General features: G+C 44.5%; 4 protein-coding genes and 2 pseudogenes across 8 annotated transcripts; 2 read left to right on the top strand and 4 right to left on the bottom strand.

The window, feature by feature from the left end:
- Positions 1-31,293: 31,293 nt before the first annotated feature.
- Gsdmc (gasdermin C) lies at positions 31,294-48,767 on the bottom strand. Its single transcript, XM_051160515.1, has 10 exons — positions 48,472-48,767; positions 43,947-44,161; positions 43,147-43,330; positions 41,900-42,062; positions 38,370-38,481; positions 36,297-36,410; positions 33,576-33,715; positions 32,915-33,044; positions 32,336-32,409; positions 31,294-31,806 (listed from the first exon to the last, which is right to left on the bottom strand). Exons 2-10 carry the CDS (start codon positions 44,155-44,157, stop codon positions 31,567-31,569), a joined length of 1,368 nt encoding a protein of 455 aa, XP_051016472.1. The 5' UTR covers positions 44,158-44,161; positions 48,472-48,767; the 3' UTR covers positions 31,294-31,566.
- Positions 48,768-57,751: 8,984 nt separating this feature from the next.
- Positions 57,752-66,669, top strand: LOC127201797 (gasdermin-D-like). Its single transcript, XM_051160514.1, has 8 exons — positions 57,752-57,868; positions 59,113-59,330; positions 59,964-60,138; positions 63,070-63,175; positions 64,537-64,712; positions 65,089-65,230; positions 65,678-65,751; positions 66,388-66,669. Exons 1-8 carry the CDS (start codon positions 57,752-57,754, stop codon positions 66,667-66,669), a joined length of 1,290 nt encoding a protein of 429 aa, XP_051016471.1.
- Positions 66,670-72,339: 5,670 nt separating this feature from the next.
- On the bottom strand, positions 72,340-159,137 carry Cyrib (CYFIP related Rac1 interactor B). Of its 5 annotated transcripts, XM_051159602.1 has the most exons (13): positions 133,731-133,890; positions 112,827-112,865; positions 100,915-100,997; positions 99,920-100,002; positions 93,297-93,418; positions 87,881-87,986; positions 83,884-84,020; positions 82,424-82,501; positions 81,858-81,974; positions 80,685-80,764; positions 79,556-79,682; positions 78,492-78,562; positions 72,340-73,415 (listed from the first exon to the last, which is right to left on the bottom strand). In XM_051159602.1, the coding sequence occupies exons 4-13, from the start codon at positions 99,990-99,992 to the stop codon at positions 73,352-73,354; spliced, it is 975 nt and encodes a 324-aa protein (XP_051015559.1). In that variant the 5' UTR covers positions 99,993-100,002; positions 100,915-100,997; positions 112,827-112,865; positions 133,731-133,890; the 3' UTR covers positions 72,340-73,351. The 5 variants fall into 5 exon arrangements, with proteins under 5 accessions (XP_051015559.1, XP_051015556.1, XP_051015560.1 ...); XM_051159599.1 differs by lacking the exons at positions 100,915-100,997; positions 133,731-133,890 and adding an exon at positions 159,108-159,137; XM_051159603.1 differs by lacking the exons at positions 99,920-100,002; positions 133,731-133,890 and adding an exon at positions 159,108-159,136.
- Positions 159,138-220,020: 60,883 nt separating this feature from the next.
- Asap1 (ArfGAP with SH3 domain, ankyrin repeat and PH domain 1) lies at positions 220,021-522,687 on the bottom strand. Its single transcript, XM_051159597.1, is given in 31 exon segments — positions 220,021-221,443; positions 223,203-223,325; positions 224,847-225,346; positions 228,884-228,942; positions 231,759-231,828; positions 240,129-240,299; positions 249,702-249,930; positions 251,701-251,808; positions 253,502-253,569; positions 253,692-253,807; positions 256,136-256,221; positions 256,482-256,668; positions 261,017-261,108; positions 262,803-262,936; positions 263,915-264,078; positions 269,186-269,234; positions 271,447-271,504; positions 271,506-271,535; positions 284,328-284,397; positions 287,589-287,689; positions 294,590-294,712; positions 296,027-296,102; positions 299,782-299,867; positions 301,209-301,338; positions 303,527-303,576; positions 304,062-304,136; positions 322,442-322,587; positions 340,590-340,662; positions 443,740-443,866; positions 483,606-483,691; positions 522,582-522,687. Coding segments are annotated over 30 exon segments (3,435 nt in total). The 5' UTR covers positions 483,665-483,691; positions 522,582-522,687; the 3' UTR covers positions 220,021-221,368.
- On the top strand, positions 260,208-260,723 carry LOC127201201 (40S ribosomal protein S11-like; annotated as a pseudogene).
- LOC127201200 (glyceraldehyde-3-phosphate dehydrogenase-like) lies at positions 474,901-475,923 on the bottom strand (annotated as a pseudogene).
- Positions 522,688-576,716: the final 54,029 nt, after the last annotated feature.

The raw sequence follows: 576,716 nt of genomic DNA, 5'->3' as shown, positions 1-576,716 counted from the left end.
ACAAATAAGCTTCCCTGATGAGGTCTGAGGGTCACACTAATCTGTGGGTACAGACATACAAGTTTAAAGGGCAGTTTGATATCCATTTAGCAAAATAATACTTGTAGGTTTTGCTGGGACCTGGGACCTGGGACCTTTGAGATCCCCAACCAGATTTACAGTATTAGACATGTGTTTCGTCCTGTGGAGGAGGCTTTAAGGCTGATGAGAAAGTGGTATGTTACTCCTGTAATATTCTTAATCAGTATTGAACCCATGGGCATATTCTGCCGTGCCAATCATGTGTACCTAACATGTGTGCAAAACTGTCAATAACTTTTGTGCCCCAGCATCCTGAGTTGCATCTTCCAGTACTAGCCAACAGAGAAGAAGCTTCCTGGTCAGTACCAACTTGATCCCTACATATCCTGCATCCAGAGTGTGAAGTGTCTTCAGAAATCAGGTCTTATCAGCAAGTTCTGGTAAACAACCAAGAACAATAGCATTAGACTGTATTGTTCTGGGGAAGGGTCTCCAGGACAACCCGACTAAAACCTCAAGAGAAGCATCTCATACCTGGCAGTAGGATTTTTATTTGATAACCTATGACTTTGGGGAGGATCATTAGCCCCTATGTAAAGTAACTCCAATTAGACACTAATTTCCTCCTCTGCCTTGGCCTCCCATCCTTCTCTCCACTTAGCCCCTTAATTTCCCCTTCTCTCTTCACATCACCTGTGGTCCACTCTATGTCCCTGCTAAAAATCTCTCTTCTCATCTATGGTCCCTTTCTAATTTCCTGGCTTTTGCAGCTACTGCTTTAGATACTCACCCAGTTCCACGTATGACTAAGACCGTACAACATTTGTCTTTCTGAGTCTGGGTTACCTCACTCTATGTAATGGTTTCCAGTTCAATCCATTTACCTGCAGATCTCAAAATTTCGTTTCTCTTTGCAGCTAAATAAAGTCCCATTGTCTACAGATATGAGGTTTTCATTATCCAGCCATAAGTTTATGTTTAACTGTTCTCACAGCTATCATCATGGATGTGCATGTGTCTCTATCATAGGAAATAAGAGTCCTTTGGGAGTATACACAGGAGGGTTGAGACAAGTCATATGATAGACCTATTCCTAGTTTGTATAAACAACCACCCACTGATTTTCATAACAGTTGCCCTAACAGTGCGTGAGGCTTTCCCACTCTCTACTTCGTCGCCAGCTTGTGTTATCTTTTGTTTTCTCAATCATATTTATTCTGATTGTGGATACCATGAAATCTCAAAGTATTTTAAATGTTCGCTTCCCCAATGGCTAAAAATGGTAAATACTTTTTAAATATGTCCTAGCCCATTGTATTTCTTCTGAGAAATCTGTTCAGTTTCATAGGCCACACTTAGTTGCTTGGTTCTTCTTTCTTGGTGTTTAGCTCTTGCGATTTTTGTATAGTCTAGATACTAATACTCTGTCAGAGGTATAGCTGGCAAGAATTTTTTAATTAATTCTCTTTAGCCAATTAATACTTTCCTTTTCAGTACAAATTTTAATTTCATGAGTCTCGCCTGTTGATTGTTGGTCCTGTTTCGTTGGTGATCATAGTTCTGCTCAGAACATTCTTACCTGAGCCTACATCCTGAAGTGTGCTCCTTACTCTTTGTTCTAGAAGTCTCAGAATTTCTACTCTAATATTTGGAATTGATTTGTGTGCGGCTTAAAAAAAATATACAGGCCCAGTTCCAATCTTCTACATGTGACTTTCCAAACTGAGCACGACCATTTGTTGAAGATGCTGTTTTTTTTTTCAATGTGCATTTTTTGGCCTATTTGTCAAAAACGAGGGGCTCCGTGAGAGTGAGCTCATTCATAGGTACTCAGTTCTACTCCACTTGCCGGTGTGTCTGTTTGTATGTCATTATCAAGCTCTTTTAAATATTATAGCTTCTGCCACAGAACTTGAAACCAGGGATGGTGATAGCCTCTGCAGGGTTATTATCCTTCAGGATTGTTTTGTCTTTTCTGAGTTTTTTGTGCTCCCATATGAATTTGAAGATATTTTTTTAAACTTCTACAAAGAAGTGTGTTGGAATTGTTATAGGTATTGCATTAAATCTGTAGATTTGCTTTTGGAAGTATGGCCATCTTTACAATATTAATTCTACAAATCCGTGAGATGGTAGGCCTCCCCATTTTCTAGTGCCTTTGTCAGCCTTTCATTGCCATCTTAAAGTTTTTGTTGCATAGGTCTTTCACTTCCTTGCTTAGGTTTATCACAAGAAAAAATTTAGGCTGCTTCATAAAGGAATGTTTCTCTGGCTCGTTTTTCAATCTTTGACATATAAGAAGGCGACTAATTTTGATGTGTTAATTTTGCAGCCTACCACTTTGCCAGAAGTGTTTATCAACCCAGGGTGCAGTCTTAACAGTAATTGTTGGGTTGATTTTCTAACTACCTATCTCTTCTCCTAATTTCTTAATGGATTGTGGACGTTGAGTAATGGAAAAAGTAATTAGCTAGCATCTTTAAGCTTTATTCCCTGGCAAGGGGTATCTCTCTAACAAGGGTTAGTTAACATTGCCATGGGAAGCTAAGGGGCTTTTCAGAACATCTCTAAGAAAGTATTTCAAGGGAGAGACTTTTCTTTACCCCATCCTACGGCCACACATACGAGACCACCAATGTGCTCATTAACTGCTAAAGTATTGTAGCATTTCCTCAGTTGGACCTTTAACTGTAGCTCTAAGGTGAAACATGTTTTATTCTCCCTCTTTATTCACATAGGCTGCCAACAGAGCACCCCAGAAACAAATGAGACTGTATAATTTCCAAGCAGAAAAGGAGGTGAGAGTCCCTAGCCCCCAGGGCTGGTTTTATATAAGCACCAAGGCTAATAATTGGGGACAAATGGCAGCTAAGCAAACAGATGTTGGCCTAACAGCTGCCTCTCGCTAAAGAGGAGGCCAGGGGAGGAGGTATACCACCAAGCAAGCAGTTGGCAGAATCAAGGGTGAGGAAGAAAAGAAGAGGGGCCCTCACTGCCCTCTGCATCACTGGGACAGAGCCCAGGAGTCAGCTTCCACAAGCAGTCACAGCCATGACATCACCTTTCTCTCTAGACATTCCACTAACAAAAATGCTCAGAAAATAGGAATTTCTGGTAAAAGAGAAAAAAAAAATAATTACTGCTACTGAAGAGGCACATAAAAATGCCAGCTAGTATACCACTAGGTAATACCGTTTATTTTCTCTCACAGTCCTAAGTTTCTTCCCCTCATCAGAAAAGACTGTCAAGCCAGTGTTTGGTGTTTATACATTTATTAGCACAGTGAGTTTATTTAGAGCCAGTGAAGGCAGGTTGAATAGATTCCAAAGCAGACAGCTGACTCAGTGCAACAGACTCGTGTTCTGCCCTCCACGTGCTCACAACCACAGTAGTGACTTCTTGGTGAAGGCTACGAGCTTGGAGACAAGACAAAGGTTCCCACCTGCCTTTTCCACCTTATTAGTTGAGGACAAGTTACTTCATCTGTATTGTGGTTCCTCACCCAAAAGATGCAGATTCCAATAACACTGACCTCATGAGAGAAGCGAATGCTATGTGAGGTCCCAGGAACTAACTTACAGCTGTGCCAGATGTGCAGAGATGCTTAATAAATGTGCATAATAATCATCGTGCTGCAAGTACAACGAGTCCTCTTTGTTCTAAAGCAATAACTATGCTGAGCAGCGCAGACTACGGATTTAACAGAGATGAGAAAACACTGACTTGCAAAATTGCTTAGCTATGGTGATAAACTGAATATTTTCTTCTTAAAGATGACTGTATCCTGACCCCTTAGAATCTGTGGGTGTTTTTTTATACCAGGAAAGAGCACTTCAGGTGTGATTAAGATAGAGGGGGGTATGCTGGGTCACTTGGGTAAGTGCAATATAATCACAAGGGTCCTTGTAAGGGGAAAACATCAGAGCACAGTCAGAGACAGAAGAAGGCAACGTAATGATAGAGGTAGAGTGAGACAAGGCCCTGCAATGTAGAGCTAAGAGGCAAGGGATCTGTGCACATCTAAGAAATGAGGGCGGGGCCTTCAGACGGATGCGACCCTACAAACACCTTGACCTCAGCCATTTAGAATTCATTTCAGACTAATGAGCTCCAAAACTATAAGAGAATGTTTATGTTGTTGTAATCCACAGAGTTAGTGACCGTTTATCAAAGCTACAATTAGGAAACTATCCCAAACATGAATAAGGACGTAAATGCTCTTGTCACCTCTAGGTCCAAAAGAGCCAACTAACCAGGGCCCAGAGGGGCTTGTGGAGTCTGAAGCACCAACCAAGGACCATGCATAGACTGGACCTAGGCCCTCTACACAGATATAGTCGATGGGCAGCTCAGGCTTCATGTGGGTCCGCTAGTAAGGGGAGCGGGGACTGTCTCTGACATGGACTCTGTTACCTGCTTGTTGATCACTTCCTCATGGTGGGACTGCCTTGACAGACCACAGGGGAAGAAGAGGAGGATCTCAGTCCTGATGTGACTTGATGAGCTGGGATAGGTGGGAAGAAGGGGCTCCCTTTTTCTGAGGAATAGGGAAGTGGAGATGGGGAGGGAGGGTAGGGCTGAGAGGAGAGGAGGGGGGCTATAGCAGAATGTGGAGTGAATAAATAAATTAATTTTTAAAAAGTAATCTTTACAAGGAATACAAATGTATCTATTTTGGACATGTCCTTTTTGAAAGGCAGACTGATGGAGCAGAGAGAATCCTGGGCCTGCAGTGGGAAATGTTGGTTTCTAGTGTTCTTTTCTCTGCATAAGCGACCTAACTTCTCACTGGCTTAAGTGTTCCACCTCTGAAATGAATCTGAACATAATCACTCGATGTATCCACTGCAGAAGTACACATGAGGTACTCAAGAGCTGTAGAAATCATCCCATGAAAGATGATGCATTGTGTCCCCATAGAGGTGGTAATTATAGACCCAGCTCTTGGGCTTTGGTTAATGCTGTTCACATGTCCACAGACCACTCTCTGTTTCTAAGATCTGACTTCTAGCTGCTTTTCAAGGTTCCCTCCAAAAGAATAGATACCATATGACCCCCCACACACAAGAGATAATGCTTAGGTTTCCACTGCCATGTCTTGTGGAGAACAGCTCACTTCAACATTCTCCCCCTATCCTCATTCATGAGTCCGAGGTCCCACCTGACAATCTGTCATTGGCTTAAAGCCACCTTGTCAGCAGCACATAGTTCATCGTTCCCTCGATCTACTCAGGGTGCTAGAGATGCCCAGAACCTCCCCTTCCCCATTGGGAATACCAACAGCAATGACAGTGGGTAAGTGCTGGGTACCAAGGACTCGGCTGGGGATTGTAGAAGGGGAGTAGGGTGCCTTTTTTATCCTTCCCATTCTTTTTCTGGGAGGATGCTTCCAGAGTTGACATGCTGGAATTAAGCGATAAGCATCTCAACCAATCAATATTCCATCACGGAAGGCAGAAGGGTCCATGAGGCTCTACGTTTTAAGAGGCATAATTGACAGTTAATTGTTTCTATGGGTGTGGTCACTTTTCTTCAATGGTGCAACCACTTGCTTCCATAAATAACCTCCCACACATGCTAATGTAGACAACCCTAATTAAACTAACACTCTCTCTCTCTCTCTCTCTCTCTCTCTCTCTCTCTCTCTCTCTCTCTCTCTCTCTCTCTCTCTCTCTCTCTCTCTCAAACACACACCCACACACCACATGACAGTCATGAAAGTAAGAGAGATTTTTTGGGAAGAATCATTCAATGGACATTGAAAGAGGCTAAGATAGAGTAAGGAGATGGGAAAATGACCAAAATGCATTCTGTGCAGGTATAAAATTGTATGAAATGTTTGAAACTGTCAAAGAATAAAAGGTGACACTGTAAAACTTGGTTCTGTAGCTGTTCCACCCACCAACAAGAAGGGCCAAGCCTCCTCCCTGTTCCATCTCCACCTCTACTCCAGCTACAAAAGGCACCAGCATGAGCCTTATTGAAACGTGAAGCTTCAGGAAGAGACAAGACGAAGTTAGTGGGACCGGAAAATAAGCTTTCAAGGTGCACAGCAAAGCAAAAGGGGAACTGAAGGAGAAAAGTCAAAGAGAGACAGCTGGGAAACAGCCACATCAGAACCAAAAGGAGGTATCCCTCTTATAGATTCTGTCACTATGCACTGCCACTAAACTGCCTGGTTTTTGTCCCGGTAATGAACTTCACTTGTGCATCTTCCCAAAGGTTAGAAACACAGCTAAGAAGCTGTATGCAGACACATCATTCCTTTCAGCTCATTCAAGAACCTGTTAAGATGGATACGTCATTCTCATAATGTAGATGAGAACAGGTGCCCCACGGATCCCATGCATCCAAGGATGGGCCAGTAGTCAGATTCTGAATCCCAACAGTGTTGGCCTGGCCCCAAAGATTGTGCCCTTCCCAGGCATTGCCCACTGTGGCGGCGGCTGCTGACTTCCCTTCCCCATAAATTGGCAGCCAGCGCCAAGAATATTTCCAGGGCCTCTTCCAACACAGCTTGAGCTTTGGGTGGTCCAGAAAGACTTAGTTTTATCCTGGAACAAATGGTGAACTGGAAGTGAAGGGTCTCTTTGCAAGCTGGAAACAGCTGGTCTCAGCTGAGGAGAAGAAAAAAAATAATAATAATCCCCGCTTGAGGAAGCACTATCTTTGACAGGAGGCCCCGCTATCACAGATTTTTGGAATGATGCCTGAGGGTTGAGCTGAAAGTGGGCACGGGTGTGAGGAAGGATGCTTGAAGGATGCTGGACAGCTGCTAGGGGAGGCCACATAGAACAGAGGGACTACAGGATGTTGCTGGGGCTGTGAGCTGGAAATGGAGGCTAAGATACAGGCATGTATAATCCTCATTGCACATGGGGGGCATGGTAAGGGTGGGGAGAGAAACAGATATTCCCAGAGCACCTACTATGAATTGCAAGCACCGTGTTGTAAGCTTGCAACAATGCACTTGAGAGCACCAGAGGTTCTTCAGGGTCAAAGGTCTCTTCACTCGTAGCCAGCAGGACACCTGTACCATTGCTCAACACAGCCTGGGTGTAAGTCAAAGTCCAGTTCTGTGCTGTACCTCCCGCTTTGAATGAGGAGGCACAACCCCTTCCCAAAGAGTCCTAGCTTGTCCAGCACTTTCCAGGTTCAGTTGTAATTCTTTAGTGAACATAATAACCCCTGCTCCCTCTGTCTGTATTCCTTGGGCTGTATACCTGAAAATCATTAAATAATACCATGTAAGTGTGTGTGTGTAAGTACACCTGTGCATATGCATAAAAAGATCAGAGGACAACCTTGGACACTGTAATTCAGCTGTCTCCCACTTTGGTTGTTGGTGTTGGTGCATTTTTTGGGTTTGGGGTTTTGCTTGTTTGTTTGTTTGTTTGTCTTTTGAGATAGGATCTCTCACTGACTTGGAGCTCTCCAAGTAGACTAGGCTAAGTGACCAGAAGCTTCAGGAATCCACCTGTTTCCATGTACCTAATGCTGGGATTACAAGTGTGTGCCACCATGCCCAGATTTTTCAACAGGAGTTCTGGAGATTGAACTCAGGTCTTCGTGCTTGCAAGGCTTTACCAACTGAGCTACCATCCCAGCCCTCTTATGTCAGATCAACAATAGTACATCATCCTGGTGGTCCTGCTGTCATGATTTTTAGCATCTAGGCCAGCTTCCAGCATCTTCATCTCAACCTCCCACTTGGTACCATCACCAAGTGCAACCATCCAGGTTTGGTACCTCATAAAATACTTAATAATGAGAACTATCCTGTGTCACCCAAGCGGAACTGTGCACAATGACATGTCATCTGCATAAAAACTGTCTTGCCAAAGGATTATTTTGAATGCTTAGATCCCAGCATCTCTCTTATCCCTTTCACAGATCAACTCTCTTTTTCAATCTCAATACCTAAATAACTTCATTTGACCCTTGTCTGCTGAGGTTCCACAGCCAGAGAGGCTTTGGAAGTTCTCAGGAGCCATGTGCATTGCCTGGCTAAAAGGAGAAATGGGACCTGGGCTTTTAGGGTCTACAAAGGAAGGAGGCCAAATAAATAGGCCGAATTTGGCTGCTAGAAGGATGGCATGTCTTTGAAATGTCCAGTGATAGCTTAAAGCTTTACATAAGTTGAAGTGTGGTAGCTTATATCTGAATTGCAGTATTCAGGAAGATGGCCTTAAGTTTGAGGCCAGCACAGGCTACATAGTAAGATCTAAGTTAGCCTGGGCTACAGAGATCCTGTAGCAATGCACAGCAGTATTTTAAGTTTGCGAAATGTGCATCTTGCTACATCCCACCTTTGCTTAAATGTGTGAGTGCTTGAAATTCACTGTGATAAAGATTGGCAAACCAAAGCATTCCTCCCGTAGCCAAGCTGGATCCTTGTCCCTTGTACACCTCCACTGTAGTAGGCAGGTTTTACTACTGAAGATGCTTTGAAGACACTGAACCATTTCTCAATCAGACCCAGGAGGAAGGAGGCCAGGGAAATCTGATTACAGAGAGGAGACCTATAAGGGGCTCATCTTGAATGGGACCAGGGGTCCAGCAGCTCCATGAAGCATTCAAGACTCAGCAGAGGAAGTGATCCCCAAGCCCTGCCATAGCTATTCCTGCTGAGACAATGCATGTGCTGTGCAGCATCAGGGCATTGTTAGGTGCTGACAGTCAGGAAGACAGAATGGCATAATCATAGGAAACTAGTGGCAAACCCACCCCCCCCCCGCCCCCCCCCCCCCCGCCTCCAAGGAAAACCTTCTAGCTCAGGCTCCTTCTGGTCAAATACCGGAAAACCGAGGCCCAAATAGAAGCAGCCTGCCCAGATACAAGGGCCTGCCCGACAGTGTAGAGCCAAGATGAAAACAACTCCATCCCGTGGCCCACCCGGGGCTCTGTCTCCTGACCATGTCGCTCCCAGCACAGGACATTTCCTTTACAGTACCTGGCTTCTCATTCATCACAAGGCTTCAAGGGCTTCTGTGAGAGGCACGAAATTGCTCTGCTTCGACCTGCAATAAATCACCCGTCTAATGATCTCCGAACTCCTCCTGACCATCTGCAGGGAGCCCTGTGCTCACTCAGTTGGGCAATAAAACAGCTGAGGCTTCTGCCCTCATTGAGGGAGGGGTGGAAACCAACAGGAAAGAAAACAAGCTGCAAAGGGGTAGGCTGGACTTCTACTGCTGATGCTTCCACACTCCCTCTTGACTTTCCTCTGCTTCTCTTTCCTTCCTTATCCCTTCCTACATCATATGCTGTGGCACTAAAAATAAGGCCTATTAAACTCAGTGTCACCACTACAGTCATCTTCAGTGGGACCCTGACAGCTCCCTTTCGAGGTACAGGGCTCTAATACAATGTGAGAGTGTTTGGATGGCATCTTTGGTCATTGTCTTCTGTCCCTTTAGCAGAGTGTAAGCTGCCTGTTTCCCCCCATCACAGGTTCTGTAGTTGGTCAGCTTTCAGCTGCTTCTGGACCAAGCTTCAACCATGGGAGTCTTTTGGCAGCCTCAGGTCCCATCTGCCTTGGTCCTGGTCTTCTCCCTACACACTCTGCTGCCTGTGTCTTCTCTGCTCTGGAGTCTACAGATGCTCCTCTCCTCATTTGTGGAGGACCCCATCCCTGTCGTGGGGATCTATACTGAGTAAATTCTTTCCCATTCTTTTTGTTTTGTTTTTATTTTCCCCTCCCTCCCCTCCTTTAGTTTCTCCTCCCACCACCTCCCCTCACCCTTATATCTGCCCCACCTCTGCCTACCCCCTCAGAAAAGATCAGGCCTCCAAAGGACATCAACCAAACATGGCAAAACAAGCTACAATAAGACTGGGCATACTTTTAAGATTCTTCGGCTAACAGTCAGAGACACACTATTTGCCTCCCTCTGTCTTGATTCTTTTCTTCTGTAAAATGATAGAGTTTATCTACAAGATTATCAAAAAGATCAAATAAATCAGCACATACATTGAATGTCATTCCAAAGACATGGTGTAAGCAACTAACGGTATTGATGGAATGTTACAGCTGCCAAAAGAATGGGTTCTTTGGGCTGCATTAATAGGAATGATAGTGGGTAGAAGAGTCCTTATGTAGACCACTGCTCCACCTACAATGTGATTTCAGAACTAAGAAATCCTTTTGTAAACTGAAGGTTGTTCAGCAGAGACAGAGCTAATGATTGATGCCCTCTCAGATGATGAGACAGCTATCCTGAAGCCTGGAGGGGTGGAAGATGCAAAACACCTGAACTGCCCTCAAATATGTGAGAGGTGGTATTTTGTGTGTGTGTGTGTGTGTGTGTGTGTGTGTGTGTGTGTGTGTGTGTGTCCCAGGTCCTGGTTGGATGTTTGGCACTGGGTCGTGCAGCTAATGCCCAACAAGTAACGAAAGTCCAGCTAGCCATTACGTACATTCATGTGGACAGACATCTGATGGTAGAGATCACAGTGACATAAAACAGAACAACCACCACATACATTCATGTGGACAGACAGACATTGTGGGTAGAAATCACCATGACATACAATGGTAACCAACCAGTATATACATTTATTTATATGGACAGACAAACATCTGATGGTATACATCACCATGACATAGAACAGAACCAACTAGTACATACTTTCATATGGACAGATAGATATCTAATGATAGAAATCATAGTGACATAGAAAATGAAAGCAACGAATACATGCATTCATTTAGACAGAAAAGCATCTGATGGTAGAAATCACAGTGACATAGAATGGTAACCAACCAGTATATACATTCATATGGACAGGCAGACATCTGATGGTAGAAATCACAGTGACAGAGAACAATAAATACCATAAAGAAATTTTAAAATAAATTTTATAAAGAGATAGAATTTCCTTGCCTTTACAAGGATTATGGATTATTGATGTGACCAATAAATTTTTCCACAAGCAAACAAAAAAGAAATCAGAAAACAGATAATCACCATCTTTTACCAACAATGGGTCTTAAGGCCAATCTAATTGTCATTGATGTCATAGCCATTTGCTAAAAATAAAAATCTGTATCACATGGCAACAAAATAGAAGAGTGGGAATGAGATGATCTCAGAATTTAAAGAAAAAAACAAAACAAAACAGGCTTTAGATGAGGGTGCTGAGCTTCCTAAACCTAGTCCATTTACTAACTTTCTGTAAGTCAGTGAAACTATCAATGAACAGCCCACTTTGAAGTCCGTGTCTAGAAACATTCAAACTCACTGTCTCCGGGGTCTTTTTTGTTGTAATTTCATTTATTAGAAATTAAAATATAATTATGTCGTTTCCCCCTTCCCCCTGGGAGAAGGGTGGAGAAGGGAAAGGAGGAACAACAACAACAACAACAAAAAAAAAGTCCCAGTGTTTTAAGTAAGTTTATGGTTTTATATTGAGCCATATCCAAAGCAATGTGGTGCTGGGGTGTGTGTGACCCATGGGTTACAGGCTGGATGTGTCTGGGATAGAGAGAGAGAGAGAGAGAGAGAGAGAGAGAGAGAGAGAGAGAGAGATAAGAGATATGTATATATAGATATGTATGTATAGATATAGATATATAGATATGTATATATAGATATAGATACGTATATGTAGATATAGATACGTATATATAGATATAGATACGTATATGTAGATATAGATACGTATATATAGATATAGATACGTATATATAGATATAGATACGTATATGTAGATATAGATACGTATATATAGATATAGATGCATATATATAGATATAGATACGTATATATATAGATACGTATATATAGATATAGATACGTATATGTAGATATAGATACGTATATGTAGATATAGATACGTATATATAGATATAGATATATCACTCCAAAAATGGAGCTAAGCCTTCAGTATATGCTCAGCATACATCTTTGTCCCTTATCAACCATCATTTTTGGCATGAGTGTTTGACTAATATAGGAAGCACCACAAATAAGATGCTGTGACAGGAAGGAATTACCTGGTAGTTCCAGTTTCTTAGAATGCAGAACCAAGAGAGGGGAAATAGCCAAGGCCCAAGACATTCCAGTCATAATTACAGAGAAACCTCCTGTCACTGATGACGGTTGCCATAGAAACATAAATAGGAGGCCACTGGAGCTTGATGAAAGTCAGTCAGTCAGCACTAGCAACACAGCCAGGTGATGTGACCTATTCCCGGCCTTAGTCAGCGGGAGATGACAATTTGGAATGCCATATATTGTGGTTTGGTTCTGTAAAGTTCCCACCCACGCACTAAAGTCTCGTGTGTTGAAGGCTTAGACCCAGTACAAAGATGTTCTTGGATCTTGAGGGCTCAGAACTCACCCATGGCTTATTTACTGCCAGAGCCACAGCTGAATGGACTATGGGGAAGTGTTGGAAACTTTAGGAAGTAGGACTTCATTGCAGGAACAAGGTCGTTGAAAGTGTGCCTAAGAGGGTCATATTTTGTCTCCAGCATATGTACTTGCTCTCATCCTCACTGTCTCACTCTCCCTCCCGTTTGCTCTTACTCTCTCTCTTTTCTTGGACAACAGAACGTGAGCAGCCCTGTACTACTGTACGTCCCCCCGCCAGGACAGCTGCCTTCCTCCCAGTGGAGTGATCATGAACTCTGGGGCTTCTAAAACTGTGAGCCAAGAGAGCCCCTCCTTTAAGCTGTTTCTTGTGGCCCTTGTCACAGAGATGGAAAGCTAGCTAACACACTGTCCTCAAACAGCAGCCGAGAAAGCAGAAATGCCTTCTAGAGCAAAGTCTTCTGTGGTGAACCACCACTGGATGTGGAAGCTATCCCCACTCCAGACCTCTCGGCCAAGTGTCCCTAGTTACCCTCACGGGCCTCACTCTCAGCACCCAAAGGTAGGAGTGACAATATTTTAATGCCTGCTTGAGAGAGATGATTTTCACAGGGAAAGAGGTACACACAGTGGGAGGAAGCATCACCTCCTTGCACTTCCCCCCTCACTCGGCTTCTTCTGTACTTCCTATCCAGACTGAATGCCCTGTGCTCTGAATCCAATAAGGTCATTACAACGCTTACACATTTATACGGCTTCCAGCTCCCGTTGTTGGTAATGTTTCCTAATGGTCAACAATAATGTGTGGTTTGTTTCTGTCCCACACATTAAAGCAATTGGTCCCATTTGGCCTTCTGAATGCTACAGAAAACAGCAATAAATAACGCGGGACAAGTTTCTAAACCCTTACTGTTTGTCTTATTAGGAGAGTCCACAAGTTCTTGTCACAGCCTGCTAAGGCCTCGCTCTACAGCCCTTTCCTAAATCTACAAACTCATCTCTTATCCTGCCCATCATTAACTCCCAACTCCACACACCTGTTTTCAAATTTTTCCCTTCAAAAAAAAATATGGATCCCAGGCCAGCAATATAGGTAAGTGGGTAGATGGGTTTGTTGCTAAGTCTGATGGCCTCAGTTCAATCCCCAGGACCCATGTGGTAGGAAAGCAAAGCCAATTCCTGCAATTTTCCTACACACACACACACACACACACACGCACACACACACACACACACACACACACACGCACGCACGCACGCGTGCGCAAACACACATGTACAGCCACCATGAAATAAATAAATATAGAAAGAATTTGTGAAATGTTGATCTCTTTCCTAAGGTAGGGCTCTGTGTGTTCTCTCTCTCTCTCTCTCTCTCTCTCTCTCTCTCTCTCTCTCTCTCTCTCTCTGGAATTCGTTTTCCTAAACCCTGGCCAAGGCTCGCTCTCTTAAGGAGATCTCAGTATAATTGTGCTGGTTCTTGGTCACCTAGACTACAGTGGTTTCCCTAGTTCCATGATAGTAGAAACTATATCTTCATTGCCAGACACCAGCATCTAGCATCAGGCATTTTGTCCAGCCAGTAATTGATCAATGAATAAAGACATGAAACATACATGAAATACATAACTTTCCTCCATTACGCATATTGTTGTTTTGTGAGTGTCTTGCCAATGCAAACAGCATCTCCTATTAGGACACAGGCAGGGTAAGAGTTAGACATTTCTTTTGTCCCCAGGCCATGTGCAGTAAAGTACAGTGCTTGTATACAACACTCAAAAAATGTTTGATGAATAGTAAATAATCGAATGAATGAGCAATTGGGCACGTATCCAAAACTTGCTGGACTGAATTAACTAGCCCTGTGAGCGTAAAGGAAGTGCCACATCCTCACGACAGCAAACATGTGTTCTGCGTTTGTCAGTGATGTTCGCTTGCTCTGTTCCCCCGCATGGTTGTCACCCATCAGCCTGCTAATGGGATCATAAAGGAAGGGGAGTCAGGGTCCTGGGCTTTGTCGGAGTCATCAGCTCAAAGCCTCTCTAATGGGAGTTCCTGACTCAATTGGGTGTGGAGAGAAAAGAAGAGGTGATGAATGGCCCAGACACTAGGAAACCCAGATACCTACCTTTGTTCTTATCTCGGGAAGAAGGCAGCAGCCAGGCACACTGAGTCACGATGAACTAAGAAACGCAAGAATGTCAATTGATAAATGTGCACTGGGCACATGAATGAAAGCCTCTGCTGCTGATTACCTTTTAAGTGAATAGGGTCAAAGGTTGGCATTAACCCAAGGCTCATGGGGTAAGATACTCTTTGTGACCTGGCAGGAATTATTACCAAGGGCAAACCAGGCCAGAAGGTTCACATGGCTAATGAAGACAGGGTCACAGGATTGAGGCCTCCCTGGAGACTAGTTATCTCTGGGCAGAAGGAAAAAAAAAAATCTGCTTCACGGCCATATTGCCCGTCCTAACGCTAGGCAACCATCTTACAAATGTATGTTTGTTCAGAATAGGCAACTCCAGTGCGGATGCCTTAGCTCAGATGCCTCATCCATGTATGAACAGTTCAGTCTCCCATCACCGGACGCCATAATTGCTGTGAGGAGATGGGATGACAGCAGCCGCTGTTCACTGTGCATTTCCTCTGTGCTGAAATTTTGCAAGGGTTTTCTTCACATAATCTCCACATGCAGGTGTGCCTGTCTACTTCACAAACGAGAACACCGGAGTTTCTGGTTACCGGGATGCTGCCACACCCTTTCTCCCAGCTGAGCCATGAATCCCCTGTCACTCTATGAGGTGGAGTTTATGCCCGTTCTTTCACAGATGAAAAACCTGAGTGTGGAGACTTACTGTCCACTCTAAGATCACCCAGCTAGCCAGTGACACATCCTGATCCCAGGTCCAGCCTTTCTAAAAAAACCATTTCATTCTCTACCATTTGCTCTTGACTGCCATATTAATTTTATGGGCAAAGGGTGGCGTGTTCAAAACTGAGGGGGGGGGGGCGGAAGCACGGCATCTGAGATAGCAAAACCTCAGCTCTAAGAGCTGACCTCAGACAAACCCACAAGTTTGAAGGCTTCCAGGGGAGGCAACAAGATGTGGAAGAAAGAACAGAACTTAGGCCCAGAGAGGTCTTGCTACAAGTCCCAGCTTCATCATTGACCAAGTGCTTCTGCGTGGGTTACTACAGAGCCCTGGGCTTAGTGAATCAACGTTCTCAATGTTTTAAATGCATCTCCCAACTTAGTCACTGTAGCAACCATGTGACATAGACAACACTGAAGCCTGTTTTGTGAACACAAAACTTGAAAGGCAATGGCTAGGTAACATAGCTTGAAACACTGGGCTGTGGCTCCAACACAAGATTCTCTGTCCTCAAGAAGAAGGAGGAGCAGAAGGAGGAGGAGGAGAAGAGGAAGAAGAAGAAGAAGAGGAGGAAGAGAAAGAGGAAGAGGAAGAAGAAAAGGAAGAGAAAGAGGAAGAAGAAGAAGAAAAAGACCATTGAGGACAAAGACAGTTGAGAAGCAGACAATTTAGTTCCATCCTAGTTACCAGGTAACTGGAAGACAGCCCAAGTGAGACCTGAAATTGAGTTCCTCCAGATCCTTCTAGAGTTTCTTTTAAACTCCTGCTGAGGGCAGGACTGGGACCTGGGAGCCTGGCATAGGGAGAGTGGGATAACGTGGATGAGACTGAGAACATCCATCTGGCAGTGAAGAGCTAATCAGGGCTGAGGGCTGGGCAGGGCCCTGACCTCTGCAGTCTGAGGCTGATGAGCTCCTGTCAGGGACCTCAGGGTGAAGATTCCCGCGTCTGGTGGAGAGCCCTGCCAGATGACCTTTAGTGAACCTCTCCCTCTGCAATCCCATTGCATCAGGCTCTCACGCTCCCCTGTTCCCCTCCGAGGTCATCATGAGGTGTGTGTGGGAGGCTTACGTGGTAACTTCCAAATATGGAGATGGCATGGTCCTCTGATAGCTGAACATGCCAGAGACGTCCCTGGCCATAGCTTCCTTGAAGCAGCAAAGTCTAACCTGAACTCCAGCATTCCACAGTTGTAAGTCTGTTTTCTGAAGGTGATGTGACGGGCTACAGGAGGCGGGAACCCCAAGAGCACTGCCAAGTCTCTCGGGGAGCAGGGATGGGACAATTCCAGCCATCAATGGAGCCTTGTAGCCTCGGTGGAAAGAGGGGAACACCCTGCCTCAGGAATGCACCCTCCAGAGTGCTGAAGAGAGCCACTCTGCCATTATGAAACCCCAAACACTCAGGGCGTGGTGGGGCTTTTAAAAGCGTGCTCTGCTCCCACTGAGGAGCCTTGGAAATGTGGAACGCATACCTCCCAAGGCTAGTAAAGGGCCAGACAGTTCGGACAGACACATGAACAAGGAGCCAATGAGCTCGGGGCAGACTGTCTCAAAGAAATAAACATGTGGCTAAGGTATTTCCATAACCTGTAAATACCGTCTTTCAGGGGGTTCGGAAGGAGACCATACAGCCTGCCCCGACTATCCCCCCTGAGAAAAGAGTGACACTGTATCTAAGGAGGGAGCAGCCAGGCACCAAAGCCAGGTTTCCCAGACACCCTCTAATTTATAGGCCATAAATGATGGGGCCTGTGATCTATTGCCCTTGAGTCGAAGGTTTATTCAAATCAAGAGCACACACAGGGCCCACTGATATAACAAACGGCTCTGGGTGGGGGAAAGTCGCACTTACACAGTACACTAAGTAAAGATGTTTGCAACAGGCTGTTGTACCAAGAGGGGTTTTCAAACATCACAGAAACAGCCCCAGCAGGGACATGCTAACGGGGAGGAAACCCTGGGATGCTGGAACCAAGAGAGACAACCTCCACCTCCCCAACCGTCCCATGTCACAGCTCTGCGTTGGCTTCTCCCTCTGTTTTTGCCTCTTCCATCCTGCTTTCACATCGACGGCACATCCACTCCTGCCTAGGATGCTGGTGGATGGCAGTGGCACCAGGACCTATGTTCAGTGAAAGGAAAGGAACAGTCTTTGCTCATTCATTCACTCTTCTACCCATCTTAGCCATGGTTCTTGAAGGGAACTTGTCACAGAAAGTGTCTTAACGACCAGTGGCTGGCAAGGAGAGAACTTAATGGTATTTTATTTTCATTATGTATGAATTTTGTTGTCACCTGTATGTGATAAATAATACCGATTTTTCCATTGTGGTCATAGACATTTTTATTTTTGTTTAAATCCCTACAAAAACAACAAAACTAAACTGAACTAAGAAATCAGATTAAATAAAATAGTAAATAGAGCACAGATACTGTTATGATTATTATGAATGCATCTAATTATACAAATTAGTAGGCTTGTTTAAATTTCTACCAAAAAAAAAAAAAACTAAACTAAACTAAGAAGTCAGATTAAATAAAATAATAGTAAATCGAGCACAGATACTGTTATGATAATTATGGATGCATTTAATTATACAAATTAGTAGGCTCACTGTGCCCTTTCCATATAGACCATAGGTCTTAGAAGAATGTGGTAAAAAAATATTTATGTTTGTGGCTGAAGAGACGGCTTAGCAGTTAAGAGCACTTGGGCCCATACAACAAGGCTCTCTTCCTGGCATCCTCACAGCAAGCACCTCAAAGGGCTCTGCAACTCCAGGGCCTCCGATGCCCTCTTCTGGCCTCCACAGTCCCAGGCATGCATATAGTCCACAGATGTCTGTGTAGGCAAAACTACCATACGTAAAAATTTTTAATCACTTAATATTTAAGCCAGCTTGGAAATAATGACACTCTGAAAACCATTGCTTTAAGCAAAGACTTACTGGTTGGCAAGAATTCTTTTTTTTTTTTTTTTTTTTTTTTTTAAGAATTCTTTAGCATAAGCTTCAAAGCAAAGCCTTCCATAACTTAAATTATATTTCTCCAAAAATCCAAAAGAATTATTTCTGTTCTTCTTTTCATTTTTATTGGTCACAGCTACAATCCAATGTTATTTTTAATTAGACGTTATTATAATTAAGTGTGTCTATCCTGCTCTGCCAGGCTCTCCCTTAATAATTCATAACTGAAACCCTAATTTCTTGTTACTTTAGAGCAGGGGTTCTCAACTTGTGGGTTGTGACCCACTTTGGGTGTAGCATAACATATCTCCTGCATATCAGATATTTACATTATGATCCATAACAGTAGCAAAGTTACAGTTAGGAAATAGCAGTGAAAATAATTTTATGGTTAGAGGTCACCACAACAGGAGAAACTGTATTAAAGGATCGCAACATAACAAGGTTGAGAACCACTGCTTAAGAGCATAATAATATAGTAAAAGGTAGGGGCTGGAGAGACGGCTCAGTGGTTAAGAGCGCCGCCTGCTCTTCCAGAGGTCCTGAGTTCAATTCCCAGCAACTACATGGTGGCTCACAACCATCTATAATGTAACCTGATACCCTCTTCTGCAGATAAAGCACTCATATGCAATAAATAAAATAAATAAATCTTTTAAAAATATATAATAGTAAAAGATGAGTAAACCCTTTAAATGGGCAGGTGAACAAAAATGAAGCCAAAAGGTAGCCCCTAATCTTATACTATTGGTGCCTTCCTAAGAGGAAGTCTACTGGGCACGATCCAGCATCCAAAGGTAGAGGTAAGAGAATCAAGAGTTTGTAGCCAAGATGGACTACATAGAAAGAGACTATCTCAAAAAGGAGGAGCTGGCAAGATGGCTCAGTGAGTAAAAGTGCCTCCCTCCAAGTCTGACAACCCAAGTTCAGTCCTTGGAATTCATCTGAGAAGGCGAGGATGAGTTATCATGAATTCCCTGACACCCCCAAAATGAGTATGTGACATGTGCACCCGACCCCCAAGTACATTATACATGAAATAGGTGCGGGGGGAAGAAAAGAATGACATTTGGACACACAGAGACACCAGAGATGAGCACACACTGAGAAGAGACTCATGAAGACAGAGAGGACTCAGAGGGAAGGTGGCATCTGTCAACGACTTGATCTTAGGCATTGGGCTCTAGCTATGGCAGCCCTGACACACGGGCATAGTCATTACATGGAAGATGTGCCCCGTAAACAGGCTTCAGCTGAGGACTGGCTGGTACATGCAACTGGGGACATGTGACAAGCATGTGATCAGGACACGCTGACCTTTAATTAGCTAACTTCGCCCAGGACTCCCCAGCCTAAAAAGTAGTTTATTAGACACATTAGAATCTTTGTGGAATACTTGTGGGAAAGAAGAGGAAGGAGAAAGGACTTTTAGGTGACAGAGAAGACCAACAGAGCCAACTAACAGGGCCCAGAGGGGCCTGCTGACTCTGAAGCACCAACCAAGGGCCTTGCATACACTGGACCTAGGCCCCCTACAAAGGTGTGGCCAATAGACAGCTCAGGCTTCAGGTGGGTCCTCTAGTAAGGGTAGCAGAGGCTGTCTCTGACATGGACTATCTTGCTGATTTTTTTGTTACTTCCCCCTGGTAGGACTACCTTGCCAGGTGACAAGGGAAGAGAGCATGTTCAGTCCTGATAGGACTTGATGAGCTGGGGTAGATGGGAAAAGGGGTTCCTCTTTTCTGAGGGACAGGGTGGGGAGGACAAGGGAGAGGGAGGGAGGGTGGGACTGGGAGGTGAGGAGGAATGGGCTTATGACCAGGATGTACAGTGTAGGAACCAGGCCTGACTGGGCCGCCTGCCTGTCTTGCTGTTTCATGTCCTGTTTCTAGCAGCTTCTGTGTCTGTGTTTATGTTAGTTAGCTAGTCATGTTTACTGCTCTGAGAACACACCCCTCCCCTCCTCGGGAATTTTCCTCCTGTATGCAATCACCTCTTGAGGAATTTCACCTGCGAGTGGCATTCCTGTTTTGCTGCTTATGAGGTTCTTTGAGCACTGAATAAAGGCTGCTGCTGCTGCTCTCTTAGCATGAAGGACCCGCTGTGTTATTCTCTCTGTGTGTGTGTGTGTGTGTGTGTGTGTGTGTGTGTGTGTGTGTGTGTGTGTGTTAAATCCGCAGTCTTTTGCCCTTGACTCTGTATCGAGGTGGCATGGGCGCCACAGTAAAGTGAATACATAAATAATTTTTTAAAAAGAAAAATAAATATTTCAAAATGGAACAATCTCAAATGTTCACATACCTTATAATGTATAGAATTTTAAGGTGTGTAAAGCAAAATCTCATTTAAAGTGGAAGAAAAATTTTAATTCGGCAATTATAGCTTGCAAATTTAGTGACTATGACTAAATAATCGATAGAATAATTTAACAGAAAAGTCAGGATGGACGCAAAAGACTTGAAGAACACTATCAACCAACTTGACCTGTTGACACTTACAGAAAGTACCACTCAAGCATCAACATAGCGTGCACACACTTTGCAAGAAGCCATAGCAGCGATATAATGAGATACACTTTAGAGGATTCAAGTCAAAATTTTGGAGATGATGGTAAATAGACAAGAGGTAGAACTCACGGGTACCCAATACTGAAGTTCTGGCTTCTTGCAATACTCAAACCAGATCCTGTGGTGAGAACAAAGTCATATGTTAGCAATAACCATGATTACCAACACCCAAGACTATAAGAAGTATGTACCGTGTTCTGATAGTAGTACATATCACTTAAATTTCTTTTATTAGAATAAATTCTTGTTTAGGCTATATCTTAAATGGTAACTTGTTTCCTAAATACTAAATATACTCATCATCCCTATAAATGTATCATGTATAAATACATTTATAAGAATAATTATGTACATGTCACAGATGCACAGCCTGGTCTTCATGTGAGACCTCTGATGGCAGGAGCAGGGGCTGTTGCCTGCCTTTGGATGCCTTTTCCCTACCTGGCCAGCCTGGTCTAGGCTGCTTAGTACAGTAGGATATTTAACACAGGTGAGCAGGATATGCCGAGTCCTACTTCATGTCCCAAGGTGAGTGGATATCCACAGGAGGGCTCCCCTTCCCCGAGAAGAAAGGGGGAAAGGGCACAGAAGGAGGGGAGGATGGGGGAGAAAGAGGGACTCTAGGAGGAGAGGAGGGAGGGGAACTCCTGACCAGGATGTAAAGTAAATAAGCTAATTGATTACTAAACAAGAATAATGATGTACACAGTATGAATGTTGTTTTAAACGCACATATATGCTTTATTATCTACGATGCACATATTCACAAATACTGTACATACATGAAAATGCCACCAAAGGCACACGTGGTCAGTAACAGACTTAGGATAGTAATGTCAGTTCACATAAATTTATATCTTTCAAGGCAATTTCATATAGATCTGCTCAGTCTCCCCACCCATAGGCCATCTGGTGAATGTGCACAGGAAGCATGTGTCTTCTACAGTCAGGAAGATTTGACTTCAAATCCTCGCCTGCTCCATTGTAGAAGCTGAGTCATAGACATAAAGAAAGCAAACTCAGGGAAGCCTAGTTGGGACAGACACAGAGCCACAGAGCCCAGGGCACAGGACCACATATGTCCATACACACATACAAAAAAAATAGCATTATGGAAAACCTCTTCTATTAATGTCATTGCTTCCTCCAAGATCCTTTTCAGTCAGCCCATGACCCATTTTCCTTACCCACACATTGTGTGATCCCTCGGTGTCACTCACTCCACTGTGTTCTAATTACTACTTTTAGAACGGCAGTTTTCCTGTGTTTCAAGCCCGAATCTTCATGCACAGGTCGGATGCCAATGCTGGCAACCAACATCTCTACAACCATGTGCGTTTTCTCCCTGCGTCCTGATGCCCACAGCTTTTCCTTGACTTCCTTGCTTCTCATCCTCACATTCATTTAGACCGTGATGGTACATACCCCTGCTTATCACTGATGCCTTCACCCACCACATTCTCCTGGAGTTCTCATCAAAACCACACTAATTAAGTTACTTGACCCTACTGTGTTTAAAAGCCTTTGTGCTGCTCACCTGTACTAAATATCCTACGGTACTAAACAGGGCACTTGTTGGGCAAAAGAACAATTCTGACTTAAATTATCTCTAATTAAGAAGATGGCTTATTGACTAATGTAACTGAAATAGGCTTCAGGAAAGACTGGGTCCAAGGCTTCCTCATTACCAAACAACTCCCTGAGTTGACTTTATTCTCTCTCATGGCTTCCTTATACAATGGCCAACACAGTTTCAAGGGCTATATTTTTGCAATTGGCCATCTTGCTGTGAAGAAGGTGCCTTGTCCGTAGTTCCATGATTTCAGCAAACACTCCATGAATGACAACCATGGCTTCTCCTATTGATCATATCTAGCCCATTGATTTTTTTTACCCTTGTTGGGGGAGGGGTGTTAGATGAAGACCCCTCCCCAGTCCAAGTCACAACGGCTAAAACCTAAGTGCCGCCATTCCAAACAGAGAAGGGCATCTGATGGGCAAAGAGGAAACAAAATAAAATGGTGTATGTCTCCCGCACACATCCACTGTAGTTACTGGCTCCAAGTTCACTCCACTGTCTGTCCTGTCAGCACCTGTGGTCATTTTACTCCCTTGTGAATTTCCTGCTCAGGTAAAAGCATGATGTTTCTGCAACAAGATGGAGAAAAAAGCAGGAAGAGGCTGGGCTCTCATGAAACGATCAGCATGGGGAAGGAAGGAGTTCATAGCTTTGTTTCTCTCCAGGGGTCAGTTGGACGCCTCATAGCAAGTCTGCTATATAGGAACCGCCCAGTGTGAAGATGTCTAACTAAGTTTCCAGAAAGATGGCTTGAGGAAGTTTGAGGTTCCCTGGTAGCTGTCAAGATACTCATCTCACCTACTGGGGTCTGTCCCCTAATTCTGTGTGTGTTCCCAATGCCTAGCCTGACAAATTTTCCCTTTTGTATTTATTGACTGTATTAGTGACTGGGCAAGTGACAGGGGTCAAACATTAGGGTTTGTTTTGTTTTGTTTTTTCATTTCAGTCAGGTTTAGTCTGGAGTGTTGCATACTGCACCTGCTTAAGAGACTTTTATCAGATTTAATTTATTCAAAAAAATAAAATCTTAATCATGTTTTGTTTTTCTGAGCCCATGGATGTTTTAGTGATTGCTGTGAACTGAGTACTGCCTGTGTTCACGTCCTAAAATGTTATAGCTTCTAATCACAAGCTGTGGAGTGTTCTCACACATTATCTGTCTGTGCTCCTCTCACTTTGGCACAAGGCTTGCTGAAGCAAGCAAGCACCAGTGACATTTTTAAATAGCTGCTGTCCTTTCTCAGCTATGGAGCATGTCAGTCTTTGCTCTTGTGGGGAGAAATACTTGCTTCTGTGCACATCTGTTCCTACAGTCTAAGCAGATTCTGTTGCTCCCAGAGTCTTCCCACCTTGATATCCCTCCTCGGCACCACTCGGTGGGTATCAGAGCTCAGCACCCAGCAGTTTGTCTGCTGCTTGGGAAACCCCAGGAATGTTAATGCTATTGAGCCACTCTGCTCAAACACTCCCAGTGTGAAGGGAGCACAGCTCTGGTAGCTAGGCAACTACTACCACCACAGAAGGATCTCCAAAATAAAGAGAGACTGAGAACACACTTGAATCAAGTACAATTGCACCGTTAATTTGCAACTGGTTGAATTGCAGCCTTACTTGGCTAGATGGTCTGTTTCTTACTTGAGAAAACATCACTACCCAAGTCTGTCAATTTCTACATAAATTTCAAGTCTCTTTGATCCTTATTATTCGTCCCAGTAAAGAAAAAGGGGGGAGCACATTTTTCCAAGGTTGGGCCTCTTAGCAAATATTAGGTGCTCAATAAATATTGATTGAATGAATTAATATGTGGGCACACAGCTTCTGGGGATGTATGAAAACATGGCCGCAGACCTAGATGGTGATTTTAAAGTACGTTCACAGATTCCTTGATACCCCCATCCTTTTAGGAGATGAAGAGTTCGTGAGAGCTGGCTCCATCCATGACCTGTGGATAAGCCATCAACAGTGTGGCTTAATCATAAAAGATCAATCTCCCTGCCCTGGGGAATCATCTCCAGAACACAATTTCTGCCTCAATGAAGCCTTCAGTTGACTTTTGGCTTTGTTAGCTTTTTACCCTCTCCCTATGTGCCTGCCTACCAGGGAACCGGTCTAACTCCTGGCTGCTTCTGTAAAGGGGAGGGCTGTGGGAATTCTCATAGGAACTCTTCCTCATGTCATGCCTAATATTCTTATTTGTGATGGCTCTGCTGTCTAATGGGCTGTACTTTCTCTGTGTAAGAAGTAAGTATGCACACACGTCCATGAAGTTTTAAGTTAGTTCTTCCCAGTGTGCACTTAGATGGTAAGTCCCCAGTCAGAACCATCCAGCAGAGCCACCCCCTAAACTCTTGACCCACAAGGAAAGAGAAATATAAGACAAATCAAATGCTTGTGATCCTGAGCCACTGTGTTCCTGGTGCCTCATCACACAGCAATCAAGATGTTAAGGACAGCCTTCTTCCTTTTGGAGACAAGTTAACTCACATGAAAACCTCTTGACAACAAGGCCTCTGTCCTGTTCACCAGCCCTAGTGTGTTCATCTCCGTCGCCTGGAATCCTGGGAACTGGGAACAACCAGCTTCAGTCTTTATGGATGACTGTACATACTTATTCCTCACACAGAGAAAGTACAACTCACTTGACAGCAGAGCCATCATAAACAGGTCTATTAGACCTGAGGAAAAATTCCTATCAGAATTCTCACGCACCCCGGAGTTGCACAGGTTCCCTGGTAGGCAGACAGGGAGAGGGCAAGGAAGAAGCCAACCACCTTGGAAGTTTGCCACCTTTATTACCTAGCCATGGCCTTTCTCCCTGTCTGCCTGTCTATCAGGAAATCTGTCTTTCTTCTGGTCTCTCGGAGCTACAGCAAAAGCAATTAAAAGCCTCGACTTATGTACGCAAGGTCAGCACAGCTGGCAAAGGCCTTGCAGCTCAGAGGACTAGGAATCACAAAATGGCGTGGAAAGGAAATCCTCCTTGGGACCACTTGGAAGTTGTCACTGTGGCAATGTCATCAGCCCAGCCCGATTTCGCAAAGGCTGACTGAACGTCCTTTGTACCTTTCTGACCTGCACTTCTTGAACAGAAAGACTTCCATCCCGCCTTACGCCTTCGCATTGGAGAGAGGAGCACCGTGGTCAGCATTTTCCTGACTCACATCCACACACTCTCTCCACCCCTTGTCAGACAAGGTTATCTGCTTCAGGCAGGCTGCATATGCATCCTCATGTACGAGACAGTGAACCGGGTAGCCAGCCACTGCAAGGCCCACACACCTTCCAGCAGATAGTATGTGTCTGCTGTATGTGTGAGGCATGCTGGGCGGGGTGGGGGGGGTCTAGCTTGAAATATCAGTCACTTATTCCCCCTCCTAAGGGAAGAACATGTCTTTAAAGTGTGTTCAATTCTCCACAGTTGAGTGGAGAGTGGGATATGACTTTCTCACGTACTCTGGTGCCTCACATTTGACCATGTCCCCTGGAGGAGGAGACCTGGTGGCACTCAGAGGAAGGACAGCAGGTTGCCAAGAAGAGACTTGATACCCTATGAGCATATACAGGGGGAGGTAATCCCCCTCAGGAACAGTCATAGGGGAGGGGAATAATGGGAAAATGGGAGGGAGGGAAGAATGGGAGGATACAAGGGATGGGATAAACATTGAAATGTAACAAGAATAAATTAATAAAAAAAAAACTGATGACAAAAAATAAATAAATAAAGTGTGTTCAATGGCCCAAGGATACCTAAAAATTAACTTAAAAAAAAAAAGTTCGCTGTCGGTCGCAGAAGTTAAGCAATTCCATCTTCTAACCATTGCTCCTGTGTCTTCCCCATTGGCCTCAACAACAGGTTCAGAACAAGCCTCAAGTTCATCCGTGCTTAGTGAGCCTCAGCAACCGTGTTGCTGCCCTGACTTCTCCGTGCTTTCCCTTATGTTATTTAATTTAACCCTGCAGAAAGATGGGCTAGGATGGAGGTCAGTGGTAGAGCATTGGCCCAGAATGTACAGACAGGGGCAGGGAGTCGGAGGAGTACAAAACTCAGAGAAACAGAGAGGAACTGATTTACTTAAAGCTGGGGGGGAGGGCATTGGTGGGAGTGATTTACTTAAAGCTGGCAGGGGGAGGGGGCATTGGTGGGAGGGAGATATGGGGGAAGTGGGTGTGAGGATGAGGATGAGGATGAGGATGAGACTAGGAGGAGAGAAAGGAGTGTTGCATTTGGGATGTAAATGGACAAATAAACAAATTAAGGGAGAAACATATGTAAAAGAAGATAAAAATGAAATAAAATTTTAAAAAACCTGTCTCAAAGCTAGCCAGCACCTATCCCCAAAGCCAGGTCCTTCCAGCTTCCTCCTGAGAGGCGGCTTTTCAATATTTGAACAGTGTTCTCACCAACATACTGAATCTTGGCATTTTTACCATTCGTGCTCTCTTAGGTATCAACCAAGGCTCTAAGGTTTTTTTCAGAAGAGTTTTATGGCTGCTGAGACCACTGAGAAATATTTCCCTACTTGCTGCAAGGCAGCTAAGACTTCTGCCCATCGTCTTTGCTCAGCGTGAGACAATCTGATTTATCACGTAGCCCAGAATAGTTCCAGCATAAGCAGCTGACATCTCACCAAGTCATATTTTCTAAAATATTGAAAATAGCTCCAGGTTCCCCATAAGTCAGGTTTTCCCTTCAGAAATGTTTGAAGGGGAGATCTAACACAAGCAAAGCAGTGTTTAAGAGGGAGAGGCTACGTGAAGATGGAAAAAGAGACCAGTGTTAACAACTCCTCTCTATTGCCCAGTTTCTCCCATCCCATTCCACCTTAACCCAACAGGGAGGCAAATGAAAGGCATGTGAAGGGAGATTGGGGGAGGGGAGAGAGAGAGCCAACAGGCAGCTTGTTGCTGGACAATGCTGCCATCTGCTGGCGGAAATTGGAACTTCACCACACACTCATGCCTGGTTTTCAACCACAGTGATGCAATCTTAAATACTCATAAATTTTCTTTAAATTGCCTCCAAGACACTGCAGTGCTATCAGACCTGAGGGCCACAACCTGTGCCCAACATAATATCTGGGAACTGTATTCAATAAGCCAATTAAAAGAAACAAATTAACGGTAGAAATCAGAAAGAGGCCATTCACTCAATGTAGCTACTCCCAACAGAGACCCCAAATCTGTCTTTGACGTCTTGAAGTGAGGGTTTATTTGGCCAAGGACAGAACTCAAGACAAAAGCCTGAAGGCAAAAACTGAAACAGAGCCCAGAGGAGCATCGCTCACTGGCTTGCATCCCCTGGCTTGCTCACCTAGCTTTCATATTCAACCAAGGACCACTGGCTCAGCAGTGGCCCCTGCCCATAGTGGCCATGCTACCTCAGTTGGCAATCAAGAAACTGCTCCCCACTCATGCCTACATGCCACTCTGATAGAGGCAGGTTGTCAGTTGACATTGCCTCTTCCCAGGTATGTCAAGTAAGAGCGCATTGCTTTCCAAGCACTTACCTTTTAAAAAATATACTATGCAGAGCCTGGGCAGTGAGAGAAGCTCCAATATCCTACTTAGCCTCTGCTCCCTTCCAGTCCGCTTGCATCCAGGAGCCATCTCTAATGATTCCTGATGTTCCTGGGTGAAATGTGAACAGGTTTCTCTGGGCCATGAGGGATCCAAAACTGGCCACCAACAAGCCTGGTTTGCAGCAGCTCTCACTTTACCTGTGTGCTTCCAGGGCTGCTTTCTCAATGGCTGCAGGTAGAACACTCCCCAGGTCCTGTCTGCTGGGAGCCCGTGGTGGTTAGAATAGGAATGACCACACACACACATACACACACACACACACACACACACACACACACACACACACTGGCTCATATGTTCATTAGGGAGTGACACTGCTTGAGAGGGATTAGGGGTGTGGCCTTGAAGTAGGCGTGGCCTTGTTGGAGGAAGTGTGTCGCTGAGGGTAGGCTTTAAGGTTTCCAAAGCTCAAGCCAGGCCCAGTGTCTCTCGCTCTCTTTCTTCTGCTACCATGTGTGCCTGTGTACCACCATGCTCTGCCACAGAGATAATGGACTAACCCTCTCAGACTGTAAGCAAGCCCCAACTAAATACTCCTATTTATAAGGGTTGCTGTGGTCATGGTGTGTCTTCACAGCAATATAAAGACTTACTAAGGAGGGCCCCAACCCGTACCAAATTCACATGTTCAGCCCCTTCACATAGCCCCTGAAATCAGGGAAGCTCATTTGAAAAGTCATATCAACTTGAGCCTCAGAACTTGACATTTGGAAATGAAATTTCTATAGACATATTTCATTATATAGTTATCCTGAATTAGAGAAGAGACCTGAATCCCAAAGACCAGTGTCTTTCAGGGAGGTAGGACAGACAGAAGTCAAGACTCTAGCAGAAGGACGTGTAGAGACAGAGGCAGAAATTAGAATGATGTAGCCACAAGCGAAGGAATGCCAGGATGGCCAGGAGTCACCAGAAGTTAGGAAGAGGCGATGGCTATTTTTCATAGGAGCCCTGAAAGGTGCAAGGTGACACTTTGACTTCTGGTGACCAGAAGCACAAAGGAATAGATCTTTCTATTAAGCCATTTGGTTTGCAGTAATTTTGTGGGACTGCAAGTGGTATAGCAAGTCTGGAAATCAGTATTGAGACTCCTCAAAAAGCTAAAAGTAAACCTACCATAAGGCCCAGAAATTCTACTTCTTGGCATATGCAAAGAACTCTACACCCTGTTCCATGGACACTTGCTCAGCCATGTTCATTGCCATTCTATTGACAATAAGAACTAGAAATGGACCCAGGCAAGCACTGCCCATGGCCCCACAGCCCTGGGACAGGCAGGTGCCACTACAATAGACAAATATGTGATGCAGAGGTGGGAAAGATAGAAAAACAGAGTGGAGCATGCCCTATGGAGAGAGGTGGAACTGGAGGTGTGATGGTGACAGGTAAGGGCTGAGGATGACATGCTGGTACTGCCCAGCAGAGTCAACGGGGTGGGATGCAGCATCCTGGAGGTTATGCAGATGCAGCCTTGGCCCCTGAGTCTTCTGTCCAGCTGTGGGATCCTCCTGGCTCCGGACGAGGATGGAAGTCCAAGATGAAGAAAGGTTTACTTGCTGAACTGGACTTGCTCTAATGACCACCATGTTCCTTGAAGCCACCAATGACTATGTTAGTGGCTGTGCTCCATTCTGCTGCCCCAAGACTCAGTGAAGCCTGAGATCCCTGTGAAAATATTCAGTCTGTGCTACTGCCTGATGCCTTGGTGATGTCCTTCCTCAGGCTTTCCTGTCTCAGGGGCCATCCTGATGTGAGTGGCATGTGTAGCCATTTGAGGCCATGTTGAAGCCAATGGCCCATGAAGCTGCTGAGGCCATGAGTGAGTTGCTGATCCTAATACAGCCAAGCACTGTACTGATATCTGTGGCCCTTGTTACCATGGAAACCAATGCAGATGTTCTGCTACCTGTTGATACCCATGTACACTGGTGAGCCAGCCCTGCCCCTCATAGCAGAGATGCGCCCCTTAGCTGTCCCTGCACCTCACTGACCAATGTACTGTGAGGGCAATATTGGTGGAGGCCTGGATACTGGAGAGTTGGCCCCACAACTTTTTGGCTCACGACATGGTGATATAGGCAGGCAGGCAGGCAGGCAGTGGCACAGAAGAGCTGGCCCCACCTCTCACTGGCCCACAGCACATTGAGACAGGTGTGACCATGGACATGAGATAGCTAGCCCTGCCTCTCACATGCAGCCACAAGACTCTCCTCAGTTGAAGGCTTCTGGCATAGATGTCGGTGGAGAAAAACTCATGCTGAGGGGGTGGGAGAGGGTGACCAGGCCGGTAAGAATTTGTCCATGCCCCAGTGAATATATAGAGAACACAAAATTGACTTGTTTTTTTCTTGCGGAGACAGAGGGGAGGGGGTGAATATGGAAAGGCTGGGAGTGAGCACAGTTGGGGTACATGATGTGTGATTTCCAAATAGTCAATTTTAAAATGTATATTTTAAAAAAAAGAAGTATAAACAACCTAAATGTCCTTCAACTGATGGATGGATAATGAAAATCTGGTATATGCACAGTATGAAATACTATTCATCTGTAAAGAAAAAAATGAACTCATGAAATCTGAAGGTAAATGGATGGAACTAGAAAAAAAACATCATATTGAGTGAGATAACCAAGACCCAGAAAGACAACCCTGAATGTTCCCTCTCATTTGAGCCTCCCAGCTCCGAATCTTCAGATGTGAGTACATATCCTGGAGCAACTAACTACAGAAACCAGGAAAGTGAAAAGGGCCGCTGCAGGGGTAGAGCAGTAAGAGCAATACAGAGGGGACCAGCAGGGTCCAAGTGATCCATTAGGGGAGATGGAGAAGATGGGTGGGGCTCTCATCAGAAAGGAGAAGGGAGATGAACACTGACGGAGGGTGGAGGATGAAATAAGAAGTGATAAGAAATCCTCCTACTAATTATCTACCTAAAAATACCCCCCAACTTATTTCTGGTTCATTTCCAAAGTTATGAGCACCAGTACCTTTCACCCAAAACAATTCAAAATGCACACAATTAAGTAAAAATAACATTTATATTCTTTTATATAGGGGAAAATGTTTAAATCCTTAGCATACTATTTAAGGAGTTTTGAAAGATAACATCATCCCTATTTGTGGATATGGCAAGGATATGGCATGGCTAATAAACCCGTAAACTCACAGTAGCAATGGCTACCTGCACAAAACGGGGGCCCACTAACATTCCACTGTGGATAGAGGGGTGGGTGGCCTGTGAGGCCCCAGCCTCCCTAAAACATTGTAGGTGGCCAATGCTGCTGGGGAAGAGGTAGCCGCTGGAAGGTTACCCTTGCTCCAGTTAACAATCCCACACTCGTGCAAACTACCATAATTAAATGCAGCTGAGCATCAGACTGCCCCTCCAAAAAAAAGTGAATGAGAAACTGATAGGAAGAAGGGATTTGGAGGGGCTGGGTAGAAAAGGACAGTGGGGGGAGGTGGAATATGATCAAAGTATATTACTTATGTAATTGTTAATGAATAGTAACTTTTAATAAATGAACCCGAAGCATCCTTACTCCCATCAGCTTAGGACATACACTCAAATCACCACACATATGAACGCCACAGTGCGATATCTCAAATGTATCCAGGACTCAGCAATAGACTGAGCTAGGAGCAGGCTTGGGGGAAGATTTAGGCTTCCACAAGTTCCTGCAACAGTGAAAGGCTCCCGTAAAGGGCAGACAGGGGCATCTTGGCTTCCAAATCCCAAGTTGATTTGGGATTGTCCAGCTCCATCTGCAAACCACACTCCTTTAGCAGTTCGTAAGTAATGGCCAAGCCCTCACCCTGGAGTGGGGCAAGAAGCTGCGGCTGGAGAGTGAAGGGGATGCACCAGGGATACTTGAAGTGTGGCTGGAGGATGCTCTTTACCTAGAAGAAAAAGTACCGGATTGGGCAGTCCAGGCTCTGACACTGGGGTGAGAAACCTCCTGCCCAACAGCCAGGAGCCACACAAGACAAAGAACTAAACAAGACTTGAAGCCACTGTGCATTGATTTCTCACCTACAACAAAAAGTATCAACTGCGTGTGTGCGTGTGTGTGTGTGTGTGTGTGTGTGTGTGTGTGTGTGTGCTGTACAGCTGTACAAACTTTCGTTTCTGTAGATAAATATATAGGCAGAGAAAAGGCAGTTTGCAAAAGTTAACTGTAAACACAGAAGGGCGTGACTGACTTTTATCCCCTTAGCTCCGACAAAGATGCCTTCCTAGGGAGCCTTGCTTCCAAGCTGTCATAAATGCAGAGATGCCCCTGACAGGGTTAAATCCAACCTACCTGCTCCCCAGATGGTTCCCTACTCCTCTCCTTGTGGAAAGCAATTGCTTTCTTCTAGAATGTTCTTCCTGTTCCTGCTTTCCTCCTCCCCTTCCCTGGACTGCTAGGCCCTGGGGGTTTCTTACCAGCTCTCGTTGCTGCAGGAGGAGCCTCTTCTCCATAGACTGAGCAAGCAGATTGAGTTGGATATCACTCAGCACTGGGGTGGGGGGGGGGGGCATAGGAGGGGCGGGACACGGGAGGGCGGGGCATGGGAGGAACACATGAGGAAAACTAATGTTAGGCTCAGTATTTTCTTCTCACAATGAACTAGGAAACCCAATGAGAGGAAAACTCTGAGACAGAGGAATATGCCCCATTAGACTTGAAAGTCAAGCTCACTGCTCTAGAAATGTCTCCTGCCCTTGAGATGGGCTCCAGGGTCAGAAGTGACATGGCCCAGAGCCTGAAAGTCTAAGGGCTGAGGCAGGGATCGCCTTCCCCAAGCATGTGTTAGGTGGTTGGTGGCTGCTCCTTTCTAGACCTCAGACTCCATCTGTGGTAGGGACATGGACTGCTATCACTCTGAACCTTGCTAAAATTAGAGAGGAGGGGGATGTGTAAATGAGCATCATAATTCAGGGGCTACTTGGGGGTGGCATCTGAAACAGCCCTCTGAGAACCAACATGAGGACTCCCTTGTGCTCCCCTCAAATCGCTCTTACCCATTAGGGCTTGAAGGAGATAAAGAATGAGGTTCTTTAGGTCAATCCATGGGGGGATTGAGTCCTTTCGCAGCTCAGCTAGGATTATGCCACCTGGGCCATCCATGTGCCCCATCTGATTCAGTTCCAGCTGCGGAAGACAGATGTTCTGTTAATAACATCATTGCCAGTGCTGGAGGGGGGGGGGAGCGGGGGAGCGGGGGGCCGGGGACGGGCCTTGGGCAGCTTTAGATACGCCGAACAAGTACTCTCCCACAAAGCTTCAACCCGGCTCCTTTTTCTCTTTAGGCCAAGCCAGCTTTGAACTTGCTATGTGACCCATGAAGGCCTTGAACTTGCAACCCTCTTGCACGTAGCTTCAGCTTCCCATGTCTGGCTCAAAACCATTGATGTATAACGTGCCTATGTGCTGAGAATTAATTAAGCAAGGTGCAGACAATAGGTTCTACCTCCCCCAGGGGGATTCTGAGCAGAAGTAGGGGGCCACACTCTCTAGCCCTCAACATTGTGCATGCAGCCAGAGTCCCCAGTCTTTTGACAATCTTTCTCAGTCTCCTGGGGCACTGTGTATATTCCCCGTCCCTCATATACCTTGGCATCCCCATCTGCCAAACTGATGCTTACAGCTTTGGTCACCTCTGGGCAGCTATGGTACACTCACCATGTTTATCAGGTCATGCAGAACCTCCCTGTCACTGAGCAAGGGCAGGAGACTGGAGAACACGACATCTCGAGCATCCTTTGAGAGCAGGGACAGTTGCTCTGTTCTCAGGGAAACTTCATCTTGTAGGCGTTTGAAATCTGCTCCCAGATAGAACACCAATCAGAAAGTGAGGGCAACTTTTCAATTAAATATCCCTGGGGTGCTAAGGCCTTCAGAAGTGTTTCCAGCACTAAAAATGTCTCCGTAGACTGCCTGGTCCAGCCCCAGTGAGGCAACTATCATGAAGCTGGAAACCAGGCAGCTCCAGCACTCTGGAAGGAGGGGACACAGCACTGGCAGTGGAGGTGGACATCTGAAAACTGGTTGTCACAAGCAGGAGAAAAATGACCAAGTGGCCCTTTCTGAGAAGTATCTGGGATGAAATGTGCTGTTAGGCTCTGGATACAATGATTCTCGGTGTTCCAGGGTCAGTTTCCATGTGTGAAGAATGGGGACATGTCGAGGTGCCAATGAGCTTGTGTATCTCCGGCACCTGGCACATAAGAGCTACACTTACTTAAAGAGACAAGAACTCCAGAAAACAGCCACCAGAATCAATTAGCTTAGGCTCATGGGGGACTCATGGACCAGACCCAGGCCCCTTACACCTATGTAGCTGATAGGTAGCTTGGTCTCATGAGGGTCTCCTAGCAATTGGAATGGGGGTATCTCTGACATGAACTCTGTTGCCTGCCTATGGATCCCTTTCCCTTAGCTGCGCTGCCTTGTCTGGCCTAAGTGGGAAAGGATGCGCTTAGTCCTGATGCGACTTGATGTACTAGGGTGGGGTGGGGTGGGGGGGGGGGGATGGGGGGTAAGTGTTACATGATTTTTTTATCCCATTGTGATCCCTGAGATTGAACTGTAAATCCTTGTTTCTTGTGGTTGAGCCCTAATACACCTTTTTAATCCAAGAACTTTCTGTTTATTGTAAATAGGTGATTATGGCGTGGTTCAGCCAGCCTTGCACACACCTCTAATCCAAGAGCTATCTGTACACAGGATTTAATAAAGCTAAGCTAAGGTCAAGAGGCAGAGCAAGAAACCAGCTGACAGGGATTAAAGAATAGGAGGGACGTTGAGTTGAAGGGTATTTAAAACAGCCTATAGAAGTGGAAGGCGTCTTTGGCGCTTCTTTGGGCTTGGGATTTTAGCTTGGCTCTTGGAGCCCCTTAGCTCCTTGGCCTTTGGCTATTCGGAGTTTGAGATAGCAAGCCTTTGGCCTTGGTTTTTTGTTTGTTTGTTTTTGTTTGTGGTTTTTTGCCTTTTCCTCCTGGGCTACCAGCTGAGCTAGTGAGCCTTTTTGGGCCTTCTCCATCAGCTAGTGAGCTGAGTAGGAAGGTCAGCTGGGTGCTTTCTCTGCCTCTCTGAGCTAGCAGGTTTTTCACCACAGCATCTGACTCCTGAGTCTTTATTGGTAAAATACAATGATCTGGGATTTTCAACTAGAATAACAGGAGGGCTCCTCTTTTCTGAAGAGAAGGGGAGGGGGAAAGGGGAAAGAGGGTAGGGAGGTGGGACCTGGAAGAAAGGCCAGAGAGGCTAATATAGGAATGTAAAGTTAATTAATTAATTAATTAGAAAAAGAAAGAAAAGTATCTTTGAGGTCTATGAAGAATTAGGCAAGCACTGCATCTGAGGATGTTCTGGCTTTGCCAAGTGTCCTTTGGTGATCTGTGACAGTGAGAATAGACCATAGTGGTGGCTCCAAGGCACTTCTGTCTGATTTATTCACATTGCTGGTGCTGGAGTAATTCCTGCCTCCCAGTCTCTCCTCTGTGAGCACTAGGGCACACAGTTGTGCGTGCATGAGTTGAACTAACAAAAAAAAAAAAAAAAAAAAAAAAAGCGGAAAGAGACCTCAGTTTTCTGAGTTCCAAAGAAAGTTCTCATCTGATTTTCAAGCTTATGGTTTCCCTTAAAAACAAAACAAAACAAAACAAAACAAACAAACAAAAAAAAAGCTCACCTTGATGGAAGGGTTCCTCTATCCTTCCTGGAAAGAGAGGCACAAGCTGTCACCTTTCATCATCCTCAGTTTGTTCTTGAGACACATTGGAGGGTCTCCTGTACCACCTCCTCACTCCTGCCCGACTCCCAATCTATGCTTTCACCACGCCAGCCTTCCATGACCTTTCCCACCTACGGGAACCAGCATCAGGGCTAGGGCCGAGTACCAGAGCATCACCCAGATCTCCACATCCAACCCCACCAGGAGCACTCACCAACTGGAGAGATGTAATCTATGCACAAGTCTAGAACGAGATAACATATTGCCCCACCCAAGAATGAGTGTTTGTCCTTCCATCCCTATATCCTCCTCCATTTTCCTGTCCCCTCCCCCTTCCCATCCCTTGTGCTGAAGACCAGATCTCAAGACCCTGGGCAAAGACAGTCAGGTAGGCTTTGGTATCCCGTTGTCTGCATGAGGAAGCAGGGTGGACTTTCATAGCCCCAGAACCATCCACTCACCAAGCTGTCTTATTACTGAATATGGCTCTGGAAAGAGAAAGTGAAAGGTTCACTGACCAAGACCCGCTCTCTCCATCCCTCCCCTGACCTCTGACCTTTCTAATATCATCCATCCACCCTTGCTTTTCACCTTGAAAAGTCTCCTCTTATGAGAAACTTTCTATGATAAATCCATCCCAGGTGGATCCCTGTTCAACAAAGTCATACTTGTCTCAATGCCACTTCGGAACTCTTCGGATCTGGCAAGGAAGCCACACCTAGGCCGCATATTAAGCATTCCTAGGAAGGTTTTCTTCTTAGGATGAGCAGAAAGGAGAATGGCTGAGTGGAAAAGAAACTCAGTTAGGAGAACTGTCATTTACACCTGATGGAGGTCTTCCTACATCCCATTTAGGGACTCTCAGGCTAAACCCCAGGAATGGCAGTCAACCTGAGCACTGGTCTGTGTGACTGAAATTTGCATTTTATTTTATTATGTTTTTTTACTTGGTGTGTGTATGTGTGTGTGTGTGCGCGCGCGCGTGTGTGCGCGTGCGTGTGTATGTGTGTGCGTGCGTGCATGTGTGTATGTGTGTGTTCATGCCAAGGAGCATATAAGTATGCCAGGGGACAACTTTGGGAATCAATTATCTCCTGCCAATATGTGGGACCTGGAGGTAGAACTCACATCCTCAGGCCTGGCAGCAAGCACTTCTATCTGCTAATCCATCTCACCGGCCTGAAACTTGCATTTTAAATAAGCACTTTAGGCGACCATTACATCCCCTGACGTTCAAGAATTATCTCACGAGGGCTGGAGAGCAACAGTTAAGAGCCCGTTCTGCTCTTGCAAAGGACCAAAAGTCAGTTCTAGCGCCCATATGGCAGCGCCCTCTTCTGGCCTCCTCAGGCACTGCATGCACATGGTATGCTGACATGCAGGCAAAACACAAATACACATAAAATAAAATTAAACAAATAAATACTCCATGAGGTAAGGCAGCCTGGTTTCCTCCTGCCCTGCCATATAGGTTTCTTGCTAGCCTTCTGTTACTAGCTTGCCCTTCCTTATCCACTCTCAATCTGGCGATCTTGCATTGTTTTGGATTATTACGTTCATAGAGTCATGCTGACGTCTGAAACTTGCCTAACAACAAAACTCAAGCACTTGACACATGAAATGAACCTGTGGAGAAAAAGAATGGCAACATTTAATCCGTGAATTAAATGAAGTTTAGACAGAAGGCAAACTTCCAAGAGTGTCTGCAAGTCACATTCTGAGCACTAGGGGGCGAGCAGGGCATCTCGTTTATACAATCAAGCATGGCACAGAAGGGAACCGACTGGGACAACGGATGGGCTCATTAGCAACTACAAAGTTAGTGCTCATAACTGACCAAGAAGCAATTAATAATTGCCATATCACCGGCCAGAAGCTTTCGAGAAAACTGGCCTTCTCATGTGTACAGGGGAAATGACCCACTCTCTCTCTCCCAAGTTGGCATGAAAAAAGGAGGTAAGTGGCCCACAACAGCCTTACCTGTTTTCACTGCTCCAGTTCAGCAAGCACTGTGCCTGACCTGACTAGAGGATTGACTCCAGGGCTTTGCCTTGACCAGAACAAGGTAGACCCTGAAAAAAGTGTGTGTGTGTGTGTGTGTGTGTGTGTGTGTGTGTGTGTGCATGCACATGCAGTATACATGTGTGTGCACATGTATATGCAGTGTACATATGTGTACATGTATATGTGTGTGCATGCATGGTGTGTGTGTGTGTGTGTGTGTGTGTGTGTGTGTGTGTGTGTGTGTGTTCATGATGTGTGGTGCGTGTATTGGGGGATGGTACATTTCAAGATTCGAGTCTTAGAAAAATTCCGTGCTACGTTGTTCAGGCATTCTGTCTACAGTTTCAGTTGTGTTGTACTTCTGTTATTTTATGGAGCTTTAATGTGAGTTTAATAGTCACCTGATAAATTTGGTGACTCCCTGCTGAGCTTCTGAGAGTGGCAGAACCTTGAAAGGCTAGAGACTAATGACTACACATGGCTGGGATTAGCCTGAACTTCACCCAGCTGAAGATAGCCCCACTTGAACACTCTAGGTCGGGTCCCTTCCCAGGCAGGAGGCCATCTCTACATCTACAGCTAACAATATTTGAGCTTGTCCAGGCTTAGAGGTGATTGAGGATGGTGGGACATGTGTGGGGGACAGCAATGAGTGCTGCTGGTCTATAGTCAGGACAGAAAAGGAGGTCCAGGTCTTCACACGCCCCATCCCCACTTGAACCCCCAGTTCTGCTCACCACAAGTGTTATTCTCAATGACCAGTTGCTTCTTCTTGTAGGCCACCACCGAACCCTTGTGGATAGTCACTGAATCTGTCCTCTTCCTTTGCCACTGTCCCTGGGCTTGACCCTGGAGAGATAAAGCATCCCTAGGGATTTATAGTTCTTTGTCTCATAACACCATTAAAAATTTGTTTACTTTTAATCAAAGCAATATATGTCTGCAATTTAAAGTCAAATAAATTTAGAAAGCTCATGAGAAAACACTAGCAGTCCTTCACTGCACTTCCCTCCTGGTCCCCACGCCCCTTACTGCTTCTCCCTCTTTGTATGACAATATTTATGTACACTGAAATTCGGGAGGTGTGCCTGGAGATTGAACCATGGACGCCAGGCTAGTGTGTACCACTGAGCCGCATCTCCAGCCCTATTGCAATGTCTTGATTTTTCCAAACTAAGTATATGATTTGCTGTCTCCTTCTAGCCTTGAAGTTTCATTCTCCTGCTCAGCATTACTGATTCGCCCGTATTCACACCTGGGTTCCTGCGTAGGGACGTATTCTCTGCCGGCTGTTGGGGGAGACTGCTTGTCCTCGTCCCAGACCTTGTCTCTAATCAGTCCCTGTGATGTCTTTTCTATCTTCTGTCCTGTCACTCATTGTCTCCTGGGGAGCTGAGAACTACATGTCTGAAAACCTTTATACCTAAAGACACCTTTAACTTGCATTTGGTTCACAGTTTGATGGAGATAGAATTCTTAGCTGAATTCCTTGTAATCTAAGTTGTTTTCCTTTTCTTAAAAAAAAAAAAAAAAAGTACAATTCTTTTTCTTAAATATTGCTCAGTGTTTGAGAATTTTATCTCTACATATAATGTGTTTTGATCACACCCTTCATTAACTCACTTCCAACTCCTCACTTCCCCATCTCCATCACTTTACAGTCCAAACTTCATGCATTCCTTTTGTCTTTTAATTTTTACTAAATCCACTGAGTCAGTCCTCTTAGTGCTGCCAGTACATGCCTGAGTGTAAGACCAGGTACTGAAGTACAGCAGCCTCACAGGGCCTGAGAGAGAACACAGAGCATTTGTCTTTCTGGGTCTGGGTTACCTCATTCAGGATGATCATTTTCAGCTACGTCCATTTTCCTGAAAGGTTTATAATTCAAATATCTGTGCAGCTGAATAAAATCCCGTTGTGTGTGTTGCCACATTTCCATTATCCATTCATCAGTTGATAGACATCTAAGCTGTTTCCGTTTCCTAGCGATTACGAATAGAAAGGCAATGGGCATGAGTGAACAAGTATCTGTAATCCATTATAGAGTCCTTGGGGTAGATATGTCCAGCAGAGGTATAGTTGAATCATATGGTAAATCTATTTTTTTTCTTCTTCCTCCTCTTCTTCCTCTTCTTCTTCTTCTTCTTCTCTCTCCTCTCTCTCTCTCTCTCTCTCTCTCTCTCTCTCTCTCTCTCTCTCTCATTCTCTCTCTCTCTCTCTCTCTGGTGTGTTTATAATTTACTCTATTATTTCTATTCTTATTTTTTCATCTGGAAAATCTGCCCATTGGCAAACCTGAGATACTAAAGTGAAGTCACTTACATTTGGGGTTAATCTGTTGCTTCACGTATGCAAGTATTTGCCTTATGAAGCTACGTGCACCCATGTTTGGTGCAAATAGGATTAGGATTATAATATCTTCTTGATGGATTGTTCTCTTGACCAATGCGGACTGACATTTTGTTTTTCTTCTGATTACTATTTTATTGGATTTTACTATAGCAATTCCTATAGTACTTCCCTTTGCTTTGAATATCTTTGCCCCAACAGTTTCTATCTTCAGTGACTGAGGTATGTCCCTTGGAGACAGCAGATTCTGGAGGTCATTCGGCATGCCCAGGCCTGCTCAGTGCTGTCGTGGGTGCTACCATGTTTGGCCACGGCAGTCTCAAGGCAAACCAGCGTCTCTTCATCCTCACAGAGGCCGTAAGGCATGTTCTCATCGGTATTGACTGCCAGGAGATCTGCGTCCCGTGGAATGAGGAGTTCCACCCGATGCATATGACCACAGGTAGCCACAGCATGCAGAGGTGTCCAGCACTTACTGTCTTGAGCACTGACATCAGCCCCAGCATCTAGGAGCTGCTGTGCCACCTCTTGGAAGTCATTAATGCAGCACTAGTGCAGTCAAGCCATCTTCATTGGCCAGGTTGGGGCTAACCCCACTACTAAGGAACTGGCAGCCTTCCCCCGAGTCGTTTCGGGCAGCAGCCTCCAGATGGACAAGGCTAGGAGGGAAGAGAAAGTGCTTCCGAGGCCTGAGGCCAGCCACCTCCTTCCATGGCTGTTCCCCATGTCCCTTCTTGCCGTGGGTCTCCTTCTCAGCCTGGGCACACATCTTTACCTGCTGGGCTCATCGCTTCTGGGCACACTTCAGCCGTTCCTGGGAGCTCATCCTGCCTCTGGTGCTAGGCATCTCTGCCAGCAGCTCCAGGTGCTCAGCCATGGTGGTGGATGTCTGCCCACAGGGCTGTTTAGAGCACCACGATTCAGGTTTGGGGGTGAGGGGGCAGGCCAAGACTGAAGGGTGGGGCAGCTGGATGAACTGGCACCCTGGGGGCATCCCCTTCCTAAGACTTGGTGCCTTCTGTCCCTGGCAAGGCTGAGATGGGAGGCCCCACACTGTGACCAGGGCCAGCTGCCCTAAGAGGCAGAGCCTGGGCAAGGAGGGCGGTGTGGCAGAGGGTGAGGTGGGACGGTGAGGCGTTGCCTGCAGTTGCTCACAGGCAGGACTGACACCTCAACTGCTCAGCTGCCAGGGCCTCTGTACACAGCGCCTCGGCTCCCTCTTGAGGACAGGCTGCACAGCCCTAAGCCCTGGCTGGCCTCAGTCCAGGGTCTGAAGCTAATTACCCAGATAAACGAAGTTCCAGCTTCCTGGCACTCTGCCTAGGAACTCACGGCAATCTACTTGCCTCTGCCTCCTGAGTGCTGGGATTAAAGGCGAGCACCACCACGCCCAGAAGTGTTTTGACTTTTACATGATTGGGGAGTTTCTTTTCTGGTTCCGCCTAGCTGGTGTTCAAGGCCAGCCTCAGCTCCATAGCCACTGGAAGACAGTTTAGGCTTTACAAGACCGTATCTCAAAATATATGTTATCACATGATCGATCATAGAACATAGATTAACAGGTACAGTTTAGTAAAGGTGTTCCCATGTTTTTCCAGCCACCATGAAACTGGGTCTGCAAAAAATACAAAATCCTCACGTTTCTATTTCTGCAGCATCTATTGTTTACTCAAAACAAAACATGGTACCGAATACTTACATCTGTTTTGGAATGTATCACTACTTTCTAATCCTATGCAGTAAGCATTGTAAGTGAGGGCATTGGAATACAATCTGAGATCAGGAGGTAGCACAAACTACACATGAGCAGTGGAGAATAACGATCCCACCCTCTGACCCTTAGAAAACAGTCTTCAGAATCCCCTGAGGAGCAAGAGTACACTGGCTGGACTAGTTTTCTTGTCCCTGTCCCCCATACCTTGACATACTGGGGGATGAGCGCTTTTCCTGAAAGGTCGACGCTGCTGCTGTCTTCCAGCACAGTGTCCTTGGTCACTTCATAGGCCTCTGTCACCACGTATAGGTTGGTCCTCCCCATCCGGTAATCCTTCACAAAATACGGCTCCTGATCCAAAAGTTTCCTGAAGGTGCAAATGGGAATAAAAAGATTCAAACAGCCAATGTCATAGAAGCAGAGACTAAATCACTAACAGATAAATAAGCAGAAAATGTGAGGCCGCCACCCTTAAGGACCAAAGAGATCCAGACAGCTTCAGGCTGGAGGTGTGGCTGTCAATAAAGCGCTGGTCATGGGAAGACATGAATTCAGATGCCCAGAACCAACACTGAAGCCTGGTGTGGTTATAGTTGACAATATCCTACATGCCTTTGGAATTTGCTAAGACAGTAGGCAGTAAATGTTCTTGCCATAAAAATAGCAGTTACTGAGCTGGCAAGATGGCATAGCCAGTAGAGGAGAGGACCTGAGTTTGAGTCTCAGACACACACATCTAAAGGAGAAATCTAATTCCCGCAACTTGTCCTCTGACTGCCTGCCACATGTGAGCCATGGCATGCATGCACACATGCATGTGTACAGAGAGAGAGAGAGAGAGAGAGAGACAGAGACAGAGACAGAGAGAGAGACAGACAGACAGTCAGACAGACAGAGACAGAGAAAATAATAAATAAAATAAAAAATTTAAACTAATGGCTACCACATGGAGTGATGATATGTTACCGATTTATATGCATATGTCACACCAAAATGCTACACACGAAGCATGCATTTCCAGTTCTAAATTATGTATCAAGAGAGATGTGGTAAAAGTCATCTAAATCCCAAAGCACTGGGATGCTGATTACGTAAAGTGATTGTTACAGTCTTCAGTACATTTTACGCAATACCCCAACCATTTACTTCTGCCCATTCATTCCTTGTTACATGCCCATCCTCTGTACAACGAACAGAGACTTCCATCGCATCAGAACCTTTGTCTGTCTTATTTTTCTGTCCTTATCACATTAATAGAACAGTAATGGGTAATTCATCACAAATAAGTATTATTAGACTACAAGCCATTATTTCAATGATTAGTTTTTAAGTAGAATAATCTGAGCTGCTATCATCAGCCCCTGCACCGGAACCTGCTCGGTACCTCTGCGCCTACAGGAAGACATCCTGCTACTCGGCCGACCCATCCTTCCATCCCCCGGTGGCCTCACCTGTTTTGAAGACTTTCCAGTTTTGAGTATGGGAGGCTAGTCTTCTGAACCTCAATGTCATATCCACAGGACTGAGCAAATTCTGTTGACGCACTTCCTTCTGCAATGGCTTGGACATCCGCATTAGCCTTCAGTTTCTGGGATAACGTGTGTTTGAGAGACAAGGGAGCTGACACTTCAGGCTCTGGGGAGGAAAGAGCACACAAGTTTAGCCAAGAATTCACTGTGGAACCGATGCTCTGGAGAGTGGAATGTATAAGTCCAGTTCCTCTCCTCATTTAAACGTTAGTCGAGAAGCTAGCTAATAATCAGTTAATATCCAAAATGTAAATTACTACAGGGGGCAAATTCTGGAACCCATGCAAGCAGAATCTTCATCCTAAGAAAGAAAAGCATCATTTTTACAGTCCCCTGGGATCGTCTTTCCGAGTGCAGAATCCAAACCCAAGGCAGCTCACTGGAATAGAGAAGTGCCTGGGTCCTGAGGGCAGACGGACCTCACTGTGGATCCTGATTCTTCCAGTTCAAACTATGTAACTTCAAACAATTTTTACGAACCTCAATTGCTTTTTTGTAACATGGTATCATATCTCCTTCTAAAGAGGCTCTGGGCAGTATTATAAGACCAAATGCATGAAAATAGGTCCAGAAATCAAGTAGATTCCTAAAGTATCTTCCTTGTCCTTTGCCTTTAAGCAGCTGGCTCATGAGCTACCTGTGCGAGTCCCTCCTGGATTGTGAAAAGCTACATCATTAGAAACATTGATTTTCACACTTCTCTGCCCCTTGACTGACAGTACCTGGGATGGGAAAATTTGGCTCCAAGATCTGCAGGAGGGAGTATCCAACTGGAGTATCTTCAGATTTCCAAAACAACGATTGAGCAGCCTTCTGCAGTATATCAAACTGGCGGAATTTGGCTGCATCTGACAGGTATTTGACAGGCCTCAGATCTTTTCCTTGAAGTTTTTTGACCACATCTTTGCTGAGCAAGTCAAATGTGTAGGGCATGTTGCTAGGATCACATGGAAAGAAGTACGGAAGTTTAATCGAGAAAGGAAAGAGTGTATCTGACGCTCAGTGATTCCATGGTATTGTTCATAAGCCGCCAAGTGTGAGGGAAGCCTCAGGTTGGCACACAGAAGAGATAGACACATCCAAGTTATCCTGGAACCATTCCAATTAGCCAAAACACAGATTCAACCTAGATGCCCGCCAAAAGATGAGTGGAGACGGGGGCTGGAGATATGACTCATAGGTTAACAGCACTGCCTGCTCTTCCAAAGGACCCAGGTTCAATTCCCGGCACTTACATAGCAGCTCACAGCCATCTGTGACTTTACTTCCAGGGGATCCTATACCCTTTTCTGACCAAAAGAGTCACCAAACACATATGTGGTAGAAAAACATACATACAGGCAAAACACCCATATACATAAAAAAAAATAAATGTTTTAATGAAGAAAGAAAATGTGATATACATGCATGGTAACATTTTATTCATCCTTAAACTGTGAAATTGCACCATGTACAGCAAAGTGGATAGAACTCTGGATCATCATGCCAAAGGAAACAGACTAAACTCAGAGAAGCAGATGTGCCGTGCCACTCTCATACACATATACTATAGCTTATGTGTGTGGTGGAAGTTTTGGTTTCTTTATGTTGTATAAATATTTTTTTTTTTGCCTTAATCCCAAGTGTGGGATATGAGGCTGCCTCAGTTTGTCCACAGCTATTAACTATGATTGCCTTGTACGGGCTCTGAGAGGGGCATGATCTTTGCCAGCTGCAGACAGTTTAATTCTGTAGAATCTGAGAGAATATAAATGCCAGAGCACTGGGAGGAAAAGTGTCTGAGGAAGAAGAAGGATGCTGGCGCTCCTGGTTGCTGTTGATGAAGTGTGATGAGAAGTTGGCGATGTCCTGACTATGAAAATTGGACTTGCCCCAAGGAGCCCAAAGACCCTAATCATCAAGAAGTAGCTAAATAGAAGTGTGTGTGTGTGTGTGTGCACAAATATACACACATAAAATATGTGTATATAAATTATGAAAGGGACTATTTTCAGGGAGATAAGGGCTGTGGGGTGGGTCAGAAAAGAAGAAATGGTAATGGGATGAATATGACAAAGTATATAATATACTGTGTGAGGATGCAATAATAAACCCATTATTTTGTGCTAATTTAAGATAATAAATGCAAAAGAAGAAATAAAGGTGATAATTACTTGGATAGACATTTCTATAATCAGTCGCTTGCCCAGTGAATTAGTCTTTCCCTAGCATATATAAGGACCTGAGTTCAAGACCCAGCACTACCAAGAAGAAATACAAATAACAAATGAGTATATGAAAAGACAATGTCAGCACTCATCATAAAAAAAAAAATTAACCAAAATTACAATATTATATTTCTCAAGATGCTGTTACCAAAAAAATATAAAGGCAATAACTGTCAGTGTTAATGTAAATGGAACCTTGTATACTGTAAGAATGTAAAATATCTCCTCTACATAAATCAACAAAATTTCTCAAAACAAAAGAATAAAATTGAAAACAATATTTCAACAATGCAGTAACACATTGTTCATTGTAGAGTATTCACAGAGGTCAAAATGTAGAAACAACCTAAATATCTGTCAACAGAATAAGGAAAATATAACATCTTACTGTGGACTATTATCAGCCTTAAAGGAAAAGAAATTCTACAAAGCGCAATAATTTGATACATCTTGAGGGTGTTGGAGTATATGTCAGTCAAGGGAAAACACACATGATTCTCCTTATATGAATTATCTCAACCTCTCCAAGACCCAGGAAGGGCTACAGTGCTCTCCACCAGAGAGGGAGAGAGCAAGGAAAAGTTGCTCATCACTAAACTCCGCAGATCATCTAGCAAGGTTTGGGCCTGTACATTCTTGTATATTTTTAAGTCTGTTGAAGGCGGAGCTAATGTTATGTATTTTAGCACAGCATATTCAATATCATAGAAAATATTTCCCATGCATACAGTCATAAACTCTATACAGCATGGTGTTTCTAGGCTCTGAATGAGTATTAAAATCTGCAGATATTTGCGTGTCTTTGCCTATGATCACATACTCCTCCCATAGCATTTGAATTGTCTCTAGAACACTTAATATGCTATTGTATTAGTAACTCTTTTAAGTTGCCGGGGGGAAAAAAATACCTGACAAAAACAGCTTATGAAGGAGAGACTAATTCTGACACAGGGTTTCAGAAGGCTCAGTTACTTCAGCTCCGTGCATTTTTACAGAACATCATAGTGACAGGAGATCATGGAGGAGATGTTTTTTTACTTTTGTCATGTAAACAGCAGAAAGCCACACAAGGAGGAGACGTTTAGTCCCAAGTTCAGGCCTATGGCTCCTCTAGAACTTGAGTTCAGGTGGTTGTGAGCCACCCATGTGGGTTCTGTGAACTGAACTGTGGTCCTTTGGAAGAACATCAGGTGCTCTTAGCTGTGGAGCCATTTCTTCAGCCCCCAAATATCTTCCTTTTCATACACACACACACACACACACACACACACACACACATACATGTCTGTGTGGTATGTATGCATGTATGTATGTAAGCTTGCAAGGGCACATATTTGCATAGATGCACATACACCCACCCACCCCCACCCACCCACCGCCCCACCACAACTAGTCTGGCTAGTCAGCTTGTCCCAGAAGTCTCCTATGTATACCTCCTGCATGCTGAGACTACAGGCCGGCACCAAGCCCGCTGGGTTTTACATGGGTTCCTGAAATTTGAAATCTGATCCTCAGCTGGACAGTAGAGTTGCACGCCTTTAATGCAGTGTTTAGGAGGCAGAGGCAGGAGGATCTCTAAATTCGAGGCCTGCCTGCTCTACAGAGTGAGGTCTAAGATAACCAGGGAGGGCTACACAGAGAAATCCTGACGCAGAGGGAATAAAGTCTGGTCCTGATGCATGCTCAGCAAATATTACACCTGCTAAACCATCTCCCCAAGCCTTTTTCTGAGTATATTCAGTCAGTGGTCAGTTGATCCCAAAGCGTCACAGGGTTCATGAATCCACAAGGACCAACTGAACGACCACTGAGTAATGGAGAACATAATTAAGGCAAAGAGTGGCTAAGTAGAGGTGTAATGAAAAAAAAATCCCTGAATATAAAATTTCCAGGCCAGATGTGGTGGCGCACTTGGGAGACCAAGGTAGGTGGATTTCTGTGAGTTCAAGGCCAGCCTGGCCTACAAAGTGAGTCCAGGACAGCCAGCTCTCTGTTACACAGTGAAACCCTGTCTCAAAAAACAAAAACAAACAAACAAATTCCAACAACAAAGAATGAAATTACTTCTGAGATTATTTGTAGCAATGTGCAAATAAATATTTGCAGCTTACTCTAGGGTGATGACTCAAGATTGCTACAGAATCCAAAAAGAAAAAAAAAATTAATGCTGGGTTTTGCGTGCAGCATGATAAAGAAGATAAAGTGCAGAGGCTAGATTGGGCAACAGAACGTAGGTGGCGCCTCTTCCCTGAGTGCCGTTCCCAAGTAGAGAAAGAAAATGAATTCATATCCGGGAACATTGACTCTGAGAGCCGGGGAAAGATTAAACCAGACAGTCATCCAAGCCAGCGCAGGGCAGAAGAAACTGCCGTGGAGATAAAATGTTTGAGACAAAGGTGTGTGTAGGGGAATCAAAACCTTGATTGCAGATACTTGTGAACTTGAATATGTTAGCACAACACTTTAAAAAACAAAACACTTTACAAAAAAGACTAAATAAGACTAATCTGCTTAAATCATATTCTCTTTACAGCAAAGTACAAGATTCCAATGACAAAAAAACTGAGTTGGGAAAGAGTTGAGTTTAAAACAGAATTGGCCAGGCGTGGTGGCACATACCTTTAATCCCAGCACTCGGGAAGCAGAGGGAGGCAGATCGCTGTGAGTTCGAGGCCGGCCTGGTCTACACAGAGAGTCCAGGACAGCCAAGGCTGCTAACACAGAGAATCCCTGTCTCAAAAAACCAAAAAACAAACAAACAAACAAACAAGACAGAATTGCCAACAATGGTGGAAAAGTCCTTATGGGACGACTTTCCATTATGTCTCCAACACCAAACCAGAACGGGGCCGTGGGGGGCTGCATCAGAGACCCAGCCTTTGCCCTTCCACGCTGTCATTGGGCTCTCCAGTAATTTTCTTGTGGAGAACTTAGGGAAGCAATGCTTCCTTCCTTGCAGGTTACATCACTAAGGAAAACCCCATCAACTCGGCCCACAAAGCAGCCTGAGAAACCCTCCCTCATCCCCATCAGCACTTACCCGGCTGAAGCTGGCTTTTCTCCTCTAGAGGAAGTGCAACTGAATGTGGCTCCTCTTAGTCCTTGGACCTTCTAATTCAAATACAATTTATACGAACTCCGGGACCAAATCAACGTGATTCTTAGAAAGCTGTTTCCGTCCTTATAGCAGGTCTGAGTCAGTTTTCAGTGCAATACTGTGGGCACGTGTGACCTCTTCTCTCCAGTCACTAAGCTCTGAGCGCAGAACTAGTGCTCAAAGCCACCGTCCAAAAGACTAGGGGCCAGGAGTGAGCACTTGCAGGTGTGCCTAGGAGGCTGTCCTGGCTCAGAGGAGGAAGAGTTCTTAGGAAACAGGGCACCTTGCTCTTCCCAAAGAAAACCGGCTGAGCAAGTCTGATCCATGATTGGCCGGAAATGAGGTTGGGACTGTTGATCCACCTCCTGACAGACTTGCTGGGTGTTACCCACCTCCTCATGGACTTGCCCTGGTGTAACCATGGGGCTGTAGGTCTGCAACAGTAAGATTCCCTGCCTCTGTGTTAGTTTACCGCACTCAGTGCTATGACCTCACAGAAAGCAGCTCCAGGGAGGGAAGGTTTATTTTGGCTAAATCAAGTACAGAATTTAACTTCACAAATGAGTTAAGGGCCAAAATAGTAAGTAACCCACTAGAGAAAAAACGAAAGCAAGTTTACATTTTAAAATTTTGAAGCACACGAAATAATTTTGAGAATCCATTTAGTTACATGTTGATTAAGGAAAGTTTTTTGGTTTTGTTTTGTTTTTTTAAGATAAATGATTTTTAGTACCACCAATGACACAATGACAATGACTCTCGTACAAATAAGGACAGAAACAAATCACAGCACTATCTCTGAGTTGGTAGTAGTGTGTACCAAAATCACCTAAAAAGTTAATATAATGAGCTTTTAATTCCTCCTTTACAAACATGTCCTTAAAAAAAAAAACCTCCAAAACACTAACAAATATTTAGGTATAAATAATCATTAGGGCATAATTCAAAATACTAAAGAACTTCCTAGGTGTAGTGGTGGACACCTTTAATCCCAGCACTTGGAAACGCAGGTAGAAACAGGAAGAAGTCTTTTAAGTGTAAAGCCAATGTGGTCTCCACAGTGAGTTCCAGACCAGCCAGGGTTACACAGTGAACCCCAGTCTCAAAAACACTCACTTCTTCACATATACCCACACACTAAAGAAGAGGCGGGGACCTAAATGGTGAACACTATGAAATTTAAGTTGGCATAAATACTATGCTTTCATAGTCCACTTTCCAAAATAAGTTAAATCTAAAAAAGAAAACAGACATCCAGTAATAGATCCAATACTGTGGGCTTAACCAGGACTCAGTGAAGGTCAGACCTGCTTCTGTTTAACTATAGGAAATCTACCTCACTCTCATAAGACGGCAGAGAGCTTTATTTCACACTTAAAAAAAAAAATAAAAACAAAAACAACAAAACCCCAAAAAACAAAAACAAAAACCTCACTATCTTGTTGTTGAACCCAGTACAAACAGGTAAAGATGAAAAGAAAAAGAAATAGAACAGAAGACAAAGGCATCAACATTCCAAAGATGGAGGTACATAAATGGTATAAATGAAGAGCCCTCGGGAGGGTCAGGGACTGGGGTGCGGGGAGTTGCTTCCTCGCCATGGAGTAGTGAGGCCAGAGGTAACAGTGGTGGTGGGAAATGTGTGGATAGATCCTTTAGTTCTTAGACCCACCCACCCCCACTCTCCAATTCTAAAGCCAAGCAGCTCTCCTTGCCCACCTGGGAAAAGGCTTCCCTGTGAATTTGGTGAGAATTGTTACAATCCAGAGAGGTGGAGAAGGGGGGCTCAGATGGTTATTTCATAGCAGCTCTACCTTTCTAGGTGAGGCGAGCATCCTCATTGGGAAATCGTGGGGCAGTTTCTAGTACCCGAAATTTTGGAGAAGGATACTATCAACATGTCTTGTGGTGACACCCTCAGTAAAAGAGTTTAGTCTCTGGGACACAGAACAGGTTAGACAGTTTTAAAGAAAGGGTGGAAAGCCATACTTTTTAAGTTAGGGTCTAAGAAAGCAGGCATGTGCATTAATAGACGTCAGTAAATGCCGTATGGCAGAAGGATAATGAGTAAGAAGCCCCATGGTGTCAGAGAAAAGTAGGTGAAATCCATGAGGAAGGGGTCCATCCTCAATGGCCTCCAAGCCTGCTTAGATCTAACTACCTCACATTATCCTCTCAAGAAATGAGATCTGGCCAAGCATAATGGCACATATTTGTAATCCCAGCACTCAGAAGGCAGAGGCAGGAGGATCTCTGTGAGTTCGAGGCCAGCCTGGTATACAAAGCAAGTCCTGGCCTGCCAAAGCTACACAGAGAAACCCTGTCTCAGAAAGAAAAAAGAAATGAGACCCTAAGATTACCTAGGGGATAGATATTGAGTCAATCCGGCTGTTTCCAACTGTAATTGGGACTTAGGTTCTCCCTTACTTGACTCTCAGAACTTAAAGACTGACTCTGTTGTTGAAGAGACCACACACACTTAAGACACAAGAATTGGAGGAACTGAGCTGGAACATAGCTGTTCTCTGTCCATACTGTGCTACACTGTCTCTCACAGTAACTGAAGCCACCAAGGGAGAAAAGCAATCCGTAGTCCCACCCAACTGTACAGCCTACAAACTACACTAATGTCTGTCATGGCAATATATGCCCAAAAAGGTGCATTACTGGCATTTATAGCATTGGGGCAGCCAACAACTTTCTAATTGGATTTGAGGCCTGCTCAATGGGAGAGACTACCATGCCTGGCACTACCTGTAGCTGATGAGGTCATAGACCCCTAAAGAAAAACCTATAGCTGCCACTTTCCTAAACCAGTATTATTTCTAACTGTATTCTTAACACTTATCTTTTTACTCACAGATACGTATAGCTCTTGGCCATCACCAAAGAAACTTTCTTCAGCAGAGACTGTGGTGGTTTGAATGAACATGGCGCTCATGGGCTCATAGATTTGCGTGTTTTGTCCCTGGTTGATGAAGTGTTTGGGAAAGACTAGGAGTGTGGCCATGTTGAGCAGTTATGTCCTTTTGGAACAGCTGTGTCATTGGCAGTGGACTTTGAATGTTACATCAGGCCAAGTCTCCCCCCCCCCACCCCCACCCCCCGGCTCCCTTCCTTCTCCCTCCACACTCATTTAATAAACTCTACAACATAATATCTGGCATCTGGTACCTTATTATCTTATTGCCTTAAATCTCTTTATGTTATCATAAAATTGGTGGCCCTGTACGAAAAAGACTTTTCCATGACTATATTAAGATTAAGTCTGAGATCCTCTCTTCCAAAATTCATTGTAATTCTTCATTCATGCCCATCTGAACCTGTCGCTGCCCTCCCTTCAGATCTAGATTCCAAGCTGAGGTAAATTTCTGCTGTTCCAATCTCTCCCTGGCCCAGTACAGAATGCAGGTAATTCACTCTGCTGCATGGCTGAACCTCCCCCAACGGCTCTGTTCACGGGGAACCCTGGTGTGGACTAGCCCCACAGCTGCCACTACCGCCACCACTCTTCCTTGGTGGCATTTCAAGTCTGCCCACCGTTATAGTCGCTGTGTTGGTTGGAGTGGAAGAGGTGGAGCATTTGCCATCTGTGCCATCCATGTAACTGGCCACCATCTTTGTTAGGGACAACCACATGGTTAGCCTCTGTCTTTAAGGACAACCGGGTGACTAGTCGCCATCTTTGATAGGAGCAATCACATGGCTAGCTGCCATCTTTAAGGGCAATCACATGACTACCACCGGTTTCCAGTCACTGCCCTGGCCCCTCCCCTTCCCACAGCAGGTATGCTGGAGATTCAGTGGATATGCGCATACATGGCCCCTACTCTCTGAGCCCTGCCTGCTCAAAGGTGGGCCAGGGAAGGCCAGGGGTGGAGTTAAAACCTCTCCACAAGGTGACCAACTACTGACAGCTGTGCTAACTCAGTAAATTGTGGGCTCATATATAAAACTTAACCTCTATTTTTTTCCTTTTAGATTTAAAACAAACAAACAAAAAAAAACCAACAACATTTTCTTGTACCCTGGTTCTAACTGTTTCTCATTTCAAAGTTATAAAGGTCTGTTCAATTTAACAAGATAAATGCTGCTTCTCCCACAGGGGCTCCTGCAAGCTTCCTGGTCAACTGATCTTGTATAATGTTCTGCTGTACTGACATTCGTTTGTTTACAATGCTAAAACTTGATTGTTATGCTCTATCTTCATTCTCAAAGTCTAAAATCACCGCCTTAACACATGTTTATTTCTCATGTACTCTGGTGCCTCACATTTGACCATGTCCCCTGGAGGGGGAGACCTGGTGGCACTCAGAGGAAGGACAGCAGGTTACCAAGAAGAGACTTGATACCCTATGAGCATATACAGGGGGAGGTAATCCCCCTCAGGAATAGTCATAGGGGAGGGGAATAATGGGGAAAATGGGAGGGAGGGAAGAATGAGAGGATACAAGGGATGGGATAACCATTGAGATGTAACAAGAATAAATTAATAAAAAAAGAAAAAGAAAAAAAAAGACATGTTTAACCTAGAATTCTAAATGTGATGTTATTGATCATACAAAACACTGTTCTGCTATCTCTTTTGGCTGGTGCTTATGGTTTTAACATTCCAACTTACCAGGAATAAAACCTAAAGTCTTAATCTTTAAGTATTAAGATAAACTATAAACGAAGTTGCCTATTTAAATATTCCTAAGATAGACTAAACCTGCAGTCTTGCTGCCATCTTTATTAAAAGGCTGAGAATGTTTCCTGGATCTCCATATAGGAAGTGGTAAAAATAATTTTAAAATCTTTGAAACCCGAGAAGAGCTTTCCCAACAGGCTCAATTACAGCACACTATTCTCCAGAACTTAGCCATTGCCCCTGAAGAAAATAGAGGTTTGTAATGCCCCCCCCACCCCCGCCACTGGCGTCCAGACTGATCCAGCTCTGCCAGGGACCTGTTTCAGATGCAGCCAAAAAGGAGACACTGGTCTCACACCTGCTGCAGCCAGAATGAGACACCAATTCCACAGTCTATCCTGTTGACAAAATGGCCTGTGGATGTCAAAATGCTCACATGCAGGCTTGTCCTCGGTGCCCAGCCACTGGAGGTTCAACCAGCACAAGAGCATTAAACACTTCCAGCCTTCAAGTTCCTTGACCTGGTGGAGTACAAATGGCTCAGCAGTCTTGCCAAACCCAGGGTATCACTATAGGTCTGTTTTAACCTCATACTTGGCTTACATAGTCACATGGCTAACTTCTGTCATGGACGCTTCAGATCCCTTCCCAGCCCTCTTCATATGCAGGAGACCAAACTTTAACTGTCAGGTCTAAATACAGTCTATCTTGTTACCATTCTTTTAGCTAAAGGACAGTGACTGCTTACAGCAATTTCACCTATCAAAAGTTTAAATTTAAAAAGAGAGCTTCCAAAAAGATATTTTATAAATGTTAAAAGATCTAAAATAAAAATAAAAAATTTTTAAAAAAAAAGGTCTAATAAGGTATTTTACAAATGTTGGTCACTGATCAGTGCTGACAGGTTAATGAGCACTCTGTACCTGTCTTTTGAGTCACTATCCATTTGGGGGGATGCCCTAACAGGTTACTGACTCCACCTCCCCATGGAAAATGTCCAGACACTTCTTCCTCTTAGCATGCCTTTGGGATGTCTTTTAGAGAATCTCAAATCCCTATGCCCACATTAAGGGCTTCTAAGCTTACACGCCTCAGCAACCAAACTTGGACAGATCCAAAACTAAACCATTTTAATTATTGCCAACAATTGGGTAAAATGGAAGGAAGTTCCCCATGTTCAAACCTTTTCTTTGCTCTCCCAAATTTTTCAGACATTGTCAACATTGTCTCTTTCCTTATTTTCAAGCCTTTTCTCTTTGCTCTCCCAAGAGCTTCAAGTGTATACCTAAAGAGAATATTCCCCCTAACCTACTAACTTTGTATTTTGCCCACATATCTATTCCAGTATCCTGCCAGACTGCCTATATCTGGGATATCATCAAAGCAGATACCCACAAGTGCTCCAGTCTAACCTCACAGATCCTGCCAGCTGGACCTGCATTGTTCCTCCTCGCTGCAGATATTCTCAGACCCTGGACAGCAAAAGCTACAGCCTCCTCTTCCGGAACCTGGCCAACATTTCAGCTTTTTAAACCCCCTATCACCACCCTACTGTCAGCAGGAAGTAGTTGAGATGATTACTTTGCCCCTTATCCATTTGCAAAAGGCTGAAATGGTGGGCTGCAGACCCAGGACAAACAGCTCCAGGCTCCCCCAGCACTCCTTGGTCCCTATCTGCAGCAGGACATAGCTGATATAGCCTGCCCTCTACCTTGAACTTTCAGGGCAGAACTTTTCCTTCCCCTTCACTATATAATTTGGACATTTTGTTGCTATTGCTTTTTTTTTTTTCTCTCTCTCTCTTTTCTCCCTTATCTACATTTATATACTTTAATTTACCTTATACAAAAACAATCCAACGTTCCTCATTTTTTATTTTAAGAAAAGGTAGGTATGTTAGGATTCTGCTCCAGTCTGTCTACCTGTGATGTCATTGATTGCCTGCTACGGTGGCGTGGCCCTGCCCAGGGCTATATAAAAGGACAAACCCTCCTTGTGGTCTCTTTCTACCCCTTTACTCCTTCTGATTTTTCTTCTCTCTGTCTCTGTCTCTCTCTGTCTCTGTCTCTGTCTCTGTCTCTCTGTCTCTGTCTCTCTCTCTCTCTGTCTCTGTCTCTCTCTCTCTCTCTCTTGGGTACCCTTCCCCCTTTCCTTCTCTCTTCATTCTCATTTAATAAACTCCTCTTCAACATAATACCTGGCATCTGGTACCTCATTTTCTTATTGCCTTAAAACTCTTTATATTAATCATAAAACTAGGTTTAGCCCTGTTACGTTCGAGCCTTTAAAAAAAACATCATGATTTTGTATTGAAGCTCTTTTAGTATCAAAATAAGACTTTGTTGTTGTTGGTCTTTTGCTTTGTTTTGTTGTTTTTGTTTTTATTGTTGTTTTGAGACGGGATTTCTCTGCACAAAAGACTTCTTTGTCCTGGAACTCACTTCTCGCTCCCAGAGAGAGAAAGGGACATGAAAAAGGTGTGTCCAAAGGCTCTTTGGCAGACTAAAGAAGCAGTTTGTAACTCTGTGAACATAGATTAGCTTTGACTGTTTGTTTTGTTTTGGAGACAGGGTTTCTCCGTGTAATAGCCTTGGCTGTCCTGGAACTCGATTTGTAGACCAGTCTGGTCTTGAACTCACAGAGATCCACCTGCCTTTGCCTCCCAAGTGCTGGAATTAAAGGCCAGCTATAGATTAGTTTTTTAAAAGCCGTAACCCATGAATGAGACAGGAATGCGGGTGCAATAAGGAATGATTACAGCTCAGCAATCAGAATTGGGTGAAGACAGACGACGTTTTAGAGGCGCTGAGAGTTCAGCACTTGCATTGATCTCGTGTGTCAAGAAGGGGCTGTAGGTGGAAGCACGTGGGTGGGGGTGGGGAGTAGGGGTGTAGAGGGTGGCAGGGTGGGAGGGCGAGCTTCAGGATAGAAGAAGCAGTAGCTGGTTCCTATAGTTTTCAGGCCTAGGGGCAGGAATGGCCTAGGGGCAACGGCTAAGGATGACAGTGTTAATGCCCCCATCCCCTCTGGATGGGAGAAGCAGGAAGAAGTCCGGAGCTCTGCAGCACCCATGAGCTACCAAGTTTATCAAAATGGAGGAAATTGAGAAGCTGGGTATTACCATTCTGGAGAGGAGAGAACCGGGGAGAGGGAGGTGTAACTAAGAAGAAAAGCTAAAGCACCATTACGACACTCAGGAGGAGCTGAAGTCTACAGTTTTCCAGAGAAGAGCTTTATGGATCCAGCAAGGGTCAAGCTGGAATCCGGCGGCCTAGAATGAGTTCTAAGGAGTCGCAGGATGCCAGAGCCGTGTTGCGCAGGCGCAGTGCCCTAGGCATCCGGTAGGTCAGCCGGGTAACACCCACCAGAGGATGGCCAGAGGTGCGCAAGCTGAGTCCCAGGGCCTCAGGTCCCTCCCTGCCCTGCTGTCCTGGGTCCTCTGGCCTTGAACACCGGTTCGGCCTCCCTCTCTGCTTTGGGCTGACCCCTGATCCGTATTCTGCCCTTGCCGCTGTCCTGCGGTGTGTTACCACCGTTGCCCTACTCCTGGGGCCCAGATTCCCCTCCTCCTCCTCTTTCATCTGGGTCCCAGGAGGGTGACACTGGAGGACCCAGGCACTTTCTCTTGACTGAAACCCTGCTGCCACGGTAATATTAAAAATTATCATTTAATATCGTTGGGATAAAGAATATACTAATATTTGTTTTTGTATTGAGACAAACTTGAACGTAAAAGGTTTCCCCCCCTTCTTTCTATTTTAAAACAAAACTGGGGGGTCTCGGCACTACCCACAAAGCTCCAGCCTGCACCAGGCTCTCTACTGCAGTCTCCCATTCACCCCTAGACCAGCTCTAGTTGGTTTTCTTTTCCCAGTTGCACCCCAAGGCTCATCCTAAAATCAATGCCCAGCGCAAGTGCAACGGACAGGTGGGTCCTGGAGCCCACCGCAGGGAAGTCCCGGCTTCAGTGTCAAGTGCGAACGCTGCCGCTACCTGAGACCAGAGAGGAAACTGACGCCTCATCCTAGATCCTTCCGGACAGGAATTTGTACAATCACAGGGAAGGCAAGTAAGAGTCCTGCTCCCTTCCCAAGCCAACGCCTCCCTCTGTAGCCCACACCTGGGTCCTCAGTGCCTCTGGGAAAGAAAGAGGGACCAGAATTGCAGAGCTACAGCCCATGAACCTGGGTCAGTTGCTAAAGGTCTTTACAGCTGGTTATTGAGTCCTCACAGAGATGCATTCATGGAGGAGGCATTTTCTAAATGTGACTGAACCACCACATTGCAAGGCACAGAGGGATGCAGCGGTGTTTCAAAACAAAACAAAACAAACCAAAACAGCCCTGTAATCCAGAGAAGCATGTCTGTGGTCCGGAACTTCTCAGCGTCCAGTGCTGTCCACTGGGATAACATGCAGGGCATTTTTAGCCAGCTGCGGCTTCCGCTCTAGGACCAGAGTTTGGAACCCGGTTCAGGCGCCAGTCTAGACTCCTGTCTCCATTTCTCTGTTTCCAGGTCCACCCAGCTCGCAGCTATCACTGAGCACTCCCATATCCAGGGCTGGATGACACTGTCCCTTCCCCGTCAAGAAACATGTCCTCCTTGTTCTTGAGGAGCACCAAGAGCCTGGTGAGAGAGCTGGGCAGGAAGGGTGAGCTGGTGCCCGTGGACAGCCTGAACAGCTCCCCGCGCCTGCGTCCCTTCTGCCTGGTGAGGAAGAAACACAGACGTTCTCTCTGGCCTTGGGACACTCCATTCATCCCCACAGACTTCTCCCTCCTAGACATCCTGGAGCCTGGCTGCCCTGACCCAGGTATCTTCTGGGGGGCTGCTGTGGAGTGAAGTGGGACTCCCAAGGGAGGCAGATGAATGTGCCCTGGTGCCCAGAGACCCTTGGCGAGGCCAGCAGGAGCATGCCCCCACCCCCCATAACCATGTCATGGCCCTATATATGAAAGAAAGGCTATCCCCCCCCCCACCCATGTGTTCCTCCTCCCTGTGAAATAAGCAAACAATCATTATTTGATTTTTTTTTTTAACTGATTTTTAAAGTTAGCTTTCAACACAGTGGGTTTCATTATGCCATTTTCTTTTTAGCGGATTTTGTGGTTTTTTTTTTTTTTTTTTTAACATTTATTTACTTTGTGTGGTAACATGTGTGCCACAGCACTTGCAGGAGTCAGTTCTCTCTCCTTCCACAGTGTAGTTCCCAAGGATCAAATTCTGATTAGCAGGCTTGTGCGGCAAGTGCCCTTCCTGCCATTTCACACACGTATATTAATCTGTTCATATTTCTTTACCTTCCTCCAGGCCTTCCCTTTCTCCAATACAGTGCCCCTTCCGCTTTTATGTCACAAGGACGGCCTTATCCCCTCTCCCCTCCCCCTTTAGATTTCTTCCTTTCTTTCTACTTCCATGACATACATACATACATAAATGCATGCATGTGTACATACAAACATACTCAACACACACACATAATTAAACAATTATTTAAGATTTATTTTCTATGTGTGTATGTGTGTGTGTGTGTGTGTGTGTGTTTACTTGTGTACATGTGCACTTGCCACATGAGTGCCTGTGCTCTCAGAGGCCAGAAGAAGGTATAAATCCCTCAGTACGTAAGATTTTTCTGGAGGAAAGTGTTGTCACTGCTGGGCCATCTCTCCAGTCTCTACAGTAAATTTAATCTTCTATAAAGGCTACTATGGATTCCAGGCTTCCTGTGCCAGAGGTAACCTCACCAAACCTACCTTCCATCCTTGAATCCCTGTCAGAGGAAGCCCTGACGCTCTTTCTTCCCCAAATACAGATGAGGAAATTGAGGTTTTGAGAGCTCAGTGGCTTCCTCATAGTGCACACAATGTAGAAAGTGGTGGCAGCCATTTTGAGACCTGAATGAGGCCAAAGCTGCACCAGGGGTCACCCTTCAACCTATCTCCTTCCCTTGCCAGGCACCTGTAGCTTGGGCTTCTCTCTCTGCAGAGGTGAACCACAGTGAGCCTATCTACACCTGGGAGAAGGTGGCAGGAGGTCTGACAGGGGCTGTGAGCCTGAGCACTGGGCTGCAGGGCCAAGTGACTGGAAACAGCGAAACCACCTGCCTCTCTGTCTTGGCTGTGCGGACACTCTGGGTCGCCCCTTGCACCTGGGAGATGCTACTTGAGAAAGGGTGAGAGTCAGGGAAGGTTTGTGGGTAGCTGGACTCCCAGCTGGGGCCAATGAGTGCAGGTCCTCCAGGTGTGAGGGAAAAGCCAAAGGTAGAGCCAGCCTACCACCTGGTAAGCCACATGAGACAGTAGACCCGTGGGAGTAAGCCTCGGGCCCACGTGGAGGCTCAGAGGTTTCAGGACAGACGCATCCAGGGCCGTGAAAAGAAACAGAATTATAGGTGTGTGAGGGAACAGGGAGAGGTAGGCACCACAGTAAACTAGAGACGCTTGCCTGAAGCTGGTGGATACTCAATTGCTTCCAGGTTTCTGGGCCCTTTTAAAAAAATAAATGTTAATATTTATTTAGTTAATTAATTTAAATAATTAAATATTTAATAAAATTTAAATCTCATTTGAGCCTATGCTTAGATATCTGAAACCTTAAAGAGGACCGTTCCTGGCTTTCCTCAGTTTCCCCCTTTTCAGGTGACTCCCACTCACTTTACACCTCTATCGCAGGCCCACGCATTGTTCCCCTAGCTGCTGAGATCAGTGCAAAGAGCACCAAGCCAAGAAGGGGCCCCCCTTTCCCCAGATGGAAAGACACCCTTCCCAGGTCTGATCTTCTCTGCTTTCTGCACCCCCCCCCCCAGGAAACTGAGGTCACCTAGGCCCTCCTTCCTCCAGGAACTGCAGAGCCGGAAGGAGAGGGAGAGCCTATATGTGGTGACTGAGGCTGTAGAGACCCTGCAAGATACTCTACTTCAGAGCCGCGGCCAAATCCTAGGAGCCGGACAGCTGGCCCTCCTCCAGCTGGGCCACATTCAGGTCTGCAGTGTGCTGGAGTGCGTGCACCGTGGGTAGTGAGGCTGGAAAAATAAATGGCATCAGCCTCAAGAAGGGGCTCTACCTGAAAGTCTTGCCACCCTGAAGGGAAAACGCAGTCCTTGGAAAATGACATAGTCTCAGCTCTGCCTGCACATGTTTTGTTGAGGTTTCTCATGCCCATGCCCAATTGTCCCCTGTTTTCCCTCTGGTTTGAACCAGGGTCTTAGTATATTGCCCAGTCTGGGCTCAAACGACCTCCTATCTCTACCTCCTAGATACAGTTGGTACAGATGTGGCCCAGTGTGGGCCAGTACTAGGTTATCATGAGTCTGAAATAGCACCCAACCACTGGTTTTTGTCTGAGTTTTTCTAGATGGTTCTTGCTTGTGTCCATTACGGTAGGAAAACTTGCACACCTGGTTATAAACTCCTATTTCTAGGTCATTTTCTTCAGCCTCTTTCACAGGAAGGCTGTCTTCACATGAGCATTCTGGGACCCTGAGGCTCACTGCCTCCCCCGTAGTAGCTGCAGGCGCAGGTGGCTGATCCCTTCAGCATGCCCACAGATGCAGATGCCTATAGGTAGGGACCACCTTCTGGGAGGGTGTCCCTTCCATGATAGAGTACTGCCTATAAGCACTCAGCAGACCTCATCCCTTCATCTTGATAATCCCAGGTGTGTCTGTTATGTCTGTTTCTTTATCTGAGGAAAGCAGAGCACAAGGAAGTTCCTTGCTGAGGACCACACTGCCAGTAAGAGGCGGGGTCCAAGTGCCAGCCTTGGTCAGGTCAGTTGAGCAGCGGCACAGCCAGCAAATGATAATTCTAGCCACATAACCCTGCAGCAAAGGGACATTCTTCTGACCCACCTCATGCAACGGTGCAGGCAGTAGGGACAAGGACACTATCTTGCAATTAGACATTTATTGCTCATGTTGTTATAGAGTCTGCTACGCTCTGACACAACTCAACCAACCACCAGATCAACACAGAACAAAGTTATTGTCATCAAGCCACTGGTGATGGATTAGGAACACAGAATAGACTCGGGAGCCGAACTGTGACCTGGAGCCATAATGTTACAGAGCTTGAAAATCATGAACATCTGTGTCAAGTTAGAGTTTTTCCACTGATCAGGATTCAGGGATCAAGGACTTTCCCTCGGAACATTTCTTTGTGGTGCATTTATTCTGTTCTCATTGGTTGGTTTATTCAGTTCAATTGGTTGGTGGCAGGGTGACTTGTCTAGCGTTTATGTCTCAACTCACCAGCCAGGATGTCAGTTACTCAGATACATGTCTCTCTGTGTCAAGCAGGATGTCAGTCACCCATGGAGGTCTTGAGAACTTAAACTTTATTTAATTGGGCTGGAGAGATGGCTCAGAGGTTAAGGGCACTGACTGCTCTTCCAGAGGTCATGAATTCAATTCCCAGCAACCACATGATGGCTCACAGCCATCTAAAATGTGATCTGTTGCCCTCTTCTGGCCTGCAGGTGTATGTGCAGGCAGAGCACTGTGTACATAATAATAAACAAATAAATCTTTTTTTTTTTTTAAGATTTATTTATTTATTATGTATACAGTGTTCTCTCTGCATGTATAGAGGGCACCAGATCTCATTACAGATGGTTATGAGCCACCATGTGGTTGCTGGGAATTGAACTCAGAATCTTTGGAAGAGCAGCCAGTGCTCTTAACCCCTGAGCCATCTCTCCAGCCCCCAAATAAATCTTTTTTAAAAACTATTTTAAAAAACTTTATTTAATCGCTATTCAAAATGGGAGTTTTACTCAAAATGGCTTCAGCTTGCTTCCGTCTTACAATATCTTACTACACGGAGATACTGAGTGTGCCATGAGATTAGGTTCTAGAATAAAGTAACCAGCCTTCCCAGACTGCCACAAGTAGGGTCTGCCCAGGACACAGCACTTCCTGGTACCACCCAGAGTCCCAGGAACACCAAGACCTCCAATTCTCTACTGGCCAGTGAAGGAAAATTTAAAAAATAATATTGACTCAAAAGAAGAAAAGTATTTTCCCCTTACACAGAAGTCCAGACAGGAGCCAAAGAGCCCCAGTAGTAGGCCACAGCTTTTCACGGATCTGGTCTTTCTATTTTTTTCATTCTGTTGTCCCAGTGCATGGCTTTCACCTCATGTGCCAACATGGCGACAGTATCCACAGTTATCATATGCATCCCAGACAACAGAATGGGAAAGAGAGAGCAATGCCCCCCAAAACTTATACACACCACTGTGTGTGTCCTGTCAGTCAAAACTTGGCTATGTGGCCATATCTTGCTACAAGTGGTGGATCATATCCAGGACAGCCATGTTTCCTGATAAAACAAACAAACAAACAGACAAAACTATAAGAGCTTCATTACTGTTGCTTACAAGTAGCTCTTTCTTGAGGGACTAGACAGAAATGGCAGTGATAATGGGCAAACATCGTGGAAGCCTAGTTTCCAGGGCCAACTTCCTCTCACGCCTTCACCTCTCTAAGCCTTGCTTTCCATGTGGAAAATGGGAGAAAGGGACTTGGTGGCCATGTAGAGTACAGATAGACCAGCCATGCCCCAGTGCCTGCCCCTGAGCATCTCCCATATGAGTGAGTGTAACATGTTCAATGGAACAAAGCATTCTATTGTCTTCATTGTGGGATTTCTTAGAACTTTACCGAGCCAGGTGTGTTGTTTGAGTCCAGAATGCCTTGTTATTTTCTGGAACCATCTTTTACACATGCATAATTTGTGTTCATGCTGCACATGGGGATCTGCCTGGCCCCACCTTCATCTGCCTCTATAGACAGCCCTCCAGAAATCTTGACATCAAGACCTTAGTAGTTTTCCTATCTGCCTCCCAAACCCATTCCTGAGGTTTCTGGAGGCTGGAGGGATGAAATCCATTTCTCTCTGCCTCTCTTACAGGTCCAGGGACAGGGCCATATGGACGTAGAGAAGATGGTGAGCATCCCACAGGGCAGTGTACTGGCCTACAGGGTTCTACAGCTGGTAGTCGAGGAAGATGGCTGGGGTAAGCCTATTCATCCTTGCTCCCTGCCCCACCCACCCACTGCCAGCAGTCAGATACCAGCAAGCAGAGAGCAGAAGAAGTGGGAAGGAAGGTCCAACCTCCCCTCCCCATTGGCTCAGCAATAAGCTGGTCAGGCCGCCTAAAAAGACTTGACTTCTGTAGAAGGCTGCTGGGGTCAGATCCTGAGAAGACCTAAACCCTGCCTGTCCCTGCCTGCCCTGGGGTGGGGCTGAATTCCTAGTTACCTAACTGGAACAAAGTCTCTCTGCAAGGCTGAAGCCAAAAAGTGAGCAGAGACACACAATGGACCTTGCTGGCCCCACCCATGTCCCAAACCAGAGACATATCTGAAAACTGTCTGGTTGGCACCAGCTCTGGGCACTCACTCTGGCCACTGGGTCTCTAGGCTTGGCCTTAAAGTGGAGGAAGGCAAATGAAAACAGTTCCTTTGTCCCCAAAGAAGGGAAAAGCATGAGTTCAGGAGCCAGCGATTGTCACATGTGGCCAGGCCGTGCCCTGGTAGCACTCTCTGTGGCAGAGCTTGGGAGCTCAGGCTGCTTTAGGATGCTCTGTGGGGTAACCCTGCAGAGTCCCACCTCTGCTGGCCAGCCTGGGAGATACAGCCTCCCTGACCAGATGTCCTGCTTCTTCTCTGGGTTTGTTGGTATTGTCCCTGCTCTGCCACATGCAGCTGTCCTTTATTTCCCTGAAAGAAAGCTCTGCAGGGACACCAGGAGAGGTGAGTGACTACCCAAGGTAGGTGACTGTCCTGACATGGTGCTGTAGTCCCCAATGCTATATAGAGACCCTAGGTCAAAATGGGTGACTCCACCTGATAAAAGTAAAGTGAGCCAGAACTGCCCAGAGGAATGCCCAGAGGCAGAGTCGCCCCATTGGGACACTCTATCCCAAGCCTGGTTCCCTTTCCTGTACATAGGGGGTTGATGCTTGTCTCTCCAGCCTAGAGGATAAGACTCAGAGCCTCGGAGGTTGGGGCTGAGCTGGCCAGGGGTCACAGAATCAGAGAGGTCTAGCAGCCCTGGAAGAGAAAGCTAGGGTAGGCTTTGTACTTTCTGTGGGAGCACTGTGAAGAGGGAAGAGGAAATAGGAAGGCCACAGTGAGATGACTGGCAGGAAGGCTGGTTAAGACCTGTGACGGCCTGGTGTCAGCAAGATGCCCTCCCTGCCAATGTCTGGTGAAGGTGCAGAGGAGGGAATGGGGTGAGTATATATGGCATTCTGTATGAGGGAGCTGCACAGGGCCACTCCTGTGTCACTGGGTTTCCTGGGGAGGCCGGGAACACAACGGACCCCTGAGCAGGTGACTGGTACAAAACTGACTGCCCACCTGCTCTCTCCAGGTATAGCCTTCATCCAGGAATTAGGAGAGGAGTCTGACTTCCATGGCTTGCAGGACCAAGCAGATAGCCAGTTGCAGGACCTGGTCACACTGTCCTCAGAGCTACGGGGCACATTGCTAGGTGCCCTCCAGGAGCTACTACAAGACCGCCAGGCACTCCAGGAGCTGGAGGACACGGTGATGGACCCACTTGCCAGGCTTGGCAAAGACCCCAGATCCAGGCAGACATACAGGGAAAGGGCAAAGTGGGCAGGAATGGAGCATGGTATCCACAGCTGACAGGGCGTCACTGGGGCTCTCACACACATTGCTAGGAATGTGAGGCAGGCTGTGGATGGACTGGCATGCCTTGGTGGCTGCTACTGAACCAGACCTTGAAGCTCAGACCCCATCAGACCATCCAATTAGGAAGAAGCTGCTTCAGCCAAACTCAAGGCCAAACCCAGTCTCTTTGCATCCTCAAGGGGGACCCAGAAACAGGAATGGCTCCTTAAATGGACAGAGAAATTGACTACATGAACAAGGGCCTCTCCCTCACACCCTTTTCCTGCAGCTGGAACAGGCTCTGGACACTGGGTTGCTGGCACAGGTGGAGGGGCCAGGAGGCTTTGTCTTAAGCACCCTTCAAGACTCCACAGGCAATTTGTCATGCTCGAGGGGCAGGGCTCTCGTCTACATTCTCGGAGCCCTAGCAGGTAAGAGTGAGGGTCAGGGACTGAAAGCAGATCCTGACCTGTGAACGAGAGGGAGGGCCACATGCTGAAGGTTGGGCTGCTCAGGTGTGGTGCCCTAGGTCTGCACTAACAGTAGGAGCAGCCTTGGCCAAGTCCTGCCAGACAGACCCTGGTTAATCACTACAGCTCAAAGCCACTATCAGGTGAACAGCTTGGGCTTGTGAAAACCCTTTGTGTCTGAAGTTCATTGCCAGCCCCAGGTAGACTGTTCCAGGATGTGTAGTTTTTACCTTTTTGACTCTTTTGGCAAAGATGGCTCCAGAGGTGCTAGAACTAGCAGAGTTTCTCCTCACTTAAGGACTCCTGAGGTGCAGGCCTTCCTCCATCAGAGTCCATGTAGAAGGACACAATACAGAATACCTGGGGGCCTCCTCTACTTGGTAACCACCCGCCTCTTATTTCTCACAGCTCTAAGTGAACCCCAGCATTGCCTGTTGGCCCAGTCCATAAAGAGACAAATCCTATCTGAGGAACTGGAACTGGTGAGAGCCTCAGAGGAGGGAGTATTGGGGTACAGGGAAGGATGTGGAGAGCAGGTGGAGATGCTTTGCTTTGTAGAAGATGTGATGTCCATTCCCTGAGAGCCTGTCAGCAGCTCGTTTGTGCAGTTCCTGCTCACAGAGGGAGTAGGCTCTGGGTCTGGCCTTGCAGCCTGCAGCTCCAAGCAGCCTCTTACTGGGCACCCCACTTTGTCCTGTATCCCGAAGTGCTCCTCGATCCATTTCATTCAGTGTTCTCTGCCAAGCCTGAGAATGTGAAGGGAAAGAGGATGTCCCACCCATCTGTCCCATCTGTCTCCTCCAGTGGATGACGGAATCACTGGAATGAGCTCATGTGTTTCTGGTGGAGCCAACTCTTGAAGTCCATAGCTAGAGTGGCGGGCAGCCTGGAAGGCCCTGGGGACTGCTAGGGATGTTTCATTGCAGCCAGCAGCAGCCAAGGGCAGTGTGCACAGTAGAAATGCACAGTCCCTACAACCAAACGCAATGCTGCATAAACCCCAAGGCCACAGCTTGGCTGTGGACACGAAACAGAGGCCCCTCGCTGATGCTCGAGAGTGGATGCCCGCACTCAAGGCCTAGGTGGTCCCTGTTGTCTTTCTGTGTGGTTTCTTGCAGGTGGCGAGCATCTTGGAGCACAACTATAATCAGATGGAGGAAACAACCTATTCTCTCCCTATAGAAGTCCTCTGTGCTCTCAAGAGTGAGGATGTGGCCCTCATCCTAGGCCTGGTTCAGAGCTGTGGGCTGGAACTGGATAAGTCCAGCTGCCAGCTCACCTGGGACCCCACAGTGGCGCCTCAGGTCTCTGCACTCTATGGGTGCCTCACAGGGCTGCAGCTACTGGTTGATCCAAGCCCTGGGCCTTCCAGGACAGTGCCCAAAGAAGGGGAACACTGATCTGTCCCTAGGGTCGCATCCAACCTGACTCCTGGCAGCCTCGGATGTCACTGACTCTCTCTGGTAGCCACAGCTGATGACAGACTTCTACCAGGACAGACCCCACACTACACTTGGGATTGGTTCCAGACATCAGAAACACTTTTCAAAACAGGTCCAGGGCCAGACCCTTAATCAGGGTTCTCTCTGAGAGTAGTGCAGGCTGGCTGCAGAACTGTTTGGCTCTGTGCCCTGCTCAGCCACCACTCCCAGCTGTGTGGCTTAGGCAGCATAGTCCCCTCTGTGCTGGTAAAATTGCCCATTGTAAAAAGAGATCTGTGGTAATTCCCAGGGCAGAAAATGACAATAAGAACTTTTAATTTTTACATGACATGCTTAAAAGAATGCTGTTATTATACGGTGCAAGGTGAATGAGGACACACGGAGCAGCAGCTCTCCAGGGTAACACAGGACTTGGACAAGCTGTACTGCCTTCCATTTCCTGCAGCCTTCTCCGTCCCGCCTGTAGCATGACAACAGGTCAAGCTGCTCAAGGTCCAGACAACTGCACCAACAACTCTACAATGTCTGAGCCTGGGACGGTTGGTCTTCAACAAGATAGACCAAGTTCTTCCCAGTCTTCTTTCTTAATTGTGAGAGTCTCTCTCAGCATCTCCCTAGAAGTGAGTTTCTTCTGTGACAGATTGTTTCTGGTAAAACCTACAGTGTGTGTGTGTGTGTGTGTGTGTGTGTGTGTGTGTGTGTGTGTGTGTGTGTGTGTGACTTCTACAGCCATGGGAAGCTGAAACCTAGGGAAGAGTAGATCAAAGAGTAGAAAAGGGGCTAGAATCTATACTGTGGTTCCTTCTCTACCTGCCTATCCAGCGGTCCTTTCTGCATACTTCTTGCTTTTCCTGGGCCCTCTCACATCCCTGTGGGTTGTCCCTGCTGAATCTAATAACTTCCCCAACCTATTTTCCATCTCTACCCATCCTTTCAGGCACTCAGCCAAAGGCCAAGTTTATTCTCCACTTTGTTCCTTGTCGCCAGTTTACTGGGGAAGCCTATTGCTCCTAACTTCAAATCACATCCTAATCTAGGTTGTTTCTCACACACTAATTGCCAATCAACTCGCCATCAGTTTTTGCCTTGATAACATACCAACTACTTATCTGGCTCCTGATTCCATTTCCTCAGTCTCTTGAGACAGCTAAAACGAAGCCTTTCAAATAGATCACCTCTTTCCTCTGATGCCTTAGAAGCACAGCCAGTCTCAAATGGCCTCAAAGGCTCTCTGTTCTGCTCCACTCCTCTTGGCTGCACCTCCCTTCTTCCCCACAGCTTCAGCCCCACTGGCCTGTTCTCAGCTGTTGGCTGCCTTCCCCAGGTTCCTTCACCACAGAGGGCTGCCTTCTCTTCTTCCTGTCTTGGCTTTCAAAATACCTTCTTTAATGAGCCCTATCCTTGTTCACTCTGAGTTGCAAACTGCCTTCTCAATTGTCTTGAGCTTTCCCACAGCCCTTGGCATCTTTCATGGTACCATATACCTTAATGTACTGATGTGAAAGCACCGGGGAGATGCAGTGCCAGGCCATTTCTTAGGGAATGGAGGCCTGGCCACCCTGCGAAGCAGGGATTGAATAAGACTCACACAATCACTTCCTTAACTGCATTGGATAATTGATGCCAGAAGCTGGTAACAGAAAGAACCAACATTCTAGGTGATGAATAGCCCCTGGGACTGCACCTGTACAGCAAACCTATCAAACAACCTTGCTTCCCTAGGAGGGATGGACTGGAGGGTGGGATTATCTCAGATTAGAAACAGTTTAAAGGCCTCACTATCCTCAATAGCAGAGAGCTGGGTTCAGTTCTTAGCAACTATATGGTGGCTCACAACCATCTGTAACTTCAATTCCAGGGGATCTGATGTCCTCATTTGACTTAGTATTGCATGCACACTTACATGCAAGCAAAACATAAAATCTTAAAAGTAAAAAAAAAACTGAGTTGCACCTCAGACAGGAAAGGACTGACCACTTCTTTACAGACAGTGACTTTCTTCTGATTTTGAGGTGTGACCACCTGCACCTTGGTATGGAATGTGTTCATGAGGCTCTGGAAGCTTCTACTAACTCTACAGCAACACCAACTCATGAGATGCTCATGAACACCACCCTACCCGACAGTAAAGAAGGTGACAGCTCCAAAGGTATTAAAGTGGCTCTCGGGACACAGGCAGCTACTGGGTGTCTTAGGACCTCGTGAATTAAAAAAGCTATACTATTTCTCCTACACTATGGGTAAGCCTTGAAGACTTCTTCTTTCAAAGATTCTGGTATTTTGTGTCTATACAGTTCAGAACAGACACTGGACAATATATGTCATGGGACTTCCTCAGCCCAGAATGCACTCCCAACACACCCAGGAAACTCATCATCTTTGTCATCCTAGGACACAGGCTACTCACTCACCTAAAGATGCTTTGTCAACATGCTCCCTGAAGCATCATCTCACACTACAGCTTGGCATTTAAACACATGCAGGGACTGAGAAAGTCGCACAGTGGTGGAACACTTTCTTAGCATGCACAAGATCCTGGGTTCCACCCTACAAGCACTGCAAAATGTTAAACTTTTAAAAATTGTGTTTTACAGATCTGGTGAGATAGCTTACTAGTTAAGAACACATACTGCTCTTGCAGAGGACGTACACTGGACAGCACATAACTACATGGAACTCCAGTTCTAGGGGACTCAAGGCAGTCTTCTGGCTTTCTGGGGTACCCACTCATGTGCATATATGCACACAGATACATACATATATACATAATACATATAATCTTTATAAAAACCTGCTTTAGTCTCAAATGTTCAGGCTGCCTGCTATTCAGAAAACTATCATGCAGATTTTTATTCATCAATTAAGGATCTAGTATGGGTTCTTTCAGATTGTACAGGTGTAACGCCATCACTAAGCAGTGAGAACCAGTGTACCCTAGAATGAAAACCCTACATGACCAGACAGGATACCAGGAGGTGACTGTAAAGCTATGATGGTCAAAATACTAATACTGAGCACCTCTTGCCTGCATCAACACCCCAGGTATTGACTAGCTGACGTCTTGTGGCCACTCTAAAGATATCCTGTGTTTTCTGCTCGGGGACAGGGTATTTAACTGATGTTACACCAAGTTAAAGGGGGAAGCTGAACACACTCAAGCTTACTGAAAAACCTTGTAACTTGACCACATTATTATTGCCTTGCTGATAGGACTTATCCTGATGGCCTGGGGTCAGTCAATTACTCATTTCTATTGACGAGGATGAGTGTTCCTGTGCAGTGCAATCTGGGGTGTCTGGGCTCTGAATCCACTTATTTCCACTGTCCTCTGTGCTTACACACTCAGTTGATAAGGCATGGCAGTTACTGCAACCTGAAATGGAACCAGAATGGCATTTCAAACTTAAGTACTTCAACTCAAAAACTTAAGACTTGAGCACATAGCCAGTTTCCTTCATAAGCCTAAAATATTTGCAGTTATCTTAGAGGTTCAGAACACTAAACCTTTGCAAAGTGAGGAAATGGAAGTTGAAACCACCATGCATCGATGACAAAGACTGAAGAAAAGGGTAATGGAGAAAGATAATCATGGGTGTGCTTTGGTATATGATAGTTTACCCTACTGTTTTGAACCAGGGACACACGTTGGTAGAGACATACTTTAAGAAAACCACAAGGGACAAAAGGAGGCAAACTTCAGAGTAACACTTGCCACTAGCAGAACACGGTCAACCTCTGTCCAGTGGACAAGCAGACTCTTTGCTTGGACTTTGCTGAAGGTCTTTCTGAAGTTGTGCCCAGCCACAGAATTGTTCACTCTGAAGGCAGTTTTCTAAGCAAAGAAAAAACTGCAGAATGTGTCATATCCCTTGGACTGTGTGAACAGCATGCAGCAGACCTGAGGTTGAGCCCATTGGCTGTCAACAGCAGCTCCTCCATCACTGCAGCAGTGTGTCCCTATTATCCCAGGCTGTCAATTAAACCTCCTCTTCTAAACAGAGCAGGGACTGGCAAATTCTGTACAAGGCCAGTACATACTTCAGCCTCTGATGACCATATGATCCTTGGTACAATTCTGCTGCTACCATGAGTGAATAGCCATAAATGATATATATACAAATTAGGAGGCTATGTTCAATAAAATTTTATTTATGAACACTGGAGTTTGAATTTCATATACTTTTCTCATGCTACAAAATATTTTTCAACTTTTAAAAAAACATTTATCATCATTTATTACCCCAACCTTTTAAAAATCATTCTTAATTCACAGGCTGTGTAAGTACAGAGGGAGGTGGATTGACCCACCAACTGACCCCTAGGCTAGAGTTAAAGATTCTTTTGCCCACTTCATCTTGAACATGCAGACCATGAACCATGTTACCTGAAAAGGCCACAGCAGGGTAACTACATCTATTTCATTTATTTGTACTCATTCACTCCATTCAAGCATTCGCTTGGCAGCTCTCTTTATTTAGGTACTGTGCAAGATCCTTGCTTGGGACATTGAAGGAGTATGACACAGCTCTTCTCTCAAGTTCTCAATCTCTGCAGCATCTAGACACTGTAACTTCCCATGAGTATCAGAGAAGATGCAAAAGTGTGGTGATGTTCCAGGATGTTTTATGAGACAGTTGTATTCAGTGTTTAGGTTGACTGTAAGAAATTACCACAAACTAGGTGGCTTAGAATAGAAATTTATTTTTCATCATAATAGAAGATAGAAGTCTGAAATAAAAACAGCAATAGGGTCGGTTCCTTCTGGAGGCTGTGATGGAAAGTGTTTCATGACCCTCTTCTAGATTCTGTGGTCCAGGAAATTTCAAGACATGATGTTAACCTTTGCCTCTATCATCCCAGAGCCTCCACTGTGTCTGTTTCTCCTTCTTTTCTCTTAGGAGGACTTGTCAGTGGGGTTGGGGCTCACCCTAATCCAGGACGATGCCATCCACAGGTCCTTATATTCCCCTGAAAATGCCCTTCTTCCAAATGAGGCCATATATACAGGTTCTAGACAGACATTACCTTGGGTGAAGTGCACTATTAAACCCATTATAATACTGTTAGAAGACTCCTAGAAGACACAGTCAATGTCATCCAAATGCAGGAAGTAAAAGAAGCTGATTTTTCAAAGATGAAAGCTGGTGTTGGTCTGACAGACATGAGGGAGAAAAGGAAAAGCAGGTTCAGGTTGTAGCCACATCAGGTGCGAAGCAACACCACATGGAACAATCTGTAAACAGCAAGTAGTTAAGTTTGGCTGGAGAACAGGGTATGAAGTGGGGCAGGAGTGAGCAGGAGGCCAGAGAAGTCAATAGGTACTTTATCATCAAGTGCTGTGTGTGCCACAATGATGGCGAGGGAAGGTCCAGAGGGCAGCCTGTCATCATCTTCCATGGTTAACCACTGTACCACACCTCAGATCACTCTGTCATTAGAGCACTGACAAGGCTGAATTAGACAACCTTCCCTCAGCTTCTCTCAACCAAGACAGATTTCATGTCTCAGGTTTTATGATTTTAAACTGAAACACATGTTCACTTCCTACTGCTAGTGAGATGACAGTCTTCCAGTTATTTCCTCTGGGAAGTATTCTTATTGCTCACTATCCTCCGGTGCCAAGGGCTCCTCTTGCTTCGGAAACACCCTGTGCTTCCTGTTGCCGCCCTTTTACTCCTGAAACTGAGAACTGGGAAAGTATGGTTTTCTTTCTACGACTACGCTCACAAAGATGAAATTAGAACAGAAGTCAAGTTAATGACACAATCACTGGTCATCTTATACACAACAGTTTTAAAAGCAGTTAAACTTATGTACATAGACAAAGGTTAAGAAAAATACAACTGAAAAAGACACAGCTATTGCCTAAAAAACAGAAAAAATTATGTAAATGTGTATATGCATTCCACAAAAATATATACAGGGAAACCTTCCAGAAACCTCAGTAAACCAAGCCACGCTTAGAAAAAGGAAAGCTGATTTTTATTTTATCAACAGCCATTCTTAAACATGAACATGCATACGTAATATTCTACGCACACATCACAGTTTTTAACGTTAGTTAATAAAGGTTAAACACACAACATACAACCTTATTTTAAAAAAAAGTCAAAATGCAAACTTAAAACTTTAAACAAAGTCTTACTAATTTAAAAAAAGTTTGTGTTGGGTACCATTTGTACAACACAGTTAATTTAAACATTTTCATTTTGGCTGCACATGAAAAAGCGGCAGTAGAAAATAAATTCGTGAGGGTTTTAAATAGCAGAATAGGCAGTTTTGCCATGCAGGAGAAGCAATATTAAATATTAGTTTTCAAAAAAAATCCACATTTAAAAATATTTAGTTCAAGTCACAGAACTTTTCTCAGTAGAGACCTCAATGCAATGCATAATTAGCTGCCTTAGATGGCCTGTTTTGAAAGGACAAAAATCCCTTTCAAAGTATAACTTTACTGATTTTGGCACAGAAAAGAAGTCTTAAGAACAAGAACATGATTAAAAAAGTGGGAAGAGGAACCAGAGGAAAGAAACCAAAGCAAGAATAGGGAGATTTAATGGCAATCACTAAAGACTGTGCATTCTCAGTCACTGAAGAACACTGTGTGCTCCATCTGCAACAGGGGCTTGCTCCACAGCTCTCACTGCAGCATGGACCTAATTTGCTTGGAGGTAGTCTCATCATTCAAATGCTTTGTTGTGTACCTGTAAGAAATAGAGTGATCAATGTTAGGAATGGAAATCTGTATGGGCTGTACGATATGGCACGATGAGCAGCTTGTCAACCCATCTCACAAAATCATGCCTTAAAGTGGCGATTTTAATCCTCATCAGGCTCACACTATTCTCTCCCCCATCCAATAGAACACACGGTCACTGGTCACCTAGTGATAAGCACCTTGCTAAAATAGTAAGCCAAACTCTAAAATAAATAATTAGCTACAGCACATTGATTAAAGAAGAAGAAGAAGAAGAAGAAGAAGAAGAAGAAGAAGAAGAAGGAGAAGGAGAAGGAGAAGGAGAAGAGAAGAGAAGAAAGAAGAAGGAGAAGGAGAAGAGAAGAGAGAGAAGAGAAGAAGAAGAAGAAGGAGAAGGAGGAAGAAGAAGGAGGAGGAGGAGGAGGAAGAAGAAAGACGAAGACGAAGACGACGACGACAGATCTATTCCACATGTTGGCAAACTATGGCCAACCACCTATTTTTGCATGGCATATGAGTTAAGCATACATACTCTTTCTAGATTCTGGATCACAGAAGAAGGAAAAACAAACGCTAGGCAATATTCAGTGTTAGCATATAAATTTCAAATTTTAATGGTCACACATAAAAGCTGTATTGGAGAGAGAGATATGAGGAGTGGGCATAACCACTGTATGCATGTATGAAATTCTCAAGGAATAAAAACATTATTTTTAAAAAGTTGCATTGGAAAATACAAGGTTGGTTAATATATGTATTATGTGAGGTTATCTTCTTGGCACAATGAAAGACTTAACTAGCTATTCTAGAATATAGCCTGCAAGTCTAAAATACCACACACTGACCCCTTAGATTTGTACTCTACGTTGTATAAAAACAGTATCCTGAAATATTTACACTCTCTAAGTACCTTATTTCCAGGTAGGTGCATTTGAGACAAGAATGTAAATGAAATACTTTTTTTTTTTTTTTTGGTTCTTTAAGTCAGGGTTTCCCTGTGTACCCTTGGCTGTCCTAGACTGGCTCTGTAGACCAGGCTGGCCTCGAACTCATAGAGGTCTGCCTGCCTCTGCCTCCCAAGTGCTGGGATTAAAGGCGTGTGCCACCACTGCCCAACCTTGTCACTCTTTCTTAAAGGCTTTCATTGCACTTGACCTCCAGATCCCCGACGCTGGTCTCTACGTCCCTGAGCTACTTAAATTTAGCCTTTTTCTTACACTTTTTTCCCCAGCCTTCTGGTCTTCCTTCTCCTGTCAGGTAGTAACTCCTGGAAGACATTGGAGACTTGCTTACTAGTGCTATATTATTTAAAATAACCCAGTGTTTAGTTTTAAAATAGCTATTCTTAAGAGTATTTCACCAGGCGGTGGTGGCGCAAGCTTTTAATCCCAGCACTTGGGAGGTAGAGGCTGGTGGATCGCTGTGAGTTTGAAGCCAGCCTGGTCTACAAAGTGAGTCTAGGCAGCCAAGGCTACACAGAGAAACCCTGTCTCATAAAACCAAAACCAAAACCAAACCAAACAAACAAAAAGACAAGACAAGACAAGACAGGATACTGAACGAGTGCTGGAGGAAGCTACAGGACTGTCACCAGATGAGCCATGACTGAGGAATTGGACCTGATTAGCAACAACAGACAGAGGCTTGCAATGCTTGGATGTGGAATGTATTCGAATTGATTGATTTGGCTTTTAAACATTTCACAAATATTTTTTTTAAAGATTTAATTATTTTATGTCTATGTGTGCTCTATCTGCATGTATGCCTGTATGTCAGAAGAGGTATCAGATAGCATTACAGATGGTTCTGAGCTACCATGTGGTTGCTGGGAACTGAGCTCAGTACCTCTGGAAAAAGGAGCCATTGCTCCTAACTGCTGAGTCATCTGTACAGCCCCTCACATATAATTTTCAATAACTAGGTCATTTTAACTATGTATACAATCTATTTTAATTTTTTGCTGTTGTTTTTGTTTTTTTTGAGACAGGGTTTCTCTGTGTAGCCTTGGCTATCCTGGACTCACTTTGTAGATCAGGCTGGCCTTGAACTCAGAGATCCACCTGTCTCTGCCTCCCTGAGTGATAGGATTACAGGCTTACACTACCACGCCCAACTTGTTAAATAAATGTAAACAACTGTTCAGTTTATTCCAAAAAAGCTTTAAAAGTGAAGATCCTATCTGTATTCTTTAAAGGTGAAGAGGCAGATGTGTTTATTACACATCTGATATGAACTATATTCTATGTTTTTCAGCAGTGACTTCCAAATTGTTCTCATGAAGAGATACTGGACTGCCTGGTACATAATAGGTGTTCAGTAAATAACTAGAGGGAAGTTAGGTTGCGACACTGGAAGGTCCATAGAGCAGTGGTTCTCAACCTTCCTAACGCTGCAAACCTTTAATACAGCGCCTCATGTTGTAGTGAACCCAGCCATAAAATTATTTCATTGCTACATCATAACTATAATTTTGCTACTGTTAGGAACCATAATGTAAATATTTTTGGAGATAAGAGGTTTGCCAAAGAGTTTGCAAATCACAGCTTGAGAACAACTACTAAAGAGGATATTTAGTGAAATGGTAGTAATGGGGCAATGATTTAACTGTTCTGTTTTATTAACATTGACAAAGCAGATATGGCCACACATCACCCTACTCGATTCAGGAAATAGATATCATCCATTTCTGACTTCTTTTCCCTGTCTTTTACTAAAAATAAGTAAGGAATATGGGTAGCTAAGTCTACCGGAGAATAGATGGCAGTATTTACATTCCCTGGGACTGTCTCTGAGGGATGTGGCCATGCTCCTTGCAGTTCTGGCATCCTACACTAGAAGGCCAGGCCAGAGTTGCTACATCACCCTCTTAGCAAAGGCAACAACACTGACTGTGTAGGAGAAAACTATATGGGATGTATGGGTTTATTCTCCTTTGTGCACAAGAGCCCACAGCCCTGTTCAAGTACACAGACTTCTCTACTGGAAACAACTGGTATCTTTATCTGAAGTTCAGCAAAGAAGCAAATATTAGAGCACTGCACCTGAATGACAAGAGACTCTGTCCCAGATCTCTATAAAAAACATACATACAACTTGTTACCTTTTTTTTTTTTTTTTTTAGCATACTATAAGCTGGAGGTGCTGCATAAATAACTCAAAGCATATGCACAAATATAATTCCATTCAAAATCTTAGGCTCATTAATTTTGCAAGTACTTTGCTTTGGTTGCTATAAGAAAGCTATACTGTGCTGTGTTAGTTTCAGCAGTGATTTAAAAACTATGAGCCGGAGTATTTATTTAAAATGGGAGGGCCTGAGTCTCAAACATAGATCTAAGAAAAGAGACTCTAGGGTGGTGACCTAGGAACTCTGCATGTTTTACAATCACCTATTCTGAAGCACACCCAAGTTCAAGTCATAATGAACCAAAGACTGAGATATCATAAAGGACATCAAATTTCAGAAATGAAACCCTGCATTATCTCTGGTTCCTCGGAACCTGACAACTTCCAGAGTTCATATGATAAACACACAGGTGCGACGAGTACCCACACATCCCATGTCATCCACAGATCTGGTAATGAGTCACCTCACATTCAAGACTGCACTGGAAATATGGTGACAAGAAACGGTACACGCCACTTCTATAAAGCATGGCCACTAGCATTACAAAGCCCCAGATTAAAAAATGAGAGCCAGGCACAGAATATGCTTACTATGAACAAATCAGCTCATACAACAGTTCTTACAACTTAATAAAACTAACAATCAGTCCTGTAACAATCACTACTGCCCCAGCTTTGCTCGATCACTAAGAAAAAGAGACTGAATAACCCCACCCATAAGTTCTAAAAGCAGCACTGCACTTCAGAGGTTCTCAAGGAATCTTTTAGCATGCTTCCTTTAAGGTAACACAACAAATACTAAAACCCTTAACCTCCTTTTCCTATAAGTTGATTTGGATTTTTGAGTACACTAGGTTGGCCTCTGGGATTTAAAAGTATGTGCCACCATGCCTGACTATTTATTCCTAAGTTTAACAATACATTTAATAATAGATTTCCTGACACTTGTTGGCTGCAGAGACTAACCCTTCGGGTGGGGTGGGGAAGATAAAAAAAATCAGGCACAGTGAGACACAGACACTATCCAGAAAGGACGCAAAGAGGCCCATTCCCTACATAGCTAAAATTAAAATATAGTTTGTGCTGCAAAAGTAAAAAGAAAATTTCTAAATACTGGGTGTGTGGCTATAGTAGCCTGATGGTATGTGGGTTTCAATTAAGCTAAGTTTTTGTCATTCTAAATATTCATTTAAAATAGTTGTCCTGTACTCAGGCAGATACTGCTTATACAGCACTTTGTATAACAGTCATGTGAAGGCTTCACTCAGCTGAAATAAACTCACATTTTGCTTTCTGATATAAACACACTACATAAATACTTCTATGTTCCTACTACTTCTTGAACTTCAAACAATCAAGTATAGAAAATTAGCTTCTAGGTTGTGAAATTATGTCTTAAGTTGATTCTATGCCAGGATATTCTTAACACATGATGATGTCACTTTAAAAGATATGCCGCACAGCAGAAGCTTCAGTAACTAAGTCAACAATGATTCCCCAAAACGAAGAGAACGCAGACATGGGATCATGAACATAGAAATGCTACTAGGCTACTTAAGAGGAAAGAAACTACCATAGAACTTTGTATTGCTGTTCAAGAAGCTAATGATTACACTGAGCCATGGTTCTCTACATGTGTAAGGGAAAACAAACCCACTAGGAAGCCACACACGGTGAGGTCATATTTTCCCATGTGTGTGAATCAGCACACATTAAAGTTAGAAGAAGAAATTCTGCTTCAAAGGGGCAAACAGTAGGACAAAATTTTGAGCCAAGAAATGAAGCTGGTCTTCTCCCTGTCGACACACACACGTCGTTACACAACACTGCATCACTGTTGGGAAGCAACATTACCAATAAGCAAAATTTCCGGATTGAACATTACTCAAGTATCTCTTAGGTGTTACTCAAACATTTAACACACATTTTTCTGTCATGCTTAGGTATATATACACACCTGAGAGCATTGAGAAGACCTTCTACACTATTAGGAGGTTGGTCCTTAAGAACTTTGATACAACCTTTCATCTGAGGAGAAAAGAAAAAGTAAATGCCTGCTTTTTATATAACATTCATTTCAAAAAGGCAAAATTGAAATCAGAACCTTAATTACAGAACTGAAGAGACCATATACTAGAAATAGTGATTTATTCATTCTTGGGATATGGCATTATTTTCAGTCTCTCGGTGAGGCAAAACTTTTGGGGAACACTATCAGTCAGAATGAGGCTCCACTCACACTAAGGAGCTAAGGGAAGACATTCTGAAAAGATACTACACTCCAAATACAGAGAATGGTCTGTTTGGGAAAGAGGAGTTTCCCAAGTAGCCTGTGACAAGCAGAGGAGACAGGAATCCTATAGAGCAGTAGAGACTTCCACAGGCTACTCAACAGGGAGAAAAACTCAATGAAGACAGCCTTTCAAGATCAGCCCGGGTATGTGAAAAGCATGGCAGCATACATTTGAAGGAGCTGTGTGCTTAGCTGTCCACTCTACCACTTCCTAGCAATTCTATTAACTTCGTCTCCTACAGGGAAGCTGCTATAGTAAAGAGAAAATCCTAGGACAATGTTGACAGGCACATGGGAACAATGTAAAAATTCTGGAACACGGTCATACAAGTAAGCTAATGCTAACTCATTTTTCTTTATATAAAACAGATACTGTGAAAGCTAGCAACCCATAATTGAGATCTAAAATGATAAAAGCCTTAAGTAGTAATTATTAGGTAATCCCCACCAAATATTAGGTTAGAATGTAATGTTCAAGAGTGAGCAGAGAAATGAGAAAAATCACTTCATTTCTAATATCAACTTTCTTTCCAGGCACATAAGGAATGTGTAAACCAGCCATGAACTATTATGAATAGGAAAGGGAAAAACAGTGGGGAAAGAATTCCAATTGTATCATAAACTGTGATCAGAGTCTGTGAGTCAAGCCTGCTAATCTTTAAATAAAACTTTTATGATTTCCATGTAAGAGAACAACTAGCAATCTTATAAAGCAATAGGTAACTTACATCAATTTTAGAAGTTTTGGCAAATGCTCCCACTGGATGGACATGGTCATAAAGTATTATGACACCCACCATTACCCTCAAGCAGAACGATACTGTCTCTTCGTTCGTAAATCTGCTTCTGTATTCCCTGGAGGGCAGAAGATTTGTATGGTTGAGGCACATCACAAGTACAATGAACTGATTATACCTGTACTAGACACTGACTACTTTGAACGTCAACATTATCTCTTCTCCATAAGACCCCTAAAGAGAGGAATGGTCATGGTAAGGACTTCACACCCACATACTGTGGTCCCCACATTTGTACCCAAAAGGGCATTAGATTACCTCTTCTACAATTTCAGAGAAGCAAAAGTAGCGCTGGAATAAGATTTTGGGGATGGGTGGTTAGCAATGCGAGAAAAGTCACTAGCTCAACAGAGCAAGAAGGTTTGCTATTTTATGGGTATCTTATCTAAAACTATTATACTACAAGACTCATATTCTCTCATTTAGAAAAAAGGAAATAGAACTCTGATCTGCACAGAAATCAATGTGACACAGTAGCAGACCTCACCCAGAATGGGGACACTGGCCCAGCAGCTAGTAGGTTGGCACTATGTATCCATTCATTTCCCTATGGGGCAGGAGGAGAGAGTGGGAGGGGCTTGTCCTCCAGCTCCAGGAGTTCATCAGTAACACAGTGGGAAATGACTGCGAAACCACAAGTTCTCTAGTAAAACCCATATCTTCTACAAGAATCTAAGACACATTCTTTTTGGTGCTGACAGGAAAATCAATCATATGAATCACAAATGCGTTCCAGAAATTCAGGTTTGTGAGGAAATAAGAACAAAACTAATAGTGTAACAGAATGTAGCAAATGGAATATAATTACAGCCCTCTAAAAGGAATCTTCCCCAGACCCCCAAAACATGAAATTCATGTTCTGATGGGAATAAACTTACTGAGGAACCTAGAATCCTACTCTTTGCTTCAAAATGAAATACAATAAGCTGCCAAATTATTTTGACTTTGTACATACATTCAACATTTCTCTTTCCACACAGACATGTTTGTATTTGGTTGTTTTGAAATGCCAGTCATTACAGCAGTGTTGTTGAAGTAAAAAAGATCGTCTAATACTCACGGTGTCTCCAACATGACTCTGCATACACTTGCCATGGTGCTTAAACAATCTGTGGTATTTTCTATTGGTAAATTTTTATTCTGTAAGTGTATGGGGGGGGGGAGCAAAAGTGAAAATTTGTTACTTAAAAACAGTTGAAAACTTAATAGAATCCCCCAAACCAGCAAATGATCTGGCTCCTATTTCTAATTTTCTAAGCAATGGCTGTGATTTTAGTCACTGTTCCATGATCAGGGGATAGAGCCATGAACAAAACAGACAACACCTTGCAGCTCTGAAAAGAGATTACTGTTAGCTGAGCAAGAATAAGCACAGCCTTTCAAATACAGGCGATATGGGTCTCAAATATGGAGCTTATCCTGAAGATACTGGAATTTGTATTTTACTTATTTCACTACATCTTACTTAGAGTATGTAGGCACTCTCTTGTGTCACAGCGCATATGTAGAGGTCAGAGGATAAGTTGTGGTAAGTAGTTTGTCTCTCCTATTATGTGAATCCTAGGAACCAAACTCAAATCATCAGGCTTAATGGTAGGTCATTTCTCAAGGACATGAGAAACACTTTAAACAGAAGAGAAAAGCCTGGAATGTAACAAGAGTAGAAGTAAGAATAGCTAAGAGGGTAGCAGTCTGATGTGGGTACGTAGCAGGAGTTAAGGTTTCTTAAGCCTGATATACTTTATAGGATCCAGGAGAGTAATCTCTGGAGCAGACGAAAGCAATACAGAACAGAACTGAAAATGATCATCCCAGCTGCATGTGGTGGTGCACACTGAGCACTCAGAAGGCAGAGGCAGGTGAATCTCTGTGAGTTCGAGGCCAGCCTTATCGACAAAGTGAGTCCAGGACAGCCAAGGCTACACAGAGAAACCTTGATAACCAAAAAGTCAACAAATAAAAATCAGCCCTGAGATTTTTATTTATACCAGTGCCTGCCATTATTAACTGAGAGAAAGAGGAGAAAGAGGAGGATTAGAAAAGGCAATCAGAGCTCATTTAAGCCATGTAATCATGGCAGTGCTCAAGGAACCTCCAGAGTGACTGCAAGCAAGTGGGCAGCTGTGCCCAGACAGTTCTCATATGGGGGTGCCAGGCTAAGGTTGTTCTTGGAATCACAGCACTGCTGAGGTCATCACAGCATCAATGCAGAGAAGGATATTCAGCAACTCACCTCCGATACAAATTTTGTTGTTGCATCACTTAAGGTTTTTAGCATTGGGGTGGCCTCAGCGTAAAACAAAGACATTCGATTTGCCAATTCATTATTTACTTCATTTTCTCCTTCTGCCTGTGTGGAAATCACTTGACATTAATTCACAAATTATTAAACCAAACTAGTAAATACCTTTAAAATTAAGTCCAGGTCATATCTACTTTATTAAACCAGTCTAGTAAATAACTTTAAAATTAAGTTCAGACCTTCATATACAAATACCACTTAAATATACTTTAAAAATAAAGAGACTGATGGGGACTGAAGAGATGGCTTACTGGTTAAGAGCACTAGATTCTCTTCCAAAGGTCCTGAGCTCAATTCCCAGCAACCACATGGTGGCTCAGAACCATCTATAATAGGATCTGATGCCCTCTTCTGTTGTGCAAACATACAGAAAGACAGATTAAGTGGGTCAGTAGACGGAAAAAACAAAAAACAAAACAAAACAAAACAAAACAAAAAAACAAATAAAATCAAGTTATTTTTACCACCACAAAATCTAATTCAAAGCATAAGCTTACCGGGACATTATTAATTCTCATACGACTCAACGTTCTTCTATAATAGCTGAAGTCATTTTGTATGGCAGGATTTGTCATCTAAAGAGAGAGAATATGTTTGAAAGAACACTGTTATGTATGAAGGACAACTGTTCTCTATCAAATGCTACTGTAAACTGGGTGAATCTACTATAGTTTGAACTGTAACCTGACATTCTCATAGAGCTTTAACAACTACTGGCATTCTCATGAAAGCCTGTAGTTATTTTCAATTCTTCAGTGCATTTTCTCCCCTTAGAGACAAGGTCTCACTATGCAATCCACACTGACCTTGAATTCAGAGACCTTAGGTCCTCTGCGTACCCCAAGTACTGGGATTAAAGGTGTGTGCTACCACACACAGAAGCATTCCTGCTAACCCATAAAACCATAGACTGTTCTTCAATTGTAGGTATTATGTATTCTTCCTTTTCAATAACTTTAGGTAATATCTTAAGTGCCTGTTTATGGATAACATTGTTATTATAAAACCAAGCAACAACAACAACAAAACAAATATAAGGGTACTTGTTTTGAACAAAAGAATGAATATATGATCTACAGGGCATTTCTCCAACCGACTAAATGTTTACATACAAATCTTTTTGCCCTAGGTATTAATATTAATTAACAGCTGTCTATAATACAGTAGGAAGTAATATAGTTAGAAACATAACTCTCCCATTTCCTAAAATAGGTACTCAAAATCCTGAAGAAAAAAAAAAATGAAATCAAAAGTCTCAAATTTTGAACTCAGGACTTCAGATGAAACACACACTGCACACCAGGTGGTAGTGGCACATGGCTTTAATCCCAGCACTCAGGAGGAAGAGGCAGGTGGACATCTAGGAGTTCAAGGCCAGCCTGGTCTACAGAGCAAGTTTCAGGAAAACCAAGCTACTAAGAGAAACCTTGTCTCAAAAAACCAAACCAACCAACCAACCAAGAAAACAAACAAAACCCATTTGTGTGTGTGTGTGTTTGTGTGTGTATGTGTGTTAAGACTTTCCCATATATAGCCACATGGGATTTATAGGTGTATGTACTATAAAACTTGAGAGAATGAGAACAAAGGAGAAAAAGAAAATAAGCGGTGAGGAAGGTAGAGAAAAAGAACCAGTTTGTATTAAAAAAAAGTTGAGATAAACTGGACAAAGAGAAAAAACAATTAGAAAACAGCGCGCGCGCACGCGCACACACACACACACACACACAAACACAGACACACAAGAAAAAAGAAAAGACAAAGAGCTCACGATTATTTATGTTCACAAGTTCACTGAGCTATAGTCAACACCGACTCCTGGGTACTTGGCTTGTTGCTACTTCAAATCTAGCTCTCCAGTTGCGTAGAAATCATTTAAATACAGGTTAACAGGGCTCTTCCTCTTATACCTCAGTGAAAACACAATTTATATAAAAACTGTACCAGCAGACTCTACCTTGAGTTCATCAAACCGGAGTGTGAAGTGAAGAATCTCTGCAAACTGCTTAGCAAGAGCCTGCTCTCGCTCTAGATGCTGGGTGGGGGAGTACGGCGTACTAGTCAAGGCTCCCAGAAGGCCTCTTAATGCTGCTTCTAATGAAAGGAAGATGATAAAGTTAAGTTGTCAGGGAGTTCAATTCCCAACCAACATTCAGATGCACATATTCTCCCACTCTATCTAACCAAGACACCTTGCCATTGCTAATAACTGCAAACACTCAAACTGCCTACTACAGAAATACTTAGTTTAAGAAAAATCTTAAAAAACTGATTGTATAATCAACTCAGATTCAAAATAATGCAGAACACGAATGTGAACTAAACCCAGAGAACAGGGTAAACTGCCCTCTGTGTCTCTTGTCTGTAGCTCTGGCATCCTGAGCATCCAAAATGCCTGAAACTTCAAAAACTGAAGGCAAATGCTAATTTCTTCTCTTTAACACAGCCAATTTTCACAATTTTCTTCTATTCTAAAGGCTTTCAAAATTTGCCTTCTAGTGACACTAACATATATGTGGAATGCATATGGAGAAAAAATTCATCCCCCCTCAAAAAACCTGAGTTGTTTTCCCCTTACTTGATTTTTTTTTTTTTATCCACCCTTATACCTTATAAGAAACACATAACCTCACATTCCAGTCTTTACCCTGCAGATGAGGTGGGGGTTAACATGGCAATTTGATGTTATTACTCAGCTCAGAAAGTTGTCGGCTAGATCAAGAAGCGGGGACAGTGATGAGCATCAGAGGAAGGCCCTGCAAAGAGCTCTTCACAGACAACGGTCATCTGTTCTTGCCACAGGCCATAGTACATTCTCAAACACCAAACCTTTAACTGTCAGCAGGCAGCTCAAAGGACGTGATTTATGGGAGGGTGGCAGATTAACACAATTAGCACATACGAACACAATAATTGTCAATGCTTTTGCTTTTGTCTTTAAATACTTTATCAATACAGTATGCTGGGTGTAACTCAGTTGAGATAGTGCTTGCCTAGCAGGCCTTTGGTTCAGTGAGTTGAATGCCAGCTTCGTCTACATAGTAAATTTCAGGCTAGCTAGGACTACACAGTAAAAACATGTCTTAAAAAAATAATAATAATCAAGGTCAAAGCCAGGAGACCAAGAGATGCATAGGACTCCCATGGTAAAAGAAGAAGAAGAAGAAAAAAAAAAAAACCAACTACTGTACTCTGACTTTCACAACTGTTCTGTGACACAAATAAACAGACATTTAAAAAAAAGACTTATTTATTTTTATATACATGTGTTTGCCTAATGTATGTATGTAAGTGCAGGCATGGTGCCCACAGCAGTTAGATTCCCTGGAAATGGAGTTAAATATGGTTTTGAGCCAACACATGGGTGCTATGAATTGAGCCTAGATCCTCTGCATGAGGAACAGGTGTTTTTAATTTCTGAGTCATCTCTCTAGGCCCTAAATAAATAAATGATTTTGTTTTTGTTTTTTTAGGTTTTTTGAGGCAGGATTTCTCTGTGTAACAGCCCTGGCTGTCCTGGACTTCCTGTGTAGACCAGGCTGGTCTTGAACTCACAGTGATCCACCTGCCTCTGCTGGGATTAAAGGCGTGCCACCACGCCCAGCTCTGTTAGATTTAAAAAAAAAAAAAAAAAAAAAAAAAAGACAGGGAAAAGAGTACAAGGTCATTTTCAATAGTCGGTTCAAGACCAACCTAGGCTATCAGAGATCATGTCTCAATCAAAAGTAAACAATTCACTACTTAAAACGAAAATTAGCAGTCTGGTAGTGGTAGTGCATGGCTTTAATACCGGTACTTGGGAATCAGAGGCAGACAGATCTCTTAGTTGAAGGCCACCTTAGTCTACAGAGTGAGTTCCAGAACAGCCAGGGCTATAAAAAGAAACCTTGTGTTGAAAACCAAACAACAATAACAAAAACAGACCAAACAAACAAAAAAGAAGCAAAAAAAGCATAGTGCAAACAATCACCATGCTGCATGTTCTCCATAAGCCCCTCGGACAGAAGGAAGACCTTGGTGAGCCAAAGCATTATGTCTGCCAGCACAGGGAGCTGCCTCAACAGGAAAGGCTCCTAGGCTTCATACCAACGCAAAAACAGAACATTTCTCTGGTCAATAAGACACTCAGCAAAACTCAGCATCTGCCAATTAGTCTAGCAACACTAGCTTTATAACTCTAACAGGACCCAACAAGCAAGGCATCAGGGTCTCTCTTTTGAAGTACGACCACCCATGATGCTAAGGCCAGAAGCCCTCTCATTGGTATTTCAAGAGTCTGAAAGACTTGTACAACCTGACAGTTGTTAGTATTCCACAAACTGTCTGGTATTTATTTATATCTCTGGATCCACAAAGGAGGGGTAGGTAGAGAAGAAGTGAGACATTAAGGAGATACAAGCAGAAGACTGAACAGATTGCAAATCTAGACAGAATATTGACACTCTGGATGTGATCAAGACTGTTCAGCTAGTATGAATCAAACAGGGCTGTTATGCCTCAAAAGCTTAGCATGTCTTATTGATCTTAAAGACATTACATATACGAGACACCAAATTTGTGAAGAATTTGTGTAGCCATTAGAATATCAGCCACTCACTCAGCAACACTGAATCTATCTTGCAAGCAAAGAAATACATCCTGTTGGCAAGGAAGCTAAAAACATTACCAGGCTACTGACCTGTGAGGTAGTGTAATCCCTCAGAGCCCAGTTTTACTTTACTCACGACTTTACAGGAGTCCCTAAGAGTTCTTTCATGAACGACTCAAGGCCTACTACTAGCACACAACATGAAGCTTTTGCTATGAATTGTTACTCTATCCTCTGCTGGAGTATATTGATTCCAACCTCTAGAACGCCAGAAAACATTAAAGTCCACTCATTTTGATCTGTTTCCCATTCTTTACTGATACACACAAAGAGAACAAGATGGCTTCAGCAGAAAATGAGCTGTAACATCAAAGGGCACTAAGTACTAACAGTGTAAGAAAGAATCTAAATAATAGTAGTCAAAATAACCAAGATAAGAAGACCTAAGCTGACGATTACAGAGGATGCAAAACTATAGACTACAGAGACACTTGACTACAAGGCAAATAATCAAATAAGAACTAATTTTTGCTAAGAAAATAAACTACAACTATGACTTATAGTAAGAAATGCTGGTGCACAAAAACTGAGGACTTGAGTTTGTATCCAGATCCCATGGAAAAACCAACCATGGCAGCATACGCCTACAACTCTAGCCTAAATGGTAAGCTTCTGATTTGGTAAGCAACTCTGTCTCAGGGAATAAGGTGCAGAAGCAATCACTGAAAGACATTCTAATTACCTGGCCTCCATATACACCACACCACCGCGTACATACCAACACACACACACACACACACACACACACACACACACACACACACACACACAGTTTTTAAAAGGATAATTTACAGAACACAACGTTTTAAAAAGATATGTATTATAAAAATACTTCTCCAACTCTTGTCTGTTTGTATCTAGTGTCTGTCCCAGGGGTTAGGATGTTGCTCAGTGGCAAGCACATGCCTACCGAACACAAAGCCCCGGGCTCTACCCCAATATGAGGGCTGGGGACTCGTAACAATCTTGTCATTAGCCTAACTGGGTTAATTCATGCTTGTGTTTTTAAAATCACCTGGGAAAGGATTTATTATAGATATGTAGACCAATTCTATCATGTGGTTTCTTATATTGAGGAGAGCCTTAAGCATCAGATTTCCAACTGTAAATCACAACTTGCTGAGAAAAATGGCATAAGAAAATGGGCTGAGAAAACTATGACTACATTACTGTGTTCATACATAAGCTGCACAATAGATACACAGCCAAAATCAGTACTGTGAAAACAAAATTCTCTAAATTATTCTGGATGTAATAAACATATTTTCTTACCAGGAAAGTAAAAATTACAAAATTTTAAACTTACCTAGCCTCTGAGAAAATTCGTAAAATTTCTTTAATTTGCCTACGAGTGGCACAACTGCACCCCAAGCCTTCTCTTGCAACTTGTCATCCGCTGGATGCTGGATTGCCTTAAAAATCCAAGAAACAAAAAAGTTAAGATTTACAGAAGTCATATCATATCAGTCTTTTTTTACATTAAGAGAAACAGAAATCCTAATATTTAATATATAGAATGGCAGACTCAGGGAGTCTGAGTTTGAACTTTCTCAACTCCACAAAGTTTTTCCCAATAGATATAATACAATATAATAATAAAATAAACATAATATATAGTTAACAAACTAAATTACAACTTGGTGTCATTTAGAGCCACAGAAGAAATTATTTTAGACTGTTTGCTCTACTGCAGACACTCTTGATAGGTCTTCAATAAGAAACGAAGTAAGACAATAAATGCAAATGTCAACCCTGGGAAAGGGCCAAGAAGCCATAATTCAAGTTGCATAGTCATATCAGTTCTAATAGACCTGGCCAACATGAACCTGAATCAACCTGAAAAATGCATCTTAGAAATATTGCAAATATTCACTGTTTAGCACTAAAACCCTTTTCTGGGTTCCAAGTTTTATCAGGCTTTCCTGAGTAAGAACATTAAAAAACAGAATAAAACAAACAAGTAAACAAACAACAACAAAACCAAGCTTCAGCTCTGAAGGGAAGAAATCAAGGCAAAAGCCAGGGCTCCCGAATGTACACAGACCTCTGTCAACATTAGTCCTTTTTGAGTATGGAGTTATTCCCACATGAAAGAAATTTCTTACTTTTACCTTCCTTTTGTCTATCTTATAGAACTCAATGTGGGTTTTTCCCCCTAAAAACTTGCTTTGCCTTCTCTAACATTTTAAAAAACCCAAAGTCACTAACTGAGAGGAAAAAAAAAAAATATGTATAGTTATGTAAGGCTCACCCAGAGTGACATGTTTAGTTTCCCCAAGGCACTAGTACTGAATCTATCCACACAAAAGCAAAACTCATGAAGGTAAAATAAACTCATATTTTAAATTTTTGTGAATAAATTAAGTACACATAAGTAAATGTGCTGTATAAGTAATCCACTACATGCACTTCTTAAGCATTTTCAAATTCAAGGTTCTACTATGTAGCCCAGACTGCCCTCAAACTCATGCTCCTCTTGCCTCATCCTCCCAAGTCCTGAATTACAGGCATGTGCTACCACACTTGATATTTTCAAATTCTCATTTGTTTTACAATTTTTTGAATAATTCTTAGACACAGCAGGAGCTCAAAGCTGGTATTACTCATGTTACTATCTAGAAATGCTGTACCAGCCATCACCACACATGCAATAATCTTCATTTTATAAAAATATGAAATTTCAAACAATCTTTGATAACATGCTAATGTACCTAGAGGGAAGCCAAGATTCAGTCTATCTTATAACAAGTAATATAAATATGTTTACTATTCAGGAAACAAGCAACTTACACTTTCACTGATTTTCTCTTAACTATCCCCAGCTTCTCTTATGAAGGTCCAGGGCACTACTGTGTCCCCACAATGCGAAAGTGTGCCTGTACATGCTGTCTACTGTCCCAAGTGAGTGGGCTCTTTCCCAGGACCTGCCTTGCCTGCTGGGACTGCAGACTATGTGTTCCTTCAAGGCCAGTATTCTATGGATCTCTGAGTGGCTGGTTCCTTCTCCTCTCACACCAGACTCACCACTCCTAGGAAGGTTCTGGGCCAGTATCCATAACAGCTTGACATAAATGAGGACACTTAGTAATGCCAACAGCAAAGCTATTGTGAAGCAAACACTACAACTCACTTTCAAATCTGTTAAAATTAAGGGCAGATTTTAATATCAGTGGAAGTTCTTATTGCCTCACTTGAGGGTGGCACTAGAGAACACACTTGTCTTAATTCATAATTATTCTTTTTAAGATTATATTCTTAAAATACTGATTTATTTATATGCATGTTTTGTCTGCATTTATGAACCACATGCATGCCTGGTGCCTGAGGAGGCCGGAAAGTGGTGTAGGATACCTTGGCGCTCCAGTAACATATGGGTATGAGCCATCACCTTCCGGGTCCCCTGGAAGAACAGCCAGTGCTCTTAACTGCTGAGCCATTTCTCTAGCCCCAAATCGTATTTAATCCATTTTAAAGTCTTGTTTTACAAATGTAATTTAATATATACTCAAGTTCACACCCTTAACATGATACCAGGAAACGGTGTGAGTTATTTCATGTCATTGGTGTGCTACACTGTTTACATGGAGTTTTACAAAATTTATTACCACAGCAATGTTGCTAGTGGCTTCTATTTTGTTATATTGAGAGAAAGAGGCACTGTTTTTTACATTTTCCCTTATTTGGAACATACAGATGTAAATGACTGGTTTAAAAGTACAAATAATTTGAGAGTTTTTTGTTTCATTTCGTTTTGTTTGGGTATAGCAATCTCTATTCTAAAGTGACCTCTATGCCAACCATTTTACAGTATCACTTGCACTAATAGGCTGTTCTCACAAAACAAAGTTCTTCATATGGACATTTATTCACAAAGTAATATTGTCTGTGTTTTTCACTGGCCACCTATTACAGTGACAATAGTTACCAGTTCTTTGAGACCTGGCTTGTATCATTACTGCCCTTTCTCCACATGAACTGCTTTCCTACTATTCAGAGACCTAATCACACATATGCATCCACACTCATTTCTTAAAGAAAACTTCAACGGCCTCAACACTGCATACAACTGTTTCCAACCTACAGGTTTTAATGTGCTCTTAGTTTTTCAGTTCACATATTTTATTACTATTTTACTTACATATTTCTGCCTTTAATTCCTTTTTGTTGTTTTGATGTGTTCTTCTTTTTCTAAATTTAAGATAGGGTCTTATTCAGTAGCCCAGGCTGGCCTTAAAATTAAGGGTATCCTCCTGCCCCAGCCTCACAAGTGCTTGGATTATATGTGTGAGTTACTGCGCATGACTTCTTTGTCTGAAAGTCCTTTACCAAACAGCTAGTGTTGGAACAATAAGTCTCAAAGCCCAATAACATCAGTCTCTTGCCACTGCTTTATAGTTTCCCCCTTATACTTTTGTGTTCTTTAGTGTTTTGTATTTTCTGGATATATTTTTGCTTCCTCCCTACAAGCCTTTAAAACACACACACACACACACACACACACACACACACACACACACACACACACACACACACCCCTACCTTACTTACTTACTTTAAATCATTTGTTTACTTTTGCACATCAAAAACTGTGGAATGATGTGAATTAAATGTAGCTACATCCTCAGGAAATCAGCTCTATTGCATACCTAGTGGAGAACTCTAATATCTGGCCATAGTATTCAGAGTTTCTGGCTTCACAGCCTCACATGGCCTCTCTGAAATAACCTAAGTAAACTTTCGGACCATCATACTTTCTTCCAGAAATTAAAATTCGATCTCAGCATAGAGTCAAGGAAGTGTTCATGAGAACATGGAGGGGCATCGTTTTTCTGATGGAGACTCCTCTCCGTCCCCGAGCAACCCTTCTTATAGAAAATTATAAAACTTTTTTCAACACCAAGAGTTCTACCTTTAGGGATAAAAATACAGAAGGAATGTCTTTGTAGTGAATGTGGTTTTTTCTTCTTCTTCTTCTTCTTCATTTACATAGACTATGAAAATAAAGTAATAACTATGAAAAGTAACTATGAGTTATAAGATTTCAACTATACTTAATCAACATGAAGACAACAGCAAACATTTTAAAATAACCTGTGAATTGTTGTGACTTATAGGGAAAGAACAATTTACTGAGTAGTTAGTGCTTTACGTCCATGTCTGACTTTTCAAATATATTTAAATGTTTTCAGTATCTGATTTCATAATAATAGTCTTTCATTCACAAAAATATTAAGGTTTAGATTATGTTAATGACAGCAGGAAGATAGTCCACAGATATAGTATTTATTTTCTCAACAGTTTACTGTACAGCTTGCTCTAAACTGAGCATTTAAGAACCCAGTCTAGGGCTGGAGAGATGGCTCAGAGGTTAAGAGCACTGACTGCTCTTCCAGAGGTCCTGAGTTCAATTCCCAGCAACCACATGGTGACTCACGACCATCTATAATATGATCTGATATCCTCTTCTGGCCTGCAGGCATACATGCAGGCAGAGCACTGAATACTTAATAAAAAAAATATATATTAAAAAAAAAAAAAAAAAAAAAAAAAGAACCCAGTCTAACTCTGAAGCTTGAAGGGTGAGTGGTATAGACATAAACACCAAGGTGTTATTTTTTTTAAGGTTCATGATTCCCATAAAAGATAAATATGTAAGTACTAGAAACACAAAGTAAGGAAAAGTAGGTTACTGACATGTGGAGGAAAGAAAGGAAGGGCACTCCACGCAAAAGCAAAGGTAAGGAGACTGCTCTGCAGGACAGGCGGGTCACAACAGTCCAGAGCACGACTGGCAGGAAATGACTGTGAGCCATTTCAGTAACGCTTCTCTTACACTAAAGAGCTAGCAAGTAACCACAGCATCCTCTTCTTTCTGTACTTTACTCTGAGGTGCTATTACTCCAAATGTCAGAGGATAAATCAAGACAGAAAGACTGGTCTTTAATGACCTCTGTACTGACAGTAACAGAAGCAAGGGCGCATGAACAGAGCATGGGGACTGTCTTCAAAACATGTGATGAGAAATTAAGGTCTAGAGGCAAGAGTGTTTGCGCACTGTATCAATGAGAATAAGTACATTCAGAGGATAAAGAAAAGCACATAAAGGTATAATGAAGAGAAAACACAGTTAAAGAGTAAAGTTCTAGAATGGAAATTGAGAATAAAGGTAGAGCTGGTCCTGGAAAGAAGTAGGGGTATTTCAGTTTCTTAAAAAAAAAAAAAAAAAAAAGCAATAGACGAGGCCTGAAAATCTGTATAAATTTAGAGACTAGAGCAGAAAGACTCTCACAGTTTTCTTGTAGCATAAACCTATTAGAGAAGAGGCAGGTGGGCAGAAGGGGCTAGAGGTGGAAGAACTATCTTGGGTGGTTTCACTTTCTCCTTGGAAGCTTAGGAGTTAAAAAATAGAGTAGAGGTGAAGGGAGTGGAGGGGAGCCAGAAAGTAGTAGTGTTTCTCCATGAGAAGAAAACATAAATACTTCCCAAAGGAAAACCTAATTTTCATGTGTGACTATTAACAGAGATACTATTAAATTATACATGAGAGTAGCACTTACCCGTATTAATACTCCTCTGCCGATATAGCACTGCAAACCCTTTTGAAATAATGCCAAGTGACTTTTCAAATACAATACTTCCCATGACAAGTCCAGAAAACAACAGCTATCAAGCCAAGGTGACCCACAACCAGTTCACATGCCTATATAAATTATAAACTTTACCTCTCGTATTTCATGGCCAGCTCCTCTGTACGACTGCAAGTCCTCCAAGATGCCTTCTGCATCTTTTAACACTACATTCACCTGATTATATATTTCCTTCTCAGACTCTGTAGGCTGGGCATCTAAACAGCATGAAAGCACAAGAAAATTTACAGTAGCATGAATATTTTAATACACGTATTAACTAAAAGCAATTAACAATCCAAATTTCCAAAGATGAATTACAGTATATTCAATATTAATTTTGTATCTTTTAGAAGACAAATTTAAACTAATTTCAAATTTATACAAATTATAAAGAAGCAAGAAAAAAACCCTAATATTATTATATAGTATTTAGTTTAAGTTACAATTATGATGGTATATTGAACATATCTGAGAATTCTAATCAAAACTTTAATTAGTATTAATTACAGTTTTGATTATTTTAGATAGCAGAGCCTGGCCTTTAACATATTATGTACCTCAGACTGCCCTCAAACTTGTAAATCTTTTTGCCTCAGGCTGAATGCTGGGATTAAAAAAATGTACATGTACATCCAGTGTCAGATATGCTTTATAATAATGTTTTCTAGTGCATGCCTCACTGTCATTATTGACAACAAATGAAGCATCACTATTCCATTTTAATGAGATAGAAATGAATTCTATCCATTAAAGCATCTTGCCCATCTATAGTTTAAAGACTAACACTACTTTATTTTCCTATACAGTTCATTTTACTTTTAACAAATGAGGTTTGCTAGGGGCCACTTTAAAAATATCTGAACTTCACATAGTGAGGTTATAAGAGAGGATAAGACCAAGCTATGGCAGTGTCACTGAATTTCTCTATTGGTGAGTATGCAGGTCAAGATCCCAGTGCAGGAGTTCAAACTACAAAACCACGACAGAACTCCTGAACAGCTGAAGGGGAGATACTTTAAGCTACTGAAATTGTGAAATGGCACAGCAAAAACTGCTTTCTACAGAACTAAGATCAAGGAGGAAGAAAGTGAAGGAATAGTTACAGTTATAAATATCATAATCAGGACTACAAACATATGGGCACCTTTACCACCAGTAGTGCTAACCAGAAAACATGTTGAAAGGTGACAAAATCTGGATTTCTCTCTGCCAGACAAAAAGTAACAGAAATCCCATTTTTAAAAGCATGGTTATTTGTTTCCACTAAGGGCAAATCCTTTTTAATATACTCCTTCTTATTTTGAGATTTAAAAAAACTGTTCAAGCAAAGTATTTTTCATAAGCCTTTCCAATTAGATCACACCTAATACTACAAATAAGGTATAGAGTATGTAAAACAATGTTGGCAGGATTCCTCCATGCTAATATGTTATTTTTAGGTAGAAGAAAGCCAGTCCAAATTTAAAAGATGAATTCAGAATATTTTTGGCTAGAATCACTGTTTACCAGTAATATAAAACTGCTAGCCTTTATAACTATTTGTTCCTTTACTCAGAAAATTAAAAGAAAGAAAGAAAAAAACCTTGGTTCACAAATGAGACTACATATAAAGACATCTTAAATAATATCTTTATTTTATGCTTGGGGCAAGCAATAATTGAGTTCCCTTTATTACCTGCCAACTAGTCAATAATTCACAATACTTTTAAATCAATAATCATAGTACCCAAGTTTACATTCAATGTACATATGACAAGAACTACAGAAACAGTAAGGAAACATTCATGTGGAAAGCCAACTTTAAAAATGTGTTTAGAAATTCATTCCCTTAATCACTCTTTAAAAATAAAAATAGAATAACTAAAAGGAGTCAATAGAAATACTAAAAGACTGTGTTCAAAGCTACAAAAGTAGTAGCAAGTGCAAATAATGAATTATAGATAAATATCTAGATTTATAAAAATCAATTTGTCATTTTAAGCAGTTACATTTTCACATATAGGCAGACCATATTTTTCAAAGCAATAATTAGGCACAACACTAAAAAAAAAAAAAAAAAAAAAGCACATCCATCACTTTTATACTTACACCAGATGCAGCATATAGAAATACTTTGTACATGCAAAAATGAAAGCTCAGTATTTTTTCATATGGATTGTGGAACTACAGACACAACATCAATAGACACATAGTTTGAAGTTATGAAGTGGGAATACATGACAAAGGACAGTATTTTATCTATTACATATCAAAGGCAATTCTATTGTTTGAAGACTAAAATATGTATTTTTGGTGTGGTCACTAGGCTAATAACATAAAAATGTGACACTGAGTTTACATACATACAAACGAAACATTATCAAGGAGATTTAAATAGACCTTGTAAGTAGTTAATAACTAGTAAAAGTTTAATGAGCACCAAGAAATTTAAAGTAAAGGAGAAGATTCAAGTTTCCCTTAGAGGGAAAACACCCAGCACCACACTGATCAACATCTTTTAGACTGGCACAAGAAAGTCACATTGATAATTTTGAAAGCTGCTGAAGACTGCTGTAGAAATGAAGACGAACAGAAAAAAGCAGACAGGTAAGCACTACTTTACTAAAAGCAAATCATGCAAAGGGTGAAATACTAAAGAGGGAGAGAAAGACTGTAAAATAAAGCATATCTTTAAAAAAAAATTGGCATTTTATATATAATGCAACCAAGACTTGTCACTTTGATTTTTCATAGCTTTAATTTTCCAAAAAAAAAAAAAAAATACCACATAGCCTGTTACCAAAATGATACTCATCTCAATGCAAAACAATGTATCTACTGAGGGAAGATGTATTCATTGTTCATCAGGGTTAAATATATATCCTGTTAAATGGAAATTAAGGCATGTTCCAATTGTTCTTATTGCTTGAAGGCAAATAAATATTTTAGTGATATCATACCAACTTTCTACCAGGTAGAAAAAGAATTCCCTAGAAGACTCCAGCAAAGAATCACTGAAAGTAATCACTAAAATTGGAGACAGTGTTTTCAATATGAGAGGAGAAATAAAAAAGTCAACATAAAAATTAAAATTATGATAAATGAGCTTTCTGCTTCAACCTGACACTCACTCACTCAGTAAATACTTAAAGGCTATCTACATAAGTTCCACCAAGTCAGGAAACAAAATGTACAGTGCACTCCACTGGCACACCACATAAGCTCAGTACCCAGTAGACTTTCTATAATGAATGGTTTCTGAATGAATGGAAGCATAATCATAAATAAGGCTCCAGCTTTTAATAAAAGGAGGCCATTACAGATCTGATCACAGATTAATTTTCGGAAAATATTTTGAAGATGCCACTAGAATAAAAATATTTCTTAGAATAAGGCAAAAGCTATAGAAAATATCCAAGAGATTAACTGGAAAAAATAACATTAGCCTTAAGAGTGAGTACCAATATCTTTAAATAAAGAGGAAAGACAGGCAACACAAAAAGATGTAAGAAGAAGAAATGTATGATTTAATGGAAAGGCATTCTTGACAAGCAGAAAAAGGAGATTCCATTTCTCACTTAAAATGACTACTTCTACAAAAACTCTATTTTGGTTTACTTTGATATAAGTAAATCAAGTTTAACAAATACTAAACTAGGCTGGGAAGGGACACAAAACCAAAAAGTCCCCCTTCTGTTCCATGAACCAGAATTGTGTGAACCACTGACATAGCAATTGCTAAAGATTTATCTTTAACCTAACTTTTAAGAGGAGTCCCTATAACTAAAGAATATGACATTTTGCTGAGGACAGAATGGCATCTATCTTAAAACCACCGTGCATGTTGCTGCACAGCAACCTTCCTAACTGAGCTCTAAATTCACCCTCTAACACCCAATTCCAGTATCATCTTACTAAATTCTCACCTTCTGATCTATACTCTGAATGTAAATTATGTAAATGAATTGTGATTCTTCACTTCAATCTATCCCATTAGACAGACTAAGGTCCCATGGCCGGGGTGGAGTCTGCACACCTAGCACCTATTGGCTGGTATACAAGAGGTTAGTTCTAAGTGCATATGGACTCAAGTGTAACTTGTAAAGAGGGAATGGGTTAAGGGAATAAGGACTTCAACACAGTCTTTATTGGTATAATAAATTGTTAAATGTCACAAAATTATGTTTAAAATGCATGGGAATATATAACTTGATGCATTCTGATGCCCAAAAGCCAAACACAGAATAGCATCTGTCTTAACACCAGTGTGCACACTGCTACTTCTTTTCAGTGTCCTCTCTAACTGAGATTATATATAGTTATTTCTGTACAGCCCAACCACTAATGATGACTGGAATAATAGAGCTAAACTACTGTGGCGACCTGAATATTATTCAACATTTGAGAAAAAAGATTGCCCTAATTACTTTAATCAAATAATGTGGCTGTATTAAATAATATATGAGAACTGGCAGATCAACTATGTTTAACAGCCTTGACTCTGGTATGTAACTAATTAAAAAGATCTATCTAATGGGCTAAGGTCTTTACAGTGGTTTTATGATAAAGCTCCCAAGTTCACAATTGAATGTTCCTTTAAAAAGAGGAAAACTATTTTTAAAAACTAAGAGACAATATTAAGATCCCACAGGTGCCAGAAGCCAAAGAAAATGCACCTCAGCATCTGAGTTAGAAGTTAGGAACAAATTACAGTCTGGTGCAGTGTGTCTTCACTGAGCTTCATTTAAGGTATAGCAGCAAACAGCAAACCAAAGTTCAGTACTGGCTCACAGAAGCAACATTTTAAACATTTTAAACCATTTAAGTTGGAGAGTTGACTCAATGGTTATTAAGAGCACTTACTGCTCTTCCAGAGGACCAACTTCCAACACCCACATGGCAGCTCAGTTATCTGCAACTCCAGTTTGGAGCCAATGCCCTCTTTTGGCCTACATGGGCACGGCACACACGTGTACACAGATACAATGAAGGCAAACCACACATTTTTAGTATTACACTTCTTAAAAGTTTATTTTTAAAGGTTCACACATAACTTTACACTATTATTTTTGTTGTGACTTGAACCCATTCCTACCACTAACTAGGTATTTAAAAGGTGAAGATAATGTTACAACTGGCCCCAACCTCACAAGCCAAGATCCAGTAAACTTTTCAAGTTCTACATTTAAATTCATGATTTACACTTTAACAAACAGGATGCTAGCTTTATAAAAAGATCAAGTGCCAAGTCTTGAACAAGATCTTGACTATATCAAAGCCAAGATGCTGCAAATGTAAGACATTTGAGACAAAGAAAAAAGAATACAGAAGAGCAGAAAAATATAGAGAACCAAGTTTCAAACAGAGCAAATAAACTATTACAGCTTTAATGTAAGTTGCCTCATCTGGAAGAACATTCTTTAAAAGTCAGCAGTCTGCACAACATCCTCAAGCTGATTAAAATCCATGCTACACATGCACTTAGAACAGCACTGTTCAATTGTTGAGAAGGGTCAAGAAAACTAATGTTCATCAGAGGTACTTTCCCTAACTCCCAACAATTTAATGGTCTTGATTTTGGCCTTCCTCCTTTATTAGCCTGCACACAGCACCCAGACTGTAACAGACTTTTGTAGAAATGTACTAAAGTAGGAATATGTCAGAGACTACCAAGTATTCTACAAAATGAAAATATGCTAGAAACTGGTCATATAAAGTAACCTTGCTTAAAGGATAAATGCATGTAAATGGGCCATAAAATAGGATGAACTATATAAAAACTAAATTGAAGGTGAAAACAAACAACTCTCTTTTCAAATGATTTGCTTTTCAAAATCAGAAAGTCTTAAATTTTAAGTACTTAAAAAAAAATCTGTTCAAATATTAGGAATCACATGATTTACAGCTATCTCTTCACCCTTTCCTAACAATTTTCTAATCACCAATTAAAATAGCAACATTCACACTAAAACACCAATTTAAAATTCATTTTTCTCAATTTGACAATCAGACAAGCTGAAGCAATAACAACAGCCAAAAGCCAAAGCAGAGCATGCACAGAGCTCAATGACACTTACCTGCCATTCTTAGACCACAATACAATAAGCCATGCAACACAGAACAAATATAAGGCAAATTACTTAAAGGTCTGTGAACCTATTGTTTTTCTTTTTACTTACAGTAAAAAATAAAATGAATTTTTGAAATATATAAGACCATTTTAACTTCTTAAATTATCTGTAAGGATTAAATAATTTAGGTTCACACTTACCTTTTAATATTATGCCCAAATTACTGAGCTCTGAGTAGCCTTCTTGAACTGACCCATGTTTAAAATACTTTAAATTTGCATATGTAATAAATGAAAACTAATCCACTTTTCTCAACTGTAATATAATTTTCTCTCAAATATTGCTTTTATTAGTACATACGGAGGTAGAGGTTTTTTCTTTTCAATTTTTTCATAAATGTTTTTATTATTATAGGTCTTAACTAATAAAATTATTGCCAATTAAGAGAAAAAAACTCTTGTAAAATTCAAAAAGACACTTTATTATCATAATTTACTTTATAAAATATGATTCAGTTCTGGAAGGCACCAGAAGTTTTACTCAAACAATTCACAGCTTAGTCATGCAAAGCAGTTAAAAAGATGGCAGAGTGGAAACATTCATTAGTGCAAGACAAACGCAGTCTACTGCAGGCAAAGAGAAATAGATATAAAATCATCTTCTCACTTTCAAAATCAAGGAAAAAATTTGGCCCCTGCTCAAGGTCTGTGCATGTCAAAACTTTAAGAAGATTCCCCATGTTAAGGTACCTGTCAAGACAAGAATGAGAAAGAGAAAATATCCCTTTATAAAAAGAACATCTGAAATTGACTTAAAGAAAAATAGTAACAGGGAAAATGTTCATTAGGCCATGAATTCATCCTTCAGGTTACCCAGACTGTGCTCTGGCAGACAGCAAACCGGGTTCTCAAGGTGCTGATGTGTAGGACCTAGAGGTGAAATATGGGTTTTCCTGTACATAATGGCACAACTGTTGCTCTAATTCTTCTTAAAATTCTCCCAAGACAAGTTTCATTAATGGCCTTATAATGAAAAATTCTTTAAGTATTCCAATAGTGCTAGTATTCTGAAAAAGAAATTTCCAATCAAGAATTATTCACACAAAACTTTCTAAGTATAGGAATGAAACAACAATTTACTTAAAAGCCAAATATTAAGAGGTTTGGCCAAAGCTCACCTTCACATCTCATTTTAAAATGTAAAATTTACTTCCTATGTGCCAATGAACATAGCAGGTATTCCCAACCAAATTTGATTTGTAAAATTTTTGGAAGCTATTTTAAGTATTCATTGTAGATATGCAGCACAGATTTTATTTCCTAAAGCAAATAAATTATTATACAGTAATAAGTGAATAGACTTTGGCATAGTCACTAAAGCATACTATTAGAATATTCATCATAAGGCTACTTGTTTCATGGACTAATGAAAGGACAGCACTGGCTACAGACTCAACATGATTTTAGCAAATGAGAAACTAAAGATTATACATATGATGGTGATGTTTGCCTACAATTAAGGGGGAAAAAATCATGCAACCTCTGTTTGATTCTCCATGTTTAATTAACAAGTATTCTGGCTGGCCTTCACTGTGGTGTGAGTATAATTACTCTTCCGCCTTTACCATTATGCACCAGCTGTGAAGGGCTAAGGAGACTTACTTTCAAAGTCCAAGAAAAAATGTGCTGCATTGTGGTCTATGTCCCTGGTTAGCACCTTAATGAGATTACCCATGCCAGCAAACCTAAAAATAAAAATGGCAACATCATTTAGTTCCAATAAGAGGCTGAAGCAGAGGCCTGGGGTTCAGCAAGGCTGGCTTGCTCATAGCTGCCAATAGGTGCAGGCTCACATGGTTCTCACACTTGATAACTTTCAACAACAAAAGTACACTCAGCTGAGTTTATAGCTCCTGTCCCCCTGATTCCATATATTGAAAAAGTTATATAAACAAGATGGGGAAAAGATATTTTTACATATAGCTTGCAATATTTACATTTGATTAATATCTATGCTAATGTTCTTTCTAAAACACTTCTGAAATACATGTTCTAATTTTGAATGAACAACATTTTCTTTTAATTTTAAAATTGAATGAACCACAAAATTAGCTTTTCAACTATGTAAATATCCAGACCATTATTTTTAAACTACTAAATGTTTTGTCCTCCAATTTGATTCAAATTCTATTAGAAATACAAAGAAGACAGTATTTAAACCACATTTAACCCTTAGCCTAAAGAAGGCTATCAATTAATTAACCACTTAAGAAAATTACTGTACAAATCACACTATTTTTCTCTCCTCTTAGATTCACCAAAATTTTACTAGCAACTCCTAACTGAGCATTTGGCTAGACACATGAAACTGAAAAGTTAACTCAGCAAGCCCCACATACAGAGCCAGCCACTGTTCTAACTTAGTAAGTAAGCACACAGTTTAACAATAAAAACCTTGCCCAAGGACTTGCCATGGCTCTGTGAAGGTAAAAGGTGGTGTCAGAAGACCAGATCAAACCTGGAAGCTCCAGTAAACAGGGAACACAAATAAAAAGATACTATCATAACTCCTCAGATCCCTTTTCCCCTCCAACTACAATACTCTTTTTCCTCAGCTGAACTGCACAGACAATATTTACATGAAACAAAAATTAGGAGTAGTGATATTTGTACAATGGGTTTCTTCAAAAACCCTGAGAAAAACTAGAACTTTAGTGCTAGTCCTGAGTTCTGCCTAATTCTCAACATTGGTTTGTGGGCCTGTCAGCTTTCCACGGAGGAAACAAATATATAGGTGCAACAGTTTCTTATTAGAGGCCAAAGTCAGTAAGACAAAAACATTTTGAATAAGATGCTAAAATTTACTATGTACTAAATTAGGTTCTATTTCTTTCAAATAATATTCTTTCCAAATCATCTCCTCTTCTTTTAGTAGTGTTTATATGTATGCATATGTACATGTCTGTGTGCACATGTGCAAATGTGTGTTTATGTGGAGGCCAAAGGTTGGTGCCAAGTGTCTTCTTCAATGGTTCGCTACCCTATTTTTGTTGTTGTTTGTTTGTTTGTTTGAGACAGGGAGCCACCTGAACCTGGAGCTCATGATCCAGCAAAGCTGGCTGGTCACTGAGCTCAAGGGATCTGCCTTCCTCCCCAATGCATAAATTACATGTGCAGCTTTTACAACCAGCTCTTATGTTAATGTTGGAGGTTCAAACTCACCCTTACAAGGCTAACATTTAACAACTGAAACATTATCTCCAGCTCCACCTTTTAATCTATACTATTATTTTTATTACATTGAATGTCCTGTTCAATAGAATGCTTAGCTTTTGATTTTATATAATGTTTCATGCAAGTAGATTCACTGACTTAAAAAAAAAAAAGTTAATATTTCACTGGAATTACCTTATACATTGTAAAAAGTTTAATTTAAGCTGTTAGTTTTCGAGAGAGGGTTTCACTATGTAGTCTTAGCTATCTGGAATTCACTAAGTAGACCAGGATAGCCGTATACTTTAATACCAAGCTTTCATATACAAGGGAAAGGTAAGTATTTTCCATAAATCATCCAATCCAAATTAACTGAAACTGGTCAGGAGGAAGAGGTAGGGAAGAAGAGGAAAGAGGGTGAAAAATGGATCTATTCCATTTGACACCAAATAGCAGTGGTGGTTTGAATGAGAATGTCCCTAACTTAGATATTTGAGTACTTGCTCTCCAGTTGGTGGGGCTGTTAAAATAGGCTTAGGAGGCATGCCCTTACAAGAGGAAGTATGTCACGAAAGGTGAGCTTTGAGGCCTGAAAGCCACATGCCATTCCCAGTTTGCTTTCTCTGCATTTTCTTTTAATCCAAAACGTGAGCCCTCAGCATCCTGCTACAGCCTGTGCTGCTGTGCTGCCATGCTTCGCATGCCATGATGCACTCTTAACCCTCTAGAACCATAAGCTCAAAAGAACTCCTCTGTAAGCTGCCTTAGCCTGTGTTTTATCACAGCAACTGGAAAGTAACTAATACAAAGGTCTCCAACTTATCAATGGATTTCAAAGTTCTAAGTAGAATAAGGCCATCTTTAGCCCATATGTGTCAAGAATAATGCCAAATGACACTTTAGAATCAGTCAGCCTGACACACCACCATCATAGTAAAAGAGAGAGAGAAAAGAGAGCCATTTAGTTTATCTTTTACTGTTATGTACACCATGCCACCTGCAGGGAAATGTAGCCAAGTTTGTTTTCCCATCACTTCCTGATGTGGGTCTGCACTCCTCACCACTGCAATATACCTGGTCTTGACCTACTCATTCCCAATGTAATGTGGGATTTCTTGTCGTTTCATCCCAATATAAATGCTAACTTTGAAAATGAACAGTTCTCTGGTATGCTGCTCCTCAACCGTGGCACCATTTGGCTGGGTGATTCTTTTGTTACCGAGGACTATGTCACGCAGTTGCATAGTTAACAGCATCATGAGCCTCAACCCACTAGAAACCAGTCAACCTGAGTGTGCTCACAAACATATAATGTGATAATCAAAACTGTCCCTCAAATGTGCCCTCAGGGCAAAATTATTTCTGGGGGAGAGTGACTGAGCTAGCACAACTGATTCCCTATGCCCATATTCAGTATGGACAGCTAAGGGTGTCTCCAAATACTGTTTTTTCAGGAAGCAAAAAACACTCCTGGTTGACAACTGCAGCTTTTAGTATGTGACCAAAAGTACCAAACTGTCCTCCAATATCTATCCCCAAGGGACTACTCCATACATATAAAAAACAACAACAACAACAACAAAAACCCCCAAACAAAACAAAAAAATCCTTAAAATCTCTCACCCATTTTGCCATGTAAGAAATGACTTTAATCCATCTGCAAATGCTCCATACTCCAAATGCAAATGTTTCCAGTCTGTTAGCCATTATTTAAGGGGTGGAGGCAGTGGATCCCAGAAGCCTGCAGGCCAAACAGGCTAAGAATGGTAAGCTACAGATGATTCATGTGAGAAACACATGAAGAGGCACAATGGAAGACAGACACTCACTGTCTCCCTGTCTTCCCCATGTGCACTCACCTGTGCACAAACACTAGAACACACACTACATATGGTACTTTGTATCATCATAAATCTTAATAATGGAATAAATGTCTTTATCTCAAATTTTTAGCCCTTCTTTCAAGTATACCTAGCCTTTAAGGGGAGAGCTTTTACACTGCGGTAAAGCTGCCATGTGTACTTGCTTTTACCTGTAACCTCAGGCACCTGTAACCCTTTGCACCTACTCCTAACCATCTGAAAGTGGTTCTACATAGCTCAGAGCCTCCTGTCTGCTCCACAGCACCATGCTATCTTCTTTACAACCTGACTGGTAAGTGTACTCTCTGCCATCAGCCTTCTCCACTTTTCAGCTCTCAATTTTCCAGTCAATTCTTATCTGCCTCTTACATCTACAATTACAATGACACTGTCCCTTATGTTAAGCCTATTGAAACTTGCTTCTTGATAAAATTTAAAAGGCAATTCTCATATTTTAACTTAATAAAAGTGTTTGACCAGGTTTATACTCACAACTTCCCAAAATGCTTTCATTTAGCATAATATATTCCCTCAAGTTTCCTTCTTATTTCATAGCTTTTCTCTTTCTGTACTCTCCCTGTTGTGATACATGTATTTATTTCTCCTATCTTAAAATTAAGCAAAAGTATGTTATTCCTTTTCCTTCCGTAGCTCCCATATTACTTTCTTGTTTCTTCTTTGCAGAAAAATTCCTTAAAAGCAGTCTTCTGTGCTCATCCTCTTTTTGGTTTGTTACCAATTTCCATTCTGTTAAACCTAATCCAGCCAGACTCTGTGCCAAGTCCACATTACTAAACTGCTGTGGCAAGGCCACCACCTCTATGTTGCTGGTTTTTAAGACATACTGACACTATCCACATACTTTTTTGTCACTAGTATAACAGAAGCTATGGAGCTTATTGCTCCACTATCCTAGTTCTTGACACCACTGTTTCTTGCTAAAATTATTTCAAGGACCCTAAGTGCACATGCTGCTTCTATACTTATTTTCCTCTGACAACCTATTAAAAGACAAACCAGACATATATTTATTTATTTATAAAACGATACAAGAAATCCCTGCCATAACACAAAATCTAAACACTTACCAAGCCTTCTGGGACACTGTGATGGGGGCTGGAGAGATGGCTCAGTGGTTAAGAGCACTGACTTCTCTTCCAGAAGACCCAGGTTCAATTCCCAACACCAATGTGGCAGCTCACAACAAAGTACTAAGTGTTTGTTATAGTAGATTATACTCTGACCATGAATTATTAAATGCACATACTAAGATCAAAGTATTTTAACTTCAGTATGGTAAAGTAACTAGACTTGAGAAGGTTGGCCTTTTACTCCAAGCGTCTCACATTGTGTGACTCCTGTCCCCTTGCCTTGTTCCAGCTACAGGATACATGTGCTACATGCTTCCTATGGTGACATCTAGTGGATACACTTTCACCTTGTATTTCAACTTCAATTTTAAAATAAAGAACCTTAATTCAACTATATAAATTTACTCATAAGGCTATGAAATCATGCATAAAAAACATAATAAAGAGATCAGCACACGGAAGTCGAAATGAGCCAAAACCATGATACTATATCAGACTTTCACAGCATCTGGGTTTGACTAGAATGGCCTTCAGCATTACAGTTAGCAGAGAGTATGCAAACAAGCAATACAAAGGTATTCAGAATGCTATGTTAGGGAAATGCTCAATATTCCTCTTGAAAAAATAGTGTCATTAAACCACTACTGCATTCAAAATTCACTTTCCTAAACTTATCACTTTTTGAAATTCATAACAGTAATAATCACACAATTATATTTCACTTCAAGAACTGAAAAGGGTAGCCAATTCATTACTATTCATAGCATAAATAATACTATTATAATAGCAGTCTTATTTAAGTATCAAAATGTCACCCTTGATTTTTTTTTTAAAGTAGCATTCTGCTTTGAATTGTGGCTTTCTTTGCATGTCATGTTGCAAAATAAAGATGTCAAGTTTTAATAATGATTAATCTAGAAACAGTATTTTAAATTTTATTCTAGCATATATTTTTAAATTGTAGTACACTGATGTAAGGGGAAAGAGCAGTAAGAGCAATGAGAATGCTGCTGATGAAAGTGTCAACTGACATAGCTACTTTGAGAAAGAGTTTGGTGCTCAATATAAAGTTCATGTGTTATATGTACCCAAAGAAGTATAATATAGTAGCAACAAATTACTTAAGTGAATGAGAAACAACACATAGAATGGAAACTAATCAGCAAGCTACATATGATGACATTAAGATATATTACATCTAGTAGCTATTTGGGAGGAACCTTGGACAACTCCAAGGTTCCAATAATGTTCTAGTTCTTCAATTATTGGTAGATTCAAGGGATTCTCTTAATTTTAGATTATTATAATGTACAAATAAGGTATGTTTCTTTTGTATTTACTAATAACTGGAAGCATATAAAATTGTGATCAGTCACTCCAGAGCACATGGGTTTCATTCAAATGTGGCTAACCAAAAGGCTTGGATTGGAATCCAGACACCCGACCTACTCTTAGTACACATGCTATAAACCACAGATGACCTATGAAAGTCGGCGTTACACAAAGGTCAATGCTTCTATATGTAGCAAATATTGTCTGATATTCATGGTCATTAATGAAAATCTACTATTGAAAAATTCAGAAACAAACAGAGATACCAGACAGACATAGCGAAATGAGCCATGAACAATATCTAGGTCGGTCTCAGTAAGATTGGTAAAGACCCCACAGAGAGAATGAGTTTTAATTCTTGTTTGCTTTCTTTAAACTGAGAGGTAAGTGAAGAAAACACACAACAAAATTACAGTAACATTCATATACTCTACCACCCAGATTAAAGCTGTAATATAACTTGCATTTTACCATTAAAAATGTGTCTCATTTGTGTTTTCAGTCTGTATATAACCTATGTTGCTTATAGTAACAGCTCAATTTATCACCTTTTCTTCGTGCTCAGTACTAATTCTTCAGAATTGCCTCAACTATCTTGGCCTTTAATTCTGATTATCAAACTCCTCCCCCCTACCCCCGCACCAGGCCCAGTTTCTGCTATGTTATGCCAATGGAAGACTCTGGAGGGTAAAGTAAAGATAGAGGAAAACAAGTACCCAGTCAGGACAGGTTGGCAGTTGCTGAATAGTGGGAATGGGATGATGGCAGTAGACTGTCTTTAACTCTTCTTTGTCTATAGGTGGAGTCAGTAGTGAAGACTGAATGTACAGTTTTGTGCATGCTAGGCAAAAACTCTTACCACTGAGTTTTCTCTCCACTGCTCTTGTTATTTGGGGGAAGGGCCTCATTAACTTGCCCATGCTCATCTTTGAACGTGTGATTCTCTTGCCTCAGCTTCCTGGATAGGTGGGATTACAGGCCGTATTACACCGCTTGGCTTTCTTTCTTATTCACTAGTCTACTTCATGTTGTCTTTCTTTGTTGTTCCAGTCTTTCTAATGCCTTTGTAATCAATGCTCTATATCATATTCTGTTTAAAATCTCCAGGCTGATTTGTTTCTCAACTCAATGCTAACTGATGTACTGCTAGTTTTCTTTGCAACTGAGTTTTACAAATTCTAAATAAGGAATTCTGTAACACTAGTTTTTGATGCTAACATAACAGGGAAATGCTTCCTCATTTAGTCTCTAACATTTCTCAACTTTGTTCATAGTAACAGCTCAATTTAGCACCTTTTCTTTGTGCTCAGTGCTAAGTAGTAATTCTTCAGAATTGCCTCAACTATTCTTGGACTTTAATTTTCTGTGTGATTATTAAATTCTACAAAAATTCTGAAGTGGACTAGGGAGATTATCAGTCACTAAAGTGTTGACCATGCAAGCATGAGGGCTCAGTTTGAACCTGTGGTTGTTTGACTAAGAATGGCTTCCATAGACGCAGGTCTGGCTTTGCTGGAAAAAGTGTGTCATGGGGGGGGGGGGGGCGGCGGGGCACGCAGTTGAGATTTCAAAATGCTAAAGCCAGGCCCAGTGTCTGTCTCTTCCTTCTGTCTACTATCCAGATGCAGAACTGTAAACTAAGTCTCGGGCACCATGTCTGCCTGTATGCCTCCCTGCTTCCCACAATGATAATGGAAACCTTTGAATGTAAGCAAGCCCTAATCAAATGCTTTCTTTTCTAAGAGTTGCCATGGCCTCTCTTTATAGTGATAGGACATTAAGACAGATGCCAGAAACCATGTACAAAGCTGTGCACAGTAGACAGCCAGGTTGGTGGGACTCACTGGCCTACCTACCAAGCTCCAAGCAAATGAGACCTTGATCTAAGCCTCAAAGTGGATGGCATCTGAAGAGCACCATCTGAGGTTGGACTCTGGCCTCTGTGTACCCATATGAACATGCACCTACACACACTGACAAGCTGCACCCCCTTTATTCCCACCCCTACAAAATCCTAAAGAGATTGTATTTACATTCATATACACTTCACTGAGGCAGAACTGTCACCTTACGGAATCAATACACTGTCACCTAATCTATGAGTATAGGTATTTGAACTCATTTTCTACTGCTGAACCATTTCGAATTTTCTAGGATCAAAGCATTTTAAAAGTGTCTATAGTGTACTCTTAAATTCAGCTTACATTTTGTTCTTTGTTCTATTCTGTTCACTGAGAGACAAGGTTTCATTGATGGCCCAAGCTGGCCTCTAGCTCAAGATCCTCCTCCTTTAGACTCCTGCATTATTATGCCTGGCTCTATTTGGCTTCTTAATATTCCACTTTAGATTATAAGTAAAATTAGTCTGTAATTTCTCTCTCTGCACTTGAGTGGCATGTTTATCAGGGCTATTTTATATATAAGCTCTTGTCTTCTTTAGAATGGTTTATAAACTATAAAACATATTATTTCCTCAATGGGTTTAACAACAAAGGTGCCCAAAACTGTAGGAAGTGTTCATCTTTTTCATATTTTAACTACTCGATAGCATTGAATACATGAACTTTTTGATGAGTATGTCTCCTAACTATTAATTATAAGGGTTGGCTTCTGAAAGAGCAAAGCTGTACATTTAGGAGACGCTTATCATAGAGTTTCTTTACCACTGTAGACTAAAGGACAATAGAAGTAGACCTTTCCATGGGGTGACTGTTACCTACAGAAGATATAGGTCTACATCTACTAAATGATGGTATAATGAATGAAATTCAAATATAGTCGAGAAAAATCACAGGTTACTAAAACTACTAAAATGTGTAACTGAGAAAAAAAAGCTTCAGCAGAAAGATGTTTTGCAGGAATAATTATTAGAGGACATAGGTACTAAAGTCCTCAACTAGTACTCAGCGGTTTTCACTAGGTCTGGCATAGTCAAAGAAGTTAGCACAGTGAAAGTGCTTTTTATAACCTTACACTAAAGCTTAAAAATCATTTCCTAAATATAACTCCTCCAGGCCCATTATAATAAAACATAATATAAAAATAAAAACAATCCATACATTCTTTCTGCTTGGTAATAAAAATATTAGGATATGTACTTGAATAATCTTCTGTACTTATGAATCATTATCTCTTAAAATGCTAAACAGACTGTGGTAGTAGTCATTCATTACAGGCTTCTTTTGCCAGCTAGGTGGTAATTACAAACAAATTGGGGTTTTCCCCCAATATATCAGTTTGTAAAAATAATTTGAAGAAGACAAAAAATGCCCTTTGTAAATTTCAGTTTATTTGAAAAAGGATTCACTATGTAACCCAGGTTAGCCTCAAACTCCAAGGCATTTTAAAGTAACAATGTAAATGCTGGAGTTTTGTTTTGTTTTCAGTTTTTTTTCTTTTTTAAAGGCAGATTTACATGCAAACATTTTAAAAAGTATTTTCTTGGTAGAATAGAATTTTAAATGGTTTAAAACCATTATAAAACCAACTGTGGCCGGGCGGTGGTGGCGCATGCCTTTAATCCCAGCACTAAGGAGGCAGAGGCAGGTGGATCACTGAGTTCGAGGCCAGCCTGGTCTATAAAGTTAGTCCAGGACAGCCAAGGCTACACAGAGAAACCCTGTCTTGGGAAAAAAAAAAAAAAAGACCAAATCTCACAGCATGTAGATTACAAATATTTATACAAGCTAATGTTCATCTCATTTATCGTTTTAATATTTCTACCATATGTCCAAAGTTGCTGAGAGAGAGAAAGAGAAAAGCACATAGATGAGAAAGGACAGGAAGCATAACACCAAATAAAGGGTGTGTGAAATGTTGAGGGAAAACTCAACTCAACTCCTGAATCTTGTAAAAGAGACCTAAAAACTAGAGAAATTCAGCGATGTAGGAACAAACCAGCAACTGGTGGAGCAGTAGTGTTTCCTTTAACAAATCTGGAACTACAGCTTTTGAGAACATCTTTCTGAGGCCAGATCACACTTATAGAAAGAACTCAGTATCACCACCACACAAATACAAGTCAAATACCCAGTTCTGGCTCCTTCAGAACCAATGTTGGTAGTGCTTTTGCAATCAAGCAAATGATCATAGACCCGCCATTCCCTGAACCTGCAAATGCCCCCAAAGGCTCTTTTCCAGAAAATATTGTTTCTGTTGTTACTGGCCAGCAAACAGAAGCTTCTTCAAAGCTATTTCACAAACTTCTAACCTATACTATTAGAATATTTCAAAAGAATGCACATACACATCCCTCTTTATTGGAGACAAGGTCTCTTTATATAACTCAGGCTAGCCACAAACTTGCAATGCTACTGCCTCAGCCTCCAGAGTGCTGGGTTTACCGTCCTGTACAACCATACCAGGCATTTCTTTTCTTTTAAGATCAGTTATACAGGACCAGAAAAACCACACTCACTGGAGGATGATGAGAAAGAAAGGATGTGGTTTTTCACGGGTCTGGAGTCCACTGAGAACACAATGTCTATGAAACTGAATAGGAAACATTTTACTGACTTCTACATGAAAATGAACAAGTCTTTCAATCAAGATTATAGCCAACAAGCTACAGTAATAGAAGTAGTTTCCATGAACTTGGTATTAATTAAAACATCAGGTATTTTCATATTCAACTATATGCATTCAAATAGGTAACAGTGGTTAGCAGCTGTTCTAAGGCAGGTTCTCAACTTTATTACTGCTGCGACCCTTTAATACAGTTCCTCATGTTGTGCTGACTCCCAACCATAAAATTATTTCATTGCTACTTCATAACTGTAATTTTGCTACTGTTATATATCATAATGTAAATATTTGTGTTTCTGTATGGTCTTAGGCGACCCTCCAAAGGGGTCATGACCCACAGGTTGAGAACTGCTGTTCTAAAGCTTACACTCTAGAAGGGCAGATTAGCCTATCAAAAATATGCACTTCTAATATTTGTGTCAGTATTTCAATTTAACTGGCCTCCCACAAAATCATGAGTCATTAGAGCCATTACTATATTCACAGGCTCCTACAGATTACCAAAGATGTCCTTGGCATAACAATTGGTGACACACAGATCGGAGGAAATAATGACAATTCTGAGGAGTCCTCATGAGCACTCTCATATCTACTCTAATAAAATGACTAGTTTTGAAATCTAAGTATGTTTTCCTTTGTGAATTAGAAGAGGTCAGAATTTTAAGACAAAATACTTTCAAGTATTTAAAAATTTTAATACGATATCTAAAAAATCTTAATTTTTAAAAATAAAAATATCTTAAAACAAATTTTAACTTAAAAACCAAGTACGTTTATAAAAATAAGATTGTTAAACATTTATAAACTTCTGTAAGTAAAATATTGGCAAAATAAATAATTGAAGGATTATAAATATGTATGCACCCAAGACCCTTTAATGGCAATTGTTTGTTTAATATTCATTACTTCTAAGATTTTAAACATGTTTAATTAATCTTTGCTATTTATTTAATATGTATGTATACATGTACCTATGCACATATGACTGTGCACCTAGAGGTCAAAGAACAACTTGTCAGAACTAGTCATCTGCTTCCTCCAGTTAGGTTCTGGAATTCTGACTCAGCTTTCAGGCTCATGGTCCAGTACTTTCACCTCTTGTGCCATCTTGCTAAAACCTTCAGCCATTATTTTTTTAACGGACTAAAACTAACAGCAAGATAAAATTCTTATTTAAGATAATGTGTAACAGTATTGTTCTTTCTAAATCCCAATGGATAGGTATCATCTTTGGTCCCCCTCTCTTTATGCTATTAAACTTGTATCTTGAACTTTCATTGCTCAATTCTACTAGTTGAGATAAACAATGGAGAAAGGAATCCAAAGAAAAATATATACATCTCCTATTTGAAAGTGCTGACAGTAAAAGTTCTTATTAATTTACATGTTCCCCATTACTCCCTATTCTAAGCTAGAAAATACACAGTACTATCTAAATATACTTATAGTAATTTAATATAAATAACTTTTCCCTAAATTATACTTCCTTAATGTAGGTTTATATTTATTTCACTTATGTTTCAGTAATCATTTCCCCCAAAGACATATTTACCTTCAGCCAGTGCTGGTGATTTCGTCCTTGTCCTTCTATCTGTTTAAAGAAAAGAAAGGGAAGAAGAGTATAAAACATCATTATATTTCCAAATAAATTATTACAACTAACTTCAGCCATAAGTACCCGAGTTCCCCAGACCCATACAGATCACCCCAGAACCAGAAGAGAAGGAAACACAGAGATAAGAAGATTCTCTCAAGTTCTCTGGCTTGCCAGCCTACCTAAACCACTTCAGGCTCAGTTAAAGACACACAGGCATGGTGGTGCACACCTGTAAGCCCAGCATTTGGGGATGCAGAGGCAGGCAGATCTCTGTGAGTTCAAGGCCCAGCCTGGTCTACAAAGTGAGTCCAAGATAATTAAGGCTACAAAGAGAAACCCTGTCTTGAAAAACAAAACACAAAGACTGTCGGTTACACACACACACACACACACACACACACTGAACAGGAAAAATGCTCAACTTTGACTCTGGCCTCCACATGTACACACACAACCACCTACACAAAAAAGCACATATATATACACACCACACCACATGTATTCCTTGGATGAATACAACCACTATATATGAAAGGCCTACTACAAGAAAAGTGTATTAGCCCAAAACACCAACAAATGGTAGACCAGCAAGAATGAAACATTCAAAGACAAACAGTACACCAACAAGATAACTCAACTCTCATCATGTGTATGAAAAGGTTAACAAGAGAGACAATTGGCAGTTTTTATGTATCCTTATCACAGGGGCCAAAGGGACCTATTTCTACCTTCTTACAATAGTTGACGCTCACCTGCTAGAAAAATAGATACAAATATCAAGGTATGTATAACATAACCACAGGTCTGTATACAAAGATTCAACCAACTGTAGAGCCCAACAATCTGGGGTGAAAGTGAAAACTATTCACAAATAACAAAAACTGTTCATGTTTTAAATGTATGCAGCTTTCCTTGTGGTTATTCCAACGATATGATATAACTGTGTAGCATTTATTTGTATTAGGTGTTATGTATAATTTACACATTATTTAAACTATATGTAAAGATATAAATAGGTGATTTCCAAATGCTATGCAATTTTAATACAAGGGACTTAAGCATCTGCAGATTTTGTTATCTTTAGGGGTGGCCTTGGAACTAATAAGTATTCAGGGAAAATATCATATCTTCAATTTTAAGTCTAGTATATTTAAAAATTTTTAAATTGATAGTACCAAAATGCTTGCTGGAAGTAGTAGCACAGACCTCTAATTCCAGCACCTGGGAGGTTGAGGCAGGAAGATTGCCATGAGTTTGAGGTCAACCTGTACTATACAGTAAGTTCCGGGCCAGTATGGCTAAGAAATGAGGCCATGTCTCAAAAGAATAGCATACAAAATGGGAGAAAAATTCTGCCAACTATCCATTAGATAGGGAATCAATATTTAGAATATATAAAGAACTTCAAGCCAAACACACACATACAGTCTCATCAAATCAGCTAGGGATGTTGCTAAGCTGTGAGAGTGCTTGCTTGGTGTCTTAGTTAAGACTTCTATTGCTGTACTGAAGCAGCATGACCAAAAGCAAGCTGGGAGGAAAGGGTTTACTTGAGCTATGCATCCACATTGTAGCTCATCAGTGGAGGAAGTCAGGACAGTAATTCAAACAGGGCAGGAACCCTGTATTAGACCGAAGCTAATATAGAGGAGATCACGGAAGGGTGCTTCTTTTTTTTTTTTTTTTTTCTCCTTCTACCTTATTTTTTTTTTAATTCAATTAATTCACTCAGATTACATCTCAATTGTTACCCCCTCACTTGTATCCTCCCGCTCCTCCCTCCTTCCCTCCCTCTTTCACCCTATTCCCCTCCCCTAGGTCTGTAACAGAAGAGGACCTCCTTCCCAACCATATAGTCACAGTCTATCAAGTCTCATCTTGGTAGCCTGCTTATCCTTTCTCTGAGTGCCACCAGGCCTCCCCACCAAGGGGAAGTGGTCAAATATGGAGCACCAGAGTTCATGTCATAGTCAGTCCCCACTCTCCACACAACTGTGGAGAATGTCCTGTCCATTGGCTAAACCTGAGTAGGGGTTCAATGTTTACTGAATGTATTGTCCTTGGTTAGTGCAGTAGTTTGTGCAGACCTCCCTGGGTCCAGATCTGCACGTCATGATGTTCTTCTTGTGGGTTTCTAGGAACCCTCTGGATCCTTCTATTTCCCTATTCTCCCATACTTCTCTTACCTAGAGTCCCAATAGGAAGTCTCTGCATCTAGCCCAATCTCCTGGTAAGTGAAGACTTTCATGGGACATCCCTTTTGGGCTAGTGTCCAATTATAAGTGAGTATATACCATGTGAGTCTTTCTGGGTCTGGGTTAACTCACTCAGTATGATCCTTTTTAGTTCCATGCATTTATTTGCAAATTTTGGGATTTCCTTGTTTTTGATAGCTGAATAGTATTCTATAGTGTAAATGTAGCACAATTTCTTTGTCCATTCTTCTACTGAAGGTCATTTAGGTTGTTTCCAGGTTCTGGCTATTACAAATAAGGCTGCTATGAATATGGTTGAGCATATGACCTTGTGTGGTGGAGCATCTTCTAGGAAGAAGAAGGAGGAGGAGGAGGAGGAGAAGGAGGAGGAGGAAGAAGAGGAGGAGGAAGAGGAGGAGGGAAAGAAAAGAATGAAAACCAATTTTATCAATAATTGGCTAATGAACTAGTAGAGCCCTCAAAAGAAATATAAATGAGTAATACATATTTGAAAAAATGTTCAATATTTTCAGCCATCAGAAAATGCAAATTGAAACTAAGAAGTATTTTTAAAGTGTTGAATATCTTTAACCTTTAGGGAAATGCATATTTAAACTACCCGCCCCCCCCCCACACACTGCTAACATGAAAACAAACAAAACCAGAAAATAAAACCAAAAAAACAAATATAACATCCCTAGAAAGGATGTACGGAAAAAGGAACATATATTCATCACTGGTGGGAATGGTAATGAGTGGAATAGATAAAAATAAAAGTATGATGCTTGCATGAAAATCAATTTGAAATTGGACATTGTTATATTAACCAAAATAAGTTTTCCTGGTGTGGCAACAAAGTGGGATTACTAGCTTCATGCTCCGGCCATCTGCCGTTACTATTATAGACTCTATTGGTCTAAACTGTGAACTAAAGTAAACTTTCTTCTATAAGTTGTATTTGGTTGTGGTATTTTATCTCAACAAAAAAAAGTAACTAATAGAGTGGTTGTTTGGAGCCCTGACAGGGCAGATGGATTTTGAGACAGGATCGATTTTTGATGGGTAAGCGATATGTCCATTGGATTATAGTCCATTGGATTATATGTCCATTGGTTCGATTATAGTGATAGTATCATGACGTGGTTACCAATGGTTACTGATGGTAGAGTTCAGTAAATTCTGCGCTTTATATGCTGTTTAATGCTTGACAATTAAACAAATAATCCATGGACTAAATACACCTAAATCTGCTTAAAATACCAAATCTGAGGGTTGCCACAACCAATTAAATTCCATGAGTTGTTTCTAAGAATATGCATTTTCCAAGATCAAGTGACTATAATATACACTAGTGTTTGTAGTCTAGGACAGTGGTTCCCAAATTGTGGATCACACCCCGTCTGGGAGTTGTACCACCCTTCCACAAGGTCACCTAAGACCACCAGAAAACACAGATATTTACATTACAATTCATAAGAGTAGCAAAATTACAGCTATGAAGTAGCAATGAAAATAATTTTAAGTTGGGGGTCACCACAACATGAGGAAGTATATTAAAGGGTTGCAGCATTAGGAAGGTTGAGAATCACTGGGCTAGAAGACCTCATTCTACAGGCTGCTTTGACCAACTCTAACAGCTGAAGCTAGTGAAGTCTGGAAATCCATCTCCTCCTCATGGAAAGGAGCACCTTCTTTCTACAACATTTTTGCCTTTAAGAGTACAACTTAAAGTTATCCCCCATTTTCAGGAGTCCTTGTAATCACCATAGAATTGAAGTCTCTGAAACTCCCAAGCAATCTCACCCAATGGCACAGTTACTCCTCTGTCTCACCCAGTTTCGGCATTTGTTCCTTTTCTTGTCAGTGCGTCAATAAACCCCACTTACTCAAGCAAAAACAAACTGCCCTTCATTCTCACTGTGACAAATACTTGACAGAACCAACTAAAGGGAGGAACTTCTCATTTTCACTCAGTTTTAAATGGTGAAATCCTTGATGGCAGGAAGTGCAGGGTGCCAGTTGATGGCAATCAGAACTTGGCTGATAGCCTCAGTTGAAAACCCTTACAAATCCTCAACCCTGCAGTGAGCCACATCCACCAGTCTGGCTCCACCTCCTGAAGATTCTTTCTACCTTTTCAAAGATCCCACTAGCCTGAGATCAGTGTTCAGTCTATGGAGGACATTTCACATTCAAAGCACAACAGTCATCTTACTGAAAGACAACAAATTCATGAAAAGGATTTAAGTTTGTTTTTCAAAAGAGCACAAATCTATTTGTATTTGTCTACTCTCTATTAGTTTAAATCTTTATGGGGTGCAGCATGACATGGGAGTATGTGTCCCATAGCAGTAGAAAGAATGCTGTGAACTGGGCATAATTTATACTACTGTTTCCACAAGCCCACATTACAGGTCCCAGGGTTACTCTTGTTTAGTTTGGGAAGACCTGTGTGTACCCTTGAGCTTCAGAGACCCTTTACTCAAGCAAAAATGGCTTTATTCATAGCACAGCCTTCTGGACAGAACTGCCTTCCAGAAGTCCTGTTGCTAGCAGGAATCCACAGCCTCAGTGACAGAAAAAAGCTTTATCTTCAGTTTTTTGTACCCTATTCAATATTTAGTACTTATGTTATAATGAAGGGAAACGTAAAGGTGGAAAAAGTTTAACCTAAACTGTGAAACAAGTTAGATGGCAGACTGGATTCTTTGCAGTGCTGAGGTTCAAACCCTGGGACTCAAAAATGCCAGGCAAGTCCTCAACCCCTGAGCCAGAGCGTTAACTCAGTCTGATTTTAGTTCCCGAAACTGCTAGCTCTAACAGTATTCTCAAACATGTGGAAAATGGAATTAATTGTTTAAATACAGCAGCATGCAAGGATTATTGAGACTCGGTAAAAATACATCTTTAGTATTTAGCAAAACAACAACATAAAGAAGTGCTGGTTGGTGCTGATTAAATGTCTACTTTTTTGCAGATACTGCACCTGGTTCCAGAAACATACAGGTCAGAAATGCTCCCCCTCAAAGATTTTACCCTAAAAGAGTTACTGTTAAAATAACAAAAATATTATATATAATATATATCATTATATAATTTTTAAACATTTTATAATAATTAATATATATTAAAAGTAGTAAGTTCGTAATAATCTATCCATACTAGTTTGGTGTGTTTAACAGGAATGGCCCCCAGAGGCTCAGATTTGAATGCTTGGTCATTAGGGAGTGGCATTACTTTACAGGGATTAGGAGGTATGGCCTTGTTGGAGGAAGTATGTCATAAGGGGTAGACTTTGGGCTTTCAGGTGCTCAAGTCAGGTTGGTTTTTTGTCTTTTTTTTCTTTTTTTTCTCTTTCCTTTTCTGTCTTTTCCTGCTGCCTGTCAATCCAAATGTAGAACTCTCAGTTCCTCTCCAGCATCATGTCTGCCTGCATGCTGCCATGCTTCCCACCGTGATGACAATGGGCTAAATGTATGAACTGTAAGTAAACTCCAAATAAATGTTTCCTTTATAAGAAGTGCCGTGGACATGGAGTCTCTTCACAGCAATAGAACTTTAAATAAGGCAACTAGATTAACAGAACAGACTATAGTTATAACAAACTTAGAAAACAGGACAGTGCTAAAGTAAAGTCAAGAACATAAACCAAGTATAGGCTGAGGATCCACCATCAAATCATTCATGAAAATGTTTCGTTCTTTCTGATGATTAATGTTGGGATCAGAGTCCATTTATTGTTATTGCCTTCCCTGATGCACAATGTCTGATACACGGCAGATTCCATTGTGTGAGCGTGTGCATGTGTATGAATACAGAACAAGTGACTAGGCAAATATGATAGAAGAGACTGGAAGAAATGCAGCTTTCCTATGCTAAGGCCACAAAGACTGATCATTCTGCTAAAAAGATTTGCATAGAAAAATGAGATATCGATATATACATATCAGATACCTGATAATATTTGGACAAACATAATTTCTATTATAAATCAGTGTAATAAAGAAACCTTAAATATAATAGTCCAAGTGTCCACATGGTTTTACAGGTGCTGGTTTTCCCAGACACTCAAAATAACTCAACTGCCACAAACTACCACTTTGCAGAAATACCATGACAGCAATCAAAGTAATGTTTTTTAAAAAACTGTTTAAAATGCCATGTCTTAACAGATATTTTAAAGATGTTGTGTGTCAGTTTACAGGCAAGCCAAGATGAGGAGACAGATGGATTCAGAAAAGTAAATATATAAAAATAACAAAATAAAATGTCTTGTCACTTAATCTAAAACACAGTGCTCAAAATTCAACAATCAATATAGGCCCTCCAACACCAGATGAAAGGCAGAGTCAAATTGCTGAGTAAAAGAAGCCTTGCCCTCAAGATGCTCACTGTCTATGAAATGACATGGAAAAAGATTGCTATGAAAGGAATGGGGAGACAGGTAAGTAATTTAATTATGTCAGAGAAGAGTGTCAGAGAAAGCTAGAAGTGAAGATGTCTGAGTTTGTCTTGTATATTTAAAAACATTACCAGCACTAATAACTTTAAAAAGACGTTTTTCACATGCTTCAAATTTAGTAAAAATACCTTCTAAAAAAAAAAAGGTTTTGTACTGGGATATCTCCAAAGCCAAAGGAAAATATTCTCCCCTAAAACAGGCATTTTAAACACCATTCATTTGTTGGTAACAAAGGGGTACATCATGAAATAAAACTTAAATCCTTAAGAAAAGGCTTTGCTAATCTAGGGCAACAAAAGATTCAAAGAGCAATGGAGGCTTCTCAGTACTAGTGTAAAACACAGAACCACAGTAACTCCTCCAACTTCTCCAACAATACTTCCTTCATTTGCTGTACATGCTTGAGTCTTCTATTTGTCCTCTTTTATTTTTACTCGCTAAAAAGTAAGCAACATAATTTCATATTTTGGCTATTTAAGCCTGATCTTGTAAATCAAAATAGGACGAGATACATTCAAATACAGCTATGTACTATACCAGGTCAGGAGGCTGGAAGGAGGCTGAGGCAGGATGGCTCAATGAGACTGTAACTCCAAAAAAAAAAAAAAAAAAAAAAAAAAAAGTATAGTATGTAAGGATATCCTAAATAGGGATAAATCAGTGGTGATTATGCTAAATGGGCAAAGAAAAGATCCATGGTTAGCAAGCCCTAATTTTAAAAAATGATTTTATTATATAGGTAGAAATGTTTTGCCTACACATACACCTAATGCTCCAAGTATCTGTCTAATGCCCACAGAAGCTAGTAGAAGACACTGACGCCTCTAGGACCAAATTACTGAAAGTTTTGAGTGCCATGTGGGTGCTAGGAATAAAACCTGGGTTGTGTGGAAGAGCAGCCTGTGCTCATAATTGCTGAGCATCTCTCTTGCCCTCAGTCCATCAATATTTATTCAGCATTATAAATTATCCATTTACTATATGTTAATCAATGCCTTCCTAATCTCTTTTCAGACAACAGTATTTTTTAAGCTCACAGGTAATTGTATATAGTCAACAGCTAATTAGGAATTAATTGGTAATGTTGATGAAGCTTGTTTTCTGGATGAGATCTATCTTAATGGATCATTTACTTTATCTTTTCTGTACTAAAAACGGAAACCAGTGTTAAAGTGTGAGCTACATAACTTCTTGATGATAATAGCTACTATTCAGATAGACAAGAGGGGGCATTTTTAGAGTGTGTGTGTCCTTTCCTATGCTAAGCATCTGGGCCCAAGTTTTTGAGAAACAGATATTCACAGGTTCTGAAAGTATTATCACAGAAAAAGACCTATTCTGATTGAGAACTGTTACAGACAAGCCCATTCCTCATGAGCTGCAACAATTTGAAAATTAAATAACAGAACATTCCAGGGAAGAATGGGGGGGGGGGGGATCCAGCAATTACTTTTTAATCTATCAAAAAGAAGTTTAAGATTTCCCAGGAACAGAGAAAACAGACACATATTTTAACAACGTGAGAACTTAGGAACAGCTCATATTGCTATTTTCCTTCCTACACTATGTTGCCCTGAGTGGCCCTGGGACTTGCTATGTAGACCAATCTGACCTGGATCTTAGAGATCTGCCTACCTCTGCAACATTTTTTGTGTTATTTTTACTATTACTGTTATTATTTTAATGACGTGTTCCTTCTACAATAAGACTGTTCATTTTATTTCATAATTCCAACTTACACAGAATGAAGGACTCTCCATTTGGGTCCAACTCTTTAATCCTCTAATTTATATGCTTTCTCATGTACATCGGTAAAATTACTTCTTATTCCTTAAAATATTCCTAATCTCCAATTTTCTGGATATATTTCCTATCCACAGGTAGGGCAGGTATCAGTCCTAAAATCTATTTCTGGCTCTCTTTAAAAATTATTTTGTAAAAAAATTACTTTGTAGTCTATATGAACATAGGATATTCATACGGATGTGTGCACATATGTACATGTTATCTCCCTCAATACCTCACCACATTTTTTAATCTTTCATTTATTGTGCATGTGTGCATTCACTCCACAGGGTGTGTGTGGAGGTAGAGAACACCTTGGGGGAATCAGTTCTCTCTTTTCATTACCTGGGTTCTGGGAATCAAATTTTGGTGATCAGAATTTAGAGGCAACTGCCTTTAGCCACTGAGCCATCTTGACATCCCTAAACTTTATTGCCAGATTCCCTGAGACAGGATTTCCCAGTGGATCTGGAGCTCATTAAATCAGCCAGCGTAAGCTAGCCAATAAGCGTCAGAGGTCTGCCTGTCTCTGTGTCCCCAGCACTAGGACTAAAAGATGGCTAGCTTTTCACACGTGTGCTAAGTAAGACTCTGAACCCAGGTCCTCAGACTTAATGTTACTGTCACCATACCAACTAAGTCATCTCTCCAAACTTTCTGGTTCTTTTACAAGGCTTGCAAGGTGTTCTTACACTTCACCTGTGTAAGGGGCATCTGCTGGCTACATACAGGAGTTTTACTTTCATATCTTCTTATGTAATGTATTTTGTAGTTTCTAAGTTTTCCATAAAAAGTAAGACATTAAAAATCTGTAATCTGAAGGCAGATGTGGCAGCCCACACATTTAACCCCAGCACTCAAGATAGCAGGGGTTCAGTGGGTCTTTGAGTTTGAAGCCAACCTGGTCTACATAGTAAGTTTTAGGCCAGACAGATCCTGCCACAAAAAAACAAACAACAAATAAAAAGAAAGAAAGAAAGAAAGAGAGAGAGAAAAAGAAAGACAGATGGATGAAGATGAATGGATGGATACCTGGTGTGGTAGTGCACACCTGTAATTCAAGCTACACAGAGAAACCCTATCTCAAAAACGAAATAACAACAAACACAACAAGAAAGGGGGAAGGGGGGAGAAGGGAGAAGAGGGGAGAGGAGAAAAGGGAAAAAATAATCCCACAAAAGTAGCTACTGTTAAGACTTCACTATGTGAATCTATCATGGGAAAACTTAATTTCAACTTTAAACCAACATACAAAGCTGAGTATGTATCTCAGCGGTGGAAGTCTTGTCCACTGTGACTAAAGCTCTGTGTGGGTTTGAGCCGTAACAAAAATTAAGTAAGTGCACCTATATTTCACTTACAAAATTTTATTATTCAACAGTTTCCCAATTAATTTAAATACATTTTCTCAAAATTAAAGTTTCTACGAAATCAATGTGATAGTAAGTTTATTCTGGCTAGTCTTGTCATTCTCCAGTTCCCAAAACTTCTAAAAGCTCCCATTTGTCAGATTAAATTACCTCTTATAATAATAAGCATAGTTTCTGCAGCCTTTTATAATGGTTACATCATTAAGTATGATTTTAAAACCATATATTCATCATACTAAACATACTATATAAGAAAGATGTAAACAGCAGGGGAGTTTCTATTGGGATCTGACCTTCCCTGGCTACCCAGTCACAGTCCCTCTGCTTCTGACCGTATCTTAGGCTGCATCAGGGCTGTGGGATTAACTCACAAAGTGCAAAACAGCAAAGGCTGCCATTCCTTTATTCACGTGGTTAAGCGTGCTGTGGGAGTTCTCATGATAACAAATAGAACTCTCTCCCCCTACACATTTATAGACTTTCTGGCCCTATCTATACTTATTGTCATGAAATGCCAAGAAAAGGGGGAGAAAAGCTTACACAGTACTAAACACAGAATATTAAAAACCCATAGACTTGGGAATTAGTTTTGTTCAAGTTTCACACAGAATGTCATTCATTAACAATACACACTTGAGCATTTATTTTAAAGTCATCTCCCCAAAAGTAAAATGAGTAAATTTTACTTTTACTACCAACAAAAAGAAATCCACAGTTGTTAGTCTCATAAGTTATAAGTAAAAATCTCAGAGAATCACAAACTTGTCTAAGAAAAGCAATCAGCTCTCTCTTAAAGCTGTCAGTAAGTATAGTAACAAAACAAAACCCAGTAAGACCGAGTGTGGGCAAATGTGTCCTGTGTGCAATGTGGAGAATGTGTATATTCATATGTCTTGAGTACATCTGCACAGATGCCTGGAAAGATGTACATCTAGTGACTGCCAACACGATGGTTTTAGTTTTCTATATTGTTTTAATAAACATGAGCATATATTTTACCAAGAAGAAAGTTATTGCCTGACCAGACCCTCATGAGGCTACAGCAGGAGGATCATGAGTTAAGGACTATCTAGGTCATTTTCAAAATGAAAAGTTAAAAAAAAAAAAAAAAGCCAGGAACAAAGCTTAGAGGTAGAGTGCTTGCTAGCAGAGTGCAGTCCAAGATTCAATCCTTAGTCCTGCAAAAAGAAGGTAGACAAGAGAAGGAGGCTGTTGTTTGTTATTTGACTATTAAAATATGGTTAAGAAAAGCTATGATTATCAGGAAATGGGCATCTAGATAGTTTGCCATTTAAGCATGAAGACCTGAGTTCAGAGCCCCCAACACCCACATATAGGGTCAAACTTTGCAATATGTGCCCACAATCCCAGCCCTTGAACAACAGAGGCAGTTAGATCCCTAGGGCTTGATGTTCAGCCAATTTGACAAGCTCCAGGTTCAAAGACCCTGTGTCAAAGGTAAGGTAGCGAGTGATAGAAGACATTTAATAGCAACCTTAGCTCAAACATACACAAGCACACACATGAACACACACATATATATATGGCCCCCCAAAACATGAAAAACAATAGTAGTCATATGGTACTAGCAAAGACAGAGATCAATGAAAACAAACTGCGAAGTCCAGAAATGAGCATCTGCAACCAACTGATTATCTCAAGATACCAAACCTGATATAGATGTAATTGGATATCCACATGCAAAAAGATGAACTAGAGCTGGGCAGTGGTGGCTCACATCTTTAATCCCAGCACTCTTGAGGCAGAGGCAGGTAGATCTCTGTGAGTTCAAGGCCAGCCTATGTGAGTTCCAGGACAGCCTAGAAAGACCCTGTTTCAAAACAAACAAACAAACAAACAAAGGTACATTTCCCACTAGCAACTAACAACCAGCTCTGGCATAACTAGACTGTATGACAATTCCAAGTATCTAAATTCACAAACACTGATTTATTTATTTATTATGTACACATATTTATTTTTTTGTATTTTTGTTTTTCGCGATAGGGTCTCTCTGTGTAGTCCTGGCTGTCCTAGACTCGCTTTGTAGACCAGGCTAGCCTCGAACTCACAGATCCGCCTGCCTCTTCCTCTCGAATGCTAGGATTAAAGATGTGAGCCACCATGCCCGGCTCATGAACACTGACTTAAATGAGTGAAGTAAATGAAGATGACTATTCTACTTTTGAAAACAATGTGGTGAACACAAATGTGCCATAAGACATTAATTATGTAAGACAACAAATTTTTAAGGTAATTAATAATCGTCATTAAGTAAAGTTAACCTGTTCACAACCAGGCACGGTGGCTCACATGTACAATTTCAATACTAAGGACACTGAGAAAAAGAGGATCACTGTAAAGTCTGAGACCAGCCTAAGCTATATACTGAGTTCAGCCCAGCCTGGGCTATAGAGAGCCTCTATCTCAAAAACAAACAAACAAACAAATAAATAAAAAATTTTAAAAAGATGGTAAACTTATTATAAGTAAGTACTAGAAGATAAAAATAATTCTAGCCTGTTTAAGAAAAAATTTTAAACATCAAAGAAAAGAAAAATTCCAAGTATAAACTTCCTCCAGCTCTCTGTGCTAGGTGTTGTTCTAACCCCAAATCTATACTGTCACTCAAAGGGATTCAAACTGAGAACTACCATAGTTTCATGTAATAAAACCAAAGGAGTCTTAATTCTTGCACACCATGGCAGTTCCTCAAATTTAATACCCCCGAAAGACCACATATAATGAATAATCTTCAGACTGCAAGATGCGTGATTATTTCAGTAAATGTTACTGAGCTATGCATTTGCCCTAGAGAAAATTAATTAAAATTTTATCAAGGTCATACGTAAGGTTGATACAAATCAAGAAAATGAATAATCAATCAGGACTGAATATGTCTCAGTTGCTAAAGGTACTTGCTACTCTTTCAGAAGATCCAAATTTAGTTCCAGGAGATCTGATGTTCTCTTCTGGCCTCCACACATGAGGCAAGAATGTGGTACACACATATAAATAAAGGCAAAATATGCACGAGGCAAAAACACTCACAGGATAAAACAAAATAAATAAACCTCAGAAGAAAATTAATTCCAATCACTGTGTGTACTTTGTTCTTATATGCCAGGAACCTTTTGAAAAGGCAGATTTACCAAGACAATTTACATATACACATAAGAAAAATCACACTACATAGCTATCTCTTTTGCATGTTCTGAGGAGGTACCAGCTGCCTTTACTATCTTTCTAAGATTTCTATACAGTAAACAGCCATGAAAAATAAAAATCCTGTCCCTTTCTATAAGGAGACAGCCCTGGTTTCAGCATTTTATAAGAAACACAAAGTATCCCTCGAGAGCAAAACAAAGAGCTCCCTATGAATGATCTGGGTTCCCTAATGGCAAAACTTCATTGTCGTATTGGCCACTATGTTTCCAAGTATTACCTAGCACTTTTTACTCTGCACAGTCAAACTCATATATTATTATCAATGCTGATAATCTGGTTACCACTACTTATTACAGAGGTTAGACTGTCCCCTATTTCTAATACAAGAATTTTGTGGCTTCTACCAGCATTCATAAAAATGTGGATGGGAAATTTAGAAGCTTGCAATAGGATTAATCTCATACAAATGGTTCTTAATAGTTTTGGCCTTGAGACCACAATACTGCTAAGAGCCATAACTTTCTAAGAGAAAAGATACCTTGTGAATTGAGTTCTGGAGAATAAGACAGCATTCTAAAATCCTAGAGAGAGCCTAGTAAGATAAGAGTAACACATCTCTCCATCCCCCTACCCTGTTAGTTTAACCAATGTTTTGTAACAGTAGAAAAAAGTGAAATGGAAATCAGTGATACAAATGCTGGCTCGGCTGCCTTCTCTCATCTGCACTGGTGGAGAGGATATATGATGAAAATGGGTCAAGCCTGGTGGCCCAGGTCAGAACTGGACTTGCAGGGCCAACAGATCTCCTACGCTAAAATAGGTACTTTAAGGAATGACAGTCTTGCTGTCATTTACACAAGTGAACCTAAAGCATTAAACGTTCCTTTAGTTAATGGAGAAGAAATCCTGTAGCGACCAGTCGTGACTATATGCACATTTTACACACACACACACACACACACACACACACACCCTACACACAGATATATACACTCCTTGACTTCCTGTTTGCAACTTTAAGGAGAGAAATGATTAGGAATTGATGAAGTCTTCCTGACCCTCAGAAGTCCGGAAGTCCAGATACACTCAGCTGGGCTACCAGCAAACTCTAGGAAGGATTCTAAACTCTTCACTTCTCTTAGATTCAGGCACCTAGTCACCACCTATTTGGTCCTAGGGAGGAAAGAGACATTCAGATTCAGCTAAACAGGATTTAGGCAGGGTTTCCAGTGGGTGAAGAAAGCAAATGCCTATGGGTGTTCATTAAATCAAGTTGTTGTTATCTCTATACCTTACACAGAAGGAAGAACTAATTTGTTACATACTAATTTGTACTTTATGGTAATTTGAATGAGAATGGGAAGGACTGAGAGATACAGTTTTATTCAAAGAGGTGTGTCACTGGGGAGGAGGATGGGCTAAGCCCACACATTTCCAATGTGCTCTCTCTGCTGTCTGTTTGTGGATCAAGATATGAATGACCTCTCAGCTGCTCCAACACCATGGATTCTAATCCTCTCAAACAGTAAACCCAACTAAATATTTTATAAGTTGTCTCCATCATGGTGTTCTGTCAGAGCAACAGAAAAGTAGCTAAGGCCCTGCTACACAGGGTTTTTCTAATCAAGAGAGGGTGTTTATAGAACATGCGTGTATGTGTGTGTGTGTGAGGGGGTGGTCTTTATAACCATTTTGCTCTACCAGTTTCTGTAACTCTTGATTTTACTGACTGAGCTACAGGCAATGGAAAACAGCTTTTACGTGGGGTGACCCTTTGGTTTTGGACTCTTCCTGCTTTACACAGCTAACGGGTATATCTATTTTGAAAAGCAGCTATTAGCCTGCTTCTGGGCTCCTGTGGATATTTAATGCCTGGCTCATGGCAGCTTCCTGACTTTCTAACCTGATATGATGATTTAGGTTGGTCAAGCTCATACTCAGTGACTAACAATGGTGTAAGTCAGTGGAAAGTGAAGACTTCAATAGGCCTGGGAAAGCAGCATCTCAGCATCAAGTGGGAAGTGGCACCCCTGGGAGGTGACAGAAGCAAAACAACATACTCCACTGAACCCACTGCTAGAAAGTCAAGTCTTAGAAGCGGAACGTCACAGGTCATTATTACAGATCACTAATAATTACCTCAATTTAGCCTCTTGTCTCTCCATACCCAATCTTACCTCATCTTAAATCTGTTCCCTAAGCTTTTAAGGAACACAGCAGGCCCAACATGGCCATGCATACCTGTAATCCCAAGGCCAGGCAGTCATTCCCAAAATAAAACAAGCATGACCTACATACTAAGTAAAGACCAAACTGGGCTCTATAGTCCTGCCTCAAAAACTTAAAAATGGAAAAAAAAAAAAAATTCCTTCCCTTTCCTAATTTCCAAATTGGAAATGGACTCCAAGGCTTCTTGCCCTTGTATACAAATGCCCTAACACTAAGCCACACTTCCAGTCCCAAGGCAATCTTTTGAAAAGACAATCTGAGTATTTCACTTCCCAATAAAGCCCCTTATAGTGGTCTCCCCATTGCACTTAGTCTAAAACAGTACAGAACTGTTCCATGACTCTTGCAGGTGGCCTTACAGTCACTTCTCAGCATCATCTTTCCCAGTTCTCCTTTAACCTTTCACATTACTGCCACACAGAACAAATATAAGATTCTAATCTGACCTCTCTCCATACTTACAGGCACTCACCATCTGTCTACTTGGTCCATTTCTCAGGTCCTACCTTAAAAGGCAATGCACACAACAAGATGGTTCACCTTGATCCTCTAAGGCTGGAAACCCACATAATGTATTAGCACTAAAACTACTGTGATTATTTTTGGCAATGTAACGACAACTAGAGTCAGCTGGGAAAGGGGGACCTCAACAGAGGAACTGCCTCCATCAGACTGTCTGTAGGCCTGTAGGCATGTCTGTAGGGCATTCTCTTCACTAATTATTATGTAGGGGGGCCAAGCCCATCGTAAGTAGTGCCATCCATGGGTAGATGGTCCTGAGTTATCTAAGAAAGCAAGCTAAGCAACGTAGAAAAAGCAAGCCACAGCCGAGTTCTTCTCTGGTCTCCATTTCAGTTCTTGCCTTGGCTTCCCTCAATGGACAATAACATATAAGCCAAATAAACTCTTTCCTACTTCAAGTTGTGTTTGGTCAGTATTTTATCAGGGCAATAGAAAAAAAAAAAAAAAAAACCAGAATGTCCACATTGTCTACTTTTACTGTCTTCAATGAGAAGGGACAACTGATTTTTTTTCACTGTTATACCATGATTTGTACTCAACAAATAATTGGATAAGTTAATGGCCATTCACATAGCAAGAATTATGCCACACGTACACAGCAACCACCGTGTGGAAAGGGGAAGGGGGGGGCAAAGACCACAATAACAACACCAGGGCGGCTGAGAGATGTCAGATTCAAGATCAGCCTAAACTACACCAGGACATGTCTTAAAATAAAGCAATGTTACAGGCTCATAAGGGAGACTGGCATTTCCATTTTATTGTTTTGGAAGTTTGTTCAGAGATACAGTCTCATGCAACCAAGACTGGCCTTGAACTTGTAGTCCTATTTCTATGTTTCAAGTGCTAGGATTACAAATGTCACTTGGAACTCCCACTTTATAATCGTTGGATCTTCTAAGCACAAACTAGGAATTAAATGTCATGTTTTATGTCCACACATTTTATAAAATGAGAAGAATCTCTAAAACTAAAGTAAAAAAAAAAAAAAAAAAAAACCAACAACAACAAAACACAGACACAACAATAAAACACCTCAAAAAAACCTTATAGCTATGTACTTCAAGGGACTAAAAGGGGCTGTATAGCTCAGTAGTAGAGTATATGCAGAAGCATGTGAGGCTATAATTTTAATCTCTGGGCGGTAGATGAATGCTCAAGACCTAGTTAACGCTCAGACTTTATTAGATTAGTGCATTCAATTCTCTATTGCCCTTACTAAGAGGGGTGGCACAAGTAATCCCAGCTAATAGTACTCAGGAGTGTCGTCATTCTTTTCCTTGGCAAATGATTTCCAAAAATGCTTATTCTTTGACCTACCATTCAGTATCATCTGAATTGCCTGAAAGCACGCCAACTGATGATGGGAAGACATGTCCCAGACACAGTGAAAAGGATTGGGCATACACTACATGATGCACTAGGCAGAATACACTAAGTAAGCCAGGTGTGGTGGCGCATGCCTTTAATCTCAGCACTCTGGGAGGCAGAGGCAGGCGGATCTCAATGAGTTTGAGGCCAGCCTGGTCTACAAAGCAAGTCTAGGACAGTCAAGGCTACACAGAGAAACCCTGTCTCGAAAAACAAACAAATAAAAAACAAACAAGAACTGTCAAGTGTTCAGAGCGCCAGCATCTCACACAGTGCTACTCATCTTCTCCCTGCAGACTATGCACCTCTACCTTTTCAAAACAGCTACAAAATTATGGTTTTGCATCATGTCTCCTAACTAAACAAAACTCCCAAAACCGTATCTTTGCAATCAGTCATTCTCATGCATGACTATTAGTCAGATGTGAAGATATAAGAAATGTATGTAGATATGGTGCGCGCATGTGTGCTCGTATATATTATACAGAAAAAGTACTAACACTTTAAGAATGATTTCTCTGAAGAATTTTACAAATGTCACTAGTTTGCAATCCACTTGCCTGAGTGGACAGGGGTAGAAGCTGTTACTGGTGAGCAGGAATGTATACACTCCAAAGAGAACACAGAACAAGTGAACATCCACTCTATGGTGAATGAAAAGTTTTGAGATTTCTTGTTTGAAGAACTCAAACTAGTACCTTGAAACAAAAATTTATGTTTTTAAAAACCATGAGTAAAAAAAAAGGGTCATTCCCCCTGGAAGTCATCTGGACAAGAAACCAAAGCTCTTTAAGCCTTACTTTTGGACTGTTGACCACGAATGAATTAGAAGTTAACGTGTACCTTCCAGGGTTGTCAAAAGCTAATTAAGTGGGTATAAAGGCAGCAGCTCAATATCACAGCCTAGCACCTGATTCCTCATCCGTCAGACAGCAGTACAAGTGCTTATTTAACAAGCCTGTTTTAAAATTAACCCATGGTTTAAGAGTACAGCCTCGGCCTAAACAAACCTAGTCCAAGTGTTAGCTCCTGGTAACACATCATCAGCATGACTAGTCCAAAACTGAGTTACCACTACACTTTGGATTATGCCATTTCTGTGTGCAAAATAAATCTTTGAATAAATTAATGTACTTTAGTAAACAAATAGCAGAGATGGTCTCACACAACCAAAAACTTTATGCTAACTTTTAGAAAACTTAAATGAAATGCATGACAAAGTCTCTAAGTTGGCTATTGTTCATGAATGCTGGCAAGATACATGCACCTAATACCCATTCTAAGTAAACAATTCAGTCTATGAATTAGAACGCAAATGGTGTGTCTTGTCTACTTTGCCTGCCTAACGGTCTCAAAATTACTTAAATAACTCAACACAGCAAATTCAAACTATGTAGGGTACTTGAGAGTCTGCCGCTCAGAGCAGTCAACATCATTCTCTAAGCTTTCCCCACATAGTTGCAATGGTTCCAAAGTCCTGCTATAGTCTAGAATGCACACAAATTAACAATTCACACACTATACATACAGGAGCAGGAACTGCCAAGCTGTGCTGTAAAAGAAAATGATAACCAAAAATAATAGATGGTATATAAAAGTAACAGAAGTGTTTTCAAATATTAGTCTTTTGCTTTCCTTCAATGGGCAATGAGGAAATTACAGGTTCTTACAATTGAAGCATCAATGCGTAGTGAGAGTGATAATCCAGGGTTTTCCCTAAGGAGACTAAGACTAAAATGAAATAACCTTCAGTCTGTACTTCTCCATCTACTCCTGCTCCCTAAGTAAAGATAAATGGTCACTTCAAATGCAAGTCAAACAATCTCAAGCATACCATTCCACATACGTTATTTTTAGCCTATTTTCAGAAAGCTCATAGAAATGAAAATTTAAACTCCATTAAATATAGCCCATACTGCCCTCACTCTTTGTTGGGTCAACCAGAAGCAATTTATTGGCCTAGCTCCCCTTGATCAGATGGTTGCTTTCTTAGGAAAGAAAAAATTTACTCAATTACATATAACACTATAGAGTCACCAGCATTTTACAAAACAAAGGTTTCCTCCAAGGCAGGCACATGACTACTGAAGTTATAAGGGATTTAAAAAACCATCTAGCAAAATCACTCTGAAAAAAGGAACGAGAAGTCTCATTGCTGGGACACGGTGAGATGGCGCAAGCCTGGCTAGGTCAATCCTTGCATCCCACGGTGGAAGGAGCAAGCAGAGAACCAACCCCACAGAATCTTCCTCGTACCACACACAGGCTCCTGCACTCGCACAAACACACATCAACTAAAATCACTCTTTAAGAAGGAATCCGTCAAGTGGCTATTCCAACCTAAGGTGAAGGAAATAAAGGGCAACGACCACAAACCTAGTTGCTCTGAAAAGGTGCTAGAAAATGCTGCTGCTGCTCACGTTACGGCAGCACCTCGGCAGTGGTATGTGGCACGTGTGCTCTGAAATGAAGTGGAGCTCACCATGACAGACTAGGAAAGTCACAGGGCAGAAAACGCTGTTATTTCATTTTATAGATGCTGATTAGGCAGTTTCAGTCAAACTTTACAACAGACTTTCAAATATGCTCCAATTATAGCCAGTCCACACTAAGCTTCTGTTTCCATTATTAAGCACAATTAAAGAATTAAAAGGGTCCGTGTGTTTTTCTTGGGATACATTAATTTGAGATTATATACAATAAGGTACCATATATCCAAGAGTTCCATTGGCTATAGGAAACCGCGTATGGAACATCAGTCTACCAAACTAAAAGACTAAACGATGCAAATTTGATTGACACACTTCTCATGAGTTCAAAGGTGTCAAACTCAGTACACTCACAGGAGAAGGGAGAAAGTGTCAACGAATCAGACACATTGCTTTATCCAGAATGGTATTTTGTGGTTCTGCAAGGGCTCAGGCAATCCATCAGTAGTTGGTACACCGAGAGGGGACTGAAGGGGACACAGGAGTGAAAATGTTGACAGATGAGACAAGAAAAGGTCCCACTAATAGTATAAACAGGTGACAATGCAAAGCAGGCATGGAATCACAGAAGAAAACACTTTTTGATAAATTTTATGCTCAAGAGAAAACAAATGTATCAAATTCGAGGGAGGCGGTGTGGCTCAAAACTGCCACGAGATTATACATACATACACACACACACACACACACACACACACACACACACACACACCCTGATGCCCACTCTCACAAGACTTTGACAGACATAGATTTGGGTAATTATAGTGTGTGTGTGTGTGTGTGTGTGTGTGTGTGTGTGTGTGTGTTGGAAGCACAGTAAGACCACACCCTAGGCTAGAACATCTGGACTTTAAACGCGGGGAATTAAAAGTTGAAAGGTCCGGCCTCATATGGGAAAGATGGAGCATCGATGGAGCAAAGACACACAACCCATCTGTGGTTACAGGGTGGCCCGGCAAGGCAGCGGGTGGCCCGAGGGCAGGGGTGAGGGCCCGTGGAGAGCTAGCGCGGGGAGCAGGGGCATCGGGGGCACGGAGGAGCTCGGGGGCCCGGGAGCACGGGGGGCAGGGAAGCAAGGAAGCAGGGGAGCAGAGCAGCGCCGGCACAGGGCCACCGGCTCCCGCACGCGCCACCGCCCGGGCGGAAGAGCGGACGCCGAGAATGAATGGGCGGAGGCCGGGCCCAGGCCGGGCCGGGAGCGCGCAGGGCGGCCGCGAGGCCCCGCCGCGGCGCAAGGGGCGTGAGGCGACGACCAGCCGGTCACTCACCCGCCGCGAGCTCGGGCACTCGGCCGCGCTTCTCTCAGCCGCCGGCGGCTCCTCACGGCGCTAGGGGGAGCCCCGGGCCCGGAGCGGGCGGCGGCGGCGGCCGGACCGGGAGCTCCTCCGCACCTGCCCCTCTGGCGGAGCCGCGAAGAGCCAGGCGACGGCGGCGACGGCAGCTTGGAGTGGGGAGGGCAAGAGACCCGGATGTACAGGGTAACGGCGAGGGGGGAGGGGGAGTGCCAGGAAGTGAGGGCGCCGCGGACCTGTCCGGACGTGCGCATGCGCCGCGCGGCCGCTGCGCAAGGTAAAGCCTCAATCGTCCTCTCCGCCCTCCTCCCCCCCCACCGCACCCCCCGGGAAATGGGCGGGGCGCGGCCGGAGACAGGTGGTCAGGCGTGCAGCACGGTCAGCCAGGGGGCGCGGCCAAGCCGCACGAGACCACGCCCTCCCTTAAAGGGGCAGCACCTTCGAGGGAGGCAGCATCTGAAAGATGTGGGGGGTGGGAGTGGGAGGGGGGTTCTTACTGTGGCCGTGACCAACCACAGGTCAACAGGTTCAGAAAGAGACGACCGGGGCGCTGAGCTAAACCCAGGGAGACGCCGCATTCCAGCATCCAGCATCAGGAGAGACCGTACTCCTGGCAGCAAGCCTTTCCCTGGAGCCAGGTACAGAGAGGCTCTCTCGGGCTTCCTGAAGCGGCTCTGGCGCTAGGCAGGCTCCCCAGGGCCTAGAGAGAAGCACCGTTATCGCCTGCGATGCTATCGCAGAGACGCCCATGGGAGGTGTTAAATGATCGGTCTGGGAACGAATTGAGACTCCACCTGATAACGTGGCTTGCAAAAACGCAGTTTTTTAGATAAATCAGACCCTTCTTCTGGAGTCAACACGGCAGAAATGTGGAGTGGGCTGAGATTCTGGATGTGATGTAGGGCGGAAACCACTTAATTACCTCTCTAATCCCACTGTCACTCTGGGAAAATAAATGCTCCCTTCTCTACACACACACACACACACACACACACACACACACACACACACACACACAGTCTCAACTACTAGCTCACCCGAATCCTGCTGTAAAATTCCAGTTTTTCCATTAGCACTGAAATGTTAACAGATTAACACGGTTACCTCTCCCGCGACTATTTTCAGTTTGCTGAGCATAACACTAAGATGAGAAAGTAAAGGGTTCTGAACATTTTGGGGTTAAGAGCCCAACAGAAAAATCTCATGAAAGTATGGACTTTTCTTTTTCCTCCCTAGGAAGATGCATATATACACACAAATCTGCATGTGATCTCTGACTCATGGACTTAGGGACAGTATCTCAAAGCCCACCTCTACTCCCCAACATCAGTCATTTGGGAACCACTGGCTTGGATAAACGTGGCCAGTTAAGTCAACCTGGCATCTTCTATAATAGGTAACCCTTCGCCTTGGTCATTGAAGATGATATGCTATGCAAACGGTTAAGGAGAGCCCTGGGGAGGTGAAGTGGCATACATTACGGGCAGATCTTTATACTTCAGAAGGCTTTAGGTTCAACACCATAACAGGTTTTCATCCTTTTATTGGTGCAACTGAATGATAGGACTATCCTCACCATCTGATAAGGCTGGTCCATTTACCTGACACACACAGGCTTGCACTGGACCACGAATGTTAACACCGTGTATCTGGTCCCTCAGACACCAGTTCAGTGCAACCACACAACAAAAGCAGAAACCTAACCTGTGAACACCCCAGTTTAGCTGGGACATCCCCAACCCTGAGGAGCGCATCACTGCAATCGTCAGCTTCTTGTCTGAGGAACTTCAAGTTTCACACGGAGCAGAAATCTCAAGTTGCCCAGCAATCTTCACCCATTGGCCTTAGTGTTATCTTTGGGAATTGAACATGACATTGGCCTGGGGGTGTCGGCTGATGAATAACCATAGGACAAGTCCTGCTGAGAGCAATGGTATTCCTCTCAGAGGCAGATTCGGCCTTGTTGGCCCAGGACTCACTTCTGGACTTGGTGAGAAACACAAGCAAGCTCCACCCCTACCCAGTACAGAAAGCTGGCTCAGGAAACAATCCCCGGGGACAGGAAGGGCTGAATTTATTCCTCCACAGTTCTTTCTTCAGCTTTCTGCCTAACCGTGATCACATTTCATTCAGCTGAGGGCAAAGGTTTCAAAGTTTTAGATTACAAAAGCAGGCAGAAGGACACCAGAAAGATGTTTTACAAGAGGACTAGCCAGTCAGAGATATTGCAGTCACGGCAGCCACCTCACATTTCTGGAATCCTAGCACTCCTTACACTGTGCCAAGCATTGTACTCAGCCTTTGACTCGCGTTTCCTCCTATGCTTCTCATAGACATCCCATATGGTACTGTTTTCATGTCCGCTTTGTAAATCAGGAGTGCCGGTGTCAGTATGTGACAGATCCAGGATTCGAATGCAATCTGTCCGCTCCAAGATCTGTCTGCTTCTCCATGGACACTACACTTTGTCTACTTTCTCAATTTCCGAAGATCCCATTGCTTTCTTTAAATGCTGTTTTCTTTTACGTTTTTATTACTTTAAAGCACAATGACCACAGGGCTAGAAACATGTGCAGCAGTTAAGAGCATCTGACTGTTCTTACCGAGGGCGTGCATGAGTGTGAGGGCGTGAGTGCATGCGTGCACTCAAGCACGTTGTTTCCACCACCCACATCAGGCCTAGGCAATCTGATGCTTTCAAGCCTTCACAGGCATCTGCATATATACGGTGCACATAAACTTACATAGACACACACACATAAATGAAAATTAACAAATCTTTATAATGTTAAGATAAATACTTTTGTTCTATCAACATTTTGTACTATCCCCTCTATTATATCGCAGGTATCACGGGCGGGTCTGACGTACACGACACATGGTCCCTGCTTTGAGGCCGCGGTTTCCATGAGAGAGCAAGGGCTGTAACGTGCTAAGTGTAACAGTGAGTGTAGTAAGGTATGTTGTGGGAAGAAAGAGCCATCTCTGCTTGGAATACCTCTGAAAGTTTTGCCAAATCCTGTGGAGTTGGTCTCAAAAAAAAAAAAAAAAAAAAATGAGGAAAAGACAAGAAGAAAAGACAGGGGTGGAGAGAGAGAGAGAGAGAGAAAGAGAGAGAGATAACTCTATGAGACACTAGGGGTAAGAGAGTTAGACAATAAGAAGCCAAAGCCACCTCAAATTTTAACACAGTGACAGGAAAAAAGATACTTGTAACCAAGCAAGAAACAGAATCTGATATGTTTCCTATCAAGACCACTTAGAACACAGTGTCCACAAATGGGCCCACTGTGGGAGACAATAGAGGCCAGGAGGCCAGCTGAGAGGCTGGGGGAGGCAGGGCAGGTCCAAGATGACAACAGCCTGGAGGGTGTGTGTGTGTGTGTGTGTGTGTGTGTGTGTGTGTGTGTGTGTGTGTGTGTGTGTGTATCTTAGTCATACAGCACTTGGCTGGCATGTTCAAGGTCCTGAAGATATTAAACACACACACACACACACACACACACACACACCAAACAGGGAAAGAATAAATACTAAATTTAAGATTTGTACTCATTTTCCTGAGTTTATAACGGATTGAAACTGGGGTAAAAGGAAACAGGAGCTGTGGGGACTGACTGTAAGGTTCTTAGCTGAGGACACTAACTGGAAGGTGTCACCGTCAGAGCCCCAGTGACCTTTACTTAGTGTCCATGCCTCTTCTCCAACCTTTATCCATGGAAACACACACCGCATTAACTGTTATCTTGAGATGAGTGTAACTCTTTCCCAAGCCTTTGTCATTTCCCCACAGAGGCACTTAACATTCATTAGCTGTAGACAGTTTCATCACACTGAAACAGCTCAGTGTCCTTCCCCTGCTATGTATCCATATCCAACAAGCCAGCTGACACTAGACCTGCTCAGCAATGGGCATTTTGCAAGGGCAGAGCTTAAGCTAGGAGGAAGAAACGTTAGGCAAAGGGTTTTGGAAAAGTATGGCCTCAGGGCCCTCAAACTTCAATGCTCCCTGGAGAGGCTGGTGCAACTGTATTGCTGCTCGTAGACACAGCAGAACTCTGAGGGGAGAAAAGCCCCTCCTGATGTCTAATTCTCTACAGAGAATGGCTTGACCCCTTCAAGTCATTCATTCATTCATTCATTCACTCATTCACTCCACATCCATTCTTGCGAAGCACAGGGTACCAGCGCAACCGGACACTTCACAACGCTGGATTGTGTAACCTGGTCCAGTTCAATACCCTGCTCCAGAACTTACACAAAGCCAACCTCTTGCAGCTGCAGTTTCGGCAACAATGTATAACAGCTGTCCTTCCTGATCCCTTCTTGATTCCTGCCACTGCTCCCTGCACTTCTAGACAAGCCCATCAGGGCAAGGAAGCACTCACCAAAGTCCAGCCCGCCCCCCCCCAACCCCCCCATGCCCCAGTGCCCCAGGGCCATTCGTTCAATTCCCTCACTTCCCATTTCCTCCCCAGCCAATGGGGATAAGAATCTACCCACTTTCTAGGATGGCATGGAGCTCATAAATACTGTAGAGGAAGATACTTTCTGACCCCATAGAGTTGTCCTTATGAACTGTTACTGTCATGGCAGCCAACTCTGCTTTTGTTGTTCTTTTTTTGTAGATGAATTGTGACTACCTAAGTCCCCTGGATTATAATCACTGGGTCAAAGAATCTGAGCACATTTATGGTCTTCGGGTTACACTGCCCAGTTGCCTTCAACCTCGCCTGACATACACACTCAAGATGTGTGACCGCATGGAGAACAGCGCTGCTTGCCTTTCCATCCAGTCTTCTCTTCTATCTGACACTTGGGGCCTGGGCTCATTCGTCCCACACTGCACCCTTGCGCAGCACTGGGTAACAGCAGAGCCAACACCACCCCCAAAAGTCTGCTCTGTAGTTCCTCCCTTCCTCTTCCCAGGATGAGCAAAACAGGGCATCTCCAAGGGCAGAGGCTCCTTCCAACAATCTCCACAGCCAGGGGTTCCAAACCTAAGACCCCACAGTCCCCTTGTGGGTGAGGAGCCAATGAACATATGATGAGAGCAGAGAGGGGCCTGGGAGTCCCTTAGACAGGACTGGAAGCTTATTTCACACTGAAAGAAAATATGAGAACTGCTATTTCAAAAGAACCAAAGATGAAGCCACCAAATCAAACCCAAGGCCTTCCTGCTACTTAATAAACATTAACCAGCCCCCAGAAGCCAGAAAGTTTTCCTCGTAGCCAAACTTCCCTTAAATTAAAAGGTCTGTAACTCTTCCAGATTTCCAATGGAACACATTTCTCACGGGGAGAGAGGGCTAAAGGCTCTTTTTCTAGCCCTCTTAGTGACCGACATCAAGGAGAAAGGACCTCGCTGTCCTGCATGAACTGTGACATCCCAGAGCGGCAGACACACTTTCTCTTCGCATGTGTCTCAGTTCCCAGCTGCTACTGCCTTGCTAAAGATGAACCCCTACTTTCCTTCATTCACCTTCAGACCACGGAACTTTCATAGACTGTCACTTATTTTTAATGTTTCTTAGCTTAAAAAAAAAAAAAAAAAAAAAAAAAGAGGACTCTGTCAGACTGGGGCTATCATGAGCACTGCAATCCCTGCTAGGGTACCCAACTCCTAGAAGACTCTCCACAAATGCACAGAATGGTTAAAACGGGGGTCTGGGGCAGTAAATGAAAATGAGATGCTGTGGCCCTCCATACCACTTTCTTTTTTCACTCTTTGTGAGTAATATGTTGACTAAAGCAAAACTTTGAAAATACATATGCGCAAAAAGAAGAAATATATAAACACTCATGATCCAACCGCCCACACCACGTGGCTACCCTTCCAAACGTTATCATGTGTCTATATAAAGATAGTGTATTTGTGTAAGAATGGCTCATATCTCAGTGCCGGTCAGCTGTGTCCTACCTCACGGCATATCTTAGCTACCCCCCAACCTCCTCAATAAAGGTACTATAGTTGCACCGCTGTTAGCGGTTATATAATACTCCGCCATGTATTCACAACGTGAAATATGAAACCAGTTGAGTCTGAGGTAAGCTAAAAGAGGGTTTTCTTCAATGTCAAGGCACCCACCTCCTGACAGGCTTCCCACTTTCTCCCCCTTTGTTTGTCTTGCTTCACAGCTGTGTTTCCACATAGCTGTACTCCCTACCGCCCATTCGCCGCCTGGAGTTATTAGCGAGGCCCCGCCACCCAGAGAAGAGGATAGTTTGTAATTGGAAACGCTGAAATACGAGGAAGCGGGGATGATGGCTCAAGAATTCAGCACGGGGATCTGCTGCTGAGACAGGCGGCAGGAATGACAAGCATGTTTTCGTGCCAAGGTTTGAACTGGAAAAAGAAGGAAAAGATCTTCTGTGCACGCCATCCTTTCTCCCTCCCAGCCTATCCCGAAGCAAAAGGTTTTCCCACGAGGGGTGGGCTGGGTGGGGGCTGGGAGCCGCTGATATGGCAAGCAGTTGGAAGTTCAAAGCCCACTGCTCTATTTGCGGATTTGGAGGCTGCAGGAAACTGCCAGAGACATGCTCGGGATGTGCCGCCCTTTGCCACAAACAGCTCTTTCAACCAGAGTGTGATTCAGCAGCACAAAGGACTGCTCACTGGGCCGTTTTAACCCCGACAGTCACACGCCCTCCACAAGCAAGGATACAGGCTTGGGGTGGTCACCTTTAGGAAGGGACAAGATGACATCAATCTCAGAAAGCACCACAATGGGAAAGGAACATGTCTAGATGGGCCACTTTCAATTCTGAGCTTCATTGCACTGTCACCCCAAACCATAATCTCTGCTGTCTGTCTTACCCACCCACCTTTGTAGCACACCCTCAGTGTCATAAGCAACAGCTTTGGGCTGGTGAGATGACCCAGGGGATGAAAGCTAACAAGCTTTGACAACCTGAGTTCAATTCCTGGAACCCTCAAGGTGGAAAAAGAACTGACTCCTGCTAAGCTGTCATCTGACCTGCACATGCACTATGTTTCACATGTTTTACACACACACACACACACACACACACACACACACACACACTAAATGAAAAAAAATTAAACTGTAGCTTTCCCTATAAACAAAGAAAATCCCTAGTTGTAGCCAAAGCCACTATTTATCAATGCCCTTTCAAAAGATTTTTAATGGTTTTTTTGTTTTTTTGTTTTGTTTTTGAGACAGGGTTTCTCTTGCAGTTCTGGATATCTTGAACTCAATTTGTAGACCAGGCTGGCCTCGAACTCACAGACATCCGCCTGCCTCTGCCTCCCGAGAGCTCGGAAAGAAGGTGTGCACCACCATGCCTGGTGATTTTTAATGCATTTTACAGAAATATCATGTTTATAAAAAAGAAAGAGAGAAAGTGATCTGATTTGACATACAGTGACCACAGGGCCACTGCCACCCGTTTCCGCTGCCTTACACAGAACGACTGACACTCATTTAGCAGTCAAGCACTCCAACACCAGCATGAGAGGACGCTACATCTGCTTGTTTTCAGATGAAGAAAGTGAGGGACAAAGAGTTCAAGTCTGTTCAGGAACACCATAAACTCCTGAAAAGTAGAGGCAGGAGGCTACCCCCGGCCTGAAAGCTGCAACCCCATATTACCCTCTCCATCTTCTCGGCTTTCTTTTCTTTCGGGTAGCATTACTAAATCCCCACTGCCCAGGCTCCATTTCTAACCCTAACCTTCACCCTAATACTAATGGCTGCGCTACTTTGATGATTGGGGAAAAAAGAAAAAAAAAAAAAAAATAGGAACAAACGAAAGTGTCAACATTCAAACTGTCTTTGGCCTTTGCAGAAAGAACAGCATTACATGCAGTCACAGCTCAGCAGAGCTTACATGTCCAGCAAGCTCTTCAATGAATGCAATGGGCAGTCTTCCTTGTCAGCCTGGAGGGGTTTAGAATCTCCATGGAAACACACCTTTGGGTGTGTCTATGATGGTGCTTCCTTCCTCAGAGGAGGAAGGATCCACACCTCTGGCTGGCGTGTCATACTGAGTATAAAATAGACACTGCAGGTTGAGCGCCAGCGTTCATCTCTGCTCCCTGAGTGTGGATACAATTTGCCTAGCTGCCGCGCACTCCTCCCGCCATGCCCTCCGCACCCTGTGGGACCGTGCCTTCAAACTGTGAGCCAAAATAAACCCTTGCTTCTTTGTCAGGCATTTTGTGGAAGCACAAGGAAATTAATTTAAAAAACGAAGGTTTCTTCATGTTCAGACTTGGAAAGTTGTTGACGCAGGCTGCGAGTCAGCCTGGGCTCAGCCAGGCCTGCTTGTGGAGCCCTTGGTTTTCTCACCTGAGAAGAGAGGGACGCGCAGACACTCGCTGCTGGAAACACACACACACCCGGGTACCCAGCAGAGAGAAGAGCTTAATAAATAATGGTCTTTCTTTCCTTTCTTTTCACTATTTGTGAACATGCTATTTTTACTCAGGTGGTATTTGCATAAAGTTGCGCACTGCAGCATTATTTACAAATCACAAAACCCGGATAGTAAAAATAAACTCCGGACAGACAGGAAGGAAACAGCACAGTAGGGTTCCACGAGAAGCTTCAGCGTGAATGAAAAAGTACCTTAAGTACCAGGTCTTGAGCAAGCCATTTCTTTTCCCTGAATCTGCTTGCTCATCTCTGAATCAAGGGTTTGTCGTCAGTGACTCACTCACACATTCTCCATACATTTTATAGTCCCGACATTCCAAATACTGACAACATAGATCATATATGATCCTGAGTGCACACACCGGAACATGAGAAGATACTGTGTGATTCTTCTTCAGGCATACTGTTATCTCCACATGTGGATACCTCCTGACAAAGCCTACTGTCTCTCCATGAACTAGACCTAGATCCCTAACACCTGGCTTGTTTTGATTTGTTCCTAGTACTGAAAATAACACTTGACCCACAGTAAGAGTTTGTTTGCTGATTTTAAATCTCTGGCTGTTGGGGCTGGCGAGACAGCTCAGTGGTTAAAGGTGCTCTTAGCGAGGACTCAGGTCCATAACTTCAGCTCCAACGGATCCAATGTCTTCTTCTGACCGCCATGGCACATATGTGGTACTCAGACATACATACACCAAGGCAAAACAGTCACACACATAAAATATTTTTTTAAACCTCTCAAAAAAAATTTTAAAGTGTTATGGTTACTGGGAGCTGGAGATGTAGGTCCCTTACTAAAATGCTGGCCTAGAATGCATGAAACCTTGGTTTCAATACCTGAGACCACATAAACTGGGCACGGTGCTACACACTAGTCTAATCCTAGTACTCAGGAGATAGAGGCAAGAGTATCAGAAGTTCAAGGTCACCCCTGGCTATTATATACCGAGTTCAAGGCCAATCTGAGCTATATAAGACCCTATCTCAAAACAAAAACAAAAACAACTTATGACTATTAAGTGAAGAGAGTGGAGCGCAAAATCATCTATATCACAGGGTGCTATGTGTATATCCCTGTGGGAAAATGGTAGGAGGGACCAGGGAAGTTACAATCCATTGATAACAGCGTGGGAGTAGAGATGAATCTTTTAATGTCTTGAGAGTTCTGTTCCTCAAAAGGATGGCAACTAAAATGGCAAGGCTGTAGGCAGGACAAGTACAGATGTGGCCAAGGGATATGGAAAGAGCTGGAAGGAGGCGTAAGGCATTGAAGAGAGTCAGCAGCAAAGAGAAGACCTCAGGGCTAATAAGCTATTAATAGGAACAGGATCACAGGGGAAGAAAGAAAAGTAGGCAATATGACACCAATGAAGAAAAGCCAATTTACCTGAAAGTTTTAATTACAAGCTAATATCTATTAAACTATTCCCAGGTGCACACCATTTCCCCAATTAATTGCCTTGGTCAACAGAAGCTTCCGTGAATCTATAACACAAACATGCACTTGGGGCTGTCACATGCTACTGTTCTGAATCCCTGCGCACTTTGTGACCTACCGCCGCCATAGCTGTAATTGATTTGAGTCCCACAGACAGAAGCTCACTGATGTGAAACACATATTTCATTAAACATGCAGCCGACACATTCCAGCCTGGGGCACCCGGAGTTGCCTTCCCTCCCAGGGATGAAAGACACACACACTTTCGTACTCCGGTACAAAAGCTCGCAACTGACAAATGATACAGATGATACTCCTTGTAAACTTAAAAGGTAGGAATCGTTCCTTCAGCTTTACAAAGTCAGGGGAGGAAAGGCAAGGAGATACCCCAAGAAGGTCTCATTCTGAGCTCCTCAAGTCACAGGGACCCTGTTGTAAGTTGAATCTTGAGGCTTCCTCTAGTCCCTCCTTGCACTTGGGACCACATGCTGCCTTAGCATCTCCAGCCCCCACCTGACTGCCTGGGCTCTTTGCCATGCCTAGCAATTTACCACTCTGAGCAAACCAGGTCAGATCCCTTGCTGTGAGTGCTCAGAGGCCTGCGGTGCTGGTTGGTAGCATTTTGCCACCCTGATGGTATGGTGTCTTGAACACTGGGAGCTTCCTGCAGGCAAAGGCCATTCGTTTTTGCTAACCCTGTACCCCTGAGCCGGCACCGAGCCTGGTATAATACCTGACACAAAGCATGTCAGACACAACTGAGGCCAGCTAGTCAGGGGCATATGTGGCCATCAGTGCTGACTTACTCCAGTCCTAGGGGTAATGTCACTGCAGCCTTGCAAGCAAGAGCTCATTTACACAGCACAGAGGAGTGAGTTGAAAAGCACTGACAAATAGCCTAAATGATTAAGCCATTAGCTATAGACACTGGTATGTGAAATTCGTAACTTCAAACAGAACAACAGGATAAATCATACGTGAGCTAAGTGTGTGAATGAATTTAGCTTCTCATAGCTACATTGTCAAGTTAGAGAAAGATATTGCATAAGGCTGGGGGTATCAATCTGGTCTATGTCACAAAGAAGCTCAACTGGGCTAGCTAGCTCCCTCTCTAGAACCCTGGTATAGGTTTCATGTTATAACACAGACAGCAAGAGACTGCATCCCTTTCTTAGCTGCAGTCCTTAAGGAGGCAAAGGAGGGGAATGGTACCTTTACCTAAACTCTAGGCTTGCCTTGACCCATGAATTTGGAGAAAAGGGCCGTTATGTCCATACTTAACATTTTCGTTTAACAGGTCACTTGTTTCGTGTGTGCCTGTGTCTTAGTTCCCTTTCCTGCTGCTATGATAAAATGTGCTGACAAGAGAAGCTTAGGGGTAAAAGGGTTGATTTTAGCTCACAGCTCCAACGTACCATCCATCAAGCAGGAAGTCAAGGCAGCAGGAACGCGACAGAAATGGTCACATTACACCCTCAGCCAAGGGCAGAGCAGTAATTAACGTTCGCATGCCAGCCCTAAGCTTGCTTTTTCCACTCTAACAAAAGTCTGGCTCCCCTGCCTAGGGGATGATGCCGCTCACGGTGGGTGGGTCTTCCTTCCTCAATTAAGGAAGTCAAGGTAATCATCCTTATCTTTATACATGCCCACAAGCCAATTTGATCTAAACAATCTAGATGACCCTTCACTGAAACTCTTTTACCAGGCAATTCTGGACTGTTATCAAGTTGACAAAAGTAACCGTTCACTGCAGCCTACAGAGCTTCCAGAAAGAACTTTGAAAGTCATCTTAGCTAATATTTTACATTTTTTAAAACTGAGGGCCCAAGGTGAACTTGTCTACCGGTTATGAGGAGCAACCAAAACCAGCCAGCCCACCAGGCCTGGGATCTAGGCCATGAAGCTCACAGAGAGGCTTGCGTCTACACTGGCAGAGAACAACCAAGTTCATGCTCAAGGGCCTGGGTGACCTCCTGAGGCATGAACAGGAGTCCTGGTTTCTTAAAAGAACCATTACTAGCAGGCAATGTGCAACCCGTGGTGCGGTATCCAGTATGATTATTATCTTTATCTAGTTCTTCATCACGCAAATGTCTTCCAACACTGAAATTAACAACAAAATCGTCAGGAGATGCGTTCACTGTAGGATGGAAGCACAAGCAGACATGCCCAGTGGAAGGACTTCTCCAGTCTCCCACGATGGTGGGGCATGCTGCTGCTCTTGATGGAATTCTAAGCTGACTGCAGAGCTCCTCCTGTTAGTACCACGTCCTGCTGCTGTGCCTTTGCCCACCTGGCCCACTCTGCCTGGGACACCGTCCCTAGCAGACCTGGAACAGCACAAGGTTCCAGGCAGAAGTCTCTAGGCACACTGAGTAAGCATGGCTGCCCCTCCCCCTTTCTTTTCCTTTATGGTAACCCACGGCCCTATTTATGCCTCCCCGACCTTCTGCGAGTTACGAAGAACACTAGTGACGTATGAGCCTTACAGAGCACCATGCATTGAGAAAAGTGCTGCAAAGACACAAGACAGTATTTTTTTTTTTTTGACAGTATTTTATTAATGTATTTAATCTGGTTTCTTGAGACACGCACAAGTGGTTTTCATGGAAGATTCAACCACGCTAGGATTAATAGCCTGGTTTACTGTGCTCTTTCCTCCTTCCAAGCCACAAGTCAAAATAAACTCACCCTCAGTGGACAACTTTGTAAATATGGTTTTGAATATTGACTCCTGAATCCACTGTGGTTATTAAAAGGATGGTGGTATCCACCAGGATGTGGGCCTCAGACTGAAGATAACCGCAGTGGTCTCTCAGGGGCGAGCAACTTGAGCCCAGCTGCTCTCTCTTTCTGGGCTTTCCCTGCCAATCTGGGTAGGTTAATCCTTGAGTCATTAAAAGGAAGCCTGGGGTGGTATGTGTGCTTGTAATCTCAGCTACTGGGAGACAGAGGCAGGAGGATCCCTGTGGCTCATCCAGCCAGCCAAGCTTAACTGGCAAATGCCAACCCAATGAAAAATGAAGGAAGACAGCATCCCAAGAGGAATGACACCACGGTTGATCTCCACGGGTGTACACATGCATGCTTATTACACGCATATACATGTGTACACACACTACATGCATACACATGTACGCATATGTGTATACATGCATGCACACATACACAGCACAAATGTACATGTATACAAACGTGCATGTGCACACATACATGTATACACATGTGTTATGTGCACACATGTCACATGCACACATGTACAGATGCAGTGCACACATACATGCACACATGTGCGCATACACACACACACACACACACACACACACACACACACAGCGCTACTGCTTATGTCCATCTCATTCCCAGAGTCTATAAATTAAACTGCTAGTATGTTGTCTTCGGCTTTGAATTTTAAAAGCTCTGTGGGTGATTCTACTTTACAGACAAATTTGGAAACCACGGTGACAGAGGCAGCAAGATTTACATGCACATATATACACACCAGTACACATGTACACAACATGGCTTCCCTCAGGTGCCATCAACCCCACTCTTTAGCAGCCAGGTTCTGCGGTGAGTCACCCTCAATCTCATACCTAATGACAGCCATCGGAGTCATCCTCTAGGTCAGCAAGCCCCGGCAATCTGACATTGAACCCTAAGCCTTCGCCCACAGGCGTTCCTCATAGGCTGTTTTACCTCACACCTTTTCTCAGTGGGCTGAGCCACTCTGCTGTGCACACAGTAGTCAGAATCCCAACCACATACAAACAAGAACAAAGAGGAGAAAATGGAGATCCACCAATGGCTATTTATTAGGAATGGAGGCTGTGCTTTGACCTTTGACCTTCTCTTTGTCCGTGGCCCAGAACAGTGAGCAGAGAACTTAAGGGAAGTACAGATAGGTAAAGCACCAATCTGGGAGTGGGAAAACAGACACAAGAAATCAAGAAAAGGACAGCACCTATGTTACTGTTGGAGTTTTTGTCAACCTAGCACAAACTCAGACATGGACTCGTGGCTGAGAAGTTGCCTCATTGAGATTGGCCTATGACAGTGGTTCTCAACCTGTGTGCCGTGACCCTCCGAGAGTAGAACCACCTTTCCCTGGGGTCACATATCAGACATCCTACATATCAGATACTTACATTATGAATCGCAAAATTACAGGTCTGAAGTAGCAACAGAAATAATTTTATGGTTGGGGTTACCACAAGATGAGGAACTGATTAAAGGGTCACAGTGTTAGGAAAGTTGAGAACCACCGGCCTATGGGATGTCCATGAGGCATTCCCTTAATTGTGAGTCAAAGTAGGAAGGCCTGGTCCACAAGGAGCCATACCATCCCTCGGCAGGCGGGCCTGGGCTGTGTAAGGAAAGGTGTCTGAACAAACCAGGGAAGTGAGCAGGTGAGCAAGAGTCTTCACTGGTCTCTGCTTCAGTTCCTACCTCACATTTCTACCTTGGTTTCCCTCATCTTCAGACTGTAACCAATAACCAAATAAACCCTCCCCATCCCTACCCCCCCCCCCCCCCCCGACACCAACTTGTTTTTGGTCATGGTGGTTATCACTAGGACATTTGGAGTACTCCCATGCGTCAGCTAGTTACCAGCTAGCATTTAGATCTCTCCATTTTTTTGTTTCATTCTTCTAGGGATAAAGGTGTCCACTAGGGGAGAAGAGAGACAAGGGGGACCTATGAACAAGCGGGTGCCCTTTCACCCCGCCACCATGCTCAGGACACGCACACTCTGCACAGAGTGAGCATGACTCTGTCCTGCACCAGCACAAAACTGATTTCAACAACTCCTCTTCCTACCCCGTGGGATGCTGTCTCTGCCGTATCTGGAGGGAATCAGAAACCCAGTTTGTTTGCCTTCGGTTTGGCAGTTTAATTCAGGACTCCCACCAGCTTTATGTACACTCTTCGGCAACATGAAAAGGCATTCCGCACCGTGGAAGGCACAGTTAACTTGGGCCCAAGGGAAGGAGGCATTGTATACATTACGTAATGGTTGCTCTGTTGCTTTAAAGAAAACAAATGGCAGCCTCCGGCAGAAAAGTTAAAAGAAGAGAAAACTCATTTTTGTAAAAGTCTCTGAAGCATTGTGAGTCAACAATGGTTCTGCTTTTCTTGGGGGTTCATTCAATTATCTGTTACTTCCCTCAACCTGGGAAAAGGAGTTTTCCTCCCTTTTATAGTTGCCTAAGGAGAAGAGGCAGGCTGGAAATGAAAAAGCAGTAACTACTCCCCAGGCCCTGCTTTGGTGAAGAATCATTAGAAACCCCCTTTTAGGGCCCTCTATTAAGAATCTATTTTCTCTACAAACCATCCCAAAAGGGAAATGGAGTGGGATCCATACACAAGCCCAGACACATCTGGATGGCGCCCTGGGGCCTGACTGCCAGCAGTACCCGAACCTCCCAACACTGGTTTCCTCATCTATACGATGGAAATAACTGTCTGTTTGACAGAGATATGACGAGAAGTCGCTGTGAAAATGTGTAAAACGCTTAACATTCAAAAACAACCCACCAATGCGCATTTACTACAAGGTGGTTTTGTCATGAGAAGCAGAACTTTCCTGACCCGCCTTAGTGCTGCCATCCTTGCAGAGAGACCACATGGAGACTGTCACTGCCCCTTGGTGCCTCTTTCCCCTAGCTTCTGTGAAAGACAGGAACCTGAGAACAGAGCCGGGAGACAGACACGGAGAGCCCAGAGAATCACAAATTAAGCCAGGGCCCCCGATCAAAGCGTGCCTGGCACCTTTTCCATTTTCTGCTTAGGTCAATCTTAACTGCTTTTTACCAATTAGCCCATTTGAATTGTTTTGTTTTTTTTTTTTTTTTTTTTTTTAATAAAAATTAAACTGCGGTAAGAACATGTCTGTTCCAGTTCCTAGGGCACAGAATAGGGACCTGACCCCAGCTCCTGCCCTGTCAGCGCCCTTCAGACCCGTAGAAACAGCTATCCCATGTCTGTCTGTCTCATGTTTCTTGTTAAATGTTTCAGTTAATTTAGTGGCCGGAGCTCAAAGCTGTATCCCGCTTCATTGCAAATTTTATTTGTTAAACTCACTGCAAGCCAAGCACTGCACAATCAGCCCTCCGCCCCCCCCCCCCTTGTTCATTCCTCCGTTCATTCACTCATCCAGTAAACACTAATTAAAAACCTATCACGTTGGACAGCCTTTGCTCTTGTTCCATCATTCAAAACCAATTCCCAGACTGCCTTAGGAAATGAGCACCTTGCTTTTATCCTCTGTCCCTGCGCCCCAGAAGGTTTTCAGACACCAGCCTACCTTCTCCAGTGGGTTGGCATGTGGGCTGGCATTTGGCCTAGAATGGCCAATCTGGCAACAGGGACTGTTTTGGGGGCTACACATGTTACCCAGAGGGACAGAAAGATGAATCGTGAGACTTTCTGCTGGATGACTAAGGAGGTGACCTTTCTAAACCTGCCCGGACTGCTAACTGATGCCACAATCTGGAAAGGAAATGTGTTTCATCAACAGATTAAGAAACTGCGCCCAGACTTGTCAAGACTGTAAGCTTTGGTTTCTCTATGCCTGACCTTCTACCTTCAAACTTTTCAACTAAACAAATAATCAAACCCCCTTTCTACAGAAGCCAGCTCACGCTGCAGCTGTCTGGAGATGCAAAGAATCTTAACAAGAGAAGTCTGTGTCTCTGTGAGTCCATGAAGCAAGTGGACCCACATCGCCTTTCCAGGCTCACCGTCTGACCTGAAGATAGCCACCCTCTCTCTCCCAACACGGTAAGAGCTGAGTTGAATTCTATACGGTGCAGCACCAGCCTGGGAAGGGGCATCGCGGGAAAGGCTCTCTCAGAGCAGCAGCGTTTAAACTGGCAGCTCTACTCAGGCAATGAAGACAGAATAATTGTCTGAGGGGGTCAGATATCACTGTTGACTCACACCCATCATCTTCCAGTAAACTAAACCCCGGCACCCCAGCTCGCAGAGTGGGCAAGGATCTGCCAAGCCCTGCCAAGAGTTAATGGAACTCTGAGTGAGCCCCGAGATGTGAAAAAAAAAAATGCCATGGCTAAATGAACCATCGCTTGGAAACACGTGACTGAGGATATGATTGCTCTGAATGCCATCCCCATCTCCTGACTCTGTAAGCTGGGCTACCATCCTCAGCTCCTCGCCTGTTTGGCTTACTGCTTACCAAATCAGAGGCAGTATCTTTTAAAAGCCTCGTAAGATGTATAACCCACTCAGGGAACTTACTTCCCAACTGTAACAAGGGAGCACCAAGAGCAGAAACCTCTGGTTCTATAAAACAGCTCAGAAGTTCGACATGTGGCCAACCGCAGCAAACAGCAACAATGCGCGCCCCTCTGGGAGCATCTATGTTGCTAAGAAAGGCCATAAAAGTTCTTTGTCAGTGAACAGAAGCCAGTGTCTTTGGGGGCCTTTGATGACACATCGTGGACAGGCCGTGGGCAGATCAAATAAGTCTAAAAAAAGGATGACACAGCGGGACAAATTCTCACCTTTGTTGCTTGCTAAACACACCAGGGAATCATTTGCTCCAGAAACAGAGTTCTGACTTTCCAGAGCAAATAGGCTTCAAGTTGAGACAATTAACACTGACAGAATACCCCCCCACACACACACACACCATGTAACCGGGTGGGGGGTGGGGAGGGCGGAAGCAGAAGTGCCAGGGATTAGTGGTGGGTGGCAGGAAGCTTGACATACCTCCTGAACCCCTTCGATGGCTACGTAGTGACTGTTTATAAAAACCCCTCTAAATAATGCCACTAAATTCCCTCTTCTGCATGCCAGGGCTTGATGTAAGTCTCTCTCGGTCTCAGTCTCTCTGGCTCTGTGTCTCTGTGTCTCAGTCTCTCTGTGTCTGTCTCTTTCACACGCACGCACACACACACACACACACACATGCCTTGAAAATGGGATTCACAGATATTTATCACCTATTTACTGGATCCCTTGAGAATCCAGGCAGAGTCAGGCAATGAGGCAACCTACAGGGGCATATGTACGGACGAGACCAGATAACACAGAGAATGCGTAGCACTTGATACTGCCTTCTCACTAGAGACTCTCTGACTCCCTCTAAAAAACAGAAAGGGCTCTCATGTGCAAAACTCCCTAAGTAGTTTTGTTTTGTCCCTCTATGGAGCCCAGGCTGGTCTTTCGCTCTCAGTGTGCCTGTCTCGCCAAGTGTTTGGATTATCAGCATGTGCCTCCATGCCTGCCCCCAAGTAGTCTTTTAACCACAACTGATTCTTCATCAAAAAGCAACATGGTAGCCAGGCGCGGTGGTACACGCCTTTAATCCCAGCACTCTGGGAGGCAGAGGCAGGTGGATCTCTGAGTTTGAGGCCAGCCTGGTCTACAAAGCGAGTCCACGACAGCCAAGGCTACACAGAGAAACTCTGTCTTGAAAACCGACCCCCCTTCAAAAAAAAAAAGCAATATGGTGGTACACTGTAATTACACTATGACTTGTCTGGGGCAGGAGGATCACAAGTTCTAGGCTGTTGTGGGATACACAACAAGTTATAAGTTAGCCTGGGCTATAAAACAAGACTCTGTCTATAACTAATAATTTTAAAACTTCAAATGCATATAAGAGGACACGCAGCCAGGTGCCATCTGCCCACTGCGGGTTTCCAGATGTACGATAAATAGAGCCAAGTAAGTAGGCATGTTACATATGAAGGCAGATTTCGAAAAACACTCATGCTCCCCTCTTTTCCACACATATGAATGCCTACCACATATACTTTTCTGAACATTGCCTTTCTTACAACTCAAAAACATATCCTTTATTTAATTGCTTTATTAAATTGTTGGTCAGCAAAGCCCCCAAACAATCCAGGCCATGTGTGGTGGTTTACATAGGGATGACCCCTAATAATTCATGTGTTTGAATGCTTGGCCCCTAGGGAGTTGTGCTATAGTAAGTGTGGCCTTGTTGGAGTAGCTATGTCCTTGCTGGAGGACGTGTGCCACTGTGGGGGCAGGCTTTGAGGTCTCCTATGCTCAAGCTTTGCCCAGGGTGGGACCCAGTCCCCTTCTACTGCTTGGCGATCAAGATGCAGAACTCTCAGCTCCTTTTCTATCACCGTGTCTGCCTGGATGCTGCCATACTTCCTGCCATGATGATAGTGGGCTAAACCTCTGAAACTGTAAGTCAGCCCCAATTAAATGCTTTCCTGTATAAGAGTTGCCTTGGTCACGGTGTCTTCACAGCAATGGAAACTCTAACTAAGACACTCTTTCCTCTCCTTTTGATGGTCCCCCGAAACTAGACTGTGAGACCTTATTGCTGAAGACAGCACACACCTTGGATGCAAGATAGAGAGAAATCAAGTTGGGACTGAGCAGCAATCTTCCTCCCTGCTCTCTAGCTTTTGTGACGATGAAAGGTGCTATTGCACTAACCAGGGACAATACAATAGTAAACATCGAACCCCTACTCTGATCTACCCAACAGACAGGACATTCTCCACAGTTATGTGGAGAGCGGGAACTGACTCTGACATGAACTCTGGTGCCCCATATTTGACCACCTCCCCTTGGTGGGGAGGCCTGGTGGCACTCAGAGAAAGAATAAGCAGGCTGCCAAGATGAGACTTGATAGCCTGTGACCATATAGTGGGATAGGAGGTCCCCCTCGGTCATAGACCTAGGGGAGGGGAATAGGAGGGGAGGGAGGGAGGAATGGGAAGATACAAGTGATGGGATAACAATTGAGTTGTAATCTGCATAAATTAATAAAATTAAAATAAAAAATTAAAAAAAAAAGAAAGGTGCTATGCAGGCTACTGGTAAAGAAAAGGCATCCGTGGCCTTGCTCCGAGGTGAGCCCTGCAAATTACATTAATCTGCCAGGCAAGATGCTCCTACACCTGCAATAGTTGCACAGTTGGCATGGGGCACCCGACTAGTCTACGACTAGATTTGAGACTCACTCCACAAGTCGGAGTTCTTTTCTGAAAACCCATGGCTGGGGAGGTCATAAACCTTGGGAACACGGGAGCTCACACTAGTGTTTGGTCAAGTGACATGATGTCCCTCTCAGCCTTAGTCAGAGAAGCTTCTCTTTGCAATGGTAGTGAAAGAAGAGACCTACGACCGCACAAGGCGCTGAGAAAAAGGGACGGCTAAGTGTTCACCGCTCAAAAGGACACGGATAACCCTCCTTCTGAGACCCGGGGAACATCAGAGAACGGGGAGAAGAAAGACTGGGAAAGCCAGAGGGTAAGGAGAAGAATCTCTTAGACATGACCCAGCCAATGAAGTCACGGAAGCTACAGCTGCCTGAACTGGGTCCACAGAGGACTGCTTCTGTCAGCAGTCAGTCATGAGAGGTAGAGGGGCGCCTGGGACATACTCCTCCCTGATGAACTACTGGCTGGATTCTGAGGGAGAGAAGTCAGTGTCCTTGGTTGTCATGGAACAAATTTAGTTAACAACAGCAACAAATGTATCTGGGAACCCATTTTGTCTTAGCCTATAGGCTTACTACTCAGAACAGCAGCACTGATGCTGTCTGACTTGGGGTGGGGGGGAATAAACAGTCAATCAGTTCCTTATTAACATAGATCTGAGTTGCTATGACAACGGAAGCACTTGGGGAGCTGAGACAGTAGCATCACAAGCTGGGGACTAGCCTGGGTTACACGGCAAATTCCAGGGAAGCTTAGGTTTCTGCAATGAGAATCTGCCTCAAAACAAAAAGTCTTGAACTAGACCTGCAGGGTCAGAGAGCATGCGCACTTGGAAGTCTGATAGACACCGCCAGGCTGCTCTTCAAAGGCGTAATCATTTTCACTCTAACCAGCAGTGCAAGGGACCATGCCTTGCCTCTGTCCACATTCACAAAGGGGCCGCTTTCCTGTTTTGTTTTTAAGTACAGGGGGAAGAAAGGACAGAGCTCTGCTCCTGCCCCATTGTCTCTTCTTGCCCCTATGAATCAGCCGTGACATTACTACTTCCTGGAAATTCCACTCCTAGGTGCACCCAGAATCAGAGCTTAAAAATAGCATGAGCAGGAGTGAGCCAGTGGTGTGCTGGAGCCAGCTCGTGTTGTTTCAAGAGACCCGACCACGTTCCCAGCTTCCCTGCTTCCCAGTTCCACGTTTAGAGACATTGTGTGGCTAGCCTGAAACTGGCCATTATGGGAATATTTACACCATAAAAAGCAGCAAATACAAGGGCTAGAATGGTTCCCTGGTTAAGAACACTGGCTGTTCTTCCAGAGAACCCAGGTTCAATTTGCCAGCACTCACATGGTTGTCTAACAAATACCTGTAACCCCAGTCCCAGAGGGTTTTACACCTTTTCCTGGCCTCCATGTGTGCTGCCTGGCACACAGACATGAAGGCAAAACACCCATAGATTTTTACCAAGTAAAATATTAAAATAAAAATAAATCTAAAAAATGAAATCAACAAATGCTACAAACCAGCTTTTTTTTCTCTTCCCTAGGAAGACTGCTGTAAACATTTGTCAGCACATCAGTATACACTACAGCACAAACTGAGGCTCTGCCACCCTTCGTTGCATGTCTCACCCTTGATGCTCACGAATACTTAGAACTCAACGATTACAGGGAGTCTCAAAAGATATCTAACTCTTAACGTTCTGTAACATGGCTTCTGCTTTAGTCCCACTATGCGTTGAGAAGTCGTGCTTTCTGCGTCTTTGCTAATCTTTCATATTTACATCTCTTTACCACTTGGTGATTAGTCTTCTTAATTCTTGCTGGGATCAAATCCCAGCTCTGTCATTTACTGGCACAAGTGTGCAATCATGAATGACAGGATTTAACTGCATTAGTTGTTTTGTTTTGTTTTGTTTCAATCTACAAAATAGATGAACAGCAACAATATCATCAGACATGCTAACATGGAAAGGGGGAAAAAAATCTCATGGAGACTCAACCCCTAGGCAAAGAACTACGGGGAACTAATTTGGCTGAGAGGGGAGAATTAGCCCCTCGCAGGCCTGAGCTCCTGACTGGTAATCCATTACAGATGGTCATTCCTGAAACCATACACACAGAAAGAATAAAAATGGACTCAGCAGGTTGCGTTTATGTATTTGTCCATATGTTTGCAGCAAAAATAAACAGAAAGGGGCGCTCAAGTTGAAGCAGGGAGGACATCGGAAGGGCTGAAGGGAGAAAGGGAAAGGGAGAAATGGTATAACTAGATTTTTTTGGGGGGGGCGGTTTTCAAGACAGGGTCTCTCTGTATTAGCCATGGCTGTCCTGGACTCGCTTTGTAGACCAGGCTGGCCTCGAACTCACAGCGATCCACCTGCCTCTGCCTCCCGAGTGCTGGGATTAAAGGCGTGCGCCACCACGCCCGGCCAGGTATAACTAGATTTTAGTTAGAAATGAAAAATAAAGCTAAGCGTGGTGGCACACGCCTTTAATCCTAGTACTTGGGAGGCAGAGGCAGGCAGATCTCTGAGTTTGAGGTCAGCCTGGTCTATAAAGCGAATCCAGAAAAGCTAAGGCTACAGAGAGAAACCATGTCTTGAAAAAACCAGTAAATAAAATAAAATAAGAGAAGTGAAAAATAAACAAGTAAAAATACAGATGGCCATAATAATGCCCCCTCACGATTTTATTCTGGAGATTGAGTTAATGCAAGAACTCGGAACAGAGCCTGGCCATAGCATACATTTAATAAAGGACAGTGTCAATACCGCCCTAGAGTTCACTTATTATCTCCTTAGCACTAATGATTCCTTTAACCATCTTGCTGGGTTTTAAATAAAATGACTGTCATTTCCTTTCATTTCGGCTGGCTGTCGTATTTTCTCCCCTTGCTTTACTTTTTTGATATCATTAGTCCTCAATCATTTTAAATATACTATTTCATGGTTTTATTGAATGGTTAAATTTAGCAGCATCTTGGACTGGCTTATCCCTGAGTAGTTGATGGTTTTTAACTGTGACTACTGTAGAGGTGGTCCTTCCCTTTTTATGCGCGTCCTGTCCAGAATGCATTGATGAAGCATCCTTTAGGACTGAGTTTGTGTTTGTGGTATGGGTTAAGCCAATTTGCACATTAACTGTTGGGGTCGAAGGATACCGTCTCAGAAGTAATAAAAATATAAATTTAACAAACATGTATATTATATATACACACACACATATATTATATAGTGCAGTACTAAGCTTTTTACATATACAGTACCAAGCTTTTTATTTCTTGTGGTAACACTCTTTCAACTCAAAGTGAACTTCCACCATTTTCATAAAGAAATCAAAATGTCAAGGCTCCTGGACACTCCATTCCACCTTCTATCAGGCAGGCCTCACTTCCAGACTCACTGCAGAATTAAAACCCGAGTACTGGAATCTTAGGGCTACAAAAGCCCCACCACGTGTGCCATAGCTTTTGCTCACACATAACCACTGGCTTACATGTCTCTCTGAATTTCTGGTAGATTCTGCAATATAGACTTCCCAAGATGCACTGCTCTCATTTCCATCAACTCTGCAGTTGTACCTGGGAGTCTTGCACAAATCAGCTTGGTATATCACACCACCAAAGACTTCCAGGTCACCAAACGCAACGTAACCACTCAGTCATGCTTCAGGCCTATTGGCATTCAAATTTTGGTTGCAGATTGCAGACATGGCTCAGGAAATAGCTGCACTTACCATAGGAGCCTGGTGACCCCAGCCCAATCCCTGAAATCACGTGATACTGTTCCCTCCCCACACAATAATAAAGAAAACATTTTTATAAAATGCCGCTTACTCCAGCTTTGGCATCTAACGTCAGCACGTAATATAAAGACTGGTGATTCCAAAGTGGTTTGAAAATCCCATAAGGTACCTGGGAGGTGGTGACACATGCCTTTAATCCCAGCACTTGGGAGACAGAGGTAGGCGGAGATCTGTGAGTTCAAGGCCAGCCTGGTCTACAATGCTAGTCCAGGACAACCAAGGCTACACAGAGAAACCGTGTTTCAAAAAGAGCAAAACAGAAAGAAGGAAAGAAAGAAAGAAAGAAAGAAGGAAAGAAAGAAAGAAAAAAAGAAAGAAAGAAAGGCAGACTATCTTTTGTGACATACACCACAGTCTCTCCTTTAACACTGGACTGAATGTCTTAAACTGAGCACCATATGGAAGAGCTGGTTTGGATTCAGGGGCCATGTTGAGTGACAACTATAATCTATAGATAGAGGAGACACTTGATGGCATAAGACGTTCAAATTTTCAAAGGCACCAAGAACACAGACTTAACAGAAGAAATAGCAGAGCCACGCCTCCTACCCATGCTCACTCCAAGACAGAGGCCCACTGAGTGAAAGGCCACGGTCCCCTATGCTATGCAAAGTGGCTCTGTCTTCAGTTTGTTCTGGTGAACAATTATACCTGCATCTGTCTAAGTTAAAAACATGATAAAGATCCGTGTCATGCCTGCTACTCAGGCAATACTAAGAACTTCCTAGAACGATGGGAGGAGCAAGTCCCCTGATCTGGGGCAGTTAAAGTGGGTATGATATTAAAAGTTCACCTAGCTGTAAGAATAAGATTTGTGTTTTACCATATGCATAGCTCTATTAAAATAAACATTAAAACCGGGCAGTGGTGGTGTGCACCATTAATCCTAGCACTTGGGGGGCAGAGGCAGGCAGATCTTTGAGAGTTCGAGGCCAGCATGGTCTACAGAGTGAGTTCTAGGACAGCCAGGCCTACACAGAGAAACCTTGTATCAAACAACAACAACAACAAACAAACAAAAACAGAAAAATAAGAAAAAAATATATATATATATTAAAAGCATGCCTGAGCAGAGGCTGCCATAGGACACTATGCTAAGGGATCCATGCGATGGTGAGGCCTCACCACAAGCTGGCATCCACCGTGGAAGGTAGTGAGGTGGCCAAGGAGAGTGGGTGGGTGGGGGAAGGGCGGGAGAGGAGAGAGAAGACATGAGTGCCCTGCCACCCTGGGGGCACTGGAGCTTAAAGCTAATGGTTTTCCCACAGTCACCCGCCCTCAGAGGGTGACAAAAAAAATTACACTGGTTAACAACACTGGCTGGCAAGCCAGGTGTCAATACTGACTCTGCTCCCCAGTAACAGAGTGAGTGGGACAAGGTCCTTCCTTCCTCGGAAGTTCAGCTTTGAAGGGCTGCTGTGAGCACTGACACGGGTGGTGTCTGCACACAGTCCCTGTTCCAGAATTCTTAGCTGCCACTGTTACCTTCCATAGGAAGTGTAGAAATATCACCTTGCCTCCAAAAGCAGTTATTTAAATGACTAGCCTGACTCAACAGCCTGCAGATTCTCAGCATTTGCAGGCTGAAAAGAACAATGCATAATGTGCTGTCACTTCAGTGGGGGCAGGGAGGCTTCTACAGAAGTGAAAGCCACATCCGGGCCACTGCCCCTCCTCTGTTGTTTTTTTCAGAGTGAGAGTGGGTAGTGCAGGATCTAGAGCCAGGTGGCTAGGGTCCCCGTGCCAGCGCTGTTACTTACCAATGTGGTAACCTTGAAGGGATTACTCAAACTCCAGGCCTCAGTTTCTTCTCCTGTAAAAAAGTGACAGCAAGGATTAAGCAAGCTAGAGGAGGCCTCAGCGCTCTGAAAGCCGCTAGTAAATCCTGCCCCTTGCTAGTACATCTTCCCTCTCAATGTTAGCAACACGGTCCAAGAGGAACTGTAAGTGCCATTTACACAGACCACGCCAAAGTGGCCAATCTTTTGGTGCTGCACCATGGTGTTGTCATCTACACAGATCGTGCTCAACAACTATGTAAATACTGGGTACGGTGGCACGGACACACACCTTTGATCTCAGCACTTGGGAGGCAGAGGTGAGAGGACTTCCTGTGAGTTCAAGGCCAACCTGGACTCCTTAGCAAGTTCCAGAAAAGCCACAATTTTGTGGGGTTTTTTTTTGTTTGTTTGTTTGGTTGGTTGGTTGGTTGGTTTTGTTTGATTTAGAGCCCTATCTAGAAAAAAAAAACAAAAAACAAAAAACTAAACGTGGAAAGAAAAAAGACTTTACTTAATCAAGTTATAAAAACAGACATCACACAAGGATTACGTCATGTTTGGACTGGAGAGATGGTTCAGTGGTTAAGAGCGCTTACTGCTCTTGCAGAGGACCAGCATCCCCATCACCCACACTGTCACTTAGAGCCAACTGTCACTCCAGTTCTAAGGCATCTGACACCCTCTTTTGGTCTCAACATACACCTGCACATGTGTGTTACACGTCTGTACATATGTTGTGCACACCTGCACGCATGTAGTACACATAAACTCATGTTGGTACACTCCCTTAACCTCAGTGCTCAAAAGGCAGAGGCAAGCGGATCTCTGTGAGTTCAAGGCTAGCATGGTCTACATAGTGAGATCCAGACCGTCAAGAGCTAGAGTGAGAGACCCTGTGTCAAAAAGAAGAAGAAATACAGTAAGACTTTTAAAAATGTGATGTTTTAAGTAAGCTTGCAATTTTGTGTTGGGCTACATTCAAAGCTATCCTTAGCTATATGCAGCTATGGGTCACAGGCTAGACACACATGGCAGGGGTGTTTCTCAACTACTCTCTCACCTGGTGGTGCTTAAAATAGCACTAGCCTTCACAAAAGAAGGAGGGGGAGAAGGTGGGGGAGAAGAGAGATGGGAAGGGGTGAGGAGGAGAGGAGAGGTGGGGAGGGAGGACCTCATTGTGAGAAGTAATTTGCTGAAGGTTACACAGCAAGGGCAGAGGCCCAAACAGCCATAGCTAAGGGCTATTCAGGCTGGATGCCAACGTCCCAGAGGCAGAGGGTGGGGTGGGGCTGTGAGATCCCAGGAGGGAGGAGCCTGGAATTCTGGGTAGCTACAGAAACCCTGGTCCCCAAAAAAGCACAGTTGAACTTGCCTCTAAAGTGGGCTCAGCTGCTCTGTGCCTGAACCATTTCCTGTTTGGGGTTTCTCTTCTGCACAGAGAAGAAAGCGAGCACCCACAGTGCCCTCGGAGTTCTCACTCTCGGAAATCGCTCAGGGCAAAAGCTTATGAATCACACAGGAGTTTTCAGAAAACCCGAGTTCAGCAACATCCCTCTTAACGCATGGCCGGCACTCGGTGTTCAACAAAGGCAGAGGCGCGTCTAGACACACTCGGTGCCAGGCAGAGGTAGGACAAGAATGCCCTTTTCTCCGATCAAATCTTCAGCCGCCTTAGTGTTTTCACTCAGCTTTTCATTGAGTTCCGAAACTACCGGAAGCCACTTAACCCGCTTGATTTTATTCACGAAAGGTGGGGGCCCGGCCTCCTTGTCTCAGGAGACCTCTCTCTGCTGCTGCCACCGCAACACGAATGCCAGCTCTGCTTCTGTTCACAATGGCAAGTGCCTTCCCCTTGTTCCTGTTGTTGTATGCTTTAAACTCACCACAAACGGCTTAAAGGAGAAGACTCAACTGAAAGGCTGTCTAAGCCACGCTCATGGCCGTATCCTCACACGTGTATTTACACATGTACACATACCATGTCACACACATGTGCACACCACAGACAAGTATAACCCATGCCACACATTCTACATGCATGCCTATATGCCACATTATACCATGCAAACATACAAGCATAACAAAAATACAATGCATCACACACCATAACATACCACACACATGTACAAATGAAACACATACCACACACATATAAGCAACATATGTACAAGTATGTTACATGCCACACATGCCATGAATACATATCACACATTATAAACACATACAACATACATACCCCCATTTGAACACACATCACATACCCGCGCATGTATATCATGCATGCCTGCGTCACATGTATCATTCTACATACATACATCGCACATACAACTCAAAAACCCTGTATATGTATATCACACAGGAAATATATGCCACGAATAAGCCATAGTTCATATATACATCATACATATACTCACCATGTTATAGCAAATCACATGTACATGTGTACTACACACAGAGACACACAGCTGCCACTTCTCCCATCCCTTCTTGTTCTGATTCTTTGACCAGATTTTTGGAACTTTCTGTTTTCGACCTTTCTTTCATTTGCTATGGGCACAAGTTCTTGGGAAACTTTTAAAGGCCTTGCACAAAGTCCCAGAAAAAAGGCATGGGAACTCTCATGACAGTCTTGCCTTGCTTTGCTTTTAAGAACTAAGGAAGTTGACCACTGCACAACTCAGATGCAAGCCCTGGAAACAGTGCCCGGGGCAGAAGGCAGGTGGTATCGGAAGACAGGTGACTGAGCAGCTCTCACTCCCAGGTTTCCTGCAGAGAGAAGCCGGGCTACAGCCGCAGACTCGCAGACTCGCCACACGTTCCATGGCCACCTGACTTGGGCCAAGTCCCCTGCCCTCTCTGAGCTCCAGCAGCCTTTGCTACAGTGACAATGCACAAGGCCCCCAAGCACCCATGGCTCCCAAGTGAGGCCACACACTGATCCTTCCAGGCACCCAGGGTCTCAGATCAGGAACAAGTGGAGAAGAGAAACAATTACAAATTCACAGGTCAAAATGGCTACAGGGGATGAGGACAGGTGTGCGTGGGCAGGCAAGTGTAATCCATTAGTTTACACTGATGAAAGTGGTGAGGACCCAGCAGGGCTTCTCCAGCTGCCCAGAGGCAGGAGAGCATCTGAGCAGAGTCAATTGCCTTTCAGAGTTGTCGTTAGGCCAAGCACAAGAGGCAGTTAAGTAAGAGTGAGGGGTGAGACTAGATACGGAGGAGCAGCTTACCAGTGGATCCCACCTGGCCCAGGTCTGGGATGGCCCCAGCTGGCCCCTGATCTCATTGGCCATCCAGCCAGGCTTACTTGGTAAGCTACAGGCCAGTGTAGGACATTGTCTCAAAAGACAAGGTGGTGGTGGTGGTGTCAAGACGGCTGAGCGGGTGAAGATGCTTGCTGCCAAACAAGATGATTTGAGTTTGGTCTCCAGGACTCACATGGTGGAAGGAGAGAACTGACTGCCACAGGTTGTCCTCTGACCTCCACACGTGTGTCACAGCGTGCCCATGAGCCACAAGAAGTAAAACAAGATTTTCAAAAATCAAAGTAAGGAAACAAGATGGTTCAAGGGGTAAAGGCATTAGCCACACGAGCCTGAAGGTCTGAGTTCAACCGTCAGAACCCTCATAAAGCTAGGAGGCCTGACACAACAAGTTGTCCTATGGTTTTCACACTTGCACCAAGAAGTGCTGCTCTCTCTCTCGCCCCCCCCCCCCCTTTCTCTCTCTATCTGCCAGTCAGGGTAAGGTGCTTGCCACCAAACCTGACCACCTGAGTTCCATGGCAGAGGAGGGAGAGAACTGAGTCTTGCTAGTGAGTCTCTGACCTCTACACATGTGCAACTCCACTCAGCACCGACACAGCCTCTTAGTAGGCAAGTCACCTACAGAATAGCTCTGAGCAACACAACAGAGCCAAGTCAGACTATAAATTAACCTGAGGAAAATCTGGAGCTGAGACACTTTGGGAAACGTTTTTGCCAGCCGGCTTTGTTCCATAATTATCCTGACTCTCCCCACACCCCACTCAACAAGAGATGAAGGAAGAAACAGGTGCTGGGTACACTCCACGGGGCACCACAAACTCAGCTGCCAAATTCCACAACCCTTGCTTATTGCTGAGAAGTCCCCTAAACTTCTCCTGCGAGTAACATGACTTCGCTAGCCTGTCCCCGAGTTTTGACATGCTGCTGCTGGGTGCCAACCCTGCACAGGTAAGCAGGATCCCAGAGGAGGAAACCCTTCGCACCAGATGGCCTTACAGCTCCCTGGGTGATCTCTGCGAGCAGCTGGACCTGAGAAACACCAGGCAGGCTAACTCATTAGGCAGGGGAAGCCCCTGGGAAATCTTATCTGCAAGTGAAGAACTCTTTGTAATTAAATAAAATAGCAGATGTAAAAGTACCCAGCAGTGCCTGTTACCCAGAAGACAATAAATGTTAATTAAACAAGCAAATATAATTCAAATAATTACTCCTTCCCCCTCTGCAAATTCATCTTGAAACTTTATTGGCTTGTTTATCACTCGCTGTTTTTTGGTGACTATGATTCAGTCTCTTCTTGATAATAAAATTATAAACTTACACCCATAATCCTGTTCCATTGCAGGGGCCCTGTAAAAGAGTCCCGGAAAACCTCAGTCACTTTATTCAGTCGGTAAAACTTTCCCCAAGTACGGGGCTAATAAACAGTAACTATGCAATAAACATTCACTGCTTAGAACCAACTCTTCAGATTCATCTTCACTTGGAATTCACCATCGTTTTCTAAATGTGGCTGAAGCACACATTCCGCAGGATTAGGTGGATCTAGCAATAAAGCAGCAAGAATGAGGGAAAGCTGAAAGGCACAAAAAGAGGGACTTATGGAAATTAACTATTTTGAAAAAAAATTTTTGGGAGGGGGGGATCTCAAAGCCAAGGATATACATGCATCCATCCATTCGAAGGGCGCGAGGTTAACCTGTTAACAGTAACATTACAACAAACTACAAACTGTCTCCCACTCTGACTTCTCCCTGTACCCTCCAGGAGCCTGAATGGCCGTTAGTCTTCAGGTTTGAGAAGCCAAGGAAGTCTGTCTTGAAATAACAAAACACAAACAAACAAACAAACAAAACAGAAGCAATTTCTGAGTGTGAAGGAGGTTTCACTGTAAACAGAGCGTCCCCAAGTCTAGCTGCTATGCCGGGCTGAATCACCATGTCCTATGTGCCAAGCAGAAGGGACCTTCCTACAGGTTGCCTGAGCTTTACATCACTTCCCTTCCCAGCGCCTCCTCTCCCCCATGATGGTCACACCATCCTCTCCATTAACAAGACTCAAAAATCCCACCCAAACAGAAAGGATCATATAAAATGATGGTATGATCTCTCGATGAGAGCGGACAAGCTGACTGTCGCTTCCTAGGATGAGACGAGGATATGGCTGCCATACACTTGTCATTTGCTGGCTACAACAGCAACATCTATAGACACGGTCACAGTGGCAGCCACAACACCAGCCCTCAAAGAGAATGAAATAAGAGAACAGTTGTAGACAGCGGTAGCTTTTAGAGATTATCTCAGCCCTTGTCAGCCACTTCACCCCTAATGTTATCGCCATTTTCTATTAGCCCTTAGCATCCATCCTGCAACTTTTAATTAGATCAAGAGCACCCTCAGGGTAGACATCTTGTATAAGCACTCACAGAAGTACTAATTTTAATTTTGATCGTATCAGTGTTCTATATATAGCTATGCACGTGGATTATATGAATATCAGACTTCTAACTCATGTTTCACTTACTATTCTGGCCAGCCAAGCACTAAATTGCTAGTATGGGCTGGCTACGGAGAGGTTCACACAAGGGATTCTAATTTGTCTTGGCTGCTTTGAATTTTCTGATAGAAAAGCTGCATCACAGGCTGGGGAGATGGCTCAGTGAGAAAAGGGCTGGTCGTGCAAGTATGAGGATCTGAGTTTCATCTCCAGGACACACACACACACACACACACACACACACACACACACACACACACACACAAAGCTGGGCGCAGCAATGCCTACCGAGAATTCCTGTGCTAGGGTGTAGGTGAGACGGGAGGACCTCTGGGGCACGCTGACCAGGCAGCCTAGCTCCAGGTTCAATGAAAGACACGGTCTCAAAAAACAAGGTGGTGAGCTATTGAGGAAGGGACGTGATACCAACTTCTCTCCATGTGCACACATGCACGCATATGAACACACACACACACACACACACACACACACACACACATACACACACACACACCTTCAACTGAGGTCTCTTCACATTTCATATTCTTTGACACTGCAATCTTGTCCACTGAAGGCCCTTGGATGAGAGCCTCATTTGTAAGGGTAAGAAAAGCCCCAGCATGCATCTCTCAGAGCCAAGAGAAATGGCACCAGCACACTAGGAAGACCTGAAGATCTTGTTTGAAGACAGTGCACAGTGACAGAGTCCCTTAAAATATGCTTATCTCCTTTCTCCCATACACTTGGGCCATGCAAACTTGAATCTGCATTTTTGCCGGAGTCAGGCATGGTGGTGCAGGGCATCCTCTCAGGTAGGCTTTAGAGGAAGATGCAGGCAGCTCTCTGTGAGTTTGAGGCCAGCTAGAGCTAGATAGTGAGACCTTGGTTCAAAACAAAATAAAATTAATACCCGTCCCCCATAGTTTTAAGATCTACCATGTGCACTTAAAATTGTTTCTAATACGACTTCAGCAGAGACAAATCTGCCTTTAACCCTAGAAGATCAGTGGTCCAAAGAGGGGACATCAACTAAAGAGTAGATACCCAACATGTTGGTAAATGTTAAAAAATAAGTATTTGGGAGCCAGGCATGGTGGCGCAAGACTTTAATCCCAGCACTTGGGAGGCAAAGGCAGGCGGATCGTTATGAGTTTGAGGCCAGGCTGGTCTACAAAAGCAAGTCCAGGACAGTCAAGGCTACACAGAGAAACCCTGTCTCAGGGGGAAAAAAGTATTTGGAAGCCTGAAGTCGCCCATCTGTTTAACCTAATAACATTGATAGTAACCGTACTTCAGTAAGGTTTGGTTGTGTTTGTGGTACTGGGGATTGCCCCCAGGGTCCATGCGTGCTACCCAAAGATTCTCCCAACAAGCTACATCCCTCAGGTCTTATAAATGGCCTATTCAAAAAACCCAATTCAACCTCCCTTTGACTTAATAAGCATACTGTGGAGGTAAGGAGGAGGCAGATAAGGATGGAATCACACTAGTACATGCTGAATAGACTCTGAGAATCCCAGAACCATCACAGCCAAACCTTATTCCTGTGAGCTAAGCTACAGTAAGGAAAATACTCCTAGCCAATGAACAAATAGCAATGGTGTTTCAGAATCAGTGGAGACCTACCTACCAAACATCTTCCCAGTGTAAGGACGGGATGCCTTTAAAGAGAAATCACTGCTAACCCAGGACATTCCAGCTCTGCTCCCCCTCCCTCAACAGAGTGATCCTGAGAGGCAAAGCGAGACAGGAAAGGCTAGGGGTGATGAGACCTCAGGTAGCTGTAAGTTTGCCTAGAACAGACTCTCAGGAGGCAGGCTTCATGGAGCAGCTCATTCAATTGGGGCGAGGGTGGGGACAAAGGTTGTTTAAACCTTTGGGGGCGGAGTGGGTAGAGGCTTTCAGGTGAGTGTACATCATTGGTCAGGGCTAACGTGCTGGGAATGCCTTATTTGCAAGAAGAGGAATTCCAGGTGTTTGCTGGACATATAACCTTATAAGGAGAGAGGAAGTTTAACCTGCAACCTGGCTGCCAGGCTACTTGACCTCCTCAAGGGTGGCAGAGGTGTGCCTTAGGGCATGCAGGCCCAGGGCAGGGAAGTAAGACATACCTCTACCTCACTCTTGCTCCCCCAGTCGCATGGCTCCTAGGCCCCACAAACCTGAAAGATAGAGAATACTCCTCCAGGGACCTGGTCTAAGACGAGGGGCTCTGACTCTTTCATGGCTCTCACTGCCAGGTCCTTCCACCCAGTGAATCTCCCAGGTTTGGGGTCTCCATGGTCTCCAGAAAGGGGAACACCCAGAGGGTGGTCACGCCCTGCCCTGGGCCTAGAGTACGTGGGGGAGAGCCCTGCTTCTGGTGCCCTAGCTCTGAGAACAGTAGTTAGAGGCAGCAACATGGCAACTGAGTAGCGAACCAAGAGAACAAGTTGCTTCCAGCTTTGGCAAGACAAGACCCAGTCAGGACTGCAGATCATTTCCATGGTGGATGGCAACAGGATCCCATAGCCTTCTCAAGCCTTGCAACATTTCTAAACACCCTCCCGTTCGCAGACCTGGCTCTGATCTGGCACATGGCTCCTGAGGTCCGGACTTTACTGAGGTCAGCAGAACTTGACACCACAACGAAGACTGTCTCCAGCTGAGCTGCCTGTGTGGCCCCAGGGCTGCAAGAGTGCCCAGCTGGAGAACAGAAACGCCCACTCTATTCCACAGTAATTAATTCCTCTCTCTTTTTCGTTAATTATTTATTTTACATCCCTATAGGAAGTTCCCCTCCCTCCTCTCCTCCCAGTCCCTCCCTCTCACCTCACCTCCCTTTCCCCTGTGTCCCCCTCCTTTTCTTCTCAGAGAAGGGGAGACCTCCCATGGGTATCAACCTGCCTTGGCATATAGGGGAGGAGTGTGTGCACCTGCTTCTACTGAGGTTAGACAAGGATCCAGTTAGGGGAAAGGGATCCAAAGGCAGGCAACAGAGTCAGAAACAACCCCTGCCTGCCCCTGCTGCTAGAGATCCCAAGTGAGGACCAAGCTATGTATCTGTTACATATGTGTAGAGGGCCCAGATCTGTCCCGCACACACTCTCTTGGGGCCGCTGTGGGCCCAGGTTAGTTGATCCTGTAGGTTTTCTTGTCGTGTCCTTGACCTCTCTGGCTCCTTCCATCCTTTCTCCCCCTCTTCCACAGGCTATCCCAAGCTCCACCTAATGTCTGGCTGTGGGTCTCTGCATCGGTTTGCATCAGCTGCTGGGTGAAGCCTCTCAGAGGACAGTCATGCTAGGCTCCTGTCTGCAAGAACAGCAGAATAATCGATTTAATCTTAAATAACCCCACCTAGCAGACGGCTACCTGGTCTATGTGCATGGAATGTGGCCTTGAACACCCAATCCCTGCACATGGGGAGGAGCTCTGGGTCCAGCCTGGGATCTACTTAAGGCAGCATGTGATGTCTCAAAGTGTGTTTCTTCATCTGTCATTCTTTAAGTGCACTGAGCAATACTCAGAAACTGGCTGGTTCATAGAAGAAGTTCTTTTTTTTTTTCTTCCCCCTTTTCTTTTCTTTTTTCTTTCTTTCTTTCTTTAAAAGAACTTCTAAAAATAGGCTATCTCAACAAGGTAGCTGAACAGAATTCATGAAAGATGACAAAGAAAAATGGCATACTGAACAACAAAAGCCAACGTGTGAGCATCGGCTGGGTCAGAATTCCAAATCCCTGTCCACTTTAAATGAGTGGCCCCGGGGCTGACTTGTGGAGCTCGCCACGGGCCTTGCTCCTGTTGTCCCTGGGTTTCATCAAAAGACACCTAGTCATCACCGCTGTGTTACATAATGAACGTGACGGCGCCTAAACTCATCAAAATGTGAAGGTTAAATACGGGCAATCTGTGCACACCAGGCACATACACCTTAATCAAACCATAAAAACACACTACGCAATGTAACTAACTGAGCAGGACTCCAGATGGGGCAGGAGACGGTGTTATTCAGAAGTGTGCCCGTGAGTGGGTCATAAGGCACAGGACAAGGAGGGGAACAGTGCTCACTGGCCAGGCCCACGTGCCTGCAGAGGATGGTCCCCTGCTCCACTTCTGTGCCTCAGTGGCCCCTCAGAAGCAGCTGAGTATGTGGAGTCTCTCTTAGGCTAGTAACAAATACAAAGCCTTGGTAGAAATGGGTGGCAGGATCTCAGGGAAAAAAAAAAAAAAAGAAACAGCAGCTGACCCTAATCACCCAGGGAACCTTTCAGAAAGGCTGCACCGCAGCCCTGGGAATGATGGGTTCCTGAGTGATGGTCCCGCACAGCTGGAGCCTCTGCCTCTGAATGCCGGTGTCCCAGAAGCCATTCTGCTCAGCAACCGAGCTGGGGAAGCCCTCCAAAGGACAGAAGGACTATTTGGGAGTCCTCTTGTTAGTGGCACCTCTCTTTCCCAGGGACCATGGCTGCAGAACCTTACAGCCAGACTTAGGGTACAGTCTAGTGCCCTCTCTCCCACCTGCCAGGCCCCAGAAACCTGTGCTGAGCCAGTAGGGAGAGTTCCTCTTTCCCACCAAGCCCTAAGCATCCAAGGCAGGAACTGTGTGGTCCGTGCCCTGCCACTCGGAAGTCACAGGAAGTTAGTATTGTGATGCTGCTCTTGCCTCAGTGAGAAGGAAGCCTGCTCCAGGATGGTTCGGCTCACCCAGAGTCACGTGACACATGAAAGGGCAGGCAGGGCAGGGACAGGAACAACTCAGGGGTACTCTCATCTACACCCCAGCCTGCTGCCCACTGGCCTCTCTTTCCCAATACTTTTTTATCTCTCTCTTACAGGCAAGAAGCAGGCTCTGCCAGCCGGTCTAAAAACATCCTAGGGCTCTAATTGATTAGGATCCACTCATCTTCATAACGTCCTCACATGTGGGGGGATTTTGACACAGATGCAGAAACCCCACACCCCAGCATTATCACTTAGTAGCTGGGTTACATAGGGAATATTTCTTAACCCCTTTGGGCTGTTTCTCCTGCTGTGAAGTGGGGATGATAATATCTACCACTAAAGATTTGATAAAGACAATTAAGTGATGTCATTCAAAGGGACAGGGCTTGGATCACAACATTCACAGGCGGTAAGTACAACAGGGCCCCTTAACTAACTCAACCCTAGCGGATAACTTCAGACGGCATGGAATCCTACACACACCCTTTCTTCTTCTACATCCATCCCTATGGCAAAGTCTACTCTAGATGTCAGACACAGCTAAGGCTTAGGAATAATAAACTACAGAATCTAACAGTGTACTGTAATAAAGGTTACATGGATGCCATCTCCCCATCTCTGTGTGTGTCACAGCTTCCACGGGGCAGGTAGCACATACAGTATGGAAACGCTGGGTGAAGGGATGAGATGCATCTCGTCAGGGCACAGGGATGCTGAGAACTTTTACCACACGACTCGGAACACCATGTCACTTAAAACTTGCCAGTTGTTCACTCCTCAAATGCCCCGCTGACATTTTGAGATACGGTAACTGAGCTGGTGCCTCTCATCGGTGGCTTGCTAAGTGAAACTGTCCTCATTGCCCATTCTTTGCTCTGGAGCCCGGCCACACAAATGCTTGTTTTCTCCCTTCCTTTATCCTTCTCACAACCCCATCCCCAGGCAAGCTGACCCTTGCCTCTCTCCTAGCTCTTCTCTTGAGTGCCTAGTCCCTCCACTGGCAATGAAAACCAACCATCTGGCCAGAGGCACCTCATATCCTCCCAGTGCCCAGAACTAATGATAAGTAACCATTTTCATTCTCCACTCAAGACTTCAGTAATTAATGTCAAATATTAGTTTACTGTCCAAAGCCCATAAAGCTGAACTGGGCAGAGCGAGGGATGGGCAACACACCAAACAAATGGATGAAAATAGAGCATGGCTGACTAACCTGGCCTAGTATCACCTGAGAGGGGAGGATGGTAGATCCTGAACAAGGCAGACACCCACTGAGAGACTGAGGAAGCGGCCCACTGCAGGAGCAAGCGCCTCAGGACATCCTCAAGGATCTCCCCAACCCATCACACCTAAAGAAGGCCCATTCTGCAAAAAGGCCCTTGGAAGTCCTTGAGGGTTTATGGTGTGGCCACTTGGTGCTTTCTAACTAGGAGGAAGAGCTACCCTCAGCTGCTCGCCAACACTGGCCTGCTTCCAGACTGGCAGGGACGGAAACACTACCTGTGGAGTCCTTCCCACTCACCCACATGCCCTCCCACTTCCCAGCCTCCAGCAAGGAAAACCCACAGCCTGGGGCCATACTCTGGTTCCTCCTATTTCTTACTCTTCTCTTTTCTCCTCCTCCCTGCCTCCCCAGCTGCCATGGACCAGCTAGTGCACGCAGCATGGGATATGTAGACAAGCAAAGTGACGTCCATCATAGGGACAGTGTTGACCTTCCTGGTTGTCACTCCTGGGCACAAATAAGGGAACTGGCATGAAAAGTAGAGAAAAACACAGGAGGCCTCAGAAACAGGTGAAAAAAAAAAAAGAGAGAAAAGAAAAGGAGAGAGAAAGAGAAAGGATGATAGATTCATGTAGTATTGACTTCAAGGGCAGGCCATGGGACCAGCTCTCCCTCCCTCCCTCCCTCCCTGCCTCCCTCTCCCCAGCCCACCCCCCTTCCTCCAGGTACTCACTGCCAAGTACAAATTACCAATATAGCAGAAACCTCAGTGGCCAGGAATGAACAGAGGGCCAGGTCCTGCCAGGCCCTACCGTACACAGCTGCCTGACAGCCCATGCCCCTCTGGGAGTGCACCAATGTTTCCTATGGGGCACCCTAACTAACCCTCCATGTGTTCCAGGGGTGGCATGTAACCTATGAGAAGACTGCCAAAGCATGGAACCTTCTGGAATCAATGGATGGCTCAAGAACACACCTGTGATTCTAGCTGGCCAATGAGAACTTCCCCTATCATCATTTGATTAAAGCTGCTGAGAGGGAGGAGGAGGCTTCGGTCCCACAAGGATTACTCAGGAGGAGAAGGAGACTGAGTTTGTGTTCAAGCTGCTGTAGCTTCTAGGCCCCTGGAAGAAGGAGACTGCCTGAGAGACAGGAGGAGACCAACCTCAGCGAGTGGGCCACCGCAGCAGCCCCACACAGTCAGGTCGTTGCTTAGCACATACTTCTCTTTAACCTTAGTGACTTAGGCTAGCTGCAGTTCTGATAGTGTCATCTGCAATCCAGAGAGCAACTGGTTCTGTGTTCACTGGGTGACAGGCACCCCACTTCCATTCCTCGTGCCATGTCAGGTCTGACTTGTGGCTTGCAAGGAAGGTAGGGGCCCTGAACATCCATCTTTCACTATGGACCCGACTTTCATCTTTCTCCCTGTGCTTCTTCTGCCACCTTGTCTCATGACAGAACCCCTGCAAGGGCTGGCTCACGGTCCTTAACATGGCCTGCAAAACCATCATGGAGCACCCCTCTTGCTCAGACTCACACACTAGACATTCTCCAAGTTCTGGGAGGTCCTCCCACCTCCAGGCATGTCATGTGTCACGTGGAAGGAACAAGGTTTTCAAGATTCTCATTTATGGCACAAGCTCTTTGAGGACAAAGGTGACCCCCTCATGTACTTTCCACTTTTTTTTTTTTTTTTTACTTTTCCAGGCAGGGTTTCTCTGTGTAACAGCCCTGGCTGTCCTGGAACTTACTCTGTAGACCAGGCTGGCCTCAAACTCACAAAGATCCACCTGCCTCTGTCTCTCAAGTGCTGGGATTAAAGGTGTGCACCACCACTACCTGGCTTGAAGTCCACTTTTTATGGGCTTCCTAACCCCCACCCCACCCCACCTCTCTCACCCTCTCCCTCTCTAAGTGCCTCAGGGCCTCCAGAGCTTTTCAACACCTAGCTCACTCAGAAAAGGTCCTGAGTTCAATAACCTTTGATATGTAAATTACAGCCAAAAAAGGTGGGCTTTTTTGGGGGCAGGAGCAGAGAGCTGGCTCAGAGGTTAAGAGCACTGGCTGCTCTTCCAAAAGTCCTGAGTTCAATTCCCAGCAACCACATGGTGGCTCACAACCATCTATGATAAGATCTGGTGCCCTCTTCTGGCATGCAGGCAAAACACTATACATAATAAATAAATCTTTTTTTTTTTTTTTAAGTTTTTTACTACTGTAATTGAAAACTCAGTCCACTGTTTACATTTCAGTTGGAGCCCTTAAGAAAGAGCCTATGATGTGGCACTACAGAGAGCCTGCCCTGCGCCTCACCTGGGCAGCCAAGTAGAGCTGAATCTGCTGGTGGCTGCAGGGGGAGGATGTGGGAGGGGAGTGTGGAGGGAGGTGCAGGTGAGTGCGCTGCCCCCAGGACATGAGAGCAGGAGAGCTGACCCTGCCAGCTGCAGCACTGGGTGAGCTAGCAGGGCAGTGCTGGAGAGCCTGTCCTGGTGGTGCTGGTGCAGGAGAGCAGGTGAGCTGAACAACTCAGCTACCTCCCATCTATGATCTGCTGGAGCACATGAAAGCGGTGGTTCTGCAGACGCAAAGCTGTGGGATCTCCCTGACACAGAGCAATGACAGGGGATCAGAGAGGAAGCCCTGTGAGGATCCAGTATAGATAGTCTAGCAGAAGTCTCCAAACAGACCAATGACTCATTGCAATGAACATTTGCAAGTAAAGATGTGTGACACACTGTAGCTTCCACAAGATTGGGTTTTTCTATTTTATTTTGGAGGGGAGGCTGCAAGGGCAGAAGGGACAGGGAGATGAGTGGAGTTGTGGTGCGTGATGTGAAATTCACAAAGAATCAATAAAAAGTTGAATGAACGAGAGAGGGAGAGAGAGAGGAGTTTATGAATAAAACTACTCTTGACAATGAACAGAGACAGCACAGACATTGCTACATTCCAGGAGCCAATTCCAAAGACAACTAACCTTGTACTGTTTTAAGTCGGGGCTTCAAATTCTGTCGGTGCCATGGATGACTTTGTACTTTGTACTCTCCCACCTCCATCTCTGAGTGCTGGTGTTGCCAGGTGCACACCACCACACCTGGTGTATACACCAGCACACCTGGTGTATACACACCAGCACACCTGGTGTATACACCACCACACCTGGTGAGATGGGATCCAGGCCTGCACATGCTAGGCAAGCATTCTACTGAGCCACATCCTCAGCCCCAAACTTTCCCACATACAGTAGTCAATGCTAAAATGCCAAGCAGTGACATCACATCTATAGGCAGAGGCCCCAGTCTGCCCTTCCCTCCAACACCTAGAGATGACTGTATCTTCTTCATCCAATGTATTTAAACTCAAATACTAACACTCACTTAGGACTGTAAGGCACACAGAAGTGTCTTCTCTCTGGAATGCATCTCATGGGACTCTGAAACATGGCATCTGTTTACTGGAGAAGGATGGTGACCTCGCAAGCCTTGGGCCTCATGTGGTTTCACACCCTCTGCCTTATGGGTAAACAGCCTGATGTGGGCAGCTGTGGGGGTGTTTTATAAAACTGTCTAGCCTCACCTAGTCCCCACAAGTTGCCACACTCTGAGTCACTACGTCTTCTTAATATCTCACAAGTAAACCCAAGAGTGTCTTGCAAGGTCATGGAGGCTCTAGACACAGGCAGGCATGTGAATATCCACTGTTCCTTCACTCACTGAACTGCACACGGAAAAATCTAGGTCATTAGCTGAATAACGAGGACAACCCTGTCCACTGCAGGAGTCGGGATTTCCACACAGCAGAACATGTCTCACCAATAAGATACCGATAATGATGGGGCAGAACCCTTTGCCCATCCTCAGTTAAAAAGAAGCCAAACAGGCCAGGCGTGGTGGCGCACACCTTTAATCCCAGCACTGGGGAGGCAGAGGCAGGCGGATCGCTGTGTGTTCAAGGACAGCCTGGTCTACAAAGGGAGTCCAGGAAAGCCAAGGCTACACAGAGAAACCCTGTTTAAAAAAAAAAAAAAAAAAAGAAGAAGCCAAACAGCTGGGCATGGTGGGTCACACCTCTAATCCCAGCACTCTGGAAATGGAGATTAGGATTGGGAACATCCTCAGCTACAGCAAGTTTTGAAGCTAGCCTGGGCTGGCTGCCTGAGACTCCATGTCAAAATAAAGGCCACCTACTGTCATTTAATGTATAGGGAATGCACAAAAGATAAATTAACAGAAGCTTCCGGCGTGGTAACTCCCTGGGCACCTCAGGCTGAGGGAGAAGACTGGAAGAGGAACTGAGTGCAAATGGGCACATATCGCAAGGGGTTGAGGAGGATGCTCTGAACGGTGTGTGGGTCTGCTGCATCAATCACAAGGTGACAAACCACCACTGAGTTATACTCTCGGAACAGGCAGGCTCCTTCCTAAAGCTGCTGTAGCCAATTATGGCAGAACACTATTTCACTTAGCTCAAGTCAACGTGTCAACAGACCACACTCTCTAGAGGCTGCATACTGGGAGTAACCGCTTCCTTGTGTTCTCTGACTGCCGGCAGATCGCAGCTCCTGGAGGCATAGCGTCCTTGGCTGTCTCCTCCCTGACCTTTGGCTACATCTGCACACATCCTAGGGTCCTGACCCCTGGGTCATCTTATTAGGACTCTTGTGATTACCAAGGTCCACAGGATAATCGGATCAGCATCTCACTTCAATGTCCTTCACATCTGTGAGGTCCCCGTAGCCCTGTGAGTAACCAAATTCACTGGTTCTGAGGATAGAGATAAGCACAACTTAGAGGCCACTATTCTGTCTAAAATTCACCACAATAAAGCATCCATGAAACCAAAGGCCACAGACAGAGCTCAGGCACATTGTGCCTGCGTGGATCCTACCACAAGTATGCCTAGGGTGGGGGGGGGCTGCCCTGGGGCTGAACGACCCAAGGTGAGCTCCTTCCTTAGGCTTCTAAATCAACAGGGACACCAACTAGAGAAAGCAGGATGACTCATACCAGGAGAACCTGGGCAACTGGTGCACTGTGGTTGGCTGGGGAAAGGGAGAGAGGAAGGGGTTGGCGTCCTTACCAATCTAGAATCCCCTCTCACATGCACATACACACACAGTCCATTCTAAAAAGGAGAGAAGTTTTTGGCTTCCGTGGGTCTAAATCTCTTGGTAGTTTTGAAATTCCATCTCATTTGTTACTTGAAAGAGCCCAAACTAAGTGAGTCCAGAGACACAGGATTTTTGCAAATAACCTCAATCAATTCGTAAGAGCCACTCCACGCTTTCTCAGCAGGGACTTCTGGGAGACAGCAGGCTCTGGAACAGGTGCCTCATCAAAGAAGGAGAGAGAGAGAGAGAGAGAGAGAGAGAGAGAGAGAGAGAGAGAGAGAGAGAGACAGAGACAGAGACAGAGACAGAGACAGCGAGAGCACGCTTCTATAGGCTATACCCTTCTAGTGCCCAACCCAAAGCAAGTACAAGGAGAAAGCCCACTAGTACTTGTCCCAAGGCTATATGTATGCTCAAAGATTGATCATGAAAAATTCACAAAAATAAATGGGTTTGTTTGTTTAAAGACAGGGTCTTGGGGGCTAGGAAGATGGCTCATCAGTTTTGAGCACTGGCTGCTCTTCCAGAGGACACCGGTTTAGTTCTCAGCACCCACAAGGCAGCTCCTACCTATCCATAACTCCAGTCCCAGGGCTTCTGTCACCCTCACACAGACATACATGCAGGCAAAAACACTAATGAACATAAAGTAATAAAATAATGTAAAGAAGAAGAAGAAAAGGAAGAGGAAGAAGAAAGAAAGAAAGACAGGATCTAACTGTGGCCCTGGCTATGCTGAATTCTTATTATAGACCAGGGTGGCATTTCACTCACAGTCAGCCTGCCTCCACCTCCCAGGGCTGGGATTGAAAGTGTGTGACACCATGCCCAGCTACATACAACTCATGTAGCATGTGAATATGTGCGTGCATACATGAACAGGCACAGAACACATTGCTTGGATATGGCAGTGCATGCCTTTAATCTCAGGCCTTGGGAGGAAGAGGGAGGTGGATCTCTGTGAGCTCAAGGCCAGCCTGATCTACATAGTAAGGAAGTTCCAGGACAGCCAGCATTTCATAGAGAGACCCTGTCTAAAAACAAACGAACAAACAAGAACAAAAAAACCCTCACCAAGGTAGGGAGGTGAAATGAAAACTTCAAGGGGCAACCAGTCTTCCCAAGCTTTAGCCAAGTGTCCACCTGTGTTCAATAAACAGCTATCACTCAAGACATGGCAAGAGGATGCATTATTCAAGATCTTTCTCAGCTATATAGGAAGTTCAAAGCCAGCCAGGCATATATGAGAACCGGTCTTAAAAAAAAAAAAAAAATTAAAAGATTTGACCTGCAAGAAAGCCCATCAGAAATAAAAGAAGGAAATGGGGGATGAAGCAGAGAAAGGTTCACAGGATGCCAGGCAGAGGCTGACTGGCACGACACAGAGGAAGCTGCAGCCAGTGAGAAGAGCGGAAGCAGTGGGCACCGAGGAAGGCAAGCCGGCCCACAGGATCCTGGAGTCAGCGTGGTGTTTCAGTGGTAGCGGGGAGCTACCATGGGCTTTAGGTCAAGGGAAAGCAAGAAAAGTGCTGACTGGTCCCTTTAAAAGATCTGATGATCCACAGGAGAGAAGGCTCAGTGGTTAGAGTACAGAGTGTTCTTCATAGTACCCCGGTTCGAATCCCAGAACTCACATAGTAGCTCACAACCATCTGTAACTCCAATCCCAGGGGATCTAACTTCCTCTTCTGGCCTCTGAGGGCACCAGGAATGTATGTAGTGTACGTTCATACATGCAGGCAAAACATATTGGGTGCATACCTTTAATTGGGAGGCAGAGGCAGGCAGATTTCTGAGTTCAAGGCTAGTGTAGTCTAAATAGTAAGTTCCAGGACAGTAAGGGTCACAGAGTGAAATCCTGTACCCAAAGTAAACAAAAGAAATCACAAATAAAAGATGTGATGAAATCTGAAGGATGAGTTGACTGCAAGAAATGTCGGGCATCTGAGTCAGCCCCACCTTGGCATTCCCTTGTGTATAGAAGCAGGGAGCCACCAAGATCGGGTGTCAATTACCCCATCTGTCAGAGCTATGTCATGAGGGCAACATACCTTACCCATTCTGTGAGAAATGCAGGCGGCAGAGTCAAGGACACCAGGCCTTTCCTTCCACAGCCTAACCTCCCCACATCCAAGATCAGCCAGCCCACCCCAGACAGAAAGTATGGACCTCCGCAGAGGAGACTGAGCTCCAGCGCCTCATGCCACCCACTAGCCCTATGTCCACCTCTCTTTATCACTGCCTGCATCTTCTCCCCAAAACAAATTCAAAGTCGTTTATAAGAAAGCCCTGGGGCTGGAGAGATGGCTCAGCGGTTAAGAGCACCGTCTTCTCTTCCAAAGGTCCTGAGTTCAATTCCCAGCAACCACATGGTGGCTCATAACCATCTATTGTGAGATCTGGTGCCCTCTTCTGGTGTGCAAGTGTACATGCAGGCAGAACACTGTATATGTAATAAATAAATCTTTAAAAAAAAAAAAAAAAAAAAAGCCCTAATGGGAATTATAAACCGAAGATGACAACGTCAGTGAAGCAAAGGGGAAGAAAGCAGACGGAACCTGAAAGCTGCCGCGACCGAATCTAAATGGGGCCCCGAGCTTCCTTCCTGAAAACCAACGCAAAAAGAGACACAAGTAACAAGAAAGGGAAGGCTCTCCTCTACGGACACAACATCCATCCCCTGCGGTCCTGAATGATGAAATCGATTCTTCTCTGGGCAGGCATGGCTACAGTGCATGCACATCCTGGCCGATAGGCCCCTTAAGGCACTCCACCTACCGAGGACACAGTGTCTTCCTCGCTGAAGTGCCTGCACCTGGTTCCAGGTATAGAGCAGCACAGGGTCACCAATGGTGACAGTTTTCAGTGTCCCTCCTTCATACCATTACTAGGCCACAAGTTCTGCAGGCTGCAGGCCCCCCCCCCCCATGATAGGTCAAGTGCCTTCCAAGTACAACTTCACTGTCCTACCACAAGCCAGAGTGTCAGGGTACCTCCCTCTAACCTTTCACATCACCACAGAGGTAGGATGTTTCTGGAATTTGTGAACCTGACTGCATCACTGTTCTGTGCACGGCCCTCCCAGCAGCAAGCTTGTCCCACCTTCTCCCACTGGCAGGCAGCCACATGCAGGCTCACGAGAATCTGACATAGCTCCCTTACCCTCTGTCCCTGGTAAGTTGTTTGGTCCTGATCTGCCAATGAGCATTTTCAGGAAAGAGAGAACCCAGGCCAAAGTCAATCAGCATGAAGGACTGTCATTTGCCGGGCTTTTAGGTGTACACTTGACCTAAGCTAGTCCAAGGAGTATGAGGAAAAGAAACGTATCTGAAGCCTGGAACTCCTGCAGCCATTTTATCACTATGACGTGGAAAGCCTGAAAATAAAGCTCACACAAGAGGGAGGAGCCGAGAAAAGAGCAGAGAAATGAACAAGACCCACATCAAAGCAACTCAAGTCTAAATCCTGGCCATGTCCACCGAGTTGCTCTACTCCGTCTGCATTCTGAGTTCCAGCAGAAGTATATAATCCCAGAGGAATACAAGCCACTCAGCATGGTGTGAGGGTGAGCGAGGGCCAGCTAGGACTCACAGGCCAAATCAGGCCCAGTACCTGAAACACAGCCACACCCACTCCAATGCAGATGGTCTTTGGATCCTTGGGCACCCTGGTGGCAGAGTAAGCACAAGAAACCAACCATCCAGCAGAGCCACCAGAGTCTGCAGTCCTTGACATGGAAGTAACCATCTTGGCTTCTGCCTTCCTTCCCTGACTCTGCCACTCCCTGCTAGCTCACAGGCTTCCTGTACAAGACCCTTCTCACTGTCCATAGACCCGCTCAGTTTACTCCTTCTATTCTTCTGCCACAGTCGGCTCCGATGGCAGACCTTGGAGGGTCCCTGTCTGGCTTAGGAATCCTCGGAGGAACCCCGTGACCCTGAATAAGCTCCACTATGGCACCACATGCCTTCCAGCCAGTACCGCTGTATATGAGTGTGCTGTGTAGACGATGAGAGCCGCCCCCTGACACACATGCAAATCCAGAAGCCAGCTCGAGAAACACAATGGAAAACTGAGCAAAAGAGACAGAACATAAGGAAAGCGTGGCTTTGGCCTAGGACGGGAACCACCACCGCCATGGGCTCAGGACACCATCACCTCCAGGTGGTCCTGTTCAGTGATGACACAGCCTCATAGCCCAGAGGCTGCTGGGGGGTGGGGGTGGGGTGTGTGCTGGTCTATCTCAGCTGCCTGCTGGGAAACAGCAAGATGTACCCACAGACACACTGCCTCCAAATACAGGAAGTGTCCATGAGACACCCCAATGCCCCAAACATCAAGTGGGTAAACACAGAGCCATGAGCCCAGGTCACTGCTGACAGGGAAGGAGAGTTAGAGGGAGGCCTCTGTGTGTCTACACCACCCAGAGCCCAGTGTTGACAGAGGAAGCATTTCTCCATCACTCACCACAGAGACGAAGCGTGGAGCTGAATTTCAAATAATGGCTATTTCAAAACATCTCAAGCGCTTCCAGAAAGAGCCTCTCCCCTGACCTCCAAGCTATTCAAGGGTACTACTTTCTGGAGACCTTAATTGCCATTACCTACAATTCATTCATTCATCCCTTCCTTCCTTCCTTCCTTCATTCATTCATCCTTTCCTTCATTTTGCTGCAAACAATGCAGGTGTATCAGGCTCCCATGCTGGGAGACTAGTGTTTCAAAGAAGAGGTGCCATGCCCCACCCTCAGCCTTATCGTGGCTGCAGAAGGGCTATGGTGAGGCTTCCTTTGCGAGGATGGTGATTGTAATGGGGGGTGAGCGATCATCAGCCCACCTCTCTGCACTCACATCCCAATGACTTACCTCCTTATCAGTCACCAGCCCCAGGACCACGGTCAAGTCAAGGTGGCCATAGGAAACGTAGATGACTGACTGGGTTGGCAAAAATGCCAAGTCCTAGGCAGTCTGTGTGCCCAAGATCAGGGGTGGGGATGCTCCTGAGGTAGAAGGTGTCCCAGTATCCAGTCTGGAGCAGACCCTGGTCCTGGCCTCAGCTGGTTCTCAGCAAATGAGATGCAGTGTGGGTCTGATGCCTCTACAGCCATCACACCTACATCATACCTGTACCTACACTGACTTGACACCACACCTTCCTGTTTACTAAAACTACTTTTGCCTCCATCTCTGAGGCGTCTTGCTAAGATTGCTTAAAGCTAGGCCTAGATGGCAGAGCCCTAAGGCTGCTTACACCACTTACTAGACATTCTCCTTAATAACACTCCTGTTTGTGTCCGTGCCCGCCTCCCACCCCCAGCGCCTTCCAGCCCTCCTCGAGCTACAAGATCTCTACCTCTGCCCTCCATCTTTCCTCTGAAGCATCCTGGTTTGAATGGAACACTCACTTATCTGGATGAGACACTGCTGAGATATTCCCAGGTCTACTGCAGTGACGCAGTCACAGCGGGGACACAAGGAGGACCATGGGAATCAGAAACCCAGGTGGGAAAGGCCAGGTGGGCAGACTCTGAAGGTATAGCCTGATGTTCTTGTTTCCTCCCTCCCTCAGTTTACAGAACAGGAAATGTGTCTCAGCTTAAATGACTTGCCCAAGATGTTCCTGTTAGCAAGACATTTGGCTGAGGCTCTGGTCTCAGGCTCCAGATCTGAGCTCAGGCTCCTAGCCAGCCCCAAGGGTCCCTTCGCCCAAGGATCAAAGCAGTCCACCTCCTCTCTGTGATCAATTTTACTGTTGGTGACAAAGTGCAACAGGCACCCTTCCCTGGAATGCTTTTTAATGATATCTTGCAAATTAAGAAAGAGCATGGTGCTGGGTTTGGTGGCTTACCTGTCATCCTCCAACTGAAACTGATCCCTGGAAGCCACCTGGTGGAGAGAACCAACTCCCAGTGGTTGTCTTCCCACCTCCACAGGCATGAGCATGCAGACACTACACACACACACACACACACACACACACAACCACACACACACACACACATATACGCTCACACACACATATACACACACACTCACACATACACTCACACTCACACATACGCACACAAACACACACACACACACATATACACATATACTCACACTCACACACACACATATATATGCGCATACTGACACACACACACACACACACACACACACACACACACCATAAAATAAATGTCAAAAAAATTTAACTGTGTAGAGGAGATGAAGGGGAAGGAGAAAGTAAAGAAAAAGGGAAGGTACAGGGATCAGAGCTATTGACAGATAATATATGCTTGTATAAAAACTTGGTAAATTGGGCCACTGAGATGGGTCAGCAGGTAAAGGTACTTGCACAAAGCTGGCAGTTGAGTTCTAGCCCAGAACCAAGGTGGTGGGAGGTAGAAAAAAAAAAAGAACTGACTCCACAAAATGATCCGCCATCTTCCATGTATATTCTGTGGCATGTGTGCCTCCCCACATACACATCTTTTACATATACATATACATACACACATAATAGAATAAAATAAAAATTTAAACTTGCCAGGTGATGGTGGCACAGGCTTTTGATCCCAACACTCAAGAAACAGAGGCAGGCAGATCTCTGAATTTGAGGCCAGCCTGGTCTACAGAGAGAGCTCCAGAACAGCCAGGGCTACACAGAAAAACCTTGTCTCAATAAATAAACAAACACACAAACTTAAAAATTAATACTGATGAACAAATGGACAGAGTCAGGAACCTGGCAAGTGAGTTAATTACTCAAGATGTGGCTTCGACTGACACAGGCACATCGCCTGTGGAGAAGGCACATCCTTCACTCCAGTCCACTGGAACTCCCACTGAGGGTGGGGCTACTGTCATGTCTCCCCTGCTGTCAGGAGTCACCCAAGAAGAGAAATGGTGCCAACTCCCTTTTTGGCTGCAGCAGGCTTCCTAATTAAAGTTGGAGATGTGTATTTATTCAGGGTTGATAAACACAGACCACCAAAAAAAAAAAAAAAAAAAAAAAAAAGTGTTTAAAAGAAAGCAGATGAAATGCAGGGCAGAACTAGCTAATAAAATCAGGAGATGCTATGATTTTTTTTTTTTTTTACTCGTGACCGCATAACTTGCAAGAGGCCGAGGCCCAGAAGTGTATGCAGTGTGATGTTGCCAGGGTAGATGTGAACCATCACTTCCCTGAAAATTAATTGCTGCCTGGCAGGAGATGCGTACAGAGTTCCTCCGTTCTGGGCCAGGAGAATAATACAGCCAATGTGTGGCTTCCTTCTCCTGCCTGCCTGCCACCAGGTGGTCCCCAGCATGCCGAGGCAGCATTTCAAACTCCTATAGATCTGCCTATGGAAGAAGAACCCTCGCTAGAACCCTCAAAGGTGAAGTCAATGAAATAGTAGCTGAGAACACTTCATCTCAGTCTCCCAAAAGTGTCCCCTGTCCTAGGTACCAGCTGTGGTCCTTCACAGAGAGACTGCCTCGCATGCCCTGGGTTTTTCCTTATTCCACGCTGGGGCAGCATGCAGCACCACTGTTGTGAAACATATGAATGTGGCCTACATTGGTATGAATGGGCAAGATGTCTGGGAGCCAGGAGGCTGAAGGATTCCCCAAGGACAGGAATGGCTTCCCAGACATCAAAGGAAGCCTTGGGAGGGGGTGGCGCCCAGGGCCGGCCTTAGTGAAATAGTAATGAACAAGTTTCCACAAATAAAGACAACAAGAAGAGGGCAAGCAGAAGGCCCAGAAAACAATCAATGCCTTTGATTAAGCAATGATGAAATTCCCCATCACGGCTTTCATCCTGCTCCCGAGGGCTTGACTTGGCTATGCAATGTGTTCAAAGAAAACCATCTTGAATATACATTCCTCCCCAAGCCACTGAACACAGAGCTTGGCACTGCTGCTCCCTCCCAGCCCCAGGCCAGGCAGCAGTGTCCCAGATGGCCTCTCGCGTCAGACAATAGCCACCCCAAAATGCTCAGCGAGCCATGCTTCCTCTTTTCTGTACAAAACTGTCTTTCTCATAAGTGCAACCACTGGGCCAACTCGGCCACGTCCATCCTCCCCCCCCCCACCCCCATATACTTCAAGGAACTTTCCGGCAATTGTCTGGAATTTAATTCTACATCCAAGTATCTCCCTGTTCATGGCAATCTGGCTTGTAGTCAAGGAACTACTGAAGGACTGCTACAACAGAGCGAACAAGGCCCACCTGCAACTCACCAAATGCCATCCTTCTCTGCGTGCACCTGCTGTCCTGTATGAAAATGCAGTTCCCAGCACTGACCTTCCGTATCAGTCCAAACTACCCCTTCCTTTAAGCTCTCCTCCCCAAATCCTCCAGGTAGTCTGGTCCCACAGTTCCTGAGTGACCATGGCAAGCCCTGGGCATGACTAGAAGAACACAGGGGAAGTTCCTCTGTGTCTGGCTACATACACTGCATGGGCAGTTTCCCGATGAGTTCCTGTTCATGGCTCGATTTTAAATTTTTTAGTATAAAATATCTAAGATATACAAAAACCATGAGTAAGAATGCCACCTCTTAGATCCACTGCCGGCTTAAATAAAAAACAAAACAACAACAACAAAAAAAAACACAGTGACTGGTTCCCAGGTAGCCATGTCATAGCCCTCTCTCCCCACCTCACCTCTGTCTGCCCTCAATGTAGCATCTACCACGCTCCTGCACTTCTTTATATTTGAGGGCCCAGGGTGAAGCTCAGTTAGCAAGAGTGCTTGCCTAGCATGCACCAATCCCTGGGTCCGATCCCCAACACCCTACAAAGCAAGAATGCTGGTTTCCTATCCCTAAAATAAATACCATGACAAAAACAACTTGAAGGACTGTTTAATGCGGCTTGAGGTTTAGGTGTTCAGTCCATCACAACAGTCAGGGAAGTTATCACGGCAAGGGCATGAGGCTGCTTACCGTGCATATACAGCCAGCAATGGGTGATGGTTTGCGCTAGCTAGCTTGCTTCTTTTTATGCTCTCATCCCCAAGCCTAGGGGATGATGCTGCCTACTTTTTGCAGAGGGCTTCCCACTTCACTTAGCCTAACTGAGACAGTCTCTCAGGTGTGGCCACAGGCTTGTTTCCTAGGCGACATTGGATCCTGCCAAATTAATAATCAGCAGGAAGCATGACAGCAGGCATAGTGGCACATATGCTGTCTCATAGAATCACAAGTTCAAGTTCACCCTTAGCTACACAGTGAATTTTGTAAAGCCAACATGGAATGTGTAAGATCTGAGGAGGAGGAGGAGGACGAGGAGGAGGAGGAGGAGGTGGAGGAGGTGGAGGAGGACGAGGACGAGGAGGAGGTGGAAGAGGAGGAAGAGATGGGGGAGGTGGAGGAGGTGGGGGAGGTGGAGGAGGGAAGTGGAAGAGGAGGAGGAGGTGGGGGAGTGGAGGAAGAGGAGATGGGGAGGGCGGGGAGGCGGAGGAGGAGATCCTACACATACTATGAAGTGCATTGCCCCGTTTTAAATTGCTCACCAGTTTAGTGCTTTGCATGTCCGTAGCAATGTGTCCAGGAGTCCGAGACCATCTGAAGGTAACACCTGTCTGCTGTGACTCATAACTGCTATCCTTGCCTCTAACTCACGCTTGAGCACAGCTGACACTTCATACTTGCTTGTGAACATGGGAAAAACACAGAACATGGAGTGCAGGCTCACCCCCACTGTATGGGCTGACCCCACCCACAACCCCAGGCTATGTATCACCCCTAAGATCTAAGAAAGGAGAGGGACAGGGGGACATGGGAGCTTCTGCCATAAGATGTGCTTCCTTCTGAATGTCTCATATTGTCCTAGAAAAATTTCCAGGCCCCAAATGTGACACCACACAGAGCCCACCCCAAGGACCAGGCCTCCACTACTTGAGTCTCGGTACTCAGAGCACTTCACAGAGTTTATTCTACATTTTTATGGAGGGTGGGGAGCAGAGGCCAGGAGTGGCTAGCAGAGGGCAGAAGAGTCCAGTCATCGAGGAGATATGTCTGCTTCAGCCCCGCCCCACCTCGACATTCGGGCTCAATGAACAATACGGCTCCCTGTGGCTTCTGGGACCTTTGGCGGAAACCCAGTGTCACAGAGATAAAATGCTCAAACACGCCAGGAACAGGGAAGGGATGAGGGAGGGCACACAGCCACCATGAGTACACCGCCTTCCATGGGGCTTGAGAGTGAAGGGACGAAAGTCCCTGCCTCCTTAAATGCTCTTCCTATTAAACTGGCTGTAATGTTAACCTTCCAATTCTTCCACCTCAAGCTCACACATGTGGATCTCGACAAGAGCCGGGGCTACGGAAATCATTCCCCACTCTGTGCAGATCAGCCATTCAGCTTCCAACAGGTCTTTCAACCTCTCTGAGTTTTGACTTTCTAAAAAGCTTGCCCAAGTTTTGCGGCAGCATGGCCTCCTGTGAACTGACCTGCAGTCTTGAGCTCAGCACTGTTTACTACAGTGGGGCCAAAACGTAAGCACCAACTCAGGATGTGAGGTACTCTGTGACGCTTAATTTTCAGCCCCTTTAGACTCTTGGCTCCCTTCTTTCTGTTTTTTTGTTTGTTTGTTTGTTTGTTTTTTTAAGATTCAGGACTTAGTGCTTGGTCACCGCTGAGGAGAAAGAACCCAGGTCAAGACGCTCATTTTAAATTCGGCGCTGACAACACTCAGCTCAATTCAAACCTGACATACCGCAGTCTTTAGGCACATCTATTCATAGCTGCCTGTTCCTAGAGCGAGCTCTCAATTATTCACGCAAGTCCCCCATGTGTGAGACCTGTGTAGTAGTGAGGACACTGAAAGAACGGGACACAAAGACCACCCCGTGTTATAGCCACAGCAGCCACACCCGTGATGGGCAAGGCAACAGCACCCTTGCATATGGTTGGAGGTGGGAGAGGATGGTAACCAAAGGGCCTCCCATGGGGAACACATGCACTCCACTTCATCCTCCCCCAGATACGACACACAGAACCAGCAAGCGAGCGAGTGATAGCGCGCATGCACAGGACACAGCAGAGCCGAGGCTTGGCACCCTTAGAGATGGAGAGACTCAATCGATCGTTAAGCCCATCTTGGTGTTGCCTTTGCTTCACAGATTTCACAGGACGAAGCCACGGAGCAAACGCTCCACAGCAGATGGGCAGCCAGCAGGGGTTTGCTGAGCTCATGGAATGCTCCAGTTGGGTTTGGGTAGGGATGCAGTGAGCTGCGGAGTGCCCACCATGTGCTCTGTCATCCAAGTTTTCCTTCCATCTTTTTCCTTGAAGAAAGAGGACCTTGCCTGACTCAGCTCAGGGAGTCCTGGGAAAGCAAGCATTCCCTTATTCATCTCAACACAGCAAGAGAAGCAAGGGACGTGTCATTTCCTGTCCAAAGTCCTGACAAGGCCAGGAGGAGAGACCAGCAAGCAGTGACAGAACACCTGGGAAAAGCCACTTATGGGAGGAGGGGCTTATTCTGGCTCACAGTTGTGGTCTTTCTGGTTTGGTTTGGTTTGGTTTGGTTTTTCAAGACAGGATTTCTCCATGTAGCCTTGACTGTACACTTTTTAGACTAGGCTGGCCTTGAACTCACAGAGATCCGCCTGCCTCTGCCTCCCAAGTGCTGGGCTCACAGGCGTGGGCCACACCAGGCTTGGCTCACAGTTTGACGGGTCAGTGCAGGGAAGGAGGGTGGGAGCGGGAGGCAGCTGGTCACATTGTGCCCGGTCAGGAAGCACAGAAGTGAATGTTGGTGCTATTTGGTCCAGGATCTCGGCCTATGGGATAGTGCCATCCACACTGGTGGGGAGGTCTTCCCTCTTCCGTGGAGACGGCCTCAGGGATGTGCCCAGAGCCATGTTTCCCAGGTGACTTCAAGTGCAATCAAGTTGTCACTACTGACCATCCACGGCCGAAACAGGGATTCTTCTGGACATGGGATAACTAAACATCTACTTTAGGTCCTAACACAAGTGCCCTACCCTCAAAACACACACATGTAAATACAATAAATCTACGGGCAGAGATGTAGCTTGGTGGTAGAGCACTTACTTAGCATGTTCAAGACCCTATCTATATGACAGGGAAAACAAACAAACCAACAAACCTATGTGTCCTACCCCACACTATGATCCCAGCACTGACTGAGGAGGTTCAGACAGAAGGATGGAGCTCAAGGTCAGCTACATGGTGAATTCCAGGCCAGCCTGGAATACACAGGGAGTCTCAAAATGAATAAGGGAGAAGGGAACTGAGGGAGGTGGGCAGGGCAAGGACAAAGGGAGGTAGGGAGGGAAGATTTCAGGGAGGTGAGATAAATATTTAAAAAATACCAGTTTGAATTGTCCACCCAAAGCAGAGATGTAATTTGTAAATTTATTCATCAGGCATCAATTAGGCACCTAGAACCTTGGCTATTCTGGACCCTTCCTTTAAAAACACGTCTCACCCAACAAACACAAGGCCCCGTGTTCGGTCTTCAACATGGAAAAGCAGAAAAAAAAAAAATGGCCGAGGCATTTTAAATCAGATTCCCTCTGAGACACAGGCGGAGATGACAAGTGGGCTGCACAGCAAACACAGAACTCCGAGGAGACGGTATTTTAAACACCATGGAGTGTCTGGGAATTTGCAGTTCCACAGTCAGGCACAGAATGGCCCCTATGGCTGCACCTTCAGCTGTCTCCTCCTTCTGGGCTACTCAGAAAGGCATACATATTGTCCTTGGCTGGTGCCATAGTTTGCGCAGGAACCCTGGGCCCAGATCCACCCATCATAATGTTCTTCTTATAGGTTTCTAGGACTCTCTGGATCCTTTTATTTCCTCATTCAGAGGAAGGATAGCAGGCTACCAAAAAGAGACTTAATATCCTATGAGCACATACAGGGGGAAGAGGTCCCCCTCAGTCACAGTCATAGGGGAGGGGAGTAAGGGGAAAATAGGAGGGAGGGAGGAATGGGATGATACAAGGGATGGGCTAACAACTGAGATGTAATATGAATAAATTAATAAAATATATTTAAAAAAAAAAGAAAGTCATACATGCACATCCCTGCGCATTCCAGAGCACAGAGTCCTGGTACCAGAGAGGCCCCTGAAGGCCTGAGGTCACCGATCTTTCCTGCCAGCCAACTAAGGTCCCCTTGGCACTTACAGATAACACACAGACAGAAAACCCTCTGCTACTGATTGTCAGTAGCTGTCACTCATTCTTGTCAGAAAACAGTTTCTAAATGATTTTAAGACTATTACTGAACTGGGTACCTCTAGCTTCCCTCAATCCTACCGGCTGCTCACTGGGAAGAAGCAAAGGGATTCTAGAAAAGCCTCTCACGAAGTAGAAACGCTGGTGACTTCTGTGTAGACTTCTGTGTAGATCTAGGGGAGGCTGGCCCAGGGTGGCAATCATTCAAAACAGACCAGCTGTCTGCTGAGACTGTCACCAGACCCCAACAGCGCCTGAGGTCTATTAACCAGTTGGCTGCTGGGCCAGGGAGGAAAGGTGCTTACCGCCAAGTCTGACAACCTGAGTTCAATCCCCAGGTCACACATGGAGGAAGAAGGCCAACTCCATGGAGGTACCTTGGGCGTCTACGTTTGTGCTGTAGCACACACATGCTGACACGCAATTGCATAAAGTAAACAAAAATAAACAAATAAATGCAGTAAGTTTTAACCAACTGGCTGGCTGTGTCTCAGTTATTAAGTGATCTAAATTTGGTTTTCTTCCTTTCCCCTGGAAATGGAAAAGTGCTGGGATCTGTGGAAAAAGAAAGGAGGGAAGGAGAGAGGAGTCTGGGGGGGGGGGGGTTGGAGGAGAAGGGAAAAGGAGAACAGGATGTAATCACATGACAGAAAATATGCAAAAAGACAGAAACTCGTTTGGATTCTTAGGCCCTACCACCATTTCTTGTGTATTTCCCTCAGGCTTTTTTCTACCACACACTGACTGCTTTTCCAGCTCTGCTCACCTCTGTGGCCCTGACTCCCAGTAGCCGGATGTCCGTTTCAACCCTGTGGCTACAAGTGACAAGAGCCTGGCCCTGTCAAGCACTAGGTCATCTCCATTCAAGTGGTACAGCTGTGCTCAAGATCTCCAGGCAACAAACATTCTTCGCGTATTTCCTATTGTGAGCTTAGGAGAGGTTTCCAAAAGTGAGTCAGCCAGACCAAAGGTTATAAAGATGGTTAGCTCCTCACATCAATCCACACAGTACCCACTGTGAGTCAGAAGAGTAGAGCCTTCCTGTGGTGGCACTTTTCACAGCACTGGGGGCTTTCTCGACCAATCAACTTGGGTGATCCTAAGCTGCTCTTCAGTTCTCCCTTCCCTCCTGAGAGATCCACACGACCTTGGAGAAAACTCCAGAAGATGGAATCATGCAGACGGTCTCCCTCAAAGCCATGTAAGGAGGGCAAGGGGATACAAAAGACCAGGCTCCTCGTTTTGTTGAAACTGCCCAATGTCTTAAGCCAAAGATGAGTTTACGCTTTCAGGCCACATTCCCCATTAAGAGGGCTGGGACCATTTGATGTCACACCCACCACGGTATCCCTTGGTCCTTCTGAGGGGAGGTCAGATGGCAAGCCAGAAGCTTCCTTACTTCCCTCATTACCCACTGCACATCTGAGAAGCTGCCGGAGCAAAGCATAGTCCTACTGGGGGAGGGACCTTGGGGACCAAGTGTAAGTGTCCCTGTGCCATCACTTTCAGATCAACTCCAAGAAGGGGAAGAGGATAACTCCACAAACTCACTGTGTAACACAGAGCCCTTTTCACTCAAAAACATGAACCTGAGCCTTGTCCAGTCCAGAGAGTTTACTCCTCTTGTCCCCGATGTTCCAAACCAGATAGCCAGAACCCCAAAAGCCTTCCTGAAGGGCCGTCAGACTCCAGTCCTGGGGTGACAAGTGACAGACATACCAAACCTGCACAACCCACCCTGAGTGCCAGCATATGCCCTCAGTGTGTCACAACGGACAAAGCTTGCTCACCTAAGCCAGATTCAAATGCACTCAGACTATTTTTTTTTTTTTAATTCTTTCTATTCATTTAAAAACCCGTAGGGGGATATGGACTGTGATGAGGCTCAGCTGGCCGACTATAGGCCTAACACACCCAAAACTCTGAGTTCCACCACCCAAGAAACTGAGCATGGTTGAACAGGGCCTGGAATCCCAACACTTGCGGGATGCAGGCAGGGGCATCACCAGTTCAAGGTCATCCTCACTACACAGTGAGTTGGAGGCTAGCCTGGGCTACATGAGACTGGGCTATAGAAAAACAGGGCATGTTGATTTAGATCAGTGGTACAATGCTTACCCAAAAGAGTCCTGAGTTCAATACACAACACCAAAAAAGAAAGAAAGAAAGAAAGAATAAATTTGGACTGTGACTGCATACAGTGGTAGGTTATTTACATAAATAAAATTCCTGCAGCCCTAGGTTCCATGTCCAACACCTCAAAACACAGAAGTAAATATGAACAAATACAAGTGAAACCGTAAATAATGTAATATTGACAAGAATAATATATTCTTGTGCTGTATGACATACTCATTTATATTTGCTTATTCACACTTGGTGCTGCTGGTGTGTGTGTGTATGTGTGTGTGTGTATGTGTGTGTGTGTATCTATGTACATTTCTCTTTGTGTATGTGTCTATGTGGACAGAGGACAACACCAGAAATTCCTCCTCCTAAACCAGGCCCACAGTGCTTCGGTGATGGGCATGCACCAGGCCACATCCAGCTTTTCACACGGGTGCTGAGATTCAAACTCAACAATGTCCTTTCTTCCCCACTGGACCCTTTCCTGGGTCCCAGGCGCTGTCCTTGAGTATACCCTGTCTGCTACCACTCAATGCATACATTCGAGTACTATCTTCTGGACTCAGCCCCATGTGTGCAGCACCGACCTTTCGGGTAAGACTAGGTCAGAAATCCCTGTGAAGTTTCGCCTGCTGGGCTGACTTCCACTTTTCAGTGGTGAAGATGTGACTCTCATTAGTCAGGTCTCTTCTTTGGCATTCTGTGCGTCGAGCAAGGACTGTCAGTCAGAGACTATTAGAAAACCAGCCTGTCTCAAATGACAACAGGAAAACCAGCACTCCAGGCCAATGGGCACCCACAAGACCTAATAACTTCATACCCCACATCCCCAGGACAGTCTAGTCAAGAGACCTAGTTCTCCCTGTAGCCATGCACTGGCTGCATGGCGCTTGGCAGGGCTTGGCCTGCCCTCATGACTTCCAAGCTTGCTTATGACACTCACACCATGACACTCACACCATCTTTCTGGGCCATGGTTGCATGACTGAGCAGGTACCCCTCTGGAGGAGAATGGGAACTAGAGTGTTAGTCCCACCAAGAGGACGGGACACTGACCTCAATTCGGGTTCAGTAAGGCCCCAGCATCAGTCCCCTCCCAAGGGGAGGTGCTTCCTCTTTCACTGTCTGGCCCATGGCTCAGGACTTACTCATCCTCCTTCCTCTGTGGGCCATGACCTGAGAAGGGCTGGGAAGACAACATGGTGACCTTCAGGGTTTTTTCTATCTCACACCAACTTAAAAATAAAAGATACCTGTGGAATGACACACACAAACGTACACACACACATGCACACACTCACTCACAGTCACATCACTCAAGGAGTCTTATTCGTATGGTCAGTTTCCCACCTTTACCAAAAATTTCTGCACATAGACTAGGCCAGCAATAAGGAACCCAGAGCTGGAGAGTCACCCACAGCCATATGCCATTCTCAGGCCAGCTTTCTCCCCCGGGCCTGCTGGGGGAAAACCCTCCCAGGAGAGCCTCTGCTCCTGGTGGGGCCACGCCATACTTTATGAATTGCATTCACGGGTCCTTGGAAAGAGGTGAGAGAGAAGTGGGTCCCAAAGTCAACATGGAATGTTTGAGTTCCTGCTCTCCTTATTAGCCTCTATGTTTTCTCAACTACACTGTAATAGCAACTACCATCTGCCTCACCAAGAGACTAGAAGATAGGCTACCGCACCACTGGCTCCTTCCTAAGACGCTTACCTCCCCTGCAGAGCATCCAATGCTCTGGAAAGCCACCTCAGCAGTCTAAGAACATCACAGTCACAGCCATCTCTGCTCTACAAGAAGAACCTGGCTTTCTGTATGTCCCTGAGAAAGGGGACATTCCCTGAGCAGCTACACAGCAGTTACGCTAGAAGGTTTTCAGAGGTGCACGCATCCCAAAGAAGCGGAGACATCAGCCCAGCTTTCTCAAGCACCCTTCTGCTTCAGTGCAGTGATGTGACCTGCCCAAGGCCACGCAACACGGTGGCGTCAAGGGATAGGTTACTTCCCAACCCTTCTGAGTCTCAAGAATGCCCAGGCATCAGCACTCACACTAGTTCTGATAGCTGGCACTGTTCCTTAAATGGGCTGGTTCACAGTGGCTGTCCACCCAGCCCCTCACAGGTCCTTCATCCACATTGCAATCGCGCTTCCCTGACTCCTGCTGTGAAAGGGAGCCTTTCTGAACACAATTCCTGTTTTTCTTTAATAAGCCCTGCAATCCCTTTAACAGTTTTAGATTATCTTAAACATTGTAAAAATCACTCTCACCCACATTTCTTCCAGCAGACTTCATCCACTTCGATTATTTATATATTTGCGAACGCTATTCACGAAGCAGATGGCAGCTAGTAAGCCTTCCACAAGTGGGGGTGGGGGGAATGAATGGGGCAGAATGTAAACTGGATGACTCGTCCATTTAGTCTTCCCGACAAGCTCTGATGGAAGCATCTCCCATTCAGTGGAAGCCCATACAACAGCCGGTCAACAATTGGACTAAAATAGCACCCTTGGACTCACAGTGCTTGCAAGCTCCAGATCTCTTCCAGGAATAGCCTGCCAGTCCAGAGCTGCTTCCCAAGCAGAGCTGGGGTGAGGAGGTACGGAGCCCAGGATGGTAGCGTCAGGTGAGGACAGAAAGAGCCGCACAGAGACATTTACTGAGCACCTACTGTGTGCAACTCTGTTGCATCAGCCTCTGTCTTGATCCCTGCGCTGCCTCCAGACAGCTAGTGTCACCCCACCATGTTATAGAGGCACAAAGAGAGAGGCAGGACTTGCCTAAGGTGATGGCAGGCAATCGGCAGTCAATGTGGGCAATCTGTGCCCCCAAACCCACACCCTCAGTGCTTCTGAGAAATAGAAAAGGTGGCAGGAGGGGTGCTAACTGTCCTTCATCTGTATCCTTGACTACAAAGTCATCTTTCAACCCGAGGCCATCCAGCCTTTAGGACTGTCTGAAGTCTGAGTTCTAACATTCCACTAAAACAATTTAAGTTGAGTCCACTTGAGATGCAGGGGAAGTCAAGTCTTGGCCAAAAACAGGAAGAAGAGACAAAGCACATGGCAGGGAGATGGGCTGAGAGAGAACCAGTGGGGGAGGGGTGGGGGGAAGGGGGAAGGGAGCAGGACCTGGCAAGCCTCTGTACCTGGAGCTATGGATACACAAGACACAAGAGCTGTAGATGGCTGAGAGAGAACCAGTGGGGGAGGAGGGGTGTGGGGGTGGGGGAGCAGTAACTGGCAAGCCTCTGTACCCGGAGCTATGGATACACAAGACACAAGAGCACACACAGGCTTCAGCAACCTACAGAAAACAAGCCTCTTAGGGAAGTTATTAGTCCTCCCTCCCTGGCTCCTCCCACTTTCTCTCTGCAAGCTTCACTGCAGTTAAAACAGAGAGGGGCTCCTGCCGTAGTTTTGTCTCGGGGCTTCCATCACATCCCTGTGAGGCAGACACAGGTCCGTAGCTCATCTGCCCATTTTACAGGTGAGAACACTGCGCTGAACCTTGGACGTAGAGAGAAATGGGTTTAAATGCGGATCCTACTGCCTTATAGGTACCCTGTGCAATGGGCACAGGCTGGAACTATTTCACCTGTTTGCAGACAGGGAAAGAGGGCTTTGAGGTGATGCTGACATGAGACTACATGCTGACCACACAAATAAACTGATGGTAGGTGTGTTTGTTTGTTTGTTGTTTTAGACAGGGGCTTACCACATAGCATAGGCTGGTCTTGAACCATCGATCTTCCTTCCTCAGCATCCCCAGTGTTACAATTACAGGTAGGCACCATCATGCCCAGCCCACATAACAATTTTAAGTCTACACAGGACAGCCTCAGATGGGTTTGCTAAAGATAGCCAAGTTCCATCCCATCCCACCAAAGTCCCAGAATGATGGCAGACGTGTGGACACGAGGCCGCACTCTCTTGGCAACAGTGTCTCTCAGGAGTCCTTTCTGTGAACTCATCTTGGGATTCTTATGTAAGGCCTGCCAGGAACTAAAATCCATGACTTTACTTCAGAAAGAACCACCAGGGGACAACATCAAGGTCACTTACAGGCCAAATGTTGACCTTGAGAGGGGAAACCATCACTTTTTTTATTCGTACCTCACTCCTGGAATAAGCCAGGCAGCCTGCCAGTTGTCAAGAGACACAAGGCATCACACAGGGCTATCAGAAACCCCATGTTCATTTTGCAGCCCTTCAAGGTTTAGCTGAAGACCCTGCATCTGTCTCTCCTGGGCTGAGAGCCCTGAGGAGTCCTGGCCTCACTCCAAGTCTGAGTGAAATGAAAACAGTCTCTCTTGCCACACAGGTGACCGTGGCCATCACGTGAGTTAACACAGAGACAGCAACCGCAGCAGTATTATTATGTGGAGGAGCTTGCTTGCTTCTTTAAATGAATGGGAGTGAGCTGGGCATGGCAGCACACACCTGTGGTCTCAGCTCTCAGGCGACAGAGGCCGGAGCATTCACCACAAGTTCTGGGCCAGTCTGTGCTACATACCATGAGATTCTGTTTCAAAAAAAAAAAAAAAAAAAGTCAAAAATAAACAAAATAAGACACAGTAGGTGAAACGTCACCACCTCCAAGGTATTCAGAGATGTTCACAGAAGGCTTTGGGCATGAAAAAAAGGCAGGGATGGCTGTCAGCGAAAGCAACATTTCTTTAAAATTTCCCAAAGTGCACAAATACATCTTAAGCCTTTATCCAAAAGCCATTTCTATGTATCTCTCTCTAATACCCTTCAATAACACACACATTCTCTTTCTCTTTCTCCCTCTCTCCCCTCTCATACACACACACACACACACACACACACACACACACACACATGTACACGCACACACCTACATCATAATCCACAGCATACTTATTACAAAGTGCCTTCCAGGAAGGAAGCCTAGCCAGTTGACCAGTTGACCCGTTCTGTGTGCCCATCCACAGGAGAAAACCCACCACTCCCCAACCTCCTTCCCAGCTAAGTGGAGCCCAGGCCCTGGGAAATCATCCTAGCTGGCAACCCTGCCAACCACCTCCGCTGTCATCTGGCCACAGCGAAGGGAGGGTGGGATGCTTCCTTTTCATGCACAGGGAATACAACCCTCCAAGAATAGGTAGAGCCTCAAAATTAGAGTGGAAGCTTCTTCACAGGGAGTCACTATTTCCTCCAGGGTTCAGTGGTACAAAATATGGCTCTGATGATTATGGGATGGAAGTTAAGGGCAAAGAAGGCAAAAATGAGGAAGCATGCAAGCTCACTTCTCAAAATTTACCTTCTACCAATTCATTTCACAAGTACCCATGGGAAGCCTCCTTGTGCTCCCGCATGTGTCTTAGGGGATGGAGATGGTAAAGCGAAGGTGACATTCCCAGCCTGTACTCAAGGCCAGAAACCTAGTCTCATTTACTGCAGACCTTAACTCAAAGCAGCCCATTTTACAGACAAGGAGCCTAAGACCCAGAGAAGGTGGACAACTCGCCCAAGGTCACAAAGCTAGTGAGTGGCAGGACCGGGAATTAGACAGAGGTGCACAATCCACGTGACTCTCCCTGCTGCGCCACCTTCACATCGAAGCCCTCCCCCACCCCACCATTTCTAGCGGCAGGGTGGGGATCAGAGACATCCCCCTAGGGCTCCATAGGCAAAGGAAGTCCATGTTCCTCTTTCCTCCCACCCTAGACACAAGACCCACACTCAGAGGACACATGGGTTCCTTCCAGACCTACTGTGTGTGCATGCACCCCCCGCCCCGGAAAGCCCTGCTGGCTGCAAAAGCCTATCCACCTCTGAACACTGATCTACCATTTAAAAAAAAAAAAAAAAAAAAAGATGATGATGATGGTGATAGTGATGATGATGAAGAAGAAAACATAACGGGCTAAGAGGAAGTGCAGTTTAAACGCCGGCGGGGGTCGGCGCAGGAGGAAGTAGGGCCAGTGCAAGTCTATTCGCCCTCTTGGTTCCTCAATTCGGCCGCCTGGCCTGGGGGTGGGAGGGTGGGAAGCGATGAAGTTAGCGGGAGGGCAGCACAGCGCACGGGTCAAGCCCTGCAACACTCACCTGGACTGCAAGAGGGGTGTGCCCGGAGACAGCCACTTGGACCCCGCGCCCCAGCCTCGGGGTGCACGGCACCCCAGGCGATGCCTCCCTCCCTGCAGCCGGGTGAAGTAGGGCGGCGACGCCGCAGCGAGCTCCTTGCGGGCCCTGCACGTACCTGGTGGCCCGAAGAGCGAGCTGGCTGGCGGTGGGAGCCTGCGGTCCACACACGCCGCTTCCGGGTCGGCGGCTCGCGCGTCCCCGCCGCAGGTTCGCGAGCGGCCCCGCCGCGGCGGCAGCAGCAGCAGCAACAGCAGCAACAGCAGCAGCGCCCCTGCCCCGGCAAGGCCAGAAATCGCTATAAAAGGAAGAGGCGGCGAGGAGGAAGAGGAAGCGCTGTTTACCTTCGCAGCCCAGCCCGGCGCCGCACAAAAGGAGGACGCGGCGACGCGCCGCCCCCCGCGCCCCGGCCCCGCCGCACCACGGGCCCCGCGTCACCGCGCCCGGGACCGCCCCGCGCCGCCCCCGCCCCAGCCCGCCGGGTGACCTTGGGCGAGTCCCAGGCACTTAGACTCGCCCCCCAGGATGCGGAGCACCCGCGACCCTTCTCTCACCTGGGATGAGGGGGTCCAGATGCTCCTGGCTCGGGCCCTGCCACCTGCCTAGCTGCTCCTGGACCGCGGGAGCCAGGCGAAATCTCTGCCAGGCAGAAACACCCAGAGTCCAGTGGTGCAAGCCCACAGGGACCAATAAAGCAGAGGCGGTGGGGAGGGGGGGGGGCGTCTGAGGTACCCACATGGTCTTGTAATTTAGTGAGGGGAAACTCCCCCAAAAGAGCTCCTTGCTGTGATTCCCATTTCGGTTTGTGAAACCCTGGCTTTCCCCCTGTCTAGGACATGATTAAGGGGCTTCTTCTTTGCTCTCCTTTACTCCACTTCCTTCCAAGCCCAAGTCATCGTTATCTTGATAATCAACCAGGTTTTTCGGGAATATTTAGTATTCTGTCTAATCTTTTTCCTGCCTTCTAAGATGACATCAAAAGGGTTATACCCATAGCTTTCATCTCTCCAGCTATGCTGGGTGTTTTGGGGTTTGCCCAAACAATATTGGGGACTGATTTACCTTGGTCCATTTCATCTTTAACAAAAATGTGCCCAGATTTTCCTTACACTGGGCCAGTTCAGGGAGCTCAGATGCCGAGGCGGACTCCAGGAGAGCTCTCAAGGACTTTTTGGTTGGTTGGGTGGGATCGTTGGAGCACCGGATAGAGCCACTCCTCTAAATGATAGCTCGCTGAACTGGGACAAGCAATAAGGAGCATGTGTCTCTCTCAGAACAGCAGGCAAAAGTCCTTTATAGATGTTTCAGGAGGTATTTCCGCCAAGGGAAGAAAAGAATTGCCTAGGAAACCGAGGGCATGAGTTCAAATCCTCCCTCACCACTGCACTCACCTGGGTCAACATCGAAGCCCACCATGGCATCAGGGCTCTGAAGGGAAAAGCCAATGCCATCTTACAGTGTGAGGGGTGGTCTCGGCTATAAACTTGAGGAGAAACAGGTTCGAACCTGACAGAGCAGAGCAGCCTGTAAAATGGGCCTGGATGTTCAGAGTGAACCAGATGCTCACCTCACTTGGTTCTCACCATAACCCACGAGGCACCCTGCCCAGAGTTATGCGTGAAGAGGCTGAGGTTAGGACAGACGGCACAAGCCTGAGATCAGACCTATTACATGTCAGTGGAGTCAGGCACGGCTTACCAAGCCCAGGCTGTGTTACCAAAACCCAAGGACTTGCCCAATCTGAGCTTCGCTGTGAAACCGAACAGTCATGACTCCCTGTGTAGAACCTAGGGGGACTATCACCGTTGAAGCTATTACTCTTGGAATATTTGTTAAAGACACAAGGTCCTGAAGTATTCAAGGAAACTAGGACAGAGAGGGGGGTCCTCAAACAACTTAGGGCAGTTGGATCGCAAGTCTGGGTATGGCCAGGAGTCAGAGAAAAACGGGAGGATGAGGGTGTGGTCAGGGGGAGCCAGGCTTAGCCTACACTCCTACTAGGATGGAGTCCAGCCAGTCATACCTTTGTGCCTCGGATAGGGAAGTTTGCTCACTAGCCCCAGTGAGACCGAGTCTCGCTTCTTCAACCAGATGCTGATGCGCTTGACAGACCCGAGCAAATGCAGAGTTTGCGGAGCCTTTGGTGAATTTCTGGTGACCTGGATGTCAACTCTGACGATGAATAGTGAATTCCAACATCCTGCAAGGAACAGTGCCTGCCATCCCCAAGGATGCAGGCACAGGCAAGTCATGTAACCCCCCAACTCTAATTTGTCCATCTGTAAATGGGACTGATAATGTCACCTTCTGGTATCAGAAGGACTGACTACATGAGATAATGAATTTTACATGATTTGCCAACTGTGGTGCCATCTATTTATCTTGATATTAAAATCTGGAGCTCATGGCATCCTCAAGCAAAAGCTGCAATTTCTTTCATGTACGCAAAAGCCCTTCAAAAAGATGCCTCTAAAATGGGCTTTGCATGATGGGAGGAGTGGATGCTGTCCTGCGTAAAAAGCGACAGAAGGTGAAAGTCAGGTGACTCTGACACTTACTTTTTGTCCTGCTGGGTTAGCAGTTTGCAATTAAACAGATTTTGCAGCCCATCGTGACCAAATCAAACCCAGGGAAGCCCTCTTACCTGCTTGACTGGCTGCCCGTCCCTCTGGCCATTCGGAACCCAGAGATGATGCAGAAGATGCTAAGACAGCTAATGCCTAGCAAGATGCTGTGCTGGGCACATGAGGTAGAGCCCTGCTGTAGCATGAAGCTAAAGCTAGAACAGTGGTTTTCCCAGAAGACACAAGGAATCTGAGCCTTCCATAGCTGATGCACCAACTCCATTCAGGAATCAGAGGCATGTGGCCAACCTAAGCCATAGAGTGAGGCCTTGTCTCAAAAACAAACAAAAGATGTAGGGTGCGGTGGCACACATCTGCAATCCGATACTCAGAGGTACAGGCAGTTGGATCTCCATGGTCCAGGGTACTAAGCCCTGGGTCTTGCACATACCAGGCACATATATTACCACTAATCTACATCACATTGGCTATTGGAGATAGGGCATTGCTATGTAGCCTAGGCTAGCATTGAACTGCCAATCTTTGTGTGTCATCCTTCTGAGCACTGGAATTACAGGAATATCCCATCATGCTTAGCAGGAGTCTGTCGTTTAATGTGTCTGGAAGAATAAGTCACACTCTCTGCCAAGGTCAGCAGATACATTCTACCCTGAGGCTTACACAGTGATATGCCTGCCTCATAGTTGATAGTTGGCACGTTTGGCAAGTGACCTTGCCCAGCTATGTGGGAGCTACCTGCTAGAAGGAAGCTTTGCCCATGTTGGGTATACATGGCAGTTACTTTTTTTTTTTTTTTTTTTTTTTTTTGGACAGGATTTCTCTGTATAGGCTTAGCTGTTATAGAATCGCTTTGTAGACCTGGCTGGCCTCGAACTCATAGAGATCTGTCTGCCTCTGCCTCCTGCCAAGTGCTGGGATTACACACATGCACCACCATGCCCAGAGAGACAGTTACTTTAAAGCTAATCCCACTGTTACAATGGCAGAGTCTCCTGACCTGACCCAACCAACACAGTCCCATTGGGAAGACTTACACTTTCACCCTGAATCTTGGGGGTCATGATCAAACCACATCATTTAGTAACCAGGATCACAACAGTAGAGAGCCAATAGCAGCATTGGGGGGATTTCTAGCTAAGATGGGCTATGCAACAAGTAGATTTCTCCTCTAGCCCTAAAGAACTGGGAAAATATAAAACTCAAGAACCAGGCACCATGTTGCCATACACCTGCCAAACATTATATAGGCAGATGTGTGTGTGTGTGTGTGTGTGTGTGTGTGTGTGTGTGTGAATGAATGAATGAATGAAAATATCCTTTCAGGGGGTGCACTGTGGGCAATGTGGATACCCAGCCTCAACTCCATTTGGAGATTCCTTCTATGCTTTAGTGACCAGCTCCATGCTGTGTCCCCAACTTCTTGTGGGAGGAGATCCGTGCTCTCTGCCTGATGTCCTTAGGTCAAACACAGTGGTGGCTTTGATTATCCTCAGCCATGTCTACACATCTGGGGCCTGTCTAGTCAGGAAGCCACATCCACCTTTGCACATCTCTGTATGTCACACCATTTTGCAGAGTGGCTCCTGTGAAGGCTTCCTGGAAGAGCCTGTGATACTTTCCATTCTATTTATAATGAAAAAAAAAAGTCTGTTTGAAAGAGGACACTCTATAACTGGCAAGGTTCTTGACATTTTCACTGAGCAGTCAGCACAGGTGACTCTTTGGACAAGGTTCTGCCTAGAGAGAGAAAGAATAGGCAACTCCTTGACATGGGCACTGAGAAGCCTCACAGCAGGCACAGGGAGAAGACAGACATCTTCACTGGCATCGTCAACCTGGGAACGATAAATTCCTAGAGCATCAAAGGTGCTCCTGAGTGACAGGAAGAGCAAAGTGAGTCTTCCCAACAGGAACACTGGGAAAACCTCAAGGCTACTCCTTCCATTCCTCTGCTTTCAAGAAAAGGGGTGGAGCCAGGCAGTGGTGGCGCACACTGTTAATCCCAGCTCTTGGGAGGCAGAGGTGGGCAGATATCTGAGTTCAAGCCAGCCTGGTCTACAGAGCAAGTTCCAGGACTGCCAGGGCTACACAGAGAAACCCTGTCTATGCCACAAACGAAGGAAGGAAGGAAGGAAAAAAGGGAAGCAATAATGACAAAACAAAAAACAATTTATGAAAACTTTTTTTTTTTTATTTAGCAAAATGTATTTTAAAGTTTAAGGAGGAAATAAAAGAACTAAACCCCTCTAAGGTACAGTGGCAACATCAAGTAACAGAGACCACCATCACATCGTCTTGCTTGGTTTTCTTTCTGGGGCTTAGTACCAGAAATTGTAGATTTTTACTGAGGCACATTCTGCTCCCCTCATGGAGTGTAAGCGCCATGAATAGAGAGTATATGGTCACTGTTCTCCTTGCCATGATAAAATACCCTGAGAAAAGCAACTTACAGAAGGAAGGAAGAGGTTATTTTGGCTCACAGTCTGGAACAGTCCACCATGCTGTGGGAGGCGTGGCAGCAGGCGGGTGGTTCACCAGCTGGCCACACCCACAGTCCAGGAGCAGATGCTGAGCTCACTTTCTCTTTTTGATGCAGTCCAGTACCCCGGCCCAGGCAATGGTGCATCCTGTAGGGTCCACATTCCCTGATGTCATCAAGATAAACTCTGCCTTCCCACATTCTCTGGTGAAATCATCAATCAGGATAATCCCCCACAGACGAGGCAGCTGGTGGCTTGCCCTTGATGACTCCTGACCCTGTCAGTTGAGAATCAACTTAACCACTACAGATGTGTATTCTCAGTTCCTAGAATAGGGCCTCGGCTGCTCCAGGACCGACCGAAGGCTCTTCCGGAGGGAGTAGCTCACACCACAGCTCTTACCAAACTGGCTAAATTGTCCAAAAGAAAGTGGGCAGGGGAAGCAAAACTGAGCACAGAGCCCAAGGTGAGGCTGGGGATGGATGGCATGAAAGGGGACAGCAAGGACTTCCTGCCTCTAGATTAGGTCTGGGAGATGCAAAAACATTTCAGGCTTTGATTTTATTAAAGTTCTGAGAATCTCAGCCTGCTGACAGCACGATGGGCATCCTGCTCGCCAACTCTACCTCCTACAAATCTCTTTCGCCTCTGGCCACCAAACTTTAGACCTCATGGCTATCTTGGCCAGCTCCAGCTGCCTCTCCCTGCTTATTGCACCCACATTTGCAGTCAGCCTTTCTCCCCCTCCCCAACCCCACTTCAGTGAGTATGAGTAGAACTACCCCTTCTGCTGAGACCCTGTTGCCCCTCCCTCCTCTAAGATGACCATGTCCCTGAGTTGGAGACTAAGACACGCCCTGGTACCCACAAATACTAAGTAGGATTTTGCAAGTTTTGAGACTTTTGGTTTTGAGACAGGGTTTCTCTGTGTAGCCTTGGCTATCCTAGACTCACTTTGTAGACCAGGCTGGCCTCGAACTCACAGCGATCTGCCTGCCTCTGCTTCCCGAGCGGTGAGATTAAAGGCGTGAGCCACCACACCCGGCAAGTTTTGAGACATTTAAGAAGGGGCTCTAGTGGCACACACCTTTAATCCCAGCACTCAGGAGGCAGACACAGGCGGATTCTGTGAGTTCGAGGCCAGACTGGTCTACAAAAGTGAGTCCAGGACAGCCAGGACTGTTACACAGAGAAACCCTGTCTCGAAAAACAAAAACAAAAACAAAAACAAAAACAAAAACAAAAAAACAAAGAAAAAGAAGAAGAAGAAGAAGAAGAAGAAGAAGAAGAAGAAGAAGAAGAAGAAGAAGAAGAAGAGGCTCTAACTTGTACAAATCCTCTGCTAAGGTTCCTCTCTGAGCCCTTGCTAGCACTGCGACGCCAGCCGTGGTCTGTGTCTTTATTGATTCACGGTGCTCATTAAAGCTCATTCCCTTCCTCAGTTAGGAACCTTCACGTAGCCCTATCTGCTTAGCGCTCCTCTCCGCCTTCCTCTGTAAGAAGCCTAGCAGAGATCAGGGTTCAGTGCCTCACTCACGACGCACACTGAAAAATGGGCTAATTCGTTTCAAAAATAAGTTTTTCTAGTCAGAATCCTCTCCAGCCAACTCGACACAGCTGTCTTCCTCAGTCTTGTGCAGACAGCTTAGGTTTGCACTATGTGCCCCACCAATGGCGTCCCTCTAGAGTGTCCTCTGTCTGTATCTTCCCTGTCTGCCAGCATGGAGAAGGGAATGTCTGCAGACCAAGTGTGGGACAGCTGGGTAAGACAGAGATGAGCAGCTTCAAACTTGTTAAATATGACCCATTTTCAGAAAGGTTAGACCCAGAGTGAGTACAATCTGATCTCTGAACTACACACCCTTTTTAAAGGGTTCCCATGGGTACAGCATATTTCAGGATAGCCCAAAACTTGTGGTCCTCCTGCCTCAGCTTCTTGATCACCTAGGATTATTAGTGTGTGACATCACAAAGTGTTAACATGTTTGTTTGTTTGTTTGTTTGTTTAGCTAGTTTGCTGGGCATCGCAGCCCACGTCTTTAACCCAAGTACTCAGGAAGTGGAAACAGGCAGATCTCTGAGTTGTTTGAGGCCAGCCTGGTCTGCATACTGAGGTGCAGGCCAGCCAGGATTACTTACTGAGACCATATCTCAAAAAAGAAAAAGAACTTAGCCGAGCACAATGTTGCATTGTTCTGATGGGCCTCCCTTTTCCAGGAGCTGGCAAGCTTGTCAGTGTTGGTATTCCTGGCACCTCCTACGTATATGGCTGAGAGGACTGAGTATTGTGCATGGGCCCCCTCCTGGAACACGCTGTCAATCTGGTGGTAAGTGCCACATGCATTTGTTTTGCTGAATGGGTTCTCGGCGTCACAGGGAAGGCCTGTGTGGGTTCTGTCCTGTGTCTCTGGAGCCTGGAGGTATAGTAGCTACACAGCAAATGCTTGTTAAAAGAAAGAAAAAGTCAGTTTAGTAAGAAGAGTCTTGGGACACTAGGAAGAGGGTGCCTGCTACTGGGAACTGATGAGAGACACAGAGGGATGCGAAGCAAGGCTTTGATTCCTAGATGTCACCAGCAGCTAGCCAAGAGCCTGTTCTTCTGTTGGTCCTAACTACAGGCAGCCATCTGGTGGGCTGGCTCATGCCCTGGCTAGGGTGTGCGCATGAGTGTGCGTGTGCATCTGTGTGTATGTAGAGAGAGAAAGAGAGAGACAGAGGCAGAGAGACAGAGAGAAAGGGCACTCACTGCCATGGGCAAAGCCACCAGCTCTGTGGGTGATAGCTCCTAAGTTGGGACAGAAAGGCTACTATCTCCAACTGTGGAGGAAGACCAGGCACCCAGGCCACCCCTGACCGAGACTGTCTGTTCTCCAGCTGTGTGACACAGGGAAAGAGAAGAGTCTTGACATGGTCACATTGTAATCCTAGGTGACCTTATCAAAGGGTGATAAGGGGGGCAGGGTGACACCAAAAGAGGAATTGATCATGAAACTAGAAGTCAGTGTCCAGTGTCATGTCTCGGAGTTAGAAAAATGGGCCCCAAGCCAAGGAATGCAAGCGCGCGCACACACACACACACACACACACACACACACACACACACACACACAGCATGGGCCTACCATATCACTCATCCTCCCAGAACACAGACACACACAGGCATAGGCAGGGCTGCACCTGGGGTCCAGCTGCTTTCAGGGGCTTCACACAGAGGGCCTCCATGGTCCCCAGGCTCTTGCTCACTTAGTTGTACCTTGGAAGTTTCAGGTCAGCCTGGTGCACACAGCAGCCCACAGCTCTGCTTCTCCAGAGCATGTGGTCCCTTTTCCATTGACTACTCCTGATGCGCTGTCTCAACCTTCCTTTTTTTTTTTTTTTTTTGAGGGGGGTGGTTTCGAGACAGGGTCTCTCTGTGCATTGTTCGCTGTCCTGGACTTGCTTTGTAGACCAGGCTGGCCTCGAATTCACAGCAATCCGCCTGCCTTTGCCTCCCAAGTACTGGGATTAAAGGTGTGCGCCACCCTTCCTTTGTTTCTAATGAGGCACAACAAATAGATTTATGTTTGTTCTATCTGCATTTTGTTTTGATGAGAAAAAGACTTACACTGTAACCTAGGCCAGTCTCAAGTTCATTACCAAACTCTAGGAAATCCTCTCCTGCCTCAGCCTCCTCAGCACTAACCATGCAGTTTATTTACACCAAGGCCAACCAAGGCCACCTGGATTAGAGTTTTAGAACCCTCTGATGGGCCACCAGGAAAGAGTTGTTTCTCAGGGTTCCGGTAGGAGTGGGGCAGGACTCAGTAGCCCCACCTGCTTTAAGATGTCAGCTGAGGGCTCACCTTGTGCTAGTTCAGGCAGGAGCTTGCGGGGAGGGGGCGGCAGATGTCCATGGCACCCAGTAGGAACTTGCTGACTGGTCCGTAATCTGAACCCACAGCTCACTGAGGAGATGAGGAAGCGCTAAGAGGGTAGGGCAGAGGCTCGGCCAATAGATGTCTCATGGTGGGGAAGAGGCTGGGGAGGGCTGTGAGTGACCTACGGCCATAGGAGAATCTGGAAGAGGCCAGAACTCAGGCATCAGCCACGTCCACCTAAGTTCTTCCTTCATTCCCACCCACATGCTGTTTTGAATAAGTTAAAAAAAAATAGGGGGAGGGTGTGAGTGTTAGCTTACAAAGAACAATTAGGACCATCTCCTCAGAAAGTCCCTGCAAGAGTGTGAGAAGCAAGGACCCTCTCCCGTTACTGACTCAGCAGGCTCCCTCCAGCAATTGGAGTCTCAGAGGGTCTGCTTATCCTGTTCAGGCTTTGCATCTCCTGGGTTGCCAGGTCAGGTACTAGAAATTTGTTTTTGTTTTTGTTTTTGGAGACAGAGGTTCTCTGTGTAGATGTGGCTCTCCTGGATTAGCTTTGTGGACCAGGCTGGCCTCGAACTCACAGCGATCCGCCTGCCTTGCCTCCTGAGTACTGGGATTAAAGGTGTGTGCCACCACACTGGGATTAAAGGTGTGTGCCACCACGCCCGGCCTGAGGTAAAGTACTAGAGCACTACACTCGGAGTGGACAGTCTCACATATTGCTTGGCAGGGGGCAAGCATTGCCTCATCTTGGCTCTCAGCCTTGACTCCTTCATGGCATCACTGGAGCTCTGGCCTGCTGGAGATGTGTGGGTGGGTAGAGGCATCCTGCCTGCAGGGGTGAAGATGAGCTGCCCAGACATTAACACTTCCGCCTTGACACCAGCACTCTGAAACTGACTCAGAGCAGGGAGGGAGTTTACCACCAGGGCCTGAGGAGCAAAGACCAGGAACTTAGCAAGTTTCGTTTTTACTCCTAAAGCCCCAGATCATTCTTAGGGCATGCCTGTGGCTGATGGACCGACTTGTTACGGGAAGTCAGGTTCTGAACCTCTGGCTTCCCAAGGCCTGGACACTCTACCCAGGTTGCTCTGAACCCTGACTTAGGAAAGGGAGCATGGCTGTGCATCCCCAGCATGGTGGGCAGGCTCAGGTCCAGGGGCCCTGGGGCACAGCATATTCAGGCTGGGAACCCTCAAAAAGTGTGGTGACAGATATTTTCGGGGAGATTAAGAAACCCTTGCTGGGGCCAGAAGGCCATGGCCCCTGGCTGGGAAAGAAAAATAGAGGGTTTTCCTTTGTTCTCAGTGGACAGGAAACCTCAACAGGCATAAGGGGTGAAAAACACTCTGTCTCTAATTTAATAATTAATGAAAAAGTATGGTATCTCCCCATTGTCCCTCCCACTAAAGGCTGGCAAAACCAAGAATGTCCTGTAGAAACAGGGTATAGCACTAAGGGGGTTGTGGCAAGCTGTTTGACATAGGTACCTGGGAGAGAGAGAGAGAGAGAGAGAGAGAGAGAGAGAGAGAGAGAGAGAGAGAGAGACAGACAGACAGACAGACAGACAGACAGACAGCAGATTCTTACTGGGCCTCAAGTTTACACCAGAACAGAAACAAGTCTATATTTTAAAAGCCTTAGTAACGGAGCTAGGGAGCTAGATGGCTTAGTGAGTTCAGGTCCCCAGTACCCAGCTAAAAAGCTAGGCATGGCCATAGGTAGCCAGCCACGAGCCTAGTGCTTACAGCTGATGGCAGGTGGATTCTTGGAGCTTGTTGAGCAGTCTGTCTAGGCAACCAGTGAACTTCAAACTGAAACAGAAGATAGGCATGGTGCAAGCTTTTAATCTCAGCACTCAGAAGGCACAGGTGAGAGGCGAGTTGATTTCTGTGAATTTGAGGCCAATCTGGTCTACATAGTGAGTTCAAGGCCAGTCAGGGCTGCATAGTAAGACGTTGTCTCAGAGTGAGAGAATGACAGAGAATGAGAGAGAGAGAGAGAGAGAGAGAGAGAGGCACTTGTTAACCTCTACCCTGCCACCCATGTACACACATATGCACATAGGTAAACATATACATGTGTACACACACATATGTATATTAAATGTGTACATGGTTAAAATCACATAGAAAACCCACACTTTTTTTTTCTTCCATTTTGTTCCATTTTTTTTTTCAAGGTCTTGCTATGGTCTAGAACTTACTATGTAAACCAGACTAGCCTTGACTTTTAGCAATCCTCCTGCCTCCTACCACCCAGTTTAGAAAGGTTATAATGCTTTAAGTTTCATGTCCATCCTGGGAGGCCAATGGTGACAGCCATATTTCTTTCTTTGATTTCAATACAGTTCCTCTGTGTAATAGCTCTGACTTGTCTGGAACTCAGAGATCTACATGCCTCTGCCTCCCAAGTGCTGGGATTAAAGGCGTGTGCCACCAACCCCTGGCTTACTGCTCCTACATTTCACTGACAAGCAAACTCAGGGCTCAGAACAGTCAGGTAAGCTGCCCATGCCTACTTAGCTTTGAGCGGAAGACAGCCATCTGACAATCGTGTCTAAAAATTCACTCCTCTAACTCATGTTGTTGGCATTTGAAGGCAAGACTTTTGGGAGATGAGGTGGTGGTGAGCATCCACCTGCATAAATGCATTAATGAGCTACTGAGGAAGGGGCTTCTTAAGGACGCCTCTTTCTGGCACCTCAGTGTGTCTCAACATGTGGCCCCCCTCCATTCTGTTATGAGGCAGGAAGTAGGACCATCTCATCTTACGTAGATATGGCCTTGTGTAACTGGACTTCTAAGAACAACAACAACAAAAATTCCTCTTCTCTATAAATTACCTGGCCCTAGGCATTCAGTGACAGCTACAGAAAAAGACGTATGGCAACCTTCATGCAAATCCAAAGCCCACATCTTAAGTTAGCCCAAACACACAGTATTCAGTCCAGGAGCGAAGCCAAGGGCCACCACACGTGGTCCGGATGACCTGCCGAGCCGCTCAAGGCTTAGGAGTTTGTGGCCCAGAAAGTTCATCATCGTTTTGAAGAGGGAATCTGAAGAGAATGCAACCCACAAAATGGCAGAAAAATAAATCTGCCAGTCTTACAGCTGATAAGGACTTATGCCCAGAATGTAAAAACAGCCAAGCTAGACATGCCTGTAGTCACAGCACTTGGAAGGCTAAGGCAGGAGGATCTTCATTCATGACTTTGAGGCTAGGCTAGGTTAAACAACCCTGTCTTAAAAAGCACCCCCCCCAAAAAAAAACCCCAACCAACCAAACCCCCAAATCAAACAAGAAAAACACCCCTCCCGCCAGAATGAAAACAGCAAATAAATAAATAACTCAGCTCAAACATTTAAAGATGGGTAAAGGATCTGAGAACCTCTCCCTTCACAGATCTGCGAATGTGCTCAGCATCACAAGTCTTCAGGGAAATGCAAATCAAAACCACCGTGAGAGATCACTGTACCCTTTTTAGGATGGCTGCTATAAAAATAGAAAGCCAGTGTGGGTGAGGACTCCGAGAAATGGGAAGCCTCCTGCCGTGCTGCTGGGATGGAAATCAGGGTGGCTGCTTCGGAAACTGTCCTGCCTTGTCCTCAGAAGGCCACACATAGAACTACCCCCTGACCCATCACTTACTTGCCTTTCAAGGTACATAGACACAAACACAGGAAGTGAAGAGAGAGCCCATGCAAATCATATGCAAGTATTCCCAACAGCACGGTTCATCACAGCCCAAAAAATGGTGGCCAGAAAAAAAATGAAGTGTAAGCTGTGCCGTGGTGACGCACGCCTTTAATCCCAGCACTCAGGAGGCAGAGGCAGGCAGGTCTTTGTGAGTTCGAGGCCAGCCTGGTCTACAGAGCAAGCTCCAGGACAGCCAAGGCTACACAGAGAAACCCTGTCTCAAAAAAAAAAAAAAAAGCCAACAACAACAACAAAAACCAAACCAAAACAAAACAAAAAAAACCCCCAAAACCAAACCAAACCAAACCAAAGAAACACACACAAAAAAATGAAGTGTAGCCACACGGTGGGTGATTATTTAGCAATGAAAAGATATGAAAGGTGGATGTGACAGTGTCCTTCAGTAATCCCAGCACTTGGGAGATGGAAACAGGAGGGTGTTGCATTTAAGGTTAACCTGCAATGTACAGCAAGGCTGTTTAAAAAAGAAAAAGCAAAAGATTTGAAACACCATAGATGAACCTAGGAGATAGTATATAAATGAGGCAGTAACAGAGCCTATGCATTGTACGATACAGAATTCCCTGAAGAGATCAGCTGCGTGTAGTTGTCTGTGGCCCGAGGAAACTGGAATGACTGACTAATATTGGGCCCAGGGTTATCTTTCTTGGATGGTAAAACGCTCTTCACACAATGGTGGTGATAGCTGCACAGCTCAATGAAAATACAAAAGCTACTTAAATTTATACTTTGCATAAACTGTCTATTAATTATAATGCGAAGAAGCTGCTATAAAAACTTTTTTGAAGTATAGGCTGCGGGGGCTGGAGAGATGGCTCAGCAGTTAAGAGCACTGACTGCTCTTCCAGAGGTCCCGAGTTCAACTCCCAGCAACCACATGGCGGCTTGGGTCCATCTATAATGTGATCTAATGCACACTGTTTACTTAATAATAAATCTTTATAAAAAAAATGTATAGGCTGGGATAAAGCTGGGCGCAGCTGGCAGAGTGCTCACCCTGTGAAACAAAGTTTGGGATTCACACCTCAGCACTGCATGAAACAAGTATAGTCAACATTCACAACCCCAGAGTCAGAAGCTCAAGGTCATACTTGGCTACACAGATAGCTGAGCTATACATAATAGCCTAAAAAAAAAAAAAAAAAAAAAAAAAGGTGTAAGTATGACACATGCACATGGTAGCTGAGAATTGTGTAAGAGCAAGCCCATCTCAATGATCTTACATTTTAGCAACTATTCTTATTTGCTAATTTTTCATTCATTCATTTTTATTTAATGTGGTACTGTATTATCTGGCGTATAAGACAACTGGGCATATAAGACAACCCCCAACTTTTCCAGTTAAAATATAGCATTTGGAATATACTTGCCGTATAAGACTACCCCTCTTCCAATGCATACCCTGTGCAGACAACCAGGTGCTTTATTAAATGCCAGCAGAGAGCCAGTGCCAGTCTACACTGCCCCCTTAAGGCACACTCCACACTCAACCCAAAGACGAGAGGCCCTCTTAGTCAAATGGGTGGGTTCTGGTGGAGAGCCAACCCACGCGCACATTCTCCTCCTTGAGGTACAGGAAGACGTCCCCACAGAGTGGGGAATCAGCCACGGCACCCCTCACTATATGCACTGGACATATGAAGCAAGGGGAAGCAAGCTGCAGGTAAGTACCCCTTACTTTGGCATGGATTTTTGGGGGATAAAAAGTCATCTTCTATGGTCATGCCTGCATGTAGGTCTGTGTAACATGCGTATGCCTGGTGCCCTCAGGGGTCAGAAGGCAGCACTGGACCCGTGGAACTGAAATTATACATGGTTGTGAACTACCGTGTGTGTGCTTGGAACTGAACCCAGGTTCCTCTGCAAGAGGAACAAGTGCTCTTGACCACTGAGCCAGTCTCTGGCTTCAAACTATTAAGATGTTTTCTGAGGTACACCTTATGGCCTGCTGGAGCTGGCTCAAGGCAACTTTTGACAAAGAACATTATTTTTATATTCTATTAGCTACTCACCAACATTTCTATATACTAAGTATACACAATAATAGTTTTCATTGTGACATTTTAATAGATGTACAAGAACCTACTTCCAATAGTCCTTCCTTTATGCTCTCTTCCCTTACCTCCTCCAGTCCTCTTTCTGGTCTATAAATCTCCAAGGAAGGCCTTTATCCTCGTCCTAGCCCAGTGTTCAGGAGCACATACTGGTAGTTTGTCACATCTATGCTAGTAAGGAAGATGCCAAAGAAACTGGCATCGTCACAAATAAGGGGTTCTTTTTAAACATTGTTTTGCCTTTTTATATAGTCTTATTTTATTTATTTATTTTTTGTTTTTAAAATTTATTTATTTATCATATATACACAGTGTTTTGCCTGTATGTGCACCAGAAGAGGGTACCAGATCTCATTACAGATGGCTGTGAGCCACCATGTGGTTGCTGGGACTTGAACTCAGAACCTTTGGAAAAGCAGGCAGCGCTCTTAACCTCTGAGCCATCTCTCCAGCCCCAAGGAAGGTTTTTTTTTTTTAAGATTTATTTATTATGTGCACAGTACTTTTTCTGCATATATGGGTACCAGATCTTACTATAGATGGTTGTCAGTTACCATGTGGTTGCTGGGACTTGAACTCAGGACCTTTGGAAGAGCAAGCAGTGCTCTTAACCTCAGAGCCATCTCTCTAGCCCAGTCTTATTTTATATAGTTGTTCTTGACCTTGAACTTGGGATGTTTTTGCCTCAGTCTCCCAAGTTCTTGGATCACCTGTATGCCACCAAACCTGGCTTGCAGTTTGTTTTAAAGTATTAAATTCATTTTGTAGTATTTTATATATGTGTGCTGCATTTACTCCACTTCTCTTCCTTTTCCTCCCTCCAACCTCTTCCATATTCCCTTGCTTCCTCTCAAATTCATAGCCTCTTCTTATTATTGCTATGCATAATTAATTTACAAAAAATTGAATATGAATAAATATAAAAATACAGCCTGCAAGAGTTACTTAGACATTGGCCAGCATACCATAGAGAACAGCATTGGGCTAATGAGAAAGTGCAAAAAGCTTGAATTTTCCAACAGAGCAAGCCTTCATGACTGTCACCTACACGAATAGATTGGTGTTTGTACCCCAAACCCTGGCCCCCAGGGCCTCTTCTAGTGGTTACCTCATTCTCACACATAACCATGCAACTCATCGGTCACCCACTTTGTTACATTAAACATCTTCAAACCTAAGCCTTTTGAGTCTGGCTCCTTGGACTTGGCAGCTGTTTGTGAGATTCAGCATATTGTTACATGTGGTTGTGGACTGACTGTTCACTTTTCTTTTGTGTGTACACCTGCACGTTTGCGCGTGTTGAGTGTGGGCACTTGTATGCCACTGGGAGTCAGGTATCAGTACAAACTTCCTACCTTGAGATGGGACCTCTTGTTTAAAGCTTTCTACATCAGTCTAGCTAGCCTATAGGCTTCTGGTCCCCCCCCCCCCCGCCCCGTTCCTCACCCCGTCCTTGCTGCAGGGGCATGCTGGGATTGCAGTATGTGTATCTCTGGTGTCCAGCGTTTACATGGGTCATGTGTGGCCAGGCTGCTGTGACAAGTGCTTTACCCACTGGGACCCCTGTTTTGTCTGAACTGTTCATTCTCGTGACTGTATATGTCCTACAGACACTGGTATCTTGTACTGTGGGACAGACAAGGGTGGGCCTCTAGGCTCTGGGTAGAGAGGCAAAGTGGAGGCCATAGGGACAGGTTAGAAAGAGAGGTTAGAAAGAGTTAGCTTGGGCATATTTGCATATTTGCTGATTCTTTCTTAGGCTGGCAAAGCCATGAAGAGATTGTCAGAGAGAAGCAGCTGACTGGTCACTGAAGGTAGAGTCCTAGTGGCTGAAGTATTTGTGTGTGTATGTGTGTATGGATGTATGCGCACGCGTGTGTGTGTGTGTGTGTGTGTGTGTGTGTGTTGCCCGGGCTGGCCTTGAACTCATGACTTTCCTATTTGAGCCTCCCCGACAGGCCTAGGCCACTGTACCCGGCTGAGGCTTAAGTGGTTCCAGCTGAGCAGGAACTGGGCTTGCACAATCAGACAATGTGCCCTTTGCATCTTTGTTCTGCAGCTTAGGGCTCCATAAGAGGTCCATTGTCCACTGTCTGTTTCTGGGTGGGAGTCAGCAGTATGCAGCCTAAGCGCGCTGAGCCAAGTGCAGCAGGGTTCCCTGGCATTGACCTTCCATGGGGGTAAGGGGGCCCCCCAGGCTTCTGAGAAGGGGGCAGTGGAGTGCCTCTCCTTTACTCCTTTAACAAAAAAGTGGCCCAGAGATAGGCTGAAATGTGTGTACAGGTCTTTCACCTGAGTTCTTTGGAATCTCAGAAGTGGTAAGTGTCTTTTCCATATGCTAATGACTGGCTGGTGGTTGCTGGCCCCAAGACCAACAATGGAAAAACCAAGGCAAGATGAGAGAGCTCTGACTTTGTAGCCCTATGTCCCACCTACCCAGGAGGGGAGAGGACTGAAGGTGAGGTGAGCCTTAGGAACCAACCTGCCCATAGGAAAACGCCTCCACAGACCCCCAAAAGTTTAGAGCTCTGGGGAGGGGACCTGAGCACCTGGCAGTTCCTGGGTGTGGGCAGCCGACCTGGTTTGGAAACCCTGCTGGCCATCCTCCTGCCTCACTCTATACATATCTCCAGCTCGTTCTTGTGCAGTGTCCTCTATAAAAACCTTGAGTTTTGTGGCTATTCTAGCAAATTAATCCAAGTGGAGTCTGTGGGAACCCCAACTGAGGGCCAATGTCAAGCTTGTGACTCATGGATGAAGATCTGGGGACTTGGGGGGTGCAAGGCCTACTCTGTGGGATCTGCTGGCAACTTCAGGTAGAGATGGCACCAGGACCAAGCTGGATCGGCACATCCAGCTGGTGCCTCCTGCTGCACCTTTGCAGCTGGGTCTAGCTTGGTGCTCCCAGTGGTCCTGCGGGATTCCTTCTAGCTCATGACCATGTCACATGCTCTGACATTCTAGGACTGCCAAGTGACCACCATCAGAGACCCAGGTGTCCAGCACTCAGTAGACTCTTTTCTTTCTCATTTGTCACTGAGGAAGATGAGGAAAATTCTTCCCACTTCCTGTCTTCATTTGGTAAGCACAGTTCAGTTCTAAAACCACTGTTTCCCCATTTACACTGGAAAAAAACAAAACAAAACTCCCCCCCTCCCCCAAGCTTGAAGAGATTAAGGGTCAAACTCAATGTGTTTGTTGTTGTCTGTTTGTTTGAATCTGAGGCTGGGTAATCCCAGAACCCAGGAGACAGAGGCGGGGCAATCAGGTTTGAGGCCAGTCACTTACATAAGTGAGTTCAAGGTCAGCCCTGCCTCAGACAAAAGGAAACAAAAGAACCGAATAACCTCTCCTGAGAAAAACAGAAACCCTAAAACAAAAACCAAAGTGAGAACCCCCGACCCTGTCCTGACTCTCACCCTTCCGGGTCTAAGTGACATTACAAATGGTCCAACTAAGCCTATAAACTGCCCACCCTGGGTCTGGCTAGAAGACGCACCACAGGTGACAGGAAGTCCCACGGTTCTCCCTGGCTGACAGGGAACAGGGGAGGCCAGTGAGTAGTTCTGGAAGACATCTTTCCAGCTTCTCCGAGCTGAGCACCTAGCTGCAAGTCACAAAGCACATAATTATCAAAGGAAACTTGAGGCTCCCGGGGCTTAAGCAACCTGTGCTGGCCTCTCAGCAATGTCTGTTGACTCATTTGCTGGCATGTGGCGGAGGCTGGGATGAACACCAACATCTGTGTCCTTTTCTATGCACTTTACTATGGAGCAAGTGACAGCTGCAGTTTCAAATGTGCTGACCCCATGATGGGGTTTACACTATCAAAGTGGGTCCCTGTGTGTCTCCATTTTGGTGACAATTCCAGAGCTAAGACCTAAGCAGTAGTGCTAGAGTGACCCTGTCTGCTAGTGGTACACCAGCAGGGTTGGGCTTAAGATGCTGATCCCTGGTTCCCTCCTGTGACTCAATTTCCAGGAACAAGGTCTAGGAAGCTCATTCTCTGTTGAGGAGCCCAGCAGCTCAGAGCTCAGCCACAGTGTATTTTCAAGTCATGGTGCAGGCGACACACTTGTTGCTTGCTCTCCGATCTGCTTGGAACTGTGAGTTGGCAACTGAATTCCGACAAAGGCATCTCCCCCTAGTAGAAGCAGAAAGCCTTCCTTGCATCCAGCTAGGGTTTGTTGTGTGCTAAGACTTGTGCAAACAACTGTGTTTATCTGAGCTCTAACTCTTGTTTTCAGGAGCTTACAGGTTTTAGGGCCTGTGTGTGGCCTCACAATTCTTCGTTGCCTCCTTGGTCCTGTTGCGCATGTTTAGGACATTAGTGCTGATTTGGCTGTGCACTGTCCGAGGACGCCTCCCTGCAAAAGCCCTTCTGGTACATACTATCATGGCAATGAAACTCCCTGGTTTACACTCTCCTAGTGTCTACCTGGTAGAAGGCTGGGGCAAGGCACCTTTAACTCAGCTTCTCTTTTCTGACCAGGAGCAAAAGGTCCCTAGGTTCAAATCCAGCTCCCACACCAGGAACGGCTTGATTCTGATTAAAGTTACACCTTAACCTGTGAACATCAGTGTCACCTGCAAACGCACTAGGAACTGTTGCCAGTGGTAACGGGCCTTCCTTTGAGGAAAGGCAGGGCTGGGAGTGGAGACTTCACTCAATAGTGTAGCAAAGATGACTTTGGACTCACCCTGTCTGTGGCCTGTTTGCTTCTTGCTGTCTGCTCTGACTGATTTCGGGCACCACCCTCTAGCCCCACAACCTCTGTGAGCTGAATCCGTAAATGCCTTTAAGATAGTTGCCTTATAGCTGAACCCACAAATATTACCATTTACCTGAGCTCCCTCTGCTCTGTGAGCGTTGCAGGGAGAACATGGAGCTGTCTTTGTGCCCACAGGTCTGGTATTCTCTGGCCACAAAGGGAATGTCTCAATCAGGTTAATAGGTTCAGGTGAGCATTTGGATGACCCCAACCTCATCTAGGCTACTGTCAGCCTGACGCCCATGGATGCTGACACACATTCAACAAGGTAATCAGAGCAGAAGTGAGCCCATTCACTCCGAATAACACCCATAACACAAAACTGGGGGAGACCATTGAGATGGGCAAAACAGCTCAATGTCACTAACCAGTGTTACTATACCACCCCACCCTCTGGGACTTAGGAAGACTTACAAATGGAGGCAGGTGGACACAGGCTTAGAACAGAAAAAGACAAGGGCAGGGAGGCAGGGACGCTGCTGTTGAGGTCACAGGACGTGGGCTGGCACCGTTACCTGTCACACTGTGTGGCCTGGAGGCGATCACTCCAGCTGTGCCTAATGAACCTCGCCTCACAGAAGGCTATATACAGGTCTGAGGGAATATGGGCTGTCTGTGCTGAGTACCCAGCAAACCAGGGTGACCCCAGTTTCTGGACTATTCCCCCCTGACATGGCTGCTGCTCTCTGGGGTCAGCTGTTAAGTTTGTATGTCACGGGATTGAAAGCACAAGCAAACAAGGGGAGACTGCATTTTATCACAGGATTAGCTGGCTGTCCTCGATCCTGGATTATGGAGGTCAGTGTTCTCCTCTTCCGGAAAGATCCTGATGGGAAATTAGGGCCTTCCCTGTCAAAGGCGCTTTCCTTGGGTACACGGTATTTGTTTCGCTTTGTGAACAGCCAAGAATGTGCTAGTTTTCAAGGAAGGAAGCTGCAGTATCTTCCTGAGGAGGCACTGTTCGGCTCCTACCAATCTCCCTTTGATTAGAACTGTGCCATGGAGCCTCAGAGCCAGAACCACTTGTGTGGACTCCTCATATCAATCTCCAACCCTGAATGCCTTTCTTTGCACCCCATTTCTAGGCCCCTTGGGCTCCCAGAGGAGACAGTAGATGCCGCAGAGTCCATCTGTTTTGTCTACTTCCCTTTGTGGCTGCATCAGGAGTGACAGCCATGCAAGACAGGCAGATGCAGCACTCAGCACATGAACATAAGATCCTGGCCACAGGAAAAGGGACAAAATGAAGGTATGTATATCAAGTCCTCTGGGCATGCTCCATCTATGTCTTGAATATTCAGCACCTGCGACTACCTGCAAGGTCAAGTACAGGAGACCTTTACATTCAGTGTGGAGGAGGGACTCAGGAGGCCCCTCCCTAAGGATATACAGGTAATTAAGGGTTGCTGGGTGAGGGGCTTTCAAGGCCCACTCCTCCCTAATAGATCCAAGGTGATACAGGTCTTCATGGTATAGCTGCCCACACTCCTGGAAGTAACCCCTCATAGAAACTCCGGGAGGCAGCCCCAGTTAAACACACTGACTCACCAAAATAGACTTGGAGAAATTGTCTGGTCTGCCCTTGGTGCCATATCTGGGATGAACAGATGTTTCATAAAACGTGGGGATGAGAGAGAGAGGGGCCTCCGGTGTGCCTGGAGGCGTGCCCTGCTATGCATGTGAAGTGACTTGTGTTTCCCAACGTTGCCTTCCAAACTACATTTGTTGTTGTTGTTGTTGTTGCTTGTTTTTTTTTTTTCCCAGCCAGAAAGCAGTGGACAACTCACAAAATGGCCTGATTTCAGATGCTTGGGATCAACTGAGAATATGTTTATTTAAAGCAATTTTAAATATTAAAAAAGTAGAAATAAACACATACAGTACTGAGAAACTGTCACATTAAGCACGCGTGAGATAAGAAGTGGACTAATGCTTGACGCTGGCTCCCAGGTAAGAGTGTGGGATTTAACTAGTGGCAGGCATGACAGGACTCCTATATACCATGGCCAAGTTGTAGGCAATTAAAAAAATAAATAACAATTGCTGTCCAACAGTAAATTAAGACACACTGTTTGCAGACATAATTTTTCCCTTCTGGGGGAAAAATGGAATGGATATACTATTTCTTTCTTAAGGTTCCACACCTTCAAAATATTATGTCATGTAGAAAATTGTAGACAGTGGCTCACCAGGTTCCAGAATAAAGTCAGATTTAAACTCAACAAGATTGCCAAAGGAATGTCTACCTAGTTTTCCTATGTTCCACAGTACAATGCAATAGAGAAAACTCAAGTTCCTGATGGGAAACAAACAAAAATCAGACAAGAAAGGTATGAACATACATTTGTGTGAGTTCCTGCAAAAGAAGAGGATAATAATGTCATCACTTTAGAGATGGAGCTTATTTATTTAAAAACCAGCTTATGTGGCCAGGCATGGCAGTGCACGCCTTTAGTCCCAGTACTCAGGAGGCAGAGGCAGGCAGTTTGCTGTGAGTTCGAGGCCAGCCTGTTCTACAAAGGGAGTCTAGGACAGCCATGATTACACAGAGAAACCCTGTCTCAAAAAACCAAAACCAAAGCAAACCAAAACAAAAAGAATGTGTGAATGAACTGGCACACTGGGCAACCACCACATTTCTGAAACCATACGGCTTCTAAAATAAGGCTTCTGGGTGCTCCCGGACGCACACCAGCATGCTGACTGGCACCTTTTCTCTTGGTTTGGTGTGGAGAAGCACAGGTGGCCAGGTACTATGGAAGCAATTGCTTAAGATCTGTTCCTGGTGACATCTGATAGGCTATTTTGCAGGTTTGTCATGCAAGTTTTTTTTCCTTGGGAGGGTATTCAGAGCTCTCACTGTAAGTTAGTATATACTGAGCGCTGTGGCCGTGAGAGGGCTCTTCCCACAGGCTTCCTGGGAACTGCGCTTCTGTGAAATCAATGTTTCTCATTCACTTCCAAGATTATCTCCTTAAGAATATTTGTGTTCTGTGCTGTGGTCAAAACAGCAAACGTAAACCCAGAATGACGCCGCACCTCAGAATCAGAACAGTCCTGGACTCAGGACCACAGACAACTACTGCATTCCTTCCCCCAAATTTACACTGAAGCCGAAATGGAAACACGATGTGCTGCATAGGCTGAGGGAAAAAACCAGAACAAAAGAAAGCACAAGCAGTAACAAACCAGACACACAGACAGGCAGGCAGACAGGCAGACAGACAGACAGACAGACAGGCAGGCAGACAGACAGAGATGGCTTGCAGAGGGCTTTATCACAGTGCAATTCATAGCAGCGTCCCACAACTCGGTTAAAAACTGACTTGAAGGGCACACATCTACTGGGTAAGTTTAGGATAAGACAATTACTTTGTAACTGGAGGTTAAGGAAGAGAGTGGAAGGGGAAAAAGAGGGAAAGCTTGCTGTCAGCACCTGGATTCTGCACTAGAAAATGCAAAGACTGACTTTACAGTTTTCCAACTTGAATGGTAAAGGTTTAATCAAGCACAAAATGAAGAAAAATCACTTCAAACTGACCCTTTGGGCGGACGCTTCAACACCTTTGAGGGGTGCTGCGTCAACGTTATATGCAAACACTCTGGAGAAGGCCAAATGAGTGACCAGAAACAAGTGTTGTTGCAATCTTGTAACTTCTGCTTTAATGGCAATCAAGTTTAAAAATGTACAGCTCACTTCTTCATACTGTTTGTTCCTTTATAAAAGGCAGAATTCGGGTAAGCTTCTAGATGCATGCATAATGTAGAGGCGGATATTTTCTGGTAGTCCTTGGTTCCTGAAAGTTGGACTTTATCAGACGTGGTTTTAAGCTTTTGTCAAAATAGTCATGAAGGATATGTTACTTCTGCATAATGAGGTAATATCTCAGGGTGGGCACTCACCATAAGATGTACAAATCCACTCATCTGAACTTGCATGAGGCTGCGTACACTGTGAAATGCTGCAGAGGATTGTGTGTCAGTGGGCATTTGCTGAAGGAGTAACACATTTAACTGAACACGTGTCTGTAATAAATACCAAAGTAGGCCTTTGTAGCTGTAAACTGTGTACACAGATAAACTACAGGCTGGTCAGCCAGGGGGCTAACTTAGCGTTCCACCTGGAGTGCAGAACCCACCTCTGCTAATGTTGCATGTTCAGTAACGCCACTAGGAATACTGCACTGTTCGGAGTCAGTTCTGCACCCTTCAACAGCTGCTGGAGACGTCACCTGGGAAACCGGCAGCTCCTAAACTCCTGGTTTGTGTTTGCTCATAAATAGCACAGAGAGAGATGTAAGTGCCAGATGCCAAGGATGGCTTTGGCAAACCAGTAAGGCGCACCAGGTCCCGAGGATACCCTAATACTGGTGACGGCAGAAGACCACAGGATATTTACAATACATACTATATTCCCCTCCTGAGTGGCCCTTTCAATGAGTTCTTGGTCTGTAACAGCAGCTATATACACGTTGTACACAGGATTACACGGAGGCAGCGGTCTGGCATGAAGGGTGTGGACGGACCGAAGGTTCTGCTTTTGCTAGTCAGACAGGATGTGAACAAAGGACACGGGAAAGACACCCTTCCTTTCAGGCTGTCCTTCGATGTGCCCAATCTGTAGGGAGAAAGGAGTAGTCAGACAGGAGATGGCAGGCAGCTGCCCTGTGCTGGGGATTTTGGGTAAGAACCTGGCCCTGTGCTTGCCTGCAGGCCTGGGGTGGCACCAAGTTCATCCACCCTACCCTTTGGTGGACCACAGTGCTCACAGTAAACAACACAGAAAAGCAAGGGCCCCAAGCGAGCAAGTCTCAGGCCTTCCGGAGGTGCCAGCACTTCTTCCATGGTGCTACCCAGAGATGCAGTTACGGAGGAAGGTTTGCACAGGTGTCAGGTTCTGCATCCACGCTTGATGTTCTAAAGAGCAGTCATCCCATGGGCAACCGCAGACAGACCTTGATAAGCCTCTTATTTATAAAATTTGGTTAAAAAAAAGGGGGGGGGTCTTTTCAGGCCTATGTGATTAAGAGCTGCTGCGCCTTCTGGCAACCACAGATGCCATCAGTGCTCTGAGACTGACAGTGGCCTATGGTAGTTTTTCCATTTGCAGCGTAACCCCATAAGCCACGGTTACTTGCAAAGCTTCCCTAATTACCTCCGTGAGACTGAGTTAACTGCACTGAGATGCACCCTGTCGTGGGCTCTCCATAGAAAGACTAGCAAGAGCACATGCACTGGCTGTAAATCTCCACTGAATACATGGAGGGTGCACTAGAGAGCTGCGTAGAGGAAGCCCAGACAGGCCAGCTTTCCTTTTCCTTCTTTCAGGTACCTGCAGTGGAGTGTGGTGTGCACTCAAGAGCTGGCCTTCTAGTGCACACCCGGAGCAGGCTTGGCTTTGATAAAAAAAGAGACTGGACAAGGAAGCGCCTCTAAGTGCACCCAGCTCAGCCTGCTCCAAGGAAAGCATCCCACTCAGGGACACCTGGCCTGAGCACTGCTGACATGCTTTGTTGTGGAGCTTCCCTGAGTGCTGCAGGGTGTCAGTGGCACACCTGACTTTTACCAGTTGGATGCCCAGTCTATTCCCAGGCCCTCATCATTAAAGCAACCCTGTTGAGAACAACTGCTTTAGTCAAAGCAAAACCTACTGCCCGTGCCGGCCCAGAGGAAGAAAGCTGAGGTACGTGTAACCATGTGCGAACAAGTGGATGTGTGTTTCTGGGCAGTCACTCATTCTGGTGGCCCAACCATGAGCTGCAGGTCACTTCCTGGCACTCAGATATGGGCCCCTCTTGGTAGGAGGTAAATTTCATGCCGATGTTGAGTGGTGAAAACAAAAAATGTGTTTGTGGACACCGTCATTTAACATTCTAACGCTGTGTGAAGAAGCCATTGTGGACCCTTTAGAGAGAGCTGAAGACTGGCTTAAGGGCTGAGCCTGCATGGGGCCACCAACTTTTCCCTCTTGGCTCAGAGTGTAACAGGCAAGAGTATCAGTTCATGTTTAGAGAAGGGCCTGACCTGGACCTGGCTGTGGCCATGCACTGTGACCTAAGCTCTTGAGCTTGGGTTTTGTATTGGAACTACTAGAACAAACACACACGAACACACACACACACACACACACACACACACACACACACAGACAGACACACACGTTATATGTTGTCGTATGACAGCATGAGGAAAGTGTAACATAAATGTTAGTTCTCTTGGCCCATTTTCAAGGTAGCATTGTCTTTTTGTGGCATAAATTTAGTGACGGAAGGGCAGATGTGAATGGCCATGAGGTGAGTCCTGGACCTGGCAGGGTCCTCACACCTGCCTAAGACTGGAGGAACGAAGGGGTGAAACAGGCAGACACAGGTACGTACCCACCACTCCTGGTCCTCTTCCCCTGTGACAATGATCACCTCCCCCTCTATGAATGTGAGCTCATCGTCGTTGTCTGCCTGGCAGTCATAGATGGTCTTCACACGCCTCACTTTATTTTTCCCCTGGAATAAAAAAACCAGGTTTGAGTGGAGAGCGGAAAAAGAAGGGAGGAACAGAAGAGGACTCTTCACAAGGTGGGGAACCCAGGCAGGGATCTCTCTGTGCCCAGCCTGGACTTTGTGTGTGTGTGTACATGTGCGTGTGTGCATGCATGCACGTGTAAGACTGGCATCCTCCCTGGGCACTGTGCATTCTCAGGAATAGCAGTCCCTCCTCCTCTGGCTGGCATTAGCAGGTAATTTTTGGCGGAGGGCAATCACAATTCAGGTTTCTCAGTATGCGTAAAGAGACTGTCCTCCCTCTGCTGTCCCCCTGCAGCAAGCTATCTCTTTAAGTACTTTGGGCCAATGTCTTTTCTTCGCTGTCCCTGGCTTCTCTCCGATGTTCCTGATGACCTTGGTTCCTTCCTGAGCTCCTGGAGGAGAGGCTGGGGCATGAGTGCTGGAAAGCTTGGAAGACTGACAGAACCATGGCAGCAGATTTTCATCTCAGTGCTGAGAGACTAAGAAGGCCTGTAACGTGTTAACTTATAATGGCAAGGTTTAAGTGAGGTACTCCCACTAACACAGGCAGCATGAACTGGAGTTCTGTGTACATCAAAAGACTAGAGATGCTGACCGCAGTGCTGAACAAGGCTGGAAGAATGGTGAATCAACAATGGTGGGCTCAAGTCTATGGGAAGATGGGTCATTTTTACCTTTAGTGTTGATGAGTGGCACTGGTATAATAAAATGACAGGACACAGTGTCAGACACATAAAGAGTTTGGGTTCTCTCCCTTAATCTGGGGTGCCTGAGTCCTATGTGACATCTTCTTGGAGTATCACACTTCCCTATGTATTGTGGGGCTCTTGAAAAAAAATTTTTACATCAAAATAAGGTTGGTGAAATACAGAGTGGGACATACTGTATGGGACGATGGAAGGACAGGACGGCTATAAAACCCCATCCGGGCTTTTCCTATGGTTGCAGGGGGAAGATACAGTGAGGAACACCATTCACAAGCTAGTCAGAATTCAGGGACAGGGGCTGACCCCAGGGGAGTGTGAGTTCAACCCTCACAGCTCCTAAGTCAGAGACACCACTGCTGAGTGTCTGCTGTGTGGCCGCTACACAGTGCTCCCTGGCAGCTGTGCTGTTGGTCACGAGCTTAGTATCATATATGCCCTTCCTGTACCCAAGAAATCAGGCTTAGATAATACAAGTGCATTGTTAGCTAGGCAGTTGCATCAGGCACTGAAGCCATGTCCCAAAGCATGCCAGTTGGGGTCTAACTGTCTGTACCCACAAGGCTCCACACTGCCACTAATGTTTCAATCAGAGGGAGAGTGCATGTGGTTCGCTGCTCTCTAACTACGGTGGAACACGTCCTACCATTACCTTTGGGAACTGCAGCTGAGTCTGAGGATGTTGCCTAGCGTTAGGGTACAGAGTACACATACAGCTCTGGGTCTAATCCCAGCACCATGAAAGGGAAAGTGCAATGAGCCTTTCCAGAAGAGCCCGGCACTGGCTCCCACCCACCGTGTTGATTTTTCTTGGCAGTGGTACTGGTGTCTCTGGCAGCGTAGGTGTGAGGTCATTGGAGTCCTCAGATGCCTGCTTCTGGATGGTGTCTCTGGCCTGCACGTTTGGAGATAGATCCCCAGTGTGTGACTTCTGTGTGACCTCTGAGGGTGGCTGCACCTTGGATGAGCCTTCGCTAGCCTGGGACTTTGCCAGCAGGTCTCCCAGCTGTGGCTTTGGGGGCAGGTCCTTCATCTGTGGTTTGGGAGGTAAGTCTGAGAGCTGTGGCTTGGGAGGCAGTTCACCCAGTTGGGGCTTGGGGGGTAATTCTCCAGGCTTAGGTGGCAAATCTCCAATTTGGGGCTTGGGGGCCAGTTCTGTGGGCTTCGGGGGCAGGTCTCCAGGTGGTGGCTTTTGGGGTAACTCTGCCAACTGCGACGATTTCTGAAAAGTTTCAGGTGGGATGTTGGCTCTGTCGAGGGAGAGATGATGGCTGGTCTCTGTTTTCCTTAGTGCCACTGTGGGAAACGATGACAAGAGAGGAGTCATGACACAGAGTAAATAAAGGTGGCTAGTGTCATGGTCATGGAAAAAGACCAAACACTCACCCGAGTTAAGCACTGGGGATGAGCAAGGATAAAGTTGGAAACTAAGAGCACATCATTCAGAATTAAAGAGCACAGAATAGATTTACAAAAAGAAGACTTCCCTGTGTCAGTCTACCACCCATTTTAAATACTTTTATGTACTATCTCCTAGATTTTTCTTTCTTTTTCCTTTTTTAAGACAGGGGTTCTCTGTGTAGCCCTGGCTGTCCTAGAACTCTCTCTGTACAGACCAGGCTGGCTTTGAACTCAAGAGAGTCACTGCCTCTGCCACTAGAAAAGCATCCTTATAAGAGCAGGGAGAGGATGAAGAGGGGCTACTTCAGTGCTGTCCACTGCACATCTATCTGAGACTGTTTCTGCTGACGGCCTGTCCATGCCCCTCTCCAAGGAAACGAAGCTCAGAGAACCCTGCTCATGCTGGCCCAGGTGGCATGGCTCAAAAAGTGAAGCGAGGGGCTGGAGAGATGGCTCGGTTGTTAAGAGCACTGGCTGCTCTTCCAGAAGACCCAGGTCTGATCCCCAGCACCCACATGGCAGCTCCCAACTGTTTAACTCCAGTCTCAGGGGATCTACTGCCTTATTCAGCCCTCTACAGGCACTAAGCAAGCGTATGGTACACAGACATACAAGAAGGCAAAACAGTCATACACATTTTTTTTTTTTTAAGTAAAACTGAAAACTAAAGCTAGGCCAGTTATGTTTCTCCCTTTAAAGCATGAAATTGGGTAACCTGAAATCTGCAGTAGGCAGAAAGGGAGGAAAGATGGAGGCTCCCTGTGGCAGGGAAGGGCTTGCTATGATCTTCACTTATGGGAGACAAAACCTTAAGTGCTGATCCCTAAACTCTCAAAGGCAGCAAATGACCACAGAATTTCAAAAGTGGTCTAGGACTATGACCACGGTGGCTCATGGCTCCGAACATGAGACAAAGGAGGGAAGCATCAAATGGGTGGTGGAGGAAGCATGTGGGCCAGTGCTATGAGGATGCTACAGAGACATCAGGAACAACAGGGCAATGGGATTCAGCATTGACAATAACCAAGTGCGACCAAACCATCAGTGTGGGACCGGGCTAAGGCTGAAGGAATGGACCTTGGTTCTGACATGGGACTACAAACTTCTCCATGTAGACTGATGGAGTGTGACTCAGAAAATGCTTTGCGAAAGCTTGAATCTACATATGGTGCGAGCTGATAGAAACTAGGAAGAGAGAGGAACACGAGCAAGGAGCACAGGGGATGCAAACACCACGCTTCAGAGTGAAGAGCTATAGGCATGGAGGTACTGATGGAGCATGACGCTAGCACTGTAGTTCATGTGACCCCAGGGTCTCCGAGCTCCACAGGTGCAGTATGGCTGAGACAAGTCACGAGGTTGGAGCTCCCATGGCTGGACCCTCATGGTCTTATAAGAGCGCACAGACAAACAGATACTCTTTAGCCATGTGCTGTCTAAGCTAGCACCATAAGGCAGGGTGTTGCATCAAATGCAGTGCCTAGACTTTACAGTTCTGGAACTCTAAGGCTAAATAAGCCACTTTTCTTAAAAAAGTTACCAGTCTTAAAAATTTTATTACAATAATGAAGCATACAAATCAACAACAACAACAACAACAAACTTTAAGAGACTTAAGAGATAGATTGACTATATTTTATTTTGATTCTTACTCAAATAATTTGTAAAAAAAAAAAAAAAAAAAACAAAGAAAAAACCAAACCCATTTATGAGACAACTGAGATGAAGAAACTTTTGATTTTTCAAGACGTGACAACTGGACTGCACACACGTGAAATAACGTTTGGGGATCTGCTGTGTAATGACACGGGGGCTCTGAGTAGGGACTCAGACAAAAGACTAAGGAAATGTTCTTCGGTATCGAAAATGGCTAAGGAGCACCTGGAAGGCTGCATTATAGTTTGGTTTTTATTTTTGCATATTTAGCAAGTCTCTCGTGGAGAGATTTCAGCCAGTGAAAACATCCACATAGAGAAAGTGGGAGCAGTCTGTGGGGCACAGGTCAGCATGGGAGATCCGGTAAACATGTCTGTGTTTTGGTAGGGGATTCAGAGGACAGTGATGCAGGAAGGTCCAGGAACTTGAGTGCAGTCCTGAGGCCTGGGGGAAGGGAACTTAAGGACCATAGACTACTGACAACACAGGCAGGTGGGGCACATGAGGGTGGCAGGGGCAGACTTATACCCTCCAGAAACTCTGTCTTTTTAAAATTTTTTTAATTTTTATTTTTTAAGGACAGTGTGAGGAGGTTAACTAGTAAGGTGGCACATGTGAGGAACACTGGGCAGTAGGGGACTGCATGAGGTTATGGTCAATGACTGACACACAGGGTCAGCCACGGAGCACAGTGCAGTGGCGGGTGGTGAATGTCAGGGAGAGCCTTTTCTGTTGGACTCCCACTGGGGCAGGAGGATGGGGAAGGTGTGAAAGGCATGAACAGAGGCAGAGTGGCAGCAGCCACAGGTGGGTCCCAGTGGGGACTAAGAGTCCTTTGGATATGAATCTAAAGGAATCAAGAGGCAGGTAGAAGGATTCAGTGGAAATGTATGAGAGTCAAAAGACAGAATCTGGGCAAAAACACGAAGAGCCTCCAAGGCTGGAGCTGCACTTGTGGCAAACTCTGAAAAACCACTGTGATCAACTGAGACAGACAGACTAGGTGAGCTGAGGAGCCAGCCTTCCTAGGCAGGAGTCCAGCCCAGTCCCAAAGGTGCCACTTGACACTGAGCTCTCCAGATTGGAACATCTTAATGTCCCTCAGTAGCCTGGGCCAGCTCTGCTGTGGACACTGAGCGTGGGCATTGGCAGTGGGAGCTATCATGGCTCTGTGCACCTTTGTGTGGTCATAAGAAGCTGAAAATTTCATTTTATAAGTGAAAAGCATGGTCAGGATTTCTGAAGCTTTGGTCAAAGAGCCAAGTGTCTTCTTGGCAAAGGAGCAGCATTGTAGACACTGGTTTCCTGTGCTTCCCAGGCACAGGTGTCCCTGCTCTGCATGACAGATGCCATCCCAGGAAAGGCTGCCTTTGCTACCGCCTTGTGAGGGGCCATCTGAAGCATGACTTCACGCTGTCCTTACACAACCTCACTACTACTGATGAGGGATCCATGTGGGTAAAGCTAAATTATTTGTCTAAGGTCTCGCAACTTGGAAGTGGGACAGCAGTAGGTCACTGGGTGCCTCTGGTCAGGTTTCGGACTGGGAGACTGGTACTGACAGTTAGCAGAGCATCTTCTGAGAGGAGTTCTTCAAGGAAACTATAGTATTTGCTATATTGACAGGTTCAGGGTTAACTTTCTTCATTTAGCAAATGTTTGTTGGGCACCTAGTCCACACTGCTATAGACACCCGGGACAGAGCAGCAAACAAATGGGGCGGCACTCTGTCCTCAGGAGAGGGGTGACACTTCAATACGAAGAGGAGGCTCTTACCTTTCTGAGGTAGTTTAGGAAGCACTCTTGGGCCAAGGGCGGTCTTAGCAGAACCGGTGCTGATTAACAAATAACAGTTGTTTAGCATCTGGAAGAGCCACACTCAACAGTGATCTATGATTCAGACTAATTAGAGGCATCTTAAAATTATCTTAGGGACTTTGTTTTTCTATTTTTGTTTTTCCTTGCTTTTGTTTTTTGAGACAGGGTTTCTCTGTGTAGCCTTGGCTGTCCTAGACTCACTTTGTAGACCAGGGTGGCCTGGAACTCACAGCGATCCGCCTGCCTCTGCCTCCTGAGTGCTGGGATTAAAGGTGTGTGCCACCCCACACGCCCCCTCCTGTTTGTTTTTGCCTTTTTTTTTTTTTTTGAGACAGGGTCTCACTATGTTGTCCTGGCCGGCCTGGAACTCACTATGTAGACCAGGCTACCCTCAAACTCAGAGATCTATCTGCCTCTGTCTCCTCAGTACCGGAATTAAACTTGTCACCACGCCCAGACTCAAACTTCTTTACTAGGGGTGGAGTGGTGGCTCAGACAGTAAAGGTGTGGTCACACCACTGTAGGTAGTATCGAGTCACATCTCCAGAATCCCCCTGTTGTAGCGTGTTACCCCTTCATATCACACACACACACACACACACACACACACACACACACACACACACACACACACATACACACTTACTTAAAATAGAGATAATTTAACAAAAGGTCATGGTGTACTTTCTGTATTTGGCTAGGCCATGTGGAGAATTTCAGAGCTTTGTTTGGAGGTGATCACATGTGAACATTCCTGGCACTGCACACTATGAAAGGACTTCATCTCATGCCATCCCACAGCCCTCATCACCCTCCCCTCCAGAGAGGCAGACTGAAGTGCACCACTGGTGGCAGTCCCAGCTCTGCTCTGGTGCGGCCTCTCTGTGGAGGACATGCAAATGAGTAGGGGAAGTAACACCTAAGTCCCTGGAACAAGTCTGCACGATGTTGTTTGAATAATCAAATGTGACATCTGCTAGCTGGAAGCCACTACTTCCCTTTCACAGGAGGCTGAACTGCTCCTCAAGGGACCCGAGGAACTCTCTCCAGCATTTGGGCAATTCAATCTCCCACTCTTGGGGCCAGGGAACAGCCATGTTCAGAAGCTACCAGGACAGGAGGAACAGTGACTAGGAGAGGGAGGGCCTAGTTTGCATTATTTACTGTGTTCTCCTCATGTTCTGCCTCGGTATCTTCTTGGGGAGACACAGCTGCCCATTACTGGTCAGTCACCCCTGAACACAGGTAAGGCCAAAGCCTAGGGGATCACGGAGTCCTTTTCAGGGAGTCCTTTTCAGGGTGGTCTAAGACCATGGAAGACACAAGTATTTACATTATAACTTGTAACAGTAGCAAAATTACAGTTATGAGGTAGTAATAAAAATAATTTTATGGGGAGCTGGCTCAGAGGTTAAGAGCACTGTCTGCTCTTTCAGAGGTCCTGAGTTCAATTCCTAGCAATCACATGGTGGCTCACAACCATCTGTAATGTGATCTGATGCCCTCTTCTGGCCTGCAGGTGTACATGAAGGCAGAGCATTATATGCGTAATAAATAAATCTTTAAAAAATATAATTTTATGGTTGGGGTCACCACAACATGAGGAAGTGTATTACAGGGTCTCAGTGTTAGGAAGGCTGAGAACTAGTGTTCTAGGGTGCTTTGGGCAGGTGAGGGTGGGCACGGTCCAATTCACAGCAACTTGATCCCGTTTGCAAACACTTGTGAACACTTTGGGTCACTCTGCCCTCTGCAGATGACCGTCCAACTGTAGCCCCTGGAGGAAGAGTAGGAAGGAGTCAGGCTGAAGGTGAATGAAGGGACGGAGAGCCACTTTGATGTGCTGGAGCGTCTAAGAGCTGTGAAACGGGACTATGGCAACTGGGCAGATCTCACTGGGGTAGAGAAACTAGAAGAAGTAGAGTTCTATTTATTTATTTTTTAAATCTTTGATGTAAACTCAAGGGTGGCCTTCCCTACCACAGCTAATTGTCTTGCTGAGGTGTGGCGGTGGCTCTCTGCTTGTTGCCTGCACCTCCAGAGGAAGCCGAGGTAAAACAACTCTGTCCTTAGCAAAGTTCCCACTTTAGTGCAAGGAGGAGAGAGAGAAACACTACTGTTAGCTTAAAACAAATCCTTCTCCCCTCAACTCTCTCGAACACACACACACACACACACACACACACACACACACACTCACTTCATTTTTATGTTAAAAAGACCTTTAGGACGTAAAAAAATGCTCAGTTAAAAGGTCAGAAATAGACTAGGCATGGTGGTGCACATATTTAATTTCAGCATTAGGAAGGCAGAGAGGTAGGTGGATCTTGTTTGAGGTCAGCCTGGTCTACACAGCAAGTTCCAGGACAGTCAGGGTTACACTGTAAGACCCTGTCTCAAATTAAAACAAGAACAAAATGGGGGGTGGGGTGGGTTATACTGGCTGTCTATAATGCCATGTTTCTTGAGAAATTTTGGAGGAGTACCACAAATCTAAGGCCAGCACAGGCTACAGTGTGAGACAGTCTCTTAAAAAACCAAACCAAAATAGAAAAAGAAGCCTCTTTCCTACAGAGTCCAGACCATGCCACAGCCCTGTGGCCATCAGTGAGGGGGTGGCTCCTGGTGGCAATGCAGGGAACTGGCTGTACGTGCAGGTCTGTTCCAGGCAAGGGCACCTCCCCCTAGGGCCCAGGAGGGATGTGCCAAGTAGACTGAGCCAGGATGCTCAGTTTGCTTCCCTAACTGGTGCTGGGAAAGAAGGCAGGTTAGGCCAAGTCTGTAAGTCTGCCCACAGCAACTACAGGAGGGGAAGGCAGGGGTGATGGCTCACCTTGCTTGCTGAGACAGCCCCTCAAACTTGTTAGCCGTCTTACTTGAAGATGATGGGCCCACATCATTACCTATAAGGAAAGTCAAAAGTTACATCTTAAGATATGCACATGAGAGAGACTTTCGCAAATGGACTGGCATCCCGTGGGCTCTAGAAAGCACCAGAAAGGCTCAGTCAGAGTAGCATGCACTTCCTGTGTTCAAACAAAACCAAGCAGCACCTGGACTGATGCTTTTAGTTCTAGCCAGGGACTACTGCTAGCCAGGGTGAGCAGCCTGCCTCCGGGTAGGTTTCTAAGATCATAGAAACCCGCTGATACCCAGTGGCTGCGGATCTGGTCCTTAGTCTGGAGGGACGGGGGAAAAATCAGTAAAACATCAAGTTCACTATAGCAGTGGTTCTCAGCCTTCCTAATGCTGTGACCCTTTAATGCAGTTCCTCATGTTGTGCTGACCTCCAACCATAAAATTCCTTTTGTTGCTACTTCGTAACTGTAATTTTGCTACTGTTATGAATTGTGAGGTAAAAATTTTTTAGAGACAGAGATTTGCCAAAGGGATCACGAGCCACAGGTTGAGAGCTGCTGATCTAGAGGCTAGTTACCAGACTGGAAGGACACACTCAACTCACACGTGAGGGCCCATGTATGGGTGGGTGCTGTCAAGCAGCCATTACACCATGGTTACCTGCATAGTCCATATGCAGGTATATGTATATGGACTATGCAGTATAAACACTGTTTAGCACCTACTATGTGCAAGGCATGATGAATGAAGAGCAAAAAGAACACAAGCTGAGACTGTGCCGCTGCTCTCCCAGAGTGTAGGACCTGGCTCAGGGGGTTACATAAAGGAATGACACAGTACTGCAGGATGAGATAGAGCCAGGCTGGGTGCTATGAAAATGAAGAAACAGTTATCTAAAAATCCATCTGGTGAGTGAGGATATGGCACTTTAAGGAGGCAGGAAAACGTCCAGTGGGGCAGTGTCCAAACCAAAAGAGCCCATGAGGATGGATGTGTGCGTTACGGAGAGGATTGGTTAGACCGTCAGTGGGGCTTCTGTGGTCACTGAACGGTGGGTGAAGTGCACTGTGGAGCTGAGCCTCAGGGTCTCTATAGGAATTAGAGGATGAGGAGGTAACTCAGCTATTTCCCACTTCACGGTGACTTCCATGTTCCAGCACAACACCTGCTAATCGTGTTCTCTGCGGTCAGCTGCCATTCTGAACACCATGAGAGACGACATTTTAGCCCTCTCTTAAAGGTAAGGTAATGAGGAACTAAGTTTCTGAATCGCTGCAGGTTCCATAGCGCGGCAGAAGCCAAGAATGTTGACCACAGAGCTGTGTGCTCTACACAAGCCACCAGGGTGCCGCGAGAGCAGCACAGATGACAGTACCCACCATTTGTGGAGTACTTACTACAAGTGTGACATTTGCTAAGGATCTGTAGGCAATCCTGCTCATGAGACATAACTTAATCACCTCTTCCAATCTCCATATGAACAGAAACAAAGGCCCAAGAACAAGCTGTTGTTCCCACTAATTTATCCTTTCTACATGAAGACATTTCCAACAAATGACTATTTTGACAATAGCAAGAGAAGGTAAGGTCTCTGGCTCCACTGTGGTCAGTCTCTGCTACTGCACAGGTAAACATCGGGGCAGGCTGGCGGTGGCCCACACCTACAGGCCTGGACCTCCGTAGTTCTCTTTTAACATACCTCTTTGGCCACTCAGAATTACTTGCTGCCTTCTAAAGGAAATGCATGTTGGCTTCTGTCACTTTGTCTCTCTTGTTTCACCTGCTGACTGCCCCTCCCATACATGGTCAATTCTTGTACATCTAAGAACATCTTCCTGGCTGACTTGATCCCTTCACTTTCTTCTGGGAAGAAATTAAGGGTACAGATGTGGGAGCCATAAAAGTCCAGTTTTGAATTTCAGGTGGAGCACTGATCAGGGTTTGAGCTTGGAGGATGTTGCTTATTCTGCTGAGCGCCTGTCTCCTTACCCACATAAAAGGAGTAACAATTGTGCCCACTACAACAGAGAGACTGGAAGATAATCCATGGGTTGTGAGCACAGTCCTGGTGTACAGAAGCATGACACAAGTGATAATTATTCTATGCAGTCCTATGAATGTGATAGAAACTGTGCCAATATAGTCAGTGAGCTGGTACCCCATCGACAGTAACTCCTTCCGGGCCTCTGTAATCCCACCTCCCACACAGGGTCTGGAACAGAGTAACCAGCGCAGTCAACGCCTCAGCTTCTGGGCATATGACTTCTCAGAGCTGGACGGGAAGCCGTGTGTTGTGGGGACTGACAATGACAAGAACTTTGCCATTTTAACAGCTAGGCAAGGGCTGGGGGGTGTGTAGGCAGGAGAAGTGAGGCATAGAATAATTCTGTAAGACGGAAGGCACAAAAGCACAGAAGCAACCTAACCCCTTCCTCTCCCACTGCTACACAGCTTGAACTTGCAGCTTGGACGCATCCATATGTCAGATAGAGGCAGTTAGGAGTCTGTCATAGTTTCTGGGCAGGCAAGTGGAGAGACTGTGGCCAGCTTTCTGCTTTACTCACTCACCATGGAGCTTAAGAGCCAGGGGCTAAGATTTTGTGGGAAGAGCAGAGTGTTAATTAGTCATGATCCACACGTAGGCTGCAGGAGTCTTTTGGACAGTGAACTAGGGTGTGGGTCGTGAAGTCAGAAATGAGTTCAAATGCCACTCAAGTTATCAATCTGTAATCTTATGCAAGTAATTTAACTTTCTCTGTGTTCCAGTTTCCTTGCCAGTGAATCAGAGTGATGTCATCTTATCTTACAGGATGAATGTGAAGGCTTAGCCCAAAAATGACTACAAAAATTATCTGCTTTATATTTGTATTTAAAAAGATTTCCAGGAGAGGAACAACTTGGGAGTTGTCAACCTTTTTTTCCCCTTTTCTTTCTTGTGAGGCCTTTTGACTACAGGATGTAAAAAACTAACAACAAAACAACAGAAAGCCCACAGGGACTTTAGGTCTCGGTGGTCAGAGGTGACCCCTCCAGGCAACTAAGGCAGGCTCTGTCCCTGTTTCCTTATCACGTATATGTATGTGTTAAAATACATGCTGTTTGCTTTAAGGTAGGCCATTTAAAAAGGGGGAAATTCAATGAAATGCAACTTCCAAGATCACAGGTCCCCACAGATCTTGTACTTGCCTTCTAGCCCCTTTGCGTTCTCATTACAAGCTTGCCTGAGAAGTCTCCTGAGACAGATGGCTGAGTTCACCACCGAGCAGGGCGTTAGTCATGTGACTCCCAGGCTATTCTGGGCACTGTGGACACTGTAGTTCTGGCAGGAGCCACACAGCAGTGTGCTGCAACAGGGGACAAGGACACACAGCCAGTGTGTGTGTGCCTTCTCCAGGACTGATTCCAAGCACAGAGACAAACACGGCGAGGAGGGACAGCCAAACACTCACTCTCCTGCACTTTTCTACCCATCCCATGCGATGTGTGGCCAGGGTGAGGGGTGCAGGCTCTTAGCCACGTGGGCTTTCCACATACCAGCTGTGAGAACCAGGAAAAGTCCTCAACCTTTTTAATTCTAGAATCTTTACAGCCCAGGAAACAGGGTGTTCTGTCCAGAGACTGTGGACATGAATCAGGTGCACTATAGAGTGTCCTAAATTGGAGAGAGCATCTGCCGGGAAGATAAGAGCTCTTCCGTGAAGCAGCTGCATTACAAAGCCCACTCTCTCGCAGGTGTGCCAATGGCTATGCTACTGGCTGCATTCTTTTCTTTTGCTTCTTCCTGTAAGACTCCCATAATCAAATCTATGGTGCATTTCCAGCCACAGGTTATGACCTGATGCTCCGGATTCTGAGAGGAGCTCATTCTATTCCACTCCTCTTCCAATGCCAAACTCAAGCTCTGTCTCCTTCTCAATCTGCCTTCTCCCTCCGTGAAGGCCACTGTGGGAGGAGGTCTGGTCAGACTCACATGCCACATGGACTCGTCATGAACACAAGTAAGGGCAGGCCCTATCAGTCACAGCCATGACAAATGAGACGAATGCCAAAGGTGTCCAGGGACATGATGAGAACACTCAGCAGTAAAGACTTCAGAGTGACAGGCAGCTGGGTGTGGTGGCAGCTGCTTCTAATCCCAGCACCAGAGGACGTGACTGGAATTTTCCAGGTTCAGGCTAGCTTATGTTATATAGTGAGACCCTATTTTCCAAACAAACAAACCCCAGAAAAAAATCAAACAAAACCCGAGAACTCCTCCCCTGAAGCCTGCAGCAGCAGCAGCAGCAACAGCAGTAGCAGCAGTAACAGCAAATCCCAAAGCAAACCAAAGAGAAGGGAGATGGCTGCCATACTACAGGAAGTCACAGGCCTGGTAATACTGCTGGCCACATGGCTGGGTAGTTTTTGAGGGCTCAGAGGAATAAGACAGAGGATTCAGACTTAGTGAGGGTGAGAGGAGGTGTTACTGTGTCCAGGTATATTGGGTGTGCAATGGATGTGAATCTTTGAGCGCCAAGAGGAAGGCTAGGAGTAATTAGTAATTACAAGATGGCCACCTAAAGATACCAAGTCCAGGCTGGGAAGGGAGCTCAGCCTGGAAAGTGCTTGCCATGCAAGAATAAGGACCCAAGTCTGATCCCTAAAACCCATATAAAAACTGGGTGTGGTGGTGCACTAGGAATTACAGTGCTAGGAAAGAAATCCGTGGGGCTTGCTGGCCTGCCAGCTCAGCCTACTGGAAAGCTCCAGGCTAGACGCATACAAGCATGCTAAGGCTCCTTAAAGAAAGCCCAGGAACACTGATAGTCACCAGAAACTGAAAGAGACAAGGAGAGGTTTTCCTCTAGCTCCCTAGAAGAGGGCATGGCTCTCATGGATGTCAGACTTGCAGGTTCTAGAACTATGGGGACAGGTTCTGATTGTCTTAAGAGTCCAAGGCTGTGGCATGGTTATAGCAGGCAAGGACACATACAGCTTTGTCGTACACATGTAGGATTGGCTACCCAGCAAAGCACGGGGCTGAGACCGTCACAAACGGGGCAACATTTGCTGAGCACTTTCTAAGTCCCAGGCCTTATGCCTCATGTATTTTTCTCACATAATTTTCCTGAGAATTACATATAATACATAAGAATAGTACTAATCCTTGTGTTTTTAGAGAAACTGAGGCATTGAACAATGGACAAATACTTGCTAAAAGCCATTATGTGGTGGTTCACACCTCTAACGCCATACTGGCTGAGGCAGGATTGTCATAGGTTCAAGGTCAGCCTAAAGTATAGAGACTGATTTTGTTTAAAAACACAAAAATCAGGTGGAGAATATTACAGTGGGGTCCACCAGGGATGGTGCTCTGAGAGGGATGGGCAAGGAAACAGCATCATTGGGACAACCCCTAGGCAGACACAAAGAGAGTGGGGCCTTTGAAACAAGTTCCAGGAGAACAGGGCTTGAAGGATAGCTAAGCATCAATATAGCTAAGTAGAGGGAAAAATGTTGTGAGATTATGCTATGACAAGGCCCACTGCAGGGTGGGACGGGACAGGATATGGACTGGACCTCTGCTGTGAGGCACACCGGTCAGAGGTGGCTACTCAGATTTCCTTCGCTGTGTCTACTCAGGTACTCCATCACTAAGGGCCAAGGAGAAACGGGAGGTTCAGGGGAGAACTAGGGAAGCTGCAGCACAAGGGAGAGGCTATCCTGAGGCTGACCTCTGTGTCTGGTTGCTGACTAAGCAGTCTGACCCCTGCCTTTGCCTGGGGAACACAGCATCAACAGGAGACAGGGAACAGGGTCACCAGGCAGCAATCACTCTGCAGAGTATACAGGCCAGGAGCAATGCAAGTTTCCCCTGATGGTCAGGAGTCCAGCTATGCATCTTTAGTGTGCTGATGCTATTAAGCTGTGTTTGCACAAGCATCTGTCTACCGTATGTGCACACCTACCACCCACAAACAGGCCTTGAGTAAATACTCTGGCTGTCTGAGTGCTTGCCACAGCTCTGCCATATGAGCAGTGCCACATTTGCTGAAGGCAAACTTTGATTTTTGTCTCTAAGGGCTGGCTGAGGCCCCATCTGGGAAAAGCTCTAATGCTCCCACCTTACTGGCAGGGAGTAACTTTTATAATGTGGTAGCAACTTAATTTCTTTGGGAAAAGGCCTGAACTTTACCAATATTGGAGATAAAATGAAAAGTCAGGTGTTAGATAACATCTGAGCTGGAAAACAGAAATTTAGTTCACTGATTTGAGATATGTCTCTGTTTCTATAAGGAGCACAGTAAAGCACACAGGAAGTAAACAGAGCATCAAAGCTCAGTGAACTCTGGGAAGAATCTTCACCTGTGGGATGAAGTCTACCGAGAAAGTCTGTGGCTTTTGGGGAATGTTCTGGGCAAAGTTCATTATTTTGGGCAGACCTAGGACTCTTGAAAGCGTTGAAACGCAATATCCAGGTATCATCAGTGTTAAGAATTGTATATGCCTGCATGCCTTAAATAGTTTTGCTTTGACTATTTCTGATTCCTGAAGACTCATCTCGAAATGTGTCCTCTGTGTTGACTTTATTTTCACACCTCATTTTCCAGCATTGCCATAGAGTTTGGCCAAAATATGCACCTTGATACTGAAGGAATTATACTTTGTATACCCCCTGAGCTCCTCACTATACCATAAGCGCCATGGGAGCAAATACATGGGCAACAGACACAGCAGGTATTCTGGGTATACCTGTTGAATCAAAAGACGAGTGACTGAAACTAAAATACACATTTGTATCCGCACATGCACGAGCGCACATGCGTACACACACACACACACACACACACACACACACACACACACACACACACCACACACCCCTGTGGCATTTGGGACAAGACTGTGTGACACTCTTAAGTATATATTCTGGCTTTTCCTCAAAACAAAACCGAAAACCAAGCAAAACAAAAAACCCAAAACAAACAAAACAAAAGAACAATTTAAATAGGCTTTGAGGAATCCTTTAAGATCACTAAGCTTAATTGCCTACCACTTGTTAAACCCAATATATAAAAAGGCAGGTATCACAATGGAATCCACTGGTGAGAAAAGCTGGCTAGCATGCTCATTTGGCAGAGTTCATCTGTGTATCACTGTCTGGATAACAGGCAAGAAGCTAAGCATGGAATTTTTGTTGTTGTTGTTGTTAGTAGTGTGTTGTTTTGTTGGTAGACAAGAGAAGTCCTTACAGCCAATGTCCATCAGCAGATCACCCTGACTAGGTAAAGCTACTCGTTCTCAAGAAATTCCCGAATAGCCAGTTGGTGCCAGGTAGGATTCCATACAGGTGAGAACCAGACAGACAAGGATGTTTCTCTCATGGTACTCTCATTCTAGTGGGGGTAGACAAACATGCAAAGAATTTAAGTCTGATAGTGTTCCGGAAGAAAACAGAGGGGCCAAGGAGGCAAACAAGGAAGGACAGAATGCCAGGGAGGGCTCGGGCCTTGGGCAGAGTGCATGGGAGGGCAGGAGGGGAAGGGCAGAGTGCAGAGCAGAGCTCCTTCTGCAGAGTCCCAGGGCACCTGACCTCAGGAGGAAGCCACTAATGGGGTGAAGAAGAATGCCTAGGATAGAGTTTCTGTTTTATAAGGAAACTATTCTGGTCAGCATGGAGGAGTGGATTTTTTTGTTTTTGTTTTGTTTTGTTTTGTTTTTTCCTGGTACAGGGACTGAACCCAGGGCCTTATACATGTTAGACAGACAATTTAGCTAGCATGGAGACACATGTCCAATCCTAGCCCATTACTTTGCTTTTTCTGAGTTCTGTGAGAGTCACAGCTCCAACCTCACATGGCTGCTATCCCCACTGAGATGTAGGCTATGCCCATTTCCTATTAGTGTTGTCTTTGGCCTCCACATCTGGGGGTGAAAACTATCTGGGAAAAATTGTACGTACCAAACATGGACCCTTTAACATCACATTTAGACATCATTAGGTGTGCTTTCTAGAGAGGATTTAAAGTGTGTGTGCTCAGGTTATTCAAGTGCTATGTCACTATATAAGAGGAACTAAGGCACCTGCAGATTTTGGTGTGTGTGTGTGTGTTTTCTAGAACCCATCCCCTGGAGATATTAGAGAACACCATATTCATTACTACAGTTTTGTGTGGCCCCAAAACATTTTTCAAAGTGTTTCCTGGCCTTAGAAGGCAGGTGCCCTTAGCGTGTGCGTGTGTGTGTGCGCGCGCGCGCGTGCAGTTTAGATGATTTTCCTAATCTGCAACTGTTCAGCATCCATTGGAGTCCCCCCAACTCTTGGGCTCTGGGAAGCTTTGAGCCTGACTTTAGGAAAACTTACCCCAAGGAATAGCGCCTTTGTTTGGGGGCCCATGAGGTAGTGGGCTGGGAGGGTCAGACAGGGTTCTCTTGTGTCCGGGTGGTGGGGGAGGAGGTCTCTTCTTGGATAGGGTGGAGCTGCCACTAGAGGTCTGGGTGCTTAGAGGGAGTGTTGAAGGTGGGCCAGTTGGACCTAGAAAGGAAATTGAACGAGGGGCAGGAGGGTTAATCCCAGTGTCACAGACACAGAACAGCCAGTATGTAATTACTCATCAAAACGTGGCATAACATGGGAGTCCACCAGCCCACCAACTCACAAATGGATTTTTAAACTTGATAGTGGAATGCTCAGCCCTGAGCAGCACACCCTCTCCTCCCAAGGCTCAGTCATTGTGGAAAAGGGAGGCAGAATGATGAAAGAGCCAGAGGCAGTGGATGGGCACAAGGAAACTATTTTCTGGACACAGTAGGGACCCTGCACATATGAATTTGTAGCAGTTGAGGCAGCACTCAGAAGACGTGTGCAAGCTCAAAGCCAGCTAAGATGACAGCACTAAGTCTTCCCCCTAGCTAAAGGCCTGTTGGCAGTTGACAGCTGCTCGGGTACAGTCACTTTTCTTTAAGGGTGTCGTCCCTGGTGGACTGTGACCACCATCTAGTGAAGGCCATACACTCAAGAATAAATGTGCAGCACAAACTGTACTTGATGGGCGGAGGGGGAGTAGAAAGGACACAAAGTTGAGTGCATAGGGAAGGGGAGTGGATCTGGGAGAAGTCAGGAAGGAGTGAATATGGTAAATTATGTTGTAGGAAGTTCTCAGAGAAGAGGAAAAACACAGTAAGAATTCAGGCGATAAGTAGATGGGGACAAAGAAACTTGGCTAAAATAATTACAACAAAAAAGAAGACTATTTTTAAGGAGCAAAATGCCAGCCACACCAGGTATGGTGATATAAGCCTGCAATCCCAACCTTGTGGGAGGCCAAGGCAGGGTGATCATGGAGTTCAAGAATTGTACCTTCAGTTGAAAAAAGCCAAGGCAAAGCAAGAACCCAATAGTAGTGACAAATGGTAGTCAATACAGAAAGCCCAAGGAGTTAGTTCCTCCTTCAGATGCAATGTGAAAAAGAAAGCACGCACACATTTTCAACCAGTAACTCACTGGAAATCACTAAATCTACTTAGGAGGAAGACGGGTGCTGCCTTGCTACCAAGATCGAGAGAGGGGCAGCAGAGTGCTATGAGCTCAACAGTCAGTGGCACACAGGCTCAAGTATTCACCTCGCAGCGTTTTTAATTCTACTACAGATTTCTTTTAGTCAGCAAATACGTTTTTCTTAAAACAAAACAAAACAAAACAAAACAACTTTTTCTCCCTACATAACAAAGGGATCTAAGATGATCTAGAAAAAAAGAACTCCAAGCCTCTTTTTGTTCTAATTCTGAATTGTTCTGGAAATCCCAAACCATCTGTCATTCTTGAAGTCTGAACAACAGCTAGCAAAGCTGTTTTCGAAGCAGTTCCAGAGTACCATACACATTCTTGAAGTGAGGGTGCATGTCAGGCATTATGCTGGACAACTGGATGGATACCTCTCCAGAGAATACTATGACAGGTCTGCTTTAACCATGTCCACAAACAGTGGTGTCTATAAACATTTAGGGAGTAAAAAGGGAAGTAAGAGAAACAGGAGTGAAAAAAAGTTAAGAACACCGCCATACCAAATGTTTAACTCAGACAGGAGATAACTTGACAGTTTAGAAAGCCCCCAAGGAGCTTTTTATACTCTTTGTTAAAGAAAATCTTAATTACTGCTAGCCTTCTTCCTGGATAAACTGAAGATAGTTTTAATTATTAATTAATGGTTAGTACTAACAAGGATTAAGTCATTAATTCTCAAGGATAGACTGACAAGGCAGTAGACACTGATCATGTCAATAAGATAGCAATGTGTATTAGGATCAAATGACCATAGTTACAAAATTGATTCTGTTTTGCTGATGTGACACAGGACAGTAGTTTTATGGTTATGTTAAACCAATGCCTTGTCACACTATTGGTCACTATGGCTTTAGATACTATTTCACAATAAGGAGGCTGTTACTACAGCCTTACACCTGTGTGACCCTCTGCCATCTTCAGTTGTGTCTGAATATGTTACTTTTGACTTTCAATACAATCCTGTGAGGTATGAGTTTAGTATTGTCCTATCATGCATCCAAGGAAAGGGGCATGGCACAACAGAGCCCACAGAACAGGATACATGGATCTGGGACAAAGCAGGATGGGAGACAGGGAAGCACTCGCCCCAATAGTCAGTGCTGCTGGTCCAGAGCAGTATTTTCTGCATTTGATCCACGAGGAAAACAACAATGTTCAGTATGAGGAAATGGAAACAAATGCATAATAGATAATAGACAATGGTAAGTTTCTCTTGTAATTTCATCTTCATCGCCATCTAGGGACTTTCTGGTAAAGTACATCTTACAAAAGGTCACGTAACAAGGCTCTGATTTTGTCCATAACCAAATACTGAAGTAAAATGCTAACAGAGACGCAACTCACCCAGAGGGGCACTATGTCTAAGTGACTTCAGGGATATCATACGCAAGAGTCACCCGGTCACCACTAACCAGGCAGAATCTACATCCAAGAGTCTAGAGGGTTGGCCAGAGAAGGCGAGAAGCTGTATTCAGTGAACCAAGGTCAAGCTCTCAGCCCTGACAAGCTTGCTCCTCTCACTAACCAGTCTTCTCTGGACAGGAAACACAGACACACAGTGGGGATCTCTCTTCACCTTCTACACACTTAAAAATACTTTTATTAATTTTTGAGAATTTCAATACAATGTATTTTGTTGCCTTCCCTTTTTTTAAAAAGGGGGATCCATATGTAACCTTACTCAGAATGTTTCTTTAAAACATCCCCTTCCCTGGAGTGCCTGCTGCTAATGCCTAGACTTCAGCGAGGCTTCCAGAGAAAGGGGCTTCCACTCCCTGCTTTGCACTACGCTGACTGCCCTTCTTCCTTCTCCACTTGTAAGCTTCCACGGGAGAGACTGCATTGCTTTTCTATCTCCTAGTGCTGGTGCCTGGCACAGTCTGGGTACTCAGTGCACATCCATGCGAACAATTCATGGCACAAGTCTGCAGGGTGATTTTCCAGTGCGTTGTGCATTCGGGTTTCAATAAATCTAAAAACCCAGGTCTTCTACCATGGAAACCAAATAAAAGTGCAACTTTCAAATTTCGCAGAAAATGGCTTGAAAAAAAAATACCTTGAGCAATTTTTGAAAGGCTTGTTCTATAGATGTGTAGTGTACATACTCTAATGTGTGTTAAAGAAGAGTTGATGACTGAAGTTACACTTAAATAACTCTGATAATACAGATGAAAGTTCTATCATTTTCTAAGGGTTCTCCTTTTAGGTTTTGACTCAACAATGTTGTGTATGTTCATCGAGCCGCTCTGTTGCTCTGCGGGATGGCTCACTGAGCCAATTACCACTTATCACCGTGCATACTTGCTGTGGTGAGAACACTCCAAATCTACTTAGGTCTTAGCAATTTTCAAGATTATGGTCCATTATTATTTACTATAACAACATGTCCTACAATAGATTTTGTAAACTTTTGTGGCTGCTCCTCTTAGGTAGCTGATCCAGTGGTTTTCTCATAGAAGGTGCTTGAAGGCCTGAGAAGTGTATGCAAATCACCTTAACAAGAAGCCGATAAAGTCAGGTGCTATGCAATTACACAGCGAAGGGCTCTGGAAGGATGGAGCAGTCAATGTGAGAGGTTTTTCTGTTTGTTGATTTCTATACAGAGAACAGCCCTAGATTTTGATCTGTCTCTTATTAGTGTTCTAGGGAGTTAGGGTTGGTTCTGTAACAATTAAGTATGTACACAGCACCACCTCTGCCCCATGCAGGAGCAAACAGGCTTTCCTCTGCTTCCTTTTCCAAACTCTAGAGATCAGGTGACTTGACCAGAGAGCCTGAGTTAGTGACCCTTGTGAAAGACAAAGCTCTTAGCCAGCCCAAGGTGCTTCATGTGAGGTGTTTAAAAAGGCACGTCACAGCTTCCACCCTGAATGCCTGTTTTAACTGTAAGATCACTGAGTTGTACAAACTTTGGTTCTCGTTAGTTTTGGTGAGTGATGTTTAATGATATTTAATTCTAAGTTTGTTTTTTTTAATAATGAAGCATTAGCAATTATTAAAATTATAATAAAAAGGGATGTGGGGAACTTGATAAAGGCAATCACCACCACCACCAGCACCACAACAACAAATAAAGCCCAAGCTAGATATAAATCTAATGTGATTTAAACGCAAAGCCTGTGAGTTGTTATACCAAGCCACTCAAGGGTTGTCCCAGGAGACACAAGCCCCAGGAACTGGTAAAGTCACCAATGAATAAGCAATGCTGCTGAAACTACTTCCCAGGCCTGTAGGACTCAGCCAGGGTGCTCTTCCTCCAGCCACTGCAGGAGGCTGACTGGGAAGTTTCTCCCTCTCTGCTTGTATCAGACTTCAACTACAGATCTTCTTGGAGAAGAAGCTACAGTGTATCGCATGCTTCCACAGCTGTATTTGGTAGAGGCGTTGTAAACATTTTATGCAGAGCTCTCCTGCACTTCTCTATGACACCTGGTCTAGTTTCATGTGTGGCTTACTCTCTACTTTAGCTGTGTATTTTTGTGACATGCTTTCACTGAATCTGTTGTCTATACATTTAATAAGCTGACACAGATGAACACCCTTCTCTCTGCACTGTGCTAAGACAATAGATCCCTAACGGGATGTCCTGGAGTTTTAACAGGGCAGGATGAAATGGAAACCTTGTCTGTCAAAGCAACAAGCTTAGCGTTCCTCCTGCATCGCCCCCTACTGGCCCGGTGGTGCATTTCATGTTTGCTTTCTTACTGTGGTGAGGGCCCAAGGCCTTCTTCCCTCTCCCCTGTATTCCTGTTTCTGGAATAGTTGTTGAAGGAGCACATTAGGACCTGCACGGACTCATCGGTTTGTCAATTTACTGTGTGTGCTGGACACAGAGACTCAGAAAGGCAGTCACCAAGTCCTTACTTCTGGATAAGACCCTGAAACTCAGCTGGGTCAACTAAATACCAGATGAGAGACACAGGGTTGGACTGGCCCTTATGGAGAAAGAATCCCGAGGTCTCGGACAGGGTATTGGGAGCTGGAGAGGGAAGGAAGCTTGAACTTTTTAGGATCATGGCTTCCCAAGCAGCTGTGATCTGGCCTGATACAGATAGAGTTGTGTGATTGTTTATAACTCTCAAACTCTGTTCTTTGGTTAATGAAGGGGCAAGGGTGGCAGCAGGCTGTCATCAACAGCACTCACTGTGGCTCTCAGTACGAGGTATGGTGCTGCTTTCGTAGAAGGCGCTGCTGTAGCAGTGTGAGGCTATGTGAGGCAGGAGGCCTCCATCCTAGCAAGGATGCAGGCTTAGCGTTCACAGGAATCCACGTGCTATCTAGAGTGGCCATAATTCTGGACTCTAGCACACTTGCTCCCGTTTCTCAGTTCTTCAAACCAAGTACTGCTCCTTGAGTTCAGATTTGCTGCTCCTTACTTTATACAGTTTCTTTTTGGTAAGAAGCAGGTACATGTCAAGTTGTAATATGTTACATGCTACTCCAGCCAATGGGTGACTTCACTTTGGTCCGTAGTTCCCTGAAGACTACTTAAAAGAGGCAGCGGTAGAGAGGTACCAAAGCCAGGCAGAGAATCAAGCCCTGATGGATCACATGGTGCCTGGGTGCTGTGCCCAGTGTTTCCTACAGGAATGACTATATGTTGGGTATTCGCTTTTGCCACTGACATGCAAAAGACATGAAGATGAACAACGGCAGACAGCCATGGTTCTAAACCTTAACATAGTGTCAAACACAGTTACGTTAGTCAAGCAAGCAACATGTACCTGCAAGAACCTGCTCTGTGGGATGGGCTGTCCAGCTATGCTGCTCTCCATGTTCCTGTACTCCAGAAGCACCAGCAGACCTAACACCAGTGTCTCTCCATACACTGTCTCAATGGATTCTGAGGCCTACTCCATGAGGCAGGCAAGAGAAAGACAGATGAGCTCACTCAACAAGGAAAGAAGGTCTGAGGTGGCCTGTCCTAGGCCAGTGTAACTCTCTCCTACTTCAGCACCGTGTGATCTGAAGGAAACTGCTTGGGTTCACTAGGCCTCCGTTTCTTTGTCATATAATGGGATACAGACCATGCTAGTCCTTCAGTAGCTTCTTAGATTTAAAGGAACCAAAGTTCTATGCCAGCATTCAAATGTTAAAACATGTGAGATAAAAAAACAAATCGATTCTGGTGAGCCTAAGGCTCACTGTGTTTAAATGGTGATGATCATGAGAAATAGCTACACACTCAACTTCGTACCTTTCACTGACTCTCTCTGGACTCCCTTCTGCAAAGGAGTCAGGCAGCAACTGCCCCAGCCCTCAGGATGGTGAAGGTAGAACTCTGAGCTGCTGAGTTCTGAGACTCACTAGTAGTCATATACAGGAGGTGCTGGCTGGTGGTAATTTATATCAAATGTCCTGAATTCTGATGAGGCCTCTGGAGGGTTTTGAAAATATTCCTGAGTTGGGCTCAGGGGAATTCTTTCTCTTGCTGCCTTTTGCACTCCCTCTCTCTGTGGGGACTTGGTCAGAGGTGTCTGTTCTGCCACAGGAAGCCATTATCCTGAGGTCCCTAAATTCGTGTCTGTGGGGGTAGCTTTTGCTATAATCAAGGACAAGGGCTTTTCTTGCTGTGAAGAAAGTAATGACAATCAAAAAAAAGACTGATTCCAGACAGCTTTGTTCTCTTGCAAATGGTTCTGCCAGTTAGCAGGATAGATTGGGGAAAAAAAAAAAAAAATACAGGGACCACAAAACACAAGCATCACAGGGTGTCAGCTGACTTTTTAACAGTAGCCTCTAAGAATCATTTCAACACTGCAAGTTTTCCACATGTAAGGGCATGTGAGCCCAGCTGGCCAAGGAAAGCTATGGTTCAGTGCCTGGTCACTGTCATTACAGACTGCCTGTCTGTGCCAGCAGCAGACAGTCCAATGCTCTAAGTCTGTAAGTTAGTCAGCAGAGCAAATCCAAGCATGTTTTCAAGTGTGGACTTTATTTGTAAGGGGGAGGGATAGATGGTCTATCTTTAGTTAACTATGGTTGCTATGGCCAAATCTCTAAGCCCCTGTTTCAGCAGCTGAACCAGTAAATAAATGCAGTCTTTGTTTTCTGGGTCTTTGGTTAAGAGCTAGTTAGAATTTATTCAGTGATGGCAAGTGATGACTGGCACTAAGCCAGGAGGTGTACTTTATGGTTTTCTACGTCCCTGTGAGATAATATTACACAAGGAGGTTGCAGGGGGTGGGGGTGGATATACTAGTCCTTGGGTTCTGGTGTCAGTGAAAGCTCCCTGAACAGGTGCAGGCTTTGTCCATCAAGATGGGTCACTGTATATCCAGGGTACATGAAATCCTTCAGCTCCATCCTTCCATTGCTTTATCAGGTCTACACGCTCCTCTCTGTCCTCTTGTTAGAAGCATGATTTGCTGGGGAGCATGGTTTTGAAGAGGGGACAACAGCACAGGGCTTACAGGGTATGGATCTATAGGCTGGTATGTCAGTGGTCTTCAAAAAGGTCTTTAAGAAGACTGTGGAATGAGAAGAAACACTTAGCTTACACCTGCTATTGCTGTTAAGGCCACTTGTTGTCTTTGATGTGAACTGCTCATGCCAAAGCCTTATTGTAACATTCCTTATTATTTTATGATCCACAGGGCCATTTGGGGTCTCTCTAAGAACACAGCTCCCATTTATAACATGATTTCAATGGAGAATACGCTGTGAAAAAACAGTTTTGAATAAAGCTCACATTTGCCAGAAAATAGCAGCAGTGTGATTCACATAGGCCTGCCATTGTATACCAAGTGGAGATGCTGCAAACCTGTGCTCATTTGGGCTGAGGGCACTGGGAGAGTCCCACATTTGAATTCTCTGGCAGCTACAGTGCTCAGCACATCTCAGCTGTAGCTCTAGCATTTCTGTACCTCAACTTATCATTCTACACTGACCTCCAGAGCGGGGCATACTCAGGAGAGAGGACAAAAGGCTAGTGTTTGTGGTGATGGAACAGCAACCATCTCCATTGGTTTGATGCTGGGCTGGCGAAGGTATCTGAAATCATACAGAGTAACGATAGCTTAGGCAAGCCTCACCGCATCTATGAGTATAGGACTGTGGGTTTTGTTCATACAGGATCTGGCTTCAGATCCCAGGTACATGAGAACCCATACTACCTACCTCATTTAGAGCCTTCGGGGTGAGAAAAGTTTGGTGTGTGGCTTCTTATGAGGTGAGTGCTTCACAATTACTACCTGCTACTGTGACAGTCCCCCACCTCACTTTGGAGTCTGGGTCTCTTGAAATCCAGGTTGTCCTCATGCTTGCCATGAGGACAGTAATTCTTAATTGTTTCCTGTACCAGCCAATTAAGTAGGGCATTATAACTACGGATGCTGTTATGGTAGTACTACTGTTTTTTAAAATCAATCAGTAATAGTAATTCATTTGTGTAGAAGTCCGGTAAGAGGAGGAAGATCCCCAAGGGATAGAAAGACCATAGACTATAAGGGAGACTAATATAGCATGGCAGGTGTTTCATTTCATAATTTTGAGAGGGAAGTAATTGATGTAAAGGGATAAAAGGAAAGGGAAATGAATACTGTAGTCATTTAAAGGATCTGGTGAGATGGTTCAGTGGTTAAGGGCACTGAATGCTCTTTCTGAGGACTTGAGTTCAAATCCCAGTACCCACATGGTAGCTGGCAACTGTCTGTAACTCCAGAATCTGACACCCTTACAAAGACGTACATGCAGGCAAACCACCAATGCACATAAAATAAAAATAAATAACTAAAAATTAAAAACTAAAAAAAAAAACACAAGTAACTAGACTAAGAGGCATAAAGGCTGGGCTATAGAATGGCAATTATGCAATCATGACATGCAACGTTACATGGTGCTGAGGATCAACCCCAGGGCCTCATGTTTAGAAGACGAGCTTTCTACCAACCTTCTACCTCTTTAGTCCAGAGAGTCACATGTTTATCACATGTTTACCACAGGCATCTCAGTATGGACAAAAGTAGTGTTTCAAAGACTACACTCCTGCCACAAAGAGCACAGATACTAGAGCCATATGGCTCTCAGGCTGAGTCTTAACTACTTATTGGCTGTGTGACACTGGAAAGTCACTTACTCTTTTGCTCTTAGTTTCCTTTTCAGTAGGATGGACACACACACACACACACACACACACACACACACACACACACACACACACACACACACACACACACACACACACGTAATCCACAGGAGGCTAATGCAAGATAACACACCTATAACAAGATACTGCCTTTTCCATTCTGGTGCCTGAGAAACGACACAGTCCCCAATTTTGAGCTGCTCCTGACATATGTTCCATATGCTGCTACTTAAGTGGCAGGCTAGCAGCCACACGGTCAAATTCACAAGCACTTCTCAAACCTGTACCTTTCCCGGCATTCCTAGGTGGCAAAGGGGGAGCCTCAGTGGTGGGTGATGTAGGCAAGTCTGTGCTCGTAGAGACGAACATCTGGTTGGTGAAGGCTCCATAGGAGAGCCGCTGCTTGTCCCGTGGAGTGCTGAACCCTGGCAATGCCAGCTTGTCTTGTGGCGAGATGCTGGAGGAGTGGCAGAAGCTCTGGGGTCTGGGTGAGCGCTCCTTTTTGATGGGGCTTGGCTGGTACAGGAAACAACAGATGAGATGAGATTCAAGGGCTGTCCCTGAGGTGTCCAGAAGACCCCTGTAGAGTAGGTTCAGGTCACCTGGTTCCTGTGGCTCTCTGTGTGGTGTGTGGTCAGCCGTCAACATAGCTTCACAGGGACACTGTGAAGGGAAGGCTTTACACCTCCTACGTCCTCATCGCTAACAGTCCCACCAATGAGCGACAGTTAGGGATCAGTAGGGAATTCAAAAGTGACAGTAAGGTCACAGTTACATTTAGTCATTATTCAACAAACACCTCCCTGCAAAGGACATGTCTGCCTCACTTGAACAACATGCCTGTTAACCTATGATTTGCACATGGAGTGAGTTCCTTTCACTTTCTTTCACCCCTCTTCCACACTGGGCTTTCAGGTGCTACCCACATGCTGATGGCTTGGAGCTCTAAATCCCACCCCCATTCTTTGGTTGCAAACCATTTCCAGTTTGCCCACGTAGTGTTTCACTCACCATGGCACTAGCACCATCCAACTGTTACCTGTGGCAATTACACATCACCTGCACCCCGTGTACTGCACGGAAACCTCCAATGGACCTTCTACTGCTTTGTTCCTGCTTTCCCTGCAGCAGAAGGGCCCTGACTCTTCGCTCCCCCTCACTTCACTGTGTACACTACAGAGAGGGCTCACTGGGAACTTGGGCCTCCTAATAAGCCTTTCCTGGCTTCTGACTGGGTAAAGATTAAAGTTGGACCTGACTCTGCAGGGTACCTCCTCCCCTTCCTCCTGGGGATGTTTCCCACTCACAGAGTTGAGCTGATCTATTCTTCTTTACTTTTCTCTGGCCAATGCCCACCTACTCTTAGGTACCCATCTCTGCTGCTACTTCCTTGATGAGATGGTCAGGGCTTACCAGGGTGGAGGAGCTAGGTCTGAGGACTTCTCCCCAAACCTTGACTACAGGCAGTCACACTGCCATCTGAATGATCACTTCTCTCCTCTTGAAATGGAGAGTGGCATTTCTGAACATTTCTCATGTCCTGCCTGGCACACAAGAAATGCCTGGCACACACCTGAACACCTGAAGATAAACATGGCTGAACTTTCAAAGGCAATTAAACACCACCTCTGAGAATCAAGGGGCTTGGACTTAATCCTAGAGACAGTCTCTGTCAGCTACAAGGCTTCAGGAAAGATGCCGAGTCCTCTTTGCATTTACGTTTTCTCTGGGAACAATAACCATGCCTCTGTGAGTCTCAGAAAAAGACAATCTGAGACGACAAAAAAATATTTAGCTCAACTTGCACCACATATAAATCCTTAAGTGACAATTATGACTATTTATTAATTAGTTGTTCATATGGTTAATTCTACAGCTTGACCAGGCTAGGGTGTTGCAGTTAAACATCAGTGTAGATATAGCTTTCATTTTTAAGGTGACTGCAACGTAAATCAGCAGGATTTGGACTACTCTCCAAAATGTCTGTGGGCCTCACCCAAGTCACCTGAGGAGTTTAAGAAACAGTGACCATGGGACCCCTTTCAGCTTCAATTCTGCCATATCACCTGCTGCTGGACTTGCAGCCTGCTTGCTGTCCAGCCCCCATATGCATGGGCCACTTCCTTCAAATGATTGTCTCTTTCTCTATCTTTCCCATTGGTTCTAACTATCCAGCTGTTATGTGGTGCCCAATAGGGATCAAAGTGCTTCATCAGGTAATAAGGCCCAAATCAGTGCATGTCATGGAAAGTGGCTCAGAAACTCTGGAGCATCCTTTGTACTCACTTTGTCATCCAGATCGTCATCACTTTCATCCATCTCGTCCTGCCGAAGATTCCACTCATACTCTACATGAACGTGTGGGTTGAACTTTCCAGATTTAGCCTGGGAAAGCTAGAAGGAACAGCAAGTGCACACCACTTAATGGAAATGCTCGAATACTCTACCACGACACAAGCACTGAGCAAGGTCCCCACCTCCCTCATCCCCAAAGGATCAGTGGGCACAGCTGGAACTAGACAAGCTGGGGGCTGCAGGACCAGCTCAGGGACTGCGGAAACCTACACACAGGTAGAACCTTTGTGAGTCTGACTGCATGATTTTCTTCAAAAGTAGAGGTTTCCCTACTGAAAAGATCCTCATAACTACAGGTTATGGGTTAGAAAACAGAATGAAGAAGTATCAGGTTTGAGAGCAAGGGCTAAAGTTTGAGGCAATCTGTGCTTCTCCTTTTCTTGCTCATGAAGTGTGGACAGAGACAATGGTCTTAAAAGACTCCAAGGGTATAAAGTACAGGCGCTGGAGAAATGGCTCTTGCTGTGCTTGCAGATGACCTGGGTTTGGTTCTTAGTACCCACATGGTGGCTCACAATCATCTGTAATTCTGGTTCCAGGGGATCCAACACTCTCTTCTGGTCTCCACCGCACCAGGCACACAACTGGTGCACAAGTATATGTGTAGGCAAAACACTCATATATAAAATTAAAAATAAATAAATATTAAGGGATAACAAGAACATAAAACACAGCCAGTGATGGTAGCACAAGTCCTGGCATAAAAAGCACAACTGCCAGGCCTGGAATCTGACATTGTGGAGAAACTCAAACCTGGTGGAATGTAATTTCTTTTTCTACTCTCTCTCTTTTCCATGTGCAAGGGCTTGTAGCCTCTGAAATGCATAGTTATTTTTCTTATTGCAATGCCTCCCTATATAGCTCAGGTTTGCTTTAGACTTGTGAGCCTTCTGCTTAAGCCTCTTAAGTGCCCGGATCACAGGCGTGCCTCACTCTCCCCAGTCCTCTGAGTGAAAACTTAACCCTCATCACGAGGTCTTACAAAGGTGGACACTTAGGAACAGTACCGAGAGGCAGGGCCTTCGGGAGGTGGCTGTGTATTGGCAGCTTTAGAAGAGGGACAAAGGTCAGGAAATGGAGGTGCTCCTGTGTCTCTCATAATGGGACAAATTGTGAGAGGAAAAAGGCTACCACAGATGCAGCCCCTCTACCTTGAACCATGAGTCAAAATAAGCCTGTTTTTCTTTGTTTGTCTTTTTAACAACTTGCGTGGTCTGCATATTGTGTTGTCAGCAACGGAGAGCAGACACTATACACTCTGGTTAAGACAATCATGCTTGTGTGAAGGTCCAGGATATTAGGTAGGAAGGATGGGGTGTGCACAGAACGATGAGTGTGCACAAAAGGCTGGGAAGCAGCAGGGATAGTGCTTAACATGCAGAAATCCATACACTGGAGTCTATTTGTCCAGCTTTTCCAAGTGACTTCCTACACAATTCCTTCCCATTAGCTGCAAGGCAGCCTGATATCCTGGCAAATGCAAAGCATGGTGCTAATCCTCAATCCTACAGAGGTCCTTCATCTCCAGTGTGACAACTGCTCTCAGAAAGCAAACTGGTGGGTTCAACACTCTTTCAAACATGCCTCAGGACTTACCTTTATTTCTTTAGCTAATGTTTAAAAACAAAATCAACTTGCTTCTTCTTTCCCCAATTCCAGCCTCTGCTTCTCAGAATAACATTTAAAGACCACCAATGTCTAACAAATCCCCCCCCATCCTAGTTTTGCTTACCAGATCTTCACATTGGGTAGCTTTTAGTCTCTTGGCTATATCCAAGGCAGTTTCTCCATTTTGGTTAACTGAAACAGTGGAAGAATAAAATTGGATAATAATCTAGGATACCACCTCAAGAAGCAAGAACGACGATAAAGTACAATGCATGTATCAGTCCTGTGGAATGTCTGAGAACCGCCACACTCACCAATGTCCACGGTGGGCTTGCTCCTAAGCAGCAGCTTCAGACACTCTGGCTTGCTGTACATGCTGCAATAGTGCAGAACTGTATTCCCCACAGATGTTTGCTTATCCAGGTTCCCACTGAAAGAGTGAAGCATTATTACAAAAGTAAGCTAGTCAGCAACGGAAAACTGTGTGACTGTAGGTCATCCTCTCTCATCTATGAGGCACATATGTCTTAAGGATTTCTTCAGAGCCTGGAGCACCCCTATAAACCCAGCACTCTGGGAGGCAGAGGCAGGTGGATCTCTGTGAGTTCAAGGCCAGCCTGCTCTACAAAGGGAGTCCAGAACAGCCAAGGCTACACAGAGAAACTGTCTCAAAACACAGAAACGATGATAATAAAATCTATAGTGTATTTTGGAGTAATAAATACTATAGTAGAAGCAATTTGAGATGCATGAATTGTTTAGTGTTTGTAGACCATGTGTGATTATGGGCAACAGAAACCTCAGGAAGGGAAACTACACATAAACACTGATATACCATAACACATTTCTTTTTTTGTGTTTTCCAAGATAGGGTCTCACATAGGCTAGACTTACTCCTTCATGACTTAGGGCGGTCTTAACCTTCAGATGCCCCTGCCATACCTCTGAGTGTTGAGATGGTAAGTGTGCGCTACCATCCTTGGCTTCACATCCTTCTCCTTCCATTCCCCTGCACCCGCTGCCTTTTGTGTTCCAGGCGACTGAGCCATATCCTCAGCTATATAAGAACTTAGGTCTTTTAATTACATTTTTATTTATCAATTTTATGTGTGTGTATATGAAAGTCAGAAGACTACTTGTGGGAATTGGGTCTTTCCTTCCACCAATCAGATAGGTCCTGTGGGTGCGTCTGTGGGACAGTTTCTTGGTTGATGATTGGTGTGGGAAAACCAAGACCACTTTGGGCTGTTAATTTTGAGTTTCACAGGAAGGCAAGCTGAGCAAAGCCATGGAAAACAAGCCGTTAAGCAGCACTGCCCTGTGGTTCCTGCCCTGACCTCCCTCAGTGATGGGCTGAGATCAGGAAGTGTGATTTACACAAACACTTTCCTCCCAAGTTGTTTGTAGTCATGGTGTTTATCATGGCTGCAGAGAGCAAACTGGGGCGTGTTGAGTGTCGTCAGAGTTAAATGAATACATGTATGTAAAACTCTATGGCGGCACGTGACACCACACACCTGACACCATGATGATAGCCTTATTCCGAAGGCCTGCCTCGCTGTGTGAGGCTTGCTTGTAGGTGCCTTTAGCTGTTGTGTCATCTTTCCAGCTCTAACCACTTAATCTTTTTTTCCTTTCCTTTTCAAGCCAAAGTCAAACCTGGCCCTATGTAGTCTGGGCTGGCCTTGAACTTGCGCTCCTCTTGCCTTTTGTCTCCCAAGTAGTTGGGACTACAGGAATGTGCTACTGATCTTAACCCTATTCTGTGTGCCAAAACTAAACTTCAACTTAAGGCCGCACAAATAGGAAAACCATGTTTCCAACATTACACTGACAGTAACAGCACCGACTGCCTATTGTGGGATAGATGTTGTTGCCTAGATTTGATTTTTTCCCCTTTGTTTGTTTTTTTTCAAGACAGAGTCTCACCGTAGTCCTGGCTGCCTAGAATTCATTATGTACACTGGCTGGCCTTAACTGCAAAGACCACTCCCCCTCCCCCCACTTCTGCCTCCACTTTGCTTTGGTATGTGGTGCCTCACTTAATCTTCACACCCATCTCACAAGGACTATCAGTAGAGTAGTTTCCACCTTACAGATGAACAGTGTAAGGCAAGGAGAGGCTGTGATGCTCCCCACAGGGTTTCCAGAACGGGGACTGGAACATGAGCTGGCACTCTGGGGAAAATACTCTTAGCCACTATGCTGTTAGCTCTCAGAGGAAAGGCTATACCTTTACCCAGTTTGGCTGTGACCACGCACCATTCTCCCCGATGAGCTTAACTTCCCTATCTGATCCCTGCTCTCTGCATAGGCTCAGCTCTTCTCTAAGTCTGCTGCTTACAGTAAGGGCTCAGGAAGGGCCGGGCCGAGACGAACCTCCACCGTTCTGCACTGTACTCTCCCATCATGCCCTTCACATGAACTAGGTACTGTTTTACATCAAACCTACGACAATGAAAACCCTAGTCTGACTGACCTGAGCCGCTCAGCACTGTCTATAGGTTATGGCCACGGGTTGGCCACATGTGGCGGATGCCCTGTTTATGTGAGTGAAGACTTACTACCACAGCCTCACTAGCTCATCTGCAGATGGTCTTCTATGGTTGCTCTAACCACAATGGCAGAGATAAAGCCCTGCAATTGAGCTCTCAAGGGCCTCTGCACGGTCTTTTAACTAGCTAACCACAGAGGACTCGGCTGGTTTGTGATAGTAAATCAGACTCGGTTCATTCGGATGAGAAAACAAAAGCCATACCAGTTCTGAACAAGGAAATCAACCAGGTGGAGAGACGTGTGGTCTGCGGTCCTGACGGCAACATGAAGGGCTGTCTCCCCGAGCTCCTGAGGAGGGAGGGTGGACGTGAATGCAGCGGTCATGCCCCTGGCAGATTCCCGGCCAAGCAGCCCCAAGCAATTATCAAGAGCATGTGGACTCTCCATGTCTCTTGGACATGCTCAGCTAGAGTACACGCATCTCATTAAACCAGGAGGGCCTTAAACCAGTTCCAGTCCCTCTGCCACTTTACTCCAAGTGCTACGATTGCAGAGGTATGCCTGCACCACGCTTGCTTTTTAATCCTCCGGTTTATGTGAGGCCTTACCTGTACAGGCTCCAACAATGGCTCCATTAACTCCACCCCCTCTGCATAGACTTGGATTAGTGCAAGTAAGTCCCTGGACTTGATGGCCTCAAGCAATTCATTCAGCTTTGCTGAGGAAGAGGCACAGGTCTTCCTGGAGAACCGGTGGTCAACATACTTTGCAGTGATGTACTCTTTTCGTACAGTCCTGAAACAAACAAAATGATCAGAGTGTTTCTGCTTTTTTTAAAAAATTTTTTATTATTAATTTATTCTTGTTACATCTCAATGGTTAACCCATCCCTTGTGTCCTCCCATTCTTCCCTCCCTCCCCTTTTCCCCTTATTCCCCTCCCCTATGACTGTTCCTGAGGGGGATTACCTCCCCCTGTATATGCTCATAGGGTATCAAGTCTCTTCTTGGTAACCTGCTGTCCTTCCTCTGAGTGCCACCAGGTCTCCCCCTCCAGGGGACATGGTCAAATGTGAGGCACCAGAGTACGTGAGAGTGTCATATCCCACTCTCCACTCAAGTGTGAAGACTGTTCTGACCATTGGCTAGATCTGGGTAGGGGTGTAAAGTTTGCCGCCTGTATTGTCCTTGGTTTGTGCCTTAGTTTGAGCGGGACCCCTGGGCCCAAATCTGCCTATCATAATGTTCTACTTGTAGGTTTCTAGGACCCTCTGGATCCTTCTACTTTGCCATTCTCCCATGCTTCTCTCATCTAGAGTCCCAATAGGATGTCCTCCCCTCTGTCCCAGTTTCCTGGTAAGTGAAGGCTTTGGTGGGACATGCCCCTTGGGCTAGTATGCAGATATAAGTGAGTATATACCATTTAAGTCTTTCTGCTTCTGGGTTAACTCACTCATTATGATAATTTCTAGCTCAATCCATTCATCCACAAATTTCGGGAATTCCTTGTTTTTAATAGCTGAGTAGTATTCCATAGTGTATATGTACCACAGTTTCTTTATCCATTCTTCTACTGAGGGACACTTAGGCTGTTTCCATGTTCTGGCTATTATGAATAAGGCTGCTATGAACATGGTTGAGCAAATGTTCTTGTTGTGTGCTGGAGCATCTTCTGGGTATAGTCCAAGGGGTGGAATAGCTGGGTCTTGAGGAAGCCCTATTCCCATTTTTCTGAGATAGCACCAGATAGATTTCTAAAGTGGCTGTACTAGTTTGCATTCCCACCAGCAATGAAGGAGTGTTCTTCTCTCCCCACATCCTCGCCAGCATGTGATATCACTTGAGTTTTTGATCTTAGCCATTCTGATGGGTGTAAGAGGAATCTCAGAGTTGTTTTGATTTGCATTTCCCTGATGACTAAGGAGGTTAAGCATTTCTTTAAGTGTTTCTCAGCCATTTGATATTCCTCTGTTGAGAATTCTCTGTTTAGTTCCAAGCCCCATTTCTCAATTGGGTTATTTGGTTTGGTGGTGTTTAGCTTCTTGAGTTCTTTATATATTTTAGATATTAGACCTTTGTCAGATGTAGGGTTGGTGAAGATCTTTTCCCAGTCTGTAGGCTGTCGTTTTGTTCTCTTGACAGTGTCTCCTGCCTTACAGAAGCTTCTCAGCCTCATGAGGTCCCATTTATTAATTGTTGACATTAAGGCCTGGGCTGTTGGTGTTCTGTTCAGGAAGTTGTCTCCTGTGCCAGTATGTTCCAGGCTCTTCCCCACTTTTTCTTCTAAGTGACTTAGTGACTCTGGTTTTATGTTATGTTTCTGCTTTTTAACAGCTGAGAAAGATTTCTTCTCTCCCTTTCCTTAATTAAATGTGTTTTATTATTATTATTATTAATTTTTATTCGCTTTACATCCTGGCCATAGTCCCATCCCTCCTCATCTCCCAGTCCCATCCTCACTCCTTGTCCCCCTCCCCATCCCCCATTCCTCAGAAAGGGGGAGCCCCACTTCTAATCCACCCCAGTTCATCAAGTTACATCAGGACTGAGCACATCCTCTTCCCCTGTGTCCTGAAGCTTAGAAAGGTTGCCATTAAATCTCCCACTCAGGCAAGAAGTGTCTCAAGGAAGAGGGTGAACTGCCTTCCCTGCTGAGGCTGCTTTAGGAGCAGCAGCTGGGAACCCCAGGCCTGAAGTCTGAGTGGCTCTGTGTTATCCATCCTTTGTGTGTCTCATCACCCTCACCATGGAAACTCAAGTGGTCCTGGGAGACTGGGCCTACCTCCCAGCTCAAGGCTGAGAACAGAGCCTCAGTGGCCTATTCATCACTCTGTCGTCAGCAGAGGAAGACTGAAGTGGAAGTCAGCTCAGAGGAGACCAGACGAGAGCCAGGGAAAGAGAACTGGGGTCAGGTGACACCATCGGACAGCTCAGAAACCTTCTGTCCAACCCTTGCGTTTCCCACTTATACAAGCTAATCAGTAAAAATAAATGAAGTTTTGGTTCAAATGTAACCGTCTACTTCATACCGGTTATGCAATACCAGGCCAAGTATTGAAACTTTATGAGCTTCAGGTTTTTATCACTTGAAAATGGAGACATCTCCTAACAGGCACAACAGACATTTATATATTGATTTTTAGTTTACGTGTAGGCCTGCCTAAGTTTGTGTGCACCACGCGCTTGCCTGCAGGCTCCTGAGGAGGACAGAGGGGGTGTTAGATCTCTTGGAAATGGAGTTCTAGGCAGCTATTAGCTTCTTGGTGTAGATGCTCAGAACCGAACTGCTATGCCACACCTTCCTCAGCCATGATTCTGTAACCATCCGTCGGACATCTTGGGCAGTGTCTGCCTTCTCTGCTAGATCCGAGGTATCACGGGTGAGGTTGACAATGACAGTTTGCTTTGCTGTTTCCTCAGCACAGAGTGAGTAAATTGTAAGCACGTGCAGATTCAACAAAAGAACACTGTGATGGGTGGATCGGGGGTGAGGGGGTCTGCTCAAACTTCTGCTGCTGCCTAGCTTCTGCATTACCACTCTGGTTCACAGCAGTGGTGCCAGCTGACTAAGGACTGTAACCTTACTTAATGACACATGTACGCAGAACTACGTATGCAAATGTATTTGGTCTCTGAGTATGTAGTGGAGTAACGAGAGGGATTTAATCACAAAATTTAGCCAAATTTCTGAGTGTGACTGTGGGTCTAGGTCCAGATGGTCTTTTTCCCCATTACCAATTCCATCCTTTCCCAGAAGACAATCTGCTTTCCACTGTGCTGTTCTTTTCAAAATTTACAATCTTGGAAACCACTTAACCCAGAATATGGGACTTAGCTTTTTCATGTCTGCCTGTTCCGCCATCTGATAGAGACATAAGATTCCCCTTTTCTCAGTGTGTGTGTGTGTGTGTGTGTGTGTGTGTGTGTGTGTGTGTGTGTGTGTGAGTGTGTGTGTGAGTGTGTGTGTGTGAGTGCGTGTGTGTGTGAGTGTGTGTGTGTGAGTGTGTGTGTGTGTGTGTGTGTGTGTGTGTGTGTGTGTGTGTATTTATTTATTTTCCTATCACAAAATAGTACTAGTTTCTAGAAGTGGAAGAGTATAGTCCAGGTTAATAGATTTAAAATTCTGGTAAGGAAATCCATTAAAAAAATACTCTGTCTTTTTAAATACTCACACTGAAAACACATTAGACAGAATGTCAACTTTCCCAGACTTTGCTGAGTGGGTTGTTCAGCATCTCTATCTTGGACAATCTGAAAGAGTTCTCCTGAGACCTCTCGTAGTGACTAAGGAAGCCAGGGAGTTGGCCTAGCTCTTTTTCTCAGGCTGCTGGTAAGATGGCAGGCATTCAGATGGAGTGTGCTTACCAAAAGCAGCCTACAATCTTTCAAAACAGCATGTTTTACTGGGAAAACTCCCTCAGTGTTACAAAAATATTGGTCTAGGCTTGAAGATGCCCAAGAAGGCCACTGAGGGCAGCTACATAGACAAGAAATGCCCCTTCACTGGTAACATCTCCGTCTGAGGTCAGACCCTGTCTGGTGGTGTGACAAAGATGAAGATGCAGATGTTGTGACAAAGATGGAAGATGTCATCAGCCAGGACTATCTCCCTTACATCCGCAAGTACAGTTGCTTTGAGAAGCGCCACAAGAACATGTCTGTGCACCTGTCCCGTTTCAGGAAAGTACCGATGGGTGACACTGTCACCATGGGAGAGTACAGGCTCCTGAGCAAGACTGATTCAGTGTGCTCAAGGTCACCAAGACTGCTGGCACCAAGAAGCAGTTTCAGAAGTTCTGAGAGGACTCTGGCCTGATCCTCAGAACAAATGAAGTTATTTTCCAACTTAAAAAAAAAGGAGTTCTGCTTGGCATGTCTATTACCATAGCACAGCGTGACCAGACATGACTGTCCCCAAGATCTGCTCCACAGAGCTGGCACTCTGCAGCAACTCCCAGGGAGGGTGAAGCTGAGAAGAAACTTGCCTATTCCAGACACATGCTTCAAAGCACCTTTCTAGCCTTTTCTTGATTGTGAGGGAAAATACTGTAACCACTAGCTGCCTTTTTTTTTTTTTTTTTTTTTTGAGTGGGGTTGGGAAGGAAGATGGAATGGAGAAATATTCATTTATTCAAAATACTTACATATCACTTGAAGGGGTGGGCTTTGGTGAAGGGCTGGGTAAATTTGCTTCCATAATATCATTAAAACTATTGTTTCCTACATTCTTGGCCAGCTGTAATATAAACAAACAGAACATAGTAAACTATCACTGGTTAATAGACCCCTATTACTTCCTTTCAAGATTTTTGTATATGTATGTTCCTCATCTGGCTCTGAGTAACCAAAACTGTCCCCTTCATCAGAAATTTCCTGAGCCCCTGTCACACGCCAGGCACTGAACTCTAAGTTCGAGCTGGAACTGGTAACAGAGCTTGTTTCTCACAGGTGTCCAGAATCTAGTGGGGTCAGGCTATATCAAGGCTACCAACAACGTCCACAGATATGATGTGGTAAATGCTTGAGGAGATAAGGACCTGAATGCTACCCCCAACACAGACAGTTTCTGAGATCAGACAGGCCTCCACATGGGAGCCCAACTCACGAACAGGGACTTTGTGAGCACTAGTATACATGCTTTTTATATTCAATCAAGTTACTTCTGGTGGGCAGAAAAGAAAAGTAGAATTATTCCCTTCTTTGGTGCAGAACGTACCCACAAAACATTTTGCTTTGGAACTTAGTACTGTTTCAAGAAAATCTTTGTTAAAAAAAAAAAAGTTCTTTGTGTCCGTCAGAAGTGCCTTTTGTCAAATGCATAACTCTGCAATTCATGCAAAGCTCAAGAAATGCAAACAGGTCTCTGGGTAGGAAAGCCTTGGGTTTATTGTACAGTAGTATGTAATATTTGGACTTTCTCGTTTCCGGCATCAAGCCTGGATTTCAGGGTGTAAGTAAAGGAGCTGCCACGACACCATTTCCGCACTAAGGAGAATGTGCTCCAGGGCTCTTTAGGGCCGAGCTTTTTCTCTGTAACCCAAAGTGAACTGAAAAGCACAATTCTACACTTCCTAATCAACAGGCTCATACAACAGGAGACGGACATCACCCAGGGGCTGCTCACATGGCAGGAGCCGCAGCCGAGTTAGACAAGGCTGGTCCTGAGCTGTGTCTACTGTTCTAGTTCATTCATATCCTCCTCGAGAGAGACCCTTTCATCTGAGTCCAGTTTCACTTCAACAAATTTCATTCCCAGTGCACAAGGGTAAAATTATTCAAGATAAGGAACCATAGCTGTAGGCATGATGGGGGAAGCCAACTGGGCCTTTCACTACTGTTTTCAGTGTATCACAAGGACCAGAAGAACTCTACAAAGATTTCAAATTTGATGGGAAAGATAAAAAGAAAAACACATTTAAGTATTCATATCTTTTATATTTTAAAAATTGTAAAGCAGTTTATCCCCTTAGTAACTATGTAAGCTAGACTAAAGAGTAACTGGTTTTGTGTTTTGGTTTTAGCTAATAGGCCATATTACTTTCACAAATATGTAAGCAGCAAAGACTAAAGTGGGAAAAGCTTTTCAGTTATTTGTTTTAATAATATAAAGCACTAGGTAATTTGCATGCTTTAATTGCCATTGTAGTGAATTGCATGAAAACTAATCCCCAATGAGAAAAGCAGCTTGGAAGACACCACTTCCCAAAGGGACAAGCCAGGTCCAGGAGAGACAGCTATTTTTCCTTAAAAAGGGAACAGAGATAAGCAGTAAGCATTACATATCACAAAGGCTGAAGTCTAAGTATTCGGGCAAATCCACCAATTCCATAACTATTAGTAACCGTTAGAAACATGCACACCTCTATGAGTAATATGTTAAGTATATCTGAGACTACAAACTTTTCTTCTAAAGCAGAGGGCAGGACTTACCAAGAGCTCGGAAGTTCCTAATTTGTCTAGTTCCAGAGACTGAATGCGAGAAATATGAACCCCCATTTCCCTATGGATTCCGGAACATTCTATACAGGTCAAAATACCCAAGTTTGTTGAAAGCCATGTGGGTTCTGTGGAAAAGAGTTGATGAAACAGGTCAGCCTTGGTAAGGGTTAGGAATGGGTTCTGGGGCTTTAGTTCAGGGGCTTTGGGTATCCTTTCAATGTTGAGTTAAAAATCAAAGTCAAGCCACTGTCTTTGTAAACATTTGCTTCAGTCCTACAGAACAGTTTCAGGCCTCGTGCCAGGGTCTCTTCTTGCCCCAGTCACAGGAGCTGAAGGCCTGTGAAGTGCTCAATTCTACAGCCGGACTCAACGTTCAGGATATGCGCAGCTCTGACTCATCATCCCCATTCAATCCGCAGAAGTAGAAGCACCAGGTTTGCATTTCAACCCTAAGCAAATCACTTGCATCCTCATCTGTAAGAGGAAGGCACTGGTACTTTATGGGCACATATGCTGTGAGGACAGCATGGTAGAAAAAAGCAAAACACCTAGGATCTCCCTCGCCAATGGCCAGTTATCTGAAAACAGGAACCTGAGGGGTGCGGATGCCTCCCTGGTACAGAGATCAGTAAAGGCTTCCCAGGGCAGGCAGGGAGGGAAGTCTGTATCTTATACATTATTTTATTAAATGCCTACAGCAGGAGGATTTTCCTCATCCTAGGAGATAAGGCCAATAAGGAACTCCAATTAAGACTGCTGTGGCTTCGAGTGGCAGGCTTAGACTGAACAACATGAGCACCATGTTCTGTCCTCATCCCCTTAGTGATCATGGTGCACACTCAGGGAGAGGAACCCTGTGTCAGGTGACCATCTTGGAGAACAGGTTGGGGATCCCCAGGTAGGGAAGAGCAGCCCAGTGGGGAGAATCTTCATGCTTGGAACCCGTGCTGTGAGCATCTAAGTCAGCCCCTAAACGGTAAGGAATTCAAGCAACGACCTCACTGCAGGCCGGGGGGGGGGGGGGGGGGGGGGGGGAGAGAAAGAAGAAGGAGGGAGGGAGGGAAGGAGGACGCTCAACAAGCCAGCATGCCCAGGACAAATACCCGATGAGCCACAGTCACAGCAGACGTCATTCCCAGGCAGCCGCTGTACATCCTCGATGATGGCTTTGGTCAGATCCTCCAGGCTGTTCTCCCCTGTGCTCTGTTCACCACGGAAGGCCATGGTTAGGGCCTCTTCTTTGCTATTCGTCAGTACTGATATCCACCTGTGGCCAAGATACCAGAGGAAGGTAGCCTTCACAAGGGCATGGAGACTGCTGTCTTCCTCCATTGGAAACATACCTTTGGTAGGAACTTTCAAAATCCTGGCCCCTCCCCACCCTGGCAACCCGGCAGATAATGGCAATGGCAGTGAAGTGAGGAGAAATAAAAAGCTAATCTCGAAGATAAGAGATGGTTAGGGTTGTTTGAGCATATGTGAGGTCCTGGGTTCAATCATTAGACAACAAAAAATTAAACACAAATGAAATAATGCAAATAAAATAAAATAATGGAAAGAAAATAAAATAATGGAAAGAACAAGTAAGAGGTGACTGGAGTAGACAACACACACACAGACGGTTGGAGTGGACGACAGAAGGGCACTGCAACTGAGGACCTGTGTGAATACACAGGTGCTTCCATTCCTGTGTGGGCAGAAAGAGGGGATGCTTGATGGAAGCGGCTTCCCATAAGGCACACACAGTACAAGGACGATAGGAAGTGGTGAGGGTGGAATGCATTCAGTAGAAGGCATCTGCTGTCTGGCAGCCTATGGCTGCAAGGACATTTAACAGTGAAACCGAGTGGTATACTAAGAGCAGCCATAAAGTTTGTGCTTATGATAGGAGCGTAGTAACCAAGAAGCAAGACACATAATTTGAAATCTCAAAACCCTCCACAAGCTCACATTTGAGTGCTTGTTCCTAGATAATGCTGCTCTTGTGGGAGGTGCGGGGAGCTTTGGGACACCAGACCTGCTACCACAAGTCGGTCACTGGGGTTGGGACTTGAAGATGGCACCTGTTCTGTCTCTCTCTCCCTACCTTACCCTGCTTCCAGATCTGCACGGTGTAACTAGCTCCCAGTACCACAGACAGCCTTGCTGAACATCATGCCTTTTCTGCTGTGACAGACTCTGCCTCTGACCCAGGAAGTGAAGTAAATCTCTACATTGCTTCTGCTGGTAATTTGTCAGAGATGGGGAAGGTGACATAGCAGCAGCAGCAGCAGCAGCAGCAGCAGCAGCAGCAGCAGCAGCAGCAGCAGCAGCTGTGACTATGAGACACTATTCGCACCGAACAAATCCTTCGTTACCAAGCTATGTGTAAAACCCAAAAGCCCAGCAAGCATAAAATGTACCCTCTCAAATGCTTTTCAGGACACCACATATTTATTTATTTACTTATTTCCTGTGTTTTTATGTGTGTGCTCCTGCACGCGATGGCATGTGTATGGAGAAAGTCAGAGGAGAACTTGTATAAGTCAATTATTTTCTTCCACCATGTAGGCAGGCCCTAGAAATAGAACCCAGGTTGTCAGGCTTGGTGGCAGGTCCCTTTATCACCGAGCCATCTAGCTGGCTCCATCAAAAACAAATTTTGATGGCATAGGAGAAACATTCAAGATATGTCTTATGAAACAGAGGTGAAAACTTTCTTAAATGATATAATATCAAATTTACATATATGCATCAATTACATAGTTTTGTTTTCTGGAAAAAGTTTAAAAGGAATTTTAACCAAAATGTGCTTTTCTTTTGAGTGATTTTTTTTCCCATTGGGGGAAAACTGATTCAGGAGTGGTACAGGTGATTTACCAAAGATGAAATAGGCTTGTATTCTTTTCTTTCCTTTTTTTTAAAGCTTGTATTATTTTCATAATGAGAGATAAAGCCCCAAATGACCACACAAAACCACAGCCAAATCATTACTTTTTTTACACTGAGAACACTGACAGCTACTATTTGCTCTTAGTTAATAACACACAGGTTCAGGCCTGAGTCTGTTGTTTGGATGAAATACAGGGTGACAGAACATGGAGCAAAGCACGAAATCCTATGGAGTAAATGCAGCAGCAAGAGATTTAAAAGCCTAACAGCGGTGCTGGGTGATGCATCTGCAAGTCACACACTTGACTCTAGGTGGCGCTCACGCTCAGTTTGTTTAGAAAGACCTCAGCGTTTTATTTCTATGACACAGAAAATCTAGCACTTGAGAAGCAAGTCTAGAAATGGGTGGGGCACCCAATACACTTTAAATTATTTAGGATTTGTTCTGTTTGTCTCAAGATAGAAACTAGAGATTGCGCTTTAAAAACACTTTTAAAAATTATTTTTAAGTGTGTGTGTGTGTGTATGTGTACATGTGTGTGCAAGTACCGTAGAGTGGGAGTCAGATCCCCTGGACCTGGAGTTACAGGTAGTTTTGAGGCACCACTGTGCTGGGAATTGCACTGTGGTCATCTGGAAGAGCAGTGTGTGCTCTTAAGCCTGACCACTTCTCTAGTTCAGTTCAAGAAGCTGGTTTCAGCAGGGTGGATGGCAGCACTTCATCCTGGACCCTTACTAGGTCTCACGTGAGTAAGTGTAGGCTCGGTTTTGCTCTTCTCAGGCACTTTAACACTTGGATAGCTAGCGTGGACCAGAGTCTCTAATGCATTTGATTCGTATAGTTTTAAAAACAGAATCCTCCAAGAGCCTCTACTTTGGAGGTTGAAATACTTAAAGGTCAGGAAGTCAGAAAATTTCTGTGACTTACCCAAAGTCTTATTGGGTTACAAGAGTATCTAAACTTTCAGAGCACCCTCCATTATACCATGAGCTCCTGGCTTTCCCATGGGCTCATGATTTAAAAAAAAAAAAAAAAAAAAAAAGGTATTGTGCTAAGCAGAAAATGTGCATTTAAGGACAATTAATTAATTCTCAAAAGAATTAATTCCAATCTGGAAGAACATAATGGAATGGTTACATTTCAGAAAAGCCAAGAATCTAGTGACTGTGAATATGTGTTTCATTGATTTTGGGACAAGGTTTCATGTACTCCAAGCTGATCTCGAACTCACTGGGTAGCTGAGGATGACTTTGAACTTCTGACCCTCCTGCTGCCACGTCCCAAGTGCTGAGTGACAGGCATGCAGCAGTAGGCCTGGTTAATAATACCATGCTGGGGTTGAACCCAGGGCTCTGTGGATGCTGGGCAAGCACTCTGGCACTGAGCTGCAAGCCCAAGCCATGGCAAGATTTATTTTTTAACTTTTATGGTAAAAAACAAACTTCCATGTGTCAGTAAGGTTATATGTTTTATTTTTCACTCTCAAAAGTTTTGTTAAGCTGGGCATAGTGGCGCACACCTATAATCCCAGCACTCAGGGAGGCAGAGGCAGGCAGATCGCTGTGAATTCAAGGCCAGCATGGTCTACAAAGTGAGTCCAGGACAGCCAAAGCTACATAGAGTAGAAACCCTGTCTCGAAAAACCAAAAGTATTAATAAGATGTATTCCCTACGTACCCCGCTGCCTCTGCATGAGAAACTTATCTGGCCAGATCATCTGCCATTTAGACCAGGCCCAGGTCTCCAGACTTCAGATGTGCACCTGCTGCTACCTGCCCCCTCCCCAATGAGGAGAAGTCTTTCCTTAATTTCACCGGACAGTTTCATATGGGAAAGGAAGTCAGTGTTGCTATGTAAACCTGGAGGTAAATGATCAGAGATGAAGCCCTTTTCCCCTACCAGAGTCCAAGGAGATTCAAAGTACAACAGCCAATAACACCGGGATGGGCTGAAGCGAGCCTTTTACTAGGAGTGCCACACCCACAGGAGGAACCCTGCACCTAACAGGCCCAGATGAACTGTCTGCATGCTCTGAGATATGGAAGGCTTGTGTTTGAAACAGAAGAGAACAGAGGTCAAGTGGCTTCTACATCACTTCCACGTAGGGCTTTGAGGATCACGGAGTGATATTTCATAGTCTTGGAAATATGACATGGGCACTGAACCTCTGTGTACTCGCTCAGGCTGAGCATTAACAAGGCACAAGGTGCACTCGGCATGAGGTGGTATCCACACCAGCCCTCTATGAGTCGGGAATGGCGCAGGGGACAGCTTTCCTGACATCTTCTCTTCCCATTCCTAGTCACTTCAGCCTGCCAGCTCAATGCTGCAGCATCAAGCCATTGGATCCCTCCTGGGAAGGCAGAGCGCACTTCACTAGCTTCCTTGGTTCAGGACAGGCTTAGCTCTCTGTAGAAAGCCATCTCTGAGCAGTGCCCTAAGAATCCAAGGGCATGCTCCAAGTCTGGGTGGCCCCCGTACACAATCTCAGTCCCTGAGCTGATAGCCAGCACCATGTCATGTGGCCTGACTCATCCTTAAAGCAGGTCTGTTTGGTTTAATACTGCATTCTCACTGCTTCCATAATTCTTGGCCTTCATTAGCTCCTTTGTTCTTTCTCTGAACTTGACCTACTTCCAGTCCATATCTCTTTCAGCTTCCCTTCTGAGGTCGGGAAGAGTGTAGTACACTCCAGAGAAAAAGGAGTGCCAGGGGAAGAGGTGAATGAGGCGAATGGGTCTGAACAGAGCTCCGTGGCTCTATGGAGTTAAGGAAGGGGTAACAGTTACTGTGTCACTGATGGGACAATGAAGTTTTGGGGTAGTTCATAAATTACTCATGAGAAATAAAAAAATGTAAGCACCTCAAAGGTGGCTTATTTGACTGCTTTCACACCAATGGAAAACAGCGGGGAAGGCAACAAACTGCTGTTTCAACTCCAGTCAGGCTGCCAGAGAAAAAAAAGGGAATGGGGCTGACTTTAACCAGCAGCCCAGTGGTGTATGTGACACCCAGCCTAGCTCTTCCCACTGCACCAGCTTCCCTTTGACTGAGCCATGTGCAGCAAGAGGCCATAGCCAGTGTCCTTCATCAAAGCCAGCCTCTTCTGCTTCTCTCACAAGAAGAGCTAAGCATCTAGGCAGCACCCACAAACACCCCAAATGACTCACAGTTATGACCAAACACCAACCACCTAAATGCAGGTAGCATAACCACAGGATGACCAAGGCTCACCACTGTTCTCCAAGAGCTCAGGGTCTCTAAGGGCTGTGCATGGACATAGACCCGAGGAGCACAGCGCTGCGCAAAGAAGCTACAGGCAGAGAAGGGAGGGAGCAACAATCCTCGTGGTACCGAGGCTGGGGCTGAGTATCCCAGGTGAGCAGGGCAGATGGAGAGACGGGCAAAGTGTGAAAGCCCAGAGGCAGGAAAGAAGTGTGACAAACTACCAGGATAGTTAATATAACTTCAAGCCACTGCGCCGTCATTTTAAAATACTTACGCCACATAATCCTGCTCATCTTCTGCCTGAAAGTGGTAAGTCCTATTATCTAAAACACAAAAATACAACACCTCAGAGAGGACCTGCAAGCATGTGTAATGCAATTTTAAAGTCCCCGCAAAATCACAAACTCAGTTTTTTTTTTTTTAAACACCATTAAGTATCAGCAGTTTCCTTACGCACAAAGGACTAGAATAAAGGATCACAAACAGCATGCAAGCTGTAGGCAGTTTTGTTCACTGTTTGAGATGGTCTTGCTACTTGTACCACAGGCTGGTCTTGAACTAGCTCTCTTGACTTAGCCTCACTTGTGCTGCGGCTGCAGGTGTGCACCACCACAGCTGGCGGAGATGCCTCTTTGAAAGATAAAGAAGGGGACAGGTCCTATGTGATTCAGAGGAGCTTCGGTGGCAAATTGGCACAAGCCAGAATTTTCTATCCAGAAAGGATTCCTGTTCTCTCTGGGATTCCAGCTCAGCAGGGGAGCTGCACTCTTGGCCATGCATGGGCTGCCTTTGGAGAAGGCCTAACATTGATACAGTGGACAGGATGTCCATGAGGGAAGTTCATTTAAAGAACTCAGGACTGCACAAGTGCTTCAACGTAACATATTTAGCTCAAGTGACATGGAACAGGTCCTTATGTGCAGCACTCCCACTCAAGAGAGAGCAAGGTGCACTTCAGAGGACACATACAGGTGTAGCAGTGCCCTCCTTAGTGCCCAACTCACCCAGTCTTTTCTTCTGTAAAATGGGCAAACGTATGACCTTCTGTGAGAATTAGCAATACTACACAAAATGCATCTGGCAAATTTAGACACTTAGTAAGCAATGCCTACTAACAACGAAGTCATATAGCAATTATCATCAGTGATCAGAGTAATCCCAGAAATCCCAGGGACTCTGAATTGCAGAGGTGCTGCAGGAGACTCAGCCTGACTCAGAGGATCTCATGAGAGAACTTCAAGGGCAGGGCTGCACATCTGTGCTTCTATACAGGTCTCTTGGCTCCCAGCCTGCCATGCTGGGCTTTGAGTTGGTGTTGCAGTGTTTCACGATAGACACAGTGGCTCTGGGCTATCCTATCTGTTTAGTTTTGAGGTGCTGGGGATGGAAGTGCGCATGTGCCAGCAAGTGCTCTCCACTGAGCCATACACCTGCTTTTGAGTCTCACTCTCCTGTAGAGTAGGGTAGAAGGAGTCCCCTCAGCTTCAGTCAGTAAGTGCAGGCTAGCAAAACAGTGCCTCCCACCAACTGCTGACCACAGGGATCGTGGGATACTGGTAGACAGCTGGTGGCTAGCTGGTCTTGCTCCCTCATCAAGGTGAAAAGCCAAGCGCCCAGTGGTGAAAAGGGGGCGGGGTTGTGGTGACACCAATTCAACAAGTTTCAAAGTAACTGTATGGAAGCAAGGGAGCTGATTTTTTCCTTGAAGAGCCTGGTCTGTAAGGATGTAACGGACGAGTGAGACACACCGCAACAGCAGTGTGGTGTACCTGCATCTATAGCATAACTCCCCCCACCCCCAGGGCTTCTCTGTGCAGCCTTGGCTGTCCTGGACTCGCTTTGTAGACCAGGCTGGCCTTGAACTCACGGTGATCTGCCTGCCTCTGCCTCCCGAGTGCTGGGATTAAAGGCGTGTGCCCAGCTACAGCACAACTTCTTAATCAACAGGTGCAAGCTGGAAACTTCTACAACTTAAAAGTATCTGGCATTCACATCAAAATGTTTATCTTTGCAGATCAATGAGCGACATCGCAATACAATCAGAGAACTTGTCTGAGGGGACATTAGAGACAGCTCAATGTGCGAGCTTAGAATCTCACTCTTTTTCTGAGACAGGGTCTAGTATGTAGCCCTGGATGCTTTGGAACTTGGGTAGAACAGGCTGGCCTCCAACTCATGAAATCCGCCTACCCCTGAACCACCACACCTAGTGATCTACCCACATTCTAAACACGGTCACACAGGATACAGCTGAGCCTCCACAGTGCAAACTCAGAGACCAGAGGTGGGGCAATCTACAGACCCTACAGCTTGACAAGCTGAGGTGGGGTTGCTTAAGTTCAAGGTTAACTTACAGGACAAAGTAAGATTCTGCCTCAAACAAGGAAGCAAGCAAACAAAAGGGTTCCCAGGGGTCTAACTAAGCTGAGGGTTAGCTCTGAGGGACCCAATTTTGAAAAATTTTGGTGCTTAAATACCCAAACATGTAGATGGCAGAACCACAGGGGCCCAATTGGTTTTAAAAAGAAGACTCACGTGATATCAGGTCAAAAGACTTCTTGTCTTCCGCATTGGGTTTCACCTGGCAGGTGAGGGAGGTTTAACTTAGCCGGCTGCCTGTTAGACTGTAAAAGGGAAAACAGAGGTTATATATGCAGCAGCCCACTTAATGGCTCATTGCAGCGTGGGTTAGGAATGCCATTCAGGGACAAAAGGACACAATTTTAGCAAGGAAGAAAACAGACATCTGAGCTCACTAGAATAAATCACCAGACCTTTGAGTTTCTGCCCTCACATATAAGCTAGTAGGCAGTCTTGACAGACCTCATGGGATCTTGACCTCAGTAAGGGGGTAAAACCAAATTAGTTGCCCTTTTAATCATACACAAGCTCTCTGGAGATGAACCAGAATGGAACCAGGAACAGTCTGCCTCACTCTTAATGAAGATTGGGCAGAATCCATGCTCACAGCCCTCTAGAACCTGGCCATCCTCAGGCACAGAGCTCGTACTTCTAAGCCCATGTCTTACTGTGAAATGTCACTGACCTGCTTCTTCATTCATTAATACAGGATGGCCCCTGTAATCAGTTACCCCAATGTCAATGTCACAGGCACTTTTGAACACTGGGTGCGATATAAAAATTACTTAGGCTCAATGTCCTAGGATAATTACTACTGGCCAGACATTGTGTAATGAGCCCTAATATCTGAACAGAGCAAAAACATGGTAAGGATTTGTGCCACTTACTAGTAAATTCTACATCATACATTTAAAATAGACCCTACACACACCTAGACAGTAACTTAGGGGTACAGTACACTATCATTCTGGCCTTCTTACCTGCACTTGCCTAGGCCCCCTGCTTCCCGTATATACAATAAGTAAAGAAAGAATTGTCAAGTGTTTGAGGTCAGCTGTCTTTCAGCATGAGAAACCTGTGGAACTTTCTAGTCAGACTTTATGATAGTCATGACCTCAAAGAAGGTCCCAAATGCTACTGAGGAATTTCATTTTTTTAAGGACATGGAGGGGGCAGACGGATGACACTGTAAGGCACTCAGATCTGCGCATCAGGGATGGCGCTGGCCAGAAATTTCAATACACACACTGCATCTCTCCTAAGCAGCAGGTCTTAGAAAACAAACTGCTCCCTGTGTGTGCTCCCCATTTTGAAGAACGCCTCCCCTCTGTGATCTCAGTGAGATCGGACACAGAAAACAATGCCCCATCCTCACCCCACACCTAGCTGCATCACAGCAAGAAGTACTAGGAGCAGAGGTGGGGCATGGGATTTCACAAGCATTGCATCTCTGATTTACAACTGGAAACAAGTACAGGAGAGCTGTGTCTAGGAGGAAACAGTGATCTCTGCTCTGCAGGATCATCAGTTGAACCCAGAACGGAAGGCAGGAGGTGCACGCCCGGGATGGTTACTTAGACAGGCACACTAACTGCCTACACACTAGGCGCCATCTGCTGTGGTCCTATGGCTCATCTTTCTGGGTGTTGACACTGTTTCCTAGTTCCTCTATGAGTGATTAGGATGTGTGACCACCTGGGAAGGCTGGAGAGGAAGGAAGGGGCATTGGCTAATGGTGAGCCTTGGAATATTATTACGTTCTGCTTGGAATCTGAACGTAGGGAAGGCTATGAGAAAGCTTAGGGGAATCAAGATGACTAAAGGGGTAGGAAGTGGAAACTTTGAGGATGGGGTGAAGGCATCAATCATTTAGTTCAGAGGAACAATGGTGGGTGTGACCTTACTTACCTCTGTCTCTGAGCACATAAAGGTTGTCATTGGGAAGGTTGGGCAGCTGTTTTCCATTTGTACAAATGAAATGAATTCAAACCATAGAAGATTTGGGCCAGACATAAGGGAGAACTTCCCAAGCTTAAATTGGTTAGGTATAGGAAGAGGCTTTGGGATTCTTTTAAAAAATCTTTTAAACCAATGTTTAGGATTCTTAAGTAGAGAAATTTCGTTTTTTGAAACTTTAAGACACATTAGACAGTATTCATATTGAATGTGTCAGAAAGCTAACACAGTGATTTCTTCTTTCCAAATCTGCTAATCCTAGGTGTTTTGTGACACATCCAAGCAATAGACACAAAATCTTAAAAGGTCCTGTGAGTTCAGTATGAGCTACACACAGGCAGGTCAAGCAGCACCGCCCACTTCTCAGTGCTGGACAGCTTCTGGTAAGGGCGTTACTTGGTTCATTCCACAAGTGACCCAACAATTCCATTAGTAATAACACTTGGGGGTTTATCTCAGAGTTGTCAAGTCAGCTTGTGCCCAAATCAACACAAACCTCAAGCGTCAGGCACATCTTGCCTGTACCTCACATATACTACCCCAGGCTGAGCTGCAATGGTGAAACAAAAAGTGGCCGATACACCCAGTGTTGAGTGGAGGGACATAAGTAAAGGGCTTGGGAGTGGGGATGGGAAATGCGCTACTTTTAGCAGAAGCACAGAAATCACTACAGTAATTAACAATCATTCCAGATATTTCTATAGCTTACAAAATTTCAAACATACTTTCTTGACATTCAGGCTAAATTATAGCTATACTGATGAAAGAAGACACAATCTTTTTTGTTTTTTGTTTTTTTTTGGTTTTTTTTTTTGTTGTTGTTTTTCGAGACAGGGTTTCTCTGTGTAGCCTTGGCTGTCCTGGACTCATTTTGTAGACCAGGCTGGCCTCAAAGTCACAGAGCTCCACCTGCCTCTGCCTCCCGAGTGCTGGGATTAAAGGTGTGCACCCCCACGCTCGGCTAAGACAGAATCTTTTTACAGATTAAAATTATAGCAAAACTAAACAATTTGGCCGGGCTGCATCATGGTGGGACAGTTCTGGATGTAGCTTTACACTGTCCCCCTCCCACACCCTCCAGGTCTTCAAATTCATTATTCAAAAATAAGCTTTCCTTCTCGGCCCTAGTTGATGAGCGGGGGCAAGGGCTAGTGGGACCTCACTTCAGGAGTGCCTACTCCAAAGGCAACCAAACTCCCAAGCTTGGCTTTTTACAGCTTTACTTTTCACTAAAATAGTACAAACTCACTGAAAAGCTAGGAGACACAGCAAAGGAGAAGCTAGACCTGGTTATTCACAATTTTATACCCTCTGTTATTATTCTGATTTTAACAAGATTTCTCTGAGGAGCTTGCTTTTATTTTTAAACATGCATTGGTTCAACCTGTATACACTGTTTTGAAAACTGCTTTTCAATTGACTGTATACTCATCTAAGGGCAAACACATTCAACTTTTTGATAGGAGAAATGTTTCAATTAGGGGAACCTTGGACACATTCCAAGAAGCAGAGGGGGCAAGGCTGTCTGCCTGGCATGCCATTCAGCTGGCTGAAACAATCAACTCCATCAGGCTTTGCCGCCAGAAAAACAAGCAAGCTCCGCTCCTTTGTCCTGAGGCAGCTCAGTGGGTACCGCAGCTCAGTGGGTACCACAGCGCTGTTTGTGATGGAGCTGCAGACTTACTGGCACAGGCCTCCTTCTCTGTCAGCAGAACACAGCTGCTGGCATTGTGTTCAGAAAAGAAACTGCATCCCCAGTCATCCTGTTGAACTGCTCTGCCTCACAAATAAGACACGAACATCATTAATTACTCTGGAAATAAGCCTGACCCCACCAGGCTGGGGTAAAAATAAAACAAATCTCTTTATACTTGCTAAGGCAGTGCTTGGAAACAGAGCTGCTCAGACTGTTAGTCACTTCAGAATTTTCATTCAGTTTTAGATGCTTATTGTCTCTAGGGGGGGCACAATATCTGACATGTGCTCCACGACAGCAAGAAACCCTTGGCAAGAAATCAGGTCCATGCCAAACACCTGCCAAGGAGAGAAAACTACCGCCACAATTTCAGCATAGAAAAACAACTGACTTTTGGAGGGAAAGACAAACTTTTTATTTATAATCTCTTAAATTATAGGTACTCTACGCTCATATAATTCTTGCAAAGACTCCATGAATTAGGAGTGCATGAGAAAATGCAGGCATGAGGTGGTGGTCAGCCTACTTGGAACATTGGACTTCTAACTAAGAAGCATGGCACGCCATGCTGCTCAAGTCAGAAAACTGAAGCAGTGTGAGCAGCTGGTAGCTGGCCTGCGGATGCATCTCCGTTTATGTGCTTTTTCCACATAGCGACCCTGATGGGCAGAGCACTCCCTGTCCAATCCAAGGTAATTTGCTAACCAATCACAGTCACTTGGTTTCTGCTATATAAATGGCTGTTCACATGCAATAAAGCAGATACTGTTCCCTGAAACTATCTCCAGACTGGCATGCCCTCAGCACTGAGGTCTTGCTGAGGGATGCCCCAGTAATGACAGCACAGGTACTGTTCCTAAATCCAGTCCACAGGCACGGAAGCCAGGGGTCAGGAAGACGAGGCACACTAGCCCAGCACTACAAGCAGAGACCCTATCCATCCCACTTACTATGCTGCCTCCTGGCCAAGGTCAGATGTGGAAAATCTGCCAAGAATCTTGAGGTTCTCCTTTTCTGCTTCTGTCTTCCCTTAAAGAGCCAGCTCTTTCATTTCCCCTTCATACTACACAGAAGTCTGCTGAAAACTCCCACCATTCTTAACACGTTTCAGACCCCAAATTGTGACTGCGGTCACAAGCAAGCCTAATCCACTCAGTGATCCTTCCCACAGCCAGGAGGAAGAAAATGGCTAACAGCTCATACTGGAGGTCCTAACCTTCCCAGCTACAGTAACCATGGGACCAGTTTCCATTGGGCAGGAGGTACATATAAGGAAAAAAATACTTAAAAAGAGATATTTTCTTTTTCTCTTCTAAGTTTTTTGAGACAGGGTTTCTCTGTAAAGCCCTGGCTGTTCTGGAAACTCAGTATGTATTTCAGGGTGGTCTTGAACTCAGAGATCTGCCTGCCTCTGCCTCACAGTGCAGGGATTAAAGGTGTGTGCCACCATGCTAGGCTTAAAAGGGAACATTTTCAAGAAAAATCTCTGTAATTAAAGAAAGAAATCTGTCCCTTTATTTGAGGAGTATGTTCCACTCTAGAGTAGACATTAAATAGTGTAAAAAACAGTATAATGAGGTAAAGAGCTTATCAGGCTGCTAATGAGAAGTGGTGCTGTTATACCTGATGAGGGTGCTTCAGCCCTTGGTGGCTTTTTTTTTTTTTAAAGCCATTTCTACAAACATGAAATGAGTGTTGCTATTTGTGGTATACAGAGTGTAATTCAAGCAGGTCACTGAGGGCTTTTTGTTTCTAGAGTTTTTCTTTTCTTTTTTTCCTTCCTTCCTTCCTTCCTTTCTTTTCTTTTTTTTTTTTTTTTTGAGAAAGGGTCTCTCTACATAGCCCTGACTGTCCTGGAACTCACTATGTAGATCAGGCTGGGCTCAAACTCACAGAGATTTATCGGGCGCTGCTTCCCAATTGCTGGAGTTAAATGCATGAGCGACCACCAAACCTGCCCAGTAAGAAGAATTTTTAAAATCACATTTCCTTTGTAACTATAGTAACCATCCATTTCAATTCATGTCTGCTTACCCATCAACAATTTATAAAATCCCACACCTTCTGGACTCACAGTATTTGTATGAAATGTATTAACTTGATAATAAAACATCTAAGTGATGATGATGATGATTTTTAAAGACTCTCACGTTATTATAGCCACAAAGTGAGCAGGGAGTGGCTGAGTCCAGGATGTCTAGCAGGTTCCTGTTAGCCTCACACAGCAATAAGTAAGGCTGTCATCATGGTGGCAGGTGTGTGGTGTCACGTGCCGCCATAGAGTTTTACATACATGTATTCATTTAACTCTGACAACACTCAACACGCCCCAGTTTGCTCTCTGCAGCCATGATAAACACCATGACTACAAACAACTTGGGAGGAAAGTGTTTGTGTAAATCACACTTCCCGATCTCAGCCCATCACTGAGGGAAGTCAGGGCAAGAACCACAGGGCAGTGCTGCTTAACGGCTTGTTTTCCATGGCTTTGCTCAGCTTGCCTTCCCGTGAAACTCAAAACTGCCAGTCCAGGGGTGGCCCTGCCCAAAGTGGTCTTGGCTTTCCCACACCAATCATCAACCAAGAAACTGCCCCATAGACACGTGCACAGGACTTATGTGATGGAGGCAGTTCCTCAGCTGAGGCTCGCTCTTTTTAAGTGACTAGTTTGTGTCAAGGTGACAAAAATGAACCAGTACAGTCTGTGGGCCACACTACTGTTCCCTGTTTGGCAGATGAGGAAACTGAGGCACAAAGAGTCAACCAATCTTGCTTGTAGGTCACAGCTGGGGACAGTAGAGCATTGGATGAAGCACTGCATGAAAACTGACTGATTTAGACACCAAGCTGCTCCACCACAGCCACAAGTGGCTGCACTGTGGGCGTCACATGACAAGGTTTGGCTCTCCCCACTTTCCCTAGAACACTGGAAGCACACAGAGTGATGTGTTCTCATCAGACCTCCAAAGCATAAAAATCTCAAAGCCATAAGCAGGGAGGCCTGTGGCTTTGATCTGTGTTCTTTTTGTATTTTAATTCCTCACTTTCACTCCCAGTTTATGAAAGGAGTCCCTTGCAGGAGTCTCCTCCAATCTCTGTTCAACATGAAAGCAGAATAATTTGGAAGGCTCTCAAATCCAAGGCAGCATTAACACTGTGACAACCTTGTGATTCCAGAGGATTTGTCAGAAGACAATTATGAAAATCAAGGCGGCCATGCTGCTGTTCTTTGAAAATCAAATGACACTATAAAACACCGGACTTCGAAGGAGCCACACACAGGAAGCCATACATTGAGAATCCTGTGCATTTGGGACATTTACAGTGACACAGGAACAAATTTATGTTATTCATATTGCGGAAGGCGGGCAGTAGGATGGACAAGCCCCTCCTGAGACCCAGGAAGGCCACCAGACTGGGCTGAGTTTACACTTACACTTGTATGAACAGAGGCAGGAGCAACGTTCTCAGCCCCTCTGAGCTCATTTTCTCAAAGTGAAGAGGGAAAGTAAAGTCCTCTTGGCTGTGACAATGGACTCAGGTGATCTGTGAAAGAATTTACTGCTCTACTAAATCATCAAAAGGTAGCACAGACTCTTGACCCAACTTCTTGGGTTCAAGTCTGGCACTTACTGGTTATGGGGTTTCCAGCCATCTTCCCTTTGAAGTGGGGAAAACAGTTACTTGAAGGAGTTATTGCAAGGCAAACAGGAAAAAGTTATGTGAAGTGTGCAGCATATTGTGAGTACTCCTTTCAGTACATTTTGTTACTGTAATAAAGGACCTGAGGATAGGTCCCTTACAAAGCAAAGATATAAGGTCAGCACTTTTGGAGGCTGAAAGTACAAAGGCGCAAGACACTGCTTCTGGTGCAGGTCTCTGCCTAGTCACATGATGGCAGATGACATCATGGCAGGGTGTACATAAAAGGGACAGGAAATGTGGTGAGACAAAAACTCAAAGAGTAGATCAGGGAACAGACTTGCTTTTTCGTAACAACTCACTCCTGAGGGAACTAACTTGGGGTCGTATGAGAGGTACATCAAACATAAGATAAGCAAGCTTTCACAGGGTTCCACCACCTCAACACTGCCATATTGGGAAACAAAACTTACCCAGATGAACTGTTAGAGGTTACATCCAAACCACATCTAAGCCACAGCAGTGCTCAAAGTCAGCCATGATTTTTATGATTACCAGTTACTTCCCATATAGCTACTCTGATGGTGTGCAGATAACTGACGCACTTGGTTTTAGATTCCCTGTTAATGGGTTCTCACTTCTGGGAGCTGTTCACCAAACATTGTGGCAGATCCTTTAACATGAAGGTTACAGAGCAGCTTGCTACTGAAGGGGCCTCAGCAGTGGGAGGGCAAAAAGAGTGAGAGGGCTCCAAGCAGACAGCAAAGCAGCAAAAGGGAGGCTTAAACAGCATAGAGACTGAGGACTTAGTACATGAGACCAATTCACGGCTTTAACTTTGTTACTCATTAAAATGCCATTCTACAAGGGTAAAGGTGATAGTAATAACCTTTACCTCAAAGCGGCCATGTTCTAACAGACGTTGACAAGTGACTACCAACCTTACCAGTATCCTGGCAATACGTGCAGCCCCCAGTCATCCCCTCCGCTTCTCTGCAACTCTGGCAGAGAGCAGGGGTGCTCAGTGGTTCTCCACTCCCGGTGAATGTCAGCACCACCCAGGAAATGTTGTCTCTAGTCTCATGTGCAGGCAAGACAGAGAGCAATAGATTCATTTTGGCCAACTGCACCATCTTCTGACCATATGTGACATTTATTAAAATGCCAGTGGTAAGGTCTTTCCTTTGAAATAAATTACAATGCTGCTGCTAATATGCAGCTTTGGGGTTTAAGTAGTAAAGGGAAAGAACTTTTATCAGGATTCAAAATAGTAATGATCTCTCCCGAATGGATAAGAAGGGTCTCATAGAGTCAGCAGATAGCTTGCTAAACCTGCTCTTATAGAGCTTGAATCCAAGAAGCCCTCCAATAAGCTGACAAGGTGGAGAAGCCTACATAGGTGTTCTGTAGCAGCCCTGACTCTGCAAACAGTCCCGCTTATTTCAGTGTCTAAGCGATGCTGCAACTGTGGTCACAACTCCTATTTCTTTCCTTCGCATGACTGTGAAGAAGGCTTAACACCAGTTGTACTAGATCCACAGCTGCGTTTTGAACTGGATCATACAGGTCAGTTCTACTCTTCTGTCTAAAAGAAAATGGGAGGAGCTGGAGAAATGGCTTAGCAGTTAAGAGCACTTGTTGGATTCAGTTCCCAGCTTGCAACCACCTGTAACTCCAATCTAAGGAGATCCAGGCACAGGTGGTATACACATGCAGGCAAAGCACTTATAGACATAAAATAAATAAACCTTAAAGAGAAAGAGAGTCGGGGTGGGGCGGGGGAGAGGCTGGGTGGAGAGGATGCAGAAGTGCAACATGGTGAGAGGTGCTACCTTGTGCTAGAGGAGACCTGGAACCCGTTCAAGTGGATGGAATATCAATACAAATAAAACACAAAGTACTATGGGTTCAAGAACATGCACCGGGCAGTTACTTTGAGGGCTGCCTCTGTGCTATCCAGGAGCTGTAAGCAGTAAGAATCCTCCTTCAACCTGCAAACTCTATCCACACCAGCTTCGTGAAGCTCCTTCCTCCTTCATGGTGTCTAGGCTGGGGATTTTGGACTGAGCTTTCCCCTCCACTGAAACGCCCGCTCACTTAGCTATAGCATGGCATGCATAGCTCTGCCTACAAGGAGATAGCTGCCCCTTCATTTTCTCTCACAGCATCCTGCTGGCTTCTCTTACAGCACTTGTCCTAGGTGTGCAGGGACCACCCTTTTCATCACTGCATACAGTGCCTACCCCAGTGTTTGGCTCAGAAAGAAACCAACACTTCAATGAGGAAATTCTGCCCCTGAGAAACTAAGGCTCCAAAAGATTAAGTAACTCATCCACGTTTTACAACCTGTTCAGGGTTTACTAGCTCAAGTTTGTTCCCCTAGAATTTACAGTGCTGTGTTTTGATTTGTTGTGTGGGAGAGAGAAGACAATTCTCTTTTCCCAAGGACAATGGTGACCAATGGGAGCAGAAGGGAGTTCAGAAAAGGCTGGAAAAAAATGCCACAAAGGTCAGTCACAGAAGCAAGGTATTAAATATACTGCACCAAAGGCATGTATTAAGTACATCATCTTGCAGGCCTCTGTGAGCTTCCTCTATGTGTCGTCAGTGTATGTGGTAAAGCCCTGGCTGAAGAATGTTGTCTTTAGAGCTCTGGACAGTCTTGGGGAACTGTCAACTGATGCAGAAAGCCCAAGGGTAAGAAGAGAGAGGGAGACCTAGTTCTTCCTCTAGTCAGGTGTCTTGAGAGGGGATAAAACTGCTGCCAACCCCAATCAGGTAGAAACTTAACTAATTAATTAGTTAATTAATCTTCCTTCCTTCCTTCCTTCCTTTCTTCCTTCCTCCTTCCTTGGGTTTTGAAACATTGTCTCTCTGTGTTAGCTTTGCCTATCCTGGACTCACTTTGTAGACCAGGCTGGCCTTGAACTCACAGTGATCCATCTGCCTCTGCCTCCCAAGTACTGGAATTAAAGGTGTGCGCCACCACGCCCAGCCTGAAACTTAATTTTTATGCATAAAAAATGTGCCTCAAATTGATTTGTGAAGCATGCATACAAGTAAAGGGACGGGTCACCCGGAAGGGTTCCAATGAACTGCAGTGTAACACCACAGAGGCAGCAGCACATTAGGAAGATAAGGGGGCACTGACAAGAGCAGTGACATTTACTGAGCACTAATTCTGCCCCACATTCTGTCCTAATTACTCATAATCAATGAACTCACTTCATCTTTACAACCAGCTATGAATCAGGCACTGTTAATGGCTCCAATCTATGCAAACAGCTGTCACTGGAGATCAGTCAGAGAGAGGATTCACCCAGAAGGTACAGCTCCATGGTTGACAGCCCCAACTCAGTTCATTGAGATGACCATGGCCATCAAGTTTAAGGAATGCTTACTGTGATCTAGGCTTAGCTGACTGCCCAGCACTGCTACCTGAGCATTTCGCAGGTGAGGACGGGGTACAAGCACAAGGGTGAAGGGAGCTGAAGCTTGCTTAGATGCAGCTGGATTCTCTGGGCTGCACTCTTCACTTCTTGCCATCAGCAGGACTTTGTGAGCCTCTCACATGTGTTCTAAAAATAAGCCATCCTTCTACACCAAGCCATACTGTTAGTCTCCCTCAGGTACAAATGCAGAGCCTCCCAGAAGTGGACACATGTGCACCTTCAGTCACTCCGCCTGGTCTAGTTTGGTGGAAGTCCTGACCTTTCTGAGCAAAGCCCAAACCATCTTGGTAAGGTAACTTGAGGGGTGTCTGAAGAAAAAGGTGACTATCAACTTAATAGCGGTTTCAGTGTTAAAGGAATCTGAAGACTTTTAAAAACATAAAATATTATACAGCAATTTTCAAATTCCAATAGAACTTTCTACAGTTCTTTTGATATGTTGATGCCATCTTCCACCCCCCAGGTCCCAACACCACCACTACCACCACTTAATTAATTGTTCTTCCTAAAAAAGTTCAAATAATTCCCTATCCTACCACTATGGTGATTCAATGACAAGGAACAACTTTTCATTCAAGGAGCTCTGTTCACAGAAGTTTCGAGGCTCAGCAACAGTTTGGCGCCTAAAGAGGAGGCCTGTGTATAGTGAAAAGAGCAGAGTTTGAAAGTTACAAACTGCATGGAGCCAGGCACAGAGTGTACCCTCTGAACTTTAGCCATAAAATGCAGTTTACTTTAAAAACACCCACTGAAGCAAGCATGGTAACACACACATACAGTTCCAGCTCTGAGAAGTGTGAGACAGAATTGAGAACCCGAGGTCAGCATGGGTCCTACAGGAAGACCTTGCCACAAAGGGAGAAGATGCATCTCTAAGTACTGCCTGCATTCACTGAACGCTTCATGCATGCCAGGCACAGTGCTAGCTGCTGGGACTCCACAGATGAGCAATGGTGGTTCCTTCCTGCTCTCACCTCCTGCCCAGTGAGAACTGAAGTCAGCAAGCCCTGTCCTGGGGGTGTCGGGGTGTCGTCCTGTCCTTTGGCAGCAAACAAAAAGAGAAGGGCCATTGGGATGACTGAGTGAAGTGTATTTCAGGGAGGAGCAGCACTTCTAATCCTTAACTATAGTGAACTGTCAACATAACACACACACTCTCCTTCTGTAAGCTATTCTGAATATCCTATCTGCAAATGACTGTGTATCTTAGTTTGTTAGGGACATCACTTAATCTAGGATAACTGAAAATTAGCTCAGTTTTTTTTTTTCCTCCAAGCAGAGGTCACTGGGTTAAGTTGTAAACATATTTTTGAAAATTCTTGGTATACACTTTGTAACACTCTCGTATGATACATTCCTACTCTGACCTTTATCCTTGTTGGGAATTCATGTTTTTTTTTTTTTTTTTTTTTTTTTTTTTTTTTAAAGTTTAAAAGCGCCAGACTAGAAATACCCTGCTTTACTGTACACTCTAGCACCACGACTGAAGATTTTACATACATTGTTTTGTTTCCTATACTAATTTTTCAAGCAAAGAAAATCCTCGGCTATTTTGGTAATGCACAGGCTTTTCAAGGTAAGAACCAATGCTGTTTCCCCCAAAGTAAGATTATAAAGTCCAGCCCTATCTGACTTAGGTTGAAAGACAGAACAAAACAAACCAACAAACCAAACACAACATGTCAGCCAGGCAGGCCGCCATGGCACAAGAGAAACTAGTACTAGTGAAGGACTATTCTGAATAACACGGTCCAAATTTACAAAGTACAGATATCTCATCTGTGCTGGCTAATTTTATGTCAATTTATATAAGCTAGAATCATCTGAGGGGAGGGAACTCTAGTTGTACAAATGCCTCTGTGAGATCAGGCTGCAGGTAGGCCAGCACGGCATTTTCTTAATCAATAATTGAAGAGGGACGAGGGACGGCCCATCCCACTGTGGGTGGGGCCACTCCTAAGCTGGTGGGCCTAGGTTCTATAAAACAAAAAACAAAAGCCAGGCTGAACAAACCATTAGGAATAAACCGGTGAGCTGCACCCCTCTAATACCTCTGTATGAGTTCCTGCTTCCAGGTTCCTGCCCTGTTTGCATTTTTGTCCTGACTTCCTCCACTGATGAACTGCGATGTGGATGTGTAAGCCAAATAAACACAGTCCCCCTCAAGTAACTGTTGCTCGTGGTATTTCCTCACAGCAATAGTAACCCGCCTAGAACGCTGTCGAAGCTCACGCTTTGCCCTCATTTGCCCTCTGGCTGAGGAGGCTAGAAAGCGTGAGGGCAGGTAGGGAAGTCTTGGGTACACTTACAGTTGCATGTGAGATGGTCAGGATCCCGTTCTTGACGGCACACTTCCTTCTCTGCCACACTTTCCGGATCCTGAGGAGCAAGTCAAACAGAACTCGATATTGCACACAATTCACTGTGGGGTATGCAATCATGTGGCAGGAGGCAGAACAGTAATTATGAAAAGCTGTCCTTAATAAAACCAGCTTCCTTCCCCTAAACCACACACAAGAAAATCCTGGATGTGTGCTGTTATGCCAGGAGGAAGGAAGTTCAGAGAGGCAGGCATATTGAGAGATGCTCATGGTAGAACTGTTTTTGACAGTGAAAATAGAAAACACAGACTCTAGTAGCAGAAGAAATACAGTCACTATAGTTCCCACACAGACAGTCCCTTCTCTGGGAATGAGGGTGCAGAGCTACACAGGGGATAGTGCTAACGAGGATTCTTGGCCACAGCTGTGGCTCTTGGCTAAGAAGGTGATGCTAGTAGATTACCTCCATAGTTAATACACAATGGAGCTAAAAACTAAGACATCTACGGTGCAAGGAAGAGTCAGAGGCTGCCTCAGACTATGGAGAGAAGAGCTTAGTCTACAAGTTAAGAACAGCTCATGTTAGGAGGTCTTAATACTTTCCTTTCAGGGGTACAAGAGTCCTCCTAGAGAGATCTCTTTGATGCTTCTGGGAAACAAAACTGTGTTAAGACCATGCACATGGAGACATGAACAATTTGAAAAATTTGACCTGATATGATAGTTAAAAAAAAAAAAAGCCAAACAGCTTCTATCAACACATTTTCACACACATGCAAACATATACACAGAGGAACACAGAGATGCAAGTATGCATGTACACACACACACACACACACACACACACACACACACACACACACACAGCGGGGAGGGGGCATGGGGCTGCACTTGGGAGTACAGCCACCAGGTCCTTAGGAGCAGGGAGACCCTGGGCAAGGGAAGGGGCCAGGCCTTCTGTTGCTGTAGAAGCCAGAGCACCAGGAGACCACTGAAGGGTTTCCAGGCCTAGAAAGTGTGTTCTGTCAAGCCTCTGCCTACTTCTCAAGTCAGTCTTGTAAGAGGACTCCAGAAAATCAACTAAAAACATTGTGTTCATGTATATTTAGCTACTAGAAGCAGTTTGCTCCAAAACATGGTACACTAGAGGGAAGGAAAGACCTACACAGTCGGATCAGATGGAAACTGAACATATACACAAAATGCTGGTCTCCTCCAGAGGGAGGAAGAACCGTAAGCTGAGAAACTGTCCTCAGTTACAGCCAGATGACATACTTTCTTCCACAAGTACTGATGAGGGCTGTGTCTTATTAGAGGAAGCATCTGTCAATCATACCTGCATCTGGTTTACATCATTAGCTCTATGCAAGTGGTCCTGCATCTCATCTACACTCACAGGAGCCTGTTAAGATCACCAGTAAGGCATCCTTGCCTAGGCAACACCACTCGCATCCCTCTCTACCAACAACGGACTGCTGACCTGGAAGGATCGGTTCCTACTAGATTCATTTATTTTACTTAAAATATTATTCACCAGCCTTTCTTATTCACATATATTAAGGAATACAATATAAAACAAATTCCCTTATTTTCTCATACAGCTAATAAAGCTAAGAAAATTAACAAAAAGCTCTCATCTTTCTGCCTGAGATGGCTAATGAAGTGTTTCCTGATCACTAGAGGAAGGACTCCCAAGATATCTCCTGCACAGGTCGGGGCAGCTGCACCTGACCTTTGTGACCAATTCTGACAGCTTCTCCCTATCCCTGGGAAAGCAACCTCATACAACTAAACAGGTATTGATGTTGACACTGCTGATTACCGAGCCATCATGTGGCATACTCCCAGTAAAGTTTTCCGGTTTTGCTCATGTATCTTAACCTCTTAGAGGCTCTCTTTATCTGTATCATGGAAAATATCTGGGATTATATTGAGAAAATATATGAAAAACAATCTCTCCTTTGTCTCTTAGTATCACTTAGTAAGTCCATTTGAAGTATAAAGTTATTTAAAAATCTAAATTGTTCTTTCAACTTTTATAACAATTTTTAAGTAACATGTATTACAACAATTGGGTCAAAAACTACTAATGCAGTGACCTTTGTAAGAAAATGCAAATCACACAACTACAAGTGCTTACTGTTAACAAAGAGGTCTGCCTTCATGTAGAAACATTTCGGTGTTTTTCTCTTCCTTAGAAGTCATCAAAAACAGCTCTGGATTGTTACTTCTCACCTCTTTACCTATTCGAATGTGAAGGATGGATATGCCTTCTTCTCTTCCAGCTCTGAGATAAGAGCTCTTTCTCCTCTGCTCCTCTCCTTCCCTGCTCTTTCTGGTAGAAACTGAATGCAGGGCCTTGCCCATGTTGCTATCAAACCATCTCTATCTCTCATCTCTTGCCAACAAATGGCAGGCTGCATGAGGGCAGGACACATTCCCTTAGCTTTTACCTTCTAGCCTCTAGAAGCCTGCATCAGATGCTAGAATGTGTGACGTGTGCGCGCGCGGGTGTGTGTGTGTGTGTGTGTGCGTGTGTGTGTGTGTGTGTGTGTGTGTGTGTGTGTGTGCGGGCGCGCGTGATGAATGTTTGAATGGGGAACTGACTGAAAGGAGTGGGGAAAAGTTCATGTCAGTTCACGTCTTGAATATGTCCATGGTCGTCAACAGTAGTATGACCCTTTCTTTTGAAAGACAAAGGGGAGACACCTGATATTGAGTCTGCGCTCTCTCCCTGCCAGGCCAGTCCTGAGAGGTGTGTGGGGATGAGGTAGAGGTGCAGCAACCTGAGCATGTGCTCACAGAGGTGACTCAGGGCTCAATTATATAGTACTCAGGAAATAGACATCATCTGTGAGCAGAAGCAGCTTAAATAGCAAGAGGCTTATTATTTTTAGTTATAAAAGGAAGAGTGTGTGACAGATTGGTTGTGACAGAGATAATGTCACAAGTTACCACCAAGGTTGGGGTTTGGGCAGCCAGGTGCCATCTCAAGTAGAGAATATGACAATGATAAGGCAGAGATGAGTTTCTCCCTTGCCAGCATCCTAGATGTGCAGGCTATAAGCCAGAGCTGTCACCTGGATGCAGAACAAGCCTTCTTCTTTTAAAGAAAGCAGGCTAGATCAATTATTTGAGGAGAACCAGCTCAGAAAGCTTTTAAGTATGCTTTCCCAACAATCCCAGGGAGAAGGCTGCACGGGCATGCTGGCCTGCCCGACACGAGGCTGGCCAGGGCTGGACACGTACCCATCACTCTTCTTCAGCAGGTAGCCCTTCTTTTCACTGCCATACTCCTTATTGCCCTGGAGCTGATGCATGCTGTACCCGCCTTGCCGGCTCTGAGAGTCCTGGAAAACAGAAGCACAGACTAGCAAACGCTGTAGACTGCTCAGTTCTGCCTCTAAGCCTTTGCCTGTTGCTCTGTGCCGAAGACAATGATGGACCTTCAGAAACTGTCAAGATCTCCTTTTTTATTTTAGCATAGGAAACAAGACGTGCCAATGTTTGCCACACTTACAAAGCAAGTCTAGTGCAGTAGCAGTGCAAACACAAAACAAACAATGCTGTGACTCAGCTGTTTCCACTCCCAGCAGGAAGCAACAGGAAGGGCTAAAGGGGATCAGAAAGCAGGGACTGTGCAGGCTGAAACTGCTCCCTTTACATGTGGGCTAGAATTATCTAAATAAAAGGACATTTTCAAGCTGGGAAAGGTGGCACAAGGTAATCCCAGCACTTGTGGAGGCAGAGGCAGGCGGATCTCTGTGAGTTCCAGGCTAGCCTGGTCTACAAAGTGAGTCCAGGACAGCGAAGGCTACACAGAAAACCCATCTTAGGAAGAAAAAAAAAAAAAAAAAAAAGAAAAAGGTGAAAGAAAGAAAGAAGGACATCTTCATTAAAAGGGTTTTGAGCAGGGTATTGACAATTAGTATACAATTCTTGTAATTTAACTATATATTGAGACTATGTAATTAAAATATCTGAATTCTGAAACTTTTTGATCACTGAAACAAAACAATCCTGGATTTGGGAGCATTTTAGGTCTCTGAGTTTTGTAAAGGGGATGCCCAATTGGTAAACTATGCAAACAGTCCAGAAAAGGAATGCTCTGCCAACAATTTTAGTTTGTAATCAGCATTCTAGGGCATGAGAAGTATATAATGTGATAATGAGAGCGCGCGCGCACGCGCACACACACACACACACACCAGCAACAGATACAAACAAACTTGGCTTCACTCTGGTACTCCACTGGTGCTTAACCACGGACTGTAAGGACAGGAAGACAAGAAACAATGACCACACTGTGAAAATCCAGGAAGTAAAAGACAAACAAAAGAAAAATAAATAAATAAAGTTGAGCTGCCACATGAGAACAAAGGTCACTAGACACATAATAGGACCGACCACACATTCTCACAAAATGTATGAACTTACTCTCCTAGACTTCGATCAGGAAGGGCAAAGCAACACAGAAAAAGAGGTAGAACATTTGAAAATAGTTAATTATGTTAAAACACTTTACCAGCCATAACTTAAGCAATTTGTAAAATATACAGAGAAAATATCATTGTAAAGATAAACCAGAAAACACATCCTGGATGATAGCACAGTACGTTATTTCTATACCAATCAAGTTTTATGTATTTTAGTTCATTTGTAGTGAGAAGATAAAGCCAACGAAGATGATGAGATGTACATTTCTCAGATAAATGTGACTGCACAGAGAACCAATGTCTCAGCAAAACCAAAATAAACTGAACACTCAGAAAATCTGAGAGCCATATATTGTGATGGTCTCTGTACTGTTTTCCAACTAAAGTGTGTGTGTGTGTATGTGCACGCTTGTGCAGGCGCATATATGTGAATGTGTGTGTGCACTTGCGTGCTGTGTGCATACACCCACATGTACAGGTGCATATGTGTGAGGAGGCTAGGAACCACTTTCAGGTGTCTTCAATTAGTCTCTCACTAACTCTGGAGCCCATCTCTAGCTGGCTAGATTAGCTGGTCAGCAAGCCCTAGGGATTTCCCAGTCCTTCTTTTTGTTTGTTTGTTTGTTTGAGACAGGGCTTTTCTGTGTAAACAGCTCTGACTGTCCTGGAACTTGCTCCCTAGTCCAGGCTGGCCTCGAACTCACAAAGTTCCACCTGCCTCTGCCCTCCAAGTGCTGAGATTAAAGGCGTGCACAACCATTTCCCTGTCTTGCATGCTCATTTTTTTTTTTTTTTTTAATAATGTGGGAGCTGGGGTTCAAACTCAGGTCTTCCTGATTATGTAGCAAGCATTTTTGGGTCCCTCCCAGACCCAATCATCTCCCCAGTCCCTAAAGAGAGGAGAGTATTGTGTCCAGTCACAAGAAGTAACTGAAATTTGACGGCACAGAAGGAACTAGCTACCTTAGCCTCTGGTTATTAAGCCATGGCTTGTGCCCAGCACATGTTGAAAGCCAGGAGCTTCTCTGACATTCAAGACTCTTTCAGGTCAAGCAGGGTGTGCTCGGTGATGCAAATGTTTAGTAGAAACAGTTGGAGGAAAATTGCCAGGAGAGTGGAAGTTTGTAAAGCTATTCTCCAGGCACTACAAACTCTGTGCTCAAAACATGCCTTAAATGTCTTATCTCCTAGGGCCGGAGAGATGTGGGGTTCCAAATACAACTCTGTGGAGCATGCTCATGCTCTGCCCAGTCACCTGCTGCGCTCAACTCAGGGTTTACCAGGCAGTCTCAGCCTGAGAGAAGAGGTTACCAGTGATACTGTTTCTTTTTGTAGCCTGTCTGTCTTCCTTTTTTTTTTTCCCCTAAAGGGAAGATTATTTTGCTAACATTAATTTTATCTGTAGGAGAGTTTTGCCTGCATGTATGTATGTCTGTGTACCACATGCATGCCTGGTGCCTTAATTTAGAAGAGGGACTCAGACACCCTGGAACTGGAGTTATGAGTGGTTGTGAGCCACCATGTGGGCACTGGGAATCCATCCTAGGATCTTTGCAGTTCTCTCAACTGCTGACTCATTTCTCCATCCCTATTAGTCATGTCTTCCTTTATCTAAGGAAGTTCGTTTTCAATAGGCCATGTTCCTTCCATAAGATTGAACAAATCAGATTGCCTGGGGTAGGGATGTGGTGTGGAATGAGACCTAGGGGCCTCTTGTAAAATTTCTTAATGTTTACTTTTTAATGTTCCTTTTTACATTTCTTTATGGAGATATAGAAGGGGGTAACCCCCATGAATCAGTCTCCCCCTCTACTCTATGGGTACAAGGAACTAAATTTAGGTCATCAGTCCTGGAGGCAAGCACCTTCACCTGGTGAGCCATCTTGTCAGCATCTGGAGTTTACTTTGAACAGGACCATGGTCTTGGTCAGCACAGTAATATGACTTACTAAATCCTTCCAGATCTGACTTTCTGTATAAATGTAGAAATTAGCTAATTAGTGAGTTTCATGGGTTAATAAAGGTATATAAATTATTACTACTACATTAAGAAATAATAGCCATTCAGCTTGCTTAGTAGAACTGTTTTATTTCTTGTGGGTTTTTTGTTTGTTTTGTTTTTGAGACAGTGTTTCTGTGTGTAGACCTGGCTATCCTGGAACTCACTCTGTAGACCAGGTTGGACTCAGAAATCCACTTGCTTCTGTTTCCCAAGAGCTGGGATCAAGGTGGGTACCACCACCTGCTGTTTAGTAGAAGTATTATCAATAAATGAAAAGATGTTTTTAATTTTGAAAAAGTTGACCTTGAAAAATTATCAGTACTACTTATAATTTAGCACATACAACTGAGGAATAAAATAGGTCCTCAGTTCTTTAACAGCATGACAGAAATCAACTACATCATCAGGAGAGAAAGATGCAAATCCCAAACTAATTCAGGCAAAAATATGTAACACTGAAAATAAATAATGAAACCTTTGGGAAATTTTATGCAATGAGCTAGGAAATGTATCTACATTCCTGATTTCGGTTTACTCTCCTGCACCCTGGTAGAGATATTACTGTATTTGAAGCCATAGTGACATATAAAGTGCACTATTAATCTGTGAAACTTCCTCTCACTGACTTTGATGTGATTCCCATTCACTGATTTAATGGGTTTGGGAACATTTTTGATATCCAACTGGAAACCACAGCCCTACAACATAGCTTTGAATTTACAACAGCAGGTGTGGCTGTTGAGTAAGGATCCACACTGTGCCTGAACTCTGACTAGTATCTGGCACACTGAGGAGAGGGAGGAGCAGCGGGCTGAGTGCATCAACACCATGAAGGGTTATTCAGGGCCCACTGGTTGTCAAATATTCCTGTGTTGCAAACACAACCTACTGAATCACTGTTAGAAACAAGATAGTTACAGCCCTAGAAATATTTGAGCAGCAGGTAGTTCTTTTGGGAAGCTAGGTCATCACAACAGGTGCAGGTAAGTCACTTCACTGAACATTTACCAAAAGACAACAAAAAATTGACTTTGATGAGAAAAAGAATGAGTTTTCCAAATATCTAGGGATCCTGTTTATGGCTGTGATTCGTTAACAGCTGCTATTTTTTTTTTCTTTTGCATTTGTTTGTGTGTGCCTGTGTGTGCTCAGGGCAGAGGGCAATTTGCAGAAGTTGGTTCTCTCCACCACAGGGGTCCAAAATCCAGCACAGGTCATCGTCTTGGTGGCATCTTGCTAGGTCATCTACCTGGGCCCCTAAAATTCTTGAAACTTCTTTTTAATTGTCAACTTGACACAATCTGGAACCACCTGGGAAGGGAGTCTCCAGGAAAGACTGGCCAGGTCAAGCTGGCCTCTGGAAGAACCTACTTGACTGCAGTAACTGACATGAGAAGACCTCTCACTCTGGATGGTACCTTTCCTTACGCAGGAGTCCTGGCATGTGTGAGACTAAGAAAGTGAGCTGAGCACTAGGAGGCATGCATTAATTCACTGCTTTCTGCTCTTGATTGCTTCACGTTTCTTTGCTGACTTGCAATCATGGACAATGACTTGGAACTGTGTCCAAATAATCCCTTTTTTTCTTTTAAGTTGCTTTTTGTCAGAGTATTTTATCACAGCAGCAGGAAACAAAACTAAGACAGCTTCCTTTAACCCAGCCATGTTAGAAACCAGCCAAGGTTAAGTAGGTTAGATGATTTGCTGGGTGCTTTTTATTTCCCATAAAATCTTTTTGATTACTTTGCACTCCTCTCAAAAACTAGGAAGAGGATAAGAACTCTCTGGTGGATACTGTCCTTCACATTAACTCACTGGTGGATAGTCTCTACTACCTCAAAGTCACTAAAAATAATTACTTGCTAAGTTATTTTGCAAAAAGAGGTAAAGGCATTAGAAAGGGGTGGGTGGGGATGCTGTGAAACATCAATTTTAGTTGTAAAATACTTGGGAGGTGTGATAACTAAAACCCATTAATCAACTTCAGGTGGAGTGAAGTATCAATCGCATGCAGACACTCCCTTTGTTATAAAACATTGTTTCTTAGCTAGCCTGAGCAGAAGTCATTACTACCTATGCAAAACAAAATGACGACACCACCCCCTTGGAGAGAATGTCTATATATGGGAACCCCAGGTAACAAAACAAAAGTAGGAAGTGGTTATGTGCAAACCAGAAAGAAAAATCATCACCAATTTCTCTAGACAGATGTCTACCCTTTCCCCTTCTACTTGGGCCTTTCTATTGCACTTACACTTAGAAATCATCCAGGGAGGTGACAGCAGAGAGTATCTATGTTTCAGGCTCTAATAAAGAAATCTTCCTGAGATAGTCTGAGGCCTTGGCCACAGGCACAGCCACGGCTTGAGACTTTCTGGGTAGAGACAGATATTCTTGGGAACTAGGCCAGCTCTGACAGGAGAGCAAGAGACTATATACATTAAAGAACCACTGACTCATGTCACTTTGCCAAACCCCAACCATTTGTAAACTCTGAACTTGGATAAGAAGAAAGAATAAAAATTATTTCCAAATGTATACATATATACAGTTATAGCTTTAGTAAAGGAAACCTTTAAGAGCTACAGTAAAGGGTTAGTGTTAACTAGTACAGGGTTTTGGTGTGTTTTGGGGGGGACTAGTAATGGAGTGGGGGTGCTTTGTCTTTGTTTAGGAATTATGAATGCCATTCAGAAATTTCAGCAATTTAAAAAACAGTGAATGTCACTGTTGGGAGATATCACAAAGAACTGACAAAACAGATTAAGTCTCTTATGCAAGCATTAAACATTGTATTTAAATACTGCACAAACAGGCACATTTGACTTTCTTCCATGTAACAGATGATGCTATTTACCCTTTTACAAGGAAGTCCCTTAGTACAACATCCAGTGTCCCTATAATCAAGCCTGGATTTTTATCTTAGATTGCTATTTCTCCCTTCTCTACCCCTCCTGCTGTCAAACATTTGTGGCCTCTTGAAAACAGAGCTCTGTGTCTCTCAGAGGTTTGCCCTGGCTGCAACGTATCTGACAGGAGTGAGGCACTTTAGCCATGACTGTTTACTCTGCTGATCCCTTCTACAAGCTCTCTGATGAAGGGACTTACACTTGGCACCTAGATTACAGGCAGACACAGCAGGTATCAACAGCTGGACAAATGACAGTTGTAACTAAGGGTCTGAGCTGCATTCATCTACATCCACCACTCATTCTACAGTTTCAACATCCAGAGGCCCTCTCAAGTGAATTACCCTAACTCTAGGGCAAAACCACTTCTGGCTGCCCAGAATGATGGGAACGGTCTCAAGAGGAGAATCATGGAGTACCTGCTTCAAAGGTGGTGGTGGTAATAATAATAATAATAATAATAATAATAATAATAATAATAATAATAATAATAATAATAATAATAATAATAATACCTGCTTCAAAGGTGGTGGTAATAATAATAATAATAATAATAATAATTATTATTATTATTATTATTATTATTATTAATTTATTTTTTATAAAGTAGTAGAGTCCAGGGTACCTTTTATTTATGAGGAGGTGAAGGAACACAACTTCTTTTTGTGACAAGTTCTCACTATGTATACCAGGCTGTGATTGCCTCTGCCTACCAGTGGTAAGAATTAAAGGCCCTCACTACCTTGCCTGGTGGGAACGCATTTTCTACAGTGGGCATCACTGTAGATAGGCACTTCTCTGTTTTATCTCATGTGTCCCCACAACTACCGCAGTAGGAGGCTGTCAGTGTGCCTGTTTCACAGATGGGGAAGCGCAGAGGTAACTACAAGCAGCTGCACTTACGCTGTTAGCCCTGCTGGGAACATACAAGCCACCTACTTCTTTCGGATCGAGCTGCAGAGAGGACTTTATAAGGTCTCGGAGTGCAGTTAGCTGTTTCTTTTCTTCATCTTGGGTTTGCTTTATCTACAAAAGAAAAGCTCACATCTGTTATTTATCATTCATTTTTTAAGACCAAAGCTCAATTATCTAAACAGAGCTCTCATCAAACAATTCAATTTCATAGTTGCAGTAAGCCTTCCTATGAATGTTCCAATACTGTCTTGCTTTTAACCTAAGAGGTAGAGTCTACTGCTAAGAAAGTACCCAGAGTTTAGAATTAGTGAATTAAGCACCAGGCTTTCTTATTAAACAACATGTGGTGACCCAAAAAGCTCTGAATCCTAATATCATTTATTTCTGGGCAGAAAGAAAACCACAGTGAAATTAAATGGGCCAGAAGAAAATTATATGAATGACTGAGAAAGAGATGCCAGTGGCAGAAGCATACACCAGAGCTTACACCGAACCACACAAGGGTCAGAGTTTCTGCTGCTTATTTTTAATCACTTGAGATTTATTTATCACTGATCTATGTTCAGGAACTAAAAAATTAGACAAAACATATAGGTATGTTTGTTAAAATGTTACAATAAGAATCAGGCTAGCTGGGCATGGTGGTGCATGCCTTTAATCCCAGCACCTGGGGAGGCAGAGGGAAGGGGATCTTCTGTGAGTTCAAGGCCAGCCTGGTCTACAAAGGGAGTCTAGGACAGCAAAGGCTCCACAGAGAAACCCTGTCTTGAAAAAAACAAACAGAATCAGGCTGCCTATTCATTATCTGAAATGCATGGAGGCAGTACTGTTACCTATTTTCTTGCATTTTGCAATATTTGCATATATGTAATGAGATCTCTCAAAGGCTAAATATGTAATTGGCTTGTTCCATATAACCTCAAACAGAAAGGCTAAGCACAATATCATATAGTTTTTGGCATATATATGCACAGCTACATTTTGATTGCAACGTGGCCATGTGTAGAATTTGTCTTTTTATGCTGTCATGCCAGTTGGTTCTCAGAGTTTCAGATTTTAGAGTATTTTCCATCAGCAATGCCTAATCTGTTACTTGTAACTCTAAAGCCTTTTCTAACAATACGTACTCATATTCCTAATATGTTTTCTTTTAACATTCATCAGCCAAGTTATTTCCAAATAACAATTATTCCATCTCTATGTATACATTCCTCACCCCTTCTCAAAAGCTTAAAGTTTCGTTTCTTATACGCCCCGCCCCCCATTCTTCACAGCCTCCAAAGGTTTGCTGCTAAGATGAAGGCTTGTCTGTCAAGTTCACACTGACCTATACTGACACCTTGTTCTTAACACTCTTCGACTACAGATTTCACGTGCACTGATGCTCATTACACTTTAAATGCAGATGCTACACAGGGAACTTACATTATATAAGTCAGCAGCCAGCTTTTCAATGTACTGTTTCAGCTTATCAGCTGTTTTCAAGCCGTCCTGAAAGAAACTACAATGGAAAACAACAGTGGCTTACCAGCAGCAAAAAGGAGGAATAGAATTATGTGCAAGCCTGAGGATTCTTCCCATATCTGTCTCCCCACACCCTCTCCCAGTAGTTCCCACTAAATAAACGTAAAGCTAAGTTCAGCAGCTATCTAAAGATGCACCGACAAACAAAGTATGCTCACTACTAGAAGTCAACTAGGAGAGATTACAGTCAGCACACGAACCGCTTGCAGTCTTCACTAATTCCATGTGTACTGCCATCCACACACAGATCATTTCTTTGTGGCTGGGCCATGTTTGAATCGAAGAGAGGAAGACAAACTACTCCCTGGCATACAGAAGGCCGACAGGACACTAGAGGGCCAGGCAGGAGGGAATGTGTGCACAGGGTCCCAGTGGTACCGAAGGTCTGATGAGGCTGCGTGACTTCCCAAGCACTCTCACAAGTTGTTGTGTCGGCCTCACGGGCCAAGCACTTAAGCGTCCTCTCCACTCTATAGAGGATGCACAGCAGGACTTTACGTCACACTCTGTCCACACAGAGCTGGGATTCAGATCAGGACTGCCTGACAGCAAGTCCATTCCCAGGTTCACAGAAACGAACCACAGGGCACAGTTGTTTGGAATCCCCGTGCTCTGCTGCCCCTTTCTCTAAGTCATGCTCTACTCCATGGGATTATTTCCCCTCAGACTTTATCTGCCTTGTCATCTTCCAACAAGTGATGAGGATCACCTCTCTGTCACACCATAGTGGTCTTAGTACGATGTAGACGCTAAGTGGTCAGGAGAGGAATTTTAGAGTCCCCTTGGGGATCCACAAAAAGCCTCTCAGAGCCTGGTCTTCCAGGCTCTAAGCAAGGCCCAGTTCCTTGCACCCTGGGTCAAGGGCTGACCTTCTCTTCCATGCTACAATACTTAACACTCTGGAAAGTACTACCCTATTTGACTACAAAGGCGTTCCAACAGTTCAACAGTAGAGACAGGTATATTGGGCCCACTGCTGGAGATTAACATGTAGATGCTGTGCTCCATCTCAGGCTAATCGAATCAAAATTTCTGACATGCCATCTAAGGCGTGCACTCTGAAGTTAAAGACAGCATCTACAGATGTGGCTGAACCATGGTCCACCTCCTAGCCCTCATGGGCCGTGTAGTAGTAGGTAGGGAGGCTGATTTCAGATCACAGTTGCTGCAGGTTCAAGTCCATCAATGTGGGGTAAGGCACAGCAGAGAAAAGACACAGACCAGCTGTGGTGAAAGGTGCAGGGAGGGGCTCTGCTTGTTCCCCTTCCTCCACTCAGCCAAGAGTCAGTGACACATATTTTCAGGGCAGATGTTCTTCCCCCAGTTAATTCTCTCAGAAGTCCCTCATCCACCCAGGAGTGGGGTGCGGGGGGATTGCTAGATCCCCCAGGTGATTCTGATTCTAAATCTGGTAAATTGATAATGTAGATTAACCATCCCAGATACTTTTCGTTGTTTTGTCTCAAAGTAAAGTTCAGTTTTAAGCTGAGATACTCTGCAATTTTTACTATATTTGCAATGCTGCACAACTGTCATCTAATTCCAAATACTTTCCATCACCTCGGGAAGGATCTACTCACTCTTCCTTCCCCCAGTCACTAACCTTCCGTCTCTATGAATCACCTTTCCTGGGCATTTCACATACATATACATGCAGCTTGGTATGTGGTGGTCTGTGTCTGGCTTCTTTCACTTGGCATAATGTTTTAAATGTTCATCTATGTTGAAGAATGTATCAACATTTCATTATTTTACATGGCTCAATACTATTCTGCTATATGGATAGGCCCCATTTGTGTAACTTGATAGGTATACATGTTTCCAAGTACTGTAAATAACAGTTATATAATATCCACACGCGTGCTTTTGTTTGAATACCTATGTATGGCTCCTCTGGATATTTATCTAAGAGTTTTACAAGCAATTGTACTATCTAACATTCCTAACAGTGATGCATGGCTTTCCTGCTCTTCATAGCCTCTCCAAGATTTACTTTCTGTTTTTGTTACTTTAATTATAGCTGGCCCAGGAGATATGAGATGGTGTCTGACTTCCCTAATGATTAATGATGCTGAATATTTTATCATGTAATATTTGGCCAATTATACATCTTCTTCAGGAAAATGGCTATATTTCTGCCCATTCAAGAAGTTGGATTATCTTTTTGTTGGATTCTTTGTTCGTCTGTATCCTCAATCTTTATTAGCTATGTGATTTACAGATGTTTGCTCCCATGTGGTGGGTTGTCTTCCCATTTTCCTATCGATATCCTTTCATACAAGAGCTTTGAGTTTTGATGTCTAATTTTCCCTTGGCTTCCGTGGTTACTATGTCTATACTGACACATGCTTAAGCATCTACTAAACAAATGCCACTGTGGACAAGTTTCTGATCATTTCTGAATTGAAGTGTCCTGACGCTGTGTGGTATAAAAGGGGAATTATACATGAGTCCACACACCCTGAGCTGGCACTAGTTCCTGGGAGCTGTTACTTTTTAGTATAAACTGTTATGATGAAAGAGAGTAATGCTTGTAAATGCTCTGGCCTCTGCACATCATAATCAATCCCGTGGTAAAAGGAGTGGGCGGTTTGTTTTGAAAGTAGGATGTTGCTGGCAATGTTCTTGTGTGAGTGAGCAGCAATGTGGGTGAGCTGGAACAGGTAGATACAGTTTGTTTCTGCTCCCTTTCCAATGCAAGCAAACACTGAATCTACACTGAGGTGCTGCAATTCCACAAAGTATTACCCAGCAAATTCCCTGGTGAGCACTGGCCAAGACTACTGAAAACCATCTGGAACTGGAGCGAGTGCTCAGAAGAAATCTTTTAAATAAAAAATGTGAGTAGGGAATGCTTTACAGGGCAATACCATGCATCTTAAGGGTTTAGAGGAGTTGCCTGATGTAGGAAGAATCTCTGAAAGAAAGCTTCCCCAGCTTTCTGGTTCCCTCAATAGGGCAACTTAGAGACAAAGCCCAGTCAATCCTTCCTCCTGATGGCTCAGAACCTCATCCCTCTCCTGAGGAGCTTGTACTGTGGGTTTGTTCTCCGACCCATCTCTCTTCCCTGTATATCCACCTGCTAATACAGATGGCAACAGTACTGGCACATTCTCACACACAGGCTCTAGCTGAACACTCATCTAAGTTAGCCCATCATATAAAGACCCTGCCACGGACTCACCAACAGAATGAAATCAAACACATACAAGGCGCTGCAGTGAGTGTGGAGCAACGGTTGCCTCTTAACACAAAACACAAGACATCTCTCTACAGAGTTAAGCATTTGAAAGGCCCCAAGTATTAAAGTTTACGTCATGAACCCCTACCAAAAAATACGGGTGGAAATACATGGTAAAAGTAACAGGGAAATGGCAAGACATGTGTCTGGGGAGGAGCAGTGTTAACAGAGTGGTCTTAGTAGTGACAAGGGCTTTCGCACAAGTGGTGGAAGAAGACATTGCTTGAGACTAATCAAATAGTTGTTTATTGTAAGCTACTAATCAGTAATACTGTTCCTCATCTATTTAGTTGAAGGAAATCACTGTAACAATTGATGGTCACTAAATGAAAGAAAATGAAGAGAAGAGCAATGAAACAGAGGGGCAGGGCACAGGGAGGGCTGATAACAAGCAGATAAGTAATACAACACTTACTTGCACTGTGCATGATAATACTTTATCAGGTTCTGCAGCAGGTCCACACCCTTCTTGGTCTTGATTTCATTAACTTTAATGAGATACTGTGGAAAGAAAGCAGAATTTGATGTTGGTAACTCCAGACAGGGCTCTCAAGTTCACAGGGGAGAACAGCATTCGTAACCCTGCACACAAGCAGGTGAGCTTTGTTTAGGGAAGGCTGTTGGGGGTCAGTGCGCACAAATGCAATTAGTGTTAGCGTTTGCTAACGTCTTACAATTAGTTTACTAGACAAACAAGAATGAAACACAGCAAACGCACTCCATGACAACTGACTGCTCCTCCCTTGGTACAGTGGATCTCAAACTTATATTCACACAGTCCTGAGAGATGGACTGTTCTCTGCAGAAAACAGGGGTGACAGCAGTCCCTTCCAGAATGTTCCACAAGATATTGAAACTTTAAACAAGGAGACAAATCAGAGGGAAAAGTCTCTATTTAAAAAGAAGCAAGTTCGCTGGGTGTGGTGGCTTGTGCCTTTAATCCCAGCACTCTGGAGGCAGAGGCAGGAGATCAATGTGAGTTCGAGGCCGGCCTGGTCTATAAAGTGACTCCAGGACAGCCAAGGCTACACAGAGAAACCCTGTCTTGAAAAACCAAAGGGGGAGGGGGGTGTAAAAAAAACCAAACAAACAAAAAAAACCAAGTTCGGGAAAAGAATAAAAATGAGTTGGTGCAGTTAACCGCATTGCACTGGCTTTCATTTTATCAGTGGCCCAAATCTTTCATCAACATTGTGCTGCTATCACACTTGTCAGAATCTAAGTATGAGTTTATACACAGAAAAGGTCAAGAAGCCAAACGTTTATAAGGAAGAAAAAGGGATACAAAAGAAAAAAGAAAAAGTGTGTGTGTGGGAGGCTCAGGGGGGAAAAAAAACCCTGAATTACACATTCTTCATTAGGCTTCTGTAAGCTGGAAAGTATCTCTATTGCTCAAGTTGCTCTATAGTGAGTGTTCAAGTCAATGGGGTGCAGGTTTTGGTGGGAATTCAGTTTGAGAACCAAAGCTCTAAGTTACAGGCAGCATGCTTTTTACTGCATTTTTCCATGAGCTCAGACTTCCTTCAAGCTGGACTCATGCTTTAAAAAAAAACCCACATGCTCCAAAGTTGTAATATTCACCAGTGTTACCTCCCACCAGGACTCCCTCCCCCAATCACTCACAAGCAATATTAAGGCTCTCACCAATGAATCCTGTTTTGGCTTAAAGAGGTCCATAGGACCAAGGCTCAAAATATGAGACAACAGTGCAATGGCGGATCCCAAAGGGCTTGGAGAAAAAGGGAGATTAGAGTCCTTAGGAGACAGTCCCTCCTTCAAGCACCAAACCTAGCCTGCTGACAAGCAGGAGAAGAGGCTGGGTCTGGGAAGGTCTGTTCTTACTTCACACATCTGGAGCTGAAAGAGGCGCCGTTCCTTTTCCATTTCTTCTGCAATCTCAGCTCCAGTTATCTCTGTGCGGATCATCCCGTGCTGTTTTGCGTGCTCTCTTTTCTCCTTCTCAATTTTTGTACTGCAATTAAAGTGCATGCCACTTTTAAAAAGAGAGAGCGCTGCACACTACCAAGTGTGAACCTGAGTATAACCTTGACCCTGGATGATGCTGTACCGACGTGGGTCCATCAATGAGCCACATGTACCATAACAGGAGTGTGGTGGAGTAGGCTGTGATTTCATGGGGCAGCTGTGTATATGTGACAGAGAGTAAATGGGAGCTCTCATCATTCTCTCATCATCTCCTGCTCAAAAACACTGATTTTGAACTGGGGATGTAGGCTGGGGTAGAGTGAAGGACTTTGTGTTTAACCATTGTAAAGCAAAGCAGTTTTTAAGGACGAACCTCATCAGTGTCTTTCCTTTAACCAAATCACTGACAGCTTAACTACTGGCTAAGAGGCAGTAAGTCTAAAGTTGACAGAATCAAGTCATCAGTAGAAATGTGAGTTGAGTTCAAAGGGAACAAACGTATCATGCGTGAACTTCTAGGAAGCTTCTGACATGTTCTCTTGGATCTTACACAAGGGATAGACACAATTCTCTTTATATCTTGGTTGACATGAGTAAATTTGAACAGTTTACTTTTTCATAGGTAAATGACATTTTGATGAAAAAGAAGCAGAAAGTTAGAAACCTCAGAACTACTTAAAGACAAAGTACAAATGGATTTTGGTCTGTATACTTAAAAACTGGTTAAAGATATTTTCAATACTGGCATGTTTCAGTAGCACAGTTTAATTATTTCACCACTTGTCATGGAGTTCACAAGACAGGGCCAGGAAAAATCCCTCTGTCTAATTTTGGATTTTCACACTAACCCGATAGTACCCGAGAGTAGTGATGCTTGCCGCTTGGTACTCTTCCAATAATCCACTTAACTTGAAATGGTCTTCAAATGTCAGAAATAGCCCTGACTTTCCAATTGTGTCTGCAAAGACTGACTGATTTAACCTTTAAATTGTAGTGGATGCAGGATGGGGAGCCAAATGTGGTAAGAAGCTAGGTAGCTTTGCCTATACAGAGACACAGGGAAAAATCAACTGTCAACCAGCCAATGGTAAAGTTATGGAAAACTTGGTGGAGATTCATTTTCATTTACCAAAAGCTGCGTCAGGCAACATATTGATGCTGCCACTTCCACAGTCGAAGGAAGTGGATTTTAGTGGAGAGCGTGGACCTTAGCTTCCTCCACTGATGTGGTCGGATGAGAAGCAGAGGCCTGAGAAGTTTGGGCACAGGTGTGAGGGCTATCTGTTTCACCCTGGGGACTCAGCACAGCATGCGCTGACTTCATTTTCCTATCTGGAGTCACAGTGGCATGGCAGCCAAGGAATGAACACAGTGAAATAAGCCATCTAGAGACAGGAAGAACTGATGATGACAGCAGATGAAAGCGCTCGTCAAACATTTAAAAAGCAGTTAGAGCAAGGAAGAAGAGAAAAGTCTACCCTCCCCAGGGAGGAAAAGAGGAGCTGACAGGAGTAGGAGGAAGGGAAACCATAATCAGGATTTATTATGTGAGGGAAAAAAAAATCATTTTTTCAATAATAGAAATTAAAAAAAAAAAAAGAAAAAGAAAGAAAGAAAAAGAAAAAGTCCAGGACAGTGAGAGGACATGCAGCTCCAGGTGAGGGAAAGTTGGATGGACAGCATAGAGACCGAGGTCAGTTTCCCGACAGGCAAAGAGGTGCACACTAGTGAGTGGTGTCAGGGGATCATGCGTGTAAAACACGTTTTGGTACAGATCCTGGCAGTCAAAAGGGTATGACAAACGCCAGCTAGTCTTTGATTATTTCCCAACTGCTGTACTACATAGAGTGCACATGGTTTATAGTTATGTGATATGATAATAAGAGAACATTGCATACGCGTAGGTTTCCAACTTGACAGTTTAAACCAGCAACTAAAACAGTGGCCGTCATTCCAGACAGTTAGCCCAGGCAGTGTAACATTTCTGTCTTGCCATGTAGCCCAGGATGTACTTGAATTCACTAGAGCCCAGGAGTGCTTAACCTCAAGAGTGCTGAGGTGATTGTGTGTGTGTGCCACTTAAACTGATCAGCACACCCATTCCTCAGCCCTTAACAAGATACACAAAATACTGCTGCTAATATGTTAGCTCATAGGGGCTCTGTCCTGTTCTCAACTTCGGGAAACTCATGTCAATGATAATAAAATAAGAAACAAAACCAACCACTACTTACAACTTTGTCTCATAATCTTTCCAGGCTTTGTCAAATGGCTTCTTGAGATCCTTAGAAAAGAGAAAACAAGAAAATGAAAACTGCTATGCATCTTTCCTCATATAAACAGCTCAAAAAACAACTGAACAAAACCCACTTCCTTGAGGGACATCTGAAACCACACGTGCACAGTTTATAAGTGAGAAGCCAGAGAGAGGTGGGCAGCGTGCACTCCCGACCCTGTCAAGAAGCAAGAACCCACAGCCACTGAGAGCCTGGTCCACAAGAATCACACTGGGAGCCTGGGGACCAGCTTCTCTCCACCCATGGCAAAGCTACCAATCTTTCTGAAAGTCCCTAATGCTGTTGCCAGTCAATGCCATTACATGAAGTGGCAATTATGACCATTTTCCATGAATGTTTACTTTATGCTGAAAATGTTCAGAGATTTTCAAATACAAGTACTACTATGATTGTAAAAGAGGAAGAAAAAATTCTAACCAAATCCAATCTTTTCAACTGAAGACACTGAAAATAACAATTTCTGACCACTTACTCCTTTGACTCCCTTCAAGTCTCCTTTCAACAAGGAATCCAAGGTGAAGATCACATTGTGGCTCAGACCCTGGAGCTGGGAAAAAAAAAACATAAAGAAAAGATGGGAGGCAGTTAAAAAAAAGAATGTACAATAAACAGGGAACCTATTCCTGTTGACTCACCCACCCAGGGCTCAGTGAAGAGCTGCATGTCTATTACATGTCTTTGTATATGCCATCCACTCGATAGTGTAGTCCCCACACTACAGCTGTAGAAATGAGTGGCTTATACATCTGCAGAGTGCTGCACAGTGGCTCCAGCGTGATGCTCTGAGATACTGATGTAGCACATACATATGGGTGCTAACAACTGCCACTCATTTCAGCACTTTCAGTGCAGCTTCCTTCAATGTTGCAAGTCTTGGTTTGACTTTTCTTCAGCTACCTGTCAAGAATATGGAAGGAAGTGCATAACTGGCTTTTACTGTTTTCTTTTTGTGCTCTTATAGCATGCATCATATCTGAGATTATATTTATCCTGCATGAGATTAGATACTCGTTGACAATAGGGACCTTGACTGTTTTGCTCACAGCTGCAGCCGTTGTTGTTGTTGTTATTATTATTATTTTGTTTTGTTGTTGTTGTTATTATTATTATTATTATTATTATTATTATTATTATTATTATTATTATTATTTTGAGACATGCTGGCTCACGCCATAACACTCATCTAAAACTATTCTTTAAAGGTTTGGGGAAGCCGGGAGTGTTTTCTCCTGCTCGGCAGCACTGGTCTGTGCTTTATAACATGATATATGGAAGTCTAATGGAGAAAGAGGTTGAGAAGCAGCAGAGGAGTCAAAGAATGGTTAAAAACACATTCAACAAGACTCTGGGAATTTCCAGGGTGACCTGAGCTTGCAGAACTCTGCCAAGCCAAAGCATATAGGTTTTAAACATCCTCCTTTAAGAAAGTTTTTCTCCCATGTAAGTATGTCTACTTGTTAGCTTGTCCATCTATCCATCCCCTCTTCATTGGAGTGACTGTACATTATGCAGATAGGCAGAGATTAGCAGCCCATTATTCTTGTCCCAAGCGGGGTTTCTTTCTACACTTGCAGCAGACACACAGAGAGGCTAAGAGAGACTATGATATGAGGCTGTCCAATCAATGCTGCCTGATGGCTGATAGGGACTGTGTCCTATTGCCAGCAGCTGAAGATGGAGTGAGCCAACACACATGTTCAGTGCCAGTTTACAGACACTTGGTGAGTGATGAAACATGCTTATTTTTCAAACATCAGCTATCAATCAGGCAATGAGGGGCAGAGGGGCAGGGAAGAGAAGGCCTGTCCTTTGCTTTTGCCTTCTCCCAGTGCTTCCCTGTTGCTCACACCTTGGGTTTCCCAGCAGCTCTGTCATGCCCTCTTTGAACTTCCACAGGCTTTACAGGCAAGAAAGGTTTTCCAGTATATACTACCAGAAGGCAGAGGACTCCTGTGAAGGCAATTCTGTCTGTGTGACAGACATAATTCAGCAAAGCAAGGAGGCCAGACTGCTACATTCTGAAGGTCTATGAGAATCCACAATAACAGTTTTGGAAAGTAGGGCAAAAAGACCACTTAGAGTCAGCTAATCAATTAATTAATGTTTAAATCCTTCATTTTCCCCTCCCTCATCTCCTCTCAGTCCCTCTCCCAGATCCCCACCTCCTCCTCCTCCATTTCTCTTCAGAAAAGGTCAGGCCTCCCATGGATACCAGCCAGCACTGGCATATCAAGATGCAGTAAGACTACGTGCATCCTCTCCTACTAAGGTTCCATTTAGAATTTTTAATTGTGCTGGAGAGATGGCTCAGTGGTTAAGAGCACCAGCCTCTTTCAGAGGTCCTGAGTTCAATTCCCAGCAACCACATGGCGGCTCACAACCATTTATTTTATTTTATTTTTTTTATTCTTTTTTCCATTTTATTATTTTATTCGTATTACATTTCGATTGCTAGCCCTTCCCCTGTTTCCTCCCATTCTCCCCTCCCCTATGTCTGTGATCGAGGGAGACCTCCTCCCCCTATATATGCTCTTAGAATATCGAGTCTCTTCTTGGTAACTTGCTATCCTTCCTCTGAGTGCCGCCAGGCCTTGCCATCCAGGGGACGTGGTCAGAAACGGGGCAGCAGAGTTCGTGTGAGAGTCAGATCTCACTCTCCACGCAACGGTGGAGAATATCGTGATCGTCGGCTAGGTCTTGGTAGGGGTTCGAAGTTTAATGCCTATATTCTCCTTGGCTGGTGCCTTAGTTTGAGGAGGACCCCAGGACCCAGATCTGTCTATCATAAAGTTCTTCTTGTAGGTTTCCAGGACCCTGTGGGTCCTACTATTTCCTTATTCTTCCATGTTACTCTCGCCTAAAGTCTCAATAGGATGTCCTCTCCTCTGACCCACTTTCTTGGTAAGTAAAGTTTTTCATGGTACGTATCCCTTGGACTAGTGTTTTGATATAAGTGAGTATATACCATTTGTCTCTTTTTGCTTCTGGGTGAACTCACTCATTATGATAATTTCTAGATCAATCCATTTGTCCACAAATTTCGGGAATTTCTTGTTTTTAATAGCTGAGTAGTATTCCATCGTGTAAATGTACCACAGTTTCTTAGTCCATTCTTCTACTGAGGGACACTTAGGCTGTTTTCATGTTCTGGCTATTATGTATAAAGCAGCGATGAACATGGTTGAGCATATGTCTCTGTTGTGTGATAGGGCATTTTCTGGGTATATTCCAGAGAGTGGGATAGCTGGGTCTTGAGGAAGCCCTATTCCCATTTTTCTGAGAAAGCACCAGACAGCTTTCCAAAGTGGTTGTACTAGTTTGCATTCCCACCAGCAATGAAGGAGTGTTCCTCTCTCTCCACATCCTCGCCAACACGTGGTGTCATTTGAGTTTTTGATCTTAGCCATTCTGATAGGTGTAAGATGGAATCTCAGTGTCGTTTTGATTTGCATTTCTCTGATGACTAATGAGGACGAGCATTTCTTTAAGTGTTTCTCGGCCATTTGATATTCCTCTGCTGAGAATTCTCTGTTAAGTTCCAAGCCCCATTTTACAATTGGGTTGTTTGGTTTTGTGGTGTTTAATTTCTTGAATTCTTTATATATTTTGGATATTAAACCTTTGTCAGATGAAGGGTTGGTGAAGATCTTTTCCCAGTCTGTAGGCTGTCACTTAGTTCTACTGACACTGTCTCCTGCCTTACAGAAGCTTCTCAGCCTCATGAGGTCCCATTTATTAATTGTTGACATTAAGGCCTAGGCTGTTGGTGTACTGTTCAGGAAGTTGTTTCCTGTGCCTATGTGTCCCAGGCTCTTCCCCACTTTTTCCTCTAATTGAATTAATGTCTCTGGTTTTAAGTTGAGGTCTTTAATCCACTTGGACTTGAGTTTTGTGCATGGTGACATTTTAAGGGTCTAATTGCATTTTTCTACATGTAGACATTCAGTTAGACCAGCACCATTTGTTGAAGATGCTATCCTTTTTCCATTGAATAGATTTGGCTTCTTTGTCAAAAATCAAGTGAGCAAATGTGTGTGGATTCATTTCTGGGTCTTCAATTCGATTCCATTGATCCACCGGCCTATTGCTTTGCCAGTACCATGCTGTTTTTATTACTGCTCACAACCATTTATAGTGAAATCTGATGGCCTCTTCTGACATGCAGGTGAACATGCCGATAGAGCACTTATGTACATAAGATAAATAAATAAATCTTAGAATAATTGTTAATTGAGGCCCACAAAAAGAAAAAGGCTGAAAATCATTGGCCTTGGACATGGCAGGGAGAAAATGAAGATTCACATAGACAGAAAACTAGAGAAATATTTTGCTCTTAGCTCTCAGTTTTATTCTGGGGGTACGAGTCCCCAGGGCCCTCTGTCCCAAGGCTCATATAATGTAGTGTGGATGACGGATGAGGTTGGGGCCAATTTAATTCTTTGCTAATCAAGCCAGCATCAACACTTCTGCTTGTGACCACCCTGGCACCAACTTTACTCAAAGAACTTACCATCTCCTACCACTTTTGTGGATGCCCACTTCCTCATTTGTTTACTGTCTGTCTCCCCAGCGCACTCACTCAAAAGCTCTTTGGCAGTGGGGTCTCTGTGTCCATGGTTATATTCCCCAAACCTAAACACTGCACTGTTCTGAAATGCTGCTCCAGCAGGACTTGCAGAAGGTATGAAATACAGCAGTGTGTGTACAAGGTTCTCATCCTACAGGGCTGCTCACAGAAACAAAGAGCCCAACACTGGGCACTGGCTGGGGAAATCATAGCGCTGAGGAGAAGTTTCTTTATTTACGTGATATGTGGACAAACAAAGAGTTTGTTACTTAGAGCAGATAAGATTCACTTTTTAAAGGATGAGGGAAAGGCTGTATGTGTGTATATTGGTAAAGAAGCACAGAGTAATCTGCTGGCGTCAGTGCTCAAAAGGACGCCGGGGCCCAGGGGGTGCAGGAGGAAAGGAGGTTTCTGTTCTCGTTTTTTCTTTTTCCCTTTTTTACTACTACTACTATTTTTCAAAGGGCTAGGGAGAGTTCAGTTGGTAAATGCTTACTAAGTTGGCAAGCATGAGGTCCTGAGTTAGATGCTAGAACCCATGTCAAAAAAGGGCAGAACTCCCCTAGCCCTGGGGAAGAGGAGACAGGCAACTCCCTGGAGCTCTTTGACCACCAACTGAGCCTACCTGGTGAGCCCTTGGCTAATGAGATAGTTTCAGCCTCAGCAAACAAGACAGGTAGCATTTGAGGAACAACAGCTAAGGCTGGTGCACACAGGTATGCATACACACACACACACACACACACACACACACACACACACACACACACACACACTCTCTCTCTCTCTCTCTTGCCCCCCCCCCACAAACATCCTTTAAAAATAAGTAACATGCTGTTTGCTCAAAAAACCCCAGTATTTAAAACAGTATAAAAACAGCTTTCAGTCCTAAATTGTACTTTTCATCAATGTCTCAAATCCTTCGTGAATGAAGCAGGACCAAACGCCTGCTGCTACCCTGATGGGAAGGCCGTGTTACAAAACAACAGGGAACTATGAAACTTGTGGTTAGTGCTAAAGGTGAAGGCTCTTCTGAAAAGTGAGTCTCTCCAAATCTATGCTCTAACCACGCCGAGTAGCCAATGTCATCACTGTGGTTAAGTGCTGGGGTGAGGTACTGCACTGATGGAAAACCCCAAGAATTAAGACTTTCATTGTGGTCATCTACACATGTATTCTTGGGGAATGAGAAGAAACCAAGCAGATAATACATCATATATTAGAAATCTGGATTTTCCCCAGTGGTTAAACTTAGGAAAAAGCCACAGGAAAAAAAAAATACTAAAATTTACCAACTCTATCCAGCTTACTTCCCAGGAAAAAGCGACCAGGAACTACCTGAGTGGCACCAGAAAGACGGAAGAGAAGAGGGGAGCTTAGAAGCACAGCAGTTTCTCTCTTAAAAATCTCAATGAAGACAACATCTGGCCAAGCAGGTGAATTACATGAGTCCAGTCTTAGAATTTGGGAGTCTTCCAGTATTTTTGTTTTCTTACTATTTCAGAAATCTTGACAACTCAAGCAAGCTCTGGCAAACTGTGAAGTGTTGTCCCCACAGGCAATTTCAGTGTAGTCAACACAGAATCACAGGACAATGGGAGGACAGACTTCCTGCTGCCACTGTCATTAGTCTTTAACCAATGTTTTATAAAGACTTAAAAATGCAGTATGGATCATTTTGTTGGCACTTTACTAAAATGCTGTTGATTATTCTGCATCAATTGCCCCAACTTTCATACTATTTTCATTTCCGTAATAATCAAATGCAATTAGATTCAAGTCCACAAGAACCAGAACACTCCTTGTTTTAAAAGTTCTGCTTAGAGGCAGACTTGCCTGTTATAGGTCAGTGTGAGCTACAAAGAAAAGCCCAGTCTCAAACATATGCACATTCCACAGGAAAACCGAAACTGTTTATATTTCCATCTTATTAAGCAGGGAATGTTAAACACCATTTCAGGAATGACACTTGCTTTCAGTAAGATATATTGGTGTTCCTGGCAAATGGCCACTCCTTGCAAAAAGGTCTGCCCTCTGAAGGGCCACACTTCAAACTCAACCTGGGATTTGGAAGATGTCAGACAAGGAGGCTGAAAGCTATCATTTTATTACGTGGAAAGGATTTCTTAAACACGTAGTTATAATTAATACAGGCTTCTACAAAAAATAACCACTTATTTCTCAAACTGCTCTGATGCCGACAGACATTACACAAATTACCCATCACAATCCCACTGAAGATGACTTGAAAACAACCCTTCCTCTGTGCAGAAACACATATGTTCTGTTTTTGACTTTTTATCCCCTAAGACAGATTTCCAAGAAAGACACCATCTTGCTTGTCTGGCTACTGATACTTACATAGCCCCACCCCCACCCCAGAGGGTAGGCTTCTGAGGGAGAGAGAGGCCTTGGGAGTACCACAGCACAGCCACACTGCCCACCCTGAGGCCCCTGCCGGACTAAGAACTGTGCTCTGGGCGCCCTGGGGTGCTGCCCACGAGAGAAGGGCAGCAATGTCTCCTTTTCTTGCCTTGGAGTGGAAAGCAGCCCAGCTCTACAAATGGGCCCTCCTACATGCACACGAGGCTGATAATTAATGAGGACATGATTTGCTGGCTTCGTCATCTCTAGCTAATTCTGACAGGCTCTCTCCACTACCCCTTGGTTCCCTCTCTGCCTCTGCTGAAAGAAACAATTTCTCTCAAAGCAAAGCTAATGCAAATCTGCTGACTCGCTCAACACTTTGGAAAATCCAATTAAAATAATGAGCCAGCTCCTGCAGTTAAATCAGCAATACCCTGGTATAAATTAGGTTTTCTGTCTAGAGTGTTAACTCCTTCACACCCTAGGCAGTCACCAAATATCTTAAAGCTATTTGAAATGGATGCCTGGAGATCATCATGCTAAGTGAAATAAGCCAGCATTGGAAAGACAAATCAAACCTACATTTAAATTCCCTCTTCTCTCTATCTCTCTCTCTCTCCTTTTCCTCCCTCCCTCCCTCTCCCATAGTACTGCCAAGTACCTTTCTTAAAAGGGGTGCTGATGGAGGAGAGAAACATCTTTAAAAGGAGAAAAGACAGTAGAGGATAACAGACTACATGTGACATGGAAGCAGAAGAAGGGACCATTTGGGGAGAGAAAGGGGACCAATGAAGAAGTACTGGACAAGGTGGTAAAGGGATGCTAATAAAAATAAAATATTGTGATATGTATGTATGAAAATGTCACAATAATATCCATTATTCTATTATGCCAACTAACTTAAAAGAAAACACAGCCAAAAAAAATTTTTTTAAAGAGTTTTACCACTAGGTTGCTTTCCAGAGTACTATATGTACAGGCACATGTGACTACCACTATTGTGAGTGACTGTTAAACCTCTCTGGTGCCCCAGTGTTCCCTTCAACTAGCCAGTGCCAGTGCATAAGGTTTCAAACACTAAAATTATATAATAAATATGTAAAGGATGGCTGTCATCAGCAATTACTGACACAACAGGTTAAGATTGTTCTTTAAATTTTTCTTTGTTGCACAGGCAGTAAGAGGGAAAAAGGAGAAATTGTTCTTGGTTTGAAGGTACTCCTGCCTCCAGGCGAGAGTGCTGCTACTTTATCTGCCAGGGATTTGTAAGAGTACTTCTCAGCTTCCAGGGTACCCCAGGCTAACCTTGTCATCTTTAGCTGAGAACGTCCTTATCCAAGTCACTCCTACTTACGCTTTTAGAGGCCTGGTCTCCTCCTCAGTGGGGAAGTGCAAATGATAAAACCAAGTTCTTGCACCCTTGAGGGAGTTATGTGAGATGCACTCAGTGGATTGAGAGGCATGTAAAATGCTAGAAAGGAGATGGGATAAATTAAACAGAACTAGGGTATTTTCCTAGATTTTCTTTTTTGTTTGTTTGTTTTCCTCCTCCTCCTCTTTTGAGACAGGTTTTCTCTGTGTAATAATGTAACAAGAGCCCTGGACTCACTTTGTAGACCAGGCTGGCCTTGAACTCACAGAGATCTGCCTGCCTCTGCTTCTGCCTCAGCCTCTGGAGTGCCGGGATAAAAGGCATGAGTCACCACGCCCAGCTCCTAGATTTTCTTTTTACACACATTTGGAAGGCTAAGCAGTAGCAGTAGAGAAAGAGTAACGAGGCATTAGGGCTCTCTGCTTGTCAGGCTTGCAGCACATGCTCTGCACTGGTAAGCACGGCTTGGTTTTTCTCTTCATTCTTTAAGGTCTTCTCTCAAAATAACATTGAACCCTGTTGTGCTACGCTTCATCTAGGCAGCCCAGCCTGAATGAAACTGTTGAGTAAAATGACAGAGGGTACTGAGCTTAGCCTTTGTTATCTAAAGTTACCGGGGTCGAGAGAACTCTATAAAATGGGTCTTAGTCTCGCTAGATTAATGAGGATACAAGCTCAGAGAGGCTAAGTAACTTGACCAAGGCAAAGCATGAATGAAACAGATGGTCAGGTTATTAACGATGGTTTGCTTTACTCCAAAGGCCATTCTCATTTCCTCTGCCTTGCTCTAACTGTTTAAAATGACAATCGGGCCACCTCACTTTCCTGTCTGGCCATTCCTGCCTCCTGTTAGCTGGAGTCAAGTCCAAAACTCTCAAGTTTAGTCTGGCCCTTGCCAGCCTTTTCCCTTGTGGCTGTACCCAGCTGAGCACCAGCTGCCATGGCAGAAAAAGGCTTTTGCAAGTCCCTGGGCAGCAGATTAGGTAGAAGCATTAAATCCTGGTCCTGGATGCAGGAGCACTCTCGACACATGAGTAACCTGTTCAGGCTTTATGCGTGCTAGGCACACGCTCTTCTCCAGCCCTCCTTTCCCAAGTCCCCATGCACCAGCTTCCTGAGTACCTGAGACGGCAGGTAGCCATCACCCGGCAAACATCTGATCTGGTTACGAATCAAACTGGTGTATAAAAGCAAAACAAAACAAAACAAAACAAAAACAAAAGCAAAAGCAAACAAACAAAAAAAACCAGTATGGTAGTGAGTTTGAAGGGAAAGTTGCCGCTTTCACATGGTGCTACAACTTCCAGATCTTAGATGCGGGTGTCTGCCCGAGTGTCCTGGCCCGAGCAATCTCAGCACTACCTGGAAACGCCTCAGAGGTGGAATCCCAAACCTAATTAACAGAACTTCTTGAGGATGGAGCCCGATAACCCAAGTCTTAGTAAGTTCTTGAAGTGAAATGAATTAAAGTATGAGAGCTGCTGAGTCTTGGGGGCTGTCCACAGTAGAAAATCCAAATTCCTGTTGAGGAGGAAACCCCTCCAGCCAGAGAGGAAATCATCTTGCCTATGGTCTCAGGGGCAACTGCCATGAAGGAACAGAGGTCAAAGGATGCTCTAGAGAATTCTGGAAAACCTAAGGCACACCATATGCTGATTGCATCTGACAAGACTGAATTCAAGAGGGATTACAGTTTTCTTGGAAATATTACACAAAGAAAAGGGCAATGTGGGACTATAAGGGAATATGGAAATCCTTATCTTAAAACAATGCGATTATATTTTAAGTATAATTTAAGTAAACAGTGGGTTAGATTTATCATCTCCTCTGCAGAGAGAAATAAAAATGTTGTTTTCCTTTGTCTTTTACCTCAGCAGAGGGCAGCTATGCTGGAAGGGAAGAAGCAGAGATCTCTAAGACTAAGGCGAATGAGAAAGCTAAGGGACACAGCTCGTACACTTGCATCTTGGCTTGGAAAAATCATCTTGACCCTTAGCAGTGTGCTTTGAATGATAATCAGTTCTTGACCAACTTTTAAGCTTTAAATTTCATTTCCATGCATGCCATTAATAATTTGATTTGCCATGCGTGAATTATAACAAAACCATTCTGTGACTTCAGGTTATATTTGCCTTGCCTCCCAGATGTCTCTATCACATGCCCTATACATGTTTTTTAACAACTGATTCTAGAAGGTCCTTAGCACAACTTAAGACATCCGTAACAAGCCAGGCATAGCGGCACATCTGGGCTTAGTGTGCCTCCTTGTAAACACTGGTGAATTGTGGGTACATTCTTGGTGGATACACCTCAAGGCCACCATGAAATGAGGAATCTTAGATTGCAAATCTGTGATGCCTGCTACTTCCAAGAAACCAAATAACGTCTCACCTACTCATTGGAACCCTCAAGCAGGAGACTTTGAAAAATCCTGTCCCTATATCCCTCTTTCTCTTTGTAAAATTAAAGACTTATTTACAATGAGCTATCAAAATGCTTTACACAAGGGTTCTGAAACAGAAGGAACAGCTATGTGTGCCATAGAATGTGGCATATACTGGGCACCTGGTAAATGTCACTGAGTCAAGGAACACCTTAGAAAGTGTGTAATTTTAGTATTGACTTTAATTTACATTCTGACCTCACTGTAATACGCAATATAAACCACTGTTGAATGCTATTCAGTACTTCTTTTAAGGGAAATGGTCTCTACCAGCTTAAAAAAAAATAACCTACTCTCATAAATACCTATTAAACTATTTGTAGCTCAGGACAAGGGTCCTACTGGTGTGAAGATGTGACACCACTGCACTCTGGATGGGTGAGTGAGAAAATGAGTGACCTGCCTCTGCTGACCCAGCCTGTGACACAACAGAGCAGAGGTCTGAACTCAGTTACAGCCATCTCTAAGGTTACACTATTTCTGCCAACTCTCATGCCTTTCTACTGCTTCAATCTTTTAGCACACACAGTGGGAACAGAGAGTCACTGGACATGCCACTCATTTCTAGAGGCAGCGGAGGAAGATGCTACTGAAGACTGGATGAGGAGGGTACTTCTTCATGTATAGTCATAAAGGAGCAAAAGGTACAGTCTAAAAGAAAACGAGTAAAAGTTGAGGGAGGGAGCTACCACTGCGATGTAAAGTGAATAAATAAATAAATAAACAAACAAATAAATAAATAAATGATAAAGGTAAGAAAAAAGGAACTAGCTGAAAAATAATCATGAATTACATATTAAATGTGATTAGAAATAAATTCCAAAAGGGGAGACAGCAGCATGGAATCAAGAATAAACACAACTAATGACATGGATCACCTGAGCACTTCTCAACGTGGTTCAATGGGAAGCTCATGCTTCTTACATGAGAAAGAAAGTTGGTGATAAGTAAGTGCAGAAGCATCAAACTGGTTAAGAGTTTTCATTCTTAAAAAAAGAAAGAAAGAAAGAAAGAAAGAAAGTTTCATTCTCATGTGCCTAAGCTCCTAACATAACAGTTGTATGTTGCAAATCTGCTTGAGAAATATCAGTGCTTCTTAGAGAGAATTCTCACAAAAGAATAAGGCACAGAGATAAGTTTTCCATCTCACTCACTCTGAAGCTCCTGCCCCTAGGGGCAGACAGATATCCTGCCCATGGCCTCTGGGTAAAGTTGGGCAGGATATGCACAGCCCGAAGCACTGACCCTGAACACCTGTGGAGCCTGAAACAGCCATCCTCTTCTTGACAATCTGTGCTCAGTGCTGCTGACGTCAGTCCACGGGACGCGGCCCCGCAGCCAAGGATAAAGTGGGCACTGGCCCTACCTGGGGCAATGACTGAGGCAACATTCCCCCAGAGGAATCCAAAGTAAGATTTAATCTGAAGCAGTTGAGGAGAATGTGAAAATCTAGGTAAAAGGTCATTCCTGGGATGAAAAATGGGCAAGAAAGGGAGGGTGCAAAGGGTCAAAGGAGCGACTGTAGGCCAGAGCTTCATGGAATTCTCTGAGCCAAAGGAAATATCTGCATTTCCTTTTCACAATGTACCTATAACCTCTGGGCTAGGGAAAAGAACTCTGGAGGCTTCCAGGATGAAGAGCACGCAGACAGAAAATCAACTGTCTTAGTGTTGGTCTTATCTTGTAACATCTGTGCTACTGCTTTGTCTTTTAAGTCAATATAACTTTTAACTTAATGGTAATTCTATGTCTGAAACAGTGCATCCACATATTTTTCAGAGGCAGTACAGTGTGCTGTAGAGGAGACCCTAGGTTTGAAGAGCTCTTACAACTACTTGAGGTGCGATTCCAGTTTCTCTGCAGGCAACCAAGGCTGATCCAGTGAGGCAGAGATGAAAGAAGGCAGTGCTCTCCAACCGTTCCTTCTTTTCCTTGATTTTTCAATCCCCTAGAGCTGGGCGGAGCTAAGACCATCTGGAGAGTTGAGAAAACGTTTTCATGAGAGGTCTGCTTGCCTCTGCCTCCCAAGTTCTGGGATTAAAGGGATGTACCATCACTGTCGGGCAATTAACAGGCTTCTAAAACAATACACGAAAAAGTTCTACGAGGCAAGTGGATCTCTGTGAGTTTGAGGCCAGCCTGGTCTACAGAGTGAGTTCTAGGACACCAAAACTATTTGCAGAGAAACCCTGTCTAAAAAAGAGAAAAGAAAAAAGAAGAAGGAAAAAAAAAAAAAAAAAAAAACCCTAAAAGCTTCTGAAATAAATGCCTGATTTTTGCTGGCATGCATTCCCACCCTGAGAGAGTGCATTTCACTGCTAGCTCTGACTTGGAGTGGGATTCATCACAGTTGGTTTACTTCATTTCACACGAGCTTTCAGTGTCTCACTGCAAAGGGAACATCTTGTAGGTATTACAGAGTGCATGGCACCTATACTGTTAGCCATCTAAAATAGAAACCCTGAATCCTACAATGATCTAATTCTAAGGATTTTGGATACAATATATGATATATGAAATACACACTTAGATATGTAAGCTATCAGTACCCATGTCTAAATGTAAAAATGAATATTACATTAAAAAGACAGACACTAAAATTATGCAATAATCTTGGTTTTTGAATTTTTCCATATTCCTGTTTAACTTTCATAATAATAATAAAAAACAAAACAAAGCCAAACAAAATGCCCTAAATCCTTTCCCTCTTGATCATCCACCCCCTACCCACGTGAATAACCTCACTTAACATGATGTCCCACAGCACTAGCTGGTCACAAGTCACATGTGGGCATGAGGGGAGATGTAGTACAAACACTGAAACCTTCCAATGAGGGATTCTCATTCTGTGAAAAGATGAGACTTCTGCGGAGAGGCACACCTAACAGACACATGCTCAACACTGGACATAAGGATCATCCCTTCTACCCTTTTCACCATTTAAAAAAAATTCTAAAAAATAGTGTGATAAAAATCTAGATCCAACATGTGTGTTTTCAGCTATTTTCATCTGGAGGGAAAGAAACTTAAAAACAAAAACAAAATAAAACAAAATGCAATCCCTAACCCAAACTACAACATTCTACAGAAAACAGGAAGTTCCACGTTGCCAGGGAGCTTTCAGCTCTGCTTCAGCAGCTCTAAGCGGTAACTGCCCTCAAGTGCTGAAGGAGAAGGGACAGGGCTGTGCAAAGGTTAGGGCAGGGAAGAGACCTGGAGCTCCAAGAGGCCTGCCTGTACTAGACCTCTCTGGGCACAGGTCCCTATTGATAAGTAAGGTTTCCACACAGCCTGTAAAGCCACTGCAGCACTGACTGAGGGCACGGGCCCTCCTAATAATCGAGAATCTCTTCCCCAACGCAATTTTGCAGTTTGGGAACTTTAAATGTACTCAATGCTCTCTGTTGATGTTTCACTTCCTTTGCCAGGATCACATGACCAGCCAGCACTATTGAAAACCAGTTTATTCCTTTCTTTTCAATGGCTAAAAACATGAATTTAATCTTGGTACTGTATATTTAATCAAATGAACAACAAAACCAAAAGCAGCTAAATCCAATAGCGGTCTACTTTTATCTATTTATTATAAGTGCACTGTGAAATAAGTCGTTCTCACTAAGACACTGAATGTTAAAGGGGCAGAGTAGGAGGGTAAGGAGGTACCCATGCCATCACAGGAGATCCACATGGTACATAGGTGCTTTACCTAACTTTGGAAAATGCTTCCACACGACAGACCTCGAGAGGGAGGCTCAGGTGTGTGTTTTCTCACTGCCACGTCTCTCCTGCTCAATCACAGTATTTGTACTGAACCTCAGGAAATAAATACAATATATGCACTGAGTGATATGGCAAGGGGGATCAATCTCACTTCATAACAGTGAAGAAATCAAGACGTAAGCATCTTTCCAGGCCACAGAGGGAAGCAGCTGCTAGTGACCTTTCCTTTCCTAACCCTCTTCTGTTCAAAGCTTAAGCTCTTACATCCTGTCACACACATTAAAGATAACAAAATTGATCGTGCCCATGTTTCTCTAGTTCCTCGCCACTGAGAGGCAGCATTTCCTAGACCTAAAGGGCTAACAGACCCAGCTTCCGGAAGCACAGAGCAAATCCCTCCACTTCTCAGAATGACAACCACATAAATGATGGTAGGGAAAGAAATCCACCAGGAGGGAAAAACTGACCCACAGAACCTAGGGAAGTGCAAAGGAAGCAAGCTGAAGACTACTTGCCAGGCACCTCAGGGCACGATGGAGGCCAGTGGACTTAGGTTCTATACATTTATTTTACAGTGAAGTTTTTACATAGTGATATGTTATTAAACATTTCTCCTTTTTCCTCTCAAACTACAATTTGATGCTTAGACTTTGTTTTATATTTTGAGAAACTTAAACTCACAAAAATTTGAAAACACAGTACAGATAGGGCCCTGTTTACTTTTCAGCCAGCTTTCCCAGCAATAACAGCTTACCTATTATTTATTAAAACCTAGAAACCGATAACAATATGACTAGACTACAGACCTTATTTAAATCCCACTAGTTCTTGCATATGCTTTTATGTCTCTTAAACAACTACATTTTTGTACACAGTTCTAAGGAAGGTGTGGTTATTAATCTATATAAAAAGCCTAGTGTTTGACTTGGGATCACAGAAAAGATGCCTCACTTGCCTGTGTTTGGTCAGTAAGGCACTCAGAGGCAGCAATAATTGTTGCTCAAATGGACCTATGGACAACTCCAGCTAGCAGACCTGAACCTGTCCATCTGATGCTGGTTTTCTAAGGGTTAGGGGTCATGTGACTTCCAACAGCATTCCAAGGAAAAGCCTGGGCCGAAGCAGTGCTGCATCTCAGAGCTCTGCAAGCAGCATCGGACAAGGCAATGCATAGGGAAGCTATGGGAATAAAGCCAAAGCCAGGTCCACGGGAAACAGAGGTGCCAGCACAACGCCACACTTGCTAGGACAAACTATATGCAAAACTGGCCCAAGAAGAGTGACCACATGGACTGCATATCAACTCCGGTGTGAAATGATTATTTTATGGCTGCTCACCAGGAACACCACACCATCTTCAAATAGAAAATATTTATTTTTATTTTCTTAATGAAATAAATTAGGTCTTACAGCTTTTCTTTTTGATCTACCTTATAACTTGTATTCTATGAAGGAGAGGGGACATGGCAAAACCCCACCCCCCACCAAAAAAAAAACCCCAACAAAACAAAACACTACTTAGACTATCTAATGAAATAGCTAGACCAGCAGTTTTAGCTTGGAAAGAGAATACCCAGAACACACAGCGGTAGAGGCAATACGCAGTGGTAGAGATAAAAGGTGGGCTCTGGCTACTTTCTAGCAGTGTGAACCAACAACATACACCATCTCAGAGTGACCTGGTACCCGCAGGGAGACCACCAAAACAGAACAGCTATGCATTATGGTAAGACAGTCACACATTACCATAATAGTTACTTTTCTTGTCACTGAGACATAATACTGGTCAGGAAGTACTTAAGGAAAGAAAGGTTCAGTTCAGGTTGAGAAGGCACAGTCTGTCATTTTGAAGAGGGCATGGGGGAGGTCACGAGGTAGAACTTACAGCTAGGACACCTCACATCTTGCTGGGTCAGAAAGAGGATGGCTTGGATCAAGCTGTAACCCTCAAGCCTCACCCTTATGCCAACAGGCTTTATGCCCCAGAACAATGCCACCAGCTAGGAACACGAGCCTGTGGGGACCATTTTACATTCAAACAATAACAAGCACTCACCACACACTGCCAAGTTCAAAGGTCTTCGATAAACATTAGTTTATATGGACATATATGGATATATTAAATAAACACTTATTTGCTTGACTGTCTTGTACACATAGATACACAGGTGAGCATCAGTCTGCAGTGTAGTCAAATATATATGACAGGCTGGTGTGGGAACCCTGGAGAGTGGTGACTCTTGGCTAATGTCAAAGCACATTTGTCTTCTGGAAAGCGAGATATTCATGTGAGAAGATGTATCCCTGGGGAAAACCTAGCTTCCTAACTTTTCTGTCAGTTATTAGCAAAGTGAGGGTGCATCTTACTTCACTTCCTTTCCTACTGTCGGTCCTCAGCTTTCATGATTACTAGTCTACAAGCACCCCTGCACCCCCAGCAAGTGGCAAGTAATGCCCAGAAGGAAGAGGAAAGGAGATTCAAGTAGTCGAAGAGTTAAAGAAACACCATGGGCTTGTTAGCCCCAAAAGTATAGGAACGTATGTCTTAGGTCTTAGGTTCACACTGTCTTTTTTTAAGCTTTTGAAGAGACAAAGTATTTTATATTCAACATCTTTTCAAATTACATGATTTGCACGTTTAAGACTTATTCAATGGCATAAACTACCAATTAAAATGAAACTGTCAGGAAAAGAGGCATATGTAAGTTTTTAATACAAGGAAAAAAAAAAAAAAAGATTATGATGGGCCAAAATCCTCAGGTTAACAGACTGTAGGAGGCTTTCCAAGTAGGTAGTATTCGTCTACTGTAAGCTATTTGTATCAAATGGATTTATGACAGGATTACCAGCCAAGGCCTGAGAGGCCCATCTGATACATAACCCACCTAAGGCAAGGGTATTTGAGCTTAGGCTAAAGATCCTGAGAGGATGCAGAAGTGCAATGTTATGGAGACAGGAGAGGATAGAATGCCGCTTCACCAGGACAGGAACTGAGGAAATTAAGGCCATAAATCATCCTGCTGTGGTTAAGTCCCTACCTCTTGAGACTTAAGATGATATTTGATTAAATCAAGTCAAGACAGCTCTTAGAAAAATATTTTCACCAAAACAACCACAGACATGGCCAGGCCCAATGATGTGAATGCAGTTAAGATATGGTGATACCCATACACAGTGTTGGCAGGCAAAACCCTGACTGTTGTCCCATCTGTGTTTGCCTTCTTGAGTCAATATCTTTAAAGACTTCATGTTTTAGGATTCTTCCTGCCATCTAGGTTCCCTAAATCCTAAAACCTTTTTCCTGAAGGTCTGCGGGGCGGGGGGTAGGGATAGGAGTAAAATAATACATAAGCTTAAGGGAGGCTAATGATTTCAAGCACCAAGACATGAGGGTATTTTTATACAAGTGGGATACAATACAGGCAGGTATATTTCTATTGCATGTTCAGCACTGAGAGCATCATCACTCTTCTAAGCAGCTTACATGAAAGAAAGAAAGAAAGAAAGAAAGAAAGAAAGAAAGAAAGAAAGAAAGGCAGGAAGGAAGCTGCATACACAGGGCCTGTACAGGTCTACATCAAATATGAGTCCTAGAGCTGAAAGAAGTGGACACATGGCCCATCCCTAGCCTAGAAGCTATCTCTAATTGACAACAATTTGCAAATGAAAATTTAGTTTTCTCCAAGGGAGTCTCATTGGTGAAAACAAACCCCTCCTAAGGGTAGGCTGCATGCCCAGCAGTAGATGGCAACAGAGAGTGAACTGAATGGCATTTTTGGAGGTTCCTTGTCTCATAATGTCATGTCAGAGCTTGCTGAGTGTGCAAATGAGTGCATCCATGTGTCTACATATGTTTCTTGAACCTTTTTGTTGGGCTCCTTTTGTTCTGTTTGCTTTGCCCTATTCCAATGACATGTTAGCTTTGCTTTTATTATTGTCCCTTAGAAGCCTGTTAGTTTTCTAATGAGAGACAGAAAAGGGGTGGGTCCAGATGGGAGGGCAGTTAGGCAGGAACTGGGAAGAATGGAGGAAGGGAAAACCATAATCAGTATATATTGTTATAAGTGGGAAATCCATTTTTAATAAAAGGAAAAAAAATCCTGCTAACAGGAATCTTAAAACAATAGCAGTGGTAGAATGTAGAAGGCAGTTAAGTGGTTTCTCTCCCTTCGGTATAGCCACCATGCTATAGGCTGGGCTAAAGATACAAGGCTAGAAATTTTATCTTGAGATTTGTAAAAGCAATGAGCTCCACAGGGCTTCATGGCTTGTTATTTTACTCTTCACTCCCAGGACTGAGGGTTGAGGTGAGGAACAATGACTTACTCTCTGTATGCCTGGTGAGGATAAGAGCTCTGCTTCTATATCTATGGCATGACTCACCAGATTTTTCAGCAGCGTGGACAGTTCCTTTGTAAGTGTAGAAAACTTGACAAAAGCAGTGCCAAGGTCAGGGTTGTCTCTACTTAAAAAATTACTTCCGAACTTATCCAGAACTTGTGCATAGTTTTCTTCATTTTGTACATGATCTAAAAAAGAAACAAAGAAGAGGTATGAGTGGTTATTTCACAATGAAGAGTTCTTTTGAATGCTGATCACTGGAACCTCTTAAAAGGAAAACAGAGAAAAACAGCATCAATTATTTATTGAGCATGTCCAGAGGCTGGCAGTACACTGAATGTTCTTTTCTTTTGAGACAGGATCTGACATATAGTTCAGACTGGCTTTAGGCTTGCAACCTTTCTGCTGGAGGCCTCTCTTGTGCTGTGATTACATGTGTGTGGATGGCACTGCTCACTCTCTGTCTGTCCCACTCTTCCTCCCTTCCTCCCCTCTGCTTTCTCTAAGGAGGAATCCTGTTTCTTTCAGAGCACTCAGCTCATTTATATCCCAACTCATCCATTGTCTCTCCGGTTTTTTAAGGGAAAAATCCTTACCACAGTCTCCAGCAACTGAGAAACTATGAAGAAATTTCTTATTAGGAAACTCAACCTTGGAATACGAAGGAAAACCTCAAGTGTTCTAGTATGTTTCTTTCTCTGCATGTAATCTTGACGCTTTGTTTTGATTTATGCCGTAGGTCTGCAGAAGAGCACCTCTAAAAACTTTTTTTTTTGTAAAACCATGTCTAGGCACAAAGTGTGCATTCTGGATCAGGTGGCTCTGTGTTTGAAGTATAGTTTTGGTACTTAGCCAGCTTGCTATTTTATTATTTGGCTTAGAAACCGCCACAACAGCAATAACAACAAAAACGCCTATGCTTCCTACCTTAGGGGGCACACAAGGAGCATTCATCTTCTATTTATAGATCAATTTTCTCCCTAGTTCTTCCTTTCAAATCTACAAATTGAGGCCAACTTTACAGGACTGTGATGCCAAGCGTTTGATATGAAGCACAAAGACATTTCTCAGAAGAGTGGACACCCACACAGGAACCCTCCCCCCCCATGAAACCCTATAAACACCCTCTGCCTTGTTGTCTAGGACACCATGCTCTTTGTCATCCTCTACCTCAAGGCTGCTCCCTCCACTATCTCTATTGCTTCTTCACCTGGGTGCTCTCATCATAGTGAAATGCCTCTCCCTGCCACTGGGACTTTACTATTTTCTATCTATGCTTACTTCTTTGAGATCTCAAGTCTGCTCACTTCAAATGCTTTCCAATGAATTGATACCTCGACCCCGCAGCTCACTCCTAAAACACAAACTTACACACCCAACTACTTATCCACTATCTCCATTTGGATGCCCAATCTACAGGCTACAAACGGACCCCTTGGTCTTCTTCCTTGAGCCTTTTATCTCCCTTAGTCACTGGCCAATAGCATCAGAGAAGCTGCAATGTGACACCGGTCAAGTCATACTTGGTTCTTCTTTTTCATGCCCTGTACTGCAGAGTAGCCACAGAAAGCCACTTACCAGAGAACCCTACCTTTAAGATACACCCGATCTGAGAACTTCTCATTACCCCATGTTAACTGTCACCTACCTAGCACCACCTCTTTCTTCTGGTCTCTTGGTTCTGTTCTTGTTTTCTTACTAAAGCAGCACCTGGGTGGCCCAAAACTGCACCAGATGTTAACTCCATCACACACATTGCCACTCCCAAGGCACTCCCAGGCTCGTGATCTTTACAGGCATATGGAGAGGCATACAGTACCTTTCTATACTCTGGGACTAATGAATGGAAGCTAGCTTAACTGGCAACTGAGTTGGAAGTGATACTGCTTTCGTGTGCCAGCTTCTGGAATGTCCCAGTTTAGCTCAAATCTCCATCTCTCTGTTCCTCAGTTTGGTGTACAAAGAACCCGTATTTGTGTGGAAGCCCACAGTACACGCCTTTCAGAGTCCTAAGCCTTCCCTTAGTTAGAAGGAACCTTCTCTTGCCCGTAAGTCCTGTACCTCTGTCTTTCTATATCACCTGTGTACATAAATAGCTTTCCATAGAAGACACGGACGGCCTCTGGTCATCTCTGTATTCCCACTCAAGAGACAGCACTGCAGATTTTCCAGGGAGCTGGACTTAGGATGCTAGGGCCTAGTAAGAATTTCTTAGGCTGTTTATCCCCAGCTATTCAACAACCGAAGTGAAATATTTTACTTTTAAGCACGCCTCAGTAACTGTATAGGAGCAATGGCCGTTCATGAAACAGAACACCAGCCTGAGGAATTATGGGCAAGAAGCATCACTGTTGTCCAGAGAGACCAGATGAAGCTCCCTAAGACTTCTGCTCATCACAGCATTAAAATTCATGATGCCTGCTGTGGCTGCAAGCATTTCTGGCCGAGATATTTTAAAAAGATAAAATGCAGCTCTGGTTAGAAAAAACAAAAAGGCTACATCAGTTCAGCAACTGGCTGTGCATGTCTACCCCAAAGCCAGGCTTTCTGCATGGGTCACAGAAGCTCATGAGCCACTGAGAATCCTACTTAACGCTTCTTTCTGCTTCGGCAAGCTAGTGAGGCTCATTTCAACCCTCCCAGAGGAGAAAGCACTTCACTGGTAAGTGGTAAATATTGGCACACCGGCTTTCTGCTTGTTTACTTGAAATCATATAATTTTCAAATGCGATGTGTACAAATGTGTAAATTAACAGTATCTGGCACTCACTACCCAGATTAAGAAAGAAATTGCTACAAATTGGTTCTGGAGCCCCTTCCTGGCCAGCCCACAAAACTGCAATCGCTTCTCTTCCTCCTTCGACATCTATTACCCTGAAATATAGTTCCATGCAGAGGCTAGGAAGAGTTATGAGAAGCCCAGAAGATTAGCAATGATGACTCACTGCAAAATCAGATGGACTGAGCAGGAATAGGTCATGGGAGGGGGCACTGATTTGTGTTGAGAATGTTTTCTGGCTTAACTGCTTTCTCCATAATGCCCTATTTCCTCCTCACTAGATCTCTGCAAAGTGTGATAGATGAGAGGCAGGAAGCCAGCCTAGATAAGTAAGCATAGGCTATGTCATAGATCTGGGGAAACTATATAGTGCCTGTGTGTGCATATGTGTCTATGAGTATGCTTCCAAACACAGTGATATGTAATGTATGTGCAATACTGTGGTATAGATACAAACATCAAAATATAGCAGTATAGCTCAATTGAACTTGGAAATAATAATATGCTACTGACGGGGGGAGTAGCATAAGCATGGAGTATGCCAGTCATTGTTATCTCAGAGCTGTATGTAACATCTAAGAGCTCAGTAACATGTCTTATACATTTTAAGCATCGGTTTGCATACTGCATTATGAATCTATCAGAGGCAGTTTACTGAGAGCACCCTCCCGCAGTCCCTCTTACAAAATACCCCCATTTCTGTACAAAACCAAGAGTTTTCCAGGAAGATTTTTTTTTCAATGTCTCCACTGCTCTGTGGAGGAAGTATCAGAGGCAGAGACAGAGGGAGGCTGTATTAGAGGCGCAGGTGGCCATCTGAACGTGCTATCACTTCAGGCATACAGAAAAGAAGAAAGAAAGGTTTTGGGAGACACCATCATAGGAACAGGTTTGTGACTACAGAGAGGGACTAATGGTACAGGAAACGGCCTGGCCATTCAGACGTGAGAAAGCTTGATGACAAGAGTTCTCTTTTATGATCTGTACTGGGAGGCTTAGAAATAACAGGACAATAGGCAGGAGCCTTGGAATTGTAGGAGAGTGAACTGTAGAAAGGAAGAGGTAGAAATACAGATGCTATTTTGGCGAGGGTCACAATTCACAGGCTTTTTGGGGCTGCATAAGCTCGCAGGGCTGAAGCCCTCACACATGTACTAAATGTGCCCTCTTTTTTCTCTATTGAGCTGTGGCTCTGTCAATCCTGTTTGCAGGCCCAAGTCACTGAATTCAGCAGCTTAGAGGAAAAGCTCTCCCCTGCTCAACTGCAAAATCTGAAGTGAGACAAACTCTTATTCAATGTCTGTGTTCCGTACCTTGGTCAGGTGACCTTCTCTAAGTTATACCTATAAGATGAGGCCAGCAATGGCATTTACCTCACAGACAGTTAAGATACTGTAGGCCAAATGGTTAATATATAAGCATAGTTAAGAATGTGATGGTGGTGCCACTGCTGCCCACTTTGCTCACTGCAGCATAACTGGTCTTACACCTTTGGCCAGGTACCATAGGCATCAAAAACATTTTGAAATCAGGAAACTAAGAGCTTATACCATGAGAGTTGGGAGTGCCTTTGGGTTGCATTGAAGTTTCATTGCTTCAGCACACCTTAAAGACTTCCTCAGTGATACACAAACAATAGCCATCACTGAGTAGGCCTTTCTCTGAAGGCTGCTTACTTGTAGTAGATCTTACTAGACTTCCAGACTGGTCTGCCAACCCAACCTCTGGCAGCTGCCATTTATCAAGCACTGAGTATATAGTGGGATCCATCACAGTTAATATCCTAAGGCCCATACAATAGTCCTTCAAGACACTATTTTTTAAGTTTATATTTTTATGTATATGCATATGTATGTGCCTACTCATCTCTGTGTGCATCACATGGGTGCAGTGCCCACAGAGGCCAGAACAGGGTACCTGATTCTATGGAACTGGAACTACAAGAGGATGTGAACTGCCTAATAGGGAAACAAACCCAGGTCCTGAAAGAGTAGCAGGCTCTCTTAACCTTTGAGCCATCTCTCCAGGTATGAGGGCTAAAGCCAGGGTTAGAGACCAGCTACGCTTGATTTCAAATCACACCCCTTCTGCTGACCCAAGTCAGTTAAGACTATCCAATGTGCCAGAACACTGTGTTAATACCTACTCAGAATCCACTAAGTGAAAGGCTTAGAGTAAGCACCAGGCATCTAACAGGCTTCTTTGTGCCTTAGTGACACCGACAATGCAATAGTTATAATTGTGTTGGAATTAAAATTTGATAAGTCAATGTGCCGGAGGTACACTAAGCATTCCTTCTACATTAACTCACCTGGTGTCCACAATCACGTGCACGGCTACCATCTTCATTTTAAACACGTGGTGAAAGTGTTGAGAGGTTAAACAGCTCTCCCAAAGTCACAAAGATAAAGAGGAACAGTGGCAGGACTGAGGCCTGGCCCACCCTCTCAACCACTCGGTGTTCCACCTGACCTCTAAGACACCTGCAGTCTTCTAATATGAGCCAGATGCCAAGTAAAAGAAGGGTCTGGAAATTAGGTATTATTGTTCTAGTCTTTACTGCCTGGTCCTGGCCAGATGACTAGTCTCTTGAGTACTTCAATTCACTAATGTATAAAGCAGGTCTTGATAAGACTTACCTGGCCACTGACTGGTAAGGTGTCACAATGAATAGGAGAGATCCTTTAGAAGAACAATAAAGCCACACACACACACACACAAAACAACAACAACAACAAAACAAAAACAAAAACAAAAAAAAAAACCACCTGGCCTCTTTCTGATTAGTGAGTATTATGTCACCAGAAGCCTATTTCCAAGCACAACTGCCAATGTGAGTGAGGCATGGAGTCATGGAACATAGAGAGGGTCTATATCCCTGCTCTGGTTCTCACTGGCCATGATCTTAGAAAAATTACTTAAGTTTTCACTTGTCTCCAGGTCATTTGTGAAACAGTATGTCTATAAAATACACAGCAGATTTCTAATATTTTTACATTTAGGTCAATGATCCTGAGACTGGGTTAAATGCTAATATTAATTAATGGGTATCAAATATAAACTTAGTATCAGGTATACTTTGGAGGATTCTGGTATGTGTAAGATAGCCATCAGGTAATAATATCTAATTGGCATTGGCATGGTCACGATGGGGAACTTAAGAAGAATCACTATGATGAGCCACATCCAGTGTCTGGCATCTGAAGTGTTTAAGTTCTAATACTCATTCCAAAGGAAGTTTCGCTTTCATGTCTTCCCACTTCTTTCTTTATTCTCTTCTGCGCAAAGCCTAAAAGTGCAGAGAGTCTAGGATAGCGGTTCTCAACTTGTGGGTCATGACCCCATAGAGGTCAGATAACAGTTATATCGATGTTTACATTATGATTCATAACAGTAGCAAGTTTACAGTTATGAAGTAGCCACAAAATAATGTTATGGTCGGGGGTCACCACAGCACAAGGAACTGCATTCAAGTTTCGCAACAATAGGAGAGCTGGGAGCCACTGGAATAGAGCAACATGTGCCTATGGCTTGTGAGCCAGAGCTTAGATAGTCTGGGGGACTGGGCATGCGCGTGCCTACACACCGTGGAGTCTACGCAAAGGTATCTCCCCTGAAGCACCACTGCAGTTCCAGGCCTCAGCCTTCCTCATCCAAAGTCAATGTAAATCTACCTTTGACTTAGTCCTCATAGCTTTACCCCATTTGTGGTTTGTCCCGTTCCCAGAGCTCAATCTGGCTACAGTGAGTGCTCAGTAAAATGCTACTGTGAGTAGTGGACAAATAATGTTCCTTCTCTCAAAAAAGGTTCGTTTGTCAGGTGCCAGGAACAGCAGCTGTAGTACTAAGGCGACATAAGCTGCCATATACACTGTAATGCTGGAGCACCGGGAAAAGGACGTATCCTCCTCTACTGCCCTATAGACACCTGATGGCATGAATGGACCCTTATAATTTTAATTGCCGTTTTAAAAAGTTTTAACTCACATGCAATTTTGGAGATGCAAAGATAAAAACTATAACGTCCTCTTCCAATCCTACCTCCTCCTTTGGCCAACACATACACAAACACAGAGACTTTCTATTCATCTCATTTAAAAAAAGCCGAATGAGGTGCTGTACACCTACGTGTAAAGAGCAGGAAATTCAACATCAGCACATCTTAATAATTATGTCAACTGTGGTTATGTTTCCCGACAGGCTGCAGTGCTAGTTATAACACTCTCTCTCCTAAGAATCTCCCAAGTTGTTTGCAGCTTTCTCCACCAACAACCAACACTTCAATAACAACGTCTAAACATAGGCTCGTCCATGCTGCCGCTCTGTCTCTGGGAAGATGTACACAAACGCACAGGCTTGCAGGGGATGTGGATAATGTACACTCCAGTCTTACAACTGCTCTGCTTCCCTCCAGAGAGGCTGGCTGCAGCAATCTCTCCAACAGCAGTGCCATAGAGCAGGGGCCCTCTCTACAAACTCACAGGCAGAGAGAAGCACTGTCTTCACAGACATGAAAAACAACCACAGGAAGCCTGCTGCTCTGTATTTTACTGTCAGTTAACATCTCCTTTTCTCTCCTTTCCCTACTTAGCCTAGTTTTGAGCTGCTTGTCTTTCTCACCAGCATGCAAGCAGACTGCCTTCCACAGGGTGGGCCTATCTCTGCAGTATGTGTTGCTAGTTGTGATGTTTAGCTTCTGGTTTAAATTTGTAATTTCTCCCTGACACAGACTATAAATCTAGAAGGTCTTGTGTTGGACATAGGTTCAGAAATTCAATTTTCCCATCTTTTTGTCAGAGCTGGTTATAAAAACAAACAAACAGTAAAACAAACCTGTTTGACGTACCCTGACAGGAGGAGGGGTCCTGCTCATAACCTGGAGGGAAACAGTCTGACAAAAGACTCTGTGGAGACAGGTACTGCTGGCCCCTCCTTTAGTCTCTTAGCACTAGACTACACCCTTTTGGGCCAAAGACTTCAGCAAGGCTGTCTGGGCTGCAATTATATGCCACCCAAGGGCAGTGTTTGGAGCTCTTTAACCAGTTGAACACCATCAGGTCCCTAGAGGACGAGGAACAGGAGGGAGCTCCACATCCCTTCCTCTACACCTCACACTCCCACCTCTACATCTGGAGCCTTTGGAACATGGAGAAGCAGGTAACCATGGTTCTGGGAGGTTCAGGAGGTTAAGCAAACTAATAATGCCCTAGGAAAGAGCTGTGAGAGTCCCACTTCACAGTCAGTCAGTCAGAGGCTTCCAGAATGACACCAGAACCCTGAGCATCGTGTGGGGTGTCCAGGAATGAGTTGGATTAGAAGTACATGCTACAGAGTTTCTTGCATTCTTGTTTATGGGGCCTGTGGTGTAAGTGTACAAGAAGAGAAACTCAGAGTTTGATTTTCTCTTATATGACAAACATTTTCTATTTGTTTTTATTTTGTTTACAGTATGCTTTGCCACAGAGAAAAGCTGAAATTCCATCTAGCTAAAGATATTACTGGTAACCCAAAGAGGCCTGGATTCTCTGTTCTTACCTTCTGTTCTTAAACCTTCTATTCTTTCATATTTAAAAACAAAACAACACAACACAACCCTGTAGGGGCTAGAAACATGACTCAGCACTGTTCCTATGGGGCCTGACTTTAGTTCCCAGCACCCATGTCAGGTAGGTCACAAACCTGTAATCCACCTACAAGGTAACCCAATGCCTCTGACACCCACAGATACCCTCACAAAGACACAGGCATATGCATAATTTTTTTTTATTAATTTATTCTTGTTACATCTCAATGTTTATCCCATCCCTTGTATTCTCCCATTCCTCCCCCCCCCCATTTTCCCATTATTCCCCTCCCCTATGACTGTTCCTGAGGGGGATTACGTCCCCCTATATATTCTCATAGCGTATCAAGTCTCTTCTTGGCTACTTGCTGTCCTTCCTCTGAGTGCCACCAGGTCTCCCCCTCCAGGGGACATGGTCAAATGTGAGGCACCAGAGTACGTGAGAAAGTCGTATCACACTCTCCACTCAACTGTGGAGAATATTCTGACCATTGGCTAGATCTGGGAAGGGGTTTAAAGTTTACCTCCTATATTGTCCTTGGCTGGTGCCTTAGTTTGAGCGGGACCCCTGGGCCCAAATCTGCCTATCATATTGTTCTACTTGTAGATTTCTAGGACCCTCTGGATCCTTTTATTTTGCTGTTCTCCCATGCATCTCTCATTTAGAGTCCCAATAGGATGCCTTCCCCTCTGTCCCAGTTTCCTGGTAAGTGAAGGCTTTCGTGGGACATGCCCCTTGGGCTAGTACATATGCATAATTTTTAAATGATAAAAAACTTTTTAAAAATCCACGCTGTTAATCCAAAGTAATGTATCTGTTTACAAAGCAAGAGAGAGGACCTGAAGTATTTATGTTCATTTTTCGAATACTGAGGACTGAACTTGGGGCCCTACATGCTACAGGCAAGCAGTAAGCTATAATTCTGCAGCTCTTGTTATTTAAAGCATGTTCTTAAACACTCTAACCATTTAGTTTATTGTCTTTTTGATACTTAGCAATAAATGTATTTATATAGTATGAGAAATAGTAGTCATCCATATGAAAATACACTACTATTTAAAGGATTTAATTGAATAAATCACCCATTTGGAATCTAACAAAACAGGGCAAAACTTGGAGGCAGAGGTCAGGGTTCATGAGATGGTATCTAAGCCAACACCCAATGATAAGTAGCTGTCTAATAAGCAGGTATGGGCTAAGAACTTTCGAGGCAGGAGGTAATGACACACCATATATGTGTACAAAGTATGCAAGGTAAAGAAGCTTGTATTTGGCTGAATGGGCGTGTCATAGTCTACTCTATAGCTGTGAAGAGACACTACGATCACAGTAATTCTTATAAAAGAAAGCATTTAACGAGGGCTTGCTTCCAGTTTCAGAGGTTTAGCTCATTATCATCATGTTGGGAAATATGGCAGCACACAAACAGACATGGAGAAGTAGTTTAGAGTTTACATCTGGATCCTCAGGCAGCGGGGAGAGAATGACCCTGAGCCAGGCGTAGGTTGTAGATGCCTCATAGCCCACCTCCCTTGGCAACTCACTTCTTCCAACAAGGCCACAACCTCTTTAATCTTCCTAACACTTTCAGATCACCTATCTCTGGGCTTTGGATTCTATGGAGCATAGCACCTTGAACCTAGAACTAGATGTAAAGTGTTAGAAGTACTAGTGTCCCCTCATTTCTGACATCAGATAGGAGCTCAGGTCCTTTTCTGCCACTCCCCATCCCCCCAAATCAAAGTTTATCCCGTGACCCTGACGAAGCTCTATTGGAACTTCACTGTGACCATGTTATTAGAAAGTTAATCGTTGGTTTTTCTCTTCCCTGAACACAGTGTTAACTAATTGGGATGTAATAGTCACTTGAGGAGAAAGTCAGTTTCCTTTCTTTTTGAGCCTTAGTTGCCGCATCTGTATCAAAGCATCACACACAGGTCTGCTGAGATTAAAAGGCAAAGTTCTAGAGGTAGAAAACCATGTTTGTGTGTGTGGGGGGGTGTGCTATATATCTTAAGATGCCTTCCTCCATGCCACTTGTGGTGATTCATTCCTTTAATTTCTCTAGGCCATTTTAAAATTTTGCTTGTTATAGTTCCCACAGATCCTCATAAAGAGTCTGCCACAGACCATGCTGTGAAATCTAGAAGCAGCACCAATACTCTATTTCTACAGCCTTGTCAAATCTCTCATTTAGCAGAGCCCCCAAGAGGAAACCCGAAGAGGCTGGTACCCAGCCTTTAAGCAATACTCCAACCTCCACCCCAGGGCTTCATCACTGAGACCTCCTACCGGCCAGAAGAAACACACACATTCTGGTTTGCTTATGGCGCTGTAGGTAATGACAATGTTTTGAGGTCTGGTCCCAAAGAACAGCTGGTAAGGAGACAACAATTCCACTCCTATTTCATCCTCTACAGTATGACTGCTCAAAAGAGACAAGACTTCCCATCAACGTGTGTGAAAAACCGAGGCACCATACTTTGCTATTTGATCTACTAACTTACATTAAAAACCCACATCAGGATGTACAGGTAGATTAGGTTACTATGTTTGTGATCTTTCGCACATCTCTTAATTATCCTATACTTTAGCTTCTTAATTTATAGATTATGTACAAAAGACTTAGAAATGAACAAAATCTCACTGATTTTTGTCTTGATAAATGAGATGACGTAAGACAGGGTTCTCAAAGCTTTTCCCACTCATGACTGACTCCTTTATATCTGATAAATTTTTATGTGACTCTAGAAATTTAGGTATATATAAGTATATGACAAAAAGTTATTAATAATAAATCCCAAGAAACTTATCAAAAATCATTTGGCCTATGTATAAATTTTAAAGTTGCAAAACGTACACAATAATGGCTGGATGTGCCGTACACTTTTACATGCAGAGTGAAATCACAGCTACCTATTTGATACTGCAGGATATAGAGCACTGATAACGCTTTCTAGAGTTCACTGATAATTTCATTCTGTATTTGTTAATGGTGACACTCTTGTTTCATACAGACATGAATAAAAAATGGCAGAAGTACATTTAGGGTCATATCAGAAATGGTTGGAAATTCTGTCCGAATATTCCATGCAAAAAGTCAATTAAACAATTTTTTAATGAAACTCATATTAGCAACTCAAATAGCAATTTATAAAATCAAACATTCTATCTGTACAGTCCAAAGATACACTAATTTGACATTTACATATTGAGCAATGGAAGTAGGAAAATATCTAGAGTCTTTGTTTTTTGTAACTAAAGCACTAGATTTGTATAAGAGCAGAAAACTGTGTATGTTCAGTGAGACAAAGAGGGGTCTTGAATACGAGCTGGTGCATTTCAGGCAGCTTGTGGTGGTGCTGCATGGCATGACAGCAATGTCCACACATGTTTAGAACTTGGGCTGCAGCAAAGCCATGCAATGAAAAACAGGTGAGCACAGATGGGCACCTCAGACTCCTCACATGCTTGATTCTGAATTAATTTTTGGTTGCTGTGCATTAAAGACCATTTTACGATTGACAAATTTTTTGCAACCTCAACAGTGGGTGTTGGAACTCAATTTAGGTAGCCAGGCATTGGCTAGGACCTGGCTCAAACACACACTCTCCAGATGTGGTACACTGCAGACTGTTTTCATCAGTAAGACATGTGAAAGCACATACTTCCAGAGATGCTTATTTATCTAAATAGCATGTGATCCTTTACCTGGTTCACAATGTCTGTGAATAAGGTAGGATTTCAGGAAGTCCCAGGGAGAGCACCACATGGAAAAGTCAAGCCCAAACCAGACTCTGGTGCTCAGCATCTTTGCTACAGTTACGAGCAGCTTTCTGGGAAAAGAGAATCACAGTTCATAGAGACAGACTATTCAAAAGTGTTGTCAAAGGGAGGCCAGGTAAAGGAAGGCCTAGAATCTCCAGTATATTTTTTCTAGGAGGATGTGTTCAAAGCTGAAAGGTCCTTAAAGATAATTACACAGGGTCTGGAGAGATGATTTAGAAGTTAAGAGAATTGGCTGCTCTTCCAGAGGACTCAGGTTGAGTTCTCAGCACCCATATGGTAGCCCACAACCATCTGTACCTCTGGTTCCAGGGGGATCTGACATCCTCTTCTAGTCTCCTCTGGTTTCCAGTAGGCATGTGGTGTGTACACACACACACACACACACACACACACACACACACACACACACACACTCAGGCAAAATGCCCATACACATAACATAATAATAATAAATGTAGTTATCATCCATACACTTAAAAATCAGATATGTTAAATTTCTTAAAAACAGAACTGATTTGTATTCTTGTGATGTTTTTCCTTTCCAACCTTAGTATTAAGATCTGAATTCATTTAATCTGTTTATGCCTATTAAAAAGATCATGATTAAACTTAGCATTATATGCTGGAATTAACTGCCAACTCTATTTACAACTGACTTTACACTGTCTCTGAACATTTGAACACAGTATTTAGAAAAGCATCTAAAATAAAGTTGTTCACTTTCTATCCACAGACAAATCTAGTGTTCTACCTTTAAAACCTAAGATTTCTTTGTGAGATCTAGGAACTATTTTTTAAAATAAATTATATGACAAAATGAAAATTTGGAGAACACTACATACTGATTTTGTCTTTAAAAAGCACTAGATTTTATTCCTAAAACTACGTACTGGTAATTCTAACAGAATGGAAACAGAAGGAAAATAAAATAGGAAGGCAATGAGAAATCAAGTGTTTTCTCTCCTGCACTGAAAAGGCAGAGATGGCGTCCACAAGCCTACCCTGCCTGTGCTTCAGAAGGAAGACTGCTCATCCTGGTCATCACAGTACGCACCACTTTTCCCATTAAAATTAAAGGAGTTAAAGTCCTACCTTGTAGACTAACAATGTTACATCTTTCCAGGGGGGACTGTATGTTGTGAGAAAGCTAACCTTTATTCCAAGTATGTTGCCAAACATTTCTAAAAAAAAAGAAAAAAAAAACCAAACCAACCAAAGAAACAAAACACCAAGCAATACTAAATAATAAAACACACATCTCAGTGGTTAGGGGTATGCCTCAGTTGGTAGGTAACTGCCTAGCACACCCAAAGTCATGGGTTAGACCCCCAGTACTGAATCTGGCAGGAGTGGGTGAGCACTTGGAAGTGGTGGCAGAAGGATCACAAGTTGAAGGTTATCCTGGGATACATGAGTCCCTGTCTAAAAGAGAGGGGGGAGGGGGGAGGGGGAAGGGAGGCAGAGAGAGAGAGAGAGAGAGAGAGAGAGAGAGAGAGAGAGAGAGAGAGAGAGAGAGAGGGGGAGGGAGAATATATTTCACATTTCGGTTTGAGATCTAATAATATAAACATCCTGGGTCTTCACTCCACAAGTACACCAAGGCCTCATCAGAGCCTGTTAATAAACAGATTACTGCACCTAATACAGCTGGCAGAACAATCAATCCACTCTACCTGCTGACTGACTCTTCCATTTTATAACACGCAGTATGTATCACTAAGCTCCTTTTTCTGAAGAGTCACACCTAACTTATACATGCAGGGGCATAAGCACAGGGGCAGCAAGGCTACCAGCACTGACCCTGTCAGCTGGGGTGGTCGCCCACATGGCTGTCAGATCATGCTTCTGGGGTTAGTTGAGTGGGTAGCTCCTCCTCCAAGCCAAACAGTTAGAACAGGGCAGGTGAAAACTAGCACTCTGATGAACTAGCCTTTGAAATCACAGGGCATCATGATACCACTTCATTCAAAGGAAGGGTGTTCCTATGTCTCCATCACACTAAAGAAGGGGGAATTATGATCTATCTCTGAAAAGAAAAACAGTCAAAGAATTGTAACATATTTTAAACCCTTTCTAGCACCTAGGAAACTGTCAGTTATTTTAAACGAATCACCAAAAATAAAGGGGGAGAGAGAGAGAAAAAGGGAAGGGGGCTGCAAGGACAAAATGACAGGATGCCACACAGGATAATAAACTAAGGCTTTAAAACATGGAAGCAGTACAGGAAAAATGGAATGACTTGGGTAGCTTTCTCTTGATCTAAGGTTTTAAGTTTTGCATGGGTTTTTAGGTTTCCTCATATACTTCAGGGATAAAAGAGACAGATTGCTAAAGTAATTTCCAAAATAGAGAGTTTCCGTGAATATGCTCTGTTTTTCAAAAAATACTTATTATTCTAACACTGTTCAGTAACCAATACTGACAGAGGCTTATGTATAAAAATAATACATGTTATAAGCACAGCCCTTCAGAATTGTTGACTACTTTTCAAATCATTTTGGGAAGGTGAGTGGTTGGTAATCTCCAATCAGAAATACAAAATGCTTCTTAGATCTTAGGGAACCATCACCGAGTGGGATTTCTGTCACTTAAGCACTGTGAGAAAGCGAGAAAATCATGAAAATACATTAGGAATGAGGCGCCAAGGTCCAACCTCTTGGGGCTTTTCAGGATGAGGCAAAAAGCATTTGGATAGGAGCCGTGTGGGCTGAGCTGTTTTGAGTGTATCATGGGAAGATACACACCACTGTTTTTCTCATCGAACTATTTCTAAATAATTGACTGTCACCATACTCCCCATATACTCTAATAAAAAGCTTATGAGTAGAAAAACACCACTGGGTGGCAGCAGCCAGCGAGGAGCCCCAAACAATTTAAGTTCATCTCTATACTTCCAACCACAAGTACAATTTCTATGTAATCTCCACTATAGAACCACAAAGTCAACCCACAGGTCACACTGCCCACAATTTACATTTGAGTGGCTCACTCACTAATATTCACGATAAGCTACTTTCAGGCAGCTTTTCGATGAGGGACCCATCCAGCCAACATGCGGTGGGCAATTCACTACACACTTACCTAAGCCCTGCCACACAGCAGGAAAAAGATGATGAAACCGCATGTGTAAAGAACAAGGCTGGGGCTGCTAGGCTCTCATCTTCCTCCTAGGTATGGTACTCTGGGTAAGGGCTTTGGCACGCTAAGCCCCAGTTTCCATCACCTGAGACATGGCATGCTGGCATTTACCTCATAGGCTTGTTTGGCTTAATCTAGAGTACAGCATCAATGCCTCAGGGATACCGTGTGCTCTGAGAAGCATTACCTTCGCACCCTGTGACAGATCCCTATATCTCTTTTTGTGTCCTGTAAGGTTTCTCTTTGCAGCACTTCCCAGTTCCCTATTATAATACGTTCCAGATTGATGTAAACTGCCACTCACCATAAAATTAACAAGGGCAGAATCTCTCTGATTTGCCCTGTGTACCTGACACTCAGAGCTGATAAACATCTCAAAAAATGGGACACAACACAAAGGTGAAAGATGTCCTTACAGGGGAACAGGCAGACACGACAGTCGCCCTCCCCCACCCAGGCTGCTCCAGTGGCGTCTTTATATGCATGTTCATGCTGTGTCACTTTAACTGCCTTGTTCCCATGTACGATTTGCTAAGCATCTGCCTCTATTTTGCCCATATGACACCTTATGTATCAAACACTATCTTTGGTTTTTTGTTTTTTTGGTTTTTTTTTTAGTATTTTTATTTAATTTTAATTTGTGTACGTTGGTGTGAGGGTGTCAGATCTTGGGAGTTACAGCTGAGAGCTGCCATGTGGGTGCTGGGAATTGAACCCAGGTCCTTTGGAAGAGCAGGCAGTGCACTTAACCACTGAGCCATCTCTCCAGCCCACATTTTTACAGTGAGAAAATCTAAGACCCAGCAGAGTCAAATATTGTACTTGAGCTTGGCAAGTATGCCAAAGAAAGCCACACTATCGTTCCATTTTTGAAAGCAGTGCATAGTGTAACAACATACACATGCTATGCATTATGAATCCTATTCATTTTATGTTTTTCCTAATCCCAATAAAGGCTCTTGAGTATCTTCTTATATATATATATTTCAACTATATTTTATTTTTACCTCACAGCATGAAAATTAAGATAGCATTTGAGTAGGCATTAGAGTAAGCTTAACCACATGACCATTGCTCATGTGAAAAACAAACAAAGCAGAGTCAGCCACTTAAGAGCACCCCTATGGCTTTTCTGGTTGTTTTCTCTCACCTCTCTCAAAGGGCTACTACAAAAGGCCCACCACACTTCAGGGGTTTATCAGAACGAAATGAAAGACCAACACTGTAAATTAGGTTTCTCATTTAGGTGAAAACTTAAAACAACAAGTCAGTCACTCCAGGCTGAGAGACAACTGTGACTGGCTGATCTTGGGTGTCATATCTGGAAATCAGCTAAATCATAGGCAGCTGGGATACCTGTACGGATTTTCTTGATTGGACCACGTGAGGTGCGAAGAACCACTTTAAGTCTGGCCACACCTGCTGGTGGCATCCCATATACGAGAACATGGAAGTAGAAGTTTCTGCTTTTTGTTTGCTTGCCCTCATTCTCATGGCAAGGTCACCTGTTCTGCTCCTGAGTGATTCCTTCACAGGTCCCTGAACCTACTTCTTCTGTATTCCAATATAAACTGAAGACTAGCAGAGCCATCAAGTCTCATGAACTGAACAGCTACAGGATTACTGGCACTTCTGTCAAGAGACAGCCATTGTTGAGCTAACCAGACCACAACCTATAAGCCACGCTAATAAATCCCCTTTAATGTTTTGTTTCTTTAAGACCCCTGACTTATAAAACAGCTGCTACTTATCTGTATTAAATATCTCATCATTTTCTAGGATACAGAGAAACTAGGTGATGACAATACTATATGACGTTCTGAGGTATGGGGAGGAGGCTCAAAAGACCAAGTTTCCCCTCAGACTACTGACTCTGAGCTCTGATGGTGGGTGAGGTGGCCAGCAAGGTTCTGGGGTCAGGCTTTGCTTTGCTCACACTCCTTCTAAGTATAAAATTAAGAAGAAAACGGAATTTACTGAATTCCCACAATACAATACAGAGATTAGGTACACCAGGTCCCCTCAACAACTCTTTAATAACACTACCACATTTGCAGATGACAAAAAGAGGCTTGAGAAAATCAAGTAGCCAGTTTAAAGTGGTTTTGTTCACCTCAAAGCACACACTCTTTCCCTCACAGTCAGCCATCTTGCCCTTCCTGGTTTCCTGTGAGATTATAGACAACTGATGTGTTAAAGAAGTGGCATCCTATTAGTGACTGGGCTGCAAAAATGGTACCAATGTGACTCAGAGACCTTGACACATTCTTCCCAATGCTTTCCTGGGGAGGCAGAGCCTGCCACTTCTTGTGAGTACCCACTATTTCAATTAATTTGGATTAATATCTTATAATTAATAACAACATATTTATAGCATATAAATATTATTCATGTATATAAGATTATATAATTATATAATATTAATGTGTTAACATTAATAATTATTATAAAACAAAGTTGCTGTTACTGGACCAATGGTAAAACATTTAGTCACCTAAAGTCTCTGACATCATTGGAAGTCTGTGAAGGTATGAATTTAACTTTCCCCTCCTAGCTCCCCTGCAGGGTCCATGGTAGGTACTGGCTTTCAATGTGTATAGGGAGGCTGGCCCATGTTTAACTGAAGTCACCGATCACAGGCTGACCAACCACACAAAGTGATCGTAAGGACCTCCTGTCATCTGTGACAGCCACCAGCCTCCATCCCACTGAGTTCTTAAAAGGACATAACATCGATGTATATCATAGAAACAATGACAGGCTTTGGCTGAGAGTACAGACAGAAGGGGAAAAAGGAGCAAAGTTCAATTCTTTGGCCTACTTACCCTTTTCATCTGTTCAGGCCTTTTGTAAATATCCAACACGTGACAGAGACAACTCTGGACATTATGAGTTAGGGGAGGATTTGCTAAGTCCTTACCTTGACCAGAGTTATATATTGCTTTTACAGATTTCTTCACTTTCTGTAGAGCTGTTCTATCTTGGTCTAGAGCCTAAAAGGGAAAGAAAGAGGAGAGGATGTTGGAAATTTTGGTACATTAAAAAATAACTCACTCTCAGCTTTACATCTGTAGAGCACCAGATCGCCAGCCACTTACAAGCAACCAGCTGTGCCTGCTTTACCTACATGGATTTTCTGGACAAACACTGGGCCACTACACAAGGCTCAGTGTTGTACAAAATGGTTAGTCTAGTAGCCTGTCAGTAACCATGCAATGACAATGTAAGGAATCTTAAAAACTGCTCCCTTCCCTCACAAGTATATAGTCTGTTAAGGGAGAAGAGCAGGCTTGAGACACAGTGACACTATCCCCAAAACTTATCATCTGGTGTAAATATGCCTAGAGAAAAAAAAATACTATAAGTAGGAATGATCTTTCACGGTGCCTTCAAAGTTGGTCATTTCTTTAATTGAAAAAAAAAAAAAAATCCCTGTCTATTAAAAGCAAAGACGAGGCTGGTGATTCAAATCAAGCCCACGCTGCCCTGGATTCCCACATGCTGAAATAAGAGGTATGCACCACAACACCCAGTCACCGCTGAGGGTCACTAAACCAATGACAGCCTGAGCGCCGGGCGTGGTGGCGCACGCCTTTAATCCCAGCACTCGGGAGGCAGAGGCAGGTGGATTGCTGTTAGTTTGAGGCCAGCCTAGTGTACAAAGTGAGTCCAGGACAGCTAAGGCTACAGAGAGAAACCCTGTCTCGAAAAAACAAACAAGCAAACAAACAAAAAACCAAAAACAAACAACCAACCAAAAAAAACCAAGACAGCCTGAAAACCACCGTGGACCTGCCTCCCACATGCACCTCAGCCATCATGTATGGCACATGCACCACGCCACAGAGGTCAGGGCATGTTTTACTTGATGGTTTCAGGGTAGAGGTAAAACTGAAGCACTGTAGAAGTCTACCATGCACACTTTTGAAAACAGGGAAAAGACAGGCCACATTTAATAAGCAGTAGAGTTCACATGGGCTATTCCACTTCAGCCTCAGAAGTAAGTCCTGACATGAGTACGATTATGACCATTTTATAAAAGAGAAAACCAAAGTGTCTAGGGTGACACAGCTGGAATCTCAACAAATCTTGTCAACAGAACCTGACCCCCAATTCTGCCCAGTTCTGCATTTTAATCTGTAACATGATGGAATGTAAAAGTGCAAGTCATCACAGGGGGTACAAGAGAGAAACCCGAGTAAGCCATTTTGGATGCTGAGTGTCATGGTTAATACTGATTGCCAGCATGGTGGGATTTAGGGACCTAGAGACACCTCTGTGCATGTGTGCCAGGGTTTCTAGGGAGACTTAAGAGAGGGAAGAGCAACCTTGAGAGTGGGCAGCAGCACCCCACGGGCTGCATAAACCACAGAAGCAGCAGGCGCTCAGCTCTCCTCATGCTCACTTCCTGAGTGCAGATGCACTGTGCCCAGCTGTGGGATGTTCTTACTGCCACAGTGGACTACAGTCCCTCAAATGCTGCAAGCCAAACTCGACCCTCCCCTTCCTTCGGTTGCTTTTGTCAAATATTTTGTCACAGCCAAGAGAAAAGTCACCAGTACATGCTAGTGTGAGAAAAAGAAGAGATGTCAAATCCAAAGTTACTGAAGACTACACAGGAGTGTGGCCTCTGATGAACTGTGTGGAAGACACACCAATTATCATTGCTCACTTTTATATACATATCACTGACTCCCCTCCCCCCAAAAAGGAGCCCTGGGCGTGATAGAAAAAATTGTCTAGTGTCCCACATTAAGAGGAGAAATAGCCTATGCATTTTTTCAAGCATGCTCCCCATCTGCTGTGGAAATGTCTATTTTCATGGACTTCACCATCATTTCAAGAAAGGAGACAAGATGTACTCTCAGTTCAGTCAGCAGGTCAGCTCCAGGGGGCTACTCAGAGAGAATTAGTTCATGGACTGCAGTGCCTTGTGTGTTACCAACACCAATGGGCAAAATACATGGAAAATTGCAAAACACTGTATGAGACACCGTGTAGTTTCTTGGGAGGAGAGGGTGTACTGAAGGGGGAGGCGATGTCTCAGAATTCACATTAGAGGCTTTCCCAGCTCATCTAAGCATGCAAAGAACTCATTCATAGAGTGCAAACCCCTGTACTTTTAAATATTTTTAAGAGCATTTCATCTGGCAGGTACACCCACAGCTAAATCTGAATGATGCTTTTTATTAAATCTTTTGTATTTGGCCAGTGGCCAGAAGCAGGCAAATAAAATGTTATTTTTATGAGTCCCACTCTGTTAGAGAACTAGAGGATGCCGTCCTTCAGTCAAACCTGGCTCTCTACAGAAATAACACCTCTAGATGTGCTAAAAGGTTTCATTCCCTCAAGTGCCAAACAACTGCAGTGACTGCCTGTGAAATGTCGTATGTAAAGTCAGATGAGGGCTAAAAGAAAATTGTCGTGCACAGCCTGCACTCCACAACCGCACAAACAGTGTGACAAGATATGCACCCGCATTTCTTAGCGTGCATCTGAAGCTGACCGTGTTAGAAGGGGCGAGATGGGAGGGGCAGGCCAGAAAGCAGCACTCACGGCTTAGGCTTCGGTGCCCGCTCCAGCTCCGGCTTCCTTTGCTCATGCAAAGGTGTGGAAATGGGGCAAACAAACCCATCCCTCTCCAAGCCGCTTTTGGTCATAGTGGTTTGTCAACTGAGACACCTTCTCTTGGAGGTCTGAGACGGACTCAAAATGACCTTTGGAGCACCCGAATCATGCCAGAGGTAGATCTGTGCCTTCCGCTGAGAGAATAAACCCAACTAGCCACCAGTTAAAGGAAAACCCAACAAGTCTGAAAATTCTTATCATTTCTAACAACTAGAAATCATTTTTATAAATTCAGTCAACCAATACACATTAGTAAGTGGAGACTATGGGTTAGGACACAGACCCCAAAATGAGTATGTAAAATGAGTTTATGTAAAGCATACTTTGGAGTAGCAAATTCAGGTCCAGGGGACCAGGAGAAACGGAGAGTAAGAAAGAGAAACAGAGAACTAACACTCCAGTGTCTGCTGTGGGCTAGGTATTCCCTCGTGTCACCTTCACACGTCTTGTTCATGGACAACTACTCTTTCTCTGTTCCTGCACTAAGCAGGAAGGGCGATGCAGAAACAGGCACAAAAGACAAGCCAAGGTGGAAGGCGAGCAGACACAGGAACTAAGTATGCACAGTTTTCACTGCATTAGCTGAGGTGAACCCTGAGGGCTGTGACTCAGCTTGTGTGCCAGCAACACACCCAGCAGGTAGGGAAGGTTCAGTCTGGAAGCAGCAGCCCAAGACCTGACTACAGAGGAGGAGACACACGGCAAGAGCAGCTTCTGTGAGAAGAGGCAAAGATGTTATCGTTTGTTAGTTTCAAGATTAGTAGGAGTCGAATGAGGCCGCTAAAAAGGGGGAAATTATCAACCTAAAATAAAAGCTTATTTGCATAATGCACCCTCAAAATGGAAAGTTGATGCATCATACACAAATAAAGGCTTTAAGCTGTTTATCTCACTGTTGGCAACTATTAAAAGATATTTGAAGATTCAGATTCTCCAGATTTTTAATGTTCTCTGTTTTGCCTACAGCAATGGTTGCTCAGTGTGATGCAGTGTGGCCCACGGACAGCTTTGTAGGTGGTATACTGCTAGGCTCTGGGCCCCAACGTGACCACTTACTTCATAGCTCAGAACCGTGCCAAAGTTTCAATGAATCATTTTGAGTGACATTATGAGCAATTCCAAAGAACTATCCTATTCCAGCAAATAACCACTATGCTAAGAAGAACTTTCTACACTAAAGCAAGGTGCAACACAGAACCAAATTTGACATATGCTTTCCGGTGTAGGCATCTCTTATCCTACTAGGCATGTACTCTGAGGGGAAGGACAACACTGACCCTGAGTAAGGCCAGATATTCTGCAGATAATATATCATGCTTCTACATGGAAAGCATTTAAACTACAAGTCCACAGAACCTAGCTGGCACTCTATGACATTAATGTTTTTCTCCCATGTACTGGCTTAGAACCCTAGTTTTTATTCCAACCACCTGCAAGAAATGCCCTAAGATAAATAAAGCAATGTGGTGGTGGTGGTGTGGGAGGAAGGTAGCATACGTAGAACTATTTCCTGAGGGCTCATTATGGCCACAATAGACGCAAGCCTCATATTACCTTTCAATGCTAAGTCACTCCTATGATGGATCAATAGTGAGATGATTTTATTTTCCCTGGTGAAAGCCAAGGAACATACTACCTTCAACGACTGAGGTTGCAAAGGAAGCCTTATACAACTCCCACATGAAAAAGACCAACGTAACTGCATGGAGGGAAGAGCCTGCCTCTCTCCCTCCCTGTCTTCCACTTCTACAGATGGGAACATAATCCATCTCCATTGAGGGCAAGAACTGTTGGAGCAGCAGGGGTCAGCCTGGGCCAGTGGTCAGTAGCTAATGCTCTTTTCAACAAGCAACACTCCCTTTTGTATAGACTGTAGACTCCACCAATTTGAAGAGAGAAAATAGGACAAGAGATCCTCTTCAATGCCTTTGAGATTAACCTGGTCACCGGGTTTAGCCAGTTCATGAATTTTATAGGGACTCTAATCCTATCTTAGAGGAAAAGGCCACGAATGAACTCTCAGGGAAGCTTCCGCTCTGCACTGATGACCTACCTTGTGGTGACCTAGCGTGTCATCACCAGCAGCAGTGCCCACAGTTGAGGAGCTGTCAGTGTTCTGGCAATCACCTAGCACCTGTTGATGGAGCTAGTCTTTAAAGCAGCAGAGCTTAGTAATGGAGCTGAGTACTACTGTGAAAAGAAATGTGATGCTGTGGCTGTGAGCACAGGAAGCCCTGGGTACTTCCTGTCTGGCTTGGTAACTGTAGTAAGCTTAAGTCCCCAGATACTAAATGGTGTTGTCCATGTTTGTCTTCACACATCAGTGAGGTTGCTTTTTCCCGTCCCCAAGGGCCTCAAATTCTTAGCTCAATTTGCCTTCTGTGCCAGCTGGTTTTATGCCAACTTGGCACAAGCTACAGTCATCAGAAAGGAAGGAGCCTCAGTTGAGGAAATGCCTCCATGAGATCTGGCTGTAAGGCATCTTCTCAATTAGTGATCAATTGTGGAGGGCCCAGCTCATGGTGGGTGATACCATCCCTGGGTTGGTGTTCATGTCTTATAAGAAAGCAGGCTGAGCAAGCCATGAGGAGCAAGCCAGTAAGCAGCACCCCTCCATGGCCTCTGCATCAGCTCCTGCCTCCAGGGTCCTGCCCTGCTTGGGTTCCTGCCCTGCTCGAGTTTCTGCCCTGACTTCCTCCAGTGATGGACTATGATGTCAAAGTGTAAGCCAATCCTTTCCTCTCCAGCTTGCTTTTGGTTATGGTATTTCATTGCAGTAATAGAAAATCCTAAAATACCCTTTCATTTCCAGACTGATCATAAAAATACCAGTATGTATTACATACATTACCTTATTCAACCTTCACAGTAATGTATAAGAGGGTTTACACCACCTCTGCTTTACAGACTTGAAGAAAACTAAAGCTCAGATAACAGCAGATCATTCAGCTTGTGAAAGACAAAGGCAGGTTTCTAAGCCAGTCATCTTTGAAACTAATGTGTAAGCCCAGCAATTACACTGTCTGTGAATCTTCTGACTTGCAGAAAAGTTAATCAATAAGGGGACTAATGGGAGGTAGAGGGGCAGGGGAGGGTAATGGCATGGGGAGTATGACAAAAGCACATTACATACAAGCATGGAAATGTCATAGTGAGACCACTATTTGGTAATAAGAAATGGGGGGGGGGAGGGAAGCAACAAGGGTTCAGTCATCAGGGCAGTAGCAAGATAGCTCCAGAAACCTTTCCTCTTCCTTCTAGGTAGCCCTAGGGTTACACTATCCAATTATGTCAGACTTGAGATGCCTATGAACCATGTCCAGTATGTGAAGTTCATTGCTGAATATTCTGCCTGGCTTATGGGTGTTAGTCAAAACTACAGTGGGCTTGCCTTTTGACTTCAGAATTCAGCCTTCTTTGGACTTCACTAACATAACATATCTTTGACGCTGGCCACCGCATTCTTTAGAACTAATGCTGTCAGGTGTACAGAGTACTTGCTCCCAGAAAATAGGTTCGCTAATACAAACCAACCACAAGAGCATCAGAGATGCACAGGCTCCTGAAAAGCAACTGATGCTTTAAAATATTGCTGACTTGCTCAAAGACATCATTGAATGGCAGAAAAAAAAAATTGAATAGAATTAGTGTGTTCACCCTTGGAACCAGCAAAGTCAGAGATTGTTTATAAAAGAGAGAGACCATCTCTACATTGGCATTTCCCATCTAGTTCAGGCCCACAGACAGGCCACTCAAGATTAGCCTGTACAGAGGAATGTAAGGGCAGTTGGTGACACCTAAAATAGGGATCCTTCACTTGTGAAGATCTGCTCCCCCAGATGTCGAGACGATGTTAGAAGTCCAAGTGCCTAGTAAAGACAAGATGTGGTGAGGCAGAAAGCAAGTGTGTGCCAACATTCTACGGAGAGGTATGCTTGTGGTTAAGCATCAGGAAGCTAGGTGGTGGTGGTATGGGCTTATCATCTCAGAACTTAGGAGGTATGAGGAGGACTGACAGGTCAGAGTGCTTAGTGGATGCCACCCGAATGCCCTCTTCCTGAGTTCTCGGTAACAAACAGGACAGAAAACACTGCCACAATTATCTCAATAGCACTGCCCAAGCCGATTCTTCTGGTTCTTGCCTTATTATTGTCTTCCTCCAGCGAGGTCCTGTAACAGCCTGAGGGTTCCCATACTAACCCCATCTACCACTGCACCAAGGCACAATGTTCCCAAAACGTAAATCTATCATGTCACTCTCTGGCTTTACAAATCTAGAATACTAAAGGAGAAACTGTCTATAGCTATCATTATGTTGTGATTAGAATTTTTTCTTTTAAAATAATTTTTGTATCCATGATCACAAGGTTGATTATCTAAAAACTTCAAGTCTTCTAACAGTATCTTCTAATTCATGCCATGCCTATTTCGCCCTCAGAATTTCAAAAGACCCAATGACATGTTTAACTTCAATAGAAAATAGGGGAGAAATAGCACATACTCAGGGTAATTTCCTGTAGCCTGGCAAATTGTACATTTAAAAAAATTAGTAGAATATTGTGTTTCAAGAGCTCCTGTCTGGGGCCGAGAAGAAAACTGTAATCACAGCAATTACCTTGTGAACCTCTAATTTCTGTTGTAGCTGCAAAGTTTGGAGTAGCACACCCACCCACGGGTGCCATGGCTCTTTCATCTAGAAGCAATTTCTGTTCCATTCTTGGGAAAATAATAATTATAGGTACAGCAAGGTATTTAAAGAAAAAAAAAAAGTCATGAAAACACCATTTCCATGCTGTAAGACAGTGAGAGTCCCTGAAGGAAGTAAAACTGTGACCAGAACTAAGTCTGTATGTGTTAGGAACTAACCCAAGAGACCAAAAGTTTATGTTGGAAAACAGACAATAAATTACTGAGCTGGTGATCCTTTTTAGCTCCTCCAAGCTCTAGGATCCCACAGTACTCTAGTAAATATACTGTTTTGGTCTTAACCCAATGCCTGAAAACATGCTGTGATGGTACCCACTCACTGAGGCTCAGTCAAGATGGTGAGTAAGGACTGGGCAGTGGTTTAGTGAGTGGTATCTGGAGCAAAATTGGTTGAGGTCAAATTCTACTTCCTACCTTACATTACTGGGTCTAGCTAGGTAAGCCAGCTGTACCTCAGTTTCCCTATCTGCAAAATAGGAGTTTTTATAGGAGCCAATCTTAAGTGGATTAAGTGAAAAAAAATCCAAGTAAATAAAGTGCCTTTAATGGAACTTGGAACAGAACAAGTTCTCAGCAAATGTTAGCTAGATTTGATGGGAAAGCATTTTGATTTATTCCCTCCAAGGTTCCTGAGGGGTGAATAGTTAGTTAGCAAGAATATTTTTATGTAGCTAGCAGAGCTACCATAATCAAAACCCTCCCCTCAGACTCACATTTCCTTGAGACTGCTCATCTCCCTAGAATATATATGATATAGTCCACTACAAGGTGAGAAGAATGAAGGTGACAACTTCAGCTGAAATCTTTATGCTATATAGGACCACACAGAGATATACTTATGTGTATGCCCATATAAGAAGATTGGAATCATGTTCAAAACAGGTTTGAAGACACAGTATAGTGGTTTGAAGACCACTATAAAACAAGTAGCTTCTGAATATTATTCATGCTCACAGCATGGTGGCACAGGCAGAGAAAGGGTTCCCAAGAACTATGCTCAGGAGTGCCTGCTGTATGTACATTGTACATATAGAAAGAAGACACCCCCTGTCCACCATTTCAAAGGCATTACAGGGCTGGAGATAGAACTCAGTAGTAGAGTGCTTGCCTATATGCACAAGCACTTAAATTCAATTCTCATCTCTGGGGAAGAAAATAAAATAAAAGGCATTATCAAGACATTAGTGGGATTTTAAGCACTTGCAACCCATCTAATAATTCAGAATACCGGGTAACATAAAATGGTGTTAATATTATTTAAAAAATAAAAAGTCCTTTGCATTTTCTTACCACTTGCAGTAAACTGTTGGTTTTCCCCAACTTGCTGAAATACTACCGTCTTTCCTTTCTGAGAAACTCTCAGCCTAGGGAGATGAAGTTAGCTTTTCTAATCCCAAGCAGGCAACAAGGATCCTGTAATCATTTCTTAACTAAAACTGATTTTAAAAAGTAACTGTTCATAGGTATCCCTTAATTTTAAGACTATTATGCTGCTAAAGCAAATAAACAGTTATTTGGGGTTTTCTGAATAGCTGTTATTCAATGGTAGAGAGCATGCCTGGCGTGCTTGGAGCCCTGGTATGGACTCCCAGCACTGTACACACCAAACAACAATATTTCTCCTGTTTCCTGTTGCAAAGCACTTATATGCCTGTTTTAGTAGTAAAAAGAAAAACATTACGCATGCTTGTTCTTTTTTAAACAGAACACACTGCAGATTAAAGTTCTTTAAAAATATTTTAAAATTACATGTATTTGATCATTCTTTGCATGTGTGTTGTGTTACATGTGTGGAGGTCACAGAACAATTTGAGACAGTTGGCTTTTTCCCTCTACCTTGAGGGTCCCGGGGACTAAACTCAAGTCCTTGGGCTTGGCAGCAAGCTCTTCACCTCCCAACTCATCTTGCTGGCTCAAACGTAAGTATCAATTAAACATTAGCCATGGCCCCACAGCTCTAAAATACTCTTTTCCTTCATTGCTGACCTATCTTGGTATGTATGCACTAAAGTCTTACATGCAACCTGCACTCAGCTTTTTCCACTTGCTAGTAGGTTGCAAATCACTACGTTTTTCTGCCTGGGTGTTACCAACTGAGTGGGTGTGGAGGGCCTTTCATCACTACGATATGTCTTCTGATTCCTACCCATTCCTGTTGAAAGCTAGTGTAATCTCCCATGTTTGCAAAGATTTTTATATTTAAAGTCTGATTTTCAGCACTAAGCAAAAACATGAGCAAAAAGTTGCTTCTACTACTCAAGTCGTGCACTTGTGTTTTACACATGATTACCATCGATGGGCACCAATGGTATTTTTATTGTATTAGTAATTCATGATGCGAACAAAAAGTCTCAAATAAATGTCACAAAGATCTAGCTAACCCTCTTGCAAATTACATTTCAGTGCAATTTAAGACACTAGTTAACTCAAAGCACAGGATTTTTAAAAGGGTTCAAAGGCTAATGTGAAATGCTGGGACCATACCCAAAGCACAGCAGCTGGTCCTCAGCATGCCACCTCAGACAATGCTCCCTGAGGATCGGCTCGGATAGACTGCCTTACTGGAAGGAGACTACTCACTGATGGGGGGCACTCTGTGATACAGAATTAATTACTCCAGGAAGGCAGAGATGGCTGGTGTAGTCTTTGCTCAGACCACACTGTGTGTTTCCTTAAAGGCAAAATCTTCCCGGGTCCCAGTACTGAAGCTCTCTATAAATCATACCTTGAAAATCAAGTCTTTCCTCAAGATGTCTGTCAGCACTTCAGAGACTCTCCCACTAGATGTCAGGTTTTGCGCTTTATGGAATGAGTCCTTTTATAATGTGCCTAATCATTGTTAGGCCCTGGATACTGGCCAGAAGCGAGAGAGAGAGAGAGAGAGAGAGAGAGAGAGAGAGAGAGAGAGAGAGAGAGAGCGAGAGAGAGAGAGAGAGAGAGAGAGAGAGAGAGAGAGAGAGAGAGAGAGAGAGAGAGAGAGAGAGAGAATATGTGTGTGTGTGTGTGTGTGTGTGTGTGTGTGTGTCCAGACAGCACTTCGCACAAAAACTTTCATCCCCATTCTCAATTAATTCCCTTGACAAATACCCAGGGGGTGGGGGTGGGCAATATCATAGAGCGAGGAATGCAGGTAAGATCCCTGATCTCAGAGTCACTACTAGCCACCTTAATCCCATTTATTACTATGCCTCTAGGCACAACGTGTTCGAAAAACATGAATGCTCTTTTATAGTATTACAGATGACAATTCAAAGAAGTATGTAACCATTCACGAAAGTGTAATTTTTAAAAATATTGAATATTAAGACAGGAAGATAAAGGAAATTCTGTTTTCTTTTGTGTTTGTTTGTTTTTCGAGACAGGGTTTCTCCCTATGTGTCCTTGGCTGTCCTGGGCTCACTTTGTAGACCAAGTTGGCCTTGAACTCACAGAGATCCACCTGCCTCTGCCTCCTAGAGTGCTGGGTATATACTTTGTTGTAGTAGAAGTTTTGGTTTCTCTAAAAACTTGTTTATAAAGAAGTTTTTGTTTTAATCCTAAGTGTGGGATATGGGACTGCCTTAGTTTGCTCACAGCTGATTAATAATAGCCTCATGTGGCTTAGAGAGGGGCGTGGTCTTTGCCAGCTGCATTAGTGGAATTCTGAGGACTCTTGGAGAGGCCAGAGAAAGGGAGCGGCTGCTAAGAGACAGAGGGAGGAGGAAGAAGGCTGCTTGTTCCTCCTGCTGTATTTTGCCATCTGCTGTTGCTGGACTGCTAGATATCCCGACGACTAAAAACTGGTATTTCCCAAAGAGGCCGATGACCCTAACCAGCTGGAACTAAATCTAAAGAGACCTGTGTTCCCTTTCCTTCTAACCTTCTTTCTCTTTTATCTAGGGTCGGGGTGGTAGTGGTGGAAGGGAGGCAGAGGCATTAAGGAACCCCAAATACAGTAGAGTTTAAAAAGTAGCACCTACACTTTGTAAACTGAGTTATAATGTAAAGAGAAAGACAAACTTCCTTTCAGTTGTTTCTCTACTGTTTGGAGTAAAATTATAGGGCTATTAATGGTTTAAAGGTGACTTCTATTTGTGATACTAAACGTGGGAAATGGAACCCCTCTGGTTAAAGGGTGCTAAGGGACTGTCCTTTCTGTGAAGCATTACTTTCATGAAGATCATGCCAGCCGCTTTGCAAATGTCCATGCCCAGGACATGGCAAAGGAGCGTGTTTGGAGGACACACTCAAGAGCCTAAGTGACCTAGGAACTTCTCAGTGTTATCTACCAATTTGGTGCCACTTAGGACCATGTCCAATGACACAACAAGTTATACCACATCTCAGAAGTGAGTCACAAGTCCCCTCGCGGTGTGAACAGACAGACAGACAAGGTTTACAGTCCATACCCAGTAATTATTCATGGTTTGGCTACTGTTCACAAAGCTCTGCAAGAAGAATTGTACTTGTTGCCATACTTTGAGTTTATTCCACACTTTTTGTTTGATGGTTGTGGTAAGGCAGGAGGTTAAAAGGGGCATTTATGTATTTAGAGTACCCTTAATCTTGAAAACTACAACTACTCCCTTCCCAAGGGAGGCTGGTTCCAGGACCCCTAATGATACTCAAGCCCCTTCTGAAAAATGATGTATTATTGGCATATAATGTATGTTCATCCTTGTGTATAAGTCACCTGTAATACCGTACACAGTGTAAATGTGATGTAAATAGTTATTTGAACAAAACATGGTGGCACAAGCCTGTCAGCCCAGCAGCTCAGGTAGCTGAGGCAAGAGGATCTTAATTTAGAGGCCATCTTGAGTAAGACTGCATCTCAAAACTAACAAGATATGCACATTCTGTACAGATACAAGGCTCTCTCCTCCCCCAGCCCAAATTTCAACTCACACAGATGGAAGCTGGGGGTACAGAGGGCCAACTGTACTCTCTTAGATGTGTATTTCCTCAAACCTGGACCACATAGCTTGATTAATGAAAAGGAAACTCAGCAGGTCTCTTTTCTTTATTATTATTCAGATTACATCTCAATTGTTATCCCATCACTTGTATCTCCCATTCCTCCCTCCCTCCCACTTTCACTCTATTCCCCTCCCCTAGGTCTGTGACCGAGGGGGAACTCCTCCCCCACTATATAGTAGTGCGTTTATTGTTTCTCTGAGTGCCATCAGGCCTCAGGGAAGTGGTCAAATATGGGGCACCAGAGTAGATGTCTGAGTCAGTCCCCGCTCTCCACTCAATTGTGGAGAATGTCATGTCTATTGGCTACATCTGAGAAGGGGTTTGATGTTTACTGCAAGTATTGTCCTTGGTTGGTGCAGTAGTTTGAGCAGAATCCCTGGGCCCAGATCCGCCCATCTTCTTGTAGGTTTCTAGGACCCTCTGGATCCTTCTATTTTCAGCAGGTCCCTTAAAAGCTCCATGCAACAACCCTTTCTGAAAAAATTATTTAAGCCGAGGATGGTAATGTATACCTCCAATCTTAGTGCTTGGAGACTGAGGCAGGATAATTATAAGTAAGGAGCCAGCCTGGACTAAACAATGATTTCTCTGTCAGTTTGGGCTACAAATGAGAACCTGCCTCAACAAAACCAAAGAACTGTTTCTCATCAGTACAGTGGGGTTGGGTGGCCTGGACTTCGCCTCTGTAAGTATTCTGATCCTTCGGGATTCAAGATTTTCGTTTTCCTCTGAGTTGAGAGTCTCGTGTAGCCCAACATGCTTCCTGTATGGCTGAGAGTGGCCTTGGGCTCCTGACTCTTCTTCCCAAGTGTTCAGACTACAGGTGTACACCTCCATACTAGGTTGGATGAGGGATCTTGCTGCCACTGTTTAGCAGTGGGAAGGTATACAAGGCAGGAGATGAATAAAGCAAGCCTGTTAGTTCTTAGACTGTCCTCCATAATTGATGGCCTTTCTCACAGTTGTTTTCTAGTCTAAGTACAATAGTTTCTGGTTCTTCTGATAGATTTGTGTGTGACGGTAACGGACAGTGATTTCCCTCTCTTAAACATCCAGAAATGCCTCTGTGTCAATTCAGCTGTTTCTTGTGCTACTTCCTCTCAATATCAATTTTGAGGTAACTGCCAAGGAGACCTTTTTTTCCTATCTGCCCCATCAATTCCCAAAGTAAAATTCCAGAAGGTGTCTGTGTCTTTGCTTTTCTTGTCTCCCTTACCCCACCTCCACACTCACTCTTTGAGGACTGATAACAGGAAAGGAAATTCTGAAGAAGAAAGAAAAATATCCCCAGAGTATCATTCACAAAACCCATGACTTGAACTGACTAAAGCAATAATAATCTGTGTAACTCAGGACAGTAAACCCATGACTCATTTACTAAAATGGGCTGGAGTTTTCCTCCATGCCTTGGGATTGCTTAATATCAGAGAGCCTCCCTTGGGATTTTCCCCAAAGCCTTTACTTGCTCCCTACAAGCTTCAAACACTTTCTAATTTTCCACTCCTTTAAAACATGTAATCTTTTCTAGTCAATAGTTGAGGTAATTTCTCTTCGGTTCTATTCTAGAAAGAAAATCCTGCAGCGGACACTGAGATGCTTAAAATTCACTTTAATCCTTTTCTAGTTCATGTTGGATGACATGGAGCCTGCCTTGGATGAAGGGCCTCCTCACACCACACTGGCTTTTCAAAGCAAGGGCAGTAAGGCAAAACAGAAGCTGAGCTCTAACCAGACAAGTACTATTCATGGGCGAGTTATGGCTACTCTAAACATTCATGGAAAATTAACATAAACCAGAAATGAGGTTCTTTAATACGCCCTAATCAATTCTCATTATCTTGTCAGGCTTGCTCACTAATTATTATGCAACACAGCCTTATGTGACTTGTACACATTTTAGAATTCCTGTATAACACACAGAGGCAAAGATTACTTACACTTACATATCTTCACCTGAGAAAGAAATTATAAAATGTTGGATTAGACCTTAGTCCACTGACTCTTTCATAGGGCAAGAATTCCACAATCTCTATGTTTTTAGAACGTTCTCCTGAAATAAAGATATATCAAGGCTTTCAAATTAACTACATTTATTCATTAACTATCTTAAGGATTATTTTTATAAATACCTTACAACTGACTTCTCTCTTTAGAAAAGGGAGGGGAGGAGAGATAATTGATAGACCATATAACCACCTATGCGCCCATCCAACTAGTATCCCCCCTCCCAAAGAAAAGTAAGGAAAATACTGGTGAGGTAGTTCTGAGGTTAAAAGCACTGGCTCTTTCAGACAACATGGGTTGGAGTCCCAGAACCCACATTATAGCTCACAACTGGTTGCAATTCCAGACCCAGGGGGCATTTGACACCATCTTCTGGATTTCTTAGGCACTACATTCATATAGCACACTCATACTTGTAAAATGGGGGGAAAGAAAAAAGGCAAACATGTTCACTTACAGAATTTCCAGTTAGAGTAATTTGTGAGGAAAGCTTCAGTTGAGGAGCCAGTGGGCATGTCTACGGGATCTAGCGCACTGTAGGACTACTGGGGCAGGCAGCCCAGGCTGTACAAGACAGTAAGCAATGAAGGAACCTGCAAATACTGTTTGGCCATAATTTCTTACCCTGTCTTACCTCAATGATGGGCTGTAACCTGATAGTTAAGCCAAATAAAGCTTTTGGTCACATTTTAACGCAGCAAAAATGAGGAAACTTAAGAGCAGTGTACAGTGGTGAATTATCCCATCTGAGTAGGGCAGGGGATGAGGGTAGACAGAGAAACTTCCAGCAGGTCATGTTGTGTAGTATCTCTATCTCATCAGGCCACTCTTGACTGTGGAGCTACTAGACCATGGTCGCTGGGCAGCAGGCCCTCTGCACCCAATGAAGCTGGCCGGCCTCTATGCTAACCAGGTGTCAGCAGCTGGCATGGAGAAAGTCAAAAGTTAGCCTCATTTGGCTGTACTGTAGAGATAGAAGAGCCGTGTATGTGGATAATGCAACCTAACTGTCATAGTTTATTCAAAACAAAAGCAAAAACAGAATGCCTGAGAATACAAAGGACTTGCTCATGTCCAGAGTTTAGACAGTCTAGCCTAAGGGCTAAACCCAGGGCTGCCTCTATGAGGAGGCTGTGACTGCAACTCCGGGCTCCAATGGTATATGAGGGCATTTGGTTCCTCAGAAGCTCAGATCCTGACTTAACTCCATGTGTTTAGGAGACACGGACCAATTAGGCCTTTAAGAGGATACAACCTCCAGGGTCAAGTTTGGAAGGATGGTGGGAGGCTTGGGGGAGCCTAGGGGATCTGTAATGGTGAAAGAGGCTGAGAAGAGATCGCAGGTGGGGAGAGCCAATACACATTTGATGTGATTAAATTAGAGCCTGGTAACTCCTTGGGTGGAAGTGCACCTGAGAAATCTATGTAGTGGTGACCTGTGTAATCCTAGCTTTTAGAGAGGCTGAGGCAAGAGGGCAGTGAGAATGAGGCCAGACTGGGCCAAGAGCGAGGTCCTGTCTTAAAACCAACTAACTAAATCCATTTGCCCATATGGAAGAGGGCAAGTCATGTACAAAGAGACCAGGAGGGATCAGGAATATAGCCACCAGATTAACTGTTCTTAGTTCTGAAATACTGACATTTTGACCTCTACCCCTAATAACTACCACATTCTTAGTACAGTATTTACAGAATACTTGTAAAGTGATTCAAGTGAATATGGTTAGCAGCTAGGAAAGGAAAAGACAAATGACCTTCCTTATTACTTCAAGAATTCAAACACAAGTAACTGTTAAAAAGACTATAAACATAATTTTCCTCTTAATACTCAGCATGTAAAAGAAAGCATATTTTACATTCTATAGCTAGTGCTGGTAAATAAACAACACATGTGGGTTATTAAACACATTAAACAAAGCTTCTATGTAGTCCTTTTCAGTAAACATTCAGGATAAAAATTAATCCTTTATCAAATAAGAAAGGCTTTGAACGCTCTTCAAATATCTGTAATATTTAAACTACAAGAAGCTCCCACTTTCTATGATCCACACTGGAATAAAGGCCATTACAAAGTTTTGAAAATATTTTTAACAGGCAGCACTAAAAACTACCCCTTTCAAAACTACAGGCAAACAGCCCTTCAAACACAAGTTTATCTTCAGATACGTTATTAAGTGCTTTGAATTTTTTGTGTTAGCAGAAGAATAAACACAGACTTATTCTAAGACCCTGACCACAGGATTTCCTTAAATGACACACTAATGAAAAATGCAAACCAGTGGAAGTCTTGACTCACTGTACCAGGGTTTGGTACATTCCAAAGATCTGCTTTGTATCAAGAGAGAATAAAAAGCTCCTCCAACAACAAGTTTCCCTCAGCCACTTGCTTGGTGAATATTTCTGCTTTTGTATAATATGGAATCAAAGGACAAGACTCCCATCCACAGGGATGTATGCACTAATAGGAATAACTATTACTTGTGTGTACTGCTTGATTACAGCATGTTCCAAACTAAAGATGAGATCAGGACTAGCCAGGTTTTTTTTAGCCAAGAGCTACACTTTTCCTCTGGGTGTACTGATAAAAGCAATAGGGAAGACAGACTGACCCAGCCAACCACAGGCTGCGGAAGGAGAAGCTGGCCTACCAGGCCCCACTGCAGGAGCTAGAACAGAAGGGATGGGGAAAGTGCTGCAGAAGAAGCCACAACTGGTCATGTACAAATCCTGAGAAGGAAATACCACTATAAGCAAGCAACAAAGAAAAGATAAATGAAACAGATACGAGTCCTTGCCAAACAAAAGACAAGAAGAAATGGATACAAGAAAGGGACTTCAAGAAGGGGCCGGAAGGTGTGAAGGCCAGCAGCCATCCTTCTGAGGAGCTGACCCTGAGCCTCTGCGAGCTCAGGAGGCCTACATGAAATGGCCTTGGTTATTTCACACACATCTTTCATGTCCCTATAAAACAAGGCACAATGACCTCTGTAGGACAAAGACCTATTGGAAAGATCAGGACACAGAGCTCAGCAAGTCCTGCTCCAAAGCTCAGCTGACCTGCAGTAAGCTACCTGAAGTTCACTAAAATTACTGCTGTGAGTGCTTCCTAGGCTTGGCACAGGGAAACACTATCTAATGAGGCAGACATTCTTAATTATTTTATATAGGAGGAATCTGAGGTTCAAGGGTGTTAAGCAGCTTGTCTTGAGGCCACACCTTAACAAATGACAGGGCTGTTGGTCCACACACAAGGTCTTCTGGCTCTAGTGCTTTGTGTTGAAGACATCGGCAATTATGAGACCCCATGAAAACTGAGACGGAAAAAAAATTACAAGTATAAACGGGAAAGAATTTTTAAACATGATAGGGACATGGCATGGTATGAAGGTGAACAAAGAAGTCTGTATGGATTGCGTGTGTTTTACCTCCAGACAGGGACCTTGAAAACATGAGAGATGGACTTAATACAGACAGACCCAAATCAGGAGTGCCAGGCAGGCAGCAATGGCACACAGTGTAAAGGGACAGGAGGAATAAAAGTACGGATGCTCCCTCACCTCTTTTTACAGTTCACCTAGAAGAAAGGTGTCACTAGGACCTATACGTGATCTTGTGGTCCCCAGCACTAAGTCCAGGTGGATACTGGCTCAGCCATCACTCATCACTCTACAGATGGTAGTGGTGTAACCAGGCAGCTGAGAGACAGTATGGCTCCTGTCACCCTCTCTAAAGAGCTGGCCTCTAACCATGCCAGCTGCTTAGTTTGCATAAAACCTTACAACTTTTTAAAAATAACTGTACTCCTGTAGTTACTCAGAGATTCGTCATTCTGTAGTTTATTTTGTCTCACTTCATGTCAGAAATTTAAGCACAGAATCATGCTAAACAGCATGTTTAGTTCCTGTCCCCTGAACACGAACACAAGATGGAAAGCAAATGCTTCCCTTTCAGAAATGCAGGACATGGCAGCGCTAGTGTACCTTCAAGCCATTAAAACAGCAAAATGCTAACAATACACACACTACACAGAAGGCTCTAGAAGTCCTGCTTGGCAGGGCCAGGGTGAAGGTGGCTGAGCAGATGGGTGTTTCACCAGGCTTCAGAGAATAAAGAGCAAGAGCAGAAAGTTAGAGCTGTATGGTCAGAATATATAGAGGCACCAGTGGTCTCAGTCTAAGGTCAGAGACTGTTAGGACGCGACTGGAACGAGGACAGCATCAGTTCTTGTTTTCGGAGTCATTCCTCGGGGTACCCAGCTCAGGCAGAGTGACAGGGATGCTCATAAACATGAAAGCCCAAATAAGCCATCAGGATTAGGAGATGCTAGGGGATGCTTAGAACAGGATGGCAGTTTTTCCGAAGAAGAATGCTCAGCATCAACCCAAACAGTAGGTAAATGGGGTGTTTCACGTAAAACCGAGGCCATACCCCCTCTAGACTCAGGGTCTCAACCATCATGAGAACGTACGCTGAAGAGCTTCCTTGATCTTATTCATGAGGCAGTGAGTCAGAGTGGCACCTCCTCCTTCCTTTGTGGGACAGTCAGCCACAACTGAAACCTTTTCTTCTAGGTAGTATATCACATGGAATCTGTTACAAGGGACACAGTGAGGTCTGTCTAGAGACAAAATCAGGAGCCACCACCTAAGAGATGACCAAGGCAGCTGAGTAGCTCATTCTATAGTAATATGGACAGCTGTGCCATGCAATACTGACAAAGCAACTGACAGGATCAGATAGCACCGCAGAATTGGCACTCGATTATTTCTGTCTTAGCATCTTCCTTCTGGGAATGTATCCCAAGGAAATTGCTCAGTTGGAAAAAAAGGCTAATGACTCAGAAGCAGATTAGAGCACTGATGGTCATTAGCCAAAATTTAGGCAATCTCCAGAGAGCTGATTACACAGAAGTGCCTTGGGAAAGTAACAAACAGTTCCATTCCGTTATATTATGCTACTTGAAAACTATGAAAAAACTGCAAAACCATAAAACAAAATTTTTGTCATCATACAGGAGGAAAAGGCCATTGTTTAAGATTAGAAAAAACAAAGACTGAAAATTCATAACTAAAAATAGTTGGGTTAAAGACATCACAGATGACTTGTTCACTTCAAATATTTTTTTAATGCAGTATTGGATAGTATGCTAAATTTGAAGGGAAAAAATATTCAAGGGTTCTTGATCATTTTGTACGTCAAGAACCATTTACAATCTCCACAAAATTATACTAGTGTGTGTTGAGCTAAATTCTTTCCCTGAAGCACTCTCACAACAATCTGCCAATGTAGCTTACATTATGCAGGACAAGAGGAATATCAAGTTACTTAACATGATTCAAGAAACCTGAGGGAGGAGAAGGGGGTGGAGGAGACAGAACAGTCAAAGGCACTTAAGCCACTAACAAAAACAGCACTGTGGCTCCTACATAAAACCATTATTGGCCTCCGTAAGTCATTATCACTCCAATAATACATTTCTGTTTCAGACTTTAAAAAGTGTACTTGAAACCAGAACGGTCCTTGAATTTCAAACACACAGAACTAAAGAAATGCCGCAGAGGGAGAACTAAGGCCAACTAAAACTGGCCTTTTGTCTAGATAGCATTCTCCAATGTTCGGGGGGAAAGGCAGAGGCTGCTTTGGCTGTGCATGAATCTGAAAGTAAAATCTGAGACTTTCAGAGTGACCCACTGGCCAGAGACAGAATGCCAAAGCAGATGTTGATGATATAGCGTCCACACAAAATGGTCATTGTGAAAGTGGACTGTGGTAAGAAAACTGTTAACAAGATGCTCTGGGGCAGACCAAACTGCTAATTACACGTGCTCACAGGTCAACAGCGAGAGAAAAAATGTTGAACCTGCGTGTAAACACACAAGGCTGTGTAACAAAAGCTACCTCTCAAAGGTTCTTCTCCAAGTCTCAGCTTGCTGTGCTGAGAAGCGCAGATTTTCAAACTGTATGATTGCCCCTCCTTATCCCTTCTGAACCAAGGATCCCCATTTCTCACTAAAGAAAAGGTTCCCATCCTGATAATAGTGGCAGGGTCAGGGTCATGGGTCACTACAAAAGATCTCTGCCAGGGTGTGGTGGCTAGTTTTATGTCAGCCTCACAAACACTAGCATCATTTGGAAGAAGGAGCCTCAATTGAGAAAATGTCCCCACTAGACTGGCCTTTGGGCAAGCTTCTTGATGGATGACTGATGTGGGACCAGCCCAGGTGGTCCTCCATGCTCTAAGCAAGCCATGAGAAGCAAGCCAGTAAGCAGTATTCCAGGGCTTTTGCTGTAGTTTCTGCTTTGACACTCTCGGTGATGGAGTGTGATCTGAGGGGTGTATAAGCTGAAATAAGCTCTTTCCTCCACAAGTTGCTTTTGCTCATGGTGTTTTATCACAGCAACAGAAAAGTAACTATGACACAGGGTAAGGTTCTTTTTCCCCTCCTTAACATTCATTTATTTATTTTGTGTGTTTGTGCACATGTGCCACATTGCTCTCATGGAAACGAGAGAATAATCTGCGGGGGTGGGTGCTCTTCTTTTATGATGTATGGGAACGGGAGTCAAGTCTTCGGTCATCTGACCCACTCCACGATTAAGGTTTTTGCCTTATCTGGCCTCTGGAGAAGGGGGCCAACTACGTGTTTCAAAGTGTCCCAGAATCATTACTTGAGGCATTAAGGAAAGCATAAACAGTCACCCAACACCTGCCACGGAGGCCTAAGCTAAGTCATTCCCTGATTTGAACTGATGCCCCCTTTGCTAGATCAATAGGGTTCCTGTGCATGTAGAACTACGTGAAATTCACATTGGGACCCATCAATGCGCTGGCACTTGGAACCTGTCTAGAACTTTCCTGAAGCCAGGTGAGATGGAGCCAGGTACCCTCTCTGTAACCAGGATTAGCTCTGTGGGCCACAGTAGGAGGATAGAGCTCCATGTGTCTAAAGCACTCATGGGCTAGCGGGTGCAGAGGTATGAACAACACACAGTCAATGCTTTTCACGTTCTTTTTTTTTTTCTGTATGCATAAGGACAGCCAGATGAGTATAAAAATAGTCATGTGATTCAAACATGCACAGGGACATAATTATACAGAAGCCATATGCTTACTGCATATATATTTCTGCAGAAGAAGGTCATCTGGTTCTAAGTTAAAGCAACAACAAAAAATCCTCCAAAACAAAGAAGCACCTCAGAAATGAAGGCAGTGTTTGTCTAGCAGTGGAAGTTTCTGGTAAAAATAACAAAACACCTATTCCATTTCTACCTTTAAAAGCTAGTGGTCTATTCAAATAGGTTTTCCTGCTTAGTCATGCTAATTTCACTTTTGTTTTTGAAAGATCTTTCCTTAGTGGGTCTTTCATACCAGGTATAAGAGCAGACACGCACTACACAAACCATGTGCTGAGCAATCTCTTTCCAGGCACCCAACACGACAGTCTGAGGCCTACACGGCCCCTGTAAAAGGGACAGCCTCAATGACCTACTCATGCTCTCTGTGGCCACCCTCGTCCTCATTCAATGTCTATTCCTCTGATCAAGAATAGAGCTTCCATTCCTGTGTTCAATGCACTGTACTGTGCTTTACAGCAGATGAATAGGTGAACTTTCAAAGTGTGCTGAACTCAAGAGCCAGTTTATCCCTGTATACTCAGATACGTGTGTGTGTGTGTGTGTGTGTGTGTGTGTGTGTGTGTGTGTGTGTGTGTGTGTGGTCAGGGAGGGGGCAGGGAGGGGCCAGAGGCTGAAGTGGACTCAGCTGTCTTCCTCTACTGCTCTTCTCAATCTTCAAGAACAGTACCTAGAGCTCCCTAATGTGGTTAGATGGGCTGAGCAGCGAGCTCCCAGAATCCTCTGGTCCATTTCACAAATGCTGGGATGACAGCCACATTCGGTCATGTTTAGCTTTGTACTTAGCTTTTAATGTGGGGGTCCAAACTCAGGTCCACCTGTTTGCAAGGCAAGCACTTCAGTGGCTGTACCATGTTCTCAGCTCCATCTCACTGTTTTGTTTTTTAACAATAAAGTACTGGTCGACACGACGTGCTATCCACATCCCAACCACGTCACTTGTATGCTTTGTAATTTCTAGTTGGTCTTTTTTTAAACCAAAAAATTATAGTTCCCATAGTTTTGGTAAAATGAGTACTTTATGTGCCACACCACACAGCAGCAGGAAAAGGAAAGAAAGCAGGAGTATTCCTCTCATGTCCACACGCAGAGCTCACACTAGAGCTGCTCACCAAATTGCAGTTCAGAGCAATCCACCTAATCACGTCTCTGCATTGCTCGCCTTCACCCTGCATTCTTTAAGGATAGGAGCAAAGCCCAAGTTGTTGTTGTTTTTTGTTTTTGTGTTTTTGAGACAGGGTTTCTCTGTGTAGCCTTGATATCCTGGACTCGCTTTGTAGACCAGGCTGGCCTCAAACTCACAGTGATCCGTCTGCCTCTATCTCTGCCTCCAAAATGCTGGGATTAAAGGCGTGCGCCACCACCGCCTGGCTGGCAAAGCCCAAGTTTTAATGGGAAGTTATAACTTTGGTTGCTCACCTTCTAGCCTAAGCTTGCTTTTACAGGTGGGATTTCACAGGCCCTCAGTGAAGCCAGGCATGATCATTCCTCTCTCCAGTCCCCTTTCCTGTTTGCGCAACGAAAAACTCTTTGCAGAAATAACAACCAGCCCTTTCTATTGGAAGGGGAAATCAAGGCTCACTGAGTCATTGTTCTGCTTTGAATGTACCCCATTGCCTCATATTTCAAATGCTCGTCCCCCTGCTGGTGGCACTCTGGGAAGGCTGTGGAACTTTTAGGAGAAGGGTTCAAGCTTGCAGACTTGGGTCACTAGGGCAGGCCTTTGAAGTCTGTATCTAGGATATACACAGTCTCATTGTGTGCTTCCTGACTGCCGTGCCTTTCCTCAGCCGTGCACTGCTCTGCTGTATCTAGCCTCACAGAGTAGATGCTGGGCTAACACACTCAAACAATATCTGTTAGGCTCAGCCTCCTCTTATTCTATGCCTAACTTTTCTGACTTATTTTGTGAGTGTGTGTGTGTGTGTGTGTGTGTGTGTGTGTGTGTGTGTGTGTGTGTGTGCCTAGTATCAAATCCAGCAACCTCCCATATGCTAGGCAAGCAGAGTACACTCACACCCACTTACAAATCAGGCATGTTACATGAACATTCCCAATCTCCAACCAGCTGCATAACAACAAATAAACAGCTAATGTTATGGCACTAATTGATGAAAGTAATCTGTAAAGTCAAGCATACCATTTTCCCAGGGATATTAAACTGTCACTTTCTCTAACATTTAGAAAATTCAACTGCAGTATAGTGCCTACTACACGTGACTGTGATAGGTCTCAGACACAGCAAGACAAAACTTCAGACCAGGGTAGGTTAATAACAAGGTCGGGCAGCTCCCTCCACGCTTAATGCTGAATTAGGGGCCATATTCACGACAGGGATGAGGCCCTCCAGGTTCATGGCTCTCTAAGTTGTTTCTGACCTCTTGGCACATCTCTAATCTTACTACTAGGCCCCACAAAACTAAGGCAAAAGGAAAAGAACAAAGGAAAGACTGGAGGGATGTATAATCAACATCAAGTAAATCCTCCAGCTGAGGACTAAATGTGAGAACTTCAGACTTAAAAAGGGGAAGGAGAGAAATGCATTTTGCAATTGTGCACTCCTCTCTGTTTGCTTTTTGTATTTTCGGTTCAATTTTTAAAATCTGTGGATTATTATTACATGCAATACTTATTTTTGTTTAAAAACTTCTGGGGCCAGAGACACAGACACCAAAGAAGTTTTAAATGTGCTAAAAAAAAAAAAAAAAAAAAAAAAATCAAGAAAGGAGTAGGGAAGCACTGTCTTTATCTTCCTGAGCACACTCATAATAGCAAGTATGCTGCTTTGGAGTCACTGCTTTGCTGAATCCCTACATATAAATTTTGCTGACAAGCCAAACTCAGCACTGATTGATGCCTATCAATACCCAGTTTTGGTGATACTGCAAAGGGCATCGTAATAAGCTAAACTTGAAAAAGCCAGAGGGAAATGGTATTACCAGCAAATCAATAGATTTTTAAAAATTAACTTAATGGCACTATCAGTCGAAAATTAACATTATAGGATGTCTGTATTAAATTCCTCTTGGGAGAAAAGCATCAAAAACAATGCAGGGTTTGGGGTATAGCTCTGTAGTAGTATGCTTGCCTGGCAGGGGTCAGGTCCCCAACACTGCTAAATAAATAAATAAAATGGGTAAAAGTAGCATGCAGAACCATTCTGCAGTTCAAAGAGATGTACCACGCAGACCAGACTAGGCCTAGTTTCTTCCACTTGGGATTTATAGAGGGGGTGGAACAGAGGCAAATTGGTATCAGAGAGCAAAGGACTCACCCAGGAACAGAAATCAGAAGAGAAATAACCAAAGACACTGGTTTTCCTAAGACAGTTACCTGTCATGATGTGGAATCCCAGTTCAGGCATCAAGAGTGGTCATAAAGACTGGGGACCCTGTATCTGCTTCTTAACCAGCACCCCTGGGGAGCCTCAAGGCAGGGGTCTTCCATAAGGGAGAAAACCAATGATAACAGACAGAGCAGGCTGGAACAGTTACTGTGCAGGAGTCTTGGAAGCAGCAAGCACTTCCTACCAGTCTGTGGTGGGGCCCAGGTACTAGGATATTATTAAAGCTTGCAAGGTGATTCCACATGAGGCAGCCGGGGCTGAGAACACTGCTCTGCATGATCACAGTTGACACTCATGAGAAACCAGCTTATCTTACTATTCTGATATGAGAACTCATTTGCTCTTATTTCCTGTAATTCCTGAATCCCCCGTTGGATAAAGAGGGCACGGCAGGCATAGCTGATCTCATAAGAGTGTAGAGACCTTGGCTTGGCTGCTACAAGCTCTGAAACACTGGAGGCCTTTTTAAATTTAGGTCCTCACTCACTCTTCAACAAGGAAATGTTTACAGCGACACTCCTTCAGGTTAAGCACCTTGGGAGGAAGGCCACCTCCTCTGTTCAATACCAATGCACACCTCTCTCTTGCACTACTTATTTCCCCTATACGAAGTGCCAAGTCCAACTGACAGCAGGCCTTGAGATTACTCAGGGGGAAAGACTTGATACTGTGGCGATAGAATGAGTGACAAGCAGGTCACCAAGAAGATGGAGGTCAACTGGCCCTTGTTGGCACCACTCCATGGAGGAGCTTTGTGTCGGCAGAAACGTGGAGGTGAAAGGCTTGTATTCTTTTCTTTGGTAGAGATGAGAATACCTAAGTGATACAAACCAGGCTGCAGAATCAGAGACCTGTGTGGTTCCTTGTCTGAACCCTTCCGTTCAACCTACTGTCCATCCTAAACGGAAGAGAGACAGAAAGACATGCCTAAGCCCTACTTGTGTCACAGACTGTCATGCGACATGGCAAATTCAGACGTTTTTCTCATTGTCTCCCATGGCACTGACAGCCAGGCACATGCCTTTGAGCATTAATATTTCAAGAGAGAGTATTTTATTTCACCCAAGGCTGACTGGTCAACTAGAGCTCATTTTCTTGGGAGTCGTATTGCCTTTATTTAGCAGAGTAACAAGCACGGCACAGATGTATGAGGGTAAACCAAGGAATCTGTGTTCTTGTCTAGGGAACTGGCCCGCATAAAGCCCCATCAACCCCAGCACTGCATGATCTGACTGGTTCTTAGTTACAGCTACTTTCACTCTAATTTCCATACTCTTGTAGAAGGCAATGGAAGATGAACTCCTTTCTCTACCATTTACTGCCCTAGCATAGAAAGAGGGCTGCTCAGTGAGGCTTGTGGAGTGGAGGCTCCGGATACCGGGGCTCCACTCTGCAGCTGGAGGACCTAGGCTAGTTCTCTCATTTTCTTAGACGTGGGCACTTCACCAGTCAGGTGGGAATAGCCACCATGCCCATGTGGAGTTTGCCGTGAGAGAACGTACAGAGTTGCTAGCACCCAGAAGACAGTCACAAAAGACGCTCCTGTCTTTTACATGCCTTGAGACCCATGGTGGGAGATTACATTGTATTCCTGGCCACAGCTGAAGGAAGCCACCGAAGGGTGGACAAAGAAAGCCTATAGAAGGGCTCTCTGCAGTTCACAGAGAACAAAGGCAGCCCACTAATGCATTTACTAAACCATCCTGGAAAACAGCAGTAGTAGCTTTATGTGGCAGCACTTAGGCTCATTCAGATGAAAGACCTAGGGTCAATACCCTCTTCATTCCCATCTCCCTGAGGGCTCTCCTCACCCAAAGCCTGGGAACCAGAAAGCACCTTCAAAATAGGGTTACACACACTGCTAAAGGCTTGTCCACAGAAGGGAAGCGGCTACTATAGGAGCTATTTGAGAATCCAGATAAAGCTGTTTTCTTGCTTTTTGTTGATTCTCCTCACAAATGCTAGAACAATCAAGAGCTCAAAGTAGCTGTCTAGTCGTATATTTGTACATGGAATGGTACTGAAAATGACTGGACCTCATGAGAGGCAAGCTTCTGCAAAGTAAGAGAGAGAGAAAGAGTCAATGCAGTAATGCAAAGATAATGCTAGAAATGTAACATAAAAGAACTCCAAGAAGTGACTAAGTTTGGCATTGCTAATATAGTATGAAATCCCTAGGCATAGGAAACTCTCACACAACAGCTCCCTATGTGCTTTGAAGGTGGTGTGTGTGTGTGTGTGTGTGTGTGTGTGTGTGTGTGTGTGCATGCGCGCGCGCAGTTTTAACCGCCAGTCTCTTTTATTTGTGGGAAGTTAAGAAAGCAAGTTAATATATAACTTGAGTTCATTTTATTGTTGCAACAAAAGCTAGATTTGTTTGCATTTAATAGCCATCAATTGACCACTCTAAAATTATATTGTTAGACCTGTTATTAGAGATTAAAACAGAATTCTTAAGTCAAAACTTCAGTTGTTTTGCCACAGCCAATTATGGATTACAAGACACCTGATGTCCTGTGCCACTGAGAGGTAGCCTGGCGCAGATGTTCTACACAGGTTCATCCCCCTGCCATCTTCTGGCAGCACCTTGGGCCACAGCTGAGAATATCTAAGGGGGCACCTAAGCCACATTCTGACCAAACAGATATGTGAAGAAGGCTGGCAGGCCAAGTCTGCTGCCCTGTGACTGTGTGAGCACAAACTGGAAACAAAACAGTCCTCCACAATGCCCTGTGGCAGCATAAGTGAGCCTAAACTTAGAGGAAACTGAACCCACAGAAGTCAAGTAATGGAACTGGAGGCTAAGACACCACATTACAGCAACTGGACCCGAGGATCTATCTCCACAGATGCAGGGAGCGCAGCTGCCCTGAAGCAGGGGACAGAGAATTCTGTCTGCTGTGAGACTCCGCCCTGAGGAAACAAAGTTCTCTCAGTTTCTCAACCATGCGTTTCTCTAGGTGAAGCCTACTTGGCTAACAGTTAAGTCCTGGCCCCTGTAGCCAAACCCTTCCTGGGAGACCACTGTTTTTAAACGCAGACACTGGGTCTTACAAAGACCTCCCAGTTGACAATGTCTGCACTGGTTTTGATACACACTCTAGCTGAGGACTGCAGGCCATGGTAACCAGGAGAAGAATGAGGACAAAGTAACTGCAACAAGGTCAGGAAAAGGAGCCAAACTGTCTCAGTCTCATTTGGTCTGGCAAGTTGCCTAACAAGGTGGATCCAGTAACAACCAGTTTGTAACTACAGTGTCTACAAGCAGCAGAAATTTACCCGGATCATGAGCCACCCAACCCACTTGGTGTGCAGTTTTAGACAATAAAAAGATAAAACAGATGAAGCTGAGGTCAAAGAATTAGAAAATTTAGTACAAAACCAAATCCAAAATATTAATTCTATTTTTACCACATGTAAAAATGTTTAGGTGCACTTATTTTTAAAACCAGAATCAAAAGGGGGGGGGGGGAATCAAAAGATGTGATGGTAAGTGTTCTCATGACAAAAATCCAAAATTAGCATCACGGAACTTAAAATCTAGCATGGCACCCAAGAGGCTGGTGAGTGGGAGATAAAGGAAGTAGAGGGTATAGAAATAGCTTTCAAGTGCCTTAGGAGACATCACAGACAGGCAGCCGTGAGCGCAAGTTCTCAAGTGATCTGTGAGATTTCTCACAGCCGTTTCCACATTTGTCCTCAGATTGCATAAACGCTTTGCAGCTCCTGCTGTCTCCTGAGAATGGGCAGCACGTGTGTGGGCCCATCACAGTGACCTCAGCAGGGCAGACCACAACAGTGCTCAGAAATGGAGGAGGAACCGTGGGGGCTGAGAGAGCCTCACCTGACAGGCAGGAACCCAGTGCAGACTAGTGCTCTGTGAAGCTGGGGGCTCCCTCTCCTGTACTGAGAGCCTGAAGAACAGTGCAGGCCGTGGAAAAGTCAGCCATGGAAGCCAGTGCCAACAGCTCCTCCAATGCAGAGTTGGTTAGTGCTACACAGTATTAGACAGAACGAAGGAAACAAAGTAAAACTTACATACAGGTTCCTCACTTTCGACCCCTGAGCCTGGTCTTTAGGAGGTATCCCACCAAGCACAAAAATCTGAATCACATCCCATACCCTAAACACGTTACTAAACTAGAGAGGTTAGAAGTTACCATTCCTATATTGAATGGAGAACAAGAATCAAAAACAAAAACAAAACCATAATCCCATTTAAACAAACACCTTGCCTTTTGTCCCTGCCCCCCTATGGTTGACATCAACAACATCAGAGTGAAAACAAAGAAATAAACTACAGACCCATTGGTTTCTGTTCCATTAGAACACTCACCAACACCCACCAAGGAGGAAAGAGTCCTCTGAGGAAACAACATTTCTTGTTGTTTCTTTCCTTACCCGACATCGGGTTTGTAAGCAGGGTTCACACTAGACTTACACATACGATCAATGAGCTGATACAGGACACAGATGACTGCCTATTTCCTACCATACCTGGTCCTCTCTAGACACAAGCACACAGGCCTGGAAGAGAGGGGAGGCAGCTCTTATTTCTGGGCCACTTGGGATCTATTCACCCTACCTACAAACCATACTGTGGCAACTGTAACAAACCCATCTTGTTTTGTTTGTTTTTAATCTTTTCTTTAAGCCTATGAATATCCTCCCATCTAAGAGCGCGCATGTTCTAAAGTCCTTCCCCATTCACTAGTTTGCTTCAAACGTGCTTTAGATGTAAACAATGCAGGAAACCTCAAACCTGGTTCACACAGGAGGTGGCTGAACTGAGGGAGTTAGTGAAAGTCATACAATTAATAAAGAATGAACAAATCTGGTATCTCTCAGCCCATCAGCCTCTCAGGAAAGGGCAAAACCTCCAAATGTCAACCCGTTGATTCACACTGAAACTGAGGGGAAACTTGAGAAGCTTGTAAATCCCACACCTTCCTCTTAGCAGCTCGGCTGCTACAGACCACAAGTAAATGGGGGAAGCAAAGGAATTTACTCTTTTCTCACTGTAGTTCTGAATCATACCCAGTGTGAGAGCTTTAAAGACAAAGAGACCATGGCTCTGACACAAACTGCTTGTCCATAAGGCCTATTAGCTTCCTCCCAACTGCTGGGGAAAAGGAGGGCTGTGTAGTAGTTTGGAGTAGGGTGTAGGCGTCTCTCAATGGCAAGAAGTTAGAAATCCATGCCTATGGGATTGTTTAACCATGCTTTTAAATGGTCACGGGGAAGTCCCATTCTACTGGCATACATAAAAGCTCCTTGGTGTGGTAAAAAAGTCTCATTTGCAAGGAGCATGCAGGCTCACATTCAAGTTTGGCTGCTTACCAAACAGCTGTATCTTGAATAAGAAACTAATCTCAGTTTTAATTCTGTGTCTATAAAGCACACAGGTTTGACTGGATAACTGCTACAGCTTTCCTAACTCCTATTCTCTAAGGCCTACCAGAGTCCGAAATATAGTGGAGAGCAAAGAACATGGGATGTGAAGTGGATCCACAGAGCACTCAGGGGCATCTGTACCTGGAGCACCCCTCCCTACTGAACCAGTGAACGATGAAAATCTACGGTCTGTCTCTTAGTTCAGTGACTCTCCACTGCTATCAGAACAGCTCCGTCTGGTATTTGCATGTTCCTTGTTTTACTTGGCCATCAGGAAGAGGCAACAGAGGTAATGTTCTTGCCGACTTTGCTGACAAGAACATTCTGGTCCAGGGAGGTCAGGAGACCTTTAAACACATGGCAATGCCCAGGAAGCGCACACTGGGCTTGTTAACTTTGTGAGACACACCAGTGCTCTTTACCTTGCTGTTTCTAACCTTCTTTTGTGCCTTGTCTGGAGGGATGGGTTTCAACAGAGCCAACCAGGATTAAATGGTGGTTTTGGCTGAGAACACAGGTTTAGAAAAGTGGTGTGTCACATGATTGTCTCTTAATGTAGCTCCCAACTAACATATGATTCATCAATATAATCATACAACTGAACAGGCCGAGCTTTGAGCTGTAGCATTATTTATCCAAGCCAATAAAAGACAAGAGAAAAAGAGGAGTAATCCATACATACTCATCAAAGATCCCATTTACAAAAGGAAAGATCTAACAAAGATCATCCAGATACTTAATATTCGGAACAATTAGCTGTTTAGAGTGCCAAGAGCGAGTTTAATTTTCTACTTTATAATTTAACCAATCCATGTGTGGTGGGTCTTTCCTCTAATTCCAGCACTGGAAAGCTAAGACAGAAGAGTCCTGAGTTCAAGACCAGGTTGGGCTACCTTGTGGCTAAGAAGGTAGAAGGAAGAGATGGAAATGGATTTAACTACATTTCAATTTTTTTTAAACTGACATTTAAATATGAAAAATGGAGTGGAAATCTGTTACTCTGTTGTTCTTGGGCATTAATGAACACCTGATTTGTGGCACAGAGGCTGAGAAAACGTCTAGGTTGTCTGAGAAGAGGTGACTATATCATTTACAGGTGAGTATTTTCCAAATAACTATGCAACAAACCACATGTTACTTTTCCAAGTCACAAACAGGCGTAGGGTACACACTGTGAATATAAGCCCCACAGACTTCACACTTGGTAGGAGCATGGTCAGGTAGAAGAGAAGTGACTGGGGCCATGTGATTTCAATGACCTCATCTGTAAGTGTGAGGATATATAATCAAAGAGTTGATGGAAGAAAAACACGAGCCCACAGCCCAATAAAACATAACTGTTATTGTTATAAATCCACAGAACAGGTCCCATGTTCCCTACCATTCCTGGCTCCCGCCCTGCTCCCAAGTTGACAAATCTCCTAATAGTCAATGCCCCATCAAGTTAAGTGACTAATCTGTACAATCTTGATAAATGTGATTTGATCACACAATCAAAGCAGAGACAATTACAACCTACAATTGTGTAGTGCTTTAGGATTAATCACTTCTAGTAATTTTGCCACATAGGAGAAAAGGAAACATACAAAATTATACTGTGGCTGCAGATAAACTTTATTTGTCCTTAGGTATTGATCCCTGCTTTTCAAACAACAGCATGATCATCATCAGTCTGCTTATAACAGTATTCAAATGGAATTTTTTTTTGACATCTCAGCTGAAATAGTGTATGGCCCACCAACTGCAATATACCTGCACCATTGCTAAGCTACTACTATCAATCATGCTTTGAGAGCGACTGTGAGCACTTAGTGAGATCCCCTTTTAGCAAACTGAAAAGCCAGCTAGTTTAAGTGCCTCTCTCCTTTCAATAATACAAATAGAGCCAAAGAGACCGAAGCCTAATCTTGAATGTTATCGCATGAGAACTGAACTAGAGGCATAAGGTCAACAAATATTCTCGGGGAGAGATGAAAATTTATGCCCCTTTCCTTCACCACTCATTTTCCTCAGTGCTTGTCTTGCTTTAGGTGTTAGGGACATAAAAATATACACACACATTTCTTGAAGTGCAAAAACTCACAGGCAGAGCGAACGCACATGCATTAACTGCACCAGCCCAGGGAACAGGCTATATAGAGGGCACAGCTTGCAAGTTTTGTTTGTTTATAGACAGGATCTCATTCTAGCTCCGACTAGCTCTGGCTATAGACCAGCAGAACCTTGAACTCACAGAGAGTCACCTGCCTCTGCTTCCCGAGTGCTGGGGTGAAGGGTTTTTGTCACCATGCCAGCCTATAAGGTATAGGTTAAATAATGCACAAAACCTCAAGCTTATGACATCAAGCCTGGGTTCAAGCTACTTCTATGAAACTTCCTGCTTCATTTCTGGCCTCCATTCCCATCTTTATAAAACTCCTGCTGTTACCAGGAGTCCATGAAATGAAGCAGTCAAAGGCTCCCTGGTTCCTTCCCTCCCTTCTTTGCAAAGCCTGAGGCCTACACTCACGACTCTGTGCTCTTGGGAACCTCAGAGACGCTGAGGTATTTTGCACAGTTTGGTCATGATCATATTAAGTAACTAAGGTTTTCAAAGGCTGCTACTGGTAGGCAGGGTAGCACACGTACACCAACCATGCCATCCATGGCACCAACCATGCCATCCACGGCACAGTATCAATACCTACTCCTGATCATGTAATTACCAAGAGTATATATACTCTTAGGGACTTTAAGGATCTCATCCCGTTTTCACGGGGGGGGGGGGGTGTATGAAAATTACACAAATTACAATGTGAAGACATAAGTTCAACACAGACAAAAACCAAGGGGCCACACACAAATCAAGTGCTTTCCAGATACTGGAAAATGATACTAGAAAGAGAAACAGCTTGCCTTACTGGAACAGAAGAGAACATGACAACAAGAGAGTGACAATGGTCTTGGCCATTTGAAGAAAATCAACATTAATTAAATAGCTTGAAATTTAAATGACAATAACTAGGCCAAATTGAGCAACACCCATGAAACCTCTGCTAGTGTCGTGAGCGCTGCAGAAGTAGGGCCCATGTGGTTGGCAACAGAGGCTCCCTGTGAGTATGCAGTGGCCCAGGAGTGAAGTGGAGACATGCCTGTTTAGAAAAACAGGAAGTGGAAGGTGAGGCTACACATGTGAGGAAATGGATGGTACTGAAGCCACGCAGAGTTTCCCATTTCACCAACAAACAGGCACAACAGAGTCACTGTTTACTGCTTCTAATAAGAGGCCATGAACTCCCACAAAGACTAAAGGCTAAAAGTGGCGCAACCTTCTCATGTTAGACGGAGGAGTTTCCAGCGAAGCATCCAGAGATGCTATACTGCAAGGTGAGCCATGTGTAATAAGGGGGGCAGGGCGGGGCGGCTGAGGAAGAGTCCAGGTATATGCAGATTTATGAAGACAAATGCCACCACTGAACAAGATTAATGGCTTGCGTGGTTATGTTTGGAAACCAGCGACAATGACCTACATAGACTCTGATACAAGGTGTGGCTATGGGGAGAGAGTGGGGCTCAATTTGCCATATTTGTCAATTTCTCAAATGCTGAAAAGGCATGAAAGGTCTGTCTGTGGAGAAGCAAAAATCCTTTCCCACCATAAAAACAAACAAACAAATAAATAAATGACATCTTCGGTAGTAATGGGACTCACCTCTTGCATACCCACTAGCAAGAGTAGATGGTGGCCCACAGAGGCTGGTGATGACATTTGGAAGGAAAAACTGAGGGAACCTGTCACCCCTACTCAGGCCCGAGAAAGTTAGCAGTTGCAGACCCAAGTCTTATAATCATAGTCCCACTGGCACCTTGATACTGCAAACTTCCTTGACTGCAAAATTTGGAGTGGGTTATTTCAGGAACGCCAGGCCAAAGAGCAAGCCGATTTGGCAACTTGGACTCATTTTCCTACAGTAAGCATGTTGGGAAATACTAGCAAAACAAATACCAGGCTTTGTCTGTGAGGACTTCCAACAGCTGACCTTCCTTGAAGGACTTTCAGACTCAGGAAAGGAAAAGTAATATTCAACAAAGAATACTATAAAAGAAAAATTAGACACAATGCCAGCCTGTGGGCACCAGTGATCACAATTCCATGAATGAAAATTACCTTATGTACTTCAGCCAAAACAAAATGATCTTATATTTACAAGCACTTTGGGTGGTCTACACAAAACCAAGGAAAGTGCAATTGTACTCACAAGTATTCAAGAGCCATTTGCATAATTTTCTTTACTGACACATAGAAAATCATCATGTTTAACTGCTAAAATACACAGACAGCTGTAACTCTGACTTCCTAAGAAAGTTAAATAAACATGTTATTTTCTTTTTATTTTTCAAGCTCTAGACTGGCTCTGATCAGTGCCAGGCTAGCATTCCAATAATGTAAAAATAATAAGGGTGGGATTAGCTCCTGTCTTCCACAGGCGGCAGTTAGAATGTCCTTAATGACACGAGGTGCTTGTTCACACCTGCCATGGTGGAAGTTTTGGTGCCCCGGCTCCCTGATGAATGTCATGATGAAATTAAGGTCATGTTCCAGCTGTGAAGGAGTAGGAGCAAGGCCCCCGATTTCAAGTAAATGGAGGAAAACATTAAGCCTAGAGCTTATTGGCGTAGATATAGATATAGTACAATTTCAGGCCCGTCCTCAGTTAGAAAAATCACTGCCTGCTAGGAGGCTTCTGAAATCCCTCTTACTTTAGCTCCCAGTCTCTGGGGATCCACTGCATGCCTGGCTGGGGCAGCTTATATTTGGTGAATGAGCTGGTATCCTGCCTTGCTTTCCCTGTATCGAATGCGGCCCTGACCAGTTTTATTATCCCGTCCTCTATATCCTCCTTTGCTCTGACAGGCTTTCCGATCATGGAGGTGTGGCTTGGGCTAAAGGGAATAAGAATGATGAGGCCCTTGATGTAGTCAATGCATGATCCAGTAAAAACCTTCACATCTTCTAAAAGATCATTCTGCAGAGGAACAGAAAGTATAGTTGCCAAGTTACCATTTGAGAAATCCAGTTATCTTGACACTTCCCCTGAGGCCTGCCTCTACTGCAGCTAAAAATGAACGTCTGCATCTTGTACATATTCACATACCCCTCCGGCTGGAAAAGAGGAAGACTGGTATATAGAAGAAAACGAGACAGGACAAGCTTAGAGTAGGCGTGCCAGATTCTCTTAGTGCTGGAAAAACCTTGACAAGACCAGAAATGACACCCAAGAAAATGTTGGGTATAGAAATGGACAACCACTCAACTATACATACTAAGTGGATTAGGTCCAAAAAGAATGATTACTTAAGCCCTCAGCCGATTCTTGTCTCTTCCTCCACACATTCCCATTCAAGGACTGTAGTCCTCAGTAAAGGAATGCCATCTCCTGAAGCCCCCTCTGTCTCCCAGCTGCATGCCCTCAGCAAGTAACAATAAAGAGTGGTGAGATGAGCAGCTACATAACAATGTACTATATTCCTGTCTCCCATGGCATCCCAAGAAGGAAAGACGGCAGCAAGGAAATAACAAGCAAGTGCAACACATCACGGTAATGGGTAAACAGTCGCACCTTGACAAGGCAGCCAAAGGTATTTTTGAAGCAGAAGGTGATTGCTCATTTACTTACATGTTCTGGCATCCGAGCTCCCATAAGTTTGATTTCTCCACTAAGGAGAGCCTCTACAGTCTCATGTTACACTCAGTGATTATGAAGAGACAGTGAAGAAAGATAAACCCTAGCCCTTGCCTGTTTTTTGTCAAGGGCAGATCATACTCAAACCCAGAAGTGCATTCCTTCTTTCAGGGCATTCAGCAACGCTCTGAAGAGGAGTCAAACTAAAATTTTTTGACAAATCTCCTACTTCTCCTCTCCCTTTCAGATATTATTTACAAAGAAGACAACAGGTAAAAGGCACGGGAATGCAAGAATGCATGTGTGCTTGCAGTCACTAACAGGCAAAAAGGGCCTGAGTGTCAGGACACAGGCTACTTTGTGAACAGGAGTCTTTCTGGGTCTTTGGGGAAGACAGTCTGGATACATGATAAAATGGACTGGTGAGCTTTATAACCAAAACAACCAATGAGATCCCTGCTCCCTTCCTTCAAGTCTACTCTAAAAGAAAGGGTTTTCAGGAGGATGAGCCATCTGAACCACGCTTTACAGAGGAAATGAACAAAAAGTAAGAAGAGGGAACATGGTTTGTTAGTTCCAGGCTTTAAGTCAGAAACACCACAGAAACGCTCTAAAGGTTCACTTGAGTTATTCAAGATTCAGTTACTATAAAATTCCATTCCTAGTCCAGATTCTTCTCCCACCCACACTTTTATCTGTTTCCGTTGTGCAAGTGTAACTACAGAAATGCAAGACGCTGATGGAGGATTTCTGACATCTTATATGGGAACTTCAAATCTCCTACTGATTTTGCTGTACAATTATAGGCTTCAGTTTTCTTAGCTATGAAGAAGAGATGTGATTAACTACATGGAAAGGACATACGTAGAAGAGATATTTTCTCCTATGCAGTTAGCAGCTCAATGGTGGTGGTGCTGTGGTGGGGTTACTGTTGCTCAAGGTATTTAGCAAGTACTAACAAGTGGGAGCAATGAGTCTTCTGCTCAACCATGGCCACTCAGTGGCCCCACGGGAACACTCTCATTCTTGTGCTCACTGTCTCATCTAAGGTACTTAAGCTTCTGGCTCTTTCCTGCCTTCCGTGCCCATTCCGTATGCCTCAGCTAGTTCTTGAAACCAAACTAACATGTTAAGGAATCCTTCATTCACAATGGTCAAAATGTTCAGGTCAATCTCGTACAGAATGTAACACCATGACAGCCAAGTTCAAAGGAGAAATGACATCTCCTATCCCTACCAATCAGCCACTGGGCTAAGGAGAGATTTGGAAACCAGCTTTGTATAAGGTAGCCTCAGGGTCACTATCCATTATCTATTATTGAGCCACTTTCCTTGGATTACTTTGATAAGTGATCACATAACTCATGAGACTATAAATGCCTCTAGCGTAAGAAACCCCCATGCAGTCTCTTCTGGCACAAGCCTGGATGCTTACGTCCCTATAGCAAGTGAAGAGGGGAGAAAACAAATCAGCAACTAATTGTTACTGGAGGTACATCTAGCATTAAAGGGCTCTGCAATGACTTAGGTGCTTCGGAAGAAGAAAGACTAAAACAGATCTTCACAGCCACTAAAGTTCTTTGCTTTCCTACAAAGGCACCAAATAGACCTTCAGCTAACAGTTCATCTGCACTGCCTTATGTCTCAGTTCTCACAGTGAAAATGATGTAGGTATTTTGGGGATGAGTAAATGAAATGAAAAAAGCAACATTTTATATACATAGATGTGGGGTGTGTGTGTGTGTGTGTGTGTGTGTGTGTGTGTGTGTGTGTGTGTGTGTGTGTGTGTGTGTGTGTGTGTTTGTGTTTGTTCCTATATACGTTCCTAAACAGCACCTTAGGTCACACATCACATACAAGCAACAGGTGTGACACAAGACGAGCTGGACGGACAGGTTTAGGTTTTACTTCTCAACTTCTCAGTCACATGGTGACCCTTAATGATTTTGGCATCTGCACAAGACAGAAGCAACTGGACCTTCATGTGGGGCTTAGGAAAGGGACAAGAGAATCTAATCTCCTAAGTCTAATTTCTCCTCTGTTCTTAGGGCCACTGCTTTGCTTCTGCTACAGAAAAATTGTCCCAGAAATTTCACTTGGCTGATAGAACAGAAAATTACCCAAACAGTAGAGTCTGCTAAAGGCCAACCCCAGCAGTTCCTTAAAGTCACACTCCAATTAAGGAGACAAATTACAAGCGGCTCCTTGGTTTAACTGGGAAGAGAATAGAAGCTATTAGAAGATGATGGAGGAGCCTCTGGTAGTTACAAGGGTGAACACAGTCAATTCACAGGAGTGTGGACAGGGCTTGGCAACTAACACAAAGCAGTCTAACAAGCACATCCCACACTTCTGCCAGATACATTAGAGCCCTACAGGCAAAGACTGAGTCTCTCCGATTACGCAGGAACCACAAGTGAAAAGGGCAAGGCATTCATCCCTTAATCATAATTTGGGCTCAAAATGTAGTTCTAGAATTTCCTAGCTGGGTAACCCTAGATAAATCACACAGACATTCTTGGCCCCACTTTCTACAATGGTAAGACAGGGATAACAAAACCGGCTACTGTGAAGTTAGTGTGAAATTTTATAAATATCTGACAAAAAAACAAAGAAACAATTAGCAGATCTGTCAGTTACACATTAACCCTGGGAAGGCTACTATTGCTTTGTACCAAGCTACAAATGACCACAAGGCACACTTTATGTGAGGCTCTTATTCTCCTGCCACTGGTTCTAAAAAGGCATCTAAAAATACTGTGAAACTGTGTATGTGTGTGTGTCACTGACGTCATATATAATATAATAAACTACAATAATACATATTAATTCCCTTAATCATATTTCATGGAGGTATCAGTAACATTTGTGCACCAGATCCACATTGTGCTACATTTAAAAGGTAAATTTACTAGGTTTAGGAACTGGTCTCTATTAGAAAAAAATTCTACCCAATCAAAGAGACGTTAAATGTGTGTGTGTGTGTGTGTGTGTGTGTGTGTGAGTGAGAGAGAGAGAGAGCGAGAGAGCGAGAGAGAGAGAGAGAGAGAGAGAGAGAGAGAGAGAGAGAGAGAGAGAGAGAGAGAGAGAGAAACGAGAACCATATTGCTGCCATCGCCATCTGCAATCCTGGCCTAGTAAACTTTATTGGGAATCGGTTCTTCAATGCTCTAGCTCATCTCTTACTGCTCTGCAAAACCACAGACCTATTGATACTGACGTGTTTCTGCTTTCTTGGAGTTACATGGATGATGGCTTCTCAGAAGCAGAGGTTTACCTGATTTAGGCTGGATAATTCTGCTTGTGACAGTTACCCTGAGCCCTGTGAAAATCTTTCTCAACAGAGGCCAGTAAAGGGAACAGCAGACCCACTATCATATTACTCAAGAGAAGTTCTCAGAGGGTGGCTGGGATGGGAACAGGGGTGTGCCCGCCCATCACCCTTATGCTTATTTAAATTGTTGTCTAGTTGTCCTTTCCCCCTTGTTGTTGCAGGCTGACATGCATATAGTTGTTTACTAGCAGTAAGACAGCTCAGCTCCTCTGGCCTTCTCCCTAGGAAGCAGCACAGAACTGATTTCTTCTGTCTCCCTACACCAATCCTCTAAAAAAAAAAATTACTCATATTCGTGAAGAACACAGAGTGACCGACTACACACTGGGAAGGAAAGCTGTGACATTTTCCAGGCAGGTAAACTTTGTTCTTACATACCTGCAGTCTCCCTCTGCTTCAGGCACCGTGAATATCTCAGGCTGAAGCCGCTTCCTTAGTCTCTGGTTCTTACTCTTCCACCATGCAGTACAATACCTTTCAAGGTTAACTGACTAGGTTGGAGAGAACACCAAGGATTCATATCTGTCATTCAGGAGGACGGAAACAAAGACCTCAAAGCTCTAAAAATTTCAAGGGACTGACACAGTATAACCGATGATAGACAGCTGTGGGTAAACGTTTGGCTTGGGAAACTGCAGTCAAGGGACAGAGGGCTATCTATGGTCTTACAGAAATGCATTATGTGCCAGATTTTAAAATACCCATTCTTTTTCATCTGCAGCCTGCTTAGTGTGACTGTCCCTGTTACTGGTGAGATAACTGGGGCCATGTAGCAGAGCTCCTCAGGGTCCTAGCTACTGGGCTGTAGCCTGTAGCAGGCACATCTTCTACTACAGTCGAACCACCCTCTAGAAGCCTCCAGAGTCTGCTGCTCCTTTACACCCATCAGGCTGCACACAGAAGTGAATTTAGGTTCGAAACCCACTATTAAGAGATAAATAAAGCTAAGATAGAGCTGGAAGACAGCACATGCTCTTTCTGGAGGAACCCAAAATCCACACAGAGAAAGAGCACATTCAAGATCAGCCTTCACTTACTTACTCAGCTGCCAAGTACTTCCCAGTCATCATACTGCTGCTGAGAAAGACTGGGGCCAAGTATAGGAGGCAAAAAAAAAAAAAAAAAAAAGTCACACTGTATAGTTAGCTAAATAGGCCCATGAGGTTACTGGTCAGTTAATTCAAAGAACCTTTGAACTAAGAGCAGAGATGTGGGAGCCTAAGGAAATGTTCCCATCTCCGGATGGCCAGGACTTCACTGCTAAAATGTGGGGTTTCTCAAGCAATCCCTTTGTTCTAAGGATGCTGGGCTCTTAGATAAGCGTCAGAGAGCTAGTCGATGAGTACAGAGCAGTGGTTCTCAACCTTCCTGATGCTGTGACCCTTTAATACAGTTCCTTAGGTTGTGGTGACCCCCCAGCCATAAAATTATTTCATTGTTAGTTCATAACTGTAATTTTGCTACTGCCATGAATCATAATGTAAATATTTGATATGCAGTGTATCTGATATGTGACCCATAGGTTGAAAACTGCTGAACTAGATGGACATGCTTAACCAAACCAATGTTTTATATTTATAGCCCAGGGCCTGGCAGCCATGAGAACAGGGGTCTCCTGGGCATGGCTGTACCCACAAAAAATACTTTGATTAGTATGAAGGCCCTAAATGTCAGAAAAAGACTTCCTTTTCAAAGACCAAACATCATTTCTATCCTAGCAAGGCAGCTATGGGCTAAGCATTTCTTATATAAATTTACTTAAAATATCAGATTATCTTGCATTTCTCCCTGCAACTTGATTGTGCTGTTCTCAAGTGAGAGCTCTACAGACAGCAATGCTATGTCGCAATGCCAAAAGGTTAGACCTGCCTGGCAGCACTCGTTAACCTTTGACATATGCTGCTCTTTTCAACCCAGTCCCCATGCTTCAGTTAGAACAGTATGTCTACAAAGCAAATCAGAACACACCAATCCCTGTTTCAAAGGGGTTCAGTGACTGTCCCTGCTGTCCTTCCAGGCTAGTTACAACCCTCAGCAATCTTCAGTGCAACACCTCTTAGTCCTCTCACCCCATGCTAAGATATCCCTTCCTCTGAGTAAGTCTCCTCTGGTACAAGAATCAAGGTTGGGTACCATGCTCTGGGCTCTCAGACTGGCCCTGCAGTGTGTCCATGATGGCACTGATCATGTCCCACCATAAATTACTACCTGTCTGCTTGGTCCTCCTATCAGAATAGTCGCAAAGCAGAAATCACGTGTCTTGTACTCAGGGACATCCCAGTACCTAGTAGAGTGTAAAGCACAGCCCATTTACTTTATAAACATAGAGGAGTACCTCTACTGATAAAATGAATGCTGAGGACTACAGAAGATGGGAAAGGGCAGCAAGGTAAACCAGAAGGCTTCAAGACCTGGCAGAGAGGCCTGGGTGTCCAGCAGAGTGTCTCACTGCCTTCGCTTGTCTGCCCAGGGGCTGAGTGAGAAAGCTAGCAACTGGAGAATGCAGTGGCAAAAGCCGAGACTGTGTCCTATGCTATATGGAGATGTGGCCACCTAGGGCAGTGAAAACCAGGCAGTTCTCTTTCCAGGGTTTGAAGGTGTTGACAACAGAAGACTGTCTTAGTGGTGCACGTATTCATACAGGATTGAAGTCAAAGTGGGTCGTAAATGCAATCAGCAGTGCTAGTAATTGGGGACTACTCACAAGTCATGTCCTTACTCCCACGCCCTTGATCTCGTATAGTTCTTTCTTCATCCTCAAACTCTCTTTGCAAACACTGCATATCCATGTATGTGGCTAGAAAGCTATGTGATCCTGCACATTAAGTTGCTGAACTGCTTTAACTCCCTGTAAACTGCGAGAAGACAGAAAGGCAGACTACATGTTGCACTTGAACAATGCAGAAAATGCAAAAATATTTAGTATTTAAATAGACAGACATCAAGGAATCAATGGTTTGCAGAAACTTTCTAGAAAAAAAATAAGCTGAAAATCTAATGACCAAAGGCAACTCAGTGGAAAATAAATGATTAAAAAACAAACTTAAAAAATGTTACATTTCAAGATGAGAAATTATATATATATGTCAGAGAAATAATGAAAACTTTCACTAAGATAAGTAAGTAGTATAAACATATTAGGTGGCTATTTTGTTTAAAAAAAAAATCTGGTCCACTAAAGGACAGTACTGTGAAATGAGCAATATATACAAGATGTGGAAGCCAACTAGGCAAGGAGTCAGGCAATTCCCTGAAAAACAATTTAACCAAAATAAAGTTGAAAAGCAAACAAGCTTTAACACATACAGTTTCTTGGCCAAATAGTAAGAAGAAAAAGAAAACTCCTCAGCGCCAACAGGACATTCACTACTAAAGGTTGACAAGTTCACAGAATTCAGTGATCAGGCCATGGAAATAGACAAACAACAGATGTGGCATTCAACCTTAATTAAGTGTGGGATCTTAAAATAAACCCAGTTTATGACATTTAAATGAGATCACCATCATGTGTTTCTCCTTTTAATGAAAAGGAAGCTGGGAGTGGTGGCATAGGCTTGTAAATGGAGCACTAAGGTAGACACAGGACTGTCACAAACTCAAGGCCATCCGGAGCTATGCAGTGCAATCCTGTCTGAAGTGGAGGGAGGTTGAAATTTTTTATATGACTGGTCCTTTCTATGTTTCAGGAGAAAAAACCCCTGTGCCCTGAGCAGTTGGAACAAGCATACCCCGAGAGCTGTTTGGGCTGCAAGGTGAAATCACTCCCAGTGTCTTCCTAGAGTTTCTTATTTGCCTGCTGTAACACTCCCAGGGAGTTTTCACAGTTCCCCAACAAAATTCTAACTCATGGACCGCAAAAGTTAAGAACCCCATCATTTTTTCACATTAATAGCAAGTCCTTACTATCTCGAACAGTCAAGCTATAGAAACAGATTCAATGGCTAGACCAAAAAGCATCACCCTAATTTTGAAAACAAACAAACAAACTTTTTACTATCCCCTTTCAAAACAACTGGGCCCTTAAAAATAACGGCCTGCCTTCAGCTAAGACAAGGGAGAGGAGCAATTAACTAATCCTTCACTTCCTGCCTGGTCTAGACCCCAGCAGATCATCATCAGTCACGCTGTGGATCAATCTCTCTCTCTCTGCCTGCACTCAAAGACCAGCAGGAGCCCTGCCCCACCCTACCCCTCCCCTCCCTTCCCCTCCCCTCCTTGTCTGTCTGCAAAGCAAGCAGTGTGCTGAGGCTAAATCAAAACATTCTGACAAAGCTGTAATAGGGCTTCTTAGTGCAGAAATCCATGCCCTCTGATGCATTAAAGGAAATGAAGCCAAAAAGGCCATTAATCCAGATGAGTATATGGAGAACAAACATCACACAGGACATGACAAGTAACAGCACCTTGTACTGTATGTACTCAGACCACTGTAAAGGTAGAACATAATTATGGGGCTACCTTTAACACTGTCCATTAAGTAATAAGAAAAAAACAGTCTTGGAGAAAACCCTGATTCTTCCAACACACTCAACAGAACACAGTGTCTTATTAGTCTACCCTAGCTTTATAACTTACTATTTTCCCATGCCAACAAATATGTGTATACATCTTTTAGTATAATCAACTCACAGATTTCCCTAGCACTGTCCAGTAAGGGTGTCTCAAGGTGTTTGCAGTTCTAAAACAAAGCCTGCACACAAGGTAAAAAAATGGAATGATGGATCAGAGTTCTGATGACAAGTTCTGATGACTATGAAGCAAAGTCCCTTCCAAATCACCCAAGACCATGCTGCTTGGTAACTCAAGTACTAGTATTGTCTATATTTCTATGCTCTGGGAATCAACATTCCAAAAGTCACAGATGTATAAATTAATAATCTGCCTACAGCGGCTGTCCAACATTATCTAAATGTGCACAAATCTTTTACATAAAACAGTTTTAAAAAGCTAAGGCTTATCTTTTCACTTTAACCAATAAAAGAAAGTTGTATCAATCATAATAGAAAATTCTCTAAAGTGATAAACACAATGGAAACTAAACAGGCTGATAAAAGAATAAGTATTTTAGGGGAGTGTGACTACAGGGCATGCTGCCATAAACAGCAATCTCAAGGGCTGACAGATATGAGAAAAGCTAAATATGAAGACACAAAAATCTTCTGAAACAAAAAATGCTGCCTTTTAAGCCACCACTTGCAGCTGTTCCTTATAGCAAACAGGAAGAACATATCCAGAGGGTAGGATGCCAACAGGGACAGAAAAGACAAGCACCTTCTTCATCCAGATCAGCTGCCATCTGTGGGAGGACTAAACTGATGGCCACAGAAAGGTGACTGAGGGTGGCAGACAAGCCTCAAAGGCAGATCCCAGCTCCAAGATAGCAGAGGGTGGGGCACCTAGAGCTTGGGACTTGCATGAAGTGAATCAATACATTGTATCCCTAGCCCTTTAGCTTCTGAGATAAGCACATCAAAGGGAGAAAACAAACTGAAGTTTCTTTGAGGTCAGGGTCCCTGGCTTCTTCAACAGCGTGGTTCTTATGACACCGGCCTACTCTATGTATTCAAAGTCCTACACGGTGAGGTAAAAGACTTCAGGTAGCTCTATGATTGTGCTTTCCTTTTCTGTAGTACTGCGGATCAAACCAAGACCCTTGTGAATGCCAGGCAAGCACTCTGTAGTACCCAGTCCACACCCCAAGAAACTTAAGTCACCACAGAAAAGGAGTATTGCATTTTATGCTAAAAAAAAATTAAAGATATTGTACATACTACAAAAGGAAGAACCGGGCATAATACCCTAAGTCCCTGTATCTATGGAAGGTCCAGACGGGAACCCCATCTTTGCCTTTTACTATAAATAGCTGGCCTTCTGAATGCTGGGATCATAGTCATGTGCCACTGAGCCTAGCTTTAAATTGTGTCTTCACCTACAAAATGGAATTTAGATTATGTTTTGCTCCTGGGATCGCTGTGAGGCTAATGGTTTTGAACTGATATGTCTGCTTAGAATATTTCCCCTACACTACGAAAGACAGATTTGGGTCAAAACTTAACAATCTCCACACAAGTGGTATTTTGAATGGGACAACTCATTGTCAGGGGCATGTACTGTATGACAGGGTTTGTCGCAGGTGTCTGGGCTACCATTATCAATATCATTCCTGCATCTTTGAGACAATCAGAGTTGGCTCTAGGGACATACTCAAAGATGCCCTTCATTAAATGGGTACACCTTGACAATAGGATTTACTTAGCAATAAAAACAAATGAGCTATCAAGCGAGGAAAAGACTGAGTAAGTGAAGATGTCAATCTGAAAAAGCTCTTCTCTACCATGTGACTCCAATTATATGATGTTCTAGAAAAGCCTAACTATGGAGACGGTAAGGTCAGTAGCTGCTGGGGTTGGGAGAGGAAAGGATGAATACACAGAGCACATGGAACTTCCACAACATTGAAATTAATACTGTAAAATAGATCCTTTTCAAAAGTCCACGGAACATCAGTGGGCACTAAATCATGGGCTTCAGTCATGGTACTGGCTCATTAGCTGTCACAGATATGCCGCATGCTGAGACATGTGTCACATGATGTAATGGGAAGCCATGGTGGAAGTATGGGAGAGGAGGAAATCAGTGATATGTGGGAATTCTGTATTTTCAGCTCAATTTCCATAAGTCTAAACTGTTCTTTCAAAAAAGCTATCAATATCATATTTTTTGGACCATAAGCACTTTTCCCCCTAAAATGTGGGGGGGGGGGGGAGAGGGAATTAGGGTGTACCCTATGTTCCGATTGCTGTTTTTATGGCTTTTCTTGTTTTACTGGCTCTAAAAACTGGGTGTGTCTTATGGTCCGAAAAACACGTTACATTTCTGAACTTTTTTCTAGACAATACTGAATGTCCTCTCAGAAGGAGAAAGGCAAAAGTCACCCCTGCCCTGTTGAGAAACACTGTTTAAGTATATACCTCTCCATCATCTTTTTGTCAGAAATGGAAATAAAGAAAGGTTTCCTAGGTGGTACAGGAGACATAAATAGGTACTGGTCTTTTACGGTGGTTGTATAAAGCACCTTGCGTAGTTGCAGTTTCACACAGAAACAAATATCCAACACTGAGATTGTATTTAAAAATCCGACATGTCACGTTAAGAAGGGAGCATCACTTTCCTCTCAATTTTTCTTCAATCGGCTGTTACATTAGAAGTGCTTATTTGATTTTCCTCAGTCTATATTTTCATTGCTTTTTAGACAATTGCTGCCACATTGGAGATACAAAATGGTGATCATTCATTCACGCATTCATATAACCAACCATTTTCCATTTTGTCAGTGGGAAATTAGAAGGGTTATGTTAGTACAGGTCCGGCCCAGCACTACTCAGGTTATTTATTAATCACTACTTCTCAGACAGCATCCTGTCATTATCAGGGCACACCATTAACTTCATTAACTTAGTCTGGGATCAGGACGATCAGGGTCTAAATTACACATGGTTACCAAAGTGACCATGAAGTTATACTACTTAAGCCTGATTTTGTTGTAATGGTGAGATGTCAAATAATGGTGCTAATAATAACAACAGCAAAGAGTTCGTAAGAAGATATAAGAAGGTCACTGTACTGCAGGGAACGTAGCAAACAGCAAACACTCCTGAGGTATCAACCTTTGTTGTAAGTACTATTACTTAGCAGGTGATTCACTCTCCAGATTTGCTGTCTCTATTTGTGCATGCCATTATAAATGTATAGCATGAGTGACTCCCTCTGAGCAGCTACTTGGATAATGGCTTCTTTTTAAATGCTTCCCCTCCCACACTGACAATCCCTTAGCCTTTGATAAATGTTCTTTTTTTTTTTTTTTTTTAAGCCACAAAACCAATTCAGAAGCAAAAAGGAAACCTTATCCATCCTCATTAGCTAAGGAGCCACATGGTCAAAGGTCTGAGTAGAATCGGTCCTTCATCTCCACCTGAACTTTTTACTCCAGAGACCAAGAGACAGAGAGGTCAATAGCCTTGGGACGCAAAGGGAATGACCAGCTTTTGCTCAGGATTAAATTAACAGATGCAATGATGAAAGGATCTGGGAAACCATTGATTTTTACATTCAGGATGTGTTTCAATTCCAAGGAAGCACAGAAAGCCTTTAGCAGCCACGTGTAGCTTAACATTTATTCATATTTGCCACCTGTTTTATCTCTGTGGTCCTTTTTAAAATTGGAGTCTTAGGGGCCAGAAATAGAGAGCCAAAAGGAACTGGAACAGAAACTGCAGCGGACTACACCTAGCTCAACCTTTGCATCAGTGGCCTCCTTGGACTAGAGCACCCATGTTTGTCTGACTTTTGCCCTGCTCACACCTCAGGATGAAGCTCAAAAGTCATTTCCTTCACAAGGTATCCTCTGAGCAATCCCATCCCTGCTCCATCAATATCCCCTTATTTTAAAAGACATGGCTGTATAGGTGGACCTAATGACTCACATCTCCTACTCCTGCTTTGGGAATGATGGGGGTCAGAGATACACACCACCATGGCCAGCTACCTATTTGGTTCCTTCTTAGCCGTCATCAGTACCCACTACCTGAGTTTACCTGTACATATCCTTGCTTTTGTCTGACTCTCCTATAATGTGCCCTACACACACACACACACACACACACACACACACACACACACACACACACACACACACACACACACACACACACACCCCTGCTGTAATCCTTACCAACTAGGACTGCTATCAAACACTGAACATTCAATGTAATAGCTCTTAAATAGATACACAGAATTTTGAGGAAATAACATTTAACTAACTGCAAGCCAAAAGTTTTCATCTACTTGTGTGAAAAACAAAAACAAAAACCAATGATGGCATGCATAAGCTCGAGAGATATGCTCAGAGATCTAGGTTCAAGCCACTTGCACCAAGTAGACCAGGGATGTCAACTTCTGTCTACAGTGGCTGGTCCTGGAACTAAGCTGGCAAAATCTTATCTGCCACAGGCTTGCATTTATTCATTCATATTCTTTCCCCCACCCCCCAGCGCTCTCTCTCTCTCTCTCTCTCTCTCTCTCTCTGACTCAACAGGGAACTTTTTCTTCCCTGCAGAAAGACACGTCGTGCTCACAATTTACATGTTTTTCACCTCTCTTGAGCTTCTAACTAGAAAGCACAGGGCCAACCATGTCTAGCTTCAGTTGCCATGCTTTAATTTCCCAGACATGAAACCAAATGACTTAGGGCAGTCAAAACGCCAGCTGGAAATCCTAAAGGACTAGGGCTGTAGTCCTGGAATTTGAAGACAGGTAGGGTCTTTAAAAATTAATTAATTAACTAATTAATTAATTAATTCACTTTATATTCTGATCTTACTCCCGTCCCTCCTCTCCTCCTGGTCCCACCCTTCCTCCCTCTCCCTCCTTCCCCTATTCCTCAGAAAAGGGGAGCCCCACCCCAGCTCATCAAGTTGCATCAGGACTGAGTGCGTCCTCCTCCCCTGTGGCCTGGTGAGGCAGTCCCACTAGGGGGATGTGATCATAAAGCAAGCAACAGAGTCCATGTCAGAGACAGCCCCTGCTCCCCTTACTAGGACACCCACATGAAGCCTAAGCTGCCCATCGGCTATATCTGTGTCCAGTCCACGCACAGTCCCTGGTTGGTGCTTCAGACTCCACATGCCCCCCTGGACCCTGGTTGGTTGTCTATGTTGGCCTTCTTGTGGAGCTCCTGTCACCAACAGGTCCTCCTATCCTGTACCCCACTTTCCCACAAGACTCCCTGTGCCTCCCTCAATGTTTGGCTGTGAGTCTTAGCATCGGTTTTGAGGCACTGCTGGGTGGAGCCTCTCAGGTATTTATGGTTCCAAAATGCTTCTTTCTCATGCAGTAAGCTGATTCTGCTAAAATATTTTTTTAAGCTGTTCTATTAGGAGACACTTGAGGGAAGTAACTTTTACACAGAAAAGCTTCACTGAGCAGCTTCCTCCTTTACAGTTGTCTCTACTTCCTGGAATAAAACTGAGGAACAGTTACATTTTAAAACCAATAGAACAAATTTGTCCCTAGCATAAAACATTCTCAAATATAAATGCAATCACATGCACTTATAGTGAGAAAAAATTTAAATATATTAACTATCTATATCTATTCTTTCAGTGCTGAGGACCAAACTCAAGGCTGTGTGCATGTTGTGGAAACCCTCTACCAATGAACTGCACCCACATCATTAAGTTAGTAGTGAACTACAAGTTACAGCTTCAAAACTGTATTCCAAAGATGAAAAAGATTCCACAAAGATTTTCAGTTGTCTAGTCTAAAATGTATTAGAGTGTTTCTTCTTGGGGCTGCAGAGATAGCTTCTTGGTTAAGAGCACTTGTTGCTCTTGCAAACAACCAAGGTTTGATTCCCAGATCCACATGGTGGCTCAAAACCACCTAATACTCCAGCTCCAGGGAATCTGACACTATCTTCTGGCTTTGATGGACAACAGGCACATATGTGGCACACATATAGGCAGACAAAACACTCATATGCACACAAATATAAAATTAATTTAAAACTTAAAACAATATTTTGTCTTGAGTTATTAAACATTTTCAAATTATAAAGGCAACTCCGCGATATTGATAAAAACGAGATTTCTGATCACAGGCAGACACCAGGGATGAAACAGACTACCTAACAAGTAGAATATAAATCAAATAGACTAAAATCCACATCAGATCTTCATGGTGCTATCTTAAGAAAAGTGTCTTTTGGTAAATATCACAATGTCAGTTTTGCTAACTTTAGCACCAACAGGGCTCTCACACACAGATGAAACCCCTTACACAATGGTAAGCAGCAGGTGTGTGGAACGCTAGTGAGGTGTCTGCATGGAAAAGGAGGCAGTAGGAGGACCCCAGTGACCAGAGACAAGAATGAAACCTACATTGTTTGACACTGTAGTAAAATGACTGTGTGATTCTGCAGCTGAGATCCCAACTTTACCATATTACTAGCCTCAGCGACATGGCACAGTTGGAGTAACTGTTTTGTGTCAGCTTCCTCATGCACAAGATGAGATCTGACTACTTACCGCAGTGGGAGGTGGGCTAAAGGACAGGACGACACACGTTTATGCCCTGCAAATAATGGAGTAACTTGTAACAGGTGGGACACTGTGGAATAGAAACCATCAGGAAGCAGTAGCTTCTACGTATTAGTTAGAAGGGTTGTTTTCATTAAACAAAACTGGTTAGCCACATTACTTATCTAACAACATTCATCTACCCAGCAACCTCTCCTTGACCCCAGGAGTCATCAAGTTGATAGGACAGATGGGGGAAGTGTGTAAACTGCATGGTGATGTATGTGTCATGAAGTGAATTAACCACAAAGGCAATTAGGTCATAAAAGCAGCAGTAGAGATATTAACTAGACAGAAGGCTCAGAGGATCAGCTCTGAAGAGATTTTATTAGCCAAACCACAAAATCCTGCTGAAAACATATCCACAATCTCATGAGTGGGTCACATGACTTACAAATTCCATCACGAAATCAGATTTTCATTAATTTAAAAGGGAAAAGGTCTGAAAGCGTTCTTTAATAGGATTGGATGCCTGTCTATGTTCTTCCCTCCCACAACTCACAGTGAGTTTTTTAAGTAACTCTATCCCTATCTTTCTAATACACCTGAGCTTTATACAAATCAACACCTTTACATGATGCCAGCACTTGTACATTGTACTTTGTCTGAGAATACAGCATAAAGGTTTGGGTTGAAAGACCAACTTGGACCAGAATCAGGAACGGAAAGAAATTTAAAAAAATATCTCTTTGATATTAAGAGATGATATTGATATTTACTTCGCTATTAAGTTATTGCTTAGGCTTAGTATAGGCTACCGCTAAAAGGATAGTCATTTAGAGGGAGGGGATGCCCAGGGTAGACTCTCAGAAATGTCTGCCAGAGGAAGGAACTTTAGACCTGGCTCAGAAGGCTCTTATACACAACACCCCAAGGTGCCAGCTGTGATATGAGTCACATGAACTATGGAGTCATAAATTACATTTAGATTCACGTTCATGTGTTCTACCCAATGTTTAAATTCCCCAATGGCTGTTTTTAAATGAATTTTAAATTACTTTTCCTCCCATATCCCTATTTTACTTAAATTATATAATAATAGGTTTCATTATGGTATTTATACAAATGTGTACGATTGTGCGTATATGGTTATGTGTGTGCACATATGTATATCTCATCAAACTGCTCTAATCCATCCATCCCCTTCTCTGATTGCTTTCCACTGTGCCCCACCCAACTCCAGCTGTTTCTCCCTTGCCTCCCCTCAGGCCTCCCTTCTGATTTCATGTCAAATGTATGCCATTACCTTCTTTTCCCCTCGTCCCTTAAAATCTTACACCCTTCTCATAGTTCTCTTTTTGGCTTGATGACCAATAAACACACACTCACACGAAGTCTAGATTCAATAATCATGTATTATACAAGTAGATAAAGATACCTACATATTGAAATTTTAGAATATCCAGGCACAGTGAGGCATGTTTGTAATCTCAATAGCTGGGAGGCTGAAGAAGGGAGTTTTAGGTGAACTTGGATTATATAAATGAGACCCTGTCTTAAAAATGATATAAACAGCTAAGTATTGTAGTGTATACCTTTAATCCCAGCACTTGGAAGACAAAGGCAGGTGACCACTGTGAACTTCAAGGCCAGCCTGGTATATATAGTGAGTTCCAGGACAGCCGGGATACATAGTGAAACCCTGTCTCAAAGGGGGCTGGTACAATGAATGGCTCAGCAGGTAAAGTCACTTGCCACCAATCCTGATGACATGAGTTCAATCCTGTGATCCATGTTGTAGAAAAAAAGAACTCACTCCAACAGGTTATGATGATCTGAGGCATACACTCTCACATACATACATACATACATACATACATACATACATACATACAAGAACCAAACGTAATACATTTTTTTAAATGAGAGAGAGGCAGAGATAGGAATGGATAGGAGATAAGAGAAATGAAAATATGCCCTTTCCCAAAGAGAAGCTATATTGACACTGTGTATGCTTCCTGATCATTTTTTAATGCACATGAATTTTCCATGTGAGATCATTATTTCTAAAAGATAACCATACCCAGAGGACACTGCAACGTGCAAGTATGTGGTGGAGAGATGGGAGAGAATGAGAGTGGAAAGGTTTGAGTACTAAGAAGAGAGGCAGAACTGGAGACATGAGTGTAGAGAGGAAGAGCCTGATGTGAACAGCAGCCCTGCCACCTGAGGCCAGGGTGAAGTCCCATGCTGCCTCTGAGGGCCAGAGATGGGTCTGTAGCCATGCAGCAGCAGAGGGCTGTGGTTCATATTACCACCAAAGGCCATGCAAACATCCCTGGTCTGGGCTCCTACCTAGGGTCATGTTGATGTCCAAGGGCTACACAGGGCTGGTCTCGCCCCTTACTGGCTGCAGCACTCAGGAGAGCTGTCCCTGCCCCTCACAGGGGCGGTGCTGGAGAGCTCACCCTTGTGGTATGGGTGTGGGAGAGCTGGCAGGCTGAACAACTCAGTTTTCCACCCAGGCCCAGATCCAGAGCGTTAAGTTGGCCCACCACAACCTCTATCTATGAACTGCTGGAGCACACAAAGGGGCTGGTCCTGAAGAACCAAAGCTGGAGACTATCCACGACACAGGGCAAACAGGGTATCTGAGAGGAGTCCCATGAGGATCCAGCACAGCAGAAGCCAGAGGCGTTGAATCAGACCAATGACTCATTGCCATAAACATTTCAATTAAAGATGTGTGGACAAGAGGAATACCATGTGACACACTGCAGCTTGCATAATGAGATGGTTTTTGGTTTTGCTTTTTTATTTTAATCTATTTTCTTCTTTGGAGGAGATTGTAAGGGTGGAGAGCAGATATGAAGAGTCAGGGACATGAGTGGGACTGGGGTGATAATGTAAAGTCCGCAAAGGTTTTTAAAAAGGAAAAAAAAAGCAATATACATGAAAAGTTTCTTATTATTTGAGAGAACGATCCTCTTACAGCATGGGATTATAAGACAAACTCAATGATTAAAATCTACTTTAGTGTAAGTCAGAACACCTCCAGATAACAGCAAATCATTAAAGCACTGACAATCTAAATTCAAACCACAGCGATACGTATGCACTGTACTCCTTCCAAACAAGGGGTCTAAAACGGTCTTGAACTGGGGTGAGTGGAAGCACACATTTACTTCTCTCACTAAATTCTAAGTGGACATTCCCCAGCGCAAAGAAGCCAAGTGGTGTGCCTCAAGGGTGTAGCTGTCACCGCTGCAGGAGCGCTGCTGTCCTGCATAGCCGTGGCACCTTTATAAGAGCAGGACCATGACTCAAACCCATACTGTATTTCATTCAACACAACTAAGCAGAACACAGTAATACTCAATGAACGGTGTGGGCTGAAACTTTATTTTAAAAGAAGCACTGCTACCCACACCTACGCCTAGGGGACACCTCTCTTCCTCAACAGCCTTTTTGTTAGAGCTGTTTCTAGCACTGAAACATACTGGTTGCCTTAAACAACACTTTAAACAGTGTTCTGACCTAAGTATCCTGAAAACAAGTCCAAGAGGTCTCCTGCAGATCAGACAAGGAGCTAAAGGGTAAATATGTACATGTTTTAAGACCAGACTAGTGTTGAGGGGTTCAATAGACCACCTCACAAAACACCTAGCTATTGGAAAGGCCAACAGTAGTCAGTATCGGTATAAACATTTTGCTTCTAGATCAGTTTGAATCCTTCAAAAACGAGCTACATTCTGAGATGACGTTTACATTGATACGCTCGGAGCTTCTGTGACTCTACCTCTTGTCTTAGAGGAAGGTGAAGTTTTTTCTCCAGCGTGAAGCTATTCTAAATATCCTTCTGGATGCTATTGGATCAAATAGGGGACCACAAATGTAATCAGAGTTAGGATGGGAATGGTGTGGGTTTTTTAATTTATTGTACTTGTGTGACCACCAAGCGTTTGCGTTGTTAGCTTTCCTCATTGTTGTGAAAGGCCATCTAAAAAGGAGGAAAGATCTGTTTTTTACATGAACAGTGCCTGAAATACTTCTTGCTCATTTTGGCCAGGAGTAACTTCCATATGATGGATGCTCTACTTGAGGGTCACTCATACATTTCTGCTGTTCTCCTGAACCTACTCAGTCCTAGGAGAGGAAGACTCTGGTGCCTAACTGTCCCTCCCTTAGAAAGTGTGTGACTCTCCTTCAGTTCCGCCCCTCAGCAGAAGTGTTTCAGTCCTGGAGCTCAGGATTAGGATGACTGCCTGCAGAACAAGCTCAACGTGTCAAGTGGATGGCTGGAATGGCCTCCATTTGTCCCTCTCTTTGTGATGTATTTCACAATTTAGCCACAACTCGAGCAGATTTTGGCTTCCTCCAGCCCTAGCAAATACATCATCCCTTCCTCGTGGTTGGCAACATAATGTCTCACATTTTTACTAAAAAAAAAAAAAATCATAACAAAAACAAACATGCTAGCTCAGGGCCATTTTCGCAGTTTTAAGTTTTACCTCTGAAGTAATGATGAGTTATGATGAAGCCTGGGGCCAAAGCTGCAACATTAATGAGGGGACCGATGATCTAGAAGACCCACCCTGCCAGTCTACCGTACTTCCTGCAGTTCCTGACTTTCCATGTTCCTGACTTTCAGGAATTAGACATGTGAGAGGCCAGAGCACTTTGCCAGCCATCAAGATCTGAACCTAAAACCACAACTAGACCAACCCATAGCTTCGCATCTGAAGAAGGCACAGGGAGATACACAAAGGAGGAGAGCAGAGATCAAAGTAGGGACAGCTGGCTCTTGTTCCATGTCTCCTCTGACCTTAGTTAAAATGAGAACACAGAATCTCAGGTTTATGTTCTTGCTGGCCACCCTGAGCTAAGGGACAGTCATGTAGATTTCCTTTCTTTGTCTTTAGGGACTATAACATAACTGTCAGTTTTTCATAATGCTCTGGATGCCAACTCCAGATAACCCTACTTGCCAAACGGGCCAAGTACAGATGGCTTAGGAGGCCAATGTATAGACCTTTGGGATTCTGAATAAGGGCAAGGCTTTCTCAGTCCCTGGAGAAAATGAAGTGGCCTTTTTCTTGACAGGACACACCAGGCCTATCCAACTACTATCACTGTGGAGCTCTTCACAGTAAATAATGTGACTATGTGGAAGTCACATCCTCTCAGGGCTAAAATGGCTAGAACATATGCCACTAACAGTCCTTTAAAAAAGATACTCTATCATATCATGAAAGCAAGGCCCTGTCCTAGTATAAGAGAAATTAGAAAGTAACTCAAATTTTTTTCATAGAAGTAAGTGTTAATACACAGCCTTTGATCTAGTCTGAACATGCATGATCACTCCATTACTCCTGAAAATGTTTCAGTATTATGTGTGGCAGTACCAAGCAACCGAAACCTAAGGTCACCTAAGTTATATGTGAAAAAAACATCAGCCAAGGACAACTTAACCTGTAGGTTCTTGACTCTGCTACATCTAGCCTCCCCCAAAGCAGGGTCTTGGACACACAATAAGACAGTTTGCAGGTGTAGACTACTGTAGCTGCAGTAAACTTACTCATAAAGAAGCTGTTGGGGTAGATTACCAACACTGAACAAGTGAGAATAATCCAGGCATGGGAGTATATGCCTGGATCTCCAACACTAGGGAGCCTGGGAAGGGTTGTGGTGGAAGGCTTCCATCAGATTAAACACACCAGCAGAAAGATGAAGTAACCTGTGCAGTGGGAACAGCATATCACAGTGTCAAATGCTCACCTAATAATATTATTAGATGGCACAAAGCAAAGTGGCCCACTCCTGTGATCCCAGCACTCGGGAAGGCAGAGACAGGTAAATCTTTGTAGTTTGAGGCCAGCTTGGCCTAGAAAGCCAGTCCAGGACAGCCAAGGCTACATAGAGAAACCCTGTCTTGAAAAGCTTCCCCAAGCAAAAAGAATTAAAACTGTTATTAGTTGATGCAGCTCATATTTCCCTATTTTTTCCTCCTAAGTGTTCCTCAGTCAGATGAGATATTGGGGGTGGGGCAACAAAAAGTAACTGGTTCCTGAGCCTGAGCCCACTGGCTGATGTGAGCATTAAGGACTGAGAACAAGAATGAACACACCACCATGTGCTTCCTGAAAGAAATAAATAGCGTCCCATCTCTCCAAAGCAAGAAGAAAGCATACGCTAGACTGAAATCTGAGGAAGCCTCAAGAACTGCCTGCAGGAAGAGAGGAATGGTGGGTCAAGTTAATGTCAGGGTCACAGCAGACAGTATGCATGAGAAACGCTTTTAACAATTTCTTAGAGGAAGGGGAAGGGGAGCAGAGGCTTAAAGAGATGTATAAATCAACATTTGAAACTACTGGGGGAGTCTAAGCCCCGAGTGAATAGTTAAAGGTATTACTGAATTATTGTTGGTTTTTAAGTGTGGTAGTGACACGGTTCTAGAAAGAGTTCTTACTTTTACAGATGCACACTGGACTTCTATCACTAAAATTGTTTGATGGGAACTGCTTCCAATAACCCAGTGGGAACATAAGTGTGTGAGCAAAGGAAACAATAAGTTGGTGACTAGTGAACCTCGGTGCTGAAAAAGGGGCTTATTAACCCTCCCGTCATTCATATGTTTTGAAATTTTCTAGTGAAATAGTTTTAATCTAAGCATTGAATAATGAAAATGACTTTAACTAAATGTCAGTTATAGGAGCAAGTGTACAGACTCTACAAAAGTCACCAAAAGAATGAAGAAATTCATAGGGATCCATAACAGTAGTGGGCATCATGGTTTTAAGTATCTAAAGATGAGAGAACTGTGACCTCTCTCACAGAGCTGTCATAACCCCACGCACAAACATCCAGCTCTGTGTTCTTTCTAGACTATAAGACTCAACCCTTTCACCATGTTCTGAATCTTCCACAGTGTTTGCTTCACAGTGAGAAGAACTCTCCTTGACTTAGCTTATCTCTGTGGCCCTCAGAATGTGGTACTGGGCAGCAACATCAACCTCAGCACCAGCTATAAATTCTCTCGGGCCAGTAAGATGGCTTAGCAGGTAAAGCCTCCAAGACTGATGGCCTGCATCCAATCTCCAGAATCTGCAGGGCAGAAAGAGAGAACTGACTCCTGCCAGTTGTCCTCTGACCTCCAGATGTGCACCATGGCACCATACCATCACATACTACACACTACACACTACACACACACACACACACACACAAATAAGAAAATGAAAGTGAGGAAGGAAAGAGGGAACAAGGGAGGGAGAAGGAAGGAATAGAAGGAGGGAGGGAAGGCTGCAGGCAGATGGATTCTCGGGCTGCACACCTGGCCCATTGAATCAGTCAGTCCCTAGGTGGAGCCCAGTAACCTGTTCTAGCAAGCCTTCCAGGCGAGTCTAAGGTACAATAGTCTGAGGAGCACTGGGTTATTCTGCCTGTTGAAAATGCATGGGCTGGCTAGAGGAAAACTGGAGAGTCAAGGATATGAGAAGGGCTGAGTACCACATGGGTAGCAGGCTGTACGAGGCACTCCTATGTGTCATCGATCTTGGTGGCCAACTATTACTGGTGCTACTGTTTCTCAAGTTGCAGGTTCGGAAAATAAGGCTAAGGGAAACTAAATCCCAGTGACAACTTTATGTTGTAACACAAGGGTCTGAATTTCAATCCGTCTGTGCCTAAAGCAGATGCTCAGCCACACTGGAGACAAGGCCTAGCACCGACATTCTCCTTGGGGAAGCAGCTGTTTAGCTTATTCAGCATTTCAGTCAGACCCTGAAATTCTGGAGTTGGGTTTGCCTGTTACTCAACCAAAGAGACTAAGAAGGAGCACCACAGGAGAGCGTCAAATGCAAGGTGGCCAGTACATTTGATCCAACTGTAGCAGAGTCACAGGCACGAAGGTAAGACAGAGAACAAGCACACATCTGCTTAGGGAAGAGCACTCCCTGGACAGGTATGCACACTGTGTTTTGAATCTTCTCCTTTAGAGCTTCTTCTTCGGTTTTTTGAACAGGGTCACTTTGTGTTTCTCTAGTAGTCTTGGAACTTGCTCTGTAGACCAGTCTGGCCTCTAACTAAAGATTGGTCTGCCTCTGCCCCCAAGGAGTGCTGGGATTAAAGGTGAGCCAGCATGTCTGACTTCCCTTAAGAGTCTAATAGGTTTTCATGAAGAACCAGCAATTCATCTTCATTAAGCAAATTCTAGTAAATTTTGGAAGAGGATACAGGTGGGCTAAAAGAACAAGTGGCTAAAACCTATAACAATCCCATGAGCAAAACTCTCTATAGCCTAAAGAAAAATTGTTAAGTATTTTTTGAAGGGATAGCACTCCCAAATATGTCCTCTGTCTTTAGCAAAACAAAGTGACCTTTAACCGAAAAAAAAAAAAAAAAAAAAAATTTAAGGACCACTTCCTTCTCTGTCTTTGCTGCCCTCAAAGATATCATATGTAAATTTAGTTCTCCTTCCTCATCTCCTGCATTAAAAAGGAAATTGCTATTTTGATTTGCAATAATGGGTCAGAGAAAATAACTGTTTTAAAGTAACACCTTTTATGCAAAGTTTCTGTAGAGTTTATCTGCAGCCACGGACTGGCTTTGTGATATTCTGGAACTCCAGTTACACTGTCACAGCAGGCAGCTGCAATCTGAACACAGGGCACACTTTTCAGGAGCAGAACAATTGTACTCAACATCCTAGCAGGACGTCAAGAAGTTTCAGCTAAAGAAAAACTTCAATGCCTAAAGCTAACAGGCCAGGATAATCAAAGCTTAAGCACTGCTTACATTCTGCATGAACTAAAAAGCCCACGACTCTCCACCATGAACTCAAACCATCACAACAGTTTACAGAGGAAGACAACGAATCCTCCCCTGCAAACAGATATCTTGTCTGCAAAGAGATGCAAGCTCCCCAGCTACGACATCCCCTTGCTCTTCTCTCTCTCTCCCCTTCAGGATGGCCCTAAAGATTGTTGGCTTCTTTTGCACAAAGTTTTTTACAATCTGCCCCTAGACTGGCAGACAGCCCACTAGGCACTAATCAGTGTCACAGGAAGTCAATTTGCAAATACAAGTACTGCATGCAAATGATCATTATCAATGGAAGAATAAAATGAGTCACCCTCAATTTGGCCAGAAAGAGTCATTTTTCAGAAGAGCCATTTGCAAAGCTCTCCTCTTGGGTTACAAAGGTGACCATACTTCTCCACTCAGTCATACACATTAATTCTTCTAAGTGAGAAAGTCCTTTCAGAGTGTGATATCCTTGACCATTTCTTAAGTCTCTAAGCCACTTTTTATGAAGTATTCAATGCACTGAAAGAGGGTGGTGGTGGTGGTGGCAGCAGTGGCAGTGGCGGTGGCGGTGGCGGTGGCGGTGGAGGAAGAGGATCATTTGTTCAGCCCCAGTTGTACTGTCACAATGGGCTGAGCCTCTTTACAGCAGTTTACTTAACACTCACACTACGGTCTATCATGCTTATCTTATCAATGAAAGAAAACTGCGGCATGCAGAAGTCACTACCTTCTGACACTATTCATACAACGGAGAAGTGGTCCCAACAATAGTCCTTGCTAACAGAGCTTCTGATAATACCCACACCACCCACCAGATCTCAGGCTAGTCCAGCACCCAAGCAGCTTTGCTCATTTACAGCAGCTCACCTGTAAGGTGTGGACCTGCTTAATCTAGCCAGGCTGGATCCCTACAAGTGCTGTAATTAGTGCAATTTGAAGCAACCTAAGCCACAGACAAATACTGCTCATCAGGGGACCGAAAACTGGCTTAAATGCAGTAAGATTTGTATCCGAGTGTTTCCTACTAGACTTGTTCAGGTCAGGCTTTATAATATCAGCTGGTGGTAAAGTTTTTGTTTTTATTTTTTTTTAAAGATTTATTTATTAGTTATGTGCATGGGTGTTTTGCTAGTGTGTCTGTGTTCGACTTGCATGCCTGGTGCTCTTGGAGGCCAGAAGAGGGCATCAGACCACTTAGAACTGGAGTTACAGACAACTGTGAGCCACCATAAGGGTGCTGGGAATTTAGAGAGAGGGGGAAGGGGACCGTGTTTTATAACCTAGGTTTCAATCTTAGGTCTTCCACAAGTTATCTAGGTATCCTGTAAACAAGTAATGTTTGCCACCTTCAATTAAGCTATGACGACCAATGGAGGAAATATGCAAAGAACCTTTATAAGCCAGGAGACATTATATGAATGAGCATTAGTATTACTCAAGCTGGGTAAACAAGGTTTAAGAAGAAAACCACCAGCCAGCCTAAATCATGCTGTTACAAAACAGAGAAGAAGCAAAATCAAAGTGTCTGTGAGACCCCTGAGAACAATCACTCCTTCAGCATATAATAAAAACTGAGAGGACTTAGGTAAACCAACAACCATGCCCACCTAAGAGTCAGCCTTGAATTCACAGGATTCCTTCCATCTCGCCCTACTGAGTGCTGAGGTGGCTTTCCTCTTCTTTTTAGAATCTGCCTGTCATAAGTGGTACCTGGATTGCTCTGGCAGCAATCTTAAGTCAACGGGAGATGAAGCTATGTACCAAGGAAGGTGGGAGAGATGAGAGCAGGTCTGAATCTCAAATAGCAGCACAGATGTGAGGTTCTACGCTTGTATTCAGATGTATTTGCGTCGACAGAGAAATGACCGGCTACATTAAGGTTTCCACTCATTTGAGACTCTTCCTCCATGTGATATGTAGATCTACTGAATCTCAACTGAATCAAGCCAAGAATAAAATAATGACAAACAATAAAATGAGGCACAAGGTCTCTAGCACAACTCATTAATGTCCAAAGAGACTGGAAGGCGAGTGTTAATAAAGTGCTGCCATCGTTTGGTTCCTCATAGACCTTTAGATGGGTAACGACTTTGCTTTTCGCTTCCCAACCCCTGTAAATCTCCGTAACTGTCCATAACATTACCTTTAGGAAAGTATCACAGGTACGTTAAAGAGAAAAAATAAATTACAAAACAGTATACCGCTGTTTCTTCACTGAGCTCATTCAGAAGAATGGGGGTCCTTCCTCGCTCGCCTGTTCCCATATCAGCAAATGCTGCAGAGCCAGAATGTTGCTGGCATTCTTCACTTCTCAGCCATCTGTTGATGGCAGGAAAAACCATCTTCATAAGTTAAAATGCCACAAGACACCATCAGGATTTGCTGGAGCTGTAGGAAGAAGGCTGGACTCTGATTCAGTGAATGTGACTTCACTCTGGAGTGTGGGTTGATGAGCTCTGAATCCAAACGAGCCCATGTCCTCTGTGAAGCCTTTTTGGAGTCTCCTGGTCAAATCAAGCCAAGCCCACCACTGATGCCTCCACAGGTGCTGAAAGGGCACCTGTCTTTACTATGGTCCCTTCCATCTGCAAGTCGGTTAACTCCATTGTGAGCTTTGAAGGCCTGGGGCCCTGCTGCCCTACCACTTTTTGTTTGTTGTCACTGGAGCTAATACTTTCTAGAGTATAGCAGATGTTCAGTAAATGGTCTCTATATACACTCATTAAAGTAAGTCAGGTAGCCACTCAAGGAGTTCTACATACATTCCTTGGACTTTAGTCCACCCTTTCAGCATCAGTTGTCAATCCACACTGACAACTGAGAACCCAGGTAATACTGGGCTAAAAGGGCTGCACAAGAGGTCAGAGGTTACCCTGCTCTGATAAGCTGTATAGGCAGCAGGGAACTACTCTGAGATGACAGGAGAGGTATAGGCTGCAACAAAAACTGAAAAGACAGGAGAGGAGGGCATACTGGAGCTTCTGGGGAAAAGATGAAGAAAATGGCTGCTGTGCTTCTCAGTCCCTTCTATAGAAATGCTAAAACAGGAATGGGAAATTCTTCACAAATGGTTGTATACAAAAATCACCCACTGCTAGTTTCTATGACGAGACAAAAACGGAAAAGCACTTTCTAATGGTCTGATGGAACCGTGGACCAGATGGTGTTTTCTGGAGATGAGCATTTGCTGTGCTGTGGGGTTAGAGGGAAACACAAGGACGGTTGCTATTGCTTACATTTCCAGGAAGAGCTCCCTGTGTTCTCATTGCAGTGGTGTGTCTGTGTCAGCAGGTGAACAACCTGGCCAGGGGCAATCCACATGGCAAACTAGAACTCTCATGATTCCCTCTGACTGGGACTCTGTCCTTTCAACATACCATCACATTTCATCACTCTAATAGCCATAAAGGGTGTATGATCATCTGCCTTCAAGACCTAAAACTGATATATGCCAGAGAACGAGGTTGAAACCCTTTCCATGTTATCAGAAATAAAAAACTGTCCATGGGGTGGATGGTGGTGGTGTTATGCTTTTAATTCCAACACTTTGGAAGCAAAGGCAGGTGGTTCTCTGTGAGTTCAAGGCCAGCCTGCAGCCAGGGCTACAAAGAGAAACCCTGTCTCAAAACAACAAAACAAAAACAAAAAGAAGGAAAGAAGGTAGGAAGGAAAGTGTCCGTGATAGGAACTACCAGCAAAACAAAGCAGAAACATTTTCTCCAACAATTCCTGGCCCCAGCACTAGCCATCAAGGAACCTGTGAGGGAAACTCTGAAATATAGACACAGAATTGAAACCTGGACTTCTACAAATTGTAAGACAAGAAAATCAACATCACTCCCTAGATCCCATGGAAGTCATTCCTACAATAAGTAGCACTGTTCACTTGCCAGAGTGTTTTACAATGCTCACTTCCTCTGTAGCAAGAACTGTACTTGGAGAACAAAAAGCCAAGGAAGCTCAGCACATTGGTAGAAATACTCAAAAGATAGCAAGCAAAGCCTGCGCCACCAGAAATAGAATAGTACCTTCACTTAAGTCACTGTGGCTTTGACTCACAAAGCCAGGAGCAGCCTACAGCTGCTGCTAATTTTAAGACAGCCCTGTCTGTCCTGTAAGAAAGTAAGACTAAAAAAGGGGGGGGGGGTGTTAAGAAAAATGCCTGGCACTTACCTAACAGACTGTGGTACCAGTGAACGAAAAGTAATGAGCAAATGTTAGGAAGAACTCAGATCAAGAGGCAGTGAGGTCTTGCCTAGACCATGGAGAAGTAGTGGGCGTCTTCCATGTGGGATGCAAGAACACTGAGTGGTCCAAAAATAGGCAAATATTCTACAAATCTGGGCATGTGAAGTGATAGCTTACTCTCTCCCTGGGAAGACAAACTACACTCATATTCACCAGTGGGAACATTAATTCATAGAATACGGAACACAGTTTGTGTAAAAGCCTTAGACCCAGCAACTCAATTTCCAAGGTCCCTTCCTAAAAGTTTACTTTTGGAAAAAGTGAGGAAAAAAACCCATATACATTAAAGTTTAAAAAAAAAAAAAAAAAAAGAGGGCTGAAGAAATTGCTCAGTGGTTAAGAGCAGCAGAGCTCAGATCCCCACATCCATATCAAATGGCTCGCAACTGCCTATGACTCCAGTTCCTAGGGGTCAGGCATGCATGTGGTGCACATAAACTCATGCAGGTGCACACACACACATACATACATATTTTTGTTTTAAAAAGGAGAAAAGGAATGGAGAAAACCAACAATAACTAATAAGCAACATTAATAAAAAATAAGCACAATAGCACAAACAAAAGGTAAATGTTTTTTTACCAACTGAGGAGACAGCTACATCAGTATTGGTGAAAGCAGAATATAGCTGTATGAGGCATGCTTGTACTCCATACATCCTTTGATATGTGATACATAAAATGTCAGTTGTTACTATGTAATGTATAGGAGGATATTTTAATATGCTCTCACCTCATAGACTTCTCAAAACAGTGTTAATGGAATTAAAAAAATATGGGGCATTATTTCACACCAGAAGCAATTATATAAACACAATACTAAACGTATCATGCTTTTCAAAAGGTTTCATTGTAAAAATGAATTAATTAGCCTGGTGTGGTGGCACAAGTCTTTAATTACAGCACTCAGAAGGCAGGGGCAGGCAGATCTCTGTGAGTTCCAGAACAGCCAGTGCTCTGAATAGACTCTGTCTCAAAAAGCAAAACAAAACAAACAGAAAGGAAACAGTTGGTGATCATGAGGAACCTAAGGAGAACTGGGTCCATGTCTACAGTGCCAGCAACAGGGAAGGATTTTGAGTCCTGGAGTTCAAGACCATTTGGACAACACTACAAGGCTCTCTCTCGCAAAAGGAAGGGGAGGGAAGATGTAGAGAGAATAAAACCTGATACTTAGATTTAAAACTTGAAAAGACAAGTATGCCACTATGAGGAAGGAAAACCTAGGGGGGCCTGGAGCCAAAACCAAAAAGCCAAGCAAACTACATATCCAACCTGGGTCTAGCTTTCTGTACAGTAAGTACCAGGGGCAAGGGCCTTTTGTTTCTAGTGTCCTCTAACATATGATGACAGAAGCATAGGACTTCTCAGTTACTACCAGACAACTCTGGGAGTAGAATTCACCTATGGAAAAAAGTAAAATTATCTGCCCAAACCACTGACTAGGTCAGCAGACATCAACACCACTGCCCTAGTTCACTTTGCCAGAGAGCACAATACATCCAAGTCTTTGGTTTAAGGCACCGGAACAACAATAGGTAGATGGCTAATAGGCTAATTATCTAATTCTAAAAGGAAACCTTGAAAAAACCATAAAAGATGAAACAAGAGTACTGATTTAAGAAGATGCAAACTTCTGTTAAGTGCACGACAGTAACTTGAATCTCTGGCATGTTATTCCATCTTATTCCAGAGCAGCCGCTGTATGACCTTGAAGGATAGTCAAGTCCCTGGACAGACACCTCTGCTACCGTGCAATGCAGAGAAAGCAATCTGCAGTAGCACAAGACAGGTGCTGGTGAAGGGGCAAGCCTGCCATCCCACAAGCCACTGCAGCCTTGAGCATGGTACCGTGCACCTCTGTAGATAAGTAGATTTCTCAGCTCCACCTGTCCATCTAAGCTTAGAAATGTCTAATCCAGCATAAAAACATCTGATAGGTACGGACAACCAGACCTGTAGCAGGGTCAAAAGCATGGTCACTGAATTGGGAAATCAAGTCCCATTGTAGTCAACAGAGACATGAATCGTTGAGAGCTCGTTTTCTATGAGTGCAAAAAGGAAACTGGACTTAATAGTCTTTATCAAGTGTGCCATAAATCAATCATCCTTGGAAGTCAGAGGACACAGCCTAAAAGACATATTCTAAGTATATAATGTGTGTGTGTGTGTGTGTGTGTGTGTGTGTGTGTGTGTGTGTAGATAACCTTGACTGTCATTCCTCCATGTGCAATCCACCTTGTCCCCAATTTGGCCACACTGACTAACTAGCAAGCCCAAGTATCTGCCTACCTCTGCCTCCCCATTACCAACATTATAAATAAGGATCACTATATCTGCCTTTTAAAAACAGTGGGCTCTGAGCAGCACACTCTGGAAGCAAGCACTTTACCAACTGAGATTATCACCCCATCTCTAAAGACTTCAACTCTAAGTGTTTTTAGCTCCAATATTTTATCCATGTTTTATACTTCTCTAATATTTCCATGACTTTTTTAAACGACAAATGATTAATAGTCATTTAAATTGTCTAAGTACATCTACTCCCTCCAACCTATATCTGAGTAAAACTGACATCCCAGGAAGACACAGCATGTCTACCTACAGATCAACAGTCTTTACACATCAACAGTCTTTATCCTAGGCTGGAGAAATAGCTCAGTGGCTAAGAGAGCATACTGCTTTTGTACAAGACTCAAGTTCAATACTCAGCAGCCATGTTGGGAAGCTCACAACCACCTGGTAACTTCAGCTCTACGGTATCCAACAGCGTTTTTGGACTCCAGGGGCACCTACACTCACACACACGTAACCACACACAGACATACATATATACAAACAATTACAAAGTAATACAAATAAATCTTAAGGAAACAATTATTTCCTGTCTTCCCATAAAGCCCACAGAACTCCTTGCTCATTGAAGGTTGCAAGGCTTTAATGGTCACAAAACAAATATCCGAAGTAATAGTGTATAGCACTGTGCTTCCTTCCCAACGGATGGTCAAGAAGCTAAGCCCAGTTAGTATTGGCCACTTGTCAAACGTGCTTTCACTGAAGCCAGGCCTGAAAGCAGTTGCTCAGAAAAATCACAATTCTAAGACTAACGTGGGCTATAGTGTGAGTCCAGGGCCAGTCTGAAAAAACTTAAGACTATCTCCACAGAAAAAGTAAAAACAAGACTGTGAGTATAGACCAGTGAGAGAGAACTTACCTACCATCCAGGAGAGCCTGGGTATCATCTCTAGTAACAGAGAAAACAAAACAAAATGCACAAAAACATAACTGGAGAGAAACTGTAAATATTGCATAAAGGATACAACTGCACACAGCTCTTCATCTCTCCAATATCTGTAGTGAGAATTTTGGTTTCTTAAAAAACCCAGTAATGTTATGTGAATGTGTTTTTTGTTTTAATCCCAGTTGTGGGACTGCGTTCAGACTGACTACAGCTGCTAATTATGATTTGTTTCGTGCTCTCAGAAGGGCATGATTTTTGCCAGCTGCAGATAGTTTACATTTGGAATTCTGGGGACCCTTGAGAGGGTATAAATGTGATAGCCCAGAGAGGGCCTGTGGCAGCTGCTGCCCCCCACCTCCGCTGCTTCTTTTGCTATTGCTGGTAAGAGATATTCTGACAACAAAGACTGGACTTGCCTCAAGAAAGTAGAAGTCCCTCCCTAATCATCAAGAAGTAGTTTAAAGGTGTCTATGCCCACTTTCTCCTCTATCTTTCTTTTTCTCTTACCTAGTGTTGGGGAGTTGAAAGGGATTAGGGTGGAGTAAGTGTTGAAAAGGTAGTTAGAGAGAACCCAGTAAAGTAGAAAAAAAAAAGAGAGAGAGAGAGAGAGAGTATGCCTACAAATATCTGCTTAAAAAACAGGCTAAGGAGACAAAAGTAGCAGCCAATTATCAATACAGAGTAAACCAGCATCTTACAAAGGAGACTCAGTAGTAGCCAGTGAGTGACAAAGTTCCTAAAAATCTGGGAGGAATGAGTGAGGCTCAGAGATTGGCAGGTAAAGACTCATTTCAACCCAGTAAGTACTTCTTGAGCACTTGCTATGGCAAACCATCACCCTAAGCATTGGGAACAGAGCAGAGTGCTTGCCTAAGTGAGTTTACAATCTGGTAGAAAAGACAGGTGCTCCTACAAATAAATAGCAAAGAAATTGTTAGAAGAAAGTCTAACAAGGGCAAAGAGAGAGACTCAAACACAGGGCTCTAAAGAATAACAAAAGATTACTTTCAGGAAAGGGAAACCGAGATCATTTCAAAACCAAAGTAACCCATGAGCTAAGGGATGGCTGCAAAGTGTTCACGGGGTCACTTTCACACAGGCTTCACAAGTCGTTTGTGAATATTCAAACTCCATGAGAAATCCAAGACCCAAGTGGACAAAAATACAGGAAATATCAACATCTCTGTTAGCGTTGGTGACAAACACACAAACATGAGACAACACTAGCATGGCACTAAATTCCACAGAACTGCTGCTGTTGATTAATGGTAGTGTCAGGAGTCTCAATCTTCTAGTTGGTCGTGTATTTTTAAGACATGCTTCCCAGCACTACAGCACATAAGCTGCTCTGCTCTGCTCTATTCTACTCTGGCAGGAGCACTACACCCTGTCACTGTGTGAGGATGTAGCTGAGAAAGAGGAGCAGAAACCTTGAGGGGAAGCATGTTCAAAAGCTAAAACCAGCACAAACAAGTAGGGAAAGGCAGTATTGAACTGACCTGACTCTAAGCCACCGCTAGGCCAAGGTTTCTTCTTGCTAGATGCTTGCAATGCGGAAGGAAGTGAACATTAGAGCCATTTACTAAGATTCATGCTTCATGAAAAACACTTTCTACTTCCCTCTACTCTCCCTTCTCCCTATCTGTAACTGTACTCACACTACTGCACTATTGTGTGCGTCCTCACAGTACTGTACTAACCCCAGGCCTCTGTGTAGGTGCATGCAAAGCACCTGATACCCCTTTGGACACTGCACAAATGCTTGGCAGACAGTAGAGAGCTCCCTTCCTTCCTATGAGGCCCTTTGGTTAGTAGAGATTGAGGCACAGAAACATATCTCTGATAAGCTGCCCAGGCAAGTCTATGCAGAAGAGTCTCTCTCTCCTGTCTCTCCTTTCTCTCTCTCCTTCCCTCCACCCCCCACCTCTCTATCTCTGATTTCTCTTCAGAGCTACTTGGTTCCTCCTGAGGAGGCCACACCCCAATTACCACCGTCTTCCTTTCAAGGCTTTAATATGTCAGATCACCCTTCTCCTGCCTGCTTCGCCATCTCTGGTACGTACCAATTAGCCAAATCCCCTGAGTCAAACACTAAACAGGAAGTCTACATTCTACACGGAGCTATAAGCTTCTAGTTAGGAACAGTAGGCCAGTTTGGGCACAGCGCTCCCAGGTCCTGAAGGAAGAGCATTACTTTGCTCTACCTCAAACTGGCATACTACTAACCTTTTCAGAACATCCAGAAAAGTCAGGCTACTCTCTCCCCTCCCCCTGCCCCTCTCCTCCCCCCCTCCCCCCTCATGTAATGAGAACAGAAGTCTATGGAGTAAGAAAAGGCAGATCTGGGAGACTGGCCTAATGCACCTCAAACTGTCTTGGAAGCAGGTAGGGTTTGAATCTCCTAACTGGAGACATGGCTCCACTTAATAGTGAGTTGTTTTTTGTTTTTGAAGTTGCAGGTAACAGGTTTTCATGATGATCTGTGTTTGACTCATTATTCTGCCAAAGAAGAAACTGAGGCCCAGGAAGATAAACTGATTTCGGTAAGGACTTGACAGAACGAGGACATCAGGTAGCAGGGAGGAGCTGCTAACACATGCACCACAAACTGGGATGTGCTGGGAGGAATTTGTTATATCCTGATTTAGCATGTATCAACATAGGAAGCATAATTCATAAGAGAAGTGAGAGTAGAAAGTTTCTGATTCTATAGCCACACATAACTTACGAAATACTGAGACTTCTAACTTCATCTGTTTTATTTAGATGCTTAAGAACAGCCAGGCAAGCAGTGGTGGCAGCACATGCCTTTAACACCAGCACTCGGGAGACAGAGGCAGGCGGATCTCTGAGCTAGAGATCAGCCTACAAAGTGAGTTCCAGGACAGCCAAGCCTACACAGAGAAACCATGTCTTCAAAACTAAAATCCAACCAAACAAAAAGTCTTATTATTATCAGTTGCATGGCCCATACTTACTTTTTATAACACTTATTTTGTAAAAAAAAAAGCATATTCTTGCTTCCTTAGAAAGTAGCACCAGAATGTTGGTATCACATATACTGTAAGAAGCAAAAGAAGGTTCTGGTGTTTAGCCCTGAGTTCTGCAAGAGCCCAGCAAAGGTGACTGAACCTGTTTACAGCTGGGATGATGAACCGCCAAAATCAGGACTCAGCTGCCCCCTGACAACTCTGCTTGCAGGCCCTTGGAGAAGCATTGTTTCTTATCCTAGCTCAAATACTCTCATTGAGTTAGGAAACAGAATACCTCTGACAGGCTGGGTGATGGGGGGGGGGGGGAGCAGTGAGAGAACAGAAGCAGTAGTAATTAATGAGTGGGTTTGCATTCTTCCCTTTTCTGAAAACTCTAGACTTTGCACCTAGCTTCTTCTTAGGACCCAATCTGGTGATTTCTCTTTAAGTGAGAGAACTCGGCAAACTGGAGAAGTAAACTATCCAAAGACAAACAGAATGCCTCAGTAAGAGCTCAGATAACACGGACTGTAAGAAGCGAGGCCAACTTCAGACAGCATACGGTGAAAAAAGACTCCCACTGCACTGAGCATACCTGGTTTACGAACGGGGTAGCCACACCACAAACATCTGTGTTTGTTATATTTGTTATATTTTCCTTACTCTACAGCAAAGTAAAAGATGCTTGTCCTTAAACTATGCATTTTATAGATTCAAATACTCTAGTTGCCAGGCAAGGCATATGGAGTGCACGAAGTGCATAGCCTTTCATTACATCCTGACCACCAAGACACACCAACTAGTGACTGCACACAAAGCAGGATCATGTGTCATAACTACATGGACTATTAAGTACCCACATGCTGGGCATGCCAGCCAGCTGCCCGCTGTTACCACTAGGCTAATACACTTCCAAGCACTGCCTCTCTACACCTTATAAAACTGTTGAGATAGATGTTTTCTCCTTCACTTATAGATGACAAAACCAAGGTTCAAAAAGGTTAACCGCTCTCAAGCCATGCAAGCAGCCTTATAAGGCATTACCCCACTAGAGACTGTGGTGAAATGTGCTCCTCATGAAGAAATGAACGGGCTAAAGTTAAGTAACCTTCAAGGGGATGACTTGGAGATCTAGGGCTGTCTTTTAAACTCTGCAGCATGTAGCCTTAATCAGCCATCTAAATTCCTAAGCAGTGCTGCTGAAAGCCATGAGAGGCTTACGGGTGGGGTGACATATGACACGGATACAACATCTCAGTGTCACCTCCCAGCCTACATCCTTCACTACTGAGGACTGAGAAAGCCCCAGCTCATTGGCACAGGAAGGAACTGGTGTCTGCTTTGACAAGCTCTCTTGCAGGAGGAGTCTAGAACTCATGTGCCTACTTGCAAAGCCTGTAGTGTCTATCTTTTCACCTTTTGTTTTATAAAAGTCAGTTCTACATTAGAAGCCCCCACTTAAACATAAAGATGCCGACATGCCTTAAGCAATTTTCCATGCAAATAAGACATATGTTTCAGCACAAACCATGTCGAGCCTGGTATATGTAAATGCTAGCCACTACACTCTGAGTTTCATTTTCAGTCTTCCCTCAAAGAGGCTTAAGCAGCCTACTGGATGCCAATCACAGCGAATTAGCAGTGTGTCCTTGCTGAGTCCAGCAAAGCATGAACACCCAAAACAAGTGAATGAAAATGTTCTACATTTGATAGCATTAAGATCACCAGACAGCATGTGAGCTCCAAGATTCTCTTGGGATAATCCCTACATTTAAAAGCAAAGCATAAACTTAGTATGTTTCTCCATAGCATGTCTCCCAGCCCTGGGACTGGAAAATGATCACAGATCTCCAGAGATGATGAGCACTCTGTTTCTTCAGAGTCCTTTCCCCCCAAGACTTCTATTTAAGCCCTTCAGACTCAGGCAGATCACACTGCAGCTGGTACGTGCTGTGTCTTCCAGGGCAGATGTGATGAATAATTTCCCCTGCCCTCTGCGCCCACTATCATTTGTACTTGGGCCTGTGACTGACCCTAATTCTACACTCAGTAAAACCTACAGTCCGGCGGTTAGCTGTCTTCCAACAGCTTTGTCTAACGCCCTTACCGCCCTGCCTCCGCCCCCACTGTGGCATCCTAGTTGTCAGGTCAGCTGCTTGCCTCTCCTGAATACTATATCCAGGCCACAGTAGGGATGTGCCTGGGTCTGGGGCCCAGGTTTCCTCAGCAGCCCCAGGAGCCTAAGGGTCCCCAGAAATGCTGCCTAGCACAGTGTGTAACAGGGTAGAGGGCAGGTAAGACTTTCTGCTACTTCTTACCTAATTGATGGGGCTTCCGGGTAACTGTGGTGGAAGAATTCAAGAGAACCAATATGAATATTGCCTAAGACAGTGAAGTAACTTAAAGTCAGCAATAACAGAATGCTGTGTAATCATTAAAAGGCATAGTCAACAGGGGCACAGAACACATGACTCCACTGAGACTCCATTGTGATACCAAGTAGCCTGGTGGTGGGGGGAGGGGAGAAATAGTGACTAAGGGATTGGAAGAAAATAGGCAGGGACTGCTGGTGGAGATGGCTTCTTTCAGGGGATCAGATACTCTCAAAGTAAGTGTACAATTTTGCAAATATGCTAGAAACCATTAGATTCTGTGTTCTGAACGGATAAATTATAACTGCATATTAACAACAACAAAATTACCACCAAAGTCATCTTGTGGAAGACTCAGGGGAGGGATAAGGCTTTACTTAAAATGATCTCAGTTTTGCAGAGCAGAACAAAACACGCAGACGTTTGTTACCTTCTAACTCTACTCTTGCCATGACCACAGTGGGGATGTTCACGGTGCACTTCAACTCTGAGACAGTCACAAGTACTACTTCAAACATATTCTTACCTAGCGTCATTTAAAACTCTGGGGGCTGGATAGAGAGACCAGCAGTTTAAAGCACTGGCTGCTCTTCCAGAGAGACCCATGTTTGCTTTCCCAGAACCCACATGATGGCTTACAAGTGACCTTTAACTTCAGTTCCAGAGATCTAAACCCCTTTTCTGATCTCTCAGGCACCAGGCATGCATGTGGTGCAGACACACATATGCAGACAAGACACCCATACACAAAATAAAGACTGAGCCTGAGTCTCTTACAAATAAGACATCATCATGACTTAGCCTAGTACATACAATTAATACATGGCACATCAGATGTTGCAAGCAAGAACCATATGGACAAAGCCTAGTGTCATAACTCTGAGTTTACTATATCAGCCAACAAATACTAAAAACAGTGAAGGTATATATGACAACATGCACACTATTTGCTACACAATGCAAATTAATTTGGGGAACAAGGGAGGAGATATTATTGAAATTTCGCCAGTGTCTCCCGTCTGATGTACCTATTTGGCCACACAATACTGCACCCAGTTATTTCCACAGGCAATATGTTAAAAACAACAAGTGATCAATTACAGCTCAGCTAATGTAGAGTCCTGATGACATCTGGAAGAGGCAAGTCTTCCTTAGACTAGTGGAGATCCAGGAACTACTTCCCCTGACTGATCTGAGTTGGACATGACAGGGGCTTGGATAACCTCACTGAGGCCCTTGCTACTCTCAGAAGAGCCTCAATTATCTCCTGCCAGTGGGTGGTCAGTTCCCATGTGTCTCTTACTCAAAACTGGAACCAACAACTGTCCAAACTCTAGCCTTGGATTGCTGCCTGACTGACACAACAACATCCCCTGAGTCATTCAAACAACAGCCCCCAGCTTTGTCACAAGCTGGTCTCCCCTTCCCCTCCAAACGTGACACTGTCCTGTGGTGAAGCATGGGCTAGAGCCTCCCCTGCCGCAGAGTCTACAGAGTCACAGTTCCGACTTAGCTCTTTTCCCCAAGATGGACTCTAAACACATGCCACACGCTCCATGAACTGTCTTAGTTTGGGGTGAAGAGCCTGGACTTTGGAATTATTCATTTCATTTTGGAGGGGGTTACTGTGTAAGAGGTGAGGTCAGCTGTTTCAATTCTATGCCCATAAATTATGGAAAACTGCCTGGGGGGGGGGCTGGTTCAAAATTCCACACACGACAATGGCCTCCTCATTTTCCATCTCTTACTAAGCATGTTTCTAGACCACCATATATGTTCAACTAACCAAAAACTCCAAATGGTCTCAATTTTCTGAAAGCCCAGGGTCCTTCGTATTATAAGAACAGGAAGAGCTCTGAAATACGAAGAGGAAATGGCACACACAGCAACTCTTGCAGTGAGAAGGTTCTAACCCTCCTTAAGCTTCTTCCCCGGGAAGCCGCAGTGTGGCCTCTGTTCCCCACGGAGGAAAATCCATGTGGTTCAGTCAGAAGCCATAGTTATTAACCACACAGAGCAACAATCTTATTTGTTCAAATCATTTCTTAGTCAACACACCCAGCAGCCTTAATTCACTACTCCCTCCCACCCTGTGCCACAAAGGAAGGGATGATTGGTGTTACTGCTAGAGTTCTAGTTCTCAGGGAGAGATGGGTATAATCTAGTCCCTCAGTCTGTCAAACATTATCACTGCAGCTGGGCTCAGCTGGATATGAATCTCTACCACGCACATCCCAAGAGAACACAAAGTGTATACTACTGCCATGAAGACACTGGCCATACTATTCAACCATGCCATAGACACTCCCGTTCTACCAGCCTTGGCTCCCCACCTCCAGCCTTGGCTCAAATGGTATCAGACCCAGAATATTCTGCCTCTCTCTCCTCCCCACTTCAGAGTGCAGGCCAGGTCAGAAAGGACATCCTAAAGTCTCCCCAGCTGGAACCGGTGGTGATTCACCATGTACTCCCAGAGCTACCATCTCATTACCAACCCGTCTACACTGTACAGCTAACTCTGTATCTGCTCTATTTACCTGTGACAACCTTGAGAGCAGAAATCAGTTTTATTAGCTCATCTGCCACTGCTCTCTCAGCACCTACCATAGGCCGAGTACGCAGCAGGTAGCTCAACATCAGATCAAATTAGCCTGAACTGGGTCCAACATGAGGCCTTCCTAAGCATTTAAGACATCCTGCCAAAGAGTGTGTGTCTTCTGAAGTTTTATGATGAATCACCCTTTCTACTCCCAGGTTAAATTTGTGTATGTATGTAAAGTGGGGAGCAGTAAGAGAAGATTCCAGCAAGTAATCCATGTTTTACTTTATGCTGTCTTATGGAAACTCTACTTGTTTTTTACATACATTCCCTCTTGAGCCTATGAAGTTCTCCAGATGGGGATTTTTGCAGGAAGTCAGGAAGGACGCTCTGAATTCAATCATACAGCATTCCAGGGTGTTCCTGACAGAGTGAAAAACCTACTTCTAACCTTCCCTTTTTCTCTCTCTCTCTTTCATTTTGTTGATATTATGTGCCCCAAATGGACCTGGGTTCGAAACCTGCCTCTTCACATAAATCTTTCAGATGCTGAGTTCCACTGGCTGCAGAACAGGAGTAGCAGTTCCCACGTGGATAGACAAAAGAAACGGAACCCAGCAGGCACACATGAAACATCAGCTAATCTTAAATCTCAGGACTGTGAGGCTCTGGAAGAGTGCATCTGTTTCAAGAGCAAGTAAGGCCGTACTCTATCACCCTTGGACCACACCCTAATAGGTCAGCTGACAACACAATGTCATTTTGCTCTTAGGCCCATCACTCTGAGCTGCCAAGGGAGGCTGCCTGCAGAGGAAGAACACCACCCCCTGAGCAGTCCTGACTCACCTCTCAACTTGGCTCAGCAGAGGCTAAAGAAAATGGGTCCAGAGCACTACACAGACACACACTGGCTAGCACTTACAGCTTTCATTCCAACTGCTGACTCGAAACTCTCAATTTGCCAGTAACTCTAAGAACAGGAACTCAAGTGTTAGAAATTAATCTTTCAAACATGGAAGTTCACCTCAGCAGGCAAAGCCCACCAGACATAAGATGCAACCTTACTTCCTGCCTTTGTCAGTGGAAGTTACTTGATTTCTGAGCCTCAGTTTCCTCATTTACAACAAAATAGGAGTGTGGACACTATCGGGCTTTTATTAGGAAACTATATAATAAACATGTGAAACGATGAATGTTAGTGACCAGAACCTGAGGAAAATGAGCCAAACTCGCAAGAATCCGGAGCTTTCAACAGCACAAGCACAGCCTTTAAAACACACACCTAAATGTACTGCACAGCATACAAACACACACACACACAGTTCATCAAACAGGGAATGATCTAGAATCCACAAAAGGTACTGGAGAGGTGGCTCGGAGGTGAAGAGCAATGGCTGCTCTTCCAAAGGTCCTGAGCTCAATCCTAGCACCCACATGGTAGCGCACAACCATCTGTATGAGATAGGGTGCCCTCTTCCAGCGTGCAAATGTACATGCAGGCAGAACACTGTATACATAATAAATAAATCTTTTTTTAAAAATCCACAAAAGCTAGAAAACTAGGAAATCGAGACCCAATTAGAATATCACAGAGAGGATTGTTTCTGTGTTTAATCCTAGCCTGGGTTTGCTTAATAGGAAGCACTGAAATCTAGATACAGTATCAGAGTACATAGAACAGCGAAGTTTAGGATGACAACAGAAGATCTGCTATGTCTTCAAGGTCCCATAAGGCTACTCTGTTGGTTAAGGATCACAGTAAAAATTTCAAGGCTAATATCTAAAAATTTACATTCAATTATTGTTGACAAAAGCTGATTTGGCTATACTTCTTGTGAAATTTACCACTCTAAACTCATGTGATGCTTTCATCTAGGACACCAACATTTGTGCCACACCATGGGTCCACAACCAATCAGCACAGACAAGTAACTATAACTACAGTGGAAAGAAATTCTTTCTCTACCCAGGCTGAGAACGAAAACCCAATTTTGCTCAAATGTATACCTACCACCTACACATTAATATCCAATCCCATTTCAAATTAACCATCCGCTTTTATTCTGGTTTCTGTGGCTATGTAATATCACTATTATTCACTGTCATACTAAAAAAAAAAAAATAGTTTCACTTCAAGATTTAAAATACGCTTAATTTCAAATCCCAAATGGAGTTCCACAACAACAGAAACACGTATGGAAATATTCCAGAATGCAATATTCCAGAACCCAAGGACCAGCTTCATTTTTTTTTAAAACACTCTGGGGAACTCCCCTCCCCCAATCTGCTGTGAGTAAAATAGAAAGCTGACTTCCCTGCTTTAGCCCAGACTGCTTCTGTTTCTAAGTTCCTTACCACTTCTTTCAAATAAAACCATGGCCTTTATTAAATATTTCCCTACCTGGAAGGAGACGGGACTGCACAATCAGCTTGACAGGCAGCTTCCACACCATTAGAATATTTCAGGAAGTGTTTTGGTTTCATCTCTGTTGCTATGATAAATGCTCAGGCCAAAAGCAACTTAAGTGAAGAAGGAGTGTACTTCATTGTATACTCCCAGCGCACAGTTCATCAGTGAGAGAAGTCAGGACAGGAACCAGCAGGCAGCACTGCTTACTATTCCACATGACTTCACCCAGGAGACCTCACAGCCAAGGGCACACAGTAGAAATCGTGGAGGAGCTCTGCTTGCTGGCCTGCTCTCGGGCTTATTGATGCTCACCTAGCTTTCTTATACCGCCCCAAACCACCTGCCTAGAGATCCTACCTCTCATAGTGGCCTGGGCCCTCTAATTAATAACTAACACAGTCCCCAAAGGCCTTTCTGATTTGGAACAGTCCTCAATCAGGGCTTTCTGATGGCTGGGTCAAGTTGGCAATTAAAGTTAACTAAGGAAATCTATATGTTCATTAAAACATTTAAATCTATAATAGGCAGAAACTGTTTTTCTTTTTCCTCTTGTGCTGAGGTGTGAACCCAAGGACCAGAAGCATCTTGCTGCTGAACTAAATCACCAAACCTGAAAAATTATTTATAAATAAGCCACTCAGGAGAGTGGGGCCCCACGCCCGCCCCTTGCCAGCTGTGGCTTTGGGTGAGTTAGCTGGGACAGTGCTGGAGAGCAGCCATGGCAGTATGGATACGGGAAAGCTGGAGGACTGACCAATTCAGCTACCACCCAGGCCCAGAGCTAGGGCTTTTGATTCGGCTCACCCAACATCTACCCCATCTATGTACTGCTGGAGTGTGTGAAGGAGCCGGTCCTGCAGAAGCAAAGCTGCAGGATCTCCATGACGCAGGGCAACAACAACAGGATATCTGAGAGGAGTCTCAGTGAGGATTCAGTATTGAGAGTGGGACAGAAATCAGAGGCCTAGAACCAGACCAATGGGTTACTGCAATAAGTGTTTGCAAGTAAAGATGTTTGGGCAAAAGAGTGATACACTGTGACACACTGTAGCTTCCATCATGAGACTTTGTTTAGTTGTTTTTTCTTTCTTTTCTTATTTTTTTAATTTAATTGTTTTTGTTTTTTTTTAAACGGGATTGCAAAGGCAAGAGGATGGATATGAACCAGTGGGGAGATGGGTGTGACTGGGGTACATGATGTGAAATTCATAAACAATCAATAAAAAAATTTTTAAAGAAGAAAAATTGGGCATGGTGGCATGCCTATAACCTTAGCACTCAACGGGCTGAGGCAAGGTTACTTTTGAGTTCAGTGCCAGCCTAGGCTACATACTGAGTACCCAAACAGATTATAATTTTATCTCAAAGAGACAGGGACAAAAAAGACAGACAGAAAATACTTAAGTGTGGACTTGTCTAAGAAAAAATTCACACGACAGAAAGTGCACAGCAATATTCATGAAGATTAAGCACAAACTGGCTCAATCTTTCACACTGAACTTCTGTTCACTCTCCATGCCATGCTATTTTGCCAAGTGCCTCTCAAAACATGAGAGTAAAAACCTGAGGGAAGTCAGTGTCTAGACCACCCTACTGTCATTCATTTCCTAAGCACCCATCTTTAATTCAAACAAAGCAACCACTAAAACAATTACTTCCCAGTGAGTTAGTTATGTGACAGAAATGTTAACTCTGGTCATCTTCAGATCAAGGGGCCATGCTTTACATTTTTTTCTTTATTTCTTTAGTAAACAGTCACAGCTATAAAAAAAGATACAAATTTAATTTAGGACATTTCTCATTATGAAACAGAAGGTTTATAGCAGATAGCCACAGTACCAAAAGGTTAGCACTCTCAATGCCTGTATTGATAAAAATAGAAGTACAACTATGAGATGTAGTTATACATTCATGGAGCTTTCCGGAAGGCCTACTCTGCACACTACTGAGTAGGTCGCCATGTCTGCCCTACACACACTAGTGTGCAGCACCCTAGGAATAGGAACAGCAAATGTAGTCAGCATATGCATGGCCAAGGGAGAAGGTAACATAAAAGGTGACATCCAACCTCGGTACAGAAAGAGGAGTCTGTGTTTACCTGGTTCAGAGGACACAGGGACACATGAGAAGCAAACGCCTATGGTCTGCGGTAAGGAGAAGAAATGTATGGAAAGAAATGAGAGGGCAAGATCCTCTCAGTGCAGCCAGTAAGGAGAACGGACCAGAAGCCACAACCTGCAAATGGCGGGTTATACAAAAGGAGATACATATTCAATTCCATGTTAAAAAAAAAAAAAAAAAAAGTCCAAGGTATTGAGTATGTTTCTGGGTAGTGGAAAAGGAACATGTGAAATGCTATCACCCAAGCAACTTGTTGTTTGTTCCACCAGTTTCCAGCCCTGCAGAAACCTGACATGCATTGAGCTCAAATCCAGCCAGAGTCCAAGAGCCACAGTACATGGTCTACCTTTTACCTTTAAATGATAGAATGCCAATACCAAATCCACAGACTACGTCCTGCTACAGTGAAGAGTTACCTCAATACTTACTCTACAGTTCCTCACAGCCACTGTAATGTGATATCCACATTTAAAAAACTGGAAAATTTTGGCATCTCACTCAAATACCAATAGCTCTGTTTAATAATACAAAAGAGAAATGCAATTAAGCGCCATCTCACTAACAGAGTGCCTGCCCCCTAGATTATCCAAATATGTATGCATCCATCCATCAAACTTCCCTTCCACAATACCAAGAGTCCCTCCCTTTCTTCACTAGTTTCCTTTATTTCCTGCTCACCATTGCTGCTGGTATGCAAAGTGCTACTCTACGGTTTCCCCAGAATTAACGGGGTCCAGAGAGCTGGGGCGCAGTTCCTGTCCTATGCCTTCTTCTACCATAAGCACTATCGTCCCCAGTCTATTATTTTAGACCATGATCCAGTCCTTTATATGGAGGGCTATTATCTAGACATCTATGGTACCTAGGCCCTAGGTAGGCATTTAAATATGCTAATCCATCTAACACAATAATGTGTCTGTATACAGTCCCTATTCCCATACACCCTTACTAGCAAAAGTGGACAGAAGACATCACTGTATTCATGCATATTAGACTATGGAAGGGCTGGTTTAAGCCAGAAAACAACTGTGTCTGGAGAGTGTGAAACCACTTTGGCAAGAAAAGGAGAAAGGAAGTAATGTGAAGGCAAGTTCTGGGCCTGGCATTACCCTTCAGGTTGATGTGCTGCTGAGGCTGTGCCCCCTAAAGGTAACATGCACACCATGATCCACTACAAATGACATCTCGGCTCCTTGTCAGTGCATGAGAAACTTCTGCGAGCACATCAGCTACTCTGTGGGCTGAAACCTGAAGAAGGTGGCAAAGTTCTACGGAAACATGCTCTATGGTGCTACTGAGTCACACAACTGCAGGAAGCCTTAGCATTTTAAAAAAATAAAAATATATTCTCAAAGACATCTTAATTACAAAATGCAATTTCTTGGTCATGAAATTTTCAAGTCGGCCAAAAGTCAGGGCCGACAAAGGAGACTACCCAACTCCAAATGCTATCTGGTCACTGCCACGGAGCCACATCTGGGATTAAAATAGTACAAATGAAAGCTCAGAAACAGCCCTCTGAAAGCAATCAGATGACTCAGTATCGATGTTTACTGAGTGATCAGCCAACCCAAGGCAATTATTCTTGTTTTCTACTTAATAACCACAGTAGGGGAGAAAGCAAAGTCAAATGAGGGAGAATGCTTGTCTTTACAGCTGCAGATCACTAGTGCCTATCCTTGCTATTCGGTAATGCAGTCAACAGAAGCCTCAATTAAGAGCCTTTTTGGAAATATAGAATGCTAGGCCCCACCCAAAACCTAATAAATCATAATCGGTATGAAACAAGCCCTTTTAGTAGCTTGCATGAAAAGTCTGAGGAACACCAGCTAAGGTCCAGGAGGAACACTAAAAGCAAGCTGGACCAAAGACAAGGAAATATACCAAAAGAGCCAACAGGTGGCAAACGTCTACTTAGGTGCTTCGTGTGGGCAAAGGAAGTAATAGGGCAGCAGAACGGAGGGGCATCAACATCTACAGACAAAGAGATCTGACTAGAACTGAACAAGCCCATCTGGAAGAAAAAGAGTTATCATTTATATTACACCCCCAACATCAACAAAGTCTACCAATCTGCACTGTCCCTGAAGGATTCTATAACCATCATGAGAGCTGCGAGGAAAGCTGGAAGACTGCTGACCTCCATATGGAGATACGAGAGGCCATTCAGAGGAACCACTTGCTGGCTCTAGGAGACAGTCTCTGAACTCACAGATAATGGTGCACTGAGACTCTGGCCACACAACAGGAGCCAAAGGACTACTTCCTGGTCCAGGCACCTTCAATGTAACGTCAATAATTAAACAGCACAACTGAAAATTAACAGTGCAATAAACAGATTATTGTGGGGAGCTGCTCTATTACTTTGAGACGTTCGAAAGCTGCCTGAGGTAGCCTGAAGATGTTATCAAAGACAATGGTTTATTGCAGCCAAAGCAAACACAAAATGCACAGATTATCTATCAAGGGTCATAACTGGCAGCAGAGAAGGGGGGGGTTGATGATTCACAATGTCTCTTCTATAATTTATTTGCTATTAAAAACAAACAAGGGGCTGGAGAGATGGCTCAGTGGTTAAGAGCACTGCCTGCTCTTCCAAAGGATCCGGGTTCAATTCCCAGCAACCACATGGTGGCTCACACCTGTCTGTAACTCCAGTTCCAAAGGATCTGATACCTTCACACTAATGCACATAAAAGAAGAGTAAATAAATAATTAAAAACAAACAAACAAAGAAAAATAATTCTTAACCCTACCCACCCCAGCCACATAGATGCCACCATGGGCTGTATATGATGTCAAGTAACTTAGCCACGCAGCTCCAGTGAGGCAGCAGATGACCCTCAGGGCCACTGCACACTGCCACTCCAGCAAGCTCCTCCTGATACAGGGTGGGATGACGTTTGAGACTGACTTGTGGGGGCGGGGAGAACGATACATAGGGCCATAGTAGCTCTGCTCTCTCTGACTTCTGGCTCAAGAGTTATAGAAAGAGAGCCACGCTTGAGAGTCAGAGGGTTAATGCCCAGTCCAATCTGCATGCCAGCTACCTGCCCAGCCCCTACAGTACCACTTCACTCATCAGGCCATACAGACCAAAAAAATAGAGGCAAAGAAAGAGATGCTTCATGACCCCTCACTCAATGAGAAGCCTCTGCCAAAATGCAAAATTATCCCTTTCCCCTGCTTCCTCAAGCCGTTCTGGCCCGCATCTTCTCACTGGAATCACCATAGAACGGGAGCTACTACAGGACGCCTCCCTAAACCCTATCTTCTTTTCAGGTCAAGGTTTCCCAAAAGGGGCCTCAAAACTAATCAGTCCAAGTCTTCAGCAGCGACATGCCAATAAGATACACTTGTGCCAGGCCAATGTTCTCAAGCAATGCAGACCCATCCTGTAACAAACCTATCTGAAAGGAAAAAGTAGTAGTCATTTCATTATTAGTCCTCAGACAGCAATAAAATGAGCCCATCTGAATTGTCACTAAAGGATTCTCAGTCACCAGAGATGCATTTTGTGATCTGTTTATGTGACTTGTGGGAAAATAAGGCAAACCACGCCCCCCCCCCCCCGCCACGCACCCAAAAAGAAACCCTCTAAATACAGATATAATGATGGCACACATACTGTAGTGTGTATGGGCACCTCTTGTAAATACTTGGAATTGTCAAAGAGCCAGAAGTAAGCCAGCCAGGCCACACTCAAGAGTCTAAATGTAAACAGAGACCAAAATAGATCGTAACTTAACTGAAATGGAGGAAGTATGTAATGGTCTCCTCCCTGACAGAAGTTCGTGAGAGACAGTGAAAGTGACGTGATGCATGCCAGATCTATAGCATGTCGCATAACTGTCTTCTCTAAGAAAAGTTAATACAATCCCTGTCAGTTGTGCTGAGTGGAGTATTCAGTCCTGGAGCCAAAGCAGAGTAACTAGACACAGGAGACAGGAGAGAGACTCCTGCAATGGCAGGGCTCTTTCCCGACTCTCATGCTCATCCGTGACAGCCAAGGAGCAAGTGAATGGCTAACACATTCACTGAACAAATACTTAGTGGGCTATCCATGCTCATTAAGTGGGCACTACTACAAGTAACCAGCGCAGGCAAGAATCAGCAAGGCATGGTTACTAGCTTCTCGACAAAGACAAGCCTGAAGCCAGCAACAAGATGAAAGGTGCTGGGTGTGACTGGTGTCTGCCCAGGGCACAGGTATAGGCACCCCAGACACCGAGGAGGGTCGCAGTGTCAGAAGTAGATCGACACTGATCCTCAGCATTGCCTTCCTCTGGGCTACACAGCTAATACATGTCAAAGGGAGTCAAGATTTTAGGCCAGAAACAAAAAGCCCCATGTGATGAAATGTAAGGAGGTATATGGGTTGATGGCAAGCCGTGAAGAGACAGGAACCAAAAGGGTAAGACAAGCACGGAAGGTATGCTGGCACCATGAAAATTATGTATCATGCAGACTGAGGCAGTGTTGCATTGTGGGAAAATTTTAAAGTTCTTCTAATGAAAATCCACAAAATAAAACTATAATGCCCAAGATTTCCTCTCAAGAGGCACACAAAAGAAGGTGAAGAAACTACCAACTCAATTCCAAATTTACTTTCTCTGGAAGCAACACTTGTGAAGTGTTCGCAGGAGAGCCCTACTCCACTATGCCCCAGTCTGTCCATTTTCAAATGTTTACAGTCAATTAAAACTACATGCTTGGGGGCTGGAGAGATGGCTCAGAGGTTAAGAGCACCGTCTGCTCTTCCGAAGGTCCTGAGTTCAATTCCCAGCAACCACATGGTGGCTTACAACCACCTGTAATGAGATCTGGTGCCTTCTTGTGATGGGCAGGCACATGTGTGGGCAGAATACTGTATAAATAATAAATAAATCCTAAAAAAAAAAAAAAAAAAAAACTACATGCTTGGAAGACGTCTTAGTCCATATTAGTGCCTCACAAGCAGGCCATGAGTCTGGATCCCCAGACTTCACATCAAAAGCTGGGATGCTATGGTATTGTGCCTGAAACCCCAGCAACAGTGAGATGGGAGGTGGAGACAAGCAGATCCTTGGAAGCTCACAGGCCAGTCAGCCAGGCCTACGTGGTCAAGTTCCAAGCCAAAGAGAGGTGGGATCTCCAGTCAAAGCTGGAAGGCACCTGAGGACCAATAATCAAGATTACCTGCTGATCCCCACAACCTCACACATGCACAACTTGCACAAATGCACACACATGGATTAAATAAAAAAATCAAGACCAGTCTAACTCATTTCATCATCAGAATAACAACAGTCTAGAATACAGGAAGGGAAGCAGCTTGGTGGACAGTATTTGACATTTAAGTTATCCCATGCCTGCCATGCCCAGTGTCTCCTCAATCAGGGAAACAGTCTTTAACGTTCTTTGCTCAAGTAGGCCAGGCACCTATAAAACCGGTGCAAACCTGATTCTCAGGAGGAACCCTTACAGGCTTAACAGTTAAGTATGAGATACTTAATGGGAGGCAATTCTCTTTCTTCCATGTGGGCTCTGGGAAGCAAAGCCACATAGTCAAGCTTGGTGGCAAATTAGTGCTTCACCCAGTGAGCAATCATGTTGGCACTGTTGTTGCTTTTTAAAGTGAGAGCTATAGCTACTGATATTTTGTGTAACAGAAATGAAAACAGAAAATGGTCCAAATCCAAAACACATTTAACAAGCTGTCAGAGAAGGCACCATCACTCATCACACAGCCCTTGGGAAACTCTACAGAGAGAATAAGAGTGAAATGAGTAGAGAACACCTTGACATCATTATGAGAGGACTGACCTTTCTGAGGCCTTAAGCTTCTCTGCACCTGAGAGGGAACCCTGGGCCATGCTTCCAATACTTCCAACAGGGGCAGTGACAAATAGCTAAGGCTGTCAGAACCTCAGGCCAGAACTCATGTTTACAAATAAGGAAAGGCTTGGCATATCAACAGAGAAAATAATGGCACAGGCTAGTAAAAATATGGGATTATCTCCAAAATATTTTAAAAGATGTTGATACATTTTCTAATTTATTTTCTAAAAGTTTTGTTTACAAATTTAAACTACCATCTGAACTCTGAATGAACAGTACATATATGTCAAGTAAGATTATAAAAACAACTGATGAAAAGTGGCAACAGAGTTGATGTCCTGTGCCACAGTCACCTGTGCAGGAGTTCTCACAGATAATCAATATAACGTGATACTTTTCTGTATTGTCTCCAATATAACAAAATAAATGAAGTCCAAAAAGAACTCCTGCTGTATGTTACAAATGCTGACTGCTAAGTAGGCTAGTTTATCATAAATAAATCCTAGCTTGTCCACAATAATTAACAGGAAGTAAAGGAGGCTATATAATCCTGTCCCCCAAAAGGTGATTGTATGTGGAATTGGGTAAGGGTGTTTTGGTTTTTAGTTTTTTAGCCTATAAAAGGAAAATTAAAATATTAAAGGATGGTGGGATCTCAGCCAGTGCTTCTCAGGGTTTCTGTGACACATCTGTCCTCCTGCATTTTTTGTAATAACCTTTCAACTTTGCTCTAACGTCAGCTGAAATCTCACCCATTCCCAAAGACATTCTGTCTTCTAAGTTAGAGCAAAGAGCAGCCAGCGAGCAGACCTTGCCACACACCCTTTGCGCCTACCATCGTGCCTACACAAAAAGCAGCGGTGGAGGACTTCCTGGGGGAAGTCTTAGAGCCCAGACTGCAGTTTGTGCCCAGCATTGACCATGGGACAATGGAATGTACAGTATCTAATGGCCACTGGCTTTTGGGGCCCACAATAATCTTTTAAACAAATATATTCACTTTACAGGTAAAGAAAAGGCTCCAAGGGCTAGGAAACGAAAGTCTAAGCTCTTCCCTTCATCCTACACGCATTCACTTCGCCGTCAGAACTCACACAGAAGCACAGTATACACACCATTTTGACACTAAGGTACCTATTTACAGGGTAAATCTGGAGGAGAGGCCTAACCACAGAAGTTAAGCAACCTGTCCCAAATGGCATGTTTTCCTATGTGACAGTAACACACTCAACAGTTCCTACCTTAACCAGCAGCTGTGAGGTTTAAATAAGTGGACTGAATTAACCACATTGAATAAGCATTAAAGAAAAATTATCTGCTACTTAAAGTATCCTGCCTATACAAAGAGTACTCAACAAAGAAAAGCCAGTAGCAACAACACAGCTTGCCTGTCCAGTAAATAAACAGGGGACAATACTACAGGGACATTATTGCAACTTTCCCCAGATAGTTTTTGTTTGTTTGTTTTCTTTTCAAGACAGGGTTTCTCTATATACCCCTGGCTGTCCTGGACTTGATTTGTACACCATGCTGGCCTCAAACTCACAGAGATCTGCCTGCCTTTGCCTCCCAGTGCTGGGATTAAAGGTGTGTACCACCACACCCGGCTTCTCCCAGACAATTTTAGTGCCCAATAACCCAGCAAACCCTGCAGTATCTCTAATGCCCCTGGCTAGTCGTTTCATGCACATCTTTTGCAAGAATACTTTCCCTAGGAAGATGCAATAACACCTACTCTGGTGGTCTGAACGAGAGCGGCCTCCACAGGCTCATATATGTGAATGTTTGGTCCTCTGTTGGTGGAACTATCTGGAAAGGACTAGGAGAGGGGGCCTTGTTGGAGGGGGCCTCTTATTGGTAGTGCCCACACCATACCCAGTTACCTAGTCTCCCTCTCTAGCTTGTTTTTGTGGATCAAGATGTAAGCTCTTGGCTACGGCTCCTATGCCTCCCTGCTTGTTGCCATGCCCCCTGCCATGATGGTCATGGAATCTAACCTCTAGAATTCTTAAGTCCCAAGTTAAACGCTTTCTTTTATAACTTGGTCATGATGTTTTATCACAGAACAGTAGCTAAGACACCTGTCCACTCTGTCTAAGTGCCAAAACAATTCCACCAAGGTCCAACTTGGAGAATCAATGTACTTATTGGTACTATTTACTGAGTATGGGTGAGAGGGGTCCCTTATAGAAGCATGAAAAACTCCAAAAGAAACGTCACAACTACAGAAGCCTCACCACAACCTGGATAACAAGTCCACATAGTTTCACAGACGGAATCCCATGCCCGCAACAATCAACCCCCAGTTAACCTTCCACAATCTCTAGCAGCTTCAGAGACTCTGTGGCCACATGCAATTGGGGACAGAATTATATTCAGCCAGATGGGAGATACATGGGGGAGGGGGTGACTAAGACCAGGGAAGGGTCCAATGACGATTCCTACATCCCCCTATGAGGAAACATCAAAAACCAACCAGTTCAATCTTGAGGTTCTCGACAGCTACTCTGATGGGTGATGGCTTATGATAAACCCTGTGTAGAATTTCTCATTTCTGCTACTAGAAACAGACAGTAGGGTGTAACGAGAAATTGTGCACCCTGTGGTATATCCCACCTTAACCACACACCATGGCTGAGCCTGGGTGTCTGCAGCTGAGAACTGCAGCTCCCAGCCACACTAGTGACTCTTAGAGCGAGCCAGCAGCTCTAGCTGGGTGCTGGTGATCCAGTTTGCTACTTCAGCAGATCATAACCCACCTGAGAATTCATTCCTTGACAATAACCCCCCCAGGGTAGCTGTTGCTGAGCTCTTTCTACAGAATTGAAGTAGATGGGCTCACGATCAAAACCACAAGGCTAGAGTCAGAGATGTAGTCTAAGTGACAGGCACCTACCATGCCTGAAGCCCTGAATTGAATCCCTCCCACTTCATAAAGACCAGTGTAGATGTGCATACCTTAATCCCAGTTGGAGACGGCAGAGGGATAAAGATAATCCTTGGCTACGTAGCAAGTTCAGGGCCAGCATGCGATATATGAGAGCCTTTCTAAGAAATAAAAATCACAAGGTAGGGACAGTGACAGTCAAGAAGAGCCCATCTGAAGAGATGGGGGTTGTAAGTCTCAGGTTCAAGGATGCGTCCATAGGCTGGACACAAAATGGTAGAGCAACTCTGTATTAGGGAGACACTAAGTCTCTGCTTGCCGTGGATATGAAAGCCACTTCACCTGTCCTCAGCACCTACCAGCACTCTCCCACCCTTGGAGAGACTGAGTTGACTTCTCTGAACTGTCAACTGCTTCAGTGTTAAGACAATACACAGGAAGGTTCTTTGTAAACTGAAAGTGTCATATAAATGTAAGTGCTGGAAACCTTTAAAGCAAAAAACAAGCAAACAAACAAAAACACGTGCCATATACGGGGACAAATAATTCTGTGCCTCCTTATGGTGAACAGGCAGATATGAGTGAGCAGTTTTGAGCAGATGCAGAGAACTGTGAGAAGACCGAAGACAAGGGAGTCAGGAGCAGGAAAGAGCCAATGTGAACCATAAAGTTCAACGTGGTGTTGCTCTTTTCTGCTTGGAAAATTACATCTCACTGCCTACTAAGTCTTCTTAAAATAGCATTGTTTATGACAAAAACCATCCCAAGGCTTAAGGACAAAACAAAGCCAATCACTTAAAACAGAATATACACTGGTAATCGGCAGGTGTTTGAACCGATGAGAGCACTAACGTGAGGAGCTTTAGTTTGGCTCCATGCCCCTAAGGTCAGCAGGCAGTGGCTGTGAACTCAGGGCTGAGGAGTGATCTCAGTGATCTGGAAAAATGAGGCAGTTGACCTTTGACCTCTAAAGACTACCTCTGGCTCTACAACTCCAAGACTGCATTATTTCTCCTGAACTCAGCAGTTCCACCTAACACCTCCTCAGCCTCTCAGAGCTTCTCCAGACTCTCCCATCCTGAGCTACACTTTGCTCAGGGTTCACAACCAGAAGTGTGCATGTGTGCATACATGCATGTGTACATTTCACTTATTCATTCAGATGCTGTCATTCAGCTGTGTGTCAGGTTTTGGAGACAAAGAGACGAATAGTTTTAAAAAAAAATCTTAAAACAGTAACTGGATAGACGTGGGAATAGTCTGGTGGGTTCCTCATGACAAAAACCTGGAGACATTGCTTAGAGAAAGGTGAGTGCTCTCTCACACAACGGTGAGGAAGAATGGGTAAGTGCACAGAAAAAGGCTACTTCCCAGGGGATGAAGAGATACCAGGTCCTGGGAGGCAGAAGACAGACTAGCATAACAACCTGGTGGACAAAGAATCAAACAAGGTTAGGCCCTAGGGAAGCAAGGACTGCAGCTTCAGAAATAAACACACAGTAACTCACACTGGGTACCAATTTCAGCTGGGTGGAGAGCACCTCCCTAATGCTGCCTTCAGATTAGAAGCACTCTAGGAGAAAAAGTAGAAGTAGAAATTAATGATCTCATCAGTAAGTGTTTCTGGCATTCATCCTCTTGTATCTCTTGTACCTTGGTGCATAAACTGCATGTGGGCATGAAGTTTAAAAACATTTGTTCCACATCTACTTTTGTAACTTGGCTATGATGCCTACAGCAACAATATGCTATCAGGGAGTCAGCTCTTCCAGATGAGAGTTATTTAACTCAGACAGACTTATCTTCTCTAAGCATCTACTCTCTCCTTATACAATATAAAGGACTGTTGGTATTTGCAGAAAGAACTTAACCCAGCATTAAGTTCCAATGAAAAGCTTAGTAAATAAACAGGCTATTAAGACATACCAGCTCCTCGAGGCTAGAGGCTGTTCAATCACTGCGATGGACAGATACTGCTACACTGCCAGAAACCTTCACCAAAAGGAAATGCTACATGCTTTACTTTTCCCTTGTTGGGGAGAGTTCATGGTTGGCTGTGTTTTAGAGTTCATCAGTATTTAATGTGACTTTGCTCATGATGTGTGTTAGGGTCTAACAGATGATATTAAGACCTAAGTCAAGTGACATCACACGTTACAGCAGAAAGTGAAAGGGACACTAATTTCCCACCAGGCAGCTCCAGAAGGAAGGAGACATATGACAACAGGATGCTTGGTTGCTCACAGGACATACAGAAGTGCACCATGTTCCCTAAAATGACATACGGTTCAGGTGTCAGTATCAACAGTCTTGTCCATTACTTAGGCTCATTCCCAGTTAAGCCCACATCAAACACCTACAGTGTCTACGCACAGAAGCATGCTTGCCTGAGCACCAACTGTGGGGCCCTGGACAGGAAGCTGCAGAGAGGGGGAAGAACAGAGCCTGGGAGACTTGAAAAGTCTGATAATCCTAGGCTCAATCTTGGTTCTTTCCCCCTTCATGATGGAGCTGGAGAAGGGAAGCTGCCCACTGCTGAGCTTCCTCATCATCTCATCTGAAAAATTCCAAAGTTTTCACTACAGATAAGTGATTTGCATCTCAGAAGTCTATTTCTACAGCTGGCAAAAATTATCAGAGGAGACTGACAGATTAATTAGTGCAGCGTCTTTAGTGTACTGTATGGTCCGGTGCTAGATACACACTTAAGTCATAAGACTCTTTCATAGACGACTGGCTTTATAATTTTAGGAAAAGTCTGGCATCAAGAAGGGAAACAGCAAAGGCATTCATCTATGAGCCTGGCCTGAGATTAGTGGTGGCACACTTCTGTAATCTCAACACGTGTGGGTAGCAGAAGGAGGATGAAGTTCAAGGTCATCCTTGACTAGAAGGCAGCTCCAAGGCCAGGCTGGGCTACATGAGACATCTCAAGAAAGAATGAAACAAAGCTGGGTATGGAACTGAGCACATCCTAACAAGAGTGTGCCTTGACCGACAGGGGTGCCCTCTGGCTGCTATCCCACCACAAAAGATGCTCCTAAAAGCACACTCACAGAGAGGCCCAACATTTTCAGAGGCCGGATCCGACTTAAGAGTGTTTCTCTGAAAATTTCAGAACAAAGAAAGTACACTCTCTAAAAATATTCCGATAGATCAAACTCAAATGTTGCCACCAATTCACCTGACAAAATGGATAGGGCTGTTTTAACACCTCAAATGCTTCCAATTCACCTGACAAGGTGGCTAGGGCTCTCTATCTAAGAACCAAGGATCAAGGACAAAAGCTCAACTGCAATTTGGCTTAAAAAAAAAAAAAAAAAAAAAAAATCCTCGACCAGCCTTCAGAAAGACAAGTTAAAAGTCACCTTCATTCCCTTTTCCTGTTCTTCTTCTCTTCCCCAAGATGTCCCCAAGTCAATCAGCCCCACCCCCAGCACAGCCTTTACTCTCACTGAGTGTCAGGTGGGACTTTGGGAAGTCATTACTGCAGGGCTCTGGTGCAGATAAGTGTTTCGTCAAGGGTCCACATGTTGGAAAGCTGATGTTGGAAAGCATGATGGTGCTGAAGTACCAGAACTTCCCAGGCTCCTCTTGTAAATGCTGCCCATTCTGATGCCATCCACTCCCAGTCTGTACCAGAGAGCCATGTCGATGCTGATGCCATACGCGTCACAGAACTGTGAGCTGAGTAAATCTCTTTCTTTTTTAAAGACACCTAAGGCCCCTGATGAAGTTCATGTAGTACTTGATGAACACACAACACATTGGGTTCGATCCCTAGATCTTTATTTTACTTTACATTACTTTATTTTAGTAACAAGAAATGCTTTAACATGAAGAACTGTTCAGCCAGAGAAACGTCTTGTTGACTTAATAATCAGAAGCAAAAATGCTTAGACAGCAAGGCAGATTCACTTCTTATTGTCCGTGAAAAAGAACCAGAGAGTTTGGGTAGTTTTGAAAATAAATGCTGAGCAGAATCTCCAGGTTACTGGTACTCTGCTTCCATACCACTAACAACAAGCAAGGAAGGGCGGCAAAGGGGAGGGAGGTTTAAGCCATGGAACCCAGGCTAGATCACTGACTCCATCGTGTGCTAGATGACACCAGGCCTGGGAAACAGCAACCCCAAGATCCTTAGAACAGAAAGTGACAGCTGCCACTGTTACTGGTGGGATAGCACAGTTAGTTTAGACAAAAGGGCACATAATAAATTTAGCATGGTGTTCAAACTGGCTGTGGCACACTTTCAAAAAACCTGAATGCACCATTAAATCCATAGCCATATAGTCCAAGTCCAAAGACACAAACTCGACCACATTCAGAAACCTTTACCAGATCTGCTTTCAAGAATTATAAATCAAATAATCACTTCCATAATTTTAATCAAATATCTGAGTGCCAACAAGGTTTAAAAAGGGGGTTGAGGGAGGGGCACTAGACCTGTGGTATATGTGGTCTTTTAAAAGTAAAGATAGTTGGCCATGGAACCTAGAAGGAAAATCTACTACTGCCACTTTTCTAAACCAATATAATTTCTAACTTCATTCTAAATACTTACCCTTACACCCGCAGGTAAGTGTAGCTCTCACCCCTCAACAAAAAAGCTTTCTTTGGCAGCAGATAGCAACCATAACAGGAAGCTACAACTAGTCAAAATGCAGAAAACAGCTGGCTTTAGAGTTCCAGCCCCAATGGATTCATCTACATTACCCCTACATTTAAGGTTCAGAGAGCACCACAGAAAGGGAGGGGAAAGACTGCAAGGGCCAGAGAACCAGGGTATCTTATAGGAGAGTATGTCTTCTCTATGACAGGCAAGTTACAGCCATGAAATCCCAACAAAATGGCTGCCTAAACAAGACCTGAACGATGACACGAGCAGCTGACAAGCCAAAGTGCATGAGGAATCTCGAGGTCCTACTCTTAGATGATGAGCTACAGACAGCTAATGACTACTGAGAGAGGAAGCATCAGCCTTCCTCAGGGATGAGGCCCTGGTGGTCAGCTCTATACACACATAGAAGCAATACTAAATGGACTTAACAGATTATAATATATATATATATATATATACATACACACACACACACACACACACACACATACACACACATACACAGAACAGTAATATTTAAAAAAAGAAAACTGTAGTAAGAAAGATAAAAAAGAAAAGAAAAAGGTAAAGACAAATATGAACATGAGTAATCAGCCTATCATGAATAAGGCCCTTCTAAAATCAGAAGAAAATCTATTTGTCTTTTTTTTTTTTTTTTTGCCCCATGAGGAAAGTTAGGGGAAAAAAAAAAAAAACAGTAACAGTAACAACAACAAAAAACCAACTTGAACATAAATAGTTTGATTCAGCAAAAGCTCATTTTCTCTTGTCTCTATTTCACACAGCTAATACATGCATGATACTTCTTTAAGATGAGTCTCAGGAAGAATCGGCATGAACTAGCCGAATCACCTAACCCTAGTTCAATCGTCCATAAAACGGAGCCTCAGAGTGGCTGAAAGTATGAAAGTGAGTAGTCTGTAGAGTGCCCAACCCAATGCCCATGGCAGAGTAGATGCCTAATTGTAGTGGTTTTGTTGGTGAATCTGATTTTGTTCATGCTTATATCCAAGATGCAGAAGCCTTGGGGCAGCGACAGCGTTATTCAACTTGGCTCTGTTCCATGTGCTGGGAGGCAGTGAGCTTACTTGCTTTGCTGTGAAAAATATTACTATTATTAAAGTAGGAGCAGCTGCTGGGCCAGCAGTGAGCAGCTCTTTGATTTGCACTTTGTAGAAATAAGGAGTATCTAATTTTATGTAAACGCTACTAATGTGAATAAACATCACAAGAAAAAGGAAATGAAATTCGTAAAAAGAAATGATTAATGAAATATAAAAGAAGCCCCCACCCTCATATCTTTAAAAAAGGAAAAACAAACAAACAAACAAACAAAAAAAAAAAAAAAAAAAAAAAAAAAAACCCGGCTTTTTGCTCATGTAACTGGATAGTGAAAAAGCCATTCCATGGGAGCAAAAGCTGTTAGCCCTTGTTTGTTAGTCCTTCTCCATCTTGGGTACTCCACACTGGGACAAAGCCAATCCAGGCAAAGAGAACCTAGATTGCCTAGTCTTCTATCCATCCATCCTGTGTACCTGTGCAACGACTACTGAAAGAGCGCCATGCCATCACTTTGGATTAGATTATTGGTCTCTCTTGACCACATCTGCAAAGCTAAAACTGGGCAGCACAGCTCTCTAACCACAGGCCTTCACGGTACCCCAAATGAATAGAGTAGAAGGGTCAACGAGCGGTAAGGCTTACAGAGGGAAGTACAGAAAAAGTATTGTCTTCTAAGTGTCATCAGACACCAGGCACTTTACCTATCTTAAATTACCTACTGGTTCTCCTGACATAAGGCCCTGTTGTCTGCATCCAACTCTTACTTCAAAGAAAACATAAACGGGAAGCCAGGAAATCTGGATCTCTGTTCCAGCCTTGCTGTGTCGGCTGTGCAGATGTGTGCTCCCAGCCTCCTCCCATCTCTAAGGACCATCATGAACAGGTGAGGGAAAGCTTAACCTGAACAATCACAGGTCCATCGTTCTGCCCAAAGCTGACCAGACCAGAGGTGATCTGCTGATGCAAGCTGGGCCAATCAGAGCTTCCCATAGCAGGGCACAGAGGTACCAACTGGTGTCGGGAGGTTGTATAGCACCAGTGTTAACATATCTGCCAGTAGTCTAGAAATGAGTAGTACCTTCACTGACTGCCATTCTTCCTCACATGTCCCATAGAATATTCTATGAGCCTTTCCAACAAATTCAAATGCTGTTTAACTAGTTCTACTCATGTTTTCTTTGCTTTAAGTATGTATCTATGGGGCGAAGGGTTAGAGATCTGTTATTTACAAAAAGGACATATATACCTTTGTTTTCTGGGCTCCAGCATCATCATCCACTAAAGGACTAGATGGATTCCAGTTTGTTTGTTTTTTTCCAGCTTTGCTGGGCTCACACCATAACAAGAGAATTATCACCATTCTTATTACAGCCCACTGCATACCTGGTATGTTCACTACAGTCATCCTAGTCTAAGGCCCCTGGGGCATGAGGTTACAGGAATACAAGGTATCTTCGCTGTGTTAATAGCAGAGTTGGGAAGAGCTTATATTTTCTTCACATCTGGCAGGGTAAGAAACAGTCTCCATTAACTTAGCCAATTCTTCGCTTTCTGCAGTATTTGGCACTGAATTCCAACTGTTTTGTGGTTCTTACCCTCCCTGAGCCATAAGGTTCTGATTTTGTTTTCCTAGCTTCTGGGTGGCTAAATTGGGTACTGTCTTATCAAAGGGACACATATTCCAGTTCTTTGGGGAAAATTATACCGTAGCCTCAGCATTAACATTCAGTTCTTATGTAACTGACCGCAGACAGCACCGTGGCACGGGGCTGCACAGATGGTCTCAGGCCCAGGAAGGGTCCACTGTGAACTCACGCACTTAGCTAAAACAAGCAGAGTCATGTGGCTCCTAAGCTGAGCCACCCTTACTCCAGACACAATTAAAATTCATTTTACGGAGACTGCGGCAACTCTGTCTTGACTAAAAAGAAAGATCCTCTCCACTCTAAAGCTCCTGCCTCCGAATCAAAATAGAGTTCCTTGTGGTCTTAGTGCTTCAAGCTATAATGAGCAAAGCACGCAGCATTCCAGGTAGGACCAAGGCAGATGTGCCTCCGCCGAAACGGACACAATCAAATATCTGGATCCATTATGTAACAACATAGCTCATTACCCCAAACCCCAACAAAATCAAAAGAACAGTGTTGCCCAGAATTTGATGCATCAATGGAAGGGACCCTGCGGATATGTGGAAGTAAACAATCAGTTAGCAGTGACTAGAGAAGGCAAGAACCATGAGGCAGCACAAGGAGCCTATAAACTAGCCTGAGTCAGAAGGCAGCACTAGGCATCGGTTCCCTCACGTAAGGGCTAAGTATACAATTACACTGAGCTAGCAGTTTATTTCAGCTCAACATGGCTATGAGCATGAGCCACAAATGGTCCAAATCTTTAGTTCTGCCCTGGCTCTCCTCTTGGTCCCATCTGTTTCTCCACAGCCCGGTCCTTGAAGCACACAGAGTTGGTGCTGTCACCTGACCTCCTCATCACCTACCTTTCCAAAACACATCTACCAACTGTCGTCTCGATTACACAACAACAATCTAATGTACCCACTGTAAGCAGCAACTGAGGATAAGAGCCATGAAGCTCAGCGCTTTACCTACAGACTACTCTTCCCATAAGGAGACAGAGACAAAGAAAGCTTCAGTAACTTGCCCAATAAACAGATCCTGGAACTAAAAGACCTGAAGTTAACCTGGCGGGAGCCTCCCTATTACCAACCCATGTGTCACTCCTGGTCCACTGGTAGAGCTTTCATTAAGGAATGTTCTGGCCTCTCCTCGGACTCCTGCCCTATGGGAGGAACACTGACTACACACTTTGGTATTCACTGGCCACCTTTATCAGGCCATGAAATCACTTGGAGAGTACCTCGTGGGCATCATCTCCTTTGCTATTCAAAAGGATGCCATTTATCAGATGGGAAAACAGAGGCTTAGATACCATCTCCAGCACCGTCACTTACCCATGGTTAAGTAACACGTGCAAGAATACATGTGCCAAGAAATCCTCAAATGACTAGGTACATGGAAACCAACACTCCAGGTTCCACAGACCACCACACAAGGCATTTTGCAAATGCCTGGAGAGTCTGAACAGCTAACCCTGACCCTAACCCTAACCCTCTTAGGCCAGTATCAGATGTGCCATGGCCTCGCATAATATGTTTTTAGAGACCAACACTTAAATCAGAGACTGGTATGTGCAAAATGAGCTTCTTAAGTTTAAGCTTATTCCAAGCTTTCTCTCTAGAAGCTAGAGAGCAGTGCTGGAGAAGACTCGCCTCTTACAGCCAAGTACAAAGGGCACTAGATAAAGAGTCAAAAGCCCTGAATTCAAACCTCTGCCTAAGATCCTCCTCATATTTAGACCTCAGATTCCACATGGAAACCAACAGGACTGATGAAATCTGTGCAGGTCTTGTAACGTATCAGCTTTACTAGTCAGGGATGCAAAGCTCGAAGTTTCTTCTGGTGAACAGAAAGCTGAGTAAGAGTGACCCTTTGCCTCTTCACTTGTAGGCGGCTGTAACTGGCAATGCAAGCATGTGATCAGCGGAAGATGATCAGCACCATACTACTAGCCTGATCAGGGAAGAGTCCAAATCAAATGCACTATGGAATTATTACACTAGCCGAGGTAATATTGCAACTGGTCATCAGATATTCAACACAGCTTTCATGGACCTCTTGGGAGACAGAGCCTCCACACGGCCAGATGATATCACTTAAGTTCCCTTTAACTCAACTATATTCAGTGATTCCTTAGCAACAAGTATCCTGTACAAGAAAGGTAATGGATGAGGATGGCTGGGCAACTCAAGGACAGACAGGCTCTTAAGAAGCCTACTGCAGCTACAACTTCCAGTCGTAGCTCTTCAGCCACAACAGTGGAGGCGCATAGGCAAAAGGCTGGCCAATGGTTCCAGAATACATATGCCAGGAAAGAACTGGAAGCTATGTAGCTGATCAGCGTTACGGAGGACTGTTGGCAGCACCATGTATGACCAAAACAAGAGAACGTTAACGGAGAAGCCTAAGTAGACTAGAGCAACTGGCTTGTCTTTTCTCCCCTCTCTAAATCTTATTTTAAAATTCTGAAATATACAGAAAATAAATCTGGTTTTAAATTCATATATTCTGCATTCAAAGCCCAAGTCTGTTGCCCACCCTACTAGGAGATCTTTGACAGTTAACCTGAGCTTTTATGTATATATGAAAGGATAATGCTAATACGATCGAATTGAATTGGCCTTTTATTATGTGAAGATGAAAACAATGATTTTAAAATACTGAAGATGTACATGAGGGCACATAGCATTAGTGTGGAATATAGGACTGGCAGATTCATGCCTTGCCGAGGGCGCGTGAGTTCTGGCACACAAGGGAAGCTGGTTTCCCCATTTCAGGAAGCAAATAGTCATTGACCTTTGCTGGTTTCTGAGAAAACATACCCTAATCACTCCCAGACTGGATCGGAGGCTTGGCCTCTAGAGCCTAGACATCTACAAAGGACACTGGCATCATGGGAAGAACTATCTTTTGTTGGTTTATCTTCAAGAGGTCAGGAACAAACCTAAATACATTTTCTCCTACTTTATAGCAAAAGGGCCCACAGGGACTTTATCTAAACCCTCCAGAGAAGGGCTTTGTTGATGTTGTTTCTTGTCTAAATTGGCATACTCTTTGAAGGTAAGAGACTGACTAGCTCCTGAACACATTAAGACCTGGCTTTGGAATTCCTGGGTGTGAGAATTCACAGATCAGAACTAGAGAGCTAATCTTATTTATCGAAGACCAGATCTCCAGGCATCAATATGGAAGACCACACCCAATAGTGTGATCAATACTTCAAAGAGTAGAGGGACACTTACAGAGGAAGTTTGGCTGGCAGACAACATTCCACAGTTGGTATTAAGTCCCAAGTTCATTTCTGACTGGCTGTGAAGCAAACACACACACACACACACACACACACACACACACACACACACACACAATATATATATATATATATCTGTAAGATGGAAATATTAGCAATAATAGGACAAGCATTAAATTAACTATGGAGGGACAGGGGCCTAGAGAGATGGCTCAGTGGTTAAGAGCACTCACTACTCTTACGAAGGGACCTGGGTTTGGTTCCCAGCATCACCTGTTCCAAGGGACAGACACCCTCTTCAGACAACAGACACATACAAGGTTTACAAAATATACATGCAGACAAACACTGATAACACATAAGATAAAAGTAAATATATTTTTTTTAAATAGTGTACATAGTGCTAGCACACAGTGGAAACATGAATAGCTGACAATTGCTGCTACTGTTACTAGCAAAGAGACCTCTGGCAACCTTTAATCAAACTGTTCTAAGCTTTCAAAACACCGAATTAAGGCAAGTCTTCAAGCCAGAACCACACCTGACATCCAGCTCCCTTGGAAAGGCTTTTCCAGGGCAACTTGCAGACACAGTCACTCATCTCTGAATCCCTGAGCCTAGCAGTAGAATGCACTCAATAGTGTGTGTACTGACAGGAGAGCAGTGTGCAGTACTCAGCTTATAGTGCTATGATGAACACTTTGTATTAATTCTCCCATCTATGAATTAAACCTTTTTGTCCTATGAGAATTATGACTTTTTAAATTTTCTTCAACATATTACCTCCCATAAAAGAATCCAAATAATAGCCCTGCACCACATGCAGCAGGGCTTGGCAACATGACCACCACACAGATGCTCCCCGAAGATGTGTTGAACAGATGCTGCTCATAGGTCACTTATGTAAGTTCTCACATTTCAATCTGAAATCCACATCCACACCCTCAGTGAAGTATTATACTTAAATATCACTATTAAGAATTCCCTGGAACATGGGCAGGAAGAAAAGCTACCTCTTCGTGAGATCAAAACTGCAAAAGATGACACAAGTCAAGTCTCATCTACGCACTACAAAGTCTGAAACATGACGGCAGACATTTAGAATGTTTTACTAACAAAACTTTGGAGATAGATTATCTCTTTGGGTCTCTACCTTCTTCGCAGTTAAGTGAAGAAAAGAGCAGTCCTCCTCCATAAAGTTCTACAGGTAGACGCTACACAGAGGACACATGTAGCTCTACACAGCTGACTACAAGTTACCATGTATGCTGTGTGTCTACAGCTGGCCTTATATGGAGCAGCAGCTAAAGAAATGGACAAAGCTTATTCCTCCACCAGCATCAAAGTAAAATGCTAGCCCTGTATCAAGTAACCAGGCAGATTCCTCCCCCCCCCAAGGACTATGATGTGCTCTCCTTCACATCCAAGGTGCTAAGTACTGGCCACTCCCAGTCTTTAAAGGGATAATGCATCCCAGTATCTTGGTCCACATTCCTAAAATGGCTGCTTGCTCCTTTCTCATGAAAACCTTGTCTACTGGCCACTTAGCCATACTTCCAAAGGGTCATAAGCAGAAGAGCATACACTAGTATGCTCTGGTTCCTGAATAAGCAACGTGTTGGCCTTGTGCTTGGAAAACACAGAGGGGGCAGGATGAAACCTTAGCAGAACCCCAGCCGACCCGTTCCAGCCTCTCAAAAGAATGTGTCCCAGCCAAAGCGTGACTCTCCAAACCATATGTGTCCTCCAGCCCCAAAGGGGAAGCCTTGAAGTAGTAAGCTCTTAGCCTCTTCTTACCATGGTATCTGATTAATTTCCCAGAGTGCACATCCCAGAGGGATTTAAACACAAGCAGCAGCATCTGCACCACATGGTGTACTGTTTGACAGAGATACACAAGAGGGGAAAGTGTTAACCCTGAATTAATCAATTTGGGGTTCCAAGTTTGGCGCTTTCACAGGTTTTTAGTTGAACCCCATGTGTGTTAATTCGTCATATAAACAGCACACAAAGTCATAAATAAACAGGAACTTCTTAACTACCAGAACTAGGAAAAGCCTTGTTTCCAAACAGAAGGCCAAGCTACCCAAATTACTCCCTAGAGTTTCCACATCACCCCCCTCCAAAAAAAGTACCCAAAAATTCTTTTTCTAAGAATAACCACAAAATAACACAAGCCAAATTCTTGCAATTTCCAAATCTCTCACTTGTGAAGTATATGCAAACAAACTTTCCTGGTATGTTCACATTTTTTTTTTCCTTTTATTTTAGGAGCAGCAATTCTTGTGCCCCGCCCCAATCTTTTATTTGTTGAGGCAAGGTCTTCCTATGTATCCTTGGCTATGAACTGACAACCTTCTGCTCAGTCTCCACAGGCTAGCATCATAGTGTATGCCATGTCTACAGCAGGTCCCGGGGCCTAGGAATTTTTGAAATAAGGTCCTACTGTGCAGCCCTGGCTGGTCTGGGACTCATTAGGTAGACCAGGGTAGGATCAAGTTTGTGGAGAATCCTCCTACCTATATTGCCCAATGGCTAGGATTACAGTTACGACCCACAACACCCAGCCTCCTAATACTAAAGTACCAGGTTGGGATGATCTACTTAAGATGTCCATAATACTATAGCTTTTCCATATATATAAGCTTGAAAGAAAAAATAAAATATTCAACCTTGTGATTATCCAACAATGTAAACATACATTTCATATATATGTATATAACCACAGAAAGTCCAACATCACAGAATATGATTCAAGGGTTAAAAGATACACACTGGGAAAAATGATTTCTTAACCAACACTGTACTCAAGTTCAGATAAGATTCTATTACTAACTACTGTATAATTGGTACAAATGCAACTTTTACTGATATGTTTTAGAGACAAGAGTATATCATTGTATTCTAATATGTCACTTTTAAACTTTCTAGGCTGGTTCCAATTCTTAAGTTCAAAGGTCATGGGGGGGACACCAAAACAAACAAAACCTTATTTATTGCATTTGCACTTAAATGTTGCTACCTTAAACTAAGATTAAGGTGGATGGTCATAGATGTTAAGCCCTACTCTAAAATGTTACTTCTATACGCAGGCACCCCCCCACAAACAGCACCCCAAAGGCCCTTATCATCTGCTGCACAAACAGAATACAGTAACAGTATCTGAGTGTGCAGAAAGTTACAATAACTAGCAGCTCTATTAACAGGCACTGAAGACATTATCTGGAAGGAAAACAGCCCCACAGTCTAATCAGTGTGAAACCCTTTAGAGGCCTATCTACATAGAAACAGAAAGGATGGCCACACTCTCTCAGATGGGCCTGTTCCGTCCAACTCCTCACCAATACGTGAAGGGCAGAATCATGAGGCTGAATGCCTGGCAGCTCGGTTTAAGTCCTGATAACTAACCATCAGGCCACTGACTGGGGGGTGGGGGGGGGGGGAACATTACCGCTGGCTTTCAAATACACGTAGTTAGGTGGTATTTCTCCACCTACTTCAACATTCATTTCCATCACTCAACAATGACTCCGGAGAATACTGTAGAAGCAACCCTAACAGGAATAAAACTGGAACAAAACAGACTAGTTTATAGCACGTGGCAGGTGGGCAACACAGGACCCTGGAACAACAGATGCTTCCCACCTCCTAACAATTCCATACCCTACCCATCCAAATACTGTTTCTTCATACATTAGACAGCATGAGTACCAAAGGCAGTTCCAGGCAGAAGCTCAGGATTCCCTATATCACCGAGGGCTGATAAATAAATAAATGGTAGCCTTAAATTTAAAAAAAAAAAAAAAGTTCTCCAACCCTCAAATAAACCAAGCACATAATTATGGGGGAAACTCTCTTCCTGCCTTCACTGTCATTTGCAGCCAGGATAGGCCTGGCTGCCTAGAATGAGAGTAGTGTACTGGGGCACTGAGAAACTGCACTGAGTTTCTGGGAAGCTGCCTTATTTTCACCGAGATTTCGCAGGCTTATTTATGTAGCTGTAAACCTGGGTTTACAGGTTTCTCCTCACCCACCAGACTCTATGATTAATCTAAAACTGTTATAAAGGAATATAGCTTTGCCCTCGCCCTTGCCCCTGGACATCCATCTGCTGCAGGCTGGGCTTCTTGCAGCTTCTAGTCCCATCTACCAGTCTGATCAGCTCTGCAGACCGCAGTGGCTTCAGCTCTCTCACCAGAACCTTCGGAGTGTCCTGCGGATCTGGTGCAGCAACCCTGAGCCCCTATAAACCAAAGGCACTGGAGCAAGAGGAGCGGGGCGGGGACCTGTTTGTACAGACCTCCTTCCTAATGGGCTCCTGCTCACTTTAGGAACAGAGGACTAGCAGACACAGGCAGCGGATGGAAACAGTCTCAATCCGAGTTCCCTTTTATTCCTTTGGGGTTTTCCACCAGCTCTTATCTCTACAGCTAAGTCTGCCTGGTCCCGCTGGGCTGCGGAGAAGTGCATTCACGGCCCATCTCCAAGTCTCTGGCTGGTGACCTTGGCCACGCAGCCTCGCCTTTCTGCCCTCCGTGGTCTGACGCCACGTACTTCGCGGGGTGAGGAAAGGGTCACAATGATGTGGAAGCGCTGAGCCGACTGCCTGGCACCCAGACAGGGTGCAAGACAGACTAGAGGATCTCTCTCTTTTACTCGGGGCGTCCAGAGCTCACTCAGTCCTGCCCCACTTCAGTCCCCAGGCTCTCAAGCCTGCAGGACCCCGGGAAGGGTCGCCAAGGGGGACAGCAGGGGCCGGGGGCTGCCGGAGGGGGTGTGGCTCCCCCAGTCACCCGGCTCCCCGGGGGCCCCAGCCCACCCAGTTGCCAGGCCGCCGCCTACCTCCTCCAGCAGCGTGACGGTGTTCCTGCAGTTGTGCAGCCGCGTGGTGAAGCTGGACGTGGTGGGCGAGTTGTAGTCTTCGGTGGTCTCGGCGATGAACTCGGACACGGAGATCTGGTCCGGCATCCTGCCGCGGGAGGGACGAGACACAAGCGGGGGCGGGCGTGAGTCACGGCGCAGGCTCCCGGGGCCGCCGGGCGGCTCATGAACGCCACGCGCGCAGCCCGACCCGCCGCGGCGCCCGGCCTGGCGCGCGAGGAGCGGAGCGGAGAGGAGCGGAGCAAGCGGCGCGGCGCCCTTCAAACTGCGAGCGGCGCGCGCACGCGGGCGGCGGCCGGGGACGCGCCTCCCCGAGCGCACGCAGGGGGCGGCGGGGCGGGGCGGGGCGGGGCAGGACGGGATGGGGCGGGGCGGGGTGGACGACTCCGCGGCGAGGACAGGCGGCTAGGCCCGCCTGACTTGGCGCTCGCTCCCGCGGCGCGGCGGGGGGGCGGGGGCGCGCCCGCGCCAGTCACGGGGACAAACACGGAAGTGGTCTGCGCACGCGCGGCGCATGCCCCGCCCCCTCTCCCGCTACCTCCCCCCCCCCCCGCCCCGCCCCACACCTCCAGCTCGGCCGGCGCGCGGCCCCCACCTCGCAACCACCCGCGCTAGTGCTGGTGCTGGTGCTCGTGCCCGTGGGGTTCCGGAACCGCGCCCCACAGCGCGCGCGCGCACACACACACACACACACACACACACACACACAAACACACACACACACACACACACACACACACACACACACACACACACACACACACCACACACACACACACACACACACACACACACACACACACACCACACACACACACACACACACACACACACACACACCACACACACACACACACACACACACACACACACACACCACACACACACACACACACACACACACACACACACACACACACACACACACACACACACACACACACACAGAGCCACCCCCGGAGCGGTTACTGCAGCGAGCTGGTTACGAGAGCGTTTTTGCAAGAGAGGGACCAAAAAAAAAAAAAAAACAAGAAAGAAGAAAAAAGTTGTACGTGTTCTTTTTTAGTCCTGAGTGGGTGCAGGAAGCGAGGCCCGGAAAGCCGCCTCCTTTTGCGCGGGCCGAGGCCCCAGGGACGGGGCGCAGTCCCGCTGCCCTCTGAACACCAATGCTTTTGCCTTGTGCACAGGAGACCGGGAAGACTATTTTAAAATACTTTGAATCTGTCTTTGTACAATTTTTTTTCCTAGCCCAGAGGAACGTCGAGGATCAGGAGAGGCAAAAGTATTTCTCGGGTGCAAATGCTCTTCATTGCTAAGCATAAGCTAAATTTCTTCTGAGAAAAGTACCAACTCACCCCCAGCAGATGTCAAAACCACCCATCTAATTTCTCACCACTGACTGGAAGAAGTTGATTTGGGAAACAGTAACAACAATAACAACCCAGGCCTTGAGAAGTGTCTCAGGATTGGCCTACAGGTAAGCGAGCATCTGTGCGAGCCTTCTTTGGAAGGCTGGCACTGTGGCCCACCCAGGGCTGCCTGCTCACCCATCCTATAAGGCTAGAGGTTGTGATCTCCGGCCCTTCTGTCCAGGGACCCACGGTGCGGACGTGTCTTGCCTGGGACCCGGCAGGGAGAGGAAGATTGCATGTCAGGAAGGAACTGGATCACACTATAAACTGCCCACAACTTCCAAGATGAGGGATGTCAGCAAGGGCAATATTCTTGCAGTCTTGGAGCCTGCTCTCCAGCAGAGGATCTGACAAACAGGCAATACAGTGGAGCAGACAGAGATATGAAAATGACGGGACCATGCAGAAAGCCTGCTCAGAAAAGGCTTCTGTCAAAGTGAGCAGAAAAGAATGAGAGTGAACCACACCTGTTGGTTGGGGGAATCTTGGATTCCCAACAAGGACACTCACTCAGGATGCCCAGTTAAACTTCATGGACGAGGACTTACTCTCTGAATAGGCAAAATGGCTTAAAATGTGTGCTGTTTATCACACACACACACACACTGACTCCGCCTCCCTTGGCCAAATTGGCTCTGCAGGTGCCTCCACTGAGGTTCTTCCCAGTGATCTCCAATGCAAGGAATTCTTTCAGCCTACTAAAGGAAGACCTTTCTAAGGCAATGAACACAAATAAACAGTTCCCTGGCAAAGAGAAGTGTGAGGAATTCGCCTTTAGAGCCATTCCTTTTAAAAAATGAATAAAGAAGGAGGCAAGTGTAAACCAGAGTACTTTCTTCTTTTCCCTTAAGACTTCAAAAGTTTGGTTTGCAGCACCTGGAGGGTGACACTCTTAGGGAGAAATAGGTAGGAGGAGCTTGGCAGCTGAAAATCCGTACTTGGAGGGTCACTGAAAGCACCCCTGTGCCATGGCTACAAAAAAATGTAGCATTTGAAGTATTGAAGTAACAACAATGCAGCATCTGAAAAATTATGTAGGCTGGAACGAATATGACCCTTACTAGCTTGGACTAATTAAGCTCCCTGAGCCTCCATAATCCCCTGCTACACACACACACACACACACACACACACACACACACACACACACACACACACACGGGGAGGGGGTCAGTCAGCACTGGGGCTTCCCTCCAAAGAGACCAGTCTTCCTCTGGGCTGTGACCCAGTCTGGGCTTTGAGATTCAGAATTGCCATCTAGTACCTGTCACTTCTACTGGGTTGACAGCACTCCTCTGTGTGTGGCATTAAGCAGTAAACATGAACTGTTCTTCAGAGCTTAGATTTGGTGAATAAGTGTGCTTGTTCTCAGAGGGCCTTGGACTGGACAGCTTTGGCTCCTAATACCGACCTGACGAGTCATCTTGCGTTTGGGTGCCGTGACTTAAAAATAGGAGAGTAGGTGTGTCAAAAGTGACCACACAGCGCTCTCCCAGCTGGAGCTGATTTGTATGTGCACTCAGCTCTGCAGATGAAAGAATAAAGATTATCACAGCGAGCTAAGCTTAACGATTGTTAAGAGCCAGGGATTTATTTCTTGACTGAATTCACCAGAGATCCCAAACTGCTGTCATCAATTGGTGTTTCAGTTTCCTCTGAAGAGCGGGTTATGTATCTGCTCCTCCTCCTCCAGCCAAGAAAGCAATATATGGACAATGAGACACTGTGCTCTGGTAAGTATATACCTCCTGAGACTGGCCTGCAATTAGAATTTCAAAGCTTCACACCTCAACCCACCATTTCTGGGGTTCATGGACCATAATCCTCTTTAAATTTGAAACCGTGCTCTAGTGCAAACCATTTGTACCTCCCCTTTTCTCAAATACCCTGAATGCCGTTCCTGGGTATCTGAAAGCAAACAGAGTCTGGCATGGGCAACACTGAAAGGCTGGGTTTCTTTATGGGGACCTACCCAGAAATATACACTATCCTCTTCAAAGCCAGGAAAAAAAACCAAAAAACAAAATACATGCACGAAGACTTGGGCTTCTGTGTACCCAGCTTTATATAAAGCAAGCACCATCTATGTTGACCTCACTATAATCCCCCTCAAAGACTGTTCATTACCCCCTAGGCCTCTCATTCAGCTAAGGACTGTGCTTGGAGCAGTGAGACAGTCATCCTGCAAGGATGCTTTGTGTCCTTGAATTGAAGCAGCAAGAACAGTAGAAGCTTGTTCTTCCGGACAGCAATAGCACTACTGACTTCTGTCACCTGGGAATGAGTCTGAGTCACCTTTCCAGTCACAAGCCTTCACTCTCCCATTGACTTTGGAACCAAAGGGCTCACTTGCAAGATGACTGACAATGACCCAAAGATGGGGACTGAAGGCGGGTGGCCAAGGGTGCTCTGAAACCCCATTGCTGCCCTTAGCCACCATGTGAGCCAGCCACAGCACTCTTGTCAAGTCCCCCATGGAACCAGCAACGGAAATAGGCTTCAGGTTCCTAGAACGCGCGTTGGTCCACTCTGTCACTGGCCTGGTTTTCTCCTATAGGAAACTGCGGTAAACAGATTGTTGGTAGAAATGAGAACAGATGTAGATAAAGATGTTGACACGTAGTGAATTCTCTTTGAACGTTTCTTGTGTGAAGCGTGACTATAAATACATCTCCTTTCATCCCACAACTCCGAAATCTCTAAATGAGTCACCCAGAGGATGGAAGAAGGTCGGGGGGGGGGGGTAAGAGAAGGGCTACACTGTGATTCCCAGAACCTGGAATCTCAGATGTAGCAATAAGTAGTCTTTGGAAGATTTGCTTATTCTTGTTAAGAGGTCAGAGCCCCTAGTGATGGTTCTGGATGTCGGAAGCAAATGAATAAAAAGTAGGGTGAATTCCGGTGAGGGTCAGAAATGAACTGTGTGGGCCAGCATGAGATGGCTCGGAGAGGTAAGTCCTTGCCACCAACTCTTGACAACTTGGGTTCAATCCCTGGAACCCATGGTAGGAGCAGAGAGCACCACCCTCAAGTTGCCCTCTGACCACATGCATACGTGGCACACACGTAACCCGACACACGGACATAAATAATTTCTTAGAACCAAAACTCTTCTAAAGAAGGATGTTTTAAGCCAGGTTGCTTCTAAGGGCAATAACAGAGGATTCCATCCTTAGAAAGGAAATTCGAAGATGGGGATGGCTTGGGCTCACACCTTTGCCCCACAGCAGCTATCAGACCTTATTAAAGCGATTTACATCTCTGTGCCTTGGTTTCCATAGCTGTCAAGGGGGGGGGGTGCGGAAGACACAATCCTAGTGCCCATCCACAGGAGTGAAGGAGCTAAGGAATATAGAGTACTTATCAGAGCCTAAGACATCCTCATTTATGCCACTTTTCAGATAGTATTATCAGAATTTGCAACTCTTATGTGGAGATAGATAGTCTGACATTTCCAGCTGATAGTCCCTTTTTGAACCCTCATGGCAACTTCATGTGTAAGTTTTAATTATCCAAAGTTTACCACTGAGGAAACCAAGACTGGAGTACAGGCCAAGGCCCTACTACCTGAGCACCTATCCTTGACCAGCACTATACTAGTGGTACGTACGTAATTAGTGAAATCACCACGTGGTCCTGAGGTGCAACCACCACAGGAACATGGAGCTGAGACGCAATGAAATCACACTGCAAGTATATATCCTTGAGCCTGGCAGACCTGCAAAATTGGTCTCTTTACTGTATGGCGCTGTACCACCGTGATGCTATCCTGGATGTAAGCTTCCTTGTGCATTTCACTTGCTAACTCATGGATTTGTTTTCTATCAGCTTAAGGAAATACTACAGGAAGGGAAAGCCCTCCCCAGGCAGGAGTGATGTGTCTGACTCCACATTTTATTCTATTAGGCTCACCTTACCATACTCCCCATGAAATAAAGGCTGTTTTCTTCAGGTTCTTTGTACAAGTGTTTCCCAAGTGCACTCATACAATTTCATGTAATTTTTTTTTACAGGCCTGTTCTATTCCTCACTGTACTTAATTTAATTTAAATACGTCACGTAAAACCACTAGAGTGTTCTCAGTAAGAGGGGAACATGGTTTGTCTGGAGACACAAAAACTCTCCTATTCTGACGTTCTATTTCCTCTACTGTTCCTCTACAGGAGTTAGGAGGGAAAAGGTATGCAGAATGCTGGGAACCCAGAAAGCTCAGAGCATGAGCATCAAGTGAATGAACTCAGGAATACATTTCTGTTCTGTCCCTTGAAAGAAGAGTAGCAGTCAACTGCGATCATATTTTGTGCCTTGGGCTGTTGGGTCACTGCAGTCACGACCTCACTTAACACTCACAGCATCTATATACTGAGAGTATGAGGTTATCCCCAAGTTTCTGGAGGGGAAACTGAAGGTCAAAGGTCACCCTGATGGACTGAAGCAGCCAGTGAAATGTCCTGGCCCTGGTGGTTAACCAGTGTTCCGGAAAGCTCAACAGAGTGACCACAGACAGTGGAAGGTCCCAAAGCCCCCAGGATATCTCTCTTGTGAGTCCAGTCTCAAATGCAAGCTTGACTGGTCTTGGAAGCAGTCCCCTGGCTCTGTTTATTGGTGGTTAAATCTGCACATGAATATTCTCAATAGCAGCCCTCTCTCTCTGCCATAAAGCACCAGCTCAGTTCGAGCAGACTTCAGACTCAGGTGCACTCCACCAACTTTGAACTCCCTACCGAGACAAGTAGCTCTGTTCATCTCAGGGCTCCGCTGAGAACTCAGATCTTCCCATTGGGTTTCCTGCACTACCAAGTTCCAGACTGCCAATTCCCAGGTGGCTCTCGGGAGCCTTGCTCGTCTGTCTCACCTACAGTCCTCAGGAATTAAAGGACGGACAGAAGGCTCCTGGTGCTGCAGGCTTGACATTGTATAAGCACTGTCTCCTGACACCTTCCCAGGAACCCAGTGAGCTGGCGTGTTTCCAGCTGTGAGAACCGGAGCCACATAGCCTGTTCAAGGTCAACAGGTAATAAACTGAGCGATGCTCTTCATCCTGTCTGACTCCAAACCCTGCAGGCTTTTCTTTCCCCATAGAAGGCTCTGCCTAGTACAGGTCCCTGCAGGCTCCCCATAAATGTGTGTTTTGAACTGTACTGGTTCCCTTTTTTATGAGACATCATTTCCAATATAAGCAAAACAACCCCCAGAGAAGAAAAATTGTGGTGTTTTATAGGATTCCTAAAATCCTGCAATCTATAGAAGTCTGGGATTTTAAGTCTCATTTTGTTTCTGCAAAAGAAACAGACCCTCTGAAAAACGGTGGACTACCTATATGATATCCAGGTTTCTCTTTATCTTGGATGAACTGGTTTTGCTTTAACTTTAGCTGATCACACTTAATCATGCCCATGTCTGTGCTATCTCAAAACAGAATACACACCTTTTATAGCGCCCTTGCCTGGCCCCTTTTCAAATATTTTTCTTTCCCCAGTCACTGTGAATTCCTTGAGAAGGCAGAGGTGGGACACCCACTCGCTGTTAAAGCACTCAGGCCCCAGATGCTTAGGAGTTATTTACTGGAGGGATGGATGACAACGGATGAATGAAGGAATGAGAAAATGTTATGTTTGGGGGGGGGGGGGTTGTAAGAAGACTTAGGACAGGGGAAATGGAGAGAGTAGAGCTACCTCCGGTATCTATCGTCACACACAATAGGCACCAGAGACGATTTACAAGATAATGCGCTTTCCAATACTTTCATTTTCCAGACAAGGCAACAGAGTTTCAAGCAGGCAGGCGTGTGAAACCTGGGCCAGATGTCTCCCAAGAGTTCCCCACTTCTCCATCTTTCAAGACCCTGTGATAAGAAACTGCCATGTCTAGTGCAGAACATTGATCTTAGCATCAGCGTATCGAGGAATGCTTGTTAGCATGTGTCTGCTAGTAATAACTGTAAGGAGGAATGGGGCTATAGCTCAGGGTAGGCCCTCGCATACTGTGTGTAAGGCTCTGTATGTCTAAGACTGGGTTTGAAAGTAACTAAGAAACACAGCTGGGCTGGGCCGTGGTGGTGCATGCCTTTAATCACAGCACTCTGGAGGCAGAGGAACAAGGATCTCTGGGTTTAAGGCCAGCCTGGTCTACAGAGTGGTTGCAGGGCAGCCTGGGCTACACAGAAAAACTGGTCTCAAAAAGAAAGAAAGAAAGAAAGAAAGAAAGAAGAAAGAAAGAAGAAAGAAAGAAAGAAAGAAAGAAAGAAAGAAAGAAAAGAAAGAAAGAAAGAAAGAAAGAAAGAAAGAAAGAAAGAAAACACACACACACACACACACACACATCAGTATACAATGTACCATACCATCACTAATCCACCTATGCCATCCCCTACCCTTCCTTATCAGCTGCAGAGTGCAGGTCACATTTCCCCTTTGCTCTTGTGATTAGCACCCAAAGGAGAGATCGCTACCTCCAAGTACTCCGTACATTTCCCTGTGGGCGTGCTGGCATTAGGTTGAACCCCAGTAGGCCCACTTTTGTCCGGCTATTCTCGCACACTCCACAGTGTTTCCATTGTGTGACCTGGATTCAGATGGCTTGGGTTCAGTGCCAATGCCGCCGCTTCATGGGGCTGGTTACCTCAGGCAAGCTACTTCTTTCCAATTTTTTTACCCTTTAAAAGGAGGATTGTGACAAGATCTCTTTTGTAAGTATGCTAGAGATTTTAAACAAGAGTATCCGCGCAAGGCGCTCAGTGCAGGCCCTAATATGTAGTTACTGCCATCATTATTGAAACTGTTCAGGGGTTAAAAGCATACCTAAGGCAGCCTGTTGTTAAGAGGTTCTGTGTACACAGAGACTGATAAGGAACTGTTCAAATACACACACACACAAAGTTCATTTTAAAATGTGACCAGGCAAAGCTGACTTGCATTTCTAAGTGTCTGATGCACTCAAAGCTTAGGAGAGAGAAAGAGAGAACAGAGAATGTGCATGTTTATGTGTTGTGTATGTTCTGTACATGTGCATGATGTGTGTGAGTGTAGGCACTCATGCCACAGTGCACACACACAGAGGTCAGAGAACAACCTGTGGGAGTGTAACCTCATCTTCTACCTTGAGTCAGGGTCTCTCCTGTTTCTGTGTAGGTGCTGCATACGGAAAGCTCACAGGCCCTTAAACAGGCAGGTCAGCTCTCTCGTCTCTACCCCTGTCTTGCCATAGGAGCACTGGCACTGAGAGGCACACTAGCACATCCAGCTTTCTGCCCTGGGCTCTGGGACTTGAACCCAGGTTGGCAGGGATACACAGCAAGCACTTCTACCCACTGGCCACTTCCTTGCCTCAGACCTATCTTTATAAGTTGTCTTTCACTGGAAACACGACACAAAAAGAAACAACTCAGGAAATGGTAGCACAGAGTGATGGCTTGCAACATGGAATGCCAGGGAGGCTAGCTCCTTTCTCTTGGTCAAATTTTTTCACCTCCCTTGGCCTTTTTTTTTTCCCCCACCCCCCTCTGTGGTTGAAACCAGAATGCTGGGGCAGTTGCTTTCTGAAGTCCCTAGGGCAATAACATGCCATAACTCAGTGATTTTTCTTAATAGCATTTGATGACTAAGCCTAACGATCAGGATGCTACCTCTGTGTTTCATGGGCTACTGAGAAGCCCAGAGCTGCCGGAAGGCCATCAGTCCTGGATGGCAGGCCCTTCTACCGGATGCTCTCTATCAGTCGGTTTCTCACTATTGTTTTTCAGAAATGTGACTTCATCTGCAATATACCTGAACCACGTAAAAATGACCTGTATCGTATCAGACTTTTACCACTCTTGTGAAATGTAGGACATTACTTCATTTGAAAACGAAAAAAATGCCCACCCACTGCAGAGATTTCTTAGCATATGTTACTGGTTAACAACCTTCTCAGATGTGAACATTCAAAATCACACTAGGAGTGCTAATTAAAAATAAATAAATAAAACCTTTCTAATTATTAGCAAACCTTTTGATAGATGCATCTAGCTTCTGTTCCATTTTTTTTTAAACTAAGGTTTTGTTTTTGAAAACTTAAGTCTTTGTGTTCTGGCCTTTTAGGTGTAGAAGTATCATTTATACTAACTTCTAAAATTGTTGGATATGGGGAACTGGTTTGTGTGCATACATGCAGCTGTGTGTGGCATGCGCTGGAAGCGTGAGTACATGTGTTTGTGGGGGCAGAGATGTGCATAGAGGCCAGCGGTCAACCTTGGCAACCACCCACACACCTTAGGTTTTAGACAGCCTATCAGTGGGACCTGGGGCTCACTGATTTGGACAGACTTAGTGGTCAGCAATCCCCAAGGAGCTTCTGCCTTTGCCTTTCTAGCCCTGGGTTACAAGCACACACCATCATGCCTAGCTGGGTTACAAGCACGCACCATCATGCCTAGCTGGATTACAAGCACACACCATCACGCCTAGCTGGGTTACAAGTACACACCATCACGCCTAGCTGGGTTACAAGTACACACCATCACGCCTAGCTGGATTACAAGCACACAGATCAACACACACAAGTGCTGGGGACTGGACTCAGGTGCCCATGTTTGCTCAGCCCATCCCCATAGTCCTAAAATTGCTGTCTTAATAGATGGCAGAGACCTTACTGTTGAATGACGTCCAGAGGTTAATTTCAATCTCTTAGGGTTTGTTTCATTTATTATTTATTGTGTGTGTGTGAGTGTGTGAGTAAACAGACCTTTTCACCAATGTTTGGATTTAAGAACTAACTTCTAATTACCCTCAACTAATTTTAGTATCTTAAAATTACCAACAGGTCAGACAAAACTTTAGAATACTGCTTACATTTCCCATCTTGCTTTCTCCATCTTTTAAAGAAACAGCCCCCTCCCTGATCCCACGTGACTCACAGGACCTGCCCACCACGAAGCAGCAAGCTAAAGGAAATCTCCCCCTAAGATACTTCCATCAGCAACTGGAAAAGGAGTTAATGCAAGGATGGGAGAAAACACTGGTAGAGCCTCTAAAATGTGTAAACCATTACCACACAAACAGAAAGACAAATACCTCATTTTAAAACTGGCTAAGGAGTTGAATAGACACCACTCCAGATAGACAGGAACCGTGAGGAGATGCCCCACTCCAGCCACTGGGGAACTGCACATCAGAACCACATCGGCCTCAGTGACCAGGATGGCCACAGTCTCAAGTACTGCTGAGGAAGAGATGCTGAGACCAACTCCCATTGCTGGGACACAGTCTGACACAGCTTGGGAGCAACCTGGAATTCTGTACCACCTGACTCCTCAATGCCACTCTGTATGGACCCATAACCATACACAAACCCTAAAAACTGCAATCTTAACATCTTAATGAGGCAGGATCAGAAGGTATTATCTCAACCAGGCCCCAAGGGTGTGAGTGTGGGAGAGCTGACCTCGACACTTGTCGGCCATGAGGTGGCATGGGAGCAGAGGTGATGACCCTCCCCACTTCCGGCAGTTGGGAAAGCTGCCCACAGGGTCATGAGCTCAGGAGAGCCAACCCTGCCCTTCACCAGCTGCAGGAGAGCAGGGCCTTGTGCCTTACCTGGACAGCACTGCAGAGCTGAGCCTGTTTGGGGCAGGGTGTCGACAGGTGAAGAACCTCCGAGGAGGACAAGATCATGGGAGAGGTGTCCCCTCCATTTGTCTGCCATTAGGTGGCATGGGTGGGTGGAGTGGGGCATGTGATGCTTCCTCTACCCTCCCTCCACCTCACCACCTGTGGCAGTCTGAAGAGCTGCTGGCCATAGGGTCATAAGAGTGGGGTGAGCTGTCCTTGTGTGGTCAGCTGCATCTCTCAGGAGAGTGGGCCCTGCAGCTTGTCTAAGCAGCACAGTAAACTGGCCCTGGTAAAGAGGGCATGAGAACAGGAGACCTGACTCTGCCTCCTGCCTATGGTGGCAGTAGGTGGCCTAGCTGGAGCAGTGCTGGAGAGCTCGCCCTGGTGATGCTGATCAGAGAGAGCATGTGGGCTGACCAGCTCAGCTACCTCACAGGCCCAGATGCAGGCCTCTGAATTGACCTACCCCCAAATGTCTATCATCTGTGAATGGTTGGGAGGCATGAAAGGGCCAGTCAGTCCTGACGGGCCAAGGCTGCAGGATCTCCATGACATAGGACAACAGGATAACCATATTCCCTAGTCTTGGATTCTCTCCAAACTTCTCTGGCTTGGCAGGAGTGGAGGGGGGTCAAGAGGGCGGGATGGAGTGGGGAGTAGGGTAGATGTACACCTAATTACTACTGATACTTTGTTTTACATATAGCTGAAATGCAGTCTTAATTTATAAGCCAGGCCTAAGCGCTGAGCCAACCAAGAATGAATGAAAACAGCTCATCTCTGAAGGGGTCACATGGAAACTGTTCTACCAGAATCATTTTGTGTTCTACAGCTGAGACTTTTATGTCGGAGGCCTCGGGATTCTACTGGGTTATTTTGAAGACACTCACCAAGGCCTATTTTGTGATGTTACAGATTTGCTGAAATGGCTGGTCTCCGTCCACCATGCACGCACACACATTACATTTTGTATGCACTTAAATTCCATCTGAGGATTTGCTTTAGAAAAACCAGCCTCCGAGGAGCCAATGAGCTCCCACAGAGCTGGGTTCTGAAGAAGCAAATGTATTTACACGACCTTTGTACCACTGGTTAAGGGACTAGCGGAGGCAGGGCAGATTTCAAACAAGGTAAGATGAGTGCCTTCACAGGCCGCTACACCTCAAAATCAACACTGTCCCTGCCTTTCCAGTACAATCAGGTCAGATCCCAGAAAAACAGCAGCAGTTTTTCCCAGGGCTAAAACAGGATCCCACCTCTGTTATTTGTTGAGCTGTTTACTTACAGCCCGTGTGCTATTTATGATCCAGCAGCAGGCTGATAGGGTATTAGTGGGTCAGGAGCAGCTTCTCCTTGCTTGTCTTTTTTTCTTTATGATTCAACCCACAAGGACATAAGCAAGGGAGCACACAGATCCCCTCCCCTGAGGGGATCCATCTACTTTTGTGCATATTACAATGACAAGAGCTGGTGACCCAAGTGAGTGCTTCCTGGGTTAAAGTCCCGCTTTTCTCTGGGATTATTGGCAGATGTCTGAGAGAAGGAATTCTGATCAAATTTATTCATCCTGTCTCCAGATCTTGGGAATTTTTGTTTTTTTAATCTTCGCTTTTAGGACCGTGCACATGGGTGGGCTCACAGTTTCCTTTTCTAAAACGCAGAAACTGGAAAGAAAATCACCTCTACGAGCTTCTATGAAGTTCACATGCTTAAAACAAGAAGACAGCACTCGTTAGGCAGAGGCAGGTGGATCGTTGTGAGTTCGAGACCAACCTGGTCTACAAAGCGAGTCCAAGACAGCCAAGGCTAACACAGAGAGACCCTGTGTTTAAAAAAAAAAAAAAAAAAAGGTTCCTTTAAAACAAGAAGACTAAAGTCTTAGGCTGTCATCACAGGTGCATCCCTCAGTTCTCCTCAGTTCTCATTTTCTCTTACTTGCCATGTGATGGTGATCTCCATGACCTGATTAGGAGTCACCAAAAAGATGTCCCTCTGGGTGTGGGAATGCATTTCTATAGAGGCTTAAAAGAGGAGAGGAAAAACCCACCCTGACTGTGGATGACACTAGCCCTTGGGCTATCCTGGACTGAACCGAAAGGAAAGGGCTGAGAGTACCAGCATCCATCACTCTCTGCCTCCTCACTGTAGGTTCTATGGGAGTCCCTAGCTCAGGAGAGATGGAGACAGGAGGTTCTCTGGTGCTAGCTTGCCAGTCAGCTGGAGACATAGTTGGATCCGCTCTCCTTGTCACAATGGACTGCAGATTCAAACCTGAACGCAAACTAATCCATCCATCCATCCTTCCTTCCTGCCTGCCTTCCTTCCTTCAATTTCTTTTTCCAGCAACAAAGTAAACAATACCACTGGTCAGAGTGGACATAGAACTAATACTGGGAAGGGGCTACATTGAAGGAGAAAAAAAGTATTGACAACAAACTAGAGATTTGCTAATACTTGACCCACAAAAAGAAATTCTGAATACATGGCATGCTCATGAGGACAGCTCATTCTACTCATCAAGTGCTGGAGTCAATGACCCCATTTTTAAAAAGTGGCAAGTCCTTGTGATTTATAAAGAAGGGGGTGAGTTATGATGAGATGGTTGGGGTACAGTGCTACATGTAGGTCTTTTAGAACCAAAATTAACATAAAATAGATATGGGATAATTTCATCCTGGCTATTGAGAGATTGTCTAGCATTGAGCACGAGGCTCAATTTCGTTCAGACATTGCTAAAATATGGCTAATGACACCTAGGCACACACTCAACACCAAGAGGTATGTGTGATGAGATTCACAGCAGCAGTACCACACACACACACACACACACACACACACAATTTTGTAAAGGCTTAGGAAAAGAATATGCAGCTTCATAGAGATAGGAAGATAGCTCAGTTGATAAAAAGAATGCGAAGTATGAGGACCCAAGCTCAAGTTCCAGAACCCATGTGAAAAAGTCAGCATGATGGCATGTGCATAGACCAGAAGCTCTGTGAGGCTTGCTTGCTCGTAGCCTAGCTAGAAGTGCAAACCCCAGGCCAATGGACATCTAAGGTGTGACACCTGTGGTTTACCTGTGGCCTCCACAACCCCATACCAATATACCAATACTGAGATAGAGACAGAGAGAGACACACACAGAGAGAGACAGAGACACACAGAGAAAAACAGAGACAGAGAGACAGACAGAGACAAACAGACAGACAGACAGACAGACAGACACAGAATAAGAATGCATCTTCTTTGATTCTAAAATCAGACAGAAGTGTTCTAGCCAGAAAATAGCCCCATACCCTGAGACACTACAGGACCTTGGAATCTTGAACGGTTAGACCTGTGCCAAAGTTGACGAGACTCTAACACATGTCCATTTACAACCATGGCCAGCGACTACCGCCTAGTCTTCAGTTGAGAGAAAATAAAACAGGAAGGAAATCAATCAGATTAGTTCATAAGACAAGAGAAGGCTCTTTCCAATGTCTGTCGTTTCACCTTCTGCTCAGCTCTGATAGGAGAAGCAGTTTTGAGGGGTGAGGAAGCCTATTCATCCTCACCCAGCAACCAACCAAGCAGTTGCATCCACATTGGAAACTATCTCTGGCACCAAATTCAGTTCTGCCTCAGCCATAGAGCAACTAAAGCACAGAGGTGGTGACGAAGACTCCCTTCAGACTTGGGATGGTCTTGATCTGGGCAGCACAGTGAACTCTTAGTGTGCAAAACCCAGATCTTCCCAGGACGAGCAGTGAAAGCGCCAAATCAAAATCCCTGCAGTGTATAGCCAGCTCCCTCTTCAGAATGCAAGAAGGCATTTAGCCAGGGCCAGGCTTCTGCCCAGAGGTGCTCTGCTGCTTTGCATAATCACTTTTCAACAAGTTGATCTACCTGTTGCATTTAATGAGGACAGGTTTTTGCTCCACTCAGAATGCTTAGGGACACTCACTCTTCAGTGCTTGGTTCAAGGCAGGGAAGCAAAGCAGGCATTCTAGCCAGGAGGAGCAAGGTCTGAAAATCCTACCCCTGCCATGGTGCTCCTAGGCATGGGACCTCCTAGTCCCGGGAATTCAAAGTGCTGCATGCATCTTTGACATATTCATAGCTACAAGTAAATGAATCCCCAATGACGGTGGTGCAACTGTTCAGGGCATCCATCTACAAAGCCAGGGCTTTGTAGGCTGAAATGTGGAAGAGAATCTATCATGAAGTGTCAAAGCCCCCTTCCAATATCTACACCTTAGCATAAGAACTCAAATCATGCCAGCTGCCTTGTCCCTTTCTCAACTTCATATTTGCTTCCTCATTTTCTAACTGTTCCATATACTGGTCTCAAAGGGCCTCAGGTAATGTCAAGCATGCTTTATGGTTATTGATATGTATTCTCTTCTCTTCTCTCCTCCTCCTCCTCTTCTTCTTTTCTCTTTCTCTCTCCTTCTCTCTCTCTCTCTCTCTCTCTCTCTCTCTCTCTCTCTCTCTCTCTCTCTCTCATCTACTGGTTGCTGCAGGTGGAGACCATAAACGAGGACCCTGGAGAGTTGGCTGAGAAGAGAGATCTCATGGCCTGACTGTGGCCATGAGTGGAAGAGCAGATGAAGGAGGAGGAAAATGCTGGCAGAGAAGGAGAAAGATGAGTGGAAAGCAGCACCTGCTCCAACAAGGTCACACCTCCTAACCCTTCCCAAATAGTTCTACCATTGAGGGACCAAGTATTCAAATGTATGAGCTTATGGGGGGCCATTTTCACTCAAATTCTCATTCTCATTCAAACCTTCACAGGGAGGGAGAGTCAAAGAGAGAATGGGGTAGGAAAGTGGGAAGTAAGTCAGTCTTTACCGGAAGGATTTTAGAGATGCTGAACAAATATAGATAGGGTCAGGGTAAGAAATCTCATCAAGGTTGCTGGCCAGAGTTCCATTTTTGTAATCTACTGTAGAGAGAGTGAGTCAACTCCAAAAAGTTGTCCTATAACCTCTGTACTCAGACACACACACACACACACACACTCAGAGAAAGAGAGACAGACAGAGAGAGACACAGAGAGAAAGAGAGAGAGAGAGACAGACAGACAGACAAACAGACAGACAGAGACACAGAGAGAGAGACAGAGAGAGAGAGAGAGAGAGAGAGAGAGAGAGAGAGAGAGAGAGAGACAGAGAGAGACGAATTAAATAAGTAAATAACCCACAGGCAAGTGGTCCTACTACTGGCATAAATCAGAGGAAAAGAAAGTGCACTCCCATTACTCCCAGGACTTCTTAGAGCTTCCCCTCCATTAAAGTTCCTTTCAGTCTTAAGTCATCCAGTAAGTGCTATAACATGGTTCCCCAGTCAACAGATGAGAAAACTTAAGTACAGAAAGGCTATAGTGTTTTTGTCCTTAAAAGTATCAGTGAAGCCACAAGCCATTTGCGTAGAATAGGTGGGAAGATACATATTTCTTCCCCATCTAGCAGGTATGGACCACCACACCCAATTTCATGCCTGAAGTTTTTGAAAAAGGAATTATCACCCAGTAGGAATTCCATTTCTTTCCAGTCCTTTAGCCAGCAAACGTGGGATCACAGATATAATAAACATTACCCTGGAGACTGGAGACAAGTCCACACAGCTGGGCTGGGCTGGGAAAGGCGGGGTCCCCTGAGGGCATCACCCAGGCCCGCACAGGACAGCCCACGTGGACTCTGGACTACAGCTGGTTTCCCAGCCTTTATCTACGGAATTCAGGCAAAACGGCTGCTGAATGAGGCTCAATGGAGTCAGAAATTGTGGCTGTTTCTTGTAGACTGCGTAAGCCCAGCATGGCATCTACCTACTTGCTTCTTAAATTAAAAGAGAAGGAGGAGAAGGAAGGAGAGGAGGAGGAGGAGAAGGAGGAGGAGGAGGAGGAGGAGGAGGAGGAGGAGGAGGAGGAGGAGGAAGCCTTGTTTCCACATTCACATTCAAACTGAAATGGAGCACATGGTTTATAAAACTTTTCTGAGTGCTACTGAAAAGACTAGAACAGGCTGAGATTTGGGATTCTATGAGTATCGTCCCTGTGAGTGCCACCTGGGGAGACAGGCACAAACATCCACAGTAAGACTTCCTGTGAGCATGCCAGTGTGTGAGCAACAAGCAGACCCTGTAGACTGCCTATTTACTAACGCTGGCCCCCTTTCCATTTCTTCCCCAGCAAGTCCCTCCTGCCTGTTGGTCTCAGCACAACACGTGCAACAGATGTAAGAGCTAAGGGAAAAGCCAGGGCTCCTCAGCAGCCAATGAGACAGAGCAGGTACCCGCCAGGCCCTCTCTACCCTTCCAGGCCTCTGGCTCCTCAGCTTTCGCTTGGGTTCACACACATGACTAAAGTAAGAACATTCCAGAAGGGTTGCCTTCCTGTCCTCTGCAGGATCCAGCCCTGTGGGTGCTGTTTGAGGGCCCTCCCCACACCACCTCTCTAGGTCCCATTTTCAGAGGTACCTCCTTCCTCTTGAGACCTCCACAGGGGCCAGGGATGTCCCCACTCACCCTTACAGCTTCCCTGCCTCCTGCCCCCCACCCTGGAGCCAATTCTTCTCCATCATTCCTATTCTGAATGTGCCATCTGTTTCCTGCTGGGACCCTGACTGATACAGGGAGGCAGCCCCATAAACAGACAATTAGGGTATAATGTGGAACAATAAAAAGACAATATTGCTTCTCAGCAAGCTAAGCACACTGGCGTCTGACTGCCGGAGGTGTGCATCTGGTATCGGGACTTCTTATCTTCGTTAACCTCTTTAAGTTTCACTCTGTGCCTCTGAGAAGCAAGGTTATAGGAGTGCCTCCATAGTCATGCAAGGAATAAAGAGAAAATGCACACAGGGCATCTGGCATCGAGGTGAGGCCTTTATCAGTGCTGGGAGACACGGAGCCGGAAACTTCCCATTAACTATGCAGTTCCTTCAGAGAGGGTGCCCTGCACATGTGTGTCAAGTCACTGGAGTGCCAGGAAAACTAGGTACATGGGACACAGAGAAAAGGACAGCAATAGCAGAGGGCACTAGAACCTAGGACTGCACAGCGCAGACAATGCCAAGCTGCCCTCAGAACAAAGTACCTAAGTATGGGCTAGTTCACAGTGTACATATGCGCAGAGGGTCACACTGCATACTATTAGCTATGCGTACATATGCACATTGGGATCAAGTACCCAGTGGACTGCACATCAGTATGAGGTAATACAGGCAAGTGAGTGTGAGGACAGCAAACGGCCAAGGACGAAGGATGAGGAGAAGCCATAAGTCAAGCAACAGCATCTGCAGAATACCTTGAATGTTACTGCAAAGAAGTACATCTTTGTTTTAAAAGCCAGGGGAGCACTAAAGTTGGGAGTGGGCACAAAGAAGTTTGATGCTGAGATGGTTCGGCCTGGCTCTGACCAGGGCACGACACGAGTACAACGGGCATGCTCTGCACATTTGTTGATGAGCAGATTCACACCAGCAGTTGTGCACACCAACATCTGTCACCTCCCTGCTTTTCTCCATCCTTCCAACACCCATGTCATCATACAAGATGGCATGGCCCAGACAACTCACCAGGCACAGGTCTTTCCATGAGTTCTCACCCAACATCAATAATAATGGCTATGTCCCTGATTCCTGTCTTAGATATCCTACAACCCTCTGAATTCTGATGGATAAGTGACTTTCATGGATTGATAAGGTGAATCACTAGGAGAGCAAATGTCTTCAGGTTGTTCTCCAGGAGCTCTGAGAAGAAAGGGGGCTGCAAGAGGCCCTAATCTGCAGTAGCCAGGGACCTAGTCCACCTTGCTTGTACTTGTCACATTTGCACTGATGGGACTGAAATTCCTGACAGACACAACCTAAGGCAAAAAAGATTTATTTAAGCTTACGGTTTCAGAGATGTCAAGCCATCCATGGTCACATGGCCCTGTGTGTTTGGGCAGAACATCGTGGCAGGAGACTCATGTTTGGTTCCCAGTACTCACAAAGTAGCTGAAAACCATCTGTAACACCAGTGCCAGGGAATCCAATGCCCTCTTCTTATTTCTGCATGCAGCAGGCACACACATAGTTCATATACACATACATGTAGGCAAAGCACTTGTCTTAGTTAAGGTTTCTATCTCTGGGATGAAACATCATGACCAAAACTTGGGGAAGAAAGGGTTTATTTGGCTTACACTTCCACAGTGTAGTCCATCACTGAAGGAAGTCGGACAGGAACTCAAGCAGGGCTGAAACCTAGAGGCAGGAGCTGATGCAGAGACCACTAAGGGGTGTTGCTCACTGGCATGTTCAGCCTGCTTTTCTTATACAACCTAGAACCACCAGCCCAGGGATGGTCCGTCTATAATGGGTTGGGTCTTTCCCCTCAATCACTAATTAAGAAAATGCCCTACAGATTTGTTTACAGCCCAATTTTATGGAGCCATTTTCTCAGCTGAGGCTCCCTCCTTGCTGGTAACTCTAGCTTGTGTCAAGTTGACATAAAATTTCCCAGCATAACACAGCTATATAAAATAAACAAATCTTTAACACACAGAGTCACACAGACACATATATACACCCACATACACACACACACAATCACAGAGAAAGAGGGGCGGTGAAGAGAGAATCAATGTACCTTAGAAAACTGAAGAACTACCTGGTATAAAAACAACAAACAAACAGAACACTTCAAATATTGGGAGTTAGATAGGGTGTCATAAAAAAATAAAGGCTTGGCACTCATAAAAATTCTACTTCATTATATTTGGAAAACACTGCCTGCCCTATTCCTGCTGAGAGACATTCCCTGAGCCCCATGACTTGGCTATTCCAAGAAGACTATGCTCTCCTGAGTGCCTCTGCCTTACTGACTCAACATCTGACTCAACTGTCCTCCTGGGTGTGCATACAAGAGAGATGGCACACCCCAAAGCTGGCATACTCATTGTCCCTCCTCCTTGTCTTTGGGCTCAGAAGTTCCAAGACCAAAGAAGACTAGTGAAGGAATCTGTTGTTATGCTCACTCCACCCCCACCCCCTAAGCATGGACAGCCAGCCTGTGCACAGTAACACAATGGAGAGGTGGCGCCTCTTCTCCTCTACTGAGCATCTATTTGCTGGACACAAGTGTAAGACTGGGTCCACCAAGAAACAGCCTAAGACAAGGCTCTTGAGCATAAGGTCATATTTGGGAATTGATCCCAGGAAGACAACAGGGGAAGGAAACCAGTCATGGATGTATTAAAGAGCAGCATACAGAGATGGTGACCAGGACTCACCCCACTGGAGGCCTTGGAGGATGCTACGAAGCACACCTCAGAGTAGGGCCTCCAAGGACAAGGAGGCTGGAATGCTGACTCTCCCAGTCTATTCCCTAGCTGACTAAGGACTGCCCCTGGGGAGTTAACTCCTCGTAGCCCTGACCTGGACCATGAGCAGCCTGTCCTCACCAAAAAGACACCTTGGGGAGAGTAGCTATGGGAAGCCTTGGGTACAAGGAGCTATGTGGGCCCAGGTGATCCAAGTTAAAGCACTTGGTACCCAAGGACTCCACCCATTAGATGAAGTACCAGGTCTCAAAGAGGAGTACGGGCCAGTCACTAGGTAGCTGTAACCAAGCAAGTAAAAACAGCAACTCGGGGCAGAACCCCAGAACTGTGCTGCGAGCAATGATGCAAGTCAGGCTATGTCAGGGATGTATTTTAAACCACAGCAGCCATAGGAGAAAAAGAAACAGACAATATTATTTCTGCCGGACAGTGGTGGCGCACGCTTTTAATCTCAGCACTTGGGAGGCAGAGGCAGGCGATCGCTGTGAGTTCAAGGCCACCCTGGTCTACAAAGTGAGTCCAGGACAGCCAGGGCTACACAGAGAGACCCTGTCTCGAAAAACAAAAACAAAAACAAAAAAACAAAAAACAAACAAACAAACAAACAAAAAAACCCAGACAATATTATTTCTAATATAGGTCACATCTAACCAAATAGAGCAAAGTAGTATCATGTCCACATGCCTGCATCTGTTTCATCATGTGAACTCTTGGAAACTAATATATATCAATACTTACATCTCAAGTTGGACAAACCACGCTTCAAGTTCTTAACAGGGACCTGTGGCATGGGGTGACAGTGTTAGAGTACCATTGAAGGAGACTCAAGAGCACTGAGAATAAAACCTAAGCCACACACATGGTAAAGCCCTGACCTCACTTTCCAGGCCTTTGACTTTTGTGACATCATAGCCCTGGTTTTTGTCACTTCTGGATCACACACACACACACCTAGGGTGTTTACACACGCCACCCCAGAATACCCTGCCCACAGATCTCTGCCAACTGACCCCACTATCCTTCAGGTCTGACTCCACCTGGTCCCTCCTTCCCGCCCACGCTCTGCCCTCCTCAGATTCTTCACTCTATCTCTGCCTGGCTTATTTCCATAAGTTCCATACCATCAAAATTCATCTTGTTCTTTAATGTTCTTTATTGATTTTTTTCCCCCTTATCTTTCTTGCTGGGCACTGAATCTCCCACTTCTACAGCAATGCCTGGCAAAATAGCAGGCGTTTTGTAAATATTTGCTAAATAAATGAATAAACAAGGAACCACCCACAGAGAATGTGGCAAAGAGCACTGATCAAACCTATTCTGACACCAGCGCTATGACAGAGTCTCATCGGTATTCTGCTGCACGGTGCTGTCACCCACTGGAGGCATGTTCAAGAATGAAAAAGCGCTTACTCCCCTCCCCTATGACTGTGACTGAGGGGGACCTCTTCCCCCTGTATATGCTCATAGGGTATCAAGTCTCTTCTTGGTAGCCTGCTATCCTTCCTCTGAGTGCCACGAGGCCTCCCCATCCAGGGGATGTGGTCAAATATGGGGCACCAGAGTTCATAAAGGGAAAATGGGAGGGAGAGAGGAATGGGAGGATACAAGGGATGGGATAACAGTTGAGATGTAATATGAATAAATGAATAAAATATATTTTAAAAAAGGAAAAACAAAGAAAGCAAAAAAAAAAAAAAAAAAAAAAAAAAAAAAAAAAAGAATGAAAAAGCAGTAACACCAAGGAAATGGGGCTGGAGGGGAGAGGATGCGGGCTGCTTTAGCGAGAGAGAACTTCACAGAAGAGCCAAGTGTTGGAGGATGTAGGAATGTATGCTGGGCAGGAGAGGGAAGCACATGTGCAAAGGCCCAGAGGCAGAGAAGAACATGGTCAAACTCATATCAACTGCCTCCCCTATACACTAATCCCCACGCCCCACAAGAGGGCTCTCGAGGCTCCTTATTTATTCTTCTATATGGAAACAGCAGTGAACATTCAATCTTCTCCTTGATCCATTTCTTTCCTAACCTAGTAAGCAGGTTGCTCACTCCTCAGACCTCTCCTCTCACAGACACCGGAAGCAGATAGCAGATGTTCATAGCCAGTTGAGCCTGAGACTCATCTCTATCCCACACCTTCTATGAGAAAAAGACATTCTTGGTGCCACCCTAGAGGTCAGGAAGCTGGGAGCACCAATCCAGCAGGAGCCAACATGAGGAACCAACATGGCTGAGAACGGAGCTGCCAGAACACAGCGCAGAGCACGAAGGACCTACCTACAGTGTGCTAGCCACACATGAGGTAGTTGATTTGCAGCCATGTGTGGGCTTTATTACTACTCTCCAGTGAATAAATCAGAGCCCACGGGACAGCAGCATGTTCAAGGTCACAGCATGGAAGGGCTAGAGAATCTTCCAGATAGGCATGTAGGTACCAGCACCAAAGGAGGTTCCAGGATCCAATGACTCCAGCGGTATCCCTGCATCCAGGAGGATCTGAAGCCAGCATCCTCCTGAGAGACATCCAATGGCTACAGGAGAACACCATCACTCATTGCCCTATGAGGTGAAAGGACTCTCCCAAAGCCCATCAGAAGTTAGGTACCACAGGCAAACCCACAGATTTCCTGGCTACTCTCCAGACATAGCTACTCTTCCGGCACATGGCTCAGAGTAAAGGCTGCCCTTTGTGACATGAACATGAACTCTCCTGAGTCAGGGAAGGCAGAGTCCTCTGGTGTGACTAGTCAACATGTCATCCTTTGCTTACAGTCACTGAAGATTACAGCAGTTCAGGGGTGACAGCCTCTGACCAGACAGACATGGAGGACACCTCAAGATGGAGTAACCTCAAGTCAACAGCGGGGAGGGGCCTCTCTGATGAAGACAAACACCAGTTGCTTTCACGCTCTGCATGAGGCCATCCTGCTCTAAGCAAGCAGCGATGGCAACTGTTCAGATATAGTATCAAAGTTATCAGCACGCTATGGAATTTATGGCCTGCTGTAGACAAGTATTTGTCATGTGTTATAATTCTTATCTTCCAGCTCAAGAGACCCACAGTTCTCAGCAGAGGAGAAGAAGGAGAACGCAGGAAGTCAGGTGTGAGTAATGGAGAAGGGCAGTACCTCTTATCTGGGGATACCTGGGCAGGTCATGCATCTGTGAATGAGTCCCTATGGCCTAAGCATCCGTTCATTAAATGTAATGACCAAGTGCCAGTCCCAGCACTGGCTAGAACCTATGCAGAGCAATAAGCAAGGCAGATGATCCCTACCCTTCCAGAGGTCATAATGTAATGAGACGGTGACTGAGGGTGAGTGGTAAAAGCAAGATGGAGGCATACATTCATACGTACTGTGGGAATTTGCCACGAGGCTTGATGGGGCCATACAAAACAAAAGGCACAGCCTCTGGCTGTTCTTGCTAAATGTCTATATCCAAGAAGATGGAATGGAATGGATAAAATTTAATAAACCAAGAAAACTCTGCTCTGGCTAAAGAATAGATAGGCACAGGCAGGGCAGAGAGTGGAGCAGAGGGTTTACAAAAGGACACAGGACAGGCTTCCTTAGGGCTCACTGCTGGCTCTGTTCCCACATGCTTCCTGCCCCTTGGATCTGCAGCTTGTCATACCAGACACCTGTCCACTCTCACCAACAGGCACCAGAAATGAAGGGGCAGAGACCGCGAGCCACATTTCAGAGGAGACTGGTGGTAAACAGTAGGTCCAAGTTCTGTCTTTGGTCCCATGCGATCAGTGGAACAGACTGGTAGGAATGGGTAATACCCATAGCCTCTGACCACATCTACAGGTAAGCCTGGAGTGGTTGCAGAGGGGAACAGGGCTGTCCTCAGCTGATGGATGTGTGCCTGATGCTACCCAAAGGGCCAAGCAGAGCAGAGGCTCCTGAACACAAGCTGATTAACCTCTAACAGCTGTGCTTTTACCTGGCTAGCACCCAGGACTTGGTCTTCTCATGTTGGGGGTTGGCTTTGTGTATTCAGATGCTGAATTCTGTGCTCCAAGGTCTGGTTGCAGTACAGACGTGGACACTGTCATCATTGATCAGTGTTGTGTAAACATTGCTCCTCAATTATCTCTCAGTGGTTAATAAAGACACAAAACAGCCAGTGACTGGGCAGAGGAGATAGGAAGGCTGGACTTGAGATCCAGTAAGGGAGTCTCAGGTAGTGGGAGAAGGAAGAAGAGGATGAGAAAGGATGTAGCCACAAGGAGCTGGCCATGAGCAATGACCCGATAGAGCAGAAGCCACCCAGGAAGGAACAATATGGCAAGTAACTCAGGGTGTGTGGCTGGGAAGCAGCCAGAATAGCATAGAAGGTTAGAATAGACAAATATCTGCCCAGATATAGTGCTTTAAAGCTTATACATAAATGCAACAGCTCTCCATCTCGCTATATGGGAGCCAGTGCAGATGATTAGAAAAGGCCACCAAATTATCACTTACATTCTCAGGTATTCCAAATTCTCGTGGGGAAGCCATCCCTCCCTGTGGCTCCTCTGAGACTGACCTTCAACCTTACCCCCAACTCTGAGAATGGTCAGGTGACATGGGCCTGTCCTGTCAGAATCTTCCATCATCTGGTCCGCAGTAATTGACACAAGGCTGGGCATGTAACCCAAATTGAGGAAACCAAGTCAGAGACTGTGAAAGAGAACTTCTGGAAAGCAAAGCTCTCTATCTTCTGGGACGGTTAGCCTGGTCATGATAAGGCAAGTGTTTCTGGAAGTACACTGAAGGTTAGGCCTGCCCCATCGCCATTTCTTGTCTCCCTCTCTGCTACTGGTCCACCACTATGGGTACATGCTGTGCCCACCATAGATTAAGCTATCCCAGCACATCATGCCAGCCATGGTCAACTTAAACTCCAGAAACCATAAACTAAGCCATTTCTACCAGGGCACAGTGACACAAAAGCAACTAACATAGACACGAAGGGGGAAGAAACTTGTTGGTGAAACAGACAAAAAGGAGTGAGAGGAAACTTCAGAAACTAATGGTTGCTGGGCTAAGTTTTACCCTAGACTCTTACGTGACTAACTAAATTGCTTAAGCTGACCTGAGATGCTGTGACTGTTAATCAACTGGATTTGGTAACAAACAGCAGATAAACCTGAGGACATGCTATAAGATTTCCAGAGACTTAACAGAGGAAGGAAGTCCGGCCCTGGGTATGAGTGGTACTACCCTGTGGGCTGGGGTCTCAGACTGAACAAAAAGAAGAAAGCACCCTGAGCGCTAGAATTCACCTCTCTCTGTTTCCTGCCCATGGACACAGTGTTACCAGGTGCCTCATATTCTTGCCACGACGACTTCCATACCATGAGACGAAAATGAACACTTCCTTCCTTGCAGAGCGTTTGTCAGATATTTTGTTGTATTAAGGAGAAAAGCAAAGCAATGCAGCTGGGTTTCTGTCCTCCAAAACTAAAAGTGCTGAGACACACAGGCAACATGCTCAGTCACAGTTAAGTCTGGAGCTCTGTTCACCTCAACTTAGTCGCCCCATCCTAAGAACCGCGTGGGACTTGTGGGAATTCAGACAGCAACTTTGCCGACACTCTTGGGAAAGCCAGGCTAAGATCTGTGTCTGGAGCCTGGCAGACACCAGTGCCCTGAAGAACACTCCATTCCCACTGTCTGGAAGTTTCTAGCACAACTCAAAGCCAGCTCACCTCAGCCAGGAGCTGCAGTTTCAGAGCCTAACGGTTAATTATCTTACTGCTAATGAGAAGGAGAAACACTGAGCTGTGGCCCAGCTTGCTGCAGCCAGCCGTGCTAATGACCTGTCTGCAGCTCCTTTGTAAACCTTAAACCTCCCTTTTCAAAAGTTCTGTGGCTTGGCCAAAACAGTCACTCTTCATTTCAGCTTGGCAAGCACATTTTGAGTGGGAGAGTGAAGTCACTACTTGAGTTATTAATTTTTAGGAGAACCTATGTACCTGTTTATGGGCACCAAAGAACGCTTCAGGAGGACATGGAACACTTTTGTTTTGCTTTGTAAACAAACAAAATTTTCTACTCAAACTGCACACTACATTAATCAGCTTTAATTATGGACTGGCTAGCTCTGACCTGCTGCTTCCCTTGAGGTGTCTTAGTAAGTCCTAATACTTTGGATGACCAGCAAGGACAACTGTGAAAACAGAGACCAAGGTCCATTGAAACAAACCAGGTCCCATCTAATTGCCCATCACATGGCTATACACATGAGTACTGTCTCACCTGTGATGGAGTCTACAAAGAACGGGCCTAGATCTGGCACTTTATGTTCATGTTTGCCTGAGCAGGGGTCAGCAAATGTGCATTAATCAGATGTGTCTATCCTACATGTCCAGTGCTGTAAAGAACCACGATGGGTGTGTCATGTGCTGGGGGTATCACACACACCCAAAGGGAATGCAGGATGCTAGGGGAAAACGGCAGGGAGGGATCTGAGGATATGTGCAAGCTGGCAAAAAGCTTGCTGTACAAGTACAAACACCTGAGTTCGGATCCTTGGTACTCACATCAAAAGCGGTGTGCACACCTGCTAGCGCCAAGGGGCGGGGGTAGGGAAGACAAAAGCCTCTCTAGCTCTCACCGGCCAGCCAGGCTAACGAAATGTGTGAGCTCAAGGTTCAATGACAGACCCTGTCTCAAAGAAGAAGGTGGAAAGTGATGGAAGAAGACTGCAGATACTGACCTCTGGCCTATACACACACACACACACACACACACACACACACACACACACACACACATGCACACGCACACGCACACACACACTGGGAAATGGGGGAGAGAGAGCAGCCATGGAGAAGACAGGTTATAGAGTAGGTAAAGAGCTGTCTGAGGGAATTGACTTCAGCTAAGACGTGGGGATCTGAATGCCAGGAGCCCAGCGTCAGGAAAAAAAGAGAAAGGGCCCTGTAAAGCAGAGAACCAGCCTGAAGCAGAATCCACACAGGACAGCGCATGTGAGAAACACAGAGACGGCCGGTGAGTATGATTAGAGGCAGGATTGGGGTGGAGGACCAGGCAGCAAGGGGCAGGGTAAGTCTCTGGACAATGGGCAGAAGGTGCTGCAGCCACTGACACAGCATGCGACACAGCACAGTTCAGTGTCTTCTGGAAATAGGAAGAGCCAGCCGAGGTGGTGGACCTGACATCTGAGTAGTCCTTATCTGAAATGCTCGGGGCCAGATGTGTTTGAGCTTGCAAATTTCTCTTGATTTTGATATTTGCATATACATAAGGAAGTTTCTTGGGGATAGACTCAAGTCCAAACACGAAATTCATTTATGTTTAATCAACGCTTCATAAACACAGCCAGAAGGTAATTTCAAGTCCTTCTTAATACCTGCATGAAATAAAGTCCCATGGTGTGGAATTTTCCACTTGTGGCATCATGTTTGAGGCTCAAAGGGTTTCTGATTTTGAAGTAGTTTAGTTTGGAGATGTTTGGGATGGAATTGCTCAACCTACATCAAGTTTGAGGGGCCTGTTGAGGGCTAGGGCGGCACCTGGCCTAGCAAGTCTGGAACTGGGAGATGTAATGTGGAGGTCACCAGGCTACGGACAGCTTGAAAAGCACGCCAGGATTGGTTAGAACAAGGTGCGCTGAGAAGGAAGGCACAGTTACCAGAGGCCGTCTAGGTGCGCGGCCTGTGGAGACTCATGCACAAATGCTCTCAGAGGGAGAGAGTGGGCAGTTGGGGCACGTGCTTCTTAGAAGCTGAGCTGACTCGAGAAATTGCAATAGCTGGACTTGAGCCAGGGGACAGCCACAGATGGCATGAGGCTCACCTTCCGGGGAGCTTTCCTTAGAACCTAGGATACAGTGAGAACGGCAGGCTCCAGGGCCAACTGCCTGCCAACTGAGTTCTACTTCTGCCTTGTGGCAGGACTATATCCTTAAGAAGTTTTCCAGGCCTCCAAGGACTTCAGCGTATGCAAACACAACTCTGTCTCTTCACAAGGTTGCTGTCTGGTTGATAGTTAATCAAGAGCAAATACTTATAAGAGAGAGAGCAATGCTTAGCTCATGTTAAAGTATACAGGGTTTCCAACTATTGTGTTTTTGTTCTTCTATGCTTATGCCAAATACCAAGTACCTACTTTACACGTTATTGTCTTAGGTGAGGGAACAGTGCTACACGCACTTTAGAGATTAGAAAAGGTGCCAACGACCACAGAGTAAGGGCTCAGGTGGACCCAGCATTCACAACCAGGTCGGACACTGGATGCTCCTAATTATTGCTGTGCAATCCCCATCCACCTTTGATGGCAGGATGTCTGGTGAAGGGCCTGTGTAAAGAAACTGGCTGACTAATGCACTAATTGTGCTTCCCCTTGTCTCCCCACAGGTAACCATTGCTTTTATATTAATAACCGAGGTGTCTGACAGGGATGGCTATGAAGGGTGTCATAAGGCCGTTTTGCTCCTGTGCAAACATCACACTCACACAAGCCCAGATGGCCTGAGTCAGGAACGAAATGGCCTCTGGAAGCAGCCGAGAGGCACAGTAAACATGAGATGTACGAGCCTGCTGCAGGCAAAACCCTTAAGACTTTTCTGACGACTGAATGTTTTAATTAATAGTAGGATACTCTAAAATAACAGTAAAAAGTATAGTAAATACGTAAACACGTAGTGCAATCTTCATTACTGCCATCTAGCAGGACGTGTGTCATGACTGGTGGTGCATTGGCTCTGCTTGCAGCACCGCCACCAACGCATGCAGAGCACAGTGACCCCATGTGACAACAGTAAGTGTCCTGCTCTTAAAGGACCACTACTCCATATCTGGTGATCGCTCAGAGCATTGCTATGCAATGTATAACTACAGCTGGTGGGATAAGCGACTCTTACTTTGCATTTCACAAGAAGATAGAAACATTGAGAAATCTGAGACTAGGAGGCACTTCTCCTTTGCTTCAGAATCACAAGCGGTGCTTAAATGCAGACTGCTGGCTCCCCCACAAACTTAAGAGACCAGACACGCTAGAGGGAAGGCACAGGGAAGCCACACTGAGACCAGCTCCCAGGTGATTGGAAGTACACTCACATCTGAGAAGACACAGATGATGGGTCTGTTTACTGTAGAGTCCAACACAGCGGCCACAAGTACGGTTCATCTGAATTTATACATAAATTCATTAAAATTAATCAGACACTAAAAACACAGTTTCTCCACCCACTAGATACATCATGAGGACACATGGTCAGCACATGCAACACACAAACATGTCTATTATCATAGGAAGTGCTGTGAGGTTCCTTCCAGCCCTAGCATTCTGGGAATCTTAAGTCAGTATAAATTAAGGACTTCACATGCTTCATGCCAAGGCACAAAAACTCAGTCAGCATTTGCTGCCATTTTAAAAAAAAATCTGCATTCAAGGCATAAGGGTATATAAATTATTAGCCCGCTAGGATATATTATCACCCTTATTATATTGGCTTGAAATGACCTATTTGCATATTTATTTCCCCCTACACACCCTGGGTGTCTTAAAGGCCAGAAGCGTACAACAATTACTTAGGTCTGTTATTCTCCATGCCTAGGGCTTAAATAAATGCCCAGAATTACTTAATTGGTCTAGACAACATAAGAGGAACGGGAAGCTGGCCGAGCTTTGCTCTGGCTGAAAGCCTCCAAACCTATGACAATCGCTACTATCATGAAAACAAAAATTATAAGCAATGGCAACGTCTAGGAAAACCAGGAACCCCTGCCTACGCTGGTGGAAATGTAATTGGTGTGGCTGCTGTGGAAAGCACAACAGTGGCTCCTCAAGACAATTAGCATAGAATTACCATACAACCCTGCAATTCCCCTCCTGTGCATACACCCAAAAGAATTGGAAGCAGAGACTCCAACAGATATTTGTGCATTCCAGTTCACAACAAAATTACTCATAATGGGTGCAAACAAGCCACTGTCCACGAATGAGTGAATGATGGATAAAGAAAATATAACACACACACACACACACACACACACACACACACACACACACACACACACACACAGAGGAATGCTATTCAGCCTTAGAACTCTGACCATGCTGCCACACTGATGAGTGTTGAAGACACTGTTTAAGGTGAAATTATTGGTCACAAGAGAGCAAATATTGGGACCTTGGATGCACAGATGCACGGACAGAAAGCAAGCTAGGAAGGTTGCCAAAGGCTGGGGGGAAAGGGAACGTGGAGCTAGTATACAATGGCTACGGTGCTGCAGAGGCCGGAAGGGTTTGCCTGCCTGCTTGCATTTGACTGTTTTGCAGTTGCGCCACCAAACCCAGGGCCTTACACTCGCCAAGAAAGTGCTTCCCACTAAACCACACCCCAGGCCCAGAAATTCAGTTTTGCAAGCTATGAGCACTCTGGAAATGGGGAGTGGTGATGGTTTCACAGCAGTGTGTCTGTACTCGTTACATCCTTGAAAGCTTTGTTATGTATAATTTACCACAATTTAAATATTTTAATAAAATTGTTTTTAAAAGCATTGACTAGTACCAGCCAAAGGAAATACATCCCTGTCACAGCTTTGAGATGTGAAAGAGTTTTGGTTCCATACCTTTTTTTTTTTTTAATTAATTAATTAATTTATTTTGTAGGTGCAGTGAACTTTATTGATGGTGTTCAAGAAAGTAGGGATCCCTGGGCCCCTTTCATTATTCTGCGGGTCTAGCATGGAAACTGTGAGAGGAGATGCTCAGTGTCAGGGGCTGAGTTGGAACAGGGACTCCTCATCAGCCAAGGGCCTCTCTCTTGCTCTTGTGTCCTTGCTGGGTGGGTAGTCCAGGGCTTCTTACTCCTTGGAGGCCATGTAGGCCATGAGGTCCACCACCCTGTTGCTGTAGCCATATTCACTGTCATACCAGGAGATGAGCTTTACAAAGTTGTCACTGAGAGCAATGTCAGTCCCAGCATCAAAGGTGGAAGAGTGGGAGTCACTGTTAAAAGTCTCAGGACACAACCTGGTCCTCAGTGTAGCCCAGGATGCCCTTTTGTGGGCCCTCAGATGCCTGCTTTACCACCTTTTTGAAGTCATCATACTTGGCAGGTTTCTCCAGTCAGCATGTCAGATCCATGATGGACACACTAGGGGTAGGAACACGGAAGGCCATGCCAGTGAGCATCCTGGTCAGCTCTGGAATGACCTTGTCCACAGACTTGACAGCACCAGTGGATGCAGGGATGATGTTCTGGGCAGTCCCATGGCCATCACGCCACAGCTTTCCAGAGGGGCCATCCATAGTCTTCTGGGTAGCAGTGATGGCATGGCCTGTGGTCACGAGTCCTTCCACAACGCCAAAGTTGACAAGGATGACCTTGGCACAGGGGTGGGGGGTGGGGGGGTGCTAACTGGTTGATGGTGCAGGAAACATTGCTGACAATTTTGAATGAGATGTCATATTTCTCATGGTTTACACCCATCCCAAACATGGGAGCATCGGCAGGAGGGCAGAGATGATAACCCTTTTGGCCCCACCCTTCAACTGGGCCCCGGGCCTTCTCCACGGTGGTGAAGACACCAGTAGACTCCACAACATACTCGGCAACCCATTTGATGTTAGCGGGATCTCGCTCCTGGAAGATGGTGATGGCCTTCCCGTTGATGACAAGCTTCCTGTTCTCAGCCTTGACTGTGCCGCAGAACTTGCCATGGGTTGAGTCATACTGGAACATGTAGACCGTGTAGTGGAGGTCAATGAAGGGGTCATTGATGGCAACAATCCCCACTTTGCCAGATAATGAACCAAGCCCTGGTAACCAGGCGCCCAATATAGCCAAATCTGTTTACTCCAACCTTCACCATCGTGTCAAGGGATGAGGCTGGCACTACACAAGAAGATGCGGCTGTCTCTGGAACAGGGAGGAGCAGAGAGCCCATACCTGTCTTAGCATACCTTGGGTAGGTACTGGGACCGGAGGAAGGCAATGGCAATGCCAAGATGAGACACAGAGTTGTTGTCATAAACCCAGCCTGTATTTTTTTTTTTTTTTACTCCTTTGCCTCTTATGGTCTTCCCCGGTGGTACTCAATTTAGCTGGCCACCAAGACCCCCTCCTCAGGAAGGCTTTACCTGGTGGGGGATCTTTCTGCTGGTATGTATGAAAGCCAGGTCAAGGGTATCTGTGTTTTCCCAACCCTGTGAAGGGGGATCCTGAGCTAACCATTCCAATCCATACTATTTTGAGTTCTGCTTCCTGTCTCATCTTCCGCCTGGCTTTACAGAGCTCGGTAACATTTCTGGAGTGGCAAAAAGGAAGCCCCTTTGAAGAGGACATCGAGTAGGGAAAGGATATGGCGTTCACCTGTATGACTAATTCCAACCATTTCCTATGAATAGTGTGCCATGGTTCAGAAGGGATAGCAGTAGTAACCGCTGGCATTTAGTGAGCACTTAATACAAGCAAGGGGCTGGGCCTGCCCTTCATAGGCTGGTTTTCATCTAATTCTGAGAGCAGCCCTCTGGATGAGGGCAGGGCTGACTGCTCTTGTCCTGTCCCCATCTGATAGAGGAGGAACCTGAGAAGCAAAGGAACTAAGTCACATCCCATCATCATTATCCCCAGGGCTTTAACGTGACCATCATTTTCTTCGTTTTTAATGAATTAATTTATTTTATGTATATGAGTGTTCTATCTGCATGTACCCTGCATGTGAGCCACCACTGTGGTTGCTGGGAATTGAACTCAGGACCTCTGGAAGAGCAGATAATGAATGCTCTTAACCACTGAGCCAGCTCTGCAGCCCGACCATCATCTTGTTACTGCTACATCATTTGTCACTGTTTCTGCTCCATTTGTGTTTCATCACTGAAACTCATCGCCCCCTGTAGGCCAGCCTGTCGTCTGGTTTATAACTGCTTCCCATTTGAAATGGTGTTGCCTCCGACGTTCTTGCGAGAGGTAGCTCTCTGTGCTTCTAAAAAAAACGTTTTGCAGTGGTCAATTTTGACAGCCAACTTAACTATGATTTAAAATCAGCAGGGGACAAACTTCATGGAGTGTCTATGAAAGTTTTCAGATTGGGTTAAGTGGAGCGGAGCAGCCTCCCCTGACTGCGGGCTTCAGAACCATGCTGTGGGCTCAAGTCCTGGACTGAAAGAAAAGAAGGTGAGCCGAGCACCGGAGTCCATCTCTCTGCTTCCTAACTGCAGATGCGATGTACCCATAGCCTTGCACCCCTGCTGTCTTCCCCATAGTGAGGGATAGTGTGCCCTTGAACTGTGAGCCAGAACAAACTCACTTTTCCTCTAGCTGCTCTTATCAGGAATTTTGTCACACCAACAAGGAAGTAACTAATACACTCTCTTTCATAGTGGGTCTCAGAAAGTGCTGTGTTCAGTGAGTAGGTGAGAAAAATGAAATATTTCTTTTTTTTCCCATTTCTTTCTTTCTTTCTTTCTTTCTTTCTTTCTTTCTTTCGAGATAGTACCTTTTAAATTTATTTTTTATGTGCATTTGCTGTTTCGCCTGCATGTATGCCTGTGTGAGGGTGTTTGGTGCTCTGGAATTGGAGTTGTCGACAGTTGTGAGCTATCTATATGGGTGCTGGATATTGAACCCAGGTCCTTTGGAAGAGCAGCCAGTGCTGTTAACTGCTGAGCCACCTCTCCAGCTCTTGTAGTACTTTCAAAAGGGAGCTAGGAGGTAGCTCAGTGATACAGTTCTTGCCTGGTATGTGTAAGGTCCTGGGGTCCATCCTCAGCACTGGGAAAAATCAAGACAAAAACAAAAATTAAGCGATAGAACTAAGTCTTTGTTACTAACTCCCTTGAGAAAATAAGACTCGCTGTATTTTACACACACACGCACACACACACACATACTACACACACACACACATACATATACACACATTCACCTACACACTCATACACACACATACTACATATACACACACATGCACATAAACATGCACACACGCATATGCATATACACACATTCACACACCCTCTCTCCCCCCCCCTCTCTCTCTCTCTCACACACACACACACACACACACACACACACACACACGTACAGAAGCAGAAGGGGGGCTTTGCTGTAGGAGAAAGGGGACCATTGTGAGGAAAGATGAGGAAGAATGGGGTGGGGCAGAAGTAGAGTATGTGAAAATGTCATGATGAAACCTACCATTATATAAATTAACAAAAATGTTAATTTAAAAAATAAACTTAAAAAAAAAAAAAAAAAGACAACGTGGGCATCTCTAGAATGAATATTGCTTTAAAAACGACTACCGAAGCCGGAGGATGCTCACAGAGGCTTGGCCCTCAGCACTTCTCACATATCCCAAGCCTCTTCACAGGACCCAGCATGCTGCAGCTTCTCCTGACTTTCTCAAAGGAAAAGGAGGGAAGGAAGGGAGGGAGGGGGGGAGGGAGGGAGGGAGGGAGGGATGGAGGGAACGCGACCATATTTTCTCTACTCTTAGTTTGACGGGAACACTCCAACTGAAGAACTGCCAAAGCTGGAAAGTGGCCCCAGGAATTTTAGGCCACTTCAGTTGTATCCAAAGGCCTTTAGCAGTAGAACTTAAAAACTGTTTTTCTATCATGCATTTCTTTTTCTTTCCCATCCAGACCCCTCAGGCATCCTGACCCTTTTCTGCTATGTGAGAAATGCAGAGTTGAGAGGTTAGCCTTGTGTTTGGCTTCTGGGACACGTTTCCTGTGCATGTGCAGCACACATTCCTGACCCCTGCCCTGTGGCCAAGAAGGGACGTCAGCTGGGTGCAGAGAAATTCAATTTGGGCTAACAGCCGGCAGCATGGCAATGACAGAGTCTGCCTTGACATTTGGAAGGCAGAAGATTTTCCCAGGGTTTGGCTTAGGAGGGTTGCAGGCTCAAGTTAGGTCATTTGTATGTATGAAGAAAAACCCTAGGAACAATGCCAGCTGGTTTCTGAATCTGACCCAGCTGCCGGGGGTGGGGGCTTGGGGGGTGCTGTCCTGCCTTCCTGGGGGTCATCATGGTGTCAAAAAGAAATGGCTCTTATTTCTTTCCCAGCGCACGTTTCCAGGCATGACACCTGCATTGCTATGGAGTATGATCTTACATAATCATTCATTCATCTGCACTGTCTTGACTAATTTAAGCAGTCTCCACTCCTAGTCTTTCCTTTTCCTATGCTGCATTCATAGCTCCAGTGTGGCCTGCTACTTGGAGTGCCAGGCAAAACTACCACAGTGACAGTGACAGACAAGAAAAGCTGAGCCCTTCTTAGTTCATGTTGGCAGGGGTAGAGAGCATTGCTTTCCATGGCTGAATGTGGGCCACGTGGCTGGACTAGCCACTCATGTGGGAACTTTTCCCCATCGAACACTCCATGAAGGGGTTAGGCTGGCTTGCCAGACCCACCCTGTGGCCCCAGAGCATCCCATGGGGACGGTACTCTGATGGCTCTATGGAGTTCACCTGTTCCAGATAAGAGTTCCACAAGACAGGCTGCTTCATCTCCATGTGCCCTGCATCCCAGTCCCTAGCACCGACATGATGCGCAGCAGGTATTGACCCTTCATGGAAGCCTGATGTGACGGAAGTGAGTGAAAGAAATTCACGCCTTCAGATGAGAGTCTAGAGTGCAGGCTTTGCAATCAGCTGGGTGAGACACCACTCATGTTCTACCACTTGCCAGCTAAGGCGCAAGTGTGTGTGTGTGTGTGTGTGTGTGTGTGTGTGTGTGTGTGTTCATGTGTGTATGTGTTCACGTGCATGCTCATGTGTGTATGTGTTCGTATGTGTGTGTGCGCATGTGTGTGTGCATCTGTACGGAAGCCAGAGGTTCACATTGGGAGTCATCATCGATGGCTCTCCACCTTAATTTTTGAGGCAGGGTCTCTCACCAGACCTGGAACTCAATAATATAGGTAGGCTGGCCAGCATACTCGGGGCCATTTCTGTCGCTGACTCCATGAACACTGAGGTGACAGATATGTGCCACCACTCTACTCTTTGCTTTCTTGCCTGGCTTCTACTCAAACCCTCATGTTTGCACAGCACACACTGCACAAACGAAGACATCTTTCTACTCCTAAGGGACATGTTTTTCTGAAGTATAAGATAAACATGCAGAACCCTCTATCTTAAGTGGAATTTTACACTCCGGTATTTTACATACAAAGAAGCCAGAGACCACATCAGGAAACAGATCAGCAGAATCTCAGATGCCCACCACATCTCCTCCCTTCCAGTCACACACACACACACACACACACACACACACACACACACACACACACACACACATTCTCTCTCTCTCCCTCTCTCCCTCCCTCTCTCTCTCTCTCTCTCTCTCTCTCTCTCTCACATCTTCAGAATGGAGGGAAGTGGTTACTATGCACTGAGATTCAAAGGCAGGGCAGGTCGTGTCACTGAGTACAGGGAATTGGATGGAACACTGCATCAGGAAATGGAGGGCATCGAGGGAGGAGTAAGCACTCAGGGAAGTTGCAAGAGTAGGAGAGGATGGGGGAATGGGAGAAGCAGCAGCAGCAGCAGCAGCCACCACTGCAGCAGCAGCAGCAACAACATAGCCATGGTAAGGGTAGGAGAGGCAGGAGAAGACAGGCATAGATGGCGGAGGAAGCAATGGCGGACTCATCAAGCATTACCGTAGACTATGAACAGCAGGCAGGGGGCAAGCTGATGCAGTGTCTATGGTGCACCAGACAACAGGCGAAGGCTTTGCCTCTGCTCATGCTCATCCACTGCTCACAAGAACACCTTCTAGAGCTGCATGGAATAGGTTTTCATGGATGAAAACCCGTAGGCTCAGAGAGGTCAGTAGTTTTTCAAGGCTACCTGACTTGGGTCCAGCAATTAGAACTCCAACGGTCTGGCTACAGAGTGTATCTTCTCAACATTGGTTCAGTAAATAGTAGCATGCCCAAAGAAGATGGGCCCTGCAGTCTCGACTCCCTTCTTCTACGCTGCCAGCTGGATGATAAGCATATTCTCACTGAATAAAGATTATATTTTTAACTAAGGCTTTTTTCCCCCCACTAAGTGTATGTAGCCAGAGGAGTAAAGTTTGGCTAACAAGATACATGTAGAAGCATCGTCTATGCTGCCTTTCTTCTTGGTTTTTGTTGTTGCTGCTGCTGTGTGTTTGTTTCTCTCTGGTAAACGTGATGGCCAGGAACAAAGAGGCCAGCCTGGGAGAGTAAGAGAGCCTTGGAAATGGAAAGCTACGCAGCAGAGAAACAAGAGAAAAGCCTGAGAGCCTCATGGATTACTGTGACACCTCTTCACTATCCGTGTCTAAACTTTTAGAAAAGAGACCCCAAACACTATCTGTATTTTTTCGTGTTTGTGTGTGTGTGTGTGTGGGGGGGGCGGGGAATGCCAGGAATCCTTTCTCAAGTCTCATCCATTAAGTAACTCAACTGAACTGACCCATCAAGTGCCTAGTCTGGGTCGTCAACTTATTCCAAGGATCCTGTTTTCATCTTCCAGGGCTGGACTCACCAGCCCACCTAACAGTCACCTGGGTTCTAGGATCCGAATTCCAATCCTGATACTTGCCCCACAAGTGTTTTACCCGCTGAGTAATTCCCAGCCCTCCTTCTTTTATTTTTAAAGTCAAGGGTCTCTTGGGTTTTATGTCGTATGGGGCAAAACATAATTCCAATAATGCAAGCCTTCTTACAATGACAGCACAATTCATATGCCTTAAAAAGATACCTACAAAACGAATGCCGCTTTGTATGGTACTCTTGACTTCAAAAAACAAAACATAGCAGGATTTGAGAAGCCTTGTAATAGACAAACTATGAAAGCAGGCACCTAGAGCCTTGTTTCCTTGGAAACAGTTTCTTGTCACCTCATGTCTGGGTCACAGCTAAAGCCTCACTTTTGATTCCCCTCTCACTTCTCCCACCCACTCGTGTGTGTGTGGGGGGGGGGGTGCGAGCATATTGATGCTACACCTGCAGATGCCTCGGCTTTGTGCCCAGATATCTTCCTCAATTACATCTGCATATTATGTTTAAGACACAGTCTCTTAATGAACCTAGCTTGTAGTTGTCTAGACTGGCTGTCCAGAAAGCTTCAAAAACCCATCACCACCACCACCACCACCACCCTCACCCTCATACTCCCCTCCGGCTCCCCCACCCTGTCTCCCACCCCCGCCAAGCACTGGTGTTCCACACTCACACTGCTTTGGCCCTGCCCATCTTTCCCATGTGTGCTGGAGATCCCAGGTCCCTGTGCATGCACAGTAAGCACGTTACTAACTGAACCATCTCCCTAGCCCCATATTCAGAACATACTTTTGCTTATCCAACTGCCCTTAAGTTTTGTTTTCAGCCTGAAAATGAAATAAGTAGTACATTTCTGTACACCTACCATATCCAAACACTTGATTGCGTAACTTTTCTAGCCTGTGCCAAAAAAAAAAAAAAAAATCTGAAACATAAATATTTATCATGCCCCTTTCCTAGATAAGAGAGCTTAAGTACAAGATAAGGTCCATGGCTCAACTGAGATCATACAAATCTGAACCTGGACCAGGAATCAGCCACTCCCTCCAGCAAGAGCTCAGACTCATCACACTACACCAGCTTCCAGACAACAGTAGCCACAGCAAGTCAAGCCATGCCAGTCAACCCTCATGATTTTACAGGTTTTTGGGGGCTCTTCCTGAGCAGTCAGATGTATAATTGGCCACTCCTTATCTTCCCCAATTCTAGGGCTTAGTACTCACGGCTGCCAAATGGGGTAAGCCTAGTTTCACAATGAGATTATGCAGAATATATGGGGGGGGGGCTGGTGGGGGAACCCAGGGCCAGAGAAAATGACTTAAAATCCAGCTGGAACAGCTATTCACCAATGCAGCTATTCCTACCCAACAGGACAGACAGGTGGACAGGATGCGACCATCTCCGAAAAATGTCAACTGACTCATGATGCTCCTGACCACCTCCTGATACAGGTAACAAATGCAATGGAAAACTGTGTGAACGGGTCATGATGTAGCTCAGGTGGTAGAGTGCTCGCCCAGCGCATACAAAGCCCTGGCTCTATCCCCAGCTCTGCATAAGCCAGGCATGGTAGTGCACACCTGTAACCCTTGCACTTAAGAGGTGGGAGTAGGAGAGATCAGAAGTTCAAGGTCATCCTCAGCTGTATGGTATGGTCAATATGAGCCTGGGACTACAAGAAAAGACAGTCAAGATGGCTCAGTGGGTAAGGGTGTTTGCCACTGAATCGGAGAATCTAAGTTGGATTCCAAGAACCTACATGGTGGAAGGAAAAAAAAAAAAAAAACCCAACAACTCCTGAAACTTGTCCTCTGACTTTCACATGTATGCCACAAAACACACATGCATAAATTGATAAACGAAAAACAAAAAAAAGGAAGGAAAATTTTTGGAGGTCCACCATGCCACAAATATGGAGAGTCGTGGGCATGGATGCTGCTTCCAACCCTCCCTTCAAGGCATCAGCATGTTTCTCAGACAGGGTGGGCCAGGGACCACTCACCGATTCCATAGTGAATCCCTTGAGGAAAAACTGGAGAGCCGGGAGGCTGAAGATCTCATGTCTCAGCCGTCACATCCGAAAACGACCTGAATAGCGGCGGGGAGAAAAGGTGACACAGTCAGCTGGGGAGGGTGGGCAAGAAAACCTGCACCCGACCAATGGAGGCAGGGCCCTCATGAGGGGTGCTCTGGCTCCCCAGAGTGACCAGTGAGCATGTGAGAGTAGACAGCTAGCACGTGTCACTCCCCACAGTGGGGCTGACACCTCCATCAGAGCAGCTCTGTGCAAGACTGTTCAGGCACTTTCTTGCCTTCTATTTCTGGCTCAGCCTTGGAGAGCAATTTACAAGTCATTAACTTCTCTAGGCCCAGGCTCCTTAAACATGAACTAACAGCGTGCGGCAGGTGTGATGGACAGACAGACACACGAGTGAGCGCAGGCACGTGCACACACACACACACACACACACACACACACACACACACACACACATATGCGCGTGCGCAGCTGTGCATCTACTAGAAAGCAGAGGAACCCGTCCCAGGAAGAAGACAGATGGAAATGAACCTACATATTTCAGGACAGCCCCTGTGAACCTGGGAGAGGATTTTAATTAACGCATGCATACCAAAGCTTAATTAATTGCCGAGTGCACTGAGTGCAGGAAGTCTGGAATGAGAGACATTGCACAAGGAAGCAGCTTCGATATCTGTAAGGTAGAGGGGAAAGAAAGGTGGAGTTGTAAACTCCCGTGAGCCAGGGGCCCCGCTTGCTGGTTACCCAGAGTGGTACCTCCATCCGAGGACAGAAACTCTAGACCCCACCATCATCCTCAAACCTATATCCAATCCATCCCGAAGCCATGTCTACCTTAGATCTTGAAAGCCTACTCACTTAGCTGTCTCCCTACTTCCTCGGATACCCTGGACCAAGCCCCCAGTATTCTCATCTGAGCCACTGCAACTGCCCTAACCTCAGCACTAAATAATGTCTTCCAAGATGAAACCAGTCTCTCCTTTTCACTCATTTTATACACACCAAGTGCAGGGGAAGAGGAGCCTGAAATCCATGTGGTTACCCTCCAGCTCCAAATAGCAGCATCAAGTACTGTGGACACCACCACACTCCACACACTGTTCAGTCTCCTAGCAGTCAAAGATGATGCTTGTCTTTTAAAACCCCATTTCCAAGTAAGACTCACATCTTTCTTATTTGGAGGGTTAGGGTGGGGTTAATCGCGTATATATGAGCATGTCTATGTGATGTGTGTGCAGGAGCACATGCGCTTGCAGAGTCCAGTCCAAAAGAAGACAGCGGATCTCTTGGAGCAGGTTGTGAACTGCCAGACGTGAATGCTGGGAACCGAACTTCGGTCCTCCACAAGAGCAGAAAGTGCTCTCAACTGCTGGAGCCGTCTCTCCAGCCCCAGGATCCCATCTTGTAATAAAGCTGATATGCAGGATAAAATTTTTAGGAATCTGATGCTGTCATCTCCCCATCTCTCCACTCCCCCAGCTAAACCACCTTTCAATGGCTGCTCGGTGCTCTAGAACAAAAGCTGTTTAAATGTGGGCTGGCCCTTCTGGGGGTGCAGAAAAATCTCGTGACAGTTAAGTTTCTCAGCACCCAACTACCAAAAGTGAATTAAAAAATCAAGTGCACGCTGAGCCCAGAGTGCTATGGGCAGGCCTCACCCTTGTCCCCTTGCCTGACTTCTCTTCATCCTTAGCCCTAATCATACAGCACGCTCCCTCCGCACTGTGCAAGCCCTCACACTGATGAAGGCTGGTGATGTGCCTCTGCTCACACTCAAGGCTACTGTATGCTGTGAGTTACAGCACTCTCACAGAATTATAATGATTTAATTAGAGAAAACAAGGACTTTCACTATTTTCCTGCAGTTGTCTCTCAGCATGTAGGCATCAAATTAGTCTGTCTTTGGATGGTATTGCATCAGAGTGTTTGATTTTTTTTTTTTTTTTTTTTAAACTTGCTCAAGTTGCCGATTTGGGTTTTCTAGAACAGCTTATATGAATTTTGACTTAGGATCAGGAATATCCAACAATTTCTGAAAGGGCCTTAAATATGCTTCTTCTATTTTGCACTGTGCATCTATGAGAGGCGTCACTCTCTGAGTTGATTGTAAGACTGCAGTATGGATGAGCTCTGGAAAATACTGAAGACGCTCTATGTCTTTCAGCCTCAAGTATCCAGCTAAGACTTAACCGTGTAAAAAATAAACAAGTACATCCATCTCATTAGTGTGAATAATTTATTTCCTCTTTAGTAAATGGTCATTTAAAAATAAATGCATGGGGCTGGAGAGATGGTTCAGTGGTTAAGAGCACCGCCTGCTCTTCCAGAGGTCCTGAGTTCAATTCCCAGTAACTACATGGTGGCTCACAACCATCTATAATGTGATCTGATACCCTCTTCTGGCCTACAGGTGTACATGTAGGCAGAACACTGTATACATAACAATAAATAAATCTTTTTTAAAAAATTAAATGTATGGTTTTGTTTGTATACACACTTTATAAACCTGCATAACAGAGCTTGTGTTAAAATTTTTCGCATGAAAGACGGTTGGGGGATGGACGAAGTTTAAAAAGCCCTGCTTCATGAAAAGAACGGAAACCACCAAAATGACAGTTGCCGGTCTCTCCGGCCTCATCTTGCCTCCAAGCCTGCAATCTAAGCTCAGGGGACCCACATGGGAAGAGAACAAACTCTCTCAAACCCATCCTCTGACTTGCACATGCATGTAATGGCATGTTACATGCACACATACAAATAAGGGAAAACACACGAGAATTGTTTAAACTAACTCGATACATAAGAACATTAATTTATGAACACCAATGAATATGAATACAAGTCAGGGGGGGGAAATAAAGCCATTTACACAGACAGTGCAGCTAGGAGGACAACTGACACAGTTATTCTTCCACAATTTCCACCTACCTGGTGCCAACTGGGCCCTCACAAAAGTCCTGCAACTCAGATAATGAGCCATCTTTATAGAAGAGAAAATCAAGACTTAGACACACACACACACAGACACACACACACACACACACACACACACAATAATGTGCCTGAGGCGGTGCATAGGAAAATCAGATTCTGGATTCAAGCTCAAAATCCTAGAGTGGGAATGTAGTTTGGTTAGTAGGATGCTGGCCTAACATACAAAACACTGGGTTTGACCCTTGGTACCACGTAAAGGAGGCATGGTCATGCACACCTATAATCCCAGAACTCTGGAGGTGAAGGCAGGAGGATCAGAAAGTTCAAGGTCCTTCTAGCCTCCTAAGCAATTTGAGGATAGCCTGGGAGACATGAGACTGTCTCAAAAAATGACAATAAAGTAAGTACATTAAATAAACAAACTGCAGCCATACTTCCTCTGCATAAAAAAAGGTCCTCCACTTAAATCCCATAAGTCTTCATCCACTCACCTCCCTCAGCCTTGTCCCTTGATCGGTTTTCAGAACCCCACGTTTATAGGTTAGCATCTCAGGCTCTTAGGTCCTTGTTTGTGAAACAAAGCCAAAAGTCCAGCCTAGTCCATATCAGTACACACTACACATCTCCAGAGAGACGAGTGTGAAAGAGCCGTGTCGGGTGTGACACTCGGCTGCCTTGACGATGACCTCCGAAAATGAGGTTAGCATCCACACATGGCTCCCACAGTGCTCTAAGCTAAACACATACATTAAGCCCACTTTATCCTCTCAGATTGATTTTGTTTCAGAGAATATTTCTTTCCAGAGGGATCAAGAAAAGTACCAAGGTATAAAACAAAAAACATTTACTATCCCAACACTTGAAGATAAATACTGTCTGAATTTTAAGGCCATTTTTTTCTCTCTAGAACTAGTTTTTGTAAAGGTGAGATAAATAATACATTGCAATTAAAATGATTTTCTTAGAGGCTGAAAACCACCTGAAGTTTAAAAAAATCCATTTCACACTATTTAACAAATTGGTGGGTGTTTAAAGATTTTTAAAAGTGTGTGTGTGTGTGTGTGTGTGTGTGTGTGTGTGTGTGTGTGTGTGTGTGTGCACGTGTCACATGCATGCTGGTGCCCCTAAAGGCTAGAAGAGTGAATCAAATCCCAGGATCTGGCTGGTGCCATAGTTTGAGCAGGACCCCTGGGTCCAGATCTGCCCATCATAATGTTATTCTTGTAGCTTTCTAGGACCCTCTGGATCCTTCTATTCCCCCATACTCCCATGCTTCTCTCACCTAGAAACCCAATAGGATGTTCTCCTTTCTGTCCTACCCAGATCTAGCCAATGGATAGGACATTCTCCACAGTTGAGTGGAGAGTGGGGTGTGACTTTCACATGAACTCTGGTGCCCCATATTTGGCCACGTCCCCTGGATGGGGAGGCCTGGTGGCACTCAGAGGAAGGATAGCAGGCTACCAAGAAGAGATTTGATACCCTATGAGCATATACAGGGGTAGGAGGACCCCCTCAGTCACATTCATAGGGTAGGGGAGTAAGGGGAAAATGGGAGGGAGGGAGGAATGGGAGGATACAAGGAATGGGATAACAATTTAGATGTAATATGGATAAATTTATAAAATATATATTTTTTTAAATCCCAGGATCTGGAGTTACAAGCAGTTATGAGCTGCCTGACATAGGTGGCAGGAACCAAACCTGGGTCCTTTATAAGAGCACTAAGTATTCTTAATCACTCAGCCATCTCTTAAGCCCCTAAATTGGGTTGTTAGTATTTTTTATTGACATATGGTCATTGTACATTGTAGTGACTTTTATAAGAATATTTTGTACAAGTATATAATTTACTTTAAGCATGCCCCACAACACTACTTTATATAAAGTGTTGGAAGGTATACTTAACATATATTAATTATGTATAACATATTAATATATAATTATTATAGCACATGGTAATTATAGTACTGTGGATCAAACAGCACTACATCCCTAGAAAAATTTAAATAACCTCTCTATTTTTGTTTCGTTAGTTGGTTAGTTAGTTAGTTAGTTAGTTAGTTAGTTAGTTGAAACAGTCTTAGTAAATAGGCCACAATGACCATGAGATCCTTCTGCCTCAGTCTTCTGAGTGGTAGGATTAGGGGTGCCCCACCACCCTGGGTTCCATTAATCAAATCCTCAAAACAAAACTGGTCAGTATTTCACAACTGTGCAACCTTGATAAATGTATTTGCTTTTCTATATGTACTCAACTCTGTTTTTGTAATTCTTGATGGGCAGTGCTAGGGACTGAGCCAGGACTTCATGCCTAGGCAAGTGCTCTACCACTAAACTCCATCCCCGGCCCTCAACATCTTGCCATGCCTTATCTTTCATATGCCTAGGACTATTTTTGCTTGTTGAGGATAGAGCAAAGAATTCAAGGAAATTGAACCTAAAAAACAAAAACAAAAAAAACCCCAAGATTTATTTGTTTGTCTTTGGAAAATAAATAGGAGATACAGCTCAGTTGGTAGGATGTTTGCCTACTGTGCATGAAACCTTGGACTCGGTCCCCCAGCAACGCATAAGCCACACACTTGAGTCACAGGACATGGAGAAAAAAAATCAAGCTGGTACTAACATGGAAACGTCATCCTGTCAGCTAGGCTCTATTCACACTAAGAAGTAGAGAGTATTCACCAATCTTACCTAGCTGCGAACCGTATGAGCTAAAATAATGGCAAGATGTGCCCATTGGTGCAATAGTGGCACAAATATTATGAGAGCAACACACCACTTTCAGACTGGATTTAAAGCTTGCTCCTCAAGATGTTCAGAACCCATGCCAGGTACTGCAGAATAGTCAAAATCCAGTTTCTGGCTAAATCACAGGCCCTAGGGGAGAACCCAGGACTATTGTTGTACTAAATGGGCTCACTATTAAACTACCTCTGACCCCCCAAAGTTCTCATCTTTAAGCACATATATTAGTGCATCTCTCAAACCTTGCCAGAGAGGATTCTTTTTTGAAGTATAGGGTGATTACCAGAGATTCACAACAGTCAACAAGCAGAGAATAAGAGATCATGGCGTGCTCAGCTCTACACGAGATTTCTACTCACATTCCCTACCCCTAAGGAGCAGGGATCACCATGGAAGTGGAGGGGGGGGGTAAGACTGTAAGAGCCAGAGGTAGTGAGTAGTGGGTGTCTAAAGTGAAACTGGCTTTTCTGCACACGGCACTGGCTGTAACAGCATGCACAAGACCCGAGCAAGACCAAGCCAATCAAAAGCCCAGCGTGAGCAAAGAAGGGCATTCAGGAAGTCCCATTGCTAGCTGAGGAGCTATTGACAACCGATGGCTACTGGGAGAGGAAGAGGAAGTTTTGTTCAGAGATGTGACTCCTGAAAGACTACCCATGCTCCAGGAGATGGTCCTACAGCAGTACACACACAGGCAGCACTGTGTGTGCATGTGTGCGTGCGTGTGTGTGTGTGTGTGTGTGTGTGTGTGTGTGTGTATAAGAGAGGGGGGGACACATAAAGACATGAAGTTGGGAGGGAAAGGTAGTTGAGGAACAGAAGAGAAATTAGAAGGGCAGGAATTTGGGCTTTGATCCAAACACATTAAATGCAATATAAAATTTCCAACAAAAATAAAAGAAAATTAACTTAAATAAATAAAGAGGCAAGCAAGCGAACACTGGACACTACAGTGGCGACACTGTCTGGCTAGATCTTGCTTTCTCACAATATGACTTACGATTGGAGGACCTGCACCTGAGTCAGAAACCACAGTGGGACTCTGATGAGTTATTTAACCCATATACATTTCATGTCTTTCAGCGTGAAAAATCAGGATTGAAATCACAAGCAACAAGATGATGTTGCTGAAACACCGAGTGAAATTCTGGCTCCCTGGGAACTCCTCAGTGTTTAGAACTAGCAGTGTTGGTAGCGCCTGAAACCAATGCCCTGACTCAGAAGTGAAAGCAGGCTATCCCATAAGACCCTGGGACTCACTCCAGGACACCTTCTGAAGACTAGATAGTACTTCTCAGACCCTGCTTCTGAGGGAAGGAGAGCTGAGGCACTCACTTAGCAAATTTCCATCCCTCCCTGGAAGCTGGTCTCGGAGACATAGAAAGCATCTAGTAAACACACATTGGGAGAAACCAAAAGCACAATCAGGGAAACAATGAGTGTCTAAAATAGGTGCTCAATAAAATGTGTGGTGTGAGTGAGCAACATGCTCCCCTCAATAGCCTGCCATTCTTGCTCCCCTAGTGATAAAATGTCTGAAGCACCTACCTGCTGAAGTAAAGTGGAATTCATCGCATGACGCATCGCTTGTTAACACCCACATGTATGTTTTTCCACTGACAGTCTGTCCAGCAACCTACAGTATGCCAGTCAGGACAGCCACCCCGATGCCATGTACGAGTAAGGGGCACGATCCACATGGTATATAAACTTTTCTGTTGTGGTTGAAATGAGAAATGCGTCCTCCAGCAACACGCATGCGCGCGCGCGTGCGCGCACACACACACACACACACACACACACACACGTTAAACACTTGAACCCAGGCTGTCAGCCATGTTTGGGAAGGTGGTAGAAACTTCAGAAGATGGGATTTAACTGGAGAGAACAGGTTGCTATGGGTTTTAAAGTTCATACTCAATCCCAGGATCCCCTTCGTCCTCTGTTTCCTGTCTGTCATGAGGTACAGAAACTTCTCCGCCACAATACTCTGCGTCAGTGTGTGGGACCAAGCAACCAGAAACTGAGCCCTCTGAAACCCTGAACCAAAACAAAGCCTGCCTCCGTAAGTTGCTTATCCCAAATACTTTGTCCTAGATACAACCGAAGTGATCAGCACACTCTCCAGTGCCAGTCCTCACAGAGGAGCTGAGCTTTAGTCCACAGGAGCCTCACAGACGCTGGATTCACATCCTTTCAGAAAGGATGTTATGAACTCTGGAGTCATCTGCAGCTGGCTGCAGCTCAGACAATTGCTTCCTCTTGTAAAAAATTCATGTCAAACACTTTTCCTCTTTACCAATGTGATTTTTTTTCCGGTTCAGTGGGAGCTGTCCTTAGACAAAACCAGGAGCCTAAAGAAAATAAGCCAAATATATTGTTGTGCTATTATTTCTTTCCATCTCTTAGCAGCTCGACTTGTTTCTTCAGGATGAAGCTCCACCCCTTCTAGGAAGCATTCCCAGAATTTCCTAGTGCAATAGTTTCCCCATTTCTGAACTCTGTGGCATCAATAATAATGGCGACCCCTTAATGAGCAGTGTAATGGTCAATCTCATGTGTCAGCTGGACTTGGCTAAGAGCTGTCCAGGCAGCTGGAAAAAACGTTGTATGTGGGTGTGTCTGCTGAGAATGATTCTGGGGTGAGTGGGCCTCATCCAGTCCGTCCAATGGACAGAATGAAGAAAAGAGCAGGAGTGAATTTGCTTCCCACGTGAGCTGAAATCCATTCTCCTCTGTCCTTGGATACTGGTATTTCTTGTTCTGGGGCCCCCTGCTTCAGGTTAGGACCAATACCTTTGGTCTCCTGGTCCTTGAGCTTCCAGCTGAATCACGTCACTGACTTTGCTGGCTTACCAGCTTCCAGATGGCAGTCAGGAGACCTGCCAGCCTCATTAAAGGTCAGCGCCTGCTGCTGCTACCAACACCTCATCCATATCTCTCCCTCTCCCCTCTCCCCTCTTCTCTCTCTCTCTCTCTCTCTCTCTCTCTCTCTCTCTCTCTCTCTCTCTCTCTCTCTCTCTCCTACCCACCACCAAGATACAAGTTTAGAAGTAGCCAGGGAGCAGCTCCAAGATACAGTCCTCAGGCCAGGATGAATGGGCATGAGGTCACCAGCCCACAGCTCTTCCAACACAGAGAGACCCCCTCCCCCCTCCCCAGGAGAATGAGGCACAGCAGACTATCTTCTTTGTCTCTCTTCCTCATGCCTTCATCTCTCACGTTTATGGTCACACATTTCCGCAGCTTTCGGCTGCAGGCAGATCCTGCCTAGAGAGCTGTGATGTTTCTTATGATGCAGTGTTGCTAGGAGGGAAACAATCATAAGGCATGAGAACTGCCAGGGCAGGGCAGGTGTGTGGCTGAGGAGAGGGAGGCCCCATCCTTCCCTAAGGGTGCTTGGCTGAGGCTTGGACATGGTTGGCTAAGGTCTGCTAAAGAAGACTGTTAATTTCATGCCGAATATTTTACGTGGGCAGTCTTCAAGGTTTATTTGTTCAGATAATGGAGGCTGTGAGTTGCAAACAGCTCCTTGCTTGCTTGATAGCTGTCGGTCTTCCCTTACGCCTGGCTACTGTGTCAGCTGCATAGGGCACAACGGCGTGACTGCCCCAGGCTGAGAGTGGGCATCGACTAGATCAAGACCACTAGTGCTAATCCTCACTCTTCCCAAGACCTGCCAGGCTGTGAATGACATTGATGACACTCCTGAAGGCCTGTCGCGGGCAGGGGCGACAGAACTTCGGCCCTACTGTTTTCACAGGAACTACTAACGCTATCCAAACAGACACTCCCTTGATAGTTCCTGGAGTTTTCCTCGTGGCAGCTGAGGATTGCATCAGGGTCACTGACACAGTGGCTGATGCTCAGATAAGACCCTGACTCCATCCCAGATGCTCCAGAGAGACTCTGTTGCAGTCGCAGGAACTATCACAACTGTCATGGAGGCTATTCCAACCTGGCTTTGCTCTGAGAAACTTTGCCTGTCACAGCACAGCCAGACACCCTGCAATGACTCTAGGGTACTTGGCTTTGTCGTGACAGCTTCAAATGACTCTCTGTGGCTCCACTGCAGCATCCAACATCCTCATAGCAATCTTTAATCTAGTGAGATAGGGACATCTAGGGCTTACGCACAACTGTCTACAGAGGCAGCAACGCTGAGGTCTGTCCAATAGAATGTCCTTCTGCCTACTTTTCCCACTTATGTTGCAGTCCAGAATCTATTAAAGCTTCATCTAGGGTTTAATTGCCCACTTGTGGTCTTCACCACATGAAAAGCAAGCTGATAACAGGAATAAACAGACAACTCTCACGGTTGCCAGCCCCAAGCATACCCAGTAGCAGCAGCTGAATAATTCTAGTGGGGGTGCAGGGGGAAGCAGGGGTGAGAATGCAGAAGAATCCCAGAAAGCCACCAAATATTAGTGCCTCCATCTACCAAGGAGCTGTGACACTGTGAGCTGAAGGGTCCAACACTCAAAGCTCTGAGCTACTGTATGACCCTCTGAATGCAATGGAGTTACTATACTTGGAGCTCTCAGCACTGTAATATTCAATGCAGAGGGTCCTACCAAGCTAGGCTTAGAGATGCTGACACTAAGGGAGCAAAACAAAAGACCCATAGCCAATTGGTGATAGAACAAATAGCTGTCACTATGGTGACAACTCCTGTTGAGGGTTGGTCTGCTGCTATGTATTCTTTTTTTTTTTTTTTTTTTTTTTTTTTTTTTGGTTTTTCGAGACAGGGTTTCTCTGTGTAGCCTTGGCCATCCTGGACTCACTTTGTAGACCAGGCTGGCCTCGAACTCACAGCGATCCGCCCGCCTCTGCCTCCCGAGTGCTGGGATTAAAGGCGTGCGCCACCACGCCCGGCCCTTGCTGCTATGTATTCTAATGCTAAGTACTGGCCCCCAAACTCTAGTTGCTGCAGATGAGCGGGTTCTCCCACACGCCTGCCCTTGTTGTCTAAAACTTGCTCTACCTATTTAAAGTTGATTGGTTAATTTAAAAAATGCCGAAGTGTGGGATTTGGCAGAAGAGAGGTAGGTGAAGTTTGAGATTCACAGGCCTGGGGTCAGGGGGACCATGAGGCAGGGAGAGAGGGCAGAGAGGTACAGGAGGAGGAGGAGGAGGAAGGAAGAAGAGGTCATGATGGGTTAGAGTGTAGCTGGATCAGCGTGGATGGATGGAAGGAAGTAGCCCAGACAAGAATGATTAAAGCAGACGGCCTGGGATGGGGGCTGGAAAATGGTAAGGACAGTTTACAGGGTTAATATCTGCCTAGCCTCAGGTCAAATGAGGCTATTCTAAAATAGAACAGGTGTCTGTGTCTTTACTAATTATGATGGCGGGTTAGATAATACCACCATAATAATGATAGGTATTGAACAATAAACAGTGCTATATATTTTTATATGTTCTACAACAAACTCCAAACTAGAAGTGACTCCTACAGCCAGAAGTCCTGACTTCTTGCCATCACAGTCAGCAGCTTGGACACATTTTATGTGCCTGCCCGCTGGTGTCCTGTGACCCTTGCCCCAGTGACAATCAGAGAAGACGCTACTTCCAAGGCCTGCAAGTCGCCTTCCAGGAATAACAGCTCATGGTCCAGGCCTCCACTCAGTCCAAGGACAGAAAAAAACAGGGCGGGAAGAGCTTATGTGGGAGGCTTTAGTTCTCCTGGAAGGCTTGTGGCTGAGGGCTCCCTAACAGCACTCAGGCCTAGGTGCCAGCTACTCAGTCACCTTCAATCTTGAGTCCTCACCAAGCCCAGGCCAGTGAGAAAGAAGCACTAATTTTGTTCCATCTTAAGGAGGCAACAATAACACTCACAGCCTAAATAATAGTGTTTAAAATAACAAAGCCAGCATGTATAGTGCGGCAAGTATGCATATCACACACCATAAAAACTAACTTCTTCAGTTTCATAACCACCCAAGAGCAGGCGTTGTTGCTGCGTCTCACCAGGAAAGGAATGGGCTGATACAGGATGCACGTCTTGCTCGAATTATTATGACTAACAAACGAAGCCTAGTGTCCTGATTAACTGACAACCTGACACAGCCCAGAGTCATCCAAGAGAAGAGTCTTCATTGAGGAACTGCCCACATCAGACTGGTTTGTGAGCATGTCTGTGAGGGACTATCATGCTTGTTAATTGATGTAGGAGGGCCCAGCCCACTGTGGGCAGAACTATTCCCTTGACAAGTTGTCCTAAACTGTATTAGAAAGGTAACTGAGGACAAGGCTGGCTCCATGGTCCCTGTTACCTTCCTTAGCTGTAAAGTGAGATGCTTGGTCAGAGGTGATGCTGGGCTGAAGAGCCAAGCAGTCCTGCCTCCCTTCAAGTCCCTGCTTCGACTTCTCTCAATGAAGATCTAAAATTGCAAGATGCAATAAGCCCTTTACTCCCCTAAGTTGACTCTGGCCCAAATGTTGTTTTGTTTTTGGTTTTTGTTGTTGTTGTTGTTGTTGTTGTTTTGTTTTTTGTCACAGCAACAGAAATAAAACTAGAACTTAGATATATGTCTAAGTCCTTTCTTCCCTTTAAATCAGAGCAGGAGTGGCCTCAGGAGAGACAACGGCATCAAATGTGCCTCCCACTAGGAGTGTTAGAAGTGAAAAGAGACTTTTAAGACGCTAACCAGACCAGCTTCACTCAAGCTCACAGCTCATCCCATCAGCGGCTGTCACCCAGCCACGCAGCTTGGCTGTGTTCTCTGTAATCGTCTTATGTCCCCCATTCTCTGATGGCCATATTTTCACAGGTTAGCCCCTCTGGAACAGAATGTGCATTCCTGTCAATGCATCTTAACTTCTGCTTTCTTTGCCAGCACCGTCAGGACATCAATAATGCATTCTGTAATCAAAGGAATCCCCGAATCAAAAGAAATAAAGTATGTCTAAGCAACATTCAAATACCGACTACTTAAAGCCTAGCGCAGATCTTACAGGGCTGTCAATGCGAGAAGCAAGGAGCCAAATCCCTCCTTCAGATCTCCCAAAGAATCTTTCAAAGGGCACCTGGTCCCACATGAAGACTTACCCCCATAGGCCCCTGTCTAGCTGTAGCTCATTAATCCAAGGCTTGGCATCCTTGCATATCTGCAGGGCGAATGAGAAAAGAATCCCAATCCCTCACCCGGCCTGTTCACATATAACACATCTAAAGAGCATCCTTCACACTGGGAACACACAGACTGGGCACCTGACTCTCTTCTGTCCAGCCAGATCCATTCATTCCTGCAACACGTGGCAGATGCTGACAAGGTACCAAGCCAAGCTGGGCCCTGTCTTCTCGTGCAAGCCACACAGGCGAACCTAACAGCCGTGCATACCTACAAAAGAAGAAGTTACTATAAAACAGAAAAGTGATGCAAGTGACTGGACGAAGTGGCTTCCTGGAGCTGGAGGATGGTAGCATCAGGTTTTTAGGTGGGGCAGGAGGATATCAGACAGATAGAAAGGAAGGAAGAGGTTCTAAGTGGACCCAAACAGCCTAAGGAAACGTGTGTTGTTCTGCCTGGCACAGTGTCGCTACAACCAGAAGCATATGGCAGTAAAGGTATGTTATTTTTTCTTTTTTTGATATATTTTATTAATTTGTTCATATTACACCTCAATTGTTATCCCATCCCTTATATCCTCCCATTCCTCCCTCCCTCCCATTTTCCCCTTACTCCCCTCCCCTATGACTGTTCCTGAGGGGGACCTCTTCCCCCTGTATATGCTCGTAGGGTATCAAGTCTCTTCTTGATACCCTGCTATCCTTCCTCTCAGTGCCACCAGGCCTCCTCATCCAGGGGACATGGTCAAATATGGGGCACCAGAGTTCGTGTGAAAGTCATACCGTACTCTCCACTCAAAGGTATGTTATTTTAAGTCCATCTCCATCTAAAGCTCTGACCATGTGCAAATGTAAACGTTTGTATCAAGTAAACCGGCAGGGGAGGGAGAGGCCTGCCTTTTCCCTTGCCAGCCTCTGGTAAGTGTCTCACCTTTCTGAACTGGTTACTCTGATTTTTAAAACTCACTAACAGTAGCCTCCAGCCAGGCATGGTAGCAGGGCACCTCTGCACCTAGCCCTTGGGAAGGAAAGCATAAGGATCAGAAGTTGAAAGTCGTCCTTGGTGACGTAGCCAGTTTGAAGCCAGACTGAATACAAAAACCCTTGTTTCGAACAAGTCTGGCAGAGATATTAGGCCAGAAAGCTGAAGATGAGGCTCCAACGTTATACAGTGTATTGGGGGACTGGTCAGGAGGTAAACTGTCTTAAGTCAATTTGTACATTTTGGAAACTGCTAACCCACACTGCTGGCTCACTCAGGAATTTAAGTTTTATTCCTTCTCAAGTCTCTGAGGGGCATTGAAGACAAGATAGTATAGTTCTATAACCAAGTTTAGCTGGTTAGGGGACAAGATCGTTTTAGATCAAGATAAAGAAGTTAAGCTATTAGAGTTGAGATAAGATAGATATTGAATCTCATTCGGAGATCTACACCCAACAAGACAGGAAAAACACTTACTTCAAACGAGACGAATGCAGATGGCCAAGTCACTATGAATGTAACATATATAGAACTCAGTATTCTCATGATTGTCACATGGTCCTCCCTGCTGTACATAGTTTGTTTTACAGATGTGTAATAAAATAAAAGTTTATATTTAAAAAACCCTTGTTTCAAAAATAATCAAATAAATAAATTTACCAAAAAGGTACCTTCAAGGGACTGAACATGAATTATACCTTCTGGTAGAACATGGGTGACTGATGATTCTCTTGACATCTTTTGGCCTTCTAGTCTCAAAATGGTATAAATGATCTGTTTCACATATAGCTTTAAGGTTTCATGATAGAACATCAGAATGTTTTAGCGCTGTGGCTAGGACTACTGTCCGTTTCCACAGCTCTAAGAAGGCCTGATGCACAGAAAGTCGTCAGTAGCCCCTACTGTCACCAGAGCATATTCCACGAAGTGTTGGGAGTTGGTCTGGTGCTATGTATTCTAATGCTATATACTGGCTCCTGAGATCTGGTTACAGTTGAGTACTTCCTCACGAATGAAGGTCTTTGTTGTGTAAATTTTGCTCTACCTAATTTGAAGCTAATTGGTTAATAAAATAGCTAAAAGCCTGTAACTGGGCAGAAGAGAAGTAAGTGGAACTTAGGTTCCTGGGCTTGGGGTCAGAGAGGGACCATGAGGCCAAAGGAGAGAGAGAGAGAGGAAAACAGAAGATGTAGAAGGAGGAGAGGAAGGCAGGGAGAAGGAAGTCACCGTGGGAGAGTATGGACCATGAGCACGTGACCATGAGGGCTGGCCTGATGGAACAGAAGCCGCCCAGGAAGGAACAGTCATGGCAAGTAACTTGGAGTGTGTATCTGGGAAACAGCAAAGTAGCTTAGAGGGTTGATATTTGCCCAGTTATTGTGCTTTAAAGCACTTATAAATCCAAAAGGTCTCTGTCTCGATTATTTAGAAACTATCTGAGGTAGAAAAGAGAAGCCCTACAATACTGAAGCAATTAAAAAGGGAGTGGAGCAGAAACACTTCTGCCTGGACTGCCAAAATGGGAAAGTGGGGATGTCTTTTACATTATAGGCAATATAAAATAATATATTATTAATTATTAAGATATACATATAGACCTAATATATATATAAGGACCTGTGTGTGTTCATGCGTGTGTGTGTGTGTGTGTGTGTGTGTGTGCGCGTGTGTGTGTTCTCACACAGACAAGTAGCCTTGCATGCTACTTTTTCCAGCTGGACAGGAAGCCCAGTCACAAATTATCTTCCTGCCATATTAAGGGAAGCTATGAGACCTGGGAACACCAGGGCCAGGCAGCTCAATCATTAAACACCTCTCTGAAAATCCACCTCTGCTGTTTCTCAGAAATGTTGCTGCCTGTCAACATAAGAGGATCTTTTCAGTTTCAAAATGGCATTATCTTAGAGCCTAGATTCTTTGCTTTTAATGCACTTAATAGTTTCCACTTCAACAGCTATTTGTCGCCAAGTGCAATGGGTGGCAACACAGTGACAGGATGCTGAGTTGGATGCTCTGACTCAATGTAGTGTCAGAGCTATTCCCAGAGCCAACTGGGGTCACCTACACAGGAGGACAAGCTGTGGACATCAGGGTGCTGCCTGAAACAGAAAGCTGTTGGAAAAACTCTCCGCAAGCAAGATAGAATTATGGGTAAAGCCACTTGTCATTCCTCCCATCCTTCTTCTTCTGGGAACAAGAAGACCTCACAGCCAGGACCATGACTGTCCCAGTACATGTTTAGTGAATTGATGAATTAACAAACCAAAGAAACACCTCATGACAAGACTTTCCCAGGAGAGTCCAATTCCTAGTTGCCAAAGGATTAACAGCTTGTTGTCAGGACACTGGTTCCTACAAACCTCTTGCTTGGCAGTTCTGTGTGGACAAATCCCTCATCTTCTAAAACCTGCTGCAAAGCAAAGTTCTCTTCAATATTAACTGAGTCTCCTCACTTTTGCCAGACCTTATCCTCAAATGACAAAGAATTAAAAGGAGTTAATCAAGACAGGTGTATTTTGTGCCCTGAGAGGCAGCATATATGGCCTTGGCTACTAGCTCCTTGGGACCCTTGGATGCCGGTGGGGAAGCCAGGATCATACCATCTACATCTCACAATCGCCTGAGTGTTCCACAGAAGAGCAAGCACACCAGAGACATCCAGCATCTTGGCAGCCTGACCTGATAGCTACCCTGCTCTCTCAAAATCTTGAATGACTATGACTCCAATGAGTCGCTACATGGCAAAAATAAGAGAAACTGGGAAGGAAACACAGCTCAGTTAGTAAAGTCCTTGGCCAAGCATGTTTTAGGTTCTGGGTGTGGTGTCACGCACATGACATCCCAGCACTTCAGAGACAGAGGCAGGAGGACCAAGGAGTTCACAAACGTGCTGGGCTACAAAGCAAGCCTGAAGCCAGCCTGTCTGCAAGAAGGGTGGATAGAGAGAGAGAGAGAGAGAGAGAGAGAGAGAGAGAGAGAGAGAGAGAGACAGACAGACAGACAGACAGACAGACAGACAGACAGACAGAGACAGAGACACCATGCCAAAACCAAAGGCCACCGTTTCAAGGCCAGACATGTACAGATGCGTGTGCACCCTGACATGAAGTGCAAAGGAAGGCACACAGCTTTGCCAGGGCCTTTCCCCATGGCCAGCTGTAGAAAAGCAGCTGGGCAGTTTCCAGAGTCCCTTAGGGGCCCTGACCCAGGACTTCATGTGCTGGATCAGGACATTCCAGCGTCAGGCTGCTTCCTCTATAGAACAGTTTTCCTGACTTGTTCTGGCAGGAGACAGAGGCTGGAAGAACTGCCCTTCCCTACCCCTCCCGCCTCCATGCTGTGACGATTATGGAAAGGGATGACCTGGCAAGGAGAGAGCCTGAAAACCCAGCTTTGCAAAAGGCATAACTACACATCTCTTGGAACAGAGAATCAGCAAGCATTGCCTTATTGGAAACAGAAATGGAACTCACAGACTGACAAAACTGACCGGAAGGAAGTAGGAAAGAGTAGGAAAGATGGAACGTCAGCCATGGCTTTATTCCAGAGCTCATGGGATGTGGTCAGGAAGAATCAATCTCTCTCTCTCTCTCTCTCTCTCTCTCTCTCTCTCTCTCTCTCTCTCTCTCTCTCTCTCTCTCTCCCTGACTTCCTCCCTCCCTCAGTTCCTGAGGGGGCAGGGGAGGGGTCTTGTGGAAAGCGGGTGATATCCAAATCCAGAACAAAAACTCCAAGGAGAAGATGCCTCTCTCACCAGGCAGATGTAGTGAAAGCTATCATCCCCAAGCATACAGTCACTCCAGAACCTTCTCTGCAGCCCGGTTACAGCATTGAGTTATGTGTGTCCAGACAGCGCATGGCACAGGCTTAGCAAGAGGAAGAAAATTACCCAAAAGAAAGTAGGGGAGAGGCAGGAGGAAAGAGAAGAGAAGAAAACGAGAATTCCCTCTCAGTCATACTTGTTTTAGAAAGGATGTCCTCTGTGTATCTCTGGTGGTGATGATACACAGGGCACTATCCCACAGGACAGTAGCCAATCTCACAGCCAACTTCAGCGAGAGGCCAACACATAAGGGCAGTCTTTAGCTGACCTCAGAATTTACAGGGGGCTCCCTACCCTCAGGTAGCAACAAGGAACCCCAGGAGGAGATGGGAGGAATGGGGAAAGCTGAAGATCATTTTCTGGGCTCAGCCCAAGTCTTGGCTCTGCCCAGGGCCTCTCTATGAAGCCTCCATCTTTTTTGAGATTCTGCCAGCTTCAAATCATACACCCACAGGAACCCTGGGGCAGTTCTATAAGTCTGGAGGTTGCAGTACCCATACCTGCCCACACCTTCCTAAAGCTCCCTGGCGTGGCCAGCAAGCATGGGAGAAGCAGCTCAAAGGCATGAGTCATCAAGAACCTGCAAGCAAAACCACAGTGACCCACCACTTCACATCCATTAGTTTGGTCACAAACGAGAAAATGGGCAAACAGCAAGTGTTGGCAAAGGTCTGCTGGCTGGTAGGAATGTAAAAAATCACTCAGCCACTTTGCAACGGTCTGACAGCTCCTCAAAAGGTAAAAATAGTTACCTGATGACTGAGTGATTCTACCCCAGGCATATGCCCCAAGGAACTGAAAACATGAACTCAAATAAATACTTGTAAATGAATGTTCGTAGCAGCACTTGTCACCACAGCCAAAAAAGTAGCAGCAGCTCAGATGTCCATCAACTGGCAAGTGAATCAGCACTGTAACCTACCCAACGGAATGTAACCTACACAACAGAATTCCTGAGTTGGGACATGGTGGTTCCGAGGAAGCTGAGCAGGAGAGCATCTCAAAGGTGAAACAAAGTGAAACAAAGCAAAACAAACCCAACAGCCAAACAAAAGGAATTTTGGCACAGATTATACCATACGTAGATCTTTAAAATGTTAATTCTAAAAGATGCCGAATGAAAGCCACACATGAAGGCTTACAGACAACTTCATACACATGAGACAGCTAGCAGAAGTGCAGACGTAGGGAAGGGAAGCCAGATGGTGGCTGCCGGGGGCTGGAAGCAGGAGAGGGGACCAGGAGCCAGGAGGCATGTTGGCTTCCTTTGCGGGGTGATGAAATGACGAAAACATCTTGGAACTATAGAGAAATGATAGTTGCACGTTATGGATGACCTCAGTGTCACTGAACTGTATGCTTCGGTAAGATTCCTGTCAACTGTACATCCACTGTGTGTGTGTGTGTGTGTGTGTGTGTGTGTGTGTGTGTGTGTTGTACACACACACACATACGCCAACCTTTTATAAAATCATCCTAATTCAAGGGAGCTATGTGTTCCCTACTTACAGTTGTGAGTCAGTACACTTCCCTCCTGTCCCCTTAAAGCCACTTCCTTGCAACCAAAAGCTTCTGAATAGACAGTACCCTCCAATGCTTCCCTGCTGTGTGACCTCAGAGGAGCATGTGGCTTCTGAGTCTTCACTCCTCCATAAGCTCTATAAACAGGGCTGATGACACCAGCATCATTAGGCTGGGCTCCGATTATTACGACAGCTCCTATGCGACTGTGAGGTGGAGTCCCGAGGGTGACTCCGTTCATTCCCTTACAACACAAATTATGACACTCGCTCTCTCTCAGTAGCAGCCTTATCCATCTGGTGGAACTGGTGTCGGGCTCACGCAGAGAAGTGGCAGCTGTGCCACCAGCCTGCTGGAGCCCAAACTTGGGCTCTGTCCCTCAACTGTGACCTTGGGGAAATTGCTGCTCTGAGATTCAGTCCACTCGTCTACGAGACAGGAGTAATTGTTAAGTAAGGATGGAACATATCCAGATACATGTCAGTATCCGGAACATGTAAGCTGCTACTGTCATTGTCACAGCGCAAACACAGCACCTAATCACTGGCGTAGTGGAGTTCAACTTTTCTTTGTCCAATGCCTCCCCCTTACTTCCGCCTAGCGACTGCTTACAGAGTATCCTCGTCACCCAATAGCATCACAATGAATTGGATTGGGCAGGACTATAGATCCAGGGGCTGGACAGCTATGGCCCTGGTCAGAAGTGTCACTTCCAAGGAGTTCTGTGTCTCCACACCTAACATCCCCACTCTCTCACCCAGGCCTTCCTGACTGGGTTTTCTCAGCCAACTCTTTAAGTTTCCTGGGCACACCACCAGACTACGTTTCCCAGAAGCCTTTGAAACTGAGGCTGATTATGTGTCAGAGCTCTTGCCAGGGAGGAAGGTGGAAACGGGGTAAGTCATTAACAGGCTTTTAAGAAGTGGGTGTGTCCCCTCTACTTCCTCCTCTGCCAAAGAAAGAACAGCACAAGAAGCTGTAAGGACCACAAAAGTAAAGAGGCCTATGTTTGAGTATGACCACTAAAGAAATCAGAAATACCCATTCTGGAGAAAAAGGAAAAAAAAAAAAAAAACCTCACATTTTTTTTTTTTTTTCTGAACACTGTAGGGACTGTTTCTTGCTGCAAATACTGTGGCTTTATTACTTTAATACCATACTAGTTGACTGAACTCAATTATGCAAGGTTTGATGACTATCCCCCCTAAATACTATATCTGAGTGCCTACTTATGTCAGAACCTGTAGGTTCAAACGCAACTGCAGTAGGTCGTGCTCTGACAGGGCCACAGAATAGAGTCATGAATAACAAAAACAGCCATGATAGTGTCAGAGGACTGAAGAAAAGCGTGGCCAAGGAAGGTATGCCGAGGAACAGACAGGGTGAGGTACACTCTACAGGAACCAGGCTGGTCAGGAACAACTCCCATAACGTGGGGATCCCAGCTCAGGAGAAGGGGCAGCCTTCCGCACATCCCAAGTAGACCAACAGAAAAGGCATTCAGTGCAGAGGGATCAACCTGAGGCCAGAGGTGGAGGCAGGGAAAATTAAGGGATAGTGCACCAGCTGCCAGGGAGGAGGGGTGGGGGGGGGAGGTTGTTGTGGGGAGGGGCATGTAAGGGGGGTAATGAAAGGAAGAAAGTAAGAGAGAAGAAAGAAGAAGCTGAGGAGGAGGGTGGGGCAGAGTCATCAACAGGTCCCTGTGGCAGTTCAGGGGCATGTTACTGTGTCATAGAGAAAAACTGAATAACTCGATGGAGCGCATTCCAAGGAAAGCCTGCTTGAGGATCCCGTCTGCCAGCCTTTCCCAGCTGTTGACCTCTGGCCTGTGTGATTCCCACAGGGTGTTTTCCTGTCCCCTCCTTGATCTGGCCTTCTCTGCAGCTCCACCCCATGGTCCTTAGAAAGACAGTCATCCACCCTTAAGCCCCTACCTTCCTCATTCTCTGTGTTGTTCTCTGCCATGAGTCAGCCTCTGAGGCAGGACCTACACTACCCTGAAGAAGCTGCACTAGCAGGCTGTCATGATGTCAAGTCACACAGAGAGGCCTAGATCCCGGGAGAGAATGAGAGTTAGAGGCACGAGTCATGGATTTGAATAAGAGCTATTACTAGACTGGGGGACTTTGAACATTTAATAGCAAGGTTCAAGCCTACTTTCTCCAGAATGGCAATAATAATGACAATAATAATAACAACAACAACAATTATAATAATAATAATAATAAATGGAGCCTCTACTTCCCCATAGCCACTTCCTAAATGAGGACATCAAGGACCTCAGGGGTTGAACAAGCAGCTTGTGCTCACACCTGACAGCGAAGTCAGGTCTAGAAGCCACATCTATGTGAAACTACTACAGCAGGCAGTAGAACTAAACTGCTCCAACTAGCTTAGGTCAGTTTTCAAGCATCATTGAAGTATATACACACATATATACATACATACATACATACATACATACATACTATTTACTATAAATTAGATATTGAATTTCAAAATGCAAATAAAAAACATTATCTGTGGCCAATCAACTATACAAAGAGAAGCGTAACTGATCATGTCCAGGGATAACATGGACTTGAAGATGTGTTATAGCCTCAAAAATCCCGCTCTAAGACCACTTCCCTGAACAGCGAGTTGGAAACATGCATTACACATGAAAATGTGCCTACTCTTTGGCTTATCAAGTCCCCCTCCAAGAACTCATCAGAAGGAAGCATTTGGACCAGCATGTAAGTGAAAAAAAGTTATCAGCCCATACATCCATTATAAAGAGTTATTTGAGTATGGGAGTATGGGGGCCCATGCACTGGGGAAGAGCTGGAGACCATCCTGTGACACAGCAGATGCTGTTTCAACAATAGATGATAGCAATAGTATTGTCTGAAGTATAAGTGAAGGGTTGTATGTTGCTTCCTATCACTACGGCCATGCATTCTCTGATCTACAGCCAACCCAACTGAGCGACATCTAACGACAACGTTTAGATCTCTCTGGACCTCCAGCTCAGGAAGTCTAATGCCTCCTTTTGCAGCCTGCCAGTCAAGCAGTCAAGGGTGTGCTCTCCTGTCAGTTACATACATGCCTCCGTCACACCAGCAAGCCCTGGAGAGCACTCCACTCTCTTGAGAGCCCTTCAGCACGGCTGACTCAGGCACACACATCTTTCTGTTTGCTCTTCCCTTCAAAGGGCCCAGGGCCCACCTTGTAGCTTGAGGATTTTTTTTAAACAATTTAATCTTCCCAGGGACATGCTGGGATCAGCACTGACAATAGCTGGGAACGATGCCATGCCCTGCTCAGCAGGTGATGAAAGGGACCAGGTGGATTCACTCAGTCACTTCCTAAGAACCTGGCAAGTGGCGGGCACTGAGACAGCACCACACACTTAAGAGTGGGCCCAAGAGTGTCAGCCTCATAGAGACCACCGGCCACGAGGGGGAAGCAACAGTGACACATGACCATGGCAGTTGTTTTGATAAGGTCCAAATTGTATCTCAGGGATCAGGCACATAATAAACAGTAAGGAAGCTGTCACCAATGCCTGGCACTAAGCCAGGTGTAAGGATATGTAAGAAAGAAGAGAAAGGACCACTGGGAAGACTAGAACAGCAGAGGGGCAGGGAAAGGGACATTTCAGCTGGCCAGGTCAAGGGGAAACATCTTTGAGGCTCTGCCTAAAGACCACTCTTTAAGCCATCCAGACCACTGAAGTCCTTCTCTTCTCCCTGGTACCAGCTCCTCCATGATAATCTCTGAAACTAGAGAACAAAGGGGACTTGAAAGTTCTCTGTAGGCTTTGAACTTTTTTCAAACCTACTCTATTTGGGCTTCTTTAATGCTTATACCTCCCTTCCAACCGACCTACCCTAGATAGGAGCGAAAAGAGGTTAATGAGAACAGGAGAAGTAGACCTTTTTAGACTCGGTTCCTTGGAGCGATTCCACTGGTGTAGTCGGCAGGATGCCAAAAGTCCCATTAAACAGTAAACCAGCAATTCAGCAAAGGTGACTGCAACCTCAGCCTCTGAAATCTGGAGCAGCATCAGGAACACAGAGCCTCAAAGTGTTTGCTAGAACAGTTCTCTCTAAGGGCATCTTGAAGTGGAGTGATGAACAGCCAAGACCAAAAAGCCTCTTATTTCTTGTTTGGGATATTTATTCATACATACATACATACATACATACATACATACATACACACACACACCCTCTCAGAGTCCGTACTAGGATGTTTATCAGTTAGCAAAGACCATGCCCCCGCAAGAGGCGATTCCTATTCCAGTGGACAAACATCACCTGTTCTTCCACAAGTCTGTTTTCAGCAGAACACCACACCCCCTTACACAAGTCTGTTTCACATCCCACACTTGGGATCAAAGCAAAAACATGTTTACATCCACCACAGTTTTTCTCCAATAAGAACCATTCAGGCCTTCTAAGCTCCTTCCAGGTACCCAAACTCTTTCTTGTGCTCAGGCCAGATACCCAACCATCACAACCATTTTCAGCATCACCACTGCCATGGTTGTCCTCATAGCCATCGTCATTGTCATCACTGTGGTCTATGTTTGTTATCATCATTGTTATGGCTGGCCTTGTCACCAGCAGCAGCAGCAGCATCATTACCACTATTGTCATTGTTATCACCACCACCCATGACCACGACCACGCCCACCATCACATCATCCTCACTATCATCACCATATTAGTTTCCTGGGTATGCCATAATAAATAATCAAATATAAGGTGTTTTAAGACAAAAGAAATGTATTCCTTCACAATTCTAGAGAAAAAAAATAAGAATAATCAGGGCCATCCATGATATCTTTGAAGCCTTTAGGAAGGAATATTCCCTTGTCTTTTCTTAGCCTGTGATGGCTGAGAGATGCTAGCAGTCCTAGCTGAGAGATGCACCACTCCAGCTGCTGATGTCTGAGGATTCCTCTTCTTCATTGTCTTCCAACTCTCTTTCCTCACTCCCCAGTCATACCATCCTATCAAACCCAATGTCTTAGGTAAGCTTTCTATTGCTGTGATAAAACACCATGACGGAAAGCAACTTGGAGAGGAAAGGGTTTGTTTCATCATATACTTCCAGGTAATACTCAAATCACTAAGGGAAGTTGGGACAGGAACCTGGAGGTAGGAACTAAAGCAAAGGTCATGGATGAATGGTGCTGACTGGCTTGTTCCTCATGGCTTACTCAGCTTGTCTTCTTACGCACAAGAGCACCACCTACCCAGGGGTAGCGCCGCCTACGATGAGCGGGGCCCTCCTACATCAACAGTAATTAAGAATATGTCCAATAGGTTGATCTTATGGAGGCATTTTCTCAATTGTGGGCTTCCTTCTCCCTGATAACTCTACCTTTCATGGAGAGGAAGGAAGGAAGGAAGGAAGGAAGGAAGGAAGGAAGGAAGGAAAAGAGGAGGATAGGGAGGGAAGGAGGCAAGGAGGGAGGGAGGGGAGGAACAAAGAAAGAAGCCAGAACACTCAATGAATTCATTTTAACTTGATTTCCACTGGAGAATTTTTTTTTCTCAATAAATTATAATCTGGGGTTTTAGGAGTTAGCACTTCAAAAATACATTTTCGAAGGGCATGATGACTCAACCCGCAACAGCCACCCTCGCTCTCACGACGGCAGCTACCATTTCCCCTTTTCCTAATTCCCAGCTACCAGGCACACGTTCTCCACATCACTATTCAGAGAGTCCTGGCTACAGCCCAGACAGCAGAAGTCTGAGTTTCTCCATATGAAGGAAAACAAAACTGAATCTTGGCGAGGCCTCCAATTTTTCTCAGGTCATCAAATAGCCAATAAAAGGCCTGGCTGTGGGACTCCTGTGGGCCCGGGTATCCACCCCACTCCAGAAGCGTTCTTTCTGCTGCTCACTCTGCTGACACGGCTGCCATCTGCAAATGCTCCACGCTGCTCAAAATATCCTCACTGAACTCAACTTACCCCAACCAACTCGAAACTCATTCCAAGATGAGAACATCCCACACATCCATGCTTGGTCCATTAAGATGCTTTTGGAAGAAAAGAATTTTGAAGAGCAACACCTGTCTCTTTCGCTGCCCAATTCATGCAGTTCCTCTCAGACAAACGACTGTTTTCACTGTCCCCTGTGACAGCTGCCTCCGGGCACTCTCCCGACATCTTCTGCATGATACACTAGGTGCCAGGACCCAGGCATCCCGCCCCTAAGAGGCAATACATCTTTGTCTGGTACAAGGTGGCCATGGGAAGGGCACTGGGCACAGGTTTAGCTTCTGTTTCTGTGTGAACACCCTTGAGCATCGGAGCTCAAGTCCTTCTAGTCCTCAGTGCGACAACTCACAAGTTTTTCAGCTTTAGCAAAACACAGGTTGCCAAACTCTAAGCCAAGGAGGAGTAGAGGAAGATGTCATAAAAGACAAGCTAACCGCCTGGTGCAATACAGGATGAGCAGTTGGCTGAGTGCGTGATAAGGGCCCTGAATCTGACAGTGGAGAGATCCAACTGCTTTCTCTTTACCGGATCTTCTCCCTCCCTAAGCATGGGATGGAGATGAAAGCTCGTTAGGTGGGAAGGTGGCCCCATATGAAGCTTGAACAGCCTCCCCAGTAGCAGTCAGTAGTTTGAAGGGTGGACTAAGAGGTGAACACTGAGTTGGGAGTGGCTGGACAATGTGGAAGTGCCACATGGAAGCCTGGAGCAGAAGCTGTGGAGCAGACGAGCAGCTGGGCTCGGGGTGCCAAGGTGCACTATTTCCTTAGTGGTTAGGCGTGGAGAAGAACTGGCGAGAAAAGCAACGAGTGGTGAGCGTTCGGTGAGTTGCTTTTCCAACCTAGGAAGCCAGAATACCAGGAAAACCATGTCACAGTTGCACTTTCTGTCCCCTACACAGGACCCTCAGAGCTGCCAGTGTGGGTGGAAAAGACAAGAAAGAAGAGAGGACACTGGCTTGCTTCCACTGGGGCCAGAAACAGCACTCCAGGGGGTGCGACACTGGTGAGACTAGGAAGCCAAGGAAGCTATGGCTGGTCTTAAGAGACACAGGACATGATACTGTCTCACCAACTAGCCAAAAGTCTCAGTTATGGCTCCCTTTCCCTCCTTACACTGCCATTCAATCAGTCCCCATGACAACCAACCTTGCTGCCTATCCACACATTTTCCCCCTCTCTTGTCCTACCCACATTCTACCAGGGCACCCTAACTGGTATTGTTTCTTCTGGTCCTTGCCCTCACCCACCTGACCCATCCGGTCCCAGGTACCCAGGGCTTTCTTTCCAAAGGTGACATTGCAGTCCTCACACCATAAGCCTTCAGTGTCTTCAGGACAAAGCATAAGCTTCAGGATGTGGCTCCTGTCATCCCCTCTACCCCCAATGCAACTTGCTGAGAACATCAGGATACAACCATCCTAAGCTCCTCACAGTTCCTAGGACAAACCATCAATTTCTACCATCGGTTGAGCCCTGGACCTAGCTGTTCATTCCCTTCCTCCTGCTCTTCCCTTGCTATTTCCTTTTCACTGTTGAAGATTTAGCTAAAGGCCTGGGGAGAGGGCTAGGCAGTTAGGGGCGACTCAAGCATAAAGACAAGGGCTGGGGACTCAGCATCCATGAAACAAGCTGAGCATGGTCCTATGCACGCGCGTGCGCACGCGCGCGCGCGCGCTCACACACACACACACACACACACCTACAACCCCAGCACTACACAGGACAGAGACAGGAGAATCAATGGGGCTTTCTGGCTGCCAGTTTAGTTGGAAAAAAGGAAAATAAGGGCAAACAAGCTCCAAGTTCAGTGAGAGGCCCTCCATCAAAGGAATAGAAGACAAATGAAAAGGACATCCAATGGCCTGTTTTGGCTTCCACATGTACAGAGGCATGTGCAGCCACATACTCATCTGTGCACATACCACCTACATACCCCCCCCCACACACACACCAAAACATAATCCCTAGCAGGCTTTCCTTGACCTCCCCTGTGAGGCGTGGTCAGGTATCTCTTTATAAGCACCCCATGAAACTGCATGTGCCTACATGACAGCACAAAGTTCACTGGCCATTACTCTTTGTACATGCATATCTCCATTTACATTGGAGCTCTCAGATGGGCAGAGATGCCGCTAGAACATATTACAAGAGCTGCATTCAGTAGGCACTTAATAAACTAAGGGGGGTGGTGTCAAATGTTAAGGTACCCAAGAAAATAACTGCAGCCAGAAGGGTCAGAGAAGTCTTCACAGAGAAAGTGCATTCGAGCTACCCTTAACGAGTTAGCAGCATTTGAGGAAGCCAAAGGGAGGGAAAAGAAAACAACTCAAGGGGCAAAGCAAGACAGTGAAGACACAGGCATACATGGCGCAGTGAAGACCTCCAGAGTGGCAGCTATAAGCATGCATTAAGAGGAGGAAGAGAAAAGATAAAATGATAAAATAAAAAGAGGAGGAGACCTAAGTGTCACGTGAGATGGCTGTCCCATCAAGTTTGGGGCTTTGTTTTTCTGTTTGTTTTGAGGCAGGGTCTCACTATGTACCTCAGGCTGGCTCCATCTGCCTCTGCTTTTTAAATGCAGGAAATAAAGACATGCATCAGCATATCCAGATGGTTAAGTAAAAATTTGAGGGGGGGAGGGGATGACTAACAAAGCAGATTATTATATAATGAATAAAACACTCAGCGTCTCATTCCTTCCATCCCTCTGTTTTGACATCTTCAATATGTTCTTCCTAAGCTCAGTGCCGTTCTCCGTTGTCCCAATGGTTGCACATAACAGTTCCGCGGTAACACAAAATTTGTTGGCTTGTTTTGGGACTAGCCTTAAGATCTCTGTGTAGATGAGGATGACCTCGAACTCCTGATCCTTGAACCTCCATCTCCTAGTGCTGAGATCACAGGCATGCTCCTCTACACCGGGTTGGAGAATGGCCACTGGATTTCATGCATGCTAAGCAGCGCTCCACCAACTAAGGTATCCCCAGCTCTGTTTCCATCATAAAGCATTGGCCAGAAGCATGCGTGTCATGAGCCCAGGTTTGAGTCGATCACTGGGAAGGGGACAAGACCATGGTAATAATTTACCCTGGAGCTTCACTCCCCTCCTGAAAAGTCCTGGAATATAGACTTTCAATGACCAGTGTTCTGTCAGTGAGAAAGAAGGGAAAATGATGCTGGGCATGCACCAGCATCCAGGATATAGTCCCACCCACTGACTTCCAAGGCGTCTACATCCATAGAACATGTCTTAAGAATTCTGGGATAGCCGGGTGTGGTGGTGCTCACCTTTAATCCCAGCACTCGAGAGGCAGAGGTAGGCAAATCTCTGAGTTCAAGGGCAGCCTGGTCTACAAAGTGAGTCTAGGACAGCCAAGGCTACACAGAGAAACCCTGTCTTGAAAAAACAAACAAACAAGAATTCTTGGATAGGTAATATTGACTATTAGCTTAACAAGATCTTTGTAGCTGTTACTGAGAGAGTTTAAGCTAATTTAGGTGAGAAAACACACACTAAATCTGGCCTGTCCCAGTCCATGGAGGAATAAAGAGGAGAGACTGCACTGAGCACCGCCATTCAGCTTTCTCTTTTTCCTGACTGGGTATGTCCCGTGACCAGCTATCTCAAGGCTCCTGCTGTTGTGCTATTCTTGCTCCAGCGCACTGTCCCTCAAAATGTAGCCAAAACCACCCCATGCCCTCTTAGGTTAATTCTTGTCAGGCACTGGTTACAGCAACAAGAAAATTACTTAATACAAGTCTCCTGACTATGACAGAATGCTTGATTCTGCAAAGTTATAAAGAAAGAGAGGTATATGAAGCGCTTCGGTTCTGAGAAGTTAAAAAACAAGACACCTGTATCAGCACATTTCTGGTGAGGGCCTCATGGTGGGTGGTGCACGCTGGTTGGCAATGGTGACAGCATGTGTCAGAGCAAACAGTCTCCTTTCTGAGTCAGGAAGCAGAGAGAACTGGGTGGAGCCAGGTTGGCTCCTTTTGTAACAACCCTCTTAAGGCAAGGCAGAAGCACCTTCCCAGCGCAACTCCTAATCCCACCCTTACCCTACCCCACCCCACCCCATCCCATTGCCCCCATGACCTCCCACCTCCTGAAAGTTCCACTACCTCTCAAGAATGCCACCATAAAGATCAGACCTCCGATGCACAAATCCCAGGGCACGCAATGAAAGCACATCCAAGTCCCAGCACACAGTGCAGTCTGCAGAGTCCACACCTCCACCCCTCTGCCAGTCTATTTTAGGCCTGAGGAAGTAACTGTCCTAGGAGAGGAAGCTTGCTAAAGGCTATTACAGGAAGGTCTATAAAGATGCTGCTGTTTGAGTTTCCACATGAAGAGTTCCGTGATAGTTGGGGGGGAGGGGGGGGGACAGGAAATGGCAGGGACAACTGAATTCCAGAGGCAGCCCTGAATGCAGTGTTATTTCAACTAAAAGGCTTACCTTTCTCCTTGAGCAAATAATGCTATACACTTAGACCTTTCCAAAAATAACTGATGCGCACCTACCATAAGGATTTGCTCCACCTTTTCTCAGTCTGGACTCCCCTTCCTTATTGGCCACTTGTAAAAATCCTGCCCTGGAGCTCAGATGGCACCACTCCATTAGCAAGCTCTCCCTGATCATGTCACTGGAATGAAACTGTGGGCCCTGCAAGCTCAGGGCTGCTTCCCTCCAGCTCTCTTAACTGGGGAGGGGCATATTCCCAACATTACAAAATTACGCCTTCCTCTTCTGCCCACCTGCCAAGTACTTGGGTACTTAGCTTCTGACTTTCTTCCATCAACCCTAAGTGCCTGGCACTAGCAAAACATGCAGGAAAACTCTTCAAACTGATGGAGCTTCCCAGTGCTTCCCTTCCCTGGCGATCATGCAAAGGAAGTCTCTTGCCTCCCTTTTGTCTTGGGCCAATCATGTGCCAGGAGCTCAGGCACTTTCCTTATATAGTGTTTTATTTGACACCTCCCCACAAAAATATACATGTGAGATTTTTCTCTATTTACAGAAAGAGAAATGAAACTTCAGGGAGGCTAAGAGAAAGGCTAAGGCTAGAGCCTGAAGGGCCATATAAGGAATCAGGACACAAGTCACATCTTCATACACATACAGAGGGTGGGTACTGAGCTCAGTGTCCTTGCTTGAAGTCTTGCTGATTATTAGGCATATGACCTTGAGCTAGTGTACCTCACTTATCCTCGTGTTTAGAACAAGGATGAAGGCCTTATCTCTGTGAAGCGTTATGATGGAGAGTGAATGAGTTATAGAGAGAAAATGCTTTGGACGATGCTTGTCAAACATCTGCACGCAAGGAGTATTATCTATTACCATTGCCTCTAAGGGAATGGAGGTTTCCCTCCAACGGGTCCAGGGTCTTCCAGAAGCATCATCCAGAAGATGCTCCATTCAACCAATCACCTTAGGCAAGAAGGACCTATGCAAAGACAGATGCATGGAGTACATAAAGACGACCACTCGAAGGAGCAGACCAAGAGAACAGTGGGTCAAAGCTCACAAAATGCATACAGTCTACCCCAGCAGCCTCTCTGGGACGACTCAGCGCTCATTTGTGGAATCCCAGTGGAAGTCACGAGAGCCAGCTCAGCTCCCCGAGGCCCAGCTGCTGACAGTACACCAGCGAATGGCCCTTATTTGACTGAACAAGCTCTGAAACTAACCAACACAGACAGTCCCACTCTCCCCATGTCTCCACCTCACCATACTGTGGCAGGGAAGACAATCCAGGAGTCTACCACCATCCTTAGTCAGCATCAGTCCCCAAACTAGAACCCAGAAACCCCAGTCTTAATTTAGTATTTTTTTTTATTATTATTATCTTATATCCTTCGTATCTGTCCTGTGTCTTCTCTGCCCCTCCCTTTTTCCTTCTGAGACAGTTTTATTCCTCACCACTAGTCAATGCTAGATACTGAAGGTCACAGGGTCCCTGAACCAGGTTCCTTCTTTTACCAGCAGTAAGGACCCTCAGGATGTGAACACAGGAGCAAGCTCAGTGAAAACTGGCTAACTGAATTCAACCTTTCTTTGGAAACAGGCTTGCATGTAGCCCAGGCTATCTTCAAACCCAAGAAGTGGCTAAGGATGACCTTGACATTTTCCTGATTCTACTATGCAACGAGATTACATGTGTCGCTACCACACCAAGTCTATAGAGTACGACAGATTTAACCCTGGGCATTATCCGTGCTACGCAAACACCCTACCAACTGCACGCCCTCCCCTGGAGCCAATCTTCTGTTGCTAGCATGCCCCTACAGATCCTGGTTCTCTTTTTCTTAAAATGGCAATTTTTACATTTTCATGAATGTTCTTTCTTCTCCAGTCCTCTAAAGAAGTCCGACTGAATTAAGCAACCCAGTTCCAACTTGGTACCTACCAGAAGGAAGGAAAGCTGAGACCTCTTTACAAAGCCAGGGTCCCATAAAGGTCAGTCTTCTCTGAAAAGAAGGCCTGAGCGGATTTTTCTCCATCTGTCCATGGAAACAGCAAGAAAGGCTTAGGGACAGTGGTTCTCAATCTTCCTAGCGCTGAGACTCTTTAATACAGTTCTTCATATTGTGGTGACCTCCCGCCCCCTCCCGCCACACACACACACACACACACACACACACCATAACATTGTTTTCATTGCTACTGCTTAACTAATTTTGCTAATATTATGAACCAAAATGTCAATATCTGATATGCGACCCTTGTGAAAGGTTCAACCTACAAATGGGTCACAACCTACAAATGGGTCACGACCTACAGGTTGAGAACCACTGCCTAAGGAGCCTGGGGCAAGGTGAGCATGGTTCCCATGGAAACACTGAACGTCCAGGGCATGGAAAGTCTCTTATATCAAGAAGAGCCCAGTGATCAAATGTTCGTCCCAGAAGCTCTGGCAGAAAGTCAAAAGCCTAAGGAACACTTAGGGCTGTTGTAGAAGCACAAGCCACTCTGTAGAGACAGACACCTCTGGTACGCAGGGTAGGTGAGGGCCTCCTGGAGCACAAACCACTATGCCGCCAAAACAGAAGACACCACAAATAGGAGAAGTAGATTATCCAGGGTGAGCATCGCAGGTCATTCTGAAAGTGAATGTCAGAATGTTTAAAATGATATAAAACAGAGAGGAGACCGCCCAAGGAAGGACCTAGGATAAGAGGCAAGGATAAAAATTTAAAGAGAAAGCACTTTCCAGCCTAGGCCATCTCCCTAAACCAAAAGGAAAGTCAACAATTGACACGAACAGTCATTAAAACTGAAAACTTAAGGATGGAGACTCCTACAAGCAAGGCAACACGGCTCACTAACATGAGTCAGCAAATCTAACACTACCTCCTCTCTGCTCAGCACCACAGGGGATAATGGAATCCCATTCCTACCACCAACGCCCACCACCCCCAACAGGAAAGACAACCAAATGAACAACTTCCCTCAAGGTGGCTCCAACAGGGTCACTGTCTGTCAGGGCCCTCCTATGCTCTTCCTACATTATCTCTGTGACGTGTGAGAAGGGTCCTCAGCATCACGAACTGAGAGCCTCGGTTTACTGCTCCCCTCAGGCAACCATCCCCTCTGGCCATTCTTCTTCAGTGACCTTCACAGAACTCAGGGGACAATAAAGCCTCGCTAAGCGTTCTTTTTATGTTCTTCTCAAACAGAAAAACAGAGCTTCAGTGAAACATGCACACAGGATATTACACACACACACACACACACACACACACACACACACACACACACACACACTCACACGGGATTTTATGAAGGCAGAGGAACTCTGACCAAAACGTCATGCTCAGCTTTGAACAGGGAAGTGTGGGCACTCCCCCCGAAAGGGTACAGTTGCCCTCTTGACATCTCTCTTCCCGTCCTGCCCACGGAGATCCACCAGAATCTGCTTCTGCAGAACTCACAGTCACATCTGGAGGAGGAAGTACCGCGGGGTGTGCTCTTCTTCATCCCAAGCCAGACTCCAGCTGGGCCCCAGGCAAGGCTGAACCTGCTGTTTACTCCTGTCTTTCCAAGTCTGCCTGCACCTTCACACTTCCTGGCTGGAGGCGGATGAAGAAGAGGAAACACCAGAAACAGACTCCTGGTGTTTCCAGGGGGATGGGATTCCGGAGATGATAGAGAACTTCAGGTAGCCATCTCCCTCGGCTCAGCAGCCCAGCATGCTGGTGGCCGGTGGAGCTAATGTGGAGCTCCAAAGCACTAACGGGCTCAGCAAAGCATCTAGTTTCCAGGGGTATCTGGGACACGAGCCCGTTTTCTCTAACTGAAAGCCTGCTGAAATCTGGTCTTAATTACCCCCTAGCAGCAATGTGGCTGTACGGACACATCATGGCTGAGTCCCTTACTCTCAGGCAATGAGGCCACTCACCTATGTACCGCTGGTGGGCTAGGCCTTCTGTTAGTGCCTGAACCCTAAGACTTCAGACAGATTTGTCCCGATCCAACACAGGATCCCTCCTGACCTCTCTTGTGCTGTTGGAAACAGGGGATACTAACTATGACTTTGAAACCAAGATTCTAGCTGTACAAAAGGGCATCGTGAAGTATTGAGATATGAACTCTAAGCCAACTTTCAATGAAAAAAAGTCTCCTACCTCCTGTTACCCATTTTGGAGAGAGGGTATGAGGATAGGTGAGCTAGGAGGACTATTCTTATTGTTGTTGTTGCTGTAATGTTTATATTTTTATTGTATTTATTATTAATAATTATTATTTTATTCACTGTTGAGGCAGGATAAGAGGAGTTGGCATCCCTGGGCTGAAAGGAAACCATCAGGCCTAACTCCCCCACAGCAGAGTCCAGAGGAAGGAATAAAGATTCATCACTAGTGTCACAGGAAATGTCCCTGACCTGTCTTCCCTGCTGGGCTAGCAGTCTCTCCCCTAACCACCCACAGCACCTCCCCTACCAATCCCAGAGGGTTCCTGGGGACATATTCAGTTATGTGGGAAAAAAAGATCAAGACTGCAGGTAGAAGCAAAGTTACTCATTAGCCCATCTTCAGGCATGAAGTCTTGGGTTGTGTCCACAGCACTCCACAAACCAGAGGTGGCGATGTACACCAGTGATCCCAACTGTAATCCTCAAACTTAGACGATAGAAGTAGAAGAATCAGAGATCCAAGGTCAGCCTCGGGCTACACAAGGGTTCAAGACTAACCTTGGCCAGGGGGGAAAAAACAAACAAAAACCAAACAAGTGGCTGAGACTGCACAGCAGCCCAATGCAAACACGTACAGAGTCCTTAAAAGTAGGGGAGAGAACCAAAGGTTAGGAATCAAGATGAAAACAGGAAAACTAATGTGGACATTGTTGACTTTGAAGATATGAGCCCAGGTACACAGGTGGCTTCCAAGGTTGGAAACAAAACAAAACAACCAAACAAACAAAAAACAGCTCAGAAGGACAACACCTTGATATTAGAATGCCAAGGTCTGCCAGGCATGGTGGCACACGCCTTTAATCCCAGCACTCAGGAGGCAGAGGCAAGCGGATCACTGTGAGTTCGAGGCTAGCCTGGTTACAAAGTGATTCCAGGACAGCCAAGGCTACACAGAGAAACCCTGTCTCGAGGAAGAAAAAAAAAAAAGAATACTGAGGCCTATTTATTTCAGACCTCCAGAGCTGCAAGATGTAAAACTTCTATTGGATAATTCAAGACACTTCTTTTATTACCACAGCACCAGATAAACTGATCCACTATCAGGACACTTACCCTAAAAAGCAACAACAACCATAAAACACTACTTTCATTTACATGTCTATTGCTCAAGTAAATAATAATAGCTGACATTTCTCAAAAGGACATTTGCTCTTAGTATTTATTTACTATTTAGTATTTAGGGCCAACCTGAATGTTTCATAGGCATAAGAGAGGAAGAAAAGGTAACTTGAGTTCAACAGGATGATGATAAGGGTTCTCAAGGATCCAAGAGTGGGCCAGGAAGTTAAAGGCGTCTTCCAGGAGGTAAATACATGGGTGCACTTAAAAAGATAAGTGGGAGTCAGCCAACCAGAGGGGAAGAACACACCAGGGAGTGACTAACAGAACAGATGCTCAGAAAAATGACACAGCAGGTGAGCATAGCAAGCGCTTCAGAGGCTCAGCCTCAGGCTGACGATATCTTTCACCTTTGCATCTTGCCCTCTCTTAGTTGAAGGGCTTTTGTCCTCCTGTGTGCCTGAGACCTTCCCATGGATACCAGCCTTAGCACCATCAGGACCCAGCTCTCTCTCTCCAAATATAATTCCTACATTCTTTCCTGTCCCTAGTATGATGCTACCATGACCCAAGCTTCTTGAGATAGAATCAAAGGACTCATAGCCGAGCCCTCTCCCCATCCCCAGCCATGTCACATCATCTCTATAAAAGCAGGCATCAGTTCTATCCCCAAGCCCTCACTAGGACCCTCTAACTCCTCCCCCCTCCCCCCCCCACCTCTCCCCCGCTTCACTGCCACCAGTCTGGTCTTCTCCACCATCATCTTCCTGGAATAACAGAATGGCGACCTAACTCAGCATCTACTCTTTGCTCCTATGACCCACTCTCAAAAACGTCAGTCGGATTCTACTCCTGAGCCTAAGCTCAAAAATGCTTCCTTTACACATGGCAGGAGGATTTCCAAGCTTTGTGAACTGGGCTCTGAAACACTCATCAACCTCACCTTGCAATGTGCCCCCTCGACGCTCCCGACTCTGCCCACTCAATGGAATAGTTGGAGCCCTCTTGTGCACAAGAAGGCTCTGCGCTGCGCGTTTCTACCCATCTCCTCAGAACGCCCTTCCTCCACACCATTTCAGGCTAGCTACTCCTTCTCTGTTTCCCAGCCTCCGCTTCATTCTCTGATTTCCTGAGTAACCTACATCCTACAAGTTTTCATTCCTTAGAAGTTACCAGCTTCCTCCCGGGTGCCGACCTCCTCTAGCGGAAGGCAAGCTCCAGGAGGGTGGGGACTCGCCTATCTTGTTCATCACTGTATCATGGGGACTCCATGCGAGGCTTAGCGAAGAGTAAGTGCTTGATGAGGTTTCCAGAACTGATTAATTAAATGAAAGGGTATAATCCTGACAATGAAAATAAGAGGCCTTGAGAACAGGGCGCTATTCATCTTTGCATGACTAGTACCTCCCACAGTGGAGGCACTTAGCAAATGTTTACTGGCGACAAGGAAGAATGACTCAATCCAGATTAATTTGAGAAACGCTGTCCTTTCTGGGAAAGATTCCCAAGGAGTCCCCTCTTTGGGTGACGTGTGTGTGTGTGTGTGTGTGTGTGTGTGTGTGTGTGTGTGTACGGGCGCGCGCACACATGATATGTATGTGCATATCTGCCTGAGTACACATACCACATACCCATGAGTGAACACAGGGGTCAAACAGGGTCTCCTTCTTTAACCTAGAGCTTGGTCAAGGCATGCCAGCAAACTCAAGCAATCATCCTGTTTTCTCCCATTCACTCACTGGGTGCTAGATTTACCAGGGTATCTGGCTTTTTACATAAGAGCTAGGGATTTGAAGTCAGGTCTTTACGCTTGTACAGCAAACACTCTTCCCCACTGAGCCATCTCCCCAACCCTCCCTTGATCCTTCTTAGGAGCTAACAAGTCTAATGCATACAACAAGCACTTAATAAGTGCTAGATGTCACTGTCAGTATTGTTTATGCAGATTTCTCCTCAGAGCCCACGGGGGGCGGGGGGCAGGGGGGAGAAGAAGAGAGGAGAAGAGTATGAAAAGAGGCTGGCCAGGAAGAGGCCATCAGACACAGATGAGACCTTGGGAGGAAAAAGCAAAGGGAAGCACAGGTAAGAGGGTGCTCATTTTTCTCTAGACCACGGCCACCTGCGGGCAACATGGAGCGGCCAGCTGGGAGGAGGGTCTGGACTGGGAGGGCTCACCTTCAATGCACACATTCACCTCTGGGACTGCAGGGCGCTTGCATTGGTTTTGAAAATCTAGCTGGCTGTGGTTGGGGAGGACTGGAGAGAGGTGTAAGGAATTTCAATTTCCTTCACCAAATGGCAAGCTTGTGAAAAAGTCCTTTCTCTCCAACATTATCACATACTAGAAATGAAAAGCCAGGCCACTCAGCTCTCACGAAGAGGAAAAATAGGTAGGGCTGCCCAGCTCACAGAAAGAGGAGAATTCAAAAGCATGACTTCTGAAATCTCTCAGTGCATTCTGTGTCACGGCATTGCCCTTTGGGGATTTGTATGTTTTCAACAAAAATGAGAGAGTAGAGAAAAACTGTATATAATAACTACAATTGTGTATTTCAGATTCATTTGATAGCTGAATCCCAAAACCACTTGGGTCAGTGAACAGGAGAATTTGAGTAATAGTATATTTATTTTTTAGTTTTTTAAGATAAGCATACAAGGTGCTAAAAAAAAACATTATGCATTTTTGAACAGGGTAATTTTAAAACTCCTTATTTCAAAATATGTTCTTTGAGATAACTGTATATCTCAAAAACAGTGGCAATAACAGATAAGGGAACAGGAGAAGGTACTAAAGTGGCGAGCGTTGAAAGACACAGTTCCACATCTGGTTCACGGCTGGCAGCAGATCATAATCTGACATTGTCGGTGAGGCCCAGGCACAGAGTTTAGAGACTTGGAAGTTAGGCCACCAAGCGGCCGTGTGTCCTTAGACAAGACAGGTCACCTCTCTAAACCTCTTAGCGTTAAAAGTGAAAACATTTGTTTACTGAGATCCTTTTCTTCTACACACGCACGCACACGCACACGCACATTCCACGCCCCAAAGGCCCTACACAGGGGCCTTCCAATGACCCAGCAAGAAGACCTGGCCGCTCAGGCTAGAACAGACATGAAACTGTCTAAAATTTAAATTCTGTGTTTTACAGTCTCAAAACATTACTCAGCAATCCTCAACCAATACTATCCTAGAATCAATTCTGCTAAGACAACCTGACGGAGTAGATGGGTGGAGGTGGGACTGGTCATTTGGATCTGTACTGCTAAGGCTAAGGTCAAGTTAACTTGGTCTAGACTTGGATAAGCCTCTCTTTTATGAAAAAGAATCCGCCTTACGAGAGATCGATATGATGTCTCGGGATGAATTCAACAGCAGAAAACCAGACACCAGCAAGTTTCTTTTTCTTTTAAACTTACTGTCGCTCTCATAAAAAGGCATCAGTTCCCAAAATGGTACAAGCAAAAACCATCAGACTCTTTTCAGCTCCCAAGTGGAATTATTAACCCCCACCCCCCACCCCCATCCCTGGTTCCTTTTGCTTTAAGTGGTCTGGGGCCTGCCTGGCAGCGCCATGTCCAGGCCAAGTCCCGCGCCGCCGAGGGAAACTTTCCTCCGCTGCGCCAGAGACAATGCGGCGGCCAGTGCCCGCGCCTTCCAGGCGCGCGGGCAGAGCGCCGGGGAGAACCGGCAAAGTGCTGGGGAGGGGAAGAAAGCGCTTCAGAGGGCCGAGGGAGCGCCCCAACGGGAGGGGAGGGGTGCCCTAGAGGACGGAGAAAGCGCCCCCGCGGATGAGGAGAGCGCCCCGGTGGGTGTCCAGGCCTCGTCCGGGAGCGGGAGCCTGACACCCCAGGCGCATCTCCCCCCAACCCAGGTCGCCTCCGCAGAGCAGGGGAATGCGCGCTCCGGCGCTGCGGCTGCGGAGCCCCCGGGCCGCCTGACCAGTCCTTGCAGAGCCGGCCGCGCGCCCCGCACGCCCCGAGACCCCAGGATGGTGCTCTTTGGAAAGACAGGGACATCCGAAGCCCACAGGGATGCGAGTGGCTGTGCAGTGCCCCGCCGCGCCCGCCTAGCCCGCCCCGCCGCCCCGCCGCCTTGCCACTCACCGGGACCGGGCGGGCCGCTGGGCATTATTCCATTGCCGGCGCGGCGAGGCCGGGCGAGGCGCGGGAGCCGAGCACGGCGCAGGAAGGGGCGGGCGACCATGTGCCGAGGGGGAGGAGGCCGGCGACAGGAGCCGCTCGCTCGATCCTGCTCGGCGGCGGCGGGCGCGGGCTGCAGGAAATCCAAACACTTCGGCAGGAAATCGGAATCCTGACTAAGCACTCTCAGCCCGCGGCAGCCCCGCGCCGGGGGCTCCCACCGCACTTAACCCTTGGCCCGCCGGTACACTGCTGGGCGCGCGAGGCTGACAGGGAAGGAGATGCGCGGGGTGGACCTCCTTCTTGCCCACAGAGGGCAGAGGTGGGGCCTACCAGCAGAAAACCCTGGCCTTGAAGTGAGGCTTGCTAAAGCTTGGACACCTGGAGAGGACTGTGACCTCTTTCCCACCCTAGCCTCGACTTCTCCCAGTCTACTTTCACCGGTTCCTTTCTGTTGTTTCTCTCTTTTCTGCCCAGTGCCTGGAAGCAGAGCCTTTTGAGTCAGGATAGCATATAGTGATGATCTGGGTAGCATACTTGGTTTTTGGTCTCTGAACCAAGATTGGACAATGGCCTTTTCCTTTTTCCTGCAAGTGATACTGCCTTGAGTTTCCATTTCTCCAACATGAAAGGAGTTTTGTTTTCATAGACTTAGTTTGAAAACCAGATGCTTACCCAGGCATGTTGGAAACATCAACCAACGATAGCCACGCTTGGCCTTGCAGTCCAGAGACCTCAGCAAAAGGAGGCTTCTAAGTCGTGGGATGAGTGTTCTGCGTATCTATGCGGACCTACACTGCTGTGGACGGATCTGGCCTTGAGGACATCAGTGTCTCCCTCATCAGTGGGTGATTGTTTTTCTTTTAGCCTTCCAGAAACTGCTGTCTGAAAAGGTCCATGACAACGCAGACCCCCTTCTTGTGAAATGGGAAACTCACTAGGCCTCACAAAATGTGAGATTTTGTTCTTAACCTGGGGGCAGGGGACGTGGCGGGAGGGCGTGTTAATAAGCCTTGGGATGTTCCAGGAGGTTTAGAAAAACCAGCCAGGGAGCCTGGGCAGCCATTGGGAGTGATTCACTGTGGTTTCCCAAGGAAATGCCACATTTGGGTTTTTTTTGTTTGTTAGTTTGTTTTACCTGGAGGCTGCAGTTGGGTGGTTTTGCTTAAGTGTTTCAGATCCCTTTGAATCCCAGACTTAGAGGAAGGACCCACGAGTGGATAAGTGAGAACTGAAAAGACCATGCTGGGAACTGAAACTTAGGTACCAGCTTGTCTCCAAAGGAAGAACAGACATGTGCTTGGCACCCAAATGCAGGTCTTTTTTTCTAGCTCTTTCTGTGGTCACAAGCCATAGGAACAGTTCCAAGCCAAGCACCAGGAGCCAAGGGTCCTGCCCTTCACAGCTACCATCCATTTGGGGAAAAACAAAAACAAAAACAAAAACAAAACGAACAAACAAAAAAACCTTTACCCAATTGAGGTTGACAGATAAATCACAGTACAGAAGACTGTCCTCAGAGACTCCCCCCAGCCATTTGATCTACTTGTGTCTGTTCCCCACACCTTCACTGTCACCTCTCTCAGCATCCCATCCCTGGTTCTATTGCTTCATAGCTCTTGTCACTGATTTATCTTTCTGGATGCTTGCCTATTTCCCTGTGGCAATGCTGCATTACAGCAAGATGCTTGACTGTCTCTTTTGTTCCGAGTCCCAGCTCCAAGAACCATACATACTAACACATAGGATCCCTTCAATAAGCACATGTTGGGATGACGGCTGTGAGGGACAAAGGCTAGAAATCCTGATCTATCTCCCACCCAAGCAAGGCAAGTCACTCTGTCCCTCAGCTCCCTGAATCTTTCACTCAGAGACTTTGACATAGAATACTCAGTGTAGTGTAATGGAAGAAGCGGTAGTGGGCTCTGCTAATGGTCCTGGCAATTCAACACTGTGAGTAATAAAGTCTGTCAGCTGAGGTAACTGTAGTTTCACTGGTACATCGCCAGTTAATTATTCCCTCTTCTGTGCTTCCCCAGCACTTCTGTTCATTAAAGGTCTTACATATTGAGCCAGGGCAGGGTGGCACATGCCTGGAATCCCCACTCTTGGAAGGATGAGGAGTTCAAGGTCGTGTTGAGATACAGAGGGAATTTGAGCCTAGCCTGAGATACATGAGACCCAGTCTCAAAAACCAAAAAAGGCTTTACTTGTGGCTTTACATATTCATATTAGGTGGCAAATCTGTCTGCAGTGAAATGAAGGGAAGAGGCCACATGTCTTGAGGCTTGAGACCAAGGGCTTGAGACCAAGGTGAGTTTAATCATTTAACATTGTGATCAGGGGACCCAATAGTTCGGGCACTATGTCTGGACAGATGCTCTTGTTCTCCACAAAGATGAGAAATTGCCACTGAGAGGACTAAGAGGTAAGATCTCATCAAGGTATGTCATGAGACTATATAGAGAGAACATTGGTTGGGGTAGGATACAAGGAAGTTGAGTAACACTTCCAGGATGTGAGGGGAGCCCTTAAAGTAAGCAAAACAATGACTGTATGTCTAGGTGACAGTTGGTTCACCTCTAGTAACATCTTCCATTGCAATATGGTGCCCTCTGCTCCCTTCCAATACACATCTCCTAGCTTGGAGTTTCTCCAAGACAGCAGCATCTTGCCCCATCTTAGGGTAATTCCCCAACCCATGACAGCATAAAGGCTTCTGTTCTCTAATGAGGGACAGGTGTGTACGATGCTCTCGAGATTATTCTCAGAGGATCATCCTCATGGGATCAAGTCCAGTGGCCCCCAGCAGTAACTGCATTAGCCTATTCTTTCACTATTCACCTCCCTTTCTCCTCCCTCCTTTGTTCTTTCTGGGTTCACGTCCCAGATGAAGTAACCACACCTAACTCCTGGTGCCCAGGTTTGCTTATAAGACAACTCAGTTCAGGATAGCATTCATCTATGCATTGGTGGACACTGACTGGCTGGGCACTCCCTAGGTACCTGAGCCAAGACAACAGGAATAGGCCTCCTAGTTGGGTAATATTAGAAGGTTCTACATCATGAGAAGAAAGGGTGCATGTTTGGAACAGAAATCAAAGAAGCTTGAATGCTTTTGCACTATTTTATAGTAAAGGAAACTGAGGCACCTGAATGTTGAGTGGCTTGCCGAAGGCCAGCTGGTGAGTGGAGGAGCCCTGGATTCCAGACTCTTTGCTATCTTACACTGTCTTTCCTGGTGGTTTAAGCTGTGGGTACCAGCTATAGCTGAATACATCCTTAAACAGCAGGAAGAGGGAACCAGAGAAGGACCGGGGATCAAGGGAAGAAATTACTCCCTAGAGGGGATGACGAACACCCATAAATATCCCAGAAAATTCAGTCTAGTGAGGCTCAGAAGGGGAGCATCCATCGCATTGGACAGTTTCGAGGCTGGTACCTTTTTTACCAGGGCCGCGTGGATAAAAGCAAAGGGATCGGCAGCCAGATTGCAGTGGGCTGAGGAGTGAGTGGGAGACTGCAAGTGTAGACAACTCTTTTGAGAAGTGTGGCTGTCTAGCACGTGGGAGGCAAGGGTGGAGGCTTCTCAGAGATGGACAGGCATGCCAGCATCTGTGGATGATGAGGAGGTTCTGTTGGAGCAGTAGCAGTTGCAGAGGCAGACCTGGGACCCCATGGAGGAAGGTGGGCTGGGGCAGGCTCTGTACTATTGGAGAGCTACTTTTGTCCACTGGAGAGGAAGGCCAACTGGTAAAGTCCAGAGCATCACAAGTTTATCCCAGATTCACACTAGGAGCCAGGTAGGTCTTTAAAGCTCCCCTAGTTGAATTCCTTATGAAATTCACAATCTGGACCATCGAATGTAGATGTCATAAAAATGCCTTCAACCTCGTGACTGGAAAACCGAAGAAGCTATTTTGTCCCCAGGTATGTTAGTGAAGCAGCAATGACTCTGAACAAAGAGTTAGGAGACATCTTGCCTGTGTGCTGCTGATGGAGGTGTGGGGCACACTAGGAGGGACAATGGTGCTCACCTGTGAGGAGGAGGAGGAGGAGGCGGGTATTTTTAACCATCGTAAAGAGCATGAAGGAGAAGGTTCTGAGGAGGAAGATAATGAGTTCCTGTTTGTGCTTAGTGCAGAGAAGGCAGTGTGGGTGTGGCTAAGAGTCTGAGGCTTCGCAGGGCTGGTGGAGGGGCCAAGCTTGAGGGTGGAGGGAGGGGGAGGTAAAGGAGCCAGCACAGTTGGTAAGAGGGCGAGCTGGCACCTAAAAAGGCAACGCCCTACGCCAACTTCTCACAGTGCTTTGCACTGATTTCTCCAGTGCTGGGTTTCGTTCCCCGAGCTGTCGCTTCCAGTTCCTTCCTTATTGTAAGGGGCTTCTTACAGACTATAGGCTGTCAAACAACATTCCTGGCTGCAGCCCACTGGATGTCGGCAACAAAACCTGGTGCAAAGGACCAAAACTACCACTAGACATTCTCCAGTGTCTCCTGGCAGCAAAATTGCCTTCCAGTCAGAAGGTCTATTCTATCTTTTTTTTTTTTTTTCTCCCTCAGACAATCTTAGAATTATTAGAAAGTGAACACTCTGGGGGCTGGGGAGATGTCAGTCAGTAAAGTGCTTGCTGCTGGAGCATAAGGACCTGAGTTTGGCCTCTAGCACCCGTGTAAAGAAGCCTTCCGTGTCATCCAGGAGCTAGAGAGCCAGAGACAGGAAGATTCCCTGGGTCTGGTGGCCAGAAGTCTAGCATAATTGGTGACTTTCAGGTTCAATGACAGAACATATATTAATAATAATAATTAGTAATAGTAATAATAATGATGGACAGAGAGATTGAGAAAGATATTTGATGTCAACCTCTGGCTCACACTTATACACACACACACACACACACACACACACACACACAGAACACTTGAGCAGGGTGTGATAATATATGCCTGTACTTCTATTACTCTGCAGGCTGAGGCAAGAAGATTATAAGGTTGAAGCCAACTTGAGCTACATTGGGAAACCTTGTCTTAAACGGATATAAACAATAACAAAAACCAGATGTGGTAGCACATCGCTATAATCCCAGCACTTGAGAGGTGAAGACAGGTCAAGAGTTCAATATCATCCTAAGCTACATATGGAGTTCTAGCCTGGGCTACTTAAGACCTACCTCAAAAGACTCCACCCCGACCCGTTTCTTCAACAACAACAACAAAAAGTGAGCCTTTAGATAAAGCATTTATTTCCAGTTTGAGTCCTTGACTTTATTGCTTTCTGGAGTCATGATCTTACAAGACTTTATTCCCTTCTCTGGGCTTATATTTGTGGTTTTGCTTTTATCTGTAGAATGAAGTTTTTGAGAATGAAATAAACAATCCAAGTTTATGAGTACTGGGTCCAGACAGTGCTTAGCTGGCACTCACTCATAGCTTTGCTGTTACATCCAATAAACATTTTGGGGTCTGTAGATATTAACCTCTTGGACATGTCATGGACAAGAGAGTATCCTGGAGGTAGTGGACATTTGCACATAAATAGCAGAAAGAAGGGAGATTAGAGCCAGAACCTCAGGGAACATCTACATTTACCAAGCAGATGGAGGACGTAGAGCCTGTAGCGACATGAGTGGTTAGAAATATGAAGTCCATTTCCAAAAACAAAAAACAAAACAATGTGAGGGTGACAGAAGGTGTTGGAAGGTGAACTACTATGGTGGGCATCCCTTTGGAGGAGGAATATACCCAGCATTGCTATGATAGTGTTTATGACAAAAGAAAAAGTCAGTCACGCACACTTAAAACTTCAGCATTTTGTTTGTCTTAGCATTCTCATTTACAAAATTGTACTGAGGGGGAAAAAAAAGAACCTGGTGGCTATGATGAATAATATAGTTAACATGGCAGGCTCTAGAATCACCTAGGAGACCAGCCCTAGGCATGTTGGTATGGGATTGTCTAGACTAGGTTACCAGAGGTCGGAAAGACCTACATTGATTTGTAGCAACACCATTCCATGGGCTGGGATCCTGATCAAATAAAGATGAGAAAGTGAACTACGTACATACTATGGCTTATTTCTCTTTGTTTCTTTACTGCAGAGTCAATGTGACAAGCTGCTTCCTAAAGCTAGTACCATCATGCCCTCCGAACCATGATGCATTGCACTCTCAAACTGACCCAGAATGACCTCTCTCTTCCTCCTGTAAGTTGTTTTTGTTACAGTGTTTTATCATAGCAATAAGAAATGTAGCTAGTGCTGTTTGGGGTGTACCAAACAGAGTGCCAAATTCTTTCAACCTCTTTAGCCTTGCTGCTTAGGTATTGAATTCTAGCTTGGGTCATTCCCTTGTCCCATATCCAAGGCAAAAGCAAAGATTCCGATTTCAGCTTTACAAGACACAAAGCAATGGAGAACCCAAGGGTTTCCAGGAAAAGGAAATGGACACTGGATGCCAAAAACCTAACAAGTGTCCCTTACAAGAGGTTCTACTTTAAGCCAGATGGAGATGCCTGATGCAGAGCAAACACCGTGGTGGATCTGTGGAAAAGAGGTAAGGAAGTGGGTTAGCCCACATCAACCAACAGAACCAAGTGGTTGAGAATCTGCGCTGACGTTGGTAGCCTCGGTTGATTCAAATTCTGGCTCAACTACCTATGAGCAGTGTGATTGTACATACGTACAAGGAGCCCTTAAGGTTCCTGAATAAGAAATAGGATCAATAGAAGCATCCCTCTCATGTGGCCTCCGAAGTTCTGGTATTACAGGTATGTGCCATGATGCCTGGTTTCATGCAGTGTTGGGAACTGAACCCAGCACTCTATCAACTGAACTATTTATCCCTAACCCATATATATATATATATATATTTTTTTTTTTTTTTAATTACCCAGGCTCCGATGTCAAGCATTTTGTTACAGGAGCACAAAACACATTAGGACAACAGTATCCAGTATTAAAAAAAAAAAAAACTAATTGTGTTTTAAGCTACTGAATAATAAAGGCAGAGACGGAACAGCAGCTACTTCAGAGGAGAAACCAGGGCAAGTCTGGATTGTTTCTGTTTCTCTCTACTGGGAGAGCAAGAAAAGTGTCCATCAGGGAGGGGGACAGTCGCCATGTAGAGAGTTACCTAAGATAGAAATATCTGTTACACATCCTTGGGCTTGGGAAGCCAATAAATGCCAATGACTGAGGCCCAGCCACACACACTTGACTGGCCCAGGCGGAACAGAGCCCAGGTCATGATAACATCTTCCTGTCACTCCGTTATTGCAACACCCTCCGCTGAAGCTCCCCCTGGAAGGGCCCTGGAGATGACCTCTCAGTCGCATTTCCTCCAGCGCTGCTAAGCATTGTGGAGAAAAAAAAAAATACTTTCTGTTCTTAGGTTGTTAATTTTAAAGGCTTCATTTCCAGCTATAATGGACCCTCGTGACAAAAGGATCAAACTGCAACAATCACTTAAGCAAGTAAAAGCCCTTTTCCATTTTGTGTGAAATTAATTAGGATTTCACCTGGGAACCTTTGGTGGCCCAGAGGAAACCATCTCTGACCATGTTTATGGTGAGGTCTGGCCCTCTTAGGCATTCTTATAGCTCTCTGAAATCAGTGCTAGTCAGCCTGTATCACAGCACACATCATCTCTCCCCTGTTGCCTCCAAGGGCAGAGACTGTGCCGCTCATCTGTGTGACCCGGCACCTAGTAGAGTGCCTTGCCCACAGCGTGCCCTCCGCCTGTGGCTCAGAATGAACACTCACATGCCTTTGAAAGCATCACCTTCATGAGCTATTTGAGAGAACCTCTGACATCCTGAGTCAGCAGAGAACGGACATAAGAGACCTGAGAGGAGGCCTCCTCCTGGCTGGCTAGAGTGGAGGGGACTGTGCTGGCAATGAAGACAACAGTGATGATGATCGAAGGTGACAGTGATGCTATGCATATCTGAAACTTATTAGTGCTTACCGCCTTTACCTTGTACCATTCCAATGACTCTAATGGCCTCTACCAATGGTTGTCTCATTTAATCTCAAATTTATGAAGCTAGAATCTTAAAACATTTGTCAGTCAAGGACACTGAAGCGTAGGGACATATTTGTGTTTCTGTTCACTGTTCTTCAGAGACTCTCTTCAGCTAATTGAGCTCCAGGGACCAAAACTGGGCATGGAACTTACAGCCTCCAACTATAAGGGAACGTTAGAGATATCTGATCCTGAGATTTAGTTTTAAAAGATTATATTTTTGATTGACTGTGTGTGTGTGTGTGTGTGTGTGTGTGTGTGTGTGTGTGTGTGTGTGTGTGTATGTATGTGTGCCCACATGAATTTATGTGCACCGTGTACATGCAAGAGCCTACAAAGGCTATCCTAGTCCCCTGGAACTAGAGTTATAGAGAGTTGTGGGCTGTCATGTGGATGATGGGAGCTGAACCCAGGTCCTCTGTAAGAGCAGTAGCTTACTTTTAACCACTGAGCCATCTCTCCAGCCCCATGATGATGATTGTGGTGGGGGTAGGCCCAGCCCCATGATGATGATTTGGGGGGGGGGTGGCAGAAGGGAAGGAAAGGAAGGAAGGAAGGAAGAATAAAAGAGGAGAGGCAGGTCAGATCACAGTATAATTCCAGCTCTTGGGAAGCTAAGGAGGATTGGTATGAGTTTGAGGTTAGCATGAGCTATACAGTGAAACCCTGTCTTTAAAAGAAAAAAAAGAAGAAGAAGAAGAAGAAGAAGAAGAAGAAGAAGAAGAAGAAGAAGAAGAAGAAGAAGAAAGGAGGAGAGGAAAAAATAAAAAAATATGGATCTACCAGAGCCTCAAACATGTAATATAAAATAATAGCGTCCCTAAAGTCTGGGCCTACTGTTTCAGAAAAAGCAGAAAACAACTCCCTACTGTGTTTGTAAATAGTCCTTAATTGAGCTCAGTGCTGGTGCCATTACTAGCATTCTGCATCTACCCAGGCAGGAGACTGCTCACTAGGTTGCTGTTGCAGAGATGTTTACATACCCATGATTTAACTCTAGACAGGACTTTCAGCCTTTGAATTGCTTATTCCACTGTAATTGTAGCTGCTAGGAAACTGCCTGGGGCCATTTCAGGGAATCAGAGATGGGGAATTCCCCTCAAAGCCAACTGTTGCTACCCTAGAATTAACAACATTAACATTTTCTTTTCATTCGCATGCTAGTTGGGATGAGAAGACAGGTATGAAGGACTCTATTTGAAAAGAACCCCCAAGACCTATTTCCCCCAGGACTAAAATATAACCTTTTATTTAACAAATATCCAGCAAGCACCTATGATGTTCTGGGAACTGTCCATAGACTCTGGGAACTTACAGTCAACCTAGGGGGAAAAGGGACGATCATGGAGTAAACAATGAAAACAGATAAATGCAAAAATCGTTAATGACCACAGTGCTACCAGAGCTGTACATGCAGGGAGTGAACCAAAACCTGGGGAAACTTTTCTGAGTTGTGATAAATAAAGAATTGACTAAACAGCCAGGCGTGGTGGCACACTCCTGTAATCCCAGTACTTGGAGAGGCAGAGGCAGGCAGATCTCTATGAGTTTGAGGCCAGCCTGGTCTACCAAGTGAGTCCAGGACAGTCAAAACTACACAGAGAAACCCTTGCCTCAAAAAACCAAAAAAAGGGGACTGTACCGGTAAATTTGTGCTATGTAACAAACCCCCCTAAATCTCAGTGATGTAAACATCGCTGAGCCCTTGTTTCTGTGAATTGGTAATTTGGGCAGAATCATCTAGGTGACCCTCTTTTGACTTCCGCGGGCTTCCTCATTGTGGTGGTTTGAATATGATTGTCCTTCACAGGCTCCTGTATTTGAATACTTGGTTCCCAGTTGATGGTGCTGTTTGGGGAGTTCTAGGAAGTGTTGCCTTCTGGGAGAAAGTATGTCACTGGAGGCAGGCTTTGAGAGTTAAAAGAGTCACACCATTTCCAGCTTGCTTTCTTGGCTTCATCCTTGCAGCTGAGGATGTAAGTTCTCAGCTTCTTGTTCATACCACTATACTTGCCACCTGCTGCTGCTGCTGCTTGCCTCTGCTCTGTCACCATGGATTCTTATCCTTCTAGAACCATAAGTCAAAATAAGCTTTCTCTTTTCTTAAATTGTCTTTGGTTGTGGTGTTGTATCATATCAATGGAAAACTAGTGCATACACTCACACATTTGTGGACATCTCCCAGGCTAGCACGGTGGCACGTGTACATGTTATGGACTGCTTTTCCTCTGGCAGGGTAGCCAAGGTTGTTTGATAAAACCCAACAGGATTCTGAGAGCGTCATAAAGTGAAGAATTTTCACAGCTTAGAACTCATTTCCATCATGTTCTATTGGTCGATGTCTTTTTCCAAGGGACCAAATAAGAGATAGAGTGTTAGAAGTGAAAAGAACTGAGGCCAGAGGCATAGCACGGTGGTACCTATGTTAGGCAGGTGTGTACCTAATGTTTGAATGAACAGAAAGAGGAACAGATCGCACATGGTGCTTTTAGCATGTACAATCCACAGAATGCTTTTCAGATGCGAATGGAACTGGGTCTTCTGCCCAGAGTGTTTTGTAGCTTGGTTCACTTCCTCCTCGATAGTGAGGCCAGAGAAGTTTGTCTAAAATGCAAACCCTGGGGCTAGAGATATGGCTGAGCAGTTAAGAACACTCACTGAACATGATGCACAGAAGCTCACATAGGTACCTAATGCTTGTAATACTGCCGATGCTGTCAAGCCTGTTGCTCTTTACAATCACCAGGCAAACCTAATCAATATCTAGACTCTCACTTTCACTCTTGAGCCATTGAATCCAGTCTGGAGAGTTGGGGTGAAGATACCTTTAAAATTCTGTCCCAAGGACTTAGAACCAGTTGATCCAGTTCTGTAGCCCCTGGCTACAAGGAGAATCCAGATGCAAATTTTTTATTGCTGATCTCACCAGCTCAGGCTCTATGGTCTCTGAGAAATATTCCTCTTCCTCTGTCTCTGCCTTCCACCCATCCTCAGAATGAATGTCTACCTTTACTGTGAACCTGCTATATTCTGAACTCCTAGACAGATCTTCTTCTTCTTCTTCTTCTTCTTCTTCTTCTTCTTCTTCTTCTTCTTCTTCTTCTTCTTCTTCTTCTTCTTCTTCTTCATTTGATCCAGGGTCTAACCATGCTTCTGCTATTGTAGAAGCTGGCCTCTGAACTCACAATTCTACTGCCTTAGATTCCTCAAGCGTCACCTGGCAGTGGTGGTGCACACCTTTAATCCCAACACTCAGGAGGCAGAGGCGGGCAGATCTCTGAGTTCGAGGCCAGCCTAGTCTACAGCATGAGTGCAGGACAGCTAAGGCTACACAGAGAAACCCTGTCTCAAAAATAAAACCAAAACCAAAACCAGAAACAAACAAACAAGCAAAAACAAAAAACAAAAACAAAAAAAACCAAACCAAATATCTGGGACTACATACATGTACCATCCACCACAACCAGCCACTGAACGTTTTCATAGTAGGTATATTACTAAAGTTGGTCTACTTCTCTGTCCTATTCCTAACCCTTCCTCACTTCTTTCTTCCACTCCAGGTCAGCTATGAGGTCCTAGAGGGAGATACTTATGGTATTAACGCTGTTGCCTATTAGAGAGCCTGTACAGAATTAAGCAATTAACATGTGCCCGTGGATAAATGGATACAAGAAACATAGTACATACGTAGTACAGTTTATAAAAGGGAAGAAATCATGATGCAGTATAATATGGGTGGAACCTAAGGCTTTATGCTGATAGAAATAAGATTTATATGAAGTATCCACCATTGTTAGTTTCTGATACAGGGAGTGGAATGGTGAGACTGGGGCTAAGAAATAAGGGATTGTTAATGTGCATAGGGTTTCAGTTTTGCAGGATGAAGGATTCTGGCCTTGGATGGTCACACAGCAATGTCAGTGCACACAATACTAAGATTTTTAAGTATATTGGAGGTGAGATTGGGAGGACAAGAAGGAGAGGAAACTACATTCAGATGTAATATGTGGGAAGACTAACTTAATTTTAAAAAGAAACAAAGGAAATAGAATGGAATTAACAAGAAACAAAAAAATAGACTTATGAATGATAAATTTAAATTTCATGCACTTTGCCATAACCATACGAAGGAAAACCAAAATAAAACTTGAACCCAAGAAAGTATGGATACTTACCAATCTCCATTCTTAGACCTTTTGATGGTTTGCATTTTATCTGCTGGGATACCTCAAGGTGAGTCTAGCTTTCTCTGCACCTAGCCACTCCCCAGTCACTCCAACTCTGACAATCCTCCTCGTGGGTTCCCTGGACCGTGGGGTCCAACACAAGAGAACTCTAGATCCTAGCTGTACCCAGTTGACCTGGCTAGATGTCACAGCTGCTAAATCATATCCTCTTCAGACATGGCTCTCAGAAGTGAGTTCATTTTCCAGATGGGTCTGACCAATGAAGAATGGGGTTGGTCTTCTCATGTTGTGTACCCAAATTCACTGACTCCTGAAATGAGTCCATTATGTTTTTAAACTTAACTATGAACCTATTGCCTGCTTCCTTAACTAGACATTTTTTACAGCTCTAAGAGAGAGCAAGCCCATGTCCCCAAAGCTTGGGTTGTCTGTGTGATCTCTGCCCCACACCTTCTGTGTCCATCAAACCATTTCCATTGCTTTAATATCTTTTCATTAATAGGCTCCGGAAGTTGAGTAACTTGCACAGGCAGCCAGTGCTCCTCTGGTTCTTGCTCATTCGCAGTCATGACTCAGCCAGCACATGCTGCTTCCTCGCTTTGCCTTAGCAGGAGCTCACCTCCTTCTGCTCTGAATCTGACCCAGTTATTTAGAACACCTAAGGGTTGTCTTATGTGGGTTCTAGTCAGGCCTGCCTGGTTCCTTGCTTCAGTCTGGCTTCCCTGGAAGTCTTATCATGAACTCATGGCATCTCCTGGATTTCTCCTCTACAAACTCTTTTTCTCTAATGCTGACCCCTTGTCCCCTCTGGGCCTGTCCTGCTCCTGTCCTTCCTTTGTAGATTCCTCTCTGCCTAGAGTCCCTTCAGCAGGAGGGCTGGAAGGGAGGGGCCCCTGTTCCCTCTATCAGTCACTCTAGACAAAAACATAGCATTGTAAGAACAGCAAAATGGATTTAAAGAACTCTGCCCTTTTTTATTTCCTTAAAAAAAAAAACATTTTATTGATTCTTTGTGCATTTCCCATCACACACCCAGTCCTACTAATCTTCCCATCCCTTCATATCTGCCCTCTGTCCTTGCAACCTCCCTCCCAAAACAAAATAAAATAAAGCAAGCAAGCACACAAACAAACAAAAAACCACGTTTCACCGTGAAAGCTGCAATGTGTCATGATGTGTCACACCGTACACCCTTTTGCCCGAAGAGCTTTACTTGCAAATGTTCATTGCAATGAGTCACTGGTCTGGTTCCAGGTCTCTGGCTTCTGCTACACTAACAATACTGGATCCTTACTGGGATTCAGATATCCTGTCGTTGGCCCAGGTCACGAGATCCCGCAGCTTTGGATCTGCAGGACTGGTCCCTTCATGGGCCCTAGCAGTTCATAGATGGGGTAAATGTTGGGGTGGGCCAACTCAGAGTCCTGAATCTAGGCCTGGGTAAAAGTTGAGTTCATTAGTCCACCAGCTCTCCTATGCCTGTGTCACCAGGGACAGCTCTCCCACTTTGCCCAGCTAAGGGGCAGAACCAGTTCTCCATCTCTCATGCCCTCAAGGTCTGTTCTTCCATGCCCGTATCACAAGGGCCAGCTCTCTTGCTTTGCCCAGTTGAAGTGTGGGGCTTCCTTCCTGAGCGCTGCAGCTGATGAGGGGCAGGGTGGACTTACCCCCTCTGATGCCCTCAGGCCAGCTCTTCTATCCTACCTAGGCAAGGTGCTAGGCCTGCACTCCCCAGTGCTGTAGTCTGTAAGGGGAGGGATCTTCCATGCCCATGCCACCTCCTGGCACACTAGGGGTGGGTCCAGCTCTCCCAAATACTCCAGCTGGTAAAGAGATGGTCCAGCCTTCCCAAGTGCCACAGTTGGCAAGAAAGTGGGCATGGGCAGCTCTTCTGCACTCACCTTATGCTGGTCAGTTCTCTTGCACCCATGCACCAGAGCCAGCCAGCTTTCCCATGTTGTCCAGGTGAGGAGCAGGGTCAGTGAGGGGTGGGGCCAGCACAGCACAGTACTCACATGGACTCAGGTGGCTACCCAGATCAGGGACATCTGCAAGGCCTTTGGTGGTAACATGGATCTCAGAGACCAACACAGACCCTGGTTGCCATAGGATCACAGATCACGGACTCAGACATAGCCCCAAGTGACAGTGCAGGCCCCTCATATCAGTATGTCCCTTGGTACGTCCCCTGGTGGCAGCAGCATGGCCCTCAGACACCCACATGGTCTCAGGTGGCAGCTCTGACTACATATATCCATATGGCCTTTGGTGGCAACTCAGGCCACAGACGTAGACACAGACCCCAGATGCAGAAGGACCACAGATCCAGGAATGGCCCTCAGTGGCAGCTCAGTCCAGAATGTCACCATGGCCTCAGGTGGCAACATAGGCCACTCAGATCAGTGCCCCTCCCCGATCCGCCCCCTCCCCCCGCAACACACACCCATATCAATACGGCCTCTGGACATCAACATGGTCGAGGCAGCAGCCCAGACCACTTCTGTTCTTGTGGCCTTTTGGTGGCAACGTGGGCCACAGCAGTCAGCACAGACTCCAGCTGTGGTAGGGCCACAGACCCAGACATGGCTCTTAGGTATCTCTCTTCCCTGCTACTTTTACTCTTAACACAGAAAGTAAGCTTGTTATCGTGGTCCTGAAATTGTAGTGACCACTGACATGCTTCCCAGGGCTTCCCCTAGCACATTTGTTCATACCTCAAGCCGAGACCCAGCAGAAAGTGCTACATAAGCAGAGGAATAGTAAAGCTGGAAGCCAACCCCACCCTCCTACAATCTCCAGGAAAGTATATCCAAAATAAAACAAATTCCTCACCCCAACTCCTCATCTTCTCCCCCTACCCCCCCCCCCCTGCCCCAATCTTAAGCCTTTCCATTGTCCGTATTCTCCTCTCTCTACAGTTTCATGAAACCCAGGCTGGCCTTGAATTTCTGGTCCTCTTGCTGTCTCCTGCCTTCCAAGTGTTGGGATTGCAGGCATGTGCCACCATGCTCAGATTATAGGAGGTGGGCCCTGTTAGGCAACCAACAACGCTGGCTTAGTCTAGCGTCTGTTGAGTGTTTCACTCGGAGAAGCAGAGTCTTTTCCTGCTTCTCAAGACACTCCAGCATAGCCCTGTAGGAGTCACATTTAGAGAGACAGAGAGTCAAATGGTTTACAAGGCACCGGAGCCAGAGGAGAATAGGAAGTCAGTGTTTAATGGGTGGGAGGTTCCATCTTTCTTCCTTTTAAACATTTAATCATTTATCCCGCGCATGCGTGAATATGTATGTGTGGGCACGTCCAGGCTATGGCACACACATGGAGACCAGAAGACAACCTGTAGGAGTTGATTCTCCCCTCTACCTTATGAGTCTCAGGGACAGAACTTCGGCTGTCAGGCTGGAGCAGTCTTGCCTGCCTGTTTCCGTTTGTCCCGATGTAAAGTTTGGATGTTAGATAGTGGTGGTGATTCAACAATGATATAAATGTACTTAATGTCACTGAACTCTGCATTGCAGATGTTTAAAATGGTAAATATTATGTTATATATATATTTGAAAGAATTTAAAAATGTGCAGACCTACATCTGCCTCATACTGGTTCTAATCTCTGTTTCTCCCCTCTGAAGCTCTTATATTTGCTAGTATTTTATATTTTTCCAGTTTCTTCTATGCTGTAGTTTCCTGGCAGAATGTACTCTCCATAAGGTCAGGGATCCTGTCCCTTTGTTATTTTTCTTTAGTGACATTTGCTAAGCACCAAGAACAGTGCCCGTCACATAGTGGGTACACAAGAAACATTCACTGCATGAACGAGTCATCAGTTGCTAATGACAGTGCCCGTCACATAGTGGGTACACAAGAAACATTCACTGCATGAACGAGTCATCAGTTGCTAATGAGTCCTTGTTAATAGTAGGGATGGACGGAATGGTCCCGTCACCTGGTTTACTGGGTACCATTTTCCATGGAGGCCAGTTCTGTTCCCAGCCAAAAGATAGAATAACCTTCGCCAGTCATTAGGTTATGGCAAATTATAACTCACGTTTGTTTTTAAATCAATTCTTTAGGATATGTGATAAGTGCTACTTCTAGTTTTGTTTTTAAGCTGCAGACTCACATTTGAAGTGCAAATATTTAAGAAATCCTTTAGAAAATGAGGAAGAGGTGCACCAATGTGTGAGTACACTGTACAAAACTCTTCCATTATAAGTATGAATTTGCCTATTTATCTTTTCAGTTCTTTCAAGTTTAGCCATATATATACATATATACACACATACATACATACATACATACATACACACAGCCATCCATCCATACATATGTACACACACATACAGACATACAAGAGGTGGTGTATATAATGTTTATGATTTTATGATATATTTATGATAGATTTAACTTTTGTTTTCAATATTAATTTTTTCCCTCTTACAAGGCTTCTTGGCCTAAATCCTGTATTTTCTGACACCAGTAGAGCTATGAATTTTTTTTTTTTTGGCCAGAATTTATAGTATATGTATTTTCCTATTTTGTTCCTATGTTTTTGCATCTTTGAGGGATTTCTTTTTTTGTTTTGGTTTGGTTTGGTTTGGTTTGGTTTTTTGAGACAGGGTTTCTCTGTGTAGCCTTGGATGTCCCAGACTCACTTGGTAGACCAGGCTAGCCTCAAACTTACAGTAATCCACCTGCCTCTGCCTCCCGAGTGCTGGGATTAAAGGCGTGGGCCACCACACTTGCCTTTGAGAGATATCTTTTATAACCAGCATGCAGCACATTTTATTTTAAAAGTCTTACATGACCATCTTATCTTTTCACCTGAGTATTGTGTAAGCCACATCCAGTGTAATTATTAATTTATTTAGAATCTGGGCATGTATGCCTAATTCACAATTTTCAGGATGTTTGAAAGCTCCAATCTAGCCTCACTACTGTCCATTACTAGAAAGCAGAGTTGCCTGTTACTAAACAGACAACTAGACTGTTGTCCATTACCAGAAGGCACATCAAAAATACAATAACAATGCAAAGAAGCATATGTGTGACTATTTCCCAGGAATCATCAGCAGATCCACAGTTGCTGGCGAGGCCCAAGCATGGAGACATGAGAGCAATGGGTAGTTCACCATCACAGGGCTCTAGGAGCAAACTCAGAACAGCCCTGAGCAGGTGACAGTGGCCACCTAGGTTTGACAGAAAGCAAGAAGCCTTTTTTTTCCATAATGCTTCTCTGGTGCTCTGTCTGGGTTCCATACTCACTCCACTTCAAAGCAGAAAAGAGCAGATTCTATGCATCTTTTAAATGATGATTGTAGCCACTTTGCATGCAAATTGTCTCCCTTCCCTGGCATTCAATAAATTGTCATTGCGTGTGTGCTGAATGAATGAATGAATGAATGAATGAATGAATGAGCAATACAAAATATGCAGTTTATAGAGCTTTCTATCACAATCCTGCTGGCTGACTTGGAATAAGCCACTTTACCTTGCACTGTTCATCTCACACGTGTGATGTTGTTCATCCCTTTCATACAGATGCAACATGTCAAAAGGAATCACAGTGAGAAAAATCATCCAATTTTTAATTATTTATTTATTTTTAGACAAGGTCTCAAAGACCCCAGACTGACCTTGAGCTTCCTATGTTCTTGAGGATGACTTTGAACTTCTGAGCCTCCCAGCTATACCTCTCAAGTGCTGGAATTGAAGGTGTGCACCACCACACTTGATGCATGCTGTGCTAGGGATCAAACCCAGGTCTTGGTGCATGCTAGGCAAACACTCTACCAACTGAGTGGCATCCACGAACCCCTCCTTTTAATTCTCCCTAGCAGTCTATCTATTTCATAGAAAGTCTGTTTTCTATTAGGAAACTGTTAAGACCTCTTAAACACTGGTTAAGCCCGCCCCCCTTTTTTTTAATGCTTCATTTTTAACAATAATAGGTCTGAGATTCAGCACCTCATATTGAATAGTCAGAATGTAATATCATTGTATTATTTTCATTGTGTTCCTTTTGCATAATCACCTTCTCATTTATGATGAGTGATATTATTTCTAATGCTAATGTAACAGTTTTCCTGAAAATAAGTCTTAAAAATAAGCCCAAGGAAAATAGTCAGCGATGACACATGTGATATATGGTGAGAATGACATCTGGAAGAGGGACCTTGGGATGCCAGTGTAGACTCTACACTGTAGAGTATTTGCCTTAGCATCTTCAGGGTGTCATGGCTCATCTTCAGCAACACCCACGCACGCACATACACACACACAGAGCACAAACTGGGTGTTCATATATGCCATTTAGAATTTGGTACGTTTTTGCCAGAGTATCTGTATCCTGTCTTTGAAAAAAAATAACAGAAGTTGTAAACACGTTGTGCTGAAAGCAGCATCTTTGTCATCTTACGGCAGATGACATGCCTGTCCCATGTCCACCAAGTGGAAGAAGCAGATATGGGCTGAATGCACTGAGTGCTCGCAGGACTTCACATGTCTTTGAAGTGATACAAAGATGCTAGGACAGGAGAAATTATGTGCAGTGGCTGCACGAGATTCAAAAGTCCCGAGTAAATATCTACTATTGATTCTGAAATTACTATACTTAAGACAACTTAGAGGAGTCATTTTCCAAATGGCATGTGGCAGCATTCTCATAGCAGCGTCATTTATCTTAGCCTCAAAGGAGAAATAACTCAGATATCATTAAAAAATTCGACTGGGTAATACATTTTCGTATTAACATAAACAGAGAACTTTACTATAAGGAAGGAACAGAGGAGGAGAGGGGGAGAAAAGGAAAGGGAAATGAACTATAAAGAACAACTATAATATACAACCATACATATAGATATTGAAAATATGATGGAAAAAATCCCTCAGATACAAGACAGCATGAAGAGGAGATATTATTTCTATCTTTGTGGACTTCAGAAACAGGCAAACTATTCTATACCTGGAAAGGTGACAATGTGCTGACCAGACAGAAGCCTGAAGAAACCTGGTGATGTGGTAAGCGTGTCTTATAGTTTTGAACAAAGTGGTTACCCAGATATGCCTATATTTCACATACATAAAATTTGTGCACGAGCTCCTCTTTCTTTCCCTTTCTTCCTTCCTCCCTTTCTTCCTTTCTCCCAACTCCCCTTCCCCCTTTCTTTTGAGGCAGTCTCCTGTAGCCAAGGCTGGACTAAAACTTGCTATGTAGTCAAGGATAACCTTGAACTTCTGATTCTTCTGGTTTCTTCTCCCAAGAGGCAGTATTACTGGAGTGTGCCACCACAGCTGGATTTATATAGTGCTAAGGATGGGGCCCTGGGTCTCATGCTATGCAAGCACCCAAACGACTAAAGTTCACCCCCAACCCCTATACATGTGACTATCATAAAAGTAGCAGCTTAATAAAGGGAAAACAAAGCCTAGAAGCATCTCGGAGTCCAGGTTGGCAGTCCTGGCATCTGCACTCTAATTAGGCTATTGCTGTGACATGTTCTTGGCTGCGTTTTCCACAACGCGGCCTTTCTTGGCCCTTCATTGCAGTAGGAGCCAGTTTTCCCAGCCTGGCTGCTGATTCCTGAACAGTCTGTTTGCATTCCTGCCAATGAATCCTTTGCATGCTCATATTGGCTCAAGCCAGTCTGTACTGTTTGCCATCAAGTCCCCTAACTGCCGTGTTAAGGAAGAACAGAGGCCTTGCTGGTAGTTAGAACTACCCAGCTCTGACCTGTGGTTTCCCAGCAGCTCTCTAAAAAGCTAATCAACTTCAGGATGTTTTTATTTCAGAAGGTGCCACTGTCATCATGCCTACCTGTCACCTCAGCTGGACAGTATGCTCACGAGATGATTGTGCCCATATCTTTTAGGTCTTAGGAAGTCCACTTCAGTGTTTACAAAAAATCAATAAACTTATGTTCATATTAAGTTGTTCCATTGAAATTATTAAATTACTTCTTTTTTTCCTGTTCCTCCTTGCCACCACTACTCTTTTCACCAGTGCCTGTTTTGTTGGTGAGCTCAAGCTTGGCATGCAATCTCTGCAAAGGAAGGTCAAATAAAACAACAAATGTAATTATGTTTTGCAAATTGAAAGAACCAGAACACACAAAAGACATTATTATCAGTTTTTAAAAGGCCAAGGAAATTGGTGCATGAAATGCTCAGCTGGTTTAAAACATTGACAGCAGTTAAAATGGTGTTTTCCAATGCTGCCTAATTGCAAAACCCATAACTGTCTTGAGGAACGACCATTAAAAAAAAAAAAACCCATGACATTTCAAAATGTATACAAGTCAGGACCATCCATGCCATGATGTTTATTGTAGCAGAATCATTATTTTGGCTTAATGGGACACTTTGAAATTACAATTAGATCTTTAGCATCTAGCAGAAGAAGCACATAATGAAATAAAGATAGCAGGTAGATTGGAAGATAATGTTACAGAAGGAAATGCTTTTGGTGAGCATTCTCTGAATCAGAATGTTCATAATGGTGTAATTAGGTATGTCAATTTAAACAGGGAATGCAATGAATTTCACAAGTAGCAAACAGAGCACCTCTTGTTGGCATTTTCAATGAAAGATACTAATGAGGCATTGGTGGTTTTTATCCCCAGCCAACTAGTTTCTGATCAGTTGATTAGATGATGCCTGTTAACATGTCCTTTTGTGTGGAAGCATGAGCATTTATGGTATAGGTTGTCTTTCTTGTCTTTGCTCACCATCCCCCTAAGTCTGGTGTCCCAAAGAGCTCATGTTGCATCCTAGCCTGGGAACTCTGGAATTTCTTAGTGACCACATTAACAGTGTATGAAGAAGCCACTCATGCAACTGCTGGGACATCTCAGAGAGAGGGATTTTTTTTCTATAGACTCTCCTGCTTTCCTGTCCATTGCTTCAGTGTTAGAGGCTTGTGCTGGTGTTCTCACTCTAGGATCGGAATGGGTGGCTTTCCTATCCTTTCCTCCTGCCATCTCGGTTCATACAAGAAATAGCCAATTCACTTGGTACAGTTTTACAAATGGCACAACTCATCTACCTTATAATTCTTCAATGGGGGCTTGCCATCCCTGGGCTTTTTTTGTTTTACTTTGTGATACCGGGGATTGGATCCCAGCGGCCTCACACATGCTAGGCAAGCACATTCTATTAATGTAGCTCCCAAGCTCCAGGATATTGTTTTCAGTGCAATGTTTAGCTCTTTTTATTTTGAAGATTAGAAATGACAACTGGGACGGTCTCTGAGCATGGTGGCTAGTGGCTAAAGCAGATTCAGTATTAGCTAGGTCATTTGGTCCCAATACAAAATGAATACATGAAACCTGTTCAAAAATTACTTTTAGAACTTCAAGGGGCTAACAGTAGGATCAATGGATAAAGGCATTTGCCATCAAGTGAGATGATTTGTGTTCAGTCCCTGGGCCCATATGGTGAAAGGAGAGACCTGACTCCTGCAAGTTGCTCTCTGACCTCCACATGTGTACCATGGCACCTGTGTCTCTCTGGTGTCTCTATCTCTGTCTGTCTCTCTCTGAGACGTGTTCTAGATATAGCTCAGGCTAACATCTAGCTCACTATACAGTCTAAAATTACTCCAAACTCCTGATTCTCCTGCCTTTGTCTCCCAGGTGGGTACTACCATGCTAGGCCCTTAACAGAGCTAGTGAAGTTTGGAATACAAACAAGACTGGCTTGCTAGAGAAGCCGTCTCTGAAGACAGCCTAAGAAGGCACGCTCTATACTTGGGTTCAGGATCAAGTCACCCTCTTTTTCTTTTTCTTTTCTTTTTTCTTTTTTGAGATAGGGTTTTCCTGTGTTCACCTTGGCTGTCCTGGAATTCTCTTTGTAGACCAGGCTGGCCTCGAACTCACAGAGATCCGCCTGCCTCTACTTCTCAAGTGCTGGGATTAAAGGCGTGCACCGCCACCAACACCCCTCTCTCTCTTATTTATTTTGATTGTGGTGAGGGAGGGAGGGATGGAGTGAGGGAGAGACGGAGGGAGGGAGGGAGGGAGGGGAGAGAGAGAGAGAGAGAGAGAGAGAGAGAGAGAATTAGGGTTTGAGGACTACCTCTTTTCCTTGTCGTTATTCTAAACCAAAGAGGTATCCTAAACCCAAATTGTCCAGCAGATTGTGATTTAAAAGCGAGATGAATTTTAGATAAAGGCAAAGCTGGAGATTGTGGAATAGGCACAGGTACACTGGACTTCCTGACTCTGAACCCAGAATAAGGGATTTGCCATCAGGGGTTGGAGAACAGGGGTGTTCTCAAGGGGAACAATACCTTGCCTGTTAAGTTTCTGGTATGGCCAGTAGCAAAGCAGAGCTGGCTTTTCACAGACAAACACAACAGACACACCCACAGAGGAAGAGAAAAGGAAGGGCTAGCTTCTCTATACCAGTTCCTGATCCCAAGCAAGGCTTGCAAGTTGGAGGCATCTTTTCTATCTTGGGAAGAATGCTAAAGAGCCAGTAAACACTGGGCCATGCCATCTGCAGTGTTTCTGAGGCATGCAATAGACTCTTAGAATGGCTCTCCCAGGTCCAAATACCTTCCTGTATTTGTATCCTTCTCTCTTCTTCACATCTTGGGTGCAGGTTGGCTCAGTGATTTGTTTGTAAAACACAAGAATGATATAAAAATCTATGATTAGGTTATCAAAGGCTGTGCTCGCATTCTCTGCCCTCCCCCCCTTGTTCTCCCTCTGAAACTTCCAGGTGCAATGTTACGAGATACTTTATGAAGAGGCTCATGCATCAGGGGACTGAGAGAAACCTCTTGGCGATGGCCAGCAAGGAGAGAAAGTGCTCATCCCAACAGCCTCCAAGGAATCAAATTCTATCAGCATATGCATGAAGGAGCCTGGAAGCAGATCCAATTGAGTGCCCTGAAATGACTGTTGCTCCTGAGGACATGCTGAGTTTCTCTGTACTAGCTACTTTTCTTGTTGTGAGTCATTACCTGACAAGACCCAATTTAAGGAAGGCAGGAGGGGTTTATTTTGGCTCACAGTTTGAGGAAATACAGTTCATCATGGAAGAAAGGCATAGCTGTGCGAGTGGGAGGTGGCTGATCACAATGTGTCTGCAATCAGGAAGCAGAGGAAGATTAATCCTGCTCCTCAGGTGCCTACCAGGCAGCCCCGCCTTTCCCCCCCTTTTATTAAGTCTAAGCACTCAGCCCACATTCAAAGTGGCTTTTCCTTTCTCAGTCAAACCTCTCTGGAAACAGACATAGACATACTCAGAAGTGTGATTGCTTTGGAATGAAATGGCCAAACAAATGTTGGATTTAATGGTCAAAGGAAACTTCAGTCCCTATGGTTATGCTATCATGAAGTGTCTTAGCTAGGATTTCTATTGCTGCAATGAAACACCATGGCCAAAAATCAAGGAGGGGAGGAATGGATTTATTTGGTATATACTTCCAAATTGCTATTCATCACAGAATGAACCCAAGACAGGAATTTAAACAGGGCAGGAACTTAACCATGGCAGGAATCCAGAAGCAGGAGCTGATACAAAGGCCATAGAGGGGTGCTGCTTACTGGCTTGCTTCCCATGGCATGCTCAGCTGCTTCGCGATAGAACCCAGGACCACCAGCCCAGGGACGGGCCACTCATAGTGGGCTGTGCCCTTCCCCCATCCATCACTAATTAATAAAATGCCTTACAGCTGGGTCTTGTGGAGGCTTTTTCTCAATAGAGGTTCTCTCTGTTCAGATAACTCTCGTTTGTGTGTCAAGTTGATTTAAGACTAGCCAGAACATTAAGGGACCTTTTTCTAATGGCTTGAAGCTTCTCTGGCTCCTGACTCTAGCTAAGGATAAAGTAATTCAGACTGCAATACAATGGGGATCGGAAGGACCAATTATATTTTGTACCTTGAAATCTTACTGGTCATTATCCAGGTGACAGTGAAGACAGAGCCTCCGTGTGAAGATCCCTTCTCTTCCTCTCATCTCCCTCCATTGTCCTCTTAACATATTTCTTTGTGAGTTGCCTGGATCACTAATTTGCCCAAATTGATCTTAAATGAAAGTACACTGTTTCAAAATAAACTAACCATGGCTTAACCAATCTTTGAAACTTATCTTCTCTTTTTCTTTTATGCACTATCCCTGTTGGTCTTTGTGACTCCTGGAAACTTTTGTAGTGTGCTTTAGCTCTGTATAACACAATTGGAAGCAACCGGAATTGGGTCAACAGTCTCATTATTGGTCTCTCTGATTAGCTGATTGCCTAATTCTGTCTTCTCTCTTCACATCTATTTTCCACTTGAAAAATTACCTTGACCTTCTCAAAGGCTGCCAAGAACATCTCCATCATTTAGGTGAACGATAGATCTTTCAACTTTCACATCCAATGTGTTTCTCAGTCAAAGCAACCTGGCCGATGCTGACCTACATGTGAAGGAGAGGGAAATACTGGTTAAAAGAGAGACCAATGGAGAGAGTTTGAAAATATCCAGGTGCATAACAACCCCTGTGGTGACACTGGTCCACGGCTTCTAATGGATTGTTCACGCATTCAGTCACTCATTCGTCCCACAAATACTCATCAACAGGATATGTTTCTAGAGGTCAGAGAACTGAAGTAAATGGTTTTTAATGTTTGAACTTATATTCTCCTCAGGAGAAGCAGACCATAGCCAAGCAACAAAAAGGAAAATGTATATTATCTTGCCCATTGAATAAGTGCTAATAAAAATAACCGATCACTAAAATGTTGAGAGGTATTGCAATTTAAGATAGGATTGCTTCTTTGATGGTTTCTAAGAAGGCCAGGTCATGGCGGGACCTTATGGACTTTCAGAAACCTTATTTGCTGATTATAATGGAGACAATGGGCAAGTCATTCACCTCTGTACCTCAGTTTCCCCCTCTGAATTGTAATGATGCCCACCTCAAACAATTGTATATTTTAGAAGAGATCAGAAGAATAAGAGAATTCTGATACGTTTATTCTTCCCATGGAAAACTTAAATGCCTGCTACCTGCCATCATCTGTGTCTAGTACACAGAGATGCACATATTGGCCAATACTGTAAGTATTTAAAGGGCAAATTGAACTCAGAGTATTGGGGTACATCATGTTAGTTTTTTTTTTTTTTTTAATTTTTGCCTCTTGGTAAAAGTACTTTGACAAAAGCAGTTTAAAGGTTTATTTTGGCACACAATTCAAGAGTGCACTCCATCAATACAGAAAAGCCAAGACAGCTGGTCACACTGCATCTGTAACTGGAAAGCAGAAAGTGCTGGGTGCTTATACATGGTTCACATTCTCCATTGTTGATAGTTCAGGATCCTGGCCAAGGAATGAGACCACCCACTGTGGGCTGGTTCCCATCTCAACATGATCAAGCTAATTCCTCACAGGCCCAGAAGTCCACCTTCCAGGTGATTTTAGATTCTAACAAATTGATAGTTAACAGCAACCATCACATCTGTAGTTCCAGCACTTAGGAGGCTGAAGCAGAGGGATCATGAAGAAAGAGAGACAAAGATTGAGGTTGGTGGGAAGGATCGTATTTTAGCATCCCCCACCCCGAGGGGTAGCTGTTAGAACCTGGGCCTGATTCACTGAGGACCATGGAAATGATACCGGGTCATGAGTAATTGTAGATCACTTTTTTTTGTCTGTCACCTCATAGCCTTACTTGCCATCAAGAGTCCACAGTTTTCAGTTGCTACGCGGTCCTTTGGCTAGAATGAAGTCCCTGAGTAGCTTGCAGAAAATGTGAAACTAAATAAACAACAGCCACAATGGCCGGTAAGAGCAGAAAGATAAAAGGCATTGGTCCCACCAGTTCTCACTGTGTTACAGACTGTCTTTATCCTGAGCTAGTGCTGGGAGCCAGAGAGAAATCTTCAAGCCGTGTAGAGAGGGTCTCGTCCTAAAAGCCTAATCCTGGGGATTGAAGTCTCCCTAGTGCCTCAAATTCAGCATCCATGTTTGTCTCATCTATTCTCAGAGCACTGAGCCCCTTGGAGTGATACATGGCTGCTTATGCTGCTTAGGGGAAAATCAAAGACAAAACACTCAAAGAAGCCTTGAGATCTCAGGATGGTCATGTCTCCTTCGGAGGAACAGAGTGGCCACTAAGCATTTGATGCAGTGCTAGCCATCGGAGTGTAAAGCTGGAATGGACAGAGCCCTTGCCCTTGAGGAACTTGTTGTCTGCTAGGTGAGACAAACACACAGATGACGATGACGCTCCCTGACAAGGGTTATGAAAGAGGCAGGCGAGAAGTGGTATGGGGATTCAGCTAAAGAGTACCGCTCCCTCTGTGTGCGCAGCGTAATATTGTCTGTGAGTTAGTAAGGACTGCTAATATCATCGGCAAGATATCATCGGTGACTGCAAGCTGCTCTCTGATTTAACGTCAGGGTCGTAGTGTGAGTTGTCAGCCTGATGGGCCTGGAAAGAGGGGAGCCTAGTTGAGAGGATTCCTCTATCAGATTGGCCTGTGGGCATGCTTTCAGACATTTTCTTAATTGATGACTGATGTAAGAGGGAATGAGCTCACTGTGGGCAGTGCCATCCTTGGCCAAGAGGTCTTAGACAGTATAAGATACAAGCCAGAGAGCAGTGTTCCTCTGTAGTCTTTGCCTCAGCTTTCCTCCCATGATGGAATGTAACCTTTAAACCAAACAAACTCTTTACTTTGCAAGTTGCTTTTGGTTATGGCTTTGCCTGTGGGGCAGACACCTGACTAGAATGTTGTGGTTTGAATGAGAAATGCCCTTCCCCTCACAGGCTTGGGTGTTTGAAAGCTTGGTTTCCCAGATGATGATGTTGTTTGGTCACCATCTGTTTGCTTTCTCTGTTTTATGCTCACAGTAAGAAATGTGAGCTCTATGGCTCCCTCCTGCCATGTCTCCCCACCATGATGGACCCTTGACCCTTTGCCACTGTAAGCCAAAATAAATTATTTCTCCCATAAGCCAGATTTGGTCTGCATTTTATAATGGCAACAGAGACAAGAAGTAATACATAGAACAGTTAGTTTGTGAATAAACAATAAAAAGGTACAACCATGTTAAGGGTCACAGCAGTTGTGAAATGCATTCCAGCTACAGAACATGAAAATACATGGTTAGAACTGCCTTTCTTCTATGTGAGGAATTCCTATACCTGGGGCAGAGGATGCTGGAAAAGTCTGTATCAGCAACAATGATGGGTGTTACCTTCTTAAGGACCCCATTCAGAACTTAGAGATATCTGTGAACCAGAAGCCCTGCTCCCTCCTCCCCCAGCAGTCAGTAAAACATAGGCAAGCTACATTGGAGGCATCAGAGCATAGAGGAGGTACCCCAAGGATGCCTTCTAAGAGAATATAGACACAGTGGCAAGAAGCTTGTAAGAAATATCTCCATGAGATGCTTGTTGAGGTGTGGGTGGGAAAGATCTCTTAAGAGCTTTCTCATGCTGTGCGCTGATTTAAATGAGAGTGGTTTCCAAAAGCTCATATATTTTCATATTTTGGTGCTGAGTTGGTGAACTACTTGGGAGGGTTAGGACATGTGGCCTTGTTAAAGAAGTGCATTTTTGTTGGAGGAGATATGTCAGGGAGGTGGGCTTGAGATTGCAAAAGTGCATGTCAGGTGCAGTCTCTCTCTCTCTGTCTCTCTCTCTCGTCTCTCTCTCTCTCTGTCTCTCTCTCTCTCCCTCCCTCTTCCTCTCCCTCCCTTCTCTTCCCCCTCCACTGTAGTTCAGGGTGTAGCAATCAGCTACGTCTCCAGCACCATGCCTGCCTGTGAGCTCTCATACTCCCCTCTGTGATGACAATGGACTAACCCACTGAAACTATAATCAAGGCCCCAACTACATGCTTTCTTTCATAAGGGTTGCCTTAGTCACGGTGTCTCTTCATAGCACTAAAACACCTGCTAACTTTCTTGGAGACCAGTTGTGATTTCACAAAGTGGAATATGCTAGCACAGGCCATATTGCTGTGATTGTGGAGGACGGATGGGTATCGGTCCAGCCTCTCTCCTTTCAATAATGTCAGAATGGATATTTAAAGGATACCTATTTGAAGAGAGTGAGGTTGGTTACCTGCCTGGGAGACCAACAGTTTCTTCCCAGCCCTGGTTGAAAGGCAGTGCTCAGAAACAACAGCCAAAGCCATTAGTATCCAAGAGATGTCTGCTCAGAGGCTGAGCTGAGGGAGGCTATAAATTCAGAGCCACCTGGGTCACCAGAGTAGAGCAGGTGAATTCAACACAGATGGGAAGTAACAAGTGGTGGAGCCTCCTGCAAGTATTGCAGGCACAGGTGGCCTTGTGCCCTGGGGTAAATCGAAGCTATTCAGAACGCTGGATCATGTGTGTGTGTGTGTGTTTGAACCTGAAAGAATTAGGCACAAAACGTAAAGAAGGAGCAGCATAAGGGCCATTCTAATTCATAGCTCCCTAGAGGCTACCTTGAGTAAAATGGGCCCTTATATAAAGAGGATGTGGCCACAGCTCTGAGAACACAGGACTAGGAATCCCACAGGCTTTTGGTTGAATCTACATTTTGTTACTGCCCTGCCGGCCCATGTGACCAGTAAGGAAGTTTGCCTTGATTATATGACCTTGTACAAATTTCAAGTCTTCTGATCTGTAGCACCTTTCTTGCAGGATTGTTGACAGAATTAAGCAATATATGATCTTAATTTCATCATGTTAGGCACTAGGTCCATCTCTAGGACCTATCTCAGAGGGTGTGACACTGCATAACAAATGCTTACTGGAGCAGTGCTTGTTATTGTGATGACAATTTCATTAATATATTTATATTGGGACTCTTTTTTTTCTTTTTTTCTTTTTTCTTTTTTTGGACCTTTGGCTTAAACCAAATCTTTAAAATAACAACAATGAGCAGTTGACAGGCCAAAGGACCCCATCATGGATTTCTAAGCAAAATGACCTCTCATTGAAATCAGGGTCAAGCATAAAGGCCCAGCCAGGTTGTGATGTTGATCTCTCTAGGCCAATTTCCTACCCAATGCTCAGAAGGGAAGGTTCTCAAGACAGATTCCCTTGACTTCAACAGAATAACTCACCACATGGAGGGTTAGCACTAGATCCATATCCCCAGGAAACGGAACGTTCTCCCAGCGTGCTTAGCTAGAATTGCCTTACTGTTCCGGTCAAGGCTCACTTCATGGGGCTCTTGATAGGTGCAGGGTAGGTACTAGCTAGTTCAGCATCAATGGATAAGTGAACAGAGAAAAATCTTGCATTTGTTTCTTAGCCAGAGGAAACCCCCAGCCTGCTCATTTGGAGACCTTTATCTCCCTGGAGAAGATTTGGTCTTTCAAGCCGTGGTTCCCTAAACTGCATGAAGGGTACAAAAAGAACGAGAGGATGGTTCTAAGAGATAAAGTGCCAGGAGGGTAGGAGGAAAGACTTCCCACTAGAAGAGAAAGGGAACCCATGGGCTGGAGAGATGGCTCAGCAGTTAAGAGCACTGGCTCTTCTTTCAGAGGACCTGGCTTCAATTCCCAGAACCCACATGACAGCTCACAATTGTCTAACTCCGAGAGCTGACACCTTCACGTAGACATACATGCACACAAAATATTTTAAAAGGTTACAACAAATGTTAAAATACAAAACACACAAACAAAAAACCACACCCCCTTCCAAAAGGAAAGGGAAAAGGACAATGGGGGTGGGTGGGTGGGTGGGGTGGGGTGGGGTGCAGGTCGGGGGAGGTGGCGGGGGGTGGTGGGGTGGGTGGCCCGGGAAGCTAAACTAGTCTCTACAATAAGGAATGAGAAGGAGTGAGATCTGGAGAAGAGAAAATGCCAAGAGATAAAGCAAGCTACAAAAGGTGTGTGTGTGTGTGTGTGTGTGTGTGTGTGTAGGGGTTCTGTACCCATGTCTGGGGAAGGAATGCGGGGTTGGCAAGCAGCACCCACTCCAGGAAAGTTCCAGAGAGCGAGAGAATTTGGGAGGGGTAGAAACGGGATTACCTTTTCATTATGTTAGCTGCTGGTCTGTGTTTCTTTCCATTTATCTGTGCCCGGAAACAAGCCCCACAGGACCCAAAAGTTACAAGCTAATGAGTTACAGCTAACGAGCACTCACCACATGGCAGGAGCTGGGTGAGGAAGCAGAGATAGATTTAAATAGAATAGCGGTATGCAAGAATACTGATGGTCTTGGGCATGGCTTCACAGAAGGAGTGCATCGGAGCTGGGCCCAGGAAGAGAACAGTCTTTGCGGAGTTCACAACCTAAAATATAAAATATGAATATGTGTCTATATGCAAATTAAGAATAACACGTGACACGAGGTTTCTCTAATGAGCACACTGATAAGATGCGCTGTTAACACAGAGGAAGGAAGGGCTGAACCTGCTCCTGAGAGTCATTCACAGGTGACACACTATATGATCTGTGTCTCCAAAGGTGTGTACTTTGAGGAGGGACATCAGGTTCCAGATAGAGGGAACCTTGTGGGCAGCCATGTCCCTTGGTCTTATAGGCAGACTACAATTTTGAATGCTTGACTCTCTCCTATCCACGTCTGAGCGTTGGTTCTCTGTGTTTTGGTGGTGGACAGGAACGATCCAGAGCACAACTCAGTGAACAGCACTTTCAGTGGTAAGGCACACAGCTACTTTGTGAGGAGGAACAATAGCACATGTTAAAGCGAACTTCCCAGAAACTAACTGGGGTGAGCTCTGCATTAGTATCTGGATAAAGGATGTTATTATCTCCATGGAAGGCTTCGGTGGGAACTTCTTAAAGCAGGTCCTGGTGGCAGGCTGTGAAAGCAGCAAACAGTTATGCTGTCCTTGGTTCAGAGTTCTATCTCCTGGTCTTGGGATAAGCATCATTATGAGCTTGAAGGGGAAGCAGGCAGGAACTGTTTGGTGAGATATGATTGAGCTGGGGCCTGAGACTGGGGAGCACTTGATATGCAAATGGGAGATGATAAAGAGCCCATCTCTGGTCAACAGTAAAAGGGACATCATCTGATTTTAAGGAGCTGGGGACTTAAGTGGGAGCATATCTGTCTGCTGTGCCATGAACAGGGGATTGGCTCTCTGTTCTGCAATTGAGCACTCTGAGGCCTAGCACATGGTAGGTCCTCAGGACATGACAACATTAGAGGCTTCATCAGTAGCCTGTCACTCTGAGCATCCCAGCCCTTGTACTTATGTTAAAGGACACAGGCAAGCAGGGGATAGAGTGGTGGGGTGGGTGGGGGTGGCTGCTGACTGCTGCACTCCGCAGGACTTGAGAGCAGTGTTGGCACATGGAGACTGTCCGTGGAGGGTGGGTTTTCTGAGGGTGGGTTCTTCCTTCCTCTATTTATTGCTTTTGACTTTGGAGAAGCCACGTAATCTCCTTGTGTTCCCTCACCTGAATAAAGGGGAACATGATGACACTCGCCTAATGGAGTTATTGAGAATCATAAATAATGCCTGGTCTGTGTTTTACTCCTTGTAAATCCCATTTGCTGTATTATTTATGCATTTGAGGATTTAGAAAATGCTTTCTCACCCCTTTCCCCGGAAGAGCATGGCTGAGGAGGGGAAAGTATGTGCAGTGGTTAGGGTCTCTGGCCATGGATGCGTGACACTGTGTGACTTTGAGTATTTTATCTGGCCTCTCCAAGCTTCAACCTTCTCAACCTTACAGCTTCAGAATGGATTACAAAAGCTTATGGTGGAGGCACAGGGTAATTCAAGGCTGTTATGGCAGTGTAGGATGGGTACTTTACTAAACCACCTACCGGATGAATGGTGCTGTCTCTAGGCAGGTCCCAGAGGTACCTGCAGCCACAGATGAGGATGTCTTAATTATATTGTTGGCAGGGAAGGTGCATGTGTCCTGTACTATTAAGCTACATTCTCAGAGATGTAGGTAAGATGCTATTGGAAGAATCACCTTCTGAATTCTTTCCTCACCTCACTCGAACTCACTTTCCAACTGGATTGTTTCCTGCCAAGATTTCTAAAAACCACTCTATTTCTAGAAAGAATGGACTGACATGATCTGCCCAAATGAGACAAATTACCCTGTTTACAAACTACTCAGGGATATGTTCAAGGTCAGCATCTCACAAGGATTCTGTTGCCTTTGGCATAGGACAGTTGAGAAAGGTGAGATGAGAATACTCTAGCAACTCAATCCAGCCAACAGGACCAACAGCACTTGACCTCCTTTTGATGTGTTAAGTGTTAGAGTTATACACTATAATCATGAAATGGTCCCTATACTCTAGGAAGCCACAGTTATGTATGTGCATGTAGTGTGTGTGTGTGTGTGTGTGTGTGTGTGAGAGAGAGAGAGAGACAGAGAGAGAGAGAGAGAGAGAGAGAGAGACAGAGAGACAGAGAGAGAGAGAGAGAGAGAGAGAGAGAGAGAGAGAGACAGAGAGAGAGAGACAGAGAGAGAGAGAGAGAGAGAGAGAGAGAGAGAGAGAGAGAGAGAGAGAGAGAGAGAATTTCAAGGTCCTTGGAACCAAAGACCAAAGAAGGAACACTGAGGAGTGAGAGGAGACAAGGTGCTTGCTCAGCAAGGCCATCACCTCTCTGGCTGGGAAGGAATGTTTCTGCTTCTATCATAGCTTTTTAGAGCTCTTGTTAATTCATGCTATCAAGTGGTGCGTTTCTTATTTCCCCAAATGTTGTATCTCATTTGCACTCTAACTTGCTTCCAAGATATGTCAACCATGCCTTCAAATGGAGAGGCCTCATTCATCTGCAAACTTTTATTAGGGTATTGATATTTACAGGCATATGGTTGGAGATTAGGAGGGCCTCTAAAGGACAGAGAGACGTTAGAGGAAGATGTAGTGCTAATCCAAGGGGAACTGGTGAAGACCTAAACCAAGCTGTCACTGATTATGGGGAGGCGGGAGGGACGTAGAGTGTGAAGGACCTGAGGCCAGATTTATATAGCAAGAGGGAAGGAGTCCAGACTGTTCTCTTGGGTTAGCTTTGTTTGGTGTCAAGTGCCACCGGTCCCTGATGATCGTTTTCCTGTTAGTGGGCCTGTGTTTCTACAGAGCCCCCTGGGTGGCTTCTAAGCACTTCTGGGTCTTCTGTAGACACAGACCAGTAAATTGGTGCACAGGTGTGAAGTTACCTTAACACACACACAGGAAGAAGACAGGGACTTTTCTTTGTTTCTTGATTCCTTCATGTGATGAAATGGAAGATGTTTTGGTTTGTGTTTCATGAGTCTGTGTGGCACCTGTCTGATTTCTTCTGATCTTCCTTTTGAGCAAAACAAATACCCTAAAGGCCTCATTGTCCATTAAAAAAAAAAAAACCAACATCAAGTTCTTTTTGTAAAATAGATTTATTTATTGACGGTTTTCCCCCTAAGCTGGCCTGAAACTTAATATGTAACCAAGAATGGCCTTCAACTTCTGATTCTACTGGCTTTATGTCCCAAGTGCTGGGATTATGGGTGGATGCTTTATGCTCAGTTATGTAGTGCTGGGCCTTGATCTCAGGGCTTTGAGTATTCTACAACCTGAACTGCATCCTCAGCCTACATTTATGTTAGGAGGGAGACTGGGGAGACTCTCTCAGTAGTAGAGAGCTTGCTTGACATTTTTGAGGCCCTAGTTCAATGGCCAGCATGGAAAAACAAATAACAAACACAGGAGGGAACATGGTAGTTCTCACTACTAGATAGCGAAGGCAGCTGGGTCAGATGATTGGCAAATTCTAGTGTTCTTGGTCTAATTACAAATCATAATTTAATTTTTATGCAAACAAGTTGATGTTTCTACATTCCCTAATGTATTTGGAGAGGCTAATATAGCCATAAGAATTTCTAAACATAGAGGGGAGAGAAAGACAGAGAGAGAGAGAGAGAGAGAGAGAGAGAGAGAATTGCAGAGATGGGGAGGGGAGAGGTAGTTCACCTTGCTGTGGGAGGATCCTTTGTATAGACAGTAGTTTCCCATCATGTAAATGAGTCATATTGTGCCATCTCACTGGAGTCTCGATTGAGCAGATATCAGTCTGTTATGAAGGAGAAAACTAGAAACAGCTGAGGACAGTTCATTATGGTTTGAATTCGAATCTAAAACATCCCTCGGGGGCTCATATTTTTGAATACTTGGTTCCCAATTGGTGTGCTGTCTTTTGTTTGTTTGTTTTGTTTTGTTTTTCGAGACAGGGTTTCGATGTGTAGCCTGGCTGTCCTGGAGCTGGATCTGAACACCATACTGGCCTGGAACTCAGAGATCAGCTTGCCTCTGCCTCTGGAGTGCTGGGATTAAAGGCCTGCACCATCACCAACATGGCCCGTGGTGAAGGTGAGAGGCCATGGGAGTTATAGAGATGAGAACTGGCCTGGAGACTAGAGTGTTAGGAGTGGCCCTATGAAAGTTATAGCCCGGCCTGGATCTAGCCTGAGCTCTCAGCCACCACAATATAACAAATATCAGCTGTGTTTCCACCACTATGGGGGTGCTGTTCATGTCCTCCCCATCATGATTTTCTGCACCCCCTGATTGAGCCAAAATAAATAAGCCCTTCATTTGTGTCTATTGGGTGTTTGGTCACAGTAATCAGAAAAGTTACTGCTAGAGATGTGAGCGCCTTCCCTGTGACAACCCGCTGGTGGTGCCACTGGAAATGGCAGCTTGCCCCATAAGTTAGGTACTGACTAAGAACTACTCGCATGCTATACTCTTGAGTTGTCTTGGCTACATCTCTAGGAGGTAGAGACTGTTACTCCTGATTTTATGTAACTAGGCTGCCACACATCTACCAAATGGAGCTGTAGGATTTGAACTCAGACTGTGTGACTACAGTGTCTGTGCAAGCAGCAGCTATGCCCTCCTGTGTGGACATTAGGCCTTTGACCCGTGCCCTGCAAGCTTAAACTATTAATTGAGCACCTATTACAGTCTAGGTACTGTGCCTAGACACAGGGGCAACAGAGATAAGACTGACAGTGTCTCTGGCCTCTGGACCAGCAGAGTCCGACGGGCGAAGGAGAATAGACCTATCCCAGATGGAACAAACAGCGGCGTGGCAGGGAAGCTGTCCTAGGGTCTGGCAGGAAGAAAGTATAGAGACCTCACAGGATCCAGTGGCAGGGGGCACTATGTTTGAAGCACCTGTAGGACCATTCCCACCCCCAAATTCACTACCGGGAACAACATCCACGTGCTGAGAAAGTATAGCAGCACACCAGCAGAGAGCAGTCCCGCTAATGCTCTCTTTTGTTTTGTAAACACCCAAGACAGAAAACAAAGTCAATCCCTGGAAACCCCTAGAACTCAAGTCCAGCCAGCGGCGATGCAGAAAGTTCTCCTCGGCCTGTTTCCTCACAGAGACTCTACCTTTGTCATATCTCCAGTCACCTCACACAATCATTACCTGTTACTTCCACCTTCGCAGCATTTAGGCATCCTGCCCTGAGGAGGCGTGGTGTAGCACACCCCAGCAGCAGCCATCCAATTATGACGAATCCAAGGAGGAGACATCAGACAGCAGCCTGCCAGCAAAGCCCGTGTTTACTCAATTCTGTAGCCTTGGCAATACTCACCTTTGGAAATGACATTTGTGTAAATGCCCAGTCATTTTGAACAGAGTGACAAGCGCAGTACTAGTTACATGCAGACTTGGAATTCCAAATTATTCCTGGGTATCTGCAATGACTGTCAATAGCACTTATTTGGCATTGATGGAACAGCCACAGGGTCCAAGGCTTTTTTTTTTTTTTTTTGGTGGAGGGTTGGGTGGAGGAAGAGAAATGTCGCACACGGATGAATGGGGTGATGGGGGCAGCCAAAGGAAGCTGTCCTGGCAGGGGAAAGAAAAAAATGTAAATAACTATGACTTGGTTTCCCTCATCATCGTAGCAACCTACCTTTTTGTTTTTCAGCCACAGCTCAGTCAGCCTTGCTTGAGTGCCTTCTGGGAGAGGGTTGCTGAACTGACTAGCAGCTCACAGACAACAGAGGGTCTGGCTCTATTTCCCTCCAGCCCTTGGGACTTGAGTGCTTCCCTGTACACTTCCCTCATCCTCAGGGATTTTGATTTCTCAGCCAATGTGTATGGTAACATCATAGGAAGTGCCAGGCTTTGGAGTGGCAGTTCTTATTTGAGTGGCAGTTTCCCATCACGGGCTGACCTACTGTGTGGGTAGGTAACGTAATGTGATGAAGGCATAGGCTGTGGAGCTAAGTGAATAAGTGGATATGAGCTTAAATCTCATCTCTAGAGGCAAAATGTTCTCACGTTATTTTGAGTAGTGGGTGTGGTGGAAAATACCAGCACTTGCAGTGATTGGAAGACCGAGACAAAAAGATCATGTGAGCTTAAGGCTAGCCTGGGCAACATAGTGAATTTGAGGCTAACCTTGGCTACATTGTGAGTTTGAAGCCAACTGGGTTACCTAGTGAGTAGGATATTATATAGCAAGAATTTATCTTAAAAAACAAAGTGCTGGATGTCTGTAAATTCAGTCTCATCTTTCTAAGATGAGGGGATGAGCTATTTGCATCTCTCTTGATGGCTGCTCGGTTATATAGATGATGCTGTCAAAGTTTTTTATTCTACTTTATTGTTTACATATACATTTATATTATTACACCTGTATAAAATGAGCTACACACAGCAAGAAGAACCACAGAACAATCAGGAATTACATTCATGTTACATTCATAGTGTTTTGGCTGTTTGTATTTGGCAACCTTAAAGAAAACATTTTCCTATCTCAGTTAGTTGAAAATTCTGAATGTAACTCAATATCTATCATATCTCATCACTAGCAACTTGTGACATCTACCTAGACCTAAACACATCTTAACCACTAAGCAACTAGGCTTAATTGTGAAACTCAACTATTTGGTCTTCAACCCCATCAGAGACTTGAGAAGGAGTAAAATTAATGACCTGAATAAACAGGAAGTGCGGGTTAGCAGCTTCCAAATTTAATTTTAAAAAATGACAGAGACAATTTGCTGACTGAACAGTCACCCAAAGCTCTCTAAAACATTGGAGCATCATCTTCAGCCTTCTAGCCCAGTATATCTGACAGACATTATTTATGAGGTAGAAACCATTGAGGACTTGGCTACCCTGTCTCAAAGCTTTAGTATGACACTGACAGGGACCCATGACGCTTCTTATCACTGACCCAAGGCTTCATTCTGCTACCACTTCAGGTGCTGGCTAGCTTTGGGGACCCCAGGATGCTCTATAATAATACACTCTGGACCTCAGTTTCTCCACTTGTAAAATAGAATAGTACAGGACTGCTGCTGCTGTTCACATAAGCAAAGAAATGTGAAAACTCGTAAACTGGTTCACTTTCATGACATAACGGGGAGACGCCATGAGCAGCTACAGAAACCTCCAAGAAAGCACACTGAAAGCCTGAGCCAGCAATTAAAATGGAGCAAGCACCCAATCCAGTGTGGGAGGCAGGCCAGCAACAGCAATGAAGGCAACAAGGAATCTGTAGCATGAGGCACAGCAGAGATCTGCTTTAGCATGGGTTGGACGGAGGAGGATGGAACCCCAAAGGAGCCACTGTTTGCTCAGTTCACAGACCCATGGATTCCAAAGCCTCAGAGGCTGGCCCTGAAGACCTTTCACGGGGTGTGGTCTGCTAGCTGCTAGCTCCACAACAGAAAAGACAGTCAGAGCTTTAGTCCAGCCCCTACTTCCCTCCCTGCAAGGGTTTAGTTGTCAGACCAGGAACTCCTTATGCCTCTGAATGGTAAGTACGTGCCTGCAGAAGCAAGGTCTCTGCCATTAACCAGAAGCTGTGTGGACCCAGGCAGAGCCAGGTTCAGGCTAAGCTGGTTCTCCTGGGTGTCATCCTGAAAGGGCTTCCTGAACCCTGTCCCTGAAGGCAGCCTGGGGAGGAGGTGGCCTTAGTTTCAGTGGCTCCAGGAAGCTGTGTCATGGGAGTATAGGCTCCCTAGGGAAGGGAGGAGTCTTTCCTGAAGGAAGAACTTTCAGTCCCTCTCCGTCAAATGCCTTGTCTCCATGGAAATGCCAAAAAGGCCCAAACAAGAGGTCAGCTTCCTTGGGGGAAGGGCGAGCCAACCAGGGCAGTGAGATGCCGGCCAGTGGTGTCTCCACTCTGAGCTGAGGCACACCCATGATGCTCCATGTCACCAGGTCTTACATGGAAATGTCAGTGGCCAAGGGAGATCGCTGTTGCCTAGGGCAGCCCAGAAAGAGACTTGGAAACTCTGAGAACATCTGGGATCTGGGAGATATGATTTGCGTAGACCACATAGGATGTTCTACAGAGTAGGACCAAAGTCCCATCTTGTGCATCTCTCACTAAACCATAATGACCTTTCCTCTCCCTCCCTCCTTCTCTCCCTCCCCCTCCCTCCCTCCTTTCCTTCCTTCTTTCTCTCTTGTTAGCAGGGCTTCTTCTGGACCCTAGCTTGCTGACCATTTACCATATACCAGGCCTTTCCACACATGACCTTGTTACGTCTCAGCTCTTGAAGATGCACATAGCACTGCTGGTTTATAGGCAGGGCCATGATCTTAGGAACCTGAGTGTGTTGGTAAAAATCCCAGAGCTGCTAAATAGTCAACAAGTTCCATAGGCCATGAGCATCTGGGAAGGGACCCAGGCTCCCAAAAGTGCCACCCCACTCCTTCACTTTTGGGGGTCTTCGGCTTTCTTGAATGACTTCACTCACTGGCCCTCCCCTCTCTGTCTACAGTGGCTCCTGATGTTTAAATGCACATGTTGTTGTAGAACAAGACAGCAAGGAAGAACCCTCGGGCCTTTTTCAAAATAGCTGTCCAGATTAATAGGAGAGTTCTGCTTTGATTGCCAATCTAATACGGCGCTGCCTGCAGAATGCCGAGAGACTCTAAGTAAATAAAAAGAAGGTAGAAAAATAAACCCCTGTATGTTTCTTTTGGAAATTGTTGATGATCTTGTCCACTTACCCACTGATGGCCTGGATGGCTTCTCCATCAATTGGCTTAAGAACAGCAGTGGTGGCTATCTTCTTCACGTTCCAGTATCTTGCTTGGTTTTGCATCTTACATAGTGGTTTTGATGCTGGCAGTAGCTTCCTTGGTTTGAATGGCCTGGCTCTTGCCCTGCAGATATCTCATCACAGTGTGGGCTTGCTGACCGGCAGTGGCAGGCTGACAAACCTTAGCACTGATTTCAGAGACTGCTTGTCTACAGCTGTCAAGGTTCTTCCTACTGAGCTTGACCTGAGAAACAGCAGACTTGTCCTCAAAGGCCCCAGCATTCCAGTTACAAATGCCACACCATTTATTTTCCTTCATTAGGAAGTACAGGGCAGAGCTACAGGAGGGCAAAAGCCAGCCAGTGTCACCCAGGTTCTGGGAGAGTGTTCTATCACCTCTGGGTGGGATTTAAAGGCAAATGATCCTGTAGTGTAGTTTCCACTTGGCGAGGAATCTGTAGTCCCAGCACAATGACGATTTGTGTAGCTGCTTGAAGGCCCTTGATAATGGCCATTCCTTAACACTGATGTTCTTGTGTGCATGAAGTGGTTTCAATCCCAGGAGATGGGCTGGCTGACTCAGTATTAATAGCTTACTCTGAACAGGACAAAGCAGAGGATCAGTAGAAAAATTAGGTTTAGGAATTGAACTCCAGTTCAGAGCTTTCCTGGTGAAGGAAGAGACACTCTGGGCTAGTGGAGTCCCTGGCATAGGAGAGCTATCCTAGAGCTGGGAAGTAAGGAGAGGGGAAAAGAAGACATCTTTATGATCTCACTAAATTCCCCTGCTTTGCTCATTTTTCTGGACCATGTGTGTTTTCTTGTGTTCCCTAGCATTGGTCTCTATCTCTATCCTAGCTATAAACACACACAGGCTTAATCCTAGGACATAGAGATAGTCCCATTAATGTTTGTAACATGACATACACCTCTAATAGCCAGTGCTGTTTTGTGGGAAAAACAAATAAACAAATACGCTCAGAAATATAGGCTCTAATAATGAGGCAATTACTATTAGGTATAGATATAGCCTTATATTCACTAATATAGCATATTTAATTAAAAGTCATCTTCATCAATCAAATACAGCATGACGTCTGGGTGACAAAATCAGTCTCTTCCAATATAATAAATAGATGAAGTGGGAAAATTCCATTTATAATAACTATAGACAAGTCATTTTTTATATCAAGTTATATTACTATGTATATGAGAGAAACAGGTACAATTCAGTGGCAAAACACATGCCTGACACACAGAAAGCCCTCAGTTCTAGGCCTAGTAATACACATACATGCATATATATGATATATAATTTATAATATATTATATAACATGTTATATATTATATATTACAGATAAAATATGAATATATGTATAATATAATTATATTGTGTATATATATGTAATTTAAAAATGCCATTGAAGAATACATACTAATGCACAAATAAATGGAAAGAAGTATTTGTAAGAGAGGTAGATCCATACTGATATAATACAATGTCTAATGTCCCTAAATTAATACTTAAGTTGAACATAATTTCAACTTAAATAATACATTTTTTGTGCAATTAGACATAGCAAGCTTATGTGAAAAAAGAATCCATTCAGAAAATATGCAGATCCTGAAAATCCTAAGATGGAAAATTCTTGAAAGATAACGAAGTGCACAATAAAGCTAAAATCATCAGTTTGTTAATGGTACACTAATAGCCACACCAGCAAAAATGTATGCAGAGTCTAGGGTTTGGCTCAGATGGGCCAGAGATAGTTAAGAGGATTCTTCAGATGGTGGGAGGAAAGGGACTATTAATAATTGGCATTGTGTTTAGACAAATGGAAGCCATCTAAAATGAAGTTCTTTTTAGTCTCTACACAAGGATCAATTCCAGATGAAGAAAAGTTTTAAATTAAAAAAATTCATGAAAGTATTAAAAGAAAACATGAGAGATCTTATTGAAATAATACCAAAATGTGGAAGAGCTTTGCCTTCTTAAACACAAGAATCCCCAGAATCCATAAAAGAAGATTCAGTAAAATAATAACATAAAATTAAATTTTTCTGTATTGCAAAAATTACTAGAAAGTCAAAAGATAACAATGAATGTGGCTGGAAAAATGTTCCAAGCAGGTAAGAAACTAAAAACAGTGACTTCCTCCATGTTTGCATAAACTCCTACAAGATCTCAGGCAAAAGGCAAACAGCTAGATGAAAAAAAGCAAAAGATGTGGGCAAGTGGATAGAACTAGAAATGATCATCCTGAGTGAGTTAACCCAGACCCAGAAAGACTGATATGGCATATACTCACTCATCACAGGACACTAGCCCAAAAGGGATGTTCCATGAAAGTCTTCACTTGCCAGGAGATTGGGATAGATGTGGAGACTTCCTAATGGGACTCTAGGTGAGAGAAGTGTGGGATACTGAAGAAATAGAAGGATCCAGAGGGTTCCTACAAACCTACAAGAAGAACTTCATGAAGGGCGGGGGTCTGCTCAAACTACTGTACCAACCAAGGACAATACATGCAGTAAACATTGAACCCCTACTCAGGTTTAGCCAATGGACAGGACATTCTCCACAGTTGTGTGGAGAGCGGGGACTGACTCTGACATGGACTCTGGTGCCCCATATTTGACCACTTCCCCTTGGTGGGGAGGCCTGATGGCACTCAGAGAAAGGATAAGCAGGTCACCAAGATGAGACTTGATAGACTGTGACCATATGGTAGGAGAGGAGGTCCCCTTCTGTCACAGACCTAGGGAAGGGGAATAGGGTGAAAGAGGGAGGGAGGGAGGAATGGGAGGATACAAGTGAGGGTATAACAATTGAGATGCAATCTGAATAAATTAATTAAATAAAAAAGAGAAAAAAAAGAAAGAAAAAAGAAAAAATGCAGGCTGAGTCACAAGCCCATAGGAATAAATGACAGTGGCCTTTAAAAATGTGAAAGGTGGCCTGGTGAGGCAGCTCAGGGGCTGAAAGCACTTGCTGGGCTAGCCTGAGGACCTGAGTATCATCACAGACTCCTCTGTGTCCACATGTGCAATTGTACATGTGTGCCTAAGTGCACATGTTCATGCACGTGCACGTGCGCGCACTCACACACACACACACACACAGACACACACACACACAGAGAGAGAGAGAGAGAGAGAGAGAGAGAGAGAGAGAGAGAGAGAGAGAGAGGTTATTTAATAACGAAACAAGTTCAACTCTAGTAATAGGGAAAAAAAAACATGGTTTACCAGATTGAAGATAAAAGAGGTCATGTGACTTATAGGGCACCAGAGTACTTTCTGGGGTCATAGGAATACTCAGTTGGTCCACTATGAGAGACTCTGTGCATCTGAATACACTACTAAGTCTCAATGAAGTTTATATGTTATTAAAAATGGTAGAGCTGGGTGCTGTGGCACATGCCTTTAATCTCAACACTGGGGAGGCAGGCCAAACTCTGTGACTTCGAGGTCAGCCTGGTCTACAAAGTGAGTCCAGGACAGCCAAGGCTATGCAGAGAAACCCCATCTCAATCCTCCTCCCCCCAAATGATATAACTGTTAATGGTGATGCTGTTTATAATCCCAGGCATGGAAGGCAGAAGCAAAAGGGTCATAAGTTCAAGGCCAGCCTAAGCTACCCAATGATTTTTGAGACTAACCTCTGTAACATGAGACCCTGTCTCAAATAAATAAATAAATAAATAAATAAATAAATAAATAAATAGGAAAATTATAACACTATCACTCAATAAGCTTGATTAAAAAATCCAAAGCTGTAGAAGAAGTTTTGTGAGACATTTCTATTCCAGTTGTTATTATTGCAGCGAAAAACAACAAAATTATGCCTAGAGTGATCAACTAGTTTCATTTTATTTTTATGGTTTGTTTTTAAAGATTTATTTTATTATTATGTATACAGTGCTCTGCCTGCATGTGCATCTGCAGGCCAGAAGAAGGTACCAGATCACATTACAGATGGTTGTGAGCCACCATGTGGTTGCTGGGAATTGAACTCAGGACCTCTGAAAGAGCAGTCAGTGCCCTTAACCTCTGAGCCGTCTCTCCAGCCCCCTAGTTTCATTTTATAACCTATGAACTCCCCACAATCCAGAGCTTATAACCTCTGGTATACATTTGTTACAGTTAGCGTAGATACATATCATGTGTCAGGAAAAGTCAGCTGCACTATGTATGTATATAGACACGGTGAACATTAGCAACAACAGTGAGCTGTTTGTAAGTGAGGAAATGAGTAGTTGAAGATCAGGGGAAGAACAAAATTAAAATTTTCTGTATGCACTTTGGTATTATTTAATTAAAACTTTTAAACCATGAGCATTGGGTACTTTTTTGAGACAAATGCTCAGGTACTTCAGGCTGGCCAAAAAAAAATCTTGAAGTCTCTATGTAGCAGAGGGTGGTTTTGAACTTCAGATCCTTTTATCTCTACCTTCTGGTGGGATTGCAGGCATATGCTATTGCTGTGACAAGCTTAACCAGGCTTTTAAAGAAAAAAAGCATGGAGTGGTTTGAATAAGAATGTCCCACATAGGCTCATATATTTGAACACTTGGGAGCTGGAATAGTCCAAGAATGCCGAGGATCCTGTCGTTGTTCAGTCACGAAACTGGATGTCTCAGTGGTCCCAATCTGATGCTGGAGTTCCAGGGAAGGCCTAGTGAGCTTCAATGTGTGTTGGAATCCTGAAGAATTGGGCTCTAACCCTGGGGAAGGCACAATCCAGGAACAGGATAGATGAACCTGCCATGAGGGTGAGGGCAAGCCGGCAACTAGAAGTCGAGGCCCAGATAATGGATGAGTCCTTTCACCTTAAAAGATGCAGATAAGAAAATCCTTCACCGACATGCCCAGCTGCTTGGGTTGCAGTTGATTTTGGATGTAGGTGAGTTGACAACAAAGATGAGGCATCACAGGTGCCAGGCCTGGGTTATGAGATGATTGGTGCATGCTAGGTCAGACTTTTCTAAATGAGGTGCATCCCAGCACTTGGTTGGTCACTTTTTGGTTGTTAGGTTCTGTTTTTGTTTGTTTGTTTGTTTGTTTGTTTGTTTTGTTTTTTGTTTTCTTTCAAGACAGGGTGCCATGTAGTCTAGGCTGGCTTCAAGCTGAGAGGATTGCTGCTTTCACTCCCCCAAAACCAGTAACTTTAAAAAAGCATATGCCAGATGCATAAAGAGAGACAGGCAGGGAACAGATCTGGGCTCCACCTCCATAACAGCATCTAAATTGCTTAACTGGGCTGTTTTTCCTTATCTGGGATATAGTAACACTTTGCCATTGAGTTCTGTGGCCCTGGCCTCTTGCATATTCCAATTTCTCACTGAGTCAATTTCCAGTCGGTCGGTCCCTATCTCCTGGGGCACACATGCTGAATGGTGAGATATGAAGTGGTGAGGCTCAGGGGAGCAATGCGGAGAGCCACCAGCTTGCAGAGCCCTAGGCTAGAACTGAGAACACAGTCTGAGTGGTTCCCTGTGGGCATAAGTCACGCCAATCAGATGTTGCTGACTTCTTTCCCACATACTCCTGGGGCAGGGATGAAGGAGTCTTGCCTCCTATATGGATGGGTGAAAAGAGGCCTCAGAGCAGTCATTATGGAAGGGCTCGATTTAAAGGACATGGCTGAGCCTGTCCATAGAAGTGGATATAGTAATCATATTTTGGAGCAAATACATCTATGTGACTTGATAATAAAAAGTGCCACTTTATTAGGAAAATCAGGACAGAATTCTTGAAACCAAGACTATTCCAAAATATTAGGGACATTTGGTCTTTGGGGATAATGAGGAAAACATGTTCAAAAAACAGGTTCAAAAAACATTTGTAGGGAGAGGCCTGCCTGGGCGTGCCCTGCCTGCAGTGGGAGCCACTAAGAAGTACCAGTATGTGGTGGAGAGATGGGAGAGAAAACGAAGTGGAAAGGTTTGAGCGCTATGAAGAGAGGCAGAGCTGGAGACTGAGGGTAGAGAGGAAGAGCCTGGTGTGAGTAGCCTGCCCTGCCACCTGAGGCCAGGGTGAAGTCCCATGCTGCCTCTGAGGGCCAGGGCTGGGCCTGTAGCCATGCAGCAGCAAGGGTCTGTGTCATGTCTGTGGCTCATATTATCACCAAAGACCATGTAGACATCCCCAGTCTGGGCTGCAGTCTGGGACCACGTTGATGTCTAAAGGCTGTGCAGAACTGGCTCTGCCCCTCATCAGCTGGGACACTCAGGAGAGCCAGTCCTACAACTCGCCTGGACAGCACAGTAGAGCTGGTTCTGATGGAGAGAGTGCCCGTGAGCCAGCTGGAGCTTGTGGAGAGGCCGGTCCTGCAGATCCAAAGCTGCAGGATCCCCATGACACAGGGCAACAACAGAATATCTGAGAGGTGTCCTGTGAGGGTCCAATATAGATTGTGTAGCAGAAGCCAGAGAGGCCTTGAAACAGACCAATGACTCATTGCAATGAACGTTTGTAAGTTCATTGGGGACAAGAAAGTATCCTGTGGGACACAGGGACACACCACAGCTTTGAAAACAAGATTATTGTTTATTTGTTTTGTTGTTGTTGTTATTGCTATTTGCTATTAATTTTCTTTGGGGATGCTGCAAGTGCAGAGCGCAGATAGGAAAGGATGGAGAGATGAGTAGGATTGGGGTGCATGATGTGGACCTCACAAAGAATCAACAAAAAGTTTTTAAAATTTTGTTGAGCTCTTATGGGGTTAACAAAATACATTTCAATGTGAAATGTGAATGGCAAATTGTTTCTTGGGTATGGACGCTGGATCCTGACTCTAAAGAAATCTGGATCTTAAGAGCTAAAATAGATGGCGGTTTTCTGAGCACCTACTTACACTAACCTACTCTTTTAATTCCTTCAATACCCCTGGGACACAGTTTCCATGATCAGCACCCTGGAAGCCAAGGCTCAGGCAGGCATTTTGTGCACATGGCTTATCAAAGACATGCTCTCTGGAGACAGAGAGAAACAAGCAGTTCAGAGTAGGGGAGGAACTAGAAAAGGATGAGGTGAGTCTCACCTTGAGTTAGCTCCAGGCTGGTCCCTTAGGGTTCTCCCAAGCATGAGTCATACCACACGGTTCATTTTGATGAGAGACAAAGTTATTCAGATCTGGATGCCAGTTAGACATTTGTCTCTTGCTGCTTCTGCAGTTAGGCAGGGGAACCCTCAGTCAGTTTAAGACAACTCTCTGGGGATTAGTAGCAGTGGGACCAGCAAACCTGAAACCTGCAGGGCAAGCAAGCATGCTGGCAACCAATGCAGAGCTGATGCAGCAGATTTGAGCCGGAGCTTCCTTCTCTCTGGGAAAATACAATTTATGCTCTTCTGGCCCTCTTTTGATTGGATGAGGTTAGCTCATGTGATTAGAGGGAGCTACCCTCATCTACAAAATAACTGTTGAGTGCCAGCCAGGCCTGGTGGTGCACATCTTCGATCACAGCACTTGGGAGCCAGAGGCAGTGAGATCTCTCTTAGTTTGAGGTCAGCCTTGTCTACAAAGCAAGTTCAAGACAGCCAAGACTACACAGAGAAACCCTGTCTCAAAACAAACCAAAACCAAAACAAACAAACAAACAAAAAACCCAAAACTGAGTGCAATAGCCTGGCCAAGATGATGGGTGAAACTAGTGTCACAGTTGATGCACTAAATATGGTATTTTATTACCTAAGTATCTCCAAAAAGGGGACTAGATAAAAATGATGAAATGGGGACCTGATATAGTCATGTTTCATTGCACACCTTTACAAAATTCTGAAGAATAAAAGAAAATTTGAATTATAATATATCAATGCAAGTGCTGATAATACATCTATTTAAAGAGCAGGCAAGATTGAGTTCAGGTGCTCACATGGAAAGCTGCCAAAATGTGTTATGTAAAAACAATAAAGTTTACTACGTGTAAGTGAGGGTGCAGGGAAACCACCTAACCAAGCCACTCCCATGGGTGGATAAGACAGTTTTATTGGGGTCAAACTGCCAAGACTATCTCTTGAGGGGAAGCAAGGAACAGAGAGAAGCAAAATGGCTGAAAAGCAAGCAATTTTATGATAGTTTGGGGGCAGGGGTGTCTTTGCTCTGATATAGACTGTTTGGATGACCAGGAACTAGTAACTGTTCGAGGTAGTTGACCTTTGTGGGGAGATTAAGGTTAATGCACCTTCTCTTTACCCAATGACAATCCGTCTGTCAGAGTCCTCCCATTTAGGACATTGTCACCAGCACTGCCATTTTGAAGTGCCTGCTTTGGACCTAACACTGTGAGTATGTGTGTGGGGAAATGTGTGCAAATGAATACACACACACACACACACACACTTTTGTGTGAATACACAGAGCATTTAGGAAGGATATAAAAGAAAGACTTGTCAAAAGTTGCTTTTGTCAACAAAGAGGTTCTCTTTTTGTGTTCTTAATGTTAGGAATACAGTTATATTTTACTTTACAGAGAGGAGCAGTAAAGCTCCAGAAGCTGATGGGGAGGACAGTGGGAGACTCTGGCTCATCAGAAATTACAGTACATGGAGCCAGGAAGGTGAGGACAGCCTGGAATGATACTTGGTGATGGAATTCTGGAATTTTACAGCTTACAGGCTCTTGCCAGAATGTGCTTTGAGGGGGGAGGTGTGATCAGGGGACACTGTAACAGTACTCTTCCTTATGTCATGCACTTGGCATGAGGACATCAAACGGGGAACAAAGAGGTGTCAAGTGTCCACCACTGGAAGGGGTGACATTCAAGGATTTGGAAGAGGAGAGCATAAAAGCTTAGCTGTTTTCTATTAGGTCTCCCAGGAGACGTGCTGAGCCGTTGGCTGCTCCTGTTTGTATCAGCCTGTCAGGAGCTGGGCCTTCGGTCTTATTCTCCAGTTGAGCATCCTGCTGAGGAAGCAGGCTACCTGTGCCAGCCTTCCATTTATCTGAATGGGGGAGGCGGGAGAGGGAAGCAGCCTATGGGCCACCAAGAATGCATCAGTTCCCCCACGAGCCTAGTGGATGGACAACTTTAGACATTTCTCAAGTGCCATGAAACAAAAGGTTTAGGAGACAATGAGGAGCCAAGGGCTCAGTAGGTCTCCCAAGGAGGGCACCATGCCACAGGAAGACTTTTCCTTCTTAGAGATGAGCATAGGCAGCTGTAGATTCACAAGTGGAACTCTGGGGAATTGATCAGGGTTATAATGCATACTAGGGCTTGTTATGGCTCATTGAATCTCATACTGGTGGCTTGGTTGGCAGAATATTTTTGGGGAGTGATTGAGTCCTGAGGTCTTAGACCTAACCAATGGATTAACTTTGCAAGCTCAGCTGACAGCCTAGGAGAAAAAGGCCAAAAACAAAACAAAAACAAAAACAAACAAACAAACAAACAAAACCACCAAAAACTTCCATGCCAAAAGCTTGCTCCCTCAAAGTTCAAAAGCTCCTTTTTTGCATTTATAATTTTTTATTAATTAATTCATATTACATCTCAATTGTTATCCTATCCGGTGTATCCTCTTATTCTTCCCTCCCTCTCGCTTTCACCCTATTCCCCTCCCCTATGACTGTGACTGAGGGGGACCTCCTTCCCCTGTATATGATCCTAGTCAAAAGCCCCTTCTTATCCAAACTTTCTTAAATACTCTTCAATTCAAAGTCTCTCCTACTCTTTAATCCCTGTCCTCTGGTTCCTTGGTCCACCACTTGACCTAGGGTTAACTTTATTAAATCCTATGTACAGAAAGCTCTTAGATTAAAGGTGTGTGCTAGGGCTTGCTGAACCACACCATAATCACCTGTTTACAATAAACAGAAAGTCCTTGGATTAAGGGTGTGTGTTAAGGCTAAACCATGCCAAACAAGAAACTGTTTTTTTTACGGTTCACAATGGGATCAAATATCCTGTAACAGGATATTGTTTGTGCTGATGGGGAACCAGGTGGAGCTGGAAACCTGGGGGCATCACTATGGACCAGGCAAATGAAGAGAATCAGGACAGAGAGTAGCCATATTAGAAAGGCCAGAAAATGTCAGCAAGACAAATATTCTACTATGGCTTCAGGTAGTTTGTCCTCCCAAATGGATTGATCATTTATTTGATTGGTGGATTAGCAGGATAATGAGTTTCTCCATGGTAGGTCTGCTTCTAAAACCTATAGTTGGCAAGGTCTCTCACAGTCTTCCTGTCTCTCAGCAGACAGTATTCTTTTGGGACAGAAATAGTCCTTTCCCCTCCCAAGTTAATTAGTGGGGTTGACTTTCCCAATGGAAGTGATCTGGGATGACTTTTTTCTTGTTTTACATTCTTAATCTATGTCGCTGTTTCCCATATGCTGTTTTGACAGGAATCTTTTTATAAATAGGTTTACATGTATACATGCATAGGTATTTGTAGGTACACATACATTTAAGTCAATTAAACCAATATTTATTGAGTCTTGATCATGTGCAAAATGCTTCACATGCCAGGCAATGGGTTTGGACAGATGCCCTGCAATACGCCTGAAACTGGCATGCAGAAACAGATGGGTCTCAGGCAGGGGTCCCCCAAACACAGGCTTATAAGAGCAGCTTTCAGCAAACCATTTCACACTTGGTAGGAAATCTACCCTGGATCAAATGATGAAGTAGAGAAAGCCATTGCTCATTGCTGTGGTCTGAATAGAGTTTGTCTCAAAAAATTCACGTATTTAAGATTAATGGCTTAATTCATTTACTTAATTAATGAGTTAACAAGGTTAATGAATCACCTTGTGAGTGCATTGTTCTGAAGGCCGGTTTGGCTAGGCCTTTCACATACTTTATGAGTTCTCCTTTTCCATCTTGGGATTCGGTTACCCTGCCAGCAAGGAGGCCATTATCACATGCTGCCTATAGAGCTTGGACTAGAACCATGAGTCAGGATGATACCTCTTCTATAACTCACCCAGTTTTTATATTGTTACTAATAGAAAATATTCTCTGACAACCTTCTGAAAAGTTAGAGGTGAACAAGACTCCAATTAGTGTCCTAAAACTCCCAGAAACACAGCCAGGGGCACTGGACTTAAGACACTTGCCTGTGAGTACTGTTATAATGAAAGACAATCTCAGTCATTCAATTTTTCCAATAAAGATTCAGGAGCCATATGCTGGGGCGAAAACCTGCTAGTTCAGACAGGCAGAGAAAGCACCCAGCTGATCTTCCTACTCAGCTGATGTCTCAGAAGAAAAAAAGCCTTTTTTACTCAGCTCATGTCCCAGAGGAAAAGGCCTGCTAGCTCATCCAACAGCCCAGGAGGAAAAAGCCAAAAGCAGAAAAGCTAAAAAGCTCTTATTTCTTCTCCATACTGTCTTAAATACTCTTCTCTCAAAGTCCCTCTACTTAATTCCTGTCAGCTGGTTTCTTTCTCTACCTCTTGACCTAGGGTTAACTTTGTCAATCCTGTGTACAGAAAGCTCTTGGATTAAAGATGTGTGCTAGGGCTGAGCCACACCATAATCACCTGTCTATAATAAACAGAAATTTCTTGCATTAAAGGTGTGTGCTAGGGCTCATCCACACCAAACAAGAAACAGGTTTTTATAGTTTACAATGGGATCAAATATCCTGCAACATATGAGGATGCTGGTCATCATGGGGTGATATCTCAGTTTTGTAGCTCTCTTGGCTGAATTCGACTGAAATCCCACCTGTGCTCTGTACCTTTCTTAGTTAGTAGGGTTTTATTGCTGTGAAGAGACACCAGGACCATGGCAACTCTTATAAATGAAAACCTTTAATTGGGACTTGCCTAGAGAGCCAGAGGTTTAGTCCATCATCATCATGGTGTGAAGCGTGGTAGTGTGCAGGTAGACATGGTGCTGAGGAAGCAGCTGAGAGTTCTACATCAGCTTGGCAGGCAGCAGGAAGGGAGTGCCTTTCTGGACCTGGCTTGAGCATCTGAGACCTCAGAGCTGGTCCCAAGTGACACCCTCCTTCCAACAAAGCCACACCTAGTCCAACTAGTTCATACCACCCAATAGTGCCACTTCCTATGATCCTATGGGAGCCATTTTCTTTCAAACCACCACAGTTCTGCCTCCCAGCTTTTTCACGTGCTGTTCTCATTGTCTGATGCCAGGACAGGGTGATATTCCTGGCATGCAGAGGCTTCTCTACAGAGACCAGAGAATGGAGTAAGGGTGCTGCTTGGGAGAATGGTTTAGTCCTGGAGTCCCAAGCTGAGGGTGGGTACGATTATGGGCCAGGGGTGATATTTGGGAGTTGCATGAGGAGATTGAAATTGTAGTTCAAAAGGAGTTTTGGACAAATTAGAAATTATTTAGTGCTTAAGTGTAACAATTTTGGCAAGAGTAAGGAATAATTCTGTTCAAAGGCTGGTCCCTCTGCAGATTTAAAAAATGTACCTTTTGTTAAATCTTATACTTTTTTATATATCACACAGGTTATAGAGCAATGAAATTAGTCACAAAGAAACCCATTATTTTGTATTTTTACATCCTTAAAAATTTTAATCTAATTAAGCAAAAGGCAATCACTCCAAAATAATTGCTATTTGTATAATTACTATAAATGTGAAATATTCCATATAATGTCTAGAGGTTTAATTTTATTTTCGCATTTGATTTTTAGGGAAGATGGCTTACTAGGTAGTATTATGAGTGTCCATTGGAGGCACCTAATGCCTGATTGCTGCCCTTTGTAGGAAACTATTAGAAGACTTTGACGGTAGCTCCATCAGTTTGTGAGGTGATATAGGCATCTTTGAAGTGATATCAAAGTTGGCACTCTGGTTTTTCTATCTCAGTTTTCTAGTCCTGAAATCCAAACATCAGAGTCACCTTGGCCTTGCCACTTGTCAAGTTTATCTTCTAAACATTTCTGGAATTGGTCCTCAGGTCTCAATTGTCCTCTACTAGAAGCTGGACCCAAAGCTGGTCCCAGTACATCCTCTACACTGAAGCGTGCAGGGCCCCTTCAGAAGCCACCCATTGGGCTTAAAAAGCTTGGATGTCATTGTCATCCTTTCTAGGTAAGGACCAAGCTCCTTTACAAGCTGTCCTGCCATCCCCCTCCTTCTTCCTAACCCTTGCAGGGCTCCAGCTGTCTAAGTGTTTGAACAAGGTTACTCTTAGCTGATGGACCACTTGGTTCAACCTGGGGGCTGCAAGGATGAGTCTGCTGAGACAAGGCTAACTCTATCAACAGTGTGGTAGTGATTCCACATTTGAACAACTAGCTCAGTTCCAGAAGGGGTCTCATTTGTGACCCCGAAGCCTTTCTTCTGCCTTTCTTCTCGATGCTGGTGCTTTCCACATCACTGTTAGTCAAAGCACTCTGTCCACAGCTCTCTTGTTCTTTAGAGCTCATTCCCTCAGGGAAACCTTCCATGTGGCCTTCTGCAGAGCTGCCTTTGTGGTTTGCTTCCTTCCTGGTTTGTTTGTTTGCTTGTTTCCTGCTTATCTATGTGTTTCTGGCTCAACATTCTCTGCACTTGGTGGTGACACATATAAGTCGCTTACTGTTGAAGGAATAAAATGAGAATTGAGTTGGTTGAGTTTTGTTTTAAAAATCAATATCTACTGTACAAAGTAAAAGGTATCGTTATGTCATTCCCGTACATGCATATAATGAGCCTTGATCATACTGTCATGTCCTCTTTTACACTTCCTACGCCCTTTTTCCTTTTTACACCTCTAAGATATGAGAAAAAGGGTCTTTGTGAGGCTGTTTTATTACACTTTACATGGTGATCTCTGGTTCCATATATTTTCCTTAAACCCTGTAGTTTCATTCACTATAACCAAAATTTTGTGATGTATATTTACCATATTTATGGTCAATGTTTTAAAATATTCGAAGTTAGGCATGAGTATTGTGCACACTGTCACAGTCTGTGTGATGTCATATGTGCAACTGCTCTGCTGTGTCTAGGATACTGTTTCGTGGTGATCTTCTACCTCTTCTGGCTTTTATAATATTTCAGCTTCCTCTTGCACCACAATCTTGGATGGTCATGCATCCAAAAGTATGTAGGTGGTGTAAGACGGACTTGATAGATTTAAAAGAAATGAGGACACAGAGTTAGGTGGGTGTGGAACGAGGGGTGGATCTTGGGGGATAAATATGATAGAAAGTTAATGTATCTAATTCTCAAAGAATTAATACAAATATTTAAAAATATTTGATGTTATGTGTTCCATTGGACATTTGTTCTTTTTTCATTATAATTTTTGGAGTCAGTTTGTCCAAATAATATAAAGCTTTTGAGAATACAATGCCTAACCTATTATGAGTGGACTTGATACCCACCCAGCCTATATCAACTTTTCTCCTCAGTAGCTACCCAGACTGTTGTATTCTACTTAGAGAGCAACAAGAAACCAAAGGAACAATTGTGTCTGAATCCAGGTTAGTGAACCAATGGGTTTTTTTTTGTTTTGTTTTGTTTTGTTTTTGGGTTACTTATAGGAGGAGTGTAGGTGACTCAAAGGCAACTGTGTCACTGAAAAGTTTTACACAGGATAGTGATGACGTGTGGGAGCTGAGTTACTGGCGTTCCCTACACAGCTTGCAGGCAGCTTCACCCAAGAGATTTCGCCATCCCCTGCAATTGTTTGATTTTTGTATAACCTTAAGGAAGGGCCTCCTGAGTCAGACTACACTGAACTTCCTGAGTCTTGTAAGATTCTTGTTGAGTTTCCTAAGCCTTGTACATCTCTCAGCTCCATTCAGGAAAGAATGTTTCAATTCGGTAAGCCAATACAACACAATGTGTGCCACTCAAGGCTACCTAAGTGCCAGCTTACCCAAGGGGTATGCTTAGCATAGGTATTCCTAGCATAGTATTCCTAGCATAGTATTCCTAGCATAGTATTCCTAGCATAGTAGTCTGCAGTGTGAAGGAGAATCACACAATCCCAGCCAATAGAGATGTGGAGGAATGCTGTAGTGCCTGG

Source organism: Acomys russatus, chromosome 17, assembly GCF_903995435.1.
Source record: "Acomys russatus chromosome 17, mAcoRus1.1, whole genome shotgun sequence".
Taxonomy (NCBI): domain Eukaryota; kingdom Metazoa; phylum Chordata; class Mammalia; order Rodentia; family Muridae; genus Acomys; species Acomys russatus.
This window is presented reverse-complemented; position numbering and strand designations above follow the sequence as displayed.

What these genes read in the sequence shown, in the direction of transcription:
- Gsdmc (XM_051160515.1), bottom strand. Translation starts at nt 44,157, where the DNA reads ATGCCCTACACATTTGACTTGCTCAGCAAAGATGTGGTCAAAAAACTT. An exon ending in CTGGAAAGTCTTCAAAACAG is followed by an intron (nt 42,063 to 43,146) that starts GTGAGGCCACCG and finishes TTGCACCTTCAG; the next exon opens with GAAACTTTTGGATCAGGAGC. An exon ending in CATTGAGAATAACACTTGTG is followed by an intron (nt 36,411 to 38,369) that starts GTGAGCAGAACT and finishes TTTTCCACTCAG; the next exon opens with CCATTCTCCTTTCTGCTCAT.
- LOC127201797 (XM_051160514.1), top strand. Translation starts at nt 57,752, where the DNA reads ATGTCCTCCTTGTTCTTGAGGAGCACCAAGAGCCTGGTGAGAGAGCTG. An exon ending in AGTCGAGGAAGATGGCTGGG is followed by an intron (nt 63,176 to 64,536) that starts GTAAGCCTATTC and finishes TGCTCTCTCCAG; the next exon opens with GTATAGCCTTCATCCAGGAA. An exon ending in TCCAGGAGCTGGAGGACACG is followed by an intron (nt 64,713 to 65,088) that starts GTGATGGACCCA and finishes CTTTTCCTGCAG; the next exon opens with CTGGAACAGGCTCTGGACAC.
- Cyrib (XM_051159599.1), bottom strand. Translation starts at nt 99,992, where the DNA reads ATGGGGAATCTTCTTAAAGTTTTGACATGCACAGACCTTGAGCAGGGG. An exon ending in CTGGCCATGAAATACGAGAG is followed by an intron (nt 87,987 to 93,296) that starts GTAAAGTTTATA and finishes TGGATTTTTAAG; the next exon opens with GCAATCCAGCATCCAGCGGA. An exon ending in CCAAAACTTCTAAAATTGAT is followed by an intron (nt 78,563 to 79,555) that starts GTAAGTTACCTA and finishes TTTTCTCCTCAG; the next exon opens with ATGAAAGGTTGTATCAAAGT.